This window comes from Somniosus microcephalus, chromosome 1 (genome assembly GCF_052327205.1).
Source record: "Somniosus microcephalus isolate GS21.2 chromosome 1, FLI_Smic_1.0, whole genome shotgun sequence".
Lineage (NCBI taxonomy): Eukaryota > Metazoa > Chordata > Chondrichthyes > Squaliformes > Somniosidae > Somniosus > Somniosus microcephalus.
In genome coordinates this window covers 43,670,657-44,247,372 of record NC_140987.1, presented here as the reverse complement: position 1 = coordinate 44,247,372, position 576,716 = coordinate 43,670,657, and positions in this window count along the sequence as shown.

Here is a 576,716-nt window from a genome sequence, read left to right as displayed (position 1 = left end):
TAAAACATATTGGGCTAGAAATTCGTGGCCTTAGCGCCACTCCATAGTGCCATTAAATGACGCAAAAACGGCCGCCACCGCTCCTTCGCCAGCTGCTGGCAGTTCCCGCGGTGGCCACTGTTTTCATCCTTACCTTTGCACTGCTGGTAACTGGCAGCGCCATGCTGGACAAAATGGCGGCGTTGTGACGTAAATCAGCGAGCAACGCCGACTTTACATCACAAGCCCGAACTTTGACCCTTGCGCTGAATTCAGCACTGGGTCTTAAGCATGATAGGTTAACAGTGACAGTGGTGATGTCTGCAGCTCTTAAAGGGGCACACACATCATTCAGGTAAGTTTGGATTCAAGGTTTTGGACTGGATTTTTTTTATTTGATGAAGTGGTGGCTTGCTGCAATAGATGAGAAAAGTTTTTTTTAAGTGTTTAGGGAGTGCTGCTGGATGCGAGCAAGGGCTTGTATGGTAAATGAAGGCCTTTGAGAAGACAGAAAATGCTGCGAATACTCAGCAGGTCACGCAACATCCATGGAGAGAAAAACAGAGTTCACATCTCAGGTCGACATGCTGCCTGAGCAACTGAGTATTTCCATTTTATGCTGTCATTTCACATTTACAGCATTCGCTTGCAGAGGGAATAGGAAGAGGAGAAAGACACAGAGGAGGAATCAGAAGAGGAGGAATCAGATGGAAGGATGCATCCTGTATTGATTTCTTTGTGGGTTCAATGATGAGACATTTATGAAAGAGAATGTGTTTTAATCCAAAGTTTGTTCAACTCTTTATACAGCATTTCAGGAGACATCCTGCTAGTGATGCATCTAGAACGAAACTGAAACTAAACTCAACTGCCTTGCTTGTCTTGGTCACATGCCCTCTGTTGGTCAGGCACAAGCAATCAATACATGCAATTATGCTGGTAAGGCATGATAATCAAACAGGCAAATAACATCATTATTTGCTGATATCATTACATCTCCCTTTCTTAAAACAAAAGTATTTTACTTTTAACTAACAACCTGTTTTCTTTGTATTAATCTGCATTTTAACTGTAACACTTAATGAACTTACATTAACATTAACCTTGCTTTGTTTGTTCACATGAAATATGTAAATACACTAGAACTTAAAGAAAGAATAAGATAACATTACTTCCTTCTATTACAATAGTCCTTAAATTTGCTCATATCATTACACATCCCAGACAGCCCCTTTGTGGCTGGGATATCTGGGATGGAATCATCCTCCTGTGCTCCCAGTGACCACAACCCCAATTCCCCTTTCAACATTAGTCCCACACCTTACCTTCCATCTGTTACTGACCATCACAACATCCTCTTGGCCATGATGCTGAAATAAAAGGAATCACAAAGCAAACTTTCCAATCCACCTGTATACGTCTATCCATCCAATGTGACATCAAGGCATCAACCCGTATGCATTCTCCTAGTGACTGTCTTGTGTGCCCCTTTGCCTATCCCACTGATGTCATGCAGTGCTACCCCAGTGGCTGCAGCATGGCTGGTGGAAGACTGCTGACTTTCAGTGGGGGACACTGCAAATGGCCTTGCTGGTTGAACTTGAGGAGCTTGTGGCTGGGAGTGTCAAATCAATTGTCTTCTGTTCCTGTCCTTCTTCACTCTCCTCTCCCTCATTTTGTTGACCTACTGGCTGGGCAGGCTGCGTTTCTTTGGTGAAATGAGGAAGGCACAAGCATGGAGTTGTGCTGACGGGAGGGCGTGAAAGCAAGAGGTGCATGCCAGAAGGAGAATAATGTACGAGGATACCAGCATCTTGTATCCTTTCAGCCCCGCCGCTAGTCAAGGATTCAGCCATGCCCCTGCCAAGAATGGCCTGCACTGTCTCCTCCAAGGGGGTGAGGTGAAGCTAGGAATGGGAGATGTGCCTCGTGATTGGTGCAGATTGTTGGTAGGTGAATGATTGGGGGTCATGCATTGCGCAGTGTGTGAGGCTAGTGGTAAAGTTGGTAGGAGACGGCTTTTGAAGATACATTCACTGACTTTGACCAATGGTCTGAGGTCATGAAGCTCCTTTGGGCACTGGAGCCAGGTGGTGGGGGCGACACTGCTGGCAGTGATGACCTCGGTGATGTGGTCCCACATCGTTCTTTCTGGAGGGCCTCCTGGCCCTTGTGAGTAAAGGGCCTGTGTTGCAGTGTTGACACCCTGCACAAAGCTGAAGTGCTGCATGCGAGACCCTTCTCTGGCTTGCTGAGCCATTTATGTTAGTGCTGAGGCAGTTTTCCCATTTGTTGAGGTTAGGAAGGTAATTTAGCTTTAAGAGCTGAACATTCACACTTGGAACTTATTTTAAATGTTCAATATTTTTTAAAAGGCAGAAAGGGCTGAAAAATGTATTGATTCACTTCATTTTATTTTGCATTGCTTCAGTGTGCATGGCCCCTTTAATTCTCAGACCTCTTCATTGCCCACAATTCCTTGCAAGCTCTGTAGCTTCACTTCCAGAGGCTGTGGGAAACAGCAGCTTCGTCCGGATCCCTCCAGCAATGCTAGCAGGATGGCATTGCATGGAAGGTGAGCACTGTGCCATCTATCCCCATGTCCCCCCAGATCAATTTCACTCGCTGAGCGTTGCAGCCATTTCCAGCGGTCATTAACTGCAGTCGTCAGTGACACGAATTGTTCCCCCTATCTCACTTGAAGATTTTGGCCGTGAAATTGGTCTCACGCCACAAACCAATGCAAAGTGGGCGGAGATAAAGGCACGAAGCTCAGTGTAAATTGGATCTTGGGTTTCAATTACATGGTACCGTTGAGTTGCAGACACATATCGGGTATCCTGAGGCAGCTGGGGCCCTGGAAAATTCAGTACTCCTGCTTCTCCTAATTCCGCACTAAGGTAAGTAAGAAAAAGCTAAATCTACCTTTTCTTCAGTGGCCTCCTGCGGTCCTTTAACGACTGCTGGTTAGGCTGCTTTGGACCTGGCAAAACTGGGAAGATCATGTAAATTTAGCACTAGGGTCCCATAACAGCCATTACATGCCTGGTTAGCATATTCAAGGGGCCTAACAGCCATTTTAGGCAGACAATTCCGAGGGGGAATCAGGCCAGGGGAGATTGTGTCTGGAATATATGGACATAAATAGGAGATGGCCATTCAGCCTCTCAAGCCTGCTCTGCCATTCAATTAGATCATGGCTGATCTTGTAATCTTAACTCCATTTACCCACTTTGGTTCCCTATCCCTTAATGTCCTCACCGAACAAAAATCGAGCAATCTCAATTTTGAAATTTTCACTTGACCTAGCCTCAACAGCTTTCCGGGGGAAGAGAGTTCCAGATTTCCACTACCCTTTCTGTGAAGGAAGAACTGCTTCCTAGCTCTAGTTTTAAGATTATGCCCCCTTGGGCTGGATTCCCCTAAAAATTGATCCCCTCAACTATTATTGTTTTGTCTAGAAATCAGCCACAACTGGGACCAATTTCTCCCTCCTCCTTTGTCTCTACTCAGTTGCTCGTTTTGTAAGGACAGGGGTTGTTGCACTATATATTATTCTGCTGCTCAGGGGCAGCTGTGTTTATGATAGCCTTTCTCTTTTAAGAGCACAAGGTCTAATTATTGTAAAAAGACTGCTTCTGAGGTTAATTACATGCTAATTACACCTCAGCGTCAATTGAATGCTAATGATTGGCTTTTTCTTTCTGTAAACTTTAAAACAAAATCAGTTTGATTTTTTTTTCATCTTTTTAATGTGCAGCCTCATAAGGTGAATTAGAAGTGAAACGAGAAAGTGGAGAACAAAGTGAAACTACAGTGGGAACATTCAGGAGAATATTAATTTGTATTGTGGGCTGGTTCTTTACAAGTACTGCTATATAAATGCAGCTGGTGACAGGACTGCTTGATCTCATACAATTATATTTCCATCTCTAGGACTTACTGAACTCAATTCTTGGATAATTTATTAGTGTGAGTGATTGAGTGAGTAGTAACTGAGTGAGGAAGAAATCCAAGAGTATCATTAACTACTGTCTGCTATCTATTTCCCAGGTCTCTTATTCCTAATTGTAAATTTACTCAAGTTATGGGTTTCAATTAATAAAATTATGTTTTGTGTCCTAATTAATATTTTTTTGTCATTACTATAACAGCTGACTAATTATTATTGTTTCACTGTGTCAGCTGTGGCTCACTGGTAGCACTCTTGCCTCTGAGTCAGAAGATCCTCAGAAGTCCCGTGGACTCAAGATCCACTCCAGAACATGAGCACAAAATCTAGGCTGACACTTCTGTGCAGTACTGAGGGGGTGCTGCATTGTCAGAGGTCCAATCTTCTGGATGAGACCTCAAGCTTAAGCCACATCTGCCTGCATGGTCAGGTGGATGCAAAATAATCTCAAAGAAGAATAGAGGGTCCTGGTTAAAATTCTCCCCTTAATTGACAGCGACAAAAACGGATTAAATAGTCATTTTAGCTTTTTGTTATTTTTGACCTTGCTGCAGGCAAATTGGCTGGCATGAATAACAATAACTTCCAAAAAGTAGTTCATTTGCTGTGAAGTGATCTGGCATGTCCTGAAGCTATGAAAAGTAGTCTTTTATAAATGTTAGCTCTTTCTTTCTGTAGCAGTTTCCTTTAAGTCACCAACATAAAAACAGTTGCTGTATTTCAAAGTGGTGGGGACATTTCTAGGAGACATAATCAAGTGATATATAAATGCATGTCTTTTCTTTCACACTGAAAAACAACTACTAATGGCAACAATTTATTCTATGAATTTCACACTGACAAATCTCAAAAACCTTGTTCAATGTTATAAAGGATGTGTAGAAAGTCAGTACACAAAATGCATACAATTAAGATTTAACATTGATACAGCTTAATACTATTTCTATAACAGCACTTAGTACAAGGCCAAGCAGCACAATTATCACCCTTTCAATCTCTTTTCGTATCTGTTCTTGCCTTCTTCATTTAATTTCATTTACTTTTGTGTTGTTCTGGCTTCTTTCAGTTTCCCTTTCTCTAAATCAAAATATTTCTTTGCAGGACTGCTGTGGAATGGATATTTCCTTTGGGTAAATAATGCAGCAGCAAAGATGCTGCCCACCCAACTTCCCTTCCTGGCCCCCATGTTAGGTGATATTGTTAATAGTTCCATCTCCTCTGGTACTGTCGCCCTCCCTTTCAAACCTGCCATCATCACCCCTCTCCTCAAAAAACCCCAACTTGACCCCTCTGACCTTGCAAACCACCACCCTATCACAAGCCTCTGTTTCCTCTCCAAAGTCCTTGAACGTGCCGTCGCCTCCTGAATCCGTGCCCATCTTTCCCGCAATTCCATGTTTAAACCTCTCAAATCAGGTATCCGCCCCTGCCACAGCACTGAAATGGCTCTTATCACAGTCATAAATGACATCCTCTGTGACTGTGACCATAGTAACCTATCCTTCCTCATCCTTCTCGATCTGTCTGCAGCCTTTGACATGGCTGATCACACCATCCTCCCCCTACACCTCTCCTCCGTCGTCCAAAACTGGGTGGGATTGCCCTCACCTAGATCCATACTTTTCTATCCAATCATCACCAGTGAATCTTCTGCAATGGCTTCTCTTCCCGCTCCGGCACCATTACCTCTGGTGTCCCCCAAGGATATATCCTTGAGCCCCTTCTATTTCTCATCTACATGCTGTCCCTTGGCGACATCATTCAAAAACACGGCATGTTCCATACGTATGCTGACAACATCCAGCTCTACCTTACCACAACCTCTCTCAAACCCTCCACCGCCTCTGATTTGTCATGTTGCTTGTCCGACATCCAGTATTGGATGAGCAGCAATGAAATATTGGGAAGACCAAAGTCATCGGTACCTGCCACAAACTCCATTCCCTAGAAAACGACTCCACTGTTCGCAACCTTGGTGTCCTATTTGACCCTGAGATAAGCTTATGACCCCATATCTTCTCCATTACCAAGACCGCCTACTTCCACCTCTGTCATCCTGCCTGTCTCTGTCCCGCCTTAGCCCATCTGTTGCTGAAACTCTCATCCACGCTTTTGTTACTTCCAGACTCGACCATGCCAATGCTCTCCCAGCTGGCCTCCCAAATTCCATATTTCAGCTGATCCAAAACTCTGCTGCCCATATCCTAATTCGTATCACGTCCTGTTCACCCATCACCCCTGTGCTCACTGATTTACATTAACTCCCGATCCAGCAACGCCTTAATTTAAAAAATCTCATTCTTGTTTTCAAATCCCTCCTCGCCCTCGCCCCTAACCTCCTCCAGCCCTACAACCCTCCGAGATATCTGTGCTCCTCCAATTCTGGCCTCTTGCACAAATCTTCAGCCTTCAGCTGCCAAGGCCCTAAGCTCTGGAATTATCTCCCTAAACCTCTCGGCCTCTCTACCTCTCTCCCCTCCTTTAAGACGGTCCTCAAAACCTACCTCTTCGACCAATATTTTGGTCACCTGTCCTAATATCTCCTTATATGGCTCGGTGTCAAAATTTTGTCTGATAACACTCATTTGAAGCACCTCGGGACGTGTTGCTAAGTGACAGGTGCTAAATAAATGTAAGTTGTTGTTGCTAAAGAAATAACAAAATAATTACAGACCGGGTGAAGAGATGCTTGTTGGGAGTTACATAAACAGCAGGAGCTAGATCTTGTAGCGGTGATTCCGCACTCTCAGCAGAGAACACTGTAGCCTTGCACTTCTGACCTGCAATCACTGCTAGGATAGCTCCCTATTGGCAGCTCAGCTGCATGGGATTGAGAAAGAAGCAACCTGCATGGGAAATTTGGAGTTGACCAATCAGAAAGAAGTTAACATTATTTATCTTCTGTCCCATTTTCTTCAAGACCACAACTTGCTGCTGGAAACGTGCTTTAGTACTCAGAATCCATGAGTACATACGACTGAGTCTCCGATTATGAAACACACCATGAGACCATGAAGGATATTGGATCCTGTCTTGCCCAAGGTTGGGGAGATGATTTTCGAATGCAGCAGGCCAGGGTTAAATATTGGATACTCTGGAGCTCGGCTTGCTCTTTGGAAAGTGAGCAGAACTTTCCCTCGGGATGAAATGGTCTGGATGCTATCCAAAATAGGGTCAATATTGCATGTTTGATAGAGTAAAAACCACAAAGTTCGATAACATTTTGGCCCTCTTGGCGCTTGGCAGCTTACAATGGACAATCATGGGCGGCCGAGGGCAGTAGCAGAAAACTCCTGCCTCAGTGTCCTACAAATTTGGTCATACTTTTAACCACCGTACCTATCGACCCTAAACATACCAATCCTGTGCTTCCTGCAGCAGTGCCATGCTGGGAAGTGTAGGTTGCATTGTACCTCCATCTCGAGCTCCCTTTAAACCTGGCTTCCCATTTGGGAATGCGAGAGCAGCGAATTTATCCTTCAGGTTTTACCTCAGCAACGCGCATTTTAACCTCAATTATTTTTATAATTGTGCAGCAAAAGGAAGCGTTCGCCCTGCTTCGGAACGCATAAAAGTAAACACTTCTTAATGAATCGCACTAATGAAAATGTTCAGCTCATGTTAGATTAATTTAGCACCACAGGAGAAATGGCACCAGGGATTTGCTGGCATTTAAATACAGGCTTGCACCATTATCCACCAGCAGCTGCAGTTCTCACTTAAGAAAAGTGCCAACGCATGCTCCCACATCTTGCATCTCAAAATAGGTGTTCAAGAACTCAATGAACTTGGGAGGATTGAGGCTAATAAAACATCGCAGGAAGTTCTCCCGATTCCCCCATTGTGACTTTGGAAGAGTCGCAGAAACCCAGGGGGAAATGTTTATGCCACTTTTCCAGGGGTTCTGCAACTCTTCCACCCAAGTTATGGTGGATAAGTGGCAAGAACCCGGAGGAAATTCAACCACGACCCCCGCAAATGCTCTTTTCCCCCTCTGCTACCATCAAAGCCAAGTGTGAAATTCTTTGGGTTAACGAGAGCAGAGTCAAAAAGCCAACCAATTCTCGAGCGATCCTGTTGAATGACTTTAAATTTATTCCTATGAGAAGTAAGTTGGGAATCTCAACAAAGGGTGCATCGAAGTCATATTGAGTGAAAGTTTTTCTCCGTGTAATAAACCCATTTGGAAAAATGTGCAAATAAATCAGCTGCCCTGTTTCCCTATATTACAACACCGACTGCACTTCAAAAGTAATGAATTGGTTTTGAAGTACTATGGAATACCCTGGAGTTGTGAAAGGTGAAAGGATTGGGAGCAGTTTAGGATTCAACAAAGGAGGACAAAGGGACTAATTAAGAAAGGGAAAATAGAATATGAGAGTAAGCTTGCAGAGAACATAAAAACTGACTGTAAAAGCTTTTATAGATATGCGAAGAGAAAAAGATTGGTGAAGTCAAGCGTAGGTCCCTTGCAGTCAGAATCGGGGGAATTTATAATGGGGAACAAAGAAATGGCAGACCAACTAAATACATATTTTGGTTCTGTCTTCACAAAGGAGGACACAAATAACCTCCCAGAGATGCCGGGGAACATAGGGTCTGATGGAAGGGTGGAACTGAAAGAAATTAGTATTTGTAGGGAAATGGTGTTAGGAAAATTGATGGGACTGAAGGCCGATAAATCCCCAGGGCCTGATAATCTACATCCCAGGGTATTAAGGAAGTGGCCCTAGAAATAGTAGATGCATTGCTGGTCATCTTCCAGAACTCGATAGACTCTGGAACGGTACCCATGGATTGGCGGGTAGCTAATGTTACCCCACTATTCAAAAAAGGTGGTAGAGAACAGGCGGGGAATTATAGACCGGTAAGCTTGACATCGGTAGTGGGGAAAATGCTAGAGTCCATTATAAAAGATGTAATAGCAGAGCACTTGGAAAGCAGTGACTGGATCGGACAAAGTCAACATGGATTTACAAAAGGTAAATCATGCTTGACTAATCTACTGGAATTTTTTGAGGATGTAACTGGTAAAATAGATAAGGGAGAACCAGTGGATGTGGTGTATTTGGACTTTCAGAAGGCTTTCGATAAGATCCCGCATAAGAGATTAGCGTGCAAAATTAAGGCACATGGGATTGGGGGCAAGGTATTGACTTGGATAGAGAACCGGTTGGCGGACAGAAAGGAAAGAGTTGGAATAAACGGGTCATTTTCTGAGTGGCAGGCAGTGACTAGTGGGGTACCGCAAGGATCGGTCCTAGGACCCCAGCTGTTCACAATATATATTAATGATCTGGACGAGGGAATTGGATGTAATATCTCCAAATTTGCAGACGACACAAAGCTGGGGGGGAGGATATGCTGTGAGGAGGATGTCGTGAAACTCCAGCACGATTTGGACAGGTTGGGTGATTGGGCAGAAACATGGCAAATGCACTATAATGTGGATAAATGTGAGGTTATCCACTTTGGTGGCAAAAACAGGAAGGCAGATTATTATTTGAATGGTAATAGATTGGGAGAAGGGGAAGTGCAAAGAGACCTGGGTGTTCTTGTACACCAGTCGCTGAAGGTAAGCATGCAGGTGCAGCAGGCAGTTAAGAAGGCAAATGGTATGTTGGCCTTCGTAGCAAGAGGGTTCGAGTACAAGAACAAGGATGTCTTGCTGCAGTTGTACAGGGCCTTGGTGAGACCACACCTTGAGTATTGTGTGCAGTTTTGTTCGCCTTACCTGAGGAAGGACGTTCTTGCCATGGAAGGAGTGCAGCGAAGATTCACCAGGCTGATACCTGGGATGGCAGGAATGACGTATGAGGAGAGATTGTGTCGATTGGGCTTATACTCACTGGAGTTTAGAAGATTGAGAGGGGATCTCATCGAAACCTATAAAATTCTGTCAGGCCTGGACAGACTAGATGCAGGAAGGATGTTTCTGATGGCCGGGGAGTCCAGAACCAGGGGTCATAGTCTAAGGATAAGGGGTAAGCCATTTAGGACTGAAATGAGGAGGAATTTCTTCACCCAGAGAGTGGTGAACCTGTGGAATTCTCTGCCACAGAGGGCGGTGGAGGCCAGTTCATTAAGTATATTCAAGAAAGAGTTGGATATATTTCTTAAGGCTAAAGGGATCAAGGGATATGGGGAGAAGGCAGGGACCGGGTACTGAATTTGGATGATCAGCCATGATCTCATTGAATGGCGGAGCAGGCTCGAAGGGCCGAATGGCCTACTCCTGCTCCTATCTTCTATGTATCTATGTAATACAGATTCTTTCTCATTTTTGTACTGATAAAAAAAATAGAATGTTTATCCAGGTGAATGAACTCATATAAACGAAACAACAAATTCAATAAATTAACTGTTACAAATCTCTGGGAAGAGCTGTAAACCTTGGTGTAAATTATTTATGTAGCACCTACAGGAATATCACTAGGATACAATCAGGGCAGAGGCATTAATGTTTAGTGTTAGGCAAGGATCAGTGGGACCACTGTCCTCTGAGTCAGAAGGTTAGCGGTTCAAGCCCCACTTCAGCAGTTGAGCACATAATCGAGGCTAACACTTTGGAGCAGCACAGAGAGAGAGAGCTGCACTATTGAATGTGGTGTCTCTCAGATGAGATGTTAAACTGAAGCCCCAGTTGCTCCCTCAGGTGGACTTCTATTCCGTGTATGTCCTTTGTGTCCATATCTGTGGTCATAATGGCCTGGATTTTATGGTAAAAGAAATGGTGAGGCTATCAGTGCTCATCGTTATTAAAGTATAAATTGGACAGCAACTTCTGGCGACTGTGCATGCGCAGTTAAACGTGGAAATCAGGAAGTTGCTGTCTGTGTTACCCTGCTCCTCCAGAAGCTTCGCTCTACCAATATCTCGCCAAGGTACCTGCCATTGAAGTACATGGAACGGTGTGAAGTTGCAGTACCTACCCAGTAGATACCCACTAAACTAGTCAGAAAAAGTTAGGGCTTGTCCATTCCAGTGTAAATAAATTTTTAACGGTGTGGTAAGTCTTAATTACTACCAAAGAAAAGAAAAAAAGAAAGACTTGCATTTATATAGCGCCTTGAATTTGGATGATCCGCCATGATCTCATTAAATGGCGGAACAGGCTCAAGGGGCTGATTGGCCTACTCCTGCTCCTATCTTCTATGTTTCTATGTTTCACGACCACCGTACATCCCAAAGCGCTTTACAGCCAATGAAGTACTTTTGGAGTGTAGTCACTGTTGTAATGTGGGAAACGTGGCAACCAATTTGCGCACAGCAAACTCCCAGAAGCAGCAATGTGATAATGACCAGATAATCTGTTTTTGTTATGTTGATTGATGGATAAATACTGGCCAGGACACCAGGGACTACTCCCCTGCTCCTCTTCGAAATAGTGCCATGGGGTCTTTTACGTCCACTTGAGAGAGCATTGGTTTAATGTCAAAAAGACAGCACCTTCGACAGTGCAGCACTCCCTCAGCACTGCACTGGAGTGTCAGCCTAGATTTTTGTGCTCCAGTCGCTGGAGTGGGAGTTGAACCCACAACCTTCTGACTCAGAGGTTGAATCTGACTCCGAGGCGAGACTGCTACCACTGAGCCACGGCTGGCAAGAACAACTGCTCTGGCACTGAAAATTAACTTTTGCAACTGTGGATCTCATTCCTTCAGATTTTAATTATTGTTGGAGATTTTTAAAAAAATGTAAATAAATATTTGTATAACTTTTTCTTTCTATCTCTTTTATTTCTCTCTCTTAATCCTATCCTTCTTTCCCTCTCTTTCTTTTGCTTTCTGTACATGATTTGGTATTGAAGTAAATATTCTAATTTACACTTCCTACTAAAGTCTCCATGCCCCACTAAGGATTCTTCATTCTTATTGTTTATGGAGATACACAGTTGCTTGTCCTGTTCACACAGGTCCCAGATCTCCTGTAGATATATATATTCACAATATATATTAATGATCTAGATGAGGGAACTAGATGTAATATCTCCAAGTTTGCAGATGACACAAAGCTGGGTGGGCGTGTGTGCTGTGAGGAGGATGCCGAGAAACTCCAGTATGATTTGGACAGGTTGGGTGATTGGGCAGATGCATGGCAGATGCAGTATAATGTGGATAAATGCGAGGTTGTCCACTTTGGTGGCAAAAACAGGAAGGCAGATTATTATCTGAATGGCAATAGATTGGGAGAAGGGGAAGTGCAACGAGACCTGGGTGTCCTTGTGCACCAGTCGCTGAAGGTAAGCATGCAGGTGCAGCACGCGGTTAAGAAGGCAAATGGTATGTTGGCCTTCATAGCGAGAGGGTTTCAGTACAGGAACAAGGATGTCTTGCTGCAGTTGTACAGGGCCTTGGTGAGGCCACACCTTGAGTATTGTGTGCAGTTTTGGTCACCTTATCTGAGGAAGGATATTCTTGCCATGGAGGGAGTGCAGCGAAGATTCACCAGACTGATACCTGGGATGGCAGGAATGACGTATGAGGAGAGATTGGGTCGATTGGGCTTATACTCGCTGGAGTTTAGAAGAATGAGAGGGGATCTCATTGAATCTTATAAAATTCTAACAGGACTAGACAGGCTAGATGCAGGATGTTCCTGATGGCGGGGGAGTCTAGAACCAGGGGACACAGTCTAAAGATAAGGGGTAAGCCATTTAGGACAGAGATGAGGAGGAATTTCTTCACCCAGAGAGTGGTGAACCTGTGGAATTCTCTACCACAGAAGGCAGTTGAGGCCAATTCATCAAATATATTCAAGAAGGAGTTAGATATATTTCTTAAGGCTAAAGGGATCAAGGGATATGGGGAGAAGGCAGGGACAGGGTACTGAGTTTGGATGATCAGCCATGATCTCATTGAATGGCAGAGCTGGCTCGAGGCGCCGGATGGCCTACACCTGCTCCTATCTTCTATGTTTCTATGTAGCCAAAATGGCTTTCTAATCACCCCAAATTCCAGTGCAAACCCCCATAGAAAGTCTGTGGGCAAGTGTAAGTGCAGTGAATGGCTGGTGTCATTCGTTCACTGCTGACCGTAAAATCTGGGCCAGTGCAGCCTTCTCTTGAGTGTCTTTTATTCTCATGAAAATTCTTCCAGATCTCCATCTGGGTCCTCACAGTAATAATAATAATAATAATAATAATTCAACTTTATTGTCATTGTACAATGCACAAGTACATGAACAACGAAATGTGATCTTGCAAGCTCCCATGAGTCCAGTACAAATAACATTAACATTAAACGTAAATAGCACCGTTCTGGGAGAAGCAAAGCCGCTGCATCTGTGCGCGCCGCCATTCCATTTCCACCATTCCTCCTGTCCGACAATCTTCAGCCCAACGCCCGGGCCTGCTCACCAGCCGCCCCTCCCGGGGCTCCTTCCATGATCTACTCACCAACCGCCCCTCCTCGGGGCTCCTTCCGTGACCTTCTGCACCTGGTCTTCCCTGATGGTCACCCCTCCAGGTACTAACCAGGCCTGGCTCTGCTTTCTGTGTTTCTGTGATCTATGTCTCCATTGTATTGTGGCCATCTGCCCTGTAGCAACAAAAATCTCATTCCTTTTCTCTTTAATGTTTTGCACACTTCACAGCTGTCTGAACAAAGCTTTTGCCATTCTGGTTAACTGACAATTTAGCTGCTTTAGAAATGATAAGAAGTGTTATTACAGGTGTGTCATGGTTGGCTGGCTTTCTGTCATACCTACTAACAAAATTGTGCACCACAAATTAACCACAGGAAAATCATGCCCAGCCACCATTTCAATTGGCAACCATTAAAATCTACAAGAAATAGGGTTATTGATCCTTGTTTGCAAGATACAGAAAACTATCTACCTGAGATCTTTAAAACGGTTTGCATAGAACAGTGTAATGGTGTCAGGTTCCTGCCACTGTTACTGTAAAGTCTGTAGGTTGTGCAGTAAATAACTTCAGAGACTTTAGAAGTACAAACAAAACAGGTCTTTACTATTCAGTGGTCTGGGCGATTTCTGATCTAGTTAACGTATCACAACCCTTATATACTGGTGTGGTCACTATCGGTATTACAGTATACATGAGCCAATAAATAGTGCCACCCTAAAGTAGTGCTCTTAAAGGCGAACGGTCACATTCTATAGTTCCCTTAAAGGTAAACGGTTACATACACAACACTCCTCCCTTCCTAGCTTATTACTTACAGAATCCCGTTAAACATACAATCTTCAATTTTATATAAACAGTTTGCAGACATACTCTCGATGGAGTCAACGTCATATAACTTCATGTTTAACATAACATAATAACATATATAACTTCATGTCAAAACAGATCACAGATTCAGTCTCTGTGGAAAACAGTTCATAGATTCAGTCTCTGTGGTGTAGTCGGTTCACATTGCTGGAGTGACTCATTCAATAGTCCTTCCATGGGTTTAACAGTTTGAACTTCCGAACTGAATTGGCTCCGTTCGGAGGGACCACGTGTGTGATCTGGTAGAGGTAATAATGGTTCAGATGGGTCATCTTCTGTTTCGACTTTTCCTTTTCTGCTTCTTGGAGACTCTCTGGGCTCCACTGTCAGCTGCCAGCTGCATGCGCAGTTCCTCCTTCTCTTCCTCCTTTTTCCGTAGTAGAGCCACCTTCTCCCGATGTTCCGTAGACTTTCGGTGCTCCTCCATGATTTCTGTATGGTGGGAGTCGAAGTTACAAGTTGGGCAGGACAGGACATAGTAATATTCGGAGTCGTCCTGAGCTAGGCCAGCGAGAGGGTCTTCTATGTCCTCCCTACCCAGCTGGACGTCAGCCAGCTTTTGTTCCAAATCCAGACATCTTTCCTGAAGAGACTTCTTCACGTGTTCCGCTTCCTCTAACTTTTTCTGGGCTTTCAGCAAGTTGTTTACTCATGACCTCATTTGTGATTTTAATACTTCAACTTCCTTTGGAGATTGATTGATCGGACTATTCAATCCCTCTACCGGAGCAGTTGTTTCAGCGTTCTGTTGTTCAACCTTGACATGAGTCAGCGTACTTTTGGTATCTAAGGGTTGCTCTGCTGCCATCTTCTCAGTCTGTGTTGCAACCTCGGCTATTTCAATAACTTTTGAGAGCTCCAAACCCTTCTCCTCTGACGATTTAAGCTCATGTTCATGGCCCATTCTTACGGTCTCTGTGTTTCTTACAGTTCCCTTTTCTTCCACTGAAAAGATTTCCAGTTGCATCTGTTCTTCAAGTCGTTGGACCTCGGCCATTGCCGCTTCATATTTATTTTGTGTTTCCTTTAATAATTTAACGAGTTCTTGGACATCCTGTATTCCCTGTTCTTGTATGTCTTCCACCACTAATTTTTTTCCTATGGATTGAATCCCTAACGATGAGTCAGCCTTGGCCTGAAGCTCATCAAACATTTCCTGCAGACTTTGTAATTCTTGCTTATGGTCAACCTTTAGTCGCTCATATGCTTTCACTAACACGAGCTTTTCGGAAGTTGCCAAGTTAACCCCTTCCAGGATTGTAGTCCGAGCCTGTTCATACTGTTCTTTCAACTCGTTACACTCTGCTTGCAACAAGTCGTAGAGGTGAACTGGAATACCATCCTGACTTCCTGAAGATTCCTCTTCCTTTGGATCGTTCTGTGTATATTCTAGTTCCTGAACAGCCTCAGGGAGATGTGATTGGTACTTGGCCACGATGGCTCTATGGTCGCTCTCTGCTTGAGCGAGCTGTCTCTGTTGTCTTTCCAGGGACTCCCATTCGGTGTCCCAGAACTTTTTCACCTTTTCCATCTCTTGTAGGAGACGGGCACTCAACTGTTCTAATTGTCGTTGTACTTTGACATAACGTTGAGTTCTAGCCCGGTGTTCCTCCGTAATGCATATGTCTGTAGCTTGAATAGACTCAGAATTCTCTGTCTTTATGCACGCCATCGATTTCCCAACCTTAGTCCGTGAGTTCATGTTAATCTTGTTTTTCATACATAAGCTGGACTTATCGTCTTCCGGCTCGGAGTCTGAGCTGCTTGTCTGCACCGAGTCCTCACTCGTCATTGCTTGTCGGTAGTGCCATTCCATGTCTATTTTCTTGATCCACTCCCGTCCCAGAAGTGGTGGTCCTCCCTCAGGTAGTACGTACAGATACATTCGTGGGTGTTCTTTACCCCTATCTCTCACCTTGACTCGTATTTTTCCCAGGGGGTATACATGATGCCCCGTGTATGTCTGTAATACGAATTTGGTATTTCTTAAGGGTATGTGAGAGAATAGCCGGTGATAGACCTTTTGGTTGATGACGGATACAGCTGATCCCGTGTCCAGCTCCATTCGTACTTGGACTCCCGCTATTTTTAGTGTGACCCAGATCAACTGTAGATCAGTTACTTTACCCACATGGTGGATTCTCAGACTATCCAGCTCCTGGCTGTTTGGGTCTGAGTCTGAATTTTGTTCGTCTGAACTCTTTTCAGCCACCTGATGCACCTTGTTGTACTTTCCTTGTGGTGGTGGCTTCCTTTGCTTGTTGGTCTTCTTTCCGGACCTGCATACCTTCGCGATGTGACCCAGTTTGCCACATTTCCTGCACTCTTGGTTCTTAAACCAGCACTGATTCTGGTCGTGCGTTGTCTTTCCACAACGGTAGCATTTGGGAGTGCTTGCAGTCATTTGGTCCACCCCGAGTGCCGCCGCCTTTAGCTGCATTTCCGCCGTCCCTTTCGCTGCGGCTTCGTGCGATGAAGCTATGAGGACAGCCCTGTCCAGTGTGAGGTCGTTTTCTTCCAGAAGTCGCTTCTGCGTTCCTTCTTTGGCCAAGCCGCATACGAACTTGTCCCGCAGCGCCTCTGTCAAATTCCCTCCAAACTGGCAGTATTTCGCTAGCTTACGCAGTTCGACTAAGTATTCCGCATTGCTTTCATCTTGCCTCTGGGTTCTGGCGTAAAATTTAAATCGTTCAGCCAGCATCAACGGTGTGGGGTTCAAGTGATCCTTCAACACTGTTACGATCTCTTCGAAGGTCTGGTCCACTGGTTTAACTGGTGCTATTAGATGTTTCAAAAGCCCGTATGTTTTTGCTCCCATCGAATTTAACAAAGTTATTGCCTTGTTGTCATCCTCAATTTCGTTGGCTACGCAATATATTTCTATGCGTTCCACATACGTGGCCCAGTCTTCTATTTCTGCATTAAAGTCATTAATATTTCCTCGCTTAGGCATCTTCTTCTCTTTTTGAGAACAGTACAAGTATTACTTTACTTATTATTAATTTTCTTCTCTCTTCTTGAGAACACACCAGCCTTTCTGAAAAATCTTATTACTTTTCTGAAATTCTTAATAATTTCCAAGATGGCGGTTTCCCGCTTCTTCCTTCTTCTTCAGCGGTTTTCCCCGAAAAATGGCGGCTTTCCCGCGCTTCTCGCTCTCCCCGCCCACTTCAATGGCGGTTTTCCCGCGCTTGGCGGTCTTCACCCGGTCCCCCGACGCCGTCTGTCAGCCCGAGTGCGGCCCTTATCTATAATGCGATCGCTGGATCGCGAAGCGGCTGCCGGCCCTTATCTGTAGATCCGATCGCTCTCGCGGCTCTCGGCCCTTATCTGGAGATGCGATCGCTGGCTTGCAACGCCTCCCGCTCGGCTCTGGCTCCCCCGCTCGCGCGGCTCTCGGCTCTGACACTCCCGCGCCTACTCGCAGGCTCAGCGCTTCGTGGCAGCGGTTGCTGCACGGCTTCTCACATTGCCCGCGGTCCGGCTGTCACCTGACGCCGTTGGACCCGAATGCTTTGCCCTTCTCCTCCAAATACTTCTACCCCGTTTTTTTTAAAATTTATTTGTTTTAACTACTCACAGTCTCTTCGGCCGCCTTGTTTTAGGCTGATTGGCTCGCTCAAGATGTGGTAGCAGGGTAATCTGTGCCTGTTGCTGCCGCAGCTTTGCTGTTAATCTTCCAGCTTCCAGTAAGTACTATACTTTTAGTAGACGGAGCCTCGTGTTTTCTTTTTGAAGCTCTCTGCTACTGGTTAGTCTTGCCGCAGGGTACGATCGGACTCGTCGCCACTGTAAAGTCTGTAGGTTGTGCAGTAAATAACTTCAGAGACTTTAGAAGTACAAACAAAACAGGTCTTTACTATTCAGTGGTCTGGGCGATTTCTGATCTAGTTAACGTATCACAACCCTTATATACTGGTGTGGTCACTATCGGTATTACAGTATACATGAGCCAATAAATAGTGCCACCCTAAAGTAGTGCTCTTAAAGGCGAACGGTCACATTCTATAGTTCCCTTAAAGGTAAACGGTTACATACACAACAGTTACATCTGTGCAAAGCACATAGATACAAAACGACAGTATAACTCTCAGATTCAGGTCATGATCTGACTCTCCTGAGTATTGATACAACAGCCGGAATTTTCAGAGGTAAGAACGGGCGGGTTGGGGGGAAGGGAAAGTTGAAAAAATATGAACCCTGACCCCAGCTCGCCTCCAAACCACCCACTTTCACCTTTCACCTTTCACTCAGGAGGGATGGAGTGCGGGCTGTCAACTGGCTGCTAGGAGGCGGGTTGGTAATTTAAATTTTATAATGAGGCCTGAAGCCTCTACTTTAACCTGCTTTGCAGGTTTTACTACAGGTGGCCGGGGGTCCCGGTGCTTGGGATTCCTGGTGGCTGCAACAAGGCGGTCTCAGCCTAGCGGAGCAATCCTTGTGGGCTGGGAGGAGCAGGATTGCTTCCTCCTGGCCCTCCAAGCTCCTCCACCATCAGCCTGGCCCTCTCCAGGTGGGATCGAGGTTCAGACACATCCCCAGGGATTGCGACTCGGCCCCGAGGTCGGGGATCACCCCCCCACCCCCCACCCTCTGGGGCTGGGTTCAGAACACTCCCCAGGCTTGGACCCCCTCACCCACCATCCTGGGCCCAACACTTACCTGCTCCTGTGGCCTCCTTCTTTGCATTCCTCACACGACTGGAAGCCAGCCTGTCGATCAGGATAACTTCCGGTGACTCCACAGCGTGCCGGGAAACCCGAACTTCTGGGTTTCCCACCGTCTCCCGGGTCCCCCTGCACCGTGAAAGTGGGAACCGGGAAAATCCATCCCAAAGATTTTGCTGTGGGTAATAACGGTGAACAAAAAACCGTCGCCATTATTACCCCTCTGGAACTGGCCACAACTTCGGGATTTAGCGCACGGGCATCTAAACGTGGAAATCCTGAAGTTGCGGTAAGTCATTCACTGCTCCGACACTGGCTACGCTGTGGGCTCTCACTCCTGCATAGCCATTGATGTAAGAAAACTACTAGGCACTTGGTCTAAGCGTTAAACAAAGCTTTAATCAACTGTTTTACAACATGGAGGTCTAGTTGTGTCCTTCACTAGTTCCTGTTAAGAATGTCCTGCGCAAGCTGGGCCCGTACCCGAGTGTTTATACTCTCCCTGGACAGCGCCACCCGCAGGCTGCTCAGTATTATTTCATAAGTCTTTCTTTCAAGAATGACTGATTCATGTCAGCCGGTAATCAGTGAACTCAGTGAAACTGATGAAAACTTGGACTTTTCCGCGGTGATATCATTGTTAAATGCCCCATTAAATGTTACGCCTTGTTGGAATCAGTGTGACTGTGGTTTTAACAGAGTATTGACAGGTAAACAAACATTATGGCCCTGAAAATCTAATTCGTATAATTTGTATAATTGTGAAGTGTCAAATTTCTCCATTATGATAAAAATGACAATTTTTATTAAACTTAAAAAATGTTTTGTTAAAGTTTGCTGATGATATTTCAGGTTCTACCGTGTGAGAGTCCCAATCTTTGTTTCGCTCTCTATAACCTTTTTAAAAAGTCCGGATAAAAGCAACTTTTTATTTCCTGGTTCCCTGTCTCTGAGAATTCTGCAACGTGATTGGCTGCTTCGAAGGCTTGTTGATGTCACAGCAGCATCGTACCAGGGATTCCCACTACAGAGCGCTGAAATCAATTGAACGTCGAAAAAGGCAAACTTCTCAATCGTGAGATCGCAAGATCTCTGTGGGCAGCGTTCTTCGGAGCCAGCAGCCGAACGCCTTTGCTTCGCCGCTGACAGCAAATTCATGGCCAATAGTGTTTATGAGGTAACAACAGAAAATGCTGGAAAAACTCAGCAGGCCAGGCAACATCCGTGGAGAGAAAATAGTCAATGTTTCGAGATAAACTCTTTGTCAAGACTGGAAAGGCACAGGAAATGAAATAGATTGAAAGGCCAGGCTGGGAGAGAACAAAAGAGAAATGAAGAGACATTAAGAGGTATTCAAAACGAGACGAGATGGTGATAGGCTAGTGGAGACAAAAGACGGCTCTAGATTAGGTGTGAAATGTGCTGGCAGAATGGGAGACAGCTGCCATGTGGGAGAGAGAAAAAAAAGAAAAAAGGGGGCGGGGGGAAAGGGCCAAAACAAAGGTGGGGATAAAAAATAAGTAAAAATGTAATGGGGGCCGAGGTTATGATCTGAAATTGTTGAACTCGATATTGAGTCTGGAAGGCTGTAAAGTGCCTAATCGGAAGATGAGGTGCTGTTCCTCGAGCTTACACTGAGCTTCCGTGGATTGCTTACGAGGCTTGCCTTTCACATTAGCTTCACTGGAACTGCAGTCCAGTGCAAGGCAAAGTTTAAAATTCCCCGGGTAATTCATTGGATGGTTTGGGAGCTTTTTAAACGGAACGGTGAATGATTTTAATGGTGCAAGTGCACGGATATTCCTGGCAACTCTCTCATAACATTGAAATTAAACCAGTCAAAAAAAAGTGCTCCTAATCTTACTTCTCAATTAATGACTCCAGTACAACTGCCTTTGTACAGCTTGGTTTAAAAATAGTAACTAATGAAAAAGAAATAGCTGTGTATATTATTTTTAAAACTTTGTATCCAATGAAATGTTTAAAAAAAAAGTTAAGGATTGTGCGCGTTGATTTTAAAATATTCTATTAAATATTCTTTAAGATGCCCAAAAAGCCTTTAGCGGTTTATTGTACCTTTCATTTTTTTCGCGTCATTTGAAATTTTAATGAGGTGTTTTTTTGTTACAGCCGACTAATTTGAACCTTCGCGATTTGAGCTTTCTCACCAATAAAAGCAATTATTTGAGTGTTATATTTGTCTGCTTAAATTGTTATTCAATGACATTTGAAACAAGAGGAAGGTACAATTAAAGAGAGGTTTATCTGGTACCAACTGATCTTTTATCTGCAATTTCGAAGATTGCTTTGGGGGTAAATATCAATAAATGTTCGGCAGCTCTTTTAAACTTGATGATTTCTGTAGGCACAGTCCATTCGTTACATTGTTTATTATGAGGCAGGTTACAGGAGGACAGGCTGCTTAAACATGGCTTGTATTCCCTTGAGTATAGAAATGTAAGAAGTCACACAACACCAGGTTATAGTCCAACAGTTTTATTTGAAACCACAAGCTTTCGGAGCGCTGCTCCTTCGTCAGGTGAAGGACAAAGGAGCAGCGCTCCGAAAGCTTGTGATTTCAAATAAAACTGTTGGACTATAACCTGGTGTTGTGTGACTCCTTACATTTGTCCACCCCAGTCCAACACCGGCATCTCCACACCTTGAGTATAGAAGATTGAGGGGTGTGCTACTCGATGTGTTTATAATTTTAAAAGGATTTGCGAGGGTAGATACGGAGAAATTATTTCCTCTGGCGAGGGGTGGGGGGGAATCAAGAACAAGGGAGCATAATCTTAGAATTAAAGCAGGGCCATTCAGCAGTGAAATAAGGAAGCATTTTTTCACACAAAGTGCAGTAGAAATCTGGAACTCGCCCCCCTAAAAGGCTATGGATACTGGGACAATTGGATCTTTCAAGCCTGAGATCGATAGATTTTTGTGAGATAAGTGTATCAAGGGATATGGAGTAAAGGCGGGCAAATGGAGTTGAATACAGATCAGCCATGATCTAACTGAATGGTGGAGCAAGCTCGAGGGTCTGAATGCTCTACTCCTGTTTCGATTAGAAATAGGATTTATTTTTGTTCGCAAACAATCATTGTTGCATATTTTTATAATCAACTTATGCTGAGAAAATAATTAATTTGTGCAAATCAAGGTTATTTCAAATAGTTAGACACAAAGTGGTAGCAAATTGAATAATTTGATCATAAAACAGTTGCTGATCCAAGTATAAACAGAAACAATGGCTGGAATTTTCACATTGCAGAGAGTGTGGGTTTGGGATCAGGTCAGCAGTTCAAAGCACTGAAATTGACAGCGCGTCAGGATACCGCCGTCATCCCGTTGACTTCCGCATTTAAGTGGGGGGGGGGGGACATTTCGAAGTGCGCCACGGACCCGCTCAGGAGAGGCTGGAGACCTCATTGAAGTAGTTAACAGCTCATTCAGAGACTCTTAACAGCCTTTTTAACGTGAGGTTTCAACTTTAACTGGTTGCGCATGGGATTCACAGACCTCGGGAACCTCGCCTGTGAAGGTAAGGTGGGAGCTCAGTGGCCATTGTGGTACCTCATTAAGTGGCAGCTAGAAAAAGCACATAAATACTCACACCTGACACCTGCTTCCTCGCCTAAGGGAAAGGCTGACTCCATTTTGTGCAGAGCCTTTGCTTTCGGGAGTTTGCAGCCTCGGAAGCCACTCTCACCACATTGCAAGTCACTCACACTACATTGGAGGATTGCACCTCTGATCTCCACTTTTCCTGGCTCTATCAGATCAGTATGGGTGCCACTTATGCTGTTTCACCTTGGACCTCAGATTCAGACCAAGATGAGCCCCAGTACCAACAACACCAGCCACCAGCAGCAGCAGCAACTACACCAACAGCCTTCTCCTCACCAACCTGATGCTCCGCAGGAGAGAGGGGATCAGCACGGGGTACATTGCGCCGGAGTCAAAGGATGAGCTTCCTGGACATGACTGAACAGCAGTGCTTCAGGAGGCTCAGGCTATTGTGCCAGGTCGTGGCAGACATTTGCATCTTGCTGGAAGACCTGCTGCCCAGAGGTCCTGGTGGACACGCCTTGCCAGTGGTTGCCAAAGTCACCACCACCCTCAACCTCTTCGCCTCAGGCTCCTTCCAGGGATCTGCAGCAGACATTTGCAGCATCTCGCAGTCAGCCACCCACAAATGCATCACCCAGGTGACAAATGCCATGTTTCACAAGTCAGCCATTTATGTAAACTTTGCCACTGATGAAACCAGTGTTACTGAGCGGGTACTCGGCTTTGTGGCTCTGGCTGGCTTTCTACAGGTACAGGGTGTCATTGACTGCACACATGTGGCCATCATGTCACCCCCAGATCACCCAGGAGTGTTTGTGAACTGGAAGGGCTTCCACTCCCTCAATGTGCAGCTCGTCTGCAATCATAAAAAGATGATCATGCATGTGTATGCCAGATTCCCAGGGAGCTGTCATGACTTTTGTGCTGCGCAAGTCCACCCTCCCTCAGCTTTTTGCACGTTGAAACAGATTTATCGGCTGGCTGCTTGGGGATGAGGGCTATCCACTGAAGACATGGCTGATGATACCCTTGAGGAGGACAAGCAAAGAGGCCGAGGAGCAATATAATAAAAGCCACATGTCGACCAGATCTGTCATAGAGCAAGGAATCAGCATGCTGAAGATGCACTTCAGATGCCTTGACAGATCTGGAGGAGCCCTTCGGTACGCAGCAGCCAGGGTCTCCAGAAAGATCGTCGAATGCTGCGCACTGCACAACATCATGCAACAGCAAGGATTGGAGCTGCAGGAGGAGCAAGGCACAGAGCGCATGGCCTCTTAGGAGGAGGAGGAGAGGAACAGGTGGAATATAAGGTGGAGGAGGATAGAGGAGGACCTTCACCACATGGACTGAAGCGGTTCAGGAAGGCGGCTCACCACCACCTTCTCAAGGGCAACTAGGGATGGACAATAAATGCTGGCCTTGCCAGTGCCGCCCACATCCCATCAACTAATTTTTAAAAAAGGAGGAATGTTCTGGACTTATGGACATTTTACATGCAGATTGCACCCTCTGGTGGTGGTTATGTGTTAGCAGTGTTTGTGTGCAGCAGAGGTCATTTGACCTTTCTACCTTTCTTCCTGTGTGAGAGGTCATTTGACCTTTCTAACTTTCTTCCTGTGTGACCCAGGAAGTAGAATCCCAGGAAGTAGAATTCCAGGAAGAACCTGACTTGAGTAATGGAGAATTCCATGAGGGATTCGCAATCCAATGTAATCTGATCTCATATGTTAGGCCAGGTGCAATATCTGTGAGTATCTTTGTCTATTAGCATGATAGCAACTTTGTCAGTGTAGTATTTTGATAACACTATGTTTATAAAAGGTTAATATTTGATAGTTACAGAAGTTAGTCCAAATGTTAATTAGTTATACAATTAGTCTATTCTACTGTTGTAAATATGTTTATATCTTATGTAATATCGAGTGTATAGTACTCAGTTTATGTACAAAACATACTTTGTCTTTGTTTACAGTTTCACAAATTTGTTCAAGTAAAGCTTCAAAACAGCGAAACGGCTTCACGTGGAATTATTTGAATGAGTGTTTAACTTGCTGGATAACTAGATAGGAGCACGTCTAGCGAGGCCAGTACAAGGAACCTGAGGTGGAGATGGCACCAGTAGCAGTGCACATTGCTGCCCGGGAGGCCCGGGATGGCCTCCTCATGGCCCGATTTAGTTAAGTTGCACCAGTGCACCCATCTGGCTCCCAGATGCTGTACCAACTTCTGCCCCACACCCCCCTCCCCTCCCCCCACTCCACCAACACCACAAAGCAGTCCTAAACATGACAAAACCATTCATGTCAAACAAACACTCATTGTGCGAGGTTAATTAATTTCTCACCATTCACTCCAAGTGAAAAAGCCACTTCCCAGGTAGCAGGTAAAAATGGACAAGACGGGAAAGTAGTGCAAAGAAATAAATTTATGTGCATCATAAATAAAACTGAAGCTTAACACTAACATTTTGGCAAACACCCATGTGCATACCCTTGTGCTTCTATGATTGAGGCTTTTTTCTTTTCCGATTGCTTCCATGAGGTGCAAACCCTGTGGTGTCAGCAGAGGTAGAGGCAAGCTGCTCACTTCCCTGCTGAGACTGCTTTGACATTTTTGCCATACGTCCTCTGGGTTTTGGAGCCTGTGAGGGCTCTGCCAAAGATTGCTCCTCCTGTGACTGTGCAGGGGCAGACTTGGCTATCGGGATCCCAGGCAGCATGTGGGGCTCTGACTGAGGGGGAGGCAACGGAGGAGAAGTGGGAGCACTTTGAGAGGAGCCCCCACTTCCATGTCTCCTCTCACCATCAACCCTCTCATGGGCCACCCGCACTTTCCAGCTAGCAAGGACCTGGAGAGCACCTTTCCGCACAGCAGTGGGGCAATGAACGCCCAAGTCTACGTTGCTATCCCTTCTAGAGAAGAGTTCAATAAGAGTCTGCAAACTGTTGTTCACAGCTAGCATGTTCTCGTTCGACTGGTGCATTAGCTCCTCCATGCAGGTGGCTATCCTTTCCATGGAACAGCACATCGTCACCATCGCCTGCGACATGATGCTGCTGATGTTGGAGATGGACTCCTCCATTCTCTGTACAATCAAACACATTGCGCTGGAAAAGCTGCCAGAGCCTTGTGCATTTGTTGCTGCTCCTCCAAGATCAACCTCTTTGTCGACGGCCTCCGTGGGTCAGCAACTGCATCCAGCTGAGCAGAGCTGGGAATGTCCTGCGCCCTCCGGCGAAGACTCGCCACTGCTGTTCCTGTCTCCACCATCTGCTCTTGCTCACTTGTGATGTGTGAGGCACCAGGTGACAACACTACTCTATGTCTCACAGGACCCACTGACGTGCACGTATCTGCACTGGTGCTGGGTGCGCATGGGTCTGCTGACCATGCACCCTCAGAGAATAGAGCTTCCTCTGAGGATTTGTAAGCCTCCTCCGGCTGTACAGTGGTGGCGGGGGGTTGCATTTGATGGACCTGTGGCAGAGTAAAGACATCTATTAGAAGTCTTATGATAAGAATGTGTAACATTACTGATGTAAGAAAACTACTAGGCACTTGGTCTAAGCATTAAACAAAGCTTTAATCAACTGTTTTACAACATAGAGGTCTAGTTGTGTCCTTCACTAGTTCCTGTTAAGAATGTCCTGCGCAAGCTGGGCCCATGCCCGAGTATTTATACTCTCCCTGGACAGCGCCACCATAGGCCGCTCAGTAATATTTCATAAGTCTTTCTTTCATGAATGACTGATTCATGTCAGTTACCATTATGCACATGATGATATTTCACTGGCTGCAGACGTCAGTCACCATATGAGTGACTGTTGTATGCCATGTGGGATATTTAATTCTGTCACCAGGTTGCTGAGTGGTCCCCCTCTCTCTGTCTCCCATCACAGGCAGTTCAGTCACTCCACTTATTTCGAGAGCATCCTCCTCTGCTGGCATCACAGTGCATATTGGAGGGCCACCTCCGGTTCTTTCTCTTTCTCTCCTGCTCTGCGTTCTATTCTGTAAGGGGTTCTTAGATCGCAGAGGTTTCTCTCTCTCGAGGCCTCTCTCTCTTGCACAGTAAAACCTTGAGTGGTTCGACCCACTCGCCCCTTAGGTTCTATACACTGGACTTTGAGGCAGGAACTACAATGCAGAGAATACCCTATAGACCAAGTTTAATCAAAACGAAATGAAATTTTATTGCATAAAGGAACAAATTGAATGTAAGCCAATAAGGTACATGGGAGGGAAAAACAAATCATAATACAGTACTAACCAACATATATACAGGCATGTTATACTTTACAAAAGTCATCTCGAAATGGGGAAACACACGGAACATCGAGGGGCAACAACTCAATTAATTACCCCTTTAAATGCCCACCCCCTAAGTCTATCTAGATCAGATTGTGAGGGGCCAGAAACATGCTCACCAATCCAATTGGAAAGTGTAAGATTTTGAAAGGTCTGCGTTTTGATCCTCTCAGGCATCCTGTCTCCACGTGGCCAACGCTGCGGACTGCCACTCTCTCTCTTCTTCCTCGAGGTGAAGGTCACAGACAGGCTGGATGCTGGCGGGCCTGGACGGCGGCGTGGACGGAGACCACCTATTTGATCATGGTCAAATAGGTTTCCACAGAGCCCAGCTGGTTTACCATTTTCAGATAGGTTTCTTCTGAAGGGCTGCTGTCCTTCATCTCGTCAACGGCCTGGGGTTTGTCGATGATCTCCCGATGGCTACCCCGGGGCGGGATGCAGACTCGAATCACCTTTTTGGCTGGTCTCCGGATCGACGTTCCTCCACGGCTCTCGAAAGAGCAAGCTAGCTCAAAAGCTACCAGCTACAGGCTGCAGGCTGAAAAGGCTACAAGCAAAAGCAAAGCCTACTGATGGCTACCCCAGGACTCCAGTTATACTCTTCCATGGAGGCCCTTATCTCCTGCCAAATCAAGGTTAGTCTTTGTTTAACTTTTGGTGGGCTTGTAGCACAGCGGGGGTAGTTATTATGTTTTAAACTACTTTGGGATGGCCGGTAACGGCCATCTCTGGTCTGGAATGACCCTGTAATGTTTTTAATGTCCTCTTGATGTCTTTAACGGTTCTTGATGTTCCCCCTATGAATATGAAACTGTTTTCCTTTGTCTGGGTAAACATTTAGATGGCCTTTATCTACAGACCGATCTGACTGGATCTGCATCCAATCCATATGTATGTGGTTCCGTCTGGTTTCGTTTTCTCCAAAACGGCCTTCCAGAACTTACTGTGGGCTGAATCCACAAAGGCTGTCTGGGGACTGCAGGAACCATTTTAAAGTGTCCCAAAAGCTGGTCACGGGGTCTGGCGGCCATTTTGTGTGCCCCTTTTTCTGGGCTTCTTTTAAAACAGTCTTTAAAAGTTAAGGCCTTTTCTGCCAATGGACCCTTATTGGACAATGTTCAAATTTTGCAAATCTTACAATTCTGCAAGGAGGGAAAGAAGAGAACTTTGAGTGAGAGTGTAAGGAATGGATGGGCTAAATCTGTAGAGGGTGACTATGAGGGAGTGGCATGACATTGCCAAATGGCCTACTTCTGTGGTGTTACTTCCTATGATTGCATTAGGATAAGGGTGAGTGTCAGTGGTGGTTAGTCAGATGGGGATGTGAGTAGGTGCAGAGGCAGTGAGGGATGGGTGCACCTGCAAGGTAGGTTGGTGGGAGGAGTTTGGGAAGGCTGAGTGATGGGGTTGGGGTGACTCAAACATCAGGATGTAGTTGAGTGTGGCTTTGTACTCACCTTTCTTAACCTCAGGAGATCATTAAATGTCTCGTGGCGTTGAATCCAGGAGTGGCTGACAACACTTCTGCTGCTCACTTCTTATGCAATCTCCAGCCATGCCCTCTTGGTTTCACTGGCTGCTCTCTTCCTGCCGCTACCAGGGAACAGGACCTCCCTCCGTGCTCTGACTCCCTGGACCAGGACTTCTAGGGAGGCATCCGAGAACCTGAGTGCAGCCTTCTGGTGCTGTGACTCCATCCTTACTTGCACTCACACAAAAGTCTTTGATATCTAACAATAGCCACCTCTCTCAACCAACTGTACGCCTCCTTCAACTGAGATAGGTGCAAGGCTCCTTTAAATAGCTGAGCTGAAATCAAGTCATCGGTGTCGTCATCCGACCCGCTTCATTTAATTGGCCGAGAAACCCGCATGACTATTTCAATTGATGCAATTCAGTTAAACGCGCACTGCAGAACGCGCTGTTGAAAACTTCAGGATGGCCGCTCGCTACGCGACCCGCACGCACTCACCCCCCACTCTGAGGTGAAAATTCCGGCCATGGAAACTTAAGAGCAATTTCTTTGCACTGATGAGTTTTCAGCTCTCCAAAACTCAAGTTTTGAAGAATAAATAACTAGAAATCAGCATTACCTTAAGGAATTACTTATATGTCTTTCTCTTGATAGGACAAATGACACATTTTAGCAGTCACTAGGCTGTAATTACTTATTCCACAGGCAATGGGGTAGGTTTTGAATTTGTGCGATAGTGTAAAACAACTGACTGAGAATCGGCAGCTTGTTTTACATCTGTCCCGAAGTTAATGGGAATAAAAATCGGGAGAGATGTAGAACGGGCTGCCGACTCGCTGTCACCTGTGTTACCCTATCGCACAAAGTCAAATTTAACCCCAGTGTTAAATGGGAGTTTGAATCTTTGCCCATCCTTTTGTGCCCTCACAGAAATGCATGACTTTACTGTGGGTGCTTTTTGGTAGTTTGGGTGCATTGATGCACTACAAGTAGATGCACTAAAAGATTGGGCACTCTAAGTACCCAATCAGAAAGCACTTCTGGGGAAGTTGCTTAGCCAGTCAAATGACCATTTAACCAGTCTAAATAGTGTTCCAATGGCAATCCCGATATTGAGTTTATAATTTCAGCACATCCCATCTTCTCTTCTGTCGTATCTTTGACACCGCTGCTTCGATTCCTTCTTCCCAACTTTCAAATAACGAGACATTCCTTCAGTCCAGTACCAGTCCTGCAACATGAGAACACATCAGCCTTCTATGCCCCTGGGCCTCCTTAGTTCAATTTTCTCAAAGTGGGCTTGGAAGTCTGAGTTAGAAAAATTCTCTGTTCTTCCGCGCTTGAGTAGCATACCCTGTCGTCTTGTTTAGCTGCTTGTTCCAGATTGTTATTCTGCAGACATATCCTTGATCATTATGAGAAAAAGACTGATGAGGCATACAGTGATGTTATCTGAGAATCAAGTGAGGGAACCAACCACTGCTTCTTCCATTACCAGGTTGCCCCCAGACGGCTGCTGAAGTGTGTAGGCTGAACTGTCTTTTTAAAGGCTGCATCTCAGTTTCCATGCACTGCAGCAACTTACACTTGTTTTCCATGTGATTTACACCAATGACTATTCCAATGATATACAAATGAGCGTACCCAGGAAACCTTTGTGTAAATATATCTCCTGACAGAGCGGGTACAAACCTTTTTTTAAAATGGTGGGACTAATTTAATCTTGCCCGCCTGACATGACATGTGGTTAGTGTATCATGCTTTGGAGGAACAGGTGACTTTGAACCTTTGGTTTTAAAAACTTTCCACCGCTGAAAGTTTTTTGTGTCTCATGTCTGGGTTCGTTGTAAACTAATTGTTAGAGATTGATTGTCATAAACAGTCAACAACTTCTTCAGTGTTGTATCATGCGACTATCAGAATGTTAAAAGACGAACTAAATGACGAGGCCTTGGACAATGTGGACCACTTTCTATACCTCGGGAGCCTACTGTCAACAAGGGCAGACGTCGATGACGAAGTCCAACACTGCCTTCAGTGTGCCAGTGCAGCCTTCGGTCACCTGAGGAAGAGAGTGTTTGAAGACCACGACCTCAAACCCGGCTCTAAGCTCATGGCCTACAGAGCAGCAGTGATACCCGCCCTGCTGTATGCCTCAGAGACATGGACCATGTACAGCAGGCACCTGAAAGCACTGGAGAGGTACCACCAATGCTGCCTCTGCAAGATCCTGCAAATACATTGGCAGGATAGGCGCACCAATGTCAGTGTTCTCGGTCAGGCCAACATCCCTAGCATCAAAGCTTTGACCACGCTCGATCAGCTCCGATGGATGGATCACATCGTCCGCATGCCCGATACGAGACTCCCGAAACAAGTGCTCTACTCGGAGCTCCGACACGGCAAGTGAGCCCCAGGTGGGCAGAGGAAACGCTTCAAGGACACCCTCAAAGCCTCCTTGAAAAAGTGCAACATCCCCACTGATACCTGGGAATCCCTGGCCCAAGACTGCACAAAGTGGAGGAGAAGCATCCGGGAAGGCGCCGAACACCTCGAGTCTCTTCGCCGGGAGCAAGCGGAAGCCAAGCGCAAGGAACGCAAGGAGCGCACATCAACCCAAGCACCTCACCCACCTGCCCCTTCAACCACCGTCTGCCCCCACCTGTGACAGAGACCGTAGGTCCCGCATTGGACTCATCAGTCACCTGAGAACTCATTATTACTGTGGAAGCAAGTCATCCTCAGTTCCGAGGGACTGCCTAAGAAGAATAAGAAGAAGAAATGCACCTTAAGCTTTTTTTTATCCAGCAATTCCTATGTCCTAAGTAACTAATGTCACCGGTATAGGTGCAAGGCTTCACTTCTCTTCTGAATAACCTGGTAAATCCAGGTCGATGCTTGAAGAGTTGTAGCTTTGCTGAAACTTTGGCTGTTCACTTAAGTCTGTCTTCAAGATGTTATAACAACCAACATTTCCATAACACTCTTCATATACAGGAAGACCTCTCAAAGTGTTCAAAAGTACGAGAGAGTATGGAAAGTCGTCCCCGCCCCCCCCTCCCCCGCCAGACATGAGGGAAGGTTCAAGTCTTGAGCAGATATAAGCTTTATCATGAGTTATTGAGAGAAGGAAGTTAAAATCATGAAGGAATATCACACCCAGAAAGTCATGGGTTTAATCCCCACTCCAGGAGTTAAGCACATCAGGCCGAATTCAACTTCGATGTGGATATACAGTCAATAGAAAGGAAAATCAGGCAGGGTATATAATTGGCGGGTGTTCCACTACTGCCCATTTTGCACCTTTGCCAAAGTTGAAAGTTTCTACAGGTAGACTATCCTTTATCCGAAAACCTCGGGACCAGCCGAGTTTCGGATAAAGGAGAATTTCGGATTTTGGAAGGTGGGTCGGCGGGGGTCTGCGGGGGTTTGGCGGGGGTCCGCGGGGGGGTCGGCGGGGGGTCGTGCGCACGACTTACGCTGACGCTCAGCGTAAGTCAGTCGGGGTCGGCGGTTGTCGGGGCCGGCGGGGTCCGCGGGGGGGTCGGCGGGCGGTCGTGCGCACGACTTACCCTTTATCCGAACTTCCGAAACCGGAAACCTCTAAAAACCGAAGGTTTTTTCGTTCGTACGCACGACTTACGCTGAACGAAAAAACCTTCGGTTTTTAGAAGGTTTCGGTTTTCGGAAGTCCGGATAAAGGGTAGTCTACCTGTACTATAATTTCGGCTGACAGTGCTGAGGGAGTGCTGCAATGCTGGAAGTGCTGACTTTCAGATGCAGCCCGTTCAGGTGGCTGTAAAAGAAAATCCCCTGGTGATATTCGAGGAAGAGCTGGTGAGTTTTTCTGTCATCCTGACCAAGGTTCATCCCTCAACCAACACCACTAAAACAGGTTATTCTGGTCATTCATCTCTTTTTGCTGTTTGTGGGGCCTTGCTGTGCACAAATTAGCTGCCATAAAAGGACAGCAGCTACAGTTTGAAAGTAATCAATTCGCTGTCAAGGTGCTTTGAGATATCTTGAAACAATCAGAATAGAGTTAAACACACTGGTACCTGTTAGAGGGATGGAAATTGAAGTTGAAGTGGAGAGTTACATGGAATCTAGATTGGTACAATTGAGGGCCAAGGAGAAATCATGTTTAGTAAAGAATTATCCACAAGATGGATACAAGTAAAAGAGATCTGGAGGATCTTTTAAATCCATGATTTGTTGATTAGATGTTAAACTGTAATGTCGCTTGAAATGATTGTAAGACTGAATTTAACTGTGACTGTAATAATTGTGTTTTGTCGGTAACAGAGCTTGGGAAAAACCAGTACGAATCCAGTATGAGGTGATTTTAGTGGTGCCTCCTGTGTCACTACTACTGCAATTACCATGCTTTACGGGTCTAACAGGACCTGTCCCATCAACCAACACGTTTTTAAGTATAAGCTACACAATTATGTGGCACAATTCGGATACTCGGATACGACATTCCCCTGTTGTTTGTGGGTTTCAGTGAGCTCATGATGCGACTGAACTCCTCTCTAAAGCATTTTTATGTTTTGGAGCAAGACAACACGAGAATAGATATTGAAATTGACAGCATAGGGGACAACTCACATTGATGGGATATTGGGCTTAATACGTCAGCACACACTTAGGTTCGTATTATTTCACATGCTCTGGTAGCTATCCAACTTGTAATGATAGTGTATTTGATATATGTAACGTGTGTAGTAAGACTTTGATACATAAGCCAATTGGGTACTCATGCCCATGACTGACAAGCACTAACAAATTAATTGAGCACACCGAAAGAGAAGATCCGAAGTAATGTAGAGGAGACCCCAGGCGGGGTAACATCAGGAAAGATAGAAGAAACAGAGGATACTCCAGGCGGGGCAGAATTGGAACACCGGAACAGTGAATTGAATTTGAGTAAGGGGTCAGAGGTTGCTCCTCCCCCTCAAAGGAATGGACTGTAAGGAAGGGAGAAATCTTCAAGACTCCCTATTAACTAACGCCCAAGTTGAGAGAGCAATAACAGCTAGCTAGATTAGTCAAGAGCCGATTGTGAGAAGTCAATAAGGATATTTCCTTCTCAAAAAAGGGAATTGTAAGAAATAGCTGTTAGATTCAAAGATGGGTTTTAATTCTTAGACCAGGGACTGACAACAGGCAAGTGGAAAAAGATAGCATAAATGCCAGCAAGGTCGAATATCAAGCATCAAAAGACAAATAGAAGTGATAAGGGAATGGTAAAATGCAAGGAAACAGGGAGGATAGCACCTGCTAGATAACAAGGAGCCACGAAGCCATAAAATGCCCTTGAAGAATCTTGACAAAACATTCCTCAGAAAGATAAGAGGGAGGCCTCACTAAGGCCAGCCCCATGCCTCCACTACTCGCCTTCAAACAGCCGCCTAACCTCAAACAGACCATCGTTCACAGCAAATTACCCAGCTTTCAGGAGAACAGCGACCACGACACCACACAACCCTGTCACGGAAACCTCTGCAAGACATGCCAGATCATCAACACAGATACCATCATCACACGTGAGGACACCACCCACCAGGTACATGGTACATACTCATGTGACTCGGCCAACGTTGTCTACCTCATACATTGCAGGAAAGGATGCCCCGGAGCATGGTACATCAGCGAGACCATGCAGACACTGCGACAACGGATGAACGGACACCGCGCAACAATCGCCAGGCAGGAGTGTTCCCTCCCAGTCGTGGAACACTTCAGCAGTCAAGGACATTCAGCCTCCGATCTTCGGGTAAGCATTCTCCAAGGCGGCCTTCGAGACACATGACAACGCAAAATCGTAGAGCAGAAACTGATAGCCAAGTTCCGCACTCATTAGGATGGCCTGAACTGGGATCTTGGGTTCATGTCATGCTACATGTAACCCCACCTGACGTAGGGTCATCCAGACTCGAGTCGTCATTGGCTTGTTCTCTCCACACAGATGTGGCCGGACCTGCTGTGATTTCCAGCAAAGAAAATGTTTTTTGTCTGTTTTTTGTTTTTCATACAGACCCCAGCATCTGCAACATTTTACCCCTTGTGACCCCACCTCATTGTTCTTTGATGTAATGATTTCCTGACTGACCTGTTTGGACACCATTCACACCTTTGATTGCTGTGATTATCTCTCTGCCGAGGTGTGATAAATGGCAGTTAGAAAGATTACTTGTAATCATCTGGCATTATTCTCTGACTATATAATCTTTGTCTATAGGCATTTCTCCACTTCACCTGACAAAGGAGCAGCGCTCCGAAAGCTTGTGATTTCAAATAAAACTGTTGGACTATAACCTGATGTTGTGATGTTCATACATTTGCCCACCCCAGTCCAACACCGGCATCTCCGCACCACAATTAATAAGATTAAGAGGGTTTTAGAGTCAATGAAGGGAATCAGTAATAACAACAGAAAATGCTGGAAAAACTCAGCAGGCTAGGCAACATCTGTGGAGAGAAAATAGAATCAACGTTTCCGGGCATAACCTTTGTCAAGACTGAAAAAGCACAGGAAATGAAATAGATTAAAAGGCCAGGCCGGGAGAGAACAAAAGAGAAGTGAAGTGACATTACGAGGTATTCAAATTGAGACGAGATGGTGATAGGACTAGTGGAGATAAAAGACGGCTCTAGATTAGGTGTGAAATGCGCTGGCAGAATGGGAGACAGCTGCCATGTGGGAGAGAAAAAAGGTGGGGGGAAGGGCCAAAACAAAGGTGTGGATAAAAAATAAGTAAAAATGTAATGGGGGCCGAGGTTATGATCTGAAATTGTTGAACTCGATATTGAGTCCGGAAGGCTGTAAAGTGCCGAATCGGAAGATGAGGTGCTGTTTCTCGAGCTTCCGTGGAACAATGCAAGAGCCTGAGTACAGTGAGGTCTGAGTGGGAATGGGGCGGTGAATTAAAATGACAGGCGACCGGAAGCTCGGGGTCATCCTTACGGACTGAATGGAGGTGTTCCGCAAAGCAGTCACCCAATCTGCATTTGGTCTCCCCAATGTAGAGGAGACCACATCGTGAGCAGTGAATACAGTATACTAGATTGCAAGAAGTACAAGTAAATCGCTGTTTCACCTGGAAGGGGTGTTTGGGGCCCTGGACAGTAGGAAGTGGGGAGGTATAAGGGCAGGTGTTGCATCTCCTGCGCTTGCATGGGAATGTGCCGGGCGAAGGGGAAGCGGTGCTGGGAGTGATAGAGGAGTGGACTAGGGTGTCTCGGAGGGACGGTCCCTATGGAATGCTGAAAGGGGAGGGGAGGGGAAGATGTGTTTGGTGGTGGGATCACTTCGGAGGTGGCGGAAATGGCGGATGATGATCCGCTGAATGTGGAGGCTGGTGGGGTGAAAGGTGAGGACAAGGGGAACCCTATCGTGGTTCCGGGAGGGAGGGGCAGGAGTGAGGGCAGAAGTGCAGGAGATAGAACGGACACAGTCGAGGGCCGTGTCAACCACAGTAAAGGGGAATCCTTGCTTGAGGAAAAAGGAGGACATGTCGGAAGCACTGGTGTGGAAGGTGGCATCGTTGGAGCAGATGCGGCGGAGACGGAGAAACTGGGAGAATGGAATAGAGTCCTTACAGGAAGCGGGGTGGGAGGAAGTGTAGTCCAGGTAGCTGTGGGAGTCAGTGGGCTTGTAGTGAATGTTGGTCAATAACCTATCCCCAGAGATGGAGATGGAGAAGTCAAGGAAGGGAAGGGAAGAGTCGGAGATGGACCATGTGAAGGTGAGGGAAGGGTGGAAATTGGAGGCAAAGTGAATGAAATTGTCTAGTTCAGGGCGAGAGCAGGAAACGGCACCGATACAGTCATCAACGTACCGGATAAAGAGGTGAGGGAGGGGACCCGAGTAGGACTGGAACAAAGAGTGTTCCACATATCCCACGAAAAGGCAGGCATTGCTAGGACCCATGCGGGTACCCATAGCAACACCTTTGATTTGGAGGAAATGAGTGGAGTCAAAGGAGAAGTTGTTCAATGTGAGAACAAGTTCAGCCAGGCAGAGGAGGGTAGTGGTTGATGGGGACTGGTCGTGCCTCTGTTCAAGGAAGAAGCGGAGCGCCCTCAAGCCATCCTGGTGGGGGATGAAGGTGTAGAGGGACTGTACATCCATGGTGAAAAGGAGGTGGTTGGGGCCAGAAAACTGGAAACTGTTAAAGTGGCGGAGGGCGCCTGAAGAGTCGCGAATGTAGGTGGGAAGAGACTGGACAAGGGGAGAAAAGATAGAGTTGAGATAGGAAGAGATAAGTTCGGTGGGGCAAGAACAGGCTGAAACGATGGGTCTACCAGGGCAGTCCTGTTTGTGGATCTTGGGAAGGAGGTAAAAGCGGGCTGTGCGGGGTTGGGGAACTATGAATTTGGTGGCCTCGGGGGGAATATCTCCAGAGGAGATGAGGTCAATGACAGTCTTGGAAACGGTGGTTTGATGTTCGGTAGTGGGGCCATGGTCCAGGTGGAGGTAGGAGGATGTGTCGGAGAGTTGGCGTTCAGCTTCCGCTAGGTAGAGGTCGGTGCGCCAAACAACAACAGCACCACCATTGTCAGCAGGTTTAATGACAATGTCGGGGTTGGATCTGAGAGAATGGAGTGCTGCAAGTTCAGAGGGAGGTAGATTGGAGTGAGTGAGGGGAGCAGAGAAATGGAGGCGGCCAATGTCACGGTGGCAGTTAGTGATGAAATGATCTAGAGAGGGTAAGAGGCCAGGGAGAGGGGTCCAGGTAGAACAGGAATTCTGAAAGCAGGAGTAAGGGTCAGCCATGCGGGGGGAAGACTCCTGGCCAGAGAAGTGGGCACGGAGACGAAGGCGATGGAAAAAGAGCTCAACATCGTGCCAAGCTCGAAATTCATTGAGGTGGGAATCAGTATTGTGAGTAAAGGGAGTTATTAATACAAAGCAGGAAGGATTCCATAACTTTTTAAAGGCTGAAGAAACCACACACTAAATATATGGAATTGCTTTTTCTTTTTTAGAGTATGTATAGGAGCAACGTGCATTAGAATAAATCAGATAATGCATTTAAAAGGTAATTGGATCAATCCTTGATCAGCAAAGAGGAATGGGTTTGGGATAGGGAAAAGATTTAAAAAGTTGTATTCTTATATTTTTACTAAAGAAATGTGGACTTCGGTAAAATTTTTGCACAAGAGCGGGTTTGTATACAACCGTGTTTTGCAAGAATAAATAAGGGAATGGTAGCATAGTGGTTATTCTACTGGGCTAGTTATCCAGGGAAGTGAGTTCAAATCTCAACAGTTGGGGAATTTAAATTCAGTAAATTAAATAAATCTGGAATTAAAACCAAGTATCCGTAATGGTGACCATGAAACTATCAAATTGTCGTAAAAACCCCGTCTGGTTTTAGGGAAGGAAATCTGTCGTCCTTACCTGGTCTGGCCTATATGTGACTTTAGACCCAAAGCAAAGTGGTTGACTCTTAACAGCCCTCTGAAATGGCCTAGCAAGCCACTCAGTTGTTGAAAACTGCTACGAGAAACAATAATAAGAATAAAACTGGACACACAACCCAGCATTGAACTAAGCACTGGCTGTGGACATGACAACGGCACACCCAGCCCAGTCGACATTGCAAAGTCCTGCTCACTAACATCTGGGGCCTTGTGCAAAAATTGGGAGAACTGTCCCACAGGTGAGTCAAGGATCAGCCTGAAATCGTAATACTCACAGAATCATACCTTTCAGCCAATGTCCCAAACTCCTCCATCACCACCCCTCGGTATGTCCTGTCCCACTGGCAGGACAGACCCACCAGAGGTGGCGGCACAGTGGCATACAGTTGAGAGGGAGAGGCTCTGGGAGTCCTCAACATTGACTCCGAACCCCATGAAGGTCAAGCAAGGGGAAGGAAACCTCCTGCTGATTACTACCTACTGCCCTCCCTCAGCTGATGAATCAGTGCTCATCCATGTTGAATACCACTTGGAAGAAGCACTAAGGGTAGCATTGGCACAGAATGTACTCTGGGTGGGGGACTTCAATGTCCATCACCAAGAGTGGCTCGGTAGCACCACTACTGACCGACCTGGCCGAGTCCTGAAGGACATAGCTGCCAGACTGGGCCTGCGGCAGGTGGTGAGAGAACCACACGAGGGGAAAAACCTACGTGACCTCGTCCTCACCAATCTACCTGTCACAGATGCATTTGTCCATGACAGCATTGGTAGCAGCGACCACCGCACAGTCCTTGTGGAGACGAAGTCCCGGCTTCACACTGAGGACACCCTCCGTTGTATGGCACTACCACCGTGCTAAATGGGATAGATTCGTAACAAATCTAGCAGCTCAAAACTGGGCATCCAAGAGGTGCTGTGGGCCATCAACAGCAGCAGAATTGTATTCTACCACAATCTGTAGCCTCATGGCCCAGCATATCCCCCTCACTCTACCATTACCATCAAGCCAGGTGACCAACCCTGGTTCAATAAGGAGTGTAGAAGATGATGTGAGGAGCAGCACCAAGCGTACCTAAAAATGAGGTGCCAACCTGGGGAAGTTGCAACACAGGACGACATGAATGCTAAACAGCGGAAGCAGCATGCTATAGACAGGGCTAAGCGATCCCACAATCAATGGATCAGATCAAAGCTCTGCAGTCCTGCCACATCCTGTCATGAATGGTGGTGGACCATTGACAACTAATGGGAGGTGGAGGCTCCATGAAGATCCCCATCCTCAATGATGGTGGAGTCCAGCACGAGTGCAAAAGACAAGGCTGAAGTGTTTGCAACCATCTGCAGCCAGAAGTGCTGCATGGATGATCCATATCGGCCTCCTCCTGAGGTCCCCACCATCACAGAAGTCAGTCTTCAGCCAATTTGATTCACTCCACGTGATATCAAGAAACAGCTGAGCACACTGGATACAGCAAAGGCTATGGGCCCCGAAAACATCCCGGCTATCGTGCTGAAGACTTATGCTCCAGAACTAGCCGCACCTCTAGCCAAGCTGTTCCAGTACAGCTATAACACTGGCATCTACCCGACAATGTGGAAAACTGCCCAGGTATGTCCTGTCCACAAAAAGCAGGACAAATCCAATCTGGCCACTTACGTCCCCATCAGTCTACTCTCAATCATCAGCAAAGTGATGGAAGGTGTTGTCGACAGTGCTATCAAGCGGCACATACTCACCAACAACCTGCTTACGATGCCCAGTTTGGGTTGCGCCAGGACCATTCAGCTCCAGACCTCATTACAACCTTGGTCCAAACATGGACAAAAGAACTGAATTCCAGAGGTGAGTTGGGAGTGACTGCCCTTGACATCAAGGCAGCATTTCACCATGTGTGGCATCAAGGAGCCCTAGTAAAATTGAAGTCAATGGGAATCGGGGGGAAAACTTTCCACTGGCTGGTGTCATACCTAGCACAAAAGAAGATGGTTGTGGTTGTTGCAGGTCAAATATCTCAGCCCCAGGAAATAACTGCAGGAGTTCCTCAGGGCAGTGTCCGAGGCCCAACCATCTTCAGCTGCTTCATCAATGACCTTCCCTCGATCATAAAGTCAGAAGTGGGGATGTTCGCTGATGATTGCACAGTGTTCCGTTCTATTTGCAACTCCTCAGATAATGAAGCTGTCCATGCCCACATGTAAGATTCGCAATTTTCAGCAAAAATCACGCAAGAAAACTGGATAAAATAAGACTGTTTATTGACCAAAGTAAGCTTGCACAGAGAAACCTTTGATAAAAAGAGCATACAAAATGGCCGCCAGGCCCCGTGATCAGTTTATGAACCATTTTATTTCTGTTACTGCAAGCCAGACAGGCTTGTGGATTGAAGACAGTGAGCCCACGAAAGCCAGTATCTGGGAACCGAAACTCAGAGCAACAGCATACATATTCAATGGATTATAAGTACAGGATGGGGCCCATCAAGATATGGGCGGACAATGTAAAAACACTTATACCCATTTATCGTACAAAGGAAAAACCGTTTAGCAGCCATCAAGGAAAATGTCCGGACCGATCAATATGCGAACCGAGCCGCGGTGACAATGCAAAGGACATTAACAGACATTATCGGCCAGGAAGGCCAGTTTAAGTTATCACCGGCTCCGTTACAAGACAAAGCGCCCCTGCAGAGATTTCTGCCCGCCAAAATTAATACAAAGACAGGACTATGATTTGGCGGGAGATAAGACTGTCCCAAAAGAGTATAACTATGGATTGAAAGTCCATCTAAGTTACTTCTTCTTCACTGCCACGGCTTCTTGTTGGGCGACTTCAGGCTTCCATTTCTTCAAGAACTTTCTTCTACGAGGAACGAACGAAGGGCGGACGGTGCCCGGATCGGCGCCTCTTCCACTTCGGCAGATCGATGAAAACGTTTTCGTCTTTTTAAAGACGGACGGTTTCGGAAAAAGGACAACGTGGCCGGTGTTCAGCCAAACAAGGCTCGGCCACGACGAGAAGGCGACGAGGGTGGCCCGGGTACTGGGGTCGGGAGATCATCGACGACCCAGGCCGACGGAGAAGAAACCCTCTGGAGGACTGGCGATCTAGGCCACAAGATTCTCCCATGTGCATAGCCTGCATCTGGGTCTGCTCCATGAACCCAAATCGACTTAGTGGATCTCAACCTTGACGAGCGCTCATCGAGGCTGGGTCTACCCCACCGCCTCGAGGGAGGAGAGAATATCGACTGCGCCAGAAGCTTCCAATCCACGTGACGACGGGAAGCGGTGTCAAAAGTCTGCGAACCCCTTTTTGCGATTTCGAGAGTGGTGAGCATGATCCCAAGTTCCCCAGGTCGAAACTTGGTTTAGGTATAGGGGAGGGAGTTAAGGGAAATCGTAATGTGTTTCCCCTTTTACGATGTGCCGTGTGTTCCCCATTTCCATAGAGTCAAGTTCATAAATTTGTGCATGATTGTAGTTACTTTAATCTGTGCCTATGACATGTATTTTGTAATGCTTCAAACTGTTCAAAAATAAAAGCATCCATTTTGTGCTATTCAGCCTGGTCTATTGAGTCCTCTTCTCTGCACTACTGTTCTCTGCATCTAAGTCCAAGGTCTAGAACCGTAGGGGGGTGGTGGGTTGAACCACTCAAGGGTAATTCTTGCACGAAGCCTGGCAGGGGGCCAGAACGGGCAAGAGAGCAGGAAAAAACCCCTACAGAAATGGCGACCGCGGCAGGACCTTGGCAGCAGGAAAGTAGTGTGTTAGATCAAGATCTGAATAAACGAAATGTGATGGATGAAAGAATAGCAGATTATGTTTTCGGAAAAGTCAACCTCACAAAACAATGGATATCTGATCTACTAAGGGATAGGCGCCCGCTAGACGCAGCCATCAAGTGGACAGCGGGTAGAGAGCATAAGAAATCTGTAGAAAAGGCGGTCTGGCTGATGTGCTACAAGAAGCAAGTCCAGCTTTTGGACCAGGTAGTTGCAGCACAGACAGTCCAGATCAACGGCTTGCTTAAAGGCGTAGAGGAAAAGGTTGCGGGAGGTCAAAAACTGATTGAATCGCTTGACGCGCTGAACCAGGAACGCCGCTCTGTAATTCGCTGCCACGAAACAAGGGTAGAATATTTAAAATGTCAGGTCGTTGAGGCCAAGGCCAGTGAAGGTAGAATGAGAGAGAGGTGTTCCCGTCTAGCCAAACAAGTAGATGCCCAAGAGGAAAAGCTCCTGGGAGCCAGGGCAGCATATAAGATGGCCATGGAGGATAGATCTGAGAACACCGACCACAGCACTTGCCGCCGGGAGCTAGAGGACCTGAGAAAGGCCCTAGTGAAGGCAAACGGGTTGGTGTGTCTCATAAATCCACCAGCGAGTCAGCTGTTGCTAGCCAAGGAATCCAAAAGACCGATTCCACAAGAGGCAGTTGGGGTACCAACCCCCGAACCTTCTGCGCCTCCTGCCTATGAGGAGTCTTGGACTCCGGGACAGGAGACGGAGACGGTAGAGGAAGAGAGCCCTGAGGTAGAGCAACCCCAGACAGTAGAGTTGGGGTCGGCGCCAATGTGTCCAACGAGACACCGGAGGATCGGTCCAAATGAAGAAAATGGTGATGACGGACCCCTTGAGAGTCAGATCATAATGCCTCATAGCGCACGACAGCTAAGAGAGATGATAAGTCACATCCCAAAACTCTCCGAGTCAGGAGATCCCTCCGTGCATTTCAGGGACGTGGAGCAGACCGCAGCAGTCAATGACTGCGATGGGGTTGAACAGTCTAAAATGCTGCTGTTCTCCCTGGACAGTTCGCTCCTCCAGTGTCTCCCTGACGAGAGCAAGAGAGGGCACAGGGACTATGAGTTGCTACGGGATGAGATCCTGGAGATCATGGGAGAGGGGGACGGAACTCCGTTCCTCCGTTTAGAAAAGACAGTGCAGCTAGAGGGAGAACCCCCACGGGTTTTCGCCGACAGGTTGTGGCCAGTGTATCGGCGCAGCTGCCCGGGCGGGCCGGCCCGGGTCGGGCTGGATGGCGAACAAAGGGCTCACTGGCTTTGGTGCCTGGTAGCAGGTTGCCTGCCAGTAGTGAAGGAACAGGCCAAAGCATGGTTTGACCCCACTAACGCCCGCTCCACGGAGGAAGTAGTACTAGATCAGCTCGCGATCAGTTATAGAAACAACAAGGGCAAGAAAACGCCTGTTGTGAAAGGAAAGGTGCATGAGGTGAGACCCGCAGCCTCTGCTAAAAAGGAATGGCGTCAGGAGGGAAATCGCCATCCCCAAGCAAATAGCAGTTGTTACGGGTGTGGGAAGGAGGGTCATTGGCGCAAGGACTGTAGGAATCCTTGGAAGGATAAGAGGGAGAGAGCGTTCGCCGCAGCCCAAGATCAAGCCCAAGCCCGAGTCGCCAACGGCCCGAGAGTTTACCCAACGCCAGCACAACCACAAGTGCAGGCCGCTGCCCCAACACCAGTTCAGAACCCAACCGTAGCCTCTGCCCCGAATAAAGGGGGTGGTGCGGTTGTGGACCCCGCCGCGATCGAGTCAGTCTTGGAGACTATGCGGTCTCTGATGACCTGGCAGGGGAAGGTAGCGGTTGCTAACAGCCCTATCGCACCCGTGACCCCAGCCGAAACACCTAAATGACTGACACCCGCGCAGCCCATCTACTTGTGTCCGCTCCGCTATGACGCTTGGAGAAGACCTGTGGTGGAGATGGAGGTGGAGAAACAAAGGGGTAGTTACCTGTTGGATACGGGAGCTTCGTGTACCGTGATCCACACGGACAAACCTTTTGCCTCACCTCTGTCCGCCCAGGCTCCATATTTAGTAGCGGGTTTCACAGGTAGAGCACAGGCTGGCGCGCACTCCCTCCCGCTCTCCATTCAGTTGGGAGCGCTCCACACCACATGGACGTGCATCCTATTGAAGTGGAAAGAGGGGGGGGGGAAAGGCATCCTCGGGGCTGATTTCTTGGCAGAACACGGGATCCTCGTGGACCTGAGAAATCACTGTCTCTGGGGAGCCGAGGGCGGTTTAGGTAAGGTAGTCGTAATCCCGGGGAAGGAAGAAAAGGGGGCCCTGTGCACTATGAAGCCGTCAGGAGGTTACGATCTCGAGCTCATGATAACAAACGTCCCAACGGACTTGCAGGCGCGTGTGTCAGAAAATCTGACCGCGTTCGCCACCCACAAGCACGACTGCGGGAGAGTCACTGGGTTCGAAGTCAGCGTAGACGGGGACCCCATGATCCGACCCCAAAAGCAGTATAATTTCCCCAAGGAGGCAGAACCCGACATGGAGACAGCAATATCTTCATTGGTACAGCAGGGCGTGTTGAGGACGATAGCCACCCACGTGAACTCCCCATTATGGCCGGTAAAGAAACCGGACAATTCGTGGAGAGCCACGGTGGACTATAGAGTCCTCAATAGTAATATCCCAGCCTGCGCGCCCACGGTAGCAGCAGTTGCAGACTTGATAGGGAGTATTCCAGCATCGGCGACCACATTCACGGTGCTGGACATCTCGAACGGTTTTTGGTCCATTCCGCTGCGGCGGGAGGACCAGTACAAGTTTGCCTTTACTTTCAAAGGGCAACAGTACACTTGGAACTGCTTACCACAGGGTTTTCACAACAGCCCCAGCATTTTCCATCAGTGCATGGCGGGGAGTTTGAAAGAGTTCAGCCAGCCCAACCAGATAGTGCAGTATGTGGACGACTTACTCCTGTTCACAGATACAAGGGAGCAGCACGGCCCACTGTTAGCCAAATTGTTGGAACTGTTAGAAAGGAAGGGTTTCAAAGTAAACCCAAAGAAAGCCCAGATCGGCCAGCAGGAAGTTAAATTCCTGGGTCTGGCCATCCGCGCTGGGGAAAGAGCCATAGATAAGGCCAGACGGGAATCTATACAAGATCTGCCGATTCCCAACACAGTAACGGGTGTAAGGTCCTTTTTGGGATTGACCGGGTACTGCAGAGATTTCATCGAGGACTATGCTGCCACAGCGGCCCCGCTACTTCGACTCTTACACAAGGGAGTCGAGTGGTCTTGGGACGAGGGGTGCCAGGCAGCATTCGAGAAGTTGAAAAGAGATCTGCAGACCGCGCCAGCCCTAGGGGCCATAGATGGGGGAGAGGAGTTCTTTCTGGAGGTAGCCGCTAGTGGGCACAGCCTGAGCGCAGTGCTGCTCCAAGAGCGGCACGGCAAGCTAAGACCAGTAGTTTATTCCTCCAGGGTGCTCACGGATGTGGAGAGGAGTTTCTCCAATTGTGAACGGCATCTCCTGGCCACGCATTGGGCTGTGAACAGATCAGTGATCTTCACAGGGACCTCTCCCATTACGCTCCTCACCCATCACACCCCCACGAAGATGCTTCTGGACGGGAGGATTAAGGATGGGACCGTAAGCAGCGCTCGGATTGCGCGCTGGACCCTCCTCCTTTCCCAGATGGATCTCAAAGTTAAAGGCCTCTGCGCGCCAAGGCTCGCAGCCAATATGGCATATCCCGGGACAGCCCATCAATGTTCCGTAGAAGGGGTATGGGAAGTTAACATAGGTTTACGGGCCGGGATACATCCCACGGGCCGCGAGATCTACGTAGACGGTTCTAGCACTGTAGCTGACGGCAAGCGACTCACAGGGTGTGGAGTTTATGACCCTGCGGCAAACATTGCCCTGGCAATTAAGCTCCCCAGCACTATGAGCGCGCAGCAGGCTGAACTGTCCGCGGTGGCGTACGTGGTTACCCACCCCGAGATTTTCCCAACCCCATACACGATTTGCTCAGACAGCATGTTCACGTGCAATTCGTGTACAGAGTACCTCGCCATCTGGTCCCGACGCGGGTACACCTCCGCGGACGGGCGGCCTTTAACAGTTAAGCCCTTGCTGGAGAAGATCCTAGCAGCTGTGGGGGAGAAAGGAGAGGTGTTCATCCATAAGGTGAAGGCTCACTCCAATACAGAACCCCACAGTCAGGGCAACCAGCAAGCGGATGCGCTAGCCAGGGAGGGTGCCCGCAACGGCATTCTCTGGGACCCATACGAACCCGGACCCGTGGCGGCGATCCAAGGCAGGGAGGGAATTCCCGGGAACACAGGGGTGACACCGCCCCCAGACCTAAAGACCGTCCAAACCCTGGATCCCGCCCTAAAAGCAGTCCTAAAAGCCATCACAGAGGGCAAACAGGTAGAAGGTCCGTACAGTACGGCAGCCCTCACAGTCAAAGAAGGTATGCTGTTCCGAAAGGAGCAGTGGGTTGTGCCGCAGCAGCACCGAAGGGAATTCCTGCAATTGGCCCACGAGGGTCCAGGAGCGGGACACCCCGGACCTGAGGTCACCTGGCAACGGGTGGAGCAGGCGGGATGGTGGCCGGGACTTCGGGACGATGTCCGCGAGTTCTGCGCAAGCTGTCTTGTGTGTGCTGCTAACAACCCAGACCCCCACAAAAGGAAGGTGCCCATGGGGCACATCAGGAGGGTAGAGGGACCATGGCAGTCGATTCAGGTCGACTACATAGGGCCCCTGCCCGCCGCCCAGGGAGGCTATAAGTACTGCCTTGTCCTGGTAGATGTGTTCACCAAATGGGTAGAAGCCTTCCCGTGCAGAACAGCTACGGCACTGGGTACTGCTAAGATCTTGATTCGGGAAGTGTTCTCACGGTGGGGACTCCCCCGTTTTGTAGAGTCCGACCAAGGGAGTCAGTTCACCGGTCAAGTAATGCAGAACGCCCTCAGGCTCTTGGGCATTGAGGGAAAGTGGCACGTAGCATACAATCCCCAGTCATCCGGGATTGTTGAGCGTATGAATCGGACCTTCAAGGAAAAGCTGAGGAAAGAGACAATGGGCTCGCCCCAGAAATGGGCGGAGGTCCTGCCTTTAGTCCTCATGGGGATCCGAGCCAGCCAGTCCAAAAGCACGGGGTATTCCCCGCACGAGTTAATGACTGGAAGGATCATGCGAACACCCACCCATGTGCTAGCCCCGGTGCTCACTGAGGGCCAGCTCCGAGAGGTGAAACGGGACAAATTCGCCCAAACCCTCTTGGAGCGCCTGAGACAGATTTATGGGCAGGCGGCTGGGAACATGGGAAGACAGCACCAGGGAAATAAACTGTTGTTGGAACCTCGGAAACAACAAGAGTGGGTAGTCGGGGACCAGGTCATGGTCCGAAACTACGCCAGGGTAGGGAGTTTTGAACCACTGTACATGGGGCCATACAGCATTGTAGACAAAGCCAGCCCCATGGTTTATGCAGTGAAGACGCCCCGACGTACCAAATGGTTTCACATCAACCAGTGTAAACTGTTTAAACCGGGTACACAAGGGCCACCAAAGGGGACCAGGTCTGAGAACAAAGATCCTCAGCCTGTAACAGAGTCACAGACCACACAGGCTGGAGCAGTAGCCTGCGTGAAGGGAGAGGCCATCCCATTGGAGTGGGAGGTCTCATCTTTTGAATGGGATTTAGGCAGGGGAGAGCCCGAACAGCTCAACCTCGCTTTAGACCCAATCACGGAGGAGGAAGAGTCAGAGGACGGCAGTCCCGCCCTCGACTCAAGCTTGGGGGAGGTAGGGAGTGGGGGTGGAGACTCGTTACCTGTAGGGACAGGTGAGGTGGAGTCGGAAGCCACAGATCCCGACCCCGGGGGGCGGAGCCTGAGGGAGGGGAGCTGGAGCCGGCAGCTGTGGAGGAACCACAGGCTGTAACGGTAACAGTCACGACCCCAGGTCCATCGGCCCCGGGAGCCCAACCCAAAGCAGCCCCTCGTAGGTCGGCTCGAGCGCCCCAGCCCAGAAAATTTTGGCCAGATTCTCCCCATCCTCCCCAACCACGGTTTAAAGCAGCCCCAGGAAGACATGATCCCCGTTCAGCAGCGACAGGCTGCGGGGGATCAAAGCCAAAGATCAATGCAGCCCCACCGCAGGGTGTGGCACACGACAGACCTCACAGGGATTCGGAAAGCCGCCCCACGGAGGGCGGCGCTGTACATAAGTTAAGATAGGTAATTATGGTCATAGTTTAAGGAATGTAAAGTATATGGTGTTAAGAGTACAATTTTGAGGTCTGCCCGGTATGTGTGTTTGTTAGGGAGCGGGGTCCAGGAACCCGCGCGTCCAATTAATTTAGGCCAGCACCTATCGGGAGCCCGGCTACATCATTTTGTTGGTTACAGAAACCTGGGATACGATGGAAAGGATTGTCGTCGCGTTCATGGCGATCGGGTGCGGGTGGGCCTACCGAGGCCGCACCAAGGACGTCATCATTTTCGGGTGCTCCGGGGACACGGCCCCCATCGCAACGGATGGGACGGGGGAGCGAGAGGTAGAGGAAACCGCCACCTACTTCCACCAAGGGAGATGGCCAGGTTGGCTGGGAACGAATTCTACAGAATATTCCAGCAATTTCGGTTTTGCCTACCAAGAGACTTCATTAACGTGCCCTCGAGTGAGGATCCTAGCGCCCAGAGTCAGCGTCATCGTGGGAAAGAGGATTTGTCTGGTGTGCAATGGGAACGTACCACCAAGGCGATGGTGGTGGCTACGAAAGCTGGGAAAGGACATGAGAAACTCTACGGTCGAGTGGGAGCGACTGGGTAATAATACCCATCGGACTATTATGGGAACTCACGGACAATTACGTGTGTGTTGGGACAAATGGTGGGAACCGGATGAGGGAATATATGTCTGTATGTGGGGTTCGAGACACGTCTGCCCCAAGGGCGTGTCCATCTTCTTCCAGAGGCAGTGGCAGGATGAAGGGAAGGGGATGAGATGGGATGTTAGCACTCGAGCGTGCGGAGCCCCATACTCCCCTATTCCGGTGAACGCCACTGAACTCATCACCCGCCCACGCAAGCCCCTGCCCACGCTTCCGGTAGCACTAGCCCAGAAAGGAGGGTGCCCAACCACCACCAAGGGACCCGGGAACGGTTTAGTATTGGTACCCACCGGTCAGGTGCTGTACCAAGGGGTACACTACGCGGTGGCCTCAGTGATTTTAAATCTCACTGAGGTAAGATTGCCGGAGTGGTGTCCCAAAGAAACGGAACAATTATACCAGGTCCTGTTAACCCGTATGTTTAGACAATTTTACGAATTTGACTTTGCCGACATCGACAGAGACAAATTATACACCACACTGCCAGAAGTTTTGGATCGAGTCGGGAGGCAAAGAAGGGGTACTGTAAATGACATATTCACTGCTTTTAATACCGGGACATCTGTTGTCAACGCTCTAGATAACGTGGAGCTGCAGACACAGATCAACGGTTTAAAAGCCCAGTTAAGGAACATATTGACAGACGGAAACAAGGTCGTGGGTTCTGAGTTGCATGAGGACCAGGCCATGACACTACACTTTAAGGACATAATTGCTGAGCTGGAGAAACACGCGAGAACGGTAAATGCACTCATTAAGGAGGATCGGAATGCGTCCGATCAAGCTGCGCAAAACGAGGCCTGTGTGCTGTACGGGGCGTGGTTACTGGGCGAGGGCCGCAGTAATCTTGAGGATTTAAAACAGGGTTTGGTCCCGTCTTGGATCAGCAACAAGCACTTGCAAGCGCTCCACCCTTTTGAGAATGCATTAAGCCCGTGCCAGCTCAGACTAGCCGCAGAAGCATACCCAGTTCCAGTGGACTGCGGACATTCGAATCACACTATTATGGGAATAGTAGTAAGAATGCCGGTGTTGGGTCCCGCAGCAAAGCCCGCCCCGGTATACAGAGTAGAGAACATTGGAGTCATTCAGGGGGGTGCACACATTCGTTACGCAGTGGTCCCGCCTTACGTCATCAGATGGGAGCGTACGATGACAGGCACCGACCTCTCGGGATGTCGGAGCCGGGGAGCACACATCATCCTGTGTCCCCAGCACTTGAATGCCTTTTTGAAACCACAGTGCGGGTTCAGAACCGCTAGCGCGAAGCCGGTGAATTGCACCATGGAGGCAATGGCAGAGGACCATGTGCCCCCACAGGTAGCATATATCGGGGGTGGGACATACTGCGTCACCACTGCAGCGCCTCAGTACCGATATGGACAACACGAGTGGTGTTCGGTCGGTGATAGCAGTTTCTGTTTCAAACCCAGGGCCGAGGTTCAAGTGGCACAACAACGAATTGTTCCCATTCCTGCGCCCTCCACCGTACACATCACTATCAAAGAGAATTTCACAGACTTACAACGATTTGTCGCGCATTTTGGTTATGTCATTCCCCCTCTTCCCGAACACCTCACCAAGATTTTAAAAGCCGTTATAATTTCGCAGAAACATTTCTACACACTGGAGCAGAAGACTTTAGAGATAGGAAAAGACATATTGGACATAACCATCCCACCATGGTGGGACTTGTTCACCAACATAGAGGTCCCCGCCTGGATTAGAATAGCATCCCATATCCTAGTAGTATGTCAGGTTTTGATTGTGATATTTTTGCTCTTCGTGCATTGCAAAAGAGGCAAACGCCTCCAGAGGCACGAGAACACAGGAGAATGGAGAGAACGCTATGTGCGAATGGGGGAAGCAGATACCCCACTCTAAGCTGCTAGTATAAGATTAAGCGTCCCTCCATTTAAAAATTTTTTTTGATTGTTTTGGATTATAAGGAAATAAGTATTGTTATGTTATTAGTTGTTCTTAAGTTTTTTTGGATTAATAAAAGATGCATGCAGATGGTGCCAGGGGGTATCAACCCCCGCACATCTGACAAGTGAATGTGTTATAGTTTAAAATACGCTGTCTATGATTGTCCAAATGTACAAAAGGTAATTTTCGTTTTCTGCGGAAATGGGAACTGCATGTGTCGTGAGGGGCATAGATAGTTAAGTGCCAGGAATGTTTGGATGTGGGGAATCAGGGAAAATTTGCTCATCAAGGATTATTGATACTTTAAGCAAGCTATCAGTATCACAGGGGGGCCTGTAAGATTCGCAATTTTCAGCAAAAATCACGCAAGAAAACTGGATAAAATAAGACTGTTTATTGACCAAAGTAAGCTTGCACAGAGAAACCTTTGATAAAAAGGGCATACAAAATGGCCGCCAGGCCCCGTGATCAGTTTATGAACCATTTTATTTCTGTTACTGCAAGCCAGACAGGCTTGTGGATTGAAGACAGTGAGCCCACGAAAGCCAGTATCTGGGAACCGAAACTCAGAGCAACAGCATACATATTCAATGGATTATAAGTACAGGATGGGGCCCATCAAGATATGGGCGGACAATGTAAAAACACTTATACCCATTTATCGTACAAAGGAAAAACCGTTTAGCAGCCATCAAGGAAAATGTCCGGACCGATCAATATGCGAACCGAGCCGCGGTGACAATGCAAAGGACATTAACAGACATTATCGGCCAGGAAGGCCAGTTTAAGTTATCACCGGCTCCGTTACAAGACAAAGCGCCCCTGCAGAGATTTCTGCCCGCCAAAATTAATACAAAGACAGGACTATGATTTGGCGGGAGATAAGACTGTCCCAAAAGAGTATAACTATGGATTGAAAGTCCATCTAAGTTACTTCTTCTTCACTGCCACGGCTTCTTGTTGGGCGACTTCAGGCTTCCATTTCTTCAAGAACTTTCTTCTACGAGGAACGAACGAAGGGCGGACGGTGCCCGGATCGGCGCCTCTTCCACTTCGGCAGATCGATGAAAACGTTTTCGTCTTTTTAAAGACGGACGGTTTCGGAAAAAGGACAACGTGGCCGGTGTTCAGCCAAACAAGGCTCGGCCACGACGAGAAGGCGACGAGGGTGGCCCGGGTACTGGGGTCGGGAGATCATCGACGACCCAGGCCGACGGAGAAGAAACCCTCTGGAGGACTGGCGATCTAGGCCACAAGATTCTCCCATGTGCATAGCCTGCATCTGGGTCTGCTCCATGAACCCAAATCGACTTAGTGGATCTCAACCTTGACGAGCGCTCATCGAGGCTGGGTCTACCCCACCGCCTCGAGGGAGGAGAGAATATCGACTGCGCCAGAAGCTTCCAATCCACGTGACGACGGGAAGCGGTGTCAAAAGTCTGCGAACCCCTTTTCGCGATTTCGAGAGTGGTGAGCATGATCCCAAGTTCCCCAGGTCGAAACTTGGTTTAGGTATAGGGGAGGGAGTTAAGGGAAATCGTAATGTGTTTCCCCTTTTACGATGTGCCGTGTGTTCCCCATTTCCATAGAGTCAAGTTCATAAATTTGTGCATGATTGTAGTTACTTTAATCTGTGCCTATGACATGTATTTTGTAATGCTTCAAACTGTTCAAAAATAAAAGCATCCATTTCGTGCTATTCAGCCTGGTCTATTGAGTCCTCTTCTCTGCACTACTGTTCTCTGCATCTAAGTCCAAGGTCTAGAACCGTAGGGGGGGGTGGGTCGAACCACTCAAGGGTAATTCTTGCACGAAGCCTGGCAGGAGGCCAGAACGGGCAAGAGAGCAGGAAAAACCCCCTACACACATGCAGCAAGACCTGGATGACATTCAGGCTTGGGCTGACAAGTGGCAAGTAACACTCGCGCCACACAAGTGCCAGGCAATGACTATTTCCAACAAGCAAGATTCTAACCACTGCCCATTGGCATTCAACAGTATTACCATCGCCGAAATCCCCACCATCAACATCCTGGGGGTTACCACTGACCAGAAACTTAATTGGACCAGTCACATAAATACTGTGCCAACAAGAGCAGGTTAGATGCTGGTTATTCTGCAGCGAGTGTCTCACCTCTTGACCCCCCAAAGGCTTTCCACCATTTACAAGGCACAAGTCAGGAATGGAACACTCTCCACTTTCCTGGATGTGTACAGCTGCAACAACACTCAAGAAGCTCTTCACCATCCAAGAGAAAAGCAGCCTGCTTGATTGGCACCCCATCCAATGCCTTAAACATTCACTCCCTGCACCACCGGCGTACCGTGGCTGCAGTGTGTACCATCTGCAAGATGCACTGCAGCAACTTGCCAAGGCTTCTTCGGCAGCACCTCCCAAACCCACGACCTCTATCATCTAGAAGGAGAAGGGCAGCTGGCGCATGGTAAAACCGTCACCTCCAAGTTCCCCTCAAAGTTACACATCATCCTGACTTGGAAATATATCGCCCTTCCTTCATCATTGCTGAGTCAAAATCCTGGAACTCCCTCCCAAACACCACTGTGGAAGTACCTTCACCACATGGACTGCAGCGGTTCAAGAAGGCGGCTCACCACCACCTTCTCAAGGACAATTAGGAATGGGCAATAAATGCTGGCCTTGCCAGTGGCACCCACATCCTTGGAACGAATAAAAAAAAAAGAATCACACAAATAGGTTTCATTGAAATAATAGTTATATTAGCAATTACAATATTACAAAAAAGGCAGCAAATACCAGTTAAGCCGAGGTCCTGCCTTTCCTCTCAGGTGGAGGTAAAAGATCCCCTGACGCTATTCAAAGAAGAGCATTGGAGTTCTGCCAGTGTCCTGGCCAACATATATCTCTCAACTAACACTGCCAAAAACAGGATTAGCTTGTCATTTATCTCATTGCTGATTGTGGGACCTTGTGTTCAAATGAGCTGCGACGTTTCCTGTTTTGCAATAGTGACTACACTTTAATGTTCTTAATTAGATGTAAATTGCTTTGGGACATCCTGAGGCCATGAAAGGTGCTAAAGAACCGCAAGTTTCTTTGTTTCTTTCCTTAATAAACTCGCTACTAACATGCTGAAATACAACACACTGCAATATGTTTAGTGAACCCTACAAAGTGCAAGTCAAATTAATGAACAACGACTGATGGGATCAAAATCATGAACATCTTTATTACACTTTTACTTGGAGTTGTCTAACATGTTAGAGATGCTGGGAGACCCTAACTGATGTTGAACGTTATTATGCTTAAGTGAATTACTGAAGAGAAGACCTGAATATCTAACACTTTGATTTCTTACAGCTAATACTATCAAATGTGTTTTTGTGTTCTTTTATTTATGAAGCACAAAATCTATGGTAATACCAGTTTTTTAAATATTTAATTAGGTGCCTATACAGTTCGTTTTAGCTCATTAATTTATATGCATACAAATGGAAGTGTTGTAATTGCAAAGTGGGCATTTGAAAGTCTTGCCATTATAATTACATATCATTTTTAACTTGCCTGTTTATGCAGTTTGGAATTCTGGAGAAATCTGAGGGAAAGTAACAAACGTTCATTTTGTTTGATTCAATTTACTTCAGAGTGTTTAACAATTTTTTTCCATGGTTTACATTCCTCTACACATAATCTATGCGCTCAAGGCAAATAAAGATTTAAAAATTATTGTACATTCGCACTCTTTGATGTGTCTCTCAGAACTTCACTTTGAAATGCTCATTAAATGTTCCAGTTCTTAACTTTACAACAGGGTGAAGGAAATTTATTTCAATACAACTCCTAGTGAAAGCATCATTTTAAAAATCTTCAATTTTCTGTCATTCTACAGAGAAAAAAAATAATCTGAAAGATACATCTAAAGATTTTGGTCCCGATTCAGTTAGTTTCTATATCCTATTTACTTGTACTTACTGCAATTTAATATAATGTATTCGCTGCTCACGATGTGGTCTCCTCTACATTGGGGAGACCAAATGTAGATTGGGTGACCGCTTTGCGGAACACCTCTGTTCAGTCCGTAAGGGGGACCCCGAGCTCCCGGTGACCTGTCACTTTAATTCACCGCTCCATTCCCACTCACCGTCCTCAGCCTCTTGCATTGGTCCACGGAAGCTCAGCGTAAGCTCGAGGAACAGCATCTCATAAGAACATAAGAACATAAGAAATAGGAGCAGGAGTAGGCCAATCGGCCCCTTGAGCCTGCTCCACCATTCAATAAGATCATGGCTGATCTGATCCTAACCTCAAATCTACTATCACTCTCCATCCCACCCGAACCCATGTGATCTCCCGGGAGAGGCAAAAAACCAGATAAAAAATCCAATTGCTAATTTGGGAGAAAAGATCTGGGAAATTCCTCTCCGACCCATCTAGGCGATCGAAACTTGTCCAGGAGATCACTCTGTCCCTGTATTTCCTACAGTACTTACCTTCTGTAAGAGGTGATCTCCACCCCAGCCAGGAACAGGCCCAATTTACTCTTGAAGGACTCCTAGCTGGCAGCCTGTTCCCGAGGCCTCCACTAATCCCTATGAATAGAACCATCTCCTGAAATCTAACACAGAATTAGAACACAAGAAGTAGGAGCAGGACCAGGCTACACGGCCCCTGGGCCCACTCCGCTACCCACAGGGCCATGACCGTTCCGAACATAGACTCATGTCCAATTTCCTGCCCGCTCCCCGTAACCCCTAATTCCCTTTACTTCTAGGAAACTGTCTATTTCTGTTTTAAATTTATTTAATGATGTAGCTTCCACAGCTTTCTGGGGCAGCAAATTCCACAGACCTACTACCCTCTGAGTGAAGAAGTTTCTCCTCATCTCAGTTTTGAAAGAGCAGCCCCTTATTCTAAGATTATGCCCCCTAGTTCTAGTTTCACCCATCATTGGGAACATCCTCACCGCATCCGCCCGATCAAGCCCCCTCACAATCTTATATGTTTCAATAAGATCGCCTCTCATTCTTCTGAACTCCAATGATTAGACACTCTACAGCCCTCTGGGCTCAACATAGATTTCAACAATTTCAGATCATAACCTCGGCCCCTATCACATATATATATATTTTTTTTTTTTCCCCCCTCCCACATAGCAGCTGTCCTTCATTCTGCCAGTGCAATTCACACTCCATCTAGAGCCATCCTTTGTTCCTTAACCTGTCCCATTACCACCTCCTCTTGCCTTGTGTAAAGTCCGCGCCTCAATAATACACGGACTTCGGGAGAACAGTTTAACAGGTACTTTACTGAACAGGAGGCAACATCAAACTGAAAATACAGAAGCCTGCTAGGGCCTTTTATACAGGGGTGGTCACTGCCGGTACTGCAGTCTAAGACCAGTTATTCTCTTAAAGGTACATACACAACAATTCCTCCCCTTTTAGATAAACAGTACATAACATTCATTTAACAACTAAATAATAACTAATTACAATTTTCTCAGTAATATATACATCAACTGAAATAGTCATTTATAAGTTCAGTCTTTGAGGAGGCTTCCTGATCCGGACTGGATAGCGCCTTTCTTGAGTATCCTGTTCTGGCGGTGGAGTCAATTCTGGCTCATTGTCATTGGTTGGTTCGTCAGCTTCCAATACCCCTGCTTCTGAGGTAGACGCAATCTGTACTTCGGGCTCATTACCAGGTGCACATGCTTGTGGTACAGGTTTGGCTTGTTCCTGTGACTCTAGAATCTGGTCAGCATGGCGTCTCACGATGCTCTCTCCAACGTCCACTATGTACATTAGTGGTCCCTGCTGTGCGCATATCGTTCCTGGCTGCCATTTTTCTGTTCGGTAGTCGCGGGCCAAGACTGGTTGCCCTATCTTGAAGCTCCTGGTTGGCTTCTCATTTATGTGCTGGAACTGCTTATCCTCAACATCTCGTCTTATGTTTGGTTTGAGCAAATCCAAGCGACATCTTAGTCTCCGGTTGAAAAACAGTACGGCTGGAGTTTGGTTGGTTACTGCATGTGTCGCATTCCGGTAAGCAAACAAGAAGTTATCCACCTTGTGTTGCAGTGGTATGTCGTCATTATACATTGCCTTTATGGCCTTTTTAAAGGTCTGAACAAACCTCTCAGCCAATCCATTTGTGGCTGGATGATATGGGGCAGATGTGTAATGTTTCACCCCATTATTCTTCAGGAACCTCCGGAAATCCTCAGACACAAACTGTGGGCCATTGTCGGAACAAATCTGTTCTGGCAACCCATTCCAGGCGAAGATGGTCCTTAGGACTGCAATAGTTTTCTCCATGGTGGTGGAGGACATTTTAATGACCTCTGGCCATTTCGAATGGGTGTCCACAGCGATTAGAAACATTGGCCTAGAAATTTAGTCGCGTTTGCGCCCACTTATTGGCTAAAGAGTGGTTTGCGCCGGAAGTTTTTTAGCGCCCGAAATTCAGTTGGCCCCTAACATCGGCGTTAGCCGGTAGCGCTGCGCCGGCACCGATGACGTCATCGGTGTGCGCAGCGCCCCGGTTCCAATGCGATTCTGTGCCGACCGCCAAATTCAGTTGCGGCCGCCTCGCCCGTGGCGGCCGCAAACAGCGTTTGAAAAACGGGGCCTTGCAGCTCCGAGAGGCCGGCGCATAAAGGTGGAGGGGCGGTCGGCCGCTTTCCCGGCGGCCGCCTGGCCGCACCTCCCTCCCCGGACTCCTGCACCACCCCCCCGCGGCATTGGTGTCTGACTCCCGCGAGCCCAGCACTTCTCCGTGGTGCCGGGCTCATTTGCCGGGGGAATCCAGCGGCAATCTCACGGCTGCAGGCAGCTCCTCCTTAAGAGAAGGAGGAGGCCTGCAGTACCCCAGCCTGCCGCACCGCATCGGGTGCCGCAGCGGCAGCTGGACGCCTGCAATTGACTTTCATCGCCCCAAGCGAGGCGGCCAAACCCTGCAATAGCGCCCGCCTCCGTCTTGGGGCGCCGCAACTGAATTTCAGGCGGGCGCTACGGGAATCCGGGCGAGCGCTAAATTTCGGGCGCTAAAGACCTGGCGGGGCCTTACTGAATTTCTAGGCCATTGAGTCCATAAAGGGACCAGCGAAATCAATGTGTACCCGTTGCCATGGAGATGAGGGCCACTCCCATGGATGTAGCGGGGCCTGTGGTGGAGCGTTTTGGACCTTCTGGCATACTGTGCATCTCTTGGTCATATCCTCGATTTCTTTATCGATTCCCGGCCACCACACAAACGCCCTGGCTAGGCTCTTCATTTTTACCCCTCCCAGATGACCCTCGTGAAGCTCATTGAGTACTCTATCTCTCAACTTGGGTGGAATTACCACTCGGGATCCACACATCAAGGTTCCCCGGCACACTGACAGCTGTTCTCTCCTTGGCGAGAATGCTGGCAACAGTGAGTCGCCATATGCTGGCCATCCCTTCACCATCAAATCATAGACCCGAGAGAGTGTCGGGTCATTTTGGGTTTCCTTCTCAATACTTGCGTTTGTAACAGGCAAACAATTGACTATGGTTGCATGGAATATCTCCACAGGGTCCACTGCAGGTGCTTCTTCCGCCGTAGGCAACGGTAGGCGCGACAGCCCATCAGTGTTTCCATGTTGTTTCGTACCTTTGTACTCTATGTCATACTGATGTGCCCCTAGAAAAAGTGACCATCTTTGCAGCCGTTGCGCCGTCATCACCGGAACGCTCTTCTTTGGGTTAAAAATTGAGACCAGGGGTTGATGATCAGTCAGTAGGGTGAATTTCTGCCCGTGCAGATAGTGATTGAACTTCTTCACCCCCCCACACCAGGCTGAGGACCTCCCTGTCAATCTGGGCGTAGTTACGCTCGGCTGAGGTTAGCGAGCGCGATGCAAAGGCTATTGGCCTCTCTGAACCGTCATGGAATTTGTGTGACAGCACCGCTCCAATGCCGTAAGGTGACGCATCACATGCCAACCGAATCGGTAGTGTTGGGTTGTAGTGGGCCAATACTTCTTTTGAAGTGATTAGGCATTTACATTCTCTCTCCATTTCCATGTTACACCAGTTTGAAGCAGGGCGTTCAATGGGTGCAGAATTGTAGATAAATTCGGCAAGAACTTATGGTAGTAGTTCACCAACCCGAGGAACGACCTCAGTTGCGACACATTTTCCGGTGCTGGAGCCTTGACTACAGCTTCAATCTTGTCCGGCGACTTATGCAACCCTTCCTCATCAATCATGTGGCCACAATACGAGATTTGTCTCCTGAAGAACTCGCATTTGGGACGGTTGGCTCGTAGTCCATATTCCTGCAATCTCGTGAGCACCTGTTCCAGGTTGGCAAGGTGTTCATTGTCATTTTCGCCCGTAACCAGGATGTCGTCCAAATAACACTGGGTCCCCAGGATCCCTTGCAGGACTTGTTCCATTGCCCTCTGCCAAATAGTCGGGGCCGATGCTACCCCGAATACCAGTCGATTGTACTGGTAAAGGCCTTTGTGAGTGTTTATCGTGAGGTATTTCCTAGATGCTTCTTCCACCTACATTTGTAGATATGCTTGGGCCAGATCAATCTTCGTAAAGCATTTCCCTCCAGATAGTGAGGCGAAAATATCTTCTATCCGTGGCAGTGGATATTGTACTGTGTGCAGGACTGGGTTCACAGTTACCTTGAAGTCCCCACGGATGCGAACCTTCTTCGGCTCCCCAGGCATGTTGCTCAATGATTTCTTCATTACAGGAACGATGGGTGTGGCCCATTCGCTCCAGTCCACCTTGGACAGCACACCCGAACGTTCCAGACTCTCCAGCTCTGCTTCAACGGCTGGGCGGATCGCGTACGGTACCGGTCTGGCCTTAAAAAATTTTGGGTTTGCGTTATCTTCGAATTTTATTGTTGCCATTACTCCTTTTAGAGTCCCAAGTCCTTGTTGGAACACCTCTTTCGCGTCAGTTAGAATTTTTGACAGTCGTCCAGGTGTGACGTCGTCATCCTTTTTGTCAGTCACAGTTAGCGCCTGAATGGAATGCCAATCCAATTGTATTTTTCGGATCCATTCACGTCCCAATAATGGTGGTCCTCCATCTTGTAGTATATATAGATACAGTTCCTGTGTTTCCTTGCCGTTGTATTTAACTGGCACCCTTATTTTTCCTCTGGGGTAGACATTTTGCCCCGTGTATGTCTTCAATACAATGGACGTGTCCTTCAAGGGTATGTGTGAGAATAGCCGCTCATAATCTCGTCGATTCATGACAGTTAGGGCTGATCCTGTGTCCAATTCCATCTTTACTTGGGACCCTGCTATCATGAGGGTGACCCAAATGTTTCGGTGATCCTCCTTTGCGATCACGTTGTGTAACTTTAGACAACTTAATCTCCTGTTCCCAGAGTCATTATCACTCTCCTGATCATCTGAACTACTGTCTGTCATTTTTTTTACTTTCTTGTACTTTTCCTTAGTAGTTCTTTTAGTGTTGGTTTTCTTTCCCGACCTGCAGACTCTTGCTTTGTGTCCCATTTTCCCACATTTCCTGCATACTTTGTCCTTAAACCAGCAGTCCTTCTGATCATGGGTTGTTCTGCCGCAGCGATAGCACTTTTCTGCTCCATATGCCATTTTGTTAGCGCTGTATTCTTGTGGTTTCTGTTGTATTTCTGCAGCTCCCCGTGCTGCTGCTTCGTAGGATACTGCCACGCTGAAAGCTTGTTCTAGCTTCAGGTCCTTTTCCGAAAGTAGTCGTTTCTGGGTTCCTTCACTCTGGAGCCCGCAGACAAACTTATCCCTTAAGGTGTCTGCCAGTCCTGCTCCGAACTGGCAGTGCTTCGATAACTTGCGTAGTTCCGTAAGATAGCCAGCACTGCTCTCATCTTTGTGCTGGTTTCTTTTATGGAACTTGAATCTTTCTGCTATCAGCAGCGGTGTAGGGTTTAGGTGTTCCTGTAAGATATTAACAATCTCTTCAAAACTTTTCTCCATTGGTTTAGCTGGGGTAATTAAATTCCGCAATAGGCCGTATGTTCTCGCGCCCATCAAATTTAAAATACCGACGCCTTCTTTCCATCGGCAACCTCATTTGCCTTGCAGTACACTTCAATTCTTTCCACATACGTGGTCCAGTCTTCTACCTCGTTGTCGAAAGCAGCGATATTGCCACTCTTCGGCATCTTGGGTGGTTTAAAATGGCGCCTCCCATGCTTTTTCTTCTTCCCCAATGGATTAAAATGGTGCCTCCCGCGCTTTTCCTTCTTCCCCAATGGAATAAAATGGCGCCTCCCACGCTTTTCCTTCTTCCCCTTGCTGCCACGCTGCTCCTAGCATTCTACAGGGTAATGGCGGCGACCCGCGGCTTCGGCGCGTCTCACTTTTCCTTCCCCTCGTTTTATTTTCTCTACGCTGCCCGGTTCTTGAGCACCGACCGCGCCCTGTGCGCTCCACCCTCTCTCTCTCTCTTCTCCTCCCGACGACGCTGCACGGCCCCTTTGCAGAGCCGCTCGATCGAGCTCTAGCCTGCCACAGTCCGGAAGGGTCAGCGCACTACCTGCTACCAGCACGATTTGCTGGAACACCTCGACTGGGGAGCCAAGCCCAGCTCTCCACAGCCTCCCCTGCAATTCTCCAAACTCCGATGGATCCCTGGGCGGTTGCCCGCGGTCGACGCCCGTTGCTCTGACTTCGACCTTCAAGAAGCTTCTTTTCAGGGAAAGATCCCCGTGAGGTGATGCAGTACTGCAGGTGAGTTCGAACCTGCTCGTCGCCAGTGTCGTGTCCGAGTATCAATAATACACGGACTGCAGGAGAACAATAATAACAGGTATTTACTGAAGAGGGTAAGCTTAAACTGAAAGTACAGAAGCCTGCTATGGCTTTATATACAGGTGTGGTCACTGCCAGTACTACAGTATAAAATCCGTTCTCTCTTAAAGGTACATACACAACAGTAATAAAACTTGCAACAGACACCTGAGTTAGTCAAAAGAATTCAGATCTTTATTTTGAGACAAGAAAATATACAATACAATAAAACTTACACTTTAAAAGGGTGGGGAACACATGGAATAAGCGAGGGAGAATTACAATATACAAATTCCCTTTCCCTCCCAAATCCACTACACTAGCTAGGCTGGAATCCAGAGGACCAGGAAATGCTCACCAAAAATGACTTTCTTGACAATTGTAGAGGTTCATGATTTCGGGGTTCTCTTTAGTTGTGGTGGTTGGGGCCTGCCGTTCCTCTGCCCACCTGCGTTGGGTCTTCAGTTGGGTTGAGTCCGCTGATGTGGCTAGTCACTCTGTTGGATCTATCGGGTAAGTACCCAATTTTCTTTGGTTAGGGCTAGTGTTAGAGTCTTTTTATGTCCAAATCTTACCCAGGGGTAAGTTAGACTAGCCTGTAGAGTGGAAACAAGTCTTTGGTTCGTGAGTTTTTCGGTGGTTGGTTCTTTGTTGGTCGCGGTGACCCAATATTACCTGGTTGGTGGTAATATTGGCTGGTGTTGGTTTCTGTAGGCCTTTGGTTGCCGTGATCTCTGTGTCTTCTTTCTTCCTTTGAGTCTCCGATGAAGATCTCTCTCTTGAGCTGTACTGCACCCGACCTTGAACTCAAACTGGTAACGAATTGACTGACTGTTGAACTGAAAAGGCAGGCCTCAATTATACTAATTTGGGGCCTGGCTTATCTGACAACCAAATCTCTGTTTCCTTTGTTAAATTTGTCGGGCTCGTTATTCTTAATGTCTGTTAAAACTTTAACGGGCTTCGGGGATGGCCCATCCAAAACTTAACGAGTTTAGGGGATGGCTCACCCAAACTTAATCGGCTTTTTATTGGTTTTGGGATTGCCTTGAAACCAATTTAAAATGCAAAACGTTTGTCAATCCTTTTAAATTGACATTGGACTGTGGTTTGTTTATAGTAATTGTAGGGCTGATGTTCTTTCTTTTGTATGTCTGGGGACATGTCCTGTTTACTTGATACCTGGCTTGGTGGGAAAACAGACTTCATTGTCCCTATGTAAAACTGGGGCGGCCCTGGACGTTCCTCAGAGAGTCCAATATCCAAACCTCAGGGGCACACCCCGCCTCCCCGTTGTTCCAGCCTTTTGCAAGCCTGAACATGCCTTTTAAACCAGCCAAATCTTCCTAGGATTTTAATTTTAAATCCCTTTTGCCCAATAACTCCTTAAAACAGTCCAAAAAAAATCACTTCCTTTGAAATCCTTCTGTTTGGCCCAACCACACTTTTACCCTTTTTCCATATTCCTTCTGTGATGTTCCAAAAATCACTTTAAAAAGACTTTCCTTCTGTTCTGGGGTTGTGCAGGAATTTTTGAACCTTACAATAAGTGTTCAGCAGCAGCGAGGACCCCCCATGAATGCTAATTAAGGGGATCATCTCAAACTTTCAGGTTAGTTGCTGATTGATTTCTATTGGCTGTTGCTATGATTTTACTAGTGTTTGGTGCTTTCTAGAGTTCTTTAAAGTTGCTAAATTCTACAGGGAGTGGTGTGGCAGGTGCTGAAGGACCTTGTCCTGACTTCAAGACTTTTGCACAAACCAGTTGCTCCCAGGCATGGGTGCACTCGTAGGAATTCCCCTTGGAATACTGCATCACCTGGAGAATGAACAGAGGTCTGACAGAGCAGGACAAGCTGCTGGAAGAGGGAGGAGGAGGTAGGGAAGAAGGGCACTCAGCATGATGCCATATTCGCCCAGGGTGTTCTGGGACCAATTCTCCTACCTGAACCTCAGCGAGGAACAATGTGTGAGATGTCTGCACTTCAGTAAGGACGTCCTCACTGAAATCTGCCACCTGCTGCAGCCACAACTGCAACCTCAGAGCAGGGCGAGAACTGCATTGCCAGTGGCTGTGAAGGTAACCGCGGCGATGAACTTTTATGCATCTGGCTCCTTCCAGGCTGGAGCTGGAGATATTTGCAACATCTTGCAGTTTGCCGTCTACTGTTGTGGAAGGGAGTTCACTAAGGCTCTGTATTCAAAGAGAGCTGCGTGTATTTCATTCTCTTTTGCCAGAGAGCAGCAGGAGGAGCGAGCACACGACTTTACGAGGATTGCAGGTTCCCCTATGCTGCAGGGTGCCATTGACTGCATGCACATCGCTTTGCGGGTGCCTCATGTCAACTCTGACATGTGCCGCAACCGAAATGGATTCCACTCCCTCAACATCCAGCTGGTGTGCGACCGTAGGCAGGAAATCATGCAGGTCAATGCCTGGTATCCTGGCAGCAGTCATGATGCCTTAATTCTGTGGCAGTCTGCTGTGCCACCTGCATTTGAGACACCCCGACAAACCTAAGGGTGGCTATTGGGCGACAAGGGCTATCTGCTGATGATGTGGCTCATGACACCAGTACGCAACCCTCGCCCACGTGGGCAGCATTCATACAATGAAAGCAATGCTATCACATAAAATATTATCGAGCAGACCATTGGCATGCTGAAGCAATGCTGCCGCTTTCTGGACAGCTCTGGAGGAGCCCTTCAGTACTCGGCAGAGCGGGTGTCGAGACTCGTGGTGGCCTGCTGCATGTGGCGCAATCTCACCATCATGAAGGCACAACACTTGCCACAATCTATATGGCGAGCAACTGAGGAGAAGGAGAAGGAAGATGAGGTGAAGGGGGAAGAGGAAGGGAGGAGGCAACCTAGACAGCCCCTTTCTGGCCAGGCTGTCCGTAAAGAACTCATCCAAGTGCAATACCAGTAACCACAACCACAATTCCCCATTCACCGACAGTCCCACACCTTACCTTCCCTCCTGTTAAGATAAAGGATCAAAGAATGTACAAGACCTAAATAAAGGGATTAGCTTGAATTCAGTTTTAAAAATCTGGAAATAATAAGCGGGTATCACTAAAAGTGACCATGAAGCTATGGGATTGTTGTAAAAATCCAACTGGTTCACAAAGGCCCTTTAGGGAAGGAAACTTTCTGTCTTTGTCAGACCTGGCCTATATGTGACTCCCGTCCCACACCAATGTCAGCTGTGGCTCAGTTGGTAGCACACTCGTCTCTGAGGCAGGAGGTTGTGGGTTCAAGTCCCACGCCAGAGGCTTTAGTACATTAAAACTGACACTCCAGTGCAGTGCTGAGGGAGTGCTGCACTGTTGGAGGTACTGTCTTTCAGATGAGACGTTAAACCGAGGCCCCGTCTGTTCTCTCAGGTGGACGTAAAAGATCCCATGGCCACTATTTCAAAGAAGAGCAGGGGAATTTTCCCTGGTGCCCTGGGGATATTTATCCCTCATTTCAACATAATTAAAAACAGATTATCTGGTCATTATCACATTGCTGTTTGTGGGACCTTGCTGTGTGCAAATTGGGTGCTGTGTTTCCCACATTGCAACAGTGACTACACTCCAAAAGTACTTCATTGACTGCAAAGCGCTTTGAGACATGCGGTGGTCATGAAAGGCGCTATATAAATGTAAGTCTTTCTTTCTTTCAAAGTGGTTGACTCTTAACTGCCTACTGAAGTGGCCTAACAAACCATTCAGTTGTATCAAACCACTACCAGCAGTTCAAGAAGAAGACTTGCCACCACCTTCACAGGGCAGTTAGGGATGGGCAATAAATGCCAACCTTTGCCAGTGATGCCCACATCCCATGAATGAATAAAATAAAAACAAGTAAGTTTGGAGAAACAAAACAACTCTTGGGGTGAAAATTGTGGTGTGCAATATTAACATGTTAGTAGGAACTGAATGTGACTGTGGTATTATGAAATTCCTCTGACGCTACTTTAACAATGACAGTAAGTCATTCAAAATAAGCAGCTTAGCATCGTTGTTAAGGTAGTGTCTGGAGGAAACTGACTGTGGTAAACCACTGTATTGTATATTGCCACCTCTGGGTGGCGCTGTGTATGGAGGCATGCCTCAGCTGACTCCACCCACCACTGTGTGGGTTTCGTTCAGACTTGTTCAGTCACTCACGAAGAAGCATGGTCTCTTCTTAGCTAATAAAAGCCTTATTCATCTCTTCTTTCGACTCATCATCTCTTCTTCGACTCATCACCTTTTATGAAGTAATTGATAAGCGTATCAATTTTATTAGCTAAAAGTTAAATGGCGACACCTGAGGAGCAACAACAGCAACGGATACAGCAGACATTGCTGAGAGCCCTCAGACCACCACGCCTGGACCTCGACCCTCAAGATGTGGGTGCATCAGCCAAGTTTGAACACTGGCTGAGCTGCTTTGAATCCTTCCTCGCAATCTCACAGGTTACAGAGGAGGATCACAAACTGAAAATTTTGACCGCCCAGGTGAGCCATCAAGTATATATGCTAATCCGGGACTCTAATACGTACGTGGCGGCCCTCGAGCTACTAAAAGGGCAATATACGCGCCCAGTGAACACAATTTACGCCCGACACCTCTTGGGATCCCGCAGGCAGCAACCGGGAGAATCGGTAGGGGCATTTGCACGGGCGCTACTGGCACTCTGCAGAGACTGCGATTGTAAAGCGGTAACGGCTGTGGAGCACGCGCAGGGACTCGCCTGTGATGCCTTCGTCAGGGGCCTCCAGTCAGACCACACCCGGCAGAGACTGCTAGAAAGCAAGGAACCCGACCTGAAGACGGCCATTGCCCTTGCGCTCTCGTTAGAGGAGGCCCACCGAAACCTCGAGGCATACCCCCGTAACGGCGCCGAGACATGGCAATCGAAACCGTGGGACACGGGACCGCCGCCCCCGGCACCAACCGCTGCAGCGACCCAACCGAGACAGCAGCCTCCGGTAAGAACTGCTTCGATGCCCAGTAACCAGGCCCAAAAATGCTATTTCTGTGGCCAGTTAAAACATCCCAGAGCGCACTGCCCAGCTAAGACAGCTACCTGCTCGGGCTGCGGGAAGAAAGGCCATTACGCTAACGCCTGCAAGGGGAAGCCAGCCAGCAGCGCAGCGTGCGGGCCGTGGGAGCAGCCATCTTATCCGCCATTTTGTGTACCCCCGGCCGCATGGCATCCGCCGCCATCGTATCCAACGCACTCAACCGCCATTTCGTCATCGGAACCGACCACCGTCTCGGCGGATGACTATAGTGACTCACTAAGCCACATACTGGCCTCCGTGACGCTGGATCAAGGCCACCCTCACCATCTATCCAGCTCCATGATGGATATCGCGGTAAACGGCCGCGCCACCAGTTGCCTGATCGACAGCGGGAGCACAGAGAGTTTCGTCCACCCCGACACGGTACGTAGCCACTCCCTCACGATTCTGCCAACGCACCATCGCATTTCTATGGCGTCCAAGTCCCAGTCAATGGACATCAGCGGCTACTGTGTGGTGACCCTGTCAGTAGGGGGCACTGAATATCAAAAATTTAAACTGCTAGTCCTGCCCCGTCTTTGCGCTGCCGTCCTGCTAGGGTTGGATTTTCAGTGCCACCTTAAGAGTGTCACACTAGCATACGGTGGACCCCTCCCCCCACTCACAGTCTGCAACCAACAACTTTTAAATCGCCCGCTGCAAACCACCTGCAGCCTTTCCACATTAAAAGTCCCCCCCCCTCCCCTGTTCGCTAACCTCACCCGCGACTGTAAACCCATCGCTACCAAAAGCAGGCGGTACAGTGCCGGGGACAGAGCTTTTATCAGCTCTGAGGTGGAGCGGCTCTTGAAGGAGGGCATTATCGAAGGTAGCACTAGCCCCTGGCGAGCCCAGGTTGTAGTCGTTAAAACCACTGCAAAACGCCGCATGGTAATCGACTACAGCCAAACCATAAACCGGTACACCCAGCTGGACGCGTACCCCCTCCCTCGCATATCTGATATGGTCAATCAGATTGCGCAATACAAAGTATTCTCCACCATCGACCTTAAGTCAGCGTAGCACCAGCTGCCCATCCACCATGAGGACCGCCAGTATACTGCCTTCGAGGCAAACGGCCGCCTCTACCACTTCCTTAGGGTCCCCTTCGGCGTCACCAACGGGGTTTCGGTCTTCCAAAGGGAGATGGACCGAATGGTTGACCAGAACGCGCTGCGGGCAACCTTCCCCTATTTGGATAACGTCACCATCTGCGGCCACGACCAGCAGGACCACGACGTTAATCTAGCAAATTTCCTCCGTACGGCCCAACGGCTGAACCTAACGTACAATAAGGAAAAATGTATGTTTCACACCAAGCGCCTGGCCATCCTCGGCTGCGTGGTGGAGAACGGAGTCATCGGGCCCGACCCCGACAGAATGCGCCCCCTAATGGAGCTACCCCTTCCCCACTGCCAAAAAGCACTGAAGAGATGCCTGGGGTTTTTCTCCTACTACGCCCAGTGGGTGCCCCTCTATGCAGACAAAGCCAGGCCCCTCATCAAAGCCACCTCCTTCCCCCTGACACCAGAGGCGTGTGCAGCCTTCACTCTTATCAAGAACGATATCGCGAAGGCCGCAATGCACGCGGTGGATGAGTCCATCCCCTTCCAAGTGGAGAGCGATGCCTCCGACTTCGCCCTAGCCGCGACCCTTAACCAGGCGGGCAGACCCGTGGCCTTTTTCTCAAGGACCCTCCAGGGCCCCGAGACGAGACACTCCTCCGTCGAAAAGGAGGCCCAGGCTATTGTAGAAGCGGTGCGTCACTGGAGGCATTACCTGGCCGGGAAACGATTTACCCTGCTCACTGACCAGCGTTCAGTAGCTTTTATGTTTAATAATAAGCAGAGGGGTAAAATCAAGAACGACAAGATCTTGAGGTGGAGAATCGAACTCTCCACCTACAATTATGATATCTTGTATCGGCCAGGGAAACTCAATGAGCCCCCAGATGCCCTATCACGTGGTACATGCGCCAACGCGCAGAGTGATAGGCTGCAGTCCCTCCACAATGACCTCTGCCACCCGGGGGTCACCAGGTTTTTCCATTTTATCAAATCCCGTAACCTGCCCTACTCCATCGAGGAGGTCAGGACCATGACCAAGAGCTGCCAAATCTGCGCCGAGTGCAAACCGCACTTCTATAGGCCGGACAGAGCAAGCCTGATCAAGGCCACCCGCCCCTTCGAACGCCTGAGCGTCGATTTTAAAGGGCCCCTCCCCTCCGCTGACCGCAATGTGTACTTCCTCAACATAGTTGATGAGTACTCCCGTTTCCCCTTTGCCATCTCTTGCCCAGACATGACCAGTACCACGGTCATCAAGTGTCTGAATGACATCTTCGCTCTGTTCGGGTTCCCCAGCTATATACATAGCGACAGGGGCTCATCGTTCATGAGCGACGAACTTCGGCAGTACCTGCTAACAAGAGGTATCGCCACGAGCAGGACCACCAGTTACAACCCCCGGGGGAACGGCCAGGTGGAAAGGGAGAACGCGACGGTTTGGAAGGCAGTCCTCTTAGCACTAAAATCTAAGGGCCTTCCGACCTCCCGCTGGCAGGAGGTCCTCCCTGCAGCGCTTCACTCCATTCGGTCACTGCTTTGTACTGCCACTAATGCGACCCCTCATGAGAAAATGTTCGTTTTCCCCCGGAAGTCTACATCGGGAACCTCGCTACCGGCATGGTTGACTTCTCCTGGGCCCGTCCTACTGCGGAGGCACGTGAGGACGCATAAAACGGACCCCCTGGTCGAGCGGGTGCACCTCCTACACGCCAACCCCCAGTATGCCTGGGTGACATACCCAGACGGGCGGGAGGACACGGTCTCCATACGAGATCTTGCACCCTCGGGTACCCCTGAATTACCACCGTTATCCCCCTTACCACCGTTATCCCCCTTACCACTGTTATCCCCCACCACCCCTCCCAACCCAACCCCTGCAGACGGCATGCCAAAGCCCCAGGAATCTTCGCCAACCACCCAGACACCAGACCCGACGTCGGATGCTGCAACACCACCGCCGCCACCACGACGATCAGGACGTCAGACAAGGCCTCCTGATAGACTTAACTTGTAGTACCCTTCACCCCGCCGGACTTCACATTAAACAAGGGGTGAATGTGGTAAACCACTGTATTGTATATTGCCACCTCTGGGTGGCACTGTGTATGGAGGCATGCCTCAGCTGACTCCACCCACCACTGTGTGGGTTTCGTTCAGACTTGTTCAGTCACTCACGAAGAAGCATGGTCTCTTCTTAGCTAATAAAAGCCTTATTCATCTCTTCTTTCGACTCATCATCTCTTCTTCGACTCATCACCTTTTATGAAGTAATTGATAAGCGTATCACTGACAAAGGGCAAGTTTGGGTCTGAAGGGCGGCACTTCTTCACTCAAAGGGTGACGAATACACAGAAAGGCCTCTGTCGCTCCTTCCTTCTGTTGTTTGTTCTTCCCTTTTGCTTGATGGATCCAATCTATCTCTCCACCATGTAAACTGCTTCAAACAGTGGTACTGCAATCACAGTAATTTGTAAACTCTATTCCACAATAGCGTTGCCAACACTGGTTGGACCTATTCATGGAGGTTTCATCACATGGCCTCCCACCCCCCCGCCCCTACCCCACTACCCACCCTCTGCCCAGTCAAACAGCCTTTTTCCATCTCCAATATTTTTATAACTAATAAATGAAAGTGTTAAAATAAAAAAAAACACAATTTTTTCTTTGATTTCTCTCCTGGCTTACTCGCAGGAGTTTAATGTTTAATTCCTGGAGACTCCAGGACAGTCTTGGAGGATTGACAACCTTATCCACAGATTGCTGGACTCCAATGACTCTTCAAAGAGATCAGAAGGGATATATTTTTGTATTGGATAGAATTGGTCAAATTAAACTATTTCTGTCATATTGCAGAGCACCTGTTCATTACAAACACTGCTGACCCAAGTGTAATGGGCCAGGAATTCGGGTCAGAGGCTTCCCGCGGGTGCAAGCCTCCGACCTGCACTTAACTTGCGCGCCGGCCGTTGTGCTGTGGGCCCGCGTGGGATTCCGATCCTACGCCTGCTCCAACTGCCGGCGCACAGTGCTTGCGTATCCCAGGGGCGCAGTTAGTTCGATGCGTCCCCTGGGATCACGTGGGCCATGGAGAGCCAATCGTAGCAGGGAATTTGTAGTCATAGATTTGACAGGAAGACCTGTCAAATCTATGAAATAGAGATCAGCCCCAAAACATAACTAAAACTTCAAATACATTTTTTTTAATCACATTTTAAAAATAACTATAAATTACATAAAATAACTATTTTAAACAATAATTTAAATTAAAAAAAATTAATTACAATTTTTAACAGGGCTAAAAATAAACTTACCTTTCTTTAAAGTTTTTAAAAATAATAAACCTGTGGAAAATTTTTTTAAATTTTACTTAATTCACCACTTACCTTGTTAAAAGCAGGCCTTGCGACTGCTTTTTAAAAGCGTAGCTGCTGGAGACTTACCCGCAAAGAGAAACCTGTAAAAAAAACAGAAGTTCCAGGCGTACGCGCTGCCTCTCCGGCGCTTGCGTTCGACCTGTGAACCTCTTCCTTTAAGGGAACGGAAGTTCCGGTTTCCCACGCATGCGCAGTGCATGCACGAAACCGGCACTTTCATTGGGCCTATGGGTGAGTACCCAGCGCGTACTCACCCGTGGGGACCCGAATTTCTGGCCCTTAATTTTTCAAACTCTCACTGAGGCTACAAGTTGTGGAGGCTGCATCTTTCTCTGTGTTCATTCAGCAACTGATTTGATTGTCTTCTCTCCAGTTGTTTACTTAAACCAAGCCTATAGATTAATCAATGTAACAAATAGTGTGTCGCCATCCAGGAACATTCTTAAAGCAACATTACCGCTATGTTGGCATCTACTTGAAGTAACAAGTGTAGATTTCAAATGAGAAGCACAGATTTCCACATAGTCATCAGAATTCATTGCAGTACTTCTCAACAGATTGCATTCTGTGGCTTTGAATGGACTACTCAGCACAGGCATTTCAACTTTAAAATGTTTTACTGAACAATTTATTTACTTAACTAACAAGCTCGCTTAATAAGATTTAAAGATGACCCAGAATATTATATTATGCAAATTCTTCACCACCTTTAATTGTAATGGAAGATTGCCAAAGTAAATGGTTTCCTACAGTAAATTCCCATAATGAGGTAAAACGTTGAAACGGACAATAGCCAACTGTGCATGAATGGGGCTATAAACATTGTGAAATATGGGGATAAATCTTTGTCTTCGCTGCATGGTTGGAAATCTTGGGTTGGGGAGAGGATCTCCCACCTGTTATAGAAGGCACCAGATTTTCATTCCATTTGAAATATCAGAAGACCAAAATTTATCCCAGGTACTCAAGACAAAATAAGTATTCACTCGGCAGAAGTGGTCTCCAAATTGTTCAATTCAATTAGCAGGTTAAAAAATGAGTTTGGACTCTCAACTTAAGTTAATTCTTTTCTTAAAATGAATATATCAGATATTAACTTAAAACGAGTTCCAAAAGTGCCTCAGGGCAATAGTCCAGTAAAACCATAGCTTATAAATTCCTGTGAAACAGCAGTTAATGAATTATAGGCCCAGATTTTGCTGTAGTAGGGCATCTACTGGCATCTGCCATTAGTTAGACTTGTCCTTGCACAGTTAAAGGGGGGAAAATTGGGTTGCGACCCCTTCAGGGCGGTAACTTCGCCAGGGTGCTACTTTTAGCACCCTGAAAAAAAGAGTGCCCCTGCGCCCGAAATTCACTGGTAGCACCCCAAGAGGGAGGCGGGGCACTGCTGGAAGCAACCTGCCTCCCTCTTGGGATGCTGCGAGGCAATATCGCAGCACTACGTGCAGCAGCGCCACGCTCTGCGTCACGTCGCGCCGGGGTACTGCAGGCCATCCTCCCCTTTATTAAAGGGAAAGGGCCTAGCGCAGCGCGACCCAGGGCCTAGCTGGGCCACCAGGGATCGGGAGTGCCGGCAAAAGAGCCCGGCACTTGAGAGAAGTGCCGGGCTCTTGGAGCGCAGCCTGCATTCCCGCGCTGGAACTTCACAGGAGGCCGGGGAGCAACGGGGGCAGGTGCTGGCAGGCGGCCAGCGACAAAAATGGCCGCCCAGCACCTCCCGTTTAATTTGCGTCGCTCCGGCCACAGGTATGCCCTCTTAGGGCGCTAACGAGAGGCGCAAACGCAACCGAATTTTTCCTCTAAGACTTTAAAATTGTTAACCTGGCAAGTGGCTAAATATGCAAACTGATAATGTCGCAGCGAGGGAAACAGGGCATCTGGGACTGAGTGAACAGGGAAAGCAACTGTGTATCTCCTTACCCAATCAGATTGAAGGATTGTGAAATTAATAGTGCAAGTGTAAATTCAAGTGGGTGATTTTAATCCCAAATCAGGTACAGAAAAGTAATTAAAAAAAGGAAAGACAGATTGGATTAAGAGAGAGAGAAAAAAGAGACAGGAAGTAAAAATAAAACAATTAATACCTGCAGGAATGAGAGTCCACGATTTTAATAGTTAATTATCAGTGCCAGAGAGGTTGATTGGCAGTAATTAACAGTTATCACATCGTTATTTGGACTTTCAGAAGGCTTTCGATAAGGTCCTGCTTAAGGGATTAGCGTGCAAAGTTAAAGCACATGGGATTGGGGGTAAGGTACTGTCTTGGATAGAGAACTTTGGCAGACAGGAAGCAAAGGGTTGGAATAAACGGGTCTTTTTCCGAGTGGCAGGCAGTGGCTAGTGGGGTACCGCAGGGATCGGTGCTATTCACAATATATGTAAATGATCTAGACGAGGGAACAAGATGTAATATCTCCAAGTTTGCAGACGACACAAAGCTGGGTGGGCGTGTGCGCTGTGAGGAGGATGCAGAGAAACTCCAGTATGATTTGGACAGGTTGGGTGATTGGGCAGATGCATGGCAAATGCAGTATAATGTGGATAAGTGCGAGGTTATCCATTTCGGTGGCAAAAACAGGAAGACAGATTATAATCTGAACGGCAATAGATTGGGAAAAGGGGAAGTGCAACGAGACCTGGGTGTCCTTGTGCACCAATCGCTGAAAGTAAGCATGCAGGTGCAGCAGGCAGCTAAGAAGGCAAATGGTATGTTGGCCTTCATAGCAAGGATTTGAGTACAGGAGCAAGGATGTCTTGCTGCAGTTGTCCAGGGCCGTGGTGAGACCACACCTTGAGTATTGTGTGCAGTTTTGGTCGCTTTATCTGAGGAAGGATGTTCTTGCCATGGAGAGAGTGCAGCGAAGATTCACCAGACTGATACCTGGGATGGCAGGAATGACGTATGAGGAGAGATTGGGTCGATTAGGCTTATATTCGCTAGAGTTTAGAAGAATAAGAGGGGATCTCATTGAAACTTATAAAATTCTAACAGGACTGGACAGACTGGATGCAGGAAGGATGTTCCCGATGGCGGGGGAGTCCAGAACCAGGGGTCACAGTCTAAGGATAAGGGGTAAGCCATTTAGGACAGAGATGAGGAGGAATTTCTTCACCCAGAGACTGGTGATCCTGTGGAATTCTCTACCACACAAGGCAGTTGAGGCCAATTCATTAAATATATTCAAGAAGGAGTTAGATATATATCTTAAGGCTAAAGGGATCAAGGTGTTGGTGGGGATGTTACACTTTTTCAAGGAGGCTTTGAGGGTGTCCTTGAAGCATTTCCTCTGCCCACCTGGGACTCTCTTGCCGTGCCGGAGCTCCGAGTAGAGCGCTTGTTTTGGGAGTCTCGTATCGGGCATGCGAACAATGTGACCCTCCCATCGGAGCTGATTGAGTGTGGTCAGAGCTTCGATGCTGGGGATGTTGGCCTGTGCAAGAACACTGACGTTGGTGCGCCTATCCTGCCAATGGATTTGCAGGATCTTGTGGAGGCAGCATTGGTGGTACCTCTCCAGTGCTTTGAGTTCCTGCTGTAACATCCCCACCGACACCTGGGAATCCCTGGCCCAAGACCGCACAAAGTGGAGGAGAAGCATCCGGGAAGGCGCCGAACTCCTCAAGTCTCTTCGCCGGGAGCAAGCGGAAGCCAAGCGCAGGCAGCGCAAGGAGCGCACGTCAACCCAAGCACCCCACCCACCCGCCCCTTCAACCACCTTCTGCCCCACCTGTGACAGAGACTGTAGGTCCCGCATTTGACTAATCAGCCACATGCGAGCTCATTTTTAATGTGGAAGCCAGTCATCCTCGGTTCTGAGGGACTGCCTAAGAAAGGGATCAAGGGATATGGGGAGAAAGCAGGGACAGGGTACTGAATTTGAATGATCAGCCATGATCTCATTAAATGGCGGAACAGGCTCGAGGGGCCGAATTGCCTACTCCTGCTCCTATCTTCTATGTTTCTATGCTAAAAGGGTACTTGCGCTTGTAATAACTTTCTGTGGCGAGCTTAGTTTTTATCTCCTGCGCAAATACATCAACTTCATGCCGTTCAATGCCTTTCAATGGTGAGCAAGACAGTGAAATGCCATTTTCGTGAATCTAACGACAGAGCGACACAACTCGGACAGCAACTTTTGGGTATTGACATTTAACCGGACATCTGTCCCTTGCCTGATGTTGCCGTATCATTTACGCTTAAATAACGGCGAGCGCCATTAGCCTTGGATAGCAAAATCTGGCCCAAAGTTTTTGACCATAAACAGTAATTTTATAACTGGTATAGAACTTAAGCTAACACCTAGAAATCAATGGATACATTGTTTTCAGTAGCTGACGTAAATATCAATGAGTTACATGGTGTGAAAAGTTCTTCATTATAGTTTCCAGAAATATTTGGGACTAAGGTGCCACATGTAACAAAAAAGTAAGCAAATAAGCAAAACTAGATGTAAACCCTTAAAAAAACAGGGAGGTCAGTGTTCCTCTGCTCCCAATGTTGAGCCAAACCTGAAGTGAGCTCAGGTCAGTGACTCAGCCTAAATCACTGTGGGGGAGGAATTCAGTTGGTTGGCGCCTCACCTTAGTACCTGGCGGGGGCGCTAATGAAGTAGGCGAGGCGAATCCAGCGCCGCACGCCAAATCCAGTCACCCCTTAGCGCCACCACTAACGGTTAGCACCCAGGGCTTTCGCGCCAGGCAGATCGTGACGTCAGTGCGTGTGCAACACTCACTCAGCACCCGTTCTGCCTAATTAATTATTGCCCCCTGCCTTAGTGCCTCGCCCCGACAATGACAGGAAGAGGAGGCGTGAAGCAGTCAGATGGTGGCTCCAGGCGCGATATTTAAAGGGATCAGTCGCAGCTCTCAGGTTCGTGCTGTTTCACTGCTTCCTTGTTAGTTTGCGCAAGAATTTAATTCATTTAAAAGTTCTTTAGTATCAGGTGTGTTGTGGCTACTAAAAATTTGTTACATTATCTCTGACAAAATTTCAAAGTGCTATACATCGTTACATTAATGGTGGCTGTACTGGCAGTCGACCTCGTCCTCCAGGGTCTGCTGTGGAGGGAGCAGAGGCAGCTAGAAAGATTGCAAGATGTGGCCAGAGGGAGGAGAAGGGCCATCAGGGCTCTCAACAGGAAGCCTTACCCTCCGAGGGTAATTTCGAGAGCAGTTCTCCTACTTAACTGAGAAGCAGTGCATTAGAAGGCTTCGCTTCAGCAAGGAGGTAGTCACCGAACTCGGCCACCTCCTGCAACCAGACCTCGAGCCTCAGGTCAGGGCAAACACGGCTCTATCAGTGGCAGTCAAGGTCACCGTCGCCCTCAATTTCTTCGCCAGCTGTTCCTTCTAGTCTGCAACAGGAGAAAGAACGAACATCTCACAGTTTGCCGTCCATCGCTGCATCTGAGAGATCACAGAGGCTCTCTACAGTAGGAGAAGGGACTACATTTCCTTCCCCATCACCAGAGAGAAGCAGGACGAGCGTACATGTGGCGTTACCAGGAGAGCAGGCTTCCCCATGGTACAGGGTGCCATTGACTGCACCCACGTGGCCTTGCGGGCACCGCATAACAATCCTGAGGCCTTCTGTAACAGCAAAGGCTACCACTCATTTAATGTGCAGTTGGTGTGCGACCACAGACAGCGAATCCTCAATGTTTATGCCCGCTGTCCTAGCAGCAGCCACGATGCCTTCATCCTGCTCCAGACTGGTGTGCCAGCACTCTTCCAGCCGCCCCATCAAGCTAGCAGATGACTGCTGGGAGACAAGGGCTATCTGCTCTCCACCTGGCTCATGACACCCCTCCGCAACCCCAGCACTCCTGCTCAGCACTCATATAATGACAGCCATGCTGCCACCAGGGACATCATCGAGCAGACCATCGGGGTGCTCAAGCAATGGTTCCACTGCCTTGAATGTTTGGGAGGAGCCCTCAGTATTCGCCGGAGTGGGTGTCCCATTTCATCATGGTCTGCTGCATACTCCATAACTTGGCCATCATGAGGGCCCAGCTCTTGCCACCAGGGATTGCGGGATCACCTCAGGAGGAGGAAGAGGGAGAGGAGGAGGAGGATGAGGGTGAGGAGGAAGAGGAAGATGAGGAGGAGGTGAAGGTGGAGGAACAGGAGTGAGGGAGGAGGCAGCCACTCAATCGGCCTTTTGGAAGGGCGGTCTGTAACCTTCTCATCAGACTGCAGTTCCAGTAACTTAAACCCCAGATCCCTGTTGCTCACCACATCCACATCATGCCACCCCGTCACATGCCATATTACAGCACAAATGAGAAATGAGAAACATCCCAAAATCATCCAAAGCCGATTAATAAATTTATCAATAATCAGTGAACACTTATTTACAACAACAATATTAGCTATTCATCCTTGTGCAATCCCTTAATGCCCCTCGTTACAGTGCCTTTGCCTACTCTAGCGTTCCTATGATAGATGTGGCTGCAGCACAGCGGGTGGAAGGCTGCTGAGTGTCTGTGCGGCAGACTTCAGATGGTCTTGCAGGAGGCCCTCGACCAGCTTTGGGCCTGGAAGGTCCGGCTGTAGACTGCACCACCTCAGCATTGGCGGCAGAGGTCTGGGCTGGCTGGATGACGGGCAGTGACAAGGGCAATGGCTGACTGCCAGTGGTGGGAGCAGGAATGCTGTCAACCTGAGAGAGGACAGCAGCTTCCTGCTCCACTGACCCACTGGCACTCCCCCGGGGCAGCACCTCAGCATCACTACCAACCTGCTGGAGCACAGATTGCTGGCCTCCTGCGACACCGTGAAAGCCCCGGTGGATGGTGGTCGACCCAGCCACAATGGCAGCAGTCAGAGCTTCCGTGGCATCAAGCTGAGACTGGATGAGAACAGTCTGAGACTCGATGGCACCAAGCATAGACTGCATTACAGCACTAAGACGTTGCGTGGCTTCCACCTGTGTTGCAATGGATGCTGCGACATCACCCAGCACACATGGCATGAGGTCTGGGTCACCATGGTCTCTCTGGGAGGCCACCATACTTTGCAGATTGTAAATGATAGGCTCCATGGTGTGCACAGAGCTCTGTGCAATATTGGAGGCGGACTCCTCCACGCTCCTTACCATTGCCAAGAGGCTCTTAGGCACCCTTGCCATTACACCTATCATCTCCATATGCATGCCCATCACCCTTCTTCTAAAGGCCTCCCCATCAAGGTTCTCATCTGAGTCCTGTCCAGCAGAAATCACACGTGAACTCGCCCTCCGGGGAGCTGGCCCCCGAGCTACCCTTTCCCCCTGGCCTTGCTGCAGCCCGCTCGTCCCCGGTGCCTCACCCTGTGCAGATCCCGCTACTATACTAGCCTCTAAAGAATGCATCGTGCCAGTATCTGAGCTGATGCCTGCGGGTGAGACATGCAGTGACGCGGTGTGTTCTTCGTCCTCCTCGTTTTCCACCTCGCTCTCTACAGTGCCCTCAGGGACAGGCTGCTCAGCTGCTTGCTCATTATCTGAAAGCACAAAGGCACAAAAGTTGGGTTAAGGTGAGGGGAGGGGAGGGGGGCAGGGAGGGAAAAAGGCATGCATACAGCATGATTAGCTGGAAAGCGGGAAAGGCTTGTGGGTTGAGGTGGAAGTGGGATGTGAGAAGAAGGAATCAGTGTGAATATACCATTGATGTCCCCAAGGTGGCCACGGCGCCCACCACCTGGCGCCCAATGATTTGCAGCACTCTTTACTCCAGCTCAGAAAGTGGTTGGGTGTCAGGTTGTCCCCCGCCTGCGCGCTCCTGCTCCCTCCTGTTGTGAGCGACCTTGGCCTGCAAGATAGAGGAAAGTGCGTGAGTGAGTGTGGAGCTATGTGTTTGGGACATGTGCCTGCCATAGTTGAATAGCTGTCATTGTGTGCAAGGTGTGAGTTGTGGGTGTGAGTGTTGGTGGGTGAGTGCTGGGGGTGTGGTGCTTTGGCCAGTGTGTGAAGACTGTGGTTCAAATGATGGTATGTAGCATTTGTTGAAGCATTGACTCACCCTGACCACCCGAGTGAGGTCGTTAAATTTCTTCCTGCATTGTGTGTGGGTCCTGGGGACCACAGTGCTGCCTGAGGCCTGCTGGGCTACCTCCCTCCACATGGCACGGGTACAGCACTGCCCTCCTGCCACTTGCCGAGTACAGCACCGCCCTCCTGCCACTTGCCGAGCACAGCACCGCCCTCCTGTCACTTGCCGGGTACAGCACCGCCCTCCTACCACTTGCCGAGCACAGCACCGCCCTCCTGCCACTTGCCGGGTACAGCACCGCCCTCCTGCCACTTGCCGGGTACAGCACCGCCCTCCTGCCACTTGCCGGGTACAGCACCGCCCTCCTGCCACTTGCCGGGTACAGCACCGCCCTCCTGCCACTTGCCGGGTACAGCACCGCCCTCCTGCCACTTGCCGGGTACAGCACCGCCCTCCTACCACTTGCCGAGCACAGCACCACCCTCCTGCCACTTGCCGGGTACAGCACCGCCCTCCTGCCACTTGCCGGGTACAGCACCGCCCTCCTGCCGCTTGCCGGGTACAGCACCGCCCTCCGTCTCTCCACAGCGAACACCAATGCTTCCAATGCTTGGTCGCAGGATCTGCGAGCTCTCTCCCTGGGCTGTTGATCTGCCATAATGACACCTCCTTCAGTGGTCCGGTTCCTTCTCCTTGGCCTTCTGCTGCTTGCTGAGACAGCTGCAGAACCAGCAATGCTGAGAATGAGGTTCTGCAGCATGATTGAACCTCCCCTTTAAGAACTGGAAAGAGCCTGTGGCAATGATGGCCAGCGATTAGACTGCACCTGAAATCGCTTAGCACTTTGAGTCTAACGCCACTGAGCTCGGTCATTAGCGCTTGATTTAGTGCTCCCATCCTTTCTTTGAGTAATGACACTGAATTTTGTGTGTAGCGAGATTCATTAGCACCTGGTGCTAAATCTCAAACTTTTCGAAAGTTAGTGCCCATTTCTTGGTGATAATGAATTTCGCTCCCTGTGGAACAATTTCTGTGACCCGTGCTTCCTTTGAGTGGAGCCCAACACAGGGAGTTACTGAAGTGCTGAATTTAGCCTCTGGTACCAGATTGTACCTTGGCCCCCACCGATAAGGACTGAAAGGCTTGCTCGTTAAAGACAAATTGAGACTTGTGCTGGGGAAATGGAAATAATGGCCCAGAAATTCAGGTCGGAGGCTTCCCGCGGGTGCAAGCCTCCGACCCGCACTTACCTAGCGTGCTGGCAGTTGTGCTGTGGGCCTGCGTGGGATTCCGATCCTGGGCCTACTCCAACTGCCGGCACGCAGTGCTTGCGTATCCCAGGGGCGCAGTTAGTTCGAAGCGTCCCCTGGGATCACATGGGCCATGGAGAGCCAATAGTAGCAGGGAATCTGTATTCATAGATTTGACAGGAAGAGCTGTCAAATCTATGAAATAGAGATCAGCCCCAAAACATAACTAAAACTTCAAATAAATTTAACAAAAAATCACATTTTTAAAATAAGTATAAATTACATAAAATAACTATTTTAAACAGTAATTTACATTTTTGAAAAAATTAATTATATTTTCTAACGGGGCTAAAAATAAACTTACCTTTCTTTAAAGTATTTAAACATAATAAACCTGTGGAAAAAATGTTTTAATTTTACTTAATTCGCCACTTACCTTGTTAAAAGCAGGCCTTGCGCCTGCTTTTTAAAAGCGTAGCTCCTGGAGACTTACCCTTCCGGAAAAACCTGGAAAAAAACCGGAAGTTCCAGGCGTACGCGCTGCCTCTCTGGTGCACGTGTTCGACCTGTGAACTCCTTCCTTTAAAGGAACGGAAGTTCCGGTTTCCCGCGCATGCGCAGTGCATGCACGAAGCCGACACTTTCGTTGGGCCTACACGTGAGTACCCAGCGCGTACTCACCCGTGGGGACCCGAAGTTCTGGCCATAAATAATTGATTTCTCAAATCTCACAAAAGCCCAGGATCTGGGTTTATCAGCACAGCTGAAAATACTGCTGAGAATGAATCAGTGATGGATTTAACAGGATATGGGGATGTGACCGTATCCTCTCCTTATTAAACCCATTCCCGTTGGCATTATTACATGAAATGTTTACTGTTTATTAATTCTTACTGTTGTTCTTTGATTTCAGTGCATTGGCACCAACATCCCATTCACAGTATTTGGTGCGCGCTGTGGAATGAGGTAGTTGTGAACTTTACTGAGCAGCCTGGGGTGTGGACAACTCTGGAGACTGTCTCTGGGGAGTGGCAGGGATTTTCGTATGTACTGCTACTGTGTCGGTGCTCCCAATACAAAGGAGGTTATCCCGTGTTGGCGGGGTCCAAGTTGTTCCAGACGTTTGGTGCACCTTTGTTTGCAAACTTAGGTAAGCAGATTTGTTACAATTTGGGCTTCTTTCCACAACTCTTCATTTTGTGTTCGTAGCAAAAAGGCACGTCCTGCAAACATCTGCTAGCGGACGGAAACTGGCAGCCTTAAGCATGATGTGAATGGGATGATGGGGCATAGAATTAATGAATGAGACATTGGGTATCACATGACTGCCTACCCTATTTCCTATCCATTTCCACAGGCTGATAACATCACACTGTTCACGCTGTGTGTTGAAAAGTACTGAAACAAAATGTTGAATTTATTTAGCAAGCTGGTTAATTACACAGAAGCAGAAAGACACAGCAAGAACCTAGCAGCACAATCCTTGGCGTGCTGTGTAAACTGCTTCAAAAAAATAAAGAGTGCATTCTAATAACTTGTGCACTGGGTCTCTGATGAAACGTTAGGCGAACAACTGACACCAAGAACTGATTTCTGACACCTTAACATAGAAAAAGTCAGTTTCAACAGACAACTGGCGATACAAAGAAAACCTAAGCCTGTTGCCCAATTCCTCTGAGCCTCCAAAGGCCAGATATCAGTGAGGTTCTTTCTCAATATTCTGAAGGGATAATTACAGTCCTAGCCCTTTTGGGCTACCCCAGATCAGGCGTGTTCCCCAGACGTTCACCTTCAACTAAAGTTAGAGATAGCCGAATTCTATAAGATGCTTAAATGGGTCTAAAGGTTCAGGCTATCTCTCCCTAAAGGAATGGAATGACTGAAGATGTTACCATCCTCCAGATAGTACTTTTAATAAGTTGAACTAGACTGTAACCTTCTGGATATTATAAGGGTCCAGAATACCTCCCAGAGTTCTGCAACTCCTTACAAAAGAGTGTACAGAATTTGTGGGTATGTAAGTCTATACAGATTCATTCTTTGAGACAATTCTCAAAATATATTGTATTATTTAAGAGCCGACATTCAGTTAACATCTGTTGAATCAGTCGCAACATTAACAATTCAAAATACAATTAGCTTACATTTCTTATTTCTCAGAGATCCTTATTCTCAAATCTTTACTTCATTACATTTCTTATTTCTCAGAGATCCTTATTCTCAAATCTTTACTTCGTTACATTTCTTATTTCTTACTTATTTCTAAATCCAGAACATCCACCAAAATCAATCTGACTTCCCGAGACTCATAGTTAAAGACTTACAGAGATGCCTCTGGAAAGTTGAGAAACGCCCTGCCCGTTCAGCGTGTTCTGACGTTCTGTTTGAAAAGCTTTTATTTTTATACCCTTTTGGCTTTGGTTTCTTCTTTGATGTTCTCTGCTGATGTCAGCTAATTGTCTTTATTGATACCTCTTTTGAATGCTTTCTATTTACTATCAATTCTACTATTGCATGCATAATTATTTCTCTACCTTTAGGTGTTCCAAAATCCATCATAAAAACAATGACAGCTATGGTTTTTGTTTGATGTCATTCTTACAAAATGCTTTCCATTCAATTCTTAATATTGGCTTAACTGCTTTTTGCAGACATTTTGAATCTCCTTATTCTCCAAGTTCAATACAAACACAATGCAATTGCTTGGTGTCATCTATTGAAGTTATATCTTCAAAGCCTTGTTGGTATGGTTTTTACTATATCTAAATTAAAGACACTTTGACCAGGGTTGTTCATGCATTGCTAGCTATCTCAATTGGTTGCATATTTAATCTTATGTTTCCAAGTTTAACATAAAACTATTTGACCAGCAGATGTTTCTTTACTTGATGTCATGTTTCAAAGGCACATGCCTCTTTTAATATTTGTGTTTCTGTTTTATCGTGTTAGCTCTTCACACTTTAAACTGGGTGATTCCATTGTGTTGGTTGCAAAGCATAGACCTTTCGGAAACACCAATGGTTTGCTTCAATCTTTCATTGTTTTAGAATATTTACTCCACGAGGGGATCCGTTTTGTGGCCCCTCACATGCTTCCGTAACAGGACTGTCCCTGGGGTGGAGAGCCACGAGGGTAGGGATACTCCTGAGGTTGATTTGCGGGGAAAAACAAACATCTTCTCGTGGGGAGTGGCGTTAGTAGCAGTACACAGTAGCGACCTTATCGAGACGAGTACGTCTGGGAGGACCTCCTGCCAGCGGGAGGTGGGGAGGCCTTTAGACCTTAGTGCTAAGGTGACCGCCTTCCACACTGTCGCGTTCTCCCTCTCCACTTGCCCATTACCCCGGGGGTTATAACTAGTGGTCCGACTCGTGGCTATCCCCTTTGACAGCAGGTATTGGCGCAGTTCATCGCTCATGAACGACGCCCCCCTGTCAGTGTGGATGTAGTTGGGCATGCCGAACGTGCAAAACAGGTTGCCGAGGCACTTGATGACGGTGGCACTGGTCATATCTGGGCAGGGGTAGGCGAATGGGAAGCGGGAGTACTCGTCCACAATGTTGAGAAAGTACACATTGCGGTCGGTGGAGGGGAGTGGTCCCTTGAAATCTAAGCTCAGGTGCTCAAATGGCCGTGTAGCTTTGATCAGGTGGGCACGGTCGGGCCTGAAAAAATGGGGCTTGCATTCCGCACAAGTGCGGCAGTTCCTGGTCATAGACCGGACCTCCTCGATGGAATAGGGCAGGTTACGGGATTTTATCAAGTGGAATAGCCGGGTGACCCCCGGGTGGCAGAGGCCATTGTGGAGGCCCTGTAGCCTGTCCCCCTGGATGCTGGCACACATCCCTCGTGATAGGGCGTCGGGGGATTCGTTGAGGGCCCCCGGCCTATATATTATGTCGTACTCAAACGTGGAGAGTTCGAACCACCACCTGAGAATTTTGTCGTTCTTGATCTTCCCCCTCTGTTTGTTGTTAAACATGAAGGCTACCGACCGCTGGTCGGTAAGCAGGGTGAAGCGTTTGCCGGCTAGGTAGTGCCTCCAGTGCCGCACTGCCTCCACTATGGCCTGGGCCTCCTTCTCTACCGAGGAGTGCCTGATCTCGGGCCCTTGGGGGGTTCTTGAGAAAAAGGCTACGGGCCGCCCATCCTGGTTGAGGGTGGCTGCTAAAGCGAAGTCGGACGCATCGCTTTCGACCTGGAAAGGGATGTTTTCGTCCACTGCCCGCAGCGCGGCCTTCTCAATGTCGTGTTTAATGCTGTTGAAGGCGGCGTGGGCCTCGGCCGTGAGCGGGAAGGACGTTGATTTCAGGAGGGGACGGGCCATGTCGGAATAATTGGGGACCCATTGGGCGTAATAGGAGAAGAACCCCAGGCACCTTTTCAGGGCCTTGGGAGTGTTTGGTAGGGGTAGCTCCCGTAGGGGGCGCAATCGGTCAGGGTCCGGACCAATTTCCCCATTTTCCACCACGCAGCCCAGGATACAGAGGCGCGTGGTGCTAAAGACACACTTATCCTCGTTGTAGGTGAGATTGAGCCTGAGTGCGGTTTTCAGAAATCTCGCGAGGTTCGAGTCGTGGTCTTGCTGGTCATGGCTGCAGATGGTGACGTTGTCTAGGTATGGGTAGGTGGCTGTTAACTGGTTCTCATCGACCATGCGGTCCATCTCCCGCTGGAAGACCGAGACCCCGTTCGTTACCCCAAAGGGGACTCTGAGGAAGTGGTAGAGACGTCCGTTCGCCTTGAAGGCGGTGTATGGACGGTCCTCCGGCCTAATGGGGAGCTGGTGGTATGCCGATTTTAGGTCGATGGTGGAAAACACCCGGTATTGTGCGATTTGGTTAACCATATCCGCTATGCGGGGCAGAGGGTAGGCGTCTAGCTGGGTGTATAGATTAACCGTCTGGCTATAATCTATCACCATCCGCTTCTTTTCGCTACCCTTAACTACTACTACCTGGGCGCGCCACGGGCTGGTACTGCATTCGATGATACCCTCCCGCTTGAGTCTTTCTACTTCCGACGCAATGAACCGTCTGTCCTCCCAGCTGTACCGCCTACTCTTGGTCGCTATGGGTCGACAGTTGGGTGCGAGGTTGGTGAACAGAGAGGGCGGCTTGACCTTCAGGGTAGCCAGACCGCACACTGTGAGGGGTGGCTGGGACCCACCGTAGGTAAGCGTGATACTTTGGTGGTGGCACTGGAAGTCCAGACCCAAGATCACGCTCACACAGAGATCTGGCATTATCAATAGTTTAAAATCTCTGTAATCATTGCCTTTTACCGACAACATAACCGTGCAGAAACCTGTAATTTTTGAGGTATGAGTCTTATCGGCCATGGCGATTTTGCCCTGTGTGGGGACTATTGTTAGTGAAAGTCGTTTTACCAGGCTAGGATGAATAAAGCTTTCGGTGCTCCCGCAGTCAATCAAGCATTTAACCTTGTTTCCATTTGCCTCTATGTCCATCATCGATTTAGACAACGGATGCGACCTGGATTGATCCACTGTGATCGAGGCCACCAGTGGGTCCTGGAGGTCCGTGTAGTCAGGGCAAGATGGTGGACTCCATGAGGGTGGACAAGATGGCTTCCAAGATGGCCGCTCCCACGGCGCGCCCGCGGCGGTGGTGGAGTTGGAGGCGGGGTTCCCTCTGCAGACTTTGCTGAAGTGTCCTTTCTTCCCGCATTTAAAACAGGTGGTGCCCTTCGCTGGGCACAGATGCCTGGAGTGTTTGTCCTGGCCGCAGAAGTAGCATTTCGGGCCCCGATGCAGCGCGGCAGTAGTGGGGCTCCTGGGTGGAGGCTGGGGCTCCGATGGTGCTGGGCTGGCCTGAGACCTGGGAGGTGAAGATGGCTTCCAAGATGGCGGCCCCCATGGCGCGCACGAGGCGGAGTGGGCCGTGTGGCCTGGGGAACAGGATTCAGAGTTCTTCTGGGCCATATCCAGCGATCGCGCTATATCTATAGCCTGTTTTAAGTCCAGTCCCTCCTTTTCAAACAGTTTCTGCCGAATGTAATTTGAGCTGAGGCCCGCAATAAGGGAGTCTCGAATCAGCTCCTCCGTGTACATGATGGCAGACATGGCCTTACAGTTACAGTCTCTGCCCAGTACTTTTAGGCTTAGTATAAAGTCTTCTAGTGACTCACCATGCCGCTGCGTGCGAGTAATCAGAAGATGCCTGGCGTACACCTCATTTATTGGCCGCACGTAGTGGGCCTTCAGAATGGTGCAGGCATCCCCGTAGCTGGTGGCATCTTGGATGAGAGGGGAGACCCGATGGCTCACCCAGTTTCGCAGGATTCCCAGTCTCATGTCTCCGGTAGCGGTTGCGGCTGCTATGGTGGTGGATGAGTTTGCAATGAAAAATTGGAACCAGTGTCCGAACTGTGTGGCTGCGTCTGAGGCATGGGGGTTCAGATCCAAGCGCTCTGGTTTCAGGAGTCGATCCATCCTGGTGTTTTAGTGATTAAAATTGATGTGCCTTCAATAACTCAAAGACAAGGAGTTTAAGGATTCAACTAAAGGCTTTTAATCACTAAGAACATTGCAGCATTACAGGTCTTCCCACATCGGGTTCGTCTGGTAGGAATGACTCATACAGCTTTTGAGACCTTTATATGGCAAAAGACAGGGGCGTAGCCAATACACACAATAGGAACAAAAGGGGGCGGTTCACACAATACAAGCAGGTAAAACACATGGGCTGATGAAGGCATATATTTCATCACACTCTTCTGCAGGGGTGCTGGGCATACGGAGCGGGGTCATCAGCCATGGGCACAGTGGATAGCCCTTGTCACCGAGAAGCCAGCCTTCTGGGTGAGCCGGGGCCTCGAAAAGGTCAGCGACTGAAGTCTGGCGCAGGATGAAAGCGTCGTGGCTGCTGCCTGGGAACTGTGCATTGACCGCCAGGATCATCTGTCGGTGGTCACAGACCAGCTGCACATTCAAGGAGTGGAACCCCTTGCGGTTGCGGAACTCCTCAGGATTCTGTACAGGCGCCCGCAAAGCCACGTGCATGCAGTCAATGGCGCCCTGCACCATGGGGAAGTCCGCTATTGCCGCAAAGCCCTCTGCGCGCTCCAGCTGCTTCTCCGGTGTCACATTGAAGGAGATGTACTGACGCCGCCTTTTAAACAGGGCATCTGTAACATGCTGGATGCAGCTATGCACCGCAAACTGGGATATGTTGGCAATGTCCCCAGTTGCTGACTGGAAGGAGCCGGTCGCATAGAAATTCAATGCCACTGTTATCTTCACAGCCACCGACAGAGAGGTCCTGCACCTTACCTGTGGCTGCAGATCTTCCTGAAGCAGGTGGCACAGCTCAGTCACCACCTCCTTTCGGAAGTGCAGCCTCCTAACACACTGCTCCTCCGACATGTTGAGGTAAGAGAACTGCTGCCTGAATACCCTGGCAGTGTAAGGTCTGGTGTGGCGACATCTTTTGGCCCTCCTCCGTCTGGCCATTCCTGGCCCTCTCTCCCTCCGTCCCTGTGCCCTTTCAAGATGGTTGAGCAGCAGGACGTTCCCCTCCAAAGCAGCCCCCATAATAATAGGTCAGCAGAAATTAAAAAGGGTGTAAGCGCTCACCAGCAGCAGGGTGATGGTATGAAGGCTGAAGGTCCTCTGGCAGCGCTGGGTCAGTAGTGAAATGGCTCAGAGTTCAACTGTTCCAATCTGTGTAAATCACAAATAAGTTGTGCTCCCAAAATGGCTGCCACTTTTATACCAGTGCAGTGCCCTTTAAAAAGCGCCCCCCTAAGCCCGAGAGCCACTGGGGAACGTTCCTGGAAGCTGTCCTTATTTGCGCCGGGCGGATCAGAGGGGGCGCCACTGAATTTCCGGTCCGGGGCGCCAAGAAGTCATTGCACACTGAAATGACGTCATGATCTGCTTGCGCCCGGGCGCGGGTGCTAAGACTTAGCGCCGGCGCTAAAATACCACTCAATATGGCGAGAGGCGCTGGGTTCACTGCGCCCGCCTGAAATTTGGGTAACGCCCCAATTCTCGGCCTCTTTAGGCGCTAATCGTTGGCGCTAGCAACCGAATTTCTCCCCCAGTATGTCTTATATTAATAATATTAGAAATCTGTTCATGGTATCGTGTAGTTCTCTGAATCATGACTATTCCTTCACAATGCAAGCAATCAGAATATAGTTTATTTTTGCTACTCTAATAGAGAAAGAGCGGAATTCTAACTCTCGAGTGAGTAATTGTCCTATGAGAGCCCGGCCCGTTCACAATTTTAGTGGCTGGGCCTCATTAACTGGCCAACTTCTCAACGAACACAGCCAGGAAGTCGGCTGTGGGTGGTGGATCGTCAGGTGACCAGAGGCTGACCACCAGGCCCAAGATAAGCACAGGAACCACGGGTGGAGGGTGTGGGGGGGGGCGTGGGGGGGGGGGTGTAGGTGGTGGTGGGTAAACAAGGGGTTCTGGGGTGGACAGCGGTTCAGGAAGGTGCAGAGATTGGGGGTGGGGTGGGGTGGTGGCGTCTAGGCAGGCGAGGCCTACACTTCCCTTGTGGGGCCTAGGGGAGCACTCCTTCTCCTCCTGCCCCCACAAGGGAAAGTTTTAAATTCATCTGGATGGCCTCTTCGGTTGTCTGACCAGGTTCCCGCTGATGGGAAAACCGCTACGGGCGATTGGCTGACTTGCTGCATATGATCACATCGGGGTCCTATTGACGTAATTTGCATAACTGTATGAGACTCCCACCTGGCTGAGGAGGCCACCTCATATCCCTGTAAAAAAAATTCTGGCATTTTATAACTGCAGCTTAGTGGGAACAGAGTTGGTGTTTCACCCAATGCATTTTAACTGTCCCACACAGTTTCTGCTGGGCGAGGGGTTTAAATTGTCCCCAAAGTGTGTACAGCTGTCTCTCTGCTGTCTATTGAATACTTTGTTCTTGAAACCATGGTGCAATAGAAACTACACTAATGTCTGAAATATGAAGGGATGTTTGCATGTATTAACATTACAAGATCATTTGGGGCTGGACAACCAAACTTGGTTTGATTTTATTTTGAATATGGGCAGCAACAACTTTGTATGGCGAACGACCTCCTATTTAAACCGACAGTTCTCTCTAGAGAGGCTTGTGTATTGCTTTTCTCTCTCTGCAAAGACAAAAGAGCTCTTTACTGAGGTTTTTAACTTACATGGTCAGTCCATGAAATATAAAAACAGAGTACAGAAATGTTCCTGTTCGAGATCTGATGGAGCTCTGCTTAAGTCACACAGATTTACCTGGAAAGGTAAGGAAACCATAACTGCCATCAAAAAACTTCAACTATCTAAAGACAGTCATTCTTCTAATCTGTCACTACTATTACTGGGCAGCACAAGTCCAGAAGATAGTTTCATAGACTAACCGTTCCCTCAGTCGCAATTGAACAAGAGATCTGCCAACCCTTCCCCAGCGCACTCAGCAAAGGGGCAGTGAAAGTAAGTACAATCCACAAATCGCAGCTGGGAGACCAATCTTAAGTGAACCCTATCCAATAGTGATTTGGAAAAGACTAAGATTGATGTAGTGTATGTGCCTTTAAGTCAGAACTACTTTTACAGCTCCTGTATACTGTAGTACCGGCAGTGACCACACCGGTATATAAGCTTTGCGCATGCCTCTGTACCCCCAGTCTAGAGACTACCCTCCTCCAGTAAAGACCTGTTTATTGTTCATGTACAGCATCAGTGTGATTATTTAATAATAGCATATCCACTGAACCACGGATCCAACAATTGAGGCCTGCTGCCCATTTTCACAGGTGGAATCCTAGGGTCGTGGCACAGTCCGTTGATTCTGTGGTGACTTTACATTTTCTAGTTATGCCCAAAAATCGAGCCCAACTGCATGACCTCTGGAAGATCACCAAGCACATAAGTGAACCACAAGATCCCAAGACAGGTTAGGCTGATTTAAGTTTAAGCCTTCTAGCATAATAATCATATGTCTCCCCATTACAATGCCTAGTTGCTTTCTGAATGAGTGGCATATCCTGGTCGAAACCACGGTTCCTGGCACACTGCCATGTGGATGCGCATAATAAAGCATCCCTCAATCGGCCCAACATGGGGAAGGGGCTAGGATTCCTCTTAAATGCAGACTATCAGTGCATTCCACTCAGATCACAGCAGGAGTACCAAGTTAGTGTGGAGAATAATCCAGCCTGAGAAAATCATGTATGCACTTCAGCTGAAGCAGGCTGAATTCTTTGAAGTTTGGTCTCTATTTTTGGCCCATTGCCAGTGCATGATAAAAGCATAATAACATAACAATGTCTGGAGTGAGAAAAGGCCATTTGGCCCATCAACCCTGCCTCTTCTAGAGTCCGTGATTAATTATTCTACCCCCTCACCAGTGCCTGCTGACTCCTAATTTAAGGTCACTAATCTTCTTCCCCGTTCTCCTTGAAGAAAAACCATAAGCATGCTATTAATACCTCTTTAACCTTCAGCCTCCCACTTCCCGAATGATATATACCCAGCTCTCTGTTAAAACTGTCAATTGACCTTGAATCAATTTTTCTGCTGTGAGTTCCATCGCTGCCAAGTCACACACCATCGCGACTTGATTATATATCACCATTCCTTCATCGTTGTTGGGTCACGATCCTGGAACTGCGTCCCTAACAGCACTGTGGGAGCACCTTCACCACATGGACTGCAACGGTTCAAGAAGAAGGCTCACCACCACCTTCTGAAGAACAACTAGGGATGGTTAATAAATGCCGGCCTTGCTCATGATCCTATGGGAAAACATAAGACTGGGAGTAGGCCATTTAGCCCCTCGTGCCTGCTCCGCCATTCACTGAGATCAAGGCTGACCTTTGACCTAACTCCATATACCCACCTTTACCCCATATCCCTTAACACCTTTGGTTAATAGAAATCTGTCGATCTCCGATTTAAAATTAACAATTGACCAAGCACCAACTGGCATTTGCAGAAGAGAGTTTCAAACTACTACCACTCTTTACGCATAGAAGTGTTTCCTAATTTCATTCCTGAAAGGCCTGGTTCTAATTTGCCGGCTATTTTCCCTTGTCCTAAATTCCCCAACCAGCGTAAATAGTTTCTCTCTATCTACCTTATCAGTTCCCCTTAATATCTTGAAATAATTTTCTCTCATCTTTAATGTTGCTTGAGTCTTGTGAATGCTTGGGTTGCAAGTGCAAAATTCACAAAACTCAGGTACTGTTAAGTGTGTCAAGAACAATCCCTTCCCCCACAGTTTTTTGTGTAACATTGCTATATAACTCTTTCCGAGTAAAATGCTCATAATCTTACTTGATACTGTTAGTCATTACCTGCAGATGGAAATGACTACAGTTGAATTTTAGTATTAAATAAGCCTACATTTTCTAGCCATTATCGTGGCAAATATCAACAGAAAGTAAATGACTGAAGCAATGAGCAGCGGAGTCATACGTGCCTCAGTACCTATCCCTGGTGCATAAGCTGAGGTCAGGCCCAGGGTGCTTACATTTGCCCGCCTTTCCCTTGTGCAAATAATTGGCCAGAGTTCCCATTTCAGATCTCTATCTAGTGACAACTGCTGGAAGTGATCATGCGTAGACATCATGTGAGGACATGATTGGGTTGCCTATGATGCTCTCTGGGTGAATTGCCCGAACGACCTTCTTCTTAGAAAGCACCAACTTGGAGTGAGGTACTGGGGAAACACACTTCAGTAATGTGAAGAGGACAGCAAGGGAAAGCAGGTAGAAGAGGAGAGAAAGAAAGAAGGTATATGTAAATCTAACTGCAATAATGTGAGCACAGTAAGTGGAAATTGCTTGATTATATACCTCTTGAGATAATGACTGACAATGGCATAAGCTTAGCTTTTGTTTTTAGTTTGAGTGATGGCTTTTCACAAATGTGTGGCATTGTGTGAATAAATCGTTGGCTGTTCAATAATTTGCTTTTTAAGTGAAGGATTGAAGCGTTTTAAGAAATAACTTGTGACATTTACTTGCAGAGGATCAGCTAGTGAATGTGTTAAATCATTAGCTGTTCAAAATTAAGAGTGTGTTTTGAATCGGAAGAAAGCTCTTCTAAAGCTTCTCATTTTAAAAAGTATTTTTTTAACAACTACATTTAATCAGAACTTCTGTTACATAGATGAAAGAGGTGCTTTTAATATAATTTTACGCATCACTTGAAATCAAGGCAGCTTAGATACATTAAGGAGCTCATTTTATCTTGACTGACTCTAAATAAAAGTGAAATAATGAGGAAGCAAAATCAGTACCTGCACTCAAATGATCCTAATTGTACAGTCACACGAAAAAAGAGTGCCATTATAATTAATGTCTCATTCACACATGAACGAATATGTGAGCTGGCCATTTCAGCAGAAATCCTGTGTTAGACTGAACAAAATTATTTTGATGAACTTACACAAGAGCTCCAATTTTGAGAGACCTGCAAAATCTGGCACGTGGGTCAGGCCCGCCTATGTGGTCAGCAGGGAGAGCTGGCCTCACTGATTTTTTTGCAAGGCAAGACACTCCCTCTAATTTCCACATGCTCCCCTGTGCATGGAAAATGTGCCCAGGGAATTAGGTTTGTAGTGCATTAGGCTGGGAGGTGCAAAACTGGGCAAGGCAGCAGCGCTTAAAGAGCTGCTGTCTACCATTAATGGGGAGTGCACCAGTTTTCTCAAGTAACCTACAGGGATGTTATTTTTATGAAGAGGTCTGTACAGTTTGCTTGGAAAATATGCAATATGAGAACAGTAGGGAAGGGCTGCCTCCTTTTCAGATGACTTACTGGAGATCCTGCTGAAGAAAGTAAAGGAGATTGGCCTTCTTTGGGGGGAGAAAAAGGTCACCTCCCGTTAAACCACTGGTTGAAAATAAACAAGGCTAGAGGTTGCAGAGTGTGCACCCGCAGTATTTTACTTTTGTGTAAGTTAACACAGTCTCCGATCAGACCTGGGAACAAATGCAGAAGAACCTAAGTGGCATCAGGAGAAATGCCAAGCTCTTAGTTTTCTCATACATACTTGCTATTTGGTCATAGAAGGCACGGAACAAATCAAAATGTTCAGCTATTGCACCCTCCGTGAGATAGGATACAAACCAGAGATTATCATTGCCCCTTAACATAGAAACATAGAAGATAGGAGCAGGAGTAGGCCATTCGGCCCCTCGAGCCTGCTCCGCCATTCAATGAGATCATGGCTGATCATCCAAATTCAGTACCCTGTCCCTGCCTTCTCCCCATATCCCTTGATCCCTTTAGCCTTAAGAAATATATCCAACTCTTTCTTGAATATATTTAATGAACTGGCCTCCACCGCCCTCTGTGGCAGAGAATTCCACAGGTTCACCACTCTCTGGGTGAAGAAATTCCTCCTCATTTCAGTCCTAAATGGCTTACCCCTTATCCTTAGACTATGATCCCTGGTTCTGGACTCCCCAGCCATCAGAAACATCCTTCCTACATCTAGTCTGTCCAGGCCTGACAGAATTTTATAGGTTTTGATGAGATCCCCTCTCAATCTTCTAAACTCCAATGAGTATAAGCCCAATCGACACAATCTCTCCTCATTCGTCATTCCTGCCATCCAGGTATCAGCCTGGTGAATCTTCACTGCACTCCTTCCATGGCAAGAACGTCCTTCCTCAGGTAAGGCGACCAAAACTGCACACAATACTCAAGGTGCGGTCTCACCAAGGCCCTGTACAACTGTAGCAAGACATCCTTGTTCCTGTACTCGAACCCTCTTGCTACGAAGGCCAACATACCATTTGCCTTCTTAACCGCCTGCTTCACCTGCATGCTTACCTTCAGTGACTGGTGCACAAGAACACCCAGGTCTCATTGCACTTCCCCTTCTCCCAATCTATTGCCATTCAAATAATAATCTGTCTTCCTGTTTTTGCTACCGAAGTGGATAACCTCACATTTATCCACATTGTAGTGCATTTCCCATGCATCTGCCCAATCACCCAACCTGTCCAAATCATGCTGGAGTTTCTCTGCATCCTCCTCACAGCACACATGTCCACCCAGCTTTGTGTCATCTGCATACTTGGAGATATTACATCTAGTTTCCTCATCTAGATCATTTATATATATTGTGAATAGCTGGTTTCCTAGCACCGATCCCTGCGGTACCCCACTAGTCACTGCCTGCCTCTCGGAAAAGGACCCGTATATTCCAACTCTTTGCTTCCTGACTGCCAACCAGTTCTCTACCCAAGACAGTACCTTACCCCCAATCCCATGTGCCTTAATTTTGCATGCTAATCTCTTATGTGGGACCTTATCGAAAGCCTTCTGATAGTCCAAATACACCACATCCACTGGTTCTCCATTATCTATTCTACCAGTTACATCCTCAAAAAATTTCCAGTAGATTAGTCAAGCATGATTTACCTTTTGTAAATCCATGTTGACTTTGTCCGATCCTGTCACTGCTTTCCAAGTGCTCTGCTATTACATCTTTTATAATGGACTCTAGCATTTTCCCCACTACCGATGTTAGACTTACCGGTCTATAATTCCCCGTTTTCTCTCTACCACCTTTTTTAAATAGTGGGGTTACATTAGCTATCCTCCAATCCATGGGAACTGTTCCAGAGTCTATAGAATTTTGGAAGATGACCAGCAATGTATCTATTTTTATTAACTTTATTAACTGTACTCGTATACCTCACTCGATTTCTGTCCTTTTCCATTAATTTCTACTTTTCATCTCCACTGCAATGTGTAAGTGTGCTATTTATCACTTTTAAACATTTCCATTTTTTCTTGGCATTTTAGAGGTCAAACGCATTTTTGAAAATCCAACATGAATGGGGACGCTCATAGTTTATTTGACACAGGACCCTGCCAGAACAGAACTACTGCGCTTTTCTGTTTCATAACTGAGCTCATTTGTCATGGTCACCTCTTCCTTGCTGGACTTGGTCAGGGTTGCTGGTCGAGACTGGTATAAAGGATGATCTAAAAAGCTGTTTCTGCTGTGATTGCATGACCTTGAGGGGTGGCTGCCGGCTTGCAGTTTCCTGATCTGCTGAGCACTGTTCCTCATCAGGATCGCCCACCCTCTTCTGCATCTTGTCATGAAGATTATATCTCCTCAAGTTGCCTTGTGGAGGAGGGAGGACTCGGTAGACTGTAAATTCCAATATCAAATGTTGCTTTAATTAATAGATCTCAGCCACATCCAGTGGTGAATGCAACTTCAAGTTCCATCTTACATTCAGATTTGGTAGTATGAGCAGTGGCTCAGTGGGTAGCACTCCAGCTTCTGAGTCAGAAGGTTGTGGGTTCAAGTCCCACTCCAGAGACTTGAGCACACAGATCTAGGCTGACACTCTAGTGCAGTGCTGAGGGAGTGCTGCACTGTCAGTGGTGCCGTCTTTCAGATGAGATGTTAAACCGAGGTCCCGTCTGCTCTCTCAGGTAAAAGACCCCATGGCACTATACGAAGAAGAGCAGGGGAGTTCTCCCCGGTGTCCTGGCCGATATTTATCCCTCAACCAACATCACTAAAACAGATATCTGGTCATTATCATTGCTGTTTGTGGGACCTTGCTGTGCACAAATTGGCTGCCACGTGGCCTACATTACAACAGTGACTATACTTCAAAAGTACATCAATGGCTGAAAAGCACTTTGAGATGTCCTGAGGTGCTATATAAATGTAATTCTTTCTTTTTTGACAATTTACAGAGATCTTTTTGTAATGATTGAAAGGAACCTTAGATTCATTGCTGGCACAACACCTTTTCCACTTGTATGAAATAGGCTTTAATGAGTTACCCCTTTTCATCCAGATCAGGTCAACTTTTAACAACATGGTTCATTGAATTAAATAGTATTGTTACACTCTATCTTTTACTTCCAGTGTGCTTTCACTTCAGCCAACACAATGAAATAGGAATAGCGAGCCTGCTCCGTTATATGATTAGCTATGGCAGTTTTCATAATCATAAGTCCCCTTTCTCTTTCTGCATAAACTCTTGATACCCTTACTTCTCAAGTATCTGGGGCCAAAAATCCTTGACCCCAAAGACGAATCCCAAGCAGACATCGGGCACAGGAGGCCCGGCAGTGGTGCAAATTCTAGTGGGACCTGAAAACTCGAGTCTCCACCACAATTGCAGAGGTAGCCAATTCATGATGGGGGCAGGGGCAGATGGAGCCTCCAACCTGACCAAACATGACACATGTCAGAGGGGCTGCTGCTGACTGGTTTTCCAACATTAGGAATTGACTCAGGCTTGGTCTCGATACACCCAGCGAACTGAATGCCAGGATGCACCCGGGGAGCAGGTCTACCAAGGAAGAGAAGTGGGGCCCACTTTGGTCTCCAGACCAGGGTCCCAGAAACTCATAACTTGCTTGTTCAGATTGGTCCTCTTAAAAAGGTGGGGGGGGGGGGTCTTTCCTCTAGTATTACCCCTCCCCCCCAAAAAAACATTAAAAAATAGCTAAGGCCAGTTTGGGAAAAAATAATTCTGACAAATTCTTCTCCGATCCCCAAAGGCAATTACAAATGATTTCCAGGAAATAACAATGACCATGAGGTATATTACCCAATATCCCACCTACCATTTTTATGCTGCGATATCAGCCTCCTCCAGGAACTTGACCAGCTCACACAGTGTGAACTGAGTGAGGGAATCCATATAATGTTGCAGTCATGTCTGAAATGGAATGAATAATCTCTGCATTGTACATCATCTAAAAGCTCACTCAACAGAGGCTGACAGACAACCTGAGAATTTGAATCCTAGCTTTCTGGTTAGAACTCTGGTTTTGAATTGTCAGTCCATTTAACTGCTGAGCACTTCCATTAACATCTGAAATTCCTTATGATTAATTTACCAACTCGTCTTCTCTAATTCCTTTTGCAGGTTGCCTCTTTCCTATCTATTTTGCTTCCATTAATTCCATTTCACTGACAGAACCATCTGCTTCTTAGCCAAACTCTTCCTATGGCAGATTTACAAAGTCACCAGGCTCAACTATAAAGAAAGAAAGACTTGCATTTATATAGCCTGCCTTTCACGACAGCAGGAAGTCCCAAAGCGTCTTACAGCCAATTAAGTACTTTTGAAGTCACTGTTGCAATGTAGGAAACGCAGCAGCCAATTTGCGCACGGCAAGGTCCCACAAACAGCAATGTGATAATGACCAGATCATCTGTTTTAGTGATGTTGGTTGAGGGATAAATATTGGCCAGGGCACCGGGGAAAACTCCCCTGCTCTTCTTCGGAATAGTGCAATGGGATCTTATACGGTCACCTGAGAGTGCAGACAGGGCCTCTGTTTAACGTCTCATCCATAAGGTGGCACCGCTGACAGTGCAGCACTCCCTCAGTACTGCCAAGTCTCTGGAGTGGGGCTTGAACCCACAACCTGCTGACTGAGCCACAGCTGTCCACTGCACTACTGGACCCTTCAGAATTTGTGCATTATCCGAATCTAGCGTCTCGCAGCCTGGTGTGCCAGAGCAAAACCAAAGTCTTACATTAACTGATTCTTATTGGTATGTACAACACGAACAAACTGGAGACTGAGGACGTGCTTAATGAAATGAATGAAAATGAGTCAAATTGGGCCAGGTCGGTTAATTTGCACACACTTATATTTGTCCCAATTTAGATGATTTGGGATCGAGGCTCAATTTTGGATATCAATTTACATTATTTCTAGTGGGCTCTCTTGATTACTCAATGTGAAGAAAATGAAAGTCATCCAGAGGTTACTTGGAAATTTGGCTGAGAAACAAGAATGTGCAGTGTGATGAGCTAGATTGTCTGCTTATAATTTGTTTGGAGACGGAAAATAACTGAGTGATAAAATGTGACAGCAGTTTCATTTCAAGTTACGCAAGAACCATAAAAATGCATTTTTTAATTTTTGTAGGATTTTATTGGGGTCGGTCCCTGTAAATGCATTTAACTAAGCCTATTATAATTAAGAGCCGTATTAGGAATATTTAAGTTGCTGGAAAAGACCTATCTCAGTGGTAGCACTCTCACCTCTGAGTTAAAAGATCATGGTTACAAGTCCCACTGCAGGGCACGAGCAAATAATGTAGGCTGACACTTCAGTGCAGTACTGAGGGAGTGCTGCACTGTCAGAGAAGCTGGCTTTTGAATCAGACATTTAATGGAAGCCCCCTTATGCTTGTTCAGATGGATGCAAAAAGATCCCATGGCACTTTTCAAAGAAGAGCAGGGCAGTTTTCCAGGCGTCCTGGCCACCATTTATCCCTCAAACCAATTGTTATAAATCTCATCATTCATGAAGAAACTACTCATGAAATAACGCTGGATGGCCAGCTGGTGGCGCCGTCCAAGGAGTATATATACTTGGGTGTGGGCCCAGCTTCCAGGGACATTTTGTAAGACAAGGAGCTAGTGAAGTACAACCAGACCTCCATGTTCTGAAACAAGTTGATTAAAGCCTTGCTTTATACTCAAACCAAGTGCGTAGTGAGTTTTATTATGTCACCAATACCATCAAAAAAGATTATCTGGTCATTTATCTCAGTGCTCTTTTTGGAATCTAGCTGTGTTGAAATTGGCAGCCACATTTGTCTACATAACAATAGTGGCTGCACTTAGAAAGAAATTCATTGGCTGTGAAGTACTTTCGCATGTTCAGTTAGGTTGTTGTATAGCTGGTTAAGCAATGTTCTTCCAGGTGTTTTCAGATTACCTACTCAGCTGTAGGGCTCAGGTAAAGAGCCAGAGGGGAGACGAGGAGAATTTCAGTTAGAGGGTGAGGAGGCTGTATCTCAAACAAGCGTGCTAAGCTTGAATAAAGGAGACTATGAAGGTATGAGAGCGGAATTGAGTAAAGTGGATTGGGAAAATAGGTTAAAGGATAAGACGATACATGATCAGTGGTGTACATTTAAGGAGTTATTTTACAAATTCCAAAAAAAGTATATTCCACTGTGAAAAAAAGGGTGTAAAAGAAAAGACAGCCATCCGTGGCTAAGTAAAGAAATTAAGGATAGTATTCGACTAAAAACAAGGGCATATAAGGTAGCCAAATCTAGTGGGAGGATAGAGGATTGGGAAAACTTTAAAAGACAGCAAAAAATAACAAAAAGATTGATTAAGAAAGGGAAGATAGAATATGAAAGTAAATTAGCAAAAAATATAAAGACAGATAGTAAGAGTTTTTATAGTTATATAAAAAGAAAAAGGGTGGCTAAAGTAAATGTTGGTCCCTTAGAGGATGAGACTGGGAAATTAATGGTGGGAAATATGGAGATAGCAAAAACACTGAATGAATATTTTGTATCAGTCTTTACAGTAGAGGACACCAAGAATATCCCAACACTTGACAAGCAGGGGGCTATAGGGGGGGAGGAGCTAAATACGATTAAAATCACTAAGGAAGTAGTACTTGGTAAAATAATGGGACTCAAGGCGGATAAATCACCTGGACCTGATGGCTTACATCCCAGGGTTTTGAGGGAAGTGGCGGTAGGGATTGTGGATGCATTGGTAATAATCTTCCAAAACTCCCTGGACTCCGCAAAGGTCCCGGCAGACTGGAAAACTGCTAATGTAACACCCTTATTTAAAAAGGGCAGTAGACAGAAGGCTGGAAACTATAGACCGGTTAGCCTAACATCTGTGCCAGGTAAAATTTTGGAGTCCATTATTAAGGAGACAGTAACAGGACATTTGGATAATCATAATTTAATAAGACAAAGTCAGCATGGTTTTATGAAGGGGAAGTCATGTTTGACAAATTTGCTGGAGTTCTTTGAGGAAGTAACATATAGGGTGGATAAAGGTGAACCAGTGGACGTAGTGTATTTAGACTTCCAAAAGGCATTTGACAAGGTGCCACACAAAAGATTATTGCTTAAGATAAAAAATCACGGGATTGGGGGTAATATTCTGGCATGGATAGAGGATTGGCTATCTAACAGAAGGCAGAGAGTTGGGATAAATGGTTCATATTCAGACTGGCAATCAGTAACCAGTGGTGTTCTGCAGGGGTCAGTGCTGGGTCCCCAACTCTTTACAATCTATATTAACGATTTGGAGGAGGGGACCGAGTGTAACACATCAAAGTTTGCAGATGATACAAAGATGGGAGGGAAAGTAGTGAGTGAGGAGGACATAAAAAACCTGCAAGGGGACATAGACAGGCTAAGTAAGTGGGCAGAGATTTGGCAGATGGAATACAATACTGGAAAGTGTGAGGTTATGCACTTTGGCAGGAAAAATCGTAGAGCAAGTTATTATCTTAATGGCAAGAAACTTGAAAGTACTGAAGTACAAAGGGATCTGGGGGTCCTCGTGCACGAAACTCAAAAGGTTAGTATGCAGGTGCAGCAAGTGATTAAGAAGGCCAATGGAATGTTGGCTTTCATTGCTAGGGTGATAGAATATAAAAATAGGGAGGTATTGCTTCAGTTGTACAAAGTATTGGTGAGACCGCACCTGGAATACTGCATACAGTTTTGGTGTCCATACTTAAGAAAGGACATACTTGCTCTCGAGTCAGTACAAAGAAGGTTCACTCGATTAATCCCGGGGATGAGGGGATGGACATATGAGGAGAGGTTGAGTAGATTGGGACTCTACTCATTGGAGTTCAGAAGAATGAGAGGCGATCTTATTGAAACATATAAGATTATGAAGGGGTTGGATCGGGTGGATGCAGGGAGGATGTTCCAGATGATGGGTGAAACTAGAACTAGGGGGCATAGTCTTAGAATAAGGGGCTGCTCTTTCAAAACTGAGATGAGGAGGAACTACTTCACTCAGAGGGTGGTAGGTCCATGGAATATGCTGCCCCAAAAAGCTGTCGAAGCTACATCATTACATAAATTTAAAACAGAAATAGACAGTTTCCTAGTAGAAAAGGGAATTAAGGGTTATGGGGAGCGGGCAGGAATTTGGACATGAGTCTAGGTTCGGATAGGTCATGGCCCTGTGGGTAGCGGAGCGGGCCCAGGGGCCGTGTAGCCTGATCCTGCTCCTGTTTTCGTGTGTCTAATGCTGTTCGATTCAGGAGATAGTCCTGTCATAGTGGATTGGCGGTTAGGATCAGATCAGCCATGATCTTATTGAATGGCGGAGCAGGCTCGAGGGGCCAATTGGCCTACTCCTGCTCCTATTTCTTATGTTCTTATGTTCTTATGTTACAATCTGGAATGCACTGCCCAAAAGGGCAGTGGAAGCAGATTCAATAGTATCTTTCAAAAGGGAATTGGATAGATACTTGAAAAGGAACAAAATTGCAGGCGAGTGGGACTAATTGGATAGTTTGTTCAAATGGCCTCCTCCTGTGCTGTATTATTTTGTAAGTTGTGCCCTTTTAGTGCACCCGAACCTCCAGAAAACACCCAGCCTAAAATGGTCTGTTCATGCAAGTGAGAAAAAAGAAAATCTGGGCCAAATGTAACTCCAGTATAACGCATTTTCTGCCCACGAGAAGGAATTTCACCCTCCATGGGTGGTCTCTCAGCTCATGTGAGATATCACACTAACCCATCTCACAAGCGGCTGCAGTCTTTCAGCATGAAAAGTTTCAGGCACCTTTACGAGAAGGATTATCCTTCATACTAATATCAATCACACCAGCAAATTCCTTCACTTTATATTGAATCGTTCACTAATCCAAATTAATCCTCCTGATTTATTGATCCCCCGGTTTCAGCTTCCTGCTGGAAATGAGAAATTCTGCCAATTATTGTTACTTTTAATGAAGAGCTTTGCCATTAGTTTATTTATTTCACAGCATAATTTCCTAGATGTTTCGAGTTTAAAAACATGGCACACTCTCCCTTTGTATAATAATAGGCCACAAAATGGGACAACAGCACTTTCCAATGTTGATATAGTTCTGGGAATATACTTGACGCAGCAAGGTATTGCGACATCTGTCATCGACACATATATCAAGGTACTGGCAAATTATGCTGATATATTGGGAGGTTTTTAAAAACCCTTGGGTCGGAGGTGGATAATTCATTAGTACACCAATATATTTCAGTACAATCAACTGTGCCTTGACAGAAAAGTGATGTTCATTAGGTTTCGATGACACCAATGTATCTTAATAGGTGTACTCCTTTCGATTTCCAGTGTCAGCTCAGCTGTTTTATTGGAATTGACTGTGCCAATAACAGTTCATTTGCTATACAACAATTTGATGACAGTCAAGCGAAAGGCTGGCATTTATATAGCACCTCATCACATCTCTCAGAAATGTTCCAAAGTGTTTCACGTGCAATGAGTTACTTTTGAAGTGGGTTGATTGTTATTATGCAAGTAAGGACATCTACCAATTTGCATGTAACAAGGTCCCACAAACAGCAATGGGATGAGGAACCAGTTAATCTGTTCTTGGTGGTGCTAGCTGAGGGAGGTATGTTGGCCAGGACAGCAGGGAAACTCTCTGCTCATAGGTCTTCAACATCTACCTGAAACAGGAGGACAAGACCATGGCTTGAACTTGCATCTAAAGGGTAGCATCTCCAACAACAACAACAACAACGTGCATTTATATAGCACCTTTAACACAGTAAATAGTCCCAAGGCGCTTCACAGGAGCGTTATCAGACAAAATTTGACACCGAGCCACATAAGGATATATAAGGTTTGTGGGGCTGGAGGAGGATGCAGAGATAGGATGGGGCGAAACCATGGAGGGATTTCAACACAAGGATGAGAATTTTAAAATCGAGGCGTTGCTGGACCGGGAACCAATGTAGGTCAGCGAGCACAGGGGTGATGAGTGAATGGGACTTGGTGTGAGTCAGGATACAGGCAGCAGAGCTTTGGATGAGCTCAAGTTTACAGAGGTTGGAAGATGGGAGGCCGACCAGGAAAGAATTGGAATAGTCGAGTCTGGAGGTAACAAAAACATGCATCATAGAATCATACTGCAAACCACCAAAAATGGTTGGGTTTGGTCAAGTGGGAAGTAAAAATGTAAAAATTTCAAACCCGAACACAACCTGTCTTGAACCTGCCCACTTCTGGTTTTAACGGGGGCGGGCAACCAACCCGCTCCCAGGCAGCGGGTCGCTCATTTAAATATGCGTGCCTAGGATTTTTTTCTTTGCTTCAGGTTTAATCCTGGCTGGTTGGGTTTCATCCTGGCTGGTTGGGTTTCATCCTGGCTGGTTGGGTTTCATCCTGGCTGGTTGGGTTTCATCCTGGCTGGTTGGGTTTCCCAGGCCTTGGGAGGCCCAGCAGCTGAAGGGAGGTGAGGATTGCTGCAAGGAAAAGGTGAGTGCTTTTCCAGAACTGCTAGTGGGCCAAGAGAAGCAGGAGTGCTTCCCCCCCGGCCCACCATGTTTACATCCCCAGCAATCTGACACCGCTCCGTACAATGTCCTCCATGGCCCACAATCTCCTCCCGGCTCCCCCACGTCCTCCATGATCCCCCTGCGAACTTCTCCCCCCATGCCCGATCACTCCAGCAGCACACCACCACCGCCCCCCCCTCCCTGCCCACCCCACGATCTACTCCCCTCCTACCTCAATCTCACTGGGCCCCACCATCAATGTCCCCGTCCTGACCCCCGATCTCTCCAGGCCCTCTGCATCAGTGTCCCCCTCGACCCTCGATCTATCCGCCCCCCCCCCCCCATTGATGGCCACCCCCCCCGACCCCCAATCTCTCCCTCCCTCCTCTACACTCCCCGGCTGTGCAGGCTTACCTGCCCGCCAGCCAGCCAGCCTCTCAATCTGGCCAACTGTGGCCGAGAAACGGAGTCTGAAAATGATAATCGGGTCCTGCCATTAAGTTCGGCATGACCTCAGTGAGACCAGTTCCTCTGGGTTTCTTGACCACTTAATTGCTCCCCACCCCCTACCCTCTGTTCCCTCCCCGCCTCCCTGTAAATATCAGGGCCATAGAACTATTCAGCACAGAAGGAGGCCATTCGGCCCATTGTGCCTGTGCCGGCTCTCTGAAAGAGCTATCTAATTAGTCCCACTCCCCTGCCCTTTCCCTGTAGTCCTGCAAATTTTTCTTTTATAAGTGGTACCATTCTAGTAAAGCTCCTCTGCACCATCTCCAAGGCCTTGACATCCTTTTCTAAAGTGTGGTGCCCAGAATTGGACATAATACACTCTAGCTGAGGCCTAACCAGTGCTTTATAAAAGTTTCCCATAATGTCCTTGCTTTTGTACTCTATGGGCTTGATTTTCCAAGCCCCGAAGAGGCGAGTGTGGAGGGAAAATTGCAGAATCGGGGGGCAGGAACCCAACCCGCCCCCAACCCGCCTCCGTGCCAATGTCCCAGGAGGCGGGTATTCGACCTGTGCTGGGAGCCGCCTCCCCGAGGTGGGAAGGGGATTAGTGCCAATTAACTGCCTGTTAACAGATATTTAACAGGCAGTTTTTTGCCTAATCCCTATTTTTAGCCCTGAAGTGCGGGCTGTCCGACAGCTCCGAACCACGCCAAGTTAGCAAGGCAGACAGTCGGTCTGCAGGGGTTGGAGGGGCCGAGATGTCTGTTGTGCAGGTGAGTGATGGGTGCATGTGTGCAGAGGTAAGTGTGTGAGGTGTGTGTAAAGTGTTTTAATAAGTTTTACTTACCTTTACTTTCTCCTGAAGGCTTCCTTCCTTCAGTTCTCGGGAGTCCCTCAGCTCACCGGCACAGAAAGCGGAATGGTCGCTGAACTGTCAAAAGCTGCAGCCTCTGCTTTCTGGTCTGGAGAGATCTCTAACTGAGTCTGAGTAGAAGGACTCAAGTTAGAAGACAGATTGTCAGTGTTTGACCGCTTCACAGAGCTGTCAAACGCTGACTTTTCATCTGTCAAAAGCTCTTGACAGATGAAATGTCAATCGCTGACGTCACCAGTAAACAGGTGTCCCTTAATTGGCCTGCTGAGCCCACTGGGCGGGCTTAACAAGGTCAATCAAGGGAAATTAGCGTAGGTTGGCCACAAGTCGATGGAGGCGGGACTACAACCCAGAAAGTGGGATTCCCGCCTCCAAAAGCTCCCCATTGACAAAATCGAGCCCTATGCCTCCATTTTTAAAGCTAAAGAATGTGTATGCCTTTTTATCAGCTTTATCAACTACCTTCAAAGATTTGTGTATGTGAACCCCAATTCTCTCTGTTCCTGAACCTCCTTTAAAATGTTACCTTTTAGGTTATGCCGCCTCTCTTCGTTTTACTTTCCAAGATGCATCACTTCACATTAAATTTAATCTGCTATGTGTCTGCCCATTACACCAGTCTGCCTATGTCCTCCTGAAGTCTGCTACTGTCCTCCTCATTATTTACTACATTTCCAAACTTTGTGTCATCCGCATGGGTGAGGGTTTCTGCAGCAGACAGGCTGAGGTGGGGTCGGAGAAGGCCGATATTACGGAGATGGAAAAATGCATCACCGCCTCAGAACCGCACTGAAATCATCAGCCCAGATTACGGGCTGAAGTTAACCTAAACAAAGAAATTCAGTATAGCCACGTTTGGGGTGCTACAGCCGGGCGTTCGCTAAATTTTGCGCCCGGCGCAACTTAACGCCACCTTCGCCGATATTCAGTTGCAATGCCCCAAGAGGTTGCTGCTGCGCTAAAACAGGCGATGCACGACTATCATTAGGCGCTAAGCCGGCGATCCGGGGCGCTAACACCGAGGGCGGGCGCAGTGCAGGTACGGCGAGTTGCTTATTGAGGGCAGACAGGCGCCGGTCAGCTCTTAAAGGGGGAGGGTGGAATTGTTTGGCTGCCACGCCCTGCACACTGCAGCCCTAAAGCAAGGCCTGAACACTGCTGCTGGAACTGCACCACGCCCAGGAGAATGGAGAAGGCCAGGGAGAGAGCGCAGCACTTCGGCGAGGGTGACCTGAGGGTGCTGGTTGGCGCAGTGGAGCGCAGGCGCCATGTCCTCTTCCCTGATGGTGGCAGGAGGCCGCTGCCTGCCGAATATCGGAAAGCCTGAAGGGAGGTAGCAAACAGGGTGACCTCCAACAGCGTGGTTGGCAGGACTCCTGTGCAATGCAGAAAAAAGTTCAACGACCTCACTCGGGTTGTCAGGGTGAGTACCCTTTCCAGTATCCTCCTCATCCCTGCATGTGCACCTCACTTTATGGCCAAAGGGGCCTGAAAGCCCTAATGCCCAGCCCTCATCCAGCAGCTATGGGACTGTCATGAAAAGCACTTGCACATTCAGGACTTAATACACTGTCAGGGCTATTCGACCATGGGAGGCAGTGCAGGCGAGGTCAGGGCTTGACACTGTCAGGGCTATTCAACCATGGGAGGCAGTGCAGGCAAGGTCAGGGCTTGACACTGTCAGGGCTATTCGTCCATGGGAGGCAGTGCAGGCGAGGTCAGGGCTTGAAACTGTCAGGGCTATTCAACCATGGGAGGCAGTGCAGGCAAGATCAGGGCTTGACACTGTCAGGGCTATTCCACCATGGGAGGCAGTGCAGGCAAGATCAGGGCTTGACACTGTCAGGGCTATTCGACCATGTGAGGCAGTGCAGGCAAGATCAGGACTTTATACAGTCAGGGCTATTCAACCATGGGAGGCAGTGCAGGCAAGATCAGGACTTTGTACACTGTCAGGGCTATTCCACCATGGGAGGCAGTGCAGGCGAGATCAGGGCTTGACACTGTCAGGGCTATTCGACCAGGGGAGGCAGTGCAGGCAAGATCAGGACTTTATACACTGTCAGAGCTATTCCACCATGGGAGGCAGTGCAGGCAAGATCAGGGCTTCACACTGTCAGGGCTATTCCACCATGGGAGGCAGTGCAGGCAAGATCAGGGCTTCACACTGTTCTTAGAGGCCGTCCTTTCTCTTGCAGGGCAAGCTGGCGCATAACAGAAGACAGCAGCGACAGACTGGGGGAGGCCATCCTGACCAGAAACAGCTCAGCGACCTAGAGCAGCGAGTGGAGCGGATCATGGCAGGCCGGCTGATTGGCCCCGTTGCCACTGGAGATGCCGACCCTGTTCTGGGCACCAATGGTAAGGTCATCACCTTTTTGACCTCTCTCTTTCCACTTGCGCCTCACACCAGCATCCTTTGCCACTCTCGAACCAATGCAGTGCATAGCAGCACTCATGCCTCCCTCGCTGCCGCCCTGTCCTCACTCTAAAGCAACTCTTGTGCCTCCCTGCTTTTGGATGTTGAATGGCCAGATGAGGAGGCGGCCCCTCAAGCTGGCACTGTGTCGGAGTCAGACATAGAGGAGGAGGAAGAAGAAGCCGGCCCATCAGGGACACCCTCAGCCAAGGCAGCCCATGGCCATGATGGTGACACGTCTTCCCTGGAGGGGAGCAGGGGGGAAGGGTCGGAGGAGAGTGAAGCTCCGGGGCCCAGCGGGCTGCAGCAACGCGGGAGGGGTGGGGAAGCTCGGCGGCCTTCTCCCCGGAGGGTGAGTGCGGCCTCCAGTCCTGCTACGGTGAGCACAGAGGAGGTGCAGCTCCTAGTGGAAATGGGCGCCCAGGCTGAGCGCAGGCACACTGAGCTCATGGCTGCAGTGGCAAGGATGCCTGACTCCATAGAGTCACTGGCAAGGAGTGTGCAGGAATTCTGGGCGGCACAGGCCAGGAGTCTGCAACAAATCAGTGCAGCACAGGCCAGGAGTCTGCAACAATTCAGTGCAGCACAGGCCAGGTGTCTGCAGGACTTCGCAGCAGCACAGGCTAGGAGTCAGCAGGACTTCGCTGCATCTAGCCAAACGCTCAGTCGTGCCGTGCATTCACTGACTGTTGTCATGCAGACACAGACCAGGGCCACACGGGCACTAACTGCTGCCACCCTCGCTGGATTGGCCAGGCATCGCTGGGGCATGCGCCGCGCCGCAGCAGCCTAGCAGTCTGTGCTTCAGCAGATTGCTGCACATGCTGCAGTGCTGGCCCGTGCGAGTGCCAGTGTATCAGCCGACCAGGGAGTGCCTGTGCTCTGTCAGGTTGGCAATATTCCTGCAGCCAACACTGTCACTCCTCCACTGCAGCTGCCACCAGCCGTAGGACAGACTGCTGCCGCCCAAGCAGAGTTGGAGCAGTCAGCAGCCGGCCCCTCCAGGCCCAGAGCTGGTCCAGGCTGACCCCCAAGGGCATCTGCCGTCTCACCATCTGACCCTCAGCAGCCTTCCCCCAGCCTTGTTGCAGCCACTGGGGTCCCATTGAGGAGGAGCTGCAGGACGGGTAGGGGCCAGTCACGGAAGCGAGACGAATCACCCTCGCAGGGGAAACGGTAGTAGGTGTGGCCAAATGTGCTGTTTTATATATAAAGGCCGAGACTGGTGTATTTGTTTTATATATAAAGGCTGAGACTGGTGTATTTGTTTTATATATAAAGGCTGAGACTGGTGTAATTGTTTTATATATAAAGGCTGAGACTGGTGTATTTGTGTTATATATAAAGGCTGAGACTGGTGTAATTGTTTTATATATAAAGGCCGAGACTGGTGTATTTGTTTTATATATAAAGGCCGAGACTGGTGTAATTGTTTTATGTATAAAGGCCAAGACTGGTGTATTTGTGTTATATATAAAGGTTGAGACTGGTGTAATTGTTTTATATATAAAGGTCGAGACTGGTGTAATTGTTTTATATATAAAGGCCGAGACTAGTGTATTTGTTTTATATATTAATGCCGAGACTGGTGTAATTGTTTTATATATAAAGGCCGAGACTGGTGTATTTGTGTTTTTTGGGGAGGTTTCTCTCCGTTAGTTTGTCATGTGGGAAGGGCACAGAGGTCTCACAGTAAAAAATTTTCTTAAATAGCACTGTCCATGTTTGCTTTTGGAAGTCTTGGTTGCCTTGATCGGCTGAGGGCTTGTGGAACGACTACATTCATCTTCTGTCATTGGCACAAGCCATTCCCTGAGAGGGGGCCTAGAACCGAGTTGCAATAAGCCGCCGACAGGTGGCCCTTGCACTTTCTTCCTCCCTCCCGTGCTGGTGCTCCTCCTCCTCCTCCTCCTCCTCCTCCTCCTCTGGTGGTCCTCCAATGTCTGCTGGCAGTGGCTGAGTCCTGCGGATAGCCAGGTTGTGCAGCATGCAGCACATGATAACGAAATGGGAGACTCGCTCAGGTGAGTACTGTAGGGCTCCCCCAGAACGATCCAGACAGTGGAACCATTGCTTCAGCACGCCGATTGTTTGCTCAATGATGTTCCTGGTTACTTGATGGCTGTCATTGTATCGCTCTTCAGCAGGGGTGCTGGGCGCACGGAGCGGGGTCATCAGCCAGGTGCATAAAGGATAGCCTTTGTCCCCGAGAAGCCATCCTCGTGGGTGAGGCTGGGCCTCGAACATGTCTGCCACAGAAGTCTGGCGCAGGATGAAGGCATCGTAGCTGCTGCCTGGAAAGCGGGCATTGACAGCTAGGATGAGCTGCCTGTGGTCACACACCAACTGCACGTTGAGCGAATGGTAGCCCTTCCGGTTGCGGTAATCCTCGGCATTCTCTAGAGGTGCCCGCAAAGCCACATGCGTGCAGTCAATGGCACCCTGCACCACGGGGAAGCCCGCTAATGCTGCAAAGCCCATTGCACGCTCTTGCTGCTTGTCCACGGTCATGGGGAAGATGAACTGATGTCTCCTTCTGAAAAGGGCATTGGTCACCTGGCGGATGCAGCAATAGAGTCATAGAGTCATAGAGTAATACAGCACGGATAGAGGCCCTTCGGCCCATCGTGTCCGCGCCGGCCATCAAGCCCTGTCTAATCTAATCCCATATTCCAGCATTTGGCCCGTAGCCTTGTATGCTATGGCATTTCAAATGCACATCCAAATGCTTCTTAAATGTTGTGAGGGTTTCTGCCTCCACAACCCTTTCAGGCAGTGAGTTCCAGACTCCAACCACCCTCTGGGTGAAAAAGTTCTTTCTCAAATCCCCTCTAAACCTCCCGCCCTTTACCTTGAATCTATGCCCCCTAGTTATTGACCCCTCTACTAAGGGAAAAAGCTCCTCAGCATCCATCCTATCTATGCCCCTCATAATTTTGTACACCTCAATCATGTCCCCCCTCAGCCTCCTCAGCTCCAAGGAAAACAAACCCAACCTGCCCAGTCTCTCTTCATAGCTGAAGCGCTCCAGCCCTGGTAACATCCTGGTGAACCTCCTCTGCACCCTCTCTAACGCGATCACATCCTTCCTGTAGTGTGGCGACCAGAACTGCACACAATATTCCAGCTGTGGCCTAACCAGTGTTTTATACAGCTCCATCATAACCTCCTTGCTCTTATATTCAATGCCTCGGCTAATGAAGGCAAGTATCCCATATGCCTTTTTTACCACCTTATCCACCTGTTCCGCCGCCTTCAGGGATCTGTGTACTTGCACACCCAGATCCCTCTGACCCTCCGTCTTGCCTAGGGTCTTTCCATTCATTGTGTATTCCTTTGCCTTGTTAGTCCCCCCAAAGTGCATCACCTCGCACTTTTCCGGGTTAAATTCCATTTGCCACTGTTCCGCCCATCTGACCAACCCATCTATATCGTCCTGCAGACTGAGGCTACCCTCCTCGCTATTTACCACCCTACCAATTTTTGTATCATCCGCGAACTTACTGATCATACCCTTTACATTCATATCCAAGTCATTAATGTAGACCACAAACAGCAAGGGACCCAGCACCGATCCCTGTGGTACCCCACTGGCCACAGGCTTCCAGTCACAAAAACAACCTTCGACCATCACCCTCTGCCTTCTGCCACTAAGCCAGTTTTGTATCCAATGTGCCAAGGCACCCTGGATTCCATGGGCTCTTACCTTCTTGACCAGTCTCCTGTGCGGGACTTTATCGAAGGCCTTACTGAAATCCATGTATACCACATCCACTGCGTTACCCTCATCCACACACCTAGTCACCCCCTCAAAAAATTCAATCAAATTAGTCAGACATGATCTTCCCTTGACAAAGCCATGTTGACTATCCCTGATTAATCCTTGCCTCTCCAAGTGGAGACAAATTTTGTCCCTCAGGATTTTTTCCAATAATTTTCCTACCACTGATGTTAGGCTCACTGGCCTGTAGTTCCCCGTTTTTTCCCTACTACCCTTCTTGAATAATGGTACTACATTAGCGGTTCTCCAGTCCTCTGGCACATCCCCTGTGGCCAGAGAGGTCCTGAATATATGTGTTAGAGCCCCCGCAATCTCCTCCTTTGCCTCACACAGCAGCCTGGGATACATTTCATCCGGGCCTGGGGATTTATCCATTTTTAGGCCAGCTAAAACCGCCAATACCTCCTCCCTCTCGATGTTAATATGTTCGAGCATATCACAGTCCCCCCGCCCTATTTCTATGTCTACATCGTCCTTCTCCATAGTGAAAACAGATGCAAAAAATTCATTTAGAACCCCTCCTACATCTTCCGGCTCCACACACAGATTGCCACTTTTGTCCCTAATGGGCCCTATTTTTTCCCTAGTTATCCTCTTACCCTTAATATACTTATAAAACATCTTCGGATTTTCCTTTATTTTGCTTGCCAGTGTTATTTCATGGCCCCTCCTTGATCTCCTAATTTCTTTTTTAAGTATCCCCCTGCACTTTTTGTACTCCTCTAGGGCTTCCTCCGTCTTTAGCCTTTTGTATCTACCAAAAGCCCTCCTTTTTTTCCTAATCCATTCTCGTATATCCCCTGACATCCAAGGTTCCCTGTGGTTTTTGGAACCACCCTTGACCTTTACGGGAACATGTTGCCACTGTATGATCTCAATCTCCCTTCTGAAAGCCTCCCATTGCTCCGATGCGGATTTTCCTACAAGTAGCTGATCCCAGTCCATTTTGGCCAGATCCTGCCTTATCCTATTAAAATCGGCCTTCCCCCAATTTAGAACCTTTATTTCCGGCCCATCCCTGTCCTTTTCCATGGCCACCTTAAATCTTACCATATTATGGTCACTATCACCAAAGTGCTCACCTACTAGCACTTTTTCCACTTGGCCGGCCACATTCCCTAGAATTAGGTCCAGTACCGCCCCCTCTCTTGTAGGACTTTCTACATGCTGGCTCAAAAAGCTCTCCTGGATGCACTTTAAGAATTCTACACCCTCTGAGCCTTTCACACTCTGACTATCCCAGTTAATATTGGGGAAGTTGAAATCCCCCATTATTATTACCCTATTATTTGCACATTTCTCTGAGATTTGCCTACATATCTGTTCCTCTATCTCCCCCTGACTGTACCGCGAACTGGGAGATGTTGGAAATGTCCCCAGTAGCGGATTGGAAGGAGCCGGTGGCATAGAAGTTGAGAGCCACCGTCACCTTCACTGCCACTGACAGAGACGTCCTGCTCCTGAGCTGTGGCTGCAGATCTCTGCGAAGCAGGTGGCAGATCTCAGTGACCACCTCCCTTCTGAATCGCAGCCTCCGAACACACTGCTCCTCAGACATGTTCAGATATGAAAACTGCAGGCAGTATACCCTGGGTGGGTAAGGCCTCCTTTGCTGACGCCTGTTGGCCCTTCTCCGTCTGGCCATGACTGGCACTCTCTCACGGCGTTTCTGAGACCTTTGAATGCAATGCAGTAAGCCAACGTTTCCACCCATTGCAGCCCCCATTATATGTTTCCAATCAATGCTATGACACTGAAAGTTAAATACAAGTGCAAAGCTCTGGCCTGAAGCCACAAGTACCTGTGCGAGTGTTGAGCTAAACCAGAAAGCTCTCTACCTTTGTCTCTCTCCAAATATCCGTCTCTCACAAAGAAGGAGTGGAGCAAAATGGCTGCCTTTTATACTGCAGGAGGAGTCCCCTTTAATTAGCACCCCCCGTGCCCCGCAGCGACTGGGAACCGTTCCCCTCTACCAGTCGCGGGGGGCGCCAGGCGCACAATGGGCCGGCACCACTGAATTTCCGGTTCGGGGCGCACAAAGGGCGTTGCACCATGAAATGACATCAGGATCTGCGCGTGCAGCTGAGCGCGCGCAAAGGTTTTGCGCCGACGCTAAATCTTAACTGAATTTCGCGAGAGGCGCAGATCGCGCCACGCCCGGGCGCTAGCCGCTTAGCGCCCCACTTCTCCTCCTCCTAAGGCGCTAGCAGCTGATGCAAACAACTGAATTTCTAGGCCAAAGAACGCTATCAACTGAACCAAGCTGGTACAGAAAAAATTGCAATCAAATACCCCATGCTCCGTTTTGATGCAGATTCTGAGTTTTAAATGGAAGTTTAAAACGTTGACAACAGGTTATTGATGCTACTGAGAAAACGTCAATTAGTTGAAGGGAGATCCAATTAGTTCTGCAGTTATATTGCTGAGACCAGTCTGCGTGCTCCTCTCAGCTGCACATCACTCCCAAGGTCCGCTGGGTGCCCCCCATCCCATTGCCCTTTGGGACCTACCGGAGGGCTGCTGCTGCTGGCAAGGCAAGTGGCCTGAGATTGATCTTGTTGAAAATGGACGAGCTGCCTCCGGTGACACGACGAGCTCCGACAGCTTGGCTCAAATTATTGAAATGAGGCCCGAGGCCTAGTTTTGGGGTAGGCCTCAGGCCTCCCCATTTGGGGGCGTGCACTGTCTGTACGCCGTTGGTTATGGCCCTGAAAATGAAGCATAAACTACATCTACCCTGCTATCTACACAGAATGCTTATCAATCTCATGCTAATTATTTAGAGGTGTAATCATTTATATTTGATGGCTGATTCGCCTGATGGAACAGAGTACAATTTTGTATGCCCAAGGTTATAAACACAGCTTTTTTTTAAAGAAATTGAATGGTACAACAAAACTACACAAAAATCCCTATTAGTTCTGTAAATTGGCCCCTTGCCGACATTTCTTGTTCTTAGCTTTTAATCTTGTATATCTCTTCTTGCAATGAGAGTCTCTGTGAGGACTAATTTACAGTAGACAAAAAGCCCTGTGAGTTATACCAAGTCCTGGGATTTCCTCAATAAGGATCAATTCACTGCAAAATCTTCTAACTTTTCTTCAGGTTTTTTCTGTAACGTGTCAATGCATTAATCTTGACATAGGCACTCCTTAGTGCCTTTTCCTCCACAAAGTTCCGAAATTGTTATTGCTCTTCCAAAAACAAACTGAAAGATTAAAATCTTTTGGGGAGGAAGGAATTGAGGTTCATTTAAAAATAGAAAGGGAAAGGAGAGGAACAGAGTAACGTTAGCAACAGGAGTAGGCCATTCAGCCCTTCGAGCCTGCTCCACCATTCAATTAGATCATGGCTGATCTGCACCTCCAACTCCAGTTAGCAGCCCCCCACCACACCCCACTCCCTTAGCTCCATATCCCTTGATAACCTTATCTAAAATATGTTTTAGCGATCTCAACAACAACAACAACAACGTGCATTTATATAGCACCTTTAACATAGTAAAACGTCCCAAGGCGCTGCACAGGAGTATTTTAAGACAAAAAAAATTTGACACTGATACACATAAGGATAAATTAGGGCAGGTGACATAAGAACATAAGAAATAGGAGCAGGAATAGGCCACTTGGCCCCTCGAGCCTGCTCCGCCATTCAATAAGATCATGGCTGATCTTGGGCTCAAAGCCACTTCCCTGCCTGCTCCCCATAACCCTTCACTCCCTTATCTTGCAAAAATCTGTCTATCTTCACCTTAATTGTATTTAATGACCCAGCCTCCACGGCTCTCTGGGGCAGAGAATTCCACAGATTTACGACCCTCTGAGAGAAGAAGTTCCTCTTCATCTCAGTTCTAAAAGGGCGACACTTTATTCTGAGACTGTGCCCCCGAGTTCTAGATTTTCCCACGAGGGGAAACATCCTCACTGCATCTACCCTGTCGAGCACCCTCAGTATCTTATATGTTTCGATAAGATCTCTCATTCTTCAAAATTCCAATGAGTATAGGCCCAGCCTGCTCAACCTTTCCTCATAAGTCAACCCCTCATCGAAACATAGAAACATAGAAGATAGGAGCAGGAGCAGGAGTAGGCCATTCGGCCCCTCAAGCCTGCTCCGCCATTCAATGAGATCATGGCTGATCATCCAAATTCAGTACCCTGCCCCTGACTTCTCTCCATATCCCTTGATCCCTTTAGCCTTAAGAAATATATCCAACTCCTTCTTGAATATATTTAATGAATTGGCCTCTACTGCCTTCTGTGGTAGAGAATTCCACAGGTTCACCACTCTCTGGGTGAAGAAATTCCTCCTCATCTCTGTCCTAAATGGCTTACTCCTTATCCTTAGACTGTGACCCCTGGTTCTGGACTCCCCGGCCATCGGGAACATCCTTCCTGCAGCAGTCTGCCCAGACCTAGTTAGAATTTTATAAGTTTCAATGAGATCCCCTCTCATTCTTCTAAACTCCAGCGAGTATAAGCCCAATCGACCCAATCTCTCCTCATACGTCATTCCTGCCATCCCAGCTATCAGTCTGGTGAATCTTCGCTGCACTCCCTCCATGGCAGGAACATCCTTCCTCAGATAAGGCTACCAAAACGGCACACAATACTCAAGGTGTGGTCTCACCAAGGCCCTGTACAACTGCAGCAAGACATCCTTGTTCTTGTACTTGAAACCCTCTCGCTATGAAGGCCAACATACCATTTGCCTTCTTAACCGACTGCTGCAACTGCATGCTTACCTTCAGCGACTGGTGCACAAGGACACCCAGGTCTCGTTGCACTTTGCCCTCTCCCAATCTATTGCCGTTCAGATAATAATCTGCCTTCCTGTTTTTGCCACCAAAGTGGATAACCTCGCATTTATCCACATTAAACTGCATCAGCCACGCTTCTGCCCAATCACCCAACCTGTCCAAATCATACTGGAGTTTCTCGGCATTCTCCTCACAGCACACACGCCCACCCAGCTTTGTGTCATCTGCAAACTTGGAGATATTACATCTAGTTCCCTCTTCTAGATCATTTATATATATTGTGAATAGCTGGGGTCCAAGGACTGATCCCTGTGGTACCCCACTAGTCACTGCCTGCCACTCGGAAAAAGAGTCGTTTATTCCAACTCTTTGCTTCCTGTCTGCCAACCAGTTCTTTATCCAAGTCAGTACCTTGCCCCCAATCCCATGTGCCTTAACTTTACATGCTAATCTCTTATGTGGGACCTTATCAAAAGCCTTCTGAAAGCCCAAAAACATCACATCCACTGGTTCTCCCTTATCTATTCTACCAGTTACATTCTCAAAAAATTCCAGTAGATTAGTCAAGCACGATTTACCTTTTGTAAATCCATGTTGACTTTGTCCGATCCTGTCACTGTTCTCCAAGTGCTCTGCTATTACATCTTTTATAATGGACTCTAGCATTTTCCCCACGACCGATGTCAGGCTTACCTGTCTATAATTCCCCGTTTTCTCTCTACCACCTTTTTTGAATAGTGGGGTAACATTAGCTACCCTCCAATCCAGGGGAACTGTTCCAGAGTCTAACGAATTTTGGAAGATGACCAGCAATGCATCTACTATTTCTAGGGCCACTTCCTTAAGTACCCTAGGATGTAGATTATCAGGCCCTGGGGATTTATCGGCCTTCAATCCCGTCAATTTCCCCAACACCATTTCCCTACAAATACTGATTTCTTTCAGTTCCTCCCTCTCATTAGACCCTATGTTCCCCATCATCTCTGGGAGGTTATTTGTGTCCTCCTTTGTGAAGACAGAACCAAAGTATGTATTTAATTGGGCTACCATTTCTTTGTTCCCCATTATAAATTCCCCTGATTCTGACTGCAAGGGACCTACGCTTGACTTCACCAATCTTTTTCTCTTCACATATCTATAAAAGCTTTTACAGTCAGTTTTTATGTTCCTTGCAAGCTTACTCTCAAACTCTATTTTCCCCCTCTTAATTAATCCCTTTGTCCTCCTTTGCTGAATCCTAAACTGCCCCCAGTCCTCAGGTTTACTGCTTTTTCTGGCCAATTTATATGTATGCACCTTGGATCTTATGCTATCCCTAATTTCCCTTTTTAGCCTCGATTGAGTCACCTTTTTTGTTTTATTCTTATGCCAAACAGGGATGAACAAATTCTGTAGTTCATCCATGCGATCTTTGAATGTCTGCCATTGCCTATCCACCATCAACCCTTTGAGTAACATTCCCCAATCAATCCTTCCCAACTCACGCCTCATACCATCGTAGTTTCCTTTATTTAAATTCAGGACCCTAGTCTCTGAGTCAACTACTTCACTCTCCATCTAAATGAAGAATTCTATCATATTTTGATCGCTCCGACCCAAGGGGCCTCGCAGAACAAGATTGCTAATTAATCCTTTCTCATTACATAATACCCAGCCTAAGATGTCCTGATCTCTAGTTGGTTCCTTAACATATTGGTCCAGGAAAGCATCTCGTATACAATCCAGGAATTCCTCCTCCACAGTATTGTTACTAATTTAGTTAGCCAATCTATATGTAGATTAAAGTCACCCATGATAACTGCTGTGCCCTTATTGCACACGTCTCTCATTTCCCGTTTTTGCCATCCCCAACCTCCGCATTACTGTTTGGAGGTCTGTATACCATGCCCACTAAAGTTTTCTGCCCCTTGGTATTTCTCAGTTCTACCCATACAGATTCCACATCATCAGAGCTAATATCCTTCCTTTCAATTGTGTTAATCCCCTCTTTAACCAGCAATGCTACCCCACCTCCTTTTCCTTTTTGCCTATCTTTCCTGAATATTAAATACCCCTGGATGTTGAGTTCCCAGCCTTGGTGAATCTGGAGCCACCTTTCCGTAATCCCAATCATATCATATCCGTTTACCTCTATTTGCGCAGCTAATTCATCCACCTTATTACGAATGCTCCTCACATTAAGACACAAGGCCTTCAGGCTTGTTTTTTTAACACTCTTACACCTTTTAGAATTATTATTTACTGTGGCCATGTTTGATTTAAACCCTTGATTTCACTGACTGCCACCTTTGTTTATCTTCTTCCTTTCTTTTGCTTCTATCCTTGTTTCCCTTTCCTCTGTCTCCCTGCTCCGGTTCCCAACCCCCTGCCATTTTAGTTTAAACCCTCCCCCAGAGCACTAGCAAACACTCCCCCTCGGACATCGCTCCCAGTCCTGCTCAGGTGCAAACCGTCTGTTTTGTACTGGTCCCACCTCCACCAGACCGTTTCCAATGTCCCAGGAATTTGAATCCCTCCCCCTTACTCCATTCCTCTAGCCACGTATTCTTCTGAAATATCCTTCTATTTCTACTCTGACTAGCACGTGGCACTGGTAGCAATCCTGAGATTATTACCTTTGAGGTCCTATTTTTTAATTAACCATCTAACACCCTATATTCAGCTTTTAGGACCTCATCCCATTTTTTACCTATATCGTTGGTACCTATATGCGCCACGACAACTGGCTGTTCACACTCCCTTTCCAAAATGTTCTGCAGCCGTTCTGAGACATCCTTGACCCTTGCACCAGGGAGGCAACATACCATCCTGGAGTCTCGTTTGTGGCTGCAGAAACGCCTATCTATTCCCCTTACAATAGAATCCCCTATTACTATAGCTCTCCCACTCTTCTTCCTCCCGTCCTGTGCAGCAGAACCACCCACGGTGCCAGGAAGTTGGCTGCTGCTGCCTTCCTCTGATAAGCCATCTCCCTCACCAATATCCAAAGCGGTATATCTGTTTGAGAGGGGGATAGCCACAGGGGACCCCTGCACTACCTGCCTGCGCCTACTACTCTGCCTGGTGGTCACCCATTCTCTTTCTATCTGTGCAGACTTTACCTGTGGTGTGACCAACTCCCTAAAAGTGTTGTCCACGACCTCCTCAGCATCGCGAATGCTCTAGTATGTATCCACTCGCAGCTTCAGTGCCACATTGCGGTCTGTCAGTAGCTGCAGCTGGATACACTTCCCGCACACATGGTCGTCAGGGACACAGGCAGTGTCCCTGATTCCCCACATAGCACAGGAGGAGCATACCATGGGGCCGAGCTCTCCTGTCATGATGTACCCTTTAATTAATTCAAATTAAATTAAATCAAATCAATCCCACCAATTTCACTACACTTAAATGATATACTTAAGGGCCCTGGTTTACCAGCAGTCCCCGCAACACCACGGACACCCTATAAACTATAAACTACAAAATTTAAGTTTGGAAAAAAGGAGAAAGAGAGAAATACTCACCAACCAATCACTTACCTGCTTTCTGGTAACGTCACACTTCGATTACTTTTTACTTCTCTCCCTCCCTCGGAGATTGGTAAGCCTACCTGCTGCTGCCACTTTTAACCTCACTTGGCCACCGCCGCCGCTTTACCCAGGTCCGCCGCTGCTGTGGGGCCTACCTGCTGCTGCTGCTTTTAACCTCGCTCCACCGCCGCCACTTCACCCAGGTCATTCATCTCTGGAATTAACCTAGTAAATCGCGTCTGAACTGCCTCCAATGCAAGTATATCCTTCCTTAAATAAGGAGACCAAAACTGTACGCAGTACTCAAGGTGTGATCTCACCAATACCCTGTACAGTTGTAGCAGGACTTCCCTGCTTTTATACTCCAACCCCCTTGAAATTAAGGCCAACATTCCATTTGCCTTTTTGATTACTTGCTGTACCTGCATGGTAACTTTTTGTGTTCCATGCACAAGGACCCCCAGGTCCCTCTTAACTGTAGCATTTTGTAATCTCTCTCCATTTAAATAATAGTTTGCTTTTTTATTTTTCCTGCCAAAGTGGATAACCTTGCACTTTCCCACATTATACTCCATCTGCCAAATGTTTGCCCACTCACCTAGCCTGTTTATATCCCTTTGCAGATTCTTTGTGTCCTCTGCACAACTTGCTTTCCCACCCATCTTTGTATCATCCGCAAACTTGGCTACATTACACTCGGTCCCTTCATCCAAGTCCTTAATGTAGATTGTAAATAGTTGGGGCCCCAGCACCGATCCTTGTGGCACCCCACTAGTTACCGTTTGCCAACCGGAAAATGACCCATTTATCCCGACTCTCTGCTTTCTGTTAGTTAGCCAATTCTCTATCCATGCTAATATATTACCCCCAACTCCGTGAGCTCTTATCTTATGCAGTAACCTTTTATGTGGCACCTTATCGAATGCCTTCTGGAAATCCAAATACACCACACCCACTGGCTCACCCTTGTCCACCCTGCTTGTTACATCCTTAAAGAACTCCAGCAAATTTGTTAAACATGATTTCCCTTTCCTAAAACCATGCTGGCTCTGTTTGACTGCAGTATGTTTTTCTAAATGCCCTGCTACTGCTTCCTTAATGAAGGACTCTAGCATTTTCCCAACGACAGATGTTAGGCTAACTGGTCTATAGTTTCCTGCTTTCTGTCTCCCTCCTTTTTTTTAAATAGGGGTGTTACAAAAGCTTGTTCAAAGAGGTAGGTTTTAAGGAGCTTCTTAAAGGAGGAAAGAGAGGTAGCGAGGCGGACAGGTTTAGGCAGGGAATTCCAGAGCTTAGGGCCTAGGCAACAGAAGGCATGGCCACCAACGGTTGAGGGATCCTCAAGAGGGCAGAATTAGAGGAGCGCAGATATCTCGGGGGGTTGTGGGGCTGAAGGAGATTACAGAGATAGGGAGGGGTGAGGCCATGGAGGGTTTTGAAAACAAGGATGAGAATTTTGAAATCAAGGCGCTGCTTAACCGGGAGCCAATGTAGGTCAGCGAGCCCAGATCTCGGTCTTAAAAGTTCCAATTGTCCTAGTATTCACAGCCTATTGGGTCAGAGAGTTCCAGATTTTTACTACCCTTTGTGTGAAAAGTGCTTTCTTATTTCACTCCTGAAAGGCCTGTTTAAGTTTAAGCTTATGTTCCCTTGTTCTTGATTTCCCCAACAGAGGAAATAGTTTCTCCGTATCTACTATTAACAAACCCTTTTAACATTTTAAACACCTTGATCAGATCACTCCTCACTTTTCTATAGCCGAGGGGATACAAACCAAGTTTATGCAACCTGACCTCATAATTTAACTTTCTAAACCCCCCTCTAAGTGGGTATAAGCAGAGCTTGGAATATGGTCGAGAGGACGATGTGAATAACATAAAGCAGAAATTAAATCCAGGGAAGTTAAACAAATGCAATGTGCAGGTTGGGCGGGGTGGGATTTTCAGGCTTTCCACCCAGCCAAAATGGGGCGGTAGTGCCCCAGAGATGGTGGGGAATGACTTACCACCCCATCCCTGCCGACTGTGTGATGATCCCTATGTTTCCTCGGGCCTACCACTGAGTGACCGGAGCACCTACAGGAGTTAGGCCATAGGTCCTTTTAATAAGCTGTGGCTCAGTTGGTAGCACTCTCCCCCCTGGGTCAGAAGTTGTGGCGGTTTACGTCCCACTCCAGAGACTTTGTGCAAATAATCTAGCCTGACACTTCAGTGCAGTGCTGAGGGAGTGCTGCACAGTTGGAGGTGCCGCCTTTCGGCTGAGGCTTTAAACCGAGGCCCTGTCTGCTCTCTCAGGTGGACGTAAAAGATCCCATGGCATTATTTCCAAGAAGAGTAGGTGAGTTTTCCTCGGTGTCCTAGTCAATATATATCCCTCAACCAACATCATGAAAACAGATTATTTGTTCATTTAGCACATTTCTGAACTTTACCACCTCCCCTTGACATTCAATGGCATTAACATCACTGAATCTCCCACCATCAACATCCTGGGGGTCACCATTGATCATAAACTTAACTGGACCAGCCACATAAATACTGTAGCTATAAGCGAAGGTCAGAGGTTGGGTATTCTGTGGCGAGTGTCCCACCTCCTAATTCCCCAAAGCATTTCCACCATCTACAAGGCACAAGTCAGGAGTGTGATGGAATACTCTCCACTTGCCTGGATGAGTGCAGCTCCAACAACACTCAAGAAGCTCGACACCATCTAGTGTGATGGAATAAGCCATATTCCAAGAGATACACCATCATATGAATAGATTTCTGACATTATTAATACATGATATACTAGGTTTAAAAATCTAAAGCCTCAGTGACACAAGCTGTGTCAAAACAGACTTCTGAGATGTGGTGGTTTGATAACACAAGCTGTAAAATCCACACAGGCTTTTGAAATGGGAATTGATTATTAATGCTAATACAAAGGCCCTATTGAAATAGCAGTTTGGCACTTCCAGAAGGTCTGGAGTTTGGGAGAAACACAATGGAATGACCCAAGTAAAGTGTTATAAACAAACACATTGAACAGAAAGACAGAACCATTAAAAGAGGCATGTGCCTTTGAAAAGATGACATCAAGTAAAAGAAACACCTGCTGGTAAAATAGTTTTTATGTTAAGCTTGAAAGACAGGAGACATAAGACTATAATATAACCATTGAGATAGCTAGAAAACAAGTAACCACCCTAGTTGAAGTGTCTTTAATTTACATATTGTAAATATGATACCTACAGAAAACTTTCAAAATATGACTTCAATCGATACAGCAAGCAATTACATTGTGCTTGTATTGAACTTGGAACACCATGGAGACACAACGTCTGCTAATAAACAGTTAAGCCAATATTAAGAATTGAATGGAAAACCTTCGATAAGAATGACATCAAATAAATACTACTGTCATATTGTTTTTATGATAAGTTTTTGAAACACCTAAACACAGAGGCAGGATTCTAACAGTTAATGGCTAAAATGACAGTAAGATCAGAAAGAATTCAATAAAGATGACTTAGAGATAATTAGCTTACATCAGCAGAAAACTTCAAATGATTTACTACTGCAAAAAGGATATAAAAATAGACCTTTTCAAATGGAAAGTCAGAAGTCACTGGAAGGGCAAGCGTTTCTCAACTTCATAGGCGCGCTCTGTAAGTTTTTAATTTTGAGTCTTGGGTAATCAAGGTATTTGATTTTGGTGGATATGCTGGATTAAGAATAAGTAGAAGTGTGGAAATGTAACGAAGTTAAGATTTGAGAATAAGGATCTCTGAGAATAAGATTGTGTAAGCTAATTGTTTTTGAACTGTTAATTTTGCGACTGACTCAACAACTGTTAACTGAATGTCAGCTCTTAAATAAAACTATATATTTTTAGAGTTGTCTCACATAATACTTCTGTATCAAACTCATGAACTCAATTTCTGTACACTCTTTTGTAAGGAGTTGCAGAATTCTGGGGGGTATTCTGGACCCTTATAATATCCGGAAGGTTACAGTCTAGTTAAACTTATTAAAAGTCCTATCTGGAGGACGGTAACATCTTCACGACGTTCCTTTCCTTTAGGGAGAGATAGCCTGAACCTTTAGACCCAATTAAGCGTCTTATAGAATTCGGCTATCTTTAACTTTAGTTGAAGGTGAACATCTGGGGAATACGCCTGATCTGGGGTAGCCCGAGAAGGGCTAGGACTTGTAATTATCCCTTCACCAGGACAAAGCAGCCCGCTTGATTGGCACCCCATCAACCACCTTAACTATTCACTCCCCCACCGCCAGTGCACCATGGCTGCAGTGTGTACCATCTACAAATGCACTGCCACAACTCACCAAGGCTTCTTCGACAGTACCTCTTCCACCTAGAAGGACAAGGGCAGCAGGCGCATGGGAACATCACCACCTCCAAGTTCCCCTCCAAGTCATACACCATCCTGACTTGGAAATATATCGCCGTTCCTTCATCGTCACTGGGTTAAGATTCTAGAACTCCCTAACAGCACTGTGGGAGTACCTTCACCACATGGACTATAGCGGTTCAAGAAGGCAGCTCACCACCACCTTCATAAGGGCAATTAGATATGGGCAATTAATGCTGGCCTTGCCAGCGACACCCACATCCCAGGAACGAATAAAAAAATGTACAACTCAACACTACAACTGTACTCGCCCCTCCCTATCTCTGTAACCTTCTTCAGCCCTACAACTCTCTGAGATCTCTGTGCTCCCCCAATTCTGGCCTCTTGTCCATCCCCGATTTTCTTTGCTCCACCAAAAAAAAAATCAAATCAAATCAACTTTATTGTCATTGTTAGTGCACAAGTGCAGTAAAACGAAATGTAGGCTTGCGGCTCCCGAGAGTGTACATTTGGATTAAGACATTTAAACATTCAACATACATTTGGCCTGTAGTATATTAACATAAATATAACCATATAAAGTGCATTGGCAGATGTGCAGGCTTTAAAGTTTATTTGTGGGGTTCAGTAGGATGACAGCCCTGGGAAAGAAGCTGTTCCTAAATCTGGTCGTTCGGGTGCGAATGCATCTGTAGTGTCTCCCAGATGGCAGGAGGATGAACAGACTGTGGCTGGGGTGGGTAGGGTCTTTGATGATGGACCGTGACCTCCGTAGACAGCGTTTCTGGTATATGTGCCCTATGGTCGGTAGCCGGGTGCCGGTAATGCGTTGGGCAGTTTTGACTACCCGCTGCAGGGCTTTCCGGTCATAGTAGCTACAGCTGCCATACCATACTGTGATACAGTTCGTCAGGATGCTCTCTATAGTGCAGCGGTAAAAGTTAGAGAGGATCAGGGGTGACAGATTACATCCCTTCAGCCTCCTTAGGAAATATAGGCGCTGCTGGGCCTTCTTCACCAGAGAGGAGGTGTTGAGGGACCAGGAGAGGTCTTCCGTGATGTGGACTCCGAGGAACTTAAAGCTGTCCACCCTTTCCACCACAGCCCCATTGATGTGGATGGGGGTGTGACTTCCGCCTTTGGACTTCCTGAAGCCCACGATGATTTATTTTGTTTTCTTGGTGTTAAGGGCCAGGTTGTTATCGGTGCACCACTTCACGAGATGCTGGACCTCCTCCCTGTAGGCTGACTCACCGTTGTTGGTGATCTGGCCTACTACCGTGGTGTCATCCGCAAACTTGATGATGGTGTTGGAACCATTAACAGCCACACAGTCGTGGGTGAAGAGGGAGTAGAGGTGCCTTCAGCTGCCTAGGCCCTCAGCACTGGAATCCCCTCCCTAAACCTCTCCGCCTCTCTATCTCTCCTCCTTTTAGAGGCTCATTAAAACCTACCTCTTTGACCAAGCTTTTGGTCATCTGTTCTCATATCTTTTTTACATGGGTCGGTGTCAAATTATGTTTGGTAACGATCCTGTGAACTGCCTTGAAATGTTGTATGTTAAAGGTGCTATATAAATGCAAGTTTTTCTTCTTGTTGTACTGTGAATAAACCCTAAGGGACCAGTTTGAGGGGCTGATTGACTTTTCCCATCCTTGGCTTTTATAAAAAATACTGGTAGGACATTTAGAGGTTTTAAAATCTCTTATTCTATAACAATAGAAATTCAGCTTTTCTATTGAATAAACGTTTGAAGCCTTCTCATAACATGGTAGATGTTAAATCAGTATGATATGGACAAAACACTTCGGGGGCAATTTTCCCCAGATACTTTAGGCTCTAAAGAGCCTCCAAAGAGGCCAAGATAAAGTCTCAAGCTGCTCAGTATTTAAGTGGCTGGTCCAGTTAAATTTTTGGTTTAGCCTACGTTTAACACAAGAGGCCATCTTGGTAAAGGAGTTGAAGTGTGGCCACCTGGAGGATCATTAAGTGACTGATTGACAATTAAATCACCTGCTACCACTCATTAAAGAGGCTGCACACCATGATCTCTCCTAATAGCAGCCAGTTGTATAGGAGTAAACAAGTTGTTGTTGAGGATTTTGAGCGCTACTTAAAGCTATGCTCAGTTTTCAATGTTCACTTGCTGATTGAGAACTGCGTCTGAAGAGAACTTTTGAGACACATTGGGATATTTTCTGGGACACTTTAACAAGACCTCAGCAACACTCTAATAAACACTTTTTCCAGAAATTCTCTCAGGACTTCACCTAAAAAGAGTGAGTGCGGTGCTGCTCTATGTTATTGGACAACTTATTAGGAGTCACCAGGAGAAAGTGAGTGCTTGATCATGGTCATCTTGCGCGCGTCCCCCCTTGCTCTGGATGAGGAATTGGAAGAGGAGATATGGTCAAGCCCAGCAGCACCAGATGCTGCAAGAGAGAGGGACAAGAGGGTGAGGAGGGCTCTCAGCAGGAGGCCCTATCCACCCAGGCTCTTCAGAGAACATTACTCCTACATTCACATGACCCAAGACCAGTGCATGAGGAGGCTGCGCTTTACCAAGGAGGTCATCACAGAGATCTGTGGCCTCACAGAACAAAGACTCAGACGTTGCATCACAGCCAGGACTGCATTGCCTGCGCCAGTCAAGGTCACAGTAGCACTTAATGTTTATGCTACTGGAACCGTCCAGGCTGCCACAGGTGTTACAAGTCACATATCTCAATTCTCTGTGCACATCTGCATAAGGGAGGTATCTGCGGCTCTATACGCTCTGAGGAATGACTATATTTCATTCCCTATTGCCAGAGAAGACCAGAGCTAGAGGTGTCTAGGATTCGATAGGATTGCAGGATTCCCCATGGTCCAGGGATCCATTGATGGCGCACATGTGGCCATGTGAGCCCCTCATTTAAACTCGGAGGTGTTCAGGAACAGGAAGGGATTCCATTCCCTCAGTGTACAGCTTGTCTGTGACCACCGGCAGCGCATCATGCAGGTGAATGCCTGCTATCCAGGGAGCTGCCACGATGCATTTATAATACCACAGTCATTCATCCCACAGATCTTTGAGCCTCAAGACAATGGGCCAGTAATTCCAGTCCCAACGCGTGAGTACGGACGGGGTACTCACGCGTGGACCCGTTGGAAGTGCCGGATTTCAGCATGCACAGCGCATGCGCGGGAAACCGGCATTTCCTGTCCTCTGAACCAAGGGGTTCAGAGGACAAATGCGTGCGCGCAGGAGTCTGCGCGTGCGCGCTGAAATTCCTTTTTTTCCACAGGTTTGCGCGTGTGTAAAGACTTCATTCTTTAAGGTAAGTGGTCTATTACTTAAAATTATAACATTTTTTCCACAGCATTATTGTTTTTAAGGACTTTACGGTAAGGTAAGTGTGGTTTTAGACCCGATTTTTAAAAAAATTATTTTTTTCAAAAATTTGATTAATTGTTTAAAATAGTTTTTTAAAGTTATAGTTTATTTATTTAATTATTGGGATTTTTAAAATTTTTTATTTAAAGTTAAACTAGTCTTTTGGACGCCCGTACTTTTCATGAGTTTGATAGTTCTTACTATCAAACTCATGAATGAAGTTTCCCCTCCCCTGATTGGCTGCACAGTGCTCACCTGATCCCAGCCGGCATATCGCACTAACTACGCCGCCGGATCGGGCAAGCACATCGCGCCGACATCTGAACCGGGCCAGTGACAGGAATTCCAAGCAGGCCCGGGCTTCAGATGTCGGCGCGCCGGGTGAGTGCACATCGGGGGCTTGCACGCGCGGCAAGCCCCCGATCCGAATTTCTGGGCCAATACGTATGACTGACTACACAAGGTGGCAAGGGATACTCGCTGATGCCATGGCTCATGACTCCTCTGAGAAACCCCCAGACACCAGCTGTGCACTCTCAAAATGGGAGCCAATCAGCCACCAGGAATATAATTGAGCAGCCATTGCAGTCCTCGAGCAGACCATTGCAGTCCTGAAGCAGAAGTTTAGATGTCTTGACCGGTCAGGAGGTTCCCTGCAGTACTCAGCCGAGAAGGTGCCCAGATTTGTGGTGATTTGCTGCATGCTCCACAATCTGGCAATCATGAGAGACCAGCCGTTACCAACAGCAATTGTGCCAGAGGGTCAAGCTCAGGAGCCACAAGAGGGGGAAGAGGAGGAGGAGGAGGAGGTGGAAGAGGAGGGGGACCAGGGGGAGCACCAGTGGGTTCCAGGTAGACAGCTCGTACCTGGGAGGGACGTTTGCCCCCATCTAATTGAAGAGCACTTTTGAGAGACGACCTTCACCATCAGACTCCGGGGCACTGTTGCGAAATGATGTACCTTCCACGACTGAGGATCCATCAGGTAATCCATCATCTGCAGTCAATCCTTTCAAACCCTTCCCCATTAAGATCAAAATAAAAAAGACCATCGATTCCACCGCTACCCAATTATAGGGGTGCAAAGGGGTGGAAAGTTTCCGGTAAATTTCTGGTAAATTTCCGGAAATTTTCCACGGGATGTTTAGCTTAGGAATTTTGGGAATTTTGCTCAAAAAAGCACATGCTAGCATAATATTGTTTTTTTTGTATTTCTTTTTTTTCCACAGGTCCTCTCTTAAAATTACTAACAGAGATGGAATCTTAATTATTATGGAATTTCTTAATCAATATATGTTTATCTTCTTACTTGGCTTGTTTTAATAATTACAAGTTTTGTGTGTGACTGTGAACAAATGTGTCCTGATTGGTTGGATGAGTGGATGAGCGATTAGCTCCCTCTATTTGTAATATTTGCATATCGAATTGTGATTGGCCTGCAGGCATCTGTAAGACTGCTATAGTTTTTTTAAGATCCAGGTTAGGGGTTCTGAGGGAAGTCATTTTGTTTTCTGCTGATGTTGTGATGATGCAGTAAGTAAATCAGACTTTATACCAAATAAACCAGTTACTTGTTGAACTCTGTTGTCCTTCAATTTAAAATATACAAAATAATACACTATTGGTGATGTAGCGTCGTGTGTGTACAGGTCATGCTTCCATCACATGGAGCATCAACAAAAATGTACTCACCCTGTTGCAATCGTGCTGATCGACCGCAGTTCGACACAGAGATGAATGCCCTTTATTTCTCTGCATAGAACAATGCCACGTTTACCGTCGGATGTGTGGAAGGATTTTACCCCAGGCATTAAAGATGGAAAGACTGTGTACATGTGCAAACACTGTAGAAAGCCATATGTAAAGAATGCCACAAAGATGCAGCAGCATTTATCCAAATGTAACAACTTCACTCAAAGCTCACAGCAGTCAGCCCAGAGTTCCTCTGCTTCCATTCAAGAAGATGATGGTTCTCATTCAGCATCAGGCTCCTTATCATCAGCAACTCCTGGCGCACTTGGAAGGTTCTTTGATACAATGGATAACCATAGCCAGAAGAATGCAGATGAGTGCCTTGCTCGAGCTGTATATGCAACAGGCTCACCCCTCATGCTCACAGCCAATGTGTACTGGAAGAGATTTTTCAATGTTATTCGCCCTGCATACTGTCCTCCCACCAGACATGCTTTGTCTACTTGTTTGCTGGAGGCTGAGTATAACAGAGTCCAAGGAAAGCTCAAAGAAACAATAGCGATGGCAGACTGTGGTGCAGCTATCTCAGATGGGTGGTCAAATGTACGAGGGGAGGGCATCATAAACTACATCGTCTCCACTCCTCTCCCAGTGTTCTTCAAGAGCACAGACACGAAGGACAACAGACACACAGGCACATACATTGCTGATGAGCTGAAAGCGGTCATCAACGATCTTGGATCACAAAAGGTCTTTGCAGTAGTTACTGACAATGCTGCGAATATGAAGGCTGCTTGGGCTCAAGTGGAGGAGGCCTACCCTCATATTACGTCTATTGGGTGCGCAGCTCATGGGCTTAACCTGCTCCTCAAGGACATCATGGGTTTGAGAACCATGGAAGCACTGTACAAGAGAGCCAAGCAAGTTGTTAAGTATGTCAGGGGAAAACAGGTAGTTGCAGCAACCTACAACTCCAAGCAAATGACAAAGAACAAGAACACCACACTGAAGCTGCCCAACAACACTAGATGGGGTGGTGTTGTCATAATGTACAACAGCCTTCTGGAGGGTAAGGAGTCGCTGCAAGAAATGGCAATATCCCAGTCTGGGGATATGGAAACCACCATCAAGAAAATACTGCTGGATGATGTGTTTTGGGAGAGAGTGGTTAGCAGCCTTAAACTACTCTCACCAGTAGCATCTGCAATTGCTCAGATTGAAGGAGATGACGCTGTCTTGTCAGATGTTCTCAGGCTTTTTACTGATTTAAAAGAACAAATCAGCATTGCCCTACCCACATCCCTGCTGCTCAAAGCAGAGGAGAAGGCAATTGTTCAATTCATACAGACGCGTCAAGAATTTTGTGTCAAGCCGATTCATGCTGCAGCATACATGCTGGACCCAAAGCATGTTGGGAGACCAATACTTTCTGGAGAACAGATCAACAGCGCTTACAGTGTGATTTCTACCCTCTCACACCATCTCAATCTGGATGTGGGCAAAGTTCTGGGAAGTCTGGCAAAGTTCTCTACCAAGCAAGGTCTTTGGAATGGGGATGGGATATGGGAATCATGCAAGCATATCCGTGCACATACCTGGTGGAAGGGACTTTGTGCATCTGAGGCCCTGTCACCTATTGCATCGGTGATACTCCAAATCCCACCTTCATCAGCGGCCTCTGAACGAAACTGGTCACTTTTTGGGAATACGCATACAAAGGTGCGCAACAGGCTGACTAACAAGAGAGTGGAGAAACTGGTGGCTATCCGGGCAAACCTACAACTTATTGAGCCAGATACAGAAGTGTCCACCACACAGCTAGACACTGACACAGAGGAGGAAATGGACACGTCAGAGCCAGAGTCAGAGAATCAGGAGGAGCAATGAGGAGTAGAAGACTCAGAAGACTCATGAGTAGAAGACTCAAAGGGACAAAATAAGGACAAATTACAGGCTAAATAAGCTGACGCTCTTTTTATTTTATTTTAGATGGGTCTTTTTTGTGGGGGTTCAATAAAGTTCAAAATTATAACCTAAATAAAGTTTTGAAAGCCTGTTTTTATTTGTATGGAACAGTATGTCTATTTTGACGACAAAGATAATATAAGGGTCAGAGACAAAAACCATCAGTGTGCAAAAAAACTCTAAATTCCCCAAATTCCCATGGAAATTTTCCTCTTTTAAAAATTCCCAGAATTTTGCAACCCTACCCAATTACCATCATCACTCTTTGTCTACATCAAAATCAAACAATGGAAACATGATGCAACCAACAAGACTTACCAATATTAAACTAATCACCCTGGGGCTTACCCTTAGTGGCTATCTATAAGAGCTCTTGTGTAATCTAGTGCTTCTATGAAGTGCCACCCGAGTGGCAGCAGCAGGCGAGGGGAGTTCAAATGTCTTCCTCGAGAGGCTGTGGGCTGTGATGGCCCCACCTCAGATTGCACTATCTCAACATAGGCTTCAGTAATCTGGGTTGCCAACTGCTAAGGCAATGGTGCAGTGGCGGGGGAGGGAGCAACAATGCTGGGATCTCGAGAGGGGTCCAATAGGTACCTGCTCCGTGATTCCTATGCCACTACCTGAGGACCTCTGTTCAGCCCGCCAAGTGATCTGGTGGAGGAGAGCTCTCTGGCCATTGGAGACACTCTTCAAGCCCCTTTCAACCGAGGAGCCCAGAGCCACCATGGCATCAGCCTGAGCTTCCATTGCAGCCATTTGTAGTTCCATGCAAGCTGCAATGACTGCATTGGAAGCTGCGACCTCAGTCATAAGACGCTGCATGATGTTGGGCTCCACAGGTCACTGGATGGAATTGACCAGCTTCTCCACGCTGGAGAGGATGAGTTCCAAGCTCTGTCTCAAGCCATGGTGGGCTCTTCCATCTCCATAGCCACGACCTGTAAGCTTTCAAGCAGGCTCTCCATTGCACCAACAATTTGATATGGCGCATCCATCAGCCTTCTTCTGAAGCTTGACCCCGCGAGATCCTCATCTGACTCCTCTGCGGCAGAACTAGTAGGTGACCTTGATCCCCGGAAAGGTGGCACCTGTGGTGTCCCTTCTACGCTGTGCGGTTGCTGCCCACTAGTGCCAGGTGCATCCCACTGTGAGGATCCCTCTACTAACCTAGTCTCTAAGTGACGTATGGTGCCGGCCTCTAAGCTGGTACCTGCGACAGTGGTAGCTATTGAAGCTCCCTCTCCTCCTCCTCTTTCTCCGGGTTGGGGGGCGGGGGGGAAAGGTCGATCTTGCTCCTGAGAGCCTGCAAAGATAACACTGGAAATGTTAGGGTGCAGTGTGTGTGGCAACTACAGGAGGATGTGTGTGATGAGACTATATGGAGCTTGGGAGTGAGGATAGCTTTGGGGGATTAGGGATCAGGAATAGGTGTGCATCTGTAAGGAAGCTGGAGTGGCCACATACCACTAGGCGATATGCACCCTACCGTGGCTCTGGGCACGGCATCTCCCACTCCCCTCCCCATCACAGTCGGCACTGCCTCCTCAAGGGGAGTGACCTCATGCTGACGTGGTTGTCCTCCCTGGGTCAGGTCCTGCTGGTGCCTGTTATGTGCTATTTTTTCTTGAAAGAGAAAGAGTGGTGATTGTGAATGAGTGTAGCGACAGGTGTGTTTGTGTGTGTGTGGTGCCTCACATGGTTGAAAAGCTGTGAGATGTGTCTGAGGTGTGAGTGATGCCTGTGAAGGATGCAATAATGTGGGATGTGTGAATATCAGTGTATAGTCAGATGATGGATGAAGTGTGTTGAGGTTGTGATGCTGGTGGTGGTGGTGGTGGTGCAGTTATTAAGTGTATTTGCGAGATGGGATCTTACCTTGACCACTCGTGTCAAGTCATTAAATTTCTTGTGGCGCTGGAGCCATGCATGGGGGCCAGGGTTCCTGGCTGTCACCTTCCACATGTGCTGCATTAGCTGCCGCTGTGGCCTCCTTCCCCGCCCTGTGGGTAAAGGCCATTCCTCCTCCTCTCTATCTCCTCCACCAGGACCTCCGGTGCCGCATCGGAGAACCTGGGCGCCCTCTCTCTCGGCCCTTGAGACATCCTTCCACATTGGCTTCTCTCCCTGCCAGCGCACTCCACACCTTCAGTGGAAGTGGGTGAGTGCAGGCTACATATACAGCTCCAGGAAAATTGCGTCTAATCAGTGCTTGAGTGCGAAGCCTGCAGTTGTCAGTTTCAGCACCTGCAGGCACGTTCAGATCATGCTAATCATCAATTAGCCCGAAAATTGAATGCTAAATCCAGACTTTCAAACAGACGTTTCTTATTAGCGCAGCACCCATTTATCACTTGTTTTCATCCTTTGGCTAAAATCCTGTCTTCCTCTGTGTCAGATTGCTTTAGCAGCCCGTGTAGCTGTGCGCGCTGATACTATTTAGATAGTGGCGTGATCCGATTACACACATTCAAAAGGAAATGAAATTAAATTGTAATTTTTTTCTGCTCAAATGAAAGTGAAAGCATATAAACTGGTAATTATCTCAGGCACAGCAATAAAAAAAATCAATATTAACATATCATTTTTAAACATTAATATATGCACTTATTAACTTAAATCTAGTTTAATGAACTTTCATTTGTAAATTGGCTGATTTACAAATTGATATTATCCCAGTGAAATTATACATTTATTATCTGGTCAAGAATCATTTAATATTGATGTAACAAGCACCTCACATGCTCCAGAAGGTCATTAAATTGACAAAATACACACCATATTTAATTTTCATCTTCGTCCAGAACGGTGGCATAGTGGTTAGTGGTTAGTGGTTAGCACTGTTGCCTCACAGCGCCAGGGACCCGGGTTCGAATCCGGCCTCGGGCGACTGTCTGTGTGGAGTTTGCACATTCTCCCCGTGTTTGCGTGGGTTTCCTCCGGGTGCTCCGGTTTCCTCCCACAGTCCAAAGATGTGCGGGTTAGGTTGATTGGCTATGATAAATTGACCCTTAGTGTTAGGGGGATTAAATACGTGGGGTTACGGGGATAGGGTGGGATATGTGTTGGTGTAGGGGTTACGGGGATCGGGTGGGATATGTGTCGGTGCAGGCTCGATGGGCTGAAATGGCCTCTATCTGCACTGTGGGGTTTCTGTGATTCTGTGATTCTGAGAACAGAGCCTGATCACTGTAGCCTGCAAAGATTCAATTATTAAAAGAATGCCTCATCAATGATTTAGATAAATCGGTTGCAAACCCGTTATCAGTGAACTTATTTGCCACAACATTGTACATTATAACAGTGACTACACTTCAAAAAGTATTTCATTGGCTGTAAAGCACTGTGAGATGTCAGGTGGTCATGAAAGGCGCTGTGTAAATGCAAGTCATTCTTTCATATTGCAAGGGCTGAATGGCTTCCTTCTGGGTCATAAACTGCTATGATTTCTATGACTGTATTTGGCATCACATTTGTGTGACATAAGCCACAATCGAAGGCCGCGAATTTAATAGACCCAAGAGGGCGGGTTTGGAGGTGGGTCGGTCGCGAAAATCGGAAAAATTGACGGCGGGCTGCGAACCCGCCACCATCCCGCCTCCACGCGACTTTGGCAAGTGTGGGGTCAGCTGCTCCCGAACTGCCCCGACACCAAACGGCGGGAGAACTGCCTGGATAATCCTATTTTAACTGCCTGTTCAGATTTTGCAGCTTTTTCAGCATGCTGCCAGCCTTCAGAAAAACACGCCAGCTGAATCGAGCCGGGTTGAGCGAGGACCTGAACTGTTGGCAGTTGCGCGAACAGATTAAAAGCGGTCCTGCAATCTTTCATTCTTTCACGCGCCACAACTTATTGGGGGAGAAATTGGATGGAGCCGCAAACGGGGTGCCAAGCTTGCCTGGGCACCAGATTTTGCACTGCAATCGGAGCAGCAGCGATCGCCGGAAATTCAGCTTGAGCGCCCCAAGAGGGACACGGGGCGAGGCTCGAGGCGCTCCGCGTCCCTCTTAAGGCGCTGAAACTGAATATCGCAGCACAACGTGCCGCAGCGCCACATGTTTTGGCACGGCGCGCTGCGGTACTGCAGGCCTTCCTCCCATTCTTAAGGGGGAGGGGCCTGCACCAGCGCAATGAGCGATCGCGAGTGCCGGCAAAAGAGCCCGGCACCGAGGAGAAGTGCTGGGCTCTTGGATAACAGCCGGCAATGCCGCGGGGGGTGATCAGGAGGCTGGGGACCGAGGTGCTGGCAGGTGGCCGCCGAAAAAAACGGCCGCCCCGCACCTCCACCTTAATTTGCGCCACTGCCACCACAGGTAGGCCCCGTGAACCGGGTGCGATTAGCGAGCGGCGCTACAGAGGCGGTCGCTGACAAATATCGCGATCGGGGCGGTAGTGGGGCGCTGCGCACGCCGATGACGTCATCGGTGGTAGCGCAGCGCAACAGGCTAACACCGCCATTAGAGTCCCAGCTAAATATCGCGGGAGGCGTGGCCAGTGGCGCTAAAGCCACTGAGTGCCCTCTTTAGGCGCTAACTGGTGGTGCAGCCCACCGAATTTCTCCCCCATTGGCTTTGAGGTTTTGGAGACATTTTTCAGCTCTACTAATCTTGTGAGTGTTGAGGCTGAAACCCATCTGCAATGCGAGCTCCTTGGAATACCCTCTGGCCCCTTTGTCTGAACGCACACAACCTCCATTCCTCGACTGAGATATATACCAGCGATATGGGAACCATTTATATCCTCTCATCCTGGTCATCAGATTCGGAGGAAGAGCAGCTGCGACAGCGGCGCAACCAGGAACAAAAGCAGCACCAACAGCCGGAGCGCCAACATTCTCCTCAGCCATCTGATGCTGCACAGGGCAGAGGGCATCAGCACAGGGCTGCAGCTCGCTGCAGGAGATACCCCCAATACTGGGTTTACAGGCAGAGGATGAGCTTCTTCAACATGAGTGAGCAGCAGTGCCGAAGGAGGCTGAGACTTCCGCGAGACGTAATTTCTGACATCTGCGCACCAGCACCTGGAGCCCAGAGGAGCGGGTGGACACTCCATAACCATGGCTGTCAAAGTCACCACTGCACTCAACTTCTTTGCATCGGGCTCCTTCCAGGGATCAGCTGCAAACATCAGTGGCATCTCCAAGTCGGCCGCACCCGCCTGCATCATGCAGGCTACCGATGCCCTCTTTGCAAAGGCGTACAATTATATTCACTTCTCCACAGATGAAGCAAGTGTAACTGCGCGTGTGATTGGCTTTGCAAATATGGCAGGCTTCCCAAGGATGCAGGGCGTCATAGACTGTACATGTGGCCAATAGGGCCCCCTATCACAACCCAGTTGTATTTGTCAACCACAAGGGATTCCACTCCCTTAACGTCCAGCTGGTGTGTAACCATAGGAAGATGATCATACATGTTTGCGCAAAGTATTCTGACAGTTGCCATGACTGCTTCATCCTGCGGCAGTCTACCGTGCCTCAGCTCTTCAATCCGCCAACCCAACTTTCCAGATGGCTACTTGGCGACAAAGGCTATCCCCTCAAAAAGTGGCTCATGATACCAATGAGGAGGCCATCAAACGAGGCTAAGGACTGGTACAATCTAAGCCACATTTCCACCAGAAGCATCATCGAGTAAACCATCAGCTTTCTCAAAATGCGATTCCGATGCCTCGACAGATCTGGTGCAGCCCTGTAGTATGCACCAGCCAGGGTGTCCAGAATCGTCGTTGTCTGCTGTGCCCTGCACAACATCGCACAGCAGCGTGGCTTAGCGCTGCCTGTGGAACAAGTGACTCAGCGCAGAGTATCCTCGGAAGAAGAGGGGGAGGACAAGGAGGAAGAGGACGAGGAGGAGGCCAAGGAGGAGGACGAGAAGGAAGAGGCACGCCTTGTGGGGCCAGATGTGGCAAATGCAGCAGCACTCGACCACATTTCTGGCCGTCATGCAAGGGATGCACTCATCCATGTCAGATTCGCGTAAGCTTACGCTTCAACCACAGGTGGCTGCATATGGCTATGAATGTGTGGATGACCTTCTTAACATGCCATACATCATCTCTCCAATTTGTAATGATGGTGCTTTCCGACCACTCTAAGCACCATCATTACAAATGCAAGTCGCCCTGAGCCCTCAATGTGCAACTTCCAATTCCCAGAACACATAGGCCAGAACTTCAACTGTTTGCCATCACTTTTGTTTAATCTCTTCACAAAAGGATGACAATCAAAAATTTACAATAGAACAAAACACCCAAGTGACTATCCTTGTAACTATTTGGGGGAAAAGTTCAGTTGTTTGCACCTCCCGTTAGTGCCTTAAGAGGGCGCTAATGGGGCGCAAAGCAACCAGCGCCCGGGCACGGCGATGTTTGCGCCGCTCGCGAAATTAACTAGACCATTTGCGCCGACGCTAAACACTACCGCCACAATCTCTTGCGCCGGCAGATCGTGATGTCAGTCGAGTGCGCAACGCCCCAGTAGCGCCCCGAACCAGATATTGAGTGGCGCCCACTGCCTTACCGCCTGCCGCTAGCAACGACAGGTTGAGGGGAGCGTTTTGCAGTCAGAAAGGGACTGGGGGAAGCACTATTTAAAGGCGACCGCTTCCTGCCTTTTTTTGTTGGTGATATTTTTGCACCACACATTCTGAGAGAGAGAGAGAGAGAGAGACTTCTGGAGAGATTCAACGCTGTGTGAAGGAGTTTTGGGTACTGAGGCTCATTTTGATTTGCCCTTCCTTGCTTCACCAGCACTCTGAGGTAACGCCTCGCTCCTGGGCCTTTGCACCTTAAAACAGGTGTAAAGTGCCTGATTTAGTGCTCCAATCACCTCCAGGGGTGATAAAAGCCAAGCTTGCCGTCGGAGGCGATAATTAGCGCCAGGCACTAAACTTTGCGCATGGCCGATAATGGCGCCCCGAAAGGGGCGATACTGAATTTTTCCCCCTTTGTGTGTTAACTTGCTCTTATGCATGCTTCTACGTGGTGCTTCCCCTGTGGCTTCAGCAGATGTAGAGGCACCTTGCTCACTTTGATGCTGTGCTGCTTAGACGCCGTTGGCGAGTGTCCTCTAGACTTCGGAGCCTGGGAGGGCTCCTCCACAGTCTGCTCTTCCTGCGACTGTGTGGGGGCTGAGACGGCCATCTCATTTGGGTGAGGACTCTGGGGCTCTGACCGAGGGCTCCACAGTGACATGGGAGTGTGAGCGCTTGGAGAGGAGCCCACACTTCCTTGTTGTCTGCCACCAACATCCCTCTTATGGGTCTTCCGCACTTCAGTGCTACCAAGTGGCTGGAGAGCATCTTGCTGCATATCAGTGGGGCCATGAGGACCTGTCTCTGTACTGACAATCCTCATAGCGGGGACGCCCATTAAACTCTGGTGTTTCTCCTCAATAGATGCCCATCTATCCTCCATAGCAGACCATCTATTTAGAAGAGTCACCTTGTTCTTCTGAGTCTGGCGACTTATGTCCTCCGTGGAGGTTGCCACCCTCTCCATGGCGGCACATTTATGCGCCATTGCATCCACAAAGGTAGTGCTCATGTTAGAGATGGACTCCTCCATTCTCTCCACACTCACAGTTACCCTGGATGCAACCCTGTCAGAGACTCCTGCACTTGTTCCTGGAGTTCCAGCACCGCTCTCTTTCTGGATAGCCCCAGAGGCACAGCATCTACATGCAGCTGAGCAGAGCAAGGAGAGTCTTGCGACCTCTGACATGGACTCTCCACTGCTGTCGCTGTCTCCACCATCTGCTGATGCTCACTTGCGAGTTGTACTATACCAGGTGACAACACTACTCTAAGTCGCGAAGGCCCGAGGTGTGCGTTGCTGAGCTGGTGCTGGGTGCACGGAGTCCTGGTGACGCTGCTCCCTCAGAGGCTGCAGGTTCCTCTCAGGAGTCATCTGGTTCTTCCTCCTGGACAGTGGGGAGGGGGGCTCTCGATGGTCCTGTGGGAGAGTAACGGCATGAGTGAGACATCTGATTTTTAGGTAGCAGACACATCCTATTGTGCAGATGATCCAAAGTCAATCTCTATGAACATCATATGCCATTGCAGTCAATCATGAAATCTAAATGCGAGGGTTGAAAATCTATTCTGTCACCAGCTTCGTCCAGTGCGCCCGTCTCTCCGTCCCCCACTTCCAGCTCCTTGCCACCTCCCATGATCTCGCGCGCAGCCTCCTCAGCACTTGGTAATTGTCGCCAGGGATGGTGTGCCTCCTCCTGTCTTCACTCTCTCCCTCTTATTGTAGACTATCTTTTCCTGCAAGGAGGGACACAAGTGGAGTTTCAGCGAGAGTGATGGAGTGACTGTGCAGAATCCATAACATTGAAGCCTAGATAGAGACCAAGATGGAGTGAGGTGCCATGAGGAAGCTGCCTCCCTGTGCATCGTTAGTTGTTGTCATTGCATAACAGGTAGAACGAGTGTGAGGGATGCATAGTAGAATGGTGAAGTGAATCAGTACAGAGAGAGTAATGGATAGGTAAGGGTGCAAGGAAAGTTGGGGTAAGGTGGGATGTGGAGGAGCAGGCTGACAATGCAGAGTGCCGGTGATGTGAAGAGAAAGGAAGCAGATTGAAGGTAAGTGTGATGTGATGCTCACTTTTGATGATCGCAGAAGATCATTAAACCGTTTTCGGCACTGGACCCAGGTGCGCGAACATAAAGACCTAGCGCTGACCTCCTCAGCAATGTGCAGCCAGGCTGCCTTTGTCTTCTGAGGAGGCTTCCTCCGGCCATCAGGAGGGAACAGAATCTCCCTGCGCCCTCTTACTCCCTCCACAAGAGCTTGCAGGGAGCCCTCGTTGAACCGTGGTGCAGCCTTGACTTTGGCAGCAATCATTGTAGCCTGGGCCCATTCAAACTGCAGCAGAAAGGAGAAATGAGAGGGTGAGGCTACATGGACCCTACAAAAACAACTGCAGCAATGACATCATCAGTGGAGAGCAACAGACCCGCTCCCACTCATTGGACCGGGCAGATTTGGCCACTTAAATTAAATTCGCAAATCGGGAGCGCCTGAAACCGGAAGCAGGACCGGAACCCGCACACCAGGCAACCCCACTCCAACCTGCCTCCTCTATTAAATTCATGGCCTTAGTTTTCCTTCTAAGCTGCTGTTAAATTGAGTGGTTTTAGAGGCGTAAAATAATTTTTTACCCACTCATGTGACTCATGAATCTGCAATAATGCCATTGTTGTGAAATCGTAACTGTTTTGGTACCATTTTTTCTCTTTTTTTCTGTCTCTATCAGGAGATTACATGGCTGCAGGGGTGGGGGGGTGTGAGTGGGCATGGGGGCGGGCATGGGGCGGGGGTGGTTTGCAGGGTGTGGGGTGGGTGTTAGGAAGTGCGTAGTTATTCCAGCCCTCATGAGTGTGAGCTGGCTTGATGGACCAGCTGGTCTTTTCCTGCCCGTCATTTTCGTATGTTTGTAAATGTTAAGGTTTTCTATCGACTGTTTCAATGTCTCTGCCACAGATAAAGAACTGTGGCTTTACTTTTTATGCTAAATTTTGCAGTAGTTTTGAAGGTTCTTCCAGTTGATCTGGGGAACTCTTAACTGCTGCACCTTGACTGCTCACTGTCAGTCATCCAATTTTGGAGGGCAAATCAGGAAGGAAATGGGAAGGAGGTCAGTGACTCTGGATCCCCTCCCTCCACTTAAGCTCCACCCAATAATTCTGTCATCATTTGTGGTGGTCGGGGACCTTCCCACCCACCCTGTCCATTCCTGTGCAGATCCATGCAGGGGAGGTCAAGATCATATCATCCGGCCCATTTTCCATCATAGCATCTAAGGTTCGTCGATGCTTTGGAGGGTCGGAAGAAAGTTTAAAGGGCTTAGCCTCAATGTTTACAGCTGTCGTTAAAAGTTTATTTCTCTGTCATTTTCTTTTTCTGCTGTTGCCAACTGTTTTGTGCTTCTTTGACCATGTTGCCCCCTTGGTGCTAATTTGTGAAGTATGAATGAACTCAAGCCAAAACCTTGAGCTTCTCCTAAGTGCTTCATCATGAGCTGGAAGGTGTCAGGTGGTTGTCTACTGGAGCCTCCTGGGACTTAAGTGACCCTCATTTCAGGTCAACCAAGTCCTGAATTGGACCTGCTGCAACCTGTACCTCTGATGTTGCCTGGCCCTGCATCCTTCAGGTCACATGTGGAGGCAGGGGGCTCCACATCTGCTGTTACCTTGAAAGCTAGCGCCATCATGCCCATCCATTCCTGCCATGCCACTAATACTCTGCATGGCCATTGATCAGTGGAAAGGCGACCTAGTAGTACCAATGATATCAGTGAAGCCCTGCTTCATGTTTCTTTTCACCCAGCCACCAAGCCTGTCAAAGACAGAAGAGGCAACCCTCTCAAAATCAGGTATTCTAGGCCTCGATGGCAGCAGCCTGAACATCCAAGGAGAAAGCACAGACTGCTCTTAGGGCAGCTTGTCTTGTGGCCTCCACTGCAGAAGTCCATGCATTGCCACATACTCCAGGGTAGACTGCAGGCCTACCAAGCATCCAGCAGCAGCCTGTACTGGACAAGCAGGTAGTGACTTGTGCCTGGGAAGCAGAGTGTGGGTGATGGCACATGGTCTGAACTGCTGCCTGGGCTGGATGGACTGGGATTGTATTCCTTGGCTGAATCCAGAGGGGTAACAAAATGAGGAGAATTTGGAATGCATTACTGAGCAGCAGAATTGCTAGGTAGAAGGAGTGACATGAGGATTTCATGATATGATTGTTTTCTGACAGGCAATGTGAGGTACAGTAGAATCATAAACCCCCAGTGGGCAAATGCTGTCCTCATCCCCTATCTCCAACACCATCTATCGCCGCCCTCTCCAGAATTTGAAGATCTTCTTTCTCATCGGAGCAAAGGGCTGTGGTGTGAGAGGAAAAGGAATAGAGAGAGAAAAAGAGAGAGGCATACAGAACACCAGACATAATCAAAGACATATGGCAATACGTATGTACAGAAAGAAAGTTAGAAACTGTTTGAAAGATAGACTCTTTGGGGAGTCTAAAACGAGGGGCCACGGTCTAAAAGAAGGAGATAGATAGGTTTCTAGATACAAAAGGCATCAAGGGGTATGGGGCGAGAGTGTGAATATGGTATTGAGATAGAGGATCAGCCACGATCATATTGAATGGCAGAGCAGGCTCGAAGGGACGAATGGCCTACTCCTGCTTCTATTTTTCTATGTTTCTATGAAAGATATACAGAGGGCAAGTTCATTTGGGCCAGTGTGTACTCCAACCAAGAGACCCGAGGCCGGCCCGAAATTTGGCGTTGCATTTTATGCGCGAGCAGCGGGCACCTGTCGTGCCTCCACAAGCACCTCATGCATTTTTACAGCATGAATGTCGGGTTGCTTGCCACACAGCAGCAGCCTAAAAGTGAGTCCTATGAGGGAGGTTGAAGTGGGGAATGGGGTGGGGAGGGGGGGCGATTGCAAACTCTGAGGAGTCCGGGGAGCAACCCTGCTCCTCCTGTCTCCACAGGTAGATGTTTGCAAAAATTGGCTTTAATAAAACTTCCTTTAAGTTGGGGCCTTGGCAGCCACTGATTTCGTGCTCTATTTGCCATTCCCGGTGGGCGGTTGAGAGTAACATCGGGACTTGGGGTTTTGTGGCAACACACTCTTATCATTATAAAACTCATGCACTCCAGACTTAGCAATGCTAAGAACGGGGAGAGAGGTTAAGAGAAATGCAGAGAGTTGTTGGAACATGGAATGCTTATTGACAGTGAGTGGTTGAGAACAGAGACAAGAACATAAGCAATAGGAGCAGGAGTAGGCCATACGGCCCCTCGAGCCTGCTCCCCCATTCAGTAAGATCATGCCTGACTGATCTTCAGCCTCAACTCCACTTCCCCTCCCATTTTCATACCCCTTGGTTCCAAGAATCTATCGATCAGCCTTGAATATACTCAACGATTCAGCATCCACAGCCCTTTGGGGTAGAGAATTCCAAAGATTCATAACCCTCTGAGTGAAGACATTGCTCCTCATCTCAGTCTTAAATGGCCAATCCCTTATCCTGAGACTATGCCCCCTAGTTCTGGACTCTCCAGCCAGGGGAAACAACCTCTCATCATCGACCCTGTCAATCCCCTTCAGAATCTTATATGTTTCAATGAGATCACCTCTCATTCTTCTAAACTCCAGATAGGTATAGGCCTAATATATGCAATCTCTCCTCATAGGACCACCCTCTTATCCCAGGAATCAATCTAGTGATCCTTTGTTGCACCCCCTCTAAGGCAAGTATATTCGTCCTTAAATAGGGAGATCAAAACTGTGCACTCCAGTCCAGGTGCGGTCTGACCAAAGCCCTGTACAATTGCAACAAGACTTCCTTCCTCTTGTACTCCAACCCCTTGCAATAAAGACACACATATCACTTGCAATGGCAGAGACCACTTCCGCTTTAAATGAAAAAGTGAATAACATAAGAACATTCATGCCCTACTCCTGTTCCTATCTTCCTATGTTCCTAAATGTTTGAAACAGAGGAAGATGGAGAGAGAGCAGGGCAGTGGAAAAATCAAAATACTATGTATGCTGGAAATCTGAAAACTAAACCAGAAAAAGCTGGAAATACTTAACAAGTCAGGCAGCATCTGTGGAGAGACAGAAAGGAGTCAGCCAATCAAGGATTAGTTTTGGATTGTTTGAGCAAACAGTTAGCAAACAGCCCGCTTGAGATAAAGGCATGATTGCAAATGGCCTCCTGCGCTGTCGATTTCTATGGTCCTACAACATTTAAAAATGTGTTAACACATATAGTGCCACCAGATAAAACTGATCACAGAACATAGAAACAGGAGTAGGCCATTCAGCCCCTCAAGCCCTGTTCCACCATTCAATTCATGGCTGATCTGTAACTTAACTCCATCTACCCGAGGTAATGATCAGTAACCTGTCATTCTAGAATGGTACACTAGGTGGAGCTGTAGCACTGTATGTAGATAAGAGTAGGCTACCCACAAGGCAGTAATCAAGATGGAGGCCTGCACACTAGCCTGAATAAATGACTAGCTCAAGCTAGCTGTTCATAATAAGAATGTCTATTTATTTATGAACATAACATGGTACCAGGATTGGTAAAATCTGCTGAAAATTGTGAAATGCAACATGGAGACTTTGAAGCCACTGGAGGGTTTGAAACTCATGGGGAATGTCGACTGCAATTGGCGGACTTTCAAACGACGATTCAAACTCTACATTGCTGCCATCGGATTCGGTACGAAGCCAGATGCAAGGAAAATAGCATTGCTGCTCATGGTTGCAGGCCCACAGGTGATAGAGGTATTTAATACATTTGTTTTTGATCCTGAGGAGAACAGAAAAAAATTGGATGATGTGCTAAAGAAATTTGACACACATTGTTCTTCCAAAAAGAACGAAACCTATGAGAGGTACGTGTTCCGTTCACAGACACAGCAGCAAAATGAGACTTTTGATAGCTTTGTGACCGATCTGAAACTGAAAGCACAGACATGTAATTTCTCTGAACTGAAAGCATCAATGATTCGTGCCCAGATTGTGTTTGGTATTCATGATAAAAAAGGTCAGGGAACATCTGTTGAGAGAAACCGAACTAACATTGGAAAATGCTGTGAAAATATGCCAAGCCAGTGAGCTAGCTCAAAAGCATGTGAAGACTTTCAGTGAAATCAATAATAATGCGATTGTAGTAAGTGACAGTGCTGCTGTCGGTGCTGTGTCCTACAAAGGGAAGAAACGTGGGCAGAACAGAAATGAAAAGCAATCTGAAGATGTAATTTTTAATTGTAAACGCTGTCGTTACAAACACCAGTCACGAAAATGCCCAGCGTTTGGAAAAATGTGCACAAAATGTAATGGAAAGAATCACTTTGCCAAACAATGCTTTTCAAAAGTAAAAACTAAGAAAGGGCAACGAGTTAATGTGATTGAGGACACTGATTTAAGTGAGACATTTTTTGTACGAATGGTGTCATGTGACAATATAGAAAATGATATAGAAAATGTGCAGCCCTCAGGAATGGACAATGCTGAACATAAAGTTAATGCAGTAAAAGAGGACAAATGGATGATCCCACTGCAGGTAAATGGAGCATTAGTTAAATTGAAACTAGACACTAGGGCAAAAGCAAACTTAATCAGTATGAGTGACATTAAAAATATGAAAGAAAAGCCCAAAATACAGAAAAAGTCAGTACTACTGAAGGACTATAATGGACAGAAAATAGATAGCTTAGATGTATGCAGACTTAAAGTGACAGTCAAAGACAAAGTGCCTCATCTCATGTTTTCTGTTGTGGCTGAAGGACTTGATTCACTACTAGGTGACAAAGCTTGTGAGGACTTAGAACTGGTCAAGAGAGTCTACCGTATAAACTGTGCCATAAGCAGACCAGATGACTCAGTGATTTCTGTAGTGAATAATTTCCAGGATGTGTTCAAAGGATTTGGAGTTCTACCATTCACTTACAAGATCCAGCTAAAGGAGGGTGCTCAGCCAGTGGTACATGCTCCACGAAGAGTTCCAGCACCCCTGCGTGACCGGCTCAAGAATGAACTGGACAGAATGACCACACTAGGAGTCATCAGGAAAGTCGAATAGCCAACAGACTGGGTTAACTCCATGGTATGTGTAAAGAAAAATAACAATGATCTAAGAATATGCATGGATCCAAAGGACTTAAATGCAAACATAAAACGTGAACACGACCAGATTCCCAAGTGAGAAGAAATCACCAGTGAAATGTCAGGTGCCAGATACTTTACAAAGCTCGATGCCTCACAATGATTTTGGCAACTAATACTGGATGAAGAGAGCACCAAATACTGTACTTTCAACACACCATTTGGCAGGTATTGTTTCCTCAGAATGCTTTTCGGGATAATATCTGCATCTGAAATCTTTCATAGAGCGATGGAACACATAATTGAAGGTCTGGAAGGAGTTCGGGTCTATGTTGATGGCATCATCATCTGGGGCTCCACACTGAAAGAACACAATGAGAGACTGACGAAAGTGCTACAGAGCATACGCCGGAATGGACTGAAGCTCAACAAAGCCAAGTGTCAGTTTGGCGTCCAGGAAGTCACTTTCCTAGGAGATAATCTATCTGGTAAAGGAATAGAGCCAGATATGGAAAAAGTAAATGCCATACTCAAAAAGCCCCGACCCACTGACAAAAAAGGAGTACTACGCATCATGGGGATGATAAACTTCATTGGAAAGTGCATTCCTAACTTGTCAGCCAAGACAGCCTGTCTGCGAGACCTGCTACATAAAACAAATGAGTTCACATGGACAGAAAGACATGAACAAGAGTGGATGAATCTCAAAACAGTACTGACAACCACACCTGTACTCACCTTCTTTGACCCAACAAAGAGAATCAAAGTGTCAATGGATGCATCAAAAGATGGCCTAGGTGCGGTCTTGCTACAAGCAGAGGGTGAAGATTGGAAGCCTGTTGCCTATGCCTCCAGGTCTATGACTGATTCTGAGTGTCGATACGTCCAGATTGAAAAGGAATGTCTAGGCTTGGTAGTTGCACTAGAAAAGTTCCATGGCTACATATATGGACTTCCCACCTTCACAGTTGAGACAGACCACTGCCCACTGTTTGCCATCATAAAAAAAAATCTGAATGAGATGTCTCCAAGGATTCAACGACTCATGATGAAGCTGCAAAGATATGACTTTGAACTGATCTACACACCAGGCAAACCCATAGTGTTAGCAGATGCACTATCCCGAGCACCCACAATGAGTCATGTGAGCTCTACTGAAGAAGACGTGGATGTTCATGTGAGTATGGTCACTGCTGCACTGCCCATGTCAGACACAAAATCAAAGCAAATAGCAGAAGAAACAGTAAAAGATACAGTGTTACAAACAGTAATAGAGAACAGTCATCATGGTTGGCCAAAAGGTTCCTGTCCAAAGTACTTTCACATCAGGTCAGAATTGAGTGTCACAAGTGGACTATTACTAAAACAGAACAGAATAGTCATTCCACAGGCTCTACGTCAAGACATGCTCAAAAGGATTCATGAGGGACACCTCAGAATTGAAAAATGCAAAAGGAGAGCAAGAGACACTGTTTATTGGCCTGGCATAAATAAGGACATTGAGAACATGATAGGCAAATGTGAGACATGTCAGAAACACCAAAACAAACAAACAAAGGAACCAATGATAGTAGCTGACTTACCAACAGCACCATGGCAAAAGGTTGGTATGGACCTTTTTCATTTGAATGGTAAAGAATATCTAATAGTGATTGACTACTATTCTAACTATCCTGAGATGGCGCTGCTCTCAAGCACCACAGCAAGCAGTGTCATAATGCATGCTAAATCCATCTCCGCCAGACATGGAATTCCTAGGATTGCCGTTAGCGACAATGGTCTGTGCTTCAACTGTAAGGAGTGGCAACAGTTTGCAGCACAGTATGACTTTCAACACATCACATCCAGTCCTTTGTATGCTCAGTCGAATGGTAAGGCAGAGAAAGGTGTTCAAGTTCTCAAACAGCTACTGAAGAAAGCAACAGAAAGCAAGTCTGATCCTTATCTCGCCCTGCTGAGCTACCGAGCCTCACCTTTAGACTCTGGTTCTTCACCTGCTGAACTCCTAATGGGTCACAAGTTGCGTACCACGCTACCCTGCTGTGCAAAAGAAAAGCAGAGTAAGGAACTAAGACAGAGACTCCAACTGTTAAAGCTGAAACAGAAATCATACTATGACAAGTCATCCAAAACTCTGAAACCATTGACAAGGGATGATGTTGTCAGGATTGAGGATCCAGATGCATGGAACAGGAAAGCTACAGTTCTTGAGGAAGTAGGACCAAGGTCATACACTGTTAGAACTGAGGAAGGACAGATTCTCAGGAGGAACCGCCGTTCCCTCCTGAAAACACAAGAAACCATCCGAGAGCAAATCGATGACATTGCCGCAACTGAATCTTGTCACTCACCACCAGAACGATCTAACACAAACACACATACAGGCTCTCATGAAAACACATCAGACTTACCTGTGCTGAGAAGATCCACACGTGAAGTAAAAAAGCCTGATAGACTTAATCTTTGAGTATAAAGTAAAGCTTTGAAAATGTGTTGACTGTTGTGAAAATGTTTATGTTTATAGAGCACTAACAAAAGTGTTCCTGATATCATCTTTATCGTTTTTCTTGAAAGTTGATTGACATTGATTTTGTTTAACCTCAAAGAAAGGGGGATGTAATGATCAGTAACCTGTCATTCTAGAATGGTACACTAGGTGGAGCTGTAGAGCTGTATGTATATAAGAGTAGGCTACCCACAAGGCAGTTATCAAGATGGAGACCTGCACACTAGCCTGAATAAATGACTAGCTCAAGCTAGCTGTTCATAATAAGAATGTCTATTTATTTATGAACATAACACCCGATATAGATTCATAACCCTTAATACTCTTTGCCTAACAAAAATCTATCAATCACAGTTTTGACATTTTCCATTGACCCCCTAACCTCAACAGCTTTTTTGGGGTGAGGGTTCCAGATTTCCACTACCCTTTGTGTGAAGAAGTGCTTTCTGACATCAACCCTGAATGGCCTGGCTCTAATCTGGTCCCTTGTTCTGGGCTCTCCCATCAGAGGAAATAGTTTCTCTTTCTTTGTCCTATCAAATCCTTTAATCATCTTAAACACCTCAATTAGTTCACCCCTTAATCTTTTATATTCAATGGAATACAAGTCTAGTCTATGCAACCTACCCTCATAATTTTACCCTTTAAGCCCCAGCATCATTCTGGTCAATCCGCGCTGCACCCATACCCTTCACGAGGTGCAATGCCCAGAACTGAACGTGGTACTGCAGATGGGGTCTAACCAGAGCTCAGTACAGCTTTAACATAATTTGCACCCCTTTGTATTCCAGCCCCCTTGAGATCAACCTAACATGCCATCAACCTTTTTAATTTTTTTGTACCTGCCCACTAGCTTTTAGTGATTTATGTACTTGGAAACTTAAATCTCTCTGCTCCTCCACAGTTCCTAGCTTCTCGCCATTTCGAGAATACTCTGATCTATCTTTGTCAGGCCCAACGTAGATGATCTCACACTTTCCCACGTTGAACTCCATCTGCCACAGTTTTGCCCACTCACTTAATCTGTCAATGTCCTTTTGCAACTTTCTGCCCCCATCTACACTATTTACTGTGCCACCAAACATAGTGGAATATCTTACATTGAACAATGCAGAATTATCATTAAGACTTCTATTTAAGAACATAAGAACATAAGAAGTAAGAGCAGGAGTAGGCCATACGGCCCCTCGAGCCTGCTCCACCAGTCAATGAGATCATGGCTGATCATAGAGTCATAGAGTTATACAGCACAGAAAGAGGCCCTTCAGCCCATCGTGTCCGCGCCGGCCATCAAGCCCTGTCTAATCTAATCCCATTTTCCAGCATTTGGTCCGTAGCCTTGTATGCTATGGCATTTCAAGTGCTCATCCAAATGCTTCTTGAATGTTGTGAGGGTTTCTGCCTCTACCACCCTTTCAGGCAGTGAGTTCCAGATTCCAACCACCCTCTGGGTGAAAAAGTTTTTCCTCAAATCCCCTCTAAACCTCCTGCCCCTTACTTTGAATCTATGCCCCCTTGTTATTGACCCCTCTACTAAGGGGAAAAGTTCCTTTCAATCTACCCTATCTATGCCCCTCATAATTTTGTACACCTCAATCAGGTCCCCCCTCAGCCTTCTCTGCTCCAAGGAAAACAACCCCAGCCTGTTCAGTCTTTCTTCATAGCTGAAGCGCTCCAGCCCAGGCAACATCCTGGTAAATCTCCTCTGCACCCTCTCCAAAGCAATCACATGCTTCCTATAGTGTGGCAACCAGAACTGCACACAGTACTCCAGCTGTGGCCTTACCAGCATTTTGTACAGCTCCATCATAACCTCCCTGCTCTTATATTCTATGCCTCGGCTAATGAAGGCAAGTATCCCATATGCCTTTTTAACCACCTTATCCACCTGTTGTGCTGCCTTCAGGGATCTATGTACATGCACACCAAGGTCCCTCTGATCCTGTGTCTTGCCTAGGGTCTTACCATTCATTGTGTATTCCCTTGCCTTGTTAGTCCCTCCAAAATACATCACCTCACACTTTTCAGGGTTAAATTCCATTTGCCACTGTTCCGCCCATCTGACCAACCCAGGGGCAGCACGGTGGCATAGTGGTTAGCACTGTTGCCTCACAGCGCCAGGGACTCCGGGTTCGAATCCGGCCTCGGGTGACTGTCTGTGTGGAGTTTGCACATTCTCCCCGTGTTTGCGTGGGTTTTCTCCGGGTGCTCCGGTTTCCTCCCACAGTCCAAAGATGTGCGGGGTTAGGTTGATTGGCTATGATAAAAATTGACCCTTAGTGTTAGGGGGATTAAATACGTGGGGTTATGGGGATAGGGTGGGATATGTGTAGGGGTTACGGGGATCGGGTGGGATATGTGTCGGTGCAGGCTTGATGGGCCGAAATGGCCTCTATCTGTACTGTGAGGTTTCTGTGATTTCTGTGATCTGTGATTCTGTGATCTATATCGTCCTGTAGCCTGAGGCTTCCCTCCTCGCCATTTACCACCCCACCAATTTTCGTGTCATCTGCGAACTTACTGATCATACCTTTTACATTCACATCCAAATCATTAATGTAGACCACAAACAGCAAGGGACCCAGCGCCGATCCCTGGACACAGTCTTCCAGTCACAAAAACAACCTTCGACCATCACCCTCTGCCTTCTGCCACTAAGCCAGTTTTGGATCCAATGTGGCAAGGCACCCTGGATCCCACGGGCTCTTACCTTCCTGACCAATCTCCGATGCGGGACTTCATCAACCTCAACTCCACTTTCCCACCCGATCTCCATATCCCTTGATTCCCCTAGAGTCCAAAAATTTATCGATCTCAGCCTTGAATATACTCAAAGACTCAGCATTCACAGCCCTCTGGGGTAGAGAATTCGAAAGATTCACAACCCTCTGAGTGAAGAAATTCCTCCTCATCTCAGTCTTAAATGGCCTACCCCTTATCCTGAGACTATGTCCCCTAGTTCTAGACACTCCAATCAGGGGAAACAACCTCTCAGCATCTATCCTGTCAATCCCCCTCAGAATCTTGTATGTTTCAATGAGATCATCTCTCATTCTTCTAAACTCCAGAGAGTATAGGCCCATTCTACACAATCTCTCATCCTAGGATTTATAAGATCCTAACTGCCTCGTAGAAATGTCTCAAATGGCTTTACGCAATGAGTTGTGTTTTGGAATGCCAGACTTTTATATAGCAAATTCCCACATAATGACATAACATAAATGACATTAATACATAATGTTAAGCAACAAATAAATGCATTATAACTGCATGAACTCATATTCGCTTTGAACCATTGCAAAAATAACAGTGCTTCATCTCAATCTATATTCAATCTCCAATTTGGTTTCAAATAAAAGCTGATATTTGGTAATAAAATATTTATAGTAATGTGTTGGACACTTGGAATAAAATCACATAATATTGTATTGATTTGATGCAAACTCAGTATGGGATACCAGCCATTAATTACACCCTATATCTAGATCAAATTTGATAGCAACACATCATGAAATCGTACTTAATTCGACAGGAATAGCTTTTAAAATCCTGTATAATCTGTTAGTTCGGAAACTCATAAAACTCGTGATTTTGGTTCGAATTTGTCTACTGACATCTGTCCAAGAAACATGATAAATTAATTATTGCGCATGACACTGCCAGACTTTGCTATTTCCACTTCGATGCGTTTGTTGTGATATCTCTGAGATCTATCACATTCGCACCAAATATTAAGGTTCATGAGGTGAAAAAGGTTCCTAATTCGTTGATATACTCACCTGATATTTCAGTAAACAAATGAAGTTGAGGAATATTTTGATGGAGTTTACCCAATGTTGATGTCTTGTTCTCCTTGGCAGATTCAGCAACATCACACAGCACCCTGACATTTAACAGCCTCTCACATTAACGATTTAGCTGTAAAAAAAATGCAAATATTGACAAATTATGACACATACTTTGACACATAAATGAGACCAAAAAGAAGAATTCATTCTGAAATGATTAATATTCTGTTACACGGGCATAAATCTTTGGCCTAGAAATTCATCTCGGGTGGTACCGCAAAACTGGCAGTTTCGGCTCAGCCGCCCGTTATACGCAGCGCCTGATATCAGTCCCATTGTGCGTAAAGGCGGCCAATCCAACACCGTCCATTTTGCTCCGAGACAAATTTCCAGGTCTATATGTTTACAGGTGTACCAGAAGAAGAGCCTGGAGATTTAGGCCTCTCAGGCCTGCAGCTGCCTCTCTTGCCTAGGTGATCAGGAGCTCCCAGTTGCCCATGAGGATCATCAGCCAAGAAATCCCAACTGAAATGTAAACTTTTAGGTAGGACAAAAAAAAATTAAATTGCGGTCTTACCTGCAGCTCTTCGGCCGTTCCCTGGGATCCCTGAGCACCTGTCAGTCAACAGGGGTGTGAGACAGGTCGCAGTACCAGCTTCTCCTGGGTGCCCCCGCGTTTTGGGCAACCAGCAGTCATTGCAAACAGAAATCATTGGAACATAGGAACAGGAGTAGGCCATTCAGCCCCTCGAGCCTGATCCGCCATTCAATGAGATCATGGCTGATCTGTGACCGAACTCCATATACCCACCTTTGGACAATAACGCTTAATACGTTTGGTTAACAACAAGCTTATCAATTTCCTATTTAAAATTAACAATTGATCTAGCATCAATTGCCATTTGCGAAAGAGAGTTCCAAGCTTCTACCACCCTTTTTGTGTAGAGGTGTTTTCAAGATGGCGACCGAGGCGGTCCAGAGCTAAGCGCTCTCCTGCTTCGGACGGCCCGCACCCCCCGCCGCCCGCTCCCGATGCCGGAGCGATGTGTTCGGCGAGTCGGGCGGAGGCAGCGCAGCAGCGGGAAGCGGCAGCAGCAGCCACGAAGACCTGCTTCGGCACGTCGCCCGGCATCTCCTCGTCGTGAATTTCTGTTTCGGACTAGAAGGAGGGGAGCCGTGCATGGCGGTTGGAGGCCGGACGTGAGCGTGAGAGGCAGGCCCTGGGCCATTGCAAATTTGAACTGGCGACAGTGTGGGAAGCTCGCAGCTCGAGGGGAAGGAGGGAGAGCCGGGCATGGAGACCTGAGGCCAGACGGTGAGTGTGAGAAGAAGGACACCATATTGTGGAGCCGGCAACAGGGAGCAGGAGTCCGCGGAGACGGAGCGGCTGATGGACATCGCGTTCCCACTGCCATTGGATGCAATTGAATTGACTTTTACTGAACATGGCGCTGTAGAATAGCGACGTGTCTCTGTGAGCTCCCACAGCCTATTGTGGAAGTGATCGGGGAGTAAAAACATTCCATTGTAGTAATACATATGGCAAATAAAAATTGATTTGATTTAATTCACTTAGTCTGTCGATATCGCTTTGTAATTTTATGCTTCCATTTACACTGCCTACAATTCCACCTATCTTTGTGTCATCGGCAAATTTGGATATATGACTTTCTATGCCATCATCTAAGTCATTAATAAATACTGCAAATAGTTGAGGCCCCAGCAAAGTTCCCTTCGGGACACCACTAGTCACATCCTGCCAATTTGAGTACCTACCCATTATCCCTACTGCCTGTCTCCTGCCGCTCAGCCAATTTCCTAATCCAAATCAAAGGCAGGAAACTGGGAGCGCTCCCGCCCATCCTCATTAGCTTGGTACCATCTGGCCTGTGTTTGATGCGGGTGCAGGCCAGACTCATAGGAAAGGCCCCAGAATCTCGACGGCAGCGGTAAAGGGCTGTTCTGAATCCCTGCTCCTTTTTCCTGACCTTTGCACCTTGGTCAGCTTCAGTGCTATGATCTAGGAAAATGCAATTCGTTCTAGGAAAGCACATCATTTTTTCCAGCGGGACAGAAGAAATGTTTTTCATTAGTATTGATTTTAAAAGCCCACAGTCAGAATACCTGCAGTCTAACACCAGCGAGCCAACCATTGCGGGGGAGGTTCGGAAATTTGACAGCTCCTCCGTGGAGCTGAGTCGGTAGTAAAAGCATAAAGGCGGAGGGAGACAATCCCGGGGCGGTCAATGAACGATGGCATTTTTGTGGTGCCAGGAGAAACCATTCATGCTCCTTCTGTGGCCTAGCAGTTTGTTTAGCATTTTTGGAGCGGTTTTCAGCAGTCCCTTTAATGACCCTGCTCGGGTTGCTCAATCTTTGGGTCCATTTATGGAGCGTATTAACGCATGCTCCGGGCCCTCACTCTTTGGGTCCATTAGATGGAGCGCATTCAACTCCCTGCCTAACAGCACTGCGGGAGTAACTTCACCACATGGACTGCAGTGGTTCGAGAAGAAGGCTCACAACCACCTTCTCAAGGGCAACTAGGGATGGACAATAAAATCCTGGTCTTGCCCAACGACGTCCATATCCCGAGAATAAATATTTTTTTAAAAAACTCCAATCCATAACACACTTTAGCACTTGCTGTCGGTTCGATTTCACTCAGGTCCAAACGGCTTCCCCCACTTTTCGTCGTTCAGTCTTTCTTTCTTCCTTACGGGGTTAAATAATCCACTAGCCTTTGAGCTGCCTGAAATGCCGGTTAATACCTTAAATGTTTTCTCGAAGAGATCTATTTCCAGGTTGAATGATTGAGAGATGGGTATTTTTCATGTCATCCAAATGAAATCTCACTGGATTAATTAACACATTAAATGCGGTATGAAAATCAAAAACGAAACCCACCGTCTGGCCACCAGACACGCCGGCGCCAGAGAGCCAACTTAGACCTTGCTCAGTATCCAACTGGTACAGAACACAATGGCCTAGAAATTCAGTTGGGCGCGCCAGCCGTTAGCGCCTTAGGAGGAGTAGATCTCGAGCGCTAGGCGCTTATCGCCCGGGCGCAGCGCGAACTGCGCCTCTCCCCAACTTCAGGACACATTTAGCGCCGGCGCAAAGTCTTAGCGCGCGCCCTGATGCGCGCGCAGATCATGACGTCATTTAATAGTGCAACGCCCTTTGTGCGCCCCAAACCGGAACTTCACTCGTGCCGGCCCATTGTGCGCCGGGCGGCCCGAGCGACTGTGAAGTGGAACGGTACACAGGCCAGCCGGGCCGCGGGGAGCGCTAATTAAAGGGCACTTACCCAGCAGTATAAAGGCCAGCCATTTTGCAGCATTCACTCTTGTGCAACGGTTTTTTGGACAGAGACCAAGGAGGAGAGTTTACTGGTTTGGACCAACACTTGGACAGGTATTTTTGGCTCAGGCCAGAGCTTACCAATTATCTTTGCCTTCATTCAGAGCTCAGTGTTTGCCAGCATATAATGGGGGCTGCATTGGGTGGCAACACTGAATTTCAGCCTTATGCCAGAAGGGCTTACAGACGCCGTGAGAGAGTGGCAGCCCTGGCTAGACGCAGAGGGGGCAACAGGCGTCGCCAACTGAGGCCTTACCCACGCAGGGTATACCGCCAGCAGACCTCCTATCTGACCATGTCTGCCGCGATGTGTGTTAGGAGGCTGCGATTCCGAAGGGAGGTGGTTGCAGACATCTGCCGGTTGCTTCAGAGAGATCTGCAGCCACAGCTGATGCGCAGGACGTCTCTGTCGGTGGCAGTGAAGGTGATGGTGGCTCTCAACTTCTATGCCTCCAGCTCCTTCCAATCCGCTACTGGGGACATCGCTAACATCTCCCAGTTCGCCGTGCATTGCTGCATCCGCCAGGTGACCGAAGCCCTTTTCAGAAGGAGACATCAATTCATCTCCTTCCCCATGATCCTGGACAAGCAGCAGCAGCGTGCAGTGGGGTTTGCAAGAATAGCGGGCTTCCCCATGGTGCAGGGTGCCATTGACTGCACGCATGTGGCTTTGCGGGCACCTCTTGAGCATGCCGAGGAGTACCGCAACCGGAAGGGCTACCATTCCCTCAATGTACAGCTGGTGTGTGACCACAGGCAGCGCATCCTAGCTGTCAATGCCCGCTTTCCAGGCAGCAGCCACGATGCCTTTATCCAACGACAGACAACTGTGGCTGACATGTTCCAGGCACAGCCTCCCCCAAGAGGATGGCTTATCGGGGACAAAGGCTATCCTTTGTGTACCTGGCTCATGACCCCGCTCCGCGCGCCCACGACCCCTGCTGAAGAGGCATACAACGAGAGCCATCAAGCGACGAGGAACCTCATAGAACAAACAATCGGCGTGCTCAAGCAACGGTTCCGCTGTCTCAATCGCTCCGGGGGAGCCCTCCAGTATTCGCAGGATCGAGTCTCCCAATTCGTCGTCGTTTGCTGCATGCTGCACAACCTGGCTATCCGCAGGACTCAGGCACTGCCACCTCACGTTGGACCACCACCTCAGGAGGAGGAGCAGGAGGAGCATGAGGACGACGAGGACGAGGAGTACCAGCCCAGGAGGGAGGCACAAGGTCCAAGGGCCGCCCGTCGGCGGCTTATTGAACGTCACTTCTAGGCCCCCTGTCAGGGAATGGCTTGTGCCAATGATAGAACATGATTGCAGCCGCTCCGCAAGCCCTCAGCCGGTTAAGGCAACAAACACTTCAAAGATCAAACATGGACAATGTGAATAAATAAAATGCTTTATTTTACAAACTCTGGGCCCTTCCCACATGAAAACCAAAAACAGACGAAACCCCCAAAAAACACTCAAACACATTACTCGCTCCCACAACCTGGAGAGGATTAACAAAATAGGGCAACTAAAATGGCTGTCATTCTCGGCCTTCGTCAAAAACAAACATCACATCATCGGCCTTCAAAAAACAAACATCCAATTCTCGGCCTCAAGAAACAAACACAAATGGCCACACATTCGACTATTTGGCCCGCTAGGGCGATGCCTTGGCCATCTTTGCGTGGCCCCTGCCCGCCCTGCTGCTCCGCCTCAAAGTAAGGCCATTGGCTGCTGCAATGCTGGGGGCAGGCTCCTGAGGGGCACATGTCGTGACGGCAGATGCCCTTGGGGGTCGGCCTAGTCGAGGTCTGGCCGTCGAGCGGCCGGCTGTTGATTGCTGCAGCTGTGGCTGGCCAGCATCAGTCGCTGCAGCAGCTCCTGGCAGCTCCACTGGGGGAGTGGCAGTGGCGGCTGGAGGAATGGCGGCAAACTGGCGGATGGCAGGCGCTCGCTGGTCGCCTGAGACACTGGCACTCGCCCGGGCCAGCGCTGCAGCATGCACACCAATCTGCCGAGGGACAGACCGCTGTGCTGCTGCAGCGCGCCGGGTGCCCTGGCGATGCCTGGCTGACACAGCGAGTGTGGCAGCAGTGAGTGCCCGTGTTGACCTGTTCACTGACCGCAGCAGAGCAGCCAGTGACTGGACGGCACCACTGATCACCTGGCCAGTCGCTGACAGATCTGCCCGGTATTCCGCCCGACTGGTGGCCTCTAAGGGCCCGAACTCGGCCACACTCCGAGAGAGGGAATCGATGGACTCAGGCAACCGTGCCACTGCCGCCATGAGCTCCGTGTGCCGGCGCTCCGAGTCCGCGGACAAGTCTTCGAGGCGTTCCATCTCCTCGGCGAAGAGCATCTCCTGACTGGAGGCCGGACTCTCCCTCTGGGGAGAAGGCCGCCGAGCTGGCCGACCCTTCCTGCGTTGCTGGAGGCCGCTGGGCCCAGCAATTGGACTCCCCTCCGACGCATCCCCCCTCTGGGGAGAAGGCCGCCGAGCTTCCACCCCCCTCCCACCTTTCTGCAGCACGCAGGTCCCAGGAGCTCCCCTCCCCTTCGACACTTCCGCCACGCTGCCCTCCAGGGAAGACGTGTCCCCTACATTGGCCTGGGTGGCCGCGGCTGAGGGTTTCCCTGATGGGCCGCCTTCCTCTTGCTCCTCCTCCTGCTTCTCCTCGGAGGGTCTGTCACTGGCAAGTTGAGGGACCTCCTCTTGACCGTCTGAAAGCAGGAAGGCACAAGAGTAGCTTTAGAGTGAGGAGAGGGCGTCAGTGCGGGATGCATGAGTGGTGGCATTCAGCGCATTGGTCAGAGAGTGGCAAAGGATGTAGATCTGATGCGCAAGTGGGACGAGAGATGTGCAAAAGGTGATGTCCTTACCATTGCTGCCCAGAACAGGGTCGGCATCTCCACATGCAACGGGCCCAATCACCCGGCCACCCATGAGGCGCTCCACGCGATGTTGCAGGTCGGTGAGTGGCTGGAGATGGGGCCGGCCTCCCCCGGTCGCAGTCCGGCTCTTGCGATTATTCGACAGCTTGGCCTGCAAGAGAAAGGATGGCCTCTAAGTACAGTGTGTCGCCGTGATCTTGTGTGCAATGCCTCCCATGGTGGAATAGCCTGGCCAGTGTGTCGCCATGATCTGGTGTGCACTGCCTCCCATGGTGGAATAGCCTGGCCAGTGTGTCGCCATGATCTGGTGTGCACTGCCTCCCATGGTGGAATAGCCTGGCCAGTGTGTCGCCATGATCTGGTGTGCAATGCCTCCCATGGTGGAATAGCCTGGCCAGTGTGTCGCCATGATCTGGTGTGCACTGCCTCCCATGGTGGAATAGCCTGGCCAGTGTGTCGCCATGATCTGGTGTGCACTGCCTCCCATGGTGGAATAGCCTGGCCAGTGTGTCGCCATGATCTGGTGTGCAATGCCTCCCATGGTGGAATAGCTTGGCCAGTGTGTTAAGTGCAGAATGTGCAATTGATGCTCATGCCTGTCCCATAGCTGCTGGATGAAGGCTGGCCATTAGAGCTTTCAGGTCCCTTTGCCCATAATGTGAGGTGCACATGCAAGGATGAGGAGGTCATTGGAAAGGGTACTCACCCTGACAATGCGTGTGAGGTCATTTAACTTTTTGCGGCATTGGGCACCGGTCCTGGGGACGTCGCTGTTGGCTGACAGCTTGCTGGCGACATGCCTCCAGGCTCTCCTGTAGACGCGGACCGTCGCCTTCTTGCCATTGTCCGGGTACAAAACATGGCGCCTCTTCTCCACAGCAGCAAGCAGCACACTCAGATCACGCTCTGAGAAGCGCTGCGCACGTTCACGGGCCTTCTCCATGTCTTCAGGCGCTATTTGGGTCCAGTAGCAGTGTTCAGGCCTAGCTGGAGGGCTCCACTATCCAGGGCGTGGCAGCAGACACAGTCGACCCTTCCCCCTTAAGAGCTGGCCGGCGCCAGGGTGTCTGCTGTCAATCACGAGATGGCCGCACCTGCGCTGCGCCCGGCCTCGGCGCTATCGATCACCACCTCCGGCTTAGCGCCCAAAGAGAGGCGTCCAGCAGCAGTTTTAGCGCTCGCCCGAACTAGTAGGGCGAAGCTGATGAATATCGGAGAAGTGGCCTAGATTTGGCGGCGGCCGCAAACTTTAGCGGACGCCCTACTTTTGCGCCCCAAAAGTGGCGTCAATGAATTTCTAGGCCATTGTTTTAATTTATATTATACACACAGCTTTCACAGATTATGTGGGATCGAATTTCGGCAAGGGTTCTTCCAATCGTCTGCTGTAACTTGGGCGGAAGATTTGTGGAAACCCCGGAAAAATTACGGTTTCTCTGTGAGGTGTCCGTTCATCATCCGCTGGAACTAAAACAGAGGATTGGGAGAACCCCACCCCCACCCCATGGAAAGTCAGCTCCATAGAATCATAGAGGTTGTAGTGCAGGAGGTCATTCGGCCCACTGTGCCTCTGAAAGAAAGAAAGACTTGCATTTATATAGCACCTTTCACAACCATCAGACGCCTCAGAGCACTTTACAGCTTTGGAGTGTAGTCACTGTTGGAATGTGGGAGACGTGACAGCCACAAACAGCAATGTGATAATGACCAGATAATCTGTTTTTGCTATGTTGACAGTGTCAGCTGTAGCTCAGTTGGTAACACACTCACCTCTGAGTCAGAAGGTTGTGGGTTCAAGTTCCACTCCAGGGACTTGAGCACATAAAGCTAGGCTGACACTGCAGTGCAGTGCTGAGGGAGTACTGCACCGTCGGAGGTGCTGTCTTTCAGATGAGACGTTAAACCGAGGCCCCATCTGCTCTCTCAGGTGGACGTAAAAGATCCTGTGGCACTATTTTGAAGTAGAGCAGGGGAGTTATCCCTGGTGTCCTGGCCAATATTATCCCTCAACCAACATAACAAAAACACATTATCTGTTCATTATCACATTGCTGTTTGTGGGAGCTTGCTGTGCACAAATTGGCTGCCGCATTTCCTACATTGCAACAGTGACTACACTCCAAAAGTATTTAATTGTCTGTTTTAAAGCACTTTGAGACGTCCACTGGTCATGAAAGGCGCTATATAAATGCAAGTCTTTCTTGAGGGATAAATATTGGCCAGGACACCGGGGATAATCCCCCTGCTCTTCTTTGAAATAGTGCCACGGGATCTTTTAAGTCCACCTGAGAGAGCAGACTGGGCCTCGGTTTAACGTCTCATCCGAAAGATGGCACCTCTGACAGTGCAGCACTCCCCCGCAATGTCAGCCTAGCTTTATGTGCTCAAGTCCCTGGAGCGGGACTTAAACCCACAACCTTCTGACTTAGAGGTGAGTGTGCTACCCACTGAGCCACATGTTGCCACTTTTCAACTGGAGAGTATTAGTAAAAGCATCGGTTAGATGTTTAATCACACTCAAATCTAGATTCATGTGTTACGATCGGTGACCTGGCACGGTAGAAATCTCTCTTGAATTCTAATGTGGAATTCAGTATTTATTTTAATGCCTATGTGAAGGATTCCCTAGTATGTCACAGCAGAGAGAATTGTCCTTTGAACTGAAGTCATTGAAAATATTTTACAATGGTTTCATAATGTAGACAAACTCTCGCGGACCCCACTCTGCAGAATTACTGGTTGTTAACAATTGGTTGTGGGGGGGGGGGCAGGGAGTGGTGGTGGGGGAACCATGAAAGAAAAAAAAAGTAATGAATATGTGTGACATTTCAATTTTGGTAATCTCACTGCTTCGATGAACCAACCATCCTAAGACGTTCAGTTAATTTAAGAGTTTGTCACAGACAGCTTTAATCAGTCGAGCCTGTGCTATGGGCCGATCAGCAAACTAAATGAGAAGACATTTAAGCGCTTTAATCAATCAGCCACATAATACTGTATTTTCTGTTCGCAATAGTGGGTTGCATGACTGGAAATTGCATTGTCCCAATACTCAAATGAGATTCAAGTATTGGTCATTACCAGGTCATACATTCATCATTGTGAAACTATTCATTAGTATTTTATGGTATTGATTTGCCTTTGCATCCCAGATAGCTTTATACTGTTGTGAAATTCAGGAGCGATTGATTCACCTAAATAATTTAATACTTTACTATGTAGCTATTAAGCCCTTTAACATCTTATATAAATTCATATAGTGACTGTTTTAAGTTGCTTTTCTTGTGAAATTTCTTTGCAGTAACATTTTTTTTGCAACTGTGGTGTAATAATGAATCCAATTGTAATTATCTTTCTTAGCATCACAACCCACTCAGCTAGCCTGGGATATTTTCAGTCCTAATGATCGCATATCACCAACCCCCTGCCGCCCGCCCCACTTTACATTTACTATTTAACGTAATTGCTGTAAAGGGGCAGTTTAACTCTCTAGGTATTGAAGGGGAACTCAGTTGGTCGCACCCTCGCCTCTGAGTCAGAAGGTTGTGGGTTCAAGTCCTACTTCAGGGACTTGAGTACAAAAATCTCGGCTGAAACTCCAGTGCAGCGCTGAGGGAGTGCTGCGCTGCCGGAGGTGCCGTCTTTCAGATGTGGCGTTAAACCGAGGCCCCGTCTGCTCTCTCAGGTGGACGTAAAAGATCCCATAGCACTATTCGAAAAAGAGCAGGGGAGTTCTCCCCGATGTCGTGGCCAATATTTATCCCTCAATCAACATCACTAAAACAGACTATCTGGTCATTACCACATTGCTGTTTGTGGGAGCTTGCTGTGCGCAATTTGGCTGCTGTGTTTCCTACATTGCAACAGTGACTACATGTCAAAAAGTACTTCATTAGCTGTAAAGCGCTTTGGGACGTCCGGTGGTCGTGAAAGGCGCTGTATAAATGCAAGTCTTCCTTTCCTTCCAATTAATTAATTTTAAGGAGTAAGTAGCAAAATGCTGTTAGACTTTGTGTGCTGAATTTGCAGTGATGCATCTTATTTATTAGTGGAACTCGGGAGCAATGGTCGAAAGGTAAATTTGTTTAGAGTCATAGAGTCATAGAGTCATAGAGTAATACAGCACGGATAGAGGCCCTTCGGCCCATCGTGTCCATGCCGGCCATCAAGCCCTGTCTAATCTAATCCCATATTCCAGCATTTGGCCCGTAGCCTTGTATGCTATGGCATTTCAAATGCTCATCCAAATGCTTCTTAAATGTTGTGAGGGTTTCTGCCTCCACAACCCTTTCAGGCAGTGAGTTCCAGACTCCAACCACCCTCTGGGTGAAAAAGTTCTTTCTCAAATCCCCTCTAAACCTCCCTCCCTTTACCTTGAATCTATGCCCCCTAGTTATTGACCCCTCTACTAAGGGGAAAAGCTCCTCAGCATCCATCCTATCTATGCCCCTCACAATTTTGTACACCTCAATCATGTCCCCCCTCAGCCTCCTCTGCTCCAAGGAAAACAAACCCAATCTGCCCAGTCTCTCTTCATAGCTGAAGCGCTCCAGCCCTGGTAACATCCTGGTGAACCTCCTCTGCACCCTCTCTAACGCGATCACATCTTTCCTGTAGTGTGGCGACCAGAACTGCACACAGTATTCCAGCTGTGGCCTAACCAGTGTTTTATACAGCTCCATCATAACCTCCTTGCTCTTATATTCTATGCCTCGGCTAATGAAGGCAAGTATCCCATATGCCTTTTTTACCACCTTATCCACCTGTTCCGCCGCCTTCAGGGATCTGTGTACCTGCACACCCAGATCCCTCTGACCCTCCGTCTTGCCTAGGGATTCCTGAAGCAGCGATTCCATTGCCTGGGCCCCTGTGGGGAAGTGCTATTGTCCAGTCCAAATAAGGTGATGGCTACATGCTACACAATCGTGCCATTGAGAGAGATAAACTTGCAGCTGGAAGACAAAGAGTAATGTAGAGAACTGGGTCTTTTCAATTTCCCAAGTTTCCCTGTTGTCTGAGCCAGAGTGCACCTCCCCTTTAAGATGTGCTGTCTGCCTTTAAGTGGCGACAGATTCCACCACCCCCCACCTCCCACCTCCCCAAACAGGCGTGCAGCCAATGACTAGCGTGAGTAGTGCTGGCTGCACGCCTGAGCCCATTTTCATGAGATCCCTGCACAAATTTCACGTGGTCCCTGGGACACATGAATAGATGTGTGCAGTGTGCACCCACGGCCTTTTTTCAGGCGCAATCGAATTTTTCAGCCTGGAAAGGAGATGTCTGACAGGTGATCTTCTAGAGATATATAAGATAGTAAATGGTATGGAAAAAGTAAACCATGAATACAACTTTAAATGATACTGTGGGAGTAGCACAAGAAGGCACAGGTCCAAACTAGTAAAAGGTAACTTTAGGACTGATATCATAAAATTACATAGAACTTACAGCACAAAAACAGGCCATTCAGCCCAACTGGTCCATGCCGATGTTTATGCTCCACACGAGCCTCCTCCCACCCTACTTCCTCTAACCCTATCAGCAAATCCTTCTCTTCCTTTCTCCCTCATGTGTTTATCTAGCTTCCCCTTAAATGCATCTTTCCTATTCTCCTCAACTATTCCATGTAGTAGCGAGTTCCACATTCTCCCCACTCTCTGAGTAAAGAACTTTCTCCTGAAGTCCTTATTGGATTTATTAGTGTTTATCTTATATTTATGGCCCAATGTTTTGGACTCTCCCACAAGTGTAAACATCTTCTCTATATCTACCCTATCGTACCCCTTCGTAATTTATAAGACCGCTATCAAGACCTCTCAGTCTTCTCTTTTTTAGAGAACAGAGCCTCAGCCTGTTCAATCATTCCTGATAGTTGGATCCTTCACACAGAGAGTGATCGACACTTGGAATGAACTATAGGTTAGCGTGATGGAGGCGAAAATCCTGGAATCATTAAAGAAACAATCAGATTCTGGATGAATAAATTAAAATGGGCCAAGCCTCCTTGCTCATCCATAAGTATCTTGCGATCTGGACGTATGGATACAAGTATTATCATTCATTAGTATTTTTAATATATGGGCCTCCTCAGCTACACATAGAGTAAACCTGTGTTTGGTAGAATGGTCTGTATATTTCTGTTGGTTTCAGATGTCGGTGGACCTCGGACAGATCCATCCCATTTCCCGTACTTCTGATGCATCTGCTCGCAACCGTAATAGGGTCCCCTTGTTCTCACCTTCCACCTAATGCATTCACCACATTAGTTTCTGCTACCTCTACCACCTCCAATATGATCTCAGCAACAAGCACATCTTTCCCTCCCCACCTTTCTTTGCTTTCTGAAGGGACCATTCACTCCATGACATCCTGGTTTGCTCCTCCACCAGGTGTCCTTCTCCTGATACCTTCCCATGCAGGCAAAGCAGATGCAACACCTGTGCATTCAGTTCCTCCCAAATCACTATCTAGAGCCCCAAACCCTCTTGTGAGACAGCAATTTAAAGGTACATCATCCAAACTAGTAGACGGCAACCACTGCTCATGGTGCGGTCCCTTCTACAGAGGCCAACTACAGATTAGGTGACCGCTTTGCCAAACATCTCCATTCTATTTGCAAGAGGAACCCCAATCTCCTTGTCACTTGCCACTTCAATTCCCTGCCTCGCTCCCACTCTGACTTTTCAGTCTTTGGCCTTTTACACATTCTGAGGGGGTAGTATGAACAACTTAAGGTCGTAGTGCATATCAGTATCAATGACATAGGTAGAAAGCGGGATGAGGTCCTGCAGACAGATTTTAGGGAGCTAGGAAAGCAGGACCTCAAAGATAGTAATCTCCGGATTACTCCTGGTGCCACGAGCTAGTGAGTATAGAAATATAGACAGAGCAGATAAATGTGTGACTGAAGAGATGGTGCAGGAGGGAGGGCTTTAGATTCCTGGGTCATTGGGACTGGTTCTGGGGGAGGTAGGACCTGTACAGGCCGCATGGGTTGCACCTCAACAGAGCCGGGACCAATGTCCTCACGGGGGGGTTTGTTAGTGCTGTTGGGGAGGGTTTAAACTAATTTGGCAGGGGGTGGGTACCATAATGTAGCATTAGAAAGGAGAAACAAGGTGCACAAGGATTGGAAGAGACAGATAGCACTAGAGTAAGAGATAGTACAGTATTTGGTGGGATCAGACTAAGAGAGAGTACAAGAAGTCTAAGATAGGTTTACAGTGAATGTCTGTAAATGCACAAAGTGTGGTAAATAAGGTTGGTGAGCTGCAGGCACAAATAGACACATGGGAATATGATGTTGTGGCGATAACTAAGACCTGGCTCAAAAAAGAGCAGGATTGGGTACTAAATATTCCTAGATATAAGGTGTTCAGGAAAGATAGGGAAGGAAAGAAAGGAGGTGGGTGGCAGTATTGATTAAGAAGAATATTAGAGTGCTGGAGAGAGAGGATGTCCTGGAGGGGTCAAGGACAGAATCTATTTGGTTAGAGTTGAGAAACAATAGAGGTGCCATTACACTCCTCAGTGTATTCTATAGGCCGACAACTAGTGGGAAGGATATAGAGGAGCAAATTTGCAGGGAAATTACAGAGAGGTGCAAGAACTATAGAGTAGTGATAATGGGGGACTTCAACTATCCTAATATAGACTGGGATAGTAATAGTGTAAAGGGCAGAGAGGGGGAAGAATTTCTGAAGTGTGTTCAGGGGAACTTTCTTGATAAGTATGTTTCCGTCCCAACGAGGAAGGAGGCATTGTTGGATCTGGTTCTAGGGAATGAGGTGGGTCAAGTAGAGCAAGTGTTAATAGGGGAACGTTTAGGGAACAGTGATCACAGTATCATAAGGTTTAGGTTAGTTATGGAAAAGGACAGGGAACAATCTAGAGTAAAAATACTTAATTGGAGGAAGGCCAATTTCAGTGGGTTGAGAACGGATCTGGCCCGGGTAAGTTGGAATCAATGATTGGCAGGCAAAACTGTAATCAAGCAATGGGCTGCCTTTAAAGAGGAGATAGTTTGAGTAAAGTTGAAGTACATTCCCACAAGGGGGAATGGTAGGGCAAACAATGTCAGGGCTCCCTGGATAACAAAAGAGAAAGAGAGTAAGATGAAGCAGAAAAAGGGGGCGTATGACAGATGTCAGGTTGGGAATGCAAGTGAGAACCAGGCTGAATATAGAAAGTTCAGAGGGAAAGTGAAAACGAAAATAAGAGGGGCAAAGAGAGAGTATGAGAGAGAACATGGCAGATGTACTAAATGAGTACTTTGCATCTGTCTTTACCAAGGAAGAAGATGTTGCCAAAGTCATAGTGACAGAGGAGGTAGTTGAGATACTGGATGGGATAAAAATTGATAACGAGGAGGTACTAGAAAGGTTGGCTGTACTTAAAGTAGATAAGTCACCAGGACCAGATGGGATCCATGCTGGGATGCTGAGGGAAGTGAAGGAAGAAATTGCAGAGGTACTGGCCATAATCTTCCAATCCTCCTTAGATACGAGGGTAGTGCCAGAGGACTGGAGAATTGCAAATGTTACACCCTTGTTCAAAAAAGGGTGTAAGGATAAACCCAGCAACTGCAGGCCAGTCAGCTTAACCTTGGTAGTGGGGAAGCTTTTAGAAACGATAATCCAGGACAAAATTAACAGTCACTTGGACAAGTGTGGATTAATTAAGGAAACTTGTTAAAGACAACTCATGTTTAACTAACTTGATTGAGCTTTTTGATGAGGTAACAGAGACGGCTGATGAGGGCAATGTGGTTGATGTGGTGTACATGGACTTCCAAAAGGCATTTGATAAAGTGCCACATAATAGGCTTGCCAGCAAAGTTGAAGGCCATGCAATAAAAGGGACAGTGGCAGCATGGATATGAAATTGGCTAAGTGACAGGAAACAGAGAGTATTGGTGAACGGTTGTTTATTGGACTGGAGGAAGGTTCACAGTGGTATTCCCCAGGGGTCGGTACTAGGACCACTGCTTTTCTTGATATATATTAATGACTTAGACTTGGGTGTACAGGACACAATTTCAATATTTGCAGATGATACAAAACTTGGAAGTATAATGAACAGTGAAGAGTATAGTGATAGACTTCAAGAGGACATAGACAAGCTGGTGGAATGGGCGGACATGTGGCTGATGAAATTTAATGTAGACAAATGTGAATGGATACATTTTGGTAGTAAGAACGATGAGATGCTATATAAACTAAAGGCTACAATTTCTTTCAGAGGAACTGAAAGAAATCAGTATTTGTAGGGAAATGGTGTTAGGGAAATTGATGGGATTGAAGGCCGATAAATCCCCAGGGCCTGATAATCTACATCCTAGGGTACTTAAGGAAGTGGCCTTAAAAATAGTAGATGCATTGCTGATCACCTTCCAACATTCGATGGAATATGGAAGAGTACCCATGGATTGGAGGGTAGCTAATGTTACCCCACTATTCAAAAAGGTGGTAGAGAGAAAATGGGGAATGACAGACCGGTAAGCCTGACATCAGTAGTGGGGAAATTGCTAGAGTCCATTATAAAAGATGTAATAGCAGAGCACTTGGAAAACAGTGACAGGATCGGACAAAGTCAACATGGATTTACAAAAGGTAAATCGTGCTTGACTAATCTACTGAAATTTTTTGAGGATGTAACTGGTAAAATAGATAAGGGAGAACCAGTGGATGTGGTGTATTTGGATTTTCAGAAGGCTTTCGATAAGGTCCCGCATAAGAGATTAGTGTGTAAAGTTAAGGCACATGTGATTGGGGGCAAGGTATTAGTATTTTATCATTGTTATGCCATATTTATTCCAATGTTGGGAGGACTCGTAAAAATCAACATTTCATTGTGCAGTACACACGTCTGCTGCATATATGACAAATAAAATTGAATTGAATTGAATTGAATTGAATTGAATTGAATTGAAGGTATTGACTTGGATAGAGAACTGGTTGGCAGACAGAAAGCAAAGAGTTGGAATAAACGGGTCTTTTTCCGAGTGGCAGGCAGTGACTAGTGGGGTACCGCAGGGATTGGTCCTTGGACCCCAGCTATTCACAATATATATTAATGATCTAGACAAGGGAACCAGATGTAATATCTCCCAATTTGCAGAAGACACAAAGCTGGGTGGGCGTGTGTGCTGTGAGGAGGATGCTGAGAAACTCCAGGATGATTTGGACAGGTTGGGTGATTGGGCAGAAGCATGGCAGATGCCATATAACATGGATAAATGTGAGGTTATCCACTTTGGTGGCAAAAACAGGAAGGCAGCTTATTATCTGAATGGCAATAGATTGGGAGAAGGGGAAGTGCAACAAGACCTGGGTGTCCATGTGCACCAGTCGCTGAAGGTAAGCATGCAGGTGCAGCAGGCGGTTAAGAAGGCAAATGGTATGTTGGCCTTCGTAGCGAGAGGGTTTGAGTACAGGAACAAGGATGTCTTGCTGCAGTTGTACAGGGCCTTGGTGAGACCACATCTTGAGTATTGTGTGCAGTTTTGGTTACCTTATCTGAGGAAGGATGTCCTTGCCATGGAAGGAGTTCAGCAAAGATTCACCAGGCTGATACCTGGGATGGCAGGAATGACGTATGAGGAGAGATTGGGATGATTGGGCTTGTACTCGCTGGAGTTTAGAAGAATGAGAGGGGATCTCATTGAAACTTATAAAATTCTAACAGGACTGGACAGACTAGATGCAGGAAGGATGTTCCCGATGGTCGGGGAATCCAGAACCAGGGGTCACAGTCTAAGGATAAGGGGTAAGCCATTTAGGACAGAAATGAGGAGGAATTTCTTCACCCAGAGAGTGGTGAACCTGTGGAATTCTCTACCACAGAAGGCAGTAGAGGCCAATTCATTAAATATATTCAAGAAGGAGTTGGATATATTTCTTAAGGCTAAAGGGATCAAGGGGTATGGGGAGAAAGCAGGGACCGGGTACTGAATTTGGATGATCAGCCATGATCGCATTGAATGGCGGAGCAGGCTCGAGGGGCCGAATGGCCTACTCCTGCTCCTATCTTCTATGTTTCTATGTTTCAATCCTAAAGGGGGTGCATGAACAGAGAGACCTGGGGGTACATTTGCACAAATCGTTGAAGGTGTCAGGGCAGGTTGAGAAAACAATTACAAAAGCATACGGGAGCCTGGGCTTCATAAATAGAAGCTATGGGCTGGATTTTGTGAATGGAGGCGAGTTGGACGTGGGACTGCTGCTTGTCATTTCAATGTCCCGCCTCCATCCTCGCCTGATCAATCAGAGGGATTTTCCCCTGATTGAGCTTGTTAAGCCTGCTCTGCGGGCTCAACAGGCCAATTAGGGAGGAAGTCACTGACAGATCACGTCAACGCCAGACGTGCTGTCTGTCAAGATTCCTGAAAGAAGAAATGACAGCATTCGACAGCTCTGTGAAGCTGTCAAACACTGCCATTCTCTTTAGTTTGGTTGTACTTTGTGGTGAGGACTCATCAAACCTTTCAAATTTGTAAAAGGAGGTTCCATCAGCCATTATGTGAAAATAAAAAGCAGGATGTTGGCTCTCCCCATCCAGCATGGCTAAAGGCTGTAGAAAGAAAACAAGGTAAGTGCACACTTTTTTAAACTTATCACTCATCTTACATAATTACCACTCCACACTTGCACCCATCACTCACCTCTACACCTTAATTCCAGGTGCTTCCGACAGCCGCAGACCTCCTCCACGTCTCCTCCAACTTGGCGGGGTTCTCCGATGTCGGGAAACCTTCTTGAGTGAAGGTAAAATGGCACTAATCCTTTTTCTGCCTTTTTATCAACCTCTTAACAGGCAGTTAAAGGGATTAAATGCCTTTCCCGCCTCCAGGAGACGGGACCCGAAGTTGCACATCTTCCCGCCTCTTGGCAAAATGGCACAGAGGCGGGATGGGGCGGGTTTGCCATCCGCCCCCACCTCCTTCGAGTTTACCGGCTGTCCCGCCTCCATGCCCCCCTCCTCGGGGCTTGGAAAATCCAGCCCATAGAGTACAATAGCAAGGAAGATATGATGAAGCTTTCTAAAATACTGGTTCGGCCTCAACTGGAGTATTGTGTCCAATTCTGGGCACTGCATTTTAGGAAGGATGTGAAGGCTTTAGGGAGGATGCAGAAAAGATTTACAAGAATGGTTCCAGGGATGAGGGACTACAGCTACATGGATAGACTAGAGAAGCTGGGATTGTTCTCTTTGAGCAGGGAAGGTTGAGAGGAGATTTGATAGAGGTGTTCAAAATCATGTGGGGCCTAGACAGAGTAGAGAGAGAGAAACTGTTCCCATTGGCGGAAGGGTCGAGAACCAGAGGACACAGATTTAAGCTGATTGGCAGAAGACCCAAAGGCAACATGAGGAAAAGCCTTTTTACGCAGCAAGTGGTTATGATCTGGAATGCACTGCCTGAGAGGGTGGTGGAGGCAGGTTCAATCATGGCTTTCAAAAGAGAATTGGATAAATACCTGAAGGAAAAAAAATGACAGGGCTACATCCACAAAGAAACCAAGGAAACCTCAACGCATTTGCGAGACCTCCAGCCTTATCCTTAGAGGCAGTAAACACAAAGCGAATGATTTGTTAAAAAGTTTAATCAACTTGCTTGTTTACAAACGCAGGGAAAGGGCTGGGAGTGGGACTAGCTGAAGTGCTCTTGCAGAGAGCCAGCACAGGCTCGACGGGCCGAATGGCCTCCTTCTGTGCTGTAACAATTCTATGATTCTATGGGGTGATTTTCTCAATGGGGAGCTTTTGGAGGCGGGACTTCCACTTGTCGGGTTTCAGTCCCGCCTCCATCAACTTCTGGCCAACCCATGCTATTTTCCCTTGATTTACCTTGTTAAGCCCGCCCAGCGGGCTGAGCAGGCCAATTAAGGGAAAGCCGGTTGCAGAGAACACCAACGTATGACGTTTCATCTGTCAAATATTTTTGACAGATGAATTGTCATCGTTTGACAGCTCTGTGAAGCTGTCAAACACTGGCATTCTCTGTAGTTTGATGAGGTCTTGAATTCAAGACCTCGGCCCAGAAATTCTGGTCGGGGGCTTCCCGCAGGTGCAAGCCCCCGACCTGCACTTAGCTTGCGCGCCGGCCGTTGAGCTGTGGGCCCCAGTGGAATTGCGATCCTGGGCCTCCTCCAACTGCCGGCGTGCAGTGCTTGTGTATCCCAGGGGCGCAGTTAGTTCGAGGCGTCCCCTGGGATCACGTGGGCCATGGAGAGCCAATGGTAGCAGGGAATGCTTCATTCATAAGTTTGACAGGAAGACCTGTCAAACCTATAAATACTACGGCCCCAAAACATCACCAAATCTTCAAATAATTTTTTTTTTTCGATCACATTTTTAAAATCTATATATATAAAGCGGCTCTTCTGTCTGTCTGGATATCTGTCTGTCCGCCTGTTCTCTATACGTTTGAAAGTTAGAGAGCGTACCGACGCGCGCGTCGCCTCAAAAGAAAGCTTGCGATTCCGGACCGGTCATAGGCGTATTTACGTTTCGGCTGGACAAAAATCCCGCCCGCGGTATCCAAAAAACGTTCAGCGTTCCGCTCATTAGCATCTCATTAGCGACCGTGTGACGTCGAGGTCGACCAATCGGACGGGCGCTTGCCATCCTACAGTTGAGTGTCGAGTGACTCGACGATTGACCAATCCTACGCTTTGGTGACCGGACCGGTCGACCAATCGGTGCGTGTGTGGGCGGACCTTATCCTTCTGAACCGAGGTGAGTGGCCGCCATCTTGATTTTTCACAATTTTTTCCCCCACACTTTCTGTGTGTTAGGGAACTAAGATAAATATTTTAATGATGTGTTAGGGAACTAAATAACAATTTAATAGTGGCGGGGAGAGCCTCGGGAAATCGCGGGGGGGGGAAAGCCTCGGGAAATCGCGGGGGGGGGAGAGCCTCGGGAAATCGCGGGGGGGGGGAGAGCCTTGGGAATTCGTGGGGGGGGAGCCTCGGGAAATCACGGGGGGGGGAGAGCCTCGGGAAATCGCGGGGGGGAGCGAGCCTCGGGAAATCGCGGTGGGCTCGCGCCGCCCGCACAGACCGCGCATGCGCCGCCCGCACTGACCGCGCATGCGCCGCCCGCACTGACCGCACATGCGCCGCCCGCCCACCCACAGCGGCCGTCCATCAGCTGTGCGATACGCGGGGGACCTCAGCTCCGGACCTCAGGCGCTAGGCAGGGGGAGGGGCCGGAGAGAGGGACAGAGGGGAGTGGGGGAGCGGGGGAGGGGAGGGGCGAGGGGAGGGAGGAAGGGAGACAGGGGAGGGGAGGGAGGGAGAGGAGGGGAGGGGAGGGAGGGAGAGGAGGGGAGGGGAGGGAGGGAGAGGAGGGGAGGGGAGGGAGAGGAGGGGAGAGGAGGGAGAGGAGGGGAGCGGAGGGGAGGGAGGGATAGGACAGGGAGAGGACATGACAGGGAGAGGGGGGACACACACGGGCAGGGAGACCATGCGCCCCAAAATTGCCCTCGCAACGCGGGGCTCCCCAGCTAGTAAACTATAAATTACATGAAATAACTATTTTAAACAATAATTTAAATTTTTGAAAAAATTAATTACATTTTCTAATGGGGCTAAAAATAAACTTACCTTTCTTTAAAGTATTTAAAAATAATAAACCGGTGGAAAAAATGTCTTAATTTTAATTAATTCACCACTTACCTTGTAAAAAGCAGGCCTTGCGACTGCTTTTTACATGTCTAACTTCTGGAGACTTACCCTCCCGGGAAAACCTGCAAAAGAAAATGGAAGTTCGATGCGCACACGCTGCCTCTCCTGCGCACACGTTCGACTTCTGAACCCCTTCTTTCAGGGGAACGGAAGTGCCGGTTTCCCGCGCATGCACAGTGCATGCAGGAAACTGGCACTTCCATTGGGCTTACGGGTGAGTACCCCGTGCGTACTCACCCGTGGAGACCCGAATTTCTGGGTCCTCATCAAACCTGTTTCTTTTGCAGAAATGAGATGGTTGTTGCATTGGAGAATGCAGCGGCCATCTGTCATCTCTACCGCGGAGGTGCGAGACTCTCCGCATACCCAGCGATTGAAGCCTGCAGGAAGAAACAAAGGTAAGTACACTTTTTATAACACTTTGCATTTACCTCAGATACTCACCTCTTCACACTTGCACCCATCACTTACCTCAGCACACTTCTGGACCCCTCCGACCCCTGCAGACCCACTACTCGCCTCGGTGACTCTGGCGGGGTTTGGAGCCTTCGGGAAGCCTGCACTTGTGTGGGCAAAAAGGGGATAATCCTATTTTCTGCCTGTTAACTTCCTGTTAACAGGCAATTAAGTGGATGTAATCCCTTCCTGCCTCCAAGTAGACGGGACATGGAGCGGGACGGCTACCCGCCTCCTGGCAAGATGGCATGGAGGTGGGCTGGGGGCGGGTTGGGCACCCGCCCCCAAATTCTGCCATTTTCCCAGCAGTCCCACCTCCAAACCCGCCTCCCCAGGGCTGGCAAGATCGCGCCCCATGATTCTACACTGTTCCAGCGAAGCTCAGTGCAAGCTTGATGAACAGCATCTTATTTATCTTTCTATTGGGCACTTTGCAGCCCAAGTAGCCTTAATATTAACTTCAGACCTTAATTTTTACTCCCACTTTCTTTATGGCAGGAAGCACCGATGATATTGGATGGGTCTATCGGTGTCTCCGTTAGGAGGAGGGAGAGGCTGGTGCTTGGGGTGAGGACCCCCTGTCAGAACATGGTGCTTGTGAAGCAATCTGTACCATTGCTGTTCGCCTACTTTTCCTGGGCTACTTTGCCATCTTTTCCTCTTTCCATTTCAGGCCTGTCTTACTTTCCACCACCTCAGCTATTCACACACTCTCTGTGTCTCTTACATATCACTGATATCTTTTATTTTGCTACTTAGTGTCAGCCGGTGCTCAGTTGGTAGCACGTTCACCTGTGAGTCAGAAGGTTGTGGGTTCAAGTTCCACTCCAGAGACTTGAATACATAAACCTAGGCTGACACTCCAGTGCAGTGCTGAGGGAGTGCTGCACTGTTGGAGGTGCTGTCTTTCAGATGTGACGTTAAACCGAGGCCCCGTCTGCTCTCTCAGGTGGACGTAAAAGATCCCATGGCACGATTTCGAAGAAGAGCAGGGGAGTTATCCCCGGTGTTCTGGTCAATATTTATCCCTCAACCCACATTACTAAATATAAAACAGACTATCTGGTCATTATCACATTGCTGTTTGTGGGGCCTTGCTGTGTGCAAATTGGCTGCCGCGTTTCCTACATTGCAACAGTGACTACACTTCAAAAAGTACTTCACTGGCTGTAAAGCGCTTTGGGACGTCCGGTGATTGTTTAAATGCAAGTCTTTCTTTCTTCCTTTCTTCCTATTGTTTCATGTCCATGCCATTTTACCATCTCCTGTTTTTTTTATTTCAACACATTACAATTCTTTCTCCTTCCTCTCTCATACTGATTGCCTGTTTATTTTCCCTTCCCCTTTGTCTTTCTTTTTAAATTAATATGATCTGCAAAGTATAAGCTGCTGTTTCGTTTGTAGTCAAGTTGCTCAGCAGGTTCATGCTTGTCTTTCTGACACCTCTCCCTGTCGGTTCAACAGGCAGTAACAGAAGCATTGTGATTGATAGTACAAATACCTAATTGAGCGCTGCATGGATACATCAATCAACTCCCATTGCTGTCGTGAAAAAGTGGACCACCCACAGGAAAATATTTTGGCTCCACCATGGAAATATTAGTGGCTTCAAAGGGGCTGTACACTTGGTATTGGCGACATGGGGCTGGATTTTTGGATTTTCCAAGCTCCGAGTGGGGGCGGATGGCAAAGCCGCCCCCATCCCGCCTCCATGACCTTTTGCCAGGAAGCGGGAAGATGTGCCATTTTACCTTCACAGGTGAAGGCTTCCTGACCTCGGAGAACCCCGCCGGGTTGGAGATGTGGAGGAGGTCTGCGGCGATCGGAAGCACCTGGAAGTAAGGTGTAGAGGTGAGTGATGGGTGCAAGTGTGGAGTGGTAAGTATGCAAGATGAGTGATAAGTTTTTAAAAAGTGTTCACTTACCTTGTTTTCTTTCTAGAGCCTTTAGCTGCGCTGGATCGGGAGAGCCGACATCCTGCATGTCAATTTCACAGAATGGCTGTTGGAACCTCCTTTCCAATAGCCTTGTGAAATTTACAAATTTGAAAGGTTTGATGAGTCCTCAACGCAAGGACTCATCAAACTAAAGAGAATGTCAGTGTTTGACAGCTTCACAGAGCTGTCAAACACTGACATTTCTTCTTTGAAGAAGTCTTGACAGATAGCACGTCTGATGTTGACGTGACCTGTCAGTGACTTCTTCCCTAATTGGCCTGCTGAACCCGCAGGGCGGGCTTAACAAGCTCAACCAGGGGAAAATCCCTCTGGTTGGTCAGGCAAGGATGGAGGCAGGACATTGACATGACAAGCAGCGGTCCCACCTCCACCTCGCCTCCATTCACAAAATCCAGCTATCCCATACTGTTTGCCAACACACACCATGCATACATATTTTTTTCTAAACCACTTTTCTTAGCATTTGCTTCAAAGCAGCATGGAAAAATCCAGCTGTTTCCCTCACTGTGTTCAGCTAGCTTTTTCAGTCATTAAGATTCCGTGAAGTGCACATAAATGTTAAATCTATTTCAGTCTCTTACTTCAGTAACTCTAATTTGAAAGAAACACCTATAGAAATACTGTAACTCTTACTGCACTTTTCAATGAACTACTTCCACTGGCAGGAGGGTCGGTATCCAGAGGACACAGATTTAAGGAGGGGAGATGAGTAGAATAATTTTTATACAGTGAGCTGCTATGATCTGGGATGCAATACCTGAAAAGTTGGTGGAAGCTGATTCAATAGTAACTTTCAAAATGGCATTCGATAAATAGTTAAAAAGGAAAACAATTGCAGGTCTATGGGGAAGGAGTAAGGGAGTGGGATTAATTGGATAGCTCATTCAAGGAGCAGTTGTCACACAATGGGTCATATGGCCTCCTTCTGTGCAGTCCGATTCTAATAAGTATTTTCCAATTAAATGTTTTCCTTCATCAGAATTAACCCATTGAAGCTTCAAAGTGTGCAGATTTAATCCTTTGTAAAGAGAACTGATGGGTTTCCGAAGACGTTGTGCGATGAATCCAATATGGCTCCTTTAGCAATGAAGGTGAAAGTAAGGATATCAGTGCACATTTACACCCATTGTTCTTGGCAGTAGTGGGGCTCAAATTCCACTATGGTTGCATTGGTAGCACACGCGCATTTGGCGCACCGAGGAGACTTCCGCAAGGTCATAGAGTCATAGTCATAGAGTCATAGTGGCACAGAAGGAGGCCATTCAGCCCATCGAGTCCACGCCAGCTCTCTGTAGAGCAATCCAGTCAGTCCCATCCCCCCATTCTATCCCCATAGCTATGCTTCCACCGCTTCCGTCGGCAGTGAGTTCCAGGTCCTCACCACTCACTGCGTAAAAATGTTTTTCCTCACATCCCCCCTGTATCTCTTGCCCAACACCTTCAATCTGTGTCCCCTAGTCTTTGTACCATCAACTAGTGGAAACAGCCTTTCCCCGTCTAGCCTATCCAAACCCATCATAATCTTGTACACCTCTATCAAATCACCCCTCAACCTCCTTTGCTCTAATGAAAACAAATCCAGCTTCTCTAACCTGTCCTTGTAGCTAAGATCCCCCATTCCCGGAACCATTCTGGTAAATTTCCTCTGCACCCTCTCAAGGGCCTTCACATCCTTCCTAAAGTGTGGTGACCAGAACTGGATGCAATACTCCAGTTGTGGCCCAACCAGCAGTTTATAATGGTTCAGCATAACTTCTCTACTTTTGTACTCAATACCTCTACTTATGAAGCCCAAGACCCCATATGCTTTGCTAACCACTCTCTCAATATGTCCCGCCACCTTCAGGGACCTATGCACATTAACTCCCAGGTCCCTCTCTCCCTGCACACTCTTTAAAAAGGTTTTCTGCATTCCCTCATTCCCAGAGTGCCGGTGTGTTCCCAGTGTGTTTTGCGCTGTGACCACGGAGGCTGGGGGAGAACAGGATTTCCTTCGCAGGAGATCCTAAAAAGTGGCACCTGCACAACCTACCGCCGCCAATGTTTGAAAGTGGACATTTTCTGTTGCGCATCGTGCCGCGATTTGGCAGTTGTTGTTGTTGTTGTTGTCTGGGAATTCCCAAGGCGGACAAGGAGGGAGAGCCTGTGCCTGGCAAAATGTCTTGGAATGGTGGGGACCTGCAGAACAGTTGAAACTAAAAAACAGGGGACAAGTTGATCCAATCCAAAGGAAAAAAGCAATAGTGCAATGCCAAGAAAGCAAAATAGTCTAATAGTAAGGGAAAACCTGAGTTTCATATGGACAATTTTACAACTACTTCTGGTGGTTGTTCACCTGCAGCTCCAGCTTTTAAAGGAGTTCAGGGCTGTGTTGCAAGTGTGCAACGTCTTGGAATTCCTGGGTCGGCAAGGACCTGCACCAGACATAATGTAACGAGGCTCCCAGCACAGGGCAATGGAAACCATCTGCACCCCTAGTGAATGTCCATTGGAACAACTCAGGAAAGAGTATATCCAGAAAAGGACCTGGTTCTCTGCCCCTTCCGCTCGCACCGCCGGTGCATGGGCGCAGGATTTCAGCCCTGTTATTTCTGACAAACTAATTGGTCGCGACTGCTGACCCCATCCCTATGTTGCCACGGCAATAGGTACTGGAAAGTTTGCATTCAGAAGAAGGGTGAAGTCTCTTTTTTGCCTTCATGTCAGCCCTGTTGGAAACAAATGCCAGCTAAAAGTACAAGTGCAGAGATGTTTTCAATGGAAAATCTGTTTCTTTCTAGAATCTGCCATGTCTTTCCTTCCTTTGTCTCACCACTTCCCTGTTGTCTGTTCAGCCGTCAGATTGAACTGCTCCAACTCTCTTGGGCACACAGTTTTCAGGGGCTGTTGGAAAAATGACAGGCTTTAATCCGAGACTTTGTGAAATGTATGAGAATTACAAGAAAATAGTTATGTGTTTGAATATGGACTCATGGAGCAAACAACTTGTTCGGGGTGCGATATTTGAACAGATAGTGACACGTGGTGCATAGGTATAAAAAGAAACAATGTTATGAGCTGCAAAATGGCCTGGGAGGTTTGCTGCTGTCATAGATATGGAACGTGTGCTGAAGCAAACTGCTTTTTCCTTCAACTTGAGCCAAGCTAGAAGAAAGTGAGCGAGCATGAGTTTAAATCAAAAGCTGCTGTGTGCGCAGAAATCATAATGGGCCAGAGATTCGTGACCAAATGCGTGAGTACGGTCTGGGTACTCACGCATCTGGCGGCGTTCAGCATGCACAGCGCATGCGGGGAACGCCGGCATTTCCAGACCTCGGAACGAAGGGGTTCATAGGCACAGCGCGTGCGACTGTACAGGCAGCGCTTGCGCAGTGAACTTCATCGATTTCATTCATGGATTCAGTGAGGGTAAGTCCTTACAAGTTACACTTGAAAAAAGCATGTGTAAAGTTGTTCCAAGGCTGCGGAGGAAGATATATTTTATCGTGGAGCTTCTGAAAGGCAATATTTTTGTTTGGGAAAGGGAGGAAAGTTATTTTAAGAAATTTTAAGTAAGTTTTAAAGTTTAAATTTTTTTTTTAAACGGGTTTTCAGAACGGTAGGTAGAAGGAGCAATTGTGGCTGTGTGAATGGAATGTGAAAATGAGTGTTCTAAAATGAGTAATGTAACATTTCCAGCACTTTTAAGAAAGAAACTTTTCATCAGTAATAAGTAATTATGTATGTATGTCCGCATATATTCCTTTACGTATATGTATGTATGTTTTATATTCCTTTACTTATGTGTATGAATGTATGTTTTTAATTATGATTTTCCAATAAGTTACTTTCTCTGAAAGTCATAATTAAATAATACATTCATACACATAAGTAAAGGAATATATACATAACACGCAAAGGAATATATACAGACATACATACTTTCAGAAGCTCCACGATAAGAAATATCTTCCTCCGCAGCCTCTGGAGCAACTGTACCCATGCTTTTTTCATGTGTAAGTTGTAATGACTGGACCTCACTGAAAGCATGAATGAAAGCAGCGAATTTTACTGCGCACGCGTTCTGCCTCTGAACCCCTTCGTTCAGAGGACAGGAAATGCCGGTTTTCCCCGCATGCGCTGTGCATGCTGAAAACCAGCATTTCCTCCGGCCAGACGCGTAAGTACCCCGACCGTACTCGCGCATTTGGAAGGGAATTACTGGGCCAACATTTTACATGTCAATAAAATGAAAAATTTAACAATTGCACGATTTGCCCCCTCGCATCTGCGACTTAGGGTCCAAGGAGGTGCATTGCGCAAGAGGTCATCGTCGTACGTATCCTCACACTGTTCCTTTTGGGGAACTGTATGAAGTGGTGGAAGGATTTATGGCCGTGATTAACGCTCATTCCGTGACCGTAACCATCTTTGAACCAGCCATTAGGGTGGTTAGTCCTATGGCATGAGGGTTTTACGGGCTCCCACAACCCATCTGAGGGGGTGGGGGGCCACCCACACCCACGGACGCAAGTATCCCGCTGGATGTCCACCCAGAATTTATAGTTGGAGCTCCGACTCCACTTGCCGGGACTGTCTGGAGTGGGGTTCGAAACCCTACTCCTTCTGGCCCAGCGGCGGGGATGCTTACTGCTACGCATAAGGTCCACTCCGCACAAAAGGTGACACCCATATGTTTCCTGCGCCTTTTCCCTCCCCGTGACTGGAGCCCTATGCTGCCACTTGAAAGACCAAGCTATCATCTGCCCTTTTTGCGGCGCCTTTGACTTCTCATTACCAATGATGAGCAGGCGCTGCGCCTCCACCTCCTTGAGGAGATTGCTGAGGTCATCATCAGTTCAATTGTGAGTTCTTTTAATGCCGTGAATTGTGCTCATTCCAGCCATTTCACATTGCTAATCGGATTGGGCCTTTGGCATAGCGGTAGGATCCCCGCCGCTGGGCCAGATCAGGGTAGGGTTTTGAACCCCGCTCCAGACAGTCCCGGCAAGTGGAGTCGGAGCTCCGGCTCTAAATTCTGGGTTGACATCCAGTGGGATATTTGCGTCCGTGGGTGTGGGTGGCCCCCCCTCCTTGTATAGCTTGTGGGAGCCCGTAAAACCCTCCCGCCATAGGACTAACCACCCTAATGGCTGGTTCAAAGATGGTTACGGTCATGGAATGAGCGTTAATCATGGCCATAAATCCTTCCACCACTTCATACAGTTCCCCAAAGGGAACAGTGTGAAGACACGTATGACGACGACATTGCTAAATAAATAAATGGAATTAAAAAAAATCTTTTAGAGCTTTTAAAAGTCTTTAAATTGCTTTAATTCTGTTTAAAACTACTTCAGATTCTTCAAAATAATGTAAACATTTTTAAAAGTTTATAAAAGTTACCAAAAGCTTCAAAAAACTTCCAAAAACCTATTTAAACTGCTGCTTTGCATGTAAAAATCCTTAGCAGCTTGGCAGAATCATTGGGGCGTGTCCTGTTAAACTGAGACCTCAAGGGGCGTGTCTCAGTTGCACAGCGCGCTACAGGCTTCGCGCTGGCTGCACTCCTGGGCGGCGTGACGTCAAACGCTGCCCGGGATTCTTCAGATTCAAAATGGAATTCCAGGCGTCCCTGGAGGTGATCGGCAGGCGCGTCGGGTAAGTGCAAATCGGGACCTTGCACGCGCGGCAAGCCCCGTTCACGAATTTCTGGCCCAATGTATGAAAGGCTGTATTGGGCACAGTGAAAAGAAGCTGAAATGGATGTATCTGTCTGTAAGATGTCATTTTTTGTTTATGCAAAATTGTAGCTAGCTGCAACCAGGCCTGAGAATACATTGCTGATAAATGGTTATCTGGTGTTACACAGGAAAAAAAGAAAGATTTGCATTCAAACAGCGCCTTTCATGACCTCAGAGCATCCCAAAGCGATTTACAGCCAATGAAATATTTTTTGAAATGTAGTCACTGTTGTAATGTAGGAAACACAACAACCAATTTGCACACAGCAAGCTCCCACAAAGAGCAATGTGATAATGACCAGATAACATGTTTTTGATGATGTTGGTTGAGGGATAAATATTGTCCAGGACACCATGGAGAACTCCCCTGCCCTTCTTCGAGATAGTGGATCCTTTACATCCACTTGAGAGGGCAGAAGGGGCCTTGGTTTATCATCTCCTCCAACAGACAGCACCTCTGACTGTGCAGCACTCTCTCAGTATGGCGCTGGAGTGTCAAGCTAGATTATGTGCTCAGGTCTTCTGGGTGGAGACTTGAACCCACAACCTTCAGACTCAGAGGTGAGAGTGCTGTCCACTGAGCCACGACTGACACAATATACAAAATGCTTTTTCTTGTGGCTCCAACAAAATATATTTGTTTGTATTCAACAAAGTTCTGCACACTATTTGTACTCGGTAACAAAAAAAGGGATTAGGACCTGCCCTGGACAAGAAATAGTGGAAAATCAGCAGATGACTACTTTTGTATTTAAGTATAATGCCTCAAAGGATATCAGGCTGAGCTCAATGGTCACATTCTTGCTTTTGAGTCAGAAGTTGTGGGCCCACTCTAGAGATTTGAGCACATAATCTAGACTGACACTTCAGTGCAGTATTGAGGGAGAGCTGTGCCAGGCCTGATTCATAGGCCGGAATTTTGCCAGTGCTCAGGGGGCGGGTTTGGAGGCGGCACATCCGGCAAAATCGCAAAGATTGACAGCGGGCAGGAAACCCGCTGTCAATTTGCTTCCAATCAATCTTCCCAAGTGTCGGGTCCCCGATTTGCACATGAACCCGACACCTAGCGGCGGGAAGAGGATTATAGCACTCAACTGCCTGTTAAAGGTTGGTAACAGGCAGTTAACAGGCTCTTTTTCAATTTTGACAGATCTACTTCGGGCTTCCCAATGTCTGGGCACCACGCCAAGTAAGTGTGGCGTGTTATGATTCTGCTGTAATGTTTCTGCATTGATGACAGCTGCAGAAGTGATGTGAGGGATCCAATGGTGCACTGGTGAGTTTCAAAGGTAAGAAAATGTTGGGAAATTCATTTTTAATGTATTTAGACTTTTCTGTAGGTCACAAGTTTTGAATTGTATGTCTAGTCCCACCTCATTGGGAGAACCTCTCTCACCAGTGACAGATCGCTTCTGTAACCTCACCTGCAGCTGCCATCTGTTCTAGCCTAAGGAGGGAGTCACTGGAGAGCCTGGGTGCAAGAGCTCACCTTTGTACAGTGATTGCCCGTGTTTGCAGCTCCTAAATGCTGTCAAACACTTAAAAATCATCTGTCAAAGAAAAATTGTGCTTTGTCCCTTTAAGAAAACCGGCAGATGATGCGTCATCAAATGACGTCATCTGACTGGCTTCATCTTAATTGGCCGGCAAGCCCGCAGGGCGGGCTTAACAAGGCCAATTGATGTAAAATCACATCTGTGGGCCGGATGTAGTTGGGGGCGGGACTGGAACCTGGAAGCCACCTGACCCGCTTTCAAGCCGCATCGATCGAGAAAATCATGGCCATAAGGTCCAAAAATTAGATTCTTCAAATTTAAATCAGAAGAACAAATACTGAAGTTGCACCATTACAGGAAAACTACCCTTTTCAATACAAAGGGCAGAAATGCTCCTTCAGGCTCCACCAGGAAAGTTCAGGCCTCCCCTGCCCCTGGCTTCCCCTCCCTGATCAGGAGGCCCTCCCCGCGCCTTACCTGAGTACCGAGGGTCCACTCCCCGGTGATAGCCTCCTGCTCCCCCGACTTTCGCTGCCACCCTCCGGGCCAGTTGTTGCCTCCCGCTAGTTTCGGGTGGGTGTCTCACTGAAGCTATGCAGATGATGCCCGGGTGTTAAAATCTCTCGGGCCAAGGACGGGATGTCCTACCCCTGCCCTGAGTTAAAATCGGGGTGTGATTACCAAAATGTATTATATGAATTGTCTTAATAAAGCTGCTTCAATATACCTTATAAGTTTACTTCTATCCTCAGCCATGGAACCAAACCCTCAATTTTAGTTGACACCTCACTTTTGGCACTAATTCTTATTTGTTTATTGCAGTGTAATGCTTATAAGAAATTCATGCTTCCTTTAATCATATATACAAGAGTAAATTCAACAGCAACAACTTGTATTTATGTAGCGCCTTTAATGTCATAAAACATCCCAGGGCACTTCACAGGAGTATTATAAGACAAAAATTTGGCATCGAGCCACATAAGGAGAAATTAGGGCAGGTGACCAAAAGCTTGGTCAAAGAGGTTTTAAGGAGCATCTTAAAAGAGGAAAGAGAGGTAGCGAGGTGGAGAGGTTTAGGGAGGGAATTCCAGAGCTTAGGGCCTTGGCAGCTGATGGCACGGCCACCAATGGTGGAGCAATTAAAATTGGGGATGCTCAAGGGGCCAGAATTAGAAGAGTGCAGATATCTCGGAGGGTTGTGGGGCTGGAGGAGATTGCAGAGATAAGGAGGGACGAGCCCATGGAGGGATCTGAAACACCACATGTTCCCCGCCTAGAAGCCAGCCTGTCGGGCGTGAACGCTCTGGAGTAGGCCGCAGGTGCAGGTAAGGAACCTACTGCTGCGTGAGTGGGAGCATGCAAGGGTTGGGGTGGTCCGGATCTTGGGGGAGGGTCCGATCCCCAATACTCGGGGTGGGGGGGCATCCGATCCCCGATCACGGGGGTGGGTCAGATCCCCAATCTGTGGGGGGGGGGCAGCGAGGATCTTTCAATGGGGTTGGGGGAATCCAATGGCGGGGAAGAAGGTAGCTTGGTGAGCTGGGAGGAAGCACTCCTGCCCCTCCTGACCGACAAGATTTGCTGTAAGGGCACTTACCTTTTCCCCAAAGCTGTTCTCACTTCCCTTGAGCTGCCGGGTTTCCCAATGCCCAGGAAACTTGGCTGGCAAGGGTTAAACCTGTAAGAATAATTAAAATATTTAAATGGCCAACCCGCATCCTGGGAGCGGGTTGGCTGCCCATCCCCGTCCCGCCTCTGTTAAACCTGGAAGTGGGCAGGTTGGGTTGGAGATTTTTAAAGTTTTATCATCTCACCTGACCCCAATGCACCCAATTTGGGGGTTAAAACTACCCCCTTAGTCACTGTTGCTTTATAGCCATGGCAACCAATTTGCATACAGCGAGGTGCAACAAAGAGCATCTCTGTTTTTGACAGTGTTTGTTGAGGGCTAAATGTTTGCCAGGAAACATTTAGCACTGTGTCACCATTTGCACCCAGCAGAGCAGGCAGATGGTGGGCCTTGGTTTAACGTCTCATTCAAAAGAGAATGATCAGTTCACTGGCAAATATCTTATCTGCTGCAAGCAAACAATATAGGTTCAGGGAGCAACGTGTCGATGACCTGATTATCTCAGACAATAATACAGCAAAAAAATAATAATCCAATTCAATGACTTTTCTTCACAATTACATCATCGTCGTTGACTTCTTCTGTTCTGCAGCTCCCTCACAGATGGCAGGTTGTAGATGCCATTGGCGAATTCAAGAATGAGCTCATCCACCTGTTGGTGGCATTTACTCCATCGAGGGTCTCACTAACCTCCTCCAAGGCGCTCAACGGCCCGAAGCCGTTGGCACTTTCTGAATGTCGGGTTGCTTAACCGCCGCCTGGCACTCGGTGTTGACCAATCGCAGGTAGCATTGTCGACCGCCATTATGGTAGCTGGTTTTACCATCTGACCTGACACAGAGCAATGACAGAGTACCCAAGCAGCCTGCACTGCCAGGAAGGTCCAATGGCAGAGACCCAAGCTCAGAGTAGACTGTGCAACTATATTAGACTTAACCTGTAAAATGCACAACAATCAGGGAATGCAAAGTAATTGCACTTTAGAATTGCTCTGCTGGATTTTTCCAATGGGGAGCTTTTGGAGGCTGGACTCCCACTTGACGGGTTTCAGTCCCACCTCCATCAACTTCTGACCAACCCACGCTATTTTCCCTTGATTGACCTTGTTAAGCCCGCCCAGTGGATTTAGCATGCCAATTAAGAGAAAGCCGGTTACAGAGAACGTCAACGTATGACATTTCATCTGTCAAAAATTTTGACAGATGAATAGTCATCATTTGACAGTTCTATGGAGCTGTTAAACACTGACACTCTCTGTAGATTGATGAGTTCTTAAATTCAAAACCTCATCAACCTCTTTCTTTTGCAGAAATTAGGTGGTTGTTGCATTGGAGAATGCAACGGCCATCTGTCATCTCTGCCGCGGAGGTGCGAGACTCTCCGCATACCCACCGATTGAAGCCTGCAGGAAGAAACAAAGGTAAGTAAACTTTTTGTAACACTTTCCACTCATCTCAGATACTCACCTCTCCATACTTGCACCCATCACTCACCTCCAAAGCACACTTTTGGACCCCTCTGACTCCCGCAGACCCACTGCTCGCCTCGGTGACCCTGGCGGGTTTTGGAGCCTTCGGGAAGCCCGCACTTGTGAGGGAAAAATTGAGATAATCCTCTTATCTGCCTGTTAACTACCTGTTAACAGGCAGTTATGTGGCTGTAATCCCTTTCCACCTCCAAGGAGACGGGACATGGCATGGGATGGCTACCCGCCTCCTGGCAAGATGTCACAGAGGCGGGTTGGGGGCAGGATCGGCACCCGTCCCCAGATTCTGCCATTTTCCCGGCAGTCCCGCCTCCAAACCCGCCTCCCCAGGGCTGGCAAAATCCAGCCCCTAAAGTTTGAAACCAGCAAGTTCCTCAGAGTGAGTTCCCAGTCCATGAGTAGAGGTCATTTAGTTTCAAGAGATTCTAGGCTGTGTAGCCAGGACACAAATTCACGTACATGGGTACTCCATTTACACAGCAGGTTCTGATGAAGGCAGCTTCAGGGCTCCTAATGTCTGCACATGTGCAGTAATGCTCAAATAGATACCTAGATCAAACATTCTTTTTTAAGCAGCCTATATCGGGCGGAATGGACACTGGGCTGAAACGTCATTTGTGGAAGAGACAGTATGGCCACAAGCTGAGCAGCTATTTAGAGCAGTCTTGGAATTGGTGTCAACATGACGTCAATATGAAATCTATCATCTTCAACTGGGTTTCATTCAAAAAACCAAAACCGATTCAATGATTTTAATGAGCGGAGTTGACACCTGAAATTGAAGGTCAGTTTATGTGGATTTTAGATCAAATCTGATTTCTAATTGTCAGCATAAATAAGCAAAAGACTAGAAAATTACTTCAGATGAGCTCTCAGCTAGCTATACAATCTAAATGAATACAAATTGAGTTTTTAGGTATTTATGCATATCTTAATTCTCACTATTCAAATCACTGGATTCAGATTTGTATGTCCAACAACAGCTTATACCTTTTGTCCTAGTTGCTGTGCTCTCATCTTACAGGTCCAGGCCACACTCTAGTGCAGTACTGAGGAAGTAGTATGTTGTGATAGGTGCTGTCCTTCTGAAGAAAGTCCTGCCTGCCTTTTCTGGATGTTTTAAGGTTCGCAAAATTTTGGAAAATTTCGACAGCCCCCGAAGATTATTTGATTAAAGAAAACCTGGTTGGAATTTACCTTAAAAACCCAGGGCATCAAAGATGGCTGCCAGGCCTCGTGGCAAAAGAGAAAGACAGCCTGTCCGAACATCTCCCATCACTGGCTGAAGTACTTGAGGTATTTAAACTGTCAATCAACTGCGGTTTAGGAAGTTCAACATCGAACAAAGGATTGTTTGTTTACAAGCTCTCAACTGTATTGACTCAAGGGCTTAAGCACTTGAAGCTGTCAATCAATTGCGGTTGGAATGTAACCGCAGGACAAAGGACTGTTTACTGAACACTTAAGGATTTGTTTGTCCAGCACTTGAGAAATCAGTGGGACATTTAAACTGAGCACAAACCAGTTAAATGAATGGGAAATGCATTCAAACCCATTACGGTCAATGGGGACAGATCGGTCCCTTTTGTGTACCCCAGATACGTCCAGATTTGGGCGCAAAGCTAAGGGCTCCCAAATGGGGTATAAAGATAGCCCCTCAGGAAGCCATTCTCTCTCTCTCTACTGCCTCACCTCCAGTGCCCTGCTTACCAGAGGAACAGCTCAGTAGCCCGCCAAGATAGAGCACCTGGTGGACCAGTTTAGTGAGGGCAAAAGCCACACGAGGTACGAGTTAGAGTACCTGAAGTGCCTAGTTGCAGAGGCCAAGAGCAATGAGATGAGGGTGCGGGAGGAGAACGCCTGCCTCATACAAGAAGTAAGAGAGCAGGAGGAAAATGTTAGGGAGGTAAAAGCAGCGTATAAGCTGGCCTGCGACCAAGGGTTTGAGGAAGCAGATCATGGCCCCTGTAGGGAAGAGATAGAACGCTTGAATATGGCTTTAAAGAGGGCAAAGGGGATGATATGACTTATCAGCCCGAAGACAGGTCAGTCGGACTTTACCGGCAACCCAAATAGAACCGTCCCACAGGCAACACCCAGAACGAAGTTGGTTAGGGAATCAGAGGTCCCATGACCGCCACCCACAGCTCCGAGTTTTCAGGAGCTCTGGCAGTGAGGGGGGGTGGAGGATGAGGTGGTAGAGGAAGCACAGCAGGCCCCACTAGATAGGCCGGGACCAGGACCAGTGTACATCCTCCGACAACGGAGGTACGGTCTGCCCGTTGATGAAGATGACCCAGGGGCCATCCAGAATCAGTTTGTGGTGCCGTATGGCACCCACCAGCTCAGGGACATGTTTAGCCACATCCCCAAGCTCACTAAAAAGGGAGACCACTCACTGCACTTCAGGGAGATAGAACAAGCAGCTTGTGTTAATGACTGCGATGAGGCAGAGCAAGCAAAAATGCTGCTGTTTTCCTTGGGAAGTGATCTCCTCCAGGCCCTATCTGGCGAGTGCAAAAGGGGGCAGAAGGATTATGAGGATCTGAGGAATGAGATATTGGAGGCCATGGGACTCAATGATGGTAGTTCGTTCGCCCGGGTAGAAAGAACGGTGCAGCTCCCAGGGGAGTCCCCACAGGCGTTCGCAGACAGGCTGTGGCCAGTCTACCGGAGCGCATGCCCGGGAATGCCAGGGCGGGCAGCACTGAACCCAGTCCAATTGACTCACTGGCTCCGTTGTCTTATGACAAACAGCCTACCCCAGATCGAAGCCCAGGTTGCGGCTTGGTTTGACCCCCGAAACCCCCAGACCACCGAAGAAGCGGTGATCCGCCGGCTCACAGTAGCATTTCGAAACATGAGGTGTATCGAGGCGCCCCAACCCTAGGGAAAAGTCCATGAGGTTAAACCTGGGAGCCAGAGTAAGAAAGAGTGGCACCAGGAGGGGAACCGTCCCTCCCAGGCTAAGTTCAATTGTTATGGGTGCGGGAAAGATGGTCACTGGAGAAAAGACTGTAAGAATCCCTGGAAAGATAACAAGGGAAAGGATCCCACAGCCCCAGGCCAAAAGGCAGGGCCAAATATCCCTCCCGCTGCGATTGAGTCATTTTTACAGTCCCTACGGTCTCTTCTGACTGGCCAGGGGAGAGTAGCAGCCAGCACCGGTGCTTTAACCCCGTCTGCCCTATCCCATCCCAGCAATGACTAGAGCCAGTGCAGCCTGTTGACCTGTGTCCCCGTGAAAATACTGAGGGGAGCAGGCCCTATGATAAGATGAGGGTGAAGACGGTGCAGGGGAGATAGTCGGTGGACACTGGAGCCTCCAGCATGGTGGTCCATTCGGAAGACCTGACCAATTCACCCCGGTCTAACAAGTTCCCATTTAGCTTAATGGGACCCACAGGGAACGAGCAGGCTGAGAAAAGGTCTAAACCTTTGGCCATAGGTTTAGGATCCCTCCATACCACATGGGAGGGTAACCACAAGACCAACAAGGTGGCCAAGCAGGGGGACAGGGAAGGAGAGTTCTGGGACCCCTGTAGAGCGGGTCCGGTAGCAGCAATCCAGGACAAGGGAGGCAGACGGGACAGTTTTGGCCCCGGACCAAAAGCAGGTCCAAGCCCAAGATTCCGCCTTTAAGGCCACCCTGGAGAGGAGAAAGAATTTAGAACAGAGTTACTGGCAGGCTGCTAGTTATATTAATCAATGCAAATTGTTTAAGCCGGAGGCAGGGAAATAGGCAGCTGGGATTGAACCTGAGATTAGAAATCCTCAGCCTGCAGTGCGTACACTCACACAGACTGCACACGCAGGCGCAGTCGCGTGCGTGAAGGGAGAAGTTCCCCAGCACTTGGCCCGAGAGATTCCCCCTCTCTTATGGGACTCCGGGGAGGAGCCTGAACCAGGTTTTAGACCTGAAGGGGAAGACTCTCAGCCACCGGCAGCCGGTGGCGAGGGATTGCCCATCCCCAGCCCAGTTTTGGGAAGGGAGGGACCCGAGGGAGAAGGTCCCCAGCCATCAAGGACTGTGACCCGAGCTAAGGGTCTGCCCGCCAGGGTAGCCCCACCAGTGACACTCCCTAGGAGTTCTCTTCAGGTACCCCAGCCCAAGAAAGTATGGCCACCCACTTTCCAGTGGAATAGGGCAGTCTCCCGAGTCAGGGGGAAGCCAAAAGACAGAAGTCCCCAACCAGCAGCCATAAGCTGCGAGGGACTAGAAGTTGGGATCAGTGCAGCTTCGCTGCAGGCAGTAGCCTGCAACAGTCCAAACAGGGATTAGGCTGGCCGCCCGGAGACAGGCGGCGGTTGTATATAGCTTTGTTCAAGTAATGTGTATAGAGGATTAAGTTAGAATATGTTAATTTTAATTTTATATTGCAATTCGGTATTGTTAAGTATTAGAGTATAAGTTTTAAGTATGATACCGTTCCAGATTGTTGTCTATGTGAGCCGAGGTCGCGGGACCCGATCACATTCCCCCGAGCCAGGGAACCTGGCTAGATGTTTTTTTTAAGTCTTTTTCAGAGTTTCGGAAGGTGCAGAGGACCATCGTGTCTTTGGACGCTCGGGGAAGGGAGCACCCCTAGCCCATGAAGGGAGGGGTCTGCAGGAGGCAGATGCCCACGAGGGGAGCTGGCCAGGATGACTGGGATCCAAGGCAACCCAGTATTCTAGTGAGACCAGTTTCACGTATGGGGAGGCCTCCCTCCAGTGCCCAAGGATACGAACCGTCACCCCAAGAAAAGATGTTTCAGGAATTCTATCAATTTGACTTTTCAGAGGTCAATAAGACCGAATTGTAACTAATCATGGGTGATGGCAGACGCTATCTGTGAGAAGTAATTTAAATTTTCTATTCGGTTTCACACACTAGAACACATTGATTGACGTGTAGAATGTGTAACAATACTTGGCACATTATTGATCACAGCAATTAAACTGTTATTGGAAATCCAGATTAAGATTAAGAGTTTACAAAAGGCTTGTTAATTATTTTATATTTGTATTATGTACTGGTCCCAACTCCAAAGGAAACAATGTGTGAATTTAGTTCCTAACTGTGAGATTGTACTACTTGTTTAGAGTCAATTGAACAAATTGCATATGCCTGTGGATTGTTGTGTTTGTAGACTGTGGAAGTTTGAAATACATTTATGGCTGAAGAATGGTGCCATTTATTAAAGTGTCAGGCAATTGCATTACAAAAAAAGGGAAACTCGTTTCTTCAGTTAGTATTTTTAACAGATATGTTTTGGCTTGGTGGTAATCTCATTAAAGATGTTGTATCGTGTTAAAACAATGTCACAAGTGGTGCAGGGGCATTGGAACCCCTCCATCCTTGAATTATTGTAAATACTCAGTGGTGCAGGGGCATTGGACCCCCTCCATGCTTGAATTATTGTAACTAATCATGTTTTTCTATCGATAGATGCCTACCGTGCACTGCGATGCTCTCTGAGGAAGAGGGATGGAGGTGTTAAGGGATCAGAGATAGATATAGATAAGTATAAGGGAAGGTTGTTTGTGGGGGGTCAGAAATTCTTGCTCACCTTTAAACAGGATACTGCAAGCAAGTTTTAGTATCCCAGGGTGGACTGTAAAGTTCGCAAAATTTCGACAGCCCCCGAAGATTATTTGATTAAAGAAAACCTGGTTGGAATGTACCTTAAAAACCCAGGGCATCAAAGATGGCTGCCAGGCTTCATGGCAAAAGAGAAAGACAGCCTGTCTGAACATCTCCCATCGCTGGCTGAAGTATTTGAGGTACTTAATCTGTCAATCAACTGCGATTTAGGAAGTTCAACATTGAACAAAGGATTGTTTGTTTACAAGCTCTCAACAGTATTGACTCAAGGGCTTAAGCACTTGAAGCTGTCAATCAATTGCGGTTGGAATGTAACTGCAGGACAAAGGACTGTTTACTGAACACTTAAGGATTTATTTGTCCAGCACTTGAGACATCAGTGGGACATTTTAAACTGAGCACAAACCAATTAAACGAATGGGAAACGCATTCAAACCCATTACGGTCAATGGGGACAGATCGGTCCCTTTTGTGTACCTCGGATACATCCAGATTTGGGTGCGAAGATAAGGGCTTCCAAATGGGGTAAAAAGATAGCCCCTCAGGAAGCCATTCTCTCTCTCTCTACTACCTTGCCTCCAGTGCCCTGCTTACCAGAGGAACAGCTCAGCAGCCCGCCCAAAGAAGTGGAATACCAGCAGTTACTTTTGAATTACTGGGGTATCTCTACTTCGGGGCAGTGAAGAATTCAAGGCAGGTCACAGGTGCACGGAGCAGGCGTTTACTGGTGAGCATAAACTTTCTGACCCATTACAAGGCAACCTAGATTGGTATAAGGGGTGAGAATTAAAGGGGAATGGTGTTAAATTGTCATTTTTAGTCAATTTTCCCTCGATGTGTCCGTTTTCTCTTCTCCCCGTTAAGTAAAGTGTGCAAGTGTGCTGTATTCATAATTATTTTCACTGTAGAGCAATTTATTCTTTATTTTTAATAAACGTTGGTCTTCTTTGCACCCAACCATGAGTCTCGTTTTGTCTATATCGCTACTGAAATAAGTCCGCGGTCAGAACCAGAAAGGGAAGTGATTCGATACCGCACGGGGCCTGGAGCAGCTCAGATATGCCTGACTGGCCAGACAATAACCCCAAAACCAAAGACCCCTCCCTTTCTACAAGGTTTTGGTGGACATTTGAGACCTGATTTTAATTCGGGGTGAGCAGCGAGTGTGGGGCCCGGGTATTTAAAAAATATAAGAACAAAAGAACATAAGAAATAGGAGCAGGAGTAGGCCATACGGCCCCTCGATCCTGCTCCGCCATTCAATAAGATCATGGCTGATCTTCAACCTCAATTCCACCTTCCTACCCGATCTCCATATCCCTTGATTCCCTTAGAGTCTAAAATTCTATCAATCTCAGCCTTGAATATACTCAACGACGGAGCATCCATAGCCCTCTGGGGTAGAGAATTCCGAAGATTCACAATGCTCTGAATGAAGAAATTTCTCCTCACCTCAGTCCCAAATTAATTACCGGACCTGACGCTTGCCCGAATCCGGAGACATTGATGTCAGGCCAGTAGGCAGGAGTTGAGCGAGCGTGGGACTCGGGCGAGTGGGTGACCAGTGAGAACAATCCCTGGCAAGTTAGGTGCGGTGGGGGGAGCTGTTGCGGGGTGAGGTGGTGGGTCCAAGGCAATTGCAAAAAAGCCTGAACATAAGAACATAAGAAATAGGAGCAGGAGTAGGCCAATCGGCCCCTCGAGCCTGCTCCGCCATTCAATAAGATCATGGCTGATCTGATCCTAACCGCCAATCCACTATCACAGAACCATCTCCTGAATCTAACAGAATTAGACACATGAAATAGGAGCAGGATCAGGCTACACGGCCCCTGGGCCCGCTCCGCTACCCACAGGGCCATGACCGATCCGAACCTAGACTCATGTCCAAATTCCTGCCTGCTCCCCGTAACCCTTAATTCCCTTTACTTCTAGGAAATTGTCTATTTCTGTTTTAAATTTATGTAATGATGTAGCTTCTACAGCTTTTTGGGGCAGCATATTCCATGTACCTACCACCCTCTGAGTGAAGTAGTTCCTCCTCATCTCAGTTTTGAAAGAGCAGCCCCTTATTCTAAGACTATGCCCCCTAGTTCTAGTTTCACCCATCATCGGGAACATCCTCCCCGCATCCACCCAATCCAACCCCTTCACAATCTTATATGTTTCAATAAGATCGCCTCTCATTCTTCTGAACTCCAATGAGTAGAGTCCCAATCTACTCAACCTCTCCTCATATGTCCATCCCCTCATCCCCGGGATTAACCGAGTGAACCTTCTTTGTACTGACTCGAGAGCAAGTATGTCTTTTCTTAAGTATGGACACCAAAACTGTATGCAGTATTCCAGGTGCGTTCTCACCAATACCTTGTACAACTGAAGTAATACCTCCCTATTTTTATATTCTATCCCCCTAGCAATGAAAGCCAACATTCCATTGGCCTTCTTAATCACTTGCTGCACCTGCATACTAACCTTCTGAGTTTCGTACACCAGGACCCCCAGATCCCTTTGTACTTCAGTACTTTCCAGTTTCTTGCCATTAAGATAATAACTTGCTCTACGATTTTTCCTGCCAACGTGCATAACCTCACACTTTCCAGTATTGTATTCCATCTGCCAAATCTCTGCCCACTTACTTAGCCTGTCGATGTCCCCTTGCAGGTTTTTTATGTCCTCCTCACTCACTACTTTCCCCCCCATCTTAGTATCATCTGCAAACTTTGATATGTTACACTCGGTCCCCTCCTCCAAATCGTTAATATAGATTGTAAAGAGTTGGGGACCCAGCACTGACCCCTGCGGAACACCACTAGTTACTGAAATAGGGAAGGCCCAAGAATTCCTTGTGGGGAGCGGAGCAACACTCCAGCTCCTGGGCTTTTTCTGGCCCTGGATACCAATGTCAACATTGGACACCAACCTTTATATTTTAATGAGGCCCTCGCCAGTATGTGGCTGGAACCTGCCTGATAAAATCGCTGAGCGAGAGTATGACGTGGACCAGGTGAGTGCCACTTGTACTGTATTTTAACCCCCCCCCAATATGCCCTGTTTTCATCGGGCATGAGGAGTTAAAATTGGGGTGGGGCCATGGAGCCATTTGAAGCAAGGATAAGGTTCTTGAAATCAGGACACACTAAGTAAGGACAGGGTATTGTATGAGTGAGGTAGTGCCACAGTGTTCTTCAGGAGTTGCGGTTCGTTGTGGTTTAGAGAAGGGAAGGCTGGCAAAGGTAGGAATTGAAAACGTTGAGCTTTGAGGTGATAAAGCTCTGCATTAGGACCTTGGCTTTAGTGGTAAAAAGGCAACAATTTGGAGGTGAAAGAAAGTGGTCTTTGTAACAGAATGGATGTGAGGGAGGAATGATACCAGGGCTTAGAGGGTTAAAGTATCAGGACAAGTTGCATGAACTTGGCTTGTTATCCCTTCAGTACAGAGGATTGTGAGGTGATCTGATCGAGTTGTTAAAAGGATTCAGCAGGATAGAACAGAGAATCTATTTCATCTGTATGCTTAAGTGAGGCAGGCAGTCCGGCTGCCTAAAATAGGACCCAGTTAAAGCAGGTGGGATTGGAGTGGGAAACGGGGGAGATGGGTTTTTGGAGGTGATTTTAACTGTGTGGCTGCCCCATTCCTGTTTGGGGGAGGTGGGTTAAAATCCCATTCCTATGTCAGGTTTGCAAGGCCAGCTGCAGAATAAATTTACCTCTACTGTTCCTAACAAAGTGTTTAGGTTCCACCTCAGAAGTGCACCTGTTGCTGCCCTGTTGTGCCACTTTTCTATTTCCCACACCAGCCATCTTGCGGACTCTCCGAGTGAGATTATTGACTAGTGCCAAATCAGAGACAATTCTGGATCATCAGCCCATGCCTACCAGAAACTGGATTGAGACCGCCCAAACTCATTTCACATAGGATCCGTATAGCCAGAAATTTACATTTCTGTGGTTCTCCTCACATACAGTGGGATGTTTCACTTTAGTCCTTTAGAAGGCAGTAGAAGCCAAGTAGGAGGGAGAAAAGAAAAGACAGGTGATGGGCCCTAAGCATGATCAAAGAGAAAGGAGGCTTTTCAAAATAGGGAGGGAAATGAACAGGCAGAGAGGCTAAGGGATGGAATTCCAGATAATGGGAGTAAAGCAGCAAAGGAAGCAATCACTGATGGCGGTGAAGTAAACCAGGAGTAAGACAATGCCTGGCAGCTCCTCGTCATGAATTTCTGTTTCAGACTAGGAGGAGGGAAGCCGGGCATGGCGGTTGGAGGCCGGACGTGAGCGTGAGAGGCAGGCCCCGGGCCGTTGCAAATTTGAACTGGTGACAGTGCGGGAAGCTCGCAGTTCGAGGGGAAGGAGGGAGAGCCGGGCATGGAGACCTGAGGACAGGCGGTGAGCGTGAGAAGAAGGACACCATATTGTGGAGCCAGCAACAGAGAGGAGGAGTCCGCGGAGACGGAGCGGCTGATGGACATCGCGTTCCCACTGCCATTGGACGCAATTGAATTGACTTTTATTGAACATGGCGCTGTAGAATAACGACATGTCTCTGTGAGCTCCCACAGCCTATTGTGGAAGTGATCGGGGAGTAAAACATTCCATTGTAGTAATACATATGGCAAATAAAATTGATTTGATTTGATGTCAGAGGAACTGAATGTGTGTGCTGGAACATATAGCTAAAGAGGATTGTAGAGGCTATGGAGAAATTTGATCTTAAAATAAATTTGTCCGGGCCTTGGAAGGTGAGGATGGAGATGTGGACTTCATGCGGGAAAGAACATGGCTTGTCACATTCTGGATCAGTTGCAAATTGTAGAGAGTGGAGATGGAGAGGCCATCAAAGAGAGCATTGAACAAATTAAGGTTGTAATTGATAGGCAAGAACTAGGGTTTTGGCAGTAATGGGGGAGAGGTAAGGGTGGAACTGGGAAATGTTTCTGAAGTGAAGGAAACCATTCTTGGTAATACATCAAATATAGAGAAGGAAGCTGAGCTTGGGTTTGAACAGTTACCCCAAGGTTCTGCAGCTCTGGACTTATCCTGAGGTGGCAGTCAGGGAGCCTGATGGGTTCAAGATGTAATCTGACGTATTTCGGGAGCAATATGGAGAGAAGGTGCGTAGCTGCAGGTTGACCTATCAAAAGGGAACAGGCGTGTAGACGTAATAGCCTTTTCCTGTTCCTAAAAATTCCTAAATGTTCTCCTGTTGTACCTATTAATCCAGAAACCTATTCTGATCATTTATTGCTGCGGAGTCCTTGATAATATGTAAATTAGGAATGAGGTTTTTTTGTACCATTTCTCTTCAATGAGAAACTAGATTCATTTGCAATTCCTCCCATCATTATTTGTTCAACTCTGACTACCTTTGCATGGATGTTCTTCCATCCTGGGAATAGAGGTGTGAAACATTATTGATGACAGCGACATGATTGAGCTTCCGAATTACATGTCTGCCTATCTCACTGGAGCAGAACCATCAAGGTATTTTATAAACTAAAATTGGTCTAAGGTGTTTCTGTAGTTCTACGTTTGTAAGATAACCTTCCTTAAGACAAATTAACTTGACAGTTTGACGTGTGAAAGCATTGACATCTTTTCTGGTCCAGGTAACGCAGTAGATTTAAATAGCACCCCATTTGCAGTAAGGCACAAAAAAAATGTGGACTGATCTTGACAGTTGACCTGATTGATACAGTGTTCCAGGAAAGCATTGATATGCTTAAATTAATGGTGATGCCAAAATACATTACTTATTTTACTTCTCCTACTAGGCCATGATGTACAGTCCAATACATTGGAAAAACAAGATGACTTTCATTTTTATGATGCATCAATGACCTTGAATAACCTTTTAACTCTGAAGGTAGACCTGCATTCTGGGACTCCCTGCACAAAATTGATCTATTATTTTGCGCACTCTCAGAAGTGAGCAAGGTTCTGACTGGATAAGTTGATTGACTGATACTCCCTGTGTAAGGGAAAACAGAATACTGCAATCAGGATGCATATCAGGAACACAAATAGCAGCTCAATCCAATCAGAAAGTAGTTAGGAGCTCAACCTGAAATTAAACATGGAAAAAAAAATCCAACATATATTTACACCTAATAAAGGTGCCGTCTGCAATAATCCCATTGTAAAGCAGTAGGTCTCCTGCTGCGAAATAAAATATATGGGAAGAGAAAAAGATTTTCTTGAAATAATGAATCACCGAGTAATGAATTAAGTGCTGAACATATTTGGGAGAAAACAGTAATAAAACTAATCTGCACTGAATGTAAAATGCTTCTTAGAACTCTGTAAGCACAGAGCAATGCAGGGAGAAAACACAAGGCGAGTTAGAATTAATTATATCCTGCAAGAAAGTCAAGATATAAATAATCTCCGTAAGTACTATAATCATGCCGTCCCTAGTAACGACATAGTTACAAGGCAATCACACCAGATGCCAAGCATTGCATCTGCATTGGGTTCCTTGATCTTTGAGACACAGCACTGTTACAAAGTCACAGTTGCAGTGGGATTTGTGTGAGCAGGTTAATTTTGCTCTTAATTTCATAGCCGATTTTACAACAATCCCACCAGAGTTTATCGCTGCCCATCAAACAGCCGCTGATATCTTAAGTTTCTTATTTTTGGATAATCACAATACACGCTCACTTTCGTACTCCTCTGGAATCTTAATATAGTCATTAATTTTCCCCTCATTTTCTTTTTCAACTCGCTCTATGTGACATCAATCACCTTCGCCGACAAGCATTTTACCAACCATTTTATCTAGAATCTTCAGTACAGCACAGCTGCTGTTGATGCCATCCAATCAGGATACTGAGCATTATTGCTGGGAAGCTGCTAATGTCACATTACCTGTCATGCCATTTGATTCCCATAGATGGACAACTTGAGTATGGGTGGATTTACCTGACATTCCTGGTGATAGTGATCATAAATACCATTACTCCCGGCACAAACTGATTAAACACTTGGCAGAAGCAATACATTTCACAATCTACCCCCGGAAAAGAGACCATTCCTCCCAATATATCCTCACTGGATACTAAAACCATTTACAAGGCAACACTTTAAGTTAGCTAAGAGATCATAAGCAGACCGCAGAATTGCTTAAATGTATGTATTCAAAGGTAATGTGCTAGAATGTTGCAGTCTTGGTGGTTGCTGGTGGTATTTTTGATGCTAACTCATTAGTAAATCATCGCAGGTCCAATTCATAGCAGTTTCTTTTATTTTGGTGAGATTTTGTGGTAAGCAGGCACAACAAAATCCAAATTTCACCCCGCGCCCCCCATGATGCACCAAAGTGCTGCACATACGATGGCGGCGGTCAGCGCCGAAGGGACGGCATTTACCGCTGACCTCAAAGAAAGCTGCCTGCAAAGATTTAGCGGGCTCTGTGGTGTCGATTTCCCATATTCCAATGCAACTTTCTATCTGGCGCCATCTATGGGGGATCTGTGGAATCCAGCAACTGATGGCATCAAGCATGCTGAGCAGTCAATCAGATTGAAGAATTCTCACAGACAGCAAACCAGGAAGTAAAAAGCACCGATTGTCATTCACATTTTATTCATTTTATAGAAAGCAAAATAAAGATTAGGACATAAACATGGAATTATGGTAGAAGCTGAAATATCATAAACTAACTTTTAAAAAAACCATAAAAAATAATTTTTATTATTGTAAAAATGTATGGAATTTTTATCATGGAATGGAGGGAATGACACTCCACACTTATATAATTAGTTTTGCAGGGCTAGAGAGGTTGTTCAGCAATAATTATGACTTAGTACACTGTTAAAAACTCAGTTACACCTCATTCAACAAGGCTTAACCTTTTTGATGGTTCATCCTATCAAGCGGCACTTACTCACCAATAACCTGCTCACGGATACCCAGTTTGGGTTCCACTAAGACCACTTGGCTACCGACCGCATTACAGCCTTGGTCCAAACTTGAACAAAGGAGCTGAATTCCAGATGTGAGGTGAGAGTGACTGCCCTTGACATCAAGGCAGCATTTGACCAAGTGTGGCATCAAGGAGCCTTAGTAAAACTGAAGTGGATGGGAATCGGGGGGAAAACTCTCCACTGGCTGGAGTCATACCTAGCACAAAGGAAGTTGGTTGTGGTGGTTGAAGGTCAATCATCACAGCCCCAGGACATCACTGCAGGACTTCCGCAGGGCAGTGTCCTAGGCCCAACCATCTTCAGCTGCTTCATCAATGAACTTCCCTCCAACATAAGGTCAGAAATGGGGATGTTCGCTGATGACTGCACAGTGTTCAGCGCCATTCACAACTGCTCAGATAATGAAGCAGCCCATGCCCACATGCACCAAGACCTGGACAACGTTTAGGCTTGAGCTGATAAGTGGCAGGTAACATTCATGCCACAGAATTGCTAGGCAATGACTATCTCTTGAAGGGATAGTTACTAGTCCTAGCCCTTTTCAGGCTTCCCTGGACCAGGCATATTCCCCAGACGTTCACCTTCAACTAAAGTTAGAGATAGCCGAAATCTATAAGACGCTTAATTGGGTTTAAAGGTCCAGCCTATCTCTCTCTCTAAAGGAAAGGAATGACTTGAAGATGATACCATCCTCCAGATAGCACTTTTAATAACAACAGAAAATGCTGGAAATACTCAGCAAGCCAGGCAGCATCCATGGAGAGAGAAACAGAGTCAACGTTTCAGGTCTGGGACCCTTCATCAGAACTTTTGATAAGTTTAACTAGACTGTAACCTTCCGGATATTATGAGGGTCTGGAACCACCCCCCCCACCCCCACAGAATTCTGCAACTCCTCACAAAAGAGTGTACAGAGATTGAGTTTGCGAGTTTGATGCAGAAATACTATGTGAGACAATTCTAAAAATATATAGATATATTAAAGAACTGCCATGCAGCTAACAGCTGGTGATTCAATCGCAACTTTAACAGTTCAAAATACAAATAGCTTACAATTCTTATTCTCAGAGATCCTTATTCTCAAATCTTAACTTCATTACATTTTTACATTTCTACTTATTTCTAATCCAGGATATCCACCAAAATGAAATAAAAGTACCTTTTGATCCCCGAGACTCAAAGAGTTAAAAACTTACAGAGCCTGCCTCTGAAGAGTGAGAAAATCACTTGCCCCTTCCAGTGACTTCTGGCTTCCTATCTGAAATTTCTATATTTTATACTCTTTCTCAGTGGTATATCCTTTGAAGTTTTCTGCTGATGTAAGCTAATTATCTCTAGTCATATTTCTGTTGACTTCTTTCTACTCTTACTGTCAATTCAGCTGTTAACTTGCAGACTGTTGTGTAGGTGTTCAAAACTTATCATAAAAAACAATATGATAGTAGTTTTTTATTTGATGCCATTGTTATGGAGGCCTTCCATTCAATTCTTAAATCACCTTAGTTGATTGTAAGCAGACTTCTCATCTCCCATTTGTTTCAAGTTCAATACAAAAACCATGTGATTAGTTGGTGCATCTATTGAGGTCATATTTACAAAGTCTTCTGTTTGTACCTTTTACAATATGTAAATCAAAAACATTTCAACCGAGTACTTATTTGTTTCCCTAGCCATTTTAGTTGGTTGTATTACAAACTTTGTTGATTGCATTTGCGAAGACTGCATTACACATGAGTGCTGTTATTTCCTTGATTTTATATAATATTTTCCTCTTCCACATTTTTTTGGTTTCTCCACGCCTTGCAACAAATGTCACTGAGGGGGCTGGAGTGCGACTTGCTTCCAGTGCACCCTGTGGAAGATCAGAGTATCACTGACAGCAACTTCCGGTTTTCCGCATTTAGCTGCGTGTGTGCGGATGCCATCACTTGCTGTCAGATTTATACAGTAATGACGGCGAGTGCTGACAGCTTTGCCATCTCACAAGTCGCTGTGGCTGTGTAGGTAAACACAGCAGTCATTCGGCACAAATCAAGGCCCCACAAACAGCAATTAGATGAAGAATTGGTTCATTTTTTTTCAGTGCTTTGTGACGTTTCCAAGCCTTGATAAGGCGATGATATGAATGCAAATCTTTCTCCCATGGATTAATGTTGTCATTAAGTGATGGAACATTACACATGAGTGTTGTTATTTCCGTGATTTTATATGATATTTTCTTCCCTTCTTTTGGTTTCGCCACACCTTGCAACAAACGTAACTGAGTGGGCTAGAGTGCGACTTGCTTCCAGGCTGCTGGCAAAGCTGCCCTGAGTCCTAAAGACCATATAGGAGTGGCTCATGAGTGAGCTTTCCTCTGACTATCCCTGTAGTGATATCCTCCTACCTTTCACGCACGGCTTCTGCACAGTGGCACAGCTGAGATTCCAGTGATTGACTCTCAATCTGGCAAAGCCTCGATTGTAAAATTCTCCTCCTTGTTTTCCAATCCCTCCATGGCCTCGCCCCACCCCCCCTCCCTATCTCTGTAACCTCCTCTAGCACTACAATCCTCTGAGAACCCTGCGCTCCTCCAATTCTGGCCTCTTGCGCATCCCCGATTTTCTTCGCTCCACCATTGCCGGACGTACCTTCACTTGCCTAGGCCTTAAGCTTTGGAATTCTCTCCCTGATGCTCTCCCCCTCTCTACCTCTCTCTCCTCCTTTAAGACACTCCTTAAAACCTAACTCCTTGACCAATCACCTGCCCTAATATCTCCTTATGTGGCTCAGTGTCAAATTTTGTTTGATCATGCTCCTGTGACGCGCCTTGGGATGTTTTACTATGTTTAAGGTGCTACATAAGTACAAGCTGTTGCTGTTGATTGGCATGACTCCATATTTCACCAATCCTTCGCAGAGTGCATTGCTATGCCAGCTCACTCTATATATTGCAGGCAGCATTTTTGAACACAAATACCCTTCATTCAACACAGATGGAATGAATTCATGCATTTACTGCATAGAAAGAAACACAACCCAATTTATTTTGGCTCAAATGCCTGGATGCTTCCTTTCATCAGGGTTCCTGCTGGAAATAGGGTAGGCCGGGAACGTCCAGTCACTGGCCTGACCCCTCCGTGACCCCATTTCATTTTCCTGGGATGGGGTTTATTCCGGCACTAACAGTGCTACTGATTGGGAGTCCGCCTCCAAGTGGGAAGGATATAGCAAGTGTTGCCGCAGCATTTGACATACTGCAGCCGCTTAAATGGGCAGGCCATCAATTGTTCCAGCAGCAGCAATCGGTCAGCATCAACAGTGTTTGAGACAGCTGTAACGTCCGTGTGTAATTGAGACACGGACTGCAGGAGTTGGTTATAACAGGTGTTTACTGAATGGAGACAAAACTGGAACTACTATACAAAGTTACTACACAGGCTTATATACCGGGGTGGTCACTACTGGTACTGCAGTATACAGGGGCTGCAGAATATAGTTCCTTCTTCAAAGTACATACACTACAATTCCTCCCCTTTTAGCTAAACAGTACATAACATTCAATTAATAATTAAATAACATACTTACAATTACAGTTGCTATATACATTAGCTGAAGTTAAGCAATTATAAATTCAGTCTTTGAGGAGGCTTCCTGATTCTGTCCGGATAACGCCTCTTTGGGGTATCAGGTTCTTCTGGCAAAGTTGATTCGGGATCAACGTCGTTGTTTGGTTCCTCTGCTTCCAATATCACCGATTCTGAGGTAGATGCAATTGGTACTTCGGTTTCATCACCAGGTGTATCGGATCGTGGTGTGGATTTGATGTTTTCCAGTGACTCTAGAATCTGGTCAGCATGGCGTCTTACAATGCTCTCTCCAACGTCCACAGTATACATTAGAGGTCCTTGCCATGTACAGATCGTTCCTGGCTGCCATTTCTCTGTGCGGTAGTCCTGGGCCAAAACTGGTTGACCTATCTTAAAACTCCTGGTTCGCCTTTCATTCATATTCTGAAACTGCCTGTTCTCCACATCTCTTCTGATGTTTGGCTTAACCAAATCCAAGTGGCATCTTAGTCTTCGATTGAAGAACATTGTTCTGGACCGATGGACATTATGTGACATTCTGGACATTTTTACATGCAATAGCACCCTCTGGTGGTGGTTATTGTGTTAACAGTTTGTAAGCTGGAAAGGTCATCTGTTCCTTTCTTCCTGTGTGAGGTCATTTGACCTTTGTTCCTTTCTTCCTGTGAGAGGTCATTTGACCTTCCTACCTTTCTTCCTGTTGACCCCAGGAAGCAGTTTTGCCAGGAAGAACCTGACTTGAGTAATGGAGAATTTGCTATGAGAGGTTCAATTTACAATCCAGTGTAATCTGACTTCATATGTTAGGCCAAGCGCAATATCTGTGAGTATCTTTAGTTCTTAGCATAATAGCAATGTTGTCAGAGTAATATTTTGATAATACTATGTTTATAAAAGGGTAATATTTAATAGTTACAGAAGTTAGCTCAAATGTTAGTTAGTTATACAATTAGTCTATTCTACTGTTGTAAATATGTTTATATCTTGTGAAATATTGAATGTGTAGTACTCAGTTTATGTACAAAACATACTTTGTCTTTGTTTACAGTTTCACAAATTTGTTCAAGTAAAAGCTTCAAAACAGCAAACGGCTTCAGAAGAATTATTTTGAATGAGTGTTTAACTTGCTGGATAGCTAGATAGGAGCACGTCTAGTGCGGCCAGTGCAAACATCATGGCTGGAGTTTGGTTGGTAACCGCATGTGTCGCATTCCGGTAGGCAAACAAGAAGTTATCCACCTTGTGTTGTAGGGGTATGTCTTCATTACACATTGCCTTGATAGCCTTCTTGAATGTTTGAACGAACCTCTCAGCCGAACCATTGGTGGCTGGATGATATGGGGCGGATGTGTAATGCTTAACACCATTATTCTTTAAGAACCTCCGGAACTCTTCAGACACAAACTGTGGTCCATTGTCGGAGCAAATCTGTTCAGGCAGCCCATTTCTGGTGAATATGGTTCGTAAGACTGTGATGGTTTTTTCTGTGGTGGTTGAGGACATTTTTATTACCTCTGGCCACTTTGAATGTGCATCCACCACAATTAAAAACATCGAGTCCATAAATAGATCAGCAAAATCAATGTGTACCCTTTGCCATGGAGATGAGGGCCACTCCCATGGATGTAGAGGGGCTTGTGGTGGGGCGTTTTGGACCTTCTGGCATCTTGTACAGCTCTTGGTCATCTCTTCGATTTCTCTATCGATTCCCGGCCACCACACAAACGCTCTGGCTAAGTTCTTCATTTTTACCCATCCCAGATGACCCTCATGAAGCTCATTGAGCACTCTATCCTTCAATTTGGGTGAAATTACTACTCTGGACCCACAAACAAGGTTCCTCGGCACACTGACAGCTGTTCTCTTCTCAGCGAGAATGCTGGCAACAGTGGTTCGCCATGTGCTGGCCATCCCTTCACCGTTAAATCATAGACCCTGGAGAGTGTTGGGACATTTCGTGTTTCCTTTTCTATGTTTGCATTCGTCACAGGTAGACATTCGACTATGGTCGAGTGGAATATCTCCACAAGATCCACTGCAGGTGCTTCTTCCACCGTCGGCAACGGTAGACGTGACAATCCATCAGCATTCCCATGCTATTTAGTTCCTTTGTACTCGATGTCATATTGGTGTGCCCCTAGGAAAAGGGACCACCTCTGTAGCCATTGTGCTGTCATTATCGGGACACCCTTCTTAGGGTTGAAAATGGAGACAAGAGGTTGATGATCAGTTAGTAGAGTAAATTTCTGTCCGTGCAGGTAGTGATTGAACTTCTTCACCCCCCACACCAGGCTGAGGGCCTCGCTGTCAATCTGGGCGTAGTTACGCTCGGCTGAAGTTAACGAGCGTGACGTAAAAGCTATCTGCCTCTCTGAACCATCAAGGAATTTATGTGACAGTACCGCTCCAACGCCGTAGGGAGACGCATCACACGCCAGTCTTATCGGTAGTGATGGGTTGTAGTGAGCCAATACTTCTCTTGAAGTGATCAGGCCTTTAAACTTCTGAAAGGCCCGCTTACATTCATCGCTCCATTTCCATGCTACTCCAGTTTGTAGCAGGGCGTTCAGTGGGTGCTGAATTGTGGACAAATTCGGCAAAAACTTATGGCAGTAATTCACCAATCCGAGGAACGACCTCAGTTGCGACACATTTTCAGGCGCTGAAGCCTTAACTACCGCTTCAATTTTGTCAGGGGACTTATGTAACCCCTCTTCATCAATCACGTGGCCACAATACGATATCTGTTTCTTAAAAAACTCGCACTTGGGGCAATTGGCTCGTAGCCCATGTTCTCTTAGTCTAGTGAGCACCTGCTCTAGGTTGGCAAGGTGTTCACTGTCATTTTCACCTGTCACTAGGATGTCGTCCAAGTAACACTGAGTCCCCGGAATCCCTTGCAGGACTTGTTCCATCGCTCTTTGCCATATAGCCGGAGCTGATGCAACTCTGAATACCAGAAGATTATACTGGTAAAGACCTTTGTGAGTGTTTATCGTGAGATATTTCCTAGAGGATTCTTCAACCTCCATCTGCAAATATGCTTGTGCTAGGTCAATTTTTGTAAAATGTTTCCCTCCAGATAGTGAGGCGAAAATATCTTCTATCCCCGGAAGAGGATACTGTACTGTGTGAAGGACTGGGTTCACAGTCACCTTGAAGTCCCCACAGATGCGAACCTTCCTTGGTTCCTCAGACTTATTGTTTAACGTTTTCTTCATGACAGGAATGATGGGTGTCGCCCACTCGCTCCAGTCTACCTTAGTTAGCATGCCTGCATTCTCCAGATTCTCCAGCTCTGCCTCGACGGCTGGGCGAATTGCATACGGTACCGGTCTTGCTTTGAAAAACTTGGGAATTGCATTCTCTTCTATTTTTATCGAGGTGGTTACGCCTTTAAGAGTTCCCAGTTCTTGTTGAAATACCTCTTTAGCGTTAGCCAAGATTTTTTGACAATCGTCCAGGTGTGACGTCGTCATCCTTTTTACCAGCCACCGTCAGTGCCTGAATGGAGTGCCAGTCTAAACTTATCTTTCTGATCCATTCACGTCCCAATAATCTTGCAGTATGTACAGATACAATTTCTGTATTTCCTTGCCATTGTATTCGACAGGCACCCTTATTTTCCCCCTGGGGTATACTTTCTGCCCCGTATATGTCTTCAAGACAATGGATGTGTCTTTCAAGGGTATGTGTGAGAATAGCCGCTCGTAGTCTCGTCGATTCATGACGGTCAGGGCTGATCCTGTATCCAATTCCATTTTGACTTGGGACCCTGCTATCATGAGGGTGACCCAAATGGTTCGGTGATCCTCTTTTGTGATTACGTTGTGTAGTTTGAGACAGCTTAGTCTCTTGTTCCCAGATTCACTATCGCTCTTCTGGTCTTCGGAACTACTCTCCGTCATCTTTTGTACTTTCCTGTACTTTTCCTTAGTAATCTTTTTGTTGTCGTTAGTCTTCTTCCCGGACCTGCAAACTCGTGCAATGTGTCCCATCTTTCCGCATTGCCTGCATGTTTTGTCCTTGGACCAGCAGTCCTTCTGGTCATGGGTTGTTCTGCCGCAGCAATAACATTTTTCAAATCCCCGTGTCATTTCATGGGTGCCGTATTCCTGTGGTTTTTGCTGTATTTCCGCAGCTCCCCTTGCTGCTGCTTCGTACGATACTGCCACGCTGAAAGCCTTATCTAGCGTCAGCTCTTTCTCTGAGAGTAACCTCTTCTGGGTTCCTTCACTCAGGAGTCCACAGACAAATTTGTCCCGTAGGGTATCTGCCAGTCCTGCTCCAAACTGGCAGTGCTTTGATAGCTTGCGTAGTTCCATAAGGTAATCAGCATTGCTCTCATCTTTATGCTGATTTCTCTTGTGGAATTTAAATCTTTCTGCTATCAGCAGCGGTGTAGGATTTAGGTGTTCCTGTAGGATATCAACAATTTCGTTAAAACTCTTCGCCATCGGTTTGACTGGAGTGATCAGGTTCCGCGATAGGCCATACGTTCTTGCGCCCATAAAGTTTAGTAGTACCGATGCCTTTTTCTCATCGGCTACTTCATTTGCCTTGCAATATACTTCGACTCTTTCCACATACATGGTCCAGTCTTCTATTGCTTTATCGAAGGCAGTGATATTGCCAGTCTTCAGCATCTTGGAGATCTAAGATGGTGCCTCCCGTGCTTTGCCTTCTTCCCCGATTGAACAAAATGGCGCCTCCCGCGCTTTGCCTTCTGCCCCGCTGGATTAAGATGGCACCTCCCGCGCTTTCTGTCTTTTCCGCTGCTGCTAGCGCTGTTGCTGGCATTTTTATGCCTTGATGGTGATGCCCTATGGTCTTCGCGCACTTTCCCCCCGCGCTGCTGCCAACGCCGCTCTCCGCGGTCCCCGTGGCAAACTGCAGCTCCTCGCGGTTTTCTGCGCTTCTAATTTCTTTTATTTTAATTACTGTTCCCGTCTTCAGAGCAGACCCTATGGGACACTTTCCTCCCTCTTCTCGGGTCTGTACGCTGCCCGGCTTCATAGCACCGGCCGCGCCCTGTGTGCTCCACCCTCTCTCTCTCTCTCCTCTTCCCGACAACGTTGCTCGGCCCCGTTGAAAAGCCACCCGATCGAGCTCCAGCCCGCCGCAGCCCAGGAAGGATCAGTGTACTACCTGCCACCAGCCCGATTAGTTGGAACACCATAGACTGGATAACCAAGCCCAGCCCTCGACAGCCTCTCCTGCAAATCTTCGAATTCGATGAATCAGAGGGCGGTTGCCCACGGTCGACGCCCGTTTCTTCTGTTTGTTATTTTTTGGGGGGGGATTTCTTCCTTCTGGCCTCGACCTCTAACAACTTCGCTTCAGGGATGGATCCCCGTGAGGTGGTGCAGAACTGTAGGTAAGTTCGGATCTGTTTGTCGCCAGTGTAACATCCGTGTGTAATTGAGACACGGACTGCAGGAGTTGGTTATAACAGGTGTTTACTGAATGGAGACAAAACTGGAACTACTATACAAAGTTACTGCACAGGCTTATATACCGGGGTGGTCACTACTGGTACTGCAGTATACAGGGGCTGCAGAATATAGTTCCTTCTTCAAAGTACATACACTACAACAGCAGCCTCCCTTTTGCAGTACTGGAGTCTTCCCTGTTCAGATTCTTCTAAATGAGCACCTTTTACTCTCCTCCATCTCTGGAGCACCATCTCTGCTTGACGAATGTATCTTTTATTGAGGCATTACTTCCCAAGGGATGAGAAGGAGGAACATTTCAATGGCCTTTTCTAAGGATGAAGATTCAGTGGGAGACCTCCCTGCCCCATTTTCCTTTATTATCCACCTTGAGACCATCCAAAAACAGGTGGGGGATCATTTTGACTTTCAGCAATAGTGTAAAATGGGTGATATCGGATTAACCTCTCCCAATTTTCATTCCCAATGATCATTTGAGAGATGTACAATGGGCATCTCATCCAATATCACCGGTTTCACACTAACGCTAGAAGTTAAAATTACCCCCGTGGTACTCAAGAACAAAATGTAGGCCCAAGTATGTAACAGAGACCTAGGCACAAGTGTTTCCTTTTTTAGGAATTTTGCAATTAGATTCCATAAAATTTCTGAAGCTAAAGCTGAAGAGTCACTGAACTGTCAGGTCGTGGGGTGGATTTCCCACTTTGATGGGGGACTACAGATAGATATTCAGCCTTGTGTAAGATACAAATACACCCAGAGTACACAATATCAGTAGGAGTTTGTTATGACGCTACCGCAGTACCAATTCCCGACAACAGCACCAGAGTAAACTCTTCCACAAAGCTTCCGAGAATCGAATGCTCACATTCAACTATGTGGCAGGAATGCACCATGCAGGTTATTAGGCACAAAAGTAGAATTGGCTCCCTGAGAAACAAAAGCTGGGGAATTAACTTGCAAACTCTCCAGCACCAGGGTTAGCTCTAACTGTGACTGCTCAAGGTATGCTCATTTCATCAGCTTAGTAACTCAAAATAGATGAAATGATTTTCACAAATCTCAAAGCCCAGCACAAAAAATCGGAACTCAATAATTATCAAACAGTTGAAGCCCTCAGTGTAACAGTAGCCTGCAAATGACACGGCGTGAAATTATTGTATGAACACTTAGTGCATTCATATCACATTCCATTGTCCAATATCTTATCAAAGGCATTAATCCATTTACAATGAATGGACGAACTTCTCCATTAAGATACAGAGACAGGAGAGTTTGATATGAAAATGCTCAGGGGCACAATTTTCACAGGGATTCCCCAATCTCCCCAGTCAATGCCTTTTTTAACAAGCCCGATCTCTCTCCCTACTAACTTGGACTCTAGTTTGGACTGATGTTCTGTGTGAAGGTGACAACTCTGAACTGGGAGTTTCAGTCAGAGCCGATCGTTCATAGAATCATAGAACCATACAGCACAGGAGGAGGCCATGCGGCCCATCGTGTCTGCTCTCTGAAAGAGCCATCCAGTTAGCCCCATTCCCCTGCTCTTTCCCCAAAGCCCTGTCAATTTTTCCTTTTCAAGTATATTTCCAGTTCCTTGAACTTCACACGTCAAAACCGGTCTGAACCCAACAGTGCGCGCAAAGGCCAGCGGGCACATTTTTCGGGACGCCTCACAGAGCACATCATCCTAAACTCAGCTCACCATCGCCTAAACCACTTCCTGGGTTTGCACTCAATGAAGGAGAGTTTTCATAGAAATTACATAAAATGATAGAAAATACAGCACAGGAGGAGGTCATTCAGCCCCCATTCCTCCCAGATACTTTTACATTCCTCCTTTACAAATACATATCCCATTCCCTTTTAAATGATGTTCTACTCTCTGTCTCGATAGCCACTTGTCTAATAGCCCTCAGATTACAAACTTACCTTTTTCCATCACCCTTGATTCTTCCAGTGAAAATCCCCTTGTTCCCATTCGCCCACCAGTGGAAACATTCTTGCAATGTTTACCCAGAGTAACATCCGCAGGTTTCACTTACCCCTTTATTGACTGCTGCTATCTCAGCGCTGCTGTCACTCACCACGTTACTAATGCTGCTCCCGCCTCTGCAGGAAATGTTGGGCCCCATGTCCACCTTATTCTCTAGTCTCCTCCTCTCCCCTCTCCCCGCCCGAGCCATAATCCCCCCAATCCACAACCCTAGTCTCCTTCTCGCTCTCCTGCCCGAACCCAACCTTCTGACCCTCCGTTCCCCAGTCCTTTTATCCTTGACTCCTTGACCCCCTGACCCCCATTCCTCAGTCTCTCCCAAGCGCCAGTCCCCTGTCTCCCTCTCTTTTTCAACTCCCAGTCTGCTGTCACCCTTTCTCCCTGCCCCGAGATCCAATCCCCTGTCCCCAACTCCCTGTTCATGCTGGATCCACACCTCCAACCGCTCCATGTCTCTCTCTGTCTCCCCCGCAGGCACCCGCCAACAAGACAGCCCCATTTCCTGTGAGGCCTAGGCCGGGACTGGCTCTGTGTGGCGCCGGGGTGGGTGGGGTGGGGGTGATGGGGAGCAGGGGGCTGACATCACCAAGCGGAGGGTTCTCTGCAGATGCAGCCGGTGACATCACAGAGCGGGGGAAGGTGTAGTGTTGCTGCTGTGGCAGGACATTTATAGCGCAAAGTTCTCACAGTGCTGCTCGGCGCATTCTGGGAGACCTGCGAGCAATCCAGGAGGGTTGGAACCCCTACCCACACTAGCAGACTTCATCTGATTCAGCTGGTTCAGTGCCACATGACCAGAGCAAACTATGCTACAGGCATGCCCTTAGGCACTTCTCCACCATTAGAAGAACAAGGGCTGCAGGCATGTTGGGAATACCACCACCTCCAAGTTCCCCTCCAAGTCACACACCATCCTGACGTGGAAATATATCGCTGATCCTTCATCGTCGCTGGATCAAAATCCTGGAACTCCCTCCCTAACAGCACTGTGGGAGTACCTTCACCACACGGACTGCAGCGGTTCAAGAAGGCAGCTCACCACCACCACCTTCTCAAGGGTAATTAGGGATGGGCAATAAATTCTGGTCTTGCCAGCGACGCCCACATCCCATGAATTAATAATTTTTAAAAAATTAATTGCAAGTCTGACTTTCTAATCCTACAGATACTTATTCTCAGATATGGTGTTATTAGAATGCTGCACCTGTGTTCCAGAATCCACTATACACTCTATTCTTAATCAGAAAGTATAACAGCAGTCATCATAGGATAGAGCCATTAATCTCCTGTGCTAATGCTACCCCATTGTCTACTGATACAGGCTGATTAGCCCTAGCTTGGGTATATTTCACATTCAATTCATAGTGAACCTCTCCTCAATGGCAAGTTATATCTCTTTTTAATAGACCAATAAGAGTGACACTGGGTTGATGGTAAGTTACGTTGTCGACAGGAAACCTTAATGATTGTGCAAACATTGTCCAGCTCATAGTGTGACGTCCCCTCTATCAAAGCGCCACAATTGCTTCTTGATTGCATTGATGTATTACTCAGTTATAGGGTGTATGGCTGGATGCACCCATGTATTGATGGCATCTGTACTTTGTGCAATAGGATCGCAAGCCCTAGCCCTGATCAGATTCCCCCAACATTGCAATCTAATGCAATCAGAGTCAACTGGCTAAAGATGAAGGAGTCATGTATTGATCCTGAGCGCTGTGACTGCCTTGTACAAGATCCTTCACTGCAGATTATAGATTCTATAATAAGTCTGTCCCCTGAGCTCGAGGTGTTGGCGAGATTTGTAAAAAAAGAAAAACATGCATTTCTGTAGCGCCTTTCCGGACCTCAGGATGCCCCAAATCGCTTTACAGCCAATGAAGTACTTTTGAAGTGTAGGAAATGCCAGCAGCCAATTTGTGCACAGCAAGATCCCACAAATAACAATGAGATAATGACCAGACGTTGGGCTGTATTTTCCGATTGGAGGCTTCCAACGTGCGGAAGCCTCCGATCTGTGGAAAACATCTACGCACTTACCTGAGGGCTCCCGGGATGCACACACTTCCGATCCTGGACCTCTCGAACTCCAAGTGTGCAGGGCCCACGTATCCCAGGGAACTCTCCCCCCGCAGAGGCCCTTCTTCAGGGCAGGCGTGTAAGATTTGCAAACTTTCTGCATTTCCCCGAAGGCTGTTATTAATAAACGGGACCCTGCGTGGACATTTTAAATCAAAAGGGTACCCTAGAAGGCATCCGTGCCTCGTGGCAGAAAGCCTGTGAGATTTTAAAATGGACTTTGCAATGCAGACAGCTTGTGGATCAAAACCCAAGCTGCAGGCTTCTGTGAAGAGAGACTTTGTATTTTGGAACCAGACAGGACTCTGAATTATGCATTAGACTGGATTGGAGGCAAATCTAAAATTTAGTTTAGGCCTATAGTTAAGGCCATCAAGCAGTCTACATACATTATCAGAAACAGATTAACAGAGCCATCGAGGCTGGACAGGCCCATCAAGGAACTTTCAGGACAATACAAGTCAATTATCAGGCCGGTAGATGCGATTACCGGCCATCTAAAACCAGTTAGTATGAATTGCTACCATTGTTTAAAATAGCCCGCCAAGATTAAAACAAAGAACTAACCTGATTTGGCGCGCAGATAAGGGTTTTCGACGAAGGTATAATTGAAGGCCTCCGGGTAGCAATCGGTGTCTTCGGTGTGCTGTGCTGTCCTGGTGCTGCTGCTCTTCGGCCCTCACCCTCATGGCTGCCACTCTTTCCCCATCCCGCGCTTACCCCCTGGCCTTTGCCCGTGCCCTTTTCCCACTCCATCTGGAACTAGCCCCGGCACCGGGTCGGGCGGACATGGATAATTCAGGCCAGGCGAGGCGGGACGCGATGAGGGGAGGAGGGAAGGCCACCTGAGGAAGACTGGCTGAAGAAGACCAACTGAGGAGACGAACTGAGGGGAGGCTTCGAATTATCTGGCCTTCAGCCACAGCCTACCTTCGAATATCTGCACACCAATTCAATCTGGCAGCTTTCGACGAAGAATCATCCCTGCAAGGTAAAGTACCCAAACAGAGACTTTAACTTTGGTGTACTCGAACCTGGACAACGCCCTTGCAGCACTCAGAAGCCACGTGATGACGGCAGGCTCCAGAGAGCACCAAGAGTGAACCCCGAACCCAACCGCTGTTTTGAGTCTAACAAACCTTTTGATTGGTGAGCATGAATTTCTGACCCCTCATAGCTTAATCTAGTTAGGTATAGGGGGTGGGATAAGGATAAGGGGATTGTTAAGATAGTTGTTTTCCCTCGATGTGCCGTGTGTTCCCCATTCCCTGTATAAGTATAGTTATTCTTCTTTTGTATTTTTGCCTGTAGAAGTGTACACTAGTAATTTTTTTTCCATAAGATTGTATCAAGTTTTCCTCTTCAATAAAATCTTGGTTTTGTTTACATCCAACCACCTGTCTACTCGAGTCTTCTCTGTATCACTGCCTTGTACCTAAGTCCGGTGTCTAGAACCCAGGGGCGTGGGAGCGATTCGAACCGCTCACAAAACAGTCAGGGGCATAACTGACTGGGCGTACGTACGCGCCAAACACCACCACACGCCACACCCTGCAGGCGTCCAATCTGTCAAGAGCATTCTTGACAGATCGGAAATGCCGGTTTTCAGCGCATGCACTGTGCATGCCTGCGTACCCACCCATAGGGATCGGAATATCTGGGCCAATCTGTTTTAGTGATGTTGGTTGAGAGATAAATATTGGCCAGGACTCCCCGACTCCCCTGCGCTTCTTGGAAATAGTGCCACAGGAAGCTTTATCTGAGAGTACAGATGGGGCCTCAGTTGCCTGAATGCTTGGAAGCTGTTACACGTATTGCTTTCATTGGATCTGCCCTCATCTGAACAGCTCAGTTGGTACTTTTACAGATATCCAAACCGTTTTTTGATATTGTGTCAAATATTGGTAACTTCCAACCTCATCAGACAGCTGACCCATGGCACTGTTATTTCCAGCTGTCAGAAATATTATCGACACCAGGAAATGAATCCTAAATGATCAACTAAAAGAAAAAAAACCTTGAAAATAAGCAATATTTTGAAACACACACACACACACACACACACACAAAATAGGCTGCATGATCAAAATAAACGGCTACTTTAAAGCACTCAGTTTGCCAAGGGGCATAAACATTGATCCAGTTGATCCCGAGAGACAAGTTCATTGATTTTCTGGCAATGGAAAAAGCTAACGGCCTTGCAATTCCTGGGTTGGGGAGGGTGTAAGTCAGGGTGTAAGTCTTTTGTGGGGGAAGGATCTTGGATTGGGCGTGAGATCCATTATGTCTCTGCCCCAAAACAGCCCCAGTATAAATTGCAGCAAGTTTTTTTTTTGGGGGGGGGGGTGGCGGTGCAGTTGTGCCCATCCTCTCAGTGTCCTCCACCCCAATATGTAAATCATGGTGTTAGGATGGGATGACATGAACCACCCTAAATTTCATGACTCCAACCTTCCCATTAATCGTTGTGATTGGGGACCACTATTTAAAAGGTGTAATCAGTCACAGGCCTAGAAATTCAGTGGGCTGCGCCACCCGTTAGCGCCTTAAGAGGGCGCTAAGTGGGTCGGAAGCCACTGGCCAAGCCTCCCGCTAAATTCAGCGGGACGCAAATGGCAGCGCTAGCTATTAGCGCTGCGCCGCTACCGATGACGTCATCGGTGTGCACAGCGCCCCACTAACACCCCGATCGCGATATTTAGATGTGCCCCCTGCTTTAACGCCGGGCGCTATTTGCGATCGGTTGAGGGGGGGCCTACCTGCGGCGGTAGAGGCGCTAACTAAAGGAGAGGTGCGGGGCGGCCAATTTTTTTGCTGGCCGCCTGCCAGCACCTCTCCGTGCTGCCGTCCCCGGCCTCCTGAGCCTGCCCCACCCCCGCGGAGTGCCGACTGCGTTCCAAGAGCCCGGCACTTCTCCTCGGTGTTGGGCTCTTTTGCCGGCACTCACGATCCTCGATCGCGCTGCACAAGGCCCCTCCCCTTTAAGAAGGGGAGGAAGGCCTGCAGTACCGCAGAGCGCCGTGCCGCAGCGTGTGGCACTGCGGCACGTTGTGCAGCGATATTCAGCTGCAGCGCCCCAAGGGGGATGCGGGGCACCTCCAGTAGCGCCGCGCTTCCCTCTGGGGCGCGCAAACTGAATTTCCGGCGGGCAGCCGCGACTGCTTCCGGGGCGTTACTTTTAGCGCCCTGGTGAGGCTGGCGCCCCAAACGAGGCTATAGTGAATTTCTAGGCCATAGAGTCATAGAGTTATAAAGCACAGAAAGAGGCCCTTCGGCCCATTGTGTCCGTGCCGGCCATCAAGCCCTGTCTATTCTAATCCCATTTTCCAGCACTTGGTCCATAGCCTTGTATGCTATGGCATTTCAAGTGCTCATCTAAATGCTTCTTGAATATTGTGAGGTTTCCTGCCTCTACTACCCTTTCAGGCAGTGAGTTCCAGATTCCAACCACCCTGTGGGTGAAAAAGTTTTTCCTCAAATCCCCTCTAAACCTCCTGCCCCTTACCTTGAAACTATGCCTCCTGGTTATTGACCCCTCTACTAAGGGGAAAGTTCCTTTCTATCTACCCTATCTATGCCCCTCATAATTTTGTGCACCTCAATCAGGTCCCCCCTCAACCTTCTCTGCTCTAAGGAAAACAACCTCAGCCTGTCCAGACTCTCTTCATAGGTGAAGCGCACCAGCCCACGTAACATCCTGGTGAATCTCCTCTGCACCCTCTCCAATGCAATCACATCCCTCCTACAGTGTGGTGACCAGAACTGCACACAGTATTCCAGCTGTGGCCTAACTAGCATTTTGTACAGCTCCATCATAACTTCCCTGCTCTTATATTCTAGGCCTCGGCTAATGAAGACAAGTATCCCATATGCCTTTTCTAACCACCTTATCTACCTGTCCTGATACCTTCAGGGATCTATGTACATGCACACCAAGGCCCCTCTGTTCCTCTGTCCTTCTTAGGATCCTACTATTCATTGTGTATTCCCTTGCCTTGTTTGTCCTCCCAAAATGCATCACCTCACACTTTTCAGGGTTAAATTCCATTTGCCACTGTTCTGTCAGAGGAACCTTGGCAGTGCATGTTCGATGGGAAACTTTTTTGCTACATCATTAGTCGCTTGTGGAGACTTTTGGCCATATCTTGGGATTGACTTCAGGTATTTGATTTGGATGAGGTTGATTGTGGCTTTGTACTAACGTTTCATGATCTACTGACATCATTGAAATGTTTGTGCCACTGCAGCCTGGTCCTCCTGATGTCATGCCTGCATGAGTCCTCCTGTGCAATGCACAACCAGGCTGCGTTGGTCTCCTGGGGAGGTCTCTTACGCCCAGTGGAAGGGAAGAGAACCTCCCTGCGTGCTGTGACTGCCTCTATAAGCCTATGGAGGGAGTCATGGGAGAGGTTGGGGTACAGCCCTGCACCTCTGTGCAGTGCTTGTCAGTGTTGGCAGCACCTCAATGCTGCAGAACACTGACAGCACAAACATCAAAATCAATTTGGCCATGGTCCCGTTAAGGAAACTGGCTGATGGCGCGCCATCAAATGACATCATCAGAACCGCTTCCTTCAATTGGCCGGCAAATGCACTGGGAGGGCTTAACAAGCCTATAGTAATCTGGGATGTTATGATTAAGGTTATCCACCAGGTGGTGCTGTAGCCAAAGCTGCTGCTAAGGTCAGAGGTTTGCTTCCTGTTAAGGTCAGAGGTTTGCTTCCTGTGAAGTTCAGCAAAGGTGGAATGCCAGGATGCAGGCATGATGTTTGTTACTCTGTTTGTTTAATAAAATACCCGTACTAGTTCCAAGATATTGCCTCTTCGAGTTCTTGTTTCACTACATGGATTTATCACATTTGGCGACGAGGTAAAAAGGACCCTGGATAAAGAAGAGAAGTCTGCCAGGACTTTTAAACAACAAAATCACGAGCTGAAGTTAGCTACCAGTTGGAAGAGAGCATGGCTACCACGATAGGAAGGGTTTCCGCTTTTGATAGTCAAGCACAAACCTGGGAGGAATTCTGTGAAGTGTTGGGTTATTTTTTCGAAGCAAATGAAATAAATGATGCCAGAAAAAGGAAAGCCATTCTGCATAGTTCAGTGGGAAGCCAGACCTACAGTTTGATGAGGAATCTGCTCAGTCCTGAAAAGCCTGGAGACAAATCATTTGTTGAATTAGTGGCTTTGCTAAAAGAACATTTCAACCCTAAGCCTAGTGAGATTGTACAGCAGTTCAAGTTTAATTCAAGGAACAGGAAAGAGGAAGAGAGCGTAATGGACTATGTCACGGTGTTGCGTAAATTAGCACAAGATTGCAATTATGGGAACAACCTGAAGGAAATGCTGCGAGATAGGATAGTTTGCGGAATTATGGACGACCGACTGCAGCGTCGATTATTACCCGAGACTGGGCTTACTTATGAAAAAGCATTGGAACTTGCTCAAGCCATAGAGACAGTGAACTGAGATGTAAAAGAAATACATGGTTCAGACAGGGCTAATGCTATGCAAGTTGCAGATCAGGTTGTTGTGCACAAGTTGAACATACATCAGAAACCACAACGTGAGCACGTGAAGGCATGTTATAGATGCAAGGGCAATTACCTGGTGAGGGAATGCCAGTTTCTGGAGGAAAAGTGCTACAAGTGTGGGAAACAAGGACCCAAAAAACGAGCTTGCAGGGCGAAATCACCTGTGGAGGAATCCAAACCAAAAGAAGGAGGACAACAAAACCAAGGGAGAGAAGTGAAAAAACATGGAGCACACCACATCAGCAGGGAAGCTGAGGAAGAAGAGGACATGTTCATAATGTATAGCATGTTAGAGAACATTCCAGAAGTGGCTCCTATCACATTGCAACTGACAGTAAATGACTCTAAGGTGAACTTTGAAGTGGATACAGGGTGCGGCGTGACCACAATGAATATGGCAGAGTACTCAAAGTGGTGCAACCGTGCAAAAGTTCCAGATTTAAAGCCTTGCACCCTGCCTCTTAAAACATATACAGGTGAACGAGTAGCAACATTAGGTACAGCTAATGTAACTGTGCAACACAGGGACACAGTGGAACAGCTACCTGTAGCTATAGTATCGGGTACCGGACCAAACCTGTTAGGTCGGGGTTGGGTAAAATAAATTAATTTAGACTGGGGAGCAGTTAATCAAATAGATGCGGGCAAACAGTTGACTTTGCAAGAAGTGTTGAGTGAACATGAGAATGTGTTCAAGGAGGAACATGGCACATTTAATGGCCCCCCAGCTAAGATTTATGTAGACAAGGAGGCACCGCCAAGGTTTTTCAAACAATGACCTGTGCCTTATGCCATGAAGCCAAAGGTAGAGGCTGAGCTTCACCGTCTATTGAGAGAGAACATACTGGAGCCAGTGAAAAGTTCGGAATGGGCAGCTCCCATAGTACCTGTTTTGAAACTGGACAATTCGGTAAGACTCTGTGGAGATTATAAATTGACAGTCAATTGGGTGTCCAAACTAGAGCAGTATCTGATTCCCAAAACAGAGGATCTCTTTGCAAACCTGGCTGGAGGAAAGAAATTCACAAAGTTGGGTATGAGTCATGCCTACTTGCAGATTACACTGGATGACAAATCAAAAAAGTATGTCACCATAAATACACACAAGGGCTTGTTTACATATAACCGCTTACCATTTGGTGTCTCATCTAGTCTGGCTATCTTCCAGAGGACAATCAAAGGTGTACTGCAAGGGATTCCACATGTTTCCATCTATCTGGATGACATTCTGGTGACGGGAAGAACCGATCAGGAGCATCTGAGCACTCTGAGAGAGGTATTACAGAGATTGGAGAGGGCAGGGTTCCGGCTCAAGAGGAGTAAGTGCACTTTCCTGGGGAATGAGGCAGTGTTCCTGGGACACAGAGTGGACGCCACTGGGCTCCATCCACTCAAGGAGAAGGTACAAGCACTGCAGGACACCCCTGCTCCTACAAATGTGGCTGAGTTAAAAGCTTACCTGGGACTGCTGAACTATTATAACAGGTTTTTACCAAACTTGTCAACTGTGTTAGCACCTCTTCACAAACTACTGCGCAAGGAGACACAGTGGCAGTGGGGAGAGGAGCAGGGGGTTTCATTTGAACAGTCCAAGAAACTGATGCTGTTGTCGGATGTGCTAGTTCACTACAATGCAGAGAAAGACATCATTCTCTCTTGTGACGCTTCACCTTACGGGGTAGGGGCAGTTCTTTCACACTGCATGGAAGATGGAACTGAAAGACCAATAGGGTTTATGTCCTGAACTCTAACACTAGCGGAAAAAAACTATTCCCAGTTAGACAAAGAGGGGTTAGCAGTAATGTTTGGGTTACAGAGGTTCCACAAGTACATATATGGCAGGAAGTTCACCATATGCACCGATCATAAACCTCTTCTCTCTATTTTCAATGAAATGAAAACAGTTCCACAGATGGTGTCACCCCGGATCCAGAGGTGGGCAGTGACGTTGAGGGCATATGAGTATGTCATCGTCTACAAGGCGGGCACGTACCATGGGAACGCAGATGCCTTGAACTGTCTTCCACTGCCAGGCACACCTATCCATGCAGCTCCAGAGAACAGAGTATTGATGTTGGAGGACACTGACACGGCACTTGTGACTGCAGAGCAAGTAAGAACATGGACAGGTAAAGATCCAGTACTGTCTAGATATCGAGAATATGTGGTGAGGGGATGGCCACATCATCCGGAAGGGGCTGACTTCACACCCTACAGTGTCAGCAAAACAGAGCTGAGTGTGCAGGATTGTTGCATGTTGTGGGGAGCATGAGTGATTATTCCACAGCCAGCACGACAGTCTATCCTAGAGCAACTATATCAGTGTCACCCTGGGGTCTCGCGAATGAAAACCTTGGCTAGGAGTTACTTGTGTTGGCCAAAGCTAGATGAGGAGATAGAAAACCTAGTCAAGACATGCAGCACTTGTCAGGAACACCGGAAGGCACCAGTAGTAGCTGCTCTCCACCCCTGGGAGTGGCTGGATAAACCATGGAGAAGATTGCACTTCGATTATGCGGGTCCATTCATGGGGACGATGTTCCTCATAATCATTGAAGCACATTCCAAATGGATGGATATTTATCCTGTAAATTCTGCTTCCGCCACTACTACTATAGACTGCCTGCGTCGGAGCTTCAGTAATCAAGGGCTACCGGAGATCGTGGTGAGTGACAACGCCACTTGTTATTGTGAGTACAGAAACAAAAGAGTTCTTGAGAAAAAATGGCATAGTGCAGGTGACCTCGGCTCCGTATCATCCATCCTCAAATAGACTTGCGGAGAGAGCCGTACAAACATTTAAGGAGATGATGAAAAAAAGTGCAGAAGGGAGTTTAGCAGCCAAAGTTTCACAGGTTCTGTTCAGCTACAGAATAACACCTCAATCCACCACAGGACTCTCTCCTGCTGAGATGTTATTAGGTCATAGACTACGCTCCACTCTTGACCTTGTCCACCCAGACCTAAAATGGAAAATGGAAAACAGACAAAACAAACAAAAAGAGAACCATGACAAAAGAACAAAGAGCCGAAGTTTTGGAGAAGGAGATGCGGTCCTTACCAGGAATTTCAGTTGTGGACCAAAGTGGATTCCTGGCTTCATAGACTCAATGACAGGTCCAGTATCATACAAGGTCATGTTGGGAGCTGGTAGGGTAGTACGCAGACATGTAGATCAGGTACTTCCCAGACAAGGGGAAATTGAAATGAAGGTTCCAGATGCAATGACTGAAGACAGGGTTGCCCCCAGTTATCCAAGTGCATCTGTGGTGCCACCCCCAGGGACAGAGACAATTCCACAGGAACCTATTCGTCAAGAGGAAACCATCGTTGCAGAGTCAGATACTCTGAGCACTGCTCAGGAGCAGCTGGTGGCTTCACCACAAACAAGCAGGGACTTTACTGTTAGACATTCACAAAGGCCTCGCAAGCCACCAGAGAGATTGATACTGAACTGTTAGATTCGTCAAGTATGGAACATGATGAATGGAAACACCTTATGTGTCCCTCAGGAATGGTTGTCTGTTAAAAATTCATACTGGAATCTTAAGGGGGGAGGGATATAGTAATCTGGGATGTTATGATTAAGGTTATCCACCAGGTGGTGCTATAGCCAATGCTGCTGCTAAGGTCAGAGGTTTGCTTCCTGTTAAGATCAGAGGTTTGCTTCCTGTGAAGGTCAGCAAAGGTGGAATGCCAGGATGCAGGCATGATGTTTGTTACTCTGTTTGTTTAATAAAATACCCGTACTAGTTCCAAGTGTTAGATCCGTGTATCTTGATGTTGTGTGTCCTTCAATAACTAGACAAGAGACTGCAGGGAATAATCAACAGGTGTTTACTGGATGAGGGTTACTCTAAAACTAACTGTACAAATCCCTACTCAGGGTTTATATACAGGTGTGGTCACTGCCGGTACTACAGTATACAGGAGCTGTAAAAAGTAGTTCTCCCCTTAAAGGTACATACACTACAATTCCTCCCCTTTTAGATTAACAGTACCATAGCATTCATTTAACAATTAAGTATCAACTAATTACAATTATCACTTTTAACATGCAACATTAACTGAAAATAGTCCATTTATAAATTCAGTCTTTGGGGCAGCTTCCTGATCCTTTCTGGATAGCGCCTTTCCTGAGTGTCTTGCTCTTGGTGCGGAGGCGATTCTGGCCCCCTGTCGTCGGTTGGTTCATCAGCTTCCGATGCTACTGTTTCTGGGGTAGATGCTACCTGTATGTCGGGTTCATCACCAGGTACGCGAGACATGGGGTTGACTCGTTCCTGTGACTCTAGGATCTGGTCGACATGGTGTCTCACAATGTTCTCCCCAACATCCACTGTGTACATTAGTGGCCCCTGCCGTGTGCATATCGTTCCTGGTTGCCATTTCTCTGTTCGGTAGTCGCGGGCCAAGACTGGTTGCCCTACATTGAAGCTCCTTGTCGGCTTCTCATTGATGTGCTGGAATTGCTTATCCTCAACATCTCTTTGTACATTTGGTCTGAGCAAATCCAGACGAGATCTCAACCTTCGGTTAAAGAATATCATGTAAGACTGCATGTGTCGCATTTCTGTAGGCTAACAGGAAATTGTCCACCTTATGCTGCAGTGGAATGTCGTCATCGCACATGGCCCTTACTGCTTTTTTAAAGGTTTGTACGAACCTCTCAGCCAATCCATTTGTGGCTGGATGATACGGGGCGGATGTGTAATGCCTTACCACATTCCTTTTCATAAATCTTCGAAACTCTTCGGACACAAACTGTGGTCCGTTATCAGAGTAAATCTGCTCTGGCAATCCGTTCCTGGCATATATGGTCCGTAGGACTGCAATAGTTTTCTCCGTGGAGGTGGAGGACATTTTGATCACCTCAGGCCATGTCGAGTGCGCATCCACGGCTATTAAAAACATTGAGTCCATGAATGGACCAGCAAAATCAATATGCACCCGTTGCCATGGAGATGAGGGGCATGTGGTGGTGCATTTTGGACCTTCTGTCATCCTGAGCAGCTCTTTGTCAGGTCCTCGATTTGCTGATCGATCCCCGGCCACCACACATAAGCCCTAGCAAGGCTTTTCATTTTCACCCCTCCCAGATGGCCTTCGTGAAGCTCATTGAGCACTCTCTCCCTTAACTTGGGTGGAATTACTACTCGGGATCCACACATCAAGGTCCCCTGGCATTCTGACAGCTGTTCTCTTCTGGATGAGAATGCTGGCAACAGTGAGTCGCCATGTGTTGGCCATCCCTTCACCATCAAGCCATATACCTGAGACAGTGTCGGGTCATTTCGGGTCTCCTTCTCTATATCAGCGTTAGTTACTGGCAAGCGTTCAATTATAGTCGAATAAAATATTTCGACAGGGTCCACTGCTGGTGCTTCCTCCGCAGTAGGCAATGGCAGGCATGATAGCCCATCAGCGTTTCCATGCTGTTTCGTGCTCTTATACTCGATTTCATATTGGTTCGCCCCTAGAAAAAGGGACCATCTTTGTAGCCGTTGCGCAGTCATCACCGGAACGCCCTTCTTTGGATTAAAGATGGAGACAAGTGGTTGGTGGTCAGTCAGCAAGGTGAACTTCTGCCCGTGCAGATAGTGGTTGAACTTTTTCACTCCCCACACTAGGCTGAGGGCCTCCCTGTCAATCTGGGCATAGTTACGCTTGGCTGAGGTTAGTGACCGAGACACAAAGGCTACTGGCCTCTCCGAGCCGTCCAGGAATTTGTGCAACAGCACCGCTCCAATGCCATAGGGTGATGCATCACACGCCAACCGAATTGGTAGTGCTGGATTGAAATGAGCCAACACCTCTTTTGATGTGATCAATTCTTTGCACTTCTGGAAAGCTCGTTTACATTCGTCATTCCACTTCCATGCTACCCCCGTTTGCAGTAGGGTGTTCAGTGGGTGTAGTGCTGTAGACAAATTCGGCAAGAACTTATGGTAGTAGTTCACCAGCCCGAGGAACGACCTCAGTTGTGACACATTTTCCGGGGCTGGAGCCTTGACTACTGCCTCAATCTTTTCTGGGGACTTATGTAACCCCTCTTCATCAATAACGTGGCCACAATACGAGATCTGCTTCTGGAAAAACTCGCATTTGTGGCAATTAGCTCGGAGCCCATATTCCTTCAATCTAGTGAGCACCTGCTCCAGGTTGGCGAGGTGATCACTGTCATTTTCGCCCGTGACCAGAATGTTGTCCAAATAACACTGGGTCCCTGGAATCCCTTGCAGGACTTGATCCATTGCCCTTTGCCAAATAGTCGGAGCTGATGCTTCCCCGAACACCAGCCGATTGTATTGGTAGAGACCTTTATGAGTTTTGATCGTGAGGTACTGTTTCGAGGCTTCTTCTACCTCCATTTGCAGGTACGCCTGGGCCAGATCAATCTTAGTGAAGCGTTTCCCTCCAGATAGTGAGGCGAAAATATCTTCAATCCACGGAAGCGGATATTGTACCGTGTGAAGGACTGGGTTCACTGTCACCTTAAAGTCCCCACAGATGCGAACCTTCTTTGGTTCCCCAGGCGTGTTACTCAACGACCTCTTCATTACAGTAACAATGGGTGTAGCCCACTCGCTCCAGTCCACTTTGGACAGTACTCCTGAACATTCCAAACCTTCCAGCTCATCTTCGACGGTTGGGCGGATCGCATAAGGCACCGGTCTGGCCTTAAAAATCTTTGGGCTTGCATTTTCTTCTATTTTGATCATCGCTGTTATGCCTTTTAGTGTTCCGAGTCCCTCCTGGAACAATTGTGCGTCAGTTAGCATTTTTGACAGTCGTCCAGGTGTGACGTCGTCATCCTTTTTGGCATCTACAGTCAGTGATTGTATGGAATGCCAATCTAGCTGTATCTTCCGGATCCATTCATGTCCTAGTAGTGGTGGTCTTCCATCTGGCAATACATAGAGGTCCATTTTTGGTGTTTCCTTGCCGTTATATATAACGTTCACCCTTATTTTTCTTTGGGGTAGACTTTAGAACATAAGAACATAAGAAATAGGAGCAGGAGTAGGCCAATCGGCCCCTCGAGCCTGCTCCGCCATTCAATAAGATCATGGCTGATCTGATCCTAACCACCAATCTACTATCACAGAACCATCTCCTGAATCTAACAGAATTAGACACATGAAATAGGAGCAGGATCAGGCTACACGACCCCTGGGCCCGCTCCGCTACCCACAGGGCCATGTCGGATCCGAACCTAGGAAACTGTCTATTTCTGTTTTAAATTTATGTAATGATGTAGCTTCTACAGCATTTTGGGGCAGCATATTCCATGGACCTACCACCCTCTGAGTGAAGTAGTTCCTCCTCATCTCAGTTTTGAAAGAGCAGCCCCTTATTCTAAGACTATGCCCTAAAGTTCTAGTTTCACCCATCATCGGGAACATCCTCCCCGCATCCACCCGATCCAACCCCTTCACAATCTTATATGTTTCAATAAGATCGCCTCTCATTCTTCTGAACTCCAATGAGTAGAGTCCCAATCTACTCAACCTCTCCTCATATGTCCATCCCCTCATCCCCGGGATTAACCGAGTGAACCTTCTTTGTACTGACTTGAGAGCAAGTATGTCTTTTCTTAAGTATGGACACCAAAACTGTATGCAGTATTCCAGGTGCGGTGTCACCAATACCTTGTACAACTGAAGCAATACCTCCCTATTTTTATATTCTATCCCCCTAGCAATGAAAGCCAACATTCCATTGGCCTTCTTAATCACTTGCTGCACCTGCATACTAACCTTTTGAGTTTCGTGCACCAGGACCCCCAGATCCCTTTCTACTTCAGTACTTTCCAGTTTCTTGCCATTACGATAATAACTTGCTCTATGATTTTTCCTGTCAAAGAGCATAACCTCACACTTTCCAGTGTTGTATTCCATCTGCCAAATCTCTGCCCACTTACTTAGCCTGTCTATGTCCCCTTGCAGGTTTTTTATGTCCTCCTCACTCACTACTTTCCCTCCCATCTTAGTATCATCTGCAAACTTTGATATGTTACACTCGGTCCCCTCCTCCAAATTGTTAATATAGATTGTAAAGAGTTGGGGACCCAGCACTGACCCCTGTGGAACACCACTAGTTACTGATTGCCAGTCTGAGAATGAACCATTTATCCCAACTCTCTGCCTTCTGTTAGATAGCCAATCCTCTATCCATGCCAGGATATTACCCCCAATCCTGTGATTTTTTATCTTAAGCAATAATCTTTTGTGTGGCACCTTGTCAAATGCCTTTTGGAAGTCTAAATACACTACGTCCACTGGTTCCCCTTTATCCACCCTATATGTTACTTCCTCAAAGAACTCCAGCAAATTTGTCAAATATGACTTCCCCTTCATAAAACCATGCTGACTTTGCCCTTTTAAATTATGATTATCCAAATGTCCTGTTACTGTCTCCTTAATAATGGACTCCAAAATTTTACCTAGCACAGATGTTAGGCTAACCGGTCTATAGTTTCCAGCCTTCTGTCTACTGCCCTTTTTAAATAAGGGTGTTACATTAGCAGTTTTCCAGTCTGCCGGGACCTTTGCTGAGTCCAGGGAGTTTTGGAAAATTATTACTAATGCATCCACAATCCCTACCGCCACTTCCCTCAAGACCCTAGGATGTAAGCCATCAGGTCCAGGTGATTTATCTGCCTTGAGTCCCATTATTTTACCGAGTACCACTTCCTTAGTGATTTTGATCGTGTTTAGCTCCTCCCCCCCCCTTTAGCCCCCTGTTTGTCCAGTGTTGGGATATTTTTTGTGTCCTCTACTGTAAAGACTGATACAAAATATTCATTCAGTGTTTTTGCCATCTCCATATTTCCCACCATTAATTTCCCGGTCTCATCCTCTAAGGGACCAACATTTACTTTAGCCACCCTTTTTCTTTTTATATAACTATAAAAATTCTTACTATCTGTTTTTATATTTTTTGCTAATTTACTTTCATAATCTATCTTCCCTTTCATAATCAATTTTTTTGTTATTTTTTGCTGTCTTTTAAAGTTTTCCCAATCCTCTATCCTCCCACTAGTTATGGCTACCTTATATGCCCTTGTTTTTAGTCGAATACTATCCTTAATTTCTTTACTTAGCCATGGATGGCTGTCCTTTCTTTTACACCCTTTTCTTCTCAGTGGAATATATTTTTTTTGGAAGTTGTAAAATAACTCCTTAAATGTACACCACTGATCATGTATCGTCTTACCTTTTAATCTATTTTCCCAATCCACTCTACTCAATTCCGCTCTCATACCTTCATAGTCTCCTTTATTCAAGCTTAGCATACTTGTTTGAGATCCAACCTTCTCACCCTCTAATTGAATATGGAATTCAACCATGTTATGGTCACTCATTCCAAGGGGATCCTTTACTAGGATATTTTTAATTAATCCTGTCTCGTTACACAGGACCAGATCTAAGGTTGCTTGCCCCCTGGTCGGTTCAGTTGCATACTGCTCAAGAAACCCATCCCTAATACACTCAGTGAACTCATCCTCAAGGCAGCCCTGCCCAATTTGATTTGTCCAATTAAGATGATAGTTAAAATCCCCCATAATTATAGATGTTCCCTTATTACAAGCCTCAACTATTTCCTGATTGATACTCCGTCCAACAGAGTTGCAACTGTTCGGAGGCCTATAGACTATGCCCACTCGTGTTTTTTTCCCTTTATTATTCCTTATCTCCACCCAAACTGTTTCATTATCCTGATCTTTTGACCCAATATCATTTCTCTGTATTACAGTGATTCCTTCCTTTATTAACATAGCCACCCCACCTCCCCTTCCTTCCTGCCTGTCCTTCCTGATCGTTAAATAACCTGGTATGTTTAATTCCCAGGCATTGTCACCCTGCAGCCATGTTTCTGTAATGGCCACAAGATCATACCCATATGTAGTTATTTGTGCCATTAACTTGTCTATTTTGTTACGAATGCTACATGCATTCAGATAGAGAACTTTCAAATATGTTTTGTGACACTTAGTTCCAGCTTTTGCCCTTTTTATTACTTTACCTTTTACTCCATACCTTCTGCCCCTTCCTGTCACGCTCCGGTTTTTAATTTCCCCACTGCTACCTAAGTCTATGACCTTTACTGTTGTCATTTTTATTATTTGCTCTCTAGGAACCTCCCCCCCGACTAGTTAGTTTAAAGCCCTCTCTACAGCCCTAGTTATATGATCCGCCAGGACTCTAGTCCCAGCACTGGCCAAGTGAAGCCCATCCCAACGGAACAGCTCCCTCCTGCCCCAGTACTGGTGCCGGTGTCCCAGGAAGCAAAACCCATTCTCCCACACCAGTCTTTGAGCCACGCATTTAACTCTCTAATTTTATTTGTCCTAGCCAAATTCGCTCGTGGCTCAGGTAATAATCCAGAGATTATTACCCTTGAGGTTCTGTTTTTTAATTTGACCCATAGCTGCTCATACTCCTTTAACAGAACCGGCTTCCTAGTCCTATCTACGTCATTTGTACCAACATGGACCACGACAACTGGATCCACCCCCTCCCACTGCAAGTTTCTTTCCAGCCCAGAGGAGATGTCCTTAACCCTGGCACTGGGTAGGCAACACAGCCTTCGGGACTCTCGCTCTCGGCTGCAGAGAACTCTATCTATCCCCCTAATAATACTACCCCCAGCACTACAACATTTCTATTTACTCCCCCCTCTTGAATGGCCACCCGTTCCACGGTGCTGTGGCCAGGTTGCTCATCCTCCCTGCAGTCCCTGCTCCTGCCCCGTGTATGTCTTCAAGACAATCTCTGTATCTCTCAAGTGTATATGTGAGAATAGCCGCTTGTAGTCCCTTCGGTTTATGACTGTTAGGGCTGATCCTGTGTCCAATTCCATTTTCACTTGGACTCCGGCTATCTTGAGCGTGACCCAGATAGTTTGGTGATCCTCCATTTTGATCACCTTATGTAGTTTCAGACAACCCAGCTCCTTGCTTCTGGAGTCTGTATCACTTTTCTGTTCATCTGAACTACTCTCCGTCCCCTTATGTACCTTCTTGTACTTCTCCTGTGGAGATTTCTTGCTGCTGGTTTTCTTTCCCGAGCTGCAGACTCTTGCTATGTGTCCTACTTTTCCACACTGTCTGCACACTTTGTCCTTGAACCAGCAATCATTATGGTCGTGTGTTGTTCTGCCGCAGCGATAGCACTTCACTGTTCCGTATGACATTTCATTTGTGCCATATTCTTGCGGTCTCCGTTGTATCTCTGCAGCGCCCCGTGCAGCTGCTTCGTGTGATACTGCCATGCTGAAAGCCTTGTCCAGCATAAGATCCTTTTCTGATAGAAGCCTTTTCTGAGTTCCTTCACTTTGAAGCCCACACACAAACTTGTCCCTTAAAGTATCTGCTAGTCCCGTTCCAAACTGGCAGTGTTTCGATAGCTTGCGCAGTTCCGTTAAATACTCAGCATTACTTTCATCTTTATGCTGGTTCCTTTTGTGAAACTTAAATCTTTCTGCTATCAGCAGCGGTGTGGGGTTTAAGTGGTTCTGTAGGATTGACACTATGTTTTCAAAATCCTTTTCCACTGGCTTCTCTGGAGTTACTAGGTTGCGCAGTAAGCCATACGTTTTTGCACCCATTGAATTCAACAATACCAGCGCTTTCCTGTCATCTGGCACTTCATTCGCCTTGCAGTACACTTCTATGCGTTCGACATATGTCGACCAATCTTCGACTTCATTGTCGAACGCTGTGACACTGCCACTCTTCGGCATCCCTGGGTGTGGTTAAACTGGCTCAAAATGACGTCTCCCGCGCTCTCCCTTCTTCCCCGCTGTGGCTCAAAATGGCGTCTCCTGCGCTTTCCTTTCTTCCCGCGCTCTCCCTTCTTCTCCGCTGTGGCTCAAAATGGCGTCTCCCGCGCTCTCCCTTCTTCACCGCTGCGGCTCAAATGGCATCTCCCGCGCTTTCCTTTCTTCCCCGCTGAAGCTGCTCGGCCCTTGAACACCGGCTGCGCTCTGCGCGTTTTCCTGCGCACCTCTCTCTCTCGATGACGCTGCTCGGCCCTTGAACACCAGCTACGCTCTGCTCTCTCTCGTTGACGCCGCTCGGTCCTGAACACCGGCTGTGCCCTGTGCGCTTTACCCTCTCTCTTCTCCCGTCGACGCCGCTCGGTCTTGAACACCGGCTGCGCCCTGTGTGCTCTACCCTCTCTCTTCTCCTGTCGATGCTGCTCGGCCTTTTTCTGTGCCATCGGTCGGCTCTAGCTGCCGCTGTCTGGGAAGGGTCTGCGCCGTACCTGTTGCCAGCCCATTTTGCTGGACCACCGTGATTGGAGAACCAAGCCCAGCTCTCAACAGCCTCCCCTGCAATGCTCAATTCTCCGCTGGATGGTCGACGCCCGTACTTCTGGACTCGGCCTTCTTCTTTCGCTGTTCTCCTGGAGCGAATCCCTGGGAGGTGATGCAGAGTTGCAGGTAGGTTTGAATCTTCTCGTCACCAATGTTAGATCCGTGTATCTTGATGTTGTGTGTCCTTCAATAACTGGACAAGAGACTGCAGGGAACAATCAACAGGTGTTTACTGGATGAGGGTTACTCTAAAACTAACTGTACAGATCCCTACTCAGGGTTTACATACAGGTGTGGTCACTGCCGGTACTACAGTATACAGGAGCTGTAAAAAGTAGTTCTCCCCTTAAAGGTACATACACTACACCAAGATATCGCCTCTTTGAGTTCTTGTTCCACTACATGGATTTATCACAAAGCCCAATCAGGAAAAAATCATTTTGAACAGCGGGCTGGAGACAGCAGCGAGGCTGGGACCTGCCATCGAAATCGCCCTCCACGGAACCGGCCGACGTTGGTAAAATCCAGCGCCTAGTATCTGAAGGATGCAAAATGGGCTTCCCAAAGGGAATCCCGCTTTACATGATATACATGCTGGTGGAAGAGAAGCTACAGTCAGATTAATCCGGCAGCATCAGAGGTGAGCCAGACCAGCAGTATTCAGCAGGAGGATATATCCACCCAGACCCACTTTTAGAGGCTTTATGGGGTTACCTCAGGAGGCTGCACTTCACTCATGAAGCTTTGGAGCAAAAGCAAAATACTCCTAAAGCTGGAAATCTGAAATGAAAATACAGAAAATTCTGGAAACACTCAGCAGGTCAGGCTGTGGAGAGAGAAGCAGAGTTTCAGTTCAATGACCTTTCATCAGAACTGAAGAAGTTAGAGATTTAATAGTTTATAAGCAATTACAGAGCTAGGGAAAAAGGGGGGAAGGGAAATACAGAAGGGAAGGTCTGTGATAGGGTGGAAGGCAGGAGTGATTAAATGACAAAAGAGATGATGGTGCAAGGCAAAAGGGGATGGTAATGGGACAAGTAAAGAAATACAAGATGGGTTCAGAGGAGGTGTAAATGATTACAGCAGAACCATTACTAACTCTTGCTGTCCAAGAAAATGGGAGCGGTGATTATGATCTGAAGTTGTTGAACTCCATTTTGAGGCTGAAAGGCTGTAAAGTGCCGAATCGAAAGATGAGATGCTGCTCCTCATGCTTGCATTGTGCTTCATTGAACAGTATAGGAAGGCTGAGGACAGAGGTCAAAGTGGATGTGGAATGGAAAATTTGGAACACTCCATTTACTATTGCAGCCAAATCTGCAACCAAGGTCTAGTGTGAACTCTTCCGCTACAGGCTCATTCCAGAGTACAGCAGGGGATTTTTTATCAGATCAGCCAATTCGCTATACTGTCCTGTATAAGGCAAATCACCAATGCCCCCTTTGCCAGGGCAGCTCAGTTTATACAATCCAACAGAGGCCAAGATTTTTCTCGAATTGCCAGGTTCCCTAGAATTGTAGGGTTTAGTGATTGCACCCGTGAGATGTTTCATTTGCCAAGTGTAAACTACCATATTTAAATCAACTACAAAGTTTTCCACTCCCTAAATATCCAGCTCCTTAGCAATGTGAAATCATGCTGGAGGCTGTCACTATGCTTTTTATACTTCGGCAGTCCAATAACCCAGTTCTATTTCAACAGCAGGGACAAGGGGCAGGATGACGACTGGGTGTAAGGTATTTGTTTTAACTCTCTTAACACTTTTGGGTAATCAGAGCTAAGAATCAACCAGGGTTTGTTATTTTTCTAACAAATGGTTTTATTAACATTAAAACACAAATTTTACAGCTAGAGATTCATACAACTTCATAGAAGTACAACTCAGAACTCAGAATGGCCAATTATTCTGCTTCAGGAGACGGAGATTAATTCTCCACCGACATCTTGCGAGGTGCTCTTCTGGTCTCTCTCTGATTGGGCTCGTGGACTGTCTCCTTTTTCACTTTAGAATGGTTGCTCTTATACCATTCTTGCTGACCAAAACAAGCTTTCCAGTAACATAGAAACATAGAAACATAGAAGATAGGAGCAGGAGTAGGCCATTCGGCCCTTCGAGCCTGCTCCGCCATTCAATGAGATCATGGCTGATCATCCAAATTCAGTACCCTGTCCCTGCCTTCTCCCCATATCCCTTGATCCCTTTAGCCTTAAGAAATATATCCAACTCTTTCTTGAATATATTCAATGAATTGGCCTCCACCGCCTTCTGTGGCAGAGAATGCCACAGGTTCACCACTCTCTGGGTGAAGAAATTCCTCCTCATTTCAGTCCTAAATGGCTTACCCCTTATCCTTAGACTATGACCCCTGGTTCTGGACTCCCCGACCATCAGAAACATCCTTCCTGCATCTAGTCTGTCCAGGCCTGACAGAATTTTATAGGTTTTCGATGAGATCCCCTCTCAATCTTCTAAACTCCAGTGAGTATAAGCCCAATCGACACAATCTCTCCTCATACGTCATTCCTGCCATCCCAGGTATCAGCCTGGTGAATCTTCGCTGCACTCCCTCCATGGCAAGAACGTCCTTCCTCAGGTAAGGCGACCAAAACTGCACACAGTACTCAAGGTGCAGTCTCACCAAGGCCCTGTACAACTGTAGCAAGACATCCTTGTTCCTGTACTCGAACCCTCTTGCTACGAAGGCCAACATACCATTTGCCTTCTTAACCGCCTGCTGCACCTGCATGCTTACCTTCAGCGACTGGTGCACAAGAACACCCAGGTCTCTTTGCACTTCCCCTTCTCCCAATCTATTGCCATTCAAATAATTATCTGCCTTCCTGTTTTTGCCACCAAAGTGGATAACCTCACATTTATCCACATTATAGTGCATTTGCCATGTTTCTGCCCAATCACCCAACCTATCCAAAACATACTGGAGTTTCACAACATCCTCCTCACAGCTTACCCTCCCGCCCAGCTTTGTGTCGTCTGCAAATTTGGAGATATTACATCCAATTCCCTCGTCCAGATCATTAATATATATTGTGAACAGCTGGGGTCCTAGGACCGATCCTTGCGGTACCCCACTAGTCACTGCCTGCCACTCGGAAAACGACCCTTTTATTCCAACTCTTTGCTTTCTGTCCGCCAACCAGTTCTCTATCCAAGTCAATACCTTGCCCCCAATCCCATGTGCCTTAATTTTGCATGCTAATCGATTATGTGGGAACTTATCGAAAGCCTTCTGAAAGTCCAAATACACCACATCCACTGGTTCTCCCTTATCTATTTTACCAGTTACATCCTCAAAAAATTCCAGTAGATTAGTCAAGCATGATTTACCTTTTGTAAATCCATGTTGACTTTGTCCGATCCTGTCACTGCTTTCCATTTTCTCTCTCCCATGGCTACATAGGCCGACGCTATCAAACAGCACCTGGTGTTTACAACTGTTTTGCACCATCTATCAAGGCCTCCTTATCTCTAGCCTTCCAGAGAGTCTACATAACACTTATTGAATTTGGTCAACCTTCATAAGAACATAAGAAACAGGAGCAGGAGTAGGCCAATCGGCCCCTCGAACCTGCTCCGCCATTCAATAAGATCATGGCTGATCCAATTTTGGCCTCAACACCACTTGACTTCCTTTTAGTTCAAATGTCTGGCAATCTCCGCCTGGAATATATTTACTGACTCCGCCTCCACAGCTCTCTGGGGTAGAGAATTCCAAAGATTCACAACCCTCTGAGAGAAGAAATTCCTCCTCATCTCCATCTTAAATGGGCGACCCCTTATTCTGAAACTATACCCCCTAGTTCTAGATACCCCCACTAGGGGAAACATCCTCTCAGCATCCACCCTGTCAATCCCCCTCAGAATCTTATATGTTTCAATAAGATCACCTCTCATTCTTCTAAACTCCAATGAGTATAGGCCCAACCTGCTCAACCTTTCGTCATACGGCAACCCCTTCATCCCAGGAATCAACCCAGTGAAACTTCTCTGAAATGCCTCCAATGCAAGTATATCCTTCCTTAAATATGGAGACCACAACTGTACGCAGTACTCCAGGTATGGTCTCACCGGTGCCCTGTAAAGTTGCATCAAAGCTTTCCTACTTTTATACTCCATTGTAGGAACTGGGGTTCCTAGCCGAAGAATTGAGATCGACTCAGAAAATCAAAAAACAATAAAATTTAATGAACAAACGAAGCTGTACAGGAAACTGTAGGATACAATGCAAATAGGTCTGGTCTGCTTGAAAGCCTCTCTGGAAAATGCTAGAAGGTTCCGAGCTCAACTGCTAGCAGGTTCCGAGCTCCACTGCTAGAAGGTTCCGAGCTCTGACATCATGACGTCATCACGTTCTTCCCGCCGTTGAGAGATCACGTGACGGACAGCATGACGTCATCACGCGGAGTACAGGAAAGAAGCCCTAGTACAGTTAACAGATACATTAAAGGTGCAGCCCCCAGCTGTACTACATTGCTGTAAAAGGAATTATATACAATTGTCCGTAATCCTCTGGTGGTTCCGCCACATGCACCCCCCCAGAATTGCTTTTAACAGAGAAGGCAAGGCGAGAAGGGGGTCTGACGAGTCTGTCCGACCGACTGCGATACCCCGGCAGCTGGAATGGAGCGCTAGAAGACGAACTGGCCGTTGGCTGTGGTTGGGATGACGCCGCAGGCGGAGGAGAAGAAGAGGCCAGCTGTGGTCGACCCGGTGAGGCGGGCACTGGCGACTCGGCGGATGACTGTGGCTGTACTGGACCGGCAGTCGACGGTGGACGACCACGATGAAGTGGCTGAGCGGTGACGACTGGTTCGCTCAGATCCAGATGCGCCGGTTTCAACCGGTCGATGGAGATGTGGTCAGGCTTACCGCCGACGTCGACTGTGAAGGACTTGTCACCTGACAAGATGACGCGGAACGGACCTGTGTAAGGCGGTTTGAGCGGGTTTTTGCGAGCATCCTGCCGAATGAACACGTATTCTGCGCTCTTAAGATCCACCGGGACATGGGAGCGCTGCAGGTCATGATGCGATGTAGGCACTGGGATGAAATTCCTAGCTGCTTCCTGGTGGCTGACGAGCTGCTGAGCTGGGGACCAGGGTTCCGTGTGGAGGAGGAAGAAAATCGCCAGGCACTCTGAGTGATTGGCCGTAAACCAGCTCTGCTGAAGAAGAATGTAGGTCGTCCTTAGACGCCGTGCGAAGACCTAGCGGCTCCCAAGGGAGCCTGTCCACCCAACTAGGCCCACAGAGACTAGCACGCAGTGCGGCTTTAAGGGACCTGTGGAATCTTTCACATAGACCGTTCGCCTGTGGATGGTAGGCGGTGGTACGATGAAGCTTGGTGCCCAAACCTTGAGCTATGGCATTCCAAAGCTCAGAGGTAAATTGAGGCCCCCGGTCGGAGGAGATCTCAGCCGGTACCCCGAACCGAGCTACCCACGACGAGATGAAGGCTCTGGAGACGTCTGCCGCTGTGGTGGCAACCAAAGGAATTGCCTCTGGCCACCTGGTGGTGCGGTCTACCACGGTGAGGAGGTGAGTGTACCAGCGAGAGGAAGGGAGAGGACCAACCAGGTCCACGTGCACATGGTCGAATCGACGCTCTGGAACCGGAAAAGTGGCGACTGGGGCCTTAATATGGCGTTGTATCTTGGACTTCTGGCAACTCACGCAGGTATTGGTCCAGTCACGGATGTCGAGATGAATTTCTTTGCCATGAGTCGTTGTGACGCTCTCATGCCAGGGTGTGACAACCCGTGGATAGTGTCGAAAATTCTCCTGCGCCATTCGACTGGAACGATTGGACGTGGGACGCCCATCGAGATGTCACACAGGAGTGTGGTCCCTGCAGCCTGGAAACTGACATCAGCCACTTGTAAGCTGGAAGGTGCGGTCCGGTATGTCTGCACTTCAGGGTCTTCCTTCTGTTCTTTTGCCAAACCAACATAGTCGACACCCAGGTGTACTGCGTGGAGCTGGGTGCGGGAGAGACAATCCGCCACCAGGCTGTCATTGCCCGAGACATGTTGTATGTCGGTTGTAAATTCAGATATGCACGTAAGATGACGTTGTTGCCGTGCCGACCATGGTTCCGCTGTCTTGGCCATCGCAAAAGTAAGTGGCTTGTGGTCTACAAAAGCCGTGAAGGGGCGTCCTTCCTGTAGGAAGCGAAAATGGCGGATGGCCAGAAACAATGCCAACAACTCCCTATCAAAAGTACTATACTTGCGTTCGTTCTTCCGCAATTGGTGGCTGAAGAAAACCAGTGGTTGCCATGTGCCGTCGACCCACTGCTCCTGTACTGCCCCGATGGCATAATCAGATGCATCGGTGGTAAGGGCAATGGTTGCGCCCGGAAGGGGATGTGCCAACATGGTCGCAGCAGCCAAAGCGTTCTTAGTGTCGAGGAAAGCCTGGTCCATCTGGGGTGTCCAATCGATCGGGTCTTTGCCCGATTTACCTCTGAGGGCCTCGTACAAAGGTTGCATCAACAATGCCGCCTTGGGGACGAACCGATGATAAAAATTGACCATTCACAGAAATTCCTGGAGGGCCCTGACGGTCTGAGGAAGAGGGAACGAGGTGACTGCTTCCACCTTCGTGGCCAGTGGGGTGGTGCCTTCTGAGTTGATTCTGTGTCCCAGGAAATCAATGCTGTGCAACCCAAACTGGCACTTGGCCGGGTTGATAATAAGGCCATGTTGGCTGAGACGAGAAAAAAGGGTACGCAAGTGCGTAATGTGTTCTTTCGTGCTGTTACTGGCAATTAGGATGTCATCTAGGTAGACGAAGATGAACGGCAGATCGCGCAACACGGAATCCATGAGACGTTGGAAGACTTGTGCTGCATTCTTCAGCCCAAACGGCATACGAAGGAACTCAAAGAGCCCGAAAGGTGTGATGACGGCAGTTTTGGGGATGTCCTGAGGATGCACGGGCACTTGATGATCGCCTCGGACGAGGTCTACTTTGGAAAATATGGAATTCCCTGCCAGATGGGCCGAAAAATCCTGAATGTGAGGAATTGGGTACCGATCCGGTATGGTAGCCTCATTCAGGCGTCTGTAGTCGCCGCATGGTCGCCATCCGCCGCCCGGCTTAGGAACAATGTGTAATGGTGAGGACCAAGGACTATTCAAACGTTGAATAATACCCAGGCGTTCCATTATATGGAACTCCGCCTTGGCGGCCGCGAGTTTACCGGGTTCCAGCCTTCGAGCTCTCGCATAAACTGGGGATCCTGTCATGGTAATGTGGTGCGCCACACCGTGCCTCACGACTGAAGAAGGAAATGTGGGCCTGGTGAGCTCAGGGAACTTACTGAGGAGACGAGAGAACTCATTTGGCGATGGGACTGCACAGGCAACTGACCAAGACATCGCGGTGCTTCGGTGGCAGGGGACCGAGTGAAAAGTGGAGGCACTGATTAGCCGGCAGTGTCGGACGTCGACGAGAAACCCGTTTGCGCAGAAGAAATCTGCCCCCAGGATGGCCTGTGAGACTTTCGCCGTGATGAACTCCCAAACAAAACATTGGCCGCCAAAACTCAACTGGACACTACGCTTTCCGAACGTGCGAATGGCCGCACCATTGGCTGCCTCGAGGGGGGGACCTTGACCGCTGGATTGAAGATCTAGCTTCGACACTGGTAGGATACTGCACTGGGAGCCAGTATCACAGAGAAAACATCGCCCTGGCAGGGAGTCTGTAATGTATAGGAGTTTCCCTGCGGACCCGACGGCTGTCGCAATACTGGCGCGTCCCTTAGGCCTTACTGATCTTCTCAGAAACCGCTGGTTTGAGGTAGGTTTTATTTTTGGTGAGAAACTGCAGGGCGGACGGCAATTTCTGGCCTTCGCGCCGAAACAAGTGTGGTATGCACACCAGCCTGCAGGAGGAGGAGTCGGATTCGCTCTTGTGGGGGATGGGCACCTCGTGGCTGCACAAGATTGTTGTGAGACGGTGAATATTTTATCCGCTTCCGCGGCGAGTTCAGCACAATCCGTGACCGCGGAATTGGCCAAGGCCATCTGTACTGGCTCTGGTAGTTGACAGAGAAACAGCTCGCGGAACAGAAAACATTGCGATTCCGAGCCCAAAAGCGTGAGCATTTGACTCATGAGCTCTGAGGGTTTTGAGTCCCCGAGGCCGGGCATGGAGATAAGTCTGCGAGCGCGCTCCGACTTGGACAGACCGAAAATCTGTAGTAAACGTGCTTTTAAAACTTCGTACTTGCCATCGTTCGGTGGACTCTCGAGGAGGCTGACGACCCACGAGGCTGTGGCGCTGTCGAGGGCGGAGACCACGTAATAATAACAGGTCGAATCTGCTGCTACTCCCCGGATTGCAAATTGGGCTTCCGCCTGGAAAAGCCACGCAGCCAGTTGTTGCTCCCAAAATTACGGCAGTTCAAGGGTGATGGCGTTCGTGTCCATGATGTAACTTCAACGAAAATTGTTCGAAGAAATCGGGGTCACCAATGTAGGAACTGGGGTTCCTTGCCAAAGAATTGAGATCGACTCAGAAAATCAAAAAACAATAAAATTTAATGAACAAACGAAGCTGTACAGGAAACTGTAGGATACAATGCAAATAGGTCTGGTCTGCTTGAAAGCCTCTCTAGAAACTGCTAGAAGGTTCCGAGCTCAACTGCTAGCAGGTTCCGAGCTCAACTGCTAGCAGGTTCCGAGCTCAACTGCTAGCAGGTTCTGAGCTCCACTGCTAGAAGGTTCCGAGCTCTGACGTCATGACGTTCTTCCCGCCGTTGAAAGATCACGTGACGGACGGCATGACATCATCACGTGGAGTACAGGAAAGAAGCCCTAGTACAGTTAACAGATACATTAAAGGTGCAGCCTCCAGCTGTACTACATTGCTGTAAAAGGAATTATATACAATTGTCCGTAATCCTCTGGTGGTTCCGCCACACCATACCCCTTACAATAAAGGCCAACATTCCATTAGCCTTCCAAATTACTTGCTGTATCTGCATGCTAACTTTTTGTGTTTCATGTACTCGGACCCCCAGATCCCGTTGTACCGCAGCATTTTGTAGTCTCACTCCATTTAAATAATAATTTGCTTTTTCATTTTTCCTTCCAAAGTGGATAACCTCACATTTTCCCACATTATACGCCATCTGCCAAATTTTTGCCCACTCACTTAATCTATCTATATCCCTTTGCAGACCCTTTGGGCAGGATTTTAACTCAGGTGCGGGATGGTATCGTGTTTTCCGAATTTCGTGTTTCCCACACGAATCTAAATGGATGTGGGAGATTGATGCAATTTTAACTTAAGTGGCCAATTGATTTCCAACGTGTAGGAAGCCTTTGCAAATGGGTTTTTCATGACTGAAAGTCCCCTCCGATGACGCCATCATTGCTGCTGCATTTAAGGTCCACAGCAAGCCTTGCTTCTTCTGCAGGCTTCCAAGCTTTCTCCCTTTGGTGTCAGAGGGACCTGCAGGAAAGATGACCAGCAGGAGGCCCAGATCAGCTCCTCGTTTCGACGAGGTGGCCCTGCAGGCATTGGTGGATGGGGCTAGGGCCAACAGGGAGGTGCTCTTCCCTTCCTCAGGGAAGAAGAGGCCTCCCAAACACACTAAGGCAGTGTGGATGCAGGTGGTTGAGGAGGTCAGCTCCTTGGGAGTCACACGGCGAACCTGGATTCAGTGCCCGAAAAGATTTCATGACCTTCAGCGCACTGGAAAAGTGAGTATGAGTTTCCCATCACCCTCAATCTGACCCCATTGCCTTTCCTCACCAGCACTCAGCTTTAGCAATCTCTTCCTCCACATCCCACTTGACACTGACATCCATGCACCCTTACCCATTCCCTCCCTCTCTATGCTCACATTCACTTAACTATTCGACTATGCAGCCCTCACACTCCCTATCACTCTGATGCTACGAAAACAACTGACAACACACAGGGAGGGTCCTTGGTCTTGCCACCTCACTCCATCTTTGTCTCCTTCTAAGTATCTATGCTATGCAATCTTTACACTCACTCCTTCATTCTCACTCAACCTCCACTTGTCTCCCTCATTGCAGGAAAAGAGAGCTCACAACAAAAGAGAGTGAGCCAGGACAGGAGGAGGGACAGCCTCTATAGTCCACCTGACCCCCTGGGAGGAGGTGCCACTCGAAATAGTGGGACTGGAGGATGATGCGCATGTGGGGGACGGACAGATGGGTGCAACTCAGCAAGCTGGTGACAGAAAAGTTTCCCATCTCTCTCTTTGACATTGCATGAGTCGCTGATAATGATTGTGAAGCTCTAACAGATGGACTTATGAGCATCTGCAAAAAGCAATGTGCATGTAGCCTTGGCATCACATCTCTGACTCTTTCCTTTACTCCCCCACAGGACCATCACAAGCATCCGTCCCCCCTAGCCAGGAAGAAGAGGCTGAGCAGCCAGACTCCTCAGAGGAAGCTGCAACCTCTGAGGGCGCAGCGTCAGCAGAAATCTGTGCACCCAGCACCAGCGCAGACACTCACACCTCAGTGGGACCTTCGAGACATAGAGTAGTGCTGTCACCTGGTGTATCACAGCTCACAAGTGAGCATCAGTAGATTGTGGAGACAGGGGCAGCAGTGGAGCGCCCTAGTTGGAGGGCGCAGGACTCTGCCAGCTTGGCTCAGCAGCATGTTGACCCTCTGTGTAGTGTATGTGCCTTTAAGAGCCCCATATGTGCTGTAATGCCGGTAATGACCACTCGGGCTATATAAGCCTGTATATTGTGTTATATCCGTTAGTACCCCTCCAGACTTTGCTTAGTAAACACCTATGAACCAACTCCTGTCTTCAGTGTCTCTATCAACACACGGACACTACACTCTGCCTCTGGGTCCATCCATGAGATCAATGGTGATGGAACTCCAGGAACAGGTGCAGGAGTCTCTGGCAGGTTTTGTCTCTAGGGCTGCTGCGAGTGTGGAGCGAATGGAGGAGTCCATAACGACCATGACCAGAGCCTTTGTGGAGTCATTGGCGCATGAACACATCACCACGGAAAGGATGGCAACCTCTGTGGAAAGGATGGCTACTGTAGAGGAGAGGATGGCTACGGCCATGGAGGAGCTTAGTTGCCAGGGTATGGAAAACATGGTCATTGTTCAGAATAGAATGACATCTCTTGAGGAGCGATGGGCATCTATTGAACAGAGAAACCAGACCTTCATGGAAGTCCTTCTGAGTAGGACTGCCATTGCAGATATGGGTCCCCATGGCCCCCCTGATGGGCAGCAAGGTGCTCTCCAGCCACTTGCAGATGCTGAGAGGGACCTGACCCATGAGAGGGAGGTTGGTGGCAGACCTCAAGGAAGTGGGGGCTCCTCTCCAAGTGCTCACACTTCCATGCCACTGCAGAGCCCTCGGTCAGAGCCCCACCGGAGTCCACACCCAAGTGAGATAGGTGTCTCAACCCCTGCACAGCCACAGGAGCAGCAGACTGTTGATGAGCCCTCACAGACCTGCCACCCCAGAGGACGCCTGCCAATGGTGTCGAGACAGGAGCAGCAGCAAAGTGAGCAAGGGGCCTCTACATCTGCTGAAGTCACAGGGGAGGCACCACGTAGGAGCACGCGTAAGAGGAAAATTCTGCACAAATAGTCACAAGGGTAGTCACTTGGGTGCAATTTTGCGTTTACTGCAAAAATGCCATCACTTCGGTAATGTACATAAAACTTTTGATGGCAAATGGTGCAGTTGTATCGACTGTCATTTCGCTAGTGGGACTCCCACATTGAGGGCTTAGGCATACTTGCAACTATCAGTATGGTGGTCAGAGTGCTAGGAATCCTCTGGTTCTTGGCCATTGTCAATGCTCTGGTAAGAATCTGCGAGGCAAAAGTGTTTGTTTGACTAGGCTAAGCAAATCTGGCCAGGATGAGTGCGTCCCTTGCATCCCGGGCAGCAATGTTGTCGCGCACTGGCGCCTTCTGGCCTGTGCATCTTCAGGTGGGTGACTAGCAGCTTGCTGCTCCTGTTGATGCTCCTGCTGTTGGTGCTGCTGTTGCTCATGGTTCTGCTGCTGCCGCAGTTGGTCTGCATCTGAATCTGATGTCCAGGAGGAAAGGAATTAAATGTTTGCCATGCTTCTGGAATATGCCTCAGATGAAGAAGCGCTTAGTCAAGGTGGGGAGAGGGGTTTCCCAGGAGGTCACACTGGAGATAGGTGCGAGGCTCCAACCTTCCACAGGTGTGGTTAAGCCTTCTAAAAGTTGCCCCAGACCTCAGACCCCTAAGTCCTGCCACCTGCAAACCATGGCTGATCAAATCTCCTCTTTAATGGTTGACCTGCAGTTGATAGTCAGCAATCCAATAGTGCTCCCACCAGATTTCACATTCGTGTTTCCCACCAGGCGTGTTTCATGTGGGAAAAGGGTTAAATTCACAAGGGCCTTTCAAAATAGGATTATAGCGGCCATTTAGTGGTGGTTAAGGGCCTTAAAAACCAGTCCCGCCTGTTGGATGCGGGACGGAGTCGGGACCATCAGACACGACTGAGTTAAAATTGGTCGGAGTCGGGAGCCAGGCGGTGGGGGGGGTGGTCCCGCCCGCCAGTTTTTGTGGTTTTAACCTCCTGCACGCCTCCAAGCCCGCCTCCACGGCTCAATGAAAATCCAGCCCTTTGTGCCCTCCTCACAACTTGCTAACCCACCTATCTTTGTATCATCAGCAAATTTGGCTACAGTGCACTCGGTCCCTTCATCCAAGTCTTTAATATAGATTGTAAATAGTTGAGGCCCCAGCACTGATCCCTGTGGCATCCCACTAGTTATTGATTGCCAACTGGACAATTACCCATTTATCCCGACTCTCTGTTTTCAGTTAGTTAGCCAATCCCCTATCCATGCCAATATATTACCCCCAATCCCATGCGCTCTTATCTTGTGCAGTAACCTTTTATGTGGCACCTTGTCGAATGCCTTCTGGAAATCCAAATAAACCACATCTACTGGTTCCCCTTTATCCACCCTGTTTGTTACATCCTCAAAGAACTCTAGCAAGTTTGTCAAACACGATTTCACTTTCATAAAACCATGCTGACTCTGCTTGATTATCTTATGATTTTCTAAATGTCCTGCTATTACCTCCTTAATAATGGATTCCAGCATTTTCCCAATAACAGATGTTAGGCTAACTGGCCTATAGTTTCCTGCTTTCTGTCTCCCTCCTTTCTTGAATAGTAGCGTTACATTTGTGGTTTTCCAATCCGCTGGGACCTCCCCAGAATCCAGGGAATTTTGGTAGATTACAACCAACGCATCCACTATCTCTGCAGCCACTTCTTTTAAGACCCTAGGATGCAGGCCATCAGGTCCAGGGGACTTGTCGGCCTTTAGCCCCATTAGTTAGCCCAGTACTTTTTCTCTAGTGATAGAGATTGTTTTAAGTTCCTCCCTTCCAATAGCCCCTTGATTATCTATTATTATTGGGATGTTTTTAGTGTCTTCTACCAAGACGACCGATCCAAAATAATTGTTTAGAGTCTCTGCATTCCTCTATTTCCCATTATTAAAACCCCAGTCTCAACCTCTAAGGGACCAATGTTTACTTTAGCTACTCTCTTCCTTTTTATATACCTGAAGAAGCTCTTACTGTCTGTTTTTATATTATTTGCTAGTTTACTCTCGTACTCTATCTTCTCCCGCTTTATAATTTTTTTAGTCATCCTTTGCTGATTTCTAAAAATTTCCCAATCCTCTGGCCTACCACTAATCTTCGCATTGTATGCCTTTTCTTTCAATTTGATACCATCCTTAACTACCTTAGTTAGCCACGGATGGTGCATCCTTCTCGTAGAGCCTTTCTTTCTCACTGGAATATACCTTCCCAGCATACATTCTTGAACAGTCAGTTTATCAGTTCTTTCAACCAAACTCAGCTCCTTTAGCAGGCAATTAATTCAGGGTGCTAAACAATCCTTCGTAGAATCATAAAATCATAGAATGGTTGCAGCACAGAAGGAGGCCATTCGGCCCATTGAGCCCGTGCTGGCTCTCTGCAAGAGCACTTCAGCTAGTCCCACTCCCCCGCCCTTTCCCCGTAGCCCTGCAAATATTTTCCTTCAGGTACTTATCCAGTTCCCTTTTGAAAGCTACAATTGAGTCTGCCTCCACCACCCTTTCAGGCAGTGCATTCCAAATCATAGCCACTCGCTGCGTAAAAATGTCTTTCCTCATGTCACCTTTGATTCTTTTGCCAATCAACTTAAATCTGTCAATTCTGCCAATGGGAACAGCTTCTCTCTATCTACTCTGTCTAGACCCCTTATGATTTTGAACACCTCTATCAAATCTCCTCGCAACCTTCTCTGCTCACAGGAGAACAACCCCTGCTTCTCCAGTCTATCCACGTAACTGAAGTCCTTCATTCCTGGAATCATTCTCGTGTATCTTTTCTGCACCCTCTCTAAGGCCTTCACATCCTTCCTAAAGTGCGGTGCCCAGAATTGGACACAATACTCCAGTTGAGGCCGAACCAGTGTTTTATAAAGGTTCATCATAACTTCCTTGCTTTTGCACTCTATGCCTCTATTTATGAAGCGCAGTATCCCATAAGCCTTTTTAACTGCTTTCTCAACCTGCCCTGCCACCTTCAATGATTTGTGCACACATATACCCACAGGACTCTCTGTTCATGCACCCCCTTCAGGATTGTACCATTTAGTTTATTTGTCCTCTCCTCATTCTTCCTACCAAAATGTATCATTTTGCACTTTTCTGCATTAAATTTCATCTGCCACGTGTCTGCACATTTCACCAGCCTGTCTATGTCTTCTTGAAGTCTATCGCTATCCTCCTCACTGTTCACTATACTTCCAAGTTTTGTGTCATCTGCAAATGTTGAAACTGTGCTCTGTACACCCAAGTCCAAATCATTAATATATATCAAGAAAAGCAGTGGTCCTAGTACCGACCCCTAGGAAACACCACTGTATACCTTCCTCCAGTCCGAAAAACAACTGTTCACCATTACTCTCTGTTTCCTGTCACTTAGCTAATTTTGTATCCATTCTGCCACTGTCCCTTTTATTCCATGGGCTTCAACTTTGCTGGCAAGCCTATTCTGTGGCACTTTATCAAACGCCTTTTGGAAGTCCTTGTACACCACGTCAACCGTATTGCCCTCATCAACACTCTCTGTTACCTCATCAAAAAACTTGATGAGTTTCCTTAAACGTCACTACTTCTATGGTTCATCAAACCTGTGCTGCAGAGGAGCACTACAATGAAGCATGGATGGCAGGATTTAGGGTAGCACTTAGACCCCAGAGGATGGCAGAGGGGTTGATGATGACACTGTTAATGCTGAAGAACAGGTCCATGAAGAACAGAAAATAGGCGCAGTGGTTATAACTGAGAGGTGGACTCATTTGGCACTCTTTCACAGATGCTTAGAGCATTACTTTTTCTGAATTCTTGGTCCATTAACGACTTGCCTTTGCCCACCAATCTTTCTATGCTCAAAGTAAAATCCTTGCCCCTCATAGCCAGCCATCACATCATAATCTTGCACTTCAACATCAGCACATTGCTTCTTCCCCAATGCTTTACAAAAGAACCAGACACCAAGCAGATGTATATTAAATAATTCAGCGATTTATTAATATCAATTTACAAAAACTATTTACTTGTGGGTTTTTTTTCAGCAGGCACACTCATGTGACAATGTAAGCTTTTCTCTGCCCGAATCTAACACTTCTTCTAGATGCCCTGGGGTCTGAGATGTAGGCAGCTGCTACAAAATATTATGAAGAATGGCGAGAGAGTCAACTGAATATTCTTTAGCCATTGCAATCCAGTTGACATGGACCTCGACAAATGGTCTCCCGCAGTCAATGTGAATAGCAGTACAAAAGAACTGGTGGCAATATTTTTACTCACTTTGAAAATCCTAACATCTCATGAAACTAAAATGCCTTAACCATCGTTTTCCATTCGACTATGTAATTCCTGAGAAGGGATGGCTATTTTTGCTTGCTATATCTTATTTCTCATAGATTTGTTATCTTTGCTATCATCATCATTACCATCAGACCAGTGTGCAGCATGGGCTTTGGGAGTATAATTACTTCTGTGACTATTTGTACAGTATTTTGGCTGCATGAAGGTCACCTTCAACTTGGAGGGAACGCTGCCAGTGTTTAATGTTGTAAATAATTTGTAATTGAAAATTGCAACTGATTGTTTCCCTGTCGTTTTTCCCTTTCATTATAAGTCGAATCTCTCTGATTGTAACCATTATTTGCAGACATTAACACAAGATAAATATGGATGAGATAAACCATTCTGCACATGATCTCATCCATTTGGAAAAACTTACTGCCTGATCTACCCTCCCCCACCGCAACATCACAGCATCCAATTGCCTCTTAAATGACACCAAGATATTTGTCTCCATTATCTTCTCTGGAAGTCATTTGGCATCTTGACCACTCTGAGTGCAGTAAACTTCATTCCTAAATGTTCCCATGTCTTACTGTGTTATTGTCAAAACTAGTGTTATGCATTGATCTTTTCTACACTGTTTATATTCTTACGTACTCTAAGATGTTCACCTCTCAGTGCTATCGAGGGGGCAAAATTAAATCTTGTTTTGCCCGTATTTGGGTGCAAAACGGATGCAACATTTACCAATATTCAGCCATAATTGCGCGCACCCGATATAGACCGGAAGTGCGTCACATGCCATTTTGGTTCGAGTGCCCCTTGAACAGATCGCAAAGTCTCTGTTTGAAGAATGGACTCAGTCGAGAATATTTTTGTGGACTTTATGGGCTGAGGGTGTTTACCCTGTGGTGGGATCACCCTGTGCAGATGCGTGGGGGACTGGTTTGTTAAAACTCCAGAGAACGCATGGCAGTTGGCTGTGACAAAAGAACTGTCAGTCATTCAGAATGTATGGGTTGATGTGCCTCAATTATTCCGAGACTCGAAGTTAGCAGAACAAAAGTAAGGCTTTTATTAACTCAGAACATAACACGTAAAATAGAGAGATGTCTTCCTTCAGGAGGCTGATGCCCGACTGAACTTAGATTACAAAGGAGCCAGGTATGGGCGGAGCCCTGCACACAACCAGTTCCAGCACATTCCAATACATAATACATGAGGACTGGGGGAAGGGAAAAGACACAGAAAGCAGGCAGTTACAAGACACAGAAAACAGGCAGTGATGAATGGAATATATTTCATCACATTCACCCCTTCTATAGATTTAGTCTGTTCGAGGGTTTGATAGTCCTCTGCGACCGACGTGGCTGTTGTGGTGCCGCGGGTGTCGGCTGGGTGTCCCCGGTAGCCTCCTGGGTCTCTGCCGGGGGTGCCGCCGGGGTTGTTGAAGGGGTAGTTGGTGGGGGTGCCGTTGGTCGATGTTCTTCCGGGGGTGATGAAAGAATAGTGGGTGGGTAAGGGTTGCTGTGATCGTCGTCGCCGCTATTGCCGTGGTTGTTGTCGATGCCGGCTGGGGCAACGTCTTTTATGGACACGGTGTCCTCCCTTCCGTCGGCGTGCCAGACATATGCGTATTGGGGGTTGGCGTGGAGTAGGTGTACTGGCTCCACGAGAGGGTCCATCTTGTGGCCCCTCACATGCCTTCGCACGAGTACTGGACCTGGGGTGGAGAGCCATGACGGCATGGATACGCCTGAGGTGGATTTCCGAGGAAAGACAAACATTCGTTCATGAGGCGTGGCATTAGTGGCCGTACACAATAGCGACCGTATCGAATGGAGCACATCCGAGAGGACTTCCTGCCAGCGGGAGATAGGGAGGCCCTTGGTCCTTAGAGCTAGAGTGACTGCTTTCCACACTGTCCCGTTCTCTCGCTCCACCTGGCCGTTACCCCGGGGGTTGTAGCTGGTGGTACGGCTCGTGGCGATCCCCTTGGACAGCATGTACTGGCGTAGCTCTTCACTCATGAAGGACGCCCCCCTATCCATGTGGATATAGCTCGGCATACCGAACAGGCAGAACAGGCTGTTGAGGCATTTAATGACCGTGGCGCTGGTCATGTCTGGGCAGGGGAAGGCGAATGGGAAACGGGAGTATTCATCCACAATGTTCAGGAAGTAAACATTGCGGTCGACGGACGGGAGGGGGCCCTTGAAATCTAAGCTGAGCCGCTCGAAGGGCCGTGTAGCTTTGATTAAGTGGGCTCTATCTGGGCGGTAGAACCGAGGCTTGCACTCAGCGCAAGTGCGGCAGTTCCTGGTCAGAGACCGAACTTCCTCAATCGAGTAGGGTAAGTTACGGGACTTTATGAAGTGGAACAGCCGCGTGACCCCTGGGTGGCAGAGGTCGTTGTGGAGGGTCTGTAGCCGATCCTCGGTGGCGCTGGCACACATCCCTCGTGAGAGGGCGTCAGGGGATTCGTTAAGGGCCCCTGGCCGGTAAATGATGTCGTACTCGAAAGTGGAGAGCTCGATCCGCCACCTAAGAATCTTATCATTTTTAATCTTCCCCCTCTGTTTATTGTTGAACATAAACGCTACCGACCGCTGGTCGGTAAGTAGGGTGAAGCGTTTGCCGGCTAGGTAGTGGCGCCAGTGGCGCACTGCCTCGACGATGGCTTGGGCTTCCTTTTCCACGGAGGAGTGTCTGATCTCGGGGCCTTGGAGGGTCCTCGAGAAGAAAGCTACGGGACGCCCCGCCTGGTTGAGGGTGGCCGCCAAGGCGAAGTCGGACGCATCACTTTCCACTTGAAATGGAGTGTTCTCGTCCACTGCTTGTAGCGTGGCCTGCTCAATATCCTGCTTAATGCTTTTGAAGGCGGCGTGGGCCTCAGCAGAGAGCGGAAAAGAGGATGCTTTCAAGAGGGGGCGGGCTTTGTCGGAGTAGTTGGGGACCCATTGGGAATAGTAAGAAAATAACCCCAGGCACCTTTTCAGGGTTTTGGGAGTGTTGGGCAGTGGCAGCTCCCGTAGGGGGCGCAATCGGTCGGGGTCTGGTCCGATTTCCCCATTCTCCACCACGCTGCCCAGTATGCAGAGGCGCGTGGTGTTGAAAACGCACTTGTCCTCGTTATAGGTGAGGTTGAGTTTTTGTGCGGTTTTCAGGAACCTCTCGAGGTTCGAGTCGTGATCCTGCTGGTTGTGACCGCAGATGGTGACGTTGTCGAGGTAGGGGAAGGTTGCCTGCAAGTGGTGGTCATCGACCATGCGATCCATCTCCCTCTGAAAGACCGAGACCCCGTTCATCACCCCAAAGGGGACTCTGAGGAATTGGTAGAGGCGTCCGTTCGCCTCGAAGGCGGTGTACGGGCGGTCCTCTGGTCTGATAGGGAGCTGGTGGTACGCTGACTTGAGGTCGATGGTGGAGAACACCCGGTATTGGGCGATTTGGTTCACCATTTCTGATATGCGGGGTAGCGGGTAGGCGTCTAGTAGGGTGTACCTGTTGATCGTTTGACTATAGTCGATCACCATCCGTTTCTTCTCGCTACCCCTTACCACTACCACTTGGGCGCGCCACGGGCTGTTGCTGTGTTCAATAATGCGCTCTTTCAGGAGCCTGTCTACCTCGGTCGCGATAAACCGCCTGTCCTCCCAGCTGTACCTCCTGCTTTTGGTCGCTATTGGCCGGCAGTTAGGGGTAAGGTTCGCGAATAGCGAAGGCGGCTTTACCTTCAGGGTAGCCAGACCGCACACTGTGAGGGGCGGCTGGGACCCACCGTACTTGAGCGTGATGCTTTGGTGGTTGCACTGGAAATCCAAACCCAAGATCACGCTCGCACATAGATTCTTCATGATTAATACTTTAAAATTATCATACACAGTTCCGTTAACGCACAATTGTACCGTGCAGTAACCCAGAATGGTCGATGTCTGGGTTTTATCGGCCATAGAGATGGTACCCTGAGCAGGGACCACCTTTAGGGAGAGTTGTTGTGCCAGTTCAGGGTGGATAAAACTCTCCGTGCTTCCACTGTCAATTAAGCATTTAACCCGGCACCCGTTTACCTCGATGTCCACCATTGATTTGGATAGCGGATGCGGCCTGGTCTGGTCCACTGTGACCGATGCCACTGTAGGGCCCTGATCGAGACAAGATGGCGTCCACGCTGTCTGCTCATAAGATGGCGGACCCCACGAGGTCGGGCAAGATGGCGTCCAAGATGGCCGCTCCCACGGCGCACACGCGGCGGTGGCGGGTTTTCCGGCGGTTGCACACCTTCCCGAAGTGCCCCTTCTTACCGCACTTAAAGCAGGTGGTGCCTTTCACCGGGCACAGGTTTCTGGTATGCTTTGGCTGCCCGCAGAAGTAGCAGTTGCGTCCTTGACGCGTCGCGGCTGTCGTAGGGCTTCTGGGGGGAGAGCTGGGCCCCGCCGGTGTCGGGCTGCCGGGCGGGGAAGATGCCTTCCAAGATGGCGGCGCCCTCGGCGCACACGTGGCGGCGTGGGCGGCGCGGGCTGAAGAGTAGGCGTCCGAGTTTCTCTGGGCCATCTCCAGGGACCGCGCGGTGTCCGCAGCCTGTTTCAGGTCCAACTCCGTTTTTTCCAGCAGTCTTTGCCGGATGTGAGTGGAGCTGAGGCCTGTGATAAAGGCATCGCGAACAAGCTCGTCGGTGTACACTGCGGCTTTTACATCTCGGCACTTACAGTCCTTGCCAAGCTTTTTCAGGATGCTGAGGAACTCCTCCACCGATTCCCCAGGTCGCTGTGCGCGAGTAGCGAGTAGATGCCTAGCATACACCTCATTCGTAGGCTGCTGGTAATGCGCCTTTAAGGTGTTGCAGGCGGCCAGGTACGTATCGGCGTCTTGGATGAGGGGTAAACCCGGTGGCTTACCCAATTCCGTAGCATTCCGAGTCTCATCTTCGCAGTGTCCGTAGCGTCTTTGACGGCTGCGGAATTGTCCAGGAAGAATTCCATACAGTCAAACCAGTGTCCGAAGCGTGCTGATGCGTCCGGAGCATGTTGATCCAAATCCAAACGTTCGGGCTTCAGGAGTTGATCCATAGTGTTGAAAATTGAGTTAATAAAATTGATGTGCCTCAATTATTCCGAGACTCGAAGTTAGCAGAACAAAAGTAAGGCTTTTATTAACTCAGAACATAACACGTAAAATAGAGAGATGTCTTCCTTCAGGAGGCTGATGCCCGACTGAACTTAGATTACAAAGGAGCCAGGTATGGGCGGAGCCCTGCACACAACCAGTTCCAGCACATTCCAATACATAATACATGAGGACTGGGGGAAGGGAAAAGACACAGAAAGCAGGCAGTTACAAGACACAGAAAACAGGCAGTGATGAATGGAATATATTTCATCACATGGGTTTGCCCGACAGTCCTGGAAAAAGGAAGGGGGCCATTGAACTTGAACTTATTAGAATGCCACTCTAATATGAAAAGGCACTTCTCACCTCCATCTCAGAAGAGAAGCAGAACAATGAACCCACTAGCCTCAACCAGCCGAAGAGGAGCCAGTTTTTCCCAACACAAAGACCAAAGATATTTCTCAGACCTAGGGCCATTAATCCAATCACGGAATACTCATGGGTCCGATGATGACCATTCCCTCTCTCTCTCTCGCTCTCTCGCTCCACCAAGATCGACCTAACAAGAAGTACCAGAGGAAGAAGCCGCTGAGCGAAGCGATCGAGACCGACTGTGTGTGGTGGTAAGCATAGTCTCGAGTGTCCCAAGCCAGTAACCAGATATCCCAGGCAAGCTGGGTGAGGTGTAAGGGGCTCAGCGTTTTTCTCAGAAGTGAAGCTTTTGGGCTATTCTGGGGTGGGAGCTTTGTTTGGTTCAGCCAGGTGAAAGGGCTTATGCGACTGGGTAATTTGTTGGTAGGGGTGGAATTAGAGTCCACCATAGCAACAAGGGAATTACTGCTTGTTATAGTCCCCAGTTGTGTACTGTATGTATGTTGTTTGTAACCTGGATTTTATTCTCCACAGAGACAGTGATTTTGTTTAGTAGTGCATGTTTTAGCCAGTGTATGTTAGACCAAATAAATATAAGTTTGATTTTTCACCGAAGCATTCCTGTCTGTGACTTATTCCATTTAAATTCTGAATAATAATTCCTGGGTATAGATCTTTCGTAAGGCAGGGGCGATTCAAACTGTCCATCTAGCAATTGGGCTAGGATCAAAACTACTTACACCCTTAGTCTTCCTGGGTGGCTACATAAAATAAGCATTTAGAAACATAGAAAAATAGGAGCAAGAGTCGGCCATTTGGCCCTTTGAGCCTGCTCCGCCATTCATATGATCATGGTTGATCCTTTATCTCAATACCATATTCCTGCTGCCTCCCCATACCCATTGATGCCTTTTACATCTAGAAATCTAGCTATCTCCTTCTTACATATATTCAGTGACTTGGCCTCCACAGCCTTCTGTGGTAGAGAATTCCACAGGTTCACCTCAGTCCTAAATGCCCTACCCCGTATCCTGAGACTGTGACCCTTGTTCTAGAGCCCCAAGCCAGGGGAAATATCCTCCCTGCATCCAGTCTGTCTAGCCCAGAATTTTATATGTTTCAATGAGATCCCCTCTCATTCTTCTAAACTCTAGTGAATACAGGCCTAGTCGACCCAATCTCTTCTCATACGACAGTCCTGCCATCCCAGGAATCAGTCTGGTGAACCTTCGCTGCACTCCCTCTATGGCAAGTATATCCTTTCTTAGGTAAGGAGACCAAAACTGCACACAGTACTCCAGGTGTGGTCTCACCAAGGCCCTGTACAACTGTAGTAAGACATCCTTGCTCCTGTACTCAAATCCTCTTGCAATGAAGGCCAACATACCATTTGCCTTCCTAACTGCTTGCTGCACCTGCATGTTTGCTTTCAGTGACTGGTGTACGAGGACACCCAGGTCCCTTTGTACATCAGCATTTCCCAATCTAGCACCATTTAAATAATACTCTACCTTTCTGTTTTTCCTATCGAAGTGGATAACTTCACATTTATCCATGTTATACTGCATCTGCCATGTATTTGCCCACTCACTCAACTTGTCTAAGCCTCTTTGCATCCTCCTCACAACTCACAGTCCCACCTATTTTCGTGTCATCAGCAAACATGAAAATATTACATTTGGTTCTCTCATCCAAATCATTGATATGTATTGTGAAGATCTGGGGCCCAAGCACTGCGGTACCCCACTAGTCAACACCTGCCACCCTGAAAAAGACCCATTTATTCCTACTCTCTGTTTCCTGTCTGTTAACCAATTTTCAATCCATGCCAGTAGAATACCCCCAATCCCATGTGCTTTAATTTTGCACACTAACCTCTTATGTGAGACTTTATCAAAGGCCTTCTGAAAATCCAAATACACCACATCCACTGGTTCTCCCTTATCTATTCTATCAGTTACATCCTCAAAAACTCCAGTAGGTTTGTCAAACATGATTTCCCTTTCATAAATCCATGTTAACTTTGTCTAATCCCATTGATATTTTCTAAGTGTCCTGTTATCACATCCTTTATATTAGACTCTAGCATTTTCCCTACTACCGATGCCAGGCTAACAGGTCTGTAGTTCCCTGTTTTCTCTCTCTCTACTTTTTAAATAGTGCAGTTACATTTGCCGCTCTCCAATAGACTATTAAAATATTTAAATCAGTGTACTATGACTGCTTTAGGAATTTTTGTACCAAAAATACAAAGATGCGACATAAATCTTAATTTGAAAATTCCGAAATTTATAATAATTCAGAACTAAAAATTACTCTAGTTGTATTGATTTCTTTGTGGGTTCAATGACGAGACATTTATGAAAGAGACTGGCCTAGAAATTCAGTGCCCTTAGCGCCGATTTTGCGGCGCTAGAGGGCCTAGCGCTGCAATTGGCGCCGGCGCCTAAATTGCCTGGGGCCCTTCCGCCGTGGTAGACCGGTAGCGCTGCACCGGCACCGATGACGTCATCGGTGTGCGCAGCGTCCCGGTTGCCATGGGAACCCGCCCGAACTGGGAAATTGACTTGCGGCCGCCTCGCCCGTGGCAGCCGCAAGCAACGTTCTGGCAGAGGTGCCTTGCACAAGTTTGCGCCGGCGCATTAAAGGCCCCGCGGCGGCCGGCCGCTTTCCCGCCGCCCGCCTGGCCGCAGCTCACTCCCCGGACTTCCCCCCCCCCCCCGGAACAGAAGCAAGCCCGGCACTTGTCCGAGGTGCCGGGCTCATTTTTAAAACGATTATCGCGGGCCGCGGCCGGGTGCAGGCAGCTCCTCCTTAAGGGAAGGAGGAGGCCTGCACTTTCCGAACCTGCCGCACCGCAGCGGGCGCCGCAGCACCGGAATAGCGCCGAAATTCAGCGCATAGCGCCAGTTTTCAGGCGCTAACAGCTTTCAGCAGCGCCGGCAGCCGTTTGGGCGCAGAAGTAGTGAATTTTGGGCCCGACCAGCGCGACTTAGCTCCGGCACTAACTTCCGGCGCTAAAGCCCTGGCTGCGCCAAAACTCAATTTCTAGGCCAATGAGTTTTAATCTAAAGTCTGTTCAACTCTTTTATACAGCTTTTACAGGAGACACGGGCCTGGAAATTGGGTTTTGGCGCAGCAACGGCTTTAGCGCCGGAAGTTAGTGCCGGAGCTAAGTCGCGCTGGTCGGGCCAAAAATTCACTAATTCTGCGCCCAAACGGCTGCCGGCGCTGCTGAAAGCTGTTAGCGCCTGAAAACTGGCGCTATGCGCTGAATTTCGGCGCTATTCCGGCGCTGCGGCGCCCGCTGCGGTGCGGCAGGTTCGGGAAGTGCAGGCCTCCTCCTTCCCTTAAGGAGGACCTGCCTGCACCCGGCCGCGGCCCGCGATAATCTTATTAAAAATGAGCCCGGCACCTCGGACAAGTGCCGGGCTTGCTTCTGTTCCGGGGGGGGGGGGGAAGTCCGGGGAGGGAGCTGCGGCCAGGCGGGCGGCGGGAAAGCGGCCGGCCGCCGCGGGGCCTTTAATGCGCCGGCGCAAACTTGTGCAAGGCACCTCTGCCAGAACGTTGCTTGCGGCTGCCACGGGCGAGGCGGCCGCAAGTCAATTTCCCAGTTCGGGCGGGTTACCATGGCAACCGGGACGCTGCGCACACCGATGACGTCATCGGTGCCGGCGCAGCGCTACCGGTCTACCGCGGCGGAAGGGCCCCAGGCAATTTAGGCGCCGGCGCCAATTGCAGCGCTAGGCCCTCTAGCGCCGCAAAATCGGCGCTAAGGGCACTGAATTTCTAGGCCACGATGCTGTGATGCATCTAGAACGAAACCGAAACTAAACTAACTGCCTTGATTCTCTCGGTCACATGACCTCTGCTGGTCAGGCATAAGTAATCAATACCTGCAATCATGCTATTAAGGCATCATAATCGAACAGGTAAATACCATCTCTATTTGCTGATATCATTACATCTCCTTTTCTTAAAACAAAAGTATTTTACTTTTAACTAACAACATGTTATCTTTGTATTAATCTGCATTTTAACTGTAACACTTAGAGTCATAGAGTCATAGAGTTTTACAGCACAGAAAGAGGCCCTTCGGCCCATCGTGTCTGCGCCGCCCATCCATCCCTGTCCAGTCTAATCCCATTTTCCAGCATTTGGTCCATAGCCTTGTATGCAATGGCATTTCAAGTGCTCATCCAAATGCTTCTTGAATGTTGTGAGGGTTCCTGCCTCCACCACCCTTTCAGGCATTGAGTTCCACATTCCAACCACCCTCTGGGTGAAAAAGTTCCTCCTCAAATCCCCTCTAAATCTCCTGCCCCTTACCCTGAATCTATGCCCCCTTGTTATTGACCCCCCCACTAAGGGGAAAAGTTCCTCTTTATCTACCCTATCTATGCCCCTCATTATTTTGTACACCTCAATCAGGTCCCCCCTCAGCCTTCTCTGCTCCAAGGAAAACAACTCCAGCCTGTCCAGCCTCTCTTCATAGCTGAGGCGCTCCATCCCAGGTAACATCCTGGTGAATCTTCTCTGCACCCTCTCCAAAGCAATCACATCCTTCCTATAGTGAGGCGACCAGAACTGCACACAGTACTCCAGCTGTGGCCTCACCAGCGTTTTGTACAGCTCCATCATAACCTCCCTGCTCTTATATTCTATGCCTCGGCTAATGAAGGCAAGTATCCCATATGCCTTTTTAACCACCTTATCTACCTGCTCCGCTGCCTTCAGGGATCTATGTACATGTACACCAAGGTCCCTCTGATCCTCTGTACTTCCTAGGGTCCTACCACTCATTGTGTATTCCCTTGCCTTATTTGTCCGTCCAAAATGCATCACCTCGCACTTTTCAGGGTTAAATTCCATTTGCCACTTTTCCGCCCATCTGACCAACCCGTTTATATCGTCCTGTAGCCGAAGGCTTTCCTCCTCGCAATTTACCACCCCACCAATTTTCGTGTCATCTGCGAACTTACTGATCATACCTTTTACATTTTCATCCAAATCATTTATGTAGATCACAAACAATAAGGGACCCAGCACCGATCCCTGAGGTACCCCACTGGACACAGGCTTCCAGTCACAAAAGCAACCTTCGACCATCACCCTCTGCCTCCTGCCACTCAGCCAGTTTAGGATCCAACGCGCCAAGGCACCCTGGATCCCATGGGCTCTTACCTTCTTGACCAGTCTCCTATGCGGGACTTTGTCAAAAGCTTTACTGAAGTCCATGTACACCACATCCACAGCATTTCCCTCATCCACCCCACTAGTCACCCCCTCGAAAAATTCGATCAGATTTGTTAGACATGATTTACCCTTAACAAAGCCATGCTGACTATCCCCGATTAATCCTTGCCTCTCCAAGTGGAGATTAATTTTGTCCCTCAGAATTTTTTCCAATAATTTCCCCACCACAGATGTTAGACTCACTGGCCTGTAATTCCCTGGTTTATCCCTGCTACCCTTCTTGAATAATGGTACTACGTTAGCTGTTCTCCAGTCCTCTGGTACATCCCCTGTGGCCAGAGAGGTTCTGAAAATTAGTGTCAGAGCCCCTGCAATCTCCTCCCTTGCCTCCCACAGCAGCCTGGGATACATCTCGTCCGGGCCTGGGGATTTATCCACTTTTTGGCCCGCTAAAACCGCTAGCACCTCCTCCCTCTCGATGCTAATATGTTCAAGTATGTCACAGTCCCCTTGCCCGATTTCTATGTCTGCATCGTCTTTCTCCATAGTGAACACAGATGCAAAAAATTCATTTAAAACCCCGCCTACATCCTCTGGCTCGACACACAGATTGCCACTTTGGTCCCTAATGGGCCCTACCCTTTCCCTGGTTATCCTCTTGCCCTTAATATACTTATAAAACATCTTAGGATTTTCCTTTATTTTGCTCGCCAGTGTTATTTCATGGCCCCTCCTCGCCCTCCTAATTTCTTTTTTAAGTATGCCCCTGCACTTTTTATACTCCTCTAGGGCTTCTTCTGTCTTTAGTCTTTTGTAACTGCCAAAAGCCCCCCTCTTATTTCTAATGCATTTTTGTATATCCCTTGTCATCCAAGGCTCCCTTTGCTTGTTGGTTACACCCTTGACCCTTACAGGAACATGTTGGCGTTGTACTCTCTCTGTTTCCCTTCTGAAAGTCTCCCACTGTTTTGATGTGGATTTTCCTATAAGCAGCTGCTCCCAGTCCACTTTGGCCAGATCCTGCCTTATCATATTAAAATCGGCCTTCCCCCAATTTAGAACCCTTATTTCCGGGCCGTCTTTGTCTTTTTCCATGACCACCTTAAATCTCACCGAATTATGGTCACTGTCGCCAAAATGCTCTCCTACTGACACTTCCACCACTTGCCCGGCTACATTCCCCAGAATTAGGTCCAGTACCGCCCCCTCTCTTGTAGGACTTTCTACATGTTGGCTCAAAAAGCTCTCCTGGATGCACTTTAAGAATTCTGCACCCTCTAAGCCTTTCACACTCTGACTGTCCCAATTTATATTGGGGAAGTTGAAATCCCCCACTATTATTACCCTATTATTTTCGCACTTCTCGGAGATTTGCCTACATATCTGTTCCTCTATCTCCCCCTGACTGTTTGGGGGCCTATAGTACACTCCCAGCAAAGTGCTTGCCCCCTTTTTGTTTTTAAGTTCTACCCATATGGCCTCATTTGAGGAACCCGCTAATATATCATCCCTCCTTACAGCAGTAATTGACTCCTTAATTAATATTGCAACACCCCCTCCCCTTTTACACCCCCCTCTGTCTCGCCTGAAGATTCTATACCCCGGAATATTGAGCTGCCAGTCCTGACCCTCCCTCAACCATGTCTCCGTGATAGCAACAATATCGTACTCCCATGTGTTCAACAACAACTTCAGTTCATCCACCTTATTTGCAAGACTCCTTGCATTAAAATAAATGCCTTCCAGCCCTGCCATATTCTCTTTTGCCTTCACATATTTGCTCTGCCTTCCCAGCTGACTTGTTTTTCCCTCTGTATTTGGCCGTAAATCACCCCCTACTATAGCTCCACTCTGTACCCCAACCCCCTGCCAAGTTAGTTTAAACCCTCCCCAGCAGTGCTAGCAAACCTCCCCGCAAGGATATTGGTTCCCCCCTGGTTCAGGTGTAAACCGTCCGACTTGTACAAGTCCCACCTTTCCCAGAAGCAGACCCAGTGATCCAGGAAACTAAAGCCCTCCCCCTTGCACCATCCCTTTAGCCACGCATTCATCTGTTCTATCTTCCTATTCCTATACTTACTAGCACGTGGCACCGGGAGTAATCCAGAGATTACAACCTTTGAGGTCCTGCTCCTTAATCCTTCACCTAGTTCCCTAAATTCTTACTGCAGGACCTCATCCCTCTTTTTACCTATGTCGTTGGTACCAATGTGGACCACGACCACTGGCTGTTCTCCCTCCCCCTCCAGAATGCCCTGCAGCCGCTCAGTGACATCCTTGACCCTGGCACCAGGGAGGCAACAAACCATCCTGGATTCACGTCTACGGCCACAGAAACGCCTATCTGTTCCCCTTACTATAGAATCCCCTACCACTATTGCTCTCCCACTCTTTTTCCCCCCTTCCTGGGCAGCAGGAGCACCCCCAGTGCCAGGAAGTTGGCCGCTGCTGCCTTCCCCTGGTGAGTCATCCCCCTCAACAGTATCCAAAGCGGTATACTTGTTTGAAAGGGGGATGTCCGCAGGGGTTCCCTGCACTACCTGCCTGCCTTTGTTGCTCCGCCTGATGGTCACCCCCTGTGCTGCCCTACCCTGAGGCGTGCACAACTCGCTAAACGTGTTATCCACGAGCCTTTCAGCATCGCGCATGCTCCAAAATTCATCCACCCGCAGCTCGAGTGCCGCAATGCGGTCTACAAGTAGCTGCAGCTGGATGCATTTCCTGCACACATGGTCATCAGGGACACTGGCAGCATCCCTGACTTCCCACATAGAGCAGGGGGAGCAGAGCACGGGTCTGAACTCTCCTGCCATGACTTACCCCTTTAATTTCTTTAAAAATTTATTCAATACCCCAGTTACAGGTATGCTCTAGGGCGCTTTATTTACCAACTATCCCCACTACACCACAGAAATTTAACACCACAGAATTCAAGCTTGTATTGAAAAAAGAGAAATACTCACCAACCAATCACCTACCTGCTCCCTGGTGACGTCACACACTGATTACTTTTTACCTCTCTCCCCGCTGCTGAGTTGGTAAGCCTCGCCTCTCTCCGGTTTTTATACCGGGCTCCGACTCACTGCTCCCGACTGGTCTCGGGCCTCGCTGGTCGCCGGGTTTTCTCCCGAGCTCCTCCTCGCTGCTCCCGCTGGTCCCGACTGGTCTCGGGCCTCGCCTCTCTTCGGTTTTTATACCGGGCTCCGACTCACTGCTCCCGACTGGTCTCGGGCCTCGCTGGTCGCCGGGTTTTCTCCCGAGCTCCTCCTCGCTGCTCCCGCTGGTCCCGACTGGTCTCGGGCCTCGCCTCTCTCCGGTTTTTATACCGGTCTCACCACACTGCTCCCGACTGGTCTCGGGCCTCGCTGGTCGCCGGGTTTTCTCCCGAGCTCCTCCTCGCTGCTCCTGCTGGTCCCGACTGGGAACCTTATCATGATCAAGGTTTTTTAACCTTGCTTTGTGTGTTCACATGAAATATGTCAATACACTAGAACTTGAAGAAAGAATAAGATAACATTACTTCCTTCTATAACAATAGTCCTTAAATTTGCTCAATGAGTCTCTCAGGAGGCTTCACATGTCTTGAGGATTTTCTGATTGATTGTCCTTGAATCTGAGTTGTTGCCTCAGTTGATTGGTTCTCAGCTGTGTGATCAGGTTGTTCAACAGTATCAGTCTCTTGGCCTGCTGTGGCTGGTCCCATGAGAAGATCTCGACGATTTCTTCTCAGAACAGCACCCTCATCTGTCTGAATGGTGTATGATCTTGGTTGAACTTCACTCAGGACAGTTCCCTTCTGAGTCCATGTGTTTGTTTTGTCTTTCAACCTTACTTGGTCACCAGTGTGGAGTTCAGGTAGGTTTTGTGTTCCTCTGTCATAGTAGTACTTTTGCTTTTCTTTCTGTTGTTCTTTGAACTTCCTCACTTTCTCCCCCTCTTTTGTTTTCAGGAGGTTCTCCGGGATGGGTAGGTTTGACCTTAGCCGACGTCCCATCAGGAGTTGGGCTGGTGGCATACCACACTCGAGCGGCGTTGTGCGGTATACAAGCATGCTCTGGTAGAAGTCAGTTCCACTGTCTTTTGCCTTATACATCAGTCTTTTCACTGTCTGGACCGATTTTTCCACTAGTCCATTGGACTGTGGAAAGTGAGGACTTGACGTTGTGTGGACAAAGTCCCACTCTTTGGCAAAGTGTCGGAAACTTGCATTGTAAAACTGAGGTCCGTTGTCTGTGAAGACCTCGCTTGCCACGCCATGTCTGGAGAATATGGCTTTCATACATGTTATCACAGCATCTGCAGTGGTGGTGTGCAGTCTACAAACCTTTGGATACAGGGAGTAATAGTCTGTGACTACAAGATAGTCCTTCCCTTGACATACGAATAGGTCAGCGCCTACCTTCTGGTAAGGTTTGTCTGGTGCTGGGTGTGGCTTTAGTGGTTCTACCGGATTGCTTGCTCGATATTTCAGGCATATTGTGCAGTTTGACACCTCATTTGTCACATCTTGGTTGATTCGTGGCCAGTACATCACCTCTCGTGCTCTTTTCTTACACTTTTCGATTCCCAGATGTCCTCCATGGATCTTTTTTAGCATCTCTCTCATCAGACTCTTTGGGATAACTATTTTACTTCCTTTGTAGATGATGTCTTCGACCACTGTACGGGGCGGATGTGTAATGCCTTACCCCATTCCTTTTCATGAATTTTTGGAACTCGTCGGACACAAACTGTGGTCCATTATCAGAGCAGATCTGCTCTGGCAAACCGTTTCTGGCAAATATGGTCCGTAGGTCTGCAATCGTTTCCTCTGTAGTGGTTGAAGGCATCTTTATCACCTCAGGCCACTTTGAATGAGCATCCACTGCTATTAAGAACATTGAGTCCATGAATGGACCAGCGAAATCAATGTGCACCCGTTGCCATGGAGAGGAGGGCCATTCCCATGGGTGTAGTGGGGCATGTGGTGGTGCATTTTGGACCTTCTGGCATCCTAAGTAGCTCTTAGTTAGGTCTTCGATTTGTTGATCGATTCCCGGCCACCACACATAAGCCCTAGCTAGGCTTTTCATTTTCACTCCCCCCAGATGACCTTCATGTAGCTCATTTAGCACTCTCTCCCTTAACTTGGGTGGAATCACCACTCTGAATCCACATATCACTGTCCCCTGGCATACTGACAGCTGTTCTCTTCTGGATGAGAATGCTGGCAACAGTGAGTCGCCATGTGTTGGCCATCCCCTCACCGTCAATTCATATACCCGCGACAGCGTCGGATCATTGCGGGTCTCCTTCTCTATATCCGCGTTTGTTACTGGCAATCGTTCAATTATGGACGAATAAAATATCTCGATAGGGTCCACTGCTGCTGCTTCCTCCACAGTAGGCAGTGGCAGACGCGATAGCCCATCAGCGTTCCCATGCTGTCTCGTGCCTTTATATTCTATTTCATATTGATTCGCCCCTAGAAACAGGGACCAACTTTGTAACCGCTGTGCAGTCATTACTGGCACGCCCTTCTTAGGATTAAAGATGGAGACAAGTGGTTGGTGGTCAGTCAGCAAGGTGAACTTCTGTCCATGCAGATAGTGGTTGAATTTTTTTACTCCCCATACTAGGTTGAGGGCCTCCCTGTCAATCTGGGCATAGTTGCGCTCGGCTGAGGTTAGTGACCGAGACGCAAAGGCTACTGGCCTCTCCAACCCGTCTGGGAATTTGTGCGACAGCACCGCTCCAATGCCATAGGGTGATGCATCACATGCCAAACGAATTGGTAGTGCTGGGTTGAAATGGGCCAACACCTCTTTTGATGTCATCAATTCTTTACACTTCTGGAAAGCTCGTCTACGTTCGTCATTCCACTTCCATGGTACCCCTGTTTGCAGTAGGGTGTTCAGCGGGTGTAATACCGTAGACAAATTTGGTAAGAACTTGTGGTAATAGTTTACAAGTCCGAGGAACGACCTCAGTTGTGACACATTTTCCGGTGCTGGAGCCTTGACTACTGCCTCAATCTTGTCAGGGGACTTATGTAACCTCTCTTCATCAATGACGTGGCCGCAATGCGAGATCTGTTTCTGGAAAAACTCGCACTTGTGGCGATTAGCTCGTAGCCCACATTCCTTTAATCTGGCGAGCACCTTCTCCAAGTTAGCGAGGTGATCACCGTCATTTTCGCCCGTGACCAAGATGTCGTCCAAATAACACTGGGTCCCTGGAATCCCTTGCAGGACCTGATCCATCACCCTTTGCCAGATAGCCGGAGCCGAGGCTACTCCAAACACCAGCCGGTTGCATTGATAGAGACCTTTATGGGTGTTGATCGTAAGGTAATGTTTCGAAGCTTCTTCTACCTCCATTTGCAAGTACGCCTGGGCTAGATCAATTTTGGTGAAGCGTTTACCACCAGATAGCGAGGCGAAAATATCCTCAATTCGTGGAAGCGGATATTGCACCGTGTGAAGGACTGGGTTCACTGTCACCTTAAAATCCCCACAGATGCGGACCTTCTTTGGTTCCCCAGGCGTATTACTCAACGACCTCTTCATTACAGGAATGATGGGTGTAGCCCACTCGCTCCAGTCCACTTTGGACAGTACTCCTGAATGTTCCAACCCTTCCAGCTCTGCTTCAACCGCTGGTCTGATCGCATAAGGCACTGGTCTGGCCTTCAGAAACTTTGGGCTTGCATTATCCTCTATTTTAATTGTTGCTGTTATTCCTTTTAGTGTTCCTAGTCCCTCCTGGAACACTTGTTTTGCGTCAGTTAGCATTTTTGACAGTCGTCATCCTTTTTGGCCTCCACCTTCAGTGCCTGTATGGAATGCCAATCTAAATGTATCTTCCGGATCCATTCACGTCCTAGCAGTGGTGGTCCTCCATTTGGCAATACATATATATCCATTTTAGGTGTTTCCTGACCTTTATATGTCACTTTCATCCTTATTTTTCCTTTGGGGTAGACTTTTTGCCCCGTATACGTCTTCAAGACAATCTCTGTAGCTTTCAAGGGTATGTGTGAAAATAGCCGTTTGTAGTCTCTTTGATTTATGACTGTTAGAGCTGACCCTGTGTCCAATTCCATTCCCACTTGGACTCCGTCTATCTTGAGTGTAACCCAGATAGTCTGGTGATCCTCCATTTCGGTTACATTATGTAGTTTCAGACAACCCAGCTCCTTGCTTCCGGAGTCTGTGTCACTTTTCTGTTTGTCTGAACCACTGTCCATCACCTGGTGTACCTTTTTGTACTTCTCCTGTGGAGATTTCTTACTGTTGGTTTTCTTCCCAGACCTGCAGACTCTTGCTATATGTCCTGCTTTCCCACACTGTCTGCACACTTGGCCCTTGAACCAACAATCTTTCTGGTCATGTGTTGTTCTGCTGCAGCGATAACACTTCCCTGTTCCATAGGTCATTTCGTTGGTGCCATATTCTTGCGGTCTCCGTTGTATCTCTGCAGCGCCCCTTGTGGCTGCTTTGTGTGATACTGCCATACTGAAAGCTTTGTCCAGCGTAAGGCCCTTTTCTGATAGAAGCCGTTTCTGGGTTCCTTCACTTTGTAGCCCACACACAAACTTGTCCCTTAACGTGTCTGCTAGTCCCGCTCCAAACTGGCAGTGTTTCGATAGCTTGCGCAGTTCCGTTAGGTACTCAGCATTGCTTTCGTCTTTGTGTTGGTTCCTTTTATGGAACTTAAATCGTTCTGATATCAGCAGCGGTGTGGGGTTTAAGTGGTCCTGTAGGATTTCTACTATGCTTTCAAAATTCTTGTTTACCGGCTTCTCTGGGGTTATTAGATTTCGCAGTAACCCATAAGTTTTTGCACCCATGGAATTTAACAGAACCAGTGCTTTATTAGCATCTGGCACTTCATTCGCCCTGCAGTACACCTCAATACATTCCACATATGTCGCCCAATCTTCGACTTCATTGTCGAATGTAGAGATACTGCCACTCTTCGGCATCCTTGGTTGTGCGTTAACTATCACCAATGGTGCCTCCCGCGCTTCCCCTTCTTCTCCGCTGGCACAAAATGGCATCTGCCGCGCTTTCCTTCCTTCCCGTGCTCGCCCATCCTCTCCGCTGCGGCTTCACAAAATGGCATCTCCCGCGCTCTTCCTTCTTCTCCGCGGCTCAATGGCGCCTCCCGCGCTCTCCCTGCTTCTCCGCGGCTCAATGGCATCTCCCGCGCTCTCCCTGCTTCTCCGCTGTTCAATGGCGTTTCCCCTTGCTTCGCCCCGCGGACCCTGATCAGCCCGTGATCCCTGGCTGTGTTCTGCGCGTTCTTCCCGTGATATTTGTTGATGCCGCTCAGTCTAGAACCCGGCTGTTTCTTACCCTCTCTCTCTCCGGTTTGCAGTGTTTTTCCTCGACGCCGCTCGGTGATCAACCCCCGGCTGCGCCATGCTCTCTTCACCCTCTTCTTACCCTGTCGACGCTGCTCGGCTCTCTCTCTCTGCCGTCGGTCGGCTCCAGCTGCCGTTGCTCGGGAAGGGTCTGCTCTCGACCTGTCATCGGTCTCTTACTGCTCGTTGTGGCTGGGGAACCAAACCCGGCTCTCCACAGCTTCCCCAGCGAAGTTGGATCTCTGCCTGACTGCTGGGCGGTTGCTCGCGGTTGACGCCCGTGTTCCTGGACTCGACTATTTTTTTTTTGTTTTGTTTTATGTTGCAGGTAGATTCGCATCGACACTTGTCGCCACTATTAGATCCATGGTTCAGTGGATAAATAATTACATGGATGCTGTACATAAACAAATAACAGGTCTTTACTGGAGAAGGGTAATCCCTAGACTGGGGTACAGAGGCATACGCACAGCTTATATACCGGTGTTGTTACTGCCGGTACTACAGTATACAGGAGCTGTAAAAAGTAGTTCTGACTTAAAGCACATACACTACACTAGTGAAAAGTGCCAGTGCCTGATTTATCTGCTCTTTTGACTATCCTGGTGCTCCTATGCAGTGCTTGCCCTGTGGCTACAGCTTGGGAGGTGGAAGGCTACTCAATTTCTACTGAGGGCACTTGAGGTGGCAGTGGTGGGCAACATTGAGGACCCTGTGCTCACTGACCTACATTGGCTCCCGTTCTGGCAACCCCTCGATTTTAAAATTCTCATTCTTGTGCACAAACCCCTCCATGGCCTCACCCCTCCCTATTTCTGTGACCTCCTCCGCTCCTACAACCCTCTGAGATCTCTGTGCTCCTCCAATTCTGGTCACTTACACATCCCCGATTTTCTCTGCTCCACAGTTGGCGGCTGTGCCTTCAGCTGCCTAGGCCTTAAGCTCTGGAATTCCCTCCCAAAAACTTTTTGCCCCTCTACCTTTCTCTCCCACTTTAAGTCACTCCTTAAAACCTGCCTCTTTGACCAAACTTTTGGTCACCATGTCCTAATATCTCTTTATGTGGCTTGTGTAGGGGGTGGCGGGTGTGGCGCGTGCACCCAGTCAGTTATGCCCCTGACTGTTGGTGAGCGGTTTGAATCGCTCCCATGCCCCTGGGTTCTGGACACCGGACTTAGGTACAGGCGGTGACACAGAAAACTCGAGTAGACAGGTGGTTTGGATGTAAGAAAACCAAGATTTTATTAAACAGAAAATAAAACAGTCTTATGAGAAGTATAAAAATACAGGCAAATTACAAAATAACTATACTTATACAGGGAATGGGGAACACACGGCACATCGAGGGAAAAACAATTACTTTAACAATCCCCTTATCCTTATCCCACCCCCTATACCTAATTAGATTACGCTATGAGGGGCCAGAATTCATGCTCACCAATCCAAAACAAAGCCAACTGTTTGACGAATGCAGATTTTGAGGTTTGGTTTTCTGTCCTCTTAGGTACCCCGTCGCCATGTGGTCTTCAGGGGCGCAGTGCTGCAGCTGCTGCTGCGACACACCTTCTTCTCCTCCGCTGCCGTCATTGACTCGTCACAATGGGTTCTCCTCTTCTTCTCCCTCAGGCGGTCGGCGGCGGTAACGTTACGTCAATGAGACGATTAGCAGTTTTTACTGCTTAGATTTTACTACCCAAGCTTAGAACGGCAGCATATTCGTCATGGCGTGGACACCTGCGTTTATTCGCACTGCTCAACGAGAGGCTTGCCCCCAAGCGCCAACTTAGTTGCAGGGTTCGCCCAACCAAATTCGTCTCACTGTCCTCAGATATTTTCTTCCCCGAGCGTCAGCTTATAACTCGGCGCTCGGGTTTTTAATTAATACGTCTTCTGCTGCCCTTCTCTGCTCTTTGTCGGGTCTACCTTACTCTTCATCTCGATTTGTCTCATCTTGTTCGGTTACCATACAAGCCCTGGGCTGCCCACTCAGTTTCGTCTCACCCCTCTTTGCGGCCTGGGTGTCCTGGATGACTAGGGACTCAGGTCTCGGGTCTCGTTCCCCTCCCCTGCAATTGGTATGGTGTCCTTAGTTGTTGAAACCCTGCTACGGGGAGCGAGGAGAGAACCCGCCACGAGGCCAGGGCACGAGTGCGAGCGGCGGCAGCCCCAAGCCTGACAAGAGTCAAGAGACCAGAGCCAGAGCCAAGAGAGCAGGGCGAGATTACTACCCGGGGCCCACATTTATACTCCTTTCGAATGGCCCTTGTCTGCGCGCCAAATCAGGTTAGTTCATTGTTCCAATCTTGGCGGGCTGTTTTAAATAATTCTAGCAATCTAAACTAACTGTTTTTAGATGGCCGTTTATCACACCTAATGGCCTGGTGTCCGGACTGTATTGTTATTAATGCATTCTAATCGACCTGGCCAGCCTTGATGGCTTCCATAAGCTGTTTTCGATTATTTATGCAGACAACTTGATGGCCTCAAGTATAGGCCTAACTGGTTTTGATCTGTCTACGATCTGGCTTAATGCATATTCAATGATTGCTGTCTGCTTTCCAAAATACAAAGTCCTATTTCACAGAAACTGCATTTTAGGTTTCGATTTCCCCAAAAGCTGCTTGTGCCACAGAGTCCAAGCTTATAAAATCTTACAAGCTTTCGGCCACGAGGTGCGGACGCCATCTTTGGGTATCCTTTTTAAAATGTCCATGAAGGGTCCCTTTTATTAATAACCTTGGGAGAATGTGGGAATTTTGCGAATCTTACACTTGGGGCCCGATTTTGTGGCTTGTGTGGGAAATGGTCGGATTCCCCGAATGTGGGGTTCTGACCCACAAAAAAATGTGTCAGCCAGCTGCACGCAATTTTCCCTCAAGTGGCCAATTCATTTCCAGCATGTGGACAGCCTTGCTAATTGTCCATTTCTGGTCGGAAAGCCCCACAATATGATGTCATCATTTGTGGTGCTTTCAAGGTCCACAGCAAGCATTGCTTCCTCTGTTGGCTTCCAAACGAATCATACAGGATGACAGAGGAGCCTGCAGCAGCTGTGGCCAGTGCCAGACCCCGAGCTGCCTCCAAATTCGACGAAGCTTCACTGCAGGCATTATTGGATGGGGTTAGGGCCCACAGGGAGGTCCTCTTCACTAGGTCAGACAGGAAGAGGCCTCCCACTGAGACCAAGGCTGTGTGGATGCAGGTGTCAGCAGATGTCAACTTGAATGTGCATGTAACCTTGGCATCACATCTCTAACTCCTTCCTCTACTCCCCCACAGGACCATCCAGAGCCCCTGTCCCCACTGTGGAGGAGGAAGAGGCTGCGCAGCCAGACTCCTCAGAGGAAGCTCCAACCTCTGAGGGCGCAGCGTCAGCAGAAGTAAGTGCACCCAGCACCAGTGCAGACACTCACACCTCGGGGGGACTTTTGGGACATAGAGTAGTGTTGTCACCTGGTATTTCACAGCTCACAAGTGAGCCTCAGCATATTCTGGAGACAGGGACAGCAGTAGAGAGTCCTCATCGGAGGGCGCTGCATGTCGACCCTCTGCCTCTGGGTCCATCCGCAAGAGAAGACATGATGGATCTCCATGCACAGATGCAGGAGTCTCTGGCAGGTTTTGTCTGCAGGGTCGCTGCGAGTGTGGAGCGAATGGAGGAGTCCATAGCGACCATGAGCAGAGCCTTTGTGGAGTCATTGGCGCATGAACGCATCACCATGGAAAGGTTGGCAACCCCCATGGAGGAGATAACTCACCAGGGTACGGAAAACATGGTGAGTGCTCATAAGAGAATGACATCTCTTGAGGAGCGTTGGCCATCTATTGAACAGAGAAACCAGACCTTCATGGAAGTCCTTCTGAGTAGGACTGCCAGTGCAGAAACGGGTCCCCTTGGCCCCCTAAAGGGCAGCAAGTTGCTCTCAAGCCACTTCCAAGCGCTGGCCCCTTCTGGCCTGTGCAGCTTCAGGTGAGTGAGCAGCAGCCTGGTGCTCCTGGTGCTCATCCTGCTGTTCCTGTTTCTGCTGCTGCCGCTTCTGCTGCTGGAGATCCTCTAATGGCAAGAAGAGAAGGAAAAAAAGGCGTCCCATGCTTCTCGTAGATGCCTCCGCGGAGGAAGCGCTGAGTGAGGGTGGCGAGAGGGGCTTCCCAGGAGATCACATTGGAGAATTGTGTGAGGCTCCAACCTTCCACAGCTGTGCCTAAGCCTTGAAGCAGTAGCCCAAGCCTGCAACAACAAGGTCCTTCACCATACAAGTGCTCTCCGATTGACCTGCAGCTGACAGCAAGCAAGCCGGCAAGCTTCACGCCAGGTTTCATCAGCGGGGTTCCCCGCAGGCGTGTTTAGCATGGGGAACACTTGAAAATAGCAAGGGCCCCTTAAAATGGCATTAAACATGCCAATAATTGGTGATCAGGGTCCCGACGGCCAGTCCCGCCAGCGGCGGGCGGGACTGATTCGGGTTGCGGAGAAACGGCGGTCTGAAAGTCGGACGGGGCGGGGAATCAGGCAGGGGGGGGTTGCGACTCCCTATTTCTGCAAATTTCGGCCCCCGCCCGCCTGAAAACCCTCCCGACGGCTGGCAGAAAATCGGGGCCTTGGTGTCAACTTTTGTCAAATAAATTCCTGTGAAGCGCCTTGGGATGTTTTGCTACTTTGTAGATGCAAGTTGCTGTCGTTGCAGAGGTCTCGACTGCAGACTGCTGTGTTTTGCTTAAACCTTTCGATTAGGCACTTTACAGCCTTCTGGACTCAACATCGAGTTCAACAATTGCAGACCATAACCACTGCCCCTATTTTTTCAGATGGCAGCTGTTGATGATTCTGCCATTCCCATTTACACCTCTTCTAGGCCAATCTTTTGTTTCTTTACTTGTCCCGTTACCATCTCCTTTGGCTTTGTACAATCATACCTTTTGGGGTTGATTTTCAGTGTGCCGTGAGGCAGGCTTTTAGGCGTGCGGGGGAGGCAAAAATCCCGAATTCGGAGGTCCAGACACCATCCCGCCCAAAACCCGCCTCCACGTAAGTTTCAAAGGAGTTGGGTACCTGCCCCACACTGGGACCCGCTGAACCGAGGCGGGAAGGGATTAGTGCCAATTAACTGCCTGTTAACAGGTAGTTAACAGGCAGTTTTTAGCCTAGTCCCTATTTTGAAGGGTGTCGTGTGGGATTCCCGATGGCTCCAAACCACGCCAAGTTAGAGGAGGCGGGTCGTCGGGTTGAAGGACTTGGAGGGGTCGCGATGTCGGTGTTCAGGTGAGTGATGGGTGCATGAGTGCAAAGGTAAGTGTGTTTGGTGTGTCTAAAGTGTGTAAAGAAGTTTAAATTACCTGTACTTACCTTAACAGCCTTCCTTCCTCTAGGCTTCGGGAGTCCATCATTCAGCTGGCACAGAAAGCAGAATGGCTGCGATATGTCAAAAGTGACAGCCTGCAGCTTTCTGTGCCGGCGAGATTTCTAACTGAGTCTGCGTAGAAGGACTCAGGTTAGATTTAAGACTGTCAGTGTTTGACAGATTCAAACAGCTGTGAAACGCTGATATTTCATCTGTCAACACGTCTTGATAGATGAAATTTCAGTCTGTGACGTCACCTGTTGCCGGGTGGCCCTTAATTGGCCTGCTGAACCTGCTGGGCGGGCTCAACAAGGTCAATCAAGGGAAAATCGCATGGATTGGCCGCATCTCAATGGAGGCGGGACTAAAACCCGAACGTTGTAGTCCCGCCTCCTTCCCGACTTCTGAGTGAAAATCCAGCCCTTTGTCTTTGTACCACTCCTGCCTTCCACCCTATCACAGACCTTCCCTGTTGTTCTTTCCTCCCCTCCCCATGTTCCCTGCCCCTACACTTGCTTAAAAATCTGTTACATCTCTAACTTTTTCCAGTTCTGGCGAAAGGTCCTCGACCTGAAATGTTAACCCTTGTTTCGCTCTCCACAGCTGCTGCCTGACCTGCTGAGTGTTTCCAGCTTTTTCTGTTTTTGTTTCAGATTTCCAGCATCCGCAGCATTTTGCTTTTGTGCTGTGTCTCGCTGTCCACTGGAACAGACTGGCCCAGCTGCCTGTGTGTCACTAAGAATACCACTGGTCGAGAGACTGGCGGGGGAAACAGGCGTGCTGTCATCCTGACTCTGCCACGAAGCCACAGGGCTGAGCCTCAGTACTCTCACTGCTCTGTACGAGAACAGAGTGCAGGAGTGATGTGATGCTCTTCAAACCCGTTTCCACACTCTCATTCAAGCTTGGAAAGTCAGAGGAGATCCTAGAACTGCGAGTCAAGACGGCAGTAGTTTGAGCTCTCATCGAAGCTGCTAGAGCTGCCTGCAAAAGCTCCTTTGCTATGGAACTCACTGCGCCATCTGCCTACCTGTTCGGATAGATGTGAAAGACTACATGGTATTTTTTCGAAGAACAGCACCGAGTTCTCCCACTGTTTTGACCAACATTAGTCACTCAACCAAAATGACCAAAAAATAGATTAACTGGTCATTCATCCCATTGCTGTTTGTGGGACCTGTAAGATTTGCAAAATTTCTACATTTCCCCAAAGGTTGTTATTAATAAAAGGGACCCTGCATGGACATTTTAATTAAAAAGGGTACCCAAGATGGCGTCCGCACCTCGTGGCAGAAAGCCTGTGAGGTTTTAAAAACTTGGACTCTGCGACGCAGGCAGCTTGTGGAGAAATCGAAACCAAAGCTGCAGTTTCTGTGAAGAGAGACTTTGCATTTTGAAAACCAGACAGGACTTTGAATTATGTATTAGGCCAAATCGGAGACAGATCAAACCCAGTTAGGCCTATAGTTAAGGCCATCAAGCAGTTTGCATAAATAATCGGGAACAGCTTAAGGAAGCCATCGAGGCTGGACAGGCCCATTAAGATGTATTAATAACAAAACAAGTCAATTATCAGGCCAGTAGATGCGATTACCGGCCATCTAAAAACAGTTAGTGTAGATTGCTACCATTATTTAAAATAGCCCGCCAAGATTAAGACAAAGAACTAACCTGATTTGGCGCGCAGATAAGGGCCACCCGAAGGAGTATAATTGAAGGCCCTGGGTAGCAATCTCTCTCTCTGGCCTCTTCTTCTTGCTCCTTGCCCTCGTGGCTGCTGCTCTTCCCCCGTCCCGCGCTTACCCCCTGGCCTCTGCCCATGCCTTTCCCCATTCCATCAGGAACGCCCGGCATTGCACCGGGTGGACATGGACAATCCAGGCCAGGCCAGGCGGGACGCGATGAGGCGAGGAGGTCAGACGAATTGGGAAGATGAATTGGGAAGACAATTGAAGACAAGCTTCGAATAATTGGGCCTTCAGTTCAGCTAACCTGTGACTATCTTCATACAAACTTCAACTGCCGACCGAGGAAGAGGAACCATCATCCCTGCGAGGTAAAATACCCAAGCAGAGACGTTAACTTTGGGGTACTCGAACCTGGACAACGCCCTTGCAGCACCCGGAGACCATGTGATGACAGGTGGCTCCAGAGAGCACAAAGAGCGAACCCCAAGCCCCACCGCTGTTTTGAGTTCAGCAGATCTTTGATTGGTGTGCATAAATTCTGGCCCCTCATATCTTAATCTAGTTAGGTATAGGGGGTGGGATAAGGATAACGGGATTGTTAAAATAATTGTTTACCTTTGATGTGCCGTGTGTTCCCCGTTCCCTGTATAAGTATAGTTATTTGTATTTGCCTGTAACTTTATACTAGTAACTTCTCATAAGACTGTGTTATTTTACTGTTTAATAAAATCTTGAGTTTGCTTACATCCAAACCACCTGTCTACTTGAGTCTTTTTCTGTATCGCTGCCTGTACCTAAGTCCGGTGTCTAGAACCCAGGGGCGTGGGAGTGATTCAAACCGCTCATAAACAGTCAGAGGCATAACTGACTGGGTGTACGTGCCAAACACCACCACACGGCACCCCCTACAGACCTTGATGTGCCTGTCACATTTTCTGATGTACTAAAACCAACTACACTTTGAGCATAAAGCACTTTGGGACATTCTGAGGACGTGAAAGATGCAGGTTCTTTTTTTTACTTAATTTCACCCATCTGTTCAAATGAATGCATTGGTTGTTACGATTCACGTAGTGTTTGTCAAACCCATGTTGCTTGTATTATTTTTCACTAGATATGCATTGGATGCAGGTGGTGATAGGCGTAATTCGCCCCAATCGTCCAAAACTTTCTTAGGCTGTCCAGAAGACGTTACTTTAAAGCTAGGATGAGAACGTTTGAAAATGACTTGCTGATTATTGGTGAAGGTAAATTTGTTGCTGAGGCCAAATTAATCTGCAACATGTCTGGGTGCAGAAGGCCAAAGCAATTATTGCAAAATAGCATTACAAACTGTATCTTACACAGTCACCTGTGACTCTGCCTGAGGTTTAAGTTTCTCCAACTAGCATTACAGACTTTTTCTTACACAGAGGCCTGTGGGTTTGTCAGAAGCAAAAATTTCATCAAAATTGTATGTTGTGATTAAATGATAATGTTTCAGGCAACAAGCACAGCACGTTGGCGAGTCTATTAATTATTGTGGTTTTGAAGGACCAAGTCGTGACACAAATTTTAGGCTATTAAAGGTAGAATTAAAGGCGCCATTAGTAAAAAAGATGGATACAGTTTGTATTCGTGATGCAGTACTTGTGGAGGTAGATCTGCCCCTTGAATAGGTATTAACTATTGTGTGACACAATACAGCTTCCATTACCAATGCTGATGCTGTCGGATAAACACGTCACATTGATGTCGTGCGTCTGAAGAATGAAACTTGCACTGAAAAGCGACAGGATTGAAAAGCTGATGAAAGCCTTTTTATTTCAAAGTGAAAGTGTTTCTGTTACGAACCATCTGGCAACAGTTCACCAACGTCAGCTAAGAATGCCCGGCATTGCCCAATGGACCAAATCGATAAATCTGTGCTGTATGCTTCGATGAAAAGTCTATTATGTGGAAAATAATAACACTTTGCTGATGTCGGCCATTAACTTTCATGCACAGTGAATAAAGGAATTGAATGTAAATTCTTCAAAAGTGTGCACCCAATGGAGGAAAATGCCAATGCAATCTCATTATTTCAGTGTTGCCCATTGAAAGCTGCTGCACAGATTTACTGGCAGATACAGGACCTGTCCTACCTGTCCTGCCTGAGTATGTTTCTTGACGTCACTTTAAAAGTTCTACTTTTACTGTGCCTGAGGCACATCAATCCATCTACATGCCTTAGGTTGCCTTTCTGAAGCTGTGGTGTGCAACAGTGCCATGCCAATGCGATGGTTTTAGAGATCAGTGCCAAGAACCAGAGGCTTGTCTTGGAGATGCTCTATGGAAGCTGGTGAATAGAATTGTGCTTGAGGTATGCATTCCTTCAGTGTCCCATGCACAATCCTAGTTTCTATCCACAAGAAGGGAGATCCTAGTGAGATGGAAAACTAATGAGAAATGTTGCTGATACCTGCAGCTCTTAAGGTCAACGGTTCTTTGCTATCGCAGCAGGTATATTAGATACATTGGAAGCTCATGGTGCAATAATAGGATCAGGATGGATTTTGCTTTTGTGAGGAATGGATTGGGCAAATTATGACTTGAGACAATATTGTAGAATGTTGAAAGGTTGAGCGGACACTCACTTCTACTGTTTTCAGATATAAATCATCCTGATAGGGCAGCATGGTGGCATAGTGGTTAGCACTGTTGCCTCACAGCGCCAGGGACCCGGGTTCGAATCCGGCCTCGGGTGACTGTCTGTGTGGAGTTTGCACATTCTCCCCGTGTTTGCGTGGGTTTCCTCCGGGTGCTCCGGTTTCCTCCCACAGTCCAAAGATGTGCGGGTTAGGTTGATTGGCTGTGATAAATTGACCCTTAGTGTTAGGGGGATTAAATACATGGGGTTACGGGGATCGGGTGGGATATGTGTCAGTGCAGGCTCGATGGGCCGAAATGGCCTCTATCTGCACTGTGGGGTTTCTGTGATTTCTGTGATTTCTGTGATACGACCAGTAAAGTTCAGCTTGGTTGTGCCAAGGGATTTGTGTGTAATATTAAATTGCATATGGTTAGAAAGCCAGTTCAGTAAGGCTCAGGCTTTTCTTAGTCAAGGGCCCAGTTCCAGAAGAACTAAAAAAAAAGGAATGATTTGAAAACCAACACAGATCAGTTGGTTACCCACATATTGCTGACCTAAAAGAAAACAAATGGAACTCGTATACATTAAGCATCATGAAACTAATAAAGCTTCTGTGATTGAGTCTATAACCTCTGAGTTATGTACAATTGGTGCAGGATTACTTTTTCCGCTGACTATTCTCACTGCGAAGAAGCCTTTCTTTGGTGCCTCATGGTGACAGTATGGTTGCAATTGGAAATTTATCATGCAAAGACTTGTCCAAAGAACTCAATGCTGCTATATGTTGAAAATGTATCTCTGGTGTATAAATAAGCAATGATAACATCTCTATACTTTTATCTGTTAACTAAATTAAGTCCCAAATTATGATTAGGGGGGAAACTCCTTTTTTTATTTTATCATACTGATTTTTGTAACAAACTGTGATAAACTTGATTTTTTTTTTTAAATGTCAACTTGTAATGTAATTTTGTATTTGACCATCAATTACCTACATATAAAGTACAGTGCAGCAGCAGTAAAAAGATGTTGTAATGACTGTTTAAACCATGTCTTGCCTGTATGTACACCTTGGGATGTTTTTTACATTAAAGGCGCTATATAAATGCAAGTTGCTGTTGTTCCTATAGTGATGGTACCTTACCAATAGGCAAATAACTAATCAATTTCTACACAACCTTATTGAAAATACGTAATTGGTCATTAGCCTCTTGGGAGAGCTGCCATTATGCAGTGCTCTGAGCCGATTGCCAACATCCATATCACTTGGAGAAACAAATCATTGGGCCAGAATTTGCTGTAACAGCACATCTGCCGTTAGTTAGACTTGCCCCTGCATCCTTCAGCTCAAAAGATTTTTGCCCACAAAGTTGCTGAAAGTGCGAGCTGATAATGGCACAGCGAGGGAAACAGGGCTTCTTTGACCTGAATGAATAAGGCAAGCAATAGGGTATCTACTTAACCAATGAGATTTAATAATTGGGAAATAAACAGTGGAAGGACTGAGGAGGGTGAATTAAATTGGGCGTGAATTCAATGTCAAATCAGGTACAGAAAAGGAAATAGGAGGAAAGAAAGTTTGGATTAAGAGAGAGAGAAAAAAGAGACAGAAAGGAAAAGTAACAAATAAAGTAAAAAATGTAAAATTTAACATTTTTAAAATCGCCCCCAAAAATTCAAAACCTAAAGGTATGAGACTCCACACTTGTTATAGTTAATTTTCATTGCCAGAGAGGTTGATTGGCAGTAATTGACAATTATCACATCATTAAAAGGGTACTTATGCTACTAATTACTAGCCCTAAATATCTACAGCAGGTCAATGGTGAGGCAGAAAGCGAAATGCCGTTTTCACAATGCTAACAGCGGAACTTGGACAGCAACCTCTGGATATCCGCCTTTATCCGCGCATCTGCCGCACGCCTGAAGTTGCTGTACCATTTATGAAGAAGTAACAGTGAGCACCATTAGCCTCACCATTACTATGACAGCAAATTCTGACACCTTATTTTTCAGAGTGGTGACAGTTATTTTTAAAGAAATCTTTTTATTTTGATTGTGTCACTGAAAGAAAAACATTTAAAAAGGAAGAAAGTTTAATATCAAGAAAGTAGGAGCAATGAATGGAACAAAATAATGGGACTGTATCTCTTCAGAATGTAGATGAACAATCCTGCTGCCCAAGGTAATTATTGACTCAGCTTTCCTAGGCTCACACTTGCACTTTGATATGCATTTGAAGAAAAACATTGGCAAAAAAAGAAACATCTAGGGAGTTATAAAGTAATTATGGAATATGGTATTATGGAAGCTGCATAATGTGTAAGTGATTTTATGCATTCAAACAGAGCTGTAGAGTTCCAAACTTTGCTGAATATGTATGTTAGCAATACTACTCAGTAGTGTGTGAAGTGGGTAAGCTCCTGTCATTTAATGCTTTCCAGCACTTGGTCCATAGCCCTATAGGTTACGGCATTTCAGGTGCATATCCAAGTACATTTTAAATGTGATGAGGGTTTCTGCCTCTACCACCCTTTCAGGCAGTGAGTTCCAGACCCCCACCACCCTCTGGGTGAAAAGATTTCTCCTCAACTCCCCTCTAATCCTTCTACCAATTACTTTATATCTATGCCCCCTGGTTAGTGACCTCTCTGCTAAGGGAAATAAGTCTTTCCAATCCACTCTATCTAGGCCCCTCATAATTTTATACACCTCAATTAAAACTTCCCTCAGCCTCCTCTGTTGCAAAGAAAACAACCCCAGCCTATCCCATCTCTCCTCATATCTAAAGTTCTTCAGCCCTGGCAACATCCTTGTAAATCTTCTCTGTAACCTCTCTAGTGCAATTACATCTTTCCTGTAATGTGGTGACCAGAACTGTATGCAGTACTCTAGCTGTAGCCTAACTAGCGTATTATACAGTTCAAGCATAACCTCCCTGCTCTTATATTCTATGCCTCGGCTAATAAAGGAAAGTATCCCGTATGCCTTCTTAACCACCTTATCTACCTGCCCTGCTACCTTCAGGGATCTGTGGACATGCATTCCAAGGTCCCTCTATTGCTCTACACTTCTCAATATCCTACCATTTATTGTGTGTTCCCTTGCCTTGTTAGCCCTCCCCAAATGCACTACCTCACACTCCTCCGGATTGAATTCCATTGCCACATTTCTGCCCACCTGACCAGTCCATTGATATCCTCCTGCAGTCTGCAGCTTTCTTCCTCACTATCAACCGCATAGCCAATTTTTGTATCGTCTGCAAACTTCTTAATCATGCCCCCTACATTGAAGTCTAAGAGGGTGATTTTGCCAATGGGGATGTGTTGGAGGCGGGACTGCTGCTTGTCGGGTTTTAGTCCCGCCTCCATCAACGTCCGGCCAACCCATGCTATTTTCCCTTGATTGACCTCATTAAGCCCGCCCAGTGGGCTTAGCAGGCCAATTAAGTGAAAGCCGGTTACTGGTGACGTCAGCAAGTGACGTTTCATCTGTCAAGAGCTTTTGACAGCTGAATTGTTATCGTTTGAGAGCTCTGTGAAGCTGTCAAACACTGACAATCCATCTTCTAAGAGACCTGGGACACAGGCTCACTTAGAGATCTCTACTGAGCAGAAAGCAGAAGGCTGATGCATTTGAGAATGCAATAGCCATTCTGCTTTCTCTGCCAGTGAGATGAGGGACTCCTGAGACCTGAAGGTTTGAAGCCTGGAGGAAGAAGCAAAGGTAACTAATGCTTTTAAAACACTTAAGACTCACCTCACACACTTACCTCTGCACACATGCACCCATCATTCATCTGCACACCGGACATCTCAGCCCCTCCAACCCCCGCAGACCCACGGCTTGCATCGCTGACCCTGGCGAGGTTCAGAGCCGTCAGGAAGCCCACACTTTAGGGCTCAAAATAGGGATTAGCCAAAAAACTGCCTGTTAACTACTTGTTAGGCATTTAATTGGCACTAATCCCCTTCCTGCCTCGAGGAGGCGGCTCCCAGCGTGGGTCAGTTACCCGCCTCCTGGGAAGATGGCATGGAGGCGGGTTGGGGGCAGGATGGGTACCCGCCCTCAGGTTCTGCCATTTTCCTGGCAGTCCCACCTCCATAACCACCTCCCCAGGGCTGGCAAAATCGCCTCCTAAGTCATTGGTATATATCACAAAAAGCAAGGGACCGAGTACTGAGCCCTACAGAACCCCACTGGAAACAGCCTTCCAGTCACAAAAGCACCTGTCAACCATTACACTTTGCTTCCTGACACTGAGTCAATTTTGCATCCAACTTGCCACTTTCCCTTGGACCCCATGTGCTTTTACTTTTCTGACCAGTCTGCCATGTGGAACCTTGTCAAAAGCCTTGCTAAAATCCATATAGACTACATCAAACACACTACTCTCATCAAACCTCCTTGTTATTTCCTCAAAAAATTCAATAAATTTAGTCAGACATGACTTTCCCTTAGCAAATCCATGCTGACTGTCCTTGATTAATCCGTGCCTTTCTAAATGACAATTAATACTGTCCCTCAGAATTAATCCAATAATTTGCCCACCACCGAGATTAGGCTGACTGGCCTGTAATTATTTGATCTATTGCTTTCTCCCTTTTAAAACAACAGTACAACGTTAGTGAAGTAAGATATTAAAATTGAGCATAACAGGGCATGTTTAATAGAACTCAATTGCAGCCACAGAATGTTTAAAGATGAAGTGTACTAATTATTTGTATGTTTAATTGCAGAAATGACTCTACCAGTTTAGAGAGATGAAACTTACAAAAGGAAACACTGGCATAGCCAATTTCTGGAAAAATGAAACTTAGTAGGGGCCAGAAAGGGGGATGACTCATTTCCCAGAAATCAGCCGACTTGGATGACTCATTTCCAAGAAATCAGCAGACCTGCATGTCTCCTTCAGGGGGAAATGAAACTTATCTTATAGGTTATTCTGTATGAATTAGACACTCCTAGATAGTGATTAATGTATAGACTTTTAAATTGATTGGATCTCTGAGGAGGGAGGGCTTGCAAAATGTTTATAACTGTGTGGATCTTGAGAGGTTCAGTGGAGGTGGGACTCATGTTGGGATACGAGAAGCTCTCCCCAGGCCTGAATAAACCGTTTTGACTTCAATTATTGGGTCTGTCTTTCTTTCAACAAGCCAGTGACGTCGACTTTGTATATCACTTAGTCTGCACTTTGGGGGCTTACATCAGTTAGCAGTCCTCTGGCACCACACCTGAAAACAGAGAGGTTTGGAAAATGATGGTCAGAGCCTCCATTATTTCCTCCCTTGCTTCCCTCAAGAACCTGGGAGACATTTCATCCGGGCCTGGGGATTTATCTACTTTCAAAGCTGCTAAACCCCTTAATACTTCCTCTCTCACTATGTTTATCTCATCTAATATTTCACACTCCCCCATCTTAACTACAAGGTCTGCATCATCCCTCTCTTTTGTGAAGACAGACGCAAAGTATTCATTAAGAACCATACCATGTCTTTCACCTCCACACACAGGTTACCTTTTTGGTGCTAATAGGCCCTATTCTTTCTTTAGTTATCCCCTTGTTCTTTATGTATTAATAAAACATCTTTGGGTTTTTCTTGATTTTGCATGCCAATATTATTACATGCCCTCTCTTTACTTTCCTAATTTTTAAAATTTTTTTTACCCCTGCACTTTCTATACCCCTCTAGGCCTTCTGCAGTATTTAGTTCTCGGTATATGACATGTAAGATTTGGATCACAGATCACACACAGATTACCCAAAGGGTCTTAGGAGTCATAGGTCATTTTATTAAGGAGCGGCAGATCACATATAGTTAAGTACAAGAAGCAATCAGGATAGGCATAGTTGTCAGACAACCCGTAACAGATGAGAATGGTTTACCGGCCCCGGAACGGATGGATGGGTGGACGGACGGAGGCTGAGGCAGAATGGTGGACTCGGATCCCTGCGGCCTGGGGCAGTGGTCTCTTCCTCTTTGGTCGTCTCCCGAGGCATGACAGAGGTGTTAAGCCAAAGTTAGCATGAATGCATGAATCCACCCCAGGGAAACCCTTCCCTTCTCTGCCTATTTTTCCCTTTCAGCTGCCCGATATACCTTATTTCGGGGGGGCGGAGGATACCTCACGCCAATCATTTGTTACCCATTCAATTGACCAATTACAGCAGACATTTTGCATTTTCTCCTAGACTGTTTGTTTATGATTTGGACAGGTTGTGTGATTGGGCAGATGCATGGCAGATGCAGTATAATGTGGATAAATGCGAGGTTATCCACTTTGGTGGCAAAAACAGGAAGGCTGATTATTAACTGAACTGCAATAGATTGGGAGAAGGGGAAGTGCAATGAGACCTGGGTGTCCTTGTGCACCAGTTGCTGAAGGTAAGCATGCAGGTGCAGCAGGCGGTTAACAAGGCAAATGTTATGTTGGCCTTCGTAGTGAGAGGATTTGAGTACAAGAACAAGGATGTCTTGCTGCAGTTGTACAGGGCCTTGGTGAGACCACACCTTGAGTATTGTGTGCAGTTTTGGTCACCTTATCTGAGGAAGGATGCTCTTGCCATGGAGGGAGTGCAGCGAAGATTCATCAGACTGATACCTGGGATGGCAGGAATGACGTATGAGGAGAGAGTGGGTCGATTGGACTTATACTCGCTGGAGTTTAGAAGAATGAGAGGGGATCTCATTGAAACTTATAAAATTCTAACAGGACAGCACGGTGGCATAGTGGTTAGCACTGTTGCCTCACAGCACCAGGGACCCGGGTTCGAATCCGGCCTCGGGTGACTGTCTGTGTGGAGTTTGCACATTCTCCCCGTGTTTGCGTGGGTTTCCTCCGGGTGCTCCGGTTTCCTCCCACAGTCCAAAGATGTGCAGGTTAGGTTGATTGGCTATGATAAAATTGACCCTTAGTGTTAGGGGGATTAAATACGTGGGGTTATGGGGATAGGGTGGGATATGTGTTGGTGTAGGGGTTACAGGGATCGGGTGGGATATGTGTCGGTGCAGGCTCGATGGGCCGAAATGGCCTCTATCTGCACTGTGTGGTTTCTGTGGTTTCTGTGGACTAGACAGACTAGATGCAGAAAGGATGTTCCCGATGGTCGGGGAGTCCAGTACCAGGGGTCACAGTCTAAAGATAGAGGGTAAGCCATTTAGGACAGAGATGAGGAGGAATTTCTTCACCCAGAGAGTGGTGAACCTGTGGAATTCTCTACCACAGAAGGCAGTTGAGGCCAATTCATTAAATATATTCAAGAAGGAGTTAGATATATTTCTTAAGGCTAAAGGGATCAAGGGATATGGGGAGAAGGCAGGGACAGGTTACTGAGTTTGGATGATCACCCATGATCTCGTTGAATGGCGGAGCAGGCTCGAGGGGCCGAATGGCCTACTCCTGCTCCTATCTTCTATGTTTATCGTAAGGTTCCTTACTCAACCTCTTATCAGGCCTAGCTATACCTACATGATGGCCTGTTTCTGTGTTATGCCTTTGTAAATGACCTCAGCTCTTTGTGCAACTCCTTATCTGACACGATTGGAATTCTTCTGTGTCATCAGCTAATCCTGGCTGCTGTGCTAAGCAAACCCATTTCTTTTATAATACCATTTTTTTTTTTACAATTCACAATTTCTTCCAATTCACGATTTCATACAGACAAATGCTTCCCTTTTTTGCCTTATCCTACCCTGTATATCCCTTGACATCCAGGGGCTCTAGATTTTGGAGACCCACACTTTTTCTTTGTGGTAACATATTTGCTCTGAACCCTCACTATCTGCTCCTTGAATGCCTCTCACAGCTCTGACACTGACTTACCTTCAAGTAGCTGTTTCCAGTCCACTTTGGCTAAATCACATCTCAGCTTAGTAAAATTGGCCTTTCCCCAATTGAGAACTTTTACTCCTGATCTATCTTTGTCCTTTTTCATAACTATGCTAAATCTAACTGAATTATGATCATCACCACCAAAATGCTCTCCCACTGATACCCCTTCCACCTGCCCAGCTTCATTCCCTAAAAGTCTAGAATCGCCCCTTATCTTGCTGGCCTTTAACATCGTAAAATGTCCCAGGGCACTTTCCAGGAGCGTAATCAGACAGAAATTGACACCGAACCAACGAAGGAGACATTAGGACAGATAACCAAAAGCTCAGCCAAAGAGAAAGAAAGAAAGACTTGCATTTATATGGCACCTTTCACAACCTCAGGATGCCCCAGGGCGATTTTTAGCCAATGAAGTACTTTTGAACTGTGGTCACTGTTTTAAGTTATTTCTTTCTTAACAGTCATCAGCTTCCTAACAAGAGTCCTTCTTTGAGATTTTTTGAAGTGTTTGAGGTAGTAATTATAGTGGGGATTGTGAGGAACTGGGGTCCATGTACACAGATCACTAAAATGTAATAGTCAGGTACATTAGCTTTTTTGATTATTTTTTGTACCTGACTATTACATTTTAGTGATCTGTGTGCATGGATCCCAGTTGAGTCTCCATAGCAGTGGGGAGAAAATAATGTGCCTTCAGCCGAACTCAAACCCCAAGACCCGGAGAAAGGGACAAGCCCATAGAAGCAAACACCATTGCAGAGATTTCAGACACAGGGTAAATTTCATTATTTTGTGCTGAATTATTTAATTATTGCAACATTGCTTTTGGCAGTTTTAGGATAAGATCAGGGCAGAGAGTGGCAGGTTTTGGCGTGGGGCAATTTTATGACAGGTAAAACTCCACTTTGGGTTTGAAAGGCTAGAGTAAATCACTGGGAAGTTTGCACCACTGCGCTGACATTACTCGCCATTCATTGTTGTGCCAGTGGTTTGGAACTTCTGGAATTTCGAGGGGGGGGCGGGGCAATTTTAACCATTGCCCCCGGGTGGGAAACGGGTAACATTTTTATGCCCAGCCTGATTTACCTTTCCACTAAGGAAATATAATTGTTACTCTTCTCATTCACCTAAATCAGCTTGTTAATTTACATTTTCAAAAAATACTCGAGTGATGTCTCCTTATTAACTTTTTGAAATTTGTTGGTTGGTAGCTTCAAAGATGCCTAACTTGGAGAGGAGCAAGAGGCCAATGTAGGAACATAGGAACAGGAGCCGCTCGAGCTTGCTCCACCATTCAATTAGATCATGGCTGATCTGTGTCTTCATTTATCCGCCTTGGTTCCGTAACCCTTAATACCCTTGCATAACAAAAAAACTATCAATCTCAATTTTGAAATTTTCAGTTGATACCTAGCTTCAACAGCTTTTTGGGGGAGAGAGTTCCAGATTTCCACTACCCTTTGTGTGAAGAAGTGCTTCCTGACATCACTGCTGAACGGCCTAGCACTAATTTTAAGGTTATGCCCTCTTATTCTGGATTCCCCCATCAGAGGAAATAGTTTCTTTCTCTCCACTCTATCAATTTATTTAATCATCACAAAGACCTCAATTAGATCATCCCGTATTCTTCTAACTCAAGGCAACAGAAATGCTATCCATACCAGAGCAGGAAGTAGACAGTAACTAAGAGGATCATAGAATCATAGAAATTTACAGCACAGTAGAAGGCCATTTGGCCCATCGTGTCGGTGCCGGAAAATGATGGCATAGCAGGGGTCATCTGGGATTTGAACCCAGCACCTCTCGCATTTAAATCAATGAAGACCCCTAAGCAACAGTCATAACCTGTGATAAATCCATGTCGTGAGATAAGGACTCGAAGAGGCAATATCGTAGAATTAGCACGAGTACTTTATTAACAAACAGAGTAACAAACATCATGCCTGCATCCGGCATTTCACCTTTGCTGGCCTTGACGGGGAGCAAACCTCTGACCTTAGCAACAGCCTTGGCTACAGCACCACCTGGTGGATAACCTTAATCATAACATCCCAGATTACTATATCCCTCCTCCCTTAAGATTTCAGTATGAATTCTTAACAAACAACCATACCTGAGGGTCAATAAGGAGTCTCCATTCATCATGTTCCATACTTGGCGAATCTAACAGTTCAGTATCAATCTCTCTGGTGGCTTGCGAGGCCTTTGTGAACGTCTAACAGTAAAGTCCCTGCTTGTTTGTGGTGAAACCACCAGCTGCTCCTGAGCAGTGCTCAGAGTATCTGACTCTGCAACGATGGTTTCCTCTTGATGAATAGGTTCCTGTGGAATTGGATCTGTCCCTGGTGGTGGCACCACAGATGCACTTGGATAACTGGGGGCAACCCTGTCTTCAGTCATTGCATCTGGAACCTTCATTTCAATTTCCCCTTGTCTGGGAAGTGTCTGATCTACATGTCTGCGTACTACCCTTCCATCTCCCAACATGACCTTGTATGATACTGGACCTGTCATTGAGTCTATGAAGCCAGGAATCCACTTTGGTCCATAACTGAAATTCCTGGTAAGGACCGCATCTCCTTCTCCAAAACTTCGGCTCTTTGTTCTTTTGTCATGGTTCACTTTTTGTTTGTTTTGTCTGTTTTCCATTTTCCTTTTTAGGTCTGGGTGGACAAGGTCAAGAGTGGAGCGTAGTCTACGACCTAATAACATCTCAGCAGGAGAGAGTCCTGTGGTGGATTGAGGTGTTATTCTTTAGCTGAACAGAACCCGTGACACTTTGGCTGCTAAACTCCCTTCTGCACTTTTTTTCATCATCTCCTTAAATGTTTGTACGGCTCTCTCCGCAAGTCCATTCGAGGACGGATGATATGGAGCTGAGGTCACCTGCACTATGCCATTTTTTCTCAAGAACTCTTTTGTCTCTGTACTCACAAAACAAGTGGCATTGTCACTCACCACGATCTCCGGTAGCCCTTGATTATTGAAGCTCCGACGCAGGCAGTCTATAGTAGTAGTGGCGGAAGCAGAATTTACAGGATAAACATCCATCCATTTGGAATGTGCATCAATGATTATGAGGAACATCTTCCCCATGAATGGACCCGCATAATATAAGTGCAATCTTCTCCATGGTTTATCCGGCCACTCCCAGGGTAGAGAGGAGCCGCTGCTGGTGCCTTCCGGTGTTCCTGACAAGTGCTGCATCTCTTGACTAGATTTTCTATCTCCTCATCTAGCTTTGGCCACCACAAGTAACTCCTAGCCAAGGCTTTCATACGCGAGACCCCAGGATGGCACTGATGTAGTTGCTCTAGGATAGACTGTCGTGCTGGCTGTGGAATAATCACTCGTGCACCCCACAACACGCAACCATCCTGCACACTCAGCTCTGTTTTCCTGACACTGTAGGGTGTGAAGTCAGCCCCTTCTGGATGCTGTGGCCATCCCCTCACCACATATTCTCGAACTCTAGATAGTACTGGATCTTTACCTGTCCATGTTCTTACTTGCTCTGCAGTCACAAGTGCCGTGTCAGTGTCCTCCAACATCAAAACTCTGTCCCCTGAAGCTGCACGGATAGGTGTGCCTGGCAGTGGAAGACGGCTCAAGGCATATGCATTCCCATGGTACTTGCCCGCCTTGTAGACGATGACATACTCATATGCCCTCAACGTCATGGCCCACCTCTGGATCCGGGGTGACACCATTTGTGGAACTGCTTTCATTTCATTGAAAAGAGAGATAAGAGGTTTATGATCGGTGCATATGGTGAACTTCCTGCCATATATGTACTTGTGGAACCTCTGTAACCCAAACATTACTGCTAACCCCTCTTTGTCTAACTGGGAATAGATTTTTTCCGCGGGTGTTAGAGCTCAGGTCATAAACCCTATTGGTCTTTCAGTTCCATCTTCCATGCAGTGTGAAAGAACTGCCCCCACCCCATAAGGTGAAGCGTCACAAGGGAGAATGATGTCTTTCTCTGCATTGCAGTGAACCAGCACATCTGACGACAGCATCAGTTTCTTGGACTGCTCAAGTGAAACCCCCTGCACCTCTTCCCACTGCCATTGTATCTCCTTGCACAGTAGTTTGTGAAGAGGTGCTAACACAGTTGACAAGTTTGGTAAAAACCTGTTATAATAGTTCAGCAGTCCCAGGTAAGCTTTTAACTCAGCCACATTTGTAGGAGCAGGGGCGTCCTGCAGTGCTTGTACCTTCTCCTTGAGTGGATGGAGCCCAGTGGCGTCCACTCTGTGTCCCAGGAACACTGCCTCATTCCCCAGGAAAGTGCACTTACTCCTCTTGAGCCAGAACCCTGCCCTCTCCAATCTCTGTAGTACCTCTCTCAGAGTGCTCAGATGCTCCTGGTCAGTTCTTCCTATCACCAGAATGTCATCCAGATAAATGGAAACATGTGGAATCCCTTGCAGTACACCTTCGATTGTCCTCTGGAAGATAGCTGGACTAGATGAGACACCAAACAGTAAGCGGTTATATGTAAACAAGCCCTTGTGTGTATTTATGGTGACATACTTCTTTGATTCGTCATCCAGTGTAATCTGCAAGTAGGCATGACTCATATCCAACTTTGTGAATTTCTTTCCTCCAGCCAGGTTTGCAAGGAGATCCTCTGTTTTGGGGATAGGATACTGCTTTAGTTTGGACACCCGATTGACTGTCAATTTATAGTCTCCACAGAGTCTTACCGAATTGTCCAGTTTTAATACAGGTACTATGGGAGCTGCCCATTCCGAACATTTCACTGGCTCCAGTATGTTCTCTCTCAATAGATGGTGAAGCTCAGCCTCTACCTTTGGCTTCATGGCATAAGGCACAGGTCGTTGTTTAAAAAACTTTGGCGGTGCCTCCTTGTCTACATAAATCTTAGCTGGGGGGCCATTAAATGTGCCAAGTTCCTCCTTGAACACATTCTCATGTTCACTCAACACTTCTTGCAAAGTCAACTGTTTGCCCGCATCTATTTGATGTACTGCTTCTCAGTCTAATTTAAGTTCTTTTATCCAGCCCCGACCTAACAGGTTTGGTCCGGTACCCGATACTATAACTACAGGTAGCTGTTCCACTGTGTCCCTGTGTTGCAGAGTTACCTTAGCTGTACCTAATGTCACTACTCGTTCACCTGTATAGGTTTTAAGATGCAGGGAGCAAGGCTTTCACTCTGGAACTTTTGCATGGTTCCACAATTTTGAGTACTCTGCCTTGTTCATTATGGTCATGCCACACCCTGTATCCACTTCAAAGTTCACCTTAGAGTCATTTACTGTCAGTTGCAATATGATAGGAGCCATTTTTGGGATGTTCACTAACATGCTATACATTATGAACATATCCTCTTCTTCCTCAGCTTCCCTGCTGATGTGGTGTGCTCCATGTTTTTTCACTTCACTCCCTTGGTTTTGCTGTCCTCCCCTTTTGGTTTGGATTCCTCCACAAGTGATTTTGCTCTGCAAGCTCATTTTATGTGTCCTTGTTTCCCACACTTGTAGCACTTTTCCTCCAGAAACCGGCATTCACTCGCCAGGTGATCGCCCTTGCATCGATAACATGCCTTCACATGCTCACGTTGTGGTTTCTGATGCATGTTCAACTTGTGCACAACAACCTGACCTGCAACTTGCGTAGCATTAGCCCTGTCTGAACCCTGTATTTCTTTTACATCTTGGTTCGCTGTCTCTATGGCTTGAGCAAGTTCCAATGCTTTTTCATAAGTAAGCCCAGTCTCGGATAATAATCTACGTTGCATTTGGTCGTCCATTATTCCGCAAACTAGCCTATCTCTCAGCATTTCCTTCAGGTTGTTCCCATAATTGCAATCTTGTGCCAATTAACGCAACATCGCGACATAGTCCATTACACTCTCTTCTTTTCTGTTCCTTGAATTTAACTTGAACTGCTGTACAATCTCACTAGGCTTAGGATTGAAATGTTCTTTGAGCAAGGCCACTAATTCAACTTATGATTTGTCTCCAGGCTTTTCAGGACTGAGCAGATTCCTCATCAAACTGTAGGTCTGGCTTCCCACTGAACTAAGCAGAATGGCTTTCCTTTTTCCGGCATCATTTATTTCATTTGCTTCGAAAAAATAACCCAACACTTCACAGTATTCCTCCCGAGTTTGTGCTTGAATATCAAAAGCGGAGACCATTCCTACTGTGGCAGCCATGCTTCTGTCCAATTTGCAGCTAACTTTAGCTCGTGAGTTTGTTCTTTAAAAGTCCCGGCATACTTCACTTTTTCGTGCAGGGTCCTTTTTACCTCGTCGCCAAATGTGATAAATCCATGTAGTGAGACAAGGACTCGAAGAAGCGATATCGTAGAATTAGCACGAGTACTTTATTAACAAACAGAGTAACAAACATCATGCCTGCATCCGGCATTTCACCTTTGCTGGCCTTGACAGGAAGCAAGCCTCTGACCTTAGCAGCAGCCTTGGCTACAGCACCACCTGGTGGATAACCTTGATCATAACATCCCAGATTACTATATAACCCTAGACCAACAAACCAGTGGTAGTGGTGCCAGTGTAGCCAGGATGGCTGATTTGCCAGGAGCTCCTACAAAATGTATTTGGCTTGTTTCTTGTTTTCTTGATGTTCTTGGCAACAAATCCATAGCAGCCTCTGAGAAGGTGGTGGACCTTCTCCCTGAACAACTATTTTACAACTGAATGGCTGACTAGGTCACTTTAGAGAATTTAAGAGTTAACCGCATAATGTTAAATGCCACAACTTGCCCCAGTTAGATTTGAACTCACAGGCTGAGAAATTTGGCCATGAAGTGCCCATTGTTCCGCCTCCTAAACCTCCGATGCAATGGGCAGGAAGCGCACGTTCATTACGAGCCGGAAGAGCGGCGCCCGCCATATTGGTAGAATCATAGAATCATAGAATGGTTACAGTACATAAGGAGGCCATTCGGCCCGTCGAGCCCGTGCCGCCTCTCTTTAAGGGCACTTCAGCTAGTCCCACTCCCCCGCCCTTTCCCCGTAGCCCTGCAAATTATTTTCCTTCAGGTACTTATCCAGCTCCCTTCTGAAAGCCATGATTGAGTCTGCCTCCACCACCCTGTCAGGTATTGTATTCCAGGTCCTAACCACTCACTGAGTAAAAAAGATTTTTCCTCATGTCACCTTTGGTTCTTCTGCCAATCATCTTAAATCTATGTCCTCTGGTTCTTGACCCTTCTGCCAATGGGAACAGTTTCTCTCTATCTACTCTGTCCAGACCCCTCATGATTTTGAACACCTCTATCAAATATGCTCTCAATCATCTCTGCTCTAAGGAGAACAACCCCCAAATTCTCCAGTCTATCCACAGAACTGAAATCCCTCATCCCTGGAATAATTCTTGTAAATGTTTTCTGCACCCTCTCCAAGGCTTTCATATCCTTCCTAAAGTGTGGTGCCCAGAATGGGATAAAATACTCCAGTTGAGGCCGCACCAGTGTTTTATACATGTACATCATAATTTTCATGGTTTTGTACTCTATGGCTCTATTCATGAAGCCCAGGATCTCATAAGCTTTTTTAACTGCTTTCACAACCTGCCCTGCCACGTTCAACGATTTGTGCACACATATACCACTAGGTCTCTCTGTTCATGCACCCCCTTTTAGATTGTTCCCTTTTGTTTATATTTCCTGTCTTCATTCTTCCTACCAAAATGTATCACTTTGCACTTTTCTGCGTTAAATTTTATCTGCCATGTGTCCGCCCATTCCACCAGCCTGTCTATGTCCTCTTGAAGTCTATCAGTATCCTCCTCATTGTTCACTATACTTCCAAGTTTTGTGTCATCTGCAAATTTTGAAATTGTGCACTGCACACCCACATCCAAGTCGTTAATATACATCAAGAAAAGCAGTGGTCCTAGAACTGACCCCTGGGGAACACCACTGTATACCTTCCTCCAGTCCATAAATCAACCATTCAGCACTACTCTCTGTTTCCTGCCACTTAGCCAATTTCGTATCCATGCTGCCACTGTCCCTTTTATTCAATGGGTTTCAACTTTGCTGGCAAGCCTAAAATATGGCACTTTATCAAATGCCTTTTGGAAAATTCATGCACACCACGTCAACTGCATTGCCCTCATCAACCCTCTCTGTTACCTCATCAAAAAACTCGATCAAGTGGGTTAAACACGATTTGCCTTTAAGAAATCCATGCTGCCTTTCCTTAATTAATCCACACTGATGGTAGAGGCCAAAAAATTGGCATGCTGTGCCCAAGCCTGAAACAGCTATTAGGCCCTTTGCATGTACAAATAAGGGGCCAAACACCTGTTTGAGGTCCCCACCACAAGATTGGTTTGCCCTGAGGCAGCCAGCATCGGCCACACCCTCTGGATTGCACATCTAGTACCAGAACCAATACACTGCCATATCCTGTAAGCACCTGAGTTGCCCCTTTAAGGATCATCCCCACCCAGTGTATAAAATAAAGCAGCCTAAATCATTTTCAGCAACACTGCCCTCTGGACATGCTCAGTTGCTATCAATAGCCATCCTTTGCTGTCCTGTTACATTATTCTGTGCAATCAGAAAGACATTCTCAGGACACAGTACATTGAGTGCAACTAATTTACTTTCCTCATTTTGTGTTCAGCATGAAGTGATGTTAATATGTTTTAACATGATGACTCCCCTTAGCGCTGGTGGATTGTGTGTTAACATTTAACCACTAACCTACTACTTCTTCTAATAGATTGCCTGCGGAAAGAATAAGTGTGTTGTCTAGCTGCAGGGTTTCATTGACGGCTGGTTGCAATTCTGGTGGTCTCCTTCAGCTCTTTTCTTGATGATGACCTTGCAATTGATTCAGCTGTGTTCAACACTGCTGTGACTGCCTGGTCCAGCCCCATGTTCTGGCACATGTACTGCAATTTGCAGATTGCTGCTGGATGGGTTGGATGTGATGTAGCCCTGAGAGACAGCAGCATTATACATGCCTGCTGCAGGTGGGCAATCCGGCGAAATATCAATTGCAGTGGATGCACTGCAGCAACTCGCCAAGGCTTCTTCAGCGGCACCTCCCAAACCTCCTCCACCTAGAAGGACAAGGGCAGCAGGCGCATGGGATCACCACCACCTCCACATTCCCCTCCAAGTCACACATCGTCCTGACTTAGAAGTATATCACCGATCCTTCATCATTGCTGGGTTACAATCCTGGAACTCCCTCCCGAACAGCACTGTGGGAGTACCTTCACCACTCGGACTGCAGCAGCTCAAGAAGGTGGCTCACCACCACCTTCTCAAGGGCAATTAGGGGTGGGTAATAAATGCTGACCTTGCCAGTGACACCCACATCCCATAAAAAAATGAATAAAGAAAAAAAAACATTTGGGATCAAGAGGGCTAGGGTGGGAGGCTGGGGATCGGGTAAGCTGGGAGGAAGTTTGAGGTCGGGCTGGGGAGGCCGAAGGCTTCCTTGAGGGGCCTGGGGGAAAGCACTCCTGGCCCACAAGGAGTGCTAAAAGAGCCATTTATCTTGGGGAGCCAGCAGCTCCCACCTCGGATCAGCCATCGGGAATCCCACAGCTTGGTCCTCCCCATCAATTACTGCAAACTCCGAGCCATGGCATCGATGATGTCATCAGGCCATGTTGTGAAGGAATAAGCCATATTTCAGAAAAATACACCATCATATGAACAGAATTCTGATTTTAATAATACATTATATACTGGGCTTTAAAGTCTGGAAAGCCTTGGTGACACAAACTGTGTCAGTACAGGCTTCTGAGATGGGATGGTTTGATAACACAAAAGCTGTAAACACCACAAGCTTTGAAATGGGAATTGATTGTTAATACTAAAACAATGGCCCTATTGAAATAGCAGTTTGGCACTTCCGGAAGGTCTGGAGTTTGGGAGAAACACAATGGAATGACCCAAGTAAAGTGTTATAAACTAACACGTTGAACAGAAACGCAGAAACATTAAAAGAGGCATGTGCCTTTGAAAAGATGACATCAAGTAAAAGAAACACCTGCTGGTCAAATAGTTTTTATGTTAACATAGAAACATAGAAACTAGTAGCAGGAGTAGGAAGACAGGAGACATAATTCTTAATACAACCATTGAGATAGCTAGAAAACAAGTAAACACCCGAGTTGAAGTGTCTTTAATTTACATGTTGTAAATATGATACCAACAGAACACTTTGAAGATATGACTTCAATAGATGACACCAAGCAATCACATGGTTTTTGTATTGACCTTGGAACACCACGGAGACACAACGTCTGCTAATAACCAGTTAAGCCAATATTAAGAATTGAATGGAAGTCCTTCGATAAGAATGACATCAAAGAGATAAAGCTGTTGTAGCCATTTTTTGATAAGTTTTTGGAACACCTAAAGGTAGAGACATAATTATGCATGCAGCAGCTAAATTGACAGTAAGAATAGAAAAAAGTCAACAGAGAGATGACTAGAGATAATTAGCTTCCATCAGCACAGAAGCCTTCAAAGGAGAAACCACTAAAAAAGGATATAAAATGGAGCTTTTCAGATAGACAGTCAGAAGTCGCTGGAAACGGGCAAGCGATTCGCAGCTTCAGAAGCACTCTGTAAGCCTACAACACCGGGCTAGATTTTCGTGGAGCCATCAGGCGGGGTTTCAGGCATGTGGGGGGGGGGAAATCCCGAATTTGGGGGTCCCGACACCATCCCGCCCAAAACCCCGCCCCACGTAAGTTTCAGGGGCGGCGGGTACCCGCCCCGCACTGGGACCCACCGAAACCAGGCGGGAAGGGATTAATGCCAATTAACTGCCTGTTAACAGGCAGTTAACAGGCAGTTTTTAGCCTAATCCCTATTTTGAGGGGTTTCGTGTGGGTTTCCCGATGGCTCCAAACCATGCCAGGTTAGAGCAGGCGGGCCGTCGGGTTGAAGGAGTTGGAGGGGTCGCGATGTCGGTGCTCAGGTGAGTGATGGGTGCATGAGTGTAAAGGTAAGTGTGTTTGGTGTGTCTAAAGTGGGTATAGAACTTTTACTTACCTGTACTTACCTTAACAGCCTTTCTTCCTGTAGCCATCGGGAGCGCATCACTCAGCCGGAACTGAAAGCTGAATGGCTGCGATCTGTCAAAAGTGACAGCCTTCAGCTTTGAGTGCCGGTGTGAGTTCTAACTGAGTCTGTGCAGAAGGACTCATGTTAGAACTCAGAGTGTCAGTGTTTCACAGCTTCAAACAGCTGTGAAAAACTGATATTTCATCTGTCAAAAACTCTTGACAGATGAAATTGCAGTCTGTGACGTCACCTGTTGCCGGGTGGCCCTTAATTAGCCTGCTGAGCCCACTGGGCGGGCTCAACAAGGCCAATCAAGGGAAAATCGCACGGACATCGAAGTAGGTGGGTCAAAAACCCGAAAGGGGAAGTCCCGCCTTCTTCCCGACAGGTTCGGGAAAATCTACCCCTGAGTGTCAGTTAATCAAGGTATTTGATTTTGGTGGATATCTTGGATTAGAATAATAAGAAATGTAAAAATGTATGAAGTTAAGATTTGAGAATAAGAATCTCTGAGGATAAGAAATGTAAGCTATTTGTTTTTGAACTGTTAATGTCGCAACTGACTCAACAGCTGTTAACTGTATGTCAGCTCTTAAATAAATCTATATATTTAAAAAAAAGCTTTAGGGATAATTATTAGGCCTATCACTTTTTGGACTAACCCTGATCAGGCGTATTTCCCAGCCATTCACCTTCAACTAAAGTTAGAGATAGCCGAATCCTGGACTGGACAGACTAGATGCTGGAAGGATGTTCCCGATGGTTGGGGAGTCCAGAACCAGGGGTCACAGTCTAAGGATAAGGGGTAAGCCATTTAGGACAGAGATGAGGAGGAATTTCTTCACCCAGAGAGTGGCGAACCTGTGGAATTCTCTACCACAGAAGGCAGTAGACGTCAATTCATTAAATATATTCAAGAAGGATTTGGATATATTTCTTATGGCTAGGGGGATCAAGGGATATGGAGAGAAGGCAGGAACAGGGTACTGAATTTGGACGATCAGCCATGATCTCATTGAATGGCGGAGCAGGCTCGAGGGGCTGAATGGCCTACTCCTGCTCCCATCTTCTATGTTTCTATAAGTTGCTTAATTGTTTCTAAAGGTTCAGACTCTCTCTCCCTAAAGGAAAGGAATGATATGAAGATGTTACTATCCTCCGGATAGCACTTTTAATAAGTTTAACTAGACTGTAACCTTCCAGATATTATGAGGGTCCGGAATATCCACCAGAATTCTGCGACTCCTTAAAATTTCTTTTACAGAAAATGAGTTTGTGAGATTGATACAGAAATACTACTTGAGACAATTGTAAAAACACCATTCCATTGTGTTTCTCCCAAACTCCAGACCTTCTGGAAGTGCCAAACTGCTATTTCAATAGGGCCATTGTTTTAGTATTAGCAATCAATTCCCATTTCAATGCTTGTGGTGTTTACAACTTTTATGTTATCAAACCACCCCATCTCAGAAGCCTGTATTGACACAGCTTGTGTCAACGAGGCTTTCCAGACTTTTAAGCCCAGTATATCATGTATTAATAAAAACAGAATTCTGTTCATATGATGGTGTATTTTTCTGAAATATGGCTTATTCCTTCACAGCGTCTTTGGTATGTTAATTAGTCTCCCTCCTACCTTTTGCGGGAGCCTCGTCCATGGCCTGATTTTGCACTTTATAATTTAAAGGGGCATGAATGGGGTTGTGTTGGGGTCGGATTGCCCTATCCTGATATTTTAACCCCTGACCCTTTCCTGCGTGCGTCAGCAGGAGGGTTAAAATCGAGGCCAATATTTCCACTGGTGAATGAATGAGGACCAAGGAGGTGGAGACTGACAGGGTGGAAGTGGAGAGGATGTTTCCTCTTGTGGGAGAATCTAGAACTAGGGGTCACTGGTTAAAAATAAGCGGTCGCCCATTTAAGACAGAGATGAGGAGAAATTGTTTTTCACAAAGAGTTGTGAGTCTTTGGAACTCTTCCTCAGAGGGCGGTGGAAGCAGAGTCTTTGAATATTTTTAAGGCAGAGGTAGATAGATTCTTGATAAGCAAGGGGGTGAAAGGTTATTGGGGTAGGCGGGAATGTAGAGTAATCAGATCAGCCATGATCTTATAGGCTCGAGGGGCTGAGTGGCCTATTTCTGCTCCTTATTTGTATGTTCTTATGACTGAGGAGTTCCACTGGGAGAAGGAGGGGGAAGGAAGATGGAAGGTTCTTGAACATGGCTATTAGACCATGGAATATTTCACCACAAGTGGCTATTGAGGTAGAGACTAGAGCAACATTTAAAAAGGAATGGGATAAATATTTGTAAAGGAGAAATATAAAAGGATCTGGGGGGAGTGGGGTTAAAGGAGAGAACTGTTCTATGAAAACTCTCCTTTATTGATTCCGAGCCCAGGGAGTGGTTCAGAAAAGTTGGCTTTGAGCTGAGTTCCTCTAATGAGGCCATATGGGTAGAACTTAAAAACAAAAAGGGGGCAAGCACTTTGCTGGGAGTGTACTATAGGCCCCCAAACAGTCAGGGGGAGGTAGAAGAACAGATATGTAGGCAAATCTCATAGAAGTGCAGAAATAATAGGGTTATAATAGTAGGGGGTTTCAACTTCCCCAACATTAACTGGGATAGTCAGAATGTGAAAGGCTTAGAGGGTGTGGAAGGTGCATCCAGGAGAGCTTTTTGAGCCAGCATGTAGAAAGTCCTACAAGAGAGGGGGCGGTACGTGGCCTAATTCTCGGGAATGTAGCTGGGCAAGTGATAGAAGTGTCAGTAGGAGAGCATTTTGGTGACAGTGACCATATTCGGTGAGATTTAAGGTAGCCATGGAAAAGGACAAAGATGGACCAGAAATAAAGGTTCTAAATTGGGGGAAGGCTGATTTTAATAAAGCAGGATCTGGCCAAAGTGGACTGGGATCAGCTACTTGTAGGAAAATTCGCATCAGAGCAGTGGGAGTCATTCAGAAAGTAAATAGAGAGAGTACAGCGCCAATATGTTCCCGTAAAGCTCAAGTTTGGGACCAACAAGCCCAGGGAACCCTGGATGTCAAGGGATATACAAGAATGGATTAGGAAAAAAAGGGAGGCTTTTGGCAGATCCAAAGGACCAAAAACAATGGAAGCCCTAGAGGAGTATAGAAAGTCCAGGGGGGTACTTAAAAAAGAAATTAGGAAAGCGAAGAGGGGGCAAAATAAAGGAAAACCCCAAGGTGTTTTATAAGTATATTAAGGGCAAGAGGATACCCAGGGAAAGTGTAGGGCCCATTAGGGACCAAAGTGGCAACCTGTGTGTAGAGCTGGAAGAAGTAGGTGAGGTTTTAAATGAATATTTTGCATCTGTGTTCACTATGGAGAAGGACGATGTAGGCATAGAAATCAGGCAGGGGGATTGTGATATACTTGAACAAATTAGCATTGAGAGGGAGGAGGTACTAGCGGCTTTAGCAGGCTTAAAAGTGGGTAAATCCCCAGGCCCAGATGAGATGTACCCCAGGCTGCTGTGTGAGGCAAGGGAGGAGATTGCAGGGGCTCTGACACAAATTTTCAGAACCTCTCTGGCCACAGGGGAGGTGCCAGAGAACTGGAGGACAGCTAACATAGTATCATTATTCAAGAGGGGTAGTAGGGATAAACCAGGGAATTACAGGTCAGTGAGCCTAACATCAGTAGTAGGGAAATTATTGGAAAAAATTGAGGAACAGAATTAGTTTCCACTTGGAGAGGTAAGGATTAATCAAGGATAGTCAGCATGGCTTTGTCAGGGGGAGATCATGTCTAACCAATTTGATTGAATTTTTCGAGGGGGTGAATAGGTTTGTGGATGAGAGTAGTCCAGTTGATGTAGTCTACAAAGACTTCAGTAAGGATTTTGACAAAGTCCCGCATGGGAGACTGGTCACAAAAGTAAGAGCCCATGGAATGCAGGGCAATTTGGCACATTGGATCCAAAATTGGCTTAGTGGCAGGAGGCAGAGGGTGATGGTCGATGGTTGTTTTTGTGACTGGAAGCCTGTGTCCAGTGGTGTACCGCAGGGATCGGTGCTGGGTCCTTTGCTGTTTGTAGTTTACATTAATGATTTAGATATGAATGTAGGAGGTATGATCAGTAAGTTCGCATTTGACACGGGAATTGGTGGAGTGGTAAATAGCGAGGAGGGAAGCCTCAGGCTACAGGACGATATAGACGGGTTGGTCAGATAGACGGAACAGTGGCAAATGGAATTTAATCCTGAAAAGTGTGAGGTGATGCATTTTGGGAGGACTAACAAGGCAAGGGAATACACAATGAATGGTAGGATCCTAGGAAGGACAGTGGGTCAGAGGGACCTTGGTATGCATGTACATAGATTCCTGAAGGCAGCAGGACAGATAGATAAGATGGCTAAGAAGGCATATGGGATACCTGCCTTCATTAGCCAAGGCATAGAATATAAGAGCAGGGAGGTTATGATGGAGCTGTACAAAACGTTAGTTAGGCCACAGCTGGAATACTGTGTGCAGTTCTGGTTGCCACACTATAGGAAGGATGTGATTGCATTAGAGAGGGTGCAGAGGGGTTTCACCAGGATGTTACCTGGGCTGGAGCGTTTCAGCTATGAAGAGAGACTGGACAGGCTGGGTTAGTTTTCCTTAGAGCAGAGAAGGCTGAGGGGGGACCTGATTGAGGTGTACAAAATTATGAGGGGCATAGATAGGGTAGATAGAAAGGAACTTTTTGCCTTAGTAGAGGGGTCAATAACCAAGGGTCATAGTTTCAAGGTAAGGGGCAGGAGGTTTAGAGGGGATTTGAGGAAAATCTTTTTCGCCCAGAGGGTGGTTGGAATCTGGAACTCACTGCCTGACAGGGTGGTAGAGGCAGGAACCCTCACAACATTCAAGAAGCATTTAGATGAGCACTTGAAACGCCATAGCATACAAGGCTATGGACCAAGTGCTGGAAAATTGGATTAGAATAGATAGGGCTTGATGGCCGGCACGGACACGATGGGCCAAAGGGCCTCTTTCTGTGCTGAATAACTCTATGACTCTATGGCTCTATGACTCAATGAGTTTAGGACGATGAGCCCTGTGAGAAGTGCGTGATCTCTCGGTTTAGCTCAGGTCAGTCTGTGCCAGCCACTTTTGATGTGTGAACTCCAAGTACAGATTGGCCCTGAAAAGGCTCCCATTTCTGAGCATCTCCTTCACATTGAACCTGAGTCCAAACTAGATAGGGAGAGAGATGGTGCCTAACCGCACTTCGTGCAGTATAGGAGGACTCTGGCTAAAGTTACAGCGTGACTATTAGCTGGTTATAGGATGACTACTAGTTACAGGTTGGATATCAAGGCATAACACCTAATACTACTCGTTACATATAGACTATCAGTGAGTTATTGTATTACAGTACTGCTTACTGGTTTTGAGGGGAATCTGAATATTACTTTTTTGTAGTGTATGTGCTTTAAGTCAGAACTACTTTTTTACAGCTCCTGTATACTGTAGTACCGGCAGTAACCACACCGGTATATAAGCTGTGCGCATGCCTCTGTACTCCAGTCTAGAGATTACCCTCCTCCAGTAAAGACCTGTTATTTGTTATGTACAGCATCCGTGTAATTATTTATCCACTGAACCACGGATCTAACAGTGGCGACGAGTGTTGATGCGAATCTACCTGCAACATTAAACAAAAAAAAAATAGTCGAGTCCAGGAACACGGGCGTCGACCGCAAGCAACCGCCCAGCAGTCAGGCAGAGATCCAACTTCACTGGGGAGGCTGTGGAGAGCCGGGCTTGGTTCCCCAGCCACAACGAGCAGTAAGAGACCGAAGACAGGTCCAGAGCAGACCCTTCCCGAGCAGCGGCGGCTGGAGCCGACCGACGGCAGAGAGAGAGAGCCGGGCAGCGTCGACGGGGTAAGAAAAAGGGTGAAGAGAGCAGGGCGCAGCCGGGGGTTGATCACCGAGCGGCGTCGAGGAAAAATACTGCAAAACCGGAGAGAGAGAGGGTAAGAAACAGCCGGGTCCTAGACTGAGCGGCGTCAACAAATATCAAGAGAAGAACGCGCAGAGCACAGCCAGGCATCACGGGCTGATCAGGGTCCGCGGGGCGAAGCAAGGGGAGACGCCATTGAGCCGCGGAGAAGCAGGGAGAGCACGGGAGATGCCATTGAGCCACGGAGAAGCTGGGAGAGCGCGGGAGGCGCCATTGAGCCGCAGAGAAGAAGGAAGAGAGCGGGAGACGCCATTTTGCGAAGCCGCAGCGGAGAAGACGGGCGAGCACGGGAAGGAAGGAAAGCGCGGGAGACGCCATTTAGTGCCAGCGGAGAAGAAGGGGAAGCGCGGGAGGCGCCATTGGTGATAGTTAACGCACAACCAAGGATACCGAAGAGTGGCAGTATCTCTATGTGCGACAATGAAGTCGAAGATTGGGCGACATATGTGGAACATATTGAGGTGTACTGTAGGGCGAATGAAGTGCCAGATGCTAATAAAGCACTGGTTCTGTTAAATTCCATGGGTGCAAAAACTTATGGGTTACTGCGAAATCTAATAAACCCAGAGAAGCCGGTAAACAAGAATTTTGAAAGCATAGTAGAAATCCTACAGGACCACTTAAACCCCACACCGCTGCTGATAGCAGAACAATTTAAGTTCCATAAAAGGAACCAACACAAAGACGAAAGCAATGCTGAGTACCTAACGGAACTGCGCAAGCTATCGAAATACTGCCAGTTTGGAGCGGGACTAGCAGACATGTTAAGGGACAAGTTTGTGTGTGGGCTACAAAGTGAAGGAACCCAGAAACGGCTTCTATCAGAAAAGGACCTTACGCTGGACAAAGCTTTCAGTATGGCAGTATCACACAAAGCAGCCGCAAGGGGCGCTGCAGAGATACAACGGAGACCGCAAGAATATGGCACCAACGAAATGACCTATGGAACAGGGAAGTGCTATCGCTGCGGCGGAACAACACATGACCAGAAAGATTGTTGGTTCAAGGACCAAGTCTGCAGACAGTGTGGGAAAGCAGGACACATAGCAAGAGTCTGCAGGTCTGGGAAGAAAACCAACAGTAAGAAATCTCCACAGGAGAAGTACAAAAAGGTACACCAGGTGATGGACAGTGGTTCAGACGTACAGAAAAGTGACACAGACTCCGGAAGCAAGGAGCTGGGTTGTCTGAAACTACATAATGTAACCGAAATGGAGGATCACCAGACTATCTGGGTTACACTCAAGATAGACGGAGTCCAAGTGGAAATGGAATTGGACACAGGGTCAGCTCTAACAGTCATAAATCAAAGCGTCTACAAGCAGCTATTTTCACACATACCCTTGAAAGCTACAGAGATTGTCTTGAAGACGGATACGGGGCAAAATGTCTACCCCAAAGGAAAAATAAGGGTGAAAGTGACATATAAAGGTCAGGAAATACCTAAAATGGATATATATGTATTGCCAAATGGAGGACCACCACTGCTCGGACGTGAATGGATCCGGAAGATACATTTAGATTGGCATTCCATACAGGCACTGAAGGTGGAGGCCAAAAAGGATGACGACGTCACACCTGGTCGACTGTCAAAAATGCTAACTGACGCAAAAGAAGTGTTCCAGGAGGGACTAGGAACACTAAAAGGAATAACAGCAACAATTAAAATAGAGGATAATGCAAGCCCAAAGTTTCTGAAGGCCAGACCAGTGCCTTATGCGATCAGACCAGCTGTTGAAGCAGAGCTGGAAGGGTTAGAACGTTCAGGAGTACTGTACAAAGTGGACTGGAGCTAGTGGGCTATACCCATCGTTCCTGTAATGAAGAGGTCATTGAGTAATACGCCTGGGGAACCAAAGAAGGTCCACATCTGTGGGGATTTTAAGGTGACAGTGAACCCAGTCCTTCACACGGTGCAATATCTGCTTCTACGAATTGAGGATATTTTCACCTCGCTATCTGGTGGTAAACGCTTCACAAAAATTGATCTAGCCCAGGCGTACTTGCAAATGAAGGTAGAAGAAGCTTTGAAACATTACCTTACGATCAACACCCATAAAGGTCTCTATCGATACAACCGGCTGGTGTTTGGAGTAGCCTCGGCTCCGGCTATCTGGCAAAGGGCGATGGATCAGGTCCTGCAAGGGATTCCAGGGACCCAGTGTTATTTTGACGACATAATGCTCACGGCCGAAAATGACAGTGATCACCTCGCTAACTTGGAGAAGGTGCTCGCCAGATTAAAGGAATATGGGCTACGAGCTAATCACAACAAGTGTGAGTTTTTCCAGAAACAGATCTCGTATTGCGGCACGTCATCAATGAAGAGGGGTTACATAAGTCCCCTGACAAGATAGAGGCAGTAGTCAAGGCTCCAGCACCGGAAAATGTGTCACAACTGAGGTCGTTCCTCGGGCTGGTAAACTATTACCACAAGTTCTTACCAAATTTGTCTACGGTATTACACCCGCTGAACACCCTACTGCAAACAGGGGTACCATGGAAGTGGGATGACGAACGTAGACGAGCTTTCCAGAAGTGTTAAGAATTGATCACATCAAAAGAGGTGTTGGCCCATTTCAACCCAGCACTACCAATTCGTTTGGCATGTGATGCATCACCCTACGGCATTGGAGCGGTGCTGTCGCACAAATTCCCAGACGGTTTGGAGAGGCCAGTAGCCTTTGCGTCTCGGTCACTAACCTCAGCCAAGCACAACTACGCCCAGATTGACAGGGAGGCCCTCAGCCTAGTATGGGGAGTAAAACAATTCAACCACTATCTGCATGGACAGAAGTTCACCTTGCTGACTGACCACCAACCACTTGTCTCCATCTTTAATCCTAAGAAGGGCGTGCCAGTAATGACTGCACAGCGGTTACAAAGATGGTCCCTGTTTCTAGGGGCGAATCAATATGAAAAAGAATATAAAGGCACGAGACAGCATGGGAATGCTGATGGGCTATCGCGCCTGCCACTGCCTACTGCGGAAGAAGCACCAGCAGTGGACCCTATCGAGATATTTTATTCATCGATAATTGAATGATTGCCAGTAACAAACGCGGATATAGAGAAGGAGACCCGCAATGATCCGACGCTGTCACGGGTATATGAATTGACGGTGAGGGGATGGCCAACACATGGCGACTCACTGTTGCCAGCATTCTCATCCAGAAGAGAACAGCTGTCAGTATGCCAGGGGACAGTGATGTGTGGATCCAGAGTGGTGATTCCACCCAAGCTAAGGGAGAGAGTGCTAAATGAGCTACATGAAGGTCATCTGGGGGGAGTGAAAATGAAAAGCCTAGCTAGGGCTTATGTGTGGTGGCCGGGAATCGATCAACAAATCAAAGACCTAACTAAGAGCTGCTTAGGATGCCAGAAGGTCCAAAATGCACCACCACATGCCCCTCTACACCCATGGGAGTGGCCCTCCTCTCCTTGGCAACGGGTGCACATTGATTTCGCTGGTCCATTCATGGACTCAATGTTCTTAATAGCAGTGGATGCTTATTCAAAGTGGCCTGCGGTGATAAAGATGTCTTCAACCACTACAGAGAAAACGATTGCAGTCCTACGGACCATATTTGCCAGAAACGGGTTGCCAGAGCAAATCTGCTCTGATAATGGACCACAGTTTGTGTCCGATGAGTTCCAAAAATTCATGAAAAGGAATGGGGTAAGGCATTACACACCCGCCCCGTATCATCCAGCCACCAATGGATTGGCTGAGAGGTTCGTACAAACCTTTAAGAAGGCGATAAAGGCCATGTGCGACGAGGAAATTCCACTACAGCATAAGATGGACAATTTCTTATTAGCCTACTGAAACGCGACACATGCAGTTACCAACCAAACCCCGGCCATGATATTCTTTAACCGAAGGTTGAGATCTTGTCTGGACTTGCCCAGACCAAATGTGTGAAGAAATGTTGAGGAAAAACAATTCCAGCACATCAACGAGAAGCCGACAAGGAGCTTCAATGTAGGGCAACCAGTCTTGGCCCGGGACTATCGAACAGAGATGTGGCAACCCTGAACAATATGTACAAGGCAGGGGCCATTAATGTACACAGTGGATGTCGGGGAGAACATTGTGAGACGCCACGTCGATCAGATCTTAGCATCACAGGAATGCGTCAACCCCATGTCTCGAGTACCAGGGGATGAACCCAACATACCGGTAGTATCTACTTCAGACCCAGTAGCAGTGGAACCCGATGAACTACTCGATGAAAGGGGGTCAGAATCGCATTTGCACCAAGAACAAGAACCTCCGGAAATGCGCTATCCCGAAAGGGTCAGGAAGCTGCCCCAAAGACTGGGTTAAGGACATCTCTTCTGGGCTGGAAAGAAACTTGGAGTGGGAGGGGGAGGATCCAGTTGTCGTGGTCCATGTTGGTACAAACGACGTAGATAGGACAAGGAAGACGGTTCTGTTAAAGGAGTATGAGCAGCTAGGGGTCAAATTAAAAAACAGAACCTCAAGGGTAATAATCTCTGGGTTATTACCTGAGCCACGAGCGAATTTGGCTGGGATAAATAAAATTAAAGAGTTAAATGCGTGGCTCAAAGACTGGTGTGGGAGAAATGGGTTTTGCTTCTTGGGACACTGGCACCAGTACTGGGACAGGAGGGAGCTCTTCTGTTGGGATGGACTCCACTTGGCCAGTGCTGGGACTAGAGTCCTGGCGAATCATATAACTAGGGCTGTAGAGAGGGCTTTAAACTAATTAGTGGGGGGGAGGTTTCTAGAGAGCAAATAATAGAAATGACAACAGAGAAGGTCATAGACTTAGGTAGCAGTGGGGGAATTAAAAAACAGAATGTGTCAGGAAGGGACAGAAGGTATGGAGTAAAAAGTAAAGTACTAAAAAGGGAAAAAACAGGAACTAAGTGTTACAAAACATATTTGAAAGTTCTTTATCTGAATGCATGTAGCATTCCTAACTAAATGAATGAGTTAACGGCACAAATAATGACATATGGGTATGATCTTGTGGCCATTACAGAAACATGGCTGCAGGGTGACCATGACTGGGAATTAAACATACCAGGTTATTTAACAATCAGGAAGGACAGGCAGGAAGGGAGAGGAGGTGGGTGGCTATGTTAATAAAGGAAGGAATCACTATAATACAGAGAAATGATATTGGGTCAAAGGAGCAGGATAGTGAAACAGTTTGGTTGGAGATAAGGAATAATAAGGGGAAAAAAACACTAGTGGGTGTAGTCTATAGGCCTCCGAACAGTTGCAACTCTGTTGGACGGAGTATTAATCAGGAAATAGTTGAGGCTTGTAATAAGGGAACAGCTATAATTATGGGGGATTTTAATTATCATATTAACTGGACAAATCAAATTGGGCAGAGCAGCCTTGAGGAAGAGTTCATTGAGTGTATTAGGGATGGGTTTCTTGAGCAGTATGTAACTGAACCGACCAGGGGACAAGCAACCTTAGATTTGGTCCTGTGTAATGAGACAGGATTAATTAAAAATGTCCTAGTAAAGGATCCCCTTGGAATGAGTGACCATAACATGGTTGAGTTCCATATTCAATTAGAGGGTGAGAAGGTTGGATCTCAAACAAGCGAGCTGAGCTTGAATAAAGGAGACTATGAAGGTATGAGAGCGGAATTAATTAGAGTGGACTGGGAAAATAGATTAAAGGGTAAGACGGTACATGACCAGTGGTGTACATTTAAGGAGTTACTTTACAACTTCCAAAAAAATATATTCCACTGAGGAAAAAAGGGTGTAAAAGAAAAGATAGCCATCCGTGGCTAAGTAACGTAATTAAGGATAGTATCCAACTAAAAACAAGGGCATATAAGGTAGCCAAATCTAGTGGGAGGATGGAAGATTGGGAAGTCTTTAAAAGACAGCAAAAAATAACTAAAAGATTGATTAAGAAAGGGAAGATAGATTATGAAAGTAAATTAGCAAAAAATATAAAAACAGGCAGTAAAAGTTTCTATAGTTATATAAAAAGAAAAAGGGTGTCTAAAGTAAATGTTGGTCCCTTAGAGGATGAGACCGGGAAATTAATGGTGGGAAACATGGAGATGGCAAAAACACTGAACAATTATTTTGTATCAGTCTTTACAGTAGAGGACACTAAGAATATCCCAACACTGGACAAACAGGGGGCTCTAGGGGGGGAGGAACTAAATACAATTAAAATCACTAAGGAAGTGGTACTTGGTAAAATAATGGGACTCAAGGCGGATAAATCCCCTGGACCTGATGGCTTGCATCCTAGGGTCTTGAGGGAAGTAGCGGTAGGGATTGTGGATGCATTGGTAATAATTTTCTAAAACTCACTGGACTCAGCAAAGGTCCCGGCAGATTGGAAAACTGCTAATGTAACACCCTTATTTAAAAAGGGTAGTTGGCAGAAGGCTGGAAACTATAGACCTGTTAGCCTAACATCTGTGGTTGGTATAATGTTAGAGTCCATTATTAAGGAGACAGTAACGGGACATTTGGATAAACATAATTTAATAGGACAAACTCAGCATGGTTTCATGAAGGGGAAGTCATGTTTGACAAATTTGCTTGAGTTTTTTGAGGAAGTAACATACAGGGTGGATAAAGGGGAACCAGTGGACGTAGTGTATTTAGACTTCCAAAAGGCATTTGACAAGGTGCCACACAAAAGATTATTGCTCAAGATAAAAAATCACGGGATTGGGGGTAATATTCTGGCATGGGTGGAGGATTGGCTCTCTAACAGAAAGCAGAGAGTTGGGATAAATGGTTCGTTCTCAGATTGGCAACCAGTAACTAGTGGTGTTCCGCAGGGGTCAGTGCTGGGTCCCCAACTCTTTACAATCTATATTAACGATTTGGAGGAAGGGACCGAGTGTAACATATCAAAGTTTGCAGATGATACAAAGATGGGACGGAAAGTAGTGAGTGAGGAGGACATAAAAAACCTGCAAAGGGACATAGACAGGCTAAGTAAGTGGGCAGAGATTTGGCAGATGGAATACAATACTGGAAAGTGTGAGGTTATGCACTTTGGCAGGAAAAATCATAGAGCAAGTTATTATCTTAATGGCAAGAAACTGGAAAGTACTGTAGTACAAAGGGATCTGGGGGTCCTGGTGCACGAAACTCAAAAAGTTAGTATGCAGGTGCAGCAAGTGATTAAGAAGGCCAATGGAATGTTGGCTTTTATTGCTAGGGGGATAGAATATAAAAATAGGGAGGTATTGCTGCAGTTGTACAAGGTATTGGTGAGACCGCACCTGGAATACTGCATACAGTTTTGGTGTCCATACTTAAGAAAAGACATACTTGCTCTCGAGTCAGTACAAAGAAGGTTCACTCGGTTAATCCCGGGGATGAGGGGGTGGTCATATGAGGAGAGGTTGAGTAGATTGGGACTCTACTCATTGGAGTTCAGAAGAATGAGAGGCGATCTTATTGAAACATATAAGATTGTGAAGGGGCTTGATCGGGTGGATGCGGTGAGGATGTTCCCAATGATGGGTGAAACTAGAACTAGGGGGCATAATCTTAAAATAAGGGGCTGCTCATTCAAAACTGAGATGAAGAGAAACTTCTTCACTCAGAGGGTGGTAGGTTTGTGGAATTTGCTGCCCCAGAAAGCTGTGGAAGCTACATCATTAAATAAATTTAAAACAGAAATAGATAGTTTCCTAGAAGTAAAGGGAATTAAGGGTTACGGGGAGCGGGCAGGAAATTGGACATGAGTCTAGGTTCGGAATGGTCATGGCCCTGTGGGTAGTGGAGTGGGCCCAGGGGCCGTGTAGCCTTGTTCTGCTCCTACTGTGTTCTAATTCTGTGTTAGATTTCAGGAGATGGTTTTATTCCTGTTCCTGGCTGGGGTGGAGATCGCCTTTACAGAAGGTAAGTACTGTAGAAAATATAGGGACAGAGTGATCTCCTGGAAGAATTTCGATCGCCTAGATGGGTCGGAGAGGAATTTCCCAGATTTTTTTCTCCCAAATTGGCTATTGGGTCTTTATCTGGTTTTTCGCCTCTCCCGGGAGGTCACATGGGTTCGGGTGGATGCAGAGTGATAGAAGATTTGAGGTTAGGATCAGATCAGCCATGATCTTATTGAATGGTGGAGCAGGCTCGAGGGGCCGATTGGCCTACTCCTGCTCCTATTTCTTATGTTCTTATGTTCTTATGAATCTATAAATGGACTTTTGTTATTGAATGTACATGTAAAAATGTAATTGTTATTTGAATATTAAGGGGGTATTATTTATCTAAAAAGGGAGGAAATCTAGTGCATGTGCTTTAAGTCAGAACTACTTTTTTACAGCTCCTGTATACTGTAGTACCGGCAGTAACCACACCGGTATATAAGCTGTGCGCATGCCTCTGTACTCCAGTCTAGAGATTGCCCTCCTCCAGTAAAGACCTGTTATTTGTTATGTACAGCATCCGTGCAATTATTTATCCACTGAACCACGGATCTAACATTTTTGGTGCAATTTCAGTGAGTTACTATTAGTTACTGGTGGAATCAAAGTTCCTCCCAATAATTTCAGATCATAACCTCTGTTCCCCCTTCTTTCAGATGACAGCTGTTGATGATTCTGCTATTCCCATTGACAGCTCGTCTAGACCCAAGTTTCGTTCCTTTATTTGTCCCATTACCATCTCCTTTTGCCTCACACCATCATCGCTTTTGTCTTTTAATCTCTCCTGCCTTCCACCCTATCACAGAGCTTCCCTTTTGTTCTTTCCTCCCCTTCCCCCTTTCCCTGCCCCTGCACTTGCTTAAAACCTGTTACATCTCTAACTTTTTCCAGTTCTGACGAAGGGTCATCGACCTGAAACGTTAACTCTGTTTCTCTCTCCACAGATGCTGCCTGACCTGCTGAGTATTTCCAGCATTTTCTGATTTTATTTCTCCCACCTCTGGTTTCTACTCTGCAAATTGCTCCCCCACCTTCAGTTTCCCCTCTTCTTTGCCCTTGGTTTCCCTTCATCACCTGCTCGTGGGTGGCCTCCTGGTTCTTCGAGCTTCTTGCACAATAACTCCTGGCTCGAAGGGCAAAGATAATCAACTACTGGAAGCCCAACCTTTATAAGGTAACTGAAATAACATTTGCAAAAGTCACATGATGATGCATCATGTGGTCCGATGTCCTGTGATTAGATGTCACCCGGTAACAATGTCACATGGTCAGAATGTCACATGATCAAACCTCAGGAATGGCTCCAACCAGAGTTGGCAACCCTTCTTGAAGCTGGTAAAGAAGGCATCTTTTAGATTTGAGTCCAAAACCACAATGGCATAGGTAGATACGGCACAGTTGATTGCCATAGAATGGAAGCATTGTGAGTGCTTTCAGAGAAAAAATCATCACCTTGCATGATTCTGAGCTGGTCGTCACCAACCATTACCACATGGGCTTAAACATAATCCCTTTTGGATTGGACAGGCTAAAGCATTGTGCCCATAGATTTCAAAGAGCAACATGAGTGCCGTCACTGACCCTCTGGATCCTGCGAAAGCCAACAGTAGAGCTGTGCTGCTGAACTGAAGAAGTCATTGTCCTTAATAACAACAGAAGATGCTGGAAAAACTCAGCAGGCCAGGCAACATCCGTGGAGAGAGAAATAGAGTCAACGTTTCGGGTCGAAACCCTTCTTCAGAACTGAGAAAAAAAGGCAGGCAATGAAACAGATTAAAAGGCAGTTTGGGGGCTGGGAAATGGGGGAGGGGATGAAAGAAGAGACATTGGGCCAGAAATTGGTGAACGGGGCTTGCAGCCCCGTATTTGCACTTACCCCGCGCTCCTGCCGATCTCCTCCAGGGACGCCTGGACTTGCTGAAACAGAAAGAAGAATCCCGGGCAGCGTATGACGTCACGCCGCCCAGGAGTGCAGCCAGCGCGAAGCCTGGAGCGTGCAGTGCAAGTGAGACACGCCCCTTAAGGTCTCATTGTACTAGGACACGCCCCCAATCTCTCCAAGCAGCTGCAGAGGACTTTGTAGTTACACAGCTGCAGGGAAAGTAAGTTATCTGCTATTTTATGAATGTTTTGTGAACTTTTATAAAATTTTAAAAACTTTTACATTATTTTGAAGAATCTGAAGTAGTTTTAAACAGAATTAAAGCAATTTAAAGACTTTTAAAAGCCCTAAAAGAATTGTTTTAATTCCATGTATTTATTTAGCAATGTCGTCATCATACGTGTCTTCACACTGTTCCCTTTGGGGAACTGTATGAAGTGGTGGAAGGATTTATGGCCATGATTGACGCTCATTCCGTGACCGTAACCATCTTTGAACCAGCCATTAGGGCGGTTAGTCCTATGGCGGGAGGGTTTTACGGGCTCACACAAGCTATACAAGGAGGGGGGTCCACCCACACCCACGGACGCAACTATCCCACTGGATGTCAACCCAGAATTTAGAGCCGGAGCTCCAACTGCACTTGCCGGGACTGTCTGGAGCGGGGTTCGAAACCCTACCCTGATCTGGCCCAGCGGCGGGGATCGTACCGCTATGCCAAAGGCCCAATCCGATTAGCAACGTGAAATGGCTGGCACGAGCACAATTCACAGCATTAAAAGAACTCACAATTGAACTGATGATGACCTCAGCAATCTCCTCAAGGAGATGGAGGCGCAGCGCCTGCTCATCATTGGTAATGAGAAGTCAAAGGCGCCGCAAAAAGGGCAGATGATAGCTTGGTCTTTCAAGTGGCAGCATAGGGCTCCAGTCACGGGGAGGGAAAAGGCGCAGGAAACGTATGGGTGTCACCTTTTGTGCGGAGTGGGCCTTTTGCGTAGCAGTAAGCATCCCCGCCGCTGGGCCAGAAGGAGTAGGGTTTCGAACCCCACTCCAGACAGTCCCGGCAAGTGGAGTCGGAGCTCCAACTATAAATTCTGGGTGGACATCCAGCGGGATACTTGCGTCCGTGGGTGTGGGTGGCCCCCCCCCCCCAGATGGGTTGTGGGAGCCCGTAAAACCCTCACGCCATAGGACTAACCACCCTAATGGCTGGTTCAAAGATGGTTACGGTCACGGAATGAGCGTTAATCACGGCCATAAATCCTTCCACCACTTCATACAGTTCCCCAAAGGGAACAGTGTGAGGATACGTACGACGATGACCTCTTGCACAATGCACCTCCTTGGACCCTCAGTCGCAGATGCGAGGGGGCAAGTCGTGCAATTGTTAAATTTTTCATTTTATTGACATGTAAAATGTTGGCCCAGTAATTCCCTTCCAAATGCGCGAGTACGGTCGGGGTACTTACGCATCTGGCTGGATGAAATGCCGGTTTTCAGCATGCACAGTGCATGTGGGGAAAACCGGCATTTCCTGTCCTCTGAACGAAGGGGTTCAGAGGCAGAACGCGTGCGACTGCACAGGCAGCGCGTGCGCAGTATAATTCGCCGCTTTCATTAATGCTTTCAGTGAGGTCAAGTCATTACAACTTACACATGAAAAAAGCATGGGTACAGTTGCTCCAGAGGCTGCGGAGGAAGAGATTTCTTATCGTGGAGCTTCTGAAAGTATGTATGTCTGTATATATTCCTTTGTGTGTTATGTATATATTCCTTTACTTATGTGTATGAATGTATTATTTAATTATGACTTTCAGAGTAAGTAACTTATTGGAAAATTATAATTAAAAACATACATTCATACACATTAGTAAAGGAATATAAAACATACATACATATACGTAAAGGAATATATGTGGACATACATACATAACTCATTCTCACATTCCATTCACACAGCCACAATTGCTCCTTCTACCTACCGTTCTGAAAACCCTTTAAAAAAAAAAAATTTAAACTTTAAAACTTACTTAAAATTTCTTAAAATAACTTCCCTCCCTTTCCCAAACAAAAATATTGCATTTCAGAAGCTCCACGATAAAATATATCTTCCTCCGCAGCCAATGAACAACTTTACACTTGCTTTTTTCAAGTGTAACTTGTAAGGACTTACCCTCACTGAATCCATCATTGAAATCTACAAAGTTCACTGCGCAAGCGCTGCCTGTGCAGTCGCACGCGCTGTGAATAGACCTCGGGTCTGGAAATGCCGGCGTTCCCCGCATGCGCTGTTCCTGCTGAACGCCGGCATTTCCAACGGCCAGATGCGTGAGTACCCCGACCGTACTCACGCCTTTGGCCGCGAATTTCTGGCCCATTAAGAGATATTCAAGGTGAGTCGAAATGGTAATAGGACAGGTAAAGAAACAAACAATGGCTCTAGATGAAGTGTGAAATGCGCTGGCAGAGTGAGAGACAGCTGCCATGTGGGAGAGAGAAAAAAAAAGGAAAAGGCACAAACCAAAAGTGTGGATCAAAAATATGAAAATATAATAGGGGCCGAGGTTATGATCTGAAATTGTTGAACTCGGTATTGAGTCCGGAAGGCTGTAAAGTGCCTAATCGGAAGATGAGGTCATTGTCCTTGCTGACTGTTCCCAGAGCTTGCCTGGAAGGAAAATGCTGAGGGCAACATTGACGTGGAAGGGCTGAACCGATGTTACACGCTGAAGGAGACGGCACATCTGTATCACTACCTCCCTATAGACCGCAGCCTTCTTAAGCACTTTTACCATAATTATCATAATTACCAAGTAGCTGTGCCTGGTTCTGGAGACTTGCTCTGTCAGGGAGTGTGGGACTGGACAGGTCACCTGATGTTGCTGGTCCTCCTGTGCCAAGTCCAGCTCTAGTGAAGCACAGAGTGCAGTCTCAATAGTGCACAAAAACCTAGCATGTGGAAGGAACATTTCAACCAACTCACCTTTCACTAAATACTCCAGATTCCCCCCTGCAGTCTCCCCATAAAGCCTATTCTATCTGGGAGAGATTAACACATCAAACCAGCAATGCAAATAAGACTCTTCATTTATAAATGCCAGTCTGCCAGGTTAATTGCAGTTCCACACAAACTGAGTACATTCGCGCTCCAACTAGCAATTCTACTTAATTTTGTTAGGGTCAGTAACCAGGCAACACTGAACAGTATACCACACTCCCAACATTGCTGGTCAATATGGCACATTTAGCACTCGTGTTATCCTTAACACCGACAGTAAGAGACTTTACTGCAGCAATTATATTTCTTTTATGTAGACAAACTGAATTCCTGGGGATTTTCAAGATTAAACACTACTAAAATTATATATTGGTGTATTAATACTTAACCAATTCCCAATTCTCTCTTTGGTATGCAAGATATCCATCAATACGATACACAGTGATACACACACAGATGGTCAGGGACAGCTTAACAGTGAATACTTTCAGACCCCTATATCATGTTCAAGTTAAAACTTGGTTAAGTAATAATATAGAAATATATGACATTTCAACCTTTATTTGCTATATTGGTGAGCTTTGAAAGTAGCCGCTGCTGTGCTGCCCCACACCATCTGGTTTGCTGCTGCAGTGATGAATAACTTGCACATTACAGAACTAGTTTAAGATCTTACTTCAGCTTTTGTAATGGAAAGTAAGAATCTGCTTATATTTATCTAAAGACAGGACTGTTGATCAACAGAACATTGCTGCCAGTGCGATACAGGCATGCAGGGGCTAGGAAAAGGAACTTGTCCACTTCCCGCTGATTGATCGCATCGCATTACTCCCCGTTGCCTGGTTGACTGTCAGTGTTAACCATGAATGTACAATAGGTTCAATTTAATGGTAAACGTTATGCAACAACAACAACTTGTATTTATATAGCGTCTTTAACGTAGTAAAACGTCCCAAGGCGCTTCACAGGAGGGTTATCAAACAAACTTTGATACCGAGCCACATAAGGAGATATTAGGACAGGTGACCAAAAGCTTGGCCAAAGAGGTAGGTTTTAAGGAGCATGTGGGTCACAGAATCACAGAATCACAGAAACCCCACAGTGCAGATAGAGGCCATTTCGGCACATCGAGCCTGCACCGACACATATCCCACCCGATCCCCGTAACCCCTACACCAAGACATGTCCCACCCTATCCCCGTAACCCCACGTATTTAATCCCCCTAACACTAAGGGTCAATTTATCATAGCCAATCAACCTAACCCGCACATCTTTGGACTGTGGGAGGAAACCGGAGCACCCGGAGGAAACCCACGCAAACACGGGGAGAATGAAATCCCGCCTATATCTAATGGGCACTAAAGGCCAGTCACATTCTATCCTGTCAGGAAGTGCTTTTTGAAAGATGATTTTTTTTAAGAGCATGTGAGTTCTCCCCAGTGTCCTGGCCAATATTTATCCCTCAACCAACATCACTGAAAACAGATTATCTGGTCATTATCACACTGCTGTTGATGGGAGCTTGCTGTGTGCAAATTGGCTGCTTCGTTTCCTACATTACAACAGCGACTACACTTCAAAAAGTACTTTACACAGCACTTTGGGATGTCCTGAGGTTGTGATAAGCACTATATATATATATATATATATATGTGCAAGTCTTTTTTTGCAGTGTTTTCAGTTGCAGCAATCAAGATTTAAAACTAAATATATAGATTTGGAATTAAGTTCTCCTCTATCCTTAAGTTTTTTTGGAGGTGGAAGAAGTAGATGAAAGAAAGGATGCAAGGGAGATTTGCCCACACTCAAAGCGGACTCCTCATACCAGCCACTTCCCGTGGAACCTGATTTACAGTCCCAAACACAGCTAACGGTGAATGTCCGAGTAGAACTGCCTTCAAATGATCAGGTTCAGTGGGAACTAGTGATGAAGTTGTGCCATCTGTTTCAGTCTGACCTGCTGATAACCTTAAACCATTGGGACAGCATTGCCTGTGGCAGGCAAGGTTACCAGCATTCTCAGCTTTCATGCCTTGGCTTTCTCCAAGCTCCCGCTGGATTCATAGAACCAAAGAATGTTTTCTTTCTCCATTCTTTTTGTGACAATCTTCAATTCTTGCCATGACACATCGTCCTTTAGAAATAATTTTTCCTGAGTTACCTTATCCAAATCTCTCCTAATTTCAAGTGCCTGTATAAGAACTCCTCTTAATCTTCTTTCTTCTAAGAGAGCAGAGAGCCCCAGTTTCTCTAGTCTCGTAACTAAAGCCTCGCATCCCTGATATCATCTTAGTGAATCATTTCTGCATCCTCTCTGTGGCCTTGACATCTTTCCTAAAGTGAAACGCCCAAACTTGAGACAATGGTCTAACTGTGATTAAAGTACTCAATAACTTGTATAGATTTTGTGTTAGCACTTTGCTTTTGTACTCTATTCCCCAGTTTATAAAACTAAGGATCACATTTTGTTGGGGTCTTGATATGGGTGGGCCTGGGGAAACAGGCGGGAATCACATTAGCCTATGCAAATGGAGGTCCGATTATGTCACTGGGGCCCGATGCAATTTTGAGGTAACTGTGGGATGAGTGTGCACTGTGCATGCACCGCCCATTAGCACTTGGTGTCTTGCGACCTAACTAGCGGTCCTTCAAAGGACGGCTGCAGGCTGTTCAGAAAAAGACAAGTTTAAGGTTCAAAAATGTGTCTGTGGTGCAAGAGAGCATTAATCCATCTCCTGCCCCCACAGAAATCTATAATGTGATGCCTGATCCTCCGTGACCCTCCTCTGGTTTTGCCTTCTCGCTGCACCTTAACCTACCTGGTCACATTTCAGGACCGTCCGACTGGTGAACTGCTTGAAACAGGTGAGCAGCTCACTGGCAGAATGATGATGAGAACCGATCGTGAAAATTGCTCAGTCCTCTGCCCGCTCGATGTCCACTGAAACCAAAAATCGGTCTCTTGTTCTCAACACTGGCGAAAACCGGGCAGTTGGGCAGTTAAAATGCCCGGGGCGATGTCCATGTCAGAAACCTGCCGATTGTCACTTTTATGCAAGCTTCTGGACAGGTGGTTAAGCCGTGGGATTCTTTGCTGAATATGTAGATCAGGGTTCGATGATGTTATCTAGCTCCGATTGCGAGGCCTTGTCTGCCAGCTCACGTCGACGTAAAAGATCCCATGTCACTACTTCAAAGAAGAGCAGGGAAGCTTTCCCCGATGCTCTGGCCGATATCTATCCCTCAACCAATGTCACTAGAACAGATTATCGAGTCATTATCACATTGCTATTTGTGGGAGCTTGCTGTGCACAAATTGGCTGCCACATTCCTTTCATTACAACAGTGACTACGCTTCAAAATCTTCATTGGCTGTAAAGAACTTTGTGACGTCCTGAGTATATAAAAGGGGCTATATAAATGCAATTCTTTCTTTCTTTAAAAAGAGTATAAAATCTGAGCATTACCTTTGATTACCATGAGATGCGGTAAAACCCAGCTCTCAACATGCAGGCCGAATATATACATTATTTATTCCACCTGAAGCTGTCGATGTTGAATTTCATTGATTATTTTTCTGATAAAAATGGGCTTCTATTGATTTTTCCTGCCCCGCCCATTTCTCTGCTAAATTTGAGAACTTACTGAAGTTATTGTTTGGGCTGTCACGTAACGTTAGCTGGTGATCCACTACTTTAAGTTTGTCTTGTAACATTGCATTGCCATCACCACCTACAGGTGTAGTACCTTTGGAATTCTGAGGCCAATCACCATTTCTAAAATATTATAGATAATCGGGGTGAAATTCAACTTCGGTGAGGCATAAAATGGGCAGTAGTGGATCAGCCACCCCTTAAATGCCATGCCCGATTTTTCTTTCCATTGAATTCAGTTGGCCTCCTCTGGACTTCCCTCCTACTGCCCCGACCATAAGATCCTGCTGACCTCTTCACATCCTATGCACTTACCTGAGTGCTGGGAACCGTTCCGTCAGCTGCCTGATGGCGACTTCCTGCCACCCGAGATCACTTTCCTGGCCAGCGACCACTTCCTGCGGATTCGGCCGAGAGACTGACTTATGCAGACTGATGCAGTTGAGGCCATTGAGATACATACAGATAAATAAACAGAAAGGCAGACAGAGGGCTGGATTTTGATTGAGGAGGCGTGTAGGAGGCGGGACTACAACTTTCTGGGATGTCGTCCCGCCTCCATTAAGTTGTGGCCAACCCACGCGATTTTCACTTGATTGACCTTGTTGAGCCTGCCCAGTGGGCTCAGCAGGCCAATTAAGGGCCACCTAGCAACAGGTGATGTCACAGATTGACATTTCATCTGTCAAAAGCTTTAGACAGATGAAATATCAGTGTTTGACAGCAGTTTGAAGCTTTCAATTACAGACAATCTGTGCTCCAAGTTAATTCTTTCCTCTCAGGCTGATTTAGAGATCTGTCCAGAACAGAAAGCTGAATGCTGCAACTTTTGAAAGCTCACGGACATTCTGCTTTCTGTGCCGGTGAGATGAGGGACTCCCGAGACCTGAAGGAAGGAAGGCTGTAAAGGTAAGTAAAGTTAAGTAAAACTTCTTCAAACACTTTACACACACCAAACACACTTACCTCTGAACTCATGCACCCATCACTCACCTGAACACGGGACATCTTGAACCCTCCAAGCCCATCAGCCTGACGGCCCACCTCGCTAACTTGGCGTGGTTTGGAGCCGACGGGAAGCCCACACTTCAGCAGTAAAAATAGGGATTAGACTAAAAACTGTGTGTTAACTACCTGTTAACAGGCAGTTAATTGGCACTAATCCCCTTCCTGCCTCGGGGAGGCGGCTCCCAGCACAGGTCGGGTATCCACCTCCTTTGCAACTGGCATGGAGTCAGGTTGGGGGCGGGATGGGTTCATGGCCCCCCGATTTCGAGATTTTAACCCCCCACATGCCTCCAATCGTAACTCCACGGCCCAATGAAAATCCTGCCCAGAGTGCCTCGACAGCAAAAACATAGATCATCATGAATTTAGTTATCATTTGACTTATCCCACATGTATAAATTTGTGTTTATTAATTTTATTTAAAGCAATTTGAATGAATATAATTGTAAGCATGGATACTTCCTATTATATCCTGCAAACTTGTTCTCATCTCTTTCCAGATGTGACTAGGCACCATGATCCCATATGAAGATCAAAATAACAACTGGCATTTATAGGGCGCCTTTAATTCAGTAAAAGATCGCATGGATGAACTGCAGAATTTGTTCATCCCAGTTTGGCATAAAAATAAAACAAAAATGGTGACTCAACCGTGGCTAACAAGGGAAATTAGAGATAGCATAAGATCCAAGGAGAGGACATATAAATTGGCCAGAAAAAGCAGTAAACCTGAGGATTGGGAGCAGTTTAGGATGCAACAAAGGAGGACAAAGGGATTAATTAAGAGGGGGAAATAAAGTATGAGAGTAAGCTTTCAGGGAACATAAAAACTGACTGTAAAAGCTTTTATAGATATGTGAAGAGAAAAAGATTGCTGAAGTCAAGCATAGGTCCCGTGCAATCAGAATCAGGGGAATTTATAATGGGGAACAAAGAAATGGCAGAACAATTAAATACATACTTTGGTTCTGTCTTCAAAAAGGAGGACATAAATAACCTCCCAGAGATGTCAGGGAACATAGGGTCTAATGAAAGGGAGGAACTGATAGAAATCAGTATTTGTAGGGAAATGGTCTTAGGGAAATTGACGGGATTGAAGGCCGATAAATCCCCAGGGCCTGATAATCTACATCCTAGGGTACTTAAGGAAGTGGCCCTAGAAATAGTGGATGCATTGCTGGTCATCTTCCAAAATTTGATAGACTGTGGAACAGTACCCATGGATTGGCGGGTAGCTAATTTTACCCCACTGTTCAAAAAAGGTGGTAGAGAGAAAACGGGGAATTACATCGGTAGTGGGGAAAATGCTAGAGTCCATTATAAAAGATGTAATAGCAGAGCACTTGGAAAACAGTGACCGGATCGGACAAAGTCAACATGGATTTACAAAAGGTAAATCGTGCTTGACTAATCTACTGGAATTTTTGAGGATGTAACTGGTAAAATAGATAAGGGAGAACCAGTGGATGTGGTGTATTTGGACTTTCAAAAGGCTTTCGATAAGGTCCCGCATAAGAGATTAGTGTGTAAAGTTAAGGCACATGGGATTGGGGGCAAGGTATTGACTTGGATAGAGAACTGGTTGGCAGACAGAAAGCAAAGAGTTGGAATAAACGGCTCTTTTTCCAAGTGGCAGGCAGTGACTAGTGGGGTACCGCAGGGATCGGTCCTTGTACCCCAGCTATTCACAATATATATTAATGATCTGGATGAGGGAACTAGATGTAATATCTCCAAGTTTGCAGGCGACACAAAGCTGGGTGGGCGTGTATGCTGTGAGGAGGATGCCGAGAAACTCCAGTATGATTTGGACAGGTTGGGTGATTGGGCAGAAGCATGGCAGATGCAATATAACGTGGATGAATGTGAGGTTATCCACTTTGGTGTCAAAAACAAGAAGGCAGATTATTATCTGAATGGCAATAGATTGGGAGAAGGGGAAGTGCAACGAGACCTGGGTGTCCTTGTGCACCCGTCGCTGAAGTTAAGCATGCAGGTGCAGGAGGCGGTTAAGAAGGCAAATGGTATGTTGGTCTTCGTAGCGAGAGGATTTGAGTACAGGAACAAGGATGTCTTGCTGCAGTTGTACAGGGCCTTGGTGAGACCACATCTTGAGTATTGTGTGCAGTTTTGGTCGCCTTATCTGAGGAAGGATGTTCTTGCCATGGATGGAGTGCAGCGAAGATTCACCAGGCAGATACCTGGGATGGCAGGAATGACATATGAGGAGAGATTGGGGTCAATTGGGCTTATATTCGCTGGAGTTTAGAAGAATGAGACGGGATCTCATTGAAACTTATAAAATTCTAACAGGACTAGACAGACTAGATGCAGGAAGGGTGTTCCCGATGGTCGGGGAGTCCAGAACCAGGGGTCACAGTCTAAGGATAAGGGGTAAGCCATTTAGGACTGAGATGAGGAGGAATTTCTTCACCCAGAGAGTGGTGAACCTATGGAATTCTCTACCACAGAAGGCAGTAGATGCCAATTCATTAAATATATTCAAGAAGGAGTTGGATATATTTCTTAAGGCTAAAGGGATCAAGGGGTATGGGGAGAAAGCAGGGACAGGGTACTGAATTTGGATGATCAGCCATGATCGCATTGAATGGCAGAGCAGGCTCAAGGGGCCGAATGGCCTACTCCTGCTCCTATCTTCTATGTTTCTATAAAACATTCCAATCCACTACACAGGAGTGTAATCACACAAAAACTGACACTGAGCCAAAGAAGAAAACGTTAGCACAAGTGACCAAAAGCTTGATTAAAGAGGTAAGTTTTAAGGAGCGTCTTAAAGGAGGAGAGAGAGGCGGAGAGGTTTAGGGAGGGAATTCCAGAGCTTATGGCTTAGGCAGCTGAAGGCCCGGCTGCCAATGGTGGAGCGATGAAGAAAGTCAGGGATGAACAAGAGACCAGATTTGGAGGAATGCAGAGTTTTCAGAGGTTTGTAGGGCTGGAGGAGGTTACAAAGATAGGAATGGGCACGGCCATGGCCATGGACGAATTTGAACATAAGGGTGAACATTTTAAATTTGAGGGATTGGTGGAAAGGGAGCCAATGTAAATTAGCAAGGACAGACATGACATCGGCCGTCTTCATTTCTCTGCTCCCCTCACTCACTCCAACCTACCTCCCTCTGAACTTGCAGCACTCCATTCTCTCAGATCCAACCCCGACATTGTCATTAAACTTGCCGATAAGGGTGGTGCTGCTGTTGTTTGGCGAACCGACCTCTATCTAGCGGAAGCTGAACGCCAACTCTCTGACACCTCCTCCTACCTTTGCCTGGACCATGACTCCACTACCGAACATCAAGCCACCATTTCCAAGACTGTCACTGACCTCATCTCCTCTGGAGATCTTCCCCCCCACGGCCGCCAACCTCATAGTTCCCCAACCCCGCACAGCCCGCTTCTACCTCCTTCCCAAGATCCATAAATAGGATTGCCCTAGTAGACCCATCGTTTCAGCCTGTTCTTGCCCCATGGAACTTATCTCTTCCTATCTCAACTCTATTTTTTCTCCCCTTGTCCAGTCTCTTCCCACCTACATCCGTGACTCTTCCGACGGCCTCCACCACTTTAACAGTTTCCAGTTTCCTGGCCCCAACCGCCTCCTTTTCACTATTGACGTGTAATCCCTCTACACATCCATCCCCCACCAGGATGGCCTGAGGGCACTCTGCTTCTTTCTTGAACAGAGACCCAACTAGTCCCCATCCACCACCACCCTCCTCCGCCTGGCTGAACTTGTTCTCACATTGAACAACTTCTCCTTTGACTCCACTCACTTCCTCCAAATCAAAGGTGTTGCTATAGGAACCCGCATGGGCCCTAGCTATGCCTGTCTTTTCGTGGGTCCCCTCCCTCACCTCTTTTTCCGGAACATTGATGACTGTATCGGTGCCATTTCCTGCACTCGCCCTGAACTAGATAATGTCATTCACTTTGCTTCCAATTTCCACCCTTCCCTCATCTTCACATGGTCCATCTCCAACTCTTCCCTTCCCTTCCTCGACTTCTCCATCTCCATCTCTGGGGATAGGTTATTGACAAACATTCACTACAAGCCCACAGACTCCCACAGCTAGCTGGACTACACTTCCTCCCACCCCGCCTCCTGTAAGGACTCTATTCCATTCTCCCAGTTTCTCCGTCTCTGCCGCATCTGCTCTGACGATGCCACCTTCCATACCAGTGCTTCCAACATGTCGTCCTTTTTCCTCAACCGAGGATTCCCCTCTACAGTGGTTGACATGGCCATTGACCAAGTCCGTTCTATCCCCCGCATTTCTGCCCTCGCCCCTGCACCTGCCACTCACTCCCGGAACCACGATGGAGTTCCCCTTGTCCTCGCCTTTCACCCCACCAGCCTCCACACTCAACGGATCATCTTCCACCATTTCCACCACCACCAAATGCATCTTCCCCTCACCTCCCCTTTCAGCATTCCATAGGGACTGCTCCCTCCGCGACAGCCTAGTCCACTCCTCTATCACCCCAAACACCCCTTCCCCTTTGCCCGGCACCTTCCCGTGCAAGTGCAGGAGATGCAACACATGCTCTTATACCTCCCCCCTTCCCACTGTCCAGGGCCCCAAACACCCCTTCCAGGTGAAACAGTGATTTACTTGTACTTCTTGCAATTTAGTATACTGTATCCGCTGCTCACGATGTGGTCTCCTCTATATTGGGGAGACCAAACGCAGATTGGGTGACCACTTTGCGGAACATCTCTGTTCAGTCCGTAAAGGGGACCCCGAGCTTCCGGTCGCCTGTCACTTTAATTCTCCGCTCCACTCCCACTCAGACCTCACCGTCCTCAGCCTCTTGCATTGTTCCACAGAAGTTCAGCGTAAGCTCGAGGAACAGCACCTCATCTTTCAATTAGGCACTTTACAGCCTTCCGGACTCAACATCGAGTTCAACAATTTCAGATCATAACCCGGCCCCTATCATACATATATTTTTATGCACACTTTTTGTTTGTGCCTTCTGTTCCTCTCTCCCACATGGCAGCTGTCTTTCATTCTGCCAGCGCAATTTACACTTCATCTAGAGCCATCCTTTGTTTCTTAACCTGTCCCATTACCATCTCCTTTTGCCTTGAATATCTCTCAATGTCTCTTTACTTCTCCTGTCTTCTATCCTATCACAGACCTTCCCTTTTGTTCTTTCATCCACTCCCCCATTTCCCAGCCCTTACCCTTGCTTAAAAATCTGTTCCATTTCCTGCTTTTTTCCAGTTCTGACGAAAGGTCATTGACCTGAAACGTTAACTCTGCTTTTCTCTTCACAGATGCTGCCTGACCTGCTGAGTATCTCCAGCATTTTCTGTTTTTATTTTAGGACAGGGGTGTTGGGTGAACAGGACTTGATGCGAGTTAGGATACGGGCAGCAGCGTTTTGGATGAGCTCAAGGTTATGGAGGGTGGAAGATGGGAGGCCGGCCAGGAGAGTGTTGGAATAGTCAAATCTGGAAGTAACAAAAGCATGGATGAGGGTTTCAGCAGCGGGTGAGCTGAGGCAGGAGCAGAGACAGGTGCTATTATAAAGGTGGAGAGACATGGACCATGTACAGCAGGCACCTCAAAGCACTGAGAGGTACCACCAACGCTGCCTCCGCAAGATCCTGCAAATCCATTGGCAGGATAGGCGCACCAACGTCAGTGTTCTTGCTCAGGCCAACATCCCCAGCATCAAAGCTTTGACCGCGCTCAATCAGCTCTGATGGACGGATCACATTGCCCGCATGCCCGATACGAGACTCCCAAAACAAGCGCTCTACTCGGAGCTCCGGCACGGCAAGAGAGCCCCAGGTGGGCAGAGGAAATGCTTCAAGGGCACCCTCAAAGCCTCCTTGAAAAAGTGTAACATCCCCACCGACACCTGGGAATCCCTGGCCCAAGACCACACAAAGTGGAGGAGAAGCATCCGGGAAGGCACCAAACACCTCGCGTCTCTTCGACGGGAGCAAGTGGAAGCCAAGCGCAGGCAGCGCAAGGAGCGCACGTCAACCCAAGCACCCCACCCACCCGCCCCTTCAACCACCGTCTGCCCCACCTATGACAGAGGCTGTAGGTCCCGCATTGGACTCATCAGTCACCTGAGAACTCATTTTTAATGTGGAAGCAAGTCATCCTCGGGTCCGAGGGACTGCCTAAGAAGAAGAAGAAGGAAGTAGGTGTATTGATTTCTTTGTGGGTTCAATGACGAGACATTTATGAAAGAGAATGACTTTTAATCTAAAGCTTGTTCAACTCTTTTATACAGCTTTTACAGGAGACACGATACTTGTGATGCATCTAGAATGAAACTGAAACTAAACTGACTGCCTTGCTTCTCTCGGTCACATGCCCTCTGCTGGTCAGGCACAAGCAATCAATACATGCAAACATGCTATTAAGGCATCATAATCGAACAGGCAAATACCACCTCTATTTGCTGATATCATTACATCTCCTTTTCTTAAAACAAAAGTATTTTACTTTTAACTAACAACATGTTTTCTTTGTATTAATCTGCATTTTAACTGTAACACTTAATGAACTTACATTATCATTATCATGATCAAGGTTTTTTAACCTTGCTTTGTGTGTTCACATGAAATATGTCAATACACTAGAACTTGAAGAAAGAATAAGATAACATTACTTCCTTCTATAACAATAGTCCTTAAATTTGCTCAATGAGTCTCTCAGGAGGCTTCACGTGTCTTGAGGATTTTCTGATTGATTGTCCTTGAATCTGAGTTGTTGCCTCAGATGATGTGTTCTCAGCTGTGTGATCAGGTTGTTCAACAGTATCAGTCTCTTGACCTGCTGTGGCTGGTCCCATGAGAAGATCTCGACGATTTCTTCTCAGAACAGCACCCTCATCTGCCTGAATGGTGTATGATCTTGGTTGAACTTCACTCAGGACAGTTCCCTTCTGAGTCCATGTGTTTGTTTTGTCTTTCAACCTTACTTGGTCACCAGTGTGGAGTTCAGGTAGGTTTTGTGTTCCTCTGTCATAGTAGTACTTTTGTTTTTCTTTCTGTTGTTCTTTGAACTACCTCACTTTCTCCCCCTCTTTTGTTCTCAGGAGGTTCTCCGGGATGGGTAGGTTTGACCTTAGCCGACGTCCCATCAGGAGTTGGGCTGGTGACATACCACACTCGAGCGGCGTTGTGCATGCTCTGGTAGAAGTCAGTTCCACTGTCTTTTGCCTTGTACTTCAGTCTTTTCACTGTGTTTGCGGGCTCTCCTGGGTCAACAGCTCTGGACAACGTGTCTGCTGTTGGACGGAGTATTAATCAGGAAATAGTTGAGGCTTGTAATAAGGGAACAGCTATAATTATGGGGGATTTTAATTATCATATTAACTGGACAAATCAAATTGGGCAGAGCAGCCTTGAGGAAGAGTTCATTGAGTGTATTAGGGATGGGTTTCTTGAGCAGTATGTAACTGAACCGACCAGGGGGCAAGCAACCTTAGATTTGGTCCTGTGTAACGAGACAGGATTAATTAAAAATGTCCTAGTAAAGGATCCCCTTGGAATGAGTGACCATAACATGGTTGAGTTCCATATTCAATTAGAGGGTGAGAAGGTTGGATCTCAAACAAGCGTGCTGAGCTTGAATAAAGGAGACTATGAAGGTATGAGAGCAGAATTAATTAGAGTGGACTGGGAAAATAGATTAAAGGGTAAGACGGTACATGACCAGTGGTGTACATTTAAGGAGTTATTTTACAACTTCCAAAAAAAATATATTCCACTGAGGAAAAAAGGGTGTAAAAGAAAAGATAGCCATCCGTGGCTAAGTAAAGTAATTAAGGATAGTATCCGACTAAAAACAAGGGCATATAAGGTAGCCAAATCTAGTGGGAGGATGGAAGATTGGGAAGTCTTTAAAAGACAGCAAAAAATAACAAAAAGATTGATTAAGAAAGGGAAGATAGATTATGAAAGTAAATTAGCAAAAAATATAAAAACAGACAGTAAAAGTTTCTATAGTTATATAAAAAGAAAAAGGGTGGCTAAAGTAAATGTTGGTCCCTTAGAGGATGAGACCGGGAAATTAATGGTGGGAAACATGGAGATGGCAAAAACACTGAACAATTATTTTGTATCAGTCTTTACATAGAGGACACTAAGAATATCCCAACACTGGACAAACAGGGGGCTCTAGGGGGGTAGGAACTAAATACGATTAAAATCACTAAGGAAGTGGTACTTGGTAAAATAATGGGACTCAAGGCGGATAAATCCCCTGGACCTGATGGCTTGCATCCTAGGGTCTTGAGGGAAGTAGCGGTAGGGATTGTGGATGCATTGGTAATAATTTTCCAAAACTCACTGGACTCAGCAAAGGTCCCGGCAGATTGGAAAACTGCTAATGTAACACCCTTATTTAAAAAGGGTAGTAGGCAGAAGGCTGGAATCTATAGACCTGTTAGCCTAACATCTGTGGTTGGTAAAATGTTAGAGTCCATTATTAAGGAGACAGTAACGGGACATTTGGATAAACATAATTTAATAGGGCAAACTCAGCATGGTTTCATGAAGGGGAAGTCATGTTTAACAAATTTGCTTGAGTTTTTTGAGGAAGTAACATACAGGGTGGATAAAGGGGAACCAGTGGACGTAGTGTATTTAGACTTCCAAAAGGCATTTGACAAGGTGCCACACAAAAGATTATTGCTCAAGATAAAAAATCACGGGATTGGGGGTAATATTCTGGCGTGGGTGGAGGATTGGCTCTCTAACAGAAAGCAGAGAGTTGGGATAAATGGTTCATTCTCAGATTGGCAACCAGTAACTAGTGGTGTTCCGCAGGGGTCAGTGCTGGGTCCCCAACTCTTTACAATCTATATTAACGATTTGGAGGAGGGGACCGAGTGTAACATATCAAAGTTTGCAGATGATACAAAGATGGGAGGGAAAGTAGTGAGTGAGGAGGACATAAAAAACCTGCAAAGGGACATAGACAGGCTAAGTAAGTGGGCAGAGATTTGGCAGATGGAATACAATACTGGAAAGTGTGAGGTTATGCACTTTGGCAGGAAAAATCATAGAGCAAGTTATTATCTTAATGGCAAGAAACTGGAAAGTACTGAAGTACAAAGGGATCTGGGGGTCCTGGTGCACGAAACTCAAAAAGTTAGTATGCAGGTGCAGCAAGTGATTAAGAAGGCCAATGGAATGTTGGCTTTTATTGCTAGGGGGTTGGAATATAAAAACAGGGAGGTATTGCTGCAGTTGTACAAGGTATTGGTGAGGCCGCACCTGGAATACTGCATACAGTTTTGGTGTCCATACTTAAGAAAAGACATACTTGCTCTCGAGTCAGTACAAAGAAGGTTCACTCGGTTAATCCCGGGGATGAGGGGGTGGTCATATGAGGAGAGGTTGAGTAGATTGGGACTCTACTCATTGGAGTTCAGAAGAATGAGAGGCGATCTTATTGAAACATATAAGATTGTGAAGGGGCTTGATCGGGTGGATGCGGTGAGGATGTTCCCAATGATGGGTGAAACTAGAACTAGGGGGCATAATCTTAAAATAAGGGGCTGCTCATTCAAAACTGAGATGAGGAGAAACTTCTTCACTCAGAGGGTGGTAGGTTTGTGGAATTTGCTGCCCCAGAAAGCTGTGGAAGCTACATCATTAAATAAATTTAAAACAGAAATAGATAGTTTCCTAGAAGTAAAGGGAATAAAGGGTTACGGGGAGCGGGCAGGAAATTGGACATGAGTCTGGGTTCGGAATGGTCATGGCCCTGTGGGTAGTGGAGCGGGCCCAGGGGCCGTGTAGCCTTGTTCTGCTCCTACTGTGTTCTAATTCTGTTAGATTTCAGGAGATGGTTTTATTCCTGTTCCTGGCTGGGGTGGAGATCGCCTTTACAGAAGGTAAGTACTGTAGAAAATATAGGGACAGAGTGATCTCCTGGAAGAATTTCGATCGCCTAGATGGGTCGGAGAGGAATTTCCCAGATTTTTTTCTCCCAAATTGGCCATTGGGTCTTTATCTGGTTTTTCGCCTCTCCCGGGAGATCACATGGGTTCGGGTGGATGCAGAGTGATAGAAGATTTGAGGTTAGGATCAGATCAGCCATGATCTTATTGAATGGTGGAGCAGGCTCGAGGGGCCGATTGGCCTACTCCTGCTCCTATTTCTTATGTTCTTATGTTCTTATCAGCTTACCCGGTGTGTACGCAACATTCGGTTCATCATAGACTGTCTCTCCTTCGCTTTCCACAATGAGGACTCTCTTTACCAGGTTCAGTCTCTCACAGGCTTTTAAACCTAGTATGGCTTGCACATCCTTTGGCACCACGATTAATGCTAGCGTGTGCTCTCTGTCCTTGTGTGTTACTTTGACAATGCATCTTCCTTTCACTGGTATATCAGTACCTGAGTATCCTGTCACTTTCACTTTTATTCCATGTATCTTTGGTCTGGGTCTAATTTTCTTAAAATCAGTCTCTGATATCACATTAACTTGTGCTCCAGTATCCAATTTAAATGGAATGTGTATGTCATTCACTTTTAGTGTCAACATCCAGTCTCTTTTTTCTTCTTTGTTTTCAGACACTACATCTACATAGAACTCCTCTATCTCGCTTTCATCTACTGTATGGACCTTGCTTTGTTGTGCTTGGTTCTTACAGCAACGGGCATAATGGTTGTTTTTGTTGCAACTATTGCATTTTTTACCATATGCTGGACACTTTCTTGGTGGATGCTGTGTACCGCATCGACTACATGACTTTCGATTGTCCCTTTCATTTTCGTTCGCTGGCCACGCCTCTTTTTTCACATTGGCGCTCTTTTTGTTAAACGGTTTGTATCCGTTCTTTCTCACTGCATCCACGTTGCAGCTATTGTCACTGAACAGCTCCTTTGCTTGCAACTTCACAGTCTCTGTAGCCCTACACAGTGCTATGGCTTTTCCCAGGCCTAGATCTTGCTCTCTTAGCAGTCTTTCCCTTAGACCATTATCTGGAATACCACACACCAGCCTGTCTTTTATCAGCGAGTCTGTCAGTCCCCCAAATTCACACGATTTGCTTCTGTTTCTCAGTTCAGTCACATACTGATCAATAGTCTCACCCGTTTTCTGTACACATGTGAAAAATCTGTGCCTCTCAAACGTCATGTTACGTTTAGAGATGCAGTAGGCCTCAAACTGTTCTATTATTTTATCTAGTTTCATTTTGTCTCCATTAGCAACGAATGTGAAGTTATTATACACCTCCAGCGCTTCATCACCCACGACATGTAAGAACAGTGACGATTTCCTTTTATTACTTTTCTCGTCAGCTCCGATTGCTGATAAATACAACCCCACACGTTGTTTGAACCTTCTCCAATTTTCAGCCACATTACCTGTCAACTGAAGCGTTGCCGGTGGGAGTAAACCTTCCATTTTTCACTTCGTTAGCTATTCTCTAATGGTAAGTAACGATGTTCTCTTTTGGCTTGCTAATCTGTGGAGAGCTGATTTAACTTCAGATTTTTTCTCTTCATCTCTTTCAGTCACTTCTGACACCATGTATTGATTTCTTTGTGGGTTCAATGACGAGACATTTATGAAAGAGAATGACTTTTAATCTAAAGCTTGTTCAACTCTTTTATACAGCTTTTACAGGAGACACGATGCTTGTGATGCATCTAGAACGAAACTGAAACTAAACTGACTGCCTTGCTTCTCTCGGTCACATGCCCTCTGCTGGTCAGGCACAAGCAATCAATACATGCAAACATGCTATTAAGGCATCATAATCGAACAGGCAAATACCATCTCTGTTTGCTGATATCATTACAGTAGGCAGTCATGTTGATGGAGTGGATACGCGGTCGGAAGCTCCGCTCAGTGTCATATAAAACACCTATGTTGCAAACAGTCTGGTTCAACATGAGACAGTGGCCAGGGAAGGGGTTGGAGTCGGTGGCTAATTTAGTTTAAGGTAGTCAGAATCTGCCGCAAGATGATTAGAATATATTCAAATGTTAGACAGAACAAAAGTTAACTTTATGAACTGCATAAAAATGAGATTGTCAATCTCACACAGGGAGGCCATCGAATGGGTAGTGTGGGAAATGTCTGAGAATGCCGTACTGGTGTAGTAGGGATATGCTTTTGAGGGATATTGTTGAGGTGGAGTAGAGGAAGCTTAGAGAGCAGGGGAGTTATCTCTGGTGTCCTGGCCAATATTTATCCTTCAATCGGCATCACTAAAACAGATTATCTGGTTATTATCACGTTGCTGTTTGTGGGAGCTTGCTGTGCGCAAATTGGCAGCCACATTTCCAACATTACAACAGTGACTACACTTCAAAAGTACTTCATTGGCTGTAAAGGGCTTTGGGACATCCAGAGGTCATGAAAGGTGCTATATAAATGCAAGTCTTTCTTTATCTGATCAAAGAAGTGCTGTGGTTCACTGGGAGTAATGAAAGGATTCCATTCCCAAGCACTAACATTCAGGCGCACAAAAGTAACACAATGAAGAGCTCGTTACCTACTTTCTGTTGTAACATTGCTTCATGGAATATAGACCTAGTCTGATTTCAGCCATCGGAATACATCAACAAGTGCACTGACATTCTGCAGTGTCATTGAACATGAACACTGTGCACCCATTCAATAGGAATGATTTGAGGTGAAGTGGGGAGATATCCTTACAAAGCACAGCAGCTAATAAGTCTTTGCACTTTACATATAACATATACACACAGATGTTATGACTACAAATGGATGAACATATTATTTCACCAGTGCAGCCACATGTTAGAAGTTCAGTGTCAAAAGAGTCAGCAAAACCAGGAAGGAATGTGTATATAGGCAATCAAAGAGGGTTCAAGAGGTTGCAAATAGTAAGTTCCCAGGTACAGTATGTGGAGCAAGCCCCCTATTCACAAAAAAGTCATCCAAAGGTCATTTTAAAGGTTATCTGACTTGCCATTAAAATTGTATATCATTTTCTGAAATGCCACTCTCTGCTAACCTATGGCCACAATTAAGAGAACCTGTTGTGGTCTTCATTGTTAAAGGACCACCACTGCAGGGAAGCTTTCCCTATCCTGTCAATTGATGCTTGTAACTAGAAAGAGGAAAGGCATTCTTTTGGAAGAACTATTGGGGCAGAATTTGCCATGTGTACACCTTTGAAATGGACAGCGTCCAGCATTTCCAATCTGCTTCCTCTTTTTCTTGGATTTATTTATTCTTTTCCTGTTTTTATGTCCTTTTATTCTTTCTCTGAGAAAGTTTCAATAATCAATTCTCCACATATAAAGCTTCAAAGATCAACTCTCCAAATACATGCTGCTTCTCTGTCCCGATTAGAGCTCTGGCCCACGTGATCCCAGGTACGCTTCCGCACACGGGATCTGCGGGCCACCACACTGCCCTCTACGACGCAGCGTCTGCCAGCAAGTTCTCGAAGGAGGGTCCCCACCAAGTAAGTGTGCATTCCATTCAGATGCCGGCGGCATAATCCGTAGATATGCCGCCGACCACAAAATCCACGCCAATATCTCTGACCTGCTCTGGCTGATTTTAAATGTAGAGAGGAACAGACTACTTTCGACAAAATGCTGTCACCCACTAGTGGTGTCTTCAATTTGGGATGATGCCTTCTAGTTTTACAAGTAAGCCTGGCAACACTTCCTCGGTTCAGAATTAGTTCCTTGCCCTAGTTAAACAAATCGTTTATTACGTTAAAGGTGCTATATAAATACAAGTTATTGTTGTTGTTATAAGAGTAGCTGATTCGGCTTATTTAGTATAAACAGTACCTGACATAGAGGTCCATAAAATAGTTAACGGAATGGACAAGTTCAATTTGGAAGTTCAATTATGAGTAGAACAAGAGGACACAGATTAAAACTGGTAAAAGATCAGTTTGCACCAGTTCCTAAAAAAAAAGTTCAACATTTGAAGTCGACTTCCAGATAAAGTTGCAGAGGAAAAAATCTTGGAATCATTTAAAAGCTGCAATGGCGGATTCTAGGGTCTCTGGATGGATGAACTAAGATTGGCCGAATGACCTTCCTCATCCACAGGTGTCAGCTGTAGCTTAGTGGTAGCACTGTTGTCTTTGTGTTAGCAGGCTGTGGGTTCAAGTCCCACTCCAGTGAGACTTGAGCACAAAAAATCTAGACTGAGGGAGTGCTGCACTTTGGAAGTACCCTCTTTCGGAGGAGACGTTAAGCCAAGGCCTCGTCTGCTCTCTCGGGTGGGCGAAAAAGATCCCCTGGCACTATTTTGAAGAAGAGCAGGGGAGTTCTCCCCAGTACCCTGACCAAAATTTATCCCTCAACCAACATCACTTAAAACAGATTATCTGGTCATTATCACATTGCTGTACACAAGTTGCAAAATGAAAACAGTGACACACTTCAAAAGTACTTCATTGGCTGTAAAGCGCTTTGCGACATCCTGAGGTCATGAAAGGTCCTATAGAAATGCAAGTTTTCTTTCATAATCACCTTATGATCTTGTGAAATGTAACTAAAAGCCTAAAACTGCAAGCATGCCCTACAAACAGTTAGCTGTTTATATTTATATCACCTATTATTAAGCAATGAGACTGGTATGTATGGCTTTTCAATAGCAATACCACGTTGATTGATGCTGAAGTCCCATAAAACACTTAACCAAAGCTGTGCACCTACAGCACGGTGGTTATAATTCTCTTTCGCCTAACTACAGTCGCATTTGAAGTGCAAAGGTTCTCTTGAGCTACTGCAACGAACTGTTATATATGTCATAATAAACAATATATAACCTGCCACATACTAGATTGCCTTTTTATCCTCCTCCGCTGAAGACAGAGGATTTAGCTAAAAGTGGAGCAAGGCTCGATCAACTGCCTATTAACCAATTGCTTTTTATTTGTCAGAAGTAAAACAAAAAAGATAAACCACAAGTTGCTGCATTAAATGTGAGTGTGTGGGTGGGTGTTCTTTATAAACTAGGTTACGCGGACACTGATGTATGTGGTGCAGCATGCAAGAGGCAAGTTCAGCCTTGAAGCGGAGCAATAACTCAGTCTGTTAAAATATCAAGGGGCCTGAGCCACTGCACAGAAACTGAAAAAGACCGCATGCCAAAATCTGGAAGCTTAGAGGCAACTAGCTTCCTGGAACTTTGGCCCTAGCAGTTACAAATATCTCAGACCCGGCTATCGGCGAGGACAAGCATTGTCTGTGAGAAATATGTACGGACGGAGATTAATTTCTGATCAGAAGCACAGCTTTTAGAGTTTCAGCTGTACCAGAATGCTAGCTGGTGAAACAGCGTGAAACTTTGACCATTCCATCACTTTCTATTTTATCTTACAAAGCTTGGCTGAAGAATCAAGAGTACGAGTAAGTATACAGAACACTTTGGTACATTTAAAGCTTGACATGTTTCTTCAACTAAGGTTTGCATTCCTTCACAAAGGAATTTTAATTTTACAAGGATACCATAGAAAGAAAGAGAGAAAGAAAGAAAGTGAGAAAGAAAGAAAGACTTGCATTTATATCGCACCTTTCACAACCACCGGACGTCTCAAAGCACTTTACAGCCAATGAAGTAGTTTTTGAAGTGTAGTCACTGTTGTAATGTAGGAAACGCAGCAGTGTAGGGTTCTCAAAATTCCCACATTCCCCAAAAGTTATCAAAAAAGGAACCCTGAATGGACAAGTTATTAAAAAGTGTACCCAAAAAAAAATGGCTTCTGGAAACTCGTGACCGAAGCCTGCAGGGTTTTAAAAAGCAAGGCCCTGCAAAAGGCAGGTTCATTCAAATCCTGAAACGAAACCTAACATGCATGGATCTGTGTGGAAGACTTTGTCATTTTCTAAAGCCAGACAGCTAGGTAAACACAGAATATGCATCCTTCATCTCGAAACAGTTAACTCAGGATAGACGTAATCTTGAGGCCATTAACTTTTTGCATACATAATCTGTAACCGCTCAAAGGAGCCACCAAGCCAGGAAACGACGATTAAACTTCATAAATGACAAACAGCCAGGATATTGAAGCCATTAAGCAAGGAGACAACTGCCCCAAAAGCAGTTAAAGTGGATGACTGTAACCACTTTAGACGAGCCCACCAAAATTAAACAAAGAACTGACCTGATTTGGCGCGCAGGTAAGGGAATTGAAGAACCGGTATAATTGCAGGCCCACCAGTAGCCAAGCTCTCTTTCTTCCCTGCTTGCTCTTCTCTTCTCTTCCTGCTCTAACACCGAAGATGCCCATAACAACACCGGGAGCCATACGCGAGAGGAGAACGGGACCCGACTCAACACACACAGGAAACACGGGGGCCGCAAGCGGGCAGGCAAGACGAGACGAACGGCAAGGCCGATAAGCAGAGAAGGGCAGCAAAAAAGAAGCATTGGGGATGAGCGGGCACAAACCCCGGTAAGAGAACATTCGATGCATGGGTAGAAGGAGCATCTGACGACCACGAGCACCGCGGTAACAAACTAGACCGCCAACCGAACCCCAACCACAAGAAAACCTTCAACGACCAGACCACCACCAGAAGAACAACCATTCTGCAAGGTAAAGTACCCAACAAAGACTTTACTCTTTAAACTGAGGAAAAGGGGGTACTTTACTCGGACGACCCCACCGCCGCACCCTGGGACCACGTGATGACGGCAGGCCCCAAAGGACACAAAGAGCGAACCCCAAAACCACAACCGGCTTAATTGACAGGTTTCGAACTGTCAAAGAAACCCCATTGGTGAGCATAAATTCCTGGCCAGGCCTCTTAGCTCAATCTAGTTATATATTGGGGGTGGGACAAGGGTAGGGGGATTATTAACGTGATTGTTCCCTCGTTGTGCCGTGTGTTCTCCATTCCCAACTAAGTGTAACTTTATATGCCTGTAATTATTCTAGTGATTTTTCCAGTATTGTAATATTGTTGTGCCTTTTAATAAAATTACGGTTTTCTTGTACCAAACCAGTTGTCTACTCTATTTCTGTATTGCCGCTTGTACCTAAGTCTGGTGTCTAGAACCCAGGGGTGTGGGAGTGATTCGAACTGCTCAGAGACAGTCAGGGGCAGAGCTGACTGGGCACACGCCACCCCCTACAGCAGCCAATTTGCACACAGCAAGCTCCCACAAACAATGTGTTAATGACCAGATAATCTGCTTTAGTGATGTTGGTTGAGGGATAAATATTGGCCAGGAATAAAAACACAAGACACTAGAGTTGCAAAGCAGACTGATTGCATCTGAAAGAAAGGAGAGTTTTGTGAGTGTGGCTCTTCCTCAGGTTTATGCGACACTGTTGTCCCTGATATTTGCGGGGAGGGTGCAGTGGAGGCCAATTAATGGCCGGAAAACTCGGCATGACTTGGCACACGGAGGTCCTGCCGAACATAACGGTAGGACCTCATTAACATTTTTTGGTTCCGTTTCCCACCCGGCAACCGGATAATCAGACAGCCTGGAGATGGTCCCTGGCAAACAGGAGCGGGGTGATGCCATGATCTGGTGGTGGGAGAGAGGCCTTGATGAAGTGGGGGGAGAGAGCCCGCGATCGGGAGGGGGGTGGACAGGCTGTGATCGGGTTGGGGGAGAGGGGCTCCAATCGAGTGGGGGGGAGAAAGGACGTGATCAGGAGGGGGGAGAGAGGCCGCGATCGGGAGGGGGTAGAGAGGCTGCGATTGGAAAAGGGGGGAGAGGTCACAGACAGGAGAGGGGAGAGAGGCCACGTTTGGGAGGGTGGGGAGCCCAGGATTGGGAGAGGCAAGAGAGCCTGCGACCAGGAGGTGGGAGAGAGGCCGCAATTGGGAGAGAGAAGAGAACCCATGATCGGGAGGGGGCAGAGAGCCCATGACCAGGTGGGGGAGAGAGACCACTATTGGGAGGGCTGGGTGAGCATCCCTGCTCCTCCTAGCCCACAAGCAGTACTGAAAAAGGCACTGACCCTATGGAGCTGACAGCTCCTGCCTCCCTTTCACTGCCGAGTTTCCCAATCTCTGGGAAACCTGCGAAGCAGCAGTCAATTTTAAATCCATCTCCCAATTGCACTGTGGGAAGCCCTTGTTAAATATGCTAATGAGGTGTTCCGACTCTCTACGGCGGGATACTCGGGCACTACGATATCCGCCGCCATAAAAGAGGCAGTGGGCACTGTTATGAATCTATTGATCCATGAAGAAAGACTCATGAAATAACACTGGATGGCCAGCTGGTGGCGCCGTCCAAGGAGTATAAATACTCGGGCGTGTGCCCAGCTTGCCCAAGACATTTTGTAAACAGGAACTAGTGAAAGATAACTAGACCTCCATGTTTTGAAACAAGTTGATTAAAGCCTTGCTTTATACTCGAATCAAATGCGTAGTGAGTTTTATTAGGTCAATTTAATCAACTTGATATTGACTCCATGCTCTGATTGATTTTGGGAACAGCCAGCTATGACTTCAACTGCAGAAGGGAACTCCGGCATAGAAATCAATCCCATCATGGACAAACTACACAGAGCCGCCCGTCTTGACCTGGACCCAAATTCACCTACAACTGCTAAGGTATGGAAACACTGATATCGTACCTTTAGCAATTTCCTCAAGGTGTGTGGTGAGAATGTTCCTGATAAATTAGAGATACTTGCCAATTATGTATCTCCTCATGTGTTTGACTATATCGAAGACTGTGTAGACTATGACTCCGCTATCCTAATATTACAGCGACTATATGTTAAGGCCCCAAATGAAATGTTTGCTCAGCATCTATTGGCCACAACTCGACAACAACCCGGGGAATCACTTGACAAATTCCTTCAAAAGCTTCGCAGGCTCAGCAAGGATTGTAACCTTAAAGCTGTCACAGCTGAGCAGTGCCAGGAGGCGCTAATTCGCAATTCCTTTATTAATGGAATTACATCTCCCTTCATACGCCAGTGTCTGTTGGAGAATAAAACCCTCGAGTTACAGGCTGCCTATGACCAGGCGTGTTCCCTGGACTTAGCAAAGAGGAATGCAGATACCTATCTTTTACCTTGTGCACGGGCTGCTGCTATCACTTTTAATGACTCCTTCGATAGGTCTCAGGCGGAAGCCCTCACTGATGATGACTCTAACCTAGTGGATGACAACCCTACCCTAGTAGACTTCACTGATGACAACCCTGCCCTAGCGGCATCTTGGCAATCTGGAAGGAAGTGTTTCTTCTGTGGAGGTGCGTTCCATTATAGGAAATTTTGTCCTGCTTGTAACGCAACCTGCAATCATTGCAGCAAGAAAGGTCACTTTTCTAAGGTTTGCCAATCAAGAGCCTCTGTTAGTAAGAAAGGCCCCTTTTCTAAGGTATACCGGTCAAGAGCTCCTATTAGTTTTGCAGCTGCTATCTATGAAACTGCTCCTCCCCCAAGAACCACTACTAAGGTTACAGCTGTCAAGGGTAAAATTGCCCCTCCTCCCATCACAGCTGTTTTTCCCCAAAGTCTGTCCCATGCAGCCACAAAGGTTTTGGTAAATGGACACATTCTGAGCACACTAATCAACTCATGCAGCTCTGACAGCTTCATTAGTGAGCGGGCTGACAGTAAGTTAAAACTGCGTATTTAGCCCTCGGACAGGGAAATTGCAATAGCACGGTGGCATAGTGGGTAGCACTGTTGCCTCACAGCGCCAGGGACCCGGGTTCGAATCCGGCCTCGGATGACTGTCTGTGTGGAGTTTGCACATTCTCCCCGTGTTTGCGTGGGTTTCCTCCGGGTGCTCCGGTTTCCTCCCACAGTCCAAAGATGTGCAGGTTAGGTTGATTGGCTATGAAAAATTGACCCTTAGTGGTAGGGGGATTAAATACGTGAGGTTACGGGGATAGGGTGGGATATGTGTTGGTGTAGGGGTTACGGGGATCGGGTGGGATATGTGTCGGTGCAGGCTCGATGGGCCGAAATGGCCTCTATCTGCACTGTGGGGTTTCTGTGATTCTGTGATTCTGTGACACTGACCACCAAGTCTTCCGGCTTTTGTCTTGTCTACCTTATTTTTAATGGCCGCTCTTATTTCTCCACCCGGCTCGGGGTGCTCAAAAACCTATGGAGCGATGTGCTCCTGGGACAGGATTTCCAGAAACAACACTAAATCACAATGTTTCAGCCAAGATAATTGATCCTTTATCGAGGCGGAAATCTCTCGCCTTCTAGCTGGCGGTATCTTTGAGCCATGTTCATCTCCCTGGCGGGCTAAAGTCGTCGTTGTCAAAAATCCTCTGAAGCAACACAAGAAACGTCTTTGCATCGATTACTCACAAACTATTAGCCAGTATACTGACCTGGATGCGTACCCACTACCACGCATCGATGACATGGCCAATAACCTTGCCAACTACAAGGTAGTTTCAACTTTTGATTTAAAGAGCACATACCATCAAGTACCGTTAAAGGACTCTGACGAAAAGAATATGGCCTTTGAGGCCAATGGTCAGCTTTACCAGTTTTGTCGCTTTCCATTTGGGGTCACCAATGGGGTGGCCGTCTTTCAACGGGCAATGGATAGCCTAGTCAAACAGGAGAACTTAACGGACACTTTTCCATATCTGGATAATATCACCATTGCTGGTTATGACCAAAAGGAGCATGAAGCCAGCCTCCAGAAATTTTTTGACGTTCTCCGTCATCGCAACTAAACCTTAAATGAGTCCAAATCTGTGAAATCAGTACCATCAGTCAACATCCTTGGCTACTGGGTGGGCAATAGTGTCATCAAATCAGACTCGGAGTGACTTTGTCTGCTTCAGGAGCTCCCTCCCCCTACGAATCTCGGCTCTCTTTGTCGGGCACTCGGCATGTTTGCCGATTATGCGAAGTGGATACCCCACTTCTCTGACAAGATCCAGCCCCTGCTTCACGCGAAGTCATTTCTGTTGGAGGTAACGGCTATTTCAGCTTTCAACCTCCTCAAGCGACAACTGGAAAAAGCCATGCTGCGCTCCATTGATGAAAATCTCCCTTTTGTGGTCGAGTGCGTTGCATCGGAGGTGGCGATCTCGGCTACCTTGAATCAAGGTGGGCGACCCGTTGCATTTCTGTCCAGAACTTTACAGGGTAGCGAGCTCCATTATCCTCCTGTCGAGAAGGTGGCTACGGCCATCATCGAAGCTGTACGTCAATGGAGTCATTTTCTTGCTTGTCGCCATTTCACACTTATAACCGATCAGCGCTCCGTGGCCTTTATGTTGGATAACTGGAAATGCACTAAGATCAAGAATAACAAAACACAACTGTGCAGGATGGAATTGGCTGCCTTTGGACACACCATACATTATCGACCTGCCAAAGAGAATGTGGCCCCAGATACCCTCACACGGGCATTCTGCTCTTCTATGTCAACTTCGACTCTTGCAGACTTATGCCATCCTGGTGTTACCCATATGCTGCACTTTGTGCGATCTAAAAATCTCCCATTTTCTACGGAAGATGTGAAAAGAACATGCTCCTCCTGTAGAATTTGTGCAGAATTAAAACCGCAATTCTTCTGTCCATCGGATGGCTTGCTCATACATGCTATACAGCCTATGCAGCGACTCAGCATTGACTTTAAAGGGCCATTGCCTTCCTCAACGCAAAACACTTACTTACTTACTATGGTGGACGAATATACGCTTTCCCTTTGCTTTCCCCTGTCCCAATATGCTTACTTCCACAGTGATCAAATGCCTCGATCAAGTCATTTCCCTTTGCAGTACGGCCAATTTCATCCACTCTGATCGGGGTCCCTCCTTCATGTCAAGCAAACTCAAAAGTTATCTTTCCCAACGGGGAATCGCCACAAGTAAAACGACACCGTATCATCCCATCGGTAACCAACAGGTTGAGAGATACAACGCTATCATTTGGAACGCTGTTCATCTTGCACTGAGGTCACGCAACCTACCAGACCAGCAGTGGGAAACTGTGCTCCCTGACGTGTTGCATTCCATCAGGTCTCTTCTTTCCACGTCCACCAACGTCATGCCTCACGAGCGATTCTTCAGGTTCCAGCGTCGCTCCACACATGGGACGTCCCTACCGTCATAGTTGGCAGCTCCCGGCCCCGTGCTGCTCCGAAGATTCGGCCGATCTGCCAAAAACGATCCCCTCGTCGACGAGGTGGAGTTAACAGATGTTAATCCCACTTACGCGCACATGCGGTACCCTGATGGCCGGGTGTCCACTGTCTCACTCAGAGATCTGGCTCCCTATCCAACCGATCCCACGGACCCAAATGATAGAGGGTCCCACGTTAATGATGCCGACACTCTGCGCTCCTTTGAAGATGACGCCCTACCTGGGACATCAAGAGATCTGCCGGCTACTCCACCGGATCAACTCAGGGAGCCGAGCGCTCCCCATGGGATTGCCACCCGAAGCCAAGATGCCAGTCAATCTCCAGCTACCAAACAAAATGAAGCCAGCTCTGCGCCTGTGGGGACCCGCACCCGGAGTCACGATCTCCCCAGTCTCCCTCAGGTCGATCAAGGCGACACGGGCCCTGTCGACCTACCAGTACAGATCAAGCGACCCAGGGTCCCAAACAGCCACAAGTGAAGAGCTAAAAGACTGCGGCTATTCGTGATCCGGCTAATCCGTTAAAAGGAAGTCATCGGACTTACAAATCTTTAGGGAGGATGAATGTTATGAATCTTATGATCCATGAAGAAAGACTCATGAAATAACACTGGACGGCCAGCTGGTGGCGCCGTCCAAGGAGTATAAGTACTCGGGCGTGGGCCCAACTTGCCCAGGACATTTTGTAAACAGGAACTAGTGAAAGATAACTAGACCTCCATGTTTTGAAACAAGTTGATTAAAGCCTTGCTTTATACTCGAATCAAGTGCATAGTGAGTTTTATTACGTCAGGCACATGGACAGCGTTTTGGGGACGGGCTCCCCATATTTAAGTCATTAACACCTTAAAACAACCCTCTCCCGTCCGTCATGATTTGGGGGGGTTGCTGACATCGAGGCCTTTATTTTCAATTAGCAAGCATTGGGCCCACTCACCTTGATGTCCTCGATGTCTGCCTCAACTCTTAATACGTTGTTGCATTTATGGTTCTGATAAAGCTTCATGGCTAAAAGGACGATTTCAACCCTACTCGCTCAGCAGAAACCTGGCGGGGAGGCAGTTAAAATCACCTTGGCTCTTACCTGTCTGAAAGCCGCAATGATCGCAACTTTTGCAATTTTAAGCTGCTCTCCTAAGCAGGCTGCAAGGACACGCACCTGGAGACAACAGGGCCCTTCTTTACATATGCCATTGCGGCCCGATGACATCATTGAGGCACAACTGTAATTACCACACCTGGAGTTAAAATTGGGATCGAAGAGTGGAAAGCCGCACTCAAAGGGGGTGCAGGTGGGTGACGGGGCTAAAACACTGTAGTTGTACACAGCTTCCCCAGAGGTAGCGTTGACTCTATCTAAAACCTCTCCTTCTCGTTCAGATCCTGACCAATTGTGCAGTGTACTTCAGCATTTTCAGATTTCTAGCATTCACATTTTCTTCTTATCAATAATGAACAAGAGCTTTATGCCTTTTGCGCATCCCCGATTTTCATCGCTCCACCATTGGCGGACGCGCCTTCAGCTGCCTAGGCCCTAAGCACTGCTGAAACCTCTCTGCCTCGCTACCTCTCTCTCCTCCTTTAAGACGCTCCTTAAAACCTACCTCTTTGACCAAGCTTTTGGTCACCTGTCCTAATATCTCCTTATGTGGCTCGGTGTCAAATTTTGTTTGGTAACGTTCCGGTGAAGCGCCTTGGGATGTTTTACTACGTTAAAGGCGCTTTATATAAAGCAGTGGGGGAACCAAGTTGGAAACTTACTGCCCTTAAACACTTTCTAGCTTTTATTCAACTCTATATACAGCAGTGTAATTGCCTGTTCTGTGGCAGTTTGGAATTGAGGATAATGTTTTATTTATCAATACTCTCTTATGTACATCTGCTTCTTAGACCGTGACTGTACGAAACTGGAATAACAGAAAGCAGAGTAGGTTCTTCTATTTCACACAAAACCTGTGAAGTTCATACTACTGCTTTCCCTCAAGAGGAAAGCAGCCACGGAATTGTTTTATATTGTAATTGTTGGTCTGTTTTCAGCATCATTATAAATGTTCTCATTTTCTTATTTATGAGGTAAAAACAATTCAAAACATGGAGGAATAAACTTTTCTTGAGGGTAAGTTTCACCTATTATATTTTCCCTTTTCTCTTCGTCTCTTTATGCCAAGCACCACCCATGTCCAATTATTTCTGTCAGCTTATTCCTAATATCTGTGAGAAAACTGAAAGGAAATGTACCCGCATAGGTTCTTATATTTTTCAATTTGCACACAACAGGCCTCCTTGTCCCAGTGACTGTAATTTTTTTTATATTCATTCCTGGATTGTGGGTGTCGCTGGCAAGGCCAGCATTTATTGCCCATCCCTAATTGCCCTTGAGAAAGTAGTGGTGAGCTGGTGACTGGTGTAATGGCTGTCCTGCTCCTGGATTCAAATTTTGGAATATTTGGTAATCTCATAGGACGCATCATCACAGTGAAGTACTTTTCATAAGAGAATTCTGCACGTTTGAAGGGGACTATGCTTGCTCATCAGCCTACATCATTTTCGAGTGCCACCTTGCTCTATACATCTGAACGGAAACCAGAGAGTAGCAACAATCATCAAGGTATATAAGGAAGCCATTTGACATTTGAAAAGTAAAATAACCCACCTTGTTAAACCCACGACCTCTGCCACCTAGAAGGACAAGGGCAGCAGGAACATGGGAACACCATCACTTCCAAGTTCCCCTCCAAGTCACACACCATCCTGAATTGGAAAAATATCGCCGTTCCTTCATTGTCGCTTGGTCAAAATCCTGGAACTCCCGACATAAAAGCACTGTGGGAATACCTTCACCACACGGAGTGCAGCGGTTCAAGAAGGCGGCTCACCACCACCTTCTCAAGGGCATTTCAGGATGGGCAATAAATCCTGGCCTTGCCAGCGATGCCCACATCCCATTAACGAATAAACAAGAAGACTTCTTCAAAGATTCCCCTGATTTTACTTCCTCCTCTCCTGAAGGAGCTGACCCACAGATACCAGCTGCCCTCCAGTACCTTGCTTAAGTGGCCAATGTTCATGTATGAATCTCGGCAGAGTATGGGCAAGTTATTCACCCATCAGGGACGGGTCATCACAGCAAAGTCTCATCTTGTCTTCACTCAATGTACATTTTACAGCCCAGGTCACCAGATAATGATCGGGAGCAGGAACCCTGGCTAATTTTTACACCTTCTTAGTCCAGGAGCATTGAGGCCAATTGTTGCGTAGCAACCACCTTCCTGCTGAGATCAGTAAAACAGGGATGGTCCTAGTTTTTGGTCAGCGTGACTCAGTTCCACACGGGGAAACTGAGCCATCAGAGAACCTGGATGTTTTAGATTGATATTATAGCTGAGGGCTGTCAACTGATCAGATTACATGCTGAAATTGGACTGGGTAGTGAAGAAAGTAGTTTGTTGCTGCTATCTTCATCTTATGTTCAGGAAAGACCCACATGTATTTCAGGTTCCATTCAAAATATTAATTTGTGGTTGCTTTTTTGAGGCAAGACTGAAAATTAGTCCCATATCCTAACCCAAATAAATGGATAAAAGTGAGGTGTAATTTGGAAAAGATTAAAGCAAGACAAGAAAATAAACTGTTCATTACAACTAGTTGTACATTGTGAGATACGAATAAAAACATTAGCTTATATAGATTCAGAGTATAGAGCCGACTTTCTGAGGCTCTTTGGAGGCCCGTTGTCTGGTTGACAGTAGATATGGGTTGATCGGGCCTCAAACTGACCTCAGATATTTGATCCGCAGCGCGTCCAATTTTCCAGCGAGCAATTTTGGAAACTGAACGAGGATTCATTACAGGGATGCGTAGGACATCATTTAAATGGTGTCAAAAATGATGTCCCACATTAAATTTTGAACACAAAATGGGGAGAGAGCGGGAATATGATATTGGCCTAGAAATTCGGGTCGGGGGCTTCCCGCGGGTGCAAGCCCCCGACCTGCACTCACCTTGTGCGCCGGCCGTTGTGCTGTGGGCCCACATGGGATTCCGATCCTGGGCCTCCTCCAACTGCCGGCACGCAGTGCTTGCGTATCCCAGGGGCGCAGTTAGTTCGAATGCGTCCCCTGGGATCACGTGGGCCATGGAGAGCCAATGGTAGCAGGGAATGCTTCATTCATAAGTTTGACAGGAAGACCTGTCAAACCTATAAATACTATAAGCCCCAAAACATCACTAAATCTTCAAATAAATTTTTTAAAAATTCACATTTTTAAAATAAACTATAAATTACATGAAACAATATTGAAAACAATAATTTAAATTTTTGAAAAAATTAATTACATTTTCTAACAGGGCTAAAAATAAACTTACCTTTCTTTAAAGTATTTAAAAATAATAAACCTGTGGAAAAAATGTTTTAATTTTAATTAATTCACCACTTACCTTGTAAAAAGCAGGCCTTGCGACTGCTTTTTACATGTCTAACTTCTGGAGACTTACCCTCCCGGGAAAACCTGCGAAAATACCGTAAGTTCGATGCGCATGCGCTGCCTCTTTGGCGCATATGTTCGACTTCTGAACCCCTTCTTTTAGGGGAACGGAAGTGCCGGTTTCCCACGCATGTGCAGTGCATGCACGAAACCGGCACTTCCATTGGGCTTACTCACCCGTGGAGACCTGAATTTCTGGGCCAATAGAGGATCAGCCATGATCATATTGAATGGCGGAGCTGCTCGAAGGGTCGAATGGCCTACTCCTGCTCTTATTTTTCTTTGTTTCTAAAACCCTAGGTTGACACTCCAGTGCAGTACCGAGGGAGCGCTGTACTGTTGGAGGTGCTGCCTTTTGGATGAGACGTTAAACCGAGTCCCCGTCTGCTCTCTCAGGTAGATGTAAAAGATCACATGGCACTATTTTGAAGAAGAGCAGGGGAGTTATCCCCGGTGCATTGGACGATATTTATCACTCAACCAACATCACTAAAACAGATTGTCTTGTCATTATCATTGCTGTCTGTGGGACCTTGCTGTGTGCAAATTGGCTGCTGCGTTTCCTACAATACAACAGTGACTACACTTCAAAAGTACTTCATTGGTTGGAAAGCGCTTTGAAAAGAAATAAACTAAAAACTTACACTCATATAGTGCCTTTCACGACCACCAGATGCCCCATAGCACTTTACAGCCAATGAAGTATTTTTGAAGTCAAGGCCGTGATTTTACTAACCTCGGCGGGCCCATGGCGTGTGACGCTGGTGGCGGGTCCTGACCCCACTGCTGGCTCCAGCCCGCTCTGTAAAATGAATTTCCCTTGATTGGGCTTGTTAAGCCCACCCAGCGCGTTTCCTGGCCAAATAGAGGAAGCGGGTCTGGTGACGTCATTTGATGACGCGTCATCAGTCAGTTTCCTTAAAGGGACCATGGCCAACTTTAATTTGACATTTTGTGTTGTCAGTGTTCCACAGCATTGAGGTGCTGCAAACACTGACAATGACTGCACAAAGGCACAAGTCTGCAGCCAGGCTCTTCCTTGACTCCCTCCATATGCTTAGATTTTCGTGCTCAATTCTCTGGAGTTGGACTATGAACCCACGACCTTCTGTCTCAGAGGCGGGGGTGCTGCCAACTGAGCCACTGGCTGGCACATCCTACTATGGGATGTCCTGAGGTCGTCAAAGGCGCTATATAAATCCACAAGTCTTTCCTTTTTCATGACTACTTCTTCTTAGGCAGTCCCTCGGAACTGAGGATGACTTACTTCCACATTAAAAATGAGTTCTCAGGTGACTGATGAGTCCAATGTGGGACCTACAGTCTCTGTCACAGGTGGGGCAGATGGTGGTTGAGGGGATGGGTGGGTGGAGTGCTTGGGTTGACATGCGCTCCTTGCGTTGCCTGCGCTTGGCTTCGGCTTGCGCCCGGCGAAGAGAATCAAGGGGCAGGATTTTCATTGTGCCGTGGAGTCGGGATTGGAGGCATGTGGGGGTTAAAATCCTGAAATCCCGACACCATTCCGTCCCCAACCCGCCTCCATGCCAGTTTCAAAGGAGGCGGGTACACGCCCCGCACTGGGACCCGCCTACCCAAGGCGGGAAGGGATTAGTGCCAATTAACTGCCTGTCAACAGGTAGTTAACAGGCAATTTTTAGCCTAATCCCTATTTTGAAGGTTGAAGTGTGGGATTCCCGACGGCTCCAAACCACACCAAGTTGGAGGAGTCGGGCCATCGGGTTGAAGGACTTGGAGGGGTCGAGATGTCGGTGTTCAGGTGAGTGATGTGTGCATGAGTGCAAAGGTAAGTGTGTTTGGTGTGTCTAAAGTGATTAAAGAAGTGTAAATTACCTTTTCTTACCCTTTCAGCCTTCCTTCCTTTAGGTCCAGGGAGTCCATCATCTCACCGGCACAGAAAGCAGAATGGCTGTGAACTGTCAAAAGTGACAGCCTGCAGCTTTCTGTGCAGGAGAGATTTCTAACTGAGTCTCTGGAGAAGGACTCATGTTAGAAGTAAGACTGTCAGTGTTTGACAGCTTCAAACAGCTGTGAAACGCTGATATTTCATCTGTCAACATCTCTTGACAGGTGAAATTTCAGTCTGTGACATCACCTGTTGCCAGGTGGCCCTTAATTGGCCTGCTGAGCCCGCTGGGCGGGCTCAACAAGGTCAATCAAGTTAAAATTGTGTGGATTGGCCGCATCTCGATGGAGGCGGGACTACAACCCCGAAAGTTGTAGTCCCGCCTCCAACCCCACTCCTCAATGAAAATCCAGCCCCAAGTTGTTCAGCGCCTTCCCGAATGCTTCTCCTCCACTTTGTGCGGACTTGGGCCAGGGATTCCTAGGTGTCGGTGGGGATGTTACACTTTTTCAAGGAGGCTTTGAGGGTGTCCTTGAAACGTTTCCTCTGCCCACCTGGGGCTCTCTTGCCATGCCGGAGCTCCGAGTAGAGCGCTCTCAACACCCTCCTCAGTGACTGGGCCAACACGGCCCTCAGTGACTGGTCCAACACCGCCCTCGATGACTGGTCCAACACCCTCCTTGATGACTGGTCGAACACCCTCCTCGATGACTGGTCCAACACCACCCTCGATGACTGGTCCAACACCCTCCTCGATGACTGGTCCAACAGCACACTCAATTACTGGTCCAACAATATCCTCAATGACTGGTCCAACACTATCCTCAATGACTGGTCCAACACACTCCTTGATGAATGGTCCAACAACCTCCTTGATGGCTAATCCAACATCCTCCTCGATGACTGCTCCAACACCGTCCTCAAAGTTTGGTCCGAAACTCCCCTTGATGACTGGTCCAACACCCTCCTCGATGCCTGCTCCAAAACCCCCCTTGATGATTGTTCCATCACCCTCCTCGATGACTATTCCTACACTGGTCTCGATGACTGGTCCAACACCCTCCTTGATGACTGGTCCAACAGCCCCCTCGATGACTGGTCCAACACCCTCCTCAATGACTGGGCCAGCACTGCCCTCAATGACTGGTCCAACACTGCCCTCGATGACTGGTCCAACACCCTGCTTGATGGCTGGTCGAACAACCTCCTCGATGACTGGTCCAACACAGCCATCGATGACAGGCCCAAAAACCTCCTCGATGACTGGTCCAACACCCTCCTCGATGACTGGTCCAACAGCACACTCGATTACTGGTCCAACACCATCCTCAAAGACTGGTCCAACACACTCCTCGATGACTGGTCCAACAAACTCCTCGATGACTAATCCAACATCCTCCTCGATGACTGCTCCAACACCGTCCTCAATGAGTGGTCCAAAACCCCCCTTGATGACTGGTCCAACTCCCTCCTCAATGCCTAGTCCAAAACCCCCCTTGATGACTGGTCCAACACCCTCCTTGACGACTGGTCCAACACCCACCTTGATGACTGGTCCAACACCCTCCTCAATGACTGGGCCAACACGGCCCTCAGTGACTGGTCCAACACCGCCCTCGATGACTGGTCCAACACCCTCCTTGATGACTCGTTGAACACTCTCCTCGATGACTGATCCAACACAGCCCTCAATGCTCTCGTACGCTTCAGTGAAGGTGTTGATGATGGTTTAGAGTTCGACCACCGAGTGAGCGCAAGCGCAAGCGTCGTCTGCATAATGTAACTCGACGACAGAGGATGGAACGACCTTGGATCTGGACTGGAGGTGACGGAGGTTGAACAGTTTCGTGTTTGTTCTGTATATTAGCTCCACTCCAGTGGGGAGCTTACTGAGAGTGAGATGGAGCATTGCAGCAAGGAAGATCGAGAAGAGCATTGCTGCAATGACACAGCCTTGCTTGACCCCGGTTCGTACGTGAATTGGGTCTGTGGTGGAACCGTTGGTCAGTATCACGGCTTGCTTGTCATCGTGAAGCAGGTGGAGGATGATGACAAACTTTTGAGGGCAGTCGAATTTGAGGAGGACACTCCGTAATCCCTCACAGTTAACAGTGTTGAAGGCCTTTGTGAGATCAAAGAAGGCCATGTACAACGGTTGGTGCTGTTCCCTGCATTTCTCTTGTAATTGACGTGCGGTGAAGGTCATGTCCATTGTGCCCCTTAGTGGGCGGAATCAGCATTGCGACTCTGGAAGGAGCTCTTCAGCCACTGGGAGAAGGCGATTGATGAGGATTCTTGCGATGACTTTCCCTGTGGCAGATAGCAGGGAAACTCCTCTGTAATTATCGCAATCGGATTTGTCACCTTTCTTGAAGATGGTCACAATTACGGCATCTCTGAGATCCCCTGGCATGCTCTCCTCCTTCCAAATAAGAGAAATGAGTTCATGAATTCGCGCCAGTAGTGCTTCTCCGCCATGCTTTAGTGCCTCGGCGGGGATTCCATCTGCTCCTGAGGCCTTGTTGTTCTTCAGTTGTCGGATGGCCTTTTCAACCTCATGCCGGGCTGGGGTTGTGCTGAGATGGTGGCAGGTAGCATGCTGCGGGATGGAATTGAGGACACTCACGTCAAAGACAGAGTCACGGTTAAGGAGATCTTCAAAGTGCTCCTTCCAGCGGGATGTCCTGAGGTCATCAAAGGCGCTATATAAATCCATAAGTCTTTCCTTTTTCATGACTATGGATGAGTTCTCTGCCCTGAGCACATACTTCATCCATATAAAATGGGTAGATGATGGCTCAATGCACCTATTAGAGTGTTTCCAAAAGCAAAGTTGTGGTTGTTTCATTGGTACAGAGAGTGGGGCAGGGGTTGTGGTGAAAGTGGTCTTGGCTGGTAGCGGGAACCAGGTGATCGTGAATCGACATTCCATTTTACACCGCACAGATTCCCCTTTCCATTGACTATAAGGGGATACTGATAAGATGGCAGAATGGGGAAAAAAGTAGCAGATGGAATTCAATGTCAATAAATGTGAGGTGGTGCTTTTTAGTAAAATAAAGTAATAATTATATTTTGTATGGCAAAAGTTAGGTGATGTGGAAAAGCAAGGGAGTTGGGGGTTCAGATTCACAGGACATTAAAAGCAACACCTCAAGTGGATAAGCCATAGAAAAAGCTAACGGAATATTGGCCCGTATTTTCTGATCGCAGGCCTCCTGCGGGCAGAGGCCTGCGATCTGGAAAAATCTACGCCCTTACCTGAGGGCTCCCGGGACGCACACCCTTCCGCTCCTGGGCCTCTCCAAACTTGAAGTGCGCAGGGCCCGCGTATCCCAGAGGCGCAGGTAGTTCGCAGCGTCCCTGGGATCACATGGGCCATGGGGAGCCAAATAAAGAAGGGAATCTCCCTTCATACATTTGACAGGAAGACCTGTCAAATATATGAATGGAGATCACCCCAAAAACATAGTAAAACTTTAAATAATTTTTTTTTTTAAATCACATTTTTAAAATGACTTGAAATTACAATAAATTATGTATTTTAAACAAAAATTTAATTTTTTGAAAAAAGTAATTGAAGTTTTTTATGGGGCTAAAAATAAACAGCTTTTTAAGAAGTATTTTTAAATGATAAATCAGTGAAAAAAAATGTTTTAAACTTTTTTCAACTCTTATCCTGGTAAAAGCAGGCCGTATGTTTGCTTTTACCAGGCGTAAGAATTGTAAGTGTTTTCTGCGGGCGGAGGGTCTCCAAAAAGCGGAACTCTCCCCCCGCAGAGGCCCTTCTCCAGGGCAGCTGGAGGATCTGTCAAGACCATTCTTGACAGATCAGAAATGCCGGTTTCCAGCGCATGCGCTGTGCATGCCTGAGACCGGTATCTCCGATGTCCCTACGGGTGTGTACACAGCCCGTACACACCCGTAGTGATCAGAATATCTGGGCCATTGTATTTAAAGGCAAGTCAATACTAACTACTTGCATTTATGTAGCGCCTTTAACCCAGCAAAACGTCCCAAGGTGCTGCACAGGAGCGTTATCAAACAATATTTGACACCAAGCCACATCAGGGGATATTAGGACAGGGGATCAAAAGCTTGGTCAAAGAGGTAGGTTTTAAGCAGCATCTTAAAGGAGGAGAGAGAGGTGGAGAGGCGAGTCATTTAGGGAGGGAATTCCAGAGCTCAGGGCCTAGGCAGCTGAAGGCACGGCCACCAATGGTGGAGCGATTGAAACCGGGGATGCACAAGAGGCCAGAATTGGAGGAGCTCAGAGATCTCTGAAGGTTGCAGGACTGAAGGAGGTTACAGAGATAGCGGGGGGTGAGGCCATGGAGGGATTTGAAAACAATGAGCGCAGGGGTGATGGGTGACCACATCAATGGATAAGAAAATTGGGAAGGTTGTACAGCGGGTTGCCAATCTGCTATTGCCTGTTTTACGTTACTGTCCAAGGCCAGTTCCACCACTTGTGAATCTAGGAGGCTGCATTCACTCACTCAGTCTCTACATCTTGCAGCTGAGATTTTTCAGGATTAGGTCACGAACGGAAGCATGGTTTGGCGTCAGTCACCATCTTGCAAATGATACTTTTATATTTCTTTGCCATCCAATTCTGCAATTGCAGGCACAACCCCTTTAAGGTTGAACACTTAACGGGGGAGGAGAAACGGACACATCGAGGGAAAATGACTAAAATGACACTTTAGCAATTCCCCTTAACTCCCACCCTTTAGACCTATCTAGATTGTCTTGTAATGGGCCAGAAAGTTGATGCTCACCAGTCTAGGATGTTGAAACGCCTGCTCCGTGCCCCTGTTGCCTGTCGATGTTTTTAGGTTTTCACTGCCCCAGAGCAGAGATACCCCAGTAATTCAAACGTAACTGTGGGTGTCCTACTTCCCTGGACGGGCTCCTCGTTGACGATCCTCTCGCTGGGTTGATGATACGGCAGGGCACTGGAGGTGAGGCGAGAGAGAGAGAAATGGCTTCCTGAGGGACTAGTTATACCCTTATCCCCCACCAGATCAGCTCATTTCTTTGTCTGACCTGGACGTGTTGAAGCTCACACAAAGGAAACCGATCTGGGCCCATCGACCTGGATGGCCGGTTAATCAGTTTTAAACGTCTCATCAGTGTTCCCCTTTGTCCACCTGGTTTCGTGATGGGGCCATTCCAGACTGAACGCCCCGTTGATTGTTTGTAAACAGTGTCGATGTTCTCTAACTAAGGTCTGAAATGCAGCTAAGCTTGTCCCATTACATATTGAATAGGCCTTGCTTGCTCTTGATTGCTTGTGCAAACAACCTTGTTGGGATTTAATCAGAGGCCCGAATGCCACTGGGTTTGCTTCTCATGCATAAATGCAGAAGGTCTGTCTGCATTCTAATTTCTGGATAGTTCCTTCTTTGTCAGTCCAAACTTAAACTTACAGGCTTTTGCCATGAGGCTGACCGTAGCCATCTTGTTGAGCCCTGGGTTTTAAACTTAGTCCAACCAGGGTTTCTTTAATAAATCAAAAGTAAATCTTCGGGGGAGACATTAAATTTGCGAATTCTTTCACCCCTCTGCTACCGTCGTCGTCTCGTCTCGATGGGTTCTCCTCTTCTTCTCCCTCGGGCGGTCGTCGGCGGTAATGTTACGTCGATGAGGCGATTAGCAGTTTTTACTGCTTAGATTTTACTACCCATCCTTCGAACACCAGCATATTCATTATGGCATGGACACCTGCGTTTATTTGCAGTGTTCAACAAGATACTTGTCTTCGCCGTCCTTAAGGACTTTCTTCCCCAAGCATCAGCTTATAACTAGGAGCTTGGTTTAATTATCGATACGTTTTTCGCTGCCCTGCTCTGCCCTTATTGAGTTATTATCGTCTTCTTCATCTCCACTCGTCTCGTCTCGTCGAACTACCAGACAAGTCCTGGGCTATCTACTCAACTTCGTCTCGCCCCTTTTTGCAGCCTGGGCGTCCTGGATGGCTGTGGACTTGGGCCTCGCTCCCCTTCCTAGCAGTTGGTATGGTGTCTTTGGCTACTGAAAATCTGCTCTCGGGAGAGAACCCGCCATGAGGCCAGGGCACGAGTACGAGCGGCAGCCCAAGAGGCCGGAGCCACGAGAGCAGGGTCAAGGTCAAGAGCAAGAGAGCAAGAGCAAGTGAGAGATTGCTACCTGGGGCCTTCAGTTATACCTTTTTGAAAAATCCTTATCTTCGCGCCAAATCAGGTTAGTTCTTTGTCTTAAACTTGGCGGGCTAGTTTAAACAATGGTAGCAATCTATACTGATGTGTTTTTAGATGGCCGGTAATCGCATCTACCGGCCCGATAATTGACTTATATTGTCCTGAGATTTCTTTGATGGGCTTGTCCAGCCTCGATGGCTGTGTTTAATCTGCTTCCGATTATGTATACAAACTGTTTGATGGCTTTAACTATAGGCCTCACTGAATTTAGATCTGTCTCCAATTCGGTCTAATACATAATTCAAAGTCCTGTCTCGTTCCAAAATACAAAGTTTCTCTTCACAGAAAGCCTGCAGCCTTAGTTTCGATTTCTCCCAAGCTGTCTGCGCTGCAGAATCCATTTTGGAACCCCACAGGCTTTCTGCCACGAGGCACGGACGCCATCTTGGGTACCCTTTTCAATTTAAAAATGTCCATGCAGGGTCTCTTTTATTAATAAAAACCTTCGGGGAGATGCAGAAATTTTGCAAATCTTACAGGCCTGACACCTTGCACACACTTTCCATGCGTAGGGAGTTGATTCAATTGAAGGAGAGCAGTTGCCTCATAATCTGCCATGACCACCCTCCTTGCTGCTAGTGCAGGTACATGCAAGACCACCCTCCTTCAGCTGCCTAGCCCTAGACTCTGGAATACTCTGCCTAAACCTCTACAACTCTCTACCTTACTCTCCACATTTAAGACGCTTCTTAAAACCTACCTCTTTGACCAAGTATTTGGTCATCTGTCCCAATGTTTCCTTCTGTGGTTCGATGTCGGTTTTTGTCTGATTGTGCTCCTGTGAATCCCCTTGCATTGTTTTACTACATTAAAGGTGCTATATAAATGCAAGTTGTTGTTGTGTGCCCACACCACAGACAACAAAGCCCCTATTATGTTGTACTTGGGAATTCAAGGTTATGAAAATGCACAAATAATATTGGCCTTTTAAAAAATTCGTTAATGGGATGTGGGCGCTGCTGCCAAAGACAGCATTTATTGCCCATCCCTAGTTGCCCTTGAGAAGGTGGTGGTGAGTCACTTTCTTGAACCGCTGGTACTCCCACAGTGCTGTTAGGGAGGGAGTTCCAGGATTTTGACACAGCGACGATGAACAAACGGCAATATACTTCCAAGTCAGGATGGTGTGTGACTTGGAGGGGAACTTGGAGGTGGTGGTGTTCCCACACGCCTGCTCTCCTTGTCCTTCTTCACAGAATCACAGAAACCCCACAGTGCAGGTAGACGCCATTTCGGCCCATCAAGCCTGCACCGACACATATCCCACCCGGTCCCCGTAACCCCACGTATTTAATCCCCCTAACACTAAGGGTCAATTTATCATAGCCAATCAACCTAACCCGCACATCTTTGGACTGTGGGAGGAAACCGGAGCACCCGGAGAAAACCCACGCAAACACGGGGAGAATGTGCAAACTCCACACAGACAGTCGCCCGAGGCCAGACTCGAACCCGGGTCTCTGGCGCTGTGAGGCAACAGTGCTAACCACTATGCCACCGTGCTGCCGTGCACCGTGCACCATTGGTGGCAGAGCTCACGGGTTTGGGAGGTGCTGCCGAAGAAGCCCTGGCGAGTTGCTGCAGTGCATCTGAAAAGTGGTATACACTGCAGCCACGGTACACCGGTGGTGGAGGGAGTGAATGTTTAAGGTGGTGGATGGGGTGCCAATCAAGCGGGCTGCTTTGTTTTGGATGATGTCGAGCTTCTTGAGTGTTGTTGGAGCTGCACTCCTCCAGGCAAGTGGAGAGTATTCCATCAAACTCCTAACTTGTGCCTTGTAGATGGTGGAAAGGCTTTGGGGAGTCGAGAGGTGAGACACTCGCCGCTGAATACCCAGCCTCTGACCTGCTCTTGTTGCCACAATATTTATGTGGCTGGTCCAGTTAAGTTTCTGGTAAATGGTGACCCCCAGGATATTGGTGGTGGGGGATTCGGCAATGGTAATGCTGTTGAATGTCAAGGGGCAGTGGTTAGATGCTCACTTGTTGGGGATAGTCATTGCCTGGCACTTGTGTGGTGCGAATGTCACCTGCCACTTATCAGCCCAAGCCTGAATGTCGTCCAGGTTTTGCTGCATGCGGGCATGGACTGCTTTATTATCTGAGGAGTTGCGAATGGCACTGAACACTGTGCAGTCATCAGTGAACATCCCCACTTCTGACCTTATGATGGAGGTAAGGTCATTGATGAAGCAGCTGGTTGGGCCTAGGACACTGCCCTGAAGAACTCCTGCAGCAATGTCCTGGGGCTGTGATGATTACCCTCCAACCAGCACAACCACCTTCCTTTGTGCTCGGTATAACTCCAGCCAGTGGAGAGTTTTCCCCCCGATTCCCTTTGACTTCAGTTTCACTAGGGTTCCTTGATGCCACACTCGGTCAAATGCTGCCTTGATGTCAAGGGCATTCACTCTCACCTTACCTCTGGAATTCAGCTTTTTTGTCCATGTTTGGGCCAAGGTTTTAATGAGGTCTGGAGCCGAGTGGTCCTGGCGGAACCCAATCTGGGCATCAGTGAGCAGGTTATTAGTGAGTAAGTGTTGCTTGATAGCACTGTCGATGACACCTTCCAACGCTTTGCTGATGATTGAGAGTAGGCTAATGCGGCGGTAATTGGTCTGAATGGATTGGTCCTACTTTTTGTGGACAGGACATACCTGGGCAGTTTTCCACATTGTCGGATAGATGCCAGTGTTATAGCTGTACTGAAACAGCTTGGCTAGAGTTGCGGCTAGTTCTGGAGCACAAGTCTTCAGCATGACAGCCGGGATGTTGTCGGGGCCCACAGCATTTGCTGTATCCAGTGCGCTCAGCCGTTTCTTGCTATCATGTGGAGTGAATCGAATTGGCTGAAGATTGGCTTCTGTGATTGTGGGGACCTCAGGAGAGTAGGCCGATATGGATCATCCACTCAGCACTTCTGGGTGAAGATTGTTACAAACACTTCAGCTTTGTCTTTTGCACTCATGTGCCAGGCTCTACCATTATTGAGAATGGGGATATTTGTGGAGCCTCCCCCTCCCGTTAGTTGTTTAATGGTCCACCACCATTCACGGCTGGATGTGGCAGGACTGCAGAGCTTTGATCTGACCCATTGACTGTGGGATCGCTTAGCTGCTTCCGCTTTTTAGCATGCATGTAGTCCTGTGTTGCAGCTTCCCCAGGTTGGCACCACATTTCTAGGTACAAAATAACAACAGAAAATGCTGGAAAAACTCAGCAGGTCAGGCAACATCCGTGGAGAGAAATTTGAGTTGACGTTTCGGGTTGGACCCTTCTTCAAAACTGGAAAGAAAAGAAACTAGATTGGAGGCAGGGCTGCGATCGGACAAAAGAATAAAAGAAACAAAAGAAGTAAAAGAGATTAGAAGCTAGACGAGATAGTAATAGGCTGGGATTAGGTGTAAAGTGTACTGGCAGGGCAAAAGATAGCTGCCAGGTGTGAGAGAGAAACAAAAGGAAAGGGGGGGGGGGAAAGGAGTGGAACAATTACAAGAGAAAATGAAATGGGGGCCGAGCTTATGATCTGAATTGCTGAAATTTTAGGTACGCCTGGTGCTGCTCCTGGCATGCACTTCCACACTCCTTATTGAACCAGGTTGGTCCCCTGGCTTGATGGAAATGTTAGAGTGAAGGATATGCCGGGCCATGAGATTACAGATAGTGGTGGGATACAATTCTGCTGCTGCTGATGGCCCACAGTGCCTCATGGATGCCTAGTTTTGAGCTGCTAGATCTGTTCTGAATCTATCTCATTTGGCACAGTGGTAGTGCCACACAACATGATGGAGGGTGTCCTCAGTGTGAAGACAGGTCTTTGTCTCCACAAGGACTGTGCGGTGGTCACTGCTACCAATGCTGTCATGGACAGATGCATCTGCGACAGGTAGATTGGTGAGGACAATGTCAAGTAGGTTTTTCCCTTGTGTTGGTTCTCTCACCACCTGCTGCAGTCCCAGTCTGGCAGCTGTGTCCTTCAGGACTTGGCCAGCTCGGTCAGTAGTGGTGCTTCCGAGCCACTCTTGGTGATGGACATTGAAGTCCCCCACCCAGAGTACATTCTGTGCCCTTGCTACTATCAGTGCTTCTTCCAAGTGGTGTTCAACATGGAGGAGTACTGATTCATCAGCTGAGGGAGAGTGGCAGGTGCTGGTCAGCAAGAGGTTTCCTTGCCCATGCTTGACCTGAAGCCATGAGACTTCATGGGTTCCGGAGTCAAGGTATTATGTTACATATTATGTAGCATTTTGTGTCTAGCTTTCATCTCCATACTTCTCAATTATCAAAAAAAGTAAAGACTTGCATTTATATAGCGCCTTTCAAGAAAACCAGACGTCCCATAGGAGGCACAGTACAGACTACAGTCATCAATAGTGGAGGAAGTCTGGTTGCTGCACTTCTTCAGTTTTACGTGTTGGTTGAAGGAAAAATATTTCCCTGGATTTTTAGGTAAAAATAAGGGTGCGGTTATCAGCACTTATCGTTATTAAAGAGTAAATCGTCCAGCAACTTCTGGCAACTGCACATGCGCAGATAAATGTGGAAATCAGGAAGCTGCTGTCTTAGTTGCCCTGCTCCTCTTGAAGATTCGCTATAACAGTATATCACCGAGAGATCGGCATTGGAACACATGGAAGGGGGTGAAGTTGCAGTACTTGTGCATGGAGCACAAAAAGTTAGCATGCAGATACAGCAAGTTATCAAAAAGGCAAATGGAATGTTGGTCTTTATTTCAAGGGAAGTCCTGCTACAACTGTTCAGGGTATTGGCGAGATCACACCTGGAGTACTGCTTACAGTTTTGGTCTCCTTATTTAAGGAAGGATATACTTGCATTGGAGGCAGTTCAGAGACGATTCACTCGGTTAATTCCAGAGATGAGGAGGTTGACTTATGAGGAAAGGTTGTGCAGGTTTTGCCGATACTCATTGGAACTTAGAAGAATGAGAGGTGATCGTATTGAAACATATAAGATACTGAGGGGTCTCGACAAGGTAGATGCAGAGAGGATGTTTCCCCTCGTGGGGGAATCTAGAACTCGGAGGCATAGTTTCAGAATAAAGGGTCGCCCTTTTAGAACTGAGATGAGGAGGAATTTCTTCTCTCAGAGGGTCATAAACCTGTGGAATTCTCTGCCCCAGAGAGCTGTGGAGGCTGGGTCATTAAATACATTTAAGGTGGAGATAGACAGATTTTTGCAAGAAAAGGGAGTGAAGGGTTATGGGGAGTGGGCTGGGAAGTGGCTTTGAGCCCAAGATCAGCCATGATCTTATTGAATGGTGGAGCAGGCTCGAGGGGCCAAGTGGCCTATTCCTGATTCTATTTCTTATGTTCTTATGTACTTACCCGTTGGATACCCAATAAACATGCCAGAAAAATTTAGGCTTGTCCATTCCAATGTAAGTGGATTTTTAACAGCGTCATAAGTCTTAATTACAGCCAAACAATCTCTCAGGCACTGAAAGAAAGAAAAGAAAGACTTACATTTATACAGCGCCTTTCACAACCACCGGACATCTCAGAGCGCTTTACAGCCAATGAGGTACTTTTTGGACTGTAATCACTATTGTAATGTAGGAAACGCAGCAGCCAATCTGCACACAGCAAGCTCCCACAAACAGCAATGTGATAATGACAAGATAATCTGTTTTTGTTGTGTTGATTGAGGAATAATTAATGGCCAGGACACCGGGGATAACTCCCCTGCTCTTCTTTGAAATAGTGCCATTGAATCTTTTATGTCCACCTGATAGGGCACCTGATTTAACGTCTCATCTGAAAGACAGCACCTCCGACAGTGAAGCTTTCCCTCAGTACTGAAAATTAACTTTTACAAGTGTGGAGTCTTATTCCTTCAGATTTTAATTACTATTGGAGATTTTTAAAAATGTAAATACTTTCACTAAACTTTTTTTTTCTGTCTCTTTTTTCTCATCTCTTATTCTCATCCTTCTTTCCCTCTCTTTGTTTTGCTTTCTGTATATGATTTGGCACTGAATTAAATACTCTAATTTACACTTTCTGGCTTGGAGTCTGCACTGCTCATTAAGAATTCTTCAATGTATAAGAACAAAAGAAATAGGAGCAGGAGCCAGCCATTCCAAGGAAGGTGGAGTTGAGGTCGAAGATCAGCAATGATCTTACTGAATGGCAGAGCACGTTCGAAGGGCCATAAGGGCTACTCCTGCTCCTATTTCTTATGTTCAAAAAAAAGCCAGCCAAATGCCCCGAGACCGGAGAAGCAGCGGACCTGCGCGGGAGCAGCCCGAGGCGGCTGAGTATAAGAGGGAGCAGTCAGAGGCACCGAGGCCCACAGCCCCGAGACCGGAGAAGCAGCGGACCTGCGCGGGAGCAGCCCGAGGCGGCTGAGTATAAGAGGGAGCAGTCAGAGGCACCGAGGCCCACAGCCCCGAGACCGGAGAAGCAGCGGACCTGCGCGGGAGCAGCCCGAGGCGGCTGAGTATAAGAGGGAGCAGTCAGAGGCACCGAGGCCCACAGCCCCGAGACCGGAGAAGCAGCGGACCTGAGTGGGAGCAGCCCGAGGCGGCTGAGTATAAGAGGGAGCAGTCAGAGGCACCGAGGCCCACAGCCCCGAGACCGGAGAAGCAGCGGACCTGAGTGGGATCACCAGAGGCCCGACCAATCCAGGTTCCGGGAGAGAGGTAAAAAGTAGTCCAAGTGTGACGTCAGCAGGAAGCAGGTAAGTGATTGGTTGGTGAGTATTTCTCTCTTTTCAATACAAGCTTGAATTCTGTGGTGTTAAATTTCTAGGGTCTCTGTGGTGTAGTGGGGACAGTTGGTAAATAAAGCACCCTAGAGTATACCTGTAACTGGGGTATTGAATAAATTTTTTAATTAATTAAAGGAGTAAGTTGTTAAATCTGTGAGTTGTTCAAGTAATTAATACTCAGACTTAATCAGTAACAATAAAACAGGTCTTTACTGGTTGGAGGTAGGGACTATACGTAGGTCTTTACTTCATGCCCACAGGCGGGAACTGAGGGGAGATCAGTACCCACAGTACTATTTATACCCCTATGGCCAGGAGTGGTACTGCGTATCACTACGCCCAACAAGTAGTGCAGTCCTGTCCATAGGTTCAAAGTAGCACACATATTACATACACAACATTCCTCCCTTCCTAGCTTTACAGTCATCTCCCCATTTAACATAACGTAATAACATATATACATATATAACTTCAGGTTTACATAACAGAATAACATAGATAACTTCATGTCAAAACAGATCACAGATTCAGTCTCTGCGGAAAACAGTTCACAGATTCAATCTCTGTGGTGTAGTCGGTTCACGTTGCTGGAGTGACTCATTCAATAGTCCTTCCATGGATTTAACAGTTTGAGCTTCCGAACTGAATTGGCTCCGTTCGGAGGGACCACGTGTGTGATCTGGTAGAGGTAATAATGGTTCAGATGGGTCATCTTCTGTTTCGACTTTTCCTTTCCTGCTTCTTGTAGACTCTCTGGGCTCCACTGTCAGCTGCCAGCTGCATGCGCAGTTCCTCCTTCTCTTCCTCCTTTTTCCGTAGTAGAGCCACCTTCTCCCGATGTTCCGTAGACTTTCGGTGCTCCTCCATGATTTCTGTATGGTGGGAGTCGAAGTTACAAGTTGGGCAGGACAGGACATAGTAATATTCGGTGTCGTCCTGATCTAGGCCAGCGAGAGGTTCTTCTATTTCCTCCATACCCAGCTGGGCATTAGCCAGCTTTTGTTCCAAGTCCAGACATCTTTCCTGAAGAGACTTCTTCATGCGTACCTCTTCATCCAGCTTTTTCTGGGCTTTCAGCAAGTCGTTTACTAATGACCTCATTTGAGATTTTACTACTTCAACTTCTTTTGGAGATTGATTGATCGGACTATTCAATCCCTCTACCGGAGCAGCTGTTTCAGCGGTCTGTTGTTCTACGTTGACGTGAGTCAGCGTACTTTTGGCATCCAAGGGCTGCTCTGTTGCAGTCATCTCAGTCTGTGTTGCCACCTCAGCTCTTCCAATAACCTTTGAGAGCTCCGAACCCCTTTCGTTTGAATATTGAAGTTCGTGTTCAAGTTTTTCCCATTTCAGAGTCCTGTCCTTCAGCATATGCAGGAGTTGGCTGACCGTTAACTCCTCTGACATCAGACGTTTTGTGTGCTCCTGCTCCATTTTCTCCATCAGCTGCTTCTGTTGTCTTTCCAGATTCTCCAACTCTATATCAAAGAACTCTTTCGTTGCATTCAACTCTTGCTCAAAACGGCGAAGCATTTGTTCTAATTGCTGTTGTAGTTTGAAATGGAGTTGAGTTCGAGCCCGATGTCCCTCAGGAATGGGCACATCAGTAGACTTGCCAGACTCAGAATCCACAGTTAAACTATGTTGTTGTTGCTCAGTGGAATTCTGTGCTGAAACTTTGTCTTTTGCACCTGAGTTGGGCTTACCATCATCCGTTCCAGAGTCTGGGCCGACTATCTTCACCGAGTTCTCACTTGTTATTGTTTGTAGGAAATGCCAGTCCATATTCATTTTCCTAATCCACTCCCGTCCTAGTAGTGGAGAACCTCCTTCAGATATCACATATAAGTCCATTATTTGACTGTCTTCGCCCTTGTGGACCACTGCAACCTCTATTTTCCCGATGGGGTACACTCTTTGCCCCGTGTATGTTTTCAATATAATCCCCGTATCCTGTAGGGGAATATGTTGGAATAACTTTCCGTAATCTTTCTTATTTATGACCGTCAATGCCGATCCAGTGTCCAATTCCAGTTTTACTTGGACTCCTTCTATCTGAAGAGTGACCCAAATTGTCTGGAGGTCTGCACCCTTACCAGCGTTGAGTACTCTTAAGCTAGCCAGTTCATTACTGCTAGCGTCTGAATCGGACTCCTGTTCGGTCACCTTGTGTACCTTTGCGTATTTTCCTTGCGGTGACTTCTTGTTGCTGGTCTTCTTCCCTGACCTGCATACTCTAGCTATATGTCCAAGCCTACCACAAGTTCTACATTCTTGGTTTTTAAACCAACACTGGTTCTGATCATGCGTTGTCTTTCCACAACGATAACATTTGCCAGAACTCACACCCAATTTGTGTGCACTGAGCTCCGGTGACCGTAGCTGCATTACTGCCGTGCCTCTCGCTGCGGCTTCGTGTGCTGCTGCCATAGTGACCGCCTTCTCAAGCGTCAGCTCATTCTCCTCGAGCAGTCGCTTTTGTGTATCCTGTTTAAATAAACCACACACAAATTTGTCTCGAAGTGCCTCTGTCAGTCCCGTTCCAAACTGGCAATATTTCGCTAATTTACGCAATTCCAGCAAATAATCAGCATTGCTTTCATGCTGTAGCTGCCTTCTGTCATAAAATTTAAATCGTTCCGCTAGCATCAGCGGCGTGGGGTTTAGATGATCTTTCAGGACAGTAACAATCTCATCGAACGTCTTATCCGCCGGTTCATCTGGTGATAACAGGTGTTTCAATTGCCCGTATGTCTTCGCACCCATTAAATTTAATAATGTTAGAGCTTTATCTTGGTCACGAATTTTATTGGCCTTACAATAATTTTTTACTCTTTCAACATATATGGCCCAATCTTCGAGGTCACCATCAAAGGTGCTAATATTCCCGTGTTTAGGCATTGTAGATTTGCAATTTCTCAGATTTTTTTTTTTTTTACTGCTATCCAAGATGGCGGCTTCCCGCTCTTGCCGTCGTCCTCCACCCACAAAATGGCGGTTTTCCCGCACTTGGCGGTCTTCACCCGTCCCCCAACACCGTCTCCCTTCAGCCCCCGAGTGCGGCCCTTATCTTCACCGCGATCGCCCGAGTGCGGCCCTTATCAGCGGATGCGATCGCTGGATCACGAAGCGGCTCTCGGCTCTTATCAGGAGATGCGATCGCTCTGTTGAAACGCCTCCCGCTCGAAGCGGCTCTCGCGCCCTATTCCTCCAGCTCCCCCAGCCCCGTTCGTGCGGCCAACGCGGTGGACTGCCTGTCGCGTCGCTGCCCGGCTCAGACAACGGCTTACCCACCACCAAGCTGGAGAAGAAGCTGACGGTCGCCGATGGAGGCTCCGAGGTCAGGATGTCTTCCAGTGGGGTGGAGAGGGTGGAAACCTCTCTGCAATGTCCTGGCTGTGGACGAAGCTGCCGTGGAGTGACTGCCGCAGGGTCCGAATCAGACTCGTCGCCAGTGTTAAATCTGTGAGTTGTTCAAGTAATTAATACTCAGACTTAATCAGTAACAATAAAACAGGTCTTTACTGGTTGGAGGTAGGGACTATACGTAGGTCTTTACTTCATGCCCACAGGCGGGAACTGAGGGGAGATCAGTACCCACAGTACTATTTATACCCCGATGGCCAGGAGTGGTACTGCGTATCACTACGCCCAACAAGTAGTGCAGTCCTGTCCATAGGTTCAAAGTAGCACACATATTACATACACAACATAAGTCATGGCAGGAGAGTTCAGACCCGTGTTCTGCTCCTCTTGCTCCATGTGGGAAGTCAGGGACGCTGCCAGTGTCCCTGACGACCATGTGTGCGGGAAATGCATCCAGCTGCAGCTACTTGTAGACCGCATTGCGGCGCTCGAGCTGCGGGTGGATGAATTTTGGAGCATGCGCGATGCTGAGAGGGTCGTGGATAGCACATTTAGCGAGTTGTTCATGCCTCAGGGTAGGGCTGCACAGGCAGAAAGAAAGTGGGTGACCATCAGGCGGAGGAATAGAGGCAGGCAGGAAGTGCAGGGAACCCCTGCAGACATCCCCCTTTCAAACAGGTATACCAAGTTGGATACTGTTGAGGGGGATGGCTCACCAGGGGAAGGCAGCAGCAGCCAGCTTCCTGGCACCAGGGACGCTTCTGCTGCTCAGGAAGGGAGGAAAAAGAGTGGTAGAGCAATAGTGGTAGGGGATTCTATCGTAAGGGGAACAGATAGGCGTTTCTGTGGCCGCAAACGTGACTCCAGGATGGTTTGTTGCCTCCCTGGGGCCAGGGTCATGGATGTCACTGAGCGGCTACAGGGCATTCTTAAGGGGGAGGGGGAGCAGGCAGAGGTCGTGGTCCACATTGGGACCAACGACATAGGTAGGAAGGGGGATGAGGTCCTGCATCAAGAATTTAGGGAGCTAGGTAACAGGTTAAAGGGCAGGACCTCAAAGGTTGTAATCTCTGGATTACTCCCAGTGCCACGTGCTAGTGAGTATAGGAATAGGAGGATAGTGCAGATGAATGCGTGGCTAAAGAGTTGGTGTAGGAGGGAGGGTTTTAGTTTCCTGGATCACTGGGCCTGCTTCTGGGAAAGGTGGGACTTGTACAAGTCGGACGGGTTGCACCTGAACCAGAGCGGGACAAATATCCTTGCGGGGAGGTTTGCTAGCACTGTTGGGGGGGGTTTAAACTAACTTGGCAGGGGGATGGGATACAGAGGGGAGCTGAAATAGGGGGTGATGTGCTGCCAATTATAGAGAAAAAAACAAGTCAGCTTGGTAGACAGGGCAAATATATAAGGGCAAGGCTGGATGGCATCTATTTTAATGCAAGGAGTCTTGCAAATAAGGTGGATGAACTGAAGGTGTTGATAAACACATGGGAGTATGATATTGTTGCTATCACGGAGACATGGTTGAGGGAGGGGCAAGACTGGCAGCTCAATATCCCGGGGTACAGAATCTTCAGGCGAGACAGAGGGGGAGGTAAAAGAGGAGGGGGTGTCGCAATATTAATTAAGGAGTCAATTACTGCAGTAAGGAGGGATGATATATTAGCAGGTTCCTCTAATGAGGCCATATGGGTGGAGCTTAAAAACAAAAAGGGGGCAAGCACTTTGCTGGGAGTGTACTATAGGCCTCCAAACAGTCAGGGGGAGATAGAGGAACAGATATGTAGGCAAATCTCAGAGAAATGTGCAAATAATAGGGTAATAATAATGGGGGATTTCAACTTCCCCAATATTAACTGGGATAGTCAAAGTGTGAAAGGCTCAGAGGGTGTAGAATTCTTAAAGTGCATCCAGGAGAGCTTTTTGAGCCAGCATGTAGAAAGTCTTACAAGAGAGGGGGCGGTACTGGACCTAATTCTAGGGAATGTGGCCGGCCAAGTGGAAAAAGTGCTAGTAGGTGAGCACTTTGGTGACAGTGACCATAATATGGTGAGATTTAAGGTGGTCATGGAAAAGGACAGGGATGGGCCGGAAATAAAGGTTCTAAATTGGGGGAAGGCCGATTTTAATAGGATAAGGCAGGATCTGGCCAAAATGGACTGGGATCAGCTACTTGTAGGAAAATCCGCATCGGAGCAATGGGAGGCTTTCAGAAGAGAGATTGAGATCATGCAATGGCAACATGTTCCCATAAAGGTCAAGGGTGGTTCCAAAAACCACAGGGAACCTTGGATGTCAGGGGATATACGAGAATGGATTAGGAAAAAAAGGAGGGCTTTTGGCAGATACAAAAGGCTAAAGGCAGAGGAAGCCCTAGAGGAGTACAGAAAGTGCAGGGGGATACTTAAAAAAGAAATTAGGAGATCAAGGAGGGGCCATGAAATAACACTGGCGAGCAAAATAAAGGAAAATCCTAAGATGTTTTATAAGTATATTAAGGGTAAGAGGATAACAAGGGAAAAAATAGGGCCCATTAGGGACAAAAGTGGCAATCTGTGTGTGGAGCCGGAAGATGTAGGAGGGGTTCTAAATGAATTTTTTGCATCTGTTTTCACTATGGAGGAGGACGATGTAGACATAGAAATAGGGCGGGGGGACTGTGATATGCTGGAACATATTAACATCGAGAGGGAGGAGGTATTGGCGGTTTTAGCAGGCCTAAAAATGGATAAATCCCCAGGCCCGGATGAAATGTATCCCAGGCTGCTGTGTGAGGCAAAGGAAGAGATTGTGGGGGCTCTAACACATATATTCAGGACCTCTCTGGCCACAGGGGATGTGCCAGAGGACTGGAGAACCGCTAATGTAGTACCATTATTCAAGAAGGGAAGTGGGGAAAAACCAGGGAACTACAGGTCAGTGAGCCTAACATCAGTGGTAGGAAAATTATTGGAAAAAATTCTGAGGGACAAAATTAGTCTCCACTTGGAGAGACAAGGATTAATCAGGGATAGTCAACATGGCTTTGTCAAGGGAAGATCATGTCTGACTAATTTGATTGAATATTTTGAGGGGGTGACTAGGTGTGTGGATGAGGGTAACGCAGTGGATGTGGTATACATGGATTTCAGTAAGGCCTTCGATAAAGTCCCACACAGGAGACTGGTCAAGAAGGTAAGAGCCCATGGAATCCAGGGTGCCTTGGCACATTGGATACAAAACTGGCTTAGTGGCAGAAGGCAGAGGGTGATGGTCGAAGGTTGTTTTTGTGACTGGAAGCCTGTGGCCAGTGGGGTGCCACAGGGATCGGTGCTGGGTCCCTTGCTGTTTGTGGTCTACATTAATGACTTGGATATGAATGTAAAAGGTATGATCAGTAAGTTTGCGGATGATACAAAAATTGGTAGGGTGGTAAATAGCGAGGAGGGTAGCCTCAGTCTGCAGGATGATATAGATGGGTTGGTCAGATGGGCGGAACAGTGGCAAATGGAATTTAACCCGGAAAAGTGCGAGGTGATGCACTTTGGGGGGACTAACAAGGCAAGGGAATACACAGTGAATGGTAAGACCCTAGGCAAGACGGAGGGGCAGAGGGATCTGGGTGTGCAAGTACACAGATCCCTGAAGGCAGCGGAACAGGTGGATAAGGTGGTAAAAAAGGCATATGGGATACTTGCCTTCATTAGCCGAGGCATAGAATATAAGAGCAAGGAGGTTATGATGGAGCTGTATAAAACACTGGTTAGGCCACAGCTGGAATACTGTGTGCAGTTCTGGTCGCCACACTACAGGAAGGATGTGATCGCTTTGGAGAGGGTGCAGAGGAGATTCACCAGGATGTTACCAGGGCTGGAGCGCTTCAGCTATGAAGAAAGACTGGGCAGATTGGGTTTGTTTTCCTTGGAGCAGAGGAGGCTGAGGGGGGACATGATTGAGGTGTACAAAATTATGAGGGGCATGGATAGGATGGATACTGAGGAGCTTTTTCCCTTAGTAGAAGGGTCAATAACTAGGGGGCATAGATTCAAGGTAAAGGGCGGGAGGTTTAGAGGGGATTTGAGAAAGAACTTTTTCACCCAGAGGGTGGTTGGAGTCTGGAACTCACTGCCTGAAAGGGTTGTGGAGGCAGGAACCCTCACAACTTTTAAGAAGCATTTGGATGAGCACTTGAAATGCCATAACATACAAGGCTACGGACCAAATGCTGGAATATGGGATTAGATTAGACAGGGCTTGATGGCCGGCACGGACACGATGGGCCGAAGGGCCTCTATCCGTGCTGTATAACTCTGTGACTCTATGACTCTATGACTTCGAACAAGCCATATCACAAAGGGGGGGAAGGGTGCCGAGGTGCTGAACGCAGCCTTTGTCACTAAGTGTAAAAGACTAACAGCATTCTGCAACAAGTCTTGAACAGCAAAAATTACCTTTAGTCCAAAAATTCAAAGACACACCAGCCTGTCCCTTAAGAGTGATAGCGCACAAACAGCAGCAACAGGTTCTCAGGAGCTCAGTTTATCTCAGGTCTGTACCCAGCAGCCCCAGTGAGAGGAAACCTTGGTGTAAAGCCCGATGATATTTACTTGCACATAATTTACATTCCTGCACCTTCTTCAGGCGGAGCTGTCGGAAAAGCCATAGAGGAAGTTTGGATGCAGTGCTATTCAGGAACAGGATGGGAGCAAAGGATTACCCTCTTTCCTCTGCAATGCGCCCATTCTTGGGTGCTATTTAGCAGTAAGGTAGAGGAAGCTCGACTCTTAATTTTCCACTTGTCTTTTTTCAAGGCAAAATAACTAACTTGACCCAGCGTTTTGGAATCTGCACCAGACAATGCAAAAATTTTGATTTAACCTTTAGAGTCCCAGAGCAGCTCCTTCTGGGAGTCGGCAACCATTAAAGACAGTTTCAAGAGCAACTGTAGGTATGGATTTATACATTGACAGCACTACTTGCTTATAATAAAGAGAGCTTTTAGTTAAAGAATGTCATTGGTATTGTTGTAAAATGAGCAGCATCTCTTGGTAGGCTGTACCAGCGTACCGTGGCTGCAGTGTGTACCATCTACAAAATGCACTGCAGCAACTCGCCAAGGCTTCTTCAGCAGCACCTCCCAAACCTGCGACCTCTACCCCCTAGAAGGACAAGGGCAGCAGGCGCATGGGAACACCACCCCCTCCAAGTTCCCCTCCAAATCACACACCATCCTGACTTGGAAATATATGGCTGTTCCTTCATCGCCGCTGGGTCAAAATCCTGGAGACTCCCTCCCTAACAGCACTATGGGAGTACCTTCACCACAAGGACTGCAGTGGATCAAGAAGGCGGCTGGCCACCTCCTTCTCAAAGACAATTAGGGATGGGCAATAAATGCTGGCCTTGCCAGCGGCAGCCACAAACCATGAATGAATAAAAAAAACACTGAATGGGAGAGACAAATGCAACTTGGGTGAAATGCGCCAAGTAAAGGTCTGCCTTTTAAATTCTATTGTGCAAGCTAGCAGGTAAGCAATGGGGGAATGGGACTAGCTGAAGTGCTCTTGCAGAGAGCCAGCACGGGCTCGATGGGCCGAATGGCCTCCTTCTGTGCTGTAACCATTCTATGGCTCTTCTATGACTCTAAGTGAAGGAATATCTATTCTTTCCCCAAGTCCCAACGAATGGTACTTGCAAGAAGAATTCCTTTACACACGCTGTGCAGCAACATTGTAAATTGGCGATTTCTTTCTGTTCGGTTATTTCCAACAAAATTGTAAAAAAAAAAATACTCTTTTAAAAATTTACCCTATCCATAGTGACCAAAAGCGTTCATACCCCTTGGTTACTGATTTTTCACTAGTAGCATATGAAACCTGTTTTACAACCAGCAATGGATTTATTTACAGTTCGAAACCACCGGACAACTGTAGAGTAAGTGCAGCGATAAGCTTGGCAGAATCTCTATGGTCAAATGAGTATCTGACATTAAAATGACTTTGTAGGTTAGCTTTGATGCTTGCTGCACGTACTCATAAATTGTCAATACCTGTCATTGCATTGATGTATTGCTCTGCATCCTTTCTGCTGAAAAAGTGTAACAAGATGATAAGCTCCACCCTTGAAATGTTAACCCCATCTGGCTGTTTCCTGTAATTATTCCGTCAAATATACAAACAAAAATGCAGAAAGACTACAGTCATTATTGGAGTGACAGTATCTTCCTGACAGAATGCCACATAAGATAAAACAGGATATTTTTGTGACTGTAATGAATGCACAATGTAATAGAAGCATTTGGCTACACACATTTGACTTAACATTCCCCATAGATATTCCTTCACTTATGCTAAAAGCTTTCATTCCATTAATAGTCTGGTAGCTTGTTATGCCAAAGGGAACATTTGAAATGTTGCAGCATGTGGGCAGGAATCACTCAGGAACCATTCGCTTGAAAAGAATCTGTTTTATGAGCGAAACAGAAAACAGGGAAATGCTGGAAATATGCAACGGGTTCATTAGAAGGTGAAATGAGACAGATTAACAATAAAAACAGAAAATGCTGGAAATACTCAGCAGGTCAGGCAGCATCTGTGGAGAGAGAAGCAGAGTTAACGGCCGTAATTTTCCACACCTGGGTGGATCCGGTGCGGCCGGTGTCCGTGGCGGGTGCCGGCCGCGCTGCTAACTCCATCCTGCTGTACAGAATCAACTTATCTTAATGGGGCCTCTTAAGCCCATCCAGCGTATTATCTGGCCCAATTAGATGGAGCGGGTCTGGTGATGTCACTCATGATACGTTTTCAGCTGGGACCCTTAAAGGGACCCTGGCCACAATAAATTTTAAGTTCAATCTAACATAGCGGGTGTTGAATCTTTACTGTACAATCATATAATAAAAGTTATATATGAGTGACAAAGAAATATTTAAATAAAGTTATTAAGTAATATGATTCCATTTACAAAGACGATCCAGAACATAATTTTAAAAGTACATTAATTGAGAAGTTATTGGTGTTTTAGTCACTTTTGTATCAGTAACTGGCACAAATAAAAGATGTGTGTGTATAGGTAATACATAAAATTAAGCAGATTTTAAATGTAATTGTAAAGGGGTGGATTTACAATCTTATGCAAGTTCAGCAGAAGAGCTGTGGAATCCCTGAAAAACAGTGTAAATGGTGCTTACAATGTGTTTCTCGGATTTCTGCAGCTCTTCCATTGAAGTTAACAATAGACAAGTGAACGAACCTCCACAGAAATTCACCCTAAAGTCTCAGACTGAAAAATTAAATTAGTCATATTCAGGGACTGAAATCAAATTGAAACAGTGGAATGAGTGAAGAAAATGAAATTGTTATGGTTGAAGACTTGATTTAATGTGTAACTGGACAATCACAGTATACTGTGAGAAAAACCTGACCAGAAACAACACAGAAATGTATTTAAATGGTATATGTCATTTTTTTGTGCAGATTAATTCACTACATTTATTGTTGAGTTGGAAGGCAACAGCGGAGAATGGCCAGTGAAAAATTAACATTTACCAGTAGCTTTTCAAGTAGTACAAAATCTCCATCAACCTGTTAGCTGATGTAATCAACATGATTTTATTTTGGTTTGTTTTCCATGCTGTCAAGTAATCAGCTAAAGCAATAGCCACGGAACTCACGCCTCAATTTTTAATTAAAAAAAAAATTCATTTATGGGATCTGGGCATCGCTGGCAATGCCAGCATTTATTGCCCATCCCCAGTTGCCCTTGAGAAGCTGGTGGTGAGCTGCCTTCTTGAACCGCTGCAGTCCGTGTGGTGAAGGTACTCCCACAGTGCTGTTAGTTAGGAAGTTCCAGGATTTTGACCCAGCGATGATGAAGGATCAGAGATATACTTCTAAGTCAGGATGGTGTGTGACTTGGAGGGGAACTTCGCGGTGGTGGTGTTCCCATGCGCCTGCTGCCCTTGTCTTTCTAGGTGGAAGAGGTGGTGGGTTTGGGAGGTGCTGCCAAAGAAACCTTGGCGAGTCGCTGCAGCGCATATTGTAGATCTGAATTACCACAAGTCTATGGTTCCGCTTTGGACCAGCTCTGGCTTTGAAAGGCAGAGGAAGACATTGGGAGTTCTCCAAGCTCAGGTAAATGGAAAGAAAAGTAAAAGTTGGAGCAGATAACAATTTGTTACCAGCATTTCTGCTTTTTTGGAATTGCTGGTTGGAAGTCTTGTATATATGTGTGCTTACTGTTAACTGCAGTGCGCGATATTCAAGAGTGCTCACAGAAGCCTTGGCGAGTTGCTGCAGTGCATCTTGTAGATGTTACACATTGCAGCCATGGAGCGCCGGTGGTGGAGGGAGTGAATGTTTAAGGTGGTGGATGGGGTGCCAATCAAGCGGGATGCTTTGTCCTGGATGGTGTTGAGCTTTTTGAGTGTTGTTGGAGCTGCACTCATCCAGGCAAGTGGAGAGTATTCCATCACACTCCTTACTTGTGCCTTGTAGATGGTGGAAAGGCTTTGGGGAGTCAGGAGGTGAGACACTCACTGCAGAATACCTAGCCTCTGACCTGCTCTTGTTGCCACAGTATTTATGTGGCTGCTCTAGTTAAGTTTCTGGTTAATGGTGACCACCAGGATGTTGATAGTGGGGGATTTGGCAATGGTAATGCCATTGAATGTCAAGGGGAGGTGATTAAACTCTTGCTTGTTGGAGATAGTCATTGCCTAGCACTTCTGTGGCGTGAATGTTACCTGCCAAGCCTGAACGTTGTCCAGGCCTTATTGCATGCGGGCATGGACTGCTTCATTTTCTGTTGAGTTGTGAATGGTGCAGACCACTGTGCAGTCATCAGCGAACATCCCCATTTCTGACCTTATGTTGGAGGGAAGGTCATTGATGAAGCAGCTGAAGATGGTTGGGCCTAGGACACTGCCCTGAGGAACTCCTACAGCGATATCCTGGGGCTGTGATGATTGACCTTCAATGACCACTGAAGGGATAATTACTAGTCCTAGCCCCTTTAAGATCAGGTGTATTTCTCAAGATGTGCACTTTCAACTAAAGTTTGAGGTAGCCGAATCCTAAAGACGCTTAATTGGGTCTAAAGGTCCGGACTATCTCTCCCTAAAGGAAAGTAACAACCCTTGAATGTTACCATCCTCCAGATAGCACTTTTAATAAGTTTAGTTAGAATGTAATGTTCCGGATATTATGAGGGTCCGGAAAACTCCCCCAGAAATCTGCAACTCCTCAACAAAGAGTGTACAGAGAATGAGTTTGCGAGTTTGATACAGAAGTCTTATGTGAGACAATTCTAAAAATATATAGATTTATTAAAGAACCGACATGTAATTTACAGTTGGTGAGTCAATAGCAACATTAACAGTTCCAAAAAGAGAAAACTTACAATCTTATTATCAGAGAATTTTACTTTTAAATCTTAACTTCACTACAGTATTACAGTTCTTAGTGTTCTACAGGATATCCACCAAAAGCAAATACCTTTGATCCCCAAGGTACAAAGAGTTGGAGGCTTACAGAGCCACCTATGAAGCCGAGAATCACTTTGCCCGATTAAAGCGAGTCTGTTATCCCATCTGAGAGTTCAATATTTATACCCTTTTCCAGTGTTATTTCCTTTAAGGTTTTCTGCTGATGCCTACAGCGCCTCATGAATGCCCAGTTTTGAACTGCTAGATATGTTCTGAATCTATCCCATTTAGCACGGTGGTAGTGCCACACAACACGATGGAGGGTGTTCTCAGTGTGAAGACGGGACTTCGTCTCCACAATGACGGTGCGGTGGTCACTGCTGCCAATGTTGTCATGGACAGATGCATCTGCGACAGGTAGATTGGTGAGGACAAGGTCAAGTAGGCTTCTCCCTTGTGTTGGTTCTTTCACCACCTGTCGCAGGCCCAGTCTGGCAGTTATGTCCTTCAGGGCTCAGCCAGCTCCATCAGTAGTGGTACTACTGAGCCACTCCTGGTGATGGACATTGAAGTCCCCCACCCAGAGTACATTCTGCGCCCTTGCTACTCTCAGTGCTCCTTCCAAGTGGTGTTCAACATGGAGGAGTACTGATTCATCAGCTGAGGGAGGGCGGTAGGTGGTAATCAGCAGGAGGTTTCCTTGCCCATGCTTGACCTGAAGCCATGAGACTTAATGGGGTCCGGAGTCAATTTTGAGGACTCCCAGGGTCACTCCTTCCCAATTGTATAGCACTGTGCCGCAACCCCTGCTGGGTCTGTCCTGCCGGTGTGACAGGAAATACCCAGGGATGGTGATGGAGGAGTTCGGGACATTGGCTGAAAGGTATGATTCTGTGAATATGACTATGTCAGGCTGTTGCTTGACTAGTTTGTGGGACAGCTCTCCCAATTTTGGCACAAGTCCCCAGATGTTGGTGAGGAGGACTTTGCAGGGTTGACTGGGCTGGGTGTGCCATTGCCGTGTCCATAGACAGTGCCGAGTTTGATGCCGGGTGGTCTGTTCGGTTTCATTCTTATTATTTTGTTTCGTAGCGGTTATTTAGAACTGAGTGACTTGCTAGACCATTTCAGAGGGCAGTTAAGATCAACCATAATGCTGTGGGTCTGGGTTCACATAGGCCAGACCAGGTGTGGATGGCAGATTTTGACAGATGTGATTCCCGAGCTGCGTGTATCCCGTGGCCATGAAGGGAAATTTGAAAAGTGGGGGAAAAAGTGCCTGTAAAGTACCTCATAATTATTTCAATTGGGTCCCCTGCCGCTGCAGGTCAGGTCAGCTCCACGCTGACAGATACGCCTGTGGGAGAGGCACTTGGGAGCGAATTGACAGCGGATTCCCGACCCATTATCAAAAAAAACAACTTTCCCATGTGACCCGCCACCGATCACGCCCGCTACCACCACGGAAAATTCAGCCCGTTTCAGGTTGATGGCTTTTTTTCAAAACTGGAAAATGTTAGAGATGTAACAGGTTTTAAGAAAGTGCAGGGGCAGGGAAAGCGGGAGGGAAGGAAAGAACAAAAGGGAAGGTCTGTGATAGGATGGAAGGCAGGAGAGATTAAATGACAAAAGGGACGATGGTGCGAGGCAAAAGGGGACGGTGATGGGAAAAAAAATTGAATTGTTGTTTTAGCAGCTTCTTTTATCTTGCTTAAAACTTGTTACATCTCTAACATTTTCTAGTTCTGACGAAAGGTCATTAAACTGAAACGTTAACTGTATTTCTCTCGCCACAGATGTTGCCTGACCTGCTGAGTATTTTCTGTTTTTATTTCAGATTTCCAGCATGCGCAGCATTTTGCTTTTGTGTCGTGACAGATTAATGTTTCTTGCGAAGATTCTTTATCGTTATGTGTCTCCAATCAAAAGATTAACCTGTCTTTGCTCATTTCAGATGCTAACAGACCTACCACCCATTTTCACCATTTTCATGTTTTTATGTCACGTTTCGATTTGTGCTTTTCTCTCTACTATTGTATGAGCTAAAATAGAAGCTTTGAATGGAAAAAAGTTGGTTGGCTAAGTTAGGTGGCACAGTAAGTAGTGTAGATGGGAGTAGGAAGTTGCAAAAGGACATTGGCCCAGAAATTCGGGTCTCCACGGGTGAGTACGCGCTGGGTACTCACCCGTAGGCCCGATGGAAGTGCTGGTTTCGTGCATGCACTGCGCATGCGCGGGAAACCGGCACTTCCGTTCCTCTGAACGAAGGGGTTCAGAGGTCGAACTCGTGCGCGCGGGAGTCTGCGCGTGCGTTTTGAACTTACGTTTTTTTTACAGGTTTTTCCATGAGGGTAAGTCTTTAGCATTTAGAAATTTAAAAAGCAGGCGTAAGGCCTGCTTTTTACAAGGTAAGTGGTCAATTAATTAAAATTAAAACATTTTTTCCACAGGTTCATTATTTTTAAATACTTTAAAGCAAGGTAAGTTTATTTTTAGCCCCGTTAGAATATAAAAAAATTTTATTCAAAAATTTAAATTATTGTTTCAATTAGTTATTTAATGTAATTTATAGTTTATTTAAAAAATGTGATTAAAAAAAAAAAATTATTTGAAGGTTTACTGCTATTTTGGGGCCGTAGTATTTATAAGTCTTGACAGCTCTTCCTGTCAAGACTTATGAATGGGCTTTTCCCTCCTCCGATTGGCTGCCCATGGCGCACGTGATCCCAGGGGATGCATCGAACTAACTGCGCCCCTGGGACATGCAAGCACTGCGCACCGACAGCTGGGCCAGGCCCCGGATCGGAATTCCACGGGGCCCTACAGCTTAACTGCCGGCGCACAAGGTAAGTGCAGGTCGGGGGCTTGCACCCGCGGGAAGCCCCCGACCCGAATTTCTGGGCCATTGATAGATTAAGTAAGTGGGCAAAACTGTGGCAGATTGAGTTCAGTGTGGGAAAGTGTGAGATCATCCACTTTGAACCTTAGAAAGATAGATCAGTGTATTTTCTAAATGGTGACGATCAGGATCTGTGGAGCAGCAGAGAGATTTAGGGGTCCAGGTACAGGAATCACTAAAAACTAGAGGACAGGTACAAAAAGTAATCAAAAAGGCTGAGACAATGTAAACCTTCATCTCAAGGGGGCTGGAATGCAAAGGGATGGAAATAATGTTACAGTTGTATAAAGCTTTGGTTATACCCCATTTGGAGTATTGCATTCAGTTCTGGGCACCATACCTCAGGGGAGAACTCCTCTGCTCTTGTTCAACAAGTGCCGTAGGATTCTTTATATCACCAGATGAAGCCTTGGTTTAATGTCTCATCCAAAGCGTCAGCCTAAATTACATGCTCATGTCTCTGGTGTGGGTCTTGAACCTGTGACTGATATACCTATCAATTTATCCAATGAAAAGCGACGAGTTAAGAAAGTAACTATAGGTTTTTATTGGCTAAATAACAGAGCCCACCCTCGTGGGTGATCGGATCCAACAAGGAGGAATACCAGCCAGTCGACCACCTTTATACCTGGGCAGGTAGGTGGAGCCGTGGGCGGAGTCAGCAGTGGTCAGCCCAGGTATAACAGCGTGACAAGAGGCGACCTCGTACAGTGATACAACAGTGTGAACAGTGATAACCATAGAGTAACGATATAACAGTGATAACTATAGTGTAACGATAGTGAACGATAAAAGTGGTTTACCACATTCACCCCTTGTTTAGATTTGAGTCCGGCGGGGTGAAGTGTACTACCAGTTCTGGTATGTCAGTCTGTCCGGAGGCCTCGTAAGCCTTTCTGATCGTCGCAGCGGCGGTGTTGCATTATCCGGTGTTAATGCTGGTGTCTGCGTGGTCGGCGAAGGCTCGTGGGGTTCCGGCATGCCGTCTACCTCGGGTGGCATTGGGGGGGTGGTGGGGGGGGGTAACGGTGGTGTGTCAGGATTGCCCGAGGGTGCGAGGTCTCGTAAGGAGACTGTGTCCTCTCGCCCGTCTGGGTATGCCACATAGGCGTACTGGGGGTTGGCGTGCAGGAGGTTCACCCTCTCGACCAGGGAGTCCGTTTTATGGGCCCTCACATGCTTTCGCAGCAGGACGGGCACCGGAGAGGTCAGCCAGGTTGGTAGCGTGGTTCCTGTAGTCGACTTCCTGGGGAAAACAAACATTCGTTCATGGGGGGTGGCGTTAATGGCAGTGCACAGTAGTGACCGGATGGAATGCAGCGCTGCCGGGAGGACTTCCTGCCAGCGGGAAGTTGGGAGGCCCTTAGACTTTAAGGCTAAGAGGACGGCCTTCCATACCGTCGCGTTCTCTCTTTCCACCTGCCCGTTCCCTCGGGGGTTGAGCTGGTGGTCCTGCTTGCAGCGATACCTCTCGCTAGTAGGAACTGACGGAGTTCCTCGCTCATGAAGGAGGAGCCCCGGTCACTATGTATATAGTTTGGGAACCCGAACAAGGCGAAGAGGTCGTTCAGGCATTTAATGACCGTGGTACTGGTCATGTCTGGGCAGGGGAAGGCAAAGGGGAAACGGGAGTACTCATCAACAATGTTGAGGAAGTACACATTGCGGTCAGATGACGGGAGGGGCCCCTTAAAGTCGATGCTCAGGCGCTCGAAGGGGCGGGTGGCCTTGATCAGGCTTGCTCTGTCCGGCCTAAAGAAGTGCGGTTTGCACTCGGCACAGGTCTGGCAGTTCCTGGTCATGGTCCTGACCTCCTCGATGGAGTAGGGCAGGTTGCGGGCCTTAATGAAGTGGTAAAGTCTGGTGACTCCGGGGTGGCAGAGGTCGTTGTGGAGGGTCTGAAGTCTATCAATTTGCGCGCTGGTGCATGTAATTCGTGAAAGAGCATCAGGGGGTTCGTTCAGCTTACCTGGCCGGTACAAGATATCATAAACATAGGTGGAGAGCTCGATTCTCCACCTCAAGATCTTGTCATTCTTGATTTTGCCCCTCAGCTTGTTATTAAACATAAAAGCGACCGAACGCTGGTCGGTGAGGAGGGTAAATCGTTTGCCTGCCAGGTAATGCCTCCAGCGTCGTACCACCTCCACAATCGCCTGGGCCTCCTTCTCGACCAACGAGTGTCGGATCTCAGGGCCCTGTAGGGTCCTTGAGAAGAAGGCCACCGGTCTCCCCTCCTGGTTAAGGGTAGCGGCTAGGGCGAAGTCGGATGCATCGCTCTCCACTTGGAAGGGGATGGACTCATCCACTGCGTGCATTGTGGCCTTGGCAATGTCTCCCTTAATGAGGGAGAAGGCTGCGCACGCTTCCTCCGTAAGGGGGAAGGATGTGGACTTCATGAGGGGTCTGGCTTTGTCCGCATAATTGGGCACCCATTGGGCATAGTAGGCGAAGAGCCCCAGGGTTCTCTTTAGTGCCTTTGGACAGTGGGGGAGGGGTAGCTCCATGAGGGGGCGCATTCTTTCGGGGTCGGGGCCGATGACTCCGTTCTCTACTACACAGCCGAGGATGGCAAGGCGCGAGCTGTTAAACACACATTTCTCCTTATTGTAGGTGAGGTTCAGCCGTTGGGCCGTACGGAGGAATCTCTCCAGATTAACATCATGGTCCTGCCGGTCGCGGCCGCAGATGGTGACGTTATCTAGGTAGGGGAACGTGGCGTGCAGCCCGTTCTGGTCAACCATCCGGTCCATCTCCCTTTGGAAGACCGAAACCCCGTTGGTGACGCCGAAGGGAACCCTAAGGAAGTGGTAGAGGCGGCCATTCGCCTCGAAGGCGGTATACTGGCGGTCCTCAGGGCGGATAGGGAGTTGGTGGTAGGCCGACTTAAGGTCGATGGTCGAGAATACTCGGTATTGTGCGATCTGATTGACCATATCAGATATGCGGGGAAGTGGGTATGCGTCCAGCTGGGTGTACCTGTTTATGGTCTGGCTGTAGTCGATGACCAGGCGGTTTTTATTGCCGGTCTTAACGACCACGACCTGGGCACGCCAGGGGCTGGTGCTCCCCTCGATGATGCCCTCCTTCAGGAGACGCTGCACCTCGGAGCTAATGAAAGCTCTGTCCCCGGCGCTGTACCACCTGCTCTTGGTAGCGACGGGTTTGCAGTCGGGGGTGAGGTTAGCGAACAGGGAAGGTGGCGGGACCTTGAGGGTGGATAGGCCGCAGGTGTTACGCGGTGGGCGGTTTAAAATCTGTTGGTTGTCGACTGTGAGTGGGGGGAGGGGTCCGCCGTATGCTAGCGTGACGCTTTGGAGGTGGGATTGGAAGTCTAGACCTAGTAGGACGGCAGCGCATAGCTGGGGCAGGACGAGGAGTTTAAAATTTTTATACTCCGTGCCCTTCACCGACAGGGTCACAACACAGTAGCCGCTGATGTCTGTGGCGTGGGACCTCGATGCCATCGAGATCCGGTTGCGCATTGGCCGGACAGTGAGGGAGTAGTGGCTCACCGTGTCTGGGTGGATGAAACTCTCCGTGCTTCCGCTGTCGAACAGGCAGGTCGTGGCGTGGCCGTTTACTTTGATGTCCATCATGGACTTGGACAGGTGGTGCGGGCGGGCTTGGTCCAGTGTGACGGAGGCTAGTGTATAGCTGAGCGAGTTGCTGTCGTCTGCAGGTGAGGCGGTGGTCGGGTCTGGAGGCACGGTGGCGGTCGAGCGTGGTGGGTAAAATGGCGGCGCCCACGAGGTTGGACAAAATGGCGGAGAAGATGGCTGCCCCCACAACTCACATGAGGCACTGCTGGTGTCGGTTGCCTGGATCAAAGATGGCCGCCCCCATGACTCACATGTGGGGATGCTGGCCTCTGTGGCCTTGATGGAAGATGGCCGCCCCCACAGCTCGCATGAGGCACTGCTGGCCTCTGTTGATCTCCCTCTGCAGGCCTTTGCAAAGTGGCCTTTCTTCAGGCAGCTCGAGCAGGTCGCGTTTCTGGCTGGGCAGCGCGCCCTCGGGTGTTTCGCCTGGCCGCAGAAGAAGCAGCCGGCGGCCCGATCGCGGGGGTCCGATGTCGCAGCCGGTACCGGGGGTGGCGGTCCCGATCGGGTCCGGGACGCCGACGCTGAGGTAGGTCCCAGGGGGGGTGCTGCGGGGGGTATTGCGGTCGGGGTCGGTCCCGAGTCCCAGGGTCGCAAATTACAGTACCTGGAATATGCCTCGAGGTCCCGATGGGCCACTTCTAGGGAGCGAGCGAGGGCTGCAGCTTTGTCCAGGTCGAGGTCCTTTGCTTCAAGCAATCTTTGCCGTGAGTAGTCGGACCGCAGGCCTTTCACGAAGGCATCGCGGACATTGTCTTCAGTATTTTCTGCCGCCGTTACCGCTTTAAAGTTACAGTCCCTGCCAAGTGCTTGTAGCGCCTGTAAAAATTCATCTACAGACTCTCCTGGCTATTGCGGGCGGGATCTTAGGAGGTGTCTGGCATACATGGAATTTACCGGGCTCTGGTACTGTCGTTTCAGCCGGTTGATGGCGTCCTCGTATGTTTTAAGGTCCCGGATGAGTGCGAATACTTTAGGGCTCACTTGGGCGGTCAGAACTCTTAGCTTGGATTTCTGAGGCACGCCGGATTCTCCCAGGTAGGACTCGAAACAGCTCAGCCAGTGTTCGAAGACGAGGGCTGAGTTTGCTGCCTGTGGGTTTAGATCCAGGTACGGTGGTCGGAGGGCTCGCAGCCAAGCCGGCTGCTGTGGCTGTTGTAGCTGGGCGTCTGGCTGGTCGTTTGGCTGCTCGTCTGGCTGCTCGTTTGGCTGCTCAAGTAACGACATTTTAAAATTCAGCCAATAAAATTGATATACCTACCAATTTATCCAATGAAAAGCGACGAGTTAAGAAAGTAACTATAGGTTTTTATTGGCTAAATAACAGAGCCCACCCTCGTGGGTGATCGGATCCAACAAGGAGGAATACCAGCCAGTCGACCACCTTTATACCTGGGCAGGTAGGTGGAGCCATGGGCGGAGTCAGCAGTGGTCAGCCCAGGTATAACAGCGTGACAAGAGGCGACCTCGTATAGTGATACAACAGTGTGAACAGTGATAACCATAGAGTAACGATATAACAGTGATAACTATAGTGTAACGATAGTGAACGATAAAAGTGGTTTACCACAGTGACCTTACGACCAAGAGACAAGAGTGCTATGACTGAGCCTAGGGAGACCTTACGTGATGCACAATTCAGGGCATCCTATCACCACAACAGTACTGAAGTACATATCTGGCATCCATTAAATACATTTCTGCTGCCTCCATCCATCTGATGACAATGGCCTTAGATATTCTCATGTGAAATAAATTCTTAAGTAGTCGGTGTTGTGAACACTCCTGCCGCAGCTAATTTATCCGTTGCAGGTGATGAGCCAGAATCCCAGTGCATTCATGCTGATCTTTATGAGCTTGATTGCTCAGTATTCCATTTCACAGAAAACCTTATTGAACAGTTCTCCGATCTTCTCTGTGTTACGGTGAACCCCCAGGTCGACGATTGGATGAAAGTCAGAGAAAAGTGACATGATTTAAAGAAGCCTAGAGAAGGAAAGGCGTGAATATTTGTAATAAATAATACATAAATATAGTAATCTGGGATGTTATGATTAAGGTTATCCACCAGGTGGTGCTGTAGCCAATGCTGCTGCTAAGGTCAAGGGTTGCTTCCTGTTAAGGTCAGGGGTTAGCTCCCTGCTAAGGTCAACAAATGTGCAATGCCTGGAAGCAGGCCTGCCTGGTTGTCTCGCAGTCGTTCAATAAAGTACTCATCTTAATCCTCATGCCTCGCCTCTTCGAGTTCCTTGTCTCACTACATGGATTTATCACATTTGGCAACGAGGTAAAACAGGACCCTGAATAAGAGAAGTCTGCCAGGACTGTTAAACAACAAAATCACGAGCTGTGGTTAGCTACCAGTTGGAAGAGAGCATGGCTGCCACGGTAGGAACGGTCTCCACTTTTGATATTCAAGCACAAACTTGGGAGGAATACTGTGAAGTGTTGCGTTATTTTTTTGAAGCAAATGAAATAAATGATGCCAGAAAAAGGAAAGCCATTCTGCTTAGTTCAGTGGGAAGACAAATCTACAGTTTGATGAAGAACCTGCTCAGTCCTGAAAAGCCTGGAGACAAATCATTTGTTGAATTAGTGGCTGTGCTAAAAGAACATTTCAACCCTAAGCCTAGTGAGATTGTACAGCAGTTCAAGTTTAATTCAAGGAACAGGAAAGAGGAAGAGAGTGAAATGGACTATGTAGTGGTGTTGCATAAATTGGCACAAGATTGCAATTATGGGAACAACCTGAAGGAAATGCTGAGAGATAGGCTAGTTTGCGGAATAATGGATGACCGAATGCAGCGCAGATTATTATCTGAGACTGGGCTTACATATGAAAAAGCATTGGAACTTGCTCAAGCCATAGAGACAGTGAACCGAGATGTAAAAGAAATACAGGGTTCAGGCAGGGCAAATGCTATGCAAGTTGCAGGTCAGGTTGTTGTGCACAAATTGAACATGCGTCAGAAACCACAAGGTGAGCATGTGAAGGCATGTTATAGATGCAAGGGCGATCACCTGGCGAGTGAATGCCGGTTTCTGGAGGAAAAGTGCTACAAGTGTGGGAAACAAGGACACATAAAACGAGCTTGCAGGGCGAAATCACCAGTGGAGGAATCCAAACCAAAAGGGGGAGGACAGCAAAACCAAGGGGGGGAAGTGAAAAAACATGGAGCACACCACATCAGCGGGGAAGCTGAGGAAGAATAGGACATGTTCATAATGTATAGCATGTTAGCGAACATTCCAAATGTGGCTCCTATCACATTGCAACTGACAGTAAATGACTCTAAGGTGAACTTTGAAGTGGATAGAGGGTGCGGCGTGACCATAATGAACAAGGCAGAGTACTCAAAATTGTGGAAACGTGCAAAAGTTCCAGAGTTAAAGCATTGCACCCTGCATCTTAAAACATATACAGGTGAACGAGTAGCGACATTAGGTATAGCTAATGTAACTGTGCAACACAGGGACACAGTGGAACAGCTACCTGTAGTTATAATATCGGGTACCGGACCAAACCTGTTAGGTCGGGGCTGGATAAAAGAACTTAAATTAGACTGGGGAGCAGTACATCAAATAGATGCGGGCAAACAGTTGACTTTGCAAGAAGTGTTGAGTGAACATGAGAATGTGTTCAAGGAGGAACTTGGCACATTTAATGGCCCCCCAGCTAAGATTTATGTAGACAAGGAGGCACCGCCAAGGTTTTTTAAACAACGACCTGTGCCTTATGCCATGAAGCCAAAGGTAGAGGCTGAGCTTGACCGTCTATTGAGAGAGAACATACTGGAGCCAGTGAAATGTTCGGAATGGGCAGCTCCCATAGTACCTGTTTTAAAACCGGACAATTCGGTAAGACTCTGTGGAGACTATAAATTGACAGTCAATCGGGTGTCCCAACTAGAGCAGTATCCTATTCCCAAAGCAGAGGATCTCTTTGCAAACCTGGCTGGAGGAAAGAAATTCACAAAGTTGGATATGAGTCATGCCTACTTGCAGATTACACTGGATGACGAGTCAAAGAAGTATGTCACCATAAATACACACAAGGGCTTCTTTACATATAACCGCTTACCGTTTGGTGTCTCATCTAGCGCAGCTATCTTCCAGAGGACAATCAAAGGTGTACTGCAAGGGATTCCACATGTTTCCATCTATCTGGATGACATTCTGGTGAAGGGAAGAACCAACCAGGAGCATCTGAGCACTGTGAGAGCGGTACTACAGAGATTGGAGAGGGCAGGGTTTCGGCTCAAGAGGAGTAAGTGCACTTTCCTGGGGAATGAGGCAGTGTTCCTGGGACACAGAGTGGACGCCACCGGGCTCCATCCACTCAAGGAGAAGGTACAAGCACTGCAGGACGCCCCTGCTCCTACAAATGTGGCTGAGTTAAAAGCTTACCTGGGACTGCTGAACTATTATAACAGGTTTTTACCAAACTTGTCAACTGTGTTAGCACCTTTTCACAAACTACTGTGCAAGGAGACACAGTGGCAGTGGGGAGAGGAGCAGGGGGTTTCATTTGAACAGTCCAAGAAACTGATGTTGTCGTCGGATGTGCTGGTTCACTACAATGCAGAGAAAGACATCATTCTCTCTTGTGATGCTTCACCTTACGGGGTGGGGGCAGTTCTTTCACACTGCATGGAAGATGGAACTGAAAGACCAATATGGTTTATGTCCCGAACTCTAACACCAGCGGAAAAAAACTATTCCCAGTTAAAGAGGGGTTAGCAGTAATGTTTGGGTTACAGAGGTTCCACAAGTACATATATGGCAGGAAGTTTACCATATGCACCGATCATAAACCTCTTATCTCTCTTTTCAATGAATGAAAGCAGTTCCACAGATGGTGTCACCCCGGATCCAGAGCTGGGCCATGACGTTGAGGGCATATGAGTATGTCATCGTCTACAAGGCGGGCAAGTACCATGGGAATGCAGATGCCTTGAGCTGTCTTCCACTGCCAGGCACACCTATCCGTGCAGCTCCAGGGGGCAGAGATTTGATGTTGGACGACACTGACACGGCACTTGTGACTGCAGAGCAAGTAAGAACATGGCCAGGTAAAGTTCCAGTACTATCTAGAGTTGGAGAATATGTGGTGAGGGGAAGGCCACAGCATCCGGAAGGGGCTGACTTCACACCCTACAGTGTCAGGAAAACAGAGCTGAGTGTGCAGGATGGTTGCGTGTTGTGGGGAGCACGAGTGACCCACAGATGGTGTCACCCCGGATCCAGAGGTGGGCCGTGACGTTGAGGGTGTATGAGTATGTCATCATCTACAAGGCGGGCAAGTACCATGGGAACGCAGATGCCTTGAGCCATCTTCCACTGCCAGGCACACCTATCCATGCAGCTCCAGAGGACAGAATGTTGATGTTGGAGGACACTGACACAGCACTTGTGACTGCAGAGCAAGTAAGAACATGGCCAGGTAAAGATCCAGTACTGTCTAGAGTTCGAGAATATGTGGTGAGGGGATGGCCACAGCATCCGGAAGGGGCTGACTTCACACCCTACAGTGTCAGGAAAACAGAGCTGAGTGTGCAGGATGGTTGCGTGTTGTGGGGAGCACGAGTGATTATTCCACAGCCAGCACGACAGTCTATCCTAGAGCAACTACATCAGTGTCATCCTGGGGTCTCGCGTATGAAAGCCTTGGCTAGGATTTACTTGTGGTGGCCAAAGCTAGATGAGGAGATAGAAAATCTAGTCAAGACATGCAGCACTTGTCAGGGACACCGGAAGTCACCAGCAGCGGCTCCTCTCCACCCCTGGGAGTGGCCAGATAAACCATGGAGAAGATTGCACTTAGATTATGCGGGTCCATTCATGGGGAAGATGTTCATCATAATCATTGATGCAACTTCCAAATGGATGGATGTTTATCCTGTAAATTCTGCTTCCGCCATGACTACTATAGACTGCCTGCATCGGACCTTCAGTAATCAAGGGCTACCGGAGATCGTGGTGAGTGACAATGCCACTTGTTTTGTGAGTGCAGAGGCAAAAGAGTTCTTGAGAAAAAATGGCATAGTGCAGGTGATCTCGGCCCCATATCATCCATCCTCAAATGGACTTGCGGAGAGAGCCGTAGAAACATTTAAAGAGATGATGAAAAAAAGTGCAGAAGGGAGTTTAGCAGCCAAAGTGTCATGGGTTCTGTTCAGCTACAGAATAACACCTCAATCCACCACAGGACTCTCTCCTGCTGAGATGTTATTAGGTCATAGACTACGCTCCACTCTTGACCTTGTCCACCCAGACCTAAAAAGGAAAATGGAAAACAGACAAAACAAACAAAAAGAGAACCATGACAAAAGAACAAAGAGCCAAAGTTTTGGCGAAGGAGATGCGGTCCTTACCAGGAATTTCAGTTATGGACCCAAGTGGATTCCTGGCTTCATAGACTCAATGACCAGTCCCGTATCACACAAGGTCATGTTGGGTGATGGTAGGGTAGTACGCAGACATGTAGATCAGATACTTACCAGACAAGGGGAAATTGAAATGAAGGTTCCAGATGCAATGGCTGAGGACAGGGTTGCCCCCAGTTATCCAAGTGCATCTGTGGTGCCACCACCAGGGACAGAGACAATTCCACAGGAACCCATTCATCAAGAGGAAACCATCGTTGCAGAGTCAGATACTCCGAGCATTGCTCAGGAGCAGCTGGTGGCTTCACCACAAACAAGCAGTGACTTTACTGCCAGATGTTCACAAGGGGCTCGCAAGCCACCAGAGAGATTGATGCTGACCTGTTAGATTCGCCAAGTATGGAACATGGTGAATGGAGACTTCTTATGTGACCCTTAGGAATGGTTGTTTGTTAAGAAATTCATTCTGAAATCTTAAGTGGGGAGGGATATAGTAATCTGGGATGTTATGATTAAGGTTATCCACCAGGTGGTGCTGTAGCCAATGCTGCTGCTAAAGTCAGGGGTTGCTTCCTGTTAAGGCCAGGGGTTAGCTTCCTGCTAAGGTCAGCAAAGGTGCAATGCCTGGAAGCAGGCCTGCCTGGTTGTCTCGCAGTCGTTCAATAAAGTACTTGTCTTAATCCTCATACCTCACCTCTTCGAGTTCCTTGTCTCACTACATGGATTTATCCAAGTGCATTATCCATTTTTATTATATTTAAACATCTCAAAGTAAGTTGTTACATGGGCAAGAATAGCAGTCAATCTGTACTAGCAATATTCCACAGACAGCAAGGAGGTGAATCACCATTAACTCTACTTGCCTTGGTGGTATTGGTTGAAGGATGTATTGGTGGTATTGGCCAGGACATTTACTAGGGATCTGCTATACATAAGAACATAAGAACATAAGAAACAGGAGCAGGAGTAGGCCAATCGGCCCCTCGAGCCTGCTCCACCATTCAATAAAATCATGGTTGATCTGATCTTGGCCTCAACACCACTTTCCCGCTCTCTCCCATACCCCTTGACTCCCTTATAGTTCAAATGTCTGTCAATCTCCGCCTTTAATATATTCAATGACTCCGCCTCCACAGCGATCTGGGGTAGAAAATTCCAAAGGTTCACAACCTTTTGAGAGAAGAAATTCCTCCTCATCTCCGTCTTAAATGGGCGACCCCTTATTCTGAAACTATACCCCCAAGTTCTAGATACCCCCACTAGGGGAAACATCCTCTCAGCATCCACCCTGTCAATCCCCCTCAGAATCTTATATGTTTCAATAAGATCGCCTCTCATTTTTCTAAACTCCAATGAGTATAGGCCCAACCTGCTCAACCTTTCATCATACGTCAACCCCGTCATCCCAGGAATCAACCTAGTGAACCTTCTCTGCGCTGCCTCCAATGCAAGTATATCCTTCCTTAAATATGGAGACCAAAACTGTACGCAGTACTCCAGGTGCGGCCTCACCAGCGCCCTGTAAAGTTGCATCAAAACTTCCCTACTTTTATACTCCATACCCCTTGCAATAAAGGCCAACATTCCATTAGCTTTCCTAATTACTTGCTGTATCTGCATGCTAACTTTTTGTATTTCATGTACTCGGACCCCCAGATCCCCTGTACCGCAGCATTTTGTAGTCTCGCTCCATTTAAATAATCATTTGCTTTTTCATTTTTCCTTCCAAAGTGGCTAACCTCACATTTCCCCACATTATACGCCATCTGCCAATTTTTTTGAGATTTATGAAATATCTCCTTAAATGTCTGCCACTGCTGATCTACTGTCTTACCCTTTAATCTATTTTCCCAGCCCACTTTAGCCAACTCTGTCCTCATACCCTTGTAATTGCCTTTATTTAAGTTTAGGATGCTAGTTTCAGACCCAAGTCTCTCACCTCAAACTGAATTTGAAATTCAGGGAATCCTAGGGAATCCTTTACTACGAGATCATTAATTAATCCTGTCTCATTACACATTACCAGATCTAAAATAGCCTACTCCCTGGTTGGTTCTGCAATGTATTGCTCTAAGAAACCATCCCGAATACACTCTATGAACTCCTCCTTAAGGCTACCCTTGCCAATTTGATTTGTCCAATCTATATGATGAATAAAATCGCCCATGATTATTGCAGTACCTTTCTTACAAGCCCCCATTATTTCTTGATTTATACTCTGTTGAATATTTAACATCCACTGAAACAGGCAGAATGGACTTGTAAGATTTGCGGAAATCGCTCCTCACCCTGTCCAACAGTTTTCAAAGTTCAAAAAGACAACACAAAACCCAATGAATCTGTAAAAAACTTCATTTACTTATAAATCAGCAAGGGATTACAAGTAAGCATCCAACAGTTATGTGGTGTCTAATAAATACCAATTAAACCTCAGCATGCACGGAGCTATCCCTTTAATTTAAGCTCAAGCAAAACACCACATATGTACTCACACCAGCAAGTGGTCAATCCGGCAGTGACTAGACATGTGATTTCTGACAACTGACCAGGTCGCCCGGCTGCAGCAGCGAGTGTCTTGAAACAGCATCTTTCATACCCCAAAACATGGCAACTCTCCCACTGCTTACATGTCCCTAACTATACCACGTTAGTTATTTTTCAGTTACTCTTATCAATAGTCCATTAAGCATCTGTGGGCTTCAAGGCTGGTTACACTCCATAGCCTGAAGATGTTTCTGTTTTTGCACTGATCCCACAGCTCAATAGTTTGTTCACATAGAACTTTCAAAGTCTGTTTTCCGTATCTGTTGAAAGACAATTGGCAGCTTTCACAGCTTACAACCGTAGCATCTTATTTTGCAAATTTCTCACAGCAACTAGTCTTTTGTCCTCGCAAAGCATGATGGTACATAAAATGTGATCAACTTTTAAGTTTGGTCAAGTTACAGCAAAAGTTATAGCAAATCGTGTGCTCTTACAGACTTCAGTTTAGCATTACATTTAAATAACAGCACCTCTGACAATACAGCACTCCTTCAGTGTCAATACAGCACTCCTCAATAATCCAATGGCCCAGAAATTCGGGTCGGGGGCTTTCCGCGGGTGTAAGCCCCCGACCTGCACTTAGCTTGCGCGCTGGCCATTGAGCTGTGGGCCCCCGTGGAATTCCGATCCTGGGCCTGCTCCAACTGCCGGCGCGCAGTGCTTGCGTATCCCAGGGGCGCAGTTAGTTCGATGCGTCCCCTGGGATCACATGGGCCATGGGGAGCCAATCGGAGCAGGGAATGCTTCATTCATAAGTTTGACAGGAAGGGCTGTCAAACTTATAAATACTATAAGCCCCAAAACATCACTAAATCTTCAAATAAACTTTTTTTTTAAATCACATTTTTTAAATAAACTATAAATTACATGAAATAACTATTTTAAACAATAATTTAAATTTTTGAAAATTTTTTTTTTATTTTCTAATGGGGCTAAAAATAAACCTTTCTTTATAGTTTTTAAAAATAATAAACCTGCTTTTTATATGGTGTGGAGATGCCGGTGTTGGACTGGGGTGGACAAATGTAAGAAATCACACAACACCAGGTTATAGTCCAACAGCTTTATTTGAAATCACAAGTTTTCGGAGCGCTGCTCCTTTGTCAGGTGAAGTGGAGAGATGCATAAAAACACAACTTATATAGTTAGAGAATAATGTCAGAGAAACTTGATGTCTGTGTCAATATGCGCAATCTTCTTGGAGATCCTCTCCACTTTGAGCCGGCAGTTTGTGGTGTCGATAGTAGCCATGGTGTGGAGATGCCGGTGTTGGACTGGGGTGGACAAATGTAAGAAATCACACAACACCAGGTCATAGTCCAACAGATTTATTTTAAATCACAAGCTTTCTGAGCGCTGCTCCTTCGTCAGGTGAAGTGGAGCGATGCATAAAAACACAGCTTATATAATCAGAGAATAATGTCAGAGAAACTTGATGTCTGTGTCAATATGCGCGATCTTCTTGGAGATCCTCTCCACTTTGAGCCGGCAGTTTGTGGTGTCAACAAGTTCCATCCCACCATCAAACTCACCATGGACTACTCCTCAGAAACGGTTTCATTCTTGGACACATGAATCTCCATCAAAGACGGACACCTCAGCACTTCACTCAACCCAAGCCCACGGACAACCTCACGATGCTCCACTTCTCCAGCTTCCACCCTAACCACGTTAAAGAAGCCATCCCCTATGGACAAGCCCTGCGAACACACAGGGTCTGCTCAGACGAGGAGGAATGCGATGGACACCTACAGACGCTGAAAGACGCCCTCGTAAAAACGGGATATGACGCTCGACTCATCGATCGACAGTTCCGACGGGCCACAGCGAAAAATCGCATAGACCTCCTCAGAAGACAAACATGGGACACAACCAACAGAGTACCCTTCGTCGTCCAGTACTTCCCTGGAGTGTAGAAACTACGCCATGTTCTTCGCAGCCTTCAACATGTCATCGATGATGACGAACACCTCGCTAAGGCCATCCCCACGCCTCCACTACTCGCCTTCAAACAGCCGCCTAAACTCAAACAGGCCATCGTTCGCAGCAAATTACCCAGCTTTCAGGAGAACAGCAACCACGACACCACACAACCCTGCCACAGCAACCTCTGCAAGACATGCCAGATCATCAACACAGATACCATCATCACACGTGAGGACACCACCCACCAGGTACATGGTACATACTCATGTGACTCGGCCAACGTTGTCTACCTCATACATTGCAGGAAAGGATGCCCCGGAGCATGGTACATCGGCGAGACCATGCAGACACTGCGACAACGGATGAACGGACACCGCGCAACAATCGCCAGGCAGGAGTGTTCCCTCCCAGTCAGGGAACACTTCAGCAGTCAAGGACATTCAGCCTCCGATCTTCGGGTAAGCTTTCTCCAAGGCGGCCTTCGAGACACACGACAACGCAAAATCGTCGAGCAGAAACTGATAGCCAAGTTCCGCACTCATGAGGACGGCCTCAACCGGGATCTTGGGTTCATGTCACGCTACATGTAACCCCACCTGATGTAGGGTCATCCAGACTCGAGTCGTCATTGGCTTGTTCTCTCCATACAGATGCGGCCGGACCTGCTGTGATTTCCAGGAAAAAAAAAGGTTTTTGTCTGTTTTTTTGTTTTTCATACAGACCCCAGCATCTGCAACATTTGACCCCTTGTGACCCCACCTCATTGTTCTTTGATGTAATGTTTTCCTGACTGACCTGTTCGGACACCATTTACACCTTTGATTGCTGTGATTATCTCTCTGCCGAGGTGTGATAAATGGCAGTTAGAAAGATTACCTGTAAACATCTGACATTATTCTCTGACTATATAAGCTGTGTTTTTATGCATCTCTCCACTTCACCTGACGAAGGAGCAGCGTTCCGAAAGCTTGTGATTCAAATAAAGCTGTTGGACTATAACCTGGTGTTGTGTGATTTCTTACATTTGCTTTTTATATGTGTAACTTCTGGAGACTTACCCTCCCGGGAAAACCTGCAAAAAAAAACGTAAGTTCGATGCACACGCACAGCCTCTCCTGCGCATGTGTTTGACCTTTCAACCCCTTCTTTCAGGAGAACAGAAGTGCCGGTTTCCCGTGCATGCAGGAAACCGGCACTTCCATTGGGCTTACGGGTGAGTACCCCGTGCGTACTCACCAGTGGAGACCCGAATTTCTGGGCCATTGTATGAAGCTGAAATCCACACTCTTTTGACTCAAAACTAAGAGTGCTACTGACTGAGCCAAGCTGACATGGGTAAATATTACATTAACATATAATCAAATAATGTTGAGTATATTAAAGCTGAGATAGATAGATTTTTGGACTCTAGGGGGATCAAGGTATAGGGGGATAGTGCAGGATGGTGGAGTTGATGTCAAAGATTAGCCATGATCTTCTTGAATGGCGGAGCCGGCGCAAGGAGCCGTATGGCCTACTCCTGCTCCTAATTCTTATGTAATGGGAAGTTGTAGCTGCACAAAATAAATGCAAAATAAAAGCTGTAACAAAAATTTGGCTTAAGTATGTGTCGGAAGCTTTATCTGTCAGGCTGTCTCAGCTTGGTAGGATTCTCACCTCTGAATGAGAAGGTTGTGAGTTCAAACGAGATTCGTAATTTGAGTACCCAATCGAGGCTTACACAAATCAAAAAAACAGGTGAACCGGCCAGCGATTTCATTCTGAGATCTTGTGTACAAATTAGTTGCCAGTTTGCCTATTTAATAACAGTCGTTGCACGTCAGAGTAATTCATAGTAAATGAAGCATTTAGACCTTTTCTTGAGAAACTTGTTAAGTTGCTACACACCGTTCCCACCACGCTTATCACGGACAGACGCCTGAATCGCGCAAATGCTGCTGACCATTCGCCATCATTATAGGAGTCAATTACAAAGGTGCCGCTTATAAGGTATTAAGCACCCCAACTATTTCGGGCATTTACAACAAGCACTTAGCCTGCATTTACCAATTTAAAAAGCTCTGCTGATTTCAGGCAAAGTCGGGTCTTCAAGCACTTTCAATTAGCTGTTCGCACCTGGTTAAAGAGTGATTTACCTTAGTGATGAGATTCTCCATGAAGCTAACGATCACTAGAGGCAGTTGCTAAGTGGAGAAGTCTTGTTTTTTTTTAAAAGCATGTTGGTTACTTCGCTTCTTGGGTTTACCATCCACCGCGTCTAGTGGACAAGGCGAGGTAACACTAAGACGCCCACTATATACGGTGGGCACTGTAAAGGCAAATCTTTTTTTTCAGTTTGCTCCCCTTTCCTGCTGAAGCACTTGACCTTTTGCAGGGGAATCGCTATCTGGATATTGCTAGTTGTTCAGTGCCTCATTTCAGTGGCCATTCTTCACGTACAAGCCCAGAGAGGGAGCAGCAGCGTGACTCAGTCATCACAAAACATCAAAACATGCGACAGGACTTTCCTCAGCTGTACTGCTCAGTTTTCAGGTAGTGTTGGGGGACAGGAGGAGGACCTTGTTTGCTTCCGTATTAACAGTCATTGAACATCACGTCGTAAGTGAAGCATTTGGAACTTGTCTGAGAAACCTGTTACGCCTCGATTTTAAAATTCTCATCATTGCTTTCAAATCCCTCCATGGCCTCACCCACTCCCTATCCCTGTATCCTCCTTCAGTCATACAGCTCTCCGAGATATCTGTGCTGCTCAAATTCTGGGCTCTTGCACATTCCCTATTTTCATTGCTCCACCATTGGCAGCCGTGGCTTCAGCTGCCTCGGTGTTAAGCTCTGGAATTCCCTCCCTAAACCTCTCCACCCCTCTACCTCCTTCTTTAAGATGCTCCTTAAAACCTACTTCTTTGACCAAGGTTTTGGTTACCTGTCCTAATATCTCCTTATATGGCTGTGTCAAACTTTATTTGATAACACTCCTGTGAAGCATCTTGGGACATTTAACTATGTTAAAGGTGCTATATAAATGCAAGTTATTGTTGTTGTTTGCATCCCAATGCATTTTCTACTGTGTGTTTGACCAACAGCGGTAAGAACCAGACTGGTTCCTGGGGTGGGGGGATTGTCCTATGAGGAGAGATTGAGTAGACTAGGCCTATATTCTCTAGAGTTTAGAAGAATGGGAGGTGATCTCATTGAAACATACAAAATTCTTACAGGGCTTGACAGGGTAGATGCAGGGAGGATGTTTCCCCTGGCTGGGGAGTCTAGAAACTGAGGTCACAGTCTCAGAATAAGGGGTCGGCCATTTAGAACTGAGATGAGGAGAAATTTCTTCACTCAGAGGGTGATGAATCTTTGGAATTCTCTACCCCAGAGAACTGTGGAGGTTCAGTCGCTGAGTATATTCAAGACAGAGATCGATAGATTTTTGAATATTAAGGGAATCAAGGGATATGGGGATAGTTCAGGAAAGTGGAGATGAGGTAGAAGATCAGCCATGATCTTATTGATTGGGATTGAAGGGACAAATGGCCTACTCCTACTCCTATTTCCTATGTTCTTATAAACCTTTGCCTCATATGGGTGAGTGCTTTATTTTAATGTACTTTTTTTTGGAGGGGGCATGTTAAGAACTCCCGTTTTAAATGGGTATCCAGGAGTGCTTTGCAGTGGTAGAGACATGGGCCTAGAAATTCAGTTAGGGGCGCCCAAAAGTTAGCGGTGGGCGCGGAGCCATTTGCGACCGTCAGAAATTCGGCTTCTGCGCCCCAAACCGGAACCGGGCGCTATTCCAGGGTGTGCCCGCCTCCGCTTGGGGCGCTGAAACTGAATTTCAGCGCACTTGGCGCCGCTGCACCAGCCGCTGCGGAGCGGCAGGCTGCGGTACTGCAGGCCTCCTCCTTCTCTTAAGGGGGAGCTGCCTGCAACGGGGAGATCGCCGCTGGAGAGTGCCGGCAAATGAGCCCGGCACCTCGGAGAAGTGCCAGGTTCACGGAAAGCAGCCGGCAATGCCGCGGGGGGGTGGAGGAGGCCGGGGAAGGAGGTGCGGGCAGGCGGCTGCCGAAAAAGCGGCCGGCCGCACCTCCACCTTAAAGCGCCCCACTAAGGCTAGAGTACGGCCCCGTTTTATGGTCGCTGTTTGCGGCCGCTGCAGAAGTGGCGGCCGCAACTAAATATGGGGATCGGGCCAGTTTCGGGGCGGAACCGGGGCACTGCGCACACCGATGACGTCATCGGTGCCGGCGCAGCGCTAATGGCTACCGCCGCCAATACCGCTGCGCTGAATATCAGCGCAAACTCCTTTTTGGTGCAGAAGCCCTCTTTAGGCGGTAACTGGCCGCAAAGCTGGCAGCGCCTTAATGAATTTCTAGGCCATGAGGTCATAGAAGGAACATAGCACTATAAAGGTAAGGATTGTCCTCCAAGGCAGTGTCGACATCAGATGTGGGTTGAGGCAGGGCTTCCGTCCAGCACCTGACTCCGCCGTGATCCTGACCCATTTTCCTGGGTTGGAGGGAGGGTTATTATACATGCGGCAGAGGCTCCCAGCAATGACTTCACTCTACAGAAGGAGCACACCACTGCCAGCTAGTGGTGCAGCAGTGGGTTACTTGTTGAAATTAAAGGGGTGCAGAGCCCTCCCGAAGACTTGGGAGGTCAAGCTTTAAAAACGGTTCGGAATGAGTCCATGCCTCTTTTTACTGGCTTGAGCAGGACAGAAGAGAGGAAGAAGTGGTCACTGGGAGGTCCTCTTTCTCCTTCAGAGGTAAGGGTGTGCTTCCAGCCGCTACCATGTTCCGCAATGCAACTCTCCAAACATCTTGCCTAGTGTAGACAGTGTGAAAGCAGAGAAACTTACTAGTTTCTTTAGGCCTAGCTGTGGCCCCTGCTCTCGCCATCATTTAAATCTGGTGCGGCGGTCAAGGCAGCCTGCTGGGGATGAAGGAAGATTTCCTGTAGTGTTATAGGGCACCATCCGGCTGTACACCTTGCCACCCCACTTCCCCTGCTCTACTGCCATTATACCACCATCAGATGTTACAGTGCACAAAAATTCGGCCCAGTGTATCGTAGCCATTTCTTAAACATTTTTCTTCACTTACTTCCTGTTTTGGCACTTAGATTCTCAGGAGCCTTTACCATTTGTGGAAATTATTTATTTATTTCCCTCAGCACTATTATTGGCCCCATTGGGATTCCCAGTGGGCAGCCCCCATCTCACATGTCTGCAGCAAGGGGAGGATGTACGGAGAGATACCAGGCAGGTTAGACTGCATGAGAGGTGCTCTGTGTCCATCCATCTGCAGACGGAGGTGAACATATCTAGCTTTGGCAGACAATTAATGCAGGTGGAGATCTGCCTTCTCAAAGGAAGCTAAGGCAGCAGACCAGATGGCATAGGAACACATCACTAAGATATGTGAATGCCTGGCTAATCAGATGCTTCTTCAGAAAAACTGCTGTAGCTGTTTTGCTTTGGTGGTTCGAATCACCCCTCCTACTTAGTTCTATACGACAGGAATTACGGTGAACAGGATTGGGACACAGACAAGCTTTTCAGACTCAACCGTATGGTGTTTAATAAGGTTAACACACACACCCGCCTCCAGTACGTAAAATGCCTGGTGGCGTAAAACAAACAGTACAACAATACAACTTGGCCCGTCGAACAGGCCCCTGTCTCGTATTAAGACGCCTAAAATCACACTGTGTTAAAATACAGAGTATAACATGGACTTGTCCCACAAACCCCGGAACATACACTATATAATACACACAGAAACTCCCCGCTAAACCCCTCTGGATTGGTTGGGACACACAACACCCCCTCACACTGTACCGGTGGTCTTAAGGATGCGTGGGCTTGGACAATGCTCACCCCGATTGTCTGTTGTCTTGTTCACTGCTTCCCGTGTAGAGTGTGTCTCCTGGTTCCGTATCGCCGATGCAGTATCCAAGTCCCAGCTCCAAGGTTCATTCCTACAGTCGAAGAGCAAGGCAAAGCTCTTGTCGCTCATGGTGGTTTAGAGCAAGCGAGAGAGAGAGAAAGAGAAAATGGCCAAAACTGCCTTCTCTGTATACCCTAAAAGTTCATTCAGCTCTGTGTATTGCAGTGATGTCTTTTAAATCACCCTTCTTTGTCTGGTTCCCACCTTTTCGAGTCTGGGCCTTGTATTCCAATCCACATCTAGTAATCCAAACCACAGGACATGTACAGGGCTGGGGGATGGAAGATAATTCCTTATCTTGTCTCTCCCTCCCTGTGGTACATATTTGATGTGATTTAGTCTTACTGCTGATGTGTTTTACCCAAGGTTAAACTGTTTATCATTGAGGCCAGGATGTCCATTGTTCCAGCGAAACTGGCATTGTTGTCTTATCTAATTGAAGATCCATCAAAACCCATTAAAATACGAAGTCTCATTGTCCAAAGTTAAATCAACTATTCACAGTTAAATCACCTATCGAGACACTCATTGTCCAAAGCAAATGTCTTTTCCATAGTTAAATTGAAACTCACAGGTGTGTCTGTGCTTCTAGGTCCAACTGCACCACATCCCTACCACTGGGCCAAACAGACTGCTGGTCAAACAGCAGTAACAATCCTTGGGGATACGACAGCAAAATACTGCAGATGTTGGAAATCCGAAATAACAACAGAAAATGCTGGAAAAACTCAGCGGGTCAGGCAACATCCGTGGAGAGAAATTTGAGTTGACGTTTCGGGTCGAACCCTTCTTCAAAACTGGAAAGAAAAGAAACTAGATCGAAGGCATAGCTGCGATCGGACAAAAGAATAAAAGAAACAAAAGAAGTGAAAGAGATTAGAAGCTAGACGAGATGGTAATAGGCTGAGATTAGGTGTAAAGTGTACTGGCAGGGCAAAAGATAGCTGCCAGGTGTGAGAGAGAAACTAAAGGAAAGGGGGGGGGAAAGGAGTGGAACAATTACAAGAGAAAATGAAATGGGGGCCGAGCTTATGATCTGAAATTGTTGAACTCGATCCTTGGGGCCTGCTCCGATGCTTACACTGCAATCACAGTATGTCTCGCTTTCAGTGGTACTGCTCAAACGAAGGCATGCCAGGATGATCAGGAGCCAATGTAGTCCGATGGCCTTTACCTGACAAGATGCCACTAGCCATTTCTGCAGGCCCTGGCATACCTGTCTGGCAATGACAATGGGGAACTGTCTTCTCAGGATCTGGGTTGGTAGAGAGGTAGACGCAGAGATGTGTCATCTGCTGCCAGGACACCTTCAAGTACCATACAGCATAGGACTGGCACATAGTGATAATAAGCGTCAACTCAGACCAGAAACTTGTCTCCACCTTCTTGCAGGTATGCTGCATTGCTGCCCTATGGGGAATGACATAGGGAACTGAAGGGCAACCATCTTGCAACCACCTATGCAGCAACACTTTGACTTTAGCAGCCATCAAACAGGGGGTTGGGTGTGAAACTGCCCCGTTGCTTGCCTGCAGCTCCATGCATGCACTTTAGATTTTCTTTCCCTTAATTTTTGCCTGTCTCTTCTTAGTCTCCCACCCCTTCAGCCTTGGCAAAGACTGCTAATGGGTCGAGAAGCCTTTTGAGGCTGACCAGAGCCTTTCATAGTTTTTGTCTCCTTAATACAACACTCCCTTTAATTGTCACCATTCCTTTAGCAAACACATAGGTCGCTTCTCCCAGCACTAGTCTGCTTTTTAGATCCTTTCAAACTTATATCCGGAGTTATACTAATGGGCTAACAGAGAAAAATTGGGTGTAAATAGCCCACTTCCTTAACATTCTTTCTAAAACCCACCAATAGCTATTCTGGCAGTAATAACAGCAAAAAAGGAAAATCTAGCTGTACACTTTTATAGCATAGGTTACTAATCAGGTGCAGAAAACTTGACTGATCATTTTTACTACCCTACTCTCGAGGCACTGCATTTAGAGTTAGGGTTAGGGTTAGGGTTAAACGTAGCACCTCTATCGCAGCTCCAGCTCTGATCAGCTAACTCAGCACATCTCGTAGATCAAACCCGGCACCATCATGTACAGCTCAGCACAATTTGTTTGTTTTGCTAATGGCAAGATTGCCTTTACTATGGGACGTGTATAGTCAGTGCTGTCATGTTACCAATTCACAATCAGCAATGGAGAGGATGTTCAATAAAAACAGAAAATGCTGGAAACGCTCAGCACGTCAGGCAGCAGCCGTGGAGAGAGAGAGAAACAGAGTTAACATTTCAGGTCGATGACCTTTCATCAGAACTGGAAAATGTGACAAAAGGTCATCGACCTGAAACTTTAACTCTGTTTCTCTCTGCACAGATGCTGCCTGACTTGCTGAGTATTTCCAGCATTTTCTGCTTCTATTTCAGATTTCCAGCATCCGCAGTATTTTGCTGTAGTATGAGTGGATGTGCAGTATTTGTTCATTTATGTATTGTTATTTAAACGGTTTGGTAATTGTAGTGTATGTCCCTTTAAGTCAGAACTACTTTTACAGCTCCTGTATATTGTAGTACCGGCAGTGACCACACCTGTATATAAGCTTTGCGCATGCCTCTGTACCCCCAGTCTTGAGACTACCCTCCTCCAGTAAAGACCTGTTTATTGTTAATGTACAGCATCCGTGTGATTATTTAATAACAGCATATCCACTGAACCACGGATCCAACAGTGGTGACGAGTGTCGATTTGAATCTACCTGCAACATAAAAAAAAAAAATAGTCGAGGCCAGGAACACGGGCATCGACCACGAGCAACCGCCCAGCAGTCAGGCAGAGATCCAACTTCGCAGGGGAGGCTGTGGAGAGCCGAGCTTGGTACCCCAGCCATGACGAGCAGGAAGAGACCGACGACAGGTCCAGCGCAGACCCTTCCCGAGCAGCGGCGGCTGGAGCCGACCGACGGCGGAGAGAAAGCCGAGCAGCGTCGACGGGGTAAGACAGAGGGTGAAGAGCGCAGGGCGCAGCCGGGGGTTGAACACCGAGCGGCGTCGAGAAAAAGAAAACAAACCGGAGAGAGAGAGGGTAGAGAAACAGCTGGGTGCTAGACTGATGGCGTCGAAAAATATAAAAAGAAGAACATGCAGAGCACAGCCAGGGCTCACGGGCTGAACAGGGTCTGCGGGGCGAGGAAAGGGGAGCACGGGAGATGCCATTGAGCCGTGGAGAAGAAGAAAGAGCGCGGGAGATGCCATTTTTAGAAGCCGCAGCGGAGAAGAAGGGCGAGCGCGGGAATGAAGGAAAGCGCGGGAGATGCCATTTTGTGCCAGCGGAGAAGAAGGGGAAGCACGTGAGGCGCCATTTTTGACAGTTAACTCACACCCAAGGATGCCAAAGAGTGGCAATATCTCTACGTTCGACAATGAAGTCGAAGATTGGGCGACATATGTGGAACGTATTGAGGTGCACTGCAGGGCGAATGAAGTGCCAAATGCTAATAAAGCACTGGTTCTGTTAAATTCCATGGGTGCAAAATCTTATGGGTTACTACGAAATCTAATAACCCCAGAGAAGCAGGTAAACAAGAATTTTGAAAGCATAGTAGAAATCCTACAGGACCACTTAAACCCCACACCGCTGCTGATAGCAGAATGACTTAAGTTCCATAAAAGGAACCAACACAAAGACAAAAGCAATGCTGAGTACCTAACGGAACTGCGCAAGCTATCGAAACACTGCCAGTTTGGAGTGGGACTAGCAGATACGTTAAGGGACAAGTTTGTGTGTGGGCTAGAAAGTGAAGGAACCCAGAAACGGCTTCTATCAGAAAAGAACCTTACGCTGGACAATGCTTTCAGTATGGCAGTATCACACGAAACAGCTGCAAGGGGCACTGCAGAGATACAACAGAGACCGCAAGAATATGGCACCAATGAAATGTCCTATGGAACAGGGAAGTGCTATCGCTGCGGCAGAACAACACATGACGAGAAAGATTATTGGTTCAAGGACCAAGTGTGCAGACAGTGTGGGAAAGCAGGACACATAGCAAGAGTCTGCAGGTCTGGGAAGAAAACCAACAGTAAGAAATCTCCACAGGAGAAGTACAAAAAGGTACACCAGGTGATGAACAGTGGTTCAGACGAACAGAAAAGTGACACAGACTCCGGAATCAAGGAGCTGGGTTGTCTGAAACTACATAAGGCAACAGAAATAGAGGATCACCAGACTATCTGGGTTACACTCAAGATAGATGGAGTCCAAGTGAAAATGGAATTGGACACAGGGTCAGCGCTAACAGTCATAATTCAAAGAGACGACAAGCGGCTATTTTCACACATACCCTTGAAAGCTACAGAGATTGTCTTGAAGACGTATACGGGGCAAAAAGTCTACCCCAAAGAAAAAATAAGAGTGAAAGTGACATATAAAGGCCAGGAAATACCTAAAATGGATATATATGTATTGCCAGATGGAGGACCACCACTGCTAGGACGTGAATGGATCCGGAACATACAATTAGATTGGCATTCCATACAGGCACTGAAGGTTGAGGCCAAAAAGGATGACGACGTCACCCCTGGACTGTTGTGTATGTACCTTTAAGATAATAACTGGTCTCAGACTGCAATACCGGCAGTGACCACCCCTGGATAAAAGGCGCTAGAGAGCCTCTGTTTTGTTAGATTCGTTTATGCCTTTCACCAGTAAAGTTCTGTTTGTTTCTCTCCTGCTAGTCCATGTCTCAATCATTCACGGACTTAACACTGGCGACGAGGTAGAAAGAACTTACCTGCAACTCAGCAGCAGCTCCGACGACGTTGAAGGTCGGAAGAAAAAAAGAAAAATAGAGTCCATTGAAACTCGAGGAACGGGCGTCGACCGTCAATCATCGGGTTCAAGGCTTTGCAGGAGCGACTTTCCAGAGCCAGGCTGGGTTCCTCGGTCCGTGGTTTCCCAGCTAATCGGGAAACCCACGCAAACACGGGGAGAATGTCTGTGTGGAGTTTGCACAGTCACCCAAGGCCGGATTTGAACCCGAGTCTCTGGCGCTGTGAGGCAACAGTGCTAACCACTATGCCACCGTGCTGGGCAGCGTTCGGACCTCAGAAGAGGGAGGGAAGTGTTCCAGAGGGTCCGCTCCACGACGGGAAGATAATAAAAGAAAACGAATTAATATTTAACGCGCAGGAAACCGTGGAAAGCAGCGCTAACAACAGCGGGGAAGAAGGAAAAGCGCGGGAGGCGCCATTATGTTAAATCGGAGAAGAAGGCAAAGCGCGGGAGGTGCCATTTTAGATTTGCAAGATGCCGAAGACTGGCTGTATCACTGCTTTTGATAATACATTAGAGGACTGGACCACGTATGTGGAAAGAGTAGAGGTATATTTCGAGGCAAACGATATAGCGGAGGGGAAAAAGGCATCGGTATTGTTAAACTTAATGGGCGCTAGAACGTACGGCCTATTGCGGGACCTGATTACTCCAGCCAAACCGAAGGTGAAGAGTTTTAACGAAATTGTTGCTGTTCTACAGGAGCACTTAAACCCTGCACCGCTGTTGATAGCAGAAAGATTTAAATTCCACAGGAGAACTCAGCACAAAGATGAGAGCAATGCTGAATATCTTACGGAACTACGCAAGCTATCAAAGCACTGCCAGTTCGGAGCAGGACTGGCAGATACCCTACGGGACAAATTTGTCTGTGGACTCCTGAGTGAAGGAACACAGAAGAAGTTACTCGCTGAAAAAGAGCTGACGCTAGATAAGGCTTTCAGCGTGGCAGTATCGTATGAAGCAGCAGCCAGGGGAGCTGCAGAAATTCAACAAAAACCACAGGAATACAGCACCCACGAAATGACACGGGGATTTGCAAAATGTTATCGCTGCGGCAGAACTAACCATGACCAGAAGGACTGCTGGTCCAAAGACAAAATACGCAGACAATGCGGGAAGATTGGACACATTGCACGAGTTTGTAGGTCTGGGAAGAAGACCAGCGACAACAAAAAGGCTACTAAGGAACCGTACAAGAAAGTACAAAAGATGACGGACAGTTGTTCCGAAGACCAGATGAGCGATAGTGAATCCGAGAACAGGAGATTAAGCTGTCTCAAACTTCACAATGTAATCGCAAAAGAGGATCACCGAACCATTTGGGTCACCCTCACGATAGCAGGATCCCAAGTTAAAATGGAATTGGATACAGGGTCAGCGCTAACTGTCATGAATCGACGAGACTATGAGCGGCTATTTTCACACATACCCTTGAGAGAGACATCCATCGTCTTGATGACGTATACGGGGCAAAAAGTATACCCCAGAGGAAAAATAAGGGTGCCTGTCGAATACAATGGCAAGAAAATACGGAAATTGTATCTCTACATACTGCCAAATGGTGGACCACCGTTATTGGGATGGGAATGGACCAGGAAGATAAACTTAGATTGGCATTCCATTCATGCAATGACGGTGGATGGTAAAAAAGATGAAGACGTCACTCCTGGACGATTGTCAACAATCTTAGCTAACGCCAAAGAGGTATTTCAACAAGAACTGGGCACGCTTAAAGGCGTAACCGCCTCGTTAAAAATAGAAGAGAATGCAGTTCCCAAGTTTTTCAAAGCGAGACCGGTAGCATATGCAATTCGTCCAGCCGTCGATGCAGAGCTGGAGAATTTGGAGAAGGCGGGCGTGTTGTCTAAGGTCGACTGGAGCGAGTGGGCGACACCCATCGTTCCTGTCATGAAAAAAACATTAAGCAATAAGTCCGGAGAGCCAAGGAAGATTCGCATCTGTGGGGATTTCAAGGTGACGGTGAACCCTGTCCTTTACACAGTACAATATCCTCTTCCAAGGATAGAAGACATCTTCGCCTCACTGTCTGGAGGGAAGCTGTTAAATCTGTGAGTTATCTAGTTAATTAAGACACAGACTAATTAATAACAATCAAAAACAGGTCTTTACTGGTTGGAGGTAGGGACTATTCTGAATACAAGATTACTGCACAGTGCTTATATACCGGTGTGTTCACCCCCGGTATTACGTCTACAGCAGCCTGAGAAAGTAGCACATCTCTTAAGGTGGAACAGGCTTAAGCTCTCTTAAGGTGGAACAGGTTACATACACAACACTCCTCCCTTCTTAGCTTTATAGTAATCCCCCCATTTAACCTTACGTAATAACAGATATACATATATAACTTCATGTTTAACGTAACATAATAACATATATACATATATAACTTCATGTCAAAACAGATCACAGATTCAGTCTCTGCGGAAAACAGTTCACAGATTCAATCTCTGTGGTGTAGTCGGTTCACGTTACTCATTCAATAGTCCTTTCATGGATTTAACAGCTTGAACTTCCGAACTGATTTGGCTCTGTTCGGAGGGACCACGTGTGTGATCTGGTAGAGGTGATAATGGTTCAGATGGGTCATCTTCTGTTTCGGCTTTTCCTTTTTTTTTTGCTTCTTGGATCCTCTCTGGGCTCCACTGTCAGCTGCCAGCTGCATGCAAAGTTTCTCCTTCTCTTCCTCCTTTTTCAGTAGTAGCGCCACCATCTCCCGGTGTTTCTTAGACTTTTTGTGATTCATCATGGTTTCTGCACTTTGGGAGTTTTCATCACAAGCTGGGCAGACCAGGTAACTATAATATTCAGTGTCACTCAATAGGTCATGGTAATATTCGGTGTCGTCCTGATCTAGGCCAGCGAGAGGGTCTTCTATTTCCTCCATACCCAGCTGGGCGTTAGCCAGCTTTTGTTCCAAGTCCAGACATCTTTCCTGAAGAGACTTCTTCATGCGTACCTCTTCATCCAGCTTTTTCTGGGCTTTCAGCAAGTCGTTTACTAATGACCTCATTTGAGATTTTACTACTTCAACTTCTTTTGGAGATTGATTGATCGAACTATTCAATCCCTCTACCGAAGCAGCTGTTTCAGCGGTCTGTTGTTCTACGTTGACGTGAGTCAGCGTACTTTTGGCATCAAAGGGCTGCTCTGTTGCAGTCATCTCAGTCTGTGTTGCCACCTCAGCTCTTCCAATAACCTTTGAGAGCTCCGAACCCCTTTCGTTTGAATATTGAAGTTCGTGTTCAAGTTTTTCCCATTTCAGAGTCCTGTCCTTCAGCATATGCAGGAGTTGGCTGACCGTTAACTCCTCTGACATCAGACGTTTTGTGTGCTCCTGCTCCATTTTCTCCATCAGCTGCTTCTCTTGTCTTTCCAGATTCTCCAACTCTATATCAAAGAACTCTTTCGTTGCATTCAACTCTTGCTCAAAACGGCGAAGCATTTGTTCTAATTGCTGTTGTAGTTTGAAATGGAGTTGAGTTCGAGCCCGGTGTCCCTCAGAAATGGGCACATCAGTAGACTTGCCAGACTCAGAATCCACAGTTAAACTATGTTGTTGTTGCTCAGTGGAATTCTGTGCTGAAACTTTGTCTTTTGCACCTGAGTTGGGCTTACCATCATCCGTTCCAGAGTCTGGGCCGACTATCTTCACCGAGTTCTCACTCGTTATTGTTTGTAGGAAATGCCAGTCCATATTCATTTTCCTAATCCACTCCCGTCCTAGTAGTGGAGGACCTCCTTCAGATATCACATATAAGTCCATTATTTGACTGTCTTCGCCCTTGTGGACCACTGCAACCTCTATTTTCCTGATGGGGTACACTCTTTGCCCCGTGTATGTTTTCAATATAATCCCCGTATCCTGTAGGGGAATATGTTGGAATAACTTTCCGTAATCTTTCTTATTTATGACCGTCAATGCCGATCCAGTGTCCAATTCCAGTTTTACTTGGACTCCTTCTATCTGAAGAGTGACCCAAATTGTCTGGAGGTCTGCACCCTTACCAGCGTTGAGTACTCTTAAGCTAGCCAGTTCATTACAGCTTAAGCTAGCCAGTTCATTACTGCTAGCGTCTGAATCGGACTCCTGTTCGGTCACCTTGTGTACCTTTGCATATTTTCCTTGCGGTGACTTCTTGTTGCTGGTCTTCTTCCCTGACCTGCATACTCTAGCTATATGTCCAAGCCTACCACATGTTCTACATTCTTGGTTTTTAAACCAACACTGGTTCTGATCATGCGTTGTCTTTCCACAACGATAACATTTGACAGAACTCCACTCCAATTTGTTTGCACTGAGCTCCGGTGACCGTAGCTGCATTACTGCCGTGCCTCTCGCTGCGGCTTCGTGTGCTGCTGCCATAGTGACCGCCTTCTCAAGTGTCAGCTCATTCTCCTCGAGCAGTCGCTTTTGTGTATCTTGTTTAAATAAACCACACACAAATTTGTCTCGTAGTGCATCTGTCAGTCCCGTTCCAAACTGACAATATTTCGCTAATTTACGCAATTCCAGCAAATATTCAGCATTGCTTTCATTCTGTAGTTGCCTTCTGTCATAAAATTTAAATCGTTCCGCTAGCATCAGCGGCGTGGGGTTTAGATGATCTTTCAGGACAGTAACAATCTCATCGAACGTCTTATCCGCCGGTTCATCTGGTGATAACAGGTGTCTCAATTGCCCGTATGTCTTCGCACCCATTAAATTTAATAATGTTAGAGCTTTATCTTGGTCACGAATTTTATTGGCCTTACAATAATTTTTTACCCTTTCAACATATATGGCCCAATCTTCGATGTCACTATCAAAGGTGCTAATATTCCCGTGTTTAAGCATTGTAGTACTTTATCAGATTTGTAATTCCTCAGATGTTTTTTTTTTTACAATCAAAGATGGCGGCTTCCCGCTCTTGCTGTCGTCCTCCGCCCCCAAAATGGCGGTTTTCCCGCGCTTAGCGGTCTTCACCTGTCCCCCGATGCTGTCAGCCCGAGTGCGGCCCTTATCTGGAGATGCGATCGCTCTCGCGGCTCTCGGCCCTTATCAGGAGATGCGATCGCTCTGTTGAAACGCCTCCCGCTCGAAGCGGCTCTCGCGCCCTATTCCTCCGGCTCCCCCAGCCCCGTTCGTGCGGCCAACGCGGTCGACTGCCTGTCGCGTCGCTGCCCGGCTCAGACAACGGCTTACCCACCACCAAGCTGGAGAAGAAGCTGACGGTCGCCGATGGAGGCTCCGAGGTCAGGATGTCTTCCAGTGGGGTGGAGAGGGTGGAAACCTCTCTGCAACGTCCTGGCTGTGGACGAAGCTGCCGTGGAGTGACTGCCGCAGGGTCCAAATCAGACTCGTCGCCAGTGTTAAATCTGTGAGTTATCTAGTTAATTAAGACACAGACTAATTAATAACAATCAAAAACAGGTCTTTACTGGTTGGAGGTAGGGACTATTCTGAATACAAGATTACTGCACAGTGCTGATATACCGGTGTGTTCACCCCCGGTATTACGTCTACAGCAGCCTGAGAAAGTAGTACATCTCTTAAGGTGGAACAGGCTTAAGCTCTCTTAAGGTGGAACAGGTTACATACACAACAGAAGCGTTTTACAAAAATTGACCTAGCACAAGCATATTTGCAGATGGAGGTTGAAGAGTCCTCTAGGAAGTATCTCACGATAAACACTCACAAAGGTCTTTAACAATATCATCGATTGGTATTCGGAGTAGCATCGGCTCCGGCGATATGGCAAAGAGCGATGGAACAAGTCCTGCAAGGGATTCCGGGGACTCACTGTTATTTGGACGACATCCTTGTAACAGGTGAAGATGACAGTGAACACCTTAACAACCTAGAACAGGTGCTCACTAGACTACGGGAACATGGGCTGCGAGCCAACCGCCCCAAGTGCAAATTTTTTAAGAAACAGATATCGTATTGTGGCCACGTGATTGATGAAGAGGGGTTACATAAGTCCCCTGACAAAATTGAAGTTGTTGTTAAGGCCCCAGCGCCTGAAAATGTGTCGCAACTGAGGTCATTCCTCGGGTTGGTGAATTACTATCATAAGTTTTTGCCGAATTTGTCGACAATTCTACACCCACTGAACGCCCTGCTACGAACGGGGGTAGCATGGAAATGGAGTGATGATTGTAAACGTGCTTTTCAGAAGAGTAAGGACTTAATCACTTCGAAGGAAGTATTGGCTCACTACAACCCAGCACTGCCAATCAGGCTGGCGTGTGATGCGTCTCCCTACGGCATTGGGGCGGTACTGTCACATAAATTCCTTAATGGTTTGGAGAGGCCGATAGCTTTTGCGTCACGCTCGTTAACTTCTGCCGAGCGTAACTACTCCCAGATTGACAGAGAGGCCCTCAGCCTAGTGTGGGGGGTGAAGAAGTTCAATCACTATCTGCATGGTCAAAAATTTACCCTACTAACCAATCATCAACCTCTTGTCTCCATTTTCAACCCTCAGAAGGGCGTACCGATAATGACAGCACAACGGCTGCAGAGATGGTCCCTTTTCCTAGGGGCACACCAATATGACATCGAGTACAGGGGAACTAAACAGCATGGAAATGCTGATGGATTGTCACGTCTACCGTTGCCGACGGTGGAAGAAGAAGACCTTGCAGTGGATCCAATGGAGTTATTCCACTCGACCATAGTCGAATGTCTCCCTGTGATGAATGCAAACATAGAAAAGGAAACACGGAATGACCCGACACTAGCACGGGTCTATGATTTAACGGTGAAGGGATGGCCAGCACATGGCGAACCACTGCTGCCAGCATTTTCGTCAAGAAGGGAACAGCTGTCAGTGTGCAGAGGAACCTTGATGTGTGGATCCAGAGTAGTAATTCCACCTAAGTTGATGGATAGAGTGCTCAATGAGCTTCATGAGGGTCATCTGGGTGGGGTAAAAATGAAGAGCTTAGCCAGAGCGTTTTTGTGGTGGCCGGGAATCAATAGAGAAATCGAAGAGATGGCCAAGAGCTGTGCAGGATGCCAGAAGGTCCAAAACGCCCCACCACAAGCTCCTCTGCATCCATGGGAGTGGCCCTCATCCCCATGGCAAAGGGTGCACATTGATTTTGCTGGTCCCTTCATGGACTCGATGTTTTTAATTGCAGTGGATGCACATTCAAAGTGGCCAGAGGTAACAAAAATGTCCTCAACCACCACGGAAAAAACTATCGCAGTTTTACGAACCATATTCGCCAGGAATGGGCTGCCTGAACAGATTTGCTCTGACAATGGACCACAGTTTGTGTCTGAAGAGTTCCGGAGGTTCTTAAAGAACAATGGTGTTAAGCATTACACATCTGCCCCATATCATCCAGCCACTAATGGATTGGCCAAGAGGTTTGTCCAAACATTCAAGAAGGCTATCAAGGCAATGTGTAATGAAGATATACCCCTACAACACAAGGTGGACAACTTCTTCTTTGCCTACCGGAATGCGACACATGCGGTTACCAACCAAACTCCAGCCATGATGTTCTTCAATCAAAGACTACGATGCCGCTTGGATTTGGTTAAGCCAAACGTCCGAAGAGATGTGGAGAACAGGCAGTTTCTGAATATGAATGAAAGGTCGACCAGCAGTTTTAAGATAGGTCAACCAGTTTTGGCCCGGGACTACCGCACTGAGAAATGGCAGCCAGGAACGATTTGTACACGACAAGGACCTCTCATGTATACCGTGGACGTTGGGGAGAGCATTGTAAGACGCCATGCTGACCAGATTCTAGAGTCACTGGAAAACGTGAACTCCACACCACGATCTGATACACCTGGTAATGAAATCGACGTTCCAATTGCAGCTACCGCAGAACCGGTAATATTGGAAGCAGATGAACCAAACAACGACATTGATTTCGACTCAACATTGCCAGAAGAACCTGATACTCCAAAGAGGCGTTATCCAGACAGAATCAGGAAGCCTCCTCAAAGACTGGACTTATAATTGCTTAAACTTAACCAATGTATCTTGCAACAGTAATTGTGATTGTAATTCGTTATCATTAGTGTTAAATGAATGTTATGTACTGTTTATCTAAAAGGGGAGGAATTGTTGTGTATGTACCTTTAAGAGAATAACTGGTCTCAGACTGCAATACCGGCAGTGACCACCCCTGTATAAAAGGCGCTAGAGAGCCTCTGTTTTGTTAGATTCGTTTATGCCTTTCACCAGTAAAGTTCTGTTTGTTTCTCTCCTGCTAGTCCGTGTCTCAATCATTCACGGACTTAACATGGACGATTGTCAAAAATGCTAACTGACGCAAAAGAAGTGTTCCAGGAGGGATTAGGAATACTAAAAGGAATAACAGCAACGATCAAAATAGAGGAAAAGGCAAGCCCAAAGTTTCTGAAGGCCAGACCAGTGCCTTATGCGATCAGACCAGCTGTTGAAGTGAAGCTGGAAGGGTTGGAACGTTCAGGAGTACGGTCCAAAGTGGACTGGAGCGAGTGGGCTACACCCATCGTTCCTGTAATGAAGAGGTCATTGAGTAATACGCCTGGGGAACCAAAGAAGGTCCGCATCTGTGGGGATTTTAAGGTGACAGTGAACCCAGTCCTTCACACGGTACAATATCCGCTTCCACGAATTGAGGATATTTTCACGTCGCTATCTGGAGGTAAGCGCTTCACCAAAATTGATCTAGCCCAGGCGTACTTGCAAATGGAGGTAGAAGAAGCTTCGAAACAATACCTTACGATCAACACTCATAAAGGTCTCTATCAATACAACTGGCTGGTGTTTGGAGTAGCCTCTGCTCCAGCTATCTGGTAAAGGGCGATGGATCAGGTCCTGCAAGGGATTCCAGGGACCCAGTGTTATTTGGACGACATCTTGGTCATGGGCGAAAATGACGGTGATCACCTCGCCAACTTGGAGAAGGTGCTCACCAGATAAAAGGAGTATGGGCTACGAGCTAATCGCCACAAGTGCGAGTTTTTCCAGAAACAGATCTCGTATTGCGGCCACGTCATCGATGAAGAGGGGTTACATAAGTCCCCTGACAAGATTGAGGCAGTAGTCAAGGCTCCAGCACCGGAAAATGTGTCACAACTGAGTTCGTTCCTCGGGCTGGTAAACTACTACCACAAGTTCTTACCAAATTTGTCTACGGTATTACACCCACTGAACAGCCTACTGCAAACAGGGGTACCATGGAAGTGGGATGACGAACATAGACGAGCTTTCCAGAAGTGTAAAGAATTGATCACATCAAAAGAGGTGTTGGCCCATTTCAACCCAGCACTACCAATTCGTTTGGCATGTGATGCATCACCCTATGGTATTGGAGCGGTGCTGTCGCACAAATTCCCTGACGGGTTGGAGAGGCTAGTAGCCTTTGCGTCTCGGTCACTAACCTCAGCCGAGCGCAACTACGCCCAGATTGACAGGGTGGCCCTCAGCCTAGTATGGGGAGTAAAACAATTCAACCACTATCTGCATGGGCAGAAGTTCACCTTACTGACTGATCACCAACCACTTGTCTCCATCTTTAATCCTAAGAAGGGTGTTCCAGTGATGACTGCACAGCGGTTACAAAGATGGTCTCTGTTTCTAGGGGTGAATCAATATGAAATAGAATATAAAGGCATGAAACAGCATGGGAACGCTGATGGGCTATTGTGCCTGCCACTGCCTACTGTGGAGGAAGCACCAGCAGTGGACCCTATCAAGATATTTTATTCGTCAATAATTGAACGATTGCCAGATACGAACGCAGATATAGAGAAGGAGACCAGCAATGATCCGACGCTGTCTCGGGTATATGAATTGACGGTGAGGGGATGGCCAACTCATGGCGACTCACTGTTGCCAGCATTCTCATCCAGAAGAGAATAGCTGTCAGTATGCCAGGGGACAGTGATGTGTGGATCCAGAGTGGTGATTCCACCCAAGTTAAGGGAGTGAGTGCTAAATAAGCTACATGAAGGTCATCTGGGGGGAGTGAAAATGAAAAGCCTTGCTAGGGCTTGTGTGGTGGCCGGGAATCGATCAACAAATCGAAGACCTAACTAAGAGCTGCTTAGGATGCCAGAAGGTCCAAAATGCACCACCACATGCCCCTCTACAACCATGGGAGTGGCCCTCCTCTCCATGGCAATGGGTGCATATTGATTTCGCTGGTCCATTCATGGACTCAATGTTCTTAATAGCAGTGGATGCTCATTCAAAGTGGCCTGAGGTGATAAAAATGTCTTCAAACACTACAGAGAAAACGATTGCAGTCCTACGGACCATATTTGCCAGAAACGGTTTGCCAGAGCAGATTTGCTCTGATAATGGACCACAGTTTGTGTCCGATGAGTTTCAAAAATTTATGAGAAGGAATGGGGTAAGGCATTACACATCCGCCCCGTATCATCCAGCCACAAATGGGCTGGCTGAGAGGTTCGTACAAACCTTTAAGAAGGCGATAAAGGCCATGTGCGACGAAGAAATTCCACTACAGCATAAGATGGACAATTTCTTATTAGCCTACCGAAACGCGACACATGCAGTTACCAACCAGACCCCGGCCATGATGTTCTTTAACCGAAGGTTGAGATCTCGTCTGGACTTGCTCAGACCAAATGTGCGAAGAAATGTTGAGGACAAACAATTCCAGCACATCAATGAGAAGCCGACAAGGAGCTTCAATGTAGGGCAACCAGTCTTGGCCCGGGACTATCGAACAGAGAAATGGCAACCCGGAACGATATGTACAAGGCAGGGGCCATTAATGTACACAGTGGATGTCGGGGAGAACATTGTGAGATGCCACGTCGATCAGATCTTAGCGTTACAGGAACACGTCAACCCCATGTCTCGAGTACCTGGGGATGAACCCGACAGACCGGTAGCATCTACCTCAGACCCAGTAGCAGTGGAACCCGATGAACTACCCGATGAAAAGGGGTGAGAATCGCCTCTGCACCAAGAACAAGAACCTCTGGAAAGGCGCTATCCCGAAAGGGTCAGGAAGCCGCCCCAAAGACTGTATCTATAAATGGACTTTTGTTGTTTAATGTACATGTTGAAATGTTAATTGTTATTTGACTATTAGGGGTACTGCTAATCTAAAAGGGGAGGAATTGTAGTGTATGTGCCTTTAAGTCAGAACTACTTTTACAGCTCCTGTATACTGTAGTACCGGCAGTGACCACACCTGTATATAAGCTTTGCGCATGCCTCTGTACCCCCAGTCTTGAGACTACCCTCCTCCAGTAAAGACCTGTTTATTGTTAATGTACAGCATCCGTGTGATTATTGAAAATCAGCATATCCACTGAACCACGGATCCAACAGTAATTACTGGGTAAAATACCTTTGTTTTTCTATTTTGATTTTGCTTTATAAATAGTTGCGTAACTTTCCCGTTAAATGTTTGACTTTTCCATAGGCATTTCATGAGATTAGACAGGCTCTGGAACTGATTGAAGACAATCATTTGATCAATTGGTTCCGATGACAATATAAACCATGAAGGTAAAGCTTCAGTAGTTTATAGGTATGTTTGAAGCCCTAAAGATTTTAAATCTTTTCTGTGCTGGGACTTCCTCCTGCTCCTGATACATAGAAATGACTTAGATTCTTTCGTACAACATAGTTAAATTTGCAGATTGACCCTAAGGTATGGGTATATGAACTCAGAGGAACTGCATCAACTCTATGGGTGAGGTAGAGCTTTCCAATAGGGAAGCTGAAAGAGACCGAGGGGCGTTAGTTGATTTACCGCTCACCATGTCTGAACAGTGCGAGGTGGGAATATAACCAAATCGGTTGAGCTCAAATCCACAGAGGTCATAATGAAACTGTCCAGAGCTCTGGTAAGGGGGCTGGGACACAAGTGGCCCATCCGGGGCCTGCAGGCAGTGTGGAGGAGAGCAATCATTTGATCCTTGGTGTCAGGAAATAATTATGAGAAAACAGCAGATAAGCTGGGTCTTGTCAGCCTTGAAAGGAGACATCGCAAGGGGTACTTCATTAGGTACTAAATGTGATATAGAATATGAGGACGGAACAATGATTTCAGATATGCTGTGGCAGTAGGGCAAGAGAGCACAGGCTCAGGACAATAAATGATAAGTTTAGGACAGATGTGTCCATTCCAGACAAATTGATTCTCCGTGTAGAGCAAGTACTTCTTTACACAGAGGTGATTACCTAGAATGGAGTTGCCAGAAAGGGTTGTTATGGTCAGGACCTGGGACTCATTTGAAAAACAGGCAGATGCTGTGATAGGAAATGGTATGTTGTTCTGCAAGAATAATATCACGAGCAATAGGGCCTATTCCATCCAAGCATATCTTGTGATCATCTTTGCAGTAAAATGTCATTTATGGTGATGTCGTTTACATCCTCTGTCATCTGTTTTGTAAACGTGGAGTCTATCAAATTTCTTCTTCCTGAATATTTAAGTGTTTAAGTCTCTTTGTTTCTCTCCTTTCTAATTGGCTATTTTCTACTTTTGCTATTCGCCAATTATATTCTGCAACGCCCACTCACATTCCATCAAAACCTGTGGTCATACAGCCACCATGATAGTTCCTCACCCACCCCACTATATACCCCTAAAACAAAATGTGTCACATTACAAACATCAAAATTTGCACAAATCCCTACAAAATTGCCTCCAAAAACTAGCCCCCTCCCCAAGAGCTACAAACGCAATCTGTCAGGCCTTGAAACATCCCAACCTCCCCCAGTCTACATATACCCACCCTAGGTCAAACATCCATATAAAATTTGCATTAAGTTTAGTTACCTGCATCTCTAGGTTAACAAGAAACTGCAATTGTACAGTACCTTTAGCATAATGTCCCATGGTGCTTTGCGTGAGAGCAAATTGGATTGAGTGGCGCTAGCAGAATCAGGAGAGTTGAGTACATGCACAGTTGAAAAGTTCCAGTGGATAGAAGAGGCAGCTGACAGTTCTGTCACCAGGTGTGGAGCTCCAGAATGGGGAGATGGACAGGTGGTCAGCTGACCATCCAGCTGGGCTGTGACATAGGACATAAGCAGCTTGTAGAGGTGGGACGGAGCAAGGCCATTGATGGATTTGTAAATGAAGACTACGATTTTGGATTTGGCGCATTGAGAGTCAGGGAGCCAGTGGAGATCAACAAGGACATGGGTTGATGGGTGAATGGGACTTAGTGCTGGACAAATGTGGGTGGCAGAGTCTTGGACAAGCTGGAGTTTATGGAGGCCGGTGAGAAGTTGAACCTTGAGGCGAATAAAACAGTTTCAGTGACAGCACATCATGCTGGTTCAACCTGAGTGAGCAGCCAGGTTTGGGACAGAGTCAGGAGAATGGAGCTTTTGTTGGGAGCTGAACGGGATAGCTTCAGTTTCCCCAGTGCTCAATTGGAGCGAGTTCTGGCTCACCCACGACTTAACATCAAATAGGCAGCCAGAAAGCACAAAACTGGTTGCTTAAAGGGGTGTCAGTGCATGTAGAATCATGGCATTTACAACACAGAAGGAGGTCATTCAGTCCATCACACCTGTCTTGGCTCTCTGTAAGAGCTATTCACTTAGTCCCAGTTCCTTGCCCTTGTCCCGTATCCTTCTAAATTTTTGTTTTTCAAATATTTAATCACCTCGCTCTGGTAGCGCTTTCCACGTCATTGCACTCAATGTGTAACAGGCGGAGAGGAAACACATTGGCCTGGACTTTCCTCTGGGTTGCTGTCCGGTTACCGGCTGTCGCGGGGAAACCAACAGAAGAAAATTGGTGGAGATATTACCAGCAGATCTAGGTCCAAGAAACTGCTGGGACAATTTCTTCCATCACTCTGCCCACCACTTACCTTCCACATTGCATGTAAATGAAGGCAGAAAGGCCTCAGAAGAAGTGTTGGGGCTTGGTTACACCAGGCCAAAGACTCCTTGTAGTTTTTCTTCATCCTAGGCCGTATTCCTTTCGCTTGAAGCCTTCTAGGGTGGCCTTCGCCTACAGCCGTTTATGTATCAATACAACCACCCTCAACTTTAATGGCACCTAATCATCATATAAACGTCAGCTGTCTCCTGTGTCCCTGTGAAGTTAAAAGATGAATAACCTACAAGACACCGTTTCATCTACATACACACTCGCATCTGCAAGCTTCTTGCTACAAGATCTGTCCATATCAAAGGGATAATCAAACTGCTGGCAAAATCAGTTCCAATTGAAAAGCTCCTGGACACTGTCCCATTTGATTAACCCTTTGCTAACAACAGTGAGTCAAATTGAGGCAGACATAAAATTGCTACCTTGAACCTTTCAAAAGCTGCAGCCAGTTTAACACTGTGACCACACTGGATTTTCCTCCATCTCAGTGGTGGACTCCCGACAGAAGGTCCAAGTGAAAACTTAACAAAGGTGCACCATGGAAAAGTGGACTGGTTCTCAGCGATGTAACACCAGCAGGTGGAAGTGCAGTTCCACTGTTTTTTTTTGTATAAGCAATAAACTACCCAAGGCTGAAACGGATGTATGTTCGGGACAACCCTTGAAGATTTGGTGCGGTTGACCATGAACAGGATGGGGTAAATTTTCATCTTCACCGCATGGATGGTAATCTGGTGGAGCGGATCGCTTGCCTGGTGTAGAACCCACCTGATGTTCATTCCAAATTACTGCCCAAGTAATTTACATAGTATTACGTAGAATTTACAGCGCAGAAACAGGCCATTCGGCCCAACCGGTCGAAGCCGGCATTTATGCCCCACACGAGTCCCACTCTATTTACTTCATCTCACCCTATCCACGTATCCTTCTATTCCTTTCTCCCTCGTGTACTTATCTAGCTCTCCCTTAAATACATCTATGCTATTTGCCTCAAGCACTCCCTGTAGTAGCAAATTCCACATTCCCACCACTCTCTGAGTAAAGAAGTTTAACCTGAATTCCTTATTGGATTTACCCCGATTATATGCTGTGCAGCGTTTAAACTTCAAGAAAAAGCTCACAAAGGTAAATCGGCCCTTTAATTTGTAATATTGTTTTGGCTATGTTTTCAGTTTTTTTCCCCACAGGCATCATCTTTCATACTTTTTCTTTCTGCACTGAAGTGTTATTTCTTCTGGATTCTATCTGGGGCTGTAGTTCACGAGTATTTTGTCAAAAATCATTCATGAAAATTCTTTGGGTAGTGGATGTCCAAAGCTCATGTTTATTACAAATGATCGAGAAAAAACCCATTCAAAATAGCGAAGTAGCACATTCCCTAGACCTGTTAGTAACCTCGCTGAGCAAAGCTTGGGAGGTAACTCTCCATATGTGTGTGTAATAATAATGCATCCCACTGGCATTTGTTTCTCCCTGTCAGCTTGACAGACACAGTACTTACAACATTGCCATGCCAGCCTGTAGTCATCCAGTCATCTAGAGCTGAATTTTAACAAGTTGGCAGTCCCAGTGCTTGATTGGAGGGCAGCTTAAACAGTCGGGTGCAAATATTGATATTTGCAGCCTTCCTGATTTTTTCTGGTTCACTAAAGACAATACCCGGAAATTAGTAGAGCTGCAAATTGGCTGCGCTGACCTTTGCCCCATGATTATCCAATCTGCCTTCCTGTTGACTGAAGCTCCGCCTTGAGAGAGTTAACTGGTTAACATTCATAGAAAGTTATGGCACAGGAGGAGGCCATTCGGCTCGGTGTGGCTGTGCTGGCTCTTTGAAAGTACATTTGTGCTCAGTCCCACGCCCCTACTTTTAGTCCGTAACCCTGCAAGTTCCTCATCATCAAGTGACTCTCTTTTAAAATTATTTATGGGATCAGCTTCCACCACCTTTTCAGGTAGCGCATTCCAGATCCCGACAACTCTCTGAGTGAAAAACTTTTTTCCTCCTCATCCTCTAGATCTTTTGCCAATGATTTTAAATCTATGACCTTTGGTTATTGATCCACTCGCAGAGGGAATAGTTTTTCTCTCTCTATTCTAATAAATCCTCTCATTATCTTGAAAACCTCCATTCGGTCACTTCTTAACCTTCTCTGTTCCAAGGAAAGCAGTTCTAACTTTTCCAACCTCTCCTCATAACTGCAGTCCCTCACCCCTGGTAACATCCTGGTAAACCTCCTCTGCACCCTTTCTAAGGCCGTTACATCTTTCCTGAAGTGTGGTGCCCAGAATTGTCCACAATACTCCAGCTGAGGCCTAACCAGTGATTTATAAAGTTCTAGCATGATCACTTTATTTTCATATTCTATGGGGGCAAAATTCAGTGGTGCCCCTTTTCGGGGGCTAACATCGCCGGGGTGCTAATTTTAGCGCCCTGAAAAATTTACCGCCCCTCTGCTGTAAATTCAGTAGTAGTGCCCCAAGCAGCAGGTGTGGCGCCACTGGAAAGGGCTGCAACTCCTACTTGGGGCACTACTACTGAATTTCAAGGCGCTACAAGCTACGGTGCCACGCGCGTCGGCACGTAGCGCCGCATTGTTGCAGGCCGCCTCCTCTGATTAAATGGGAGGGGCCTAGCGCTGCGTGCACCAGGGCCCTGCTGAAACACCGGGGAGTGGGGTGCCGTGAAAGCAGCCTGGTACTCAAGAGGAGTGCCGGGCTGAGCGATCGCGGCCGGCACTCTGCATAAAAAAGTCAACGGGGGCAGGTGCTGGCAGGTGGCCAAAATAAAAATGGCCGCCCGACACCGCTTTAAATAGCACCGACGCCGCTGCAAAAACGCCACCTGACCCTGTCGGACATATCGTCCGCCGATAGGTCAGGTGGCGCAAGGGAAGTTTGCGGCCGGGGCGCAAGTGGGGTGCTGCGCACGGCAATGATGTCATCGCTGGCGGCGCAGTGCCATGGAGCACTACCGGCTACCGCCGCCACTAACCCCTCGTTGCATTTCATTGGAGGTATTAGCGAAACTGTGCCCGGGCGCTAGGGGATTTGCGCCCCATTAGCGCTAACGAGTGTCACAAATCAACCCAATTTTTCCCCCTATATCTCTACGTATAAACCCAAGTTAACCCATATGTTTTTTAACCACCTTATCAACTTCCATTGCCACCTTTAAGGATTTGTGTATATGGAGACCAAGGTCTCTTTGCTCATCTACACTTTTCAAAATCATGCCATTTATAGTACACTGTCTTTCCATATTGGCCCTCACAAAGTGCATCACTTCACACTTCTCCGCATTAAACTCCATCTGCCATGCTTTTGCCCATTACACCACCCTGTCAATGCCATCCTGAAGTCTACAACTGTCCTCATCACTATCTACTATGTTGGTGAGTTTCATATCAAATGCAAACTTTATTCATTTTGTGTTTCTGATGCATCCTTCTAATGATGGGGAGTATCAGTACCTTTTGAGGATGTAACTGGTAAAATAGATAAGGGAGAACCAGTGGATGTGGTGTATTTGGACTTTCAGAATGCTTTCGATAAGGTCCCGCATAAGAGATTAGCGTGCAAAATTAAGGCACATGGGATTGGGGGCAAGGTATTGACTTGGATAGAGAACTGGTTGGCGGACAGAAAGCCAAGAGTTGGAATAAACGGGTCATTTTCCGAGTGGCAGGCAGTGACTAGTGGGGTACCGCAAGGATCAGTCCTAGGACCCCAGCTGTTCACAATATATATTAATGATCTGGACGAGGGAATTGGATGTAATATCTCCAAATTTGCAGACGACACAAAGCTGGGTGGGAGGGTATGCTGTGAGGAGGATGTCGTGAAACTCCAGCACGATTTGGACAGGTTGGGTGATTGGGCAGAAACATGGCAAATGCACTATAATGTGGATAAATGTGAGGTTATCCACTTTGGTGGCAAAAACAGGAAGGCAGATTATTATTTGAATGGCAACAGATTGGGAGAAGGGGAAGTGCAAAGAGACCTGGGTGTTCTTGTGCACCAGTCGCTGAAGGTAAGCATGCAGGTGCAGCAGGCGGTTAAGAAGGCAAATGGTATGTTGGCCTGCGTAGCAAGAGGGTTCGAGTACAAGAACAAGGATGTCTTGCTGCAGTTGTACAGGGTCTTGGTGAGACCACACCTTGAGTATTGTGTGCAGTTTTGGTCGCCTTACCTGAGGAAGGACGTTCTTGCCATGGAAGGAGTGCAGCGAAGATTCACCAGGCTGATACCTGGGATGGCAGGAATGACGTATGAGGAGAGATTGTGTCGATTGGGCTTATACTCACTGGAGTTTAGAAGATTGAGAGGGGATCTCATCGAAACCTATAAAATTCTGTCAGGCCTGGACAGACTAGATGCAGGAAGGATGTTTCTGATGGTCGGGGAGTCCAGAACCAGGGGTCATAGTCTAAGGATAAGGGGTAAGCCATTTAGGACTGAAATGAGGAGGAATTTCTTCACCCAGAGAGTGGTGAACCTGTGGAATTCTCTGCCACAGAGGGCGGTGGAGGCCAGTTCATTAAGTATATTCAAGGAAGATTTGGATATATTTCTTAAGGCTAAAGGGATCAAGGGATATGGGGAGAAGGCAGGGACCGGGTACTGAATTTGGATGATCAGCCATGATCTCATTGAATGGCGGAGCAGGCTCGAAGGGCCGAATGGCCTACTCCTGCTCCTATCTTCTATGTTTCTATGATAAACCGACCTATCCTCAGGGAAGGGAAGTTCATCTATACTGCCGATACTGCATTTGGGGTGATATGGTTTTACTCGCTGGTCCAAAGCAAGACCTGCACTGTGGCACTGCCAATCAGCGATCACAGCAGTGCTTAGGATACTATTTGAGAAGGGCAGCCCCAGACCACCAGTGATGGACACCAGCAAGCATCGAGGGTTATATAAAAATTTTAGTTGCGAAGTTTAAGAAACCCTCATTGCTTTTCATTTGTAATAATTGAAAAGAGCTAATTATGGTGTTATTAGAAATTTAAAATGCAAGTCAGAGACCAGTAAGCAAAGCTCCATGTACGTGTGCCGATAGCAATGGGAATCATGTGGACAACTACACTGGCCGTTTCCAGCATTATTATACATGATCCAAGCACTGCACCTCCTGGCACACTTTGGTTTCAGCATAAGGGGATACTTTTCCTTACAAAAGCAAAATATTGCAGATGCTGGAAATCTGAAATAAAAACAGAAAATTCTGGAAATACTCAACAGGTTCTGACTGTAAAAGCTTTTATAGATATGTGAAGAAAGAAAGATTGGTGAAGTCAAGCATAGGTCCCTTGCAGTCAGAATCAGGGGAATTTATAATGGGGAACAAAGAAATGGCAGCCCAATTAAGTACATACTTTGGTTCTGTCTTCACAAAGGAGGACACAAATAACCTCCCAGAGATGTCGGGGAACAAAGGGTCTAATGAGAGGGAGGAACTGAAAGAAATCAGTATTTGTAGGGCAATGGTGTTAGGGAAATTGATGGGATTGAAGGCCGATAAATCCCCAGGGCCTGATAATCTACATTCTAGGGTAATTAAGGATGTGGCCCTAGAAATAGTAGATGCATTGCTGGTCATCTTCCAAAATTCGATAGATTCTGGAACAGTTCCCATGGATTGGAGGGTAGCTAATGTTACCCCACTATTCAAAAAAGGTGGTAGAGAGAAAACAGGGAATTATAGACCGGTAATCCTGACATCGGTAGTGGGGAAAATGCTAGAGTCCATTATAAAAGATGTAATACCAGAGCACTTGGAAAACAGTGACAGGATCGGACAAAGTCAACACGGATTTACAAAAGGTAAATTGTGCTTGACTAATCTACTAGAATTTTTTGAGGATGTAACTGGTAGAATAGATAAGAGAGAACCAGTGGATGTGGTGTATTTGGACTTTCAGAAGGCTTTTGATAAGTTCCCACATAAGAGATTAGCAGATGACACAAAGCTGGGTGGGTGTGTGTGCTGTGAGGAGGATGCCGAGAAACTCCAGTATGATTTGGGCAGGTTGGGTGATTGGGCAGATGCATGGCAGATGCAGTATAATGTGGATAAATGCGAGGTTATCCACTTTGATGGCAAAAACAGGAAGGCAGATTATTATCTGAATGGCAATAGATTGGGAGAAGGGGAAGTGCAACGAGACCTGGGTGTCCTTGTGCACCAGTCGTTGAAGGTAAGCATGCAGGTGCAGCAGGCGGTTACGAAGTCAAATGGTATGTTGGCCTTCGTAACGAGAGGGTTCTGTAATGATCAATAACATGTCATTCTATAGTGGACACTAGGTGGAGCCGTAGAGCTGTGTAGAGCTGTATATAAGACTACACTACCCAGCTGTATGTATATTAAGACTACATTACCCATGAGGCACTAGGCTACCCACAAGGCAGCAGTCAAGATGGATGCCTCTACAGATACTGTACCTAGTCCACATGTGCTCAATAAAAGTGTCTAGCAAAAGCTAGCTGTGTTCATAATAAGAATGTCCATTTATTAATGAACATAAGATGGTACCAGGATGGTGAAGATCTGCTGAAAATTGTGAAAAGCGACATGGAAAATTTGAAGCCACCAGAGCGTTTGAAACTCACAGGAAATATCGACTACGATTGGCAGACACTTAAACAACAATTCGAACTCTACATTGCAGCCATCGGATTCGGTACGAAGCCAGACACAAGGAAGATAGCGTTGCTGCTTACGGTTGCAGGCCCACAGGCGATAGAGGTATTTAATACATTTGTATTTAATCCAGAGGAGAACAGAGAAAAATTAGAAGATGTGCTAAAAAAATTTGATGCACATTGCTCTCCCAAAAAGAATGAGACCTATGAAAGATATATGTTCTGTTCAAGGACACTGCAGCAAAATGAGACTTTTGATAGCTTTATAACTGATCTGAAACTGAAAGCACAGACATGTAATTTCTCTGAGCTGAAATCATCCATGATTCGTGCCCAGATTGTGTTTGGTATTCATGATAAAAAAGTCAGGGAACGTCTTTTGAGAGAAACCGAACTAAATTTGGAAAATGCAGTGAAAATATGCCAAGCCAGCGAGCTAGCTCGAAAGCACGCGAAGACTTTCAGTGAAATCAATAATGATGCGATTGTAATGAGTGATAATGCTGCTGTCGGTGCTGTGTCCTACAAGGGGAAGAAACATGGGCAGAACAGAAATGAAAAGCAATTGGAGGATGAAATTTTTAATTGTAAACGCTGTGGTTACAAACACCAGTTAAGACAATGCCCAGCATTTGGAAAAATGTGCACAAAGTGTAATGGAAAGAATCACTTTGCCAAACAATGCTTTTCAAAAGTACAAACTAAGAAAGGGCAACAAATTAATGTAATTGAGGACATTGATTTAAGTGAGACATTTTTTGTAGGAATGGTGTCATGTGACAATATCAAAAAGGATACAGAAAATGTGCAGCCCTCAGAAATGGACAATGCTGAACATAAAGTTAATGCAGTAAAAGAGGACAAATGGATGATCCCACTGCAGGTAAATGGAGCATTAGTTACCTTGAAACTAGACACTGGGGCAAAAGCAAACTTAATCAGTATGAGTGACATTAACAATATGAAAGAAAAGCCCAAAATACAGAAAAAGTCAGTACTACTGAAGGACCATAATGGACAGAAAATAGATAGCTTAGGTGTATGCAGACTTAAAGTGACAGTCAAAGACAAAGTGCAGCATCTCATGTTTTCTGTTGTGGCTGAAAGACTTGATTCACTACTGGATGACAAAGCTTGTGAGGACTTAGAACTGGTCAAGAGAGTCTACCGTATAAACTGTGCCATAAGCAGACCAGATGACTCGGTGGATTCTGTAGTGAATAATTTCCAGGATGTGTTCAAAGGATTTGGAGTTCTACCATTCACTTACAAGATCCAGCTAAAGGAGGATGCTCAGCCAGTGGTACATGCTCCACGAAGAGTTCCAGCACCCCTGCGTGACCGGCTCAAGAATGAACTGGACAGAATGACCACACTAGGAGTCATCAGGAAAGTCGAAGAGCCAACAGACTGGGTTAACTCCATGGTATGTGTAAAGAAAAAGAACAATGATCTAAGAATATGCATGGATCCAAAGGACTTAAATGCAAACATAAAATGTGAACACTACCAGATTCCCAAGCGAGAAGAAATCACCAGTGAAATGTCAGGTGCCAGATACTTTACAAAGCTCGATGCCTCACAAGGATTTTGGCAACTAAAACTGGATGAAGAGAGCACCAAATACTGTACCTTCAACACACCATTTGGCAGGTATTGCTTCCTCAGAATGCCTTTCAGGATAATATCTGCATCTGAAATCTTTCATAGAGCGATGGAACACATAATTGAAGGTCTGGAAGGAGTTCGGGTCTATGTTGATGACATCATCATCTGGGGCTCCACACTGAAAGAACACAATGAGAGACTGACTAAAGTGCTACAGAGCATACGCCGGAATGGACTGAAGCTCAACAAAGCCAAGTGTCAGTTTGGCGTCCAGGAAGTCACTTTCCTAGGAGATAATCTATCTGGTAAAGGAATAGAGCCAGATATGGAAAAAGTAAACGCCATACTCAAAATGCCCCGACCCACTGACAAAAAAGGAGTGCTACGCATCATGGGGATGATAAACTTCATTGGAAAGTTCATTCCTAACTTGTCAGCCAAGACAGCCTGTCTGCGAGACCTGCTACATAAAACAAATGAGTTCACATGGACAGAAAGACATGAACAAGAGTGGATGAATCTCAAAACAGTGCTGACAACCACACCTGTACTCACCTTCTTTGCCCCAACAAAAAGAATCAAAGTGTCAACGGATGCATCAAAAGATGGCCTAGGTGCGGTCTTGCTACAAGCAAAGGGTAAAGCTTGGAAGCCTGTTGCCTATGCCTCCAGGTCTATGACTGATACTGAGTGTCGATATGCCCAGATTGAAAAGGAATGTCTAGGCTTGGTAGTTGGACTAGAAAAGTTTCATGGCTACATATATGGACTTCCCACCTTCACAGTTGAGACAGACCACAGCCCTTTGGTTGCCATCATAAAAAAAAACCTGAATGAGATGTCTCCAAGGATTCAATGACTCATGATGAAGCTGCAAAGATATGACTTTGAACTGATCTACACACCAGGCAAATACATAGTGTTAGCAGATGCACTATCCCAAGCACCCACAATGAGTCATGTGAGCTCTACTGAAGAAGACGTGGATGTTCATGTGAGTATGGTCACTGTTGCGCTGCCCGTGTCAGACACAAAATCAAAGCAAATAGCAGAAGAAACAGTAAAAGATACAGTATTACAAACAGTAATAGAGAACATTCATCATGGTTGGCCAAAAGGTTCCTGTCCAAAATATTTTCACATAAGGTCAGAATTGAGTGTCGCAAGTGGACTATTACTAAAACAGAACAGAATAGTCATTCCACAGGCTCTACGTCAAGACATGCTCAAAAGGATTCATGAGGGACACCTCGGAATTGAAAAATGCAAAAGGAGGGCAAGAGACACTGTTTATTGGCCTGGCATAAATAAGGACATTGAGAACATGATAGGCAAATGTGAGACATGTCAGAAACACCAAAACAAACAAGCAAAGGAACCAATGATAGTAGCTGACATACCAACAGCACCATGGCAAAAGGTTGGTATGGACCTTTTTCATTTAAATGATAAAGACTATCTAATAGTGATTGACTACTATTCTAACTATCCTGAGATGGCGCTGCTCTCAAGTACCACAGCAAGCAGTGTCATAATGCATGTGAAATCCATCTTCGCCAGACATGGAATTCCCAGGATTGCCGTTAGCGACAATGGTCCGTGCTTCAACTGTAAGGAGTGGCAACAGTTTGCAGCACATTATGACTTTCAGCACATCACATCCAGTCCTTTGTATGCTCAGTCAAACGGTAAGGCAGAGAAAGGTGTTCAAGTTCTCAAGCAGCTACTGAAGAAAGTGACAGAAAGCAAGTCTGATCCTTATCTCGCCCTGCTGAGCTACCGAACCTCACCTTTAGACTGTGGTTCTTCACCTGCTGAACTACTAATGGGTCGCAAGTTGCGCACCATGCTACCCTGCTGTGCAAAAGAACAGCAAAGTGAAGAACTGAGACAGAGACTTCAACTGTTAAAGCTGAAACAGAAATCATACTATGACAAGTCATCCAAAACTCTAAAACCATTGACAAGGGATGATGTTGTCAGGATTGAGGATCCAGATGCATGGAACAGGAAAGCTACAGTTCTTGAGGAAGTAGGACCAAGGTCGTACACTGTTAGAACTGAGGAAGGACAGATTCTCAGGAGGAACCGCCGTTCCCTCCTAAAAACACAAGAGACTATTCAAGACCAGATTGATGACAATGCCGCAACTGCATCTTGTCATTCACCGCCAGAACAATCTCATGAAGACACATCAAACTTACCCGTGTAGAGAAGATCCACACGTGAAGTAAAAAAGCCTGATAGACTTAATCTTTGAGTACAATGTAAAGCTTTGAAAATGTGTTGACTGTTTTGAAAATGTTTATGTTTATAGAGCACTAACAAAAGTGTTACTGATATTATCTTTATTGTTTTCTTGAAAGTTGATTGATATTGATTTTGTTATACCTCAAAAAAAGGGGGATGTAATGCTCAATAACATGTCATTCTATAGTGGACACTAGGTGGAGCCGTAGAACTGTGTAGAGCTGTATATAAGGCTACACTACCCAGCTTTATGTATATTAAGACTACATTACCCATGAGACACTAGGCTACCCACAAGGCAGCAGTCAAGATGGATGCCTCTGCAGATACTGTACCTAGTTCACATGTGCTCAATAAAAGTGTCTAGCAAAAGCTAGCTGTGTTCATAATAAGAATGTCTATTTATTAATGAACATAAGAGGTTCGAGTACAGGAACAAGGATGTCTTGCTGCAGTTGTACATGGCCTTGCTGAGACCACATCTTGAGTACTGTGTGCAGTTTTGGTCAACTTATCTGAGGAAGGATGTTCTTGCCATGGAGGGAGTGCAGCAAAGATTCACCAGACTGATACCTGGGATGGCAGGAATGATGTATGAAGAGAGATTGGGTCGATTGGGCTTATACTCGCTGGAGTTTAGAAGAATGTGAGGGGATCTCATTGAAACTTATAAAATTCTAACAGGACTAGACAGACTAGATGCAGGAAGGATGTTCCCGATGGCCGGGGACTCCAGGACCAGGGGTCACAGTCTAAGGATAAGGGGTAAGCCATTTAGCGCAGAGATGAGGAGGAATTTCTTCACCCAGAGAGTAGTGAACCTGCGGAATTCTCTACCACAAAAGGCAGTAGAGGCCAATTCATTAAATATATTCAAGAAGGAGTTAGACATATTTCTTAAGGCTAAAGGTATCAAGGGATATGGGGAGAAGGCAGGGACAGGGTACTGAATTTGGATGATCAGCAATGATCTCATTGAATGGCGGAACAGGCTCGAGGGGCCGAATGGCCTACTTCTGCTCCTATCTTCTATGTTTCTATGTTCTGATGAAGGGTCATTGGCCTGAAACGTTAACTCTATTTCTCTCTCCACAGATATGTTTCCTTGACCATGTTCGAGGGTTAATTGTTATTATTACGTGCATAAGACTTAACGACAATCAACACTTTCAAAAGCTCCCGCACTGCTAGCCTGGGCTTTTGCTTGATTATCTTTGAAGTTTGGGCAACATTTTTATACAGCACTTCATCTTCCTGGAAACCTTACCTTACACTCTTCACCTCCCCTTAGGAGATTGAATAAGTGGAGTAGAGGTTGAAATGAGCCATGTTGTAGATGATTTGTAGAATGAATAACCCTGATGGCCTTTTCTCTTTCCATATTTTCTTCTGATCCAAGTAGAAGAACATTGCACTACAGGATGATTGACGAGGGTCTCCTGCTTTCATAAAGATTAAGCAATTTTATTGTCAATATAAGCCGTGGAGATCAAATAACCAAATTAATATGCATTACTGCTTGAAGGGTATTTTATCTGATCACTGATGATACTATCATTCGACGAAGTGCATCAGTATCTTTCATAGGTACTGTTAAATTTAGCATTACCGTAAAATGACCTACAGCAGCCAGCTGGAGAGAGATACTTCAGAGTTGTGCTAAACCCCATCAACTGAGCTTATCTGCAGACGTAGAGATTTTACTTTAAATTAACGCCTTTGTATAATTTATCCCCCAAATCTTTCAATGTAGATATCCAGTAAACCGGAATACAATACATTAAAAATGGTATGTCTTAATAAGAGCATAAGAACATAAGAAATCAGAGCAGGAGTAGGCCATTAGGCCCTTCGAGCCTGCTCCGAGATTGAATAAGATCATGGTTGATCTCCTACCTCATTTCCACTTTCCTGCACTATCCCCATATCCCTTGATTCCCTTTATATTCAAAAATCTATCAATCTCTGTCTTGAATCTACTCAACAACTGAGCCTCCACAGCCCTCTGGGGTAGAGAATTCCAAAGATTCACCACCCTTTGAGTGAAGAAATTCCGCCTCATCTCAGTCCTAAATGGCCGACCCCTTATTCTGAGACTGCGACCCCTGGTTCTAGACTCCCCAGCCAGGGGAAACACCCTCCCTGCATCTACCCTGTCAAGCCCTGAAGAATGTTGTATGTTTCAATGAGATCACCTCTCATACTTCTAAACGCTAGCGAATATAGGCCTAGTCTACTCAATCTCTCCTCATAGGACAATCCCCCCCATCCCAGGAACCAGTCTGGTGAACCTTCATTGCACTTCCTCAATGGCAAGTTTATCCTTCCTTAGGTAAGGAATGTGTCTTTGCACATTTGTGTGTCCCACCTCTATCTGTCGCACACTTTCACTTGATTCACTCACATTTCATATTCTCGAAACCAATATGAGCTCAGTCACTAAGTAAAATCTACCAATCAAGTGAGCAATGCCACAGGTGATTTGCTGGTACATAAAAGTTTTGGGCCCATCGCCCGTCAGACACCACACTTCAAAATGTCATCATTTATTATAGAGGTAAGACAATCCTCAAAAAAGAGAAATAAAACCAGTTATTTCCAACTGTTTTTTTCTGACCTTGGGAAGTATCCATGAATTTCTAATCAATTGGTAACCTACAGAGATATGGTACCCTATTATTGACCTCAGGATGAGTTAAAGAGGAAATAGGCTGCAATAAACCTCTGGATATTTGCATCAAAAACAATTACACCTTATGAAAGAAAGAGAAACTTGCATTTCTGGTAGTGCCTTTCATGACATCTGAATGTCCCAAAGCGCTTTACAGGCAACAAAGTGTAGTCACTGTTGTAATGTAGGACACGCGGCAGCCAATCTGTACACAGCAAGATCCCACAAGCAGCAACGTGATAATGACCAGATAATCTATTTTTTAGCGATAATAAAAACAGAACATGCTGGAAGTACTCAGCAGGTCAGGCAGCATCTGTGGAGAGAGAAACAGAGTTAACGTTTCAAGTCGATGACCTTTCGTCAGAAGAGTTCTGACAAAGGGTCATTGACCTGAAATGTTAACCCTGCTTCTCTCTCATAGAAACATAGAAGATAGGAGCAGGAGTAGGCCATTCGGCCCTTCGAGCCTGCTCCGCCATTCAACGAGATCATGGCTGATCATCCAAACCCTAGCACCCGGTCCCTACACTGACAGCCATCCCACCCAAGCACTATCCCTGTAAGCCCGTAACCCCATGTATTTAATCCCCCCTAACACTAAGGGCCAATTTTTATCATGGCCAATCAACCTAACCCGCACATCTTTGGACTGTGGGAGGAAACCGGAGCACCCGGAGAAAACCCACGCAAACACGGGGAGAATGTGCAAACTCCACACAGGCAGTCACCCGAGGCCGGATTTGAACCCAGGTCCCTGGCGCTGTGAGGCAACAGTGCAAACCACTATGCCACCGTGCTGCCTGACCTGCTGAGTACTTCCAGCATTTTCTGTTTTTATTTCAGATTTCCAGCATCCGTAGTATTTTGCTTTTGTTTTTTAGCGATGTTGGTTGAGGGATAACTATTGGCCAGGACACCAAGGCTAACTCCCCTGCTCTTCTTCAAAATAGTCCCATGGGATCTTTCACGTCTGCCTGAGGGCAGACGGGGCCTCGGTTTACCGTCTCATCTGAAAGATGGCAGCTCCGACAGTGCAGCACTCCCCCAGTACTGCGCTCAATTGCCAGCCTAGATTATGTGCTCAAGTCACTGGAGTGCAACTTGAACCCACAGCCTTCTGAGTCAGAGGCAAGAGTGCTACCGACTGAGCCATGGCTGACACCGCTGTGAGATTATAGCTAATTTCCTTATTAATTAACTCACTGATTTGCTTATTAATACTTTACTTTATATAAACATGCATATATGTAATCATAATTAGCTCACAAAGCAAAGTAACCAATTATAACCAGCTTAGCAGCAATGGTAGATGGGAAAATTAAGCTAACTTGACTGACTTTAATAAAGAACACACACATCTTATTAGCATAAACAATGGAGCTTTCAAACTGAATGGCATCGTGAGACCTTGGACTTCACAAGGCTACGGAAGTTTGGAAATAACAAGGCACAGATGGCCTGTTATCTGTACAGCCGCAGAACCAGACAGATAAGGGAGAGTGCTTGCGTTGAACCTGGGTAAGGTCAGGTGACACAGGAGACCCTATGGAAAGAAAGAAGAAGGTTAAGTGTAAGTCAGAGATTGCTTCAGTAAGATTCCATAGGTTTGAATGGAAAGAAAAGCTATAAAAAGGAGATCCCAGGAAGGGTTATTTGTAAAAGACTGGGGCCTGATACCCAGGCTCGAGAATAGTGGACTCGGGGGGATTGTGCCAGAAGGTGCGGACACCTGGAGACGAGAATAGTGGACTCAGAGGCCCGTGCTGAAGAGTGCCGACAACTCCGGCCGCGACTTTGACCCAAGGCATAACAGAGTAGTATGACTCTGTTTTATGCTTTGTTACTGCTGCTTAAGACTCCATGGCCTAGAAATTGGGTATAGCCCCGCTTGGGGCGTTAGACTTGGCGCTGCGCAAAGTTTTGCACTAGGCGCAATTTAGCGCCACCTAGCGCGATATTGGCTCGTAGCGCCCCTAAGGTGATCGCGGCGCTAAATCAGGCATTGCACGGTAGACTTAGGGTGCTAACATGGCGGTGCTACTCAATATCGGGGCAGCCGGGTGCAGCGCAGGTGCAGTCAATCATCGATGATCACGAGAGAGTTAGGACCCGGCCAGCTCTTAAAGGGGTGGGTCCAGAAGGATCAGCAGCCACACTCTGCGCCCTGCAGAGCTGAATTTCGGCGCTGTGTTTTGTTCTGCACTTAAAACTTTCTGAGGATGGAGAGGGCAAGGCAAAGAGCAGAGTGCTTCACGGAGGATGCATTGGATGCATTAGTAGGCGGAGTGGAGCGCCGTCGAGCGATCCTGTACATGGACAATGGCAGGAGGCCTAGTCTGCAGGATTACCGCAGAGCATGGAGGGAAATCACTCAGAGGGTCAACTCCAGCAGCCTGGTGGTCAGGACTCCATTGCAGTGCCGCAAGAAATTCAACGACCTCACTCGGGTCGTCAGGGTGAGTGATGTTTTTGCAGTCCTATTCATGCCTTCATCTGCACCTGACTTTATGGCCAACGGGTGCACCATGCCCCAGTGGCCATCTGCGAGCACGCACCCATGGCCCTTTCTGGGAACACACTTGCACAGACAGATGACGCCATGATGCCAGGGCTAATCCACCAAGGGGGGCATGACATGACAGATGACGCCATGATGTCTCATCATTTCCGGTGCTTTCTCTTGCAGTACAAGCTGGCAAGGAACCGGCGACAACAGATCCAGACCTGGGGAGGACCTCCAAACCTCCAGAACCTGACGGACCTGGAGGAGCGAGTGCACCAGATTGTTGGCGGCCGCCTGACTGGTCCTGTCACCACTGGAGCAGCCGACCCCATTGTGCACGGCGATGGTAAGGTTATGACCTTTTTGATCTGTGTCCTTCCACTTGTGACCCCCCACCGGCATGCTTTCTCACAGTGGACCCATGTCATAGCATTGCACCAATCTTGCATCCCTTGCTGTCAACCTCTCCTCTCGCTAAAGCCACTCTTCAACCTCCCTGCTTTTAGATGCAGCATCACCAGATCGGGAGCAGGGCCCTCAAGCTGCCAGTCCCACTGAGTCTGGAGGTGACCAGCTGGAGGAAGCCGGACCTTCTGTGCCAGCCTCGGGAGGCACGGCAGCTGCAGAGTGGGGATAGATCTTCCCTGGAGGGGAGCGGGGGGGGTGCCTCTGATGAGGAGCCAGCTCCAGGAACCAGCGGGCTGCACCAACGCAGGGGGGAAGGGAAGTTCGGGGGCCGTCTCCCCGGAGACCGAGTCAGGCCACCATGGCTGCTGCACAGAGCGCAGAGGAGGTTCGGGCCCTAGCTGAAATGAGCGCCCAGGCTCGGCTCAGGCACAATGAGCTGATCGCTGCAGTGGCAAGGCTGCCTGAAGCCATTGACACAATGGCAGGCAGTCTCCAGGACTTCGGTGCAGCACAGGAAAGGAGTGCGCAGGCCTTCTCTGCTGCACAGGAAAGGAGTGTCCAGGGCTTCTCTGAAGCACTGGAAAGGACTGTTCAGGGCTTCATTGAAGCACTGGCACCTGCCACGCAGTCATTCGCTGGCCTCATGCAGGCACAGATTGAGGCCACGCGAGCACTGACTGCTGCCACCGTTGAAGGATCAGGTAAGATTACCCAGGGCCCTTGCAGCACCACAGCAGGGCATCAATCTGTGGGCCAGCCGATTGGGGCGCATGCTGCGCTGCTGCCCCGTCAGAGTGCCAGTGTGTCGCACGCCCGCGGAGCAGGTGTCCGCTCTCAGGATGTCAGCATTCCTGATGCCACCACTGGCACGTCTCCACTGCAGCTGCCACCACCTGCAGGACAGACTGCATCCGCCCATGAGCAGTTGGAGCAGTCAGCCCCCGGGCCCTCCAAGCCCAGAGGTCATCCAGCCCGTCCCTCAGGGGCTTCTGCGCTTTTGTCCACTCAGCAGGCCTCCCCCAGCCTTGATGCAGCCACTGGGGTCCAATTACGGAGGAGCTGCAGGGAGGGAAGGGGGCATTCCAGAATGAGAAGTTGAAGCCCATCAAGGGGTCAAAAGTAGAGGGAGCCTCGTTGATGGCGAGGTTGAACATTTCAAGGCCCTCTACAGCTCTTGTGAATGATGGGGATGTGTTGGTTACTGTGGTGGGTTTGGCAGACATTAAAGTTGTATTTCCTTGCTGATGTGTTAAATCTTTAGTTATGTGTTTTGCCGTTACTTTTGTGTTAAATCTTTAGTTATGTGTTAAGGCATAACTGAAGTGTTATTTCGTTAGTTTTACTTTCTGTTGCAATTGCTTTATGAAGTTGGAAGGCTCCACTTTTTTGAAAATAAAGAATTATTTTTATTTACACTGTATATCTAAACTATTTACACTTAATCTGTCCTTCATAGGCTTTGGGTGAACCGGACGGTCCTCTCCCAAACACACCAAGCAATCGTCAGTGAGGCCTAGAAACAAGTCGTTATGAGATCTGACGAACGGCCCTTCCAGTTTTGGGAAACCTCCTGTCTTCCTCCTCCTCCTCCTCCTCCTCCTCCGCCTCCTCCTCCACCTCCTCCTCCTCCTCCTCCTCCGCCTCCTCCTCCGCCTCCTCCTCCTCCGCCGCCGGGCCTTCAAGCTCAGCTGGCATTGGCTGGGTGCGTTGGATGGCGAGCTTGTGGAGCATGCAACAGACAACGACAATGTGGGCGACTCGCTCCGGCGAGTACTGCAGGGCGCCCCCCGAATGGTTGAGATATCGGAACCGCTGCTTCAGCACGCCAATTGTGTGCGCCACAGTGTTCCACGTCGCCTGGAGTTGTAGTTCTCCTCTGCCTGGGTGCTGGCCGAACGTAGTGGGCCCTTGTCTCCGAGAAGCCAGCCTCGTGGGTGAGCCGGGGCCTCGAAAAGGTCTGCCACTATGGTCTGACGCAGGATGAAAGCGTCGTGGCTGCTGCCAGGGAACTGTGCGTTGACCGCGAGGATCAGCAGCCGGTGGTCACACACCAGCTGTACATTAAGGGAGTGGAAACCCTTGCGGTTGCGGTAATCCTCGGGATTGTTCACAGGCGCCCGCAAAGCCATGTGCGTACAGTCAATGGTGCCCTGCACCATGGGAAAGCCAACTGTTGCCGCGAAGCCTTCTGCACGCTCCTGCTGCTTCTCCAGTGTGAAAGGGAACAAAATAAATTGCCGCCTTCTATTATATAGGGCATCTGTAACTTGGCGGATGCAGCAATGCACCGCAAACTGGGAAATGTTAGCTATGTCCCCAGTCGCGGCCTGAAAGGAGCCGCTGGCAAAGAAATTGAGGGCAACAGTAACCTTTACAGGCACCGACAGAGATGTCCTGCACCGTATGCGCGGCCGAAGATCATCCTGAAGCAGCTGGCACAGCTCAGTCACCACCTCCTTATGGAATCGCAGCCTTCTGACACACTGCTCCTCCGACATGTTGTGGTAGGAGGACTGCTGTCTGAAAACCCTCGCTGCGTAAGGTCTGGTGTGGCGATGTCTGTTGGCCCTCCTCCGTCTGGCCACTCCTGGCCCTCTCTCCCTCCGTCTCTGTGCCCTCTCAAGATGTTCTAGCAGCAGGTTGTTCCCTTCCAGAGCAGCCCCCATAATAAGAGTGATGAAGGTAAAGGTTGTAAGCTCTTACCAGCAGCTAGGTAATGTTCACAAGGCTAAAAGTCCTCTGGCACCGCTGGTTGAATGGCAATAAGGCTCTAGCACTGCAGCTGCTCAACTCTATCAAACCAGCCAACAAGTTGCGTTCACAAAAGGGCTGATGTTTTCAGATCAGTGGTGTCCCCTTTAAACAGCGCCCCCCTACTCCGAGAGTGCCTGGGGAACGTTCCAGTGAGCTGTAACTATTAGCGCCAGGCGCAACAGAGGCGGGCGCCACCCAATTTCCGGTCCGGGGTGCTAAATAGGCATTGCACCATGGAATGACGTCATGATCAGCCTGCGCCCGTGAGTGCGCGCTAAGATTTTGCGCCGGCGCAAAATGCATGGTCAATATGGGGCGAGGCGCTAGGTTCCCTGCGACCGCACAGAAATTGGCTATCGCCCCAGTTTTCGGCCTCTTTAGGCGATAATCGGTGGCGCTAACAACCCAATTTCTCCCCCCATAAAGGGTGTTGATCCTTGCTTGTACTGAATAAAATCAAGAAATAAAGTTTTAATCTCTGCTACCATCACAATTTGGCTCAATGTCGAACCTTTTGGAATCAAAGATCTCACAAAGAGAATCTTACACCTCGGTCGGAAAAGGTTACAGTTCCACCTTAGCTGCAGCATAATACATTGTGCAGTAGCATTTCTGTCCTTATAAAACAGCATGTCCTCTGACTTGCCATGAGCAATGCCACAGGAAATCTGCTAGCGTTATCTAAAGAACTCCTTCTTTTCTCATTCATGCGTGCCTTAGCAACACAGTTTATAGTAACAGGCTTGTGAAAGATCAGAATTGTTCCCCCCGCCCACCATTGTTTCTGCTAAGACAAAACATGATGGATTTTGAGATTTTGTGACAAATCTCACTCCCACCCCCCTTCCCCCCCTGTCCCCCCAAACCAAGTTCCACTAAAATGCATTTCCTGGCAGCAAGAGATGATAAGTTAGCCTATTAGGATAAAGAATGCAATCTGCAGAAATAGCTACTGCAGGGCTGGGGTCACAGGAGCATTAGCATGTCAGCCAGCAGCAATTCATCAGATTTATTTAGCTTGTTTGTTGCTTACCAAGATTACAGAGAAGGAAAAGGGTCATATTTCATCTGACATAGATTGCATCGTTGTTCCACTACCTGCAATATCAATTTGGGAGGATCATTCTTCCTTTGGCTGGGAAACATTTGCTAGCATGCAACGAAAGACTCATTTTCAGGGTGAGTGAAGTATATATCTTCATTTGGCAAGCACTGGGCCACTGCATAAAGTGACAGGATCATTTCATCTTTTAAGGTTTTAATTAAGATGTAGAAGAGCTTCAGTAACATCTCACCTATGAATTAATCTTTTCGCAGAGCGTAGGAGACATATTGGCCCAGAAATTCAGTCGCGTTTGCGCCCACTTATTGGCTATAAAGTGGTTTGCGCCGGAAGTTTTTTAGCGCCCGAAATTGAGTTGGTCCCTAACATCGGCGTTAGCCGGTAGCGCTGCGCCGGCACCGATGACATCATCGGTGTGCGCAGCGCCCCGGTTCCAATGGTAATCCGTCCCGATGGCCAAATTCAGTTGCGGCCGCCTCGCCCGTCGCGGCCGCAAACAGCGTTTACAAAACGGTGCCTTACAGCTCCGAGAGGCCGGCGCATAAAGGTGGAGGGGCGGCCGGCCGCTTTCCCGGCGGCTGCCTGGCCGCACCTCCCTCCCCGGACTCCTGCACCACCCCCCCGCGGCATTGGTGTGTGACTCCCGCGAGCCCAGCACTTCTCCGTGGTGCCGGGCTCATTTGACGGGGGAATCCAGCGGCGATCTCACGGCTGCAGGCAGCTCCTCCTTAAGAGAAGGAGGAGGCCTGCAGTAACCCAGCCTGCCGCACCGCATCGGTTGCCGCAGCGGCAGCTGGGTGCCGGAAACTGACATTCTTCGCCCCAAACGAGGCGGCCAAACCCTCCAATAGCGCCCGCCTCCGTCTTGGGGCGGCGCTACTGAATTTCAGGCAGGCGCTAGGGGAATCCGGCCCAGCGCTAAATTTCGGGCACTAAAGACCTGGCGCGGCGATACCGAATTTTTAGCCCATTGATTTTATAATTACCTTTGGGAGGTAAATTATAAAAGGAAGACCGACAAAAGCAGCGTCACCCGACGCAGAATTTATTTGAACAAAATTTAAATTACAGGTAGCCAACATTTCCTTTCCGTGTCTGAGCTGTCTTGCAGGATCGCAAATTGCTGTACAGTGTAAGTAATGATAATAAGGGGGCATCATTGCTGTTTGAAAGCACTCAAAGACAGGTTTAAGACACGTCGGCCTAGAAATTCAGTTGTGTGCGCCAGCCGTTAGCGCCTTAGGAGGAGTAGATCTCGAGCGCTAGGCACTTAGCGGCCGGGCGCAGGGTGATCTGCGCCTACGCCCAACTTCAGTAGACATTTAGCGCCGGCGCAAAGTGTTTGCGCGCGCTCAGCTGCGCGCGCAGCTTATGACGTCATTTCGTCGTGCAACGCCCTTTGTGCGCCCCAAACCGGAACTTCAGTCGCGCCCGCCCAATGTGGGCGTGGCGGTGCTAAGAACTGTGAAGTGGAACGCATCAGAGGCCCTGCGGGCCTCGGGGAGCGCTAATTAAAGGGCACTTACACTGAACTATAAAGGCCAGCCATTTTGCTGCAATGACTTTTGTGCAAAGGATTTCTGGACAGAGACCAAGGAAGAGACCTTACTGATTTGGCCCAACATAGGAGAGGTATTTTTTGCTTCTGGCCAGAGCTTGGAAATTTGCCTCATTGTGATTTCATTGTTTGCCAGTATATTATGGGGGCTGCATGGGGTTCCAACCCTCAGTTCCAGCATTATGTGCAAAGGGCTCGCAGACGCTGTGTGAGAGGGGCAGCCATGCCTAGACGCAGAGGGGGCATCAGGCGTCGGCAACGTAGGCCTTACCCACTCAGGGAATACCGCCAGCAGGTGTCCTATCTCACCATGACTGCCGCGCAGTGTGTTAAGAGGCTGCGCTTCAGAAGGGAGGTGGTTGCAGAGATCTGCCAGCTGCTTCACAGAGATCTGCGTCCACAGCTGATGTGCAGGACGTCTCTGTCGGTGGAAGTGAAGGTCACGGTGGCTCTGAACTTTTATGCAAGCAGCTCCTTCCAAGCCGCTGCTGGGGACATAGCTAACATATTCCAGTTCGCCGTGCATCGCTGCATCCGGCAGGTCACCGATGCCCTTTTCACAAGGAGACACCAATTCATCTCCTTCCCCATGACCCTGGAGAGGCAGGAGCAGCGTGCAGTCGGATTTGCGAGGATCACGGACTTCCCCATGGTGCAGGGCGCCATTGACTGCATGCATGTGGCTTTGCGGGCACCTATCGACAATGCCGAGGATTACCGCAACCGGAAGGGCTACCATTCCCTCAATGTACAGCTGGTGTGTGACAACAGGCAGCGCATCCTAGCTGTCAATGCCCGCTTTCCAGGCAGCAGCCACGATGCATTTATCCTGCGCCAGACTACTGTGGCTGACATGTTCCAGGCACAGCCTCCCCCAAGAGGATGGCTTATCGGGGACAAAGGCTATCCTTTGTGTACATGGCTCATGACCCCGCTCCGCGCACCCAGGACCCCTGCTGAGGAGGCATACAACGAAAGCCATCAAGCCACAAGGAACATCATAGAGCAAACAATTGGCGTCCTCAAGCAACGGTTCCGCTGCCTGGATCGCTCCGGCGGATCTCTGCAGTATTCGTCGGATAGAGTCTCCCAGTTCGTCGTCGTTTGCTGCATGCTGCACAACCTGGCTAGCCGCAGGACTCAGGCACTGCCACCTCACGTTGGACCACCACCTCAGGAGGAGGAGCAGGAGGACCATGAGGAGGAGGAGGAGCAGGAGGAGGAGTACCAGCCCAGGAGGGAGCCACAAGGTCCAAGGGCCGTCCGTCGGCGGCTTATTGAACGACACTTCTAGGCCCCCTGTCAGGGAATGGCTTGTGGCAATGAAGGGACATGAATGCAGCCGCTCCGCAAGCCCTCAGCCGGTTAACGCAACAACCACTTCAAACATCACACATGGACAAGCTGAATAAAGAAAAAGCTTTATTGAACAAACTCAGGGCCCTTTCCACATGAAACCCAAAAAAAGACAACACCCCCAAAAATCAGTCAAACACATGACTCACTCCCACAACCTGGGGAGGAATAACAAAACTTTTCCATCCAAATGGCCTTCATCCTCGGCCTTACCAAAACAACCCCCCCCATAGACAACACAACTACCCCCATATAAAAAAACATTTGGCAACACACTCTACTTTGTGTGCCGAGAGGGCGAGTCCTTCTCCAGCCTTTTCCGGCCCCTGGCCGACCTGCTGCTCCGCCTCAACCTGGGCCCTGTGAGTGCTGCAAGGCTGGGGGAAGGCGCCTGAGGGGCACATTGCGTGACGGCAGATGCCCTTGGGGGTCGCCCTAGACGAGCTCTGGCCCTCGAGGGGCCGGCTGCTGACTGCTGCAGCTGTGGCTGGGCAGCATCAGTCTCTCCAGCAGCTCGTGGCAGCTTCGCTGGGGGAGTGGCAGTGGCGGCTGCAGCAATGGGGGCAAGCTGGCTGATTCCAGGCGCTCGCTGCTCGCCTGAGACACTGGCACTTGGCCAGGCTGGCACTGCAGCAAGCGCAGCAATCTGGTGAAGGCCAGACCGCTGTGCTGCTGCAGCGCGGCGGGTGCCCTGGCGATGCCTGCCTGACACAGCGAGTGTGGCAGCAGTGAGTGCCCGTACTGCCCTGGTCTGTGCCCGCATCAGACCAGCCAGTGACTGCACGGCACCACTGATCAACTGGCCACTCGCTGCCTGTGCTGCCCTGAAGTCGTCCCGACTCGCGTCCTGTGCTGCCCTGAATTCGGCCCGACTCGCGTCCTGTGCTGCCCTCAATTCGGCCCGACTCGCGTCCTGTGCTGCCCCGAATTGTTCGAGACCCCTGGCCTGTGCTGCCCCGAGTTGTTCGAAACCCCTGGCCTGTGAGGCCCGAAATCGGACACACTATGAGCCAGGGATTCGATGGCCTCAGGCAACCGTGCCACAACCCCCATGAACTCAGTGTGCCGGCGATCCGAGTCCGCGGACATTTGATCGAGGAGGCGCACCTCCTGGGCGAGGACCATCTCCGGACTGGAGGCCGGACTCTCCCTCTGGGGAGAAGGCCGCCGAGCTGCCCGACCCTTCCCGCATGGCTGGACGCCACTGGGCCCAGCAACTACACTCCCCTGCAACACTTCCCCCCTCTGGGGAGAAGGCAGCCGAGCTGCCCGACCCTTCCCGCGTGGCTGGACGCCACTGGGCACAGGAACTACACTCCCCTGCAACACTTCCCCCCTCTGGGGAGAAGGCAGCCGAGCTGCCCGACCCTTCCCGCGTGGCTGGACGCCACTGGGCACAGGAACTACACTCCCCTGCAACACTTCCCCCCTCTGGGGAGAAGGCAGCCGAGCTGCCCGACCCTTCCCGCGTGGCTGGACGCCACTGGGCCCAGCAACTACACTCCCCTGCAACACTTCCCCCCTCTGGGGAGAAGGTCGCCGAGCTGCCCGACCCTTCCCGCGTGGCTCGACGCCACTGGGTACAGGAGCTACACCCCCCTGCAACACTTCCCCCTGCCTCTCCTCCAGGGAAGACGTGTCCCCTCCATTGCCATCCCCTGGCGCGGATGAGGGTTCCCCCGATGGGCCGCCTTCCTCTTGCTCCTCCTCGTCCTCCTCTTCCGAGGGACTGTCACTGGCAGCTTCAGGGACCTCCTCCTCACCAGCTGAAAGCAGGAAGGCACAAGAGTAGCTTTAGAGTGAGGACAGGGCGTCAGCGAGGGAGGCATGAGTGGTGGCATTCAGCGCATTGGTCGGACAGTGGCAAAGGATGTAGATCTGAAGCGCAAGGGGAACGAGAGAGGTCCAAAAGGTCATGTCCTTACCATTGGGGCCCAGCACAGGGTCGGCATCTCCACATGCAATGGGGCCAATCAGCCGGCCACCCATGAGTCGACCCACGCGCTCCTCCAGGTCACTGAGCTGCTGGAACTGGGGACGGCCTCCCCCGGTGTCAGTCCGGCTCCTCAGATTCTGGGCCAGCTTGGCCTGCAAGAGAAAGGACGGCCTCTAAGTACAGTGTGGTGCCCTGTTGTTGTGTGCACTGCCTCCCATGGTCGAATAGCTTGGCCAGTGTGGTGCCCTGTTGCTGTATGCACTGCCTCCCATGGTCGAATAGTTTGGCCAGTGTGGTGCCCTGTTGCTGTATGCACTGCCTCCCATGGTGGAATAGCTTGGCCAGTGTGTAAAGTGCAGAAAGTGCAATTGATGTTCATGCCAGTGCCATAGCTGCTGGATGAGGGCTGGCCATTAGGGCTTTGAGGTCCCTTTGCCCATAATGTGAGGTGCACATGCAAGGATGAGGAGGACACTGGAAAGGGTACTCACCCTGACAATCCGAGTGAGGTCGTTAAACTTTTTCCGGCATTGGACACCAGTCCTGGGGACATCGCAGGTGGCTGTGACCCTCTGGGCGATATCCCTCCAGGCTCTCCTGTACACCCTGGTGGCAGGCTTCTTGCCACTGTCCAAGAACAAGATATGGCGTCTCCTCTCCAAAGCCCTAACCAGCACCTTTAAATCATGGGCAGAGAAGCGCTGCGCTCGTTCACGGGCCCTCTGCATCCTTCCTGGAGCTATTTCTCTCCAGCAGCAGTGTTTAGGCCTAGCTGGAGGGCTGCAGTATCCAGGGCATGGCAGCAGACCAAGTCGACCCTTCCCCCTTTAAGAGCTGGCCGGCGCCAGGGTGTCTGCTGTCAATCAAGACATGACCGCACCTGCGCTGCGCCCGGCCTAGGCGGTATCAGTCTGCACCGCCGGCTTAGCGCCTAAAGATAGCCGTGCATCGCCAGTTTTAGCGCTCGAGCAAACTCCTTGGCCAAAGCTACTGAATATCGGCGAAGTGGCCTCCACTTTGCGCCGGGCACAAACTTTAGCGGCCGCCCGACTTTACCGCCCCAAAAGTGGCTATACTGAATTTCTAGGCCGTAGTGCTTAGCATCCCTTTAACTATAGAAAAAGTACTGGCACTGGCATTTAAACATGGAAGCACAAACTTCAGAAAATATCTGACCTTAATCTTGTATGTAGAAATATCCATGACTTTTCTACTCAAATTCCTCGGCCAACTGTGAGCTAGCCACCATGCTGGGCGGCTCGTCAAAGTATTGCAGAGCTTTTAAGGGATGGCGGTGCGGTGATTATCAGAGTTTGAACATGGCCTGGATAACTCAGCTATCATCCTGTAAATCTGAACAGGACGAAAGTCATGACATCTGTGAAAATTGTTGTGATGTTCCATTGCACCTTGTCTCGACAAAGTCCACAGCCTTGAAAAGACTACCGAAGATAAACAGGTTGATGCCTCTGATGAAGTAGTGGAGAGAGGAATTGCAGATGAATGCGTTAAGCTGTTAACCCACAGTGTAACTCATGGTCTATGTTCTCATCTACTTCAATGCCTTGCTGGCTGATGGCCACTTCCTATCAGTTCAGGAAAGATCACTGAGAAAACATTTGAGGATAAGGTTAGTTTGCTGACACTTTTTTCCAAATAACAAAGAGTTCACCATTTTGAATGCAGGTAGAAAATTCTGCATACTGCTCCTGAGAAAACATTTGCGTTCTATGGTATCCTACTTAAGCCATTAATTTCTCTCGATTAATCTTTTAACGTTAGTGGGAGTGGTATATTGACCTCCAAACAGTAATGCGGAGGTTGGGGATGGCATTAAAAGGGAAATTAGAGAAGTGTGCAATAAGGGCACAGCAGTTATCATGGGTGACTTTAATCTACGTATAGATTGGGCTAATCAAATTAGTAACAATCCTGTGGAGGAGGAATTCCTGGAGTGTTTACGGGATGGTTTCCTGGACCAAAATGTCGAGGAACCAACCAGAGATCAGGCCATCTTAGATTGGTTATTATGTAACGAGAAAGGATTAATTAGCAATCTTGTTGTACGAGGCCCCTTGGGTCGGACCGATCATAATCTGACCGAATTCTTCATTAAGATGGAGAATGAAGTAGTTGACTCTAGACTAGGGTCCTGAATTTAAATAAAGGAAACTACGATGGTCTGAGGCGCGAGTTGGATAGGATTGATTGGGGAATGTCACTCAAAGGGTTGATGGTGGATAGGCAATGGCAAACATTCAAAGACCGCATGGATGAACTACAGAATTTGTTCATCCCAGTTTGGCATAAAAATAAAACAAAAAAGGTGACTCAACCGTGGCTAACAAGGGAAATTAGGGATAGCATAAGATCCAAGGAGAGGACATATCAATTGGCCAGAAAAAGCAGTAAACCTGACGATTGGGAGCAGTTTAGGATTCAACAAAGGAGGACAAAGGGATTAATTAAGAAAGGGAAGATAGAATATGAGAGTAAGCTTGCTGGGAACATAAAAACTGACTGTAAAATCTTTTATAGATATGTGAAGAGAAAAAGATTGGTGAAGTCAAGCGTAGGTCCCTTGCAGTCAGAATCAGGGGAATTTATAATGGGGAACAAAGAAATGGCAGACCAATTAAATACATATTTTGGTTCTGTCTTCACAAAGGAGGACACAAATAACCTCCCAGAGATGTCGGGGAACATAGGGTCTGATGAAAGGGAGGAACTGAAAGAAATCATTATTGGTAGGGAAATGGTGTTAGGGAAATTGATGGGATTGAAGGCCGATAAATCCCCAGGGCCTGATAATCTACATCCTAGGGTACTTAAGGAATTGGCCCTAGAACTAGTAGATGCATTGCTGGTCATCTTCCAACATTCGATGGAATCTGGAACAGTACCCATGGATTGGAGGGTAGCTAATGTTACCCCAATATTCAAAAAAGGTGGTAGAGAGAAAACGGGGAATTACAGACCGGTAAGCCTGGCATCGGTAGTGGGGAAAATGCTAGAGTCCATTATAAAAGATGTACAGCAGAGCACTTGAAAAACAGTGACAGGATCGGACAAAGTCAACATGGATTTACAAAAGGTAAATTGTGCTTGACTAATCTACTGGAATTTTTTGAGGATGTAACTAGTAAAATAGATAAGGGAGAACCAGTGGATGGGGTGTATTTGGACTTTCAAAAGGCTTTCGATAAGGTCCCGCATAAGAGATTAGCATGTAAAGTTAAGGCACATGGGATTGGGTGCAAGGTATTGACTTGGTTAGAGAACTGGTTGGCAGACAGAAAGCAAAGAGTTGGAATAAACGGGTCTTTTTCCAAGTGGCAGGCAGTGACTAGTGGGGTACCGCAGGTATTGGTCCTTGGACCCCAGCTATTCACAATATATATTAATGATCTAGACAAGTGAACTAGATGTAATATCTCCAAATTTGCAGATGACACAAAGCTGGGTGGGCGTGTGTGCTGTGAGGAGAATGCCGAGAGACTCCAATATGATTTGGACAGGTTGGGTGATTGGGCAGAAGCATGACAGATGCAATATAACGTGGATAAATGTGAGGTTGTCCACTTTGGTGGCAAAAACAGGAAGGCAGATTATTATCTGAATGGCAATAGATTGGGAGAAGGGGAAGTGCAACAAGACCTGGGTGTCCTTGTGCACCAGTCGCTGAAGGTAAGCATGCAGGTGCAGCAGGCGGTTAAAAAGGCAAATGGTTTGTTGGCTTTCATAGCGAGAGGATTCGAGTACAGGAGCAAGGATGTCTTGCTGCAGTTGTACAGGGCCTTGGTGAGACCACATCTTGAGTATTGTGTGCAGTTTTGGTCGCTTTATCTGAGGAAGGATGTTCTTTCCATGGAAGGAGTTCAGCGAAGATTCACCAGACTGATACCTGGGATGGCAGGAATGACAAATGAGGAGAGATTGGGACGACTGGGCTTGTACTTGCTGGAGTTTAGAAGAATGAGAGGGGATCCCATTGAAACTTATAAAATTCTGACAGGGCTGACAGACTAGATGCAGGAAGAATTTTCCCAATGGTCGGGGAGTCCAGAACCAGGGGTCACAGTCTAAGCATTAGGGGTAGGCCATTTAGGACAGAAATGAGGAGGAATTTCTTTAGCCAGAGAGTGGTGAACCTGTGGAATTCTCTACCACAGAAGGCAGTAGAGGCCAATACATTAAATATGTTCAAGAAGGAGTTGGATATATTTCTTAAGGCTAAAGGGATCAAGGGGTATGGGGAGAAAGCAGGGGCCGGGTACTGAATTTGGATGATCAGCCATGATTGCATTGAATGGCGGAGCAGGCTCGAGGGGCCGAATGGCCTACTCCTGCTCCTATCTTCTATGTTTCTATGTTTCGATGTTAAACAATATTGAGGTTCTTATCAATGAATTCCTGAAACTTGTGTAAACATTTTCCAATAATTTGCAGAAAATAAAAATAAGTTATTTTCTGCAACACAACCTGATTATTATTAACTAAATAATATTTCATTGAAAGTATGTGTTCCACTTTTTGGTCCTCAATGTATTAAAATCTCCTCAGATAATGAAGCAGTCCATGCCCGCTTGCAACAAGACCTGGACGATGTTCAGGCTTGGGCTGATAAGTGGCAGGTAACATTCATGCCACAGAAGTGCTAGGCAATGACTATCTCCAACAAGCGAGATTCTAACCACCACCCCTTGACATTTAACGACATTACCATTGCCGAATCACCCACCATCAACATCCTGGGGGGTCACCATTGACCAGAAACTGAACTGGACCAGCCTCATAAATACTGTGGCAACAAGAGCAGATCAGAGGCTAGGTATTCTGCGGCGAGTGTCTCATCTCCTGACTTCCCAAAGCCTTTCCACCATCTACAAGGCACAAGTGAGGAGTGTGATGGAATCCTCTCCACTTGCCTGGATGAGTGCAGCTCCAACAACACTCAAGAATCTCAACACCATCCAGGACAAAGCAATTCGTTTGATTGGCACCCCATCAACTACCTTAAACATTCACTCCCTCCACCCACGACGTACCGTGGCTGTAGTGTGTACCATCTACAAGATGCACTGCAGCAACTCGCCAAGGCTTCTTCGGCAGCACCTCCCAAACCCACGATCTCTTCTACCTAGAAGGACAGGGGCAGCAGGCGCATGGGAACACCACCACCTCCAAGTTCCCCTCCAAGACACACACCATCCTGATTAGAAATATATCGCCGATCCTTCATTGTCGGTGGGTCAAAATCCTGGAACTCCCTCCCTAACAGCACTGTGGGAGTAACTTCACCATACCGACTGCAACATTTCAAGAAGGAGGCTCATCACCACTTTCTTTGGGGCAATTAGGGATGGGCAATAAATGTTGGCCTTGCCAGCGACGCCCACATCCCATAAATGAATTTTTAAAAACATTAAGCATGTTAACATTGCGGTAAACCACTGTTTGTATTCCACTGTGTACATGCCTGGACATGCCTCGGCTGACTCCTCCCACAAGTCCTAGTATAAAGGTGACTGCTCCCCAGCCCTTTGTATTTCTGGACCGGTCGACCACTCGAGGCAGACCTTCATTCTTTTGTTAATAAAAGCCTTTAGTTACTCTCTTAACTCTCAGTCTTTTATGAGTAATTGATAGCGCATCAAACATATGAAAAAAGGTTTGAGGAAACACCACCAGGCCCACCAAGCCTGCACCTACCTGACTAAGGAGCATCCATGTACACCACTAACCACATAATCATCTCGAAAAGGCTTTGTCAGCACTATTTGTTAAAGCTGGCTTATAATATTTGAGTTAAAGTGGCACTCGAAGGGGGTTATTCTCTGTGCAGGCCAGGCAAGCCTGCCAAATGGGACTCTTGTAACACTGAACTCTGGTAGGAGTGCGTCTCTGTGTGAGATGGGAGACATGCAACACCACAAAGTTGCATGAATTCCCGTGAACATTGGGTAATAACAGTGAACGAACAACGTTCGCTGTTATTGCCCCTCTGAAACTGATCGCAACTTTAGGATTTAGCACGTGCGTATCTTAACACGGAAACCCTGAAGTTGCGGTCAGTCATTCACTGCTCCGACACTGGCTGCGCTGTGGACTCCCAACCCTGACCCACCCCCCCACCACCCCCACCTCCAGAGCCGGCAATCAGGGAAATCAGGGGAGTCAGTGAAACAGATGCAAACTTGGGTTTTTCCGCAGTAATATCACTGTTAAATACCCCATTAAAAGTTAGACCCTTTTAGATTAGGTGCAACTGGGGTTTTAACAACGTATTGACTGCGAAACGAAAACATGGCCCTGAAAATGCATTTTTATTTTGTGGAGTGTCAAATTTATCCATTTTAATAAAAATTAAAATTTTAAGGGGGAAAAATTCGGTTGATTTGCACCTCCCATTGGCGCCCTAAAAGGGTGCTAATGGGGCACAAAGCAACTGGTGCCTGGGCGCGGCATCGCGAACACCTTCCACGAAATTCTGCGGGACGTTAGCTGCGGCAGTAACCGTTAGCGCCCCGCAGCACCTCTGGCGATGATGTAATCACCGTGCGCAGCGCCCCGCTTGCACCCCGGTCGCGATCTTTGGTAGCGCCCCCTGACTTACCGCTGGACGCTATGTCCGACAGGGCGAAGGAGGCCTGCCTACGGCCAGGGCGGCGCAAATTAAAGAGAAGGTGCTGGGCGGCCATTTTTGTTGCTGGCCGCCTGCCAGAACCTGTCCCCGTTGCTGTCCCAGGCCTCCTCTGCAGCCCCCCCCCCCCCGCCACGCGGAGTGCTGGCTGCACTCCGTGAGCCTGGCACTTCTCTTGAGTGCCAGGCTCTTTTGCCGGCATTCTGATCCCTGGTGACCCAGCTGAACCCCGGGTCACGCTGTGCTAGGCCTCTCCCCTTTAATAAGGAGAGCATGGCCTGCAGTACCACGGCGCGATGTGACGCAGCGCATGGCGCTGCTGCATGTAGCGTTGCAAGAATCACTCGCAGTGCCTCCCTCTTGGTGCGCTACCAGTGAATTTTGGGTGCGGGGATTTTAAATTCCACAGCGTGCATGTGACATCAGGGGAGGGTTTCCAGCCTGGAAGTCAGCCTGATCGACAGGCTGGCTTCCAGTCTGTTGTGTATGTACCTTTAAGAGAATAACTGGTCTCAGACTGCAGTACAGGCAGTGACCACCCCTGTGTAAAAGGCGCTAGAGAGCCTCTGTTTGTTAGTTTTCACTATTGACTTCCACCAGTAAAGACTTGTTTGTTTTCACTCCTGCTGGTCCGTGTCTCAAACATTCACGGACTTAACACTGGCGACGAGTAAGAAACGAACTTACCTGCAACTCGACAGCACCTCAGACGACGTTGTTGAAGGTCGGAGCCAGAAGAAAGAAAAAAAAAAAAAAATTGAGTCCAAAGAAACTCGAGAAACGGGCGGCAACCGTCAATCATCGGTTTGAAAACTTGCAGGAGAGACTGTCAAGAGCCAGGTTCGGTTCACCAGTCTGTGGTTTCCCAGTTAGTCGGGCTGGTGGCAGGTAGTGCTCTGATCCTTCCTGGGCTGCGGAGGGCTGAAGCTCGATCGGGTGGCTTTTCAACGGGGCCGGGCAGCGAGTCGGGAGGCAAAGAGAGAGAGAGAGGGTGGAGCACACAGGGCGCGGCCAGTGCTTCGAAGCCGGGCAGCGTTCGGACCTAAGAAGAGGGAGGGCAGTGTCCCAGAGGGTCCGCTCCACGACGCGAAAATAATAAAAGAAAAAGAATCAATATTTAACGCGCAAGAAACCGTGGAAAGCAGCGCTAACAACAGCGGGGAAGAAGGCAAAGCGCGGGAGGCGCCATTTTGTTAAATCGGGGAAGAAGGCAAAGCGCGGGAGGCGCCATTTTAGATTTGCAAGATGCCGAAGACTGGCTGTATCACTGCTTTTGATAATACATTAGAGGACTGGACCACGTATGTGGAAAGAGTCGAGGTATATTTCGAGGCAAACGAAATAGCGGAGGGGAAAAAGGCATCGATATTGCTAAACTTAATGGGTGCTAGAACGTACGGCCTATTGCGGGACCTGATTACTCCAGCCAAACCGAAGGCGAAGAGTTTTAACGAAATTGTTGCTGTCCTACAGGAACACTTAAACCCTGCACCGCTGTTGATAGCAGAAAGATTTAAATTCCACAGGAGAACTCAGCACAAAGATGAGAGCAATGCTGAGTATCTTACGGAACTACGCAAGCTATCAAAGCACTGCCAGTTCGGAGCAGGACTGGCAGATACCCTACGGGACAAATTTGTCTGTGGACTCCTGAGTGAAGGAACTCAGAAGAAGTTACTCTCAGAAAAAGAGCTGACGCTAGATAAGGCTTTCAGCGTGGCAGTATCGTATGAAGCAGCAGCCAGGGGAGCTGCAGAAATTCATAAACCACAGGAATACGGCACCCACAAAATGACACGGGGATTTGCAAAATGTTATCGCTGCGGCAGAACTAACCATGACCAGAAGGACTGCTGGTCCAAAGACAAAATATGCAGACAATGCGGGAAGATTGGACACATTGCACGAGTTTGCAGGTCTGGGAAGAAGACCAGCGACAACAAAAAGGCTACTAAGGAACCGTACAAGAAAGTACAAAGGATGACGGACAGTAGTTCCGAAGACCAGATGAGCGATAGTGAATCCGAGAACAGGAGACTAAGCTGTCTCAAACTTTACAATGTAATCGCAAAAGAGGATCACCGAACCATTTGGGTCACCCTCACGATAGCAGGGTCCCAAGTTAAAATGGAATTGGATACAGGATCAGCGCTAACCGTCATGAATCGACGAGACTACGAGCGGCTATTTTCACACATACCCTTGAGAGAGACATCCATCGTCTTGACGACGTATACGGGGCACAAAGTATACCCCAGAAGAAAAATAAGGGTGCCTGTCGAATACAATGGCAAGAAAATACGGATATTGTATCTCTACATACTGCCAAATGGTGGACCACCGTTATTAGGACGGGAATGGATCAGGAAGATAAACTTGGATTGGCATTCCATTCATGCAATGACGGTGGACGGTAATAAAGATGAAGACGTCACTCCTGGACGATTGTCAACAATCTTAGCTAACGCCAAAGAGGTATTTCAACAAGAACTGGGCACGCTTAAAGGCGTAACCACCTCGATAAAAATAGAAGAGAATGCAGTTTCCAAGTTTTTCAAAGCAAGACCGGTACCATATGCAATTCGCCCAGCCGTCGAGGCAGAGCTGGAGAATCTGGAGAAGGCGGGCGTGTTGTCTAAGGTCGACTGGAGCGAGTGGGCGACACCCATCGTTCCTGTCATGAAGAAAACGTTAAGCAATAAGTCCGGAGAGCCAAGGAAGATTCGCATCTGTGGGGATTTCAAGGTGACGGTGAACCCTGTCCTTCACACAGTACAATATCCTCTTCCAAGGACAGAAGACATCTTCGCCTCACTGTCTGGAGGGAAGCGTTTTACAAAAATTGACCTAGCACAAGCATATTTGCAGATGGAGGTTGAAGAGTCCTCCAGGAAGTACCTCACGATCAACACTCACAAAGGTCTTTACCAGTATCATCGATTGGTATTCGGAGTAGCATCGGCTCCGGCGATATGGCAAAGAGCGATGGAACAAGTCCTGCAAGGGATTCCGGGGACTCAGTGTTACTTGGACGACATCCTTGTAACAGGTGTAGATGACAGTGAACACCTTAACAACCTAGAACAGGTGCTCACTAGACTACGGGAACCTGGGCTGCGAGCCAACCGCCCCAAGTGCGAATTTTTTAAGAAACAAATATCGTATTGTGGCCACGTGATTGATGAAGAGGGGTTACATAAGTCCCCTGACAAAATTGAGGCGGTTGTTAAGGCCCCAGCGCCTGAAAATGTGTCGTAACTGAGGTCATTCCTCGGATTGGTGAAATACTATCATAAGTTTTCGCCGAATTTGTCGACAATTTTGCACCCGCTGAACGCCCTGCTACGAACGGGGGTAGCATGGAAATGGAGCGATGATTGTAAGCGTGCTTTTCAGAAGAGTAAGGACTTAATCACTTCGAAGGAAGTATTGGCTCACTACAACCCAGCACTGCCGATCAGACTGGCGTGTGATGCGTCTCCCTACGGCATTGGGGCGGTACTGTCACATAAGTTCCTTGATGGGTTAGAGAGGCCGATAGCTTTTGCGTCACGCTCGTTAACTTCTGCCGAGCGTAACTACGCTCAGATTGACAGAGAGGCCCTCAGCCTAGTGTGGGGGGTGAAGAAGTTCAATCACTACCTGCACGGTCAAAAATTTACTCTACTAACCGATCATCAACCTCTTGTCTCCATTTTCAACCCTCAGAAGGGCGTACCGATAATGACGGCACAACGGCTGCAGAGATGGTCCCTTTTCCTAGGGGCACACCAATATGACATCGAGTACAAAGGAACTAAACAGTATGGAAATGCTGATGGATTGTCACGCCTACCGTTGCCAACGGTGGAAGAAGAAGACCTTGCAGTGGATCCAATGGAGTTATTCCCCTCGACCATAGTCGAATGTCTCCCTGTGACGAATGCAAACATAGAAAATGAAACACGGAATGACCCGACACTATCACGGGTCTATGATTTAACGGTGAAGGGATGGCCAGCACATGGCGAACCACTGCTGCCAGCATTCTCGCCGAGAAGAGAACAGCTGTCAGTGTGCAGAGGGACCTTGATGTGTGGATCCAGAGTAGTAATTCCGCCTAAGTTGACGAATAGAGTACTCAATGAGCTTCATGAGGGTCATCTGGGTGGGGTAAAAATGAAGAACTTAGCCAGAGCGTTTGTGTGGTGGCCGGGAATCGATAGAGAAATCGAAGAGATGGCCAAGAGCTGTGCAGGATGCCAGAAGGTCCAAAACGCCCCACCACAAGCTCCTCTGCATCCATGGGAGTGGCCCTCATCTCCATGGCAATGGGTGCACATTGATTTTGCTGGTCCCTTCATGGACTCGATGTTTTTAATTGCGGTGGATGCACATTCAAAGTGGCCAGAGGTAATAAAAATGTCCTCAACCACCACGGAAAAAACTATCACAGTTTTGCGAACCATATTCGCCAGGAATGGGCTGCCTGAACAGATTTGCTCTGACAATGGACCACAGTTTGTGTCTGAAGAGTTCCGGAGGTTCTTAAAGAACAATGGCGTTAAGCATTACACATCTGCCCCATATCATCCAGCCACTAATGGATTGGCCGAGAGGTTTGTCCAAACTTTCAAGAAGGCTATCAAGACAATGTGCAATGAAGATATACCCCTACAACACAAGGTGGACAACTTCTTGTTTGCCTTCCGGAATGCGACACATGCGGTTACCAACCAAACTCCAGCCATGATGTTCTTCAATCAAAGACTACGATGCCGCTTGGATTTGGTTAAGCCAAACGTCCGAAGAGATGTGGAGAACAGACAGTTTCAGAATATGAATGAAAGGCCGACCAGGAGTTTTAAGATAGGTCAACCAGTTTTGGCCCGGGACTACCGCACTGAGAAATGGCAGCCAGGAACGATTTGTACACGACAAGGACCTCTCATGTATACCGTGGACGTTGGGGAGAGCATTGTAAGACGCCATGCTGACCAGATTCTAGAGTCACTGGAAAACGTCAACTCCACACCACGATCTGATACACCTGGTCATGAAATTGACGTTCCAATTGCAGTTACCGCAGAACCGGTAATATTGGAAGCAGATGAACCAAACAAAGACATTGATCCCGACGCAACATTGCCAGAAGAACATGATACCCCAAAGAGGCGTTATCCAGACAGAATCAGGAAGCCTCCTCAAAGACTGAACTTATAATTGTTTAAACTTAACCAATGTATCTAGCAACAGTAATTGTGATTGTAATTCGTTATCATTTAGTTGTTAAATGAATGTTATGTACTGTTTATCCAGAAGGGGAGGAATTGTTGTGTATGTACCTTTGAGAGAATAACTGGTCTCAGACTGCAGTACCGGCAGTGACCACCCCTGTATAAAAGGCGCTAAAGAGCCTCTGTTTGTTAGTTCTCACTATTGACTTCCACCAGTAAAGACTTGTTTGTTTTCACTCCTGCTGGTCCGTGTCTCAATCATTCACGGACTTAACACAGTCGTGCGAGGAATGCAGAGAAGGAGGCCACAGGACCAGGTAAGTGTTGGGCCCAGGATGGTCTGGGGGGGAGGGGGCCCAAGCTTATTGGGGGGGATCTGATTCCCCGGGGGGGGTGGTGGTCCAAGCCCGGGGGTCCGATCAGAGTCGCCATCACTGGAGTGGGGTGGGGGGGTGGATGGCAGTCTGAACCCTGACCCCGGGGTTGGCCGGGCTGATGGTGTGGGAGCTTGTTTGGCTGGGAGGAACCACTTCTGCTCCTCCCGGCCCACATGGATTGCTCCGCGATGCTGAGGTCGCCTTGTTGCAGCCACCAGGAATCCTGAGACCCGGGATCCCCGGCAGCCTGCAGTAAAACCTGCAAAGCAGTTTAAAGCAGAGGCTTTGGCCTCATTATTATATGTAAATTGCCAACCCGCCTCTTGGCAGCGGGTTGGCTGCCCGCCTCCCCCCCTCCAGTCCCACCTGAGTTAAAGGTGAAAGGTGAAAGTCTGCAGGTTTGAGGCGTGTTTGGGTCGTGGTTCACATTTTTTCAACTTTCACTTACCCCCCACGCCTCCAACCCACCCATTCTTAACTCTGAAAATTCCGACCATTGTTGACGTCACAGCAGCTCGCATTAGGGATTCTCCATTAACGTACACTGATCTCAACTAAACATCGGAACAGCCAAACTTCTCACCAAAGAGGTTGCGAGCTCTTTGTGGGAAGCTTACATCGGGGTGAGCGGTGAATGCCTTTGACACCACTAACTGCAAATTACTGGCCATCATCTCCACACAGTCTACTCCTCCTAACTCAAAGTCACTAAATTCATTTTATCTGATAATTCCAATGTATACAGCACTAAATGCCTACATTGCTGTGTTATTTAGATTGACATTTCTTTTAGCTATGTAAAACAAAGATGTGATAAAAGAAAAATTGGTTTCACACATACAACAACAACTTGTATTTATATAGCATCTTTAACGCAGTAAAACGGCCCAAGGCGCTGCACAGGAGTGTTATAAGACAAAACATTTGACACTGAGCCACATAAGGAGAAATTAGGGCAGGTGACGAAAAGCTTGGTCAAAGAGGTAGGTTTTAAGGAACGTCTTTAAGGAGGAAAGAGAGGTCGAGAGGCAGAGAGGTTTAAGCAGGGAATTCCAGAGCTTAGGGCCTAGTCAACAGAAGGCACGGCCACCAATGGTTGAGCGATTATAATCAGGGATCCTCAAGAGGGCAGAATTAGAGGAGCGCAGAGATCTCAGAGGGTTGTGGGGCTGGAGGAGATTATAGAGATAGCGAGGGGCGAGGCCATGGAGTGATTTGCAAACAAGGATGAGAATTTTGAAATTGAGGCGTTGCTTAACCGGGAGCCAATGTAGGTCAGTGAGCACAGGGGTGATGGGCGAACAGGGCTTGGTGCGAGTTAGGACACGAGCAGCCGAGTTTTGGATCACCTCAAGTTTACGTAGGGTAGAATGTGGGAGGCCGGCCAGGAGTGCATTGGAATAGTCAAGTCTAAAGGTAACAAAGGCATGGATGAGGGTTTCAGCAGCGGATGAGCTGAGGCAAGGGCGGGGACGGGCGATGTTACGGAGGTGGAACTAGGCATTCTTAGTTATGCTGCGGATATGTGATCGGAAGCTCATTTCAGGGTCAAAAATAGGACAAAGTTTGCAAACAGTGTGGTTCAACCTCAGACCAATGTTAGGGAGAGGAATGGAGTCAGTGGCTAGGGAACGGAGTTTGTGGCAGGGACCGGAAACATATTAGTTTAAAAAGGTGTTTTTTTTCATATTTTTACAAACAACCGTTATCGGTTAACTTCACTACTGCTTGTGTTGAGTGATCAGAGTGAGGCTTATTAAGGAGATAACACTACGGAAAGACCACGTAATGCCAGCATCATAATTTCACCCAAAGCTGCTCCAACATTCCAAAAAGTTATTACAACCCCAGGAGATCTAAATGGCCTCATCTCCAACTGTTCAGCTGAGAGGGCAGATCGGTTTAATGTCTCATCCAAAAGACAGCACCTTCGACAGTGCAGCACTCCCTCATTACAGCACTGAAGTGTCAGCCTAGTTCTTCTGATTAAGTCACTGCTGCTGCCGAAGAAGCCTTGGCGAGTTGCTGCAGTGCATCTTGTAGATGGTACACACTGCAGCCACGGTACGCCGGTGGAGGAGGGAGTGAATGTTTAAGGTGGTGGATGGGGTGCCAATCAAGCGGGCTGCTTTGTCCTGGATGATGTCGAGCTTCTCAAACGTTGTTGGAGCTGCACTGATCCAGGCAAGTGGAGAGTATTCCATCACACTCCTCACTTGTGCCTTGTAGATGGTGGAAAGGCTTTGGGATTCAGGAGGTGAGACACTTGCTGCAGAATACCTAGCCTCTGACCTGCTCTTGAACCCGCAACCTTCTGACTCAGAGACGAGAGCGCTACCACTGAGCCACGGCTGAAAAAAAACGAATAAATAAAAAAACGCAAATAAATAATTCCAAGCATTTTCTTCAGCATATCCCATATCCAGTATCCAGCCGTTCGATGCAATGATACAAGGGCAATGAATCTTCCATATAATTAAAATGTAATATTGCAGTTATTGGACAAGTTAGCGAGAGTTAACCACAATCTTAATTCTACTGCATACTGAAATTGTGGATTTCTTTCAACTATTAATTTATTCGGTGTTATAATAACTTTGCCAAATTACATGATCTGTATCCTTTGATCCAAGAATAATATAGATTCATGCCTAGCAGGAGAGTTGAGTCTAGAAATGACTGCTTATTTTAAATGGGTTAATGCCTTCGCTAAAGACAAAGGAAGGTCAGATAAATGTGTTAAGCATTTGTCTGCTATTATCTACTGTCTCTTTAATCAGCCTGCAGAGTTGAGAAAATCTCCATCCTTTATTTTAAGTGCTTAAAAGGAAATTTACGTTTTAGCCAGTAAAACTAGGTGACATGTAAGAAACTATAAAATTACTTAACTTTTGCTGTACTCTGGTTGGCAGCGCAATCACCTCCAAAAATTTACAATCTTATGTCAAAGGAACAGTAATTAAAGCCGTCCTTCTAAACTGTTCTGGTAGGCCATTTCGATAATAGATGGAGAAGGAACGTAAGGGCACCAGGTTGTCAAGTACCCTACCTGCAGGATATCTTTCTCCTTGCCACCTGCTACTTACATGATATTTCTTTTCCCCTGTATTCCCAACCCGCCAATAAATCGAGAAACATCTGCTACTTTACTGGGAATTTAAGGCTGCGAGACTGCTGACAGCGGGCTGAAGTGATGACCCTTCCCATTCATGGCCATGTTATTAACTTCTCCTGTTATTTATTTTCTTTTCACTCTTTCTCCCGCAGGCCTTCCGTTAGCTTAATGGCGTCAGCGCCTTCACATTGTTTGTCATCCTACCATAGTTAAACAAAGTAAAAAGACCCCTGCGAGGGCTCGCGTGGTGGAGGGTCTGCTGTTGTTCCCTTATAGTATCTGACCTTTCTGAGGGATTGATCACAGCAATCACAATATTTATATATTGCTGAAAAAAATTATAATGCAGAGGAGCCTTTCTGCATAAGAACTGTATTCAAGTAATTCAGTACTTTTTCCCCAATTTGTCTCTTTCGTATTCTCCTCTCTCATTGTTTCCCTCACCCAGGTACAGTTCCATTTCGGAAGTCTCTTTCCAACATCTCACCCGTAGCAGTATGCCTCCCATTCCTTACCCAGGCAGCCATCATTGTTTGAATCTTGACAGTGAAAATGAATGGTCTATGTTAAGTCTGTGTGTTATATTGAGAATTACTACACAGACCACAAGAGTAAACTTTAACAGGTCTTTACTAGTTGAAGGTCAGGGCGGAACTGCCCAATAAATCATTACACAGTACTTATATACTGGTGTGGTCACCACCGGTATTACAGTATACAGCAGCCAAGATAAAGTAGTGCAACTCTTAAAATAGTTCTCTTAAAGGTGGAACGGTTACATACACCACAATCCTCCCTTTTTAGCTTAACAGTATATATTCCCCATTAACATAACATAATAACATATATACACAACTTCATGTAAAACAGTTCACAGATTCAGTCTCTCTGGAGGCTTCCTGACTCGGTCCGGATAACACCTCGGTGGTGTAGTAGTTTTCGGTGGGGTAGTAGGTTCTTTTGGCAAGGTCGATTCGGCTTGAATGCCAGTGTCGGGTTCATCTGATTCCAGTATCACCGGATCGGAGGTAGCTCCTATGGGTATCTCTGCTTCATCATTAGGCGTATAGAGTTGTGGAGTAGGTTGTCCCTTTTCGGATGACTCTATGATCTGGTCAACATGGCGCTTTATTATGCTTTCACCAATGTCCACGGTATACATCAGCGGTCCTAGTCGTGTGCAAATAGTTCCAGGCTGCCATTTTTCGGTACGGTAGTCCCGGGCCAAAACTTGTTGACCTATCTGGAAGGTTCTAGTAGGCCTTTCATTCATGCCTTGAAATTGCCGGTTCTCTACGTCCCTTCTGATGTTTGGCTTGATCAAATCCAGCCGGCATCTTAGTCTTCTATTGAAAAACATCATGGCGGGAGTTTGGTTTGTAACCGCATGTGTTGCATTCCTGTACGCCAACAAGAAGTTATCTACCTTATGTTGTAGATTTATGTCTTCCTTACCCATGGCCTTTATGGCTTTCTTGAAGGTCTGGACAAACCTTTCAGCTAATCCATTGGTGGCGGGATGGTATGGGGCGGACGTGTAGTGCTTAACCCCATTGTTTTTCAAGAACTTCCTGAATTCTTCGGACACAAATTGCGGTCCATTATCAGAACAGATCTGTTCCGGCAGCCCATTCCTGGCAAATATGGTCCTTAATACTGTGATGGTTTTTTCCGTGGTGGTGGAGGACATCTTTATTACCTCCGGCCACTTGGAGTGTGCATCCACCGCGATTAAGAACATTGAGTCCATAAATGGACCAACAAAGTCGATATGTACCCTTTGCCATGGAGATGAGGGCCACTCCCATGGATGTAGAGGAGCTTGTGCTGGGGCGTTTTGGACCTTCCGGCATCCTGGACAGCTTTTGGTCATTTCTTCGATGTCTCCATCGATACCTGGTGTCGTGTATGTAACGTTCCACCTTTAAGAGAACTATTTTAAGGGTTGCACTACTTTATCTTGGCTACTGTATACTGTAATACCGGTGGTGACCACACCGGTATATAAGTGCTGTGTAAGGATTTATTGGGCAGATTCGCCCTGACCTTCGAATAGTAAAGTCCTGTTAAAGTTACTCTTGTAGTCTGTGTATTAATTCACCATATAACCCACAGACTTTACAGTGGCGACGAGTTCGATCTTACCCTGCGGCAGCGATACATCCGAAGCAGTTAACGAGCGTCGAGAGGAGGCACCCGCCCTCGTCATTCTGCTGAGAGAAGACTCGAGTCTGCAGAGCAAGGTAGAAGGAAGAATTCAGACACGAAGCCTTCCATCAGCAACAGGCAGTGATCGTCCCTTCTGCCACGGTGGTGAGTGAGCCGATCAGCCACGAGAAGCAAGTCGGCCACGTTGACTGTGAGTAGGGGGAAAATAAAAAAAAGAACGGAGGAAGGGCGGTCGACCACGGTCGGGGGGGAAAGGAGCCAGACAGAAGTCGGGCCCAGAGGCGCTGAGACTGGGGCAGCGTGGGGCACGGAAGCCGCGGTGCAAGCGGGAACGCAGCCGGTGTGAGAGACTGGGCTACCAGCGGGAACGCAGCCGATGTGAGAGACTGGGCTACAAGCGGGCTGGGAGACGCAACAGCGTCGTGAGACAGCTCGACCGCGACCGGCGAAAGGCCGGGCAGCTACCGAGGCCACGAGGCGCTGCGACCGGGATCGTAAGGCGCGGGAAGAAATAAAAATAAGAAACCGCGGAGAACTCAGCCGCAGCTGGGGGAGGAAAGGACCGGACTGCGAGAGGGCTGGGAGGCGCGATTGGAAGCCGCTGAGGGAGAGACAGAGCCGAGCGAGCGGGAGAGACAGAGCCGAGCGAGGGAGACCGAGGAGATTCAGCCAGCGGCTGGAACTGTTCGCCGTCAACGGGTTGTCCCCAGCGCCAGTTGCCCTGCCGAGAAAAGGGAACAAAGAACGCACTGAAGCCGGCGCGCAGGCTGCGAACCCTGAAAGCCAGCGGTCGTCGCCCGAGGGAAAAGCTTACCCCTCCCGCCAGTAGGCGGAGAAGAAGACAGGAGCGGGAAACCGCCATTTTGAAAGTGGGCGGGGAAGAAGACAAGTGCGGGAAACCGCCATTTTTGGAAAAAAAAAAGTTAAAGAAAAATTTCGTTGTTGTTTCTCAGGAAGATTGTGAAGATGCCTAAGCGTGGCAACATCAACGAATTCGATTCGGATGTGGAAGATTGGACCACGTATGTAGAACGCATCGAGATATATTGTAAGGTCAATAAGATAGCAAATTATGATAAAGCTCTAACCTTACTAAACTCAATGGGTGCGAAGACATACGGGTTATTGAAGCATCTTCTATCACCAGCTAAACCGGCGGATCAGTCTTTCGCTAATATTGTTGCTGTCCTGAAGGATCATGTGAACCCCACACCGCTAATGTTAGCGGAACGAGCTAAATTTTACGGGAGAACGCAACTAAAGGAGGAAAGCAACGCGGAGTACCTGGTTGAACTGTGTAGGCTAGCAAAATACTGTCAGTTTGGGGTAAATCTGACAGAGGCACTGAGAGACAAGTTCGTGTGCGGGATGTCGAAGGAAGGAACACAAAAGCGACTGCTCGAAGAGAACGATCTTACACTTGATAAGGCTGTCCTTATTGCAGCATCGCACGAAGCCGCAGCGAGAGGCACGGCAGAAATGCAGGTGAAGACAGCGGTACTCAGTGTGGATCAAATGACTTCGGGTACAACGAAATGTTACCGTTGTGGGAAGACAACACACGACCAGAACCAATGCTGGTTTAAAAACCAGGAATGTAGAAAATGTGGCAAACTTGGTCACATAGCTAAAGTATGCCGGTCAGGAAAGAAGACCAGCAACAATAAGTCACCGCAGAAGAAGTACAGAAAGGTACATAAGGTGACTGTGAAGAGTCCAGATGAACTGAATTCGGATTCAGACACCAACAGCAAGGAACTGGGTAGTCTGAGGATTCACAATGTGAGTAAAGAAGCTGACCGACAAACTATCTGGGTCACACTGCAGATTGCAAAAGTCCAAGTGAAGATGGAAGTGGACACCGGATCGGCGTTGACGGTCATGAATAAACAAGATTACAAAAAGTTATTCAAACATATTCCCCTACGGGAGACGGAGATAGTATTGCAGACATACACGGGGCATAAAGTATACCCCATCGGAAAGACAAAAGTCAAGGTGAGACACAAGGGCAAAGATCACCAAGGAATGGACTTATATGTACTACCCGAGGGAGGTCCACCACTTCTGGGACGGGAGTGGATCAGGAAAATAAAGATAGACTGGCACTCACTAAACACAATGACGGTAGATTTCGGAAAGAAAGATGTCAAACCTGAACGGTTGTCCAGAATATTGGACGAGGCTAAAGAGGTATTCCAGCAGGGACTGGGAACACTGAGAGGAATTAAGGCAAAAATCAAGATTGCAGAACATGCAAGCCCAAAATTTTTCAAAGCCAGCTCGGTACCTTACGCGATACAACCTGCTGTGGAGGCAGAACTGGAAGAGCTTGAACGTGCAGGGGTACTGTCGAAGGTGGACTGGAGTGAGTGGGCCACACCCATTGTTCCCGTCATGAAGTCTTCATCAAGTAACAAGCCAGGGGGACCGGGGAAGGTCCGCATCTGCGGAGACTTCAAGATCACAGTTAATCCGGTGCTTCACACGGTACAATACCCGCTTCCGCGGATTGAGGATATCTTTGCTTCATTGTCTGGCGGGAAACACTTCACCAAGATAGACCTGGCACAAGCATATTTACAGATGGAGGTCGAGGAAGAGTCACGCCAGTATCTCACAATCAACACGCACAGAGGCTTGTATCGATATAATAGACTGGTTTTTGGAGTAGCTTCGGCTCCAGCAATTTGGCAGAGGGCCATGGAGCAGGTCTTACAGGGTATTCCAAGCACGCAGTGTTACTTGGACGATATCCTGATTACGGGAGAAGACGAGGAGGAACACCTCACAAATTTGAAACTGGTGCTCACCAGGTTGAAGGAATATGGCCTTCGAGTTAATCGCCAGAAATGTGAGTTCTTCCAGAAACGGATCTCGTACTGCAGTCATGTCATTGACCAAGAGGGGCTGCACAAGTCACCTGACAAGATCGAAGCGGTCGTGAAGGCCCCCGCTCCGGAAAATGTATCACAGTTGAGGTCGTTTCTGGGGTTAATTAATTATTACCATAAGTTTCTGCCAAATCTATCCACGGTGCTGCATCCGCTGAATGCTCTGTTGCGGAAAGAAGTACCATGGAAGTGGAGCGAGGACTGTAAGAAGGCCTTTCGCAGAAGCAAGGCGTTGATTACCTCTGAGGAAGTGTTGGCTCACTTCAACCCAACGCTACCTCTTCGTCTAGCTTGTGATGCTTCCCCTTATGGTATTGGAGCTGTACTCTCACACAAGTTACCAAATGGCTCGGAAAGGCCAGTCGCATTTGCGTCCCGATCATTGACCTCCGCTGAGCGAAATTATGCTCAGATAGATAGGGAGGCTCTCAGCCTTGTGTGGGGAGTAAAGAAATTCAATCATTACCTGCAGGGCAAGAAGTTTACATTGCTGACAGACCACCAGCCGTTGGTGTCCATATTCAACCCTAACAAGGCCGTTTCCACTATGACAGCACAAAGGCTACAGAGGTGGTCCGTTCTACTAGGGGCACATCAATATGACATCGAATACAAAAGGTCCAAACAGCATGGAAATGCTGATGGGTTATCGCGCCTACCGTTGCCAGTGGAAGAAGAGGCGACTACAGTGGACCCAGTGGAGATGTTCCACTCAACCATAATGGAATGTCTGCCAGTAACAAATTCCATGATCGAAAAGGAAACAAGAAATGACCCGACTCTCTCACGAGTCTACGATTTAACGGTGGAGGGATGACCAGTACATGGCGAACCAATGCTGCCAGCATTTTCGCACAGAAGAGAACAGCTGTCAGTGTGCCGAGGAACCTTGATGTGTGGATCTGGAGTGGTGGTTCCACCCAAATTCCAGCAGAAAGTACTAAAGGAGCTTCACGAGGGGCATCTGGGTGGAGTGAAAATGAAGAACCTAGCCAGAGCATTTGTGTGGTGGCCAGGTATTGATGGAGACATCGAAGAAATAACCAAGAGCTGTCTAGGATGCCAGAAGGTCCAAAACGCACCACCACAAGCTCCTCTGCATCCATGGGAGTGGCCCTCATCTCCATGGCAAAGGGTACATATCGACTTTGCTGGTCCATTTATGGACTCAATGTTTTTACTTGCGGTGGATGCACACTCCAAGTGGCCGGAGGTAATAAAAATGTCCTCCACCACCACGGAAAAAACCATCACAGTATTAAGGACTATATTTGCCAGGAATGGGCTGCCAGAACAGATCTGTTCTGATAATGGACTGCAATTTGTGTCTGAAGAATTCAGGAAGTTCTTAAAAAGCAATGGGGTCAAGCACTATATGTCCGCCCCATACCATCCCGCCACCAATGGATTAGCTGAAAGGTTTGTCCAGACCTTCAAGAAGGCCATAAAGGCCATGGGTAATGAAGACATAAATCTACAACATAAGGTAGATAACTTCTTGTTGGCGTACAGGAATGCAACACATGCGGTCACAAACCAAACTCCTGCCATGATGTTTTTCAATAGAAGAATAAGATGCCGGCTGGATTTGATTAAGCCAAACGTCAGAAGGGACGTAGAGAACCGGCAATTTCAAGGCATGAATGAAAGGCCAACTAGATCCTTTCAGATAGGTCAACAAGTTTTGGCCCGGGACTATCGTACCGAGAAATGGCAGCCGGGAACTATTGGAAAAAGGCTAGGACCGTTGATGTATACCGTGGACATTGGTGAAAGCATAATAAGGCGCCATGTTGACCAGATCATAGAATCATCCACAAAGGCCCAACCTACTCCACAACTCTATACGTCTAATGTTGAAGCAGAGATACCCAGAGCATCTACCTCCGATCCGGTAATACTGGAACCCGATGAACCTGAAACGGTCCTTCAAGCCGAATCGACCTTGCCAGAAGAACCTACTACACCACCGAAAATGACTACACCACCGAGGCGTTATCCGGACAGAGTCCGGAAGCCTCCAGAGAGACTGAATCTGTGAACTGTTTCACATAAAGTTGTATATATGTTAAGATGTTATATTAATGGGAATATGTATATATTGTTTACCTAAAAAGGGAGGATTGTAGTGTATGTAATGTTCCACCTTTAAGAGAACTATTTTAAGGGTTGCACTACTTTATCTTGGCTACTGTATACTGTAATACCGGTGGTGACCACACTGGTATATAAGTGCTGTGTAAGGAATTATTGGGCAGATTCGCCCTGACCTTCGAATAGTAAAGTCCTGTTAAAGTTACTCTTGTAGTCTGTGTATTAATTCACCATATAACCCACAGACTTTACACCTGGCCACCACACAAACGCTCAGGCTAGGTTCTTCATTTTCACTCCACCCAGATGCCCCTCGTGAAGCTCCTTTAGCACTTTATGCTGGAGTTTGGGTGGAATCACCACTCTGGATCCACACATCAAAGTTCCTCGGCACACTGACAGCTGTTCTCTTCTTTGCGAAAATGCTGGCAACAGTGGTTCGCCATGTGCTGGCCATCCCTTCACCGTTAAATCATAGACTCGTGAGAGAGTCGGGTCATTTCTTGTTTCCTTTTCGATCGTAGAATTTGTTACTGGTAGACATTCCACTATGGTTGAGTGGAACATCTCCACTGAGTCCACTGTAGGCGCCTCTTCTACCGTTGGCAACGGTAGGCGCGATAAACCATCAGCATTCCCATGCTGTTTTGATCCTTTGTATTCTATGTCATATTGGTGGGCCCCTAGGAAAAGGGACCACCTCTGTAGCCTTTGCGCTGTCATAATGGAAACGCCCTTTTTAGGGTTGAATATGGATACCAACGGCTGGTGGTCTGTCAGCAGTGTAAACTTCTGGCCCTGAAGGTAATGATGAAACTTCTTTACTCCCCACACCAGGCTGAGAGCCTCCCTATCTATCTGAGCATAGTTGCGCTCAGCGGAGGTCAATGATCTGGATGCAAATGCGACTGGCCTTTCCGAGCCATTTGGCAACTTGTGTGAGAGTACTGCTCCAATACCATAAGGAGAAGCATCACAATCTAAACGAATAGGTAGCGTTGGGTTGAAGTGAGCCAACACTTCCTCTGAGGTGATCAATGCCTTGCTTTTGCGAAAGGCCTTCTTACAGTCCTCGCTCCACTTCCATGGTACTTCTTTCTGCAAAAGAGCATTCAGCGGGTGCAGCACCGTGGATAGATTTGGCAGAAACTTATGGTAATAGTTAATCAACCCTAGGAACGACCTCAACTGGGATACATTTTCCGGAGCGGGAACCTTCACAACAGGATATGGTGTTAAGGAAGCTAAAGGGATTGAAGGTGGACAAATCCCCAGGGCCTGATAACATGCATCCTAGGGTACTGAAGGAGGTGGCCCTAGAGATAGCGGATGCACTAAGGATGATTTTTCAGAATTCATTAGACTCGGGAACAGTGCCGATGGATTGGAGGGTAGCTAACGTTACCCCACTATTCAAAAAGGGGGGTAGGGAAAAAGCAGGTAATTACAGACCTGTAAGCCTTACATCAGTTGTGGGCAAAATGCTGGAGTCCATCATTAAGGATGAAATAGCGGAGCACTTAGCAAATGGGGACAGGATAGGACAGAGTCAACATGGATTTACAAAGGGTAAATCGTGCTTGACTAATCTATTGGAATTTTTTGAGGGAGTAACTGGTAGAATAGATGGGGGAGAGCCAGTAGATGTGGTGTACCTGGACTTCCAAAAGGCCTTCGATAAGGTCCCACATAAAAGATTAGCATGGAAAATTGAGGCTCATGGGATAAAGGGGAAAGTTTTGGCGTGGATAGGGAACTGGCTGTCAGATAGAAAACAGAGAGTTGGAATAAACGGCTCATTTTCTGAATGGCAGGCAGTAACAAGTGGGGTACCACAGGGATCTGTCCTGGGCCCCCAGCTGTTCACAATTTACATTAATGACCTGGATCAGGGAGTCGGATGCAGCATTTCCAAATTTGCAGACGACACTAAACTAGGAGGGGGGGTGGGCTCAGAGGAAGAGACCAGGAAGCTCCAGAGCGATTTGGACAGACTGGGCGATTGGGCGGATAAATGGCAGATGCACTATAATGTGGACAAGTGCGAAGTTATCCACCTTGGGTGCAGGAACGGGAGGGCAAATTATTATTTAAATGGCAATAGATTGGGAGAGGGGGAAGTACAGAGAGACCTGGGTGTTCTTGTACACCAGTCACTGAAGGCGAGCATGCAGGTGCAACAGGCGGTCAAGAAGGCAAACGGTATGCTGGCCTTCATAGCAAAAGGGTTAGAATACAGGAACAGGGATACCTTGCTGCAGCTGTACAGGGCACTGGTGAGACCACACCTCGAGTACTGTGTACAGTTTTGGTCGCCTCATCTGAGGAAGGATGTTCTTGCCATGGAGGGGGTGCAGCGGCGATTCACCAGGCTGATACCAGGAATGGCGGGAATGACCTATGAGGAGAGACTATGTAGTTTAGGGATGTACACACTGGAGTTTAGAAGATTGAGAGGGGACCTCATAGAAGTGTATAAAATTCTGACAGGTCTAGACAGACTGGATGCAGAAGGAATGTTTCCCTTGGCGGGTGAGAACAGAACTAGAGGACATAATTTAAGGATAAGGGCTAAACCATTTAGGACAGAGATGAGGGGGAATTTCTTCACTCAGAGAGTGGTGAACCTGTGGAACTCATTGCCACAGAGGGCAGTGTACGCCAGCTCATTAAATATATTTAAGAGGGAATTAGATATATTTCTACGGGCAAAAGGGGTTAAGGGTTACGGAGAGAAGGCGGGGACGGGATACTGAATTAAAGGATCAGCCATGATCTCATCGAATGGCGGAGCAGGCACGAAGGGCCGAATGGCCTACTCCTGCTCCTATCTTCTATGTATCTATGTATCTATGTAACAGCTTCGATCTTGTCAGGTGACTTGTGCAGCCCCTCCTGGTCAATGACATGACCACAGTACGAGATCCGTTTCTGAAAGAACTCACATTTCTGGTGATTAACTCGAAGGCCATATTCCTTCAACCTGGTGAGCACCAGTTTCAAATTTGCAAGGTGTTCCTCATCGTCATCTCCTGTAATCAGGATATCATCCAAGTAACATTGAGTGCTTGGAATTCCCTGTAATACCTGCTCCATGGCCCCCTGCCAAATTGCTGGAGCCGAAGCCACTCCAAAAACCAGTCTATTATATCGATACAAGCCTCTGTGCGTGTTGATTGTGAGATACTGGCGCGACTCTTCCTCAACTTCCATCTGTAAGTACGCTTGCGCCAGGTCTATCTTGGTGAAGTGTTTCCCGCCAGACAATGAAGCAAAGATATCCTCAATCCGCGGAAGCGGATATTGCACCGTGTGAAGCACCGGATTAACTGTGATCTTGAAGTCTCCACAGATGCGGACCTTCCCCGGTTCCCCTGGCTTGTTACTCGATGAACGCTTCATGACGGGAACAATGGGCGTGGCCCACTCACTCCAGTCCACCTTAGACAGCACTCCTGAACGTTCAAGCCCTTCCAGCTCAGCTTCCACAGCAGGTCGTATCGCATAAGGTACCGGTCTGGCTTTGAAAAATTTTGGGTTTGCATGTTCTGCAATCTGGATTTTTGCCTTAATTCCTCTCAGTGTTCCCAGTCCCTGTTGGAACACCTCTTTAGCTTCATCCAATATTCTGGACAATCGTTCAGGTTTGACATCTTTCTTCTTTCCAGAATCTACCGTTATTGCATTTAGGGCGTGCCAGTCCATATTTATTTTCCTGATCCACTCCCGTCCCAGAAGTGGTGGACCTCCCTCAGGTAGTACATATATGTCCATTCCTTGGTGTTCTTTGCCCTTGCGTACCACCTTGACTTTTATCTTTCTGATGGGGTATACTTTTTGCCCCGTGTATGTCTGCAATACTATCTCCGTCTCCCGTAGGGGAATATGTGTGAACAACTTTTTGTAATCTTGCTTAATCATGACCGTCAACGCCGATCCGGTGTCCAATTCCATTTTCACCTGGACTCCTGCTATCTGAAGTGTGACCCAGATAGTTTGTCGGTCAGCTTCCTTACTCACATTGTGAATTCTCAGACTACCCAGTTCCTTGCTGTTGGAGTCTGAATCCGAATTCTGTTCATCCGAACTCTTCTCAGCCACCTTATGTACCTTTCTGCACTTTTCCTGCGGTGACTTTTTGTTGCTGGTCTTCTTTCCTGACTGGCATACTTTAGCTATGTGATCAAGCTTGCCACATTTTCTACATTCCTGGTTTTTAAACCAGCATTGGTTCTGATCGTGTGTTGTCATCCCACAACGATAACATTTCGTTGTACCCAAAGCCATTTGATCTACACTGAGTACCGCTGCCTTCAGCTGCATTTCTGCAGTGCCTCTCGCTGCGGCTTCGTGCGATGCTGCAATAGTGACAGCCTTATCAAGTGTAAGATCATTCTCTTCAAGCAGCCGCTTTTGTGTTCCTTCTTTCGACAATCCACACACGAATTTGTCTCTCAGTGCCTCTGTCAGACTTTCCCCAAACTGACAGTATTTCGCTAGCTTACGCAGTTCAATTAAATACTCCGTGTTGCTTTCCTCTTTCAGTTGCGTTCTCGCATAAAATTTAAATCGTTCCGCTAACATCAGCGGTGTGGGGTTCAAATGATTTTTCAGAACAGCAACAATTTTAGCGAAAGTCTGATCCGCCGGTTTAGCTGGTGATAGAAGATGCTTCAGTAGCCCGTATGTCTTTGCACCCATTGAGTTTAGTAAGGTTAGTGCTTTATCTTCATCCGATATTTTATTTGCCTTACAATATATCTCTATGCGTTCTACATACGTGGCCCAATCTTCAACATCGGGATCGAAATCGTTGATGTTACCACGCTTAGGCATCCTCGCAGTCTTCTTGAGAACAAAAAGAAATTTTTCTTTTATTTATTTTTTTCAAAATGGCGGTTTCCCGCGCTTGTCTTCTTCCCCCGCCTATGAAAATGGCGGCTTCCCGCGTTTGCCTTTCTCCCCCGCTGGCTGTAATGGCGATTGCCGTATTGCTGCGTTCGCCCTCCCCAGCGGTTTTCGAATCGTGCCTCCCAGCCCTTCTTGCAGTCCGGTCCTTTCCCCCGGCTGCGGCTGAGTTCTCCGCGTTTTTTTTAATTTTCTCCCGCGCCTTACGCTGACCCGGTCGCTGCGCCTCGTGGCCTCGGTAGCTGCCCGGCCTTTTTCACCGGTCGCGGTCGAGCTCTCTCTCGACGCTGTTGCGTCTCCCAGCCCGCTTGCAGCCCGGTCTTTCGCACCGGCTGCGTTTACATTCACCGCGGCTCCCGTGCCTTACGCTGCCCCAGTCTCAGCGCCTCTGGCCCCGACTTCTGTCCGGCTCTTTTCCCCGGCCGTGGTCGAGTTCTCCGCCCTTAAATTCTCCGTTTTTCCCTCCCCTACTTCACAGTCAACGTTGCCGACTGGCTGCTTGTCGCTGATCGGCTTACCCACCACCGTGATAGAAGGGATGATCACTGCCTGTTGCTGATGGAAGGCTTCGTGTCAGAATTCTTCCTTTGCTCTGCAGACCCGAGTCTTCTCTCAGCAGAATGATGAGGGCGGATGCCTCCTCTCGACGCCCGTTAAACTGCCTTGGATGTATCTCTGCCGCAGGGTAAGATCGTACTCGTCGCCACTGTTAAGCCTGTGTGTTATATTGAGAATTACTACACAGACCACAAGAGTAAACTTTAACAGGTCTTTACTAGTTGAAGGTCAGGGCGGAACTGCCCAATAAATCATTACACAGCACTTATATACCGGTGTGGTCACCACCGGTATTACAGTATACAGCAGCCAAGATAAAGTAGTGCAACTCTTAAAATAGTTCTCTTAAAGGTGGAACGGTTACATACACCACAGTCTATACAACTATAGAAGGCATCATAGCCCAGCTTAAATTCTTCACCTGAAATCCACACAGGTACACTTCCAGTGGCAATCACCTTTTCGATGCCGGCTGGTTCCTAGGCCGAATCCAGGCCTGGTGTCTGATCTGCTCCTCGGCTCCTCGTTTACGTATGTAAGGGGCCTAATGGCTGTGTTAGACAGCCGCTGGGAAGCCTGAAAATCCGTCTGACCCAATTTCTGGTCAGATGCCTTTCCGGCGGCCTTGATACACAGGATCCCTGAAATTGGGCCTCATCGTGCCCGTTTGCACTTGTCAAATGGGTGCAAAGAAGTTCAATTTCCAACTCATTGTCCATTAGAGTTTTCCACACAGCTCTTGTTGAATGGCTTTCTCATCAGGTTTGTTTTCTGTCTCTATTTGTAATTGCCTGCCTTTTCTTGACTGCTCCATGGCAAGGGCCCTTTGAAATGTAAAATTGTGCAAGCAACAATAACTTTCCTACATTGCAACAGTGGCTACACTGCAAAAGTATTTCATTGGCTGTAAAGAGATTTGGGACATCCGGGGGGTCAAGAAAGGCGCTACATAAATGTAAGTCTTTCTTTTTTCTTTTTAATTCTGAACACTTTGGCTGGCCTGCATTGCAGCATTCAGTTGATTGGTTCACACATCTGATGCTCCATCAAGACCTTGGTAGCACTGTGTGCCTCATCTTACAATTCTTCAGGCCTTTCCTTTGGATGCCTCAGTGGATGTCTTAATAGCTTAAATAGCCGTGGCTGCAATGGATGTCCCTGGTTCCATAACAGTCACCCATCTCGTGTTTCTGGCCTTTAAATAATGACACCATGGATTAGTGTACAATGAATGAAATCATGGCAATGTGGCACAGTATCATCTGGAGCTCTGTTCTGATGTTTCAACTGCATTATGGGGCCTTGATCTAATTTATATGTATTTCATGGGAGTTAATGAGACTAGTGCACTTGTGTGCAGACTTTTAGTCCTGGTAGCACGTCCAGGGAGAGAGGGAGAAAGAAAGAAAGTTGAGAAAGAAAGAAAGAAAGAAAGAAATAATTAATTAATTAATTAGACCTCAGGACATCCCAAAGCATGTTACAGCCAATGAAGTACCTTTGAAGTGTACTTCAAGTGTACTTTTGAAGTCACTGTTGTGATGTAGGAAACCCGGCAGCCAATTTGTGCACAGCAAGATCCCACAAACAGCAATGTAATAATGACCAGATCATCTGTTTTAGTGATGTTGGTTGAGGGATAAATATTGGCCAGGGCATTGGGGCAAACTCCCCTGATCTGAGTTGAAATAGTGCCATGGGATCTTTTCCGTCCACCTGAGAGAGCAGGCGGGGCCTCGGTTTGACGTCTCATCTGAAAGATGGCACCTCCAGCAGTGCAGCGATCCATCAGTACTGACTGGAGTGTCAGCCGAGGTTAATAGAATCATAGAAATTTACGGCATAGAAGGAGGCCATTTGGCTCATCATGTCTGTGCCGGTCGACAATAGGTATCCAGCCAAATCCCACTTTCCAGCTCTTGGTCCTTAGCCTTGTAGGTTACGGCACTTCAGGTGCATATCCAAGTACTTTTTCAATGCGATGAGGGCTTCTGTCTCTACCACCCTTTCAGGCTGTGAGTTTCAGACTCCCATCACCCTCTGAGTGAAAAAAGTTCTCCTCAACTCCCCTCTAATTCTTCTGCTAATTACTTTAAATCTATGCCCCCTGGTTATTGACCTCTCTGCTAAGGGAAATAGGTCTTTCCTATCCACTCTATCTAGGCCCCTCATAATTTTATACACCTCAATTAAATCTCCCCTCAGCCTCCTCTGTTGCAAAGAAAACAACTCCAGCCTATCCAATCTTCCCTCAGAGCTAAAATTCTCCAGTCCTGGCAACATCCTCGTAAATCTCCTCTGTACCCTCTCTAGTGCAATCACATCTTTCCTGTAATGTGGTGACCAGAACTGTACGCAGTATTCTAACTGTGGCCTAACTAGTGTTTTATACAGTTCTAGCATCACCTCCCTGCTCTTATATTCTATGCCTCGGTTAATAAAGGAAAGTATCCCGTATGCCTTCTTAACCACCTTATCTACCTGCCCTGCTACCTTCAGGGATCTGTGGACATGCACTCCAAAGTCCCTCTATTCCTCTACACTTCTCAGTATCCTACCATTTTTTGTGTATTGCCTTGCCTTGTTAGCCCTCCACAAATGCATTACCTGCATAGATTATGTGCTCAAGTCTCTGAAGTTATGATCATGATTATGTTGCGCACTTTGCATCGGGTACCGAGTGAGCCTCAGCACCCCACATGCAGAAGGCCCATGGCACAGCCCAACACTTTCACTGGACCTGGGATGAAAATGCTCAATTGGATACAAACTTTAGTAGCTTTTATTTAGGAAACATTTGGAACTAAATAAAATGGGTCAATAAAAAAGGCATGCAAAATGTGCTATATGATAGTCGTAACAAACACATTAACTTGTTCTTAGAACATGTATTTGATTGTTAGTTAACGGAGTCATTATGCTATTTATTTTAATGCAGAACCAGGACAAAAAAAATGGCAGATTATTGTTGCATTGAATATAGCTTTTACACCAAATTTTCTCCAACAGCAAAATAGTTTATAAGTCAAACTGACATTCAACAAACAGTTTCATCCACGGTGTATGTTAATCATAGTAATTATCGTGTCAGGCTTTTGTGAGGCTCATAAATAAAACAGTGTCATTACGTTTTGCTAATGATACACTTAAACCCATCAGTTTCTGGAGCCGCATTATTTCCTGATAATCATTCCAGGTTAAATTCCTGTAATCAGCTGCCAACATTTGCCCAAGAAGATCTCTGGCTAATAAAACAAATACTGCACAGCTTGTGGAAGAAAAATCAGTTATTGTGAAAGTGCAGAATACAGCTCATCTCAATTCTTCTTTCATTACTGCTTCCAAAATACAAGGCCTAAAGTTATATGACTGCTCTTGCCTGAGCCCTCAGTGCAAATCCCTAACTGTTGCATCCTGCTGCTTATACAGTATCACCATTTTCACAGAAAGGGTCATGGAAATCTGCAATTCTCTGCCCCAAAAGGCTGTGGATACTGGGACAATTGGAGCTTTCAAGGCTGAGATTTTTGTTACGTAAAAGCATCAAGGGATATGGAGCTAAGGCGGGGCAATGGAGTCGAGGTACAGATCAGCCATGATCTAATTGAATGGCGGAGCAAGCTCGAGGGGCTGAATGACCTACTCCTGTTCCTATGTACCATAAAAGAATAGCGCACCCTAGTTGTGAAGGTGACTTATGAAATAATCGAATATTTTGTCATCATAAGGTCATGACTTAAAGCCCCAGTGCTGGACTTTAGCACATAATCCAGGCTGACATTTAGTGCAGTACTGAGGGAGTGCTGCATTGTCGGAGGTGCTGTCTTTCAGATGAGATGCTGTGTGTAAACTGCCTACCACATTTGCTCACATAACATTAGCGACTACGCTTCAAAATGATTCATTGGCTGTGAAGCGTTTTGGTACCTTCCGAGGAGGTAAAAGGTGCTATATCAATGCAGGTTCCCTCTTTGTTTTTACTTAACATTTTTTAACATTTTAAAGTGTGTCCAAAAAATTCAAATTGTAGATCCAAGTTGCCCTGGTTTTTGTTGCAAAATGTCATCACAGTCTGTAAAATGGTAATAAGGTAATCACACCAACATTTATACAGATGTTGTCCTGTCTTCCACAGACAAAAGTTCACCACATCAGAATTAATTTCTGTTATAACACTGCAGGTAAGAGCGATCACATTGAAAAGAATCTCAGTGAGGGGGTTGAGATGAGAGTGCAATAGCTGATCTACATTCTTGGAGTTTATGGGGGGTCTAGAACGAGGGGTGGGGTGTCTAGAACGAGGGGTCACAGTTTCAGGGAAAGGGGTAGGACATTTAGGACTGAGATGAGGAGAAATTTCTTCACTCAGAGGGTGGTGAACCTGTGGAATTCGCTACCACAGAAGACTGTGGAGGCCAAGTCACTGAATATATTTAAGAAGGAGATAGATAGATTTCTAGACACAAAAGCCATCAAGGGGTATGGGGAGAGAGTGGGAATATGGTATTGGGATAGAGGATCAGCCATGATCATACTGAATGGCGGAGCAGGCTCGAAGGGCCGAATGGCCTACTCCTGCTCCTATTTTTTCTATGACATGTCAAGACATCATTGGCCTCCACAGAAAACTTTATGGAGGTATTGACTCATAGGACCTGCTGTATCCACCTCTGCACCGATGACTGAGAGATGTAACAAATGCCACCTGTGCTAGCCTGAAATTACCCTGAAGATCAAAGCAATGGTGCCTTTTACAGGGAGATCTGTTCTTACTATGGATTGAGGCACAAGTTCATCCTACAGCACCCTTTACAACCTTGCTGCTAAAACAAAGGCCGAGATTTTCCTTATCTGGGCAGGTCCGGTGCGGGCGATGTCAGTGGAGGGTCGCGGCCCCACTGCTGGCTCCATCTCGCTGTCCAAAATGAACTTACGTTAATTGGGCTTGTTATGTCCGCCCAGCGCGTTTCCAGCCCAATTAGAGGAAGCAGGTCTGGTGACGTCATTCATGACGCGTCTTGAGCCGGTTTCCTTAAAGGGTCCATGGCCACCTTACTTTTGACGTTTGTGCTGTCAGTGTTCTACAGCATTGAAGTGCTGCAAACAATGACTGCACAGAGGGGCAGGGCTGCACCCAGGTTCTCCCATGACTCCCTCCATATGCTTATGAAGGGAGTCACAGCACACAGGGAGGTCCTCTTCCCTTCCCATTGGCAGAAGAGGCCTCCTCAGGAGACCAACATAGCCTGGTTGCACATTGCAGGAGGTCACAAGCAGGGATGTCATCAGGAGGGCCTGGGTGCCGTGGCGCAAACCTTTCAATGATCTCATTAGATTATGAAACATTAGTAAAAAGCCACACTCACCTTCATCCTCCTGTGCCACTCATCACATCCCCATCAATCTGCCTTCCCTACCCTACTCCAGCACATCCTTACTCACACCGACTTACCTTGCACCTCCACCCATCCCCCTCTCTCTATCTACATTATCACATCCCCCTCTCACTAGCCACCTCTCACACTCACCCTCATCCTAGTGCAATCATACCAACTAACAACACACAAGCGCAGCCACTTGGGTGTTTTATCCAATTTTCTTGTGAAGTTTCTGTTAATGTGCTGTCAAACATTGAAACCTTTATTTTCAACACTTTGCATTCTTGGACAGATTTGTGTGCACCTTTGGAAGTGGCTTATTGAGTTGCAATAAATGTTGCAACATAACGGTAGGCCCCGCAATGATGATGAGTGTGAAAGGAATGGCTTAGCCATTGTAGGGATGCTTTATGGTGTTGGTGTAGCATGGTGCCAACCTGGCAAATCATGTGGCAGCCAGGGTGTACAGCGTCAAGTGAAGTAAATCTGGCCATGGCGATGCCATCCCTGGCCTCCCGGGCAGCAATGTGGTCAGGTGCTGATGCTCTCTGTCCTGTGCAGAATCAGGTAATTGCGGAGAAGGTTGATGTTGTTGTTGGTGCTGCTGGTGTGCCTGGTGCTGCTGGTGTTGGTCTGATCGTGGTCTGATTCTGAGGACCAAGGTGAGACAGTATAAAGTGCACCCATGTTGATGGAATAGATGGCAGGTGACGTACACATGACAGAAGCATTCTGTCGCTGGTGAGAGAGTTCTTCCAATGAGCTGAGAGTGGATGGAGAGTGCAAAGTGGAAAGCCTACAGAATGTGTTTGGGAAATGGACTGAGAAACAGCTTGTAGCTGAGGAAAGTGATGATCTGTCAGGTGTGAGCTTATACAGTACAGTTGAAGCTGTCAAGTATTCAGCTGGAGCAATGGCATTTAAATCCCGCTTCAGGGTGACAGACGTGGTCCTCAAACATAGAAACATAGAAGATAGGAGCAGGAGTAGGCCATTCGGCTCCTCGAGCCTGTTCCGCCATTTAATGAGATCATGGCTGATCATCCAAACTCAGTACCCTGTCCCTGCTTTCTCCCCATACCCCTTGATCCCTTTAGCCTTAAGAAATATATCTAACTCCTTCTTGAGTATATTTAATGAATTGGCCTCAACTGCCTTCTGTGGTAGAGAATTCCAGAGGTTCACCACTCTCTGGGTGAAGAAATTCCTCCTCATCTCAGTCCTAAATGGCTTACCCCTTATTTTTAGACTGTGACCCCTGGTTCTGGACATTCATAGAAGATAGGAGCAGGAGTAGGCCATTCGGCCCTTTGCGCCTGCTCCGCCATTCAATGAGATCATGGCTGATCATCCAAATTCAGTACCCTGTCCCTGCCTTCTCCCCATATCCCTTGATCCCTTTAGCCTCAAGAAACATATCCAACTCTTTCTTGAATATATTTAATGAACTGGCCTCCACCGCCCTCTGTGGCAGAGAATTCCACAGGTTCACCACTCTCTGGGTGAAGAAATTCCTCCTCATTTCTGTCCTAAATGGCTTACCCCTTATCCTTTGACTATGACCCCTGGTTCTGGACTCCCCGGCCATCAGAAACATCCTTCCTGCATCTAGTCTGTCTAGTCCTGTTAGAATTTTATAAGTTTCAATGAGATCCCCTCTCATTCTTCTAAACTCCAGCGAATACAAGCCCAATCGACCCAATCTCTCTTCATACGTCATTCCTGCCATCCCAGGTATCAGTCTGGTGAATCTTCGCTGCACTCCCGCCATGGCAAGAACATCCTTCCTCAAATAAGGCAACCAAAACTGCGCACAATACTCAAGGTGTGGTCTCACCAAGGCCCTGTACAACTCGAATCCTCTCGCTATGAAGGCCAACATACCATTTGCCTTCTTAACCGCCTGCTGCACCTGCATGCTTACCTTCAGCGACTGGTGCACAAGGACACCCAGATCTCGTTGCACTTCCCCTTTTCCCAATCTATTGCTGTTCAGATAATAATCTACCTTTCTGTTTTTACCACCAAAGTGGATAACCTCGCATTTATCCACATTATACTGCATCTGCCATGCATCTGCCCAATCACCCAACCTGTCCAAATCATACTGGAGTTTCTCTGCATCCTCCTCACAGCACACACGCCCACCCAGCATTATGTCATCTGCAAACCTGGAGATATTACATCTAGTTCCCTCGTCTCGATCATTAATATATATTGTGAATAACTGGGGTCATAGCACCGATCCCTGCAGTACCCCACTAGTCACTGCCTGCCACTCGGAAAAAGACCCGTTTATTCCATCAAAAGAGCTGAACTCAAGAGGTGAGGTGAGAGTGACTGCCCTTGACATCAAGGCAGCATTTGATCGAGTGTGGCATCAAGGAGCCCTAGCAAAACTGAAGTCAATGGGAATCAAGGGGAAAACTCTCCATTGGATGGAATCATACCTAGCACAAAGGAAGTTGGCTGTGGTTGTTGGAGGTCATTCATCTCAATCACATGACATCACTGCAGGAGTTCCTCAGGGCAGTGTCCTAGGCCCAACCATCTTCAGCTGTTTCATCAATGACCTTCCCTCCATCATAAGGTCAGAAGTAGGGATGTTCGCTGATGATTGCACACTGTTCAGCACCATTCGAGACTCGTCAGATACTGACGCAGTCCGTGTCCATATGCAGCAAGACCTGGACAACATTCAGACTTGGGCTGACAAGTGGCAAGTAACATTCACACCACACAAGTGCCAGGCAATGACCATCTCCAACAAGCGAGACTCTAACCATCTCCCCTTGACATTCAATGGCATTACTATCGCTGAATCCCCCACTATCAACATCCTGGGGGTTACCATTGATCAGAAACTGAACTGGACCAGCCATATAAGTACTGTGGCTACAAGAGCAGGCCAGAGGCTGGGAATACTGCGGCGAGTGTCTCACCTCCTGACTCCCCAAAGCCTTTCCACCATCTACAAGGCACAAGTCAGGAGTGTGATGGAATACTCTTCACTTGCCTGGATGAGTGCAGCTCCAACAACACTCAAGAAGCTTGACACCATTCAGGATAAAGCAGCCCGCTTGATTGGCACTCCAACCACCACCTTCAACATTCACTCCCTCCACCACCGGCGCACTGTGGCTGCAGTGTGTACCATCTACAAGATGCACTGCAGCAACTCGCCAAAGCTCCTTCAACAGCACCTTCCAAACCCGCGACCTCTACCACTTAGAAGGACAAGGGCAGCAGACGCATGGGAACATCACCACCGACAAGTTCCCCTCCAAGCCACACACCATCCTGACTTGGACCTGTATCGCCGTTCCTTCTCTGTCGCTGGGCCAAAATCCTGGAACCTCCTTCCTAACAGCATTGTGGGTGTACCTATACCATATGGACTGCAGCGGTTCAAGAAGGTGGCTCACCACCATCTTCTCAAGGGCAATTAGGGATGGGCACTAAATGCAGGCCTAGCCAGCCAGCGATGCCCACATCCCATCAATGAATAATTTTTTTTTTTTTTATCTCTTTACTTTCTGTCTGCCAACCAGTTCTCTATCCAAGTCAATACCTTACCCCCAATCCCATGTGCTTTAACTTTGCACGCTTATGCGGGACCTTATCAAAAGCCTTCTGAAAGTCCAAATAAACCACATCCACTGGTTCTCCCTTATCTATTCTACCAGTTACATCCTCAAAAAATTCCAGTAGAGTAGTCAAGCATGATTTACCTTTTGTAAATCCATAGAAACATAGAAACATAGAAGATAGGAGCAGGAGTAGGCCATTCGGCCCCTCGAGCAAGCTCCGCCATTCAATGAGATCATGGCTGATCATCCAAATTCAGTACCCTGTCCCCATGTTGACTTTGTCCGATCCCGTCACTGTATTCCAAGTGCTCTGCTATTACATCTTTTATAATGGACTCTAGCATCTTCCCCACAACCGATGTCAGGCTTACCGGTCTGTAATTCCCCGTTTTCTCTCTACCACCTTTTTTAAATAGTGGGGTTACATTAGCTACCCTCCAATCCATGGGGACTGTTCCAGAGTCTATAGAATTTTGGAAGATGACCAGCAATGTATCTACTATCTCGGGCCACTTCCATAAGTACCCTAGGATGTAAATTATCAGGCACTAGGGATTTATCGGCCTTCAATCCCGTCAATTTCCCTAAAACCATTTCCCTGCGTGGTTCCTGTGGCCATGAAGTTAAAGTTAAAAAGTAAGTGAAAAAAGCCTGTTAAGGGTCTGTTAAGTACATTGTCCCAGATATTCCGATCCTTATGGGTGTGTACGCGTTGTGTACCCACCCGTAGGGACATCGGAAATGTTGGTTTCAGGCATGCACAGCGCATGCGCTGAAAACCGGCATTTCCGATCTGACAAGAATGGTCTTGACAGATCCTCCGCCTGCCCTGGAGAAGGGCCTCTGTGGGCGGATAGTTCCGCTTTTTGGAAACCCTCCGCCCACAGAAAACTCTTACAATTCTTATTCCTGGTAAAAGCAAGCATAAAACCTGCTTTTACAAGGATAAGAGTTGAAAAAAGTAAAAAATAAAAATGTTTTCACTGATTTATCATTTAAAAATACTTTAATAAAGTTAAATTTATTTTTAGCACTGTAAAAAACATTTTCAAAAGTTTAAATTTTTGTTTAAAATACTTAATTTATTGTAATTTCAAGTCATTTTAAAAATGTGATGTTTTTAAAAAAATTTATTTAAAGTTTTACTATGTTTTGTGGGTGATCTCTATTCATATATTTGACATGCCTTCCTGTCAAATGTATGAAGGGAGATTCCCTTCTTTGATTGGCTCCCCATGGCCCACGTGATCCCAGGGACGCTGCGAACTACCTGCGCCTCTGGGATACGTGGGCCCTGCGCACCTGGAGTTTGGAGAGGCCCAGGAGCGGAAGCGTGTGCCTCCCGGGAGCCCTCAGGTAAGGTTGCAGATTTTTCCAGATCGCAGGCCTCCGCCCGCGGGAGACCTGCGATCGGAAAATACGGGCCATTATAATGAGTTTAATTGGGACGGCAAATGTTAAGCTTTCCCCAAGAGATGTTTTCAAATTTTGCAGGTGCTTCCCTCTGAATACGACAATAATTTCTTACCAGCAGTCAGTTAAATTCTATAAACGGCCTTGCCATAACTTTTAAGATTGCGCCCTTGTAACATTCTCTAATTAATTCCTGGGATGTGGGCGTCGCTGGCAAGTCCAGCATTTATTGCCCATCCCTAGGTGCCCCTTGAGAAGGTGGTGGTGAGCCGCCGTCTTGAACCGCTGCAGTTCGTGTGCTGAAGGTACTCCCACAGTGCTGTTAGGAAGAGAGTTCCAGGATTTTGACCCAGCGACGATGATGGAACGGCGATATATTTCCAAGTCAGGATGCCTTAACCAAAATGCTGGAGGAACAACTATAGCCTAAAACCCTGCACCCTGTGTTGACAGGTGTGCCTCAGACCTGCCTTGCGACCAGTAGAAAGGCAGAAATACCGGTCACAGGTAGACGTGACATTGCATGACCTTGATTTACATTTGATTTACATGGAACGACGTGTTGAAGAAGAGGACATGCTGGAGCAGAGACCCTGCCTTAAGCTATCCTAGCACCCTATTGGTTCTGTCCCCTCCATTTCCTCAGCAAGTGGAAGTGTTGCACCCAATACCCCACTGGCTGAGTCTCCCTGTCGATTTATCATTCCACATCAGAACTCTCCAGATCAGCAGTAAGAGGAGCATCGGCCTAAAATGGAGCTAAGCCTCAAATTAGGTGTCGTATTAGGCACACCTGGTCACAAGTGAAGTGGAGTCAGGCAAGGTGACCCTCATCTGTGTGAATTCCTGGAGACCCATTATCTGGATGAACAAGTGAAAACGACTGTGATAAACCACTTTTATCGTTCACTATCGTTACACTATGGTTATCACTGTTTATATCGTTACACTATGGTTATCACTGTTTACACTGTTGTATCACTACACAAGGTCACCTCTTGTCACGCTGTTATACCTGGGCTGACCACAGCTGACTCTGCCCCATGGCTCCGCCTGCTTGCCCAGGTATAAAGGTGGTCGACTGGCTGGTATTCCTCCTTGTTGGATCCGATCACCCACGAGGGTGGGCTCTGTTATTTAGCCAATAAAAACCTATAGTTACTAACTTAATTCGTCGCTTTTCATGAACTGAATTGATAGGTATATCAATTTTATTGGCTAAATTTTGAAATGTCTTCAACGGAGCAGCCAAACGACCAGTCAGACGTACAGCCTCAGCCAAACGGCCATCCACAACAGCCCCAGCAGCCGGCCTGGCTGCGAGCCCTCCGACCGCCGTACCTGGATCTAAACCCACAGGCAGCGAACTCAGCCCTCGACTTCGAACACTGGCTGAGCTGTTTCGAATCCTACCTGGGAGAATCCGGCGTGCCTCCGGGATCCAAACTAAAAGTTCTGACCGCCCAGGTGAGCCCTAAAGTATTTGCATTCATCCGGGACCTTGCTACATACGAGGACGCCCTCAACCTGCTGAAAGAGCAGTACCGGAGCCCTGTAAATTCTATGTATGCCAGACATCTCCTAAGATCCCGCTCGCAACAGCCAGGAGAGTCTGTAGATGAATTTTTACGGGCGCTACAAACACTCGGCAGGGACTGTGACTTTAAAGCTGTAACGGCTGCAGAAAATACTGAAGGGAATATCCGCGATGCCTTCGTGAAAGGCCTTCGGTCCGACTAATCACGGCAAAGACTGCTCGAATCAAAGGACCTCGACTTGAATACAACTGCAGCCCTCGCTCGCTCTCTGGAAGTGGCCCATCGGGACCTCGAGGTGTACTCCAGGTACTGTGCTGCGCGACCCTGGGACTCGGGCCCGACCCCGGCCGCAATACCCCTCGCACCGCCGCCTCTGGGACCTACCACAGCGTCGGCGTCCCGGAACCGATCGGGACCGCCACCCCCGGTACCGGCTGCGACATCGGAGCCCCGCGATCGGGCCGCCGGCTGCTTCTTCTGTGGCCAGGCGAAACACCCGAGGGCGCGCTGCCCTGCAAGAAACGCGACCTGCTCCGACTGCCACAAGAAAGGCCACTTCGCGAAGGCCTGCAGGGGGAAAGCCACAGACGCCAGCAGTGCCTCATGCGAGTTGTGGGGGCGGCCATCTTTCATCAAGGCCACAGATGCCAGTATCCCCTCGTGTGAGTCGTGGGGGCGGCCATCTTTGATCAAGGCCACCGACGCCGGCAGTGCCTCATGTGAGTTGTGGGGGCGGCCATCTTCTCCGCCGTTTTATTCAACGTCGTGGGCACCGCCATTTTGTTCACCACACTCGACCGCCACCTTGTCTCCAGACCCGACCACCGCCTCACCCGCAGACTACAGCAGCTCGCTCAGCCATACACTAGCCTCCGTCACACTTGACCAAGCTCGCCCGCATCACCTGTCCAAGTCCATGATGGACATCAAAGTAAACAGCCACGCCACGACCTGCCTGTTCGACAGCGGAAGCACGGAGAGTTTCATCCATCCAGACACGGTGAGCCACTACTCCCTCACTGTCCGGCCAATGCGCAACCGGATCTCGATGGCGTCGAGGTCCCATTCTACAGACATCAGCGGCTACTGTGTTGTGACCCTGTCGGTTAGGGGTGCGGAGTATAAAAATGTTAAACTTCTCGTCCTGCCCCAGCTCTGCGCTGCCATCCTACTAGGGCTGGACTTCCAATCCCACCTTCAAAGTGTCACTTTGGCATACGGTGGACCCCTCCCCCCACTCACAGTCGACAACCAGCAGCTTTTAAACCGCCCACCGCGTACCACCTGCGGCCTATCCACCCTCAAGGTCCCGCCCCCTCCCTGTTCGCCAACCTCACCCGCGACTGTTAACCCGTCGCTACCAAGAGCAGGCGGTACAGCGCCGGGGACAGAGCTTTTATTAGCTCTGAGGTGCAGCATCTCCTGAAGGAGGGAATCATCGAGAGGAGCAACAGCCCCTGGCGTGCCCAGGTCGTAGTCGTTAAGACCGGCGATAAAAACCGCCTGGTCATCGACTACAGCCAAACCATAAACCGGTACACCCAGCTGGACGCATACCCCCTTCCCCGCATATCTGATATGGTCAATCAGATTGCACAGTACCGGGTATTCTCTACCATCGACCTTAAGTCGGCCTACCACCAACTCCCTATCTGCCCTGAGGACCGCCAGTATACCGCCTTCGAGGCGAATGGCCGCCTCTACCACTTCCTTAGGGTTCCCTTCGGCGTCACCAACGGGGTTTCGGTCTTCCAAAGGGAGATGGACCGGATGGTTGACCAGAACGGGCTGCATGCCACGTTCCCTTATCTAGATAACGTCACCATCTGCGGCCGCGACCGGCAGGACCATGATGTTAATCTGGAGAGATTCCTCCGTACGGCCCAACGGCTGAACCTCACCTACAATAAGGAGAAATGTGTGTTTAACACCTCGCGTCTTGCCATCGTCGGCTGCGTAGTAGAGAACGGAGTCATCGGCCCCGACCCCGAAAGAATGCGCCCCCTCATGGAGCTTCCCCTCCCCCACTGTCCAAAGGCGCTGAAGAGAACCCTGGGGCTCTTCGCCTACTATGCCCAATGGGTGCCCAATTATGCGGACAAAGCCAGACCCCTCATGAAGTCCACCTCCTTCCCCCTGATGGCAGAAGCATGCGCTGCCTTCTCCCTCATAAAGGGAGACATTGCTAAGGCCACAATGCACGCGGTGGATGAGTCTATCCCTTTCCAAGTGGAGAGCGATGCATCCGACTTCGCCCTAGCTGCAACCCTTAACCAGGAGGGGAGACCTGTGGCCTTCTTCTCAAGGACCCTCCAGGGCCCTGAGATCCGACACTCTTCGGTCGAGAAGGAGGCCCAGGCGATCGTGGAGGCAGTACGACGCTGGAGGCATTATCTGGCAGGCAAACGATTTACCCTCCTCACCGACCAGCGTTCGGTCGCTTTTATGTTTAATAACAAGCTGAGGGGCAAAATCAAGAACGACAAGATCTTGAGGTGGAGAATCGAGCTCTCCACCTATGATTATGATATCTTGTACCGGCCTGGTAAACTGAACGAACCCCCAGATGCTCTATCACGAAGTACATGCACCAACGCGCAAATTGATAGACTGCAGACCCTCCACAACGACCTCTGCCACCCCGTGGTCACCAGACTTTACCACTTCATTAAGGCCCGCAACCTGCCCTACTCCATCGAGGAGGTCAGGACCATGACCAGGAACTGCCAAACCTGTGCCGAATGCAAACCGCATTTCTTTAGGCCGGACAGAGCAAGCCTGATCAAGGCCACCCGCCCCTTCAAGCGCTTGAGCATCGATTTTAAGGGGCCCCTCCCGTCCTCTGACTGTAATGTGTACTTCCTCAACATTATTGATGAGTACTCCCATTTCCCCTTTGCCTTCCCCTGCCCAGACATGACCAGTACCACGGTCATCAAATGCCTGAACGACCTCTTCGCCTTGTTTGGGTTCCCGAACTATATACAAAGCGACCGGGGCTCATCCTTCATGAGCGAGGAACTTTGCCAGTTCCTACTAGCGAGAGGTATTGCTGCAAGCAGGACCACCAGCTACAACCCCCGAGGGAACGGCCAGGTGGAAAGAGAGAATGCGACTGTCTGGAAGGCCGTTCTCTTAGCCTTAAAGTCTAAGGGCCTCCCAACCTCTCGCTGGCAGGAAGTCCTCCCGGCAGCGCTGCATTCCATCCGGTCACTGCTTTGCACTGCCATTAATGCCACCCCCCATGAACGAATGTTTGTGTTCCCCAGGAAGTCGACTACGGGAACCTCGCTACCAACATGGCTGACTTCTCCGGGGCCCGTCTTGCTGCGAAAGCACGTGAGGGCCCATAAAATGGACCCCCTGGTCAAGAGGGTGGACCTCCTGCACGCCAACCCCCAGTACGCCTATGTGGCATACCCAGACGGGCGGGAAGACACAGTCTCCTTACGAGACCTCGCACCCTCGGGCATCCCTGAGACACCACCGTTACCCCCCACCACCCCCCCAAATCCAGCCCAGGTAGACGGCATGCCGGAACCCCACGAGCCTTCGCCGACCACGCAGACACCAGCATTAACATCGGATACTGCATCACCGCCGCCGCTGCTGCGCCGATCAGAAAGGCTTACGAGGCCTCCGGACAGACTGACATACCCGAACTGGTAGTACACTTCACCCCGCCGGACTCAAATTTAAACAAGGGGTGAATGTGGTAAACCACTTTTATCGTTCACTATCGTTACACTATGGTTATCACTGTTTATATCGTTACACTATGGTTATCACTGTTTACACTGTTGTATCACTACACAAGGTCACCTCTTGTCACGCTGTTATACCTGGGCTGACCACAGCTGACTCCGCCCCATGGCTCCGCCTGCTTGCCCAGGTATAAAGGTGGTCGACTGGCTGGTATTCCTCCTTGTTGGATCCGATCACCCACGAGGGTGGGCTCTGTTATTTAGCCAATAAAAATCTATAGTTACTAACTTAACTCGTCGCTTTTCATGAACTGAATTGATAGGTATATCAACGACCAAGAAGCTTGGAGATCACATCACCAACTTGTAGAGACTGGGACCACTGCCTTGTAGGCATGAGGGCGTGTGACTTTGTACAAAGAGCCGAGACTTGAGCTTTTGTAAATGTCATCTACTGTAAAATGTTCAAAATTTAAATTAAAAAAAAATCAATAGTAGCAGGGATGGACCGCTATTCCAACTGCACTGTTACTGCCTGCAATTTGCACTGCTACGCTCACCCAATTCAAGAGCCATTCCCAGCAAAACTGTCCCTGTTGTGTGTAATTTTAGAATTTTAATTCAAATGCGCTTGCTAAGCCCCCTCCTGCTATTTCACTACAAAAGAAGATCAATTGCTCCTCACAGTACAACTCATTGCCAATGAACCATCTTATTATTACATAGAATGTACAGCACAGGAACAGGCTATTTGGCGGAACTGGTCTATGTCGGTGTTTATGCTCCACACAAGCCTCCTCCCACCCCTTTTCATCTAACCCGATCATCACATCATTCTATTCCTTTCTCCCTCGTGTGTTTATCTAGCTTCCCCTTAATTTGCTATCATTATGGAGCGAAGCATTATTCTATGATGCATGAAATAAATGTATTTTTGAAAGGGAATTTAGCAGATTCCACAAAGGTTGGGGCCAACCTTTATTTCTTGAAAGAGAACTCGCTTTGGCTATGAAGTGTTGGATTGCTCACTATACAAGCAACCAATTTAATATTGTGCTGGATATTAATCCTCAGCTGTTCAACAAAGAAAATGTGAGTTCCATCCATTGAATGATCTGTCATTTTTTGCAGTCTACAGTATGTTGTGTACACTTTGTCATCTTTACAAATTGCGAGCTGAAAATAAAAAAACAGAAGCTGTTTTAGAGAAAATCTGATTAACTAACCCAATGGTTTGGTTAATTTATTCAGTGAATAGCTGAGCCACATAGATCAAGGAGCTTGCAAGTTTGATTCTTGATCTGTACGAAATTGCAATTCTAGCACCCTTACTAAACACTTAGTTGAGACCTTCTACCTGAACCAGACTGACGTAATAAAACTCACTACGCACTTGGTTTGAGCATAAAGCAAGGCTTTAATCAACTTGTTTCAGAACATGGAGGTCTAGTTGTACTTCACTAGTTCCTTGTCTTACAAAATGTCCCTGGCAAGCTGGGCCCACGCCCGAGTATTTATATTCCTTGGACGGCGCCACCAGCTGGCCGTCCAGCGTTATTTCACCAGTAATTTCTTGATGATGATGAGATTTATAACACAGACCACAGATCAAACTTGCAACCTTACGAAGCTCAATGGAAGCTTGAGGAACAGCACCTCATCTTTCGATAAGACACTTTACAGCCTTCTGGAATCAACATCCAGTTCACCAATTTCAGACCAAAACCTCTGCCCCTACTTTTCAGATGGCAGCTGTTGATGATTTCCCATTTACACCTCTTCTAAACTCATCTTTTGTTTCTTTACTTGTCCCATTACCTTCTCCTTTTGCTTTGTACAATCATACCCTTTGCCATTTAATCACTCCTGCCTTCCACCCTATCACAGACCTTCCCTGTTGTTCTCTCCTCCCCTCCCCGCTTTCCCTGCCCCTGCACTTGCTTAAAATCTGTTACAACTCTCACTTTTTCCAGTTCTGACAAAAGGTCATCGACCTGAAACGTTAACTCTGTTTCTCTCCCCACAGCTGCTGCCTGACCTGCTGAGTATTCCCAGCATTTACTGTTTTTATTTCAAACTTGTAACCTCCCTGGTCTGTAATGATTTAGTTGCACATTACACAGGAAGCTTCGCTGCTTAACCACTGAGGGAGCCTGTGTGCCAAATGATTGTATATAGAAATATTTCTATCTAATATTCGCCCAAATTGTTTAGCAGAGCTTTGATAACTGTTATGTCACTTGCCCAGCTTACCTTTAGTGAGTTTCTTTTTACAATAAATGGGTTGATGCCAACATTAAAATAACACACAGAGAATTTTGATACGAATGCGCTAAGTGTTCATAGGAAAATATCATGGGGATAGATTTTGACTTTGTTGCGATAGTGTAAAACGGGTCAAAGTGAATCGGCAGCCCGTTTTACATCTCTCCCTTTCTTATTTCCATGTCAGGGTCAACCCTTTGGAGGGTAATTTTGGGCTGAATTCTTTAAAATAGGTTCCAAAAATCTGAAGGGCAGCATCCTGGCAGTTGTGCCGGGATTGCGCACACCACAGAACTCCACCACTGCCCTCTCCGCAACAGTGGGTTTGTTTGGGTACACTTAATGGCACAGTTTTAAAGAGTGTGCAGGGACACAGGGACCTGGGAGTTAATGTGCATAGGTCCCTGTGGTGGCAGGACATATTGAGGGAGTGGCTAGCAAAACATATGGGATCTTGGGTTTCATAAATAGAGGTATTGAATGTGGTAAACCACTGTTATTGTTGTTCACCGTTGTTGTTGTTGTTGCACACTGCTGTACCTATGCATGCCTCAACATGTCTCGGCTGTCTCCACCCACAGGCACCAGGTGTAAAGGTGATTGACCTGCAGCCCCCTGCCTTCTTGGAACCCAGTCAACCACGAGAGGCATGCTCTGTTCTTGCTAATAAAAGCCTTTAGTTACTCTCCTAACTCTCCGTCTTTTATGAGTAATTGATAGCGCATCAATTTTATTAGCAAAAACAAAATGTCGACAAACGCTGAGCAGCAGGCTGCTGCACCAAACGCTGAGCAGCAGGAGCTGCTGCGAGCCCTCAGACCAACATGCCTGGACCTAGACCCCCAAGAAGCGGGTTCGGCTACCAAATTCGCGCATTGGCTGCGTTGCTTCGAGGCCTACCTGCAAGCCTCAACTGTGACCCTGGACGAAAACAAGTTGGAAATCCTGGCCTCAAAGGTGAGCCACCAAGTTTATACAATAATCCAGGACGCGACGACCTATGCGGCGGCTATCGATCTGCTAAAAGGGCAATACGCACGCCCGGTAAATACGGTCTATGCCAGGCACCTCTTAAGATCCCGCAGACAGCAGCCAGGGGAATCGGTGGAGGCCTTCCTACGGGCACTACGGATACTCGGCCGAGACTGCGATTGCAAAGAAGTATCAGCCGCAGCACACACGGAGGGACTGATCCGAGATGCTTTCGTTGCGGGTCTAAGGTCCGACTACTCCCGGCAGAGACTGTTGGAAAAGGGAGAAATGGACCTGAGAAAGGCAGTGTCCCTCGTGCTCTCGCTCGACGTGGCCCACAGGAATATGGATGCCTTCTCCCCTAACCGCTCCGCAACGTGGACGCCACAACCTTGGGTCATGGGACCGCCACCTTCAACTGCTGCTGCGATGTCCAAGGCACAGAAATGTTATTTTTGTGGCCAGGCAAAACACCCCAGAGCATGCTGCCCGGCGAGAAACGCTACCTGCTCCGGCTGCGGGAAGAAAGGACACTATGTCAGCGCCTACAAAGGTAAAACCGCTAACGCCAGCAGCGCCGCGTGCGAACCGTGGGGGCAGCCATCTTGTCCGCCATCTTGGGCTCCCCCAGCCGCGTGGGGATCGGGACCATGGGCGCCGCCATCTTGTCCGCCATCTCGGACGTCTCCAACTTCAACCACGGGGGACCCGGACTCAACCACCGCCTCATCTGACGACCACATCGACTCGCTCGACCATACGCTGGCCTCCGTGACGCTGGACCAATCTCTCCCTCATCAACTGTCCAGGTCCATGATGGACATTACGGTAAACGGCCGCGCCACTACCTGCCTTTTTGACAGCGGGAGCACGGAAAGGTTTATCCACCCCGACACGGTGCGCAGTTACTCTCTCCCGGTCCTGCCGACGTGACATTGGATCTCTTTGGCTTCCAAAGCCCAGTCAGCGGACGTCGGTGGCTACTGTGTAGTGACCCTTTCAGTAAGGGGCACAGAATACAAAAATTTTAAACTACTGGTCCTGCCCCATCTTTGCGCTGCCGTTCTACTGGGGTTGGATTTTCAGTGCCACCTTAAGAGTGTCACATTAGCGTACGACGGACCCCTCCCCCCACTCACAGTCTGCAGCCAGCAGCTTTTAAATCGCCCGCCGCGCACCATTTGCAGCCTCTCCACCCTTAAAGTCCCCCCCCCCTCCTTGTTCGCTAACCTCACCCGCGACTGTAAGCCCATTGCTACCAAAAGCAGGCGTTACAGTGCCGGGGATAGGAGCTTCATTAAATCCGAGGTAGCAAGACTCCTGAAGGAAGGGATTATTGAAAGTAGCACCAGCCCATGGCGAGCACAAGTGGTGGTAGTGAAGACTGGCGAAAAACAGCGCCTAGTTATTGACTACAGCCAGACGATCAATCGCTACACCCAGCTAGATGCATACCCACTCCCCCGCATATCTGACATGGTCAATCAGATAGCACAATACCGGGTGTTCTCGACGATTGATCTGAAGTCGGCATACCACCAGCTCCCCATCAGGGCTGAGGACCGCCAGTACACAGCTTTTGAAGCTGACGGTCGTCTCTACCACTTCCTCAGAGTTCCCTTCGGCGTCACCAACGGGGTTTCAGTCTTCCAACGGGAGATGGACCGGATGGTTGACCAGAACGCGCTCCAGGCCACTTTCCCCTATCTAGACAACGTCACCATCTGCGGCCGCGACCAGCAGGACCATGATGTTAATCTAGAGAAATTCCTCCGTACGGCCCAGCGGCTGAACCTAACATACAACAAGGACAAATGTATGTTTCGTACCAAGCGCCTTGCCATTCTTGGCTGTGTAGTGGAGAACGGAGTCATCGGCCCCGACCCCGATAGGATGCGCCCCCTTATGGAGCTCCCCCTCCCCCACTGCCAAAAAGCACTGAAGAGATGCCTAGGGTTTTTCTCGTACTATGCTCAGTGGGTGCCCAACTATGCGGACAAAGCCAGACCCCTCATCAAGTCCACCTCCTTCCCCCTGACAGCAGAGGCCTGTGCAGCCTTCACTCTCATAAAAGGAGATATTGCGAAGGCCACAATGCACGCAGTGGATGAGTCCATCCCTTTCCAAGTGGAGAGCGACGCATCCGACTTTGCCCTAGCTGCAACCCTTAACCAGGCGGGGAGACCCGTGGCCTTTTTCTCAAGGACCCTCCAGGGCCCCGAGATTCGACACTCCTCTGTCGAAAAGGAGGCCCAGGCCATTGTGGAAGCTGTGCAACATTGGAGGCGTTACCTGGCCGGAAAACGATTTACCCTGCTCACTGACCAGCGTTCAGTAGCTTTTATGTTTAATAATAAGCAGAGGGGCAAAATCAAGAATGACAAGATCTTGAGGTGGAGAATCGAACTCTCCACCTACAATTACGATATCTTGTACCGGCCCGGGAAACTCAATGAGCCTCCAGATGCCCTATCACGTGGTACATGCGCCAACGCGCAGGTCGATAGACTGAAGACCCTCCACAATGACCTCTGCCACCCGGGGGTCACCAGGTTTTTTCACTTCATCAAATCCCGTAACCTGCCCTACTCCATCGAGGAGGTCAGGATCATGACCAGGAACTGCCAAATCTGTGCCGAGTGCAAACCGCATTTTTATAGGCCAGACAGAGCAAGCCTGATCAAAGCCACGCGCCCCTTTGAACGGCTGAGCGTCGATTTTAAAGGGCCCCTCCCCTCCTCCGACCGCAAGGTGTACTTCCTCAACATAATTGATGAGTACTCCCGTTTCCCGTTTGCCATCCCTTGCTCAGACATGACCAGTACCACGGTCATTAAATGTCTGAATGACCTCTTCGCCTTGTTCGGTTTCCCTAGCTATATTCATAGCGACAGGGGCTCATCCTTTATGAGCGACGAACTCCGGCAGTACCTGCTCTCGAGAGGTATCGCTACAAGCAGGACCACCAGCTACAACCCCCGGGGGAATGGCCAGGTGGAAAGGGAGAATGCGACGGTCTGGAAGGCAGTCCTTTTAAACTTGAAATCTAAGGGCCTTCCGACCTCTCGCTGGCAGGAAGTCCTCCCTGCGGCGCTCCATTCCATTCGGTCACTGCTCTGTACAGCCACCAATGCTACCCCTCACGAGAGAATGTTCTCCTTCCCCAGGAAGTCCACATCGGGGATCTCGTTACCGACATGGCTGACTTCTCCAGGACCCGTCCTACTGCGGAAGCACGTGAGGTCCCATAAGACGGACCCCCTGGTCGAGAGGGTGAGCCTCCTCCATGCCAACCCTCAGTATGCTTACGTGGTGTACCCGGACGGGCGGGAGGACACAGTCTCCATACGAGACCTCGCACCTTCGGGTGCTCCCGAAACACCTCCCTCGCCACCCACCACTACCCACGCCTACCCCCAGTACGCTTACGTAGCGTACCCGGACGGGCGGGAGGACACAGCCCCCACACGAGATCTCACACCTTTGGGTGCCCCTGAAACACTACCATTGCCATCCACCACTACCCACAACCCAACCCCGCTAGACGACATGCCACAGCCCCAGGACCCGTCATTGACGACCCAACCACTCAATGAGACGCCAGATTCAACGTTGGATGCTGCACCATCACCGCCGCCACCACGATGATCAGGACGGCATACAAGGCCACCTGATAGACTTACTTACACGAACCTTTAGTACACTTCACCCCGCCGGACTCAATTTTAAACAAGGGGTGAATGTGGTAAACCACTGTTATTGTTGTTCACCGTTGTTGTTGTTGTTGCACACTGCTGTACCTATGCATGCCTCAACATGTCTCGGCTGGCTCCACCCACAGGCACCAGGTATAAAGGTGATTGACCTGCAGCCCCCTGCCTTCTTGGAACCCAGTCAACCACGAGAGGCATGCTCTGTTCTTTGCTAATAAAAGCCTTTAGTTACTCTCCTAACTCTCCGTCTTTTATGAGTAATTGATAGCGCATCATTGAGTACTAAAGTAGAGAAGTTATGCTGAACCTTTATAAAGCGCTGGTTCAGCCACAACTGGAGTATTGCGTCCACTGCTGGTCACCACACTTTAGGAAGGATGTGAAGGCCCTTGAGGGGGTGCAGAGGAGATTTACCAGAATGGTTCCAGGAATGGGGGATCTTAGCTACAAGGACAGGCTGGAGAAGTCATAGAGTCATAGAGTCATAGAGTCATAGAGTTTTACAGCACAGAAAGAGGCCCTTCGGCCCATCGTGTCTGCGCCGCCCATCCATCACTGTCCAGTCTAATCCCATTTTCCAGCATTTGGTCCATAGCCTTGTATGCAATGGCATTTCAAGTGCTCATCCAAATGCTTCTTGAATGTTGTGAGGGTTCCTGCCTCTACCACCCTTTCAGGCATTGAATTCCACATTCCAACCACCCTCTGGGTGAAGAAGTTCCTCCTCAAATCCCCTCTAAATCTCCTGCCCCTTACCCTGAATCTATGCCCCCTTGTTATTGACCCCCCCACTAAGGGGGAAAGCTCCTCTTTATCTACCCTATCTATGCCCCTCATCATTTTGTACACCTCAATCAGGTCCCCCCTCAGCCTTCTCTGCTCCAAGGAAAACAACCCCAGCCTGTCCAGCCTCTCTTCATAGCTGAGGCGCTCCATCCCAGGTAACATCCTGGTGAATCTTCTCTGCACCCTCTCCAAAGCAATCACATCCTTCCTATAGTGAGGCAACCAGAACTGCACACAGTACTCCAGCTGTGGCCTCACCAGCGTTTTGTACAGCTCCATCATAACCTCCCTGCTCTTATATTCTATGCCTCGGCTAATGAAGGCAAGTATCCCATATGCCTTTGTAACCACCTTATCTACCTGCTCCGCTGCCTTCAGGGATCTATGTACATGTACACCAAGGTCCCTCTGACCCTCTGTACTTCCTAGGGTCCTACCACTCATTGTGTATTCCCTTGCCGTATTTGTCCGTCCAAAATGCATTACCTCGCACTTTTCAGGGTTCAATTCCATTTGCCACTTTTCCGCCCGTCTGACCAACCCGTTTATATCGTCCTGTAGCCTGAGGCTTTCCTCCTCGCAATTTACCACCCCACCAATTTTCGTGTCATCTGCGAACTTACTGATCATACCTTTTACATTCTCATCCAAATCATTTATGTAGATCACAAACAACAAGGGACCCAGCACCGATCCCTGAGGTACCCCACTGGACACAGGCTTCCAGTCACAAAAGCAACCTTCGACCATCACCCTCTGCCTCCTGCCACTCAGCCAGTTTAGGATCCAACGCGCCAAGGCACCCTGGATCCCATGGGCTCTTACCTTCTTGACTAGTCTCCCATGCGGGACTTTGTCAAAAGCTTTACTGAAGTCCATGTAAACCACATCCACAGCATTTCCCTCATCCACCCCCGTAGTCACCCCCTCGAAAAATTCAATCAGATTTGTCAGACATGATTTACCCTTGACAAAGCCATGCTGACTATCCCCGATTAATCCTTGCCTCTCCAAGTGGAGATTAATTTTGTCCCTCAGAATTTTTTCCAATAATTTCCCCACCACAGATGTTAGACTCACTGGCCTGTAATTCCCTGGTTTATCCCTGCTACCCTTCCTGAATAATGGTACTACATTAGCTGTTCTCCAGTCCTCTGGTACATCCCCTGTGGCCAGAGAGGTTCTGAAAATTTGTGTCAGAGCCCCTGCAATCTCCTCCTTTGCCTCCCACAGCAGCCTGGGATACATCTCGTCCGGGCCTGGGGATTTATCCACTTTTTGGCCTGCTAAAACCGCTAGCACCTCCTCCCTCTCGATGCTAATATGTTCAAGTATGTCACAGTCCCCTTGCCCAATTTCTATGTCTGCATCGTCTTTCTCCATAGTGAACACAGATGCAAAAAATTCATTTAAAACCCCGCCTACATCCTCTGGCTCTACACACAGATTGCCACTTTGGTCCCTAATGGGCCCTACCCTTTCCCTGGTTATCCTCTTGCCCTTAATATACTTATAAAACATCTTAGGATTTTCCTTTATTTTGCTCGCCAGTGTTATTTCATGGCCCCTCCTCGCCCTCCTAATTTCTTTTTTAAGTATGCCCCTGCACTTTTTATACTCCTCTAGGGCTTCTTCCATCTTTAGTCTTTTGTAACTGCCAAAAGCCCCCCTTTTATTTCTAATGCATTTTTGTATATCCCTTGTCATCCAAGGTTCCCTTTGCTTGTTGGTCCCACCCTTGACCTTTACAGGAACATGTTGGCGTTGTACTCTCTCTATTTCCCTTCTGAAAGTCTCCCACTGTTTTGATGTGGATTTTCCTATAAGCAGCTGCTCCCGGTCCACTTTGGCCAGATCCTGCCTTATCATATTAAAATCGGCCTTCCCCCAATTTAGAACCCTTATTTCCGGGCCGTCTTTGTCTTTTTCCATGACCACCTTAAATCTCACCGAATTATGGTCACTGTCGCCAAAATGCTCTCCTACTGACACTTCCACCACTTGCCCGGCTACATTCCCCAGAATTAGGTCCAGTACCGCCCCCTCTCTTGTAGGACTTTCTACATGTTGGCTCAAAAGGCTCTCCTGGATGCACTTTAAGAATTCTGCACCCTCTAAGCCTTTCACACTCTGACTGTCCCAATTTATATTGGGGAAGTTGAAATCCCCCACTATTATTACCCTATTATTTTCGCACTTTTCTGAGATTTGCCTACATATCTGTTCCTCTATCTCCCCCTGACTGTTTGGGGGCCTATAGTACACTCCCAGCAAAGTGCTTGCCCCCTTTTTGTTTTTAAGTTCTACCCATATGGCCTCATTAGAGGAACCCGCTAATATATCATCCCTCCTTACAGCAGTAATTGACTCCTTAATTAATATTGCAACACCCCCTCCCCTTTTACACCCCCCTCTGTCTCGCCTGAAGATTCTATACCCCGGAATATTGAGCTGCCAGTCCTGACCCTCCCTCAACCATGTCTCCGTGATAGCAACAATATCGTACTCCCATGTGTTCAACAACAACTTCAGTTCATCCACCTTATTTGCAAGACTCCTTGCATTAAAATAAATGCCTTCCACCCCTGCCATGTTCTCTTTTGCCTTCACATATTTGCTCTGCCTTCCCAGCTGACTCGTTTTTCCCTCTGTATTTGGCTGTAAATCACCCCCTACTATAGCTCCACTCTGTACCCCAACCCCCTGCCAAGTTAGTTTAAACCCTCCCCAGCAGTGCTAGCAAACCTCCCCGCAAGGATATTGGTGCCCCTCTGGTTCAGGTGTAAACCGTCCGACTTGTACAAGTCCCACCTTTCCCAGAAGCAGACCCAGTGATCCAGGAAACTAAAGCCCTCCCCCCTGCACCATCCCTTTAGCCACGCATTCATCTGTTCTATCTTCCTATTCCTATACTTACTAGCACGTGGCACCGGGAGTAATCCAGAGATTACAACCTTTGAGGTCCAGCTCTTTAATCCTTCACCTAGCTCCCTAAATTCTTGCTGCAGGACCTCATCCCTCTTTTTACCTATGTCGTTGGTACCAATGTGGACCACGACCACTGGCTGTTCACCCTCCCCCTCCAGAATGCCCTGCAGCCGCTCAGTGACATCCTTGACCCTGGCACCAGGGAGGCAACAAACCATCCTGGATTCACGTCTACGGCCACAGAAACGCCTATCTGTTCCCCTTACTATAGAATCCCCTACCACTATTGCTCTCCCACTCTTTTTCCCCCCTTCCTGGGCAGCAGGAGCACCCCCAGTGCCAGGAAGTTGGCTGCTGCTGCCTTCCCCTGGTGATTCATCCCCCTCAACAGTATCCAAAGCGGTATACTTGTTTGAGAGGGGAATGGTCACAGGGGTCTCCTGCACTACCTGCTTGCTTCTATTGCTCCGCCTGGTGGTCACCCATTTCCAGTCTTCCTGTGCAGCCCTTCCCTGCGGTGTGACCAACTCACTAAACGTGCTATCCACGAACCTCTCAGCATCGTGAATGCTCAACAACCCATCCACCCGCAGCTCCAGCGCCTCAATGCGGTCTGCTAGTAGCTGCAGATGGATGCATCTCTGGCACACGTGGTCATCAGGGGCACCGGGGTCCCTGAATTCCCACATAGAGCAAGAGGAGCATATCACGGGGCTGGGCTCACCTGGCATGACCTTCCCTTTACTTAATTTAAATTAATTTACTATCACCAATTAAAGGTATCTCTAAGGCGCTTGTATAGTCTACCAACAGTCCCTGCTACACCAGAAAGACCCTGGTAACTATAAACTACAGCGTTAAAGTTTAAAAAAGAGAAATACTCACCAACCAATCACTTACCTGCTCCCTGGTGACGTCACACTCTGATTACTTTTTACCTCTCTCCCCGCTGCTGAGTTGGTAAGCCTCGCCTCTCTCCGGTTTTTATACCGGGCTCCGACTCACTGCTCCCGCTGGTCCCGACTGGTCTCGGGCCTCGCCTCTCTCCGGTTTTTATACCGAGCTCCGACTCACTGCTCCCACTGGTCCCGACTGGTCTCGGGCCTCGCCTCTCTCCGGTTTTTATACCGGGCTCCGACTCACTGCTCCCGCTGGTCCCGACTGGTCTCGGGCCTCGCCTCTCTCCGGTTTTTATACCGGGCTCCGACTCACTGCTCCCGCTGGTCCCGACTGGTCTCGGGCCTCGCCTCTCTCCGGTTTTTATACCGGGCTCCGACTCACTGCTCCCGCTGGTCCCGACTGGTCTCGGGCCTCGCCTCTCTCTGGCTTTTATACCGGGCTCCGACTCACTGCTCCCGCTGGTCCCGACTGGTCTCGGGCCTCGCCTCTCTCCGGATTTGTTTTCATTAGAGCAAAGGAGGTTGAGGGGTGATTTGATAGAGGTGTACAAGATTACGACGGGTTTGGATAGGCTAGACGGGGAAAGGCTGTTCCACTAGTTGATGGTACAAGACTAGGGGACACAGATTTAAGGTTTTGGGCAAGAGATACAGGGAGGACATGAGGAAAAACTTTTTACACAGCGAGTGGTGAGGACATGGAACTCGCTGCCAATGGAAGTGGTGGAAGCGGAGACATTCAATGTTTTCAAGGGAAGACTGGATAGGCACCTGAGGGAAATAAGCTTGCAGAGCTACGGGGATAGAGCGGGGGAATGGGACTGACTGGATTGCTCGACAGAGAGCCGGCACGGACTCGATGGGCCAAATGACCTCCTTCTGTGCCTTTATGATTCTATGGGGGGAGTTTTGCCAGCCCTGGGGAGGCAGGTTTGGAAGCGGACTGCCAGGAAAATGGCAGAAACTGGGAGCGGGTACCGAACCCGCTCCCAACCCGCCTCCGTGCCATCTTCCAGGGAGGCATGTCCCTGACTCGCGCAGGGACCCATCTCCTCGAGGTGGGAAGAGGATTACAGCCACTTAACTGCCTGTCAACAGGTAGTTAACAGACAGCTAAGAGGCTTTTCCCCATTTTACCCCTGCAAGTGCGGGCTTCCCGAAGGCTGCGAACCTCGCCAGGGTCAGCGAGGCGAACAGTGGGTCTGCGGGGGTGAGAGGGGTCGAAAAGTGTGCTGTGGAGGTGAGTGATGGGTGCAATTGTGGAGAGGTAACTATGAGAGATGAATGCAAAGTGTTAGAAAATGCTTACTTACCTTTGCTTCTTCCTGCAGGCTTCAACCCTTGGGGATCCGGAGGTGCCTCATCTCAATGGCAGAGATGACAAAATGGCTGCTGCATTCTCCGATGCAGCAACCATCTGATTTCTGCTAAGGAGAGAGGTTTGGTGAGTCTTCAGTACAAGGGCTCACCTTAGAACAGAGATTGTCAGTGTTTGACAGCTTCTCAAAGCTGTCAAAAGATGACAATTCATCTGTCAAAAATTTTTGACAGATGAAACATCATACACTGACATCCTCTGTCACCGGCTTTCCCTGAATTGGCTGGCTAAGCCCGCAGGTCAGGCTTTACAAAGTCAATCAAGGGAAAATAACGTGGGTTGGCCGGACGTCGTGGGGGTGGGACTGAAACCCGACAACCAGCAGTCCCGCCTCCAATACGCCCCCATTGAGAAAATCGATCCCTATGACTCTATGACTGTGACTCTATGACTGAAACTGCCCTGCCACCTTCAACGATTTGTGCACACATACCCCTAGGTCTCTCTGTTTGTGCAACCCCTTTAGGATTGTAGCATTTAGTTTATATGTCCTCTCCTCATTCTTTCGACCAAAATGTATCACTTTAAACAGGGCCTAACTTTTTTTTTCCAGTGCACAATGTTTAAAGATGACAGAATGTACACAACGTACTGTGATGCTGCAGATGGCAAAAAAAAATGACAGATTAATTGACGAGAGGTGCTCACATTTTCTCTGTTGCACAGTTAAGGATTAATGTCCATCACAAGATGAAACTGGTTGCTTGTATCGTGAGTCATCGAACGCCTCCTAGCAAAAAACAGTTCTCTTGCAAAACTTAATGGAAGTAGGTCCAGACCGTTGTGGAAGCTGATAAATGAGGCCATGAAATTGCATGGGGGGGGGGGTCCTTCGCCATAACATAACAGAAGACTGACAAAACAGCATAAATAATGGCCATTTACGCCATTTCCAAGTGTGTTCTGTCAGGCTCCCAATGGAGCTGTAGTAGGAGACCAATGGAACCCCTGTGGAATTTTAGGGCTTATGTTTGTTTTGAGGGAGCGTGGTGTGTGAAGAGAGAAGGTTTCTTCTTTTTTCCTGAGCTTTCAGTTCTTTCGTTCACATAAAGATATCTGGATGAGATCACTACAGAAGGGAAAAATACTCAATAACACACACAGGCAGGGAGGTTGATATTGACTATGTGTTCAAGGCATTCAAACAGTAGGGATCCCTTGATTTGGTCATCTAGAAGACATCCATGTTACTGTTGGTCCAGACATCATCTAGTGTGTGGCAGTAAGTGTTTTTTGGTCTTTATATTCAGACTATGTGATGTGCCATCAATAACTCAAAGACAAGGAATTAAAGGATTCAACTGAAGGCTTTTAATCACTAAGAACATTGCATGTCTTTCCACATCAGATTCGTCTGGCAGAAATGACTCATACAGCTCTTGAGACCTTTATATGACAAAAGACAGGGGCGGAGCCAATACACACAATAGGAAAAAGGGGGCGGTACACACAATACAATGCAGGTAAAACACAGGGGCTGATGAAGGCATATATTTCATCACATTCACCCCTTCTACAGATTTAGTCTGTCCGGGGGTGTGATAGTCCTTCCTGAACGTCGCAACAGTACCTCGGGTTCCGACCAGGAGTCCGTGGTGCCCTCCTGGGCATACCCCTGTGCTGGGGGTGTTGCAGGTACTTCTGGGGGTGGTGAGGATACCTCTGGGGATGGTGGAGGTTCATCTGGGGGTGGTGAGGATGGGTCATCGTCGCTTCCTGCCGAGGCGAGATCCTTTATGGACACGGTGTCCTCACGCCCGTCGGCGTGCTTGACGTACGCGTACTGTGGGTTTGCGTGGAGTAGGTGTACTGCCTCCACGAGGGGATCCGTTTTGTGGCTCCTCACATGCTTCCATAATAGGACTGTCCCTGGGGTGGAGAGCCACAAAGGTAGGGACACTCCTGAGGTTGATTTGCGGGGAAAAACAAATATCTTCTCGTGAGGAGTGGCGTTAGTAGCAGTACACAGTAGCGACCTTATCGAGTGGAGTATGTCTGGGAGGACCTCTTGCCAGCGGGAGGTAGGGAGGCCTTTAGACCTTAGTGCTAAGGTGACCGGCTTCCACACCGTCGCGTTCTCCCTCTCCACTTGCCCATTACCCCGGGGGTTATAACTAGTGGTCCGACTCGTGGCTATCCCCTTCGACAGCAGGTATTGGCGCAGTTCATCGCTCATGAACGACGCCCCCCTGTCAGTGTGGATGTAGTTAGGCATGCCGAACGTGCAAAACAGGCTGCCGAGGCACTTGATGACCGTGGCACTGGTCATGTCTGGGCAGGGGTAGGCGAATGGGAAGCGGGAGTACTCGTCCACAATGTTGAGAAAGTACACATTGCGGTCGGTGGAGGGGAGTGGTCCCTTGAAATCTAAGCTCAGGCGCTCGAATGGCCGTGTAGCTTTGATCAGGTGAGCTCGGTCGGGCCTGAAAAAACAGGGCTTGCATTCCGCACAGGTGCGGCAGTCCCTGGTCATAGACCGGACCTCCTCGATGGAATAGGGCAGGTTACGGGATTTTATAAAGTGGAATAGCCGGGTGATCCCCGGGTGGCAGAGGCCATTGTGGAGGCCCTGTAGCCTGTCCCCCTGGATGCTGGCACACATCCCTCGTGATAGGGCGTCGGGGGATTCGTTGAGGGCCCCCGGCCTATATATTATGTCGTACTCAAACGTGGAGAGTTCGATCTGCCACCTGAGAATTTTGTCGTTCTTGATCTTCCCCCTCTGTTTGTTGTTAAACATGAAGGCTACCGACCGCTGGTCGGTAAGCAGGGTAAAGCGTTTGCCGGCTAGGTAGTGCCTCCAGTGCCGCACTGCCTCCACTATGGCCTGGGCCTCCTTCTCTACCGAGGAGTGCCTGATCTCGAGCCCTTGGAGGGTTCTTGAGAAAAAGGCTACGGGCCGCCCATCCTGGTTGAGGGTGGCTGCTAAAGCGAAGTCGGACGCATTGCTTTCGACCTGGAAAGGGATGCTTTCGTCCACTGCCTGCAGCGCGGCCTTCTCAATGTCGTGTTTAATGCTGTTCAAGGCGGCGTGGGCCTCGGCCGTGAGCGGGAAGGACGTTGATTTCAGGAGGGGACGGGCCTTGTCGGAATAATTGGGGACCCATTGGGCGTAATAGGAGAAAAACCCCAGGCACCTTTTCAGGGCCTTGGGAGTGTTTGGTAGGGGTAGCTCCCGTAGGGGGCGCAATCGGTCGGGGTCCGGACCGATTTCCCCGTTTTCCACCACGCAGCCCAGGATACAGAGGCGCGTGGTGCTAAAGACACTCTTATCCTCGTTGTAGGTGAGATTGAGTCTGAGGGCGGTTTTCAGAAATCTCGCGAGGTTCGAGTCGTGGTCTTGCTGGTCGTAGCCGCAGATGGTGATGTTGTCTAGGTATGGATAGGTGGCTGTTAACTGGTTCTCGTCGACCATGCGGTCCATCTCCCGCTGGAAGACCGAGACCCCATTCGTTACCCCAAAGGGGACTCTGAGGAAGTGGTAGAGGCGTCCGTTCGCCTCGAAGGCGGTGTATGGACGGTCCTCCGGCCTAATGGGGAGCTGGTGGTATGCCGATTTTAGGTCGATGGTGGAAAACACCCATTATTGCGCGATTTGGTTAACCATATCCGCTATGCGGGGCAGAGGGTAGGCGTCTAGCTGGGTGTATAGATTAACCATCTGGCTATAATCTATCACCATCCGCTTCTTTTCACTACCCTTAACTACTACTACCTGGGCGCGCCACGGGCTGGTACTGCATTCAATGATACCCTCCCGCTTGAGTCTTTCTACTTCCGACGCAATGAACCGTCTGTCCTCCCAGCTGTACCGCCTACTCTTGGTCGCTATGGGTCGACAGTTGGGTGCGAGGTTGGCGAGCAGAGAGGGCGGCTTGACCTTCAGGGTAGCCAGACCGCACACTGTGAGGGGCGGCTGGGACCCACCGTAGGTAAGCGTGATACTTTGGTGGTGGCACTGGAAGTCCAGACCCAAGATCACGCTCACACAGAGATCTGGCATTATCAATAGTTTAAAATCTCTGTAATCAGTGCCTTTTACCGACAACATAACCGCGCAGAAACCTGTAATTTTTGAGGTATGGGTCTTATCAGCCATGGCGATTTTGCCCTGTGTAGGGACTATCGTTAGTGAAAGTCGTTTTACCAGGCTAGGATGAAAAAAGCTTTCGGTGCTCCCGCAGTCAATCAAGCATTTAACCTTGTTCCCGTTTACCTCTATGTCCATCATCGATCTAGACAACGGATGCGGCCTGGATTGATCCACCGTGATCGAGGCCACCAGTGGGTCCTGGAGGTCCGTGCAGTCGGGACAAGATGGTGGACTCCATGAGGGTGGACAAGATGGCATCCAAGATGGCCGCCCCCACGGCACGCACGCGGCGGTGGCGGAGTTGGAGGCGGGGTTCCCTCTGCAGACTTTGCTGAAATGTCCTTTCTTCCCGCATTTAAAACAGATGGTGCCCTTCGCTGGGCACAGATGCCTGGAGTGTTTGTCCTGGCCGCAGAAGTAGCATTTTGGGCCCCAAAGCATCGCGGCAGTAGTAGGGCTCCTGGGTGGAGGCTGGGGCTCCGATGGTGCTGGGCTGGCCTGAGACCTGGGAGGTGAAGATGGCTTCCAAGATGGCGGCCCCCACGGCGCGCACGAGGCGGAGTGGGCTGCATGGCCTGAGGAACAGGATTCAGAGTTCCTCTGGTCCATATCCAGCGATTGCGCTATGCCCATAGCCTGTTTTAAGTCCAGTCCCTCCTTTTCAAACAGTTTCTGCCAAATGTAATTTGAACTGAGGCCCGCAATAAAGGAGCCTCGGATCAGCTCCTCCGTGTACACGATGGCAGACACGGCCTTACAGTTACAGTCTCTGCCCAGTACGTTTAGGCTTAGCATGAAGTCCTCTAGTGACTCACCATGCCGCTGCGTGCGAGTTGTCAGAAGATGCCTGGCGTACACCTCGTTTATTGGCCGCACGAAGTGGGCCTTCAGAATGGTGCAGGCATCCCCGAGCTGGTGGCATCTCGGATGAGAGGGGAGACCCGATGACTCACCCAGTTTCGCAGGATTCCCAGTTTCACGTCTCCGGTGGCGGTCGCGGCTGCTATGGCGGTGGCTGAGCTTTCGATGAAAAATTCGAAGCATTGGAACCAGTGTCCAAACTGTGTGGCTGCGTCTGAGGCATGGGGGTCCAGATCCAAGCGCTCTGGTTTCAGGAGTCGATCCATCTTGGTGTTTTAGTGATTAAAATTGATGTGCCATCAATAACTCAAAGACAAGGAATTAAAGGATTCAACTGAAGGCTTTTAATCACTAAGAACATTTCATGTCTTTCCACATCAGATTCGTCTGGCAGAAATGACTCATACAGCTCTTGAGACCTTTATATGACAAAAGACAGGGGCGGAGCCAATACACACAATAGGAAAAAGGGGGCGGTACACACAATACAATGCAGGTAAAACACAGGGGCTGATGAAGGCATATATTTCATCACACTATGCATTTTGGGTTGTTTCAGTTTAAATCTGAATACAGAAATTTATTTGATTCAAGTGTTCAGTATTTGTGGTTGGTAAGTGTTAAAGGATACATAACCCTAATTCAAAAACTTTTTTTCAGTTCTAATGAAGTACACAGACACAAAAATATGTAGCAAAGCACTTGAATACAGTATCAATAAAGGAGCTTCAGATGTTAGCAGTTGCTCACATAACTTCTCCTTGGCACACTTTTTACTCCAAGTCACTCAGATAGTTCTGCATTTCCAAGAATTTTTACTTCTTCGACCTATTGTTAGCCAATTTTAATTTAATTTTGATTAATCTTATCGAGTTTTCGTATTCAGAAAGTTTATCGTGGTTTGATGACTGGGCAGATTTAATCATTTTACCATCAAATCTCTGTTATGAAGAAAGTAAAAGGAAATACTTACATTTCTAAAGCATCTAATCATGCAAATGGTATGTTACCCTTTATTACAAAAGGATTGGAGTATAAGATTATTTACAATAACAAAATACTGCGGAAGCTGGAAATGTGAAGCAACAACAGAAAAGGCTGGAAACACTCAGCAGGTCAGGCAGCATTGTGGAGAGAGAGAAACAGAGTTAAAGTTTCAGGTCAATGATGCTTCAACAGAAAAAGTTGGAGGAGTAACAGATTTTTAAGCAAGTGTGGGGCAGGGAAAGGGAGGAGGGGAGGAAAGAACAAAAAGGAAGGTCTGTGATGGGATGGAAGGCAGCAGCGATTAAGGGGGAAAAGTTGGGTTTCATTGCGCCTTCCATCATCACCTCCTCTTCACATGGCACCTTGCCGTGCAAGCGCAGGAGATGCAACACATCCCTTTTACATCCTCCCTTCCCACTGTCCAGGGCCCCAAACACTCATTCCAGGTGAAACAGCGATTTACTTGTACTTCTTGCAATTTAGTATACTGTAACATAGAAACATAGAAAATAGGAGCAGGGGTAGGCCATTTGGCCCCTCGAGCCCGCTCTGCCATTTAATGAGATCACGGCTGATCATCCAAATTCAGTACCCTGTCCCTGCTGTCTCCCCATATCCCTTGATCCCTTTAGCCTTAAGAAATATATCTAACTTCTTCTTGAATATATTTAATGAATTGGCCTCAACTGTCTTCTGTGGTAGAGAATTCCACAGGTTCACCACTCACTGGGTGAAGAAATTCCTCCTCATCTCAGTCCGAAATGGCTTACCCCTTATCCTTAGACTGTGACCCCTGGTTCTGGACTCCCCCGCCATCGGGAACATCCTTCCTGCATCTAGTCTGTCTAGTCCAGTTACAATTTTATAAGTTTCAATGAGATCCCCTTTCATTCTTCTAAACTCCAGAGAATATAAGCCTAATCGACCCAATCTCTCTTCATACGTCATTCCTGCCATCCCAGGTATCAGTCTGGTGAATCCACTGCACTCCATCCATGGCAAGAACATCCTTCCTCAGATAAGGCAACCAAAACTGCACACAATACTCAAGGTGTGGTCTCACCAAGGCCCTGTACAACTGCAGCAAGACATCCTTGCACATGTACTCGAATCCTCTCGCTATGAAGGCCAACACACCATTTGCCTTCTTAACCGCCTGCTGCACCTGCATGCTTACCTTCAGTGACTGCTGCACAAGGACACCCAGGTCTCATTGCACTTCCCCTTCTCCCAATCTATTGCCGTTCAGATAATAATCTGCCTTCCTGTTTTTGCCACCAAAGCGGATAACCTCGCATTTATCCACATTATACTGCATCTGCCATGCATCTGCCCAATCACCCAACCTGTCCAAATCATACTGGAGTTTCTCTGCATCCTCCTCACAGCACACACGCCCACCCAGCTTTGTGTCGTCTGCAAACTTGGAGATATTACATCTAGTTCCCTCGTCTAGATCATTAATATATATTGTGAATAGCTGGGGTCCTAGGACCGATCCCTGCCCTACCCCACTAGTCACTGCCTGCCACTCGGAAAAAGACCCATTTATTCCAACTCTTTGCTTCCTGCCTGCTAACCAGTTCTCTATCCAAGTCAGACCCTTACCCCCAATCCCATGTGTTTTAACTTTGCACGCTAATCTCTTATGCGGGACCTTATCGAAAGCCTTCTGAAAATCCAAATACACCACATCCACTGGTCCTCCCTTATCTATTCTACCAGTTACATCCTCAAAAAATTCCAATAGATTAGTCAAGCATGATTTACCTTTTGTAAATCCATGTTGACTTTTTCCGATCCTGTTGCTGTTTTCCAAGTGCTCTGCTATTACATCTTTTATAATGGACTCTGGTATTTTCCCCACTACCGATGTCAGGCTTACTGGTCTATAATTCCCCGTTTTCTCTCTACCACCTCACGATGCGGTCTTCTCTACATTGGGGAGACCAAACGCAGATTGGGTGACCGATTTGCGGAACATCTCTGCTCAGTCCGTAAGCGTGACCCCAAGCTTCAGGTCGCCTGTCACTTTAATTCTCCGCTCCACTCCCACTCTGATCTCTCTGTCCTTGGCCTCTTACACTGTTCCAATGAAGCTCAACGTAAGCTCGAGGAACAGCACCTCAACTTTTGATTCGGCACTTTACAGCCTTCTGGACTCAACATCAAGTTCAACAATTTCAGACTATAACCTCGGCCCCTATGTTTTCTTTTCTCTCTCACATGGCAGCTGTTGATGATTCTGCCATTGCCTTTTACACCTCATCTAGAGTCATTTTTTGTTTCTTAACTTGTCCCATTGCCATCTCCTTTTGCCTTGCACCATCATCCCTTTTGTCTTTTAATCTCTCCTGCCTTCCATCCTATCACAGACCTTCCCTTAGTTCTTTCCTTCCCTCCTCGCTTTCCCCGTCCCACACTTGCTTAAAAATCTGTTACTTCTCCAACTTTTTCCAGTTCTGAAGAAGGGTCATCAAATAAAATTGTTTAAGTGGCCTTGGTGAGACCACACCTGAAGCACTGTGTACAGTTTTGTTCTCCTTACCTAAGGAAGGATATATTTGCCTTAGAGGGAGTGTAACGAAGGTTCACCAGATTGGTTCCTGGGATGGGGGGATTGTCCCATGAGGAGAGATTGAGGAGACTAAGCCTATATTCTTTAGGTTTAGAAGAGTAAGAGGTGATCTCATTGAAACATATAAAATTCTTACAGGGCTTGACATGGTAGATGCTGGGAGGATAGTTCCCCTGTCTGGGGATTCTAGAACCAGGGGTCACAGTCTCAGAATATGGGGTCAGTCATTTAAGACTGAGATGAGGAGAAATTTCTTCACAGAGTCATAGAGTGATAGATTTATATAGCACAGAAAGAGGCCCTTCAGCCCATCGTGTCTGCGCCGGCCATCAAGCCCTATCAATTCTAATCCCATTTTCCAGCACTTGGTCCATAGCCTTGTATGCTGTGGCATTTCAAGTGCTCATCTAAATGCTTCTTGAATGTTGTGAGGGTTCCTGCCACTGCCACCCTTTCAGGCAGTGGGTGCCAGATTCCAATCACCCTCTGGGTGAAAAAGTTTTTCCTCAAATCCCTTCTAAACCTCCTGCCCCTTAACTTGAAACTATGCCCCCTGGTTATTGACCCCTCTACTAAGGGGAAACGGTCCTTTCTATCTACCCTATCTATGCCCTTCATAATTTTGTACACCTCAATCAGGTCCCCCCTCAGCCTTCTCTGCTCTAAGGAAAATAACCCCAGCCTGTCCAGTCTCTCTTCATAGCTGAAGTGCTCCAGCCCAGGTAACATCCTGGTGAATCTCCTCTGCACACTCTCTAATGCAATTATATCCTTCCTATAGTGTGGTGACCAGAACTGCACACAGTATTCCAGCTGTGGCCTAACTAGTGTTTTGTACAGCTCCATCATAATCTCCTATCTCTTACATTCTATGCCTCGGCTAATGAAGGCAAGTATCCCATATGCCTTTTTAACCACCTTATCTACCTGTCTTGCTGCCTTCAGGGATCTATGTACATGCACACCAAGGTCCCTCTGATCCTCTGTCCTTCCTAGGATCCTACCATTCATTGGCCCAGAAATTCGGGTCCCAACGCGTAAGTACGCACGGGGTACTCACGCATAGGCCCAACGAAAGTGCCAGTTTCGTGCATGCACTGCGCATGCGCGGGAAACTGGCACTTCCGTTCCCCTGAAAGAAGGGGTTCAGAGGTGGAACGCAGGTGTTGGAGAGGCAGCGCGTGCACATTGAACTTACTTTTTTTTTGCAGGTTTCTCCGGGAGGGCAAGTCTCCAGCAGTTACCCTTTTAAAAAGCAGGCGCAAGGCCTGCTTTTAACAAGGTAAGTGGTGAATTAATTAAAATTAAAACATTTTTTCCACAGGTTTATTATTTTTCAATACTTTAAAGAAAGTTAAGTTTATTTTTAGCCCCGTTAGAAAATGTAATAAATTTTTTCAAAAATTTAAATTATTGTTTAAAATAGTTATTTCATGTAATGTGATTTTTTTAAAATGCATTTGAAGTTTTAGTGATGTTTTGGGGCTTATAGTATTTATAGGTTTGACAGCTCTTCCTGTCAAACTTATGAATGAAGCATTCCCTGCTACCATTGGCTCTCCATGGCCCACGTGATCCCAGGGGACGCATCAAACTAACTGCACCTCTGGGATACGCAAGCACTGCGTGCCGGCAGTTGGAGGAGGCCCAGGATTGGAATGCCATGCGGGCCCAAAGCTCAATGGCCGGCGCGCTAGGTAAGTGCAGGTCGGAGGCTTGCATGCGCGGGAAGCCCCCAACCCGAATTTCTGCGCCGTAGTGTATTCCCTTGCCTTGTTAGTCCTCCCAAACTGCATCACCTCACACGTTTCAGGGTTAAACTCCATTTGCCACTGTTCTGCCCATCTGACCAACCCGTCTATATCGTCCTGTAGCCTGAGGCTTCCCTCCTTGCTAATTACCACTCCACCAATTTTCGTGTCATCTGCAAACTTACTGATCATACCTCCTACATTCATATCTAAATCATTAATGTACACTACAAACAGCAACGGACCCAGCACTGATCCCTGCAGTACACCACTGGACACAGGCTTCCTGTCACAAAAACAACCTTCGACCATCACCCTCTGCCTCCTGCCACTAAGCCAATTTTGGATCCAATGTGCCAAATTGCCCTGGACCCTTAGTTTCTTGACCAGTCTCCCATGCGGGACTTTGTCAAAAACCTTACTGAAGTCCATGTAGACTACATCAACTGCACTACCCTCATCCACACACCTAGTCACCCCCTCGAAAAATTCAATCAAGTTGGTGAGACATGGGCCCCGATTTTCTGGCAGCCGTCGGACGGCTTTTCATGCGGCTGGGGGCCAAATATCGTGGAAAAAGCGGGTCGGGACCCCCCCCCGCTTGATTCTCCGCCCCGTCCGACTTTCGGACCGCCATTTATCCATCACTCGCTTCAGTCCCAGCCGCCGCTGGCGGGACTGGTCACCAATGATCACCTTGTTGAGGAAGATTTTCCGGGGCCGTTGTGACTTTGGGGCTTTCCCCACGTGAAACACGCCTGCGGAAAACCCCGCCGATGAGACCTGATGTGAAAACAGCTGGCTTGCTTGCTTGCAGCAGTAGGTCAATGAGGGCTGAAGATATTTAAATAGGCAGCATTTGCAGGCTGCAGGACCTTGTTGATCAAGGCTTGGGGGAATGTTTTGAAGGCTTAGGAGCAGCTGTAGAAAGTTGGAGCCTCACACACTTCTCCAGTGTGAGCTCCTGGGAAGCCCCTTTCAGCACTCTAACTCAGCACCTCCTCAACGGAGGCATCTGCCAGAAGCATGGGAGGCCTTTGGTACCTTCCCTTCCTGGCATTAGAGGATCTCCAACAGCAGAGGAGGCTGGAGCAACTCCAGCAAAAGCATCACCAGCAACACCAGCCACACCAGCAGGAGCAGCAGGCTGCGGCTCACTCACCTGAGGCAGCACAGGCCAGAAGGGATCAGCGCATGGAAGGCCGTCGGCGCAGGAGATACCCCCCAAACAGGGTGTACAGACGCAGGGTCAGCTACCTCAACATGACTGAGCAGCAGTGCCAAAGGCGGCTGCGACTTTCGCGAGAGGTTGTGACTGACATCTGCGCAATGCTGCAGCAAGACCTGGAGCCCAGAGCAACAGGTCCACACTACTTGCCAGTGGCCATCAAAGTCACCACCGCACTCAACTTTTATGCCTCAGGCTCCTTCCAGGGATCAGCAGCAGACATCAGCAGCATCTCACAGGCGGCCGCACACACATGCATCACGCAGGTAACCGATGCCCTCTTTGCCCTTGCACACAATCACATCCATTTCACCCGGGCACGAGCGTGTGGATTCCCTCAGCTGGCAGACTTTCCAAGGGTGCAGGGCGTCATTGACTGCACACATGTGGCCCTTAGGGCACCCCACCACAATCCAGGAGTTTTCGTCAACCGCAAGGGCTTCCACTCCCTTAACGTTCAGCTGGTGTGTGACCACAAGAAGGTGATTTTGCATGTTTGTGCCAGGTTCCCTGGCAGCTGCAATGACTCCTTCATACTGTGCCAGTCTACTGTGCCTCCGCTATTCAGTCCGCCAAATGAATTTCAAGGATGGTTGCTTGGAGACAAGGGATATACCCTGCGCTCTTGGCTAATGACGCCGTTGAGGAGACCAGCCAGCGAAGCTGAGGAGCACTACAACTCCAGCCACATTACCACCAGATGCATAATCGAGCAAGCCATCGGATTGCTGAAGATGCGCTTCAGATGCCTGGATAGATCAGGTGGAGCCCTACAGTACTCATCAGCTAGGGTCTCCAAAATCGTTGTGGTATGCTGTGTGCTTCACAACATGGCACAGCATCGTGGCTTGCAGATTCCGCAGGACCAAGAGGCTCCTCGCAGAGCCGCCTCAGATGAGGATGATGCTGAGGATGATCCTGAGGCGGAGGAGGAGGAAGAGGTCAGAAATGAGCATCCTGCAGAGGCCCGCCAACCAGCGGCACCAGTGCGCGAGAACATTGCTGGGCGGAATGCAAGGAACACACTCATCCTGGGCAGATTTGCGTAGTCTGATACATCAAACACTGCAGCCTCACTGCTTCTGAACTAACCATGGACAGTGGCCCATGCCTGCACTTTCCAACAACTTTGACCAGCTTGCAGACATCTGCAAGTTATCCTAAGGCCTCTATGTGACATCCCCATTCGCCAAATGACAGACGCCATGAATGCAGCAGCTGGCACCAGGTTTTTTATGTACAGGAAAATGATGCCATTAAAACTATTTACAAGACTGGATGGTGGAATAGTTCTGTGAATGTGAGCATAGAGAGAGATGGAATGGGTAAGGATGCATGGATGTGACTGTGAAGTGGGATGTGGAAGAAGAGATTGCTGAAGCTGAGTGCTGTTGGGGAAAGGCAATGGGGATGAGGTTGAGGATGATGAAAACTTCATTCCTTGCTTTCCCTGTGCGGTGAAGGTCATGGAAGCGCTTCCTGCACTGCAGCCAGGTGCGACGGGTGACACCCAGAGAGTTTACCTCTGCTGCCACCTCCATCCAGGCAGCCGTGGACTCTTTGGGAGGCCTCTTCCTCCCTGAGCGAGGGTAGAGGACCTCCCTGTGGGCCCTTACCTGATCCACCAAGGTCTGCAATGGCGTCTCGTTGGATTTGTTCGCAGCTCGGCCTCTGCCGCTGGCAGCAGCTGGTGCAGGCTCCTCTGCCATTGTGCAAGAGTGGTTGAGAAGCCTGCAGAGGTGGAGAAACTTGCTGGACACTTCGAAAGCACCACGAATGATGACATCATTCTGTGGGGATTTCTGACTCGATTTAGACAATTAGCAAGGCTTTCCCACATGCTGGGAATTAATTGGCCACTTGAGGGAAAATTGCATGGAGCTGGCTGACACTTTTTTATGTGTGTCAGAAACCCCACATTCGGGGAAACCCGACCATTTCCCACACAAGCTGAAAATCGGGGCCATGATCTCCCCCTGACAAAGCTGACTAGCATTGATTAATCCTTGCCTCTCCAAGTGGAGACTAATTCTGTCCCTCAGAATTTTTTCCAATAATATCCCTACCACTGATGTTAGGCTTGCTGGCCTGTAATACCCTGGTTTATCCCTACTACTCTTCTTGAATAATGGTATAGTGTTATCTGTCCTCCAGTCCTCTGGCACCTCCCCTGTAGCCAGAGAGGTTACAAATTTGTGTCAGAGCCCTTGCAATCTCCTCCCTTGCCTCATGCAGCAGCCTGGGATACATCTCGCCTGGGCCTGGGGATTTATCCACTTTTAAGCCCACTAAAACAGCTAGTACCTCCTCCCTCTCAATACTAATTTGTTCAAGTATATCACAATCTCCCTGCCTGATTTCTATGCCTATATCGTCCTTCTCCATATTGAACACAGATGCAAAATATTCATTTAAAATCTCACCCACATTTTCCGGCTCTGCACACAGATTGCCACTTTGGTCCCTAATGGGCCCTACTCTTTCCCTGGTTATCCTCTTGCCCTTAATATACTATAAATCACCTTGGGATTGTCCTTTATTTTGCCCGCCAGTGATTTTTCATGCCTCCTCTTCGCTCTCCTAATTTCTTTTTTAAGTACCTCTCTGCACTTTCTATACTCCTCTAGGGCTTCCACTCTTTATGTCCTGTGTATCTGCTAAAAGCCTCCCTTTTTTTCCTAATCCATTCTTGTATATCCTTGACATCCAGGGTTCCCTGGGCTTGTTGGTCCCACCCTTGACCTTTACGGGAACATGTTGGCGTTGTACTCTCTCTATTTCTTTCTGAAAGACTCCCATTGCTCTGATGTGGATTTTCCTACAAGTAGCTTATCCCAATCCACTTTGGCCAGATCCTGCCTTATCATATTAAAATCGGCCTTTCCCCAATTTAGAACCTTTATTTCCAGTCCATCTTTTTCCTTTTCCATGACTACCTTAAATCTCACCGAATTATGGTCACTGTCACCAAAATGCTCTCCTACTGACACTTCTAGCACTTGCCCAGCTACATTCCCTAGAATTAACATAGAAACATAGAAGATAGGAGCAGGAGTAGGCCATTTGGCCCCTCGAGCCTGCTCCGCCATTCGATGAGATCATGGCTGATCATCCAAACTCAGTACCCCGTACCTGCCTTATCCCCATACCCCTTGATACCTTTAGCTCTAAGAAATATATCCAACTCCTTCTTGAATATATTTAAAGACTTGGCCTCAACCGCCTTCTGTGGTAGAGACTTCCACAGGTTCACCACTCTCTGGGTGAAGAAATTCTTCCTCATCTCTGTCCTAAATGGCTTACCCCTTATCCTTAAACTATGACCCCTGGTTCTGGACTCTCCGACCATCGGGAACATTCTACCTGCATCTAGTTTGTCCAGACCTGTCAGAATTTTATAAGTTTCGATGAGATCCCCTCTCATTCTTCTAAACTCCAGTGAGTATAAGCCCAATCGACCCAATCTCTCCTCATACATCATTCCTGCCATCCCAGGGATCAGCCTTGTGAATCTTCGCTGAACTCCTTCCATGGCAAGAACATCCTTCCTCAGATAAGGTGACCAAAACTGCACACAGTACTCAAGGTGTGGTCTCACCAAGGCCCTGTACAACTGCAGCAGGACATCCTTGCTCCTGTACTCAAACCCTTTTGCTATGAAGGCCAACATACCATTTGCCTTCTTCACCGCCTGCTGCACCTGCATGCTTACCTTCAGCGACTGGTGCACAAGGACACCCAGGTCTCGTTGCACTTCCCCTTCTCCCAATCTATTGCCATTCAGATAATAGTCTGCCTTTCTGTTTTTGACAGTAGCGCCCCCTATCTTGTAGGACTTTCTACATGCTGGCTCAAAAATCTCTCCTGGATACACTTTAAGAATTCCGCACCCCCTAAGCCTTCCACACTCTGACTATCCCAGTTAATATTGAGGAAGTTGAAATCCCCTACTATTATTACCCTATTATTTCTACACTTCTCTGAGATTTGCCTACATATCTGTTCCTCTATCTCCCCCTGACTGTTTGGAGGCCTATAGTACGCTCCCAGCAAAGTGCTGTAGGGGTTGGTGTGTGTAGTCAGCTTCATCTCTGACTCCTTTGAGCGGTTTGAATCGCTCCCACTCCTTTGTTCTAGACTTTGGACTTGTTTAGGGGTCGTAATAAAACTTGTAACAGATACCTGGGTTAGTCAAAAGAATTCAGATCTTTATTTTGAGACAGGAAAATATACAATACAATAAAACTTACGCTTTAAAAGGGTGGGGAACACACGGAATAAGTGAGGGAGAATTACAATATACAAAATCCCTTACCCTCCCTACCGCACTACACTAGCTAGGCTGGAATCCAGAGGACCAGGAAACGCTCACCAAAAACGCCTTTCTTGACAGTTGTAGAGGTTCGCAATTTCGGGGTTCTCTTTAGTTGTGGCGGTTGGGGCCTGCCATACCTCGGACGTGGTCAAAGACTGCACCTGCGTTGGGCCTTCAGTTGGGTTGAGTCCGCAGATGCAATTAGTCGCTCGGTTGGATCTTACCGGGTAAGTACCCAAATTTCTTTCGTTAGGGCTAGTTTTAGAGTCTTTTGTCCAAAATCTTACCCAGGGGTAAGTCAGACTAGCCTGTAGAGTGGAAACAAGTCTTTGATTCATGAGTTTTTCGGCGGTTGGTTTCTTGTTGGTCGCAGTGGCCCAATATTACCTGGTTGATGGTAATATTGGCTGGTGTTGGTTTCTGTAGGCCTTTGGTTGCCGCGATCTCTGTTTCTTCTTTCTTCCTTCGAGTCTCCGTTGATGGTTTCTCTCTCTTGAGCTGGTCGGCTGAACTTGAACTCATTCGATCTTGACCTCAAACTGGTAACGAACTGACTGTCTGAAATAGCAGGCCTCAATTACAATAATTTGGGGCCTGGCTTATCAGACCGCCAAATCTCTGTTTCCTTTGTAAAATTTGGCGGGCTCGTTATTGTTAATGTCTTTTAAAACTTTAACGATCTTTGGGGATGGCCCATCCAAAACTTAATGAGTTTAGGGGATGGCTCACCCAAACTTAATCAGCTTTTAACTGGTTTCGGGATTGCCTTGAAACCAATTTAAAATGCTAAACGTTTTTCAATCTCTTTAAAATTGACTTTGGACTGTGGTTTGTTTATAGTAACTATAGGGCTGATGTTCTTTTCTTTTGTATGGCTGGGGTCATGTCCTGTTTACCTGATACCTGGCTTGGGTGGGAAAACAGGCTTCATTGTCCTTATGTAAAACTGGGGTGGCCTTGACATTCCTCAGACTGTCCAATATACAAACTTCGCGGGCCCACCCCGCCTCCCTGCTGTTCCAACCTTTTGCAAGCCTGAATATGCCTTTTAAACCAGCCAAATCTTCCTAGGATTTTTATTTTAAATCCCTTTTGCCCAATAACTCTTTAAACAGTCCCAAAAAGTCTCTTCCTCAAACAATCTCCTTGAAATCCTTCTGTTTGGCCCAACCACTCTTTTATCCCTTTTCCATATTCCTTCTGTGATGTTCCAAAAATCACTTTACAATGACTTTCCTTCTGTTCTGGGGTTTTGCAGAAATTTTCGAACGTTACAGTGCTTGCCCCCTTTTTGTTTTTAAGTTCTACCCATATGACCTCATTAGAGGAACTTGCTAAGATATCATCCCTCCTTACAGCAGTAATTGACTCCTTGATTAATATTGCGACACCTCCTCCTCTTTTACACCCCCCTCTGTCTCGCCTGAAGATTCTATACCCCAGAATATTGAGCTGCCTTTCCTGCCCCTCCCTCAACCATGTCTCTGTGATAGCAACAATATCATACTCCCATGTGTTCATCAACACCTTCAATTCACCTGCCTTACTCGTAAGACTCCTTGCATTAAAATAAATGCCTTCCAGCCTTGCCATACTCCCTTGAGCCGTTACATATTTGCTCTGCCTTCCAAGCTGACTTGTTTTTTCCTCTATATTTGGCTGTGCATCACCCCCTACTATAGCTCCACTCCATATCCCATCCCCCTGCCAAGTTAGTTTAAACCCCCCCCAACAGTGCTAGAAAACCTCCCTGCAAGGATATTGGTCCCGTTTCAGTTCAGGTGCAACCCGCCCAACTTGTACACGTCCCACCTTCCCCAGAAGCAGACACAGTGATCCAGGAAACTAAAGCCCTCCCTCCTGCACCAACTCTTTAGCCATGCATTTATCTGCTCTATCCTTCTATTCCTATACTCACTTGCACATGGCACCGGGAGTAATCCAGAGATTACAACCTTTGAGATCCTGCTTTTTAATCTGCTACCTAGCTCCCTAAATTCTTGTTGCAGGACCTCATCCCTCTTTCTACCTATGTCATTGGTCCCAATGTGAACCACGACCTCTGACTGTTCACCCTCCCCCTTCAGAATGCCCTGCAGCCGTTCACTCAAAGGGTGGTGAATCTTTGGAATTCTCGACCCCAGAGGGCTGTGGATGCTCATTCATTGAGTATATTCAAGACAATTTTTGGATATTAAGGGAACAAAGGATATGGGTCTAGTGTGGGAAGGTGGAGTTGAGATAGAAGATCACCTGCAAGGGAGACAGTCGACAAGCGACACAACAAAGGAGTGACATCAGAATTTAAAGGTGTCGCCGGCACAAGGGAGCTGAGAGGTGAGTATAAGGTGAGTATCTGTGGTAAAAAAAAAATTCTGTTTTGAGTATATTTCTAAGTAGATCATAGCCTATCTAATAGAGGGAAGTGCTGATTGGTGGGTAGTGAGTGTTTCTTGTTAAGTTTTAAGTTCATTTCTGCTAAGTTACCTCCATAGTCTGGTAAATAGAGGCATGGCAGGGCAGCTCAGTCCTGTGATTTGCACATCCTGGGCCATGTGGGAAATCCTGGATGCTTCTTGCTGCCTGGACGACCATGTGTGCAAAAAGTGTCGCCAACTGCAGCAACTCGAGCTCCGGGTTTCGGAGCTTGAGCGGCAGCTGGAGTCATGACAGTGCATCTGCGAGGCTGAGAAATACTTGGAAAGCACGTTTCTAGAAGTGGTCACCTCGCAGCCTCAGAATGTGCAGTCAGAGAGAGAATGGGTGACCGCCAGACAGTGAAGGAGGACCAGGTGGGTAGGGCGGGAATCCCCAGTGTGCATCTCGCTCACTAACCAGTTTACAGTTCTGGAAACTGGTGGGGGTGATGGTTCCTCTGGGGAGAGCAGCCAGAGCCAAGGCCACGGCACCACGGGTGGCTCAGCTGCACGGGGGTGCGGGGGGGGGGCGGTGGAGGAAGAAGAGTGGAAGAGCAATAGTGATAGGGGTTCATTTAGAGGAACAGATAGGTGTTTCTCTGGATGCAGTTGTGGCTCCAGGATGGCATGTTGCCTCCCTGTTGCCAGGGTCAAGGATGTCACTGAGCGGCTGCAGGATGCTCTGAGGGGGTCGTTGTCCATATTGGTACCAATGACATAGGCAGAAAGAGGGATGAGGTCCTGCAGGCAGACTATTGGGAGCTAGGGAAGAGATTAAAAAACAGGACCTCAAAGGCAGCAATCTCCGGATTACTCCTGGTGCCACGTGCTAGTGAGTACAGGAATAGGAGGATAGAACAGATGAATGCATGGCTGGAGAGATGGTGCAGGAGGGAGGGCTTTAGATTTCTGAGGCATTGGGACCATTTCTGGGGAAGGTGGGATCTGTACAAGCCGGACAGGTTACACCTCAACAGAGCCGGCACCAATATTCTCATGGGCAGGTTTGCTAGTGCTGTTGGGGAGGGTTTAAATTAGCTTGGCAGAGGGATGGACACCAGCATATAGGAATAGAAAAGAGGAATAAGGTGCATAAAAGAGTGAGGCCTAGAAATTCAGTATAGCCACTTTTGGGGCGGTAAAGTCGGGCGGCCGCTAAAGTTTGCGCCCGCCGGAAAGTGGAGGGCAGTTCGCCGAAATTCAGTAGCTTTGGCCAAGGAGTTTGCTCGAGCGCTAAAACTGGCGATGCACGGCTATCCTTAGGCGCTAAGCCGGCGGTGCAGACTGATACCGCCGAGGCCGGGTGCAGCGCAGGTGCGGTCATGTTTTGATTGACAGCAGACACCCTGGCGCCGGCCAGCTCTTAAAGGGGGAAGGGTCGACTTGGTCTGCTGCCACGCCCTGGATACTGCAGCCCTCCAGCTAGGCCTAAACACTGCTGCTGGAGAGAAATAGCGCCAGGAAGGATGCAGAGGGCCCATGAGCGAGCGCAGCGCTTCTCTGGCCATGATTTAAAGGTGCTGGTTAGGGCTTTGGAGAAGAGAAGCCATATCTTGTTCCCGGACAGTGGCAAGAAGCCTCCCAACAGGGTGTACAGGAGAGCCTGGAGGGATATCGCCCAGAGGGTCACAGCCACCTGCGATGTCCCCCGGACTGTTGTCCAATGCCGGAAAAAGTTTAACGACCTCACTCGGATTGTCAGGGTGAGTACCCTTTCCACTGTCCTCCTTATCCTTGCATGTGCACCTCACATTATGGGCAAAGGGACCTCAAAGGCCTAATGGCCAGCCCTCATCCAGCAGCTATGGCACTGGCATGAACATCAATTGCACTTTCTGCACTTTACACACTGGCCAAGCTATTCGACCATGGGAGGCAGTGCACACAACAACAGGGCACCACACTGGCCAAGCTATTCGACCATGGGAGGCAGTGCACACAACAACAGGGCACCACACTGTACTTAGAGGCCGTCCTTTCTCTTGCAGGCCAAGCTGGCCCAGAATCTGAAGAGCCGGACTGTCACCGGGAGAGGCCGTCCCCAGTTCCAGCAGCTCAGTGACCTGGAGGAGCGGGTGGGTCAACTCATGGGTGCCCGGGTGATTGGCCCTGTTGCAATTGGAGATGCCGACCCTGTGCTGGGCCCCAATGGTAAGGACATAACCTTTTGGACCTCTCTCGTTCCCCTTGCGCTTCAGATCTACATCCTTTGCCACTGTCCGACCAATGCGCAGAATGGCACCACTCATGCCTCCCTCGCTGACGCCCTGTCCTCACTCTAAAGCTACTCTTGTGCCTTCCTGCTTTCAGCTGGTGAGGAGGAGGTCCCTGAAGCTGCCAGTGAGAGTCCCTCAGAAGAGGAGGACGAGGAGGAGCAAGGGGAAGGTGGCCCATCAGGGGAACCCTCATCCACGCCAGGGGATGGCAATGGAGGGGACACATCTTCCCTGGAGGAGAGCCGGGGGAAGTGTTGCAGGGGGGTGTAGCTCCTGTGCCCAGTGGCGTCCAGCCACGCGGGAAGGGTCGGGCAGCACGGCTGCCTTCTCCCCAGAGGGGGGAAGTGTTGCAGGGGAGTGTAGCTCCTGTGCCCAGTGGCGTCCAGCCACGCGGGAAGGGTCGGGCAGCTCGGCTGCCTTCTCCCCAGAGGGGGGAAGTGTTGCAGGGGGGTGTAGTTGCTGGGCCCAGTGGCGTGCAGCCACGCGGGAAGGGTCGGGCAGCTCGGCGGCCTTCTCCCCAGAGGGAGAGTCCGGCCTCCAGTCCGGAGACGGTCCTCGCCCAGGAGGTGCGCCTCCTTGATCAAATGTCCGCGGACTCGGATCGTCGGCACACCGAGTTCATGGGGGTTGTGGCACGGTTGCCTGAGGCCATTGAGTCCCTGGCTCATAGTGTGTCCGATTTCGGGGCCTCACAGGCCAGGGGTCTCGAACAATTCGGGGCAGCACAGGACGCGAGTCGGGCCGAATTCGGGGCATCACAGGACGCGAGTCGGGCCGAATTGAGGGCAGCACAGGACGCGAGTCGGAACGAATTCAGGGCAGCACAGGCAGCGAGTGGACAGTTGATCAGTGGTGCCGTGCAGTCACTGGCTGGTCTGATGCGGGCACAGACCAGGGCAGTACGGGCACTCACTGCTGCCACACTCGCTGTGTCAGGCAGGCATCGCCAGGGCACCCGCCGCGCTGCAGCAGCACAGCGGTCTGGCCTTCAGCAGATTGCTGCGCTTGCTGCAGTGCCAGCCCGGCCGAGTGCCAGTGTCTCAGGCGAGCAGCGAGCGCCTGGCATCAGCCAGCTTGCCCCCATTGCTGCAGCCGCCACTGCCACTCCCCCAGCGAAGCTGCGCCGAGCTGCTGGAGGGACTGATGCTGCCCAGCCACAGCTGCAGCAGTCAGCAGCCGGCCCCTCGAGGGCCAGAGCTCGTCTAGGCCGACCCCCAAGGGCATCTGCCGTCACGCAATGTGCCCCTCAGGAGCCTTCCTCCAGCCTTGCAGCACCCACAGGGCCCAGGTTGAGGCGGAGCAGCAGGTCGACCAGGGGCCGGAAAAGCCTGGACAAGGACTCGCCCTCTCGGCACACAAAGTAGAGTGTGTTGGCAAATGTTTTTTTATATGGGGGTTGTTGTGTTGTCTATGGGGGGGGTTCTTTTGGTAAGGCCGAGGATGAAGGCCATTTGGATGGACAAGTTTTGTTATTCCTCCCCAGGTTGTGGGAGTGAGATATGTTTTTGACTGTTTTTTGGGGGTGTTGTCTGTTTTTGGGTTTCATGTGGGAAGGGCCCTGAGTTTGTTCAATAAAGCTTTTTCTTTATTCAGCTTGTCCATGTGTGATGTTTCAAGTGGTTGTTGCGTTAACCGGCTGAGGGCTTGCGGAGCGGCTGCATTCATGTGCCTTCATTGCCACAAGCCATTCCCTGACAGGGGGCCTAGGAGTGTCGTTCAATAAGCCGCCGACGGACGGCCCTTGGACCTTGTGGCTCCCTCCTGGGCTGGTACTCCTCCTCCTCCTCCTCCTCCTCCTCATGGTCCTCCTGCTCGTCCTCCTGAGGTGGTGGTCCAACGTGAGGTGGCAGTGCCTGAGTCCTGCGGATAGCCAGGTTGTGCAGCATGCAGCAAACGACGACGAACTGGGAGACTCTATCCGGCGAATACTGCAGAGATCCGCCGGAGCGATCCAGGCAGCGGAACCGTTGCTTGAGGACGCCAATCATTTGCTCTATGATGTTCCTTGTGGCTTGATGGCTTTCGTTGTATGCCTCCTCAGCAGGGGTCCTGGGCGCGCGGAGCGGGGTCATGAGCCATGTACACAAAGGATAGCCTTTGTCCCCGATAAGCCATCCTCTTGGGGGAGGCTGTGCCTGGAACATGTCAGCCACAGTAGTCTGGCGCAGGATAAATGCATCGTGGCTGCTGCCTGGAAAGCGGGCATTGACAGCTAGGATGCGCTGCCTGTGGTCACACACCAGCTGTACATTGAGGGAATGGTAGCCCTTCTGGTTGCGGTAATCCTCGGCATTGTCGATAGGTGCCCGCAAAGCCACATGCGTGCAGTCAATGGCGCCCTGCACCATGGGGAAGTCGGCGATCCTCGCAAATCCGACTGCACGCTGCTCCTGCCTCTCTAGGGTCATGGGGAAGGAGATGAATTGGTGTCTCCTTGTGAAAAGGGCATTGGTGGCCTGCCGGATGCAGCGATGCACGGCGAACTGGGAGATGTTAGCTATGTCCCCAGCATCGGCTTGGAAGGAGCTGCTTGCATAAAAGTTCAGAGCCACCGTGACCTTCACTTCCACCGACAGAGACGTCCTGCACATCAGTTGTGGACGCAGATCTCTGTGAAGCAGCTGGCAGATCTCTGCAACCACCTCCCTTCTGAAGCGCAGCCTCTTAACACACTGCGCGGCAGTCATGGTGAGATAGGACACCTGCTGGCGGTATTCCCTGAGTGGGTAAGGCCTACGTTGCCGACGCCTGATGCCCCCTCTGCGTCTAGGCATGGCTGCCCCTCTCAAACAGCGTCTGCGAGCCCTTCGCACATAATGCTGGAACTGAGGGTTGGAACCCCATGCAGCCCCCATAATATACTTGCAAACAATGGAATCACAATGAGGCAAATTTCCAAGCTCTGGCCAGAAGCCAAAAATACCTCTCCTATGTTGGGCCAAATCAGTAAGGTCTCTTCCTTGGTCTCTGTCCAGAAATCCGTTGCAGAAAAGTCATTGCAGCAAAATGGCTGGCCTTTATAGTTCAGTGTAAGTGCCCTTTAATTAGCGCTCCCCGAGGCCCGCAGGGCCTCTGCTGCGTTCCACTTCACAGTTCTTAACACCGCCACGCCCACATTGGGCGGGCGCGACTGAAGTTCCGGTTTGGGGCGCACAAAGGGCGTTGCACGACGAAATGACGTCATAAGTTGCGCGCGCAGCTGAGCGCACGCAAACACTTTGCGCCGGCGCTAAATGTCTACTGAAGTTGGGCGTAGGTGCAGATCGTCTTGCGCCCGGGCGCTAAGTGCCTAGCGCTCGAGATCTACCCCTCCTAAGGCGCTAACGGCTGGCGAACGCAACTGAATTTCTAGGCCTGAGTGTGTTGGATAGTACGAGAGAAGAAAGTAGTACTAGAGGCAGGAGTAGTACCATATTAGATAGGAGCAGATTAAGAAAGACTACAAAAAATTCAAAAATGGGTTTAGAATGCATGTACATAAACACACAAAGTGTGGTGAATAAGGTTGGTGAGCTACAAGCACAATTAGACATGTGGCAATATGATGTTGTGGCAATAATGGAAACATGGCTTAAAAACGGTGGGGACTGGGCACTTAATATTCAAGGGTACAAGGTGTTCAGAAAAGATAGGGAAAGAAAAAAAGGAGGTGGGGTGGCAGTGCTGATTAAGGAAGACATTGTAGTGTTGCAAAGGGAGGATGTTCTTGAGGGGTAAGGAAAGAATCCATTTGGTTCGCGTTGAGGAGCAAAAAGGGTATGATCACACTATTGGGGTTATTCTACAGGCCTCCAAATACTGAGAGGGAGGTAGAGGAGCAAATCTGCAGCGAAATCACAGAGATATGCAAGAGCTATAGAGTGGTGATATTGGGGGACTTTAATTACCCAAATATCGATTGGGATAATTGTAGTGTCCGTGTGTTGATAAAGACACTGAAGACAGGAGTTGGTTCATAGGTATTTACTAAGCAAAGTCTGGGGGGGGTTTCTAACGGATATACACAATACTCAGGCTTATATAGCCCGAGTGGCAATTACAGGCATTACAGCACACCTGGGGCTCTTAAAGGCACATACACCACAATAATGGTTGGATAAAGGGAAAGGGGAGGAATTTCTGAAATGTGTTCAGGAGAATTTCCTTGACCAATATGTTCTTGGCCCAACTAGGAAGCAGGCATTGCTGGATCTGGTGCTGGGGAATGAGGTGGGCCAGGTCGACCAAGTGTCTGTGGGAGAACACGTGGGTACGAGTGATCATCGTATCATAAGATTTAGAGTAGCAATGGAGCGGAGCAAGGAACAATCTAGAGTGGAACTTCTAAACTGGAATAGGGCTAACTTCAATGGGATGCAAAAGGATCTAGCCAGGAAAAATGGAACCAAAGACTGACAGGAAAAACTGTAATAGAACAATGGGTGATCTTTAAGGAGGAGATGTTCCGAGTACAGGCTAGGTACATTCCAACAAGAGGGAAGGGTAAGGGATCCAAAGCAAGGGCTCCTTGGATGGCGAGGGAGATAGAGAAGATGATGAAACAATAAAAGAGGGTGTATGATGCAGGTCAGGTGAATTCTTCAAGGGAGAACCAGACCAAATACAATAAGTTGAGAGGGGATGTGAAGATGAACATAAGATTGGCAAAGAGAGAATATGAGAGTAGAATGGTGGTTAACGTAAAAGGGAACCCAAAAATATTCTACCGGCATGTAAACAGTAAGCGGGTAGTAAGAGTTGGGGTGGGGCATATTAGAGACAAAGAAGGTGTTGTATGCTTAGAGGCGCAGGGCAAGGCTAGAATGCTCAATGAGTACTTTGTATCGGTGTTTACTAAGGAGGTGGATGCTGACAAAATATCGGTAGAAGTGGAAAAGGTAGAAGCAATGGAAGGGGTGAAAATTGATAGAAGGATATACTAGAAAGGCTGGGTATGCTTAGAGTGGATAAGTCACCTGGTCCAGATGGTTTGCATCCCAGGTTGCTAAGGGAACTTGGGGAGGAGATAGCGGAAGGGCTTGCCATAATTTTCCAATCTTCCCTAGATGCGGGAAAGGTGCCTGAGGATTGGAAAGTGGCAAATGTGACACCGTTGTTCAAGAAAGGGTGTAAGGACAATCCTAATAACTACAGGCCGGTCAGTTTAACATCAGTGGTGAGTAAAGTTTTAGAAACAATAATCAAGGAAAAAATTAACGGGCACTTGGAGAGGTTTAAGCTAATTAAGGAGAGACAGCGCAGATTTGTAAAAGGCAGATCGTGTTTGACTAATCTAATTGAATTTTTTGATGAAGGAACAGGGAGGATTGATGAAGGGAATTCAATGGATGTTGTCTACATGGATTTTAGGAAGGCGTTTGACAAAGTACCACATAGAAGGCTGGTTAACAAAATTGAGGCTCATGGAATAGATGGGTCAGTGGCAGCTTGGATAAGGAATTAGCTTAAGGACAGAAAACAGCGAGTTGTGGTAAATAGCTGGAGGATGGTAGACTGGAGTATGGTAGACAGTGGTGTTCCCCAAGGGTCAGTGCTGGGGCCACAAGGAACAGGGAGAGGCAATATACACTTAATGGCACAGTTTTAAAGAGTGTGCAGGGGCAGAGGGACCTGGGAGTTAATGTGCATAGGTCCCTGAAGGTGGTGGGACATATTGAGAGAGTAGTTAGCAAAGCACAGAGGATCTTGGGCTTCATAAATAGAGGTATTGAGTACAAAAGTAGAGAAGTTATGCTAATCCTTTATAACGCGCTGTTTAGGCCACAACTGGAGCATTGCGTCCAGTTCTGGTCACCACACTTTAGGAAGGATATGAAGGCCCATGAGAGGGTGCAGAGGAGATTTCCCAGAATGTTTCCGGGGATGGGGGATGTTAGCTACAAGGACAGGTTGGAGAAGCTGGATTTGTTTTCATTAGAGCAAAGGAGGTTGAGGGGTGATTTGATAGAGGTGTATAAGATTATGATGGGTTTGGATAGACACTGATGTTGCTGGAATAGATGGCAGCTGCAGGTGAGATGACAGAAGCGATCTGTCACTGGTGAGAGAGGTTCTCCCAATGAGGTTGCACTGGACATAGAGTTGGATTTAAAAATTGTAAGCTAAAGAAATCTGTAAATGTATTAAAAATGCAGTAACCAACATTTTCTTTGCTCTGAAACTCACCATGTGCAACATGGCATCCTTGACACCACTTTTGCAGCTGTCATCTTTCCACAAACATCAGACCCCAGACTCAAACACATCACACTTACCTGGCGTGTTGTCCGGGTGTCGTGAAACCCGACCCAGAAGCTGGAAAATCAAAAAAGACCCTGAAAACTGCTCACAAGTACCTGTTAATAGGCAGTTAATTGCCTTTAATCCATTACCCACCGCTAGGTGTTGGGTCCATTCGCAAATTGGGGACCCGACACTTGGGAGGGTTGTGTGGAGGTGGGTTGACGGCGGGTGCGGAACCTCTGACCCGCCTGCAAACCTGCCCTCTGTGCGCCGGCAAAATCGTGGCCAGTGTGTCTGAAAAAACCATAGCCCTGAAGTAATTAGGCAAACAAGAAAATGGCAGCAACAGTTCTTTTCAGCAGCCTCCAAACATTGTAAGGGGTTTTATTGTGTGGGTGTCTTGGGTTCGTCAGTTATGCCTCTGATTAACCCCCTTTTGAGCGGCTCGAATCGCTCGCCCCTTTTTGAGTTCTGACCACCGGACTTATTTGCAGGTAGCGATATATAAAACGAACAGACCAGTGGTTTGGTGCAAAGAAAAAACAAGATTTTATTACCAGAGAACGATCCTATACAAAGGATAATATGGATGCAGTATACTTACACTTAACAGGGATGGGAAATAAACGGCACATCGAGGGAAAATGAATAAAATGACAATTTTAGCAATCCTCTTAACTCCCACCCTCTAAACCTCGCCAGGCTATCTTATGAGCGGTCAGAATTCCATGCTCACCAGTCCGAGTCATTTAAACAGACAAGAATCTTGCTTCTTTGCCCTGCTGCCTTTCGATGCCACGTGGTTTCAATGCTGCACAGGGTACCGTCCAGGTGAAAATACCCCAGTAATAAAATAGTCTCTGGCAGGGTATTTCACCTCTCGGGACGGGCTCTTCTTCGTAGGTCCTCTTCCTGGGGTGGTGGCAGGCAGGGCGCGGGAGGCGAGGAGAGAGAGAGAGCATGGCTTCCTGAGGGGCTATAGTTATACTCCTCTCGGTAGCCCTTATCTCATGCGCTAAATCAGCTCATCCTTTGTCTGATTTGAGTGGGTTGGAATTGAACAAAAGGTGTCGATCTTGGCCCATCGACTTAGATGGCCGGTAATAGCTTCGAACGGTCCCATAACTGCTCTCCTTTGTTCAACACATTCCTTGATGGGGCCAGCCTAACCTGGATGGCTCCGCTGATTGTTTGAATCGTTTGAGTAAACAAGCTTGATGGCCTGTAAACGGGGGCCTGAATGCAACTGAGTTTGCTCCCAATACATAAATGTAAAAGTTCTGTCTGGTTTCGTGATCTCACAGACATCAGAAATACCCAAGCTGTTAGCTTGTCACAGAGTCCACAATTGGAACTTACAGGCTTTTGGTCACGAGGTTGACCGCAGCCATTTTGTGTGCCCCTGGATTTTTAAAATCAGTCCAACCAGGGTCTCTTTTAATTAAATAATCTTCGGGGGCGGGGTGGGAACTGCCTGAATTTTGCGAAACTTACAACATCAATATTCAGAAATGGTACCTCCCCTTTAAATACTGTCACCAGCTATCAATCTAGCAACCCAGAATGCTTGTTTTACATGTGTGGGCTGAGCACATGTCACAATCCCATTGTGAATGTGGGGAATTTGTACACTCATTGTAATAAATTACAATCCCACTATAATATTTAAATGACACTCTTTCCTGTTTTAAGAAAGAACTTAAAGTCCTGAAGTCCCATTCAACTGGACGTTGTTGACATGCGTTAAGTGGATGGATCCAGTACGTATGACTTTGTAAGATTCGCAAAATTCAACATATTCCCCAAAACCAAGAAGATTACCCTAAGTAAGGGATTTCTGGACTGTTAGTAAACCATGTCAGAATGGTATAAGAATACTGGGCCTAAAGGGAGATTTAAAAATCAAGGACCCCAGGATTTTGGTTTTTATTTTAAAAGCATGTTCGAGCCTGTGGAAGAAAAGGGGGGTACAACAAAAGGAATTGGGATTGGCCTCTGTAAATGGACAGTTTTGAGTATTGGCATTAACCAAGCTGTCTGGGGACTATCTGGACTGTCTCAGTCATTTTACATAATGACAATAGACCTACGGAAGAACAGTTCCCGCCCAAAATTACAGAACCATCCAAAGCATACATAATACAGAACACGCCACCAACTAACAAAAGAACCTTGGGCCCACAGGAAAAGACAAATGTTACTGCAATTAAGCAAGAGGTTAAACAATCACTTAAAACCACTTAAGAATTGATGGGTCCACCCCGAAACCAATACGCGCAATCTTAAACCAATTAAGATCGATGGGACCATCCCGAAACCTATTAAACAATTTTTAACCCATTAATGTTAACGAGCCCGCCAAAACTAACAAAGAGACAGAACTAATTTGGCGCGCAGATTAGCAGGCCTCAAAAGGTATAATTGAGGGAATGCTTTTACAACGGCAGGTCAAGCAGTTCAGTACGAAGAAGCTACAAGTTCAACAAAGGTGCAGTGTGGTTTCAGAGTTCGGTTCAAGGAGTGCGGCTCCAGTTTGGGTCACGCGGTTCAAGCAGTTGAGTGATAGGAGAATTCAAGGAGCGGGTGAACCGCTTTGCGGAACACCTCCATTCAGCCCGTAAGGGTGACCCCGAGCTTCCGGTCACCTGTCATTTTAATTCACCGCTCCATTCCCACTCGGACCTCACCATCCTTGGCCTCTTGTATTGTTCCACGGAAGCTCAACGTAAACTCGAGGAACAGCACCTCATCTTCCGATTAGGCACTCTGCAGCCTTCTGGACTCAATATCGAGTTCAACAATTTCAGATCATAACCTCGGCCCCTGAAATAAAGAATAGATTTGCCTTCCAAAGCTAGGCTTTATTAACTTTAAAATCAGCAGCATATCTTTCCACATCCAGTCCCAACTAAGCTAGAAAAGGACTGAATTTAAGGTAGCCACAACACATCATGTGATCATCAACTACCAATGAGATTACAACACATATCCCAAGGCAGTTAACAAACAACGAATCACAATACTTTTACTAATCAAGGAATAATCACCACATTCACCCCTCCTTTTAAAATATACTCCAACCTAATAACTTTTACAATTTACAATTAATTATTTACAACTGAACTATGCACGAGAATAAAACTATTTACATAACACAATACTAAATGAACAACAACAAATAATAACATTACGCATAAGTATTAAGTATCTCTCAACTAAAACAATATACTATAATATTTCAACAATTTTTAAAACATTACTATCAATTTAAAAGTCCATTTTCAATCGGTCGACCGGATATCTTGTTCGTGTCGACCTTCTTAACCTTGGTGAAATTCCTTGCCCTCCCACGCCAGAAGGCACAGAAGTATCTTCAACAGGAAGGCTATCCATATCCCGATTCTCAACGGTTTCCAGATTAGAAATCCCATCAGAAGATGAACTAGGACGGTCATAAACATCTATCAAAGGCTGACTAATAGAAGTATGATTATCTGCAATCGGATTGGAAATATTCGTAGTATCTGTAACAGCATCCACATTATCCGAATCATGACCATTATTAATATTCTCAGAAGAGGGCTGGCCCCCACAAGGAGCCAAGTCTTTAATTGAAACAATACTTTCTTTCCCATCTTGGAATCGAATATGAGCATATTCGGAATTTGCCTCCAACAGCTCCACCTCCTCCACCAAGGGGTCATATTTTGACAATCTAACATGACGTCGAAGCAACACAGGTCCCTGCATAGTAAGCCATGAAGGTACCGAATATCCCGTAGTAGATCTCCGCGGATAGTTAAAGAGCCTTTCATGGGGGGTCACATTGGTAGCCGTTGAAAGCAATGATCTAATGGAATGCAGGGCATCAGGCAGCACCATTTCCCACTGTGTATTCTTAAGGTTCTGGGATGTCAACGCCAACATAACTGCCTTCCAGATCACCCCATTGTATCGTTCACACTGTCCATTACCCTGGGGATTATACGGGGTAGTTCTACTAGTAGAAATCCCCCGACTCTGAAGGTATTCCTTCAACTGGGAAGACATAGAAGAACTTCCCTGATCTGAATGGATATACGCAGGCATCCCAAAGATGACAAAAAGTTGAGTCAAACATTTAATAACTGTAGCAGCTGATACATCTGTACAAGGAAAAGCAAAAGGGAACCTTGAAAACTCATCCACAACAGTAAATATATATCGGTTTTGAGTAGTTGAAGGAAGAGGTCCCTTAAAATCAACACTCAAACGTTCAAAAGGAGAAGTAGCCTTTATAAGATGAGCTCGTTGAGGCTTAAAGAAATTCGGTTTACACCGAGCACAGGTAGAACATGATGAAGTCATCCGCTTGACGTCTTCAACTGAAAAAGGCAAGTTCTTACTGCGTACAAAGTGTATCATCCTCGTAACCCCAGGATGACATAAGGCATTGTGAAGATTAATAAGCGTATCTCCGTGAATCACAGAACAATAAGCCCTCGACAGTGCATCAGCAGCAACATTATCCTTCCCCGGACGATAAACTATGTCAAAATGGTAACATGCCAACTCAATCCTCCATCTCATTATTTTATCATTTTTAATCTTTCCAAAATGTTTAACATCAAACATAAAGGACACAGATTTTTGATCAGTTACCAACGTGAAATGTCGCCCCGATAAATAATGTCTCCATTTACGCAATGCTTCTACTATTGCGTATGCCTCTTTTTCTATTGAGGAATGTCTTTTTTCACTATTATTCAAAGTACGTGAGAAAAAGGCCACAGGTCTTCCATTTTGGTTCAAAGTAGCCCCAATTGCAAAATCCGAAGCATCCGTCTCAATCACAAAGGGAACCTGCTCATCAATGGAATGCACAACTGCTCCTAAAATATCCTTTTTAAAATTCTCAAAACATGTCCTGGCCTCCCATGATAGAGGATATGTCGTAACCCGAATAAGAGGCCGGGTCTTCTGTGAAAAATTTGCAATCCAATTAGAATAATAAGAAAACAGTCCAACAACTCGTTGCAAAGCCTTAGAATTAGCAGGACAAGGTAAATCGATCAATGGTCGCAGACGTTCTGGATCTGGTTTAATCTTATTTCCCGAAATAATATACCCCAATAGATTTACCTCAGTAGTCGAAAAGATACATTTCTCTTTGTTAAAAGTTAAACCAACTTTTTCCGCAGCTTGAAGGAATCTTTTTAAATTAGAATCATGCTCCACCCTTGATTTGCCACACACTGTGATATCATCTAAGTATGAAAAGGTGTCAGAGAGGGAGTTATCACTTATAAAAGCATCCATTGCCCGTTGAAAACAAGCAACACCATTAGTAACACCAAATGGTATTCGGCAAAACTGATACAGCTTTCCACCAGCCTCAAAGGCCGTATATGGTTGATCCTTCTTAACAATAGGAATCTGATGATAAGCACTCTTTAAATCAATAGTGCTAAAAACTTTATACTGAGATACTTTATAGATAAGCTCATCAATCTTAGGCAAAGGGTACGCGTCTAATTGAGTATACCTATTAATAGTTTGGGAATAGTCTATCACCATTCGTTTCTTGTGTCTCTCATTAGTCGTGACAACTACCTGTGCTCGCCAAGGCGAACAACTAGGTTCAATGATTCCTTCCAATAAGAGATGTTGAACTTCAAAATTAATAAATTCTCTATCCTGACTACTATATGCACACACGTGCATAATGACCTCTCTTGCCGCATTTACTACACACAGCCTCCCGAGCAGGACACTTCAGACGAGGGTGCCGGATATTCCCACAAAAATAACACTTCTGAATCCTAGAGGCAACGGCCGCCGAAGTAGAAACTGTTTCAAAATCTAGTAAACCACTCCCATTAAGTCCACATAATTCCTTTTCATCCGAAACTGCCGAAACCATAGTCGCAGGCCGATTAAAAAGAGCATAAGAATCCGAACTTCTCTGAGCCACATCCAATGTAGAAGCTTGCTCAAAAGCACTTTTAAGATCCAGAGTCTTATTTTCTAACAACCGCTGACGAATTGATCTAGACAGTAATCCATTAATAAAAGCATCCCGTACCGATTCGCCCTTATATTCTTCAGCCGTCACAGCCTTATAATTACAGTCAACACTAAGGCACCGAAGTGCTTGTAAATAAGTATCCAAAGATTCTCCCACCTGCTGCCTACGGGCAGATAGAAGATGACGTGCAAATACCTTATTCTTTGGTTTAACAAAAATCTTTTCCAATGTAGAAATAGCCTCTTCATAAGTTTTACAGTGCAAAATATATTTATATACATCCGGGTCAATGTAGTTGATCAGCATATTCAGCTTATTTAGAGCCTCTTGATCCAACACGCCCAAAAAGCTTTTAAATGTACAATACCAATGTTTCCATTTATAATCCACTCCAGCAGAATTAGGGTCAGCCTTGAATCGTTCTGGTTGAAGATATCGCTCCATTCTAACATAAAGTTAATAAATTGAAATAAAGAATAGATTTGCCTTCCTAAGCTAGGCTTTATTAACTTTAAAATCAGCAGCATATCTTTCCACATCCAGTCCCAACTAAGCTAGAAAAGGACTGAATTTAAGGTAGCCACAACACATCATGTGATCATCAACTACTAATGAGATTACAACACATATCCCAAGGCAGTTAACAAACAACGAATCACAATACTTTTACTAATCAAGGAATAATCACCACAGCCCCTATTTCATTTTTTCTTGTAATTTTTCCACTCCTTTCACCCCCCCTTTCCTTTTGTTTCTCTCTCACACCTGGCAGCTATCTCTTGCCCTGCCAGTACACTTTACACCTAATCTCAGCCTATTACCATCTCGTCTAGCTTCTAATACCTTTTATTGTCTCCTTTTTACTTCTTTTGTTTCTTTTATTCTTTTGTCCGATCGCAGCCCTGCCTCCGATCTATCTTTTCTTTCCAGTTTTGAAGAAGGGTTCGACCCGAAACGTCAACTCAAATTTCTGTCCACAGATGTTGCCTGACCTGCTGAGTTTTTCCAGCATTTTCTGTTGTTATCAAGGAGTGGAGATGAGTTGAAGAAAAGAGTTTGCTTCATCATTCATGTGAAATCAAGTCACCAAGTTCAAATCCAAGCAGAAGCTCCCTCTCGAAGAAATAACGCACTGTCGGAGACCTCGCGGCAGACCAGGGCCCCACGAAACAAACAACCAAATATTACCAGCAATCGGGTAATATTGGGCCACCGCGACCAACAAAACCCAACTCAGAAGAAAACCGAAGATCCGCAAGTTTTTCCACTCTACAATCTATCCTGACTTACCCATGGGTAAGATTTTACTGAAAAGACTCTAAACCCTACTTCTAACCAAAAGAAATTGGGTACTCATCTGATAGATCCAATACGCACCCTACCGCATCAGCGGACTAGCGAAGACTGACCAGCCATGCAGGTGAAGTCCTCTACTGTGTCCGGGGTATGGCAGGCCCCAACTGACACATCTAGAGAACCCCGAAATCGCGAACCTCTACAACTGTCAAAAGAAGTCGTTTTGGTGAGCATTATCCCTGGTCCTCTGGAGCCCAACTTAGCTAGTGAAGTGGGATTGGGAGGGGTGTAGTATTCTGTCTATTGTTATTTTCCCTCGTATATTCCGAAGTGTTCCCCCAATTTAGAGTGTTAAGATTATTGTGTTGTATATTTTGGCCTAGAAATTCAGTGGGTTGCGCCAGCCGCTAACGCCACAAAAGGGCTATATTTCCGGCGCTAGGCACTTAGCGCCTGAACGCAGTCCGATCTGCGCCGACGCCCAAATTCAGTTGACATTTAGCGCCGGCGCAAAGTGTTTGCGCCCGCTCAGGTGCGCGCGCAGCTTATGACGTCATATCGTCGCGCAACGCTGTTTGTGTGCCCCAAACCGGAAATTCAGTGGCGCCCGCCCAATGTGGGCGTGGCGCTGCTAAGAACTGTGAGGTGGAACGCAAAAGAGGCCCTGTGGGCCTCGGGGAGCGCAAATTAAAGGGCACTTACACTGACCTATAAAGCCCAGCCATTTTGCTGCAATGACTTTACTGCTTTGGATTTCTGGACAGAGACCAAGGGACAGAGGTTACTGATTTGGGACAACATAGGAGAGGTATTTTTGGCTTCTGGCCAGTGCTTTGACATTTGATTCATTGTGATTTATCTGTTCTCAACTTTATTATGGGGGCTGTATGGGGGGCCAACCCTCAGTTGCAGCATTATGTGCGAAGGGCTCGCAGACGCTGTGAGAGAGGGCCAGCCACGCCTAGACGCAGAGGGGCCATCAGGCGTCGGCAACGTAGGCCTTACCCACTCAGGCAATACCGGCAGCAGGTGTCCTATCTCACCATGACTGCGGCGCATTGTGTGAAGAGGCTGCGCTTCAGAAGGGAGGTGGTTGCAGAGATCTGCCAGCTGCTTCACACAGATCTGCGTCCACAGCTGATGTGCAGGACGTCTCTCTCGGTGGAAGTGAAGGTCACGGTGGCTCTGAACTTTTATGCAAGCGGCTCCTTCCAAGCCGCTGCTGCGGACATAGCGAACATCTCCCAGTTCGCCGCGCATCACTGCATCCGGCAGGTCACCGATGCACTTTACGCGAGGAGACACCAATTCATCTCCTTCCCCATGACCCGACAGAGGCAGGAGCAGCGTGCAGTCGGATTTGGCAGGATCGCGGGCTTCCCCATGGTGCAGGGCGCCATTGACTGCACGCATGTGGCTATGCGGGCACCTATCCACAATGCCGAGGATTACCGCAACTGGAAGGGCTACCATTCCCTAAATGTACAGCTGGTGTGTGACCACAGGCAGCGCATCCTAGCTGTCAATGCCCGCTTCCCAGGAAGCAGCCACGATGCATTTATCCTGCGCCAGACTACTGTGGCTGACATGTTCGAGGCACAGCCTCCACCAAGGGGATGGCTTATCGGGGACAAGGGCTACCCTTTGTGTACATGGCTCATGACCCCGCTCCGCGCGCCCAGGACCCCAGCGGAGGAGGCATACAACGAAAGCCATCAAGCCACAAGGAACATCATCGAGCAAACGATAGGCGTCCTCAAGCAACGGTTCTGCTGCCTGGATCGTTCCGAAGGATCTCTTCAGTATTCGCCGGATAGAGTCTCCCAGTTCGTCGTCGTGTGCTGCATGCTGCACAACCTGGCTATCCACAGGACTCAGGCACTGCCACCTGGCATTGCACCACCACCTCAGGAGGACGAGCAGCAGGAGGAGGAGGAGGAGGAGGACCAGCCCAGGAGGGAGCGACAAGGGCCAAGGGCCGTCCGCCGGGGGCTTATCGATCGAAACTTCTAGGCCCCCTGTCAGGGAATGGCCTGTGGCAATGAATGAACCTGAGGCAGCCGCTCCGCAAGCCCTCAGCCGGTTAACGCAAAAACCACTTCAAACATGACACCTGGACATGCTGAATAAATCAAAAGCTTTATTTCACAAACTCAGGGCCCTTCCCACATGAAACAGAAAAACAGACAAGACCCCCAAAAAACAGTCAAAAACATCTGTCACTCCCAAAACCTGGGGAGGACTAACAAAACTTGCCCATCCAAAAGGCCTTCAACAGCGGCCTTACAAAAATAAGCCCCCCCCCCTACAACAGAGACACCCCCATGAGAACAAAAAATGCCTTGATCCTCGGCCTTAACAAAATAATGCCCCCCACAACACAAGCCCCCCAAAATAAAAGAAACCGCTCTCACCACACTCTAATGGGTGTGCCGAGAGGGCGAGTCCTTAGACAGGCTTCTCCGGCCCCTGGCCGACCTGCTGCTCCGCCTCAACCTGGGCCCTGCGGGTGTGGCGAGGCTGGGGGAAGGCTCATGAAGGCCACAAAGCGTGTCGGCAGATGCCCTTGGGGGTCGGCCTAGACGAGGCCTGGCCCGGGAGGGGCCGCCTGCTGGCTGCTGCAGCTGTGGCTGGGCAGCATCAGTCTTAGCAGCAGCTCGTCGCACCTTGGCTGGGGGAGTGGCAGTGTCGGCAGCACCATTGGGGGCAAGCTGGCTGATGGCAGGTGCGCGCTGCTCGCCAGAGACACTGGCACTCGGCCGGGCTGGCAGTGTAGCAAGCGCAGCAATCTGGGGGAGGCCAGACCGCTGTGCTGCAGCAGGGCGGCGGGTGCCATGGCGATGCCTCCATGCCACAGCGAGTGTGGCAGAAGTGAGTGCCCGAACTGCCCTGGTATGTGCCCGCATCAGCTCTGCCAGTGTGTGGACGGCACCACTCATCTCGCGAGTCGCGTCCTGCGCTGCCGCCAGTTGCTGCACACCCGCATCCTGCGCTGCCGCCAGTTGCTGCACACCCGCGTCCTGCGCTGCCGCCAGTTGCTGCACACCCGCGTCCTGCACTGCCGCGAGTTGCTGCACACCCCTGTCGTGCGCTGCGGCCAGTTGCTGGACACCCCTGTCGTGCGCTGCCGTGAGTTGTTCGAACCCCCTGGCCTGTGATTCCCCGAAAGCCACCACACTCTGAGCCAGGGACTCAATGGCGTGAGGCATCTGTTCGACCACCCCCATGAACTCTTGGTGGCGCCGCTCAGACGCCGCCGACATCTCATCGAGGACGCGCACCTCCTGGGCGAGGACCGTGTCCGGACTGGAGGGCGGACTCTCCCTCCAGGGAGAAGGCCGCCGAGCTGGCCGACCCTTCCCGCGTGCGTCGACCCCACTTGGGCCATGTTGTGCCCTCCCCTCCAACACCTCCCCCCTCTGGACAGAAGGCCGGCGTGCTGCCGGAGCCTTCCCGCGTGCGTCCACCGTACTGGGACCAGCTTCGGCCCTCCCCTCCAACACCTCCCCCCTCTGGGGAGAAGGCTGGCGTGCTGCCGGACACTTCCCGCGTGCGTCCACCCTACTGGGACCAGCTTCGGCCCTCCCCTCCAACACCTCCCCCTGGCTCTCCTGCAGGCCAGACGTCTCCCCTCCATTGCCATCCCCTGGCGCGGAGGAGGGTTCCCCCGATGTGCCGCCTTCCTCCTGGTCCTCGACGTCCTCCTCCTCCAAGGGCCTGGCTCTCTGCGCTTCAGGGACCACCTCCTCCTCACCAGCTGAAAGCAGGAAGGCACAAGAGTAGCTTTAGAGTGAGGGCAGGCTGTCAGCGAGGGAGGCCTGAGTGGTGCATTATGCACATTTGTCGGTCAGTGGGAAAGGATGTAGATCTGAAGCGCGAGGGCAACGAGAGAGGTGCAACCGGTCATGTCCTTACCAGTGGGTACCAGTACAGGGTCCGCCTCGCCGATCGCGACAGGGCCAGTCACCCGGCCACGCATGAGTCGTGCCACGCTCTCCTCCAGATCAGTGAGCGCCTGGTACTCGGGACGGCCTCCACCAGTGACAGCCTGGCTCCTTACATTGCTCGCCAGCTTGGCCTGCAAGAGAAAGGACGGCCTCTAAGTACAGTGTGGTGCCCTGTCGCTGGGTGCACTGCCTCCCATGGTGGAATAGCTTGGCCAGTGTGGTGCCCTGTTGCTGGGTGCACTGCCTCCCATGGTGGAATAGCTTGGCCAGTGTGTTAAGTGCAGAAAGTGCTATTGATGAACATGCAAGTGCCATTGCTGCGGGAGGAGGGCTGCCCATTAGGCCTTTGAGGTCCCTTTGCCCATAATGTGAGGTGCACATGCAAGGATGAGGGGGACACTGGAAAGGGTACTCACCTTCACCATCCGAGTGAGGTCGTTGTACTTCTTGCGGCATTGGTCCGCACTCCTGGGGACATCACAGGTGGATGACACCCTGCGGGCGATTTTGCCCCAGGCTCTCCTGTACTGGCTCCTGGGAGCCTTCCTGCCACTGTCCGGGCACAGGATCTCTCTTCTCTTCTCCACACCATGAATGAGCACACTCAGAGCATGCTCTGAGAAGCGCTGCGCTCGCTCACGGGCCCTCTCCATTGCTCCAGGCGCTATTTTGGCACACCAGTAGTGCTGAGGCCTAGCTGCAGGGCTCCAGTATGCAGGGCGTGGCAGCAGTCAAAGTTGACCCTTCCCCCTTTAAGAGCTGCCAGGCGTCAGGGTGTCTGCTGTCAATCAAAACATGACCGCACCTGCGCTGCGCCCGGCCTCGGCGTTATTAGGCCGCATCGCCGGCTTAGCGCCGGAACACAGCATTTCAACGCCAGTTTCAGCGCTCGGCCAAACTTAGGGCCAACTCTACTGAATTTCGGCGATGTGGCCTACACTTTCCGGCGGGCGCTAACTTTAGCGAGCGCCCGACTTTAGCGCCCCAAAAGTGTCCAGACTGAATTTCTAGGCCCTTATTCCCTTCACCAAAATTCAGTTGTCTGCTGCACTTTTCATCACAACCCCCAAATAAGTCCCAGGTCTAGAACCAAGGGAGTGGGAGCAATTCGAACGGCTCACAATTCAGAGGCGAAGCTGACCACACACCACCCCTTACAACTTCTGTCCATAATTGTACCCTCCCAGCCAAGTATACTCTGTGAGTGGAAAATTTGCTCCCACCTCTCTATCTACTCATGTTGATGGGTCCTTTTCTCTTTTGCATCTTTTCTTCACCCCAATAACCATAGACATAGACTGCCTCCAAGACCAATAACCTCCTCCCTTATAAATTGCCAGCTTACACATTCCTCCCCCTCCCAAAATTAGAGTCATACCCCTGTTCCCTCTTGGACTCATAGTCATATTTCTGTTCTGCACTGGATGTGTCATCTCAGCTCTTTCTCCAAAGCCTGAAGCCATGCTACTCTTCCCTCCTGACCCTATCAGCTATGCTTCCACACATTGCTGGACTTATGCTGCTGACTCACTCTTTCTCCCTCCTGAAACTTGAAGCCATGTTTCCCACTTTACTGCAGGTTGCTGACTCACTTCTCCCTGCTGCTACAGAAATTGCAGCTCGGAACGTATCTGTCTTATGCTAGCTGACAGCCTCCTCTTCCTTTCCAGACTCACGCCCGTGCTCCTTCTGCTCCCCAGACTCCATAATGGAGAAACAGAAAGAGGTAAGCGAACGATTGGAGCAACAGGAAAAGAATTGAAATATATTAAAGAAAGGAACATTTGAAGAAACCAAGGGACAGGAAGAACACTGACATCCTCCTACACATTACTTAAGCTTGGAATTGTGCAAACTTGCCAAGGCTTCACGGCAGTACCTTCATATCACCGATCCTTTATCGTCACTGGGTCAAAATCCTGGAACTCCCTCCCTAGCAGCACTGTGGGAGTACCTTCACCACACGGACTGCAGCGGTTCAAGAAAGCGGCTCACCACCACCTTCTCAAGGGCAATTAGGAATGGGCAATCAATGCTGGCCTTGCCAGCGACACCCATATCCCCAAAACAATTTTTTTTTTAAACCATTATGGTTACAAATATACATGTTATTTTCATATATTTTGAGCAAAAATTGTACTATTCATTTAAGGAAAATATGTCAATGTAATTTATGCATTGGATTTTTTAATAATTTGTTTATTCTGTATGTGCTAACCAAAGTAATAATTTAATGAAATATGCAGGCGTTAAATCACTGAAGTTCTAATTACTGTTGGATTCATTCCCACTGATAGGTGAGATGACACTGCGGCAGATGGAGTGACTTCACACTTCACTAATAGGTTAGTGTTGCCTGCTGCAGCCTGAACTGCCTAACCAGTGGGGAAGGATCTTATCCTGGATTAAAATGTATTATTTTCCTTTGTTCACATCTGCCAACAGTGGAGAGAGTCTGCTTGTGAAGTTTGTTTATTGTTAAATGTTGTTCTCATGATGTGCAGTGGATTAAATTGCAGGAGCATGAAGTGGAGAAAATCAAGTCAATACCAGTTTGAGGAAGAAATGCATTAAAAAAAAAACTGCAGAAAAACAAAAATAGTTGCTGCTTTAATTATGTTTGAGCGATTCAGGCACTGAGTAGGCACAAAGCTCACTCCTGGAATTTCTCAAACCTTCAGGAACCTATCATGCACATAAAGCAAATAATATATACCATCTCAACATTTCATCTTTAATGTTCCTTAATGTCAGGTTTTATAGGTGGGGTGGGAACCCACGATAGAATAAATCATACATGATGATCTCTGAATGGGGCAGTCTTGAAGGGCCTAATGAACTTTTCCCACTCTGGTCTTCTGAGGGAGAGTTTCTTCAGAGTTCTACATCCGTAACTTTAGCAGAAACCACAGAGAAATTGGAGTAAATTGAGTTTTTTCTAGGATTCTGCTAACGTTATGGCAGAAGATTGTGGTTTAGAAATATCAGGCGTATGTTCTTCTGTCATATTCTAGGCGTTGACTGCATCTAGGTAGATTCCATGTCCTTTTCCATTTGAGGTACATGTGTTCTCAATGTATTTTCGAAAAAGGATCTCAAAATATTATGCAGACGACGCTTGCGTCTGCGCTCACTCGGAGGTCGAACTCCAAACCATCGTGAACACTTTCACCGAAGCGTACGAGAGCATGGGCCTTACACTAAACATCCGTAAGACAAAGGTCCTCTACCAACCTGCCCCCACCACACAGTACTGCCTCCGGATTATCAAAATCCACGACAAGGCCTTGGACAACGTGGACCACATTCCATACCTTGGGAGCCTACTGTCAACAAGGGCAGATGTCAACAACGAAGTCCAACACCGCCTTCAGTGTGCCAGTGCAGCCTTCGGTCGCCTGAGGAAGAGAGTGCTTGAAGACCAGGACCTCAAACCCAGCACTAAGCTCATGGTCTACAGAGCAGCAGTGATACCCGCCCTGCTGTATGCCTCAGAGACATGGACCATGTACAGCAGTCACCTCAAAGCACTGGAGAGGTACCACCAATGCTGCCTCCGCAAGATCCTGCAAATCCATTGGCAGGATAGGCGCACCAACGTCGGTGTTCTTGCTCAGGCCAACATCCCCAGCATTGACCATGCTCGATCAGCTCTGATGGGCGGGTCACATTGTCCGCATGCCCAATACGAGACTCCCAAAACAAGCGCTCTACTCGGAGCTCCAGCATGGCAAGAGAGCCCCAGGTGGGCAGAGGAAGTGCTTCAAGGACACCCTCAAAGCCTCCTTGAAAAAGTGTAACATCCCCACCGACACCTGGGAATCCCTGGCGCAAGACTGCACAAAGTGGAGGAGAAGCATCCGGGAAGGTGCTGAACACCTTGAGCCTTTTCGCCGGGTGCAAGCGGAAGCCAAGCGCAGGCAGCGCAAGGAGCGCACGTCAACCCAAGCACCCCACCCACCCGCCCCTTCAACCACTGTCTGCCCCACTTGTGACAGAGACTGTAGGTCCCGCATTGGACTCATCAGTCACCTGAGAACTTATTTTTAATGTGGAAGCAAGTCATCCTCGGTTCTGAGGGATTGCATGAGAAGAAGAAGAAGAAGAATCATGCACATAAAGCAAATAATATATACCATCTCAACATTTCATCTTTAATGTTCCTTAATGTCAGGTTTTATAGGTGGGGTGCGAGCCCATGAAAGAATAAATCACACATGATGATCTCTGAATGGGGCAGTCTTGAAGGGCCTAACGAACTTTTCCCACTCTGGTCTTCTGAGGGAGAGTTTCTACAGAGTTCTACATCTATAGCTTTAGCAGAAACCCCAGAGAAATTGGAGTAAATGGAGTTTTTCCTGGGATTCTGCTAACGTTATGGCGGAAGATTGTGGTTTAGAAATATCAGGCGTATGTTCTTCTGTCATATTCTAGGCGTTGACTGCATCTAGGTAGATTCCATGTCCTTTTCCATTTGAGGTACATGTGTTCTCAATGTATTTTTGAAAAAGGATCTCAAAACATGTGCCCGATGGTAACTGAAACGGGGAGAGGAAAATCTTCAGCACATAAAAAAAAGTCGTGACTGAGATGAAGCAATTCTAACTTTTATTCAACTTTTATTGACGAAGATATCTATTGTCAGATAGAGGTGAGTGGAGAAGAAAGAAAGATGTAACAATTATTATGCAGGCATTAATATCTCCCGGAGGAATTGTGCTGTTGTATTTGAGTTAAGGTAACTTTGGAGGATACACTATTGCGTCTTCTTCTGCAACAGAGAATTTTCTTACATTGAGTATTACATAGAATTTACAGCACAGAAACAGGCCATTCAGCCCAACTGGTCTATGCTGGTGTTTACGCTTCACACGAGCCTCCTCCCACCCCTCTTCATCCCACCCTATCAGAATATCCTTCTCTTCCTTTCTCCCTCATGTGTTAATCTAACTTCCCCTTAAATGCATCTCTAATACTCGCCTCAACCACTCCCTGTGGTAGTGAGTTCCACAATCTCACCACTCTCTGCGTAAAGAAGATTCTCCCGAATTCCTTCTTGGATTTATTTGTGGCTATCTTATATTTATGATCCCCTAGTTTTGGACTCCCCACAAGTGGAAACATCTTCTTTGCGTCTACCCTATCAAACCCATTCATAATTTTAAAAAACCTCTCAGGTCACCCCTCAGCTATCTCTTTTCTAGAGAAATTTTGCTATGGATTTCTGCAATAAAAGGTGATCAAGAAAAGACAGAAAGCAGGACCACTAATAAACTACGGACTGCTTTGATTTCCATCTGGAGACTGTAAGGAGGAACTCTTCTTACTCATATCTACTGACTGGGAGGAGTCAAGATCAACATGAACATACTGATCTCAGAACCGAAAACTCTTTTGAGAAGGCATAATGATCATGTATGCAACTAGACAGCCTTCTCAGACCCCAATTCAAGGCAGATACTGTTGAGTAAAGTAGTGAATAAAGCTTCAAATGATGTAGGATACATGTCAAATGCTGAGACGCCACACAGAAAATCCTGAGGGCTATTAAGACTGTAAATATAATTATTTTCCAATTGAACAGGCAACCATTGTCCCTCAGAGAATCATTCTTGAACAGTTTGATTTTGATGAAACTTTTGATCTGTGAACATGATCAATATTGCTTAAACTCTTCTGACTAGCACGTAATGAAAAACAGCCTCCCTGGTGAATCTGAAGAATGCCAAAGCTCTTTGTTTTGAATCTCGGGCTGCAATGATCTCTTTTCACAGGAGAGAAGAGAACACATCAATATCTGAGTGAAAGGGGAGACCTCGCTTTTTACTTCAAAGATCACATAGTCAATATAATGTGTCAAATACCCAGACAATGGTGATAATGACGGACAAAAAGTAAAACACTGCAGATGCTGGAAATCTGAAACGCTAACAGAAAACGGAAGAAACACTCAGCAGGTGAAGCAGCGCCTGTCAAGGGAATGCAAGTCGACGTTTCGGGTGATAATGATTGGACTGGCAATGGAGGACAGGGTAAAGTCAGGACCCCAAAAGTCCTCAGGTCCAAGGTCCTGACATGAGTGCTGGGGTGGGACAGCTGGGAACCTCTGTTCCCAACCCCACCAGAAGATTCGGAGTCAGGGAAGGTTCCCTCCTTAAAATATTACTCACATGTGCCCAAGTCCACAGAGTGCACCTCGGGAACCCACCTGACTGAGAAGGCCGGTAAGTTTGATGGACGGTGCGCGTGGTGGGACAGGACTCCCTTCCTGAAAGATCTGTCCTCGTTATAGGGGGCCAAAAATTATAGATTTTTTTTGACATCTTTGATCCAAGTTCAACTTGTAGCCTTCCCGTAATTGATTCAATCTTGTTGCAGGAGAAATTGGTGCATGAGAACCATGAGTGGCAGGCCAGTGGAGGGAATATCCCGATCCTAAAACAACTCACACCCTACGAGGAGAATGCCATGCAGCTCATCGGAAGAAACTCTGCTCTGGCTAGGATAGATAGGGAAATTGGGGTCACATTGCTGGTGCCAGGTTAGTGACTGAATCCGACCAGAAATGTGCATTTGTAAAATCGCCCCATTAACGTTAAGGTCTAGCTGTTGATGATTTTGCTATTCCCATTTACACCTCTTCTAGACTCAACTTTTGTTTCTTTACTTGTCCCATTACCATTTCCATTTGCTTTGTACTAGCATATCTTTCGTCAATTAATCACTTCTGCTGAATAACTTCTCTGGCCCTGAAGAATGTATTTTATAAGTGTGGAGTCGCATTCCCTCAGAAGAAAATTAATGTTGGAGATTTTTAAAAAAAATTAAAGTTAAAATAATTTTTTTTTAATTTTTCTGTCTACCCCTTTTATCTTTCTCTCTTAATCCTATCTGTATTTCCCAATCGTTACTTTGCTTTCTGTACATAATTTAAATCTAATTTATATTTCCTGCTTTATACTTCCTGGTTTGGACTCTGCGTGGCTCAGTGAGGAATCTTCAATCTGATTGGTTGAAGAGCCTTGCAATTTCTTTCCCTGCTCACAGATGCCACAGATCCCCTGTAGAGGGCACGGCACTGGATCAGACGCCGGATTAGAGGAAATCTATGCTGAGAAGCCCACGGAGACTCTGTGGGCATCTGTCAGTGAGGTGAATGGCAAGCACCATCCCTTCGGCACTGAGAGCAAGATCTGGGCCAATATGTCTCAGAAAATATTTGACACACACACACATACAATCACACACACACACACACACACACACACACACAATCCCCATAATTTTAGGTAACACACGATTACTATGAGACTGATAACCGCTTTCTTTGGCTCTTTCAATTAAACATTTAAGCTTGATGGAAGAATCTGTAAATTCGTATTCTGGAACACATCCCCTTATAATGAAAAGTCTTTAACACCGAAGAGTTAATTTGTCTTTCATACAGCATCCGAAGGGTTAATTGGAGAATGAGTCACACTGTTTACTAAATATATTTGGAGCCAATAACTTAACCGTACATTCTATGCGTGTAACAAATTAATCTGATTTATTACATCTTCCAAATGTATCCTGTGATCCAGAACACAACCAGCAAGGGAGTATTCGCCTCCAGTTACCTTCAAATGTGATTATTCAGAGACAGAGATACCCTCTAAAGGTAATTAACTTCAAAACCTAGGCAGTCTGTAAGCTCTTACATTTTTCTGCAATGATAAATAGTAATTTTTAATGTTACAAGGGAACATTTGCAGGGTTATGGGGAAAGAGCGAGGGAGTGGGACTGATTGGACAGCTCTGTCAAAGATGGGCCGAATGGCTTCCTTTGCGCTGTAAGATTCAAAGAACTATTCATAAACTAATCAATCCTATTCCATAGATCAGTGTACTATAATGGCACTGTGTAATAGAAAGCTACTATATATACAGTACTATAAAATGTTTGAACTTTTATATCACACCTGAAGTTTTGTTTTTACTTCAATATTCATTTTCTGTTTCTGTTTTTAGACATAGGCACATAATCATATTATGGTTATAGTTAAAGTCTGCATTATAAGGGTCATATTCCAGGAATAATTTTCCACTGAGAGGATTTGTGAAAAGGTTACATTTAAGGGTGCTTTAAAGCAAAATGTATTCAGACATTTTTATTTTTGAAAAACATGTGCCGTGTGCTTTCAGACATCCAATCATACATGTCCGGTGGATGTGCCACTAAAATTATAAATACATAATTAAAGTGACATCAGGACTATATTGAAAATGTAATTCATTAAAGTAAACATGGGCTGAAATTCTTCAGCACTTCCGACACACTGCTGCCACAACTCCAGTAGCACTGGAGCAGAAGGGCTGGAAATAGACCAGGACATGGATATATCGAGTCTGTGTAAAGGGCAAACTCTCCACCTGCCACTTACGAGGCAAATGCTGCCCCACTGGGATGGGGACTCCCTAAATTGAGAATGCCCATGAAAGCCTCAAAGAAGGCTGGGGTATCTTTGGATGCCGGTATGCCCAGTGAGAAGAGACGTACTCCTGCTCCTAAATCATATGTTCGTACCAAGTCTCTTCCCTGGTATGAACAGATCGCAAAGTCTCTGTTTGAAGAATGGACTCAGTCGAGAATATTTTTGTGGACTTTATGGGCTGAGGGTGTTTTCCCTGTGGTGGGATCACCCTGTGCAGATGTGTGGGGGACTGGTTTGTTAAAACTCCAGAGAACGCATGGCAGTTGGCTGTGACAAAAGAACCGTCAGTCATCCAGAATGTGTGGGTTCGCCCGACAGTCCTGGAAAAAGGAAGGGGGCCATTGAACTTGAACTTATTAGAAAGCCACTCTAATATGAAAAAGCACTTCTCACCTCCATCTCAGAAGAGAAGCAGAACAATGAACCCACCAGCCTCTGCCAGCCGAAAAGGAGCCAGTTTTTCCCAACACAAAGACCGAAAGATATGTCCCAGACTTAGGGCCATTAATCCAATCACAGAATACTCATGGGTCCGATGATGACCCATCACTGATTAAGCACCGGAGTGCTTAGAAACAAAAGGATATTAAAGTTTGGCGGGAAAGATAGGGGTAGCCAGACTCCCATAAAGATAGATTCTTTTCCACCATTCTCTCTCTCTCTCTCGCGCTCTCCCGCTCCACCAAGATTGACCTAACAAGAAGTACCAGAGAAGCGGCCAAGCAGAGCGATCGAAACCAACCGCGTGTGGGGGTAAGCATAGTCTCGAGTGTCCCAAGCCAGTAACCCGTGAGCTGTAAGGGCTCAGAGTTTTCTCAGAAGTGGTGTTTTTGGGCTATTCCAAAGGTGGGAGCTTGGTTTGGTTCAGCCAGGCGAAGGGGTTTATGCGACTGGGTAATTCGTTGGTAGGGGTGGAATTAGAGTCCACCATAGCAACAAGGGAATTACTGCTTGTTATAGTCCCCAGTTGTGTACTGTATGTATGTTGTTTGTAACCTGGATTTTATTCTCCACAGGGACAGTGATTTTGTTTAGTAGTGCATGTTTTAGCCAGTGTATGTTAGACCAAATAAATATAAGTTTGATTTTTCACCGAAGCATTCCTGTCCGTGACTTATTCCATTTACATTCTGAATAATAATTCCCGGGTATAGAACTTTCGTAAGGGGGGTGGGGGGCAATTCGAACCGTCCGTCTAGCAATTAGGCTAGAATCAAAAACCGCTTACATGTCTTGGCAACCAGCGGCAGAACCTTGGTTAAAGGAGTGTAAATCAGTCATGGACAGCGCTTCTGGCAAAAGACACCAAATGGAGGAAAGGATTTCTTCATATGTGTTTAAGAAGGTTAACATCACTAAGAAGTGGGTGCGAGGCTTGTTGCGTGCTGAGCGTCCGGTGGACGCAGCAGCAGAATGGATGGAGGGCAAGGAGCATAGGCGCAGCATTGAAAAGGCGATATGGCTCGTCTGTCTACAAAGACAAGTCCAACTGCTAGATAAGCAGGTGGCTAAGTTAGAGGCAGAGCTCAGGGAGTCCGAGGCACAGTCAGACGCAAAGGCTGTAGTAGGGAACAGGTTATGCACGGAGCTAAGGAATGAGAAGCAGGGGAGAATAAGCCAGGAGGAAACCTTCTCTAACCATAAGGAGTTCCTGCACTGCCAGGTAACTGAGGCAAAGGGGAACGAGAGGGTGGTTAGGGAGGAGAACGCTCGCTTGTCGAGTGAGGTAAAGGTGCTGGGAGAGCAGTTGAAGGATATTCAGGTGGCATACAGAGTCGCCAGCACTGGAGGGTTTGATACGGGTAATTATGGTCCTTGCCAGGAGCAGATCCGGAATTTGACCGATGCTCTAACTAAGACCAAAGGGATGGTCTGCTTGGTAGCTCTGGGAATGGCCCGGGTAGATGAGGAAGAGCAGGAGGGAGATAAGGAGGACTGTGAGGTAGAGGAGAACGCTCGACCGCCGCTCGAAGTGCCGGGACCAGGACCCATGTGCCCTGCCCGGCAGCGGAAATACGGTGCGCCCGTAGACAGTCAAGAGCAAGGAGCACTGCAGAGTGACTTTGTGGTCCCATATACGAGCCCCCAGCTGCAGGCAATGGCCTCTATCCTGACCAAACTGACCAGCACAGGGGACCCATCTGTCGATTTTACGGATGTGGAGCAGGTAGGGGGGATCAATAATTGTAACGAAGCTGAGACAGCCAAATTACTTTTATTTTCCCTGGATAGTAGGTTGTACCAGTCACTCTCAGCGGGTAGCAAGAGGGGGCAGGGTACATTAGAGGGGATAAAGGATGACATCCTAGAGGCTATGGGCCTCAATGATGGGAGTCCCTGCTCCCGAGTGGAAAGGACACTGCAGTCAGCTGGGGAGGCACCGCAGGCTTTCGCGGACAGGCTTTGGCCCGTCTACTGGAGTGCCTGTGCGGGGATGCCCGACCAGGCGCAGCTGCAGGGGGAGCTGAGGGCTCCTTGGCTGAGGACCCTGGTGGCGAACAGCCTGCCCAGGATCAAGGCCAAAGCAGAGGGGTGGTTTGATTCCAGGGATCCCCAGACCACAGAAGAGAGTGTGATCCGGCAGTTGACTCTCTTTTTTAAGAATGGTAGGGGTGAGGATGACAAACCAAAGGGCAGAGTACACGAGTTAAAGCCTAGTGGAGGCAATGTTAGAAGAGAGTGGCGCCAGGAAGGGGGTAGCTCAGAGAAGAAGCAGAGTTATTATGGGTGCGGGAGTAAAGGGCACTGGAGGAAAGACTGCCCAGTCTCTGACAAAAGGAGCGGGAAAGAGGATCCTGCAGTGCCAGTGCAGAAAGCCGCAGCTGTGGCAGGAAGCAGCACTGATCTGTTCATGGTATTAGTGGCTGCTCTCCGCGCAGTCTTTCCGGCAGGGCAGGGTAGGGTGGATGCGGCAGTGGGCAGCGTACTCCCATCCGCCCCGAACAATCCCGACCCATGACTAGGGGCTTCTCAGCCCGTTTACCTGTGCCCACTAAGTTATGATGCTTGGAAGAGACCGTGCGTGAAGATGGGGGTGGAGAAGGTACAAGGGACCTATCTGCTGGACACTAGAGCTTCAAGCACCATTGTCTATGCAGATAACCCAACCACATCACCTCTATCGAGCGGGGTCCCATATAACTCAGTAGGGTTCACCGGGAACGAACAGGCTGGGTCTTTCTCCATCCCGCTAGCCATCGATCTGGGCACACTCCATAAGGAGTGGAAATGTGTCCTGATGTGGTGGGAGTGGGAGGGAATAGGCATTTTGGGGGCAGATTTCATACTGGCCCACAAGATATTGGTGGATTTCCGGAATCACTGTCTTTAGGGGTCAGTATGCATGGGAAAAGAGAAGGAGGTTGTAGTTATACCAGGGAAGTAAGGCAAGGGAATCGTGTGTACGATGAAGCCCAAGGGTAGTTATGACCTTGAACTTTTGGTCACTTCTACCCCGGCGGAGTACATAGCGGATGTGCGAGCCAACCTCGCGGCATTCGCTACACACAAGCACGACTGTGGGAGGGTAATAGGGGTGGAGGTCAGAGTAGAAGGAGACCCCATGGCCCGACCACAGAAACAGTACAACTTCCCCAGAGAGGCAGAGGCGGATTTAGAGAAGGCATTGGGATCACTGGTTGAGCAAGGTGTGTTGAGACCCATAGCGACCCATGTGAACTCTCCGATTTGGCCAGTTAGGAAACCAGACAATTCGTGGAGAGCCACTGTGGACTATCGGGTTCTTAACAAGAACATCCCAGCCTGTGCCCCCCACCGTCGCAGTCATAGCCGACCTGAGCGGGAGTATCCCAGCATCCGCAAAAACATTCACGGTGCTGAACATTTCGAACAGATTCTGGTCTATACCTCTCAAAAAGGAGGACCAGTATAAGTTCGCATTCACTTTCAAGGGTCAGCAGTACACATGGACCTGCCTTCCCCAAGGGTTTTACAACAGTCCTTCTATTTTCCACCAATGTATGGCCAACTGTTTAAAAGGGTTCAGCAGACCGCAGCAGCTTGTGCAGTACGTGGACGACCTGCTTTTGTTCTCCAACGAGGGGCAGGAGCATGGCCCACTGCTGGCTGAACTGCTGAGTCTGTTAAAGGAAGCTGGGTTCAAGGTTAATCCCAAGAAAGCACAGATCGGCCAGCAGGAAGTAAAATTCCTCGGGCTGATCATGCGTGCTGGGGAGAGGGCCATCGATGAGGCGAGGAGGAAGGCGGTACAGGAGCTACCTGCCCCAACCACGGTAACGGGGGTAAGATCCTTCCTGGGACTCACAGGGTACTGCAGGGATTTCATAGAGGACTATGCCTCTACGGCAGCTCCTCTACTCTGGCTCCTCCACAAGGGAGTGGGCTGGGAGTGGGATGAGGACTGCATGGCAGCTTTTAGTCGTGTGAAGAGAGATCTGCAGACCGCACCGGCTTTAGGAGCGATTGATGGGGGAAAGGAGTTATTTTTGGTGGTAGCTCCCACAGGGGACAATTTGAGCGCCGTGCTGCTCCAGGAGCGGCATGGCAAGCTGAGGCTTGTGGTATACTCATCAAGAATCCTCACAGATGTAGAGAGGGGATGCTCCAATTGTGAGAGGCACCTGCTTGCCTCACATTGGGCCGTGAGGAAATCACAAATCTTCACGGGGGTGTCCCCGATAACTCTCTTAACCCATCATACGCCCACTCAGATGCTCCTGGATGGGAAGATAAAGGACGGCACGGTGAGCAGTGCACGCATTGCTCGCTGGACTTTATTGCTCTCTCAGACAAATTTGAGGGTGAAAAGCCTCTGTGAGCCCAAACTTGCCACAAATTTGATCTACCCGGGGGTGGCCCACAAATGTTCTGTTGAAGGGGTATGGGACGTAGACATAGGGTTTTGGGTTGGGATCCATCCCACGGACTGCAAGATCTCTGTAGACGGGTCCAGTACAGTGGTGGCCGGGGAGCGACTCACTGGATGCGGGATTTTTGACCCAAAGGCAGGCATTGCCAAGGCCACTAAACTCCCGAGCACCATGAGCGCCCAGCATGCTGAACTCTTGGCGGTGGTGTATGTGGTTACCCACCCCGAAGAGTTCCCAACACCTTTCACGATTTGCTCGGACAGCATGTTCACTTGCAATTCGTGTACAGAATACTTAGCCATTTGGTCTTGTCGCGGGTTCACATCTGCAGACGGGAAACCCCTAACAACCAAGCCATTGTTGCGACAGATCCTAACATCGATAGGAACCCAGGGGGATTTCTATATCCAAAAATCAAGGCCCATTCTAAGGCGGAACCCTGGGCGGAGGGCAATCAGCAGGCCGACGTACTGGCCAAAGAGGGTGCTCGAACGGGCACGTTTTGGGATCCATATGAGTCAAGTCTGGTAGCAGCGATCAGAGACAGAGGTGGGGCCCAAGGGAGTGCAGGGGTAGCATTGGCCCCGGACCTAAAGATGGTTCAGACACGGGATCCCGCCCTAAAGACTGTTCTGGAGACGCTGGCTAAGGGAGATAAGGTAGAGGGTCCATACGTAGTGGCAGGTATTATGGTAAAGGAAGAAGCCTTCCCATGCTGAATAGCCACAGCTTTGGGGACCGCAAGGATTCTAGTGAGAGAAGTGTTCTCTAGGTGGGGTCTACCACAGTATGTGGAGTCCGATCAGGGGAGTCACTTCACAGGGGCAGTCATGCAGGCGACTCTGAAGATGCTAGGTGTAGAGGGTAAATGGCACATCGCACACAACCCGCATTCATCGGGGATTGTGGAGTGGATGAATAGGACCATCAAGGAAAGGTTACAGAAGGAGACGGGAGACTCGCTTAGAAAATGAGCGGGGGTCTTGCTGTTAGTTCTGATGGGAGTCCGAGCGAGCCCGTCTAGAAGCACAGGGTATTCCCCGCATGAGCTCGTGAATGGCAGGGTCATGAGAACGCCAAGCCATGTACTGGCCCCGGTTCTCACAGAAGGTCAGTTGAGAGAGGTGAACCGGGACAGGTTTGTTAAGAATTTGCTTGAGCATCTCAGACAGATCCATTGGCAGGCTGCCAGTAACATGGGGAAGCAACATCATAGAAATCGTTTATTGCTTGAGCCTCAGAGGCACCATGAGTGGAAGGTCGGAGATCAAGTAATGGTTAGAAACTTTGCCAGGGTAGGGACTTTCGAACCGCTATACATGGGACTGTAAAATATCGTGGATAGGGCAAGTCCAATGGTATATGCGGTCAAAATGCCCCGACGCACTAAGTGGTTCCATATCAATCAGTGCAAGCTTTTCAACCCTGGGGAAAGAGCTGATAAGAGGAGGAAACAGCAGGGAGTGGTGAGCTGCGCTACAGGTGTGTGTCTCCAGTCCCTAATCTGGGACTGTGAGGAGCCCACAGAGCGACCAGTCATTCCGCCTGTGGAGACAGGAGTGAGAAGGAGTGCCAGGATCCCACGGCCGAGGGTGCCGTGGACACCTCCTTACACACTGGTGAACGAAGGAAGCCGGAGTCGTAAGAGGCCCAGGGTCGAGGAGATCTAGTGTGGTGGCCACCCGGAGACGGGTGGCACTGTACATAACTTCTTTCTCTCCTGCCTGTTGCCTTAGCTTGTCTGTATAGTTTGGATTTTAATCGTGTGTAGCTGCATCTGGAAAGGTGAGGCATCACCCATGGGCAACGTTGCATTCTGTGTGTTTTCAGGGAACGCCTAAGAACAAGATGAAGTCAGCCATGGTAGTCCTGATCATCATGATTGAAGCCAGCATGAGTCACGGGGCAACACCGAGGAATTGGTTGTCTTCGGCTGCACTGGCGGAGACGGACCAACCGTGACCGCTGGAGGTGGCTCGAAGGATGGGGCGAGCATCTATCTCCATGAGGGAAGATGGCCTGGATGGCTGGGGTCGAATTCCACCCAGTATTCCAGCCATGAGTTCACCTATGGTGAAGCATCCGTCCCGTGCCCGAGAATAGTGGTTACCACCTCCCGGGTTAGGGTAACAGAGGGTAAACTGGTGTGCCTTAGCTGTAGGGGACCCATTCCACTGGGAAAGCGGTGGTGGCTCAGGAAACTGAGCGCAGATACAGGGGACGATCACGGGTTCTCAGAGAGGAGTGAATGTGTGTTGGGATAAGTGGTGGGAATCCGAGGAAGGGATTTATGTGTGTATGTGGGGGTCGGAAAAGATCTGCCTAGCGAGTGCGTTGATCGCGTTTAGTAGGCGATGGCAGGATGCCGGGGGTGGAATCGGTTGGGATCGGAGTGTGGACTCCTGTGTGATCCCAAAACCCCTGAACACCATCAACGCCACAGAGCTCATCTCATACACCAGGAAGCCCCTGCCCAGAACCCCGATGGTACAGACTGTAGATGGGTGTCCCACCACCACCAGGGGTCCAGGGAATGGATTGGTGTTAATCCATACTGACAAAGTGTTGTTCCAGAACGTGCACTACGCTGTGGCATCCATGATCCTGAACCTGACTGAAGTCCATTTGCTTGTGTGGTGTCCAAGGAAGACGGAGAAGCTTTATGAAGCTCTGTTAAAAGTGATGTTTCAGGAATTTTATTCTGGTTATAGTTTTACACTCTGTATTGCGCGATATGCGCTGTTGCATTTTTGTAATGTGTTACCACCTGTCAATGCTGTACTGTGTGATGTGCTTGGTGACTTTTTGGTAACGTCCTGTGGATCTTATTAATGTTCTGTATTTTGACTTGAAGTTTGTTGATGGGAATTGTAACTCATCTGTTTGAATGTGAAGAAGCCGTTTCGCTGATATTTTGACTCGGTAGTCTCCCACAAGTGAAGCTGTTTCCCTGTGTAGTGGCGCTTCTTAGTTTCCAAACAGGCAGGCCACTGGGCTGTGGGGCTTTTAACATCGAGTAGACGCGTGTCGAAATAAAACGTTCCCAAACGTAGCTTTGTCTTTTAAACGGTTTACTATAACACTTAACAAACAGAATTACAAAGCAAACACGTATAAACGAACACGGTCAAAAACTGTACTGCTCCAAACCTCACAGCTTCTGCCTCTTTCACCACGTGCAGTTTAAAACTGTAAGATGGCTGCACCCATGTGTGGCTTAGGGACTGTTCCATTGTGGCAAGAATGAAGGGGGTGTCGGACTATACTACTGGAGCAAGAAAATAGGGGGTTTCTTAATACAATAAGTCGTTCAGGTAAATTAACTGCATTATGCCATTTAGCCACTATTTTAAAGTATTTTCTTAAGCTTTTATGGCTCTTACACCCTGTTTTATGTTTTAAACCCCAGAACTGTACCCCTTACTGCGTGTCATAGTTCCCTTCTACCGAGAATATTTTTGTGGACTTTATGGCCTGAGGTTGTTTTCCCTGTGGTGGGATCGCCCTGTGCAGCTGCGTGGGGGACTGGTTTGTTAAAACTCCAGAGAACGCATGGCAGTTGGCTGTGACAAAAGAACTGTCAGTCATCCAGAATGTATGGGTTTGCCCGACAGTCCTGGAGAAAGGAAGGGGGCCATTGAACTTGAACTTATTAGAAAGCCACTCTAATATGCAAAAGCACTTCTCACCTCCATCTCAGAAGAGAAGCAGAACAATGAACCCAATAGCCTCTGCCAGCCGAAGAGATGCCAGTTTTTTCCCAACACAAAGACTGAAAGATATGTCCCAGACTTAGGGCCATTAATCCAATCACGGAGTACTCATGGGTCCGATGATGACCCATCACTGATTAAGTACTGCAGTGCTTAGAAACAAAAGGGTTTTAAAGATTGGCGGGAAAGATAGAGGTAGCCAGACTCCTATAAAGATAGATTCTTTTCCACCATTCTCTCTCTCTCTCTCTCGCTCCCGCTCCAACAAGATCGACCTAACAAGAAGTACCAGAGGAGCGGCCGAGCGGAGCGATCGAAACCGACCGCGTGTGGGGGTAAGCATAGTATCGAGTGTCCCAAGCCAGTAACCCGTGAGTGAAGTGAAGTGAAGTTTTTGAGCTATTCCAAGGGTGGGAGCTTTGTTCGGTTCAGCCAGGCAAAGAGGCTTATGCGACTGGGTAATTCATTGGTAGGGGTGGAATTAGAGTCCACCATAGCAACAAGGGAATTACTGCTTGTTATAGTCCCCAGTTTTGTACTGTATGTATGTTGTTTGTAACCTGGATTTTATTCTCCACAGAGACAGTGATTTCGTTTAGTAGTGCATGTTTTAGCCAGTGTATGTTAGATCAAATAAATATAAGTTTGATTTTTCACCGAAGCATTCCTGTCCGTGACTTATTTCATTGACACTCTGAATAAAAGTATAGAACTTTCGAAAGGCGGGGGCGATTCGAACCATCCATCTAACAATTAGGCTAGGATCAAAAACCGCTTACAGGTAAAAGATCAAGGAAGTAGCCAGGCCCCCAAAGATTAAGATCAATTTTTTTTCCAACATTACAAAGGAAAGGGGGGGCACTGCTCACAGCCCCCTCAGAACATGCAACTAACACTTCATTTTGTGGCATTCTGGGACAGGCGGACACCCAACATGTATCTCTTTGATGTGCCATAGTTTTCCCTCCGCCTTTAATTTCTTTCACTTCCAGCTCTCCCTTTAAAACATTCATCTATGCGACAAGGGCTATATAAGTGTGAGGTACTTTTGCATGAGAAAAAAAAGAAATGCTTGCCTTCAATTATCACCCCATCGTGAGTGCTTCACACGTTGAAATATTCTTGGAGTGCAGGTCCTGTTGTTATGGAAATTACATGATGGCACCATTCCCTGAACAGCAGTACAAGAAGGATTGTTAAACTGTTTCTTAATTATAGTTTTTGAGGGAAAGCTATTAGCCAAAACAACAGGGGACCTCCCTCATCTTCTTCATATAGTGCCATGGGAACTTTAAGGTCTAAGCAGACTTGGTTTAGCATCTCATCTGAAGGACAGCAGCTCCCCACAATGCACTGGAGTGTCAACAATGTTTACATACTGGAATCTTGGCATGGTGCTTGAACCCCCAACTTCTGACTCAAAGGTTAGAGTGCAATCACCAAACCAAACAACAACAACTTGCATTTATATAGCATCTTTAACAAAGTAAAACGTCCCATAGTGTTTCACAGGACTTCAATCGGACAAAAAATTGACACACAGCCATAGAAGGAGATATTAGTACAATAGCAAAATACTGCGGATGCTGGACATCTGAAATAACAACTGAAAATGCTGGAAACAGTCAGCAGGTCAGGATGCATCGAGGAGAGAGAAACAGAGTTAACGTTTCGGGTCGAGGACCCTTGGTCAGACCTGGAAAAGGTTAGAGAAGAGAGATTTTTAAGCAGGGGCAGGGACAGGGAGGAGGGGAGGAAAGAACAAAGGGAGGGACTGTGATAGGCGGGAAGGCAGGAGAGATTGACTGACAAAAGGGATGATGGTGCAAGGCAAAAGGAGAGGTAATGGGACAAGTTAAGAAATAAAAGATGACTCTAGATGAGGCAACCAATGACTGAATGCTACTTTAGTCTATAATTAGATTTTATTTTCTAAAAAACAAATTTGCAGTATGCAGCAGTATGTCAACATTATCACTGTGAAATTGTTATCACCTGCAACATCCTTTTTTTATACAATAGGATATAATTAACAATAATGCTCTGTGCAACAACAGTCTCAATATCAGATATTGAGTAAGATTAGGTGTAGCCTTCGTAAATTTGTAGAATATATATGAAATTTATTAGGTATATTTCCCATCTCTCATTTCATTATCTTTGAATTAGATGCTGGCATTTAAGGAAGAAATCAGGGGGAAAAAAATCAGCTTCTGCTCTTAAGGTTCTGCTACCTTCCGTAGCATCAGACATAGAACTGACAGTGAGATGAAGATTCTATCTCAAAACATTCTTCTGCAACCCAAAACAATAACTTACAATGGCTCCATACTTGCATAACATCCCACCTCATCCATGAACTAGAGACCATGAGCCACAAGGAGAATTCATTCTACTCAATCTTCGTTGAGATGTCTCTGTTGTGTATGTAATATGTGTGCTACTTTGAACCTATGGACAGGACTGCACTACTTGTAGGGCGTAGTGATACGCAGTACCACTCCTGGCCATGGGGTATAAATAGTACTGTGGGTACTGATCTCCCCTCAGTTCCCGCCTGTGGGCATGAAGTAAAGACCTACGTATAGTCCCTACCTCTAACCAGTAAAGACCTGTTTTATTGTTACTGATTAAGTCTGAGTATTAATTACTTGAACAACTCACAGATTTAACACTGGCGACGAGTCTGATTCGGACCCTGTGGCAGTCACTCCACGGCAGCTTCGTCCACAGCCAAGACGTTGCAGAGAGGTTTCCACCCTCTCCACCCCACTGGAAGACATCCTGACCTCGGAGCCTCCATCGGCGACCGTCAGCTTCTTCTCCAGCTTGGTGGTGGGTAAGCCGTTGTCTGAGCCGGGCAGCGACGCGACAGGCAGTCGACCGCGTTGGCCGCACGAACGGGGCTGGGGGAGCTGGAGGAATAGGGCGCGAGAGCCGCTTCGAGCGGGAGGCGTTTCAACAGAGCGATCGCATCTCCTGATAAGAGCCGAGAGCCGCTTCGCGATCCAGCGATCGCATCCGCTGATAAGGGCCGCACTCGGGCGATCGCAGCGAAGATAAGGGCCGCACTCGGGGGCCGAAGGGAGACGGCGTTGGGGGACGGGTGAAGACCGCCAAGCGCGGGAAAACCGCCATTTTGTGGGCGGAGGACGACGGCAAGAGCGGGAAGCTGCCATCTTTGATAACAAGTAAAGAAAATAAAATCTGAGAAATTGCAAATCTACAATGCCTAAACACGGGAATATTAGCACCTTTGATAGTGACCTCGAAGATTGGGCCATATATGTTGAAAGAGTAAAAAATTATTGTAAGGCCAATAAAATTCGTGACCAAGATAAAGCTCTAACATTATTAAATTTAATGGGTGCGAAGACATACGGGCAATTGAAACACCTGTTATCACCAGATGAACCGGCAGATAAGACGTTCGATGAGATTGTTACTGTCCTGAAAGATCATCTAAACCCCACGCCGCTGATGCTAGCGGAACGATTTAAATTTTACGACAGAAGGCAGCTACAGCATGAAAGCAATGCTGAATATTTGCTGGAATTGCGTAAATTAGCGAAATATTGCCAGTTTGGAACGGGACTGACAGAGGCACTTCGAGACAAATTTGTGTGTGGTTTATTTAAACAGGATACACAAAAGCGACTGCTCGAGGAGAATGAGCTGACGCTTGAGAAGGCGGTCACTATGGCAGCAGCACACGAAGCCGCAGCGAGAGGCACGGCAGTAATGCAGCTACGGTCACCGGAGCTCAGTGCACACAAATTGGGTGTGAGTTCTGGCAAATGTTATCGTTGTGGAAAGACAACGCATGATCAGAACCAGTGTTGGTTTAAAAACCAAGAATGTAGAACTTGTGGTAGGCTTGGACATATAGCTAGAGTATGCAGGTCAGGGAAGAAGACCAGCAACAAGAAGTCACCGCAAGGAAAATACGCAAAGGTACACAAGGTGACCGAACAGGAGTCCGATTCAGACGCTAGCAGTAATGAACTGGCTAGCTTAAGCTGTAATGAACTGGCTAGCTTAAGGGTACTCAACGCTGGTAAGGGTGCAGACCTCCAGACAATTTGGGTCACTCTTCAGATAGAAGGAGTCCAAGTAAAACTGGAATTGGACACTGGATCGGCATTGACGGTCATAAATAAGAAAGATTACGGAAAGTTATTCCAACATATTCCCCTACAGGATACGGGGATTATATTGAAAACATACACGGGGCAAAGAGTGTACCCCATCGGGAAAATAGAGGTTGCAGTGGTCCACAAGGGCGAAGACAGTCAAATAATGGACTTATATGTGATATCTGAAGGAGGTCCTCCACTACTAGGACGGGAGTGGATTAGGAAAATGAATATGGACTGGCATTTCCTACAAACAATAACGAGTGAGAACTCGGTGAAGATAGTCGGCCCAGACTCTGGAACGGATGATGGTAAGCCCAACTCAGGTGCAAAAGACAAAGTTTCAGCACAGAATTCCACTGAACAACAACAACATAGTTTAACTGTGGATTCTGAGTCTGGCAAGTCTACTGATGTGCCCATTTCTGAGGGACACCGGGCTCGAACTCAACTCCATTTCAAACTACAACAGCAATTAGAACAAATGCTTCGCCGTTTTGAGCAAGAGTTGAATGCAACGAAAGAGTTCTTTGATATAGAGTTGGAGAATATGGAAAGACAACAGAAGCAGCTGATGGAGAAAATGGAGCAGGAGCACACAAAACGTCTGATGTCAGAGGAGTTAGCGGTCAGCCAACTCCTGCATATGCTGAAGGACAGGACTCTGAAATGGGAAAAACTTGAACACGAACTTCAATATTCAAACGAAAGGGGTTCGGAGCTCTCAAAGGTTATTGGAAGAGCTGAGGTGGCAACACAGACTGAGATGACTGCAACAGAGCAGCCCTTGGATGCCAAAAGTACGCTGACTCACGTCAACGTAGAACAACAGACCGCTGAAATAGCTGCTCCGGTAGAGGGATTGAATAGTCCGATCAATCAATCTCCAAAAGAAGTTGAAGTAGTAAAATCTCAAATGAGGTCATTAGTAAACGACTTGCTGAAAGCCCAGAAAAAGCTGGATGAAGAGGTACGCATGAAGAAGTCTCTTCAGGAAAGATGTCTGGACTTGGAACAAAAGCTGGCTAACGCCCAGCTGGGTATGGAGGAAATAGAAGACCCTCTCGCTGGCCTAGATCAGGACGACACCGAATATTACTATGTCCTGTCCTGCCCAACTTGTAACTTCGACTCCCACCATACAGAAATCATGGAGGAGCACCGAAAGTCTACGGAACATCGGGAGAAGGTGGCTCTACTACGGAAAAAGGAGGAAGAGAAGGAGGAACTGCGCATGCAGCTGGCAGCTGACAGTGGAGCCCAGAGAGTCTCCAAGAAGCAGAAAAGGAAAAGTCGAAACAGAAGATGACCCATCTGAACCATTATTACCTCTACCAGATCACACACGTGGTCCCTCCGAACGGAGCCAATTCAGTTCGGAAGTTCAAACTGTTAAATCCATGGAAGGACTATTGAATGAGTCACTCCAGCAACGTGAACCGACTACACCACAGAGATTGAATCTGTGAACTGTTTTCCGCAGAGACTGAATCTGTGATCTGTTTTGACATGAAGTTATCTATGTATCTATGTTATTCTGTTATGTAAACCTGAAGTTATATATGTATATAGGTTATTACGTTATGTTAAATGGGGAGATGACTGTAAAGCTAAGAAGGGAGGAATGTTGTGTATGTAATATGTGTGCTACTTTGAACCTATGGACAGGACTGCACTACTTGTAGGGCGTAGTGATACGCAGTACCACTCCTGGCCATGGGGTGTAAATAGTACTGTGGGTACTGATCTCCCCTCAGTTCCCGCCTGTGGGCATGAAGTAAAGACCTACGTATAGTCCCTACCTCTAACCAGTAAAGACCTGTTTTATTGTTACTGATTAAGTCTGAGTATTAATTACTTGAACAACTCACAGATTTAACAGTCTCAGCTCCTGATTTGCAAATCAAACATGGCTAAGACAGAATCCATTCTCGAGATTTAATTACTGGATATCAGAAAATGCATGCCCGGTAAAAACATAAGACCATAAGAAATAGGAGCAGGAGTAGGCCATCCGGCCCTTCGAGCCTGCTCCGCCATTCATGATCTCCTGCCACAACTCCATTTTCCCCACACTATCCCCATACCCCTTGATTCCCTTAGTAAATAATCATGTCTTTTATGATTGACTGCATACCACAGGTCAATCTAGTCCATTAGATTACTAGGGATCAGGTTAATGGATATGCATAAGGGAATCTATTTGCAAAGAAACCAATTCTCTTCCTTTTCCCTAAATTATTGATTGAATCAATATATAACCACGACATGGCCCTCACTGCATCTATATATTATTTTTAATTTGGTTAGAAAATCTCAAAGGAACAGACTCTGCAATCCAACTGGCTGACACCAAAAAAAAATACCTGCTTCAATATATATCCAGCTCTCCCTTAAACATCTCCTCACTATCTTTCCAACTGCCTCCATGGGCATTACATTCCACACATTCAACATCCTCTGTATAAATAAGTTAAATATAAGGCCTAGAAATTTGATTCAGGCGTAGAATGGTCACCCGAGCATTCAATATAACGGGCGGGTAGTGTAAAACATGCAGAAATCGCCCCTCACCCCATCAAACAGTTTCCAAAGCTCAGACCCGTCGAACAGACAACACAAATCCCAATGAATCTGTGAAACTTCTTTTACTCAGCAAGAGATTACAAGTAAGCATCCGACAGTTATGTGGCGTATAATAATTCCCAATTATACCTCAGCATGCACAGAGCTATCCCTTTACTTTAAGCTCAAGCAAAACGCCACATGTGTACTAACACCAGCGAGTGGTCAATCCGGCAGTGACTAGGCATGTGATTTCTGGCAACTGACCAAGTCGCCCAGCTGCAGCAGCGAGCGGTCAATTTACAGCATCCTTTATACCCCAAAACTTGGCAACCCTCCCAATACGGACAATGGTCATCAGTTGTTTTACAGTTTTTCTTATCAATAGTTCGTTGAGCACCCATGAGTTTCAAGGCTAGTTACATTCCATAGTCTGAAGATGTTTCTGTTTTTGCACTGATGCCACAGCTCAATAGTCTGTTCCCACAGAACTTTAAAAGTCTGTTTTCCGTATCTGTTGAAAGACAATTGGCAGCTTTCACAGCTTACAACCACAGAATCTTATTTTGCAAAGTTCTCACAGCAATCAGCCTTTTGTCCTCGCGAAGCATGATTGTACATAAAATGTCATCAGCTGTTTAAGTTTGGTCAAGTTATAGCAAATAGTGTGTTCTACAGTCCACCCTCAAGTGGCTGTGCACCCGAAGCAAGGGTCACAGGCACTTACAACTCATAGGCGTTGTTTTCTTCCTTCGGCGTCTTCTGCAACAGTTTAATCCATTCTTGTTGCTTGCATCTCCTGTTGACTCGACAAGTTATCGTTAGTAAATATAACACAATCACCAACTGAGCAATGACCAAAATGTGGGAGATAATTCTTATCCAGGGATGAACCTCAATACTCATACCAATATCCCACCAGGATGAATCACCCCTGACCTTAGAGATCATTTTATGCAGTTCATGATTTTTCTGGGCCAAGGTATAATAGTGCTTTTGGGACTGACTAATGTGATTCATTAACTCTACCAGGTGTTCAGGCAGAGGTGAAAACATAGAAACATAGAAACATAGAAGGTAGGAGCAGGAGTAGGCCATTCGGCCCCTCGAGCCTGCTCCGCCATTCAATGAGATCATGGCTGATCATCCAAACTCAGTACCCTGTCCCTGCCTTCTCCCCATATCCCTTGATCCCTTTAGCCTTAAGAAATATATCTAACTCGTTCTTGAATGTATTTAATGAATTGGCCTCAACTGCCTTCTGTGGTAGAGAATTCCACAGGTTCACCACTCTCTGGGTGAAGAAATTCCTCCTCATCTCTGTCCTAAATGGCTTACCCCTTATCTTTAGACTGTGGCCCCTGGACTCCCCCGCCATCGGGAACATCCTTCCTGCATCTAGTCTGTCTAGTCCTGTTAGAATTTCATAAGTTTCAATGAAATCCCCTCTCATTCTTCTAAACTCCAGCGAGTATAAGCCCAATCGACCCAATCTCTACTTATACGTCATTCCTGCCATCCCAGGTATCAGTCTGGTGTATCTTCGCTGCACTCCCTCCATGGCAAGAACATCCTTCCTCAGCATGTCATGGCCGAATCAATTAACATACTGGTGTAATTGTTCTTTTAACTCATCTGCTACAGTGATAGCTACTTGCCTACGCGAATAAATGCTTAATAAAACCCGCATCCCAAGTCTCACAGGTCAGACTGGGGTAAAACACAAAGTACCCGCCACAATAGGGCAAGTCAGGTTGTTGCCGTACTGATATTCCCAGTGCATAGTGGTGACACAATATTCACCCTTCCCTCGATACGCAGATCGTATGGGGAAATGCTGTCCCGCAATCACTTTCATGGTACAGTTCCATTCTATCCCATCCCAATCAAACCCGCACGCAAGGGCTGCATGTTCTACCACATCATAAGGGCAGATGAATGTGTCCCAAGTTCTAGAAGGACAAGGGCAGCAGGCGCATGGGAACACCTTCACCTCCAAGTCACACATCATCCTGACTTGGAAATATATCACCGATCCTTCATCGTCACTGAGTCAAAATCCTGGAACTCCCTCCCTAACAGCACTGTGGGACTACCTTCACCACACGGACTGCAGCGGTTCAAGAAGGCGGCTCACCACCACCTTCTCAAGGGCAGCTGGGGATGGGCAATAAATGCTGGCCTTGTCAGCGACGCCCACATCCTATGAACGAAAAAAAACACTTTAAAAGTCTGTTTTCATGTCTGTTGAAAGACAATTGGCAACTTTCATAGCTTACAACCACAGCATCTTATTTTGCAAAGTTCTAACAGCAACCAATCTTCTGTCCTTGCGAAGTATGATGGTACACAAAATATGGTCAACTTTTTAAGTTTGGTCAAGTTACAGCAAATAGTGTGTTCTACAGGAGCATGCTCATTGCATATCATAAATACGCCACCCTCCATATTGGTAAAAGATAAGAAATAGGGGCATGCTGGGCTCGCTGCATTCAACAAAACACAGTCAATATGCAGCCTAACCAGTGTTCCTTAAAAGGGCTGCTGCAGACCTCCACTAAAAATGTTCATTAAAAAAAAATACACAGCTAAATGTGGAGCCGAAGACTGTTGCTGGACTCTGCTTGGCCCCCTCCCTCTCCCGATTGCAGGCTCACTCCCTCTCCAGAATGCTTCCCTCACCCTCCCAGTGGCTTTCCCCCTTCTCGCGGTATCCCCTACCCATTCTGGTCACATTAACCCCTCTCCCGGTTGTCCCCCTCCCTGCCGAGGGACCAAAATTTTAATCTTCTTTACTGGCGAGCTGCTCGGGGATACCATGAAATATCGGGTGAGCTTTGGGCCTACCAATTCCGGCACAGGGATCATGCCCTGCTCCCAGTTTGCGGTGGCAGGCCGTCACGAAGCAATTTCTAGGCCTGAATGTCTGTGCACCTTCCCTCTTCTGAATGTGAGTATGTGCCATCTGGTTCTAAAGATTGTAGTAATCTCAAAATTATCAGTGTTCAATTTATCTATTCGCTTAAGTATCTTGAGCACTCCTGCTCCTCCAGGCTCCATAGTAAAGTAAGTCAAACAGTTCAAACTTACCGAGGCAGCCTCCAGCAGTGCCTTTAAGGCCATTGGTTTAGCTGCCAAGCGCCTGAAGAAACGACTGCTGTGTGCACAGCGATCGCTGTGGTCAGTCACAATCAAATTTTGCAAAGCAGGCCTCAAACAGGCGTTAGGCCTCCTATGCGCATATGCAAATAATGTTTCAGGCACGCGCTCTAGGTTCCTACAGAGGAGCCTTTACCAATATGGCAGGCACTTTCGGCCCAGAATGAGAAGACACCCGCCACCTGCCACCCGCCACATTAAACCATTAGGCCCCCGTTTTACGCCTGTAAAACAGGCACAGTATGATTCAATCTCTAGGCATGAGACTTTGATAAAAGGCTATTAAAATCTACATTAAATGACTAATCTGTAAACCTGGTTTTCTTTTACCGAATTAAAAAGATGGGTCGTAGATAATAAAAAATACAAAATCAATTGAAATTACAGGACAGAATCTTTGTAATCCTGATCCATTTGCTCCACTAAGGAAGAACAGAGGTCCCTGATTTATGGCCAGAGTTGCTGTCCAACAGTTCACTTTAAAATAGTCGCACACCTGAGACAATGTTTGAGAAACAACCTGTTTACGATGAACCTGTTTAGGTTTAAGAATTTCTCTAAGGACTCGCACGTGAATCACCATTTTTTGAATAGTGATTCACCAGAATACTAACTGGTATCAGTTCAGCTTCAGAATTCCTACCAATTAGGATATTTTTCCATAACCGTATTGATCAAGAGATCTTTTGATGTATGGGAGAGTAAAGCCTGTGAACTAGAAAGATACCATTCATGCAGTCTTTAAACACAGGACCTATGGAATCAATTTGCAATGCTAATGGTTATTATTCTGTATCCAGTTGTATGTGGGTTGGGGGTGGGGGAGGTGGAGTGGGTGGAGAGTAGTTACAAGGCTTTAGAAACTGGCATACCGTGGCTGCAGTGTGTACCATCTATACGATGCACTGCAGCATCTCGCCAAGGCTTCTTCGGCAGCACCTCCCAAACCCGCCACCTCTTCCATCTAGAAGGACAAGGGCAGCAGGCGCATGGGAACACCACCAAGTTCCCCTCCAAGTCACACACCATCCTGAGTAGAAGTATAGTGCTGATCCTTCAGCGTCGCTGGGTCAAAATCATGGAAATCCCTCCCTAACAGCACTGTGGGAGTACCTTCACCACACGGGCTGCAGCAGTTCAAGAAGGCGGCTCACCACCACCTTCTCAAGGGCAGCTCGGGATGGGCAATAAATGCCGGCCTTGCCAGCGACGCCCACATTAAAAAAAAGAATTGCATGGAACTAATACTATTATGTAATTTCTTTGAGTCTCACCTGAGTGAAACTCAAGTTCCTACACAGGAAATTCTCGAAGTGGCTGGAATGTTAGCCTGATTTCAGCAGGAGATTGCAAGTTGGGGCAGAAACTGGTTCACGCTGGTTTCTGCCCCTCGAAAGGTCTCCAAAAAATTGCACTCTGGGCGAGGGGGTGGGTGCTTCTTCTGCCGACCCCCACTACAGTCAAAAACAGTTTGGGAGTGGGTTTGTGGTCCTTCCTGGCCTTCCTTCCACCCAAAGCATCCTGGTAGATGCACTGGAACCGGAGTCTGTGAAGAGCAGACCTAGATCACTTTTCTGGGCCTTCAGGAAGGCCTCCTCAAAGCAGAAAACATAGTTTGCCCTATGTCACCTGAAGGGAATGTAAAACGTTTTATGGCCACTCTTCTTTGGCTCCAAGTTCTGCCTCCTCCTTGTGGCGGACACCTCTGTTGTGCTGCTGCAGATGTGGGTGCCCACCCTGACTATTTAGATAGGCTGTTCCCTGTCCCACCACACTTCTCTCCCCTCAAAAAGGTCTGTGAAATTTCTACCCTCTGCTCTTTGGAATTGACTAAAGAATTTGCTTTTATACTTTATGACCTCAGGATGTCCCAAAACACTTTAAAGCCAACGAAGTACTTTTGAAGTTTAATGTAGGGAAACGCCGCAGCCAATTTGTACACAGCAAGCTCCCACAAACAGCAATGTGATAATGACTGGATAATCTGTTTCAGTGATGGTTGTTGAGGGATAAATATTGCCTGCTCTTCTTCAAAATAAGAACATAAGAACATAAGAAATAGGAGCAGGAGTAGGCCAATCGGCCCCTCGAGCCTGCTCCACCATTCAATAAGATCATGGCTGATCTGATCCTAACCTCAAATCTTCTATCACTCTCCAACCCACCCGAACCCATGTGATCTCCCGGGAGAGGCGAAAAACCAGATATAAAACCCAATGGCCAATTTGGGAGAAAAAAATCTGGGAATTTCCTCTCCGACCCATCTAGGCGATTGAAACTCTTCCAGGAGATCACTCTGTCCCTATATTTTCTACAGTACTTACCTTCTGTAAAGGCGATCTCCACCCCAGCCAGGAACAGGAATAAAACCATCTCCTGAAATCTAACACAGAATTAGAACACAAGAAGTAGGAGCAGAACAGGCTACACGGGCCCTGGGCCCGCTCCACTACCCACAGGGCCATGACCATTCCGAACCTAGACTCATGTCCAATTTCCTGCCCGCTCCCCGTAACCCTAAATTCCCTTTACTTCTAGGAAACTATCTATTTCTGTTTTAAATTTATTTAATGATGTAGCTTCCACAGCTTTCTGGGGCAGCAAATTCCACAAACCTACCACCCTCTGAGTGAAGAAGTTTCTCCTCATCTCAGTTTTGAAAGAGCAGCCCCTTATTCTAAGATTATGCCCCCTAGTTCTAGTTTCACCCATCATTGGGAACATCCTCACCGCATCCACCCAATCAAGCCCCTTCACAATCTTATATGTTTCAATAAGATCGCCTCTCATTCTTCTGAACTCCAATGAGTAGAGTCCCAATCTACTCAACCTCTCCTCATATGACCACCCCTCATCCCCGGGATTAGCCGAGTGAACCTTCTTTGTACTGACTCGAGAGCAAGTATGTCCTTTCTTAAGTATGGACACCAAAACTGTACGCAGTATTCCAGGTGCGGTCTCACCAATACCTTGTATAACTGCAGCAATACCTCCCTGTTTTTATATTCTATCCCCCTAGCAATAAAAGCCAACATTCCATTGGCCTTCTTGATCACTTGCTGCACCATGGGATAGTGCCATGGGATGTTTGTGTCAACCTCAGAGGGCAGACGGGGCCTCGATTTAACTTCTCATCCAAAAGACAGCACCACCGACAGTGCAGCACTCCCTCGCTACTGCAGTGGAGTGTCAGCCTAGATTTTTGTGCTCAAGTCTCTGGTGTAGGACTACCAGGTAGTGTTATCAGTTGAGGTTCTGTTCCTTGTCTGTCGGTGTTTAAGTACAAAATTTCTGATAATTAAATAAACCAGGGTTGTTGGGGAATGAAGTTACTCAGGAAAAGTTTGATATTTGTCCATGGTACACTGTAACCCAGTACAATTTCTCCAAGTCTTTTCTGTACTTCTATCAAACACCAGGGTCCATTTCAGGAGGTATCTGTGCTTTTTATCTCCAGCACCACATATGCTTATTTACATTTTTCAGGGAATAGATCAAAAACCAGGTTATGCATCGAAAGGCTGCAGAATTTATTTGAAAGGTGAAATAGATTCTTGGTCAGTAGTGTATAAGTTAGTTTTGATATAACAACAGAAAATGCTGGAAAAACTCAGCAGGCCAGGCAACATCTGTAGAGAGAAAAATAGAGTCAACGTTTCAGGTCGAAACCCTTTGTCAAGACTCAGTCTTGACAAAGGGTTTTGACGTGAAACGTTGACTCTGTTTCTCTTTCCACGGATGTTGCCTGATCTGCTGAGTTTTTCCAGCATTTTCTGCTGTTATTTCAGATTTCCGGCATCTGCAGTGTTTTGCTACCATCAAGTTAGTTTTTTTGTTGCTCTTGAATAATAATCCATGTTGAGAAGCCTTTGAAAATTATTTAGGTGTTTTCCCCTTGTGCCATATAAGAACATAAGAAATAGGAGCAGGAATAGGCCATTTGGCCCCTCGAGCCTGCTCCGCCATTCCATAAGATCATGGCTGATCTGATCTTGGCCTCAACTCCACTTTCCTGCCTGCTGCCCATAACCCTTCACTCCCCTGTTTTTCAAAAATCTATCTATCTCCACCTTGAATATATTCAATGGGCTCGATTTTGCCAGGCCCGAGGAGGCGGGATTGGAGGCGTGTGAGGTGGTAAAATCGCAAAAAATGGCGGGCGGGCCCGATCCACTTCCATCCCACCTCTGAGCAATTTTCTGACCCACTTTCCATCCCGCCTCAGAAGGACAAGGGCAGCAGGCGCATGGGAACACCACCACCTCCAAGTTCCACTCCAAGTCACACACCATCCTGACTTAGAAGTATATCGCCAATCCTTCATCGTCGCTGGGTCAAATCCTGGAAATTGATGTATCTGTAGATGCCTACCGTACCATGGTTTTTTTCTCAAATTTGAGGGGAATAGACGAGTCAGGGGATCAGTGGTAGGTAGCTATAGGTAAATACAGGGGATGGTTGTTTGTCGGGGGTCAGAAAGTTTTGCTCACTTTCTTCAAGTGGATACTACAAGCAAGTTGGAAGTATCCAAAGGGAAGAATGTAGTGGTTCGCAAAATCCCCTCAACCCCGAAGCTACTGGAGATATTAATCTACATCGTGGAAATTGTCTCTGGGTTGGACAATGTTTTTTTAAACATACCCAGAACCGCAAAAAGCTTGTTGGCAGGGCAGCATGTGGACAACACCGGAATCGAGGAACTTCATGGAAAAACTCGCACACTTTAAGACAGTACATTTTATTAATAAAATTGTTCCCTGGAGTTTGGTAAATTGCAAAGGGGTTTAAAAATGGCCGTCAGAAAAGCATGGCCGGGACAATGGGGCTTGGAAAAGCAGCTCGTGGATGTCTGTGAAAAGTGGGAGGGTCAAGCAGTGGCAGCCAGATTCTGTCAATCAAAAACGGGAGTTTCCCTTCCCTGCTGACAATCGATGTTTATTTACTGAGACTGCTGTTTTGTTGACATAAAGAATTGTCCACTCAAGCTGCAGTTTCAATGACCGCAGGGCAAAGGGCTTCTGTTTACCTAGTAATCCAACCCCATTCAAAACCCCTTACACACAATGAGACACACCGAAACTAAGGAAAGGACTTTGATAGGGAACAGTTTAGAATGAATGGGTTTTTGAATCACCCATTACTCCCTTTTGTTAGCCCAGAAACTCTGGATGTGGGCAGGAACATTTCGGCCCCAGAATGAAGACACATTCAAACCACTCCAAGCCTGTTTGAGTCAGCCAATCATGGCCTTTCTCTTGTGTATTCGAACTTTTCGGTGCAAATTTGCACACAGACCTTTTCAGTGCCAAACAGCAGGAGCTCGCAGGATATAAAGATAGCTCCTGAGAAGCTATCTCTCTCTCTCTTATTTTCCTTGGACAGCAGGTGAGCTCTTCTCTCTTTGGACCACAGGTGAGCAGGTTTCTGACTCCTCAGCAAGGCAATCGAGTAAGGAGTTCGAGGGTGGTAATTTAGGGGAAATTGCTAAGATTGTAAGACTTACATTGTAGCCATTTATCCCTCGTTTTTTTGCCATCTGTCCTCCCCTGTTAAGTAGTTTACTGTAATTACAGTGTTCGTGTGGTATAGTTTATTTAGTTTAATAAAAGTTGATTTTCTCACATCCAGATCATTCGTCTGTTTTAATTATATCATTAATTATAAGCTCCTCCAGTCAGAACTGGAAGGTGGGGTTTAGCGATTCGATACCGCTGTTTAAATTGGTCAGAGTGCAGGCAAAGGCTGCTGACCAGGTAAATTAGCGTAAACCAGGTAAAAGATGCCCCCCTACACCACACAGCTTTTGTTTGCTGGGGTGGCTTTTATCTCCCTGAGGAAGGGAACAGCACCTCCTTACTACATCTGGCTCCGTGCACCAGAGCTTGGAGGGAGGGCTCATCAAATCAAGGAGCACACTTTTGCTTGATCGTGGATATTGTCGGGAAATCAACTCCCCATTCATACAATTTGCAGAGCCTTTGCAGTCTCCAGAAGAAGCAAGGCTGCATGCAGGTCTGAAATCCAGCAGCATTGATGACGTCGTCGGAGGCGACTTCCTGTTTGAAAAGACTCAATGGGCCAGGGGTTCCCAGACGCAGGAAAGCAATTGCCCAATTAGGGGAAAATCACACTTTTTCAGCACTTCAGTTAGGAGTCGGGGTCCTGACACGATTTCCAACTGACACGCCCCAGCCCGCCCACACTGACAAAATCCAGCCCAATGACTCCACTTCCACAGCTCTCTGTATGTAGAGAATTCCAAAGATTCACGACCCTCTGAGAGAAGAAATTCCTCCTCATCTCCGTTTTAAATGGTCGACCCCTTATTCTGAAACTATGCCCCCTAGTTCTAGATTCCCCCACGAGGGGAAACATCCTCTCAGCATCTATCCTTACAACCCCCTTCAGAATCTTAGAAACATAGAAACATAGAAGATAGGAGCAGGACTAGGCCATACGGCTCCTCGAGCCTGCTCCACCATTTAATGAGATCATGGCTGATCATCCAAATTCTGTACCCTGTCCCTGCTTTCTCCCCATATCCTTTGATCCCATTAGCCTTAAGAAATATATCTAACTCCTTCTTGAATATATTTAATGAATTGGCCTCAACTGCATTCTGTGGTGGAGACGCCCACAGGTTCACCACTCTCTGGGTGAAGAAATTCCTCCTCATCTCTGTCCTAAATGGCTTACCCCTTATCCTTAGACTGTGACCCCTGGTTCTGGACTCCCCCACCATCGGGAACATCCTTCCTGCATCTAGTCTGTCTAGTCCTGTTAGAATTTTATAAGTTTCAATGAGATCCCCTCTCATTCTTCTAAACTCCAGCGAATATAAGCCCAATCGACCCAAACTCTCCTCATACGTCATTACTGCCATCCCAGGTATCAGTCTGGTGAATCTTCGCTGCACTCCCTCAATGGCAAGAACATCCTTCCTCAGATAAGGTGACCAAAACTGCACATAATACTCAAGGTGTGGTCTCACCAAGGCCCTGTACAACTGCAGCAAGACATCCTTGCTCCTGTACTCGAATACTCTCGCTATGAAGGCCAACATACCATTTGCCTTCTTAACCGCCTGCTGCACCTGCATGCTTACCTTCAGCGACTGGTGCACAAGGACACCCAGGTCTCGTTGCACTTCCCCTTCTCCCAATCTATTGCCATTCAGATAAAAATCTGCCTTCCTGTTTTTGCCACCAAAGTGGATAAGCTCGCATTTATCCACATTATACTGCATCTGCCATGCATCTGCCCAGTCACCCAACCTGTCCAAATCATACTGGAGTTTCTCTGCATCCTCTTCACAGCACACATGCCCATCCAGCTTTGTGTTGTCTGCAAACTTGGAGATATTACATCTAGTTCCCTCGTCTAGATTATTAATATATATTGTGAATAGCTGGGGTCCTAGCACTGATCCCTGCGGTACCCCACTAGTCACTGCTTGCCACTCGGAAAAAGACCCATTTTTTCCAACACTTTGCTTCCTGTCTGCCAACCAGTTCTCTATCCAAGTCAGTACCTTACCCCCAATCCCATGTGCTTTAACTTTACATGCTAATCTCTTATGCGGGACCTCATCGAAAGCCTTCTGAAAGTCCAAATACACCACATCCACTGGTTCTCTCTTATCTATTCCACCAGTTACATCCTCAAAAAATTCCAGTAGATTAGTCAAGCACGATTGACCTTTTGTAAATCCTGTCACTGTTTTCCAAGTGCTCTGCTATTACATTTTTTATAATGGACTCTAGCATTTTCCCTACTACCGATGTCAGACTTACTGGTCTATAATTCCCCGCTTTCTCTCTACCACCTTTTTTAAATAGTGGGGTTACATTAGCTACCCTCCAATCCATGGGAACTGTGCCAGAGTCTGCAGAATTTTGGAAGATGACCAGCAATGCATCCTGTATTTCTAGGGCCACTTCCTTAAGTGCCCTAGGATGTAGATTATCAGGCCCTGGGGATTTATCGGCCTTCAATCCCGTCAATTTCCCTAACATAATTTCCCTACAAATACTGATTTCATTCAGTTCCTCCCTCTCATTAGGCCCTATGTTCCCTGACATCTCTGGGAGGTTACATTTTTCAATAAGATCACCTCTCATTCTTCTAAACTCCAATGAGTATAGGCCCAACCTGCTCAACCTTTCCTCATAAGACAACCCCTTCATCTCAGGAATCAACCTCGTGAACCTTCTCTGAATTGTCTCCAATGCAAGGATATCCTTCCTTAAATGAGGAGACCAAAACTGTATGCAATACTCCAAATGTGGTCTCACCAACACCCTGGACAGTTGTAGCAAGACTTCCCTACTTTAATACTCCACCCCCCTTGCAATAAAGGCCAATATTGCATTTGCCTTCCTAATTAGTTCTAGTTGAAGCTGAGAGAGTGCGTTTGTGGTCAGCTGCAAGGAAATCTTTATATGGTTAATGGGGAGTGTATGTGGGGTGTTCCAAAGTGGCCCTATGTCCTCTCTTCCTCTTGAACCTATGGTTTAAGAACCTATGTCCCAAAGTGCGGCATGCTGCAGTTTTTACAGGTAACATCATTACATCAACCCAGTATCTAGAATAAAATCTGCTTAACAGCTGAGATTTACACATCTCCTTTTAAGCTCCCATGCCCTCACGGTATTTGATACTGAAGAAAAATCTACCTTATTAATTAGCTTACGTGCCAGCCTTGGCTCAGTGGTAGCTGAGTTAGAAGGTGGTCGGTTAAATAACCACTCTCCAGACTTGAGCATGTAATCTAGCCTGGCACATCAGTGGGTGTCCCAGGCTGCACTTATACTTCAATCAACAACTGAAACAGATGATCTGTTCACTTATTTCATTGCTGTTTGTGGGACCTTGCTGTGCGCAAACTTGGTTGCCGCGTTTCCTACATTACAACAATGACTACACTTCAAAAGTACTTAATTGGCTGGAAAGCGCTTTGGGACATCCTAAAGGTGTGAAAGGTGCAACATAAATGCAAAACTTTCTTTCTTTAACTAGCTAGCTTTTAACTGGAATTTAAAGAGGAAGGGAGGGGGTGAAGTCTATTCAATATAAAGATTTCTCTCAGACCATAAAGAAACATCCTATTAGGTTTTTGAATTTTAATTCTTTTATCTTCCCCCAAAGCTATTCATAAACAATTACCCCTTAGATTAATATCTGTACTTGTCCTGAATACTGATATGCAAGTGCCTGAGTCTGCAGTATTCAATACTAGCCAAGTACTCAACACTGCGAGGGAAATGTAAGACAATCTTGTTATAGTTTCCCTCAGCACTGAAAACCCCATAGATTAGGGGTCCTTTCTCACATCTATATTCCCACAGGAGTCCCATAAAATACAGGAGCCACTACGGATGGAATCGGATGCCCACCGAGACTGCCAACCAGTAGGCAAGATTTATTCTAAGAAAAGGATCAAGTGAGCAGAGCTGCATTAACCTTTGCTATTGTTCCAGGGACTGATGGCAGTCACTCATGAACAACCTACAAGATGGTAGCAACATATTTAGAGAGGAAAATAGTGATGGGCAAAGGGATAACGTCAGGAAGCTTATGCCACAGGCTGCAAACAGCACAAAGTACTACTGATAAAACTGTCTGGCAATGATGAAAAATAAACAGTCATTCAGTTAATGGAGTAAGAGAGCTTACCAATGTCACGTTAGCTTCATTTGCATGAATCCATTGTTTAGAAGCATATTTGCTGTCAAGTGGTTTTCTTGTTCGAGCAAGCAGCTCAATCGATGGGTGACGGTTTTGATTATCCAGTCCTATATTTAGTCAGGCACAATGAGCTTTTAAGTTTCTGGTCAATTTATTTAGACTACTTAATCAAGTTCCAAGCAAGTGCAGATAAGACGCAGGTTCTTTTTCCCCCAATTTAAAAAATCTTGGAAAAAAAACTGCTTGCAGCCCAAATTCTGCTAGTTTCCCAGAATAGAAGTTGTGATTCCCACTGGTCTCCGAGCTTGAAGTTAAATATCAGAGCTACATGGATAGTAAATTTTACCAGGAACTAGACATCCAGATGACAACACAACCCAGAATCTAAGAGAAATCAATTTGAAACATTTGATTGAATGTCAGGTGGCTTTTACAATTTTTTTGTGAATAATTACAAGTGTAGTTAATAGGAGGTCGATTGTATTTTGCCATAAATATCAGGGAATTTCATGAAAAATTAAGAAAATGTTCCTGACAAACTGACCATTACGATGAAGGATGAGGGACTTCAGTTACGTGGATGGACTAGTGAAGCTGGGATTGTTCTCCTTAGAGCAGAGAAGGGGAGATTTAATAGAGGCATTCAAAGTTATGAGGGGTTTGATAGAGTAAATAAGAAAAACTGTTTCCATTGGCCGGAGGGTCGGTAACCAGAGAACACATATTTAAGTTAATTGACAAAAGAACCAGAGGACAGACGAGGAGAATTTTTTTGATGTAGCAGGTTGTTATGATCTGGAATGCACTGCCTGAAAGGCACATTCAATAATAACTTTCAAAGGGGAATTGGATATATACTTGAAAAGGAAAATTTTCAGGGCTATGGGGAAGGAGCAGGGCAGTAGAACTAATTTGGATAACTGTTTCAAAGAGCCGGCACAGGCACGTTGGGCTGAATGGCCTCCTTCTGTGCTGTATCATTCTATGATTAGTTAACAAACCACAGCTCTTGGTGTTTATGTGTTATCAGCAAATTATAGAAACTATTTATCAAATAATGGCCAAATTTCCCAGAGTCAGATGTTATTTGTAATATTCTGGCAGTGGACAGTAAGAAAATCCAAGACTAATTGCTATTTCAAGAATTACTGATACAAAATTGATAAAACCAAAATGAACTTGTAAGTAGTTTAATCAAGTTTTGATGATTTAATTCAGAATGGTTTATAAAGGAGCCAATATTATTGATGCAATGGGATTGAGTCCGAGCTCTGGAATTCCCTCCCTAAACCTCTTTCCCGCTCCACCTCACTCTCTTCCTTTAAGACACTCCTTAAAATCTACCTCTTTGACCAAGCTTTTGGTCACCTGTCCTAATACCACAGGTGGCTCGGTGTCAAATTTTGCTCGATAACAGCCCTGTGCAGCGCCTTGGGACTGTTTACTATGTTAAAGGCGCTATATAAATGCAATTTTTTGTTGTTATTGCTGGTTGGTATTACGCTTCCGGTACACACATGAACCAACCTCGCCCATCAACATGAGCTCAGCTCATTTCAGTAGTCTTCTGGTGCCCCCAGCACATAACTCATGATGAGCTTAGAGGGGCAGAGGATGGGGTCTGGAATTTTTGGGCACCAGTAACCATTGTTGCTGGCACTTTTTCTTGAGTGAGGGATGGTGAGGGAAGGGTGAAAGAGGTTGGGAAAGAGGGGATTGATGCAGGCGGGGTGTCAGTGAGCCAAATCTTTTTTTTTAATAGGGCTTCCCTTTTAGTACCAGTTGCAAATTTAAATGAAATGTGGGGTGTTAGTGAGCCTTGGCAACAATTTTGCGCAGGTTTTCAGTATTCTCACTGCTGGTTGGCTACATTGGGCATGCTAGATGCACCAAGTGCAAGTTAGGCCTCAGGCTTCTTTGGCCAATAGCACAGGCATCTGCCATTGCATTTTCAGGCAGTCTGTCAGTAGGACCATTGAACAAGATTTTTGCAACCAACGTCATAAAGAGGTCTACTTTATGCCATCATCAGTTAGGTTCACTAACGAACGTAACCAACACTGGTAGATCCGATAGACTAAAAGGATTAAAAGAAAACAAGATTGGGCTTACGTGTGATATCATCCATAGTCAGATAAGTTGCTAGCAGTTACTGTCCGCACTGCCCACTTGTGCGACGTACAGCAAGGCAACCACTGCTGCGGTACCCCGTTAGTGAGTTGACATCTTCGGAAGAAGAGAGGAGGGGAGGGGAGAAAATTGGAGGAAACAAAAGATATAATAGGATAGCAAAATACTGCGGATGCTGGAAATCTGAAAAAACAACAGAAAACGCTGGAAAAACTCAGCAGTCCAGGCAACATCCGTGGAGAGAGAAACGGAGTCGACGTTTCGGGTCGAAACCCTTCAACAGAACTGAGAAAGAAAGGCAGGAAATGAAACAGATTAAAAGGCAGTTTGGGGGGCTGGGAAATGGGGGAGGGGATGAAAGAAGAGACATTAAGAGATATTCAAGGTGAGACGAGATGGTAATAGGACAGGTAAAGAAACAGGCAATGGCTCTAGATGAAGTGTGAAATGCGCTGGCAGAGTGAGAGACAGCTGCCATGTGGGAGAGAGAAAAAAAAAGGAAAAGGCACAAACCAAAAGTGTGGATAAAAAATATCTTAATGTCTCTTCTTTCATCCCCTCCCCCATTTCCCAGCCCCCAAACTGCCTTTTAATCTTTTCATTTCCTGCCTTTTTTTCTCAGTTCTGTTGAAGGGTTTTGACCCAAAACATTGACTCTGTTTCTCTCTCCACGGATGTTGCCTGGCCTGCTGAGTTTTTCCAAAAGATATAATAGAATGTACATTTTAAAAAATTGCTCCCTGCCTAGAAACTCTAAAATTAGTGGCAGAGAATGGCAAAGATACAACTCCTCAATGATATAAATATTCGAGAAGCACCAGAAATGAAGGTGGCAGCAAGAAGGATTTGTTTTGGCCCCTTTTGCTGTAAAAATGGATTTTATGGACAGAAATCAGGTCCCGCATCCGGTACTAAAATAATTTTCCTCCCTCGTAGGTCCAATGCCTTTTTATTTATTTGTTTCTAAAAGCATTAATACAGGCTCAAAGTCTTTTCATTACATGGGGAGTGCCGATCCAAAAATGAACCAAGAGGAATACTTTTCATAGCGAAAGAAATCAAATTAAATTAAATACATGTTGGCTCCTTCGCAATCTTTTATCTTATTGTTCTGCACTAAATTTAGCATCTGTTGCAAACTACACACTGATTACTGTGCGAGCAGAGGTTAATTCCAAGTCCCGAGTACTGGTACAGCTAATTTGTTAAAACTGTCAGATATTTCAGCTGTGACAGAACTGCTGTACTATTTTGGAATCAGAGGGCACTTGTAATGCTAGGGAGACATATTGTGCACAACCCATACAAAAAAAAAAGAGATCTTGCGAACCAGAAAAGTGGTCATCCAAAACTGTTCCAGTGCGTCAACAGGAGTCGCTCAGCTGTTTTGTGAAGAGTAATCGGTTAAGGTCAGCTCATCGAGTGCGAAGATATATTTATGCCATCGGTAGAAGGAAAGCTGCGGTCCCAGAACTGGATCACACAGAATTTGTTTGGGTCACAATGCAACAAAAAAATTGTTTTTGACTAATAGAGTATAATTTGATCACAAACGTTCTCCGAACCCAGAGTTGAAAGCTTTTGAAAAAAGATGCTTCAAATGGCCTAAGAATGGAACCTGTAAGATTCGCGAAATTTTCATTAAACAATCACGTAGGAAAATAGGGTTAATAAAACAGCTTTATTGACCAAAAGAAGCTTTTACAGAGAAACCTTTGATAAAAGGGCACACAAAATGGCCGCCAGACCTCGTGACCAGCTTCTGGGACCATTTGAATTTCTGTTACTGCAAGCCAGACAGGCTTGTGGATTGAGGGCATTAAAAGCCTGCGAAAACCAGTTTCGGGAAGCCGAAGCTCATGGAACTGAGCATACATATTGATTAGATTATAAGTACAGGACAGATTTGGGTGGCAGGATGAGACCCATCAAGAAATGGGCGGACAATTGAACGAACACTTTAACCGATTACACTGTACAAAGAGAAGCTGTTTAACAGCCATCCAGGGCAATCTCCAGACCGATCAATATACAAACCAAGTTACGGTAACAAAGCAAAGACATTATCGGCCCAGGAAGGCCAGTTAAGCTATCACCGACTCCCGTTATGAAGACAAAACACCCCTGCAGAGAGTTCTGCCCGCCAGAATTATTACAAAGACAGGACTATGATTTGGCGGGAGATAAGAATGTTCCAAAAAGTATAACTGTGGATTGAAAAAGTCCATCAGTTAGTTCTCTTTGGTTCGGTACTTCGGTTCGTGGTTTGGTAAACGGTGTCCAGCGGGGTGTTCAGCCGTGTGTTCCGTGACTTGGGGAGGCTCGGCCTGACAAGGCCCGGCCACGACGAGAAGACGATGAGACGAATTCGGCTTGGAAGCCAGCTCGGCCAGGCAAGGCCCGGCCACGACGGGAAGACGACGAGGGAGGCCCGGGTACTTTTGTCGGGAGATCATCGACGACCCAGGCCGGAGAAGAAGACACTCAGGTCCCGGAGGGTGCACCCAGTTTCTTCAACATCACATTCGGTAATGGATCCATCCATGGCGAGCGCTCACCAAGGCTGTATCGGCTGCCTCCTCGCAGGAGAACCAAGAGGAAAACAAGCTGCGCCAGAAGCTTCCAAACCCACGTGACGACGGAAAGCTGTGTCGAAAGGCTGCAAAGCCTTTTTCGCAATTCTTAAAGTGGTGAGCATGATCCCGAGTCCCTCAAATCGAAACTTAGTTAGGTTTAGGGGAGGGGGTTAAGGGTAATTGTAATGTGTTACCCCTTTCACGATGTGCCGTGTGTTCCCCATTTCTATAGAGTTAAGTTTATAGATGTGTGCATGCTTGTAGTTGCTTTAATCTGTGCATATGACATGTATTTTATAATGCTGCAAACTGTTCAATAAAGGCATCCATTTCGTGCTATTCAACCTGGTCTATTGAGTTTTTCTCTGCACTACAGCTCCCTGCACCTAAGTCCAAGGTCTAGAACCGTAGGGGCGAGTGGGTCGAACCACTCACGGGTAATTATTGCAAGAAGCCTGGCAGGAGACCAGAGCAAGCAAGAGAAACCCCCTACAAACCTTCCAGAGGATGTGAATTGATCTGCTTTGAGCTTCTGTGTTTAAGCTGTCTCCTCTCGTTACTGTGTCATGGACACCACCAATCACTGGGATAAGTAAGAGGGTTCAATTGGAAGTACGAGCTTTAATTTCCACATAAGAGATTAACAACTCTCCACATGGTATGACATGGTCAGCCCACCACACAAGGTCAGAAAGTGGCCAAGAATATTTTATTGGACTACAAAATGACACAATCTATATGTATAAGTCGGTACTTCTGTCATTCTGTCTATCTGTCATTCTGTCTTTCTGTCATTCTGTCATTCTGTCTATCTGTCTGTCATTGCCTGTGCGTCTGGCGGGCTATGCGCTCGAAAGTTACAGGGCGTACCTACGCGCGCGTTACCTCCAAAGAAAGCTTACGCTTCCGAGACGGTTTTAAGCGTATTTACGTTTCGGCCGGGCTAAAATCGTGCCCGCGGTATCCCAAAAATCTTCAACGTTCCGCTCATTAGCATCTCATTATCCGCTCATTAGTGACAGAGTGACCTCGAGCTCGACCAATCGTACGCCGGGTTGCTGGCGTGTGCCGCCGGGCCAATCGGTGCGTGTGTGGCCGGGCCTTATCGTCCTGAACCGAGGTGAGTCGCCGCCATCTTGATTCCAAACTTTTCCTTTCTTTTTCCCGCTTTCTGCGTCTTAAAAAAAAAACGTTGCTTTTAAAACACATATTGTTTTTAAAAAAAATGATTTAGAAAGTAATTAACTTATCTAATCTCATTAATTTTCCCACCTTTCCCCGTTTTTCCAGGTAGGCCTAGAAGTCTCGGCGTCTCCTCCGCACCCATGCCCGAGCTAGGCACCTCCCGGCCCCACTCGAAGGCTGGAGGGCCGAGCCTCAGCCCAGCGCCGCTAGGGTGCGCGTGCAGCAGGAGCTGCGACGCGGCGTCTCTCTCTGGCTCGGCCGGGGGGGCGGGGCTTGCTGAGCGTCAAGCGTTACCCTGGCAACCGGGCCCGCCCCGTCTCGCACAGCCGCAATCGGCGGTCTTCACCTCAGGGGGGGGGCCGCGACCTTCGGGGGGGGGCCGCGACCCTCGGGGGGGGCCGCGACCCTCGGGAGGGGCCGCGACCCTCGGGGGGGGGGCGCGCGCGCAGCAGGAGCAGCTGAGACGCGGCGTCTCTCTCTCTGGCTCGGCCGGGGGGCGGGGCTTGGTCAGCATCATGGTTACCCTGGCAACTGGGCCCGCCGGCCGAGCCAGAGAGAGACGCCGTGTCTCAGCTCCTGCTGCGCGCGCAATCGGCGGTCTTCACCTCGGAGGGGCCGCGACCCTCGGGGGGGGCCGCGACCCTCGGGGGGGGCGCGACCCTCGGGGGGGCGCGACCCTCGGGTGGGAGCCCCCGCCCTCCCTCCCCCCTCTCCCCCCCGCCCTCCCTTCCCCCCCCCGCCGTCCCCCCCTCCCTTCCCCCCTCCTTCCCCCCCACCCTCCCCCCCTTCCCCCTTCTCCCTTCCCCCCTCCCTTCACCCCCCGCCCCCCCACCCCGCCCTCCCCTCTCCCCCGCCCTCCCTTCCCCGCCCTCCCCTCCCTCCCCTCCCCGCCCTCCCCTCCCCCCTCCCCCTCCCCCTACCCCCCTCCCCCTCCCCCCTCCCCCTCCCCTCCCCCCTCCCCCTCCCCTCCCCCTCCCCCTCCCCTCCCCTCCCCCCTCCCCTCCCCTCCCCTCCCCCCCTCCCCTCCCCCTCCCCCCTCCCCTCCCCTCCTCCCCTCCCCTCCCCTCCCCTCCCCCCTTCCCCTCCCTCCCCCCCTCCCCTCCCCTCCCCTCCCCCTCTTCCCCCCAGTCGCTCTCTCTCTTCCCCCCAGTCGCTCTCTCTCTTCCCCCCAGTCGCTCTCTCTCTCTCTTCCAACAGCAACATTCCCTCCAGAAAGCCTCGGCACCGCCGGGCACTTCTGCTAGTAATATAATATTGGAAGACTTGTTACATTAATACACAAACTAGGATCACGTACAAGGAATGATTCCATAATCTGGAGCTTCCAATGGACTAGCTGCACTTGCACAGAGCATGGGTTGGAGGTAGGAACATAGGAACAGGAGTAGGTCGTTCAGCCCCTCGAGCCTGTTCTGCCATTCAATTAGATTGTGGCTGATCTGTGTCTTAGCTCCATCTACCCGCCTTGGTTCTGTAACTCCTAATACCCTTCCCTAACAAAAATCTATCAATCTCAGTTTTGTAATTTTCAATTGACCTAGCCTCAACAGCTTTTTGGGGGAGACAGTTCCAGATTTCCACTACCCTTTGGGTGAAGAAGTGCTTCCTGGTATCACCCTTGAATGGCCTGGCTCTAATTTTAAAGTTAACCTACTTGTTCTGGACTCCCCCCACCAGAAAAACTAGTTTCTCCCTATCTACCCTATCAAATAGAGGTTAATAATTATGACCTAATTGGGATTACGGAAACATGGTTGCAGGGTGAGCAGGGCTGGGAGCTTAACATACAGGGGTATTCAGTATTTAGGAAGGATCGACAAAAAAGAAAGGGAGGAGGGGTAGCATTGCTAGGAAAAGAGGGGATAAATGCAATTGAAAGGAAGGATATTAACTCAGTTAATACAGAATCTATATGGGTGGAGCTAAGAAATAGCGAGGGGCGAAAAACATTAATAGGAGTGGTATATAGGCCTCCAAATAGTAAAATAGAGGTTAGGGAGGGCATCACGAGGGAAATTAGAGAAGCGTGCAATAAGAGCACAGCTGTCATCATAGGTGACTTTAACTTACATATAGATTGGACTAGCCTAATCAGTAAAAATAATGAGGAGGAGGAATTCCTTGAGTGTTTGAGGGATGGTTATCTGGATCAATATGTCGAGGAACCAACTCGGGAACAGGCTATATTGGACTGGGTACTGTGCAATGAGAAGGGACTAATCAGTAATCTTGTTGTACGGGGACCCTTGGGTCAGAGCGATCATAACATGATCGATTTCTCACTCGAAATGGAGAGCGAAGAAATTGACTCAGAGACTAAGGTCCTGAATTTAAACAAGGGGAATTATGATGCCATGAGACGGGAACTGAGTAGGTCTGATTGGACAACGTTCCTGGGAGGACTGGAGGTAGATAAACAATGGCAAACATTTAAAGATAGAATGACAAAATTGCAAAAATTGTTTATACCAATCTGGCATAAAAGGAAATCTAAAAAGGTGACTCAACCGTGGATAACAGGGGAAATTAGAGACAGCATAAAATCCAAAGATAGGGCGTATAAAATAGCCAAAAAAAGCGCCAGAGCGGAAGATTGGGAACAGTTTAAGATAGAGCAAAGGAGGGCAAAGGGCATAATCAAGAGGGGCAAAATAGCTTACGAAAACAAGCTGGCGGAAAATATAAAAACTAACTCCAAAAGCTTTTATAAGTATATCAAAAGGAAAAGACTGGTGAAAACCAAAGTTGGT